Source organism: Athene noctua, chromosome 1 (assembly GCF_965140245.1).
Source record: "Athene noctua chromosome 1, bAthNoc1.hap1.1, whole genome shotgun sequence".
NCBI lineage: Eukaryota > Metazoa > Chordata > Aves > Strigiformes > Strigidae > Athene > Athene noctua.
In genome coordinates, this window is record NC_134037.1 from 115,923,733 (window position 1) to 116,362,431 (window position 438,699).

At 41.7% G+C, this 438,699-nt stretch overlaps 5 protein-coding genes and 2 long non-coding RNA genes across 23 annotated transcripts; 3 read left to right on the forward strand and 4 right to left on the reverse strand.

Annotated features, from left to right (window-relative positions):
* Positions 1-3,973: 3,973 nt before the first annotated feature.
* KIZ (kizuna centrosomal protein) lies at positions 3,974-54,630 on the reverse strand. Of its 5 annotated transcripts, XM_074933235.1 has the most exons (15): positions 54,507-54,615; positions 50,323-50,394; positions 49,187-49,249; positions 47,580-47,734; positions 42,199-42,287; positions 37,417-37,795; positions 34,772-35,033; positions 30,335-30,466; positions 29,032-29,196; positions 27,567-27,717; positions 24,028-24,187; positions 22,947-23,012; positions 13,677-13,776; positions 6,028-6,071; positions 3,974-4,212 (listed from the first exon to the last, which is right to left on the reverse strand). In XM_074933235.1, the coding sequence occupies exons 3-15, from the start codon at positions 49,213-49,215 to the stop codon at positions 4,109-4,111; spliced, it is 1,836 nt and encodes a 611-aa protein (XP_074789336.1). In that variant the 5' UTR covers positions 49,216-49,249; positions 50,323-50,394; positions 54,507-54,615; the 3' UTR covers positions 3,974-4,108. The 5 variants fall into 5 exon arrangements, 3 of the variants coding, with proteins under 3 accessions (XP_074789336.1, XP_074787680.1, XP_074788519.1); XM_074931579.1 differs by lacking the exon at positions 50,323-50,394 and having other exon boundaries at positions 54,507-54,630; XM_074932418.1 differs by lacking the exons at positions 22,947-23,012; positions 50,323-50,394 and having other exon boundaries at positions 54,507-54,630.
* A 1,723-nt stretch (positions 54,631-56,353) lies between these two features.
* LOC141955856 (uncharacterized) lies at positions 56,354-65,789 on the reverse strand. Of its 7 annotated transcripts, XR_012632793.1 has the most exons (6): positions 64,259-65,207; positions 63,168-63,995; positions 60,503-60,701; positions 59,935-60,108; positions 59,625-59,816; positions 56,354-58,031 (listed from the first exon to the last, which is right to left on the reverse strand). It is a non-coding gene; the product is annotated as an uncharacterized LOC141955856 (long non-coding RNA). The 7 variants fall into 7 exon arrangements; XR_012632801.1 differs by lacking the exons at positions 56,354-58,031; positions 64,259-65,207 and adding an exon at positions 65,670-65,789 and having other exon boundaries at positions 59,116-59,816; XR_012632795.1 differs by lacking the exon at positions 56,354-58,031 and having other exon boundaries at positions 59,116-59,816; positions 60,503-60,698.
* Positions 62,880-79,596, forward strand: LOC141955986 (uncharacterized). The gene is made up of 3 exons (XR_012632812.1): positions 62,880-63,130; positions 77,426-77,661; positions 79,331-79,596. It is a non-coding gene; the product is annotated as an uncharacterized LOC141955986 (long non-coding RNA).
* An 84,847-nt stretch (positions 79,597-164,443) lies between these two features.
* Positions 164,444-299,630, forward strand: RALGAPA2 (Ral GTPase activating protein catalytic subunit alpha 2). 7 transcript variants are annotated; one of them, XM_074896102.1, is made up of 41 exons: positions 164,444-164,833; positions 173,546-173,656; positions 174,317-174,366; positions 184,990-185,047; positions 187,968-188,011; positions 188,927-189,101; positions 189,654-189,769; positions 192,054-192,192; positions 193,313-193,512; positions 195,106-195,336; positions 197,419-197,592; positions 198,509-198,646; positions 199,229-199,377; positions 199,741-199,852; positions 200,617-200,854; positions 201,385-201,549; positions 204,314-204,454; positions 207,533-207,670; positions 208,198-208,295; positions 210,302-210,392; positions 210,555-210,731; positions 212,923-213,116; positions 213,608-213,706; positions 213,959-214,114; positions 225,419-225,547; positions 226,956-227,084; positions 228,343-228,401; positions 228,696-228,804; positions 229,362-229,472; positions 229,823-229,891; positions 230,063-230,200; positions 230,702-230,885; positions 232,813-233,584; positions 233,901-233,972; positions 234,940-235,063; positions 236,132-236,287; positions 243,749-243,907; positions 249,187-249,314; positions 283,075-283,196; positions 293,694-293,733; positions 296,963-297,092. In XM_074896102.1, exons 1-40 carry the CDS (start codon positions 164,728-164,730, stop codon positions 293,696-293,698), a joined length of 5,766 nt encoding a protein of 1,921 aa, XP_074752203.1. In that variant the 5' UTR covers positions 164,444-164,727; the 3' UTR covers positions 293,699-293,733; positions 296,963-297,092. The 7 variants fall into 7 exon arrangements, 6 of the variants coding, with proteins under 6 accessions (XP_074752203.1, XP_074752018.1, XP_074752109.1 ...); XR_012632847.1 differs by lacking the exons at positions 283,075-283,196; positions 293,694-293,733; positions 296,963-297,092 and adding exons at positions 253,519-253,615; positions 254,082-255,985; XM_074895917.1 differs by lacking the exon at positions 293,694-293,733 and having other exon boundaries at positions 296,963-299,630.
* Positions 299,631-303,178: 3,548 nt separating this feature from the next.
* On the reverse strand, positions 303,179-421,981 carry CFAP61 (cilia and flagella associated protein 61). Its single transcript, XM_074896560.1, has 27 exons — positions 421,886-421,981; positions 419,295-419,445; positions 417,995-418,145; positions 415,636-415,712; positions 414,683-414,750; positions 413,479-413,605; positions 406,771-406,903; positions 404,630-404,783; positions 399,036-399,127; positions 397,745-397,926; positions 394,675-394,714; positions 392,654-392,793; positions 388,937-389,063; positions 388,043-388,120; positions 386,776-386,982; positions 384,091-384,225; positions 367,087-367,214; positions 352,233-352,331; positions 348,020-348,188; positions 345,861-346,035; positions 338,529-338,821; positions 333,816-334,143; positions 333,222-333,313; positions 329,936-330,141; positions 313,703-313,793; positions 310,904-311,075; positions 303,179-303,406 (listed from the first exon to the last, which is right to left on the reverse strand). The coding sequence occupies exons 2-27, from the start codon at positions 419,435-419,437 to the stop codon at positions 303,273-303,275; spliced, it is 3,741 nt and encodes a 1,246-aa protein (XP_074752661.1). The 5' UTR covers positions 419,438-419,445; positions 421,886-421,981; the 3' UTR covers positions 303,179-303,272.
* Positions 306,950-309,150, reverse strand: INSM1 (INSM transcriptional repressor 1). Its single transcript, XM_074896695.1, is given in 2 exon segments — positions 306,950-309,084; positions 309,087-309,150. Coding segments are annotated over 2 exon segments (1,452 nt in total). The 3' UTR covers positions 306,950-307,696.
* A 91-nt stretch (positions 421,982-422,072) lies between the features above and the next one.
* CRNKL1 (crooked neck pre-mRNA splicing factor 1) lies at positions 422,073-434,087 on the forward strand. Its single transcript, XM_074896827.1, has 14 exons — positions 422,073-422,146; positions 422,637-422,789; positions 424,362-424,453; positions 424,564-424,722; positions 425,095-425,261; positions 425,780-425,958; positions 426,597-426,767; positions 427,365-427,556; positions 428,301-428,360; positions 429,487-429,567; positions 431,728-431,967; positions 432,373-432,474; positions 433,051-433,299; positions 433,849-434,087. Exons 1-14 carry the CDS (start codon positions 422,099-422,101, stop codon positions 434,014-434,016), a joined length of 2,061 nt encoding a protein of 686 aa, XP_074752928.1. The 5' UTR covers positions 422,073-422,098; the 3' UTR covers positions 434,017-434,087.
* Positions 434,088-438,699: the final 4,612 nt, after the last annotated feature.

A 438,699-nucleotide genomic window follows, 5' to 3' on the forward strand; every position in this document is an offset into this window, starting at 1 on the left:
AGATTTCGTGCTCTGCTGTGTCCTGTCACTGTACACCAACTTCATTAGGAGGGCAGTGATGGGGGTGACGACATGAAAAAGCAGTCTGGGAATCATTAACAAAAATAACAAAAATCTCAGCAGTGCTTACTGAGTCAACGCCACTGATTTGGGGAGGGAAGAGGAACATTGCTACCTTGCTAATTTGCTGTAGAACAGATTAACCCGATACTGTATTTCTCATTATTTTTAGCCTCATTTAGCTGTTAAGCCATTTTCTGTTGTCACTCCTCTTAATAAAATCTGTGACCTGAATACATTTCCCCAGCAACTTTGTGTTGGCACCACATCTGTGGTATCAGCTAAAGATTGTCCTTTATCTGTTCCTTACGAAATGAAGTTTCCTATTGCAGTGCTTCTCCTCCTGGAATTTAGTATAGAGTAAGACAGCTTGGTATTAACATTTTGTTTGTATTGATGGGCAATCAGGTGTTGTTCTGATAATGCTAAAGAAAACAGAAGACAGCGGCACTAGCAAATGCAAATGAAATATGATCATCTTATAGTTACTTGTGTAAACAAGTGCTGAAAAAATACTGCAACAAACATTTCCTTGAAAAGTCAAACTAAAACACAAAACAAAACAAAACCTAAACCCTTACAAATATCCTAAAGCAAAACTTGTGCTGCAGAAACTTACGACCTGGCAACCTCAGTGAAGGAGCATGCCTGGTACTCGCTAGATGAAAGCACAACTTTGTAAGAGAAAGATAGGCAAGGCAGAGGCAGCTGCACGGCAGGGCTGCTGTTGTGCCCGGTGTACACCTGTGAACTGAAAAACAGAGTGTCTTTTTTCTTGTGCAGGAAGCAGTAGCACAAGTCTGCTGCTGGAGAACAATAATCTCGCTGACAAACAGCAGTAACAGTTTCTGCCTAACATCTGGTTTGGAGTGGGGATGAGCTCCCTCCTCAGTGTGACCTTCTCTCCTGGGAAGTGACGGCCAGCTCCACCGGCTTCCGGGTCAGTGACCGAAGACAGCAGTGGTTCTCTGCTCCCCAAGCTCTTCTCAGTACAGTCACCATCTCCACATGTCTCGGAGGCTTCTCTCTGCAGAGTCTGAGTCAGGGCTGCGTGACCACACAGTCTCCATTTTGGTTCACCAGGTAACAGCACTCATCCATCTTTTTTTTTTGTCAGCCCCTATGCGCTAACTTGTTTTTCTCAGCAGACATACAGGGGCATGAGCTGAAGTTTCACCTCACAACTGTGCATGTGACACGCAAAAAAAAAAAAAAAAGTAGCACCAAGTCGTGGCACATAACACAGCAGGAATACAGGAAGACTTTTCATTACAGTATTTTCCATAGATGAGTGGCATGCTGATTTAAATCTGTTAAGGCTGTATTGATTACAGTCCCCCTGTCCATCAGCATCATCTGTCATCATCTTCGGGCTGCCAGTATGACAGCTGTGAAGGAGCAGAATAAAGTTGACTGGCAGAATGTTTTGCATCTAATGAGTCTGTGCACAATAAGAGTATAATAAATAATGCTCTGGAGGAACTCAGCTATCACTTAAACACCAAAAGAGAGATATTGCCTTAGCAGAAGCTCCCAAAGCCATCTGTCATCTGTCATGAGTTGCACGTCTGTGGCTGAGCTGGACTGAGGGAATGGAAAGCACCACAGACTGGTGATGGGTGCCTTGTATCATGCAAGGAGATATAAAGTGGGATGACATCAAGAACCTGGAATCGCTCAGGAAGAGCTTAAAACTACAAAGGCACTGTGGATTTGATGCAGTGTTACTTAGCAGTGCAGGCTGCTAGAGACTTTTGTCAGATGAACCTTGGTCTGACATTCACTGAAAAATCACATCGCGGTAGACTGTCTGTGATGTGACATACTGGTGAGCTTACATTTAGCAGATGGCTGGGACCATCGGCAATGAATTACCGCAGCTTAGGGCTGATCAGAAAAAAGCAGCAAGGAGCGATGACCCACCACCGGCCCCTGGGTGGCAGGCTCAGACATCGGTTCTGCTACAGGTCTCCTGGGTGACACTGAACCTGCAGTATATACATAAACCTCCAGTATGTTGCTACTAGAAGGCTCCCGAGAGACCCCTAAACCTACCTGATGGTCCACCAAGAACAGCAATAGTGTGACAGGGCACTAGCCCTTCTGGTCATGTTGCCATTGCATGGCAGAATTTGTTTTCAAAGTGTCACAATTTGCAGGACAATCCTGCGATCCCCACCCCACTGCCCAAGACTTTGCTGTCGGACTATTGACTGAGGTTGGCCATAGCAGTGGAGACCTGGGAGCTGTGCCAACCCTCTCCAGCAGTCTGGTGCATGGGAATCGCTGCTTTAGGAAGCAAGAGACCTCCCGGGGGCTGCTTTCTCCTCTCTTCCTCCCCTCTGTGCACCTCCATCCCTCGACCAACCTGCACATCACACAGCTTCTCGGTGGGGCAGTGGTCCCCCACAGGACAGGGGGAGCGGGTGTGGTAAAAATTGGAAAGGGCAGACGGACCTTTGCCATTTTCTTGGCCGAGTCTGCATCAGCTAGCCGGTCTCTAAAGGGAGAGACCACAGGAGCCTGAATCAAAATAGCCTGTGGTTGAATGGGCACAAAAACCCCTTGTCACTGGGGGAGGGCATTAAAGCCTTCAGTAAAGTCCAGCTTTAGTCGAGTCCAGCTGTCTCACGTGACATCAGCCCTGGGCATACACTCACCCAGCTCTGGCCTTCGTGCAGCTGATTTTCCAGTTGCTGGAACACTTCATGCTGCACCATTATCAACATCAGACTGAAACCCACGAGATTAAACCAGCCAGCAGACATCTGTACTAAGGGTTTCTTCTCATTTTTAAGCTTTTTGCAAGCCTTTATTTCATGTTCTCAAGCTTGTCTCAGACCACACACTTTTTCTATTAAATTGAATATTGTTACCATTTTAAAATTGTTTTTGATGGGCTGGGCCCAAAAACTGGTGCCTGTATTCAAAGATCCAGTACTGCTTTGCAGCAGAGTTTAATTGAGGTGCTGGTTTTTTGCTTTTGAACTTATTGTAATTATGAACAGATTTTTTTTTTTTAATATGTCCCCTGGTTTCTCCCTTGGAAAGAAAAATCTCATGTTTAATGAACATAATTTTAGATAAAAGGAATTAAAAGAAAATTAAAAATGCATGAAGCTCCTAGAGTCATCCAATTACTGTGATGTCCATACAGCAATACCAGCATGGATTTTACAAAGCAAGTAGAAGCAGAAAATCACTGGGGCTCACCACATGTAAATTCTGCTCTTCCAAAATGTGCTGAATTAGAAATGTACATTTTATGCATTTCTTTTTCTTGATTTGTTGCAGAAGATGATAAAGATCAAACATGCCAGCCTGCCCTGAGTAGCATATGTATGCATACCCAGAATGCTTGCTTTCTTTTTTCAAAACCACATCTAGCTCTACAGTCAAAATATTAAAATACATATGAGCAGCAGAAGAGGACAGTCTTTGCATTCACAGTGCAACAAAAGCAGGGGCCTGCCTGGTCAGAGGAAGCAGCACTGCGGAGCAGCTTCCAGCCGAGCTGAGGCAAGGCTGATTCGGCCTTCAATACTGCTGCTGCATCCAGGTCTGGGGATTGTGCTGCCCCTCTCCTGCAGGCGCTGGGCAGGAGACACTCGCTGTGAGCAGGGGACTGCAGACACACAGCTCCCAGCCCCAGCAACAAAGGAACAGGACGCTGTGGGGAGGGACCCAGACCCAGAGGGAGGCAGAGGGGGTTTTATAGACAGCCCTCGCCCCCTGAAGTGATAATGCTCAGAGGGTAATGCAAGCATCTCGGAGCAAGTGGGCATCTCAGGACATATCTTCACTTATTCCCCAAAACCAAATATATCACAAAAAGGCTCAGTCCACAGGGCAGGATTGCCATCAGATCAGGAAAACACTTAGCAGTTAAGAGAAAGCACACAAACAAGGAAGCTGTGTATAGTACTGAGTAGTATTTATTTTGTATTTAAATTTTCTCGACTATGAAGTGATGAGCTGCACTTTCGACAACAGCACCTTCAATATGTACAAGATACTGTTTATTTCTTCCCAAAAGCAAGCAGGGGAATCAATCATAGAAGTCATCAAATTCATCTGCTTCTGTGCTGTGAGTTTGTGGGCGCAAAGCAGCCTCAATCTCAGAGCTGCTGTCGTCAGACTCACCCCAGAAAGCTGAGGGTGAGAAGAAAAAAAAATTATATATTAAAAAAATTATACACACAATTATAAAATCTTTTCCATGTTTATGTCATTTACATCAGAGGCATGATCATTTTATGGCTCTCTGGAGGCAGCTGGACACCATGGCTTACGGAGAACACCGCAGTTTTGAAAAGCTCAAGCCCTAGGTGTGCGTTTCCGATCTAGTGTGCTGTCAACGCATCGTGTCTCCAACGCCAGAGCTGCTGTGGCCAAACAGTAGGCTCATTCAGAGGCCCCACTTCATTGTTCCTCAAGGTAGCTTGAGAGAACATTTCCACTCCAAGCAATTTACTTGGCCAGCTGCTGCCTGAATTACAGCTTTGTCTATTATGTTCCACTTTCTCCCTCTACTTGACCCTGCAGTGAAGTCACAATCGGACCATGACATCACAGAGTTGGCATAAAAATGGCAATGACGTCACAAATGAAAAATCACCACTTTGTGACAGGATCAAACACAGGCAAGACTGACTTCAAAGAACAGCATGGCTTTAACAAACAGCTCTGGGAATTAGCAAACAGAACAACATTTGAAGCTGGAGAGCTGAGAGATTCCTCAGTATGTAAATCCATTAGACCCGTGGAAAAAACAAGTGAAAAGCACGGCACATGGATGGGGAAGCATAAGCGAAGCCCCCAGTCGCTTACAGCGCCGTGCTCTCTGCCTGTCCCCAGCCATTCTCAGAGAGCTGCTGTTTGCCCAAAGCCAGCGCTATAGCCATGATGCCCCAAACAAGGCACAGAACTCAGAAACGGGGATTCAGGCAGCAGGAGAAAAGGTGGCTGCCGTACCTCAGACAGAAATTTCAGCTTGTGTTTTGACTGAGGCACCGTTAATGCATTCCTTGCTTTTGATGGCACAAGCTATATAAACATCTTATCTACAAATGCAGCAGCTGCATCTTTCATCCTATATCCCCGGCCCCCTGGACTGCAGGTCTGTGCTTGGCCAGGAACATCAGAGCAGCACTGTCTGCACCCTGCGCTTGCTCCTGTGCTGGGAAGCAGCTGAACATGCTGAAAGGCTCCAAAAAATGAAACTCCCCAGCTGATGCGCCCTTCAAACAGCACCAAAGCAGCTGTCACTTACGGCATCCTTAAATCGGCTCGGGTACCACATGTCTAAAACATGTCCTATGACATTCGGGACAGCACAGTGCCTAAAACCAAGCTCCAGGCAGGAGTTCCCTGCTCACAGCACTGACTTCACTTACGAGAGGCTCCATTAGAGGTGACTTCAGACACCAGTGGTCCTTATTGTGATTAAAAGAATGAAATGCAAAAAAGAATGAAAGCATGCAGGGCCCAAACACCAATTTAAAAGCAAGCCAGCTTGCTCATGGTGAAAAAGTCATCCCAGATTTTTTATTCTAGGTGTACAGGCACCTTTGTGCACCCACCTAGTGTAACTGTGCAAATGCACATGCTGCTGCCCATACACTTCTGCAACCTGTGTTTCAAAGGGAAGATCAAGAAAACACCACATTTTTCCTTCTCTAGCTTTCCTCCTACCTGCTATTTGCTACTCTTTGATTTAAACCCTGAAGCAAAGATCACAACTCCTTCCACAAGACATGCACTATGAAACATGTCCTCTCCAGTCCAGAATTTGTCATTGTCAACTATTTGCTGGTTCCTGTGTTGAGACTGGGAAATTCCACACTTTCCTACCTCCTTATGCCCATATTTTATATGGTTCCATAATGTTGTCCTTAGAGGTTTTCTACAATATAAGTTACACTTAGAAAAATATAAATTTTAAATAGTGTAATGCCGGTTTCTTACCTTTGGATTTTATAGCAGTTACCATTCCCTTCCTGGTTTCAGTCCTGCAAAAGAGATTTCAAATAATCAGCCCAATGCCACAAAATTAAAAGACTAAATCAGCTTGGTTTTTTTTAAAGAACTGTGAGGTGGTTTAAAAAAAAAATAATTACGTCAGTAACTTCTGTAACTACCTTTTTTTTTTAAAAAAACCCAAAACAACAAACTATTTTGTCAAAGGTTTCTTCACCTTTATGTCTTTCAAAAGGTGGAGGAACTAACATGCAGCATGGACACTGGCCCAGATGTTCAGGCAGCATGAACTGGAATCATTCCTTGGTAACAGCACCGATTTACACCAGTAGTTAAGGGTACAAAGGATCAGAGCTCTGTCTATCTTTTGCAGCCTTTCAGATAATGCAAAGAAAGTAATAAAAAAAATCCAAACAAAAATAAAAGCACCCCCCACTGATGCTCACTGAACTTCCTTACTCCCCTTCCTGCCAGCGCACGCCGCCAGCCCAGCTACTGGGTTCCCATAGCATCATCCAGGGCCCTATGTAAATGTGTGATCTCCCAGCTGCCTTTTATCTTACCTTGATGTATACGCAGTTGCGACTCAGTTCTGTTAAATGGCTGCTCTTGTGTCTAGAGCATCACAGGCCCTTTTGAATCTCTCAAACAAGCTGGAATCATTTTGATCTTTTGTGTGTAGCGTGTGTATTGTGTTGGTGCTGTGAAATAATCACACAGGGGCAATGATGTAGGAGAATTAACTGTTATATTAACAGTCCCACAATAAGCTCAAAAAATAGAGCTTCAGCTGATTTTAACACGGAAGATCAAATAGGAGATATTTGTGACATTACTGTGCAAACTAGGAAAATATAATCAAATGTCAAGCTGCAATTTGGAGCTGTTGTCACAGACAAAACAGGACTCAATCAGCTGTCAAAAATTTCATATAAGTTGCTGCGTTTCATTTAAAGACATGGCAGCTAATACATAATTGCCTAAAACAGGGAGTTAAAAATATTCTAACTACAATTGTGGAGACATTTGTGAAGGAGATACCAAAAAACCCCAACAAGCAGAGATAAGACAAGCATTGCTTGTCTTATACCACTGTATTCAGTAAGAATTTGGGATTACAGCTGGTAAGCTAAACTTAAAGCAGGGGTAAGTTTTATTACATTACAGCTACCTATGTTACAGAAACTTTTCCTTTTAAATGAGATAAAGCTCATACTGCTTAAATCTTATTCCTTTCCTACAGGCTGTTAAAGCCATTAGCACTCCCTCTTTGCAGATACACAAAAAAATCCCAGAAATAGAACATTCAACATACCCAAAGTTCAACCAAGACCCCAAAGTGGTAATTAAAAGTATTAACAGTGACATAACTAGTTAACTTGTTTAAATAAAAAACTTGAAAGTGTTACCCTTCAAATGTTTAGCTGATATTTTCTTAGCATGTCATCCCAATGCCTTTCTGTTTTATTCACTCAAACCCTACACTCCATTACACTTCAACTTCTTGTTCAAATACATTTACTCAACAGTATTTCGAGCAAGGATTTTAAGTCAGAGCCTCAGGGTAGAGTCCTGCAATACCCTGAACGCCCTTCACTCTTGCTCACTTTGGTGAGACTTCATGACCCTCAGCATTTTTCAGGAGATGCTCCACATATCCCATGCTTAGCCCATAAAAATGTGCTCAAGAGGCTACATCTCTGGCAGCTGAATCATTTTTCCCTTGGGTGTAGAGTGAGGAATCACTTGTTGCTGAGCTACAAATTGAGAGGTGACTTCTGTGGCAGACTACACGAGAACCATTTTATCTTCAAGTAGTTCAGTAAAACAAGATCAGGCAGCTGGCAGCTACCACTTCTGCTGCCTGCTGCTTCGTCTCCACTGTCGAGAGGGAGATGTACAGGGTTTCCTTATTCAGCCATGCTAGGAGGTCTCTAGAAGTGACTTTTTGTTCTTCTTTTCACGGTTCAAGCCCAGACCAAACATGAGAGGGTTGGTTGTTGGGGCCCAGAGCCTCTGCTGCACTGAGGGCCACCACATGCGATGTGGAGCACAGCACCACTGTGGAGGATTGCCCGCGTCTCAGGCAGCTTGGTCCTCCTGCGCAACTCGAAGCGCTGCGAGGTGCTGCAGGTCCTGGTGTAGGCCAGTGGTCTCACAGAGAAGCTGCGGTGGACAAGGACCACCATGGCTATAGGAAGATCTGGAAACCTTCTCTCCTCTACCCCAGCCTCCCATCAAGAAAAAAGTCAATGCTGACAGGGGAGAGGGCAAGACAGATGTTTTTATTCTACCAAAACAACCCACTTGCTAGGTTCTTCCTGCCGGGACCAATCCACTGCACCTAGGAGTGGAAATTCAGTCCCAGAACAGCCCAGAGCTGTAGCACTGCACCCTGGGACCTGGGCCTGAGCATGACACAGCAGTCCACATAGAGAGGGGGACAGGTGTGTCACCAAAGGCTTGGCACAAAAGCTGTTGACACACAGCAAAATGTCTGTAGGGAGAGGGAAAATGGAGCTAGGACATCAGAAAGGCCAGACCAGAAACAGCTGCTCCACCAAACTGAGCCTGGAAAATGCTGTGAGATAGCTTTGTAACAGGGAATAAAATTCTTAAATTATGTCTGAAGTGTTAGTCAAGGCTGATAAGATGCAAGACTATCTCTACATTGCAAAGCATTCGTATTCTGAAATCGGCAAATTCAATCATGAAAGTTATCATCTGGTATACTGAGCACACAATAACTACACAGACCTCCGCGGAGAAATTTTAGGAGTATAAATGAAGTAAGGCCATTTTCACTGCCTCGACTAATCCCACGTCATGACCCTCTGATATCCATTTACACATTTGCTTCTTCCCTAAAGTAATTCCAAACTCAACCCAGGCTCTAACAAAGAAAAAACCTAAACCAGTTTAACTTCAAAGGGCCTTTTAATCTCTCCTTTACTCTGATGAAACAGGCTTTTTATATTGAAGATGCTGCAACAACAAGAAATGAAAAAGCTTCAAGAAAATATTTTTCCCCCCATAAAGAAAATTTAAGAGAAAAATACCAGATCAACAGGAGCCAAGTTAATAGAGATGACTCACTGAAAAACAGCAGAAAATGTTTACTTTAGCCTGAGTATCTTTTTTGTTAAAGCACCTGTTGAACCTCTGTGTTTTAGTGTCAAGTGAAAAAAAGACACCCAAACACCAAGGGGAAATAAAAAAGACACCCAGTTGCCAAAAAAAGACACACAGAAAACTAGCTAAACATCAAGGGAAAAAAAACCCAAACCAAAAACGACAAACGAAAACAAATCAGCCAAAAGCTCCCAAGCACTAAAAGAAAAAAACACCACCCAAATGCCAAGTTTTATCAGAAAAACAAACAGAACACCGAGTGTAGCTGCCTGAGGATCACCACTGCTCCAGCTAATCCCGTCAGACTGGAAGCCTGTGTGCCTCCATCCTGCACACGCATTGCTAAGGCAGCATGCCACGGAAAACAAATCAAGCTTTTCTTTTTCCCAGGGTGGTGCTTATTAACCCTCAATGAGAGAAGTGATGAAGCTTCTCCCCAGCGATATGTGAGGATGCAGAGTTGCAGATCCATCTTTAAAAAGCATTTTTTGAGAACAGCTAAAAGCCTCTTGGCCGTAAGCAAGCCAGGCTGTGTAGTGGCAGTGCCTCTGATATGACCATCGCAGCTATGTACCCTCTGTGATCCAGTGCCTGCAGAAGCCTGATGGCTCCATTTTCTGCTGTTTACTAGAAATTTGGCATCACAGAAGTATTCCCCACCCTGAAAAGTCAGTATAAACTAAAAATAAAATCCATTCATCCCACCAGAACCGTATAATAGTATTGAATTTAAGTAATTACACTGCAAATAGGATGACCTTTATTTCAGGATACAAAGATCTGTATCGAGCTACATTTAAGGCCATTCTCTGTTTAGATATACCACGCTGAAGGAAAAAAACCAAACAAACCACTCTTGCCTCGAGAAAGCACCAGCACAAAGACTGCATCACAGCGCTGTGATGAAGCTATGTCGGAAGAGCATAGGGCACCGCCACAAAAATAAACTCTATTTCCTCTGTACTACAAAGGCAACGTATTTAGATAGATGTTGTCTCCCCACAAACGATTCCCTGCCAATATTCGTAGAGCATCACCACTACAACATCGCTATTTCTGCAACAGCTGGATGCTAAGATGTAGGAAACAAAGCTCCCAGAAATATCTGTAACGTCAGAAAAATGTGCTTGAATTTGCAGCCAGCTTCTTACAAAAGTGATTTGACAACTGCAAGTACACAGAAGAGTAAAACAATTGGATATGGGCAGGTTTCGGGGTGCATCTCGGGAGCCTTGAAGCACGCTCTTCCACCTTCCCTGGATTTTCCCGGTAAATGCATGTCCTGACCACTCAGTCCGGACCTTAGGAGTTTTTCCCTCACAGCCCGGGCCAAACCATGCAGTTACCCCCCGCCCCCCCAAATCAGCTAAGCCATGTCAGGACTGGTTTTCAAGGTGGGAATGGGGGGGGGGTGGGGGGGTGATGCAGAGATGTGCAGAGCCCGAGTGCCCTCCGATGGCCAGCCTGCCTCGGCACGGCAATCAGCAACAGCGGGCCTGGTGTTAAACATCGCCCTCGAGATTAATTAAAAGGATGAATTATAATCTGCCAACTTTTATTTGCATGTCATTACATCTGTGTTTGGTAAAGGCAGCTTTCGACTAAAAAACAGCCTTCAGAGACCAAACCGGATGACTTCCAGAAGACAGATTAATCAAAGTTTAAAATACTTTACACCATGTTTATGTCCTGACAAATTAAAATTGTTCTTTGGTTCTTAGTCTATAATCAATCTTTAATCTTCAGATTATTTTGAAATGAGACAGCGCAAACAAGTCAAAGAAAAAAATAAGCTGCTTGCATCAAAAATTTGTAATTACCCAGAAAGCTAGTGACCTCCACTGGCTGCATCCATCGCTACAGGACCACAAAATGCCACACACATCGCCTGCTGCCCGCTCTCGCCGAGAGATTCAGTCCTGACTTCTGGTACCTTTCCCCCCAAGTAACTGTATAATTTAACATGCTCTTTCCTGCTGCAAAATGCTAACTCTTCAAATGAAAGTTGCATCTCTGTACATGTAAATACTCCCTCGGTAAAGTAAATTAAGCCAGAAAAAAAAGTAGTTTTACAGCTAGAGCAGGACAGTATTTGCAGGAGAAGAGGAAGCTCTGGCATGCACCTCCGAACAAAAGGGAACAAGTGGTCTTTACTCAGAGAGCAGCTTCCTATTAAGACTCACTCCTTCGTACATTATGCCTTTCATCCCCACTCAACCACAAAATGATTTTGCTGTAGGAAATACAATGGCAGAAAAAGATTTACATTGAAAGAATCTTTAATAATAAACTGTTGCAGATCTGCCTACTTCCCCGTGATTTATAATACAATAAACATCGGATTCTATTAAGTCTCATGCACTGAAGACATGCACTGAAAAACCGAATATGAAAGCCCTCAATTCTTCCCGTCTCCAGTACCATAATAGTGAAATGAGCATGTATAAATGTGCTAAGAGTATCTCTTTGCATCTTTTATAGCTTGTGTGTATTAATCTGTAAAGCTTATTAAGAAAGTCATTGCTATGCAAAGCAGCACCCAATCTCTTTCTCTTGCTTTTCAACAGAGTGCAGTGCTTAGCCAATAGGACCAGTCCCCTGCCCCTCATTCGGCATTCATAACATGCAACATTTGCACAATGTATCTCTCAAAGGCTGCTGAATAGAAAGCCTTAATACTCATGTAAACAACTGCAAACCAATTACTTAATGAATCAGGCCCACACATAATGAGGTGCCAGACAAAGAGCTATAAATGCATTTTTGCGCCCGAGCCTCTGCTTTAAAGTAAAATCCCTCAGCTGTAGTTTGGGCTTAACTGGCACATCATAATTATTGTCTGGAGGACATCAGAGGAAGCCATTTTTTTTATTTAGGTCCAGCAGGGTCTTTCGCGAGGTCACTCATCAGCTCAGTGACAAAACGGAGCAAAGAAGAATTTATAAAAAGTACCACAGCAGTGCTACACAGTTATGTTTATTCTCAAGTAGTGGGTTTCGAGACCACTTGTAAAAGCAATAAAGCCTGAGAAGTGACTGCAGTAAGTGGAGCGCTTAAATGTGAGCGGCGAAGAAATTCACTGCGTCCTGGCCGCAAACAAGCAGCCGGCCACCCTTTCCATTTCTGTCTTACTACTTTTGCGGCTCTCTGTCTCCACAGAGTGGATGCCAAATGTCCAAAAGCAAGGTTGTTAAACTTCTAGTCATTCAATGAATGACTACATTTAACATTTAAAATTTATTTTACATTTAACATTTAAAAATTAATATTTAAAAATTCATCGATTGGAGCACCCCTGCGTTTCACAGCATTAGGTAGTATGGTTTGGAACGCAACGTTTCAGAAAATCTAAAAATAAACAAAAAGAAAAAAAAGAAAAAATAAAAGAGTTTGAGCATAAGACTGTAAGAATTAATCCTAAAGAAAAGCATGAATGCCATTCATCAATATTGTATTATGGCTTATCTTTATTTACTGTACTTGAAGAATTAACACAAAATGCAGAACACTTGCAAGATTGGAATTGTCTCAAAACTGACCTCATCAATATCAGCATTAAAAAAAAAGCAACAGGAAGACAGCAATGCCGTATAAGCAGAAAGAATGACAAATTTATCAAAATGCTTTAAAGTCTCTTCCTGAGTGCTACTGATGGCAGTTTTCAGACCTGGAGCCGTGTAGCAGCAGCACCCACTTGCTGGGCTGTTCTAATAAGAACAAATAAAGATCTAAAGTCCAACCAATATTTCATGAGATAGCTGTGTTATATCCTATTTTCTGCTCCTTCTTGACCACTAATTTGATTGCTGCTGTTTGATTACCGTTACATACCAATGAAGAATACAAGGAACATCCAACAGAACTGCTCAGGGACCCGAAGGGAACTGCTGCAGTTAAAGAGAGTTGGTTTGGGGTTTTTTGTTGTTTTGGCTTTTTTTTTTTTAACTTTTTTTTTAAGAAAAAACAAACAAGAACAAACTGTGCCCTTTAGGTACATGTAAGGCCATTAAACATACTCAGTTTGAAAGCAAGAAAGGCATATTATAAATATCCCAGTATCAAACATAAAAAAAGCCCCAAACCCCAAGCCCATGAAAAGTGTTATCCAGTTACAGCTAGTTTACATCTTGAGTACACGGAGAAGAAACCCACCACTTTATTTCTTGAAGACTTTATGTTTTACGTCTGGCCCTCTCCTGACAACTCCTATTGTCTGGCCCCTGAGTAGCCCTACTGAGAGCAGCTGTACACGCTAATTTGTGGTTCACTGAGATGTCAATTGAGTCTTAAAATGAAAAAACAACAGCTGCAAAACAATACTTGGCTTTGGCACAAATATTTTCTAAGGTGTACCAAAGTTTAAGATGTTTTATTAGATAAACATAAATACAAACCTTAACCCTAGACCAAGTGAAAAAATAAAATAATTGGAGCTTCAGTCATTTTCTGTGGGCATTTCTCATTCTAAAGAAGCATTTCAGATATTACAGGATTAACAACTTTACCTTGAGAAGGGAGGACTTCTTTCATTCGATAAAGAATTAGTTTCTGAATGCATTTCTTGGCTTGCTTTTGCTTTGGAGCTATTATCACCACCATCCCAACCTGTTAAGTAAAAACATGAAATATAAATTTTCAAATAATGATGGCTGGACCTTACAACAGCATGCAGTCCCCAGCAGCAACACACTCTTATTTTCAAATAGATGCACGTAAAGGCCACACTCTTGGTTTGATGACAAAGTCTAAAGAGGAGCACACAATCTGCCTCAAGATTGTTTGCTCATGACTAAGTGGAAATTAGTTAAAAACACACAAAACAAGACTCCCTTGCTATCAGTGAAGTAATCTGATGATGATTTCTTGTGAACGGTGAAATTTTTGCACATCTTACCTCATTACAAAAAAAGAGCAAACAGATTCTCTTTAAGAGCTGTATCACATCATGGCAACTTTAAGCAAAAGTTAAAGGATTTTTGGGGTCTTTACTTTTTTTTATCCCCCTGTTCTCATTTACTCATTACTTTAGTAAATGAGAAGGTTCTTTTTTACTCTTCTTCCCCTTCAGTGTAGATTATTTTAGATAGTTAGCTCTCTTAATATTATTTGATACATTCATTCTCCTGAAATAGAGCTGCGTTTGGGAGACACAAATCTTGGGATTTTTATGATTTAAACAGCCAAACACCCAATGATTTCTAAATATTTTATCAATACTTTCCCTCCCCCCCCCCCCCCCGTATCTCATTTCCATTCTGTAGATTGATTTTAAAGAAAAAAGAAAAAAAGATGAGGTAAATGAATTCATTCACTGCAACTGTACAATTGCTAATCTTTATACTCATTTCCAAAGAACATGATGCTCAAGTACAAATCCCACTTTAAAAGGGCATTTTGCATATATATATATATAGTACTAAGATTATAAACAAGCCCTGCTTGTTACCAACTTCATTCCAACCCTGGACAATTTAGTATTTCTCTACATCTTGGACACTCTAACTGGTTGTGCACATTACCAGTCTGCTCCAGCAGATCACACCACTCTGCGCTTGGATTTCAGTGGCACAAATCCTGCTTGATCCTGGGCACCTCCAACACAGAGGTGTGAGATGCCTGAGCAGCACAGGAGATGGCAGGGCTCGGCCACAGGTACCACGCTGACAGCAGCGTGCTGCTTGCCAAACAAAGTCTGAGCACTTTCCAGAGGAAAAAAGAAATTAAGATTGGGAGTGGAGGGAAAGAAAAAAAAAAAGACGACACCCTCCCCTCCTTTCCCATGATGTACATGTGTAAAGGAGCAGAGACCTGCAGAGATCATGGAGAGCATCCTGGGTGAAAGACTGACAGCAGCACAGAGCTGCAGGCTGAGCAACGTGGGTATGCGCTGAGAAACCACTGACCACAACAGAACAAACATTCATGCTTGTTTGTACATTACTTTAGGAATGCAAAACAAAAAGCTAATTTAATCAAGTCAGAACTCCCAGAAACTGCTTTTCACTCCAGCAGTAAAGCACTTAGAGGTGTATTTTTTAGGGCTCCTCATGCATGGATTCAAACTACAGCACCCACTGCAGCTAAGATGATGTGCTCACTTCTTGCTTGGGGACAGACCCATCTTTGCTTCAGAAAGGCACCCCTCTGCCTGAAGACAGCCTTGCACAAAACCAGCTGCGCCTGGCTAACAGAACATCACAGGCCACAGACTCCCCAAACTCTCCAAATCCAGTTATGTGTGCCCTCAGACATGGCTCCAATGTGCCCATGGCTTGCTCCTTGCATGAAGGAGAACGTGAAGCTGCCTCCACACAAATCATTGGCTTGGCTCTAGCCACCCTTTCCATTTCAAACCTGCACTTGCAGAGGGACACATCCACCTCCTTACAATGGACTGAATGTTCTTCCTCCTTCCCAGCCACAACATGTAGAGTTTCCAGAGCACACAGTAGCTTCAGAGTGTGTCAGCGTGGTAGTAAAGCAGCTGCATCTGATGCTTGCCTCTTAAAGCCTTATCTTTGCTTCAGGCTAAGCCTGGAAACCCCACCCTGCCAACTCAGGGAAGTGGTGCTATCTGGGAACAAGTAACTTTCTCTGTTGCAGTTGAATGCTCTTCCTGTCACTCAGGGCAGTGACAGAGAGCCCATCTTTGATACAGGCATACCCACCATGCCTTCACAGTCAGCCCTTTGAAGTCCAGGTCTTTGCCAGCTCTACCAAAACTCGAACTGGGCCACTGTTGTGCCGCTCTCCTTATGGCTTTTGCATGCACACCAGCTTTGAAAGGCCATTCCCTCAAGCTTCTTGTGCCTGCTCTGACTCCCATTCCTTCACAACGTCAAACAGTAACTCTAACTACTTGTTCTCCACCTTTAAGACCCTTAAGTCCAGCTTTGCCCCACCTGTCAATTATAATACAATGCTGGGCTATCAATCCCCACTTCTGCCTTAGTTACACCAGACTGCCTTGCCAATTAGTCCAGCCATTCCCTTTGAGCATCTTTGTGCTGACTTACATCCTATGTACCCTACAGAAATCAGTTCCTTCTAGGAACTCCTGAGCCCGCCTGCTCACCTCCCTGGAAAGCCTGTTGTGGCAAGTCATCTGGGCTGCAGCACCCACGACGCGTCTGATAACACATAAACACTATGTGCTGAGCATTCAGCTGGCTCTTACCCCCTCTTACCCCGCTCATCCGCTTAATCCCCACACCTTCAACAACATGTCTGTGTTATAAGTTGCCAGAAAGGAAGAGTTTTGCTTGCAGACACACAGCACTGACAACAAAACCAGCCTAGCCTGGGCACATTGCAATACTTGCTTCACCACTCTGAGAAAGCACAAGCGATTGGTGCAACATACAGGCCAGAGAAGATACAAGAGATACACTGCTAGAAGAGAAAACTCTTGAACACTTTGCTCCTGATAGAACTGCATTGTGACATAAAACCCTTACACAGATCAGTATATTTCCTTCACAAAACCGATCATCCATCGTGTTTAAGGTTAAATGCAACTTAGTTCAAAAAACTTTAGCTCTGGGGCATGCATGTGTTTGTTGTTTTGCCCAAAGCATCTAACTTGCCATCCTGTGACAGTCCAGCGCACACTCCCTGTCGAAGGCTGAAAACAGTGAGAGGCATGCTGTGCTCAAACACAAATACACACTCTTCCCTGAGCACACAGCAGAACATGATACCCCTGGCAAGAAAGATGCACCAAGTGGAGAATAGGCAAAAGAGAAAAAAAGAAAAAAGATCGGTTTAGATCATATTAGCAGCATGCAGACTGAAACCGCTGGATAGAAGAATTGCCAAGCGCCACAAAAATTGTTCAGCAGGGAGCAGCAGCACTGGGAAGCAAAAGTGAGAGAAGAGCTGCAACACTGCTGCTGGAGAGCAACAGCTCCTTCCTGATGGCATCTCATAACCCCTCTTGGGCTGTACACAGGCTTGCTTAAAAAAGCACCTCTCCCTTCCTATCTGAATTCAGCCCATTCTTGCTACACCAGGTAAAAGACAGATACTGTGGGCTTGATGCTCTCTTCCTGTATGGTTTTTGGAAGGAGCAGCCTCACCATATCACCAGCTCTCCTGTTTCAGAGACAGCCCAGAAGCAGCACAGGTGCGCAGGAGTGAAGCTGTCCAGAGGGGGTACTTTGAGCATTTACTGAGCCTGAACAGTCAGCCTGTGCTGCACAGACACAGCTGAACAAGCCTGATAAAACTCAGTCTTTAAATTCAAACTGGGATGTTAATAATAGGAAATTCTTAATCTAATCATTCGAGCAATACTGCAGCAGAACGGGAGCTGGTGTGTCCCAGACAACACAGCTCTCCTCGCGCCTTCTTCCCTATGCATTGTTCCTTCCACTCAGAACTAGCAAAGGATCTGCAATACCACGATTAATTAAAAACATTCCACACTTCTCAACTTTGAATTAATTGTGCAGTCAGCATGGGTCAAAGCAGCTTTCATGTCAGCTTTTACAATTTTTGTTCTGAACAAAATGGGTGTAGTCGTCTTCATTAGCCAACAATTCCAGGAAAAAAAACCCACCATTGTTGCTTAATGAACCACTATTATTTTGTTCTGCTGAACAGTTAAAAGTGATCTTTAACCCAGAACATACTGTACCAGCACAGAACTGAAAGAAGATATTTTCTCCACACATTCCACCTATGGCTTAGGGTTGCAGTACCTATCAAATTATAGCCAAACATCTCAGTGGCTAAAGAAATGGTGTGATGTAATTTTCTGCAAATGAAGAGTTAAGAAATCTCTTGGCCTCATACTTGCAACATTTATATCTTGCTAATTGTATTACCTTTCTCACAGAGGAAGAAGCTCATGCTTTTTAAACATCAAAACCATCATTAAAGCCCTTCACCGCAGCTAGAGTTCCAGCACAGAAAAGACATCTGCAGACCCCAAATCGTCTTTCTACAAATGATCTCTAAGTGCTTGACTCTGCCTATCTGGAAATGGAAAAGGTAATTCACAAGGTTGCTGGGTTTTTAAAATGCAGACTGGAAAAACAGAAATACCACTGGGTTCATGCGTAGCCTCTACAGTTTGTGAGCAAAACTGAAATCTTTGACCTAAGCGACAAAGCACATAAGCAAGCTGCAGAAGCAGTATAGCAGGCGCTGCTCTACTGGGACAAGAACAAGAGCACTTTGTATGCCACTTAAAAGCCATAAAGAGCTATCATCCGTTATTGCCAATAACAATCAATAATCCTGTATGCAAATGGAGGTAGTTGGAGGGCAAGAGACCCCAGTGCTTTTGCACACTCAACCCAGACATGTATCTGCATCTTCCTCCCCTACACAAGTGACAGCCTGCACCAAAAGGAACTTTGCTTTTTCAGCATGCTTTTATCACCCATAAAATAATTAGCAGCCTACATATTTCAGCTGTCACTAGCCTTCGAAGTCAGTAATGCCTTGGAAGGAATATCATCAGGATCATCTGAGCCAGCAAACTGTGTAGTTTTACAGTTACCTTCACAATAGTTACTGCACCCACATTCAGAAGTCCTAGTAAGTCTGAGATGCCATACTGCTAGGTCCTGTACCAAAACAGAAAACTAACAATAATTCCTGCCCAGAGGAACTTTAACTCTGAACAAGCTCCTCCACCACATTAACACTAATTACTGCACTTGCTGATAATCTAAAGAACTATGCAGGATGGGCTCTCACAGCTGCCATGACACTGGGAGCACACAAACAGCTGCTGTGCATGCCTCTGTTTTGGGACCAGAGGTACGAGTGCCAGCTCTTACATGCACTGATTTCCCTTGCAATAAAGTAAAAAATTTGTGTACAGAGAGAAGATAAAAGGTACCTGCAAATCTGATAGAAGGATGTGCACTTTGGAGAGCAAACAGATGGAAAGTCTCCAGATTAAAACCTAAGCAGAGCACTGCAGTAACCAGTATCCAGAAGTAGGTCAAATACCAACAAATACATCCTCCATTCCTTTAAATGAAAAATAAAAAAGGATAAATACTCTTATTATAGTAACATACTAACATATATTGCTATCCTCTCAAGAGCAGATACTTGGATGACCAGTGGACTTCGAAAATACCAGCACAGCAAGCCATCCTGTGAGAATACTCTAGAAGCTGCTGCGTCTGTTTAAAGAGTGAAGAAATTTCACCCAGAATTCATAATTATAAAAGAATGCTGAGGTCTTTCAGGAACTTAAAAGTCGAGCAGCATAAAATATCACCTACTGGAGAACATAATCCAAACTAATTTAGGCAAAAAGTACACTCTTACACTGTCCTAAGGTGGTTCTGCCACACCACAACAGCAGCAGTGATTAATCATGTACAGATGAACTTTTTTCATAACAGCAGTTGCGAATGAGTTGATATCAAATGAAGCAAGAAGTTGGGTAGACTTATTAATGCCTTTATTAGTGCACTCCAAGTGGAACCTCGGGAACCTTTTAGCTTCAAGCTCAAAGAAGGACCTCACTGGGAAGGACACGTGGGCGTGGGAAAAGTGTTGGCAGGATTATTGTCTCATTAAAGGTGACCTAAAAAGGAAAGCAGAATTGGATTTGTGCTCTTTCATGTTCCCTTATGATATATAAAAAAGGGCTAATTTTTTTTTTTCTTCTGAAGAGGGTTTTTCCTCTTTATTTCTACATTAGAGATTTTTATACCTGGAGAGTAGCTGAAAGGTGACATTCAAGATGTTGTGAAAGTGAAGCCTGATGGGTGGAGAAGTAACGCCATTTTTATTAAAATGCTTTGTACCTTTAACGTCTATTTAAATCAAAGACATAAATGAACGGTAGAGAGGGAATCTAGTTTTGTTAAAGATTTAACAAACCCGCCCCTTCAGTAAAATCAGTCCTTTCCTACTCATAAATGAGACTCTTAAACAGCCATCCAGCAAAACAAGAAATAATGGGTTTTATCCTTTCTTTTTAATCTCACATTATTTGCCTACCTCAGGAACAGCAAAAAAGCTGAACAAATTCTTTTACATGTCTTCCCATGATAAAAAAGAGAAAGAAAATGAGCCCACATATCCTCCTCTATCATATAACTTAGTATAAAATGAGATTGCTATTAATAGTTAATGCCTCTCTGGATGAGACCAGACACAAAATATAATCCTTTTTAAGTCAATTATCACAGCATGGCCTTCCACAAGCTCAGGACAAGGCTCTAAGAAAACAAAACAAAACCAAACCATCTTTATGCTATGAGCTACATTGCCCCTGCGCCCCCAATACAGAAGGGGTTGGAGAAGCTCAGGTGGCCTGTCGCAGATGGGAACAGCTTGGCAGATGTTTCAGGCCAAGCCTCTGTTTAGAAAAGCTCCAGGTGAAGTCTGGCCTTGCACAAGCAGTTCCAGGCGCCAACACCAGCTGGCTATAAGGACATCCAACACCACTCCAACTATGATTCTAAAGCCTTTTTCCCCAAAGCCACACAGCTATCTCATTCTCCCCTACAGGCAGGAAAGAAAAAATGCAAATATTTCTGGAATATTTACAGAATATTAAAACAAACATTTTGGTTCTTTTTTCTGTAACAGAAGAAAAGTAAGCTAAAACTACAGAAGCATTTGTGAAGTGCCATCAGAGAAGACTGCTTGGAAGCGCATCCACCCAGCTCTCACAATGGACCCCATCAAAACCCAAAAGCCCCAAGGCTTCCAGTGTTTCAAACCAACACTCAAAGCCCTTAAAGAATGCAGCAAGTACTGAAAAAAACCAACCAAAATTTGTATCCCTTAATCTTAGATAAAGTTGTACAGTGAAATGATCACATACAGGAAGAACTTTAAATATCAGTTCATCTAAAAACACAAAGCCAAACCCTCAAACAAGTCATTTGAGCCCAAAAGACAACACGGAGAGATGCTGCCTCTATTTTAGGCACAGAACAATTTAGAGCTCCAGGGCCACAGTCTACAGCAAATAATGATGAACAAAAAGGAAAAAGCGACAGGCTGGAAGGGCGAGGAGCCAGAAGAGAACAAGAAGCCCAGAGAAGATCATGGGCTGAAGATGAATCGCATCTGAAAGGAACAACTTTGCTTTCAAGTGAGATATGAAAAGCCTCACTCCTAGAGACAATGCTACCACTGGCTACTGGAAACACACTGCAGCAAAACAGCAAATAAAGCAGACTCGGAAAGAATGGATTTTAATCTTAAGTTACTGGTTTCAGCATTTAGGTTAGGGAGAGTTTCTCAGCATTTTTGCAAATAGGAAGTATTAAGTGTTTGCATGGCCAGTCAGTAAGAAAGCTCAGGAAAGGAGGATGTCCATTGTGGCTTGGCTTTTGACTGACTGACATCCAACACAGCAACCAGCCGCACAAACCGCCAGGGTCTCCAGCAGGAAAAACCGCAATAGAGAATTCCCTGACAAATTCGTATGCAAAAATCACGTTAAAAAAGTACTGGCAATTCAAACCAAAAGCATCAGCAGTTACAGAGATCCAAACTCAAGAGCCGGTATTCTCTTTAAAAAAATAGTATCAGTGATGGCATTAGTCAGAGGGAAGAACTATTCCTGACATTGTTCTTGCTGGCACTCTTTGCTGTTTCAGGAACTTAAACCCCCATCCTCAAATTGGAATGCTCTTACATGGCATACAAAATCAAACCAATCCCAAGATTTGCAAAGTTTTAGAAACAAGAAGTGTGTTTTGTTTCATGCAAAATATTTAAGTGGCTTTTAAATCCTCTGAAAATCAATGCAATTCATGTTTTTAAATATGTTGCCATGTGTGACTGAAGGACATTTTAAGAAGCACAAAAATGGAAAGCATTCTACTCTCTAGAAAAAAATATCTTAAGTTTTATTGGGCTAACACAGGAATATTATTGCTGCAGTATAATTCAGGAATACAAGAAGCACATTTTTATATTTCAGCTGCAAATTAGGCTCAAACAGCAGCAGAGGAAAACCTCTATAGAGAAATGAATTGCTCTCCAAAAGACAGGCTATTTTGAAGCTGTAAAAGATCAGAAAAGCAACAGCGAGTGTTGCATAAGCAGATGCCCTTGCACCTTTCTGTTGGAGTACACACCTGCATAAATAAATATTTAGCCAAACATCAAAATTTATAAGGAAACAGCCCACCACTTTTCAAAATCAGGCAAAAGCAAATTGAGACTCATTGCGAAGAGCCCTGCCCTGAATTCTAATGCGTTACTGATACCCCAGGACCGCCAAGCAGCGAAGAGTCTTGGGATCCTAAGCAAGCCTCATACATCTGCTGCAGGAAGATCTGAACGTGTCTTGATAAAACCTTATTGCTAAAAATTTTGTGTTATCAGGCAGCTTTTGTAACGGAGGCAAAGGCTCAGCTTCCCGGCTAGCGGGGTTTTTTCCCTGCGCTTATTCTAATGATACACATTCAATTACTCGAGAAAAGAAAAGAATCAAATCAGAAACATCTGTAGTTTGCCATATAATTACTGGATCTTCCCCATGGAGACTGACCTTTGTAACACTGATACCGGGACCTGAAAGGCTAAATGACAGGATATTCACATGGTTTAAATGTGTAACATGATTACAAGGAATTAAATAGGCGCTGTTATTTTCCATCTTGGTTTATGTTAACATAAGCGTGGACTTTATGATCTTACGTTTAATCTTTGCGCTCAGTATGTAGTAGCTGAATTTACTCACTATTAGCGGACCCAAACCACTAAAATGCCATGTTTTGATTATATAATAAAGTTGAATACTGGATTTGAGGTTAATATGCAGCCATTACTTTTACCTGTAATAGGAATCTTTTCGACCACGCTTTCTTCCTTGCTCTCATCTTCACACCAGCTTGTGACTTCTGGATGTGAACACACCATAATGAAACATATTTCAAAGTCACAGTGATCAGACTGGTTTGTTTGCTTTTAAGCCCTACTCCCTTTAATTTCTCACTTTTGTTATCTCTTGTTTATTGATCTAAACTATCCATTACTGTTCTTAAAAGAGGCGCCTACTGTGAACTTTCCTTGCATGCAAGGATACCCTGCCTCTCTGTAGCTTCCAGAGAAAAGGACATGCTAACCAAATGTCTTAAATTATTTAAGACCCAATGGGATTTGGGAAACAAACAACCCACAGTAACTCTGCAATCTCGTCCTGCAGCCCGACAGCGACAGCGTATATCATACCGACCACGGAAAAATAGTTTAAATCAAAGTCTCCGTCTCCTCCATGGATAAAAGTCGTTGAATTTAGGAGGCCTAAAGCAGTTTGTTTACATTTGCTGTGTAAAGAGCGTTGCAACCTAATTGCCTGTCTCTTCCGGGCTTTGATGTAAGGGATGCTCCGAGAGCAGATCGAGCAAGTTGCCGTGGCCAGTTATTACACCGGACTAATATATTACTTTCTTATCTAAAGAAATTAACTAGGTTTTCACAAACGCATTCACCTTCTAAGCTCTAAAACAGCACCACATATCTTTCTCAACATGAGCCGTTTTATTTTTGAAAATTTATTCTGCAAACTGGCTTTATAGTAAAAGGCAACAAATATATCCCCCAATTTCTAAATGGTAGACATTTTAAAAATACATGCATGCCTGTAGATACATTTTTAATAACTGCCACAAGGCTTGCTTTTCTACTGCTGCTGCTGCAAAAAAAGAAGTGACAACAGGCATCACTCATTTTAAGTAACAACAAGAACGACAAACAATACAGATATTTAAGAAAATCCCCTGAAGTCCATTACAAATATACATTAATTCATCAGTCACTGTAATATAGTCCCCAGCAGACCTGAATAGAAAATACATATATACAGAAAAGGACAATAACTTTGAGCGTGCAGCTGGACCTTTTAACACTTGTTACCTTGTTCTCCTGAGCCGGCAAGCCAGGGAGCGTGTTTTGCCTGCTTTATTTCCCCGCCGTCATTTGGGATCGATGGTAAGCTATAAGATGATTCATTACTCTGAATAGATGACCTATCCCCACACTCTTCTGGAAGGACCTCTCTCAACACCGGTAGAGCCTGCAGCATTAAAAAAATAAAAATAGCCACAGCCCTATTATCCTTCGTCTCGAGCATTTTCCAACATACATTTAGGCTAATCTATACTTCACGGTGTAATCTGTTTCCAGGGTGTTTTTGTTAGATGTTAAATTACCTCCGAGTTAAATCACACTAGCTCAGGAATTGCATTCTGCCTTGAAGTAACACAAACTCTGCATTATTCTTTTAATCACTAGGTTTTCTGGAAATTCAGTATTGCCGGTCTCACACATTCAGGATAAGCACAACAGAAGGATGTATCAAATGCGCTGCAAAAGCAACTGACTGAAAAGAAATCTTTTCATTTCAGGCACACAGCAATAAGGGAAGTTAACCCACAGTGTGAGCAATAGCTGCAGCTTAAAACACTACTGAGACTGATGAACCTGAAGGCAGAGCTCTACCCTGATGCACAGCTTGCCCAAGCTAGCCTCAGCTAAGCGCAGTTCCAGTTTTAATCAGTGTTATTCCTGCACGTTCATAAAGTTTGATCTCTCCTGCCTGTGCATGCAGCAGCACTATTCAGACCTCCATAGTTAAATGTATTCTTAAAACAAAAAATTAAGTTGGAAGCCAGTACCTTTACAGGAACTGAACAGATCATAAATACGACTGAGTTAAAAGCAAGCTTAAAATAAAGGAAGTGCTTCTTAGGTTACCATCCACCTGTGTTAAAAGTACTGTGTGTGGAGTTGTAAAGCTCTTTCTGAGAGCAGGAGAAATCATCCTTCCTGGCATTTGTTATTTCACAAAGAGCAGCAAACGCTTTTTGGGCATCCTTCCCATCTCTTCTTTACTTGTAGGGTGCTACTCTTGGGTTTAATTTGTAACATAAATTATGGATTTAAGATTTAAAATCTATTAGATTTTCTGCTTTTATTGCTTTATTAAACAATTAAATAATTAGCCTTCAGCAATGAGAGCCAATGTGTCAGAGAGAACTCTGTTTTTTTAATATGCACTGACCTGAGAGTATGGAACAACTTCAAGCCAAAACATTTTGGACTCATGAGAAAATTTTCTTCCCTGCATCTACCCTCTTGTTAATCCATATTTATTCAGGAGCCCAGAATGGCAACTTTTCACTCTTAGGCAAATAGCTTGCTGAATTTTTGCTACTAAACTTACATATGAGAAGTCTTCATGCAAAACCAATGCAAGCAAGCTGCTAACTTCATTCAAAAAAATGGGGATTTTGTCTCATTTTCTTAATGTAAAGAATGCCTTAAATTACAGGCAGGATTAGCAAATCTTAACCATTGAAAGAAATTAATTCCCATGTAGCAGTTTATTTCAGAGAGGATTTCTTACACCAGAATTCATTTGTTTACCTATCTGCAGTATCATTTAACATCCAAACAGGCATGAACCACCACCAACACGTACAAGCAATCAGTGTAAACCATAATTAATCCAGACGGAAGGAAGGGTCCCACCAGGTGAACTAAAGCTTGGCATTCAGCGTCACAAGGAGCAAGGCAGTTCTGGGGTGGCTGATGTCTCCAAATGGACATGAAGTCATCTAACATGCTGCATGAGCCATGTGGGTCTTATTTTTACAGGTATGTAACTTGGCTGAAAAGGCCACAGCTTCCACAGCCAAGAGGCCATCCCACTGCCCAGAAAAGGTGTTCCTACCACAGCAGCTCTCTACAGCTGTCCCATATCCACAGGAACAATACCCAATTTTCTTAACAGGGATAATGGGAGAGATCCATAAGACAAGAGAAAAACTGATAGTAAGACATAAGAGAATTGACATAAATTACTGGTAACAGACGAGGAGAAGACAGGCAGGTAGACAGACAGATTCTATGGGCAAGATGCTGAAGGCACTGGAGAAGGTGGACCTGCTGCTGGTCATCACCAAACCTCCATGAAGCATAAGTGCTGATGGTCATGGAGCTGGCAAACTTATCAGGTCTATTTGTACAGTCAGGAACTCACAGCTCCCTCCTGCACCTCCACACTGCTGCCTGGCTGTACAGTACCATCAGCCAGTGGGGCTCCTGACAGATCTTTAAGCCCCTGGAGACAGAAGACAACAACATGGGCCAAAAATTCAAACTCTAGAGTCATAAATATTTAAGATCCTTAGGTGCAGATTGCTTGCGAGTTCACTACTACATTACATACATCGTAATGTAAAGCAACTGTTCCTGTACATGCATGTTGTATAATCTGCCTGGAAATAAAGTGTTTCCAAATAGGGGATGCATCCTGGCATCACATTTAAGATGGGATCCATTTAACAGTTAAATGAGGGTGTGGGCCACAGTAACATGTAGCTTGCATTATTGAACTTCGACTCCGCAAAAGTTTTTACATGCAATTATAAGTTTATGTTCAGTATTTGATTATCTGTCACAAGCACAATAACACATTCCTTGCTTATCTCTTCTAATTGCCTGAATGTTTTAAGGACAGAACATAAATTACTTACCCACATGAAGTAAAGGAAGTTACCCTGGCTATTACTGAAAGCATACAACTGACTAAAATATTACATCTTAACTGTTTCAAAATCTATTAAAACTAGAATATAGCAAGGCAGTTCACATTTTTTAAATTTCTCATTAAAAATTAAAGGAAAAATATTTTTTGGAGCAGAGCATGCAGTCAACTCCTTATGGGCAGGCTGCCTGGCAAACCTCCTAGTTCCCACCACCAGGATGGTGTAGAAGCAGCTGGGACATCATCCCAGTGCCAGAGTCCTGGCTCTTCTGGCATGGCTGCAGCCCCAGTGCTGGAGGCTGGAACCCTGCCCTCCCCACATAGATGGCTGCTCTGGGCTTGCAGCAAATGAGGTCAGGGCACTTGCAGGCCTACCAAATACCAACTAACTTTTTTTTTTTTTGAAAGAGCTAGTTTATAACCTTTTTGCATTAACATTTAAAAAATTAGCATGCTACTATTTCTAAAACGTTCTGCATAATCAGTGTACCAGTCATAACTTTGTTTAAAAAAATAATAAAATCCATCATTCATGATAAAAAGCTACTAAGCCACAGAGAATGATATAAGCCTTGTGATAAATTCGCACCACAGCAAATGTATGAGCTTGTTTAAATAAATAACTGGTTTGAAGGGTGGAAAACAGACACCCTGCTGGAGACCTTAGAGAGACTGTTTTCTTTGTGGGACGGAGTGCTATATGTGTTTGCCCCAAGACAACTGAAGAACTCGTTTTCTCTCTTTACCTCCTCCTAACCATCTCTGAGGCTGATTAATGAACACAGACTGCTTGTCATTCCCACACAGCAGACTGCACGAGCAGCAAAGGGCCTGTCTCGCCTTAACAGTGCAAATTAGTCTCTAGGTGTCATTGATCTCGATATTATCACACACAAGTGCCAACCTGGCTGTCCTGCACCTTCTTGCTGGAAACCAGCAGTCTTTCAAACATCTCTGCCACTTCTTCCGTGAGCTGAACCTGCTGCTTTTTCAAGAACAAGGCATGGCTGCTCAAGCAAGTCTGCAGCATATCCACATCCCACTGCTGGTCTGGCCTGAGAAACAAACCCAAGCATGTTAGGGGGACAGCCCACATACATGAAACTCACACAAGAGTCACACTACTCATTATCTGGACAAGCAGGTCAACATGCAGCAGGAAAAGTCATCACACATTTTACCCTTCGTTCCCACTTTTTCTTCTAAAAACGTTCAAAGTGGACAATGTAAGTCACTCATGATTTCTGCAAAGGTGGGGAGGATAGGCAGGGGCAATCATCATCATGTCAGCCCCCTGGGTCTGTCCTGAGACTCATGTTCAGGAGACATTAAACCTCATTTGCTGCCCCTGGTCTCAGCCTTGGGCAGACCTCACTTACTCCAACAGGTACCCACTCCCCCAGGCTTGTTTTGTTTTGTTTTTGTTTTTTCCCCAGAGTTATTTTTATTATTTTTGAGCAAAAGTGCCTTTTAACACAGAAAATATAAATACTGCAATCTTGTTTGCCAAAGATGTTTGTTTTTTCAGTTGCTCCAATGAAGTTTCATGAACAGAGGACTGAATTTCAATTAACTCCACAAGTGTTTGTCCCCAAGAAACCATTCAGGAAATACAACAACGTATTAGTGCTCGCAGGCATATCAGTCTCAAAAGGAGAACCAGGTATAGGTAAATAGACCATTCTTCAGCGCTCACAAGTGCCCCGATCCTGCTAACACTTGAGCATTGCTAAGCCTGTAACAGTGAAGGAGGTCTAGACAGAAGCTATGTACGAAAGAATAGAAATTGTTTTCATTGCTGTATTATTAAAGAGACCTAAAAAAACCGCAAAATAAAACAATTCTCACTTGTCCTTGTGGCATACACACAGGAAAGAAAAACCCATTTTGAATAACTGTGGTTTATTGTTTTTAAAGGCTATATGCATCTTCTGCTTCACAGAAAAATAATTTGCTTCTCAAAATTACATTCTCCATCCTTATGAGCCTGAGACTTGCATTGAAGATCACAGAAATTACTGGCTAGGAGGTCTCTGAAGTTAATATGCTTCCCTTCCTGCCAGAGCAGCCTAGGGTGGGAGACTACAGACTGGGCAAGACAGGGGCACCTGGCCGAGTGCTGCCTGGCAGAATAAGATTCACAGTCAGTGAATTAAAAGGAAAAGAAATAAATTCGCTTAATGTTCTCATTTCGAGTCGCACTGCTGCTGCCAAGATGCATAAAGATCAGCACTCAGATATATTTATTTTCCGGTGTGATCAGAGGTCTGGCCCCAGGTCTGCTTTCTCTGCACCAGAGATGCAGAACAGGCTTGGGGAGCAAAGAAAATGTTAATCACATCCACACACAAGTTTTGTGTCTGCAATACCTGGTTTGCTTTTCATCCACCGCTCTACCTTTAGCATCAAGTGTTTTCTCAGGTAGGAAGCATCCATTCAGCGGGCTCTGCAATAAAGCCTGAAGCTGATGAAGGACAAATGCTTCGCATGCTTCAAGGTCATCTTCTTTCAGACTGTCAGCCCGATTACAAAAGCTACAAAATAAAGCAGGTATTACATGCAACATTTATTTAAAGCCCAGACAGCCAGCATCAGTTCAGAGGTAGAATCTGTAACACTTCTCCTGGCTAAAGGGATAACTGGTGGGACAGCCCAGAGGGACAAACGTCTGTGATGCTCTCTGTGAAAGATGCAGAACAGTACAGGGAGGTCAAACCCAGCGCTTAGAGAACGCCTGGTTTCATCTCACACCTATGCTTTTTCACAAGGAGAGAGGCATCTGCGCACATTCACCCAGGTGAAACTGCTTCTTGGCCAGGCAGCCCCTGCCATGATGTGGCCAAAACAGTTACACCACAGGAACCCACCTCCAGTGGTAGGCTGGAGGGGCCATGTTGGTTTGGCAACCCCTCTTCATAATTCCCTAGAAATCCTCCAACCATCAAGTGCTTATGAGAATCCTAGTTTATGGAGGCTAACATACAATTTAAAATAAAATTATAAAGCCATTCCCAGTGCTTGTAATTAAGAGCCTGTGTTGCAGAGGGACAGTGAGAGGTCTCTGTCTCCAGTTCTGTTAACACATGGGTTTTGGCGATTCTCTTTGTTCTTTTACCTTGAAGAAGAAATTATTTTTCTGGTTACTGTTGTCTACTTCAGTAAATCATATTAGCATTACTAGCTAAGGGAATGCTCTCATTCTTGCAAATAAGTATTTACTTCACCTAAGGGATCTGTGGAGCAAGGCTGCAGAGTGCCATGTTTAGGAAAGAGTATTTGTTGGAGTAATTTGCGTATGCGCTTCCAAGTGCCATATTTCAGCTCTCTGATGACATTAAAATAGTGGAAGGGCAGGGAGGCCTCTTAGCAACTGACAATGTTTGTTTGCTGGAGCCTGCTTGCTCTCTGCACCAGCCATTTGTCACAGCAAGAGCGAGGACCCCTGGCTCAAATCTCAAGAGGCTCCTGCAAAGCTGCTCAGAAACAGCCTCTCACCATTGCTCACCTGAATTCAATTAGAAGCATGTAAGCAATCAACAACAAAATCATGACAACCGTTACATTGGATGCATGGCAGCAAGCAAACCAGAATACAGGGGATGCAGTTAAGGTGCAGGCAGCACTGCCTGCCTCCCTGGTTCCTGCCCGTTCCGCGAGGGCTGTGGCATTAACCTGAGCAACTCTTCCGTCCCCATCGTCCCCGCGTTCTGGCACTGGTACAGCACCCGGCGCCGGGGGCTCATCCTCACCACGTCTTCTATCAACCGCAACGCAGGTGAGAGTCCTGCCAGCATCCCACCGTGCCTGTGGACGGACAGCAAGCGGGGCATGAAGTGACCCGAGTTGCAACAGGTATTTTCAATGCATTTCCATCACACCACTTGGAAAAATAAACACTCTCATTTTAGCTTTTCAAAGCAAACAGCAGCAAAACCCATGTTGCCTGAGCTCTGTAGGAAGGAAAAAAAAAAAACACAACACATGAGCAAACAAACCATCCAAAAAATCAGCCAGGGCCTGAGATGCTGCATTGAAATTACCCCTTCCCTGTGTAGTTTAATTCCTTTACCTCCACAATCAAAATAAATCTGGTGACCACCTACAGGTATGGGGACATAACTGGGACCTCAGAGGGGTTTTGATGAAGCTGCACCTCTATAATGATGCAAATTAGGACTTAAACATTGAAACAATACAGCAGGCTAATCCTTGAACAGAGGTGTAAATGGCTATTCAGGTCCAGGCCGGCTGCCTGCTTTGTTGGGGACTTTCCAGGCCAGGTCTCTACCAGCAATGCCCCAGCTGGGCCTGCACCCGCAGACCCCCATAGGCAAAATAAAGATTTTTTTTTTTTTTCCCCTGCATAGAAGCTGACATATTTATACAGTTAACTTTGGTTTACACTACCTCAAGTGAAAAGCTCTGTGCACGAAAACTTGCATCGTTTTTACAGTCATGTTAAGCTGTACCAAAAGTTGTCTTTCATTGAACTGTTGGGCAACATTGAACAATTAAGTGGGAGCTGCCGTGCATTTAGTCCAGTTTCCTAGACATTTAATAACCAAAACAATACCAGGGAGATCACATATGCAGTTAAACAGTGCTTTTTCTTCTCCCCCAGTCTTACAAACCCTGTATTTTAGCGGCCGGCTCGTTTCCCATTGTTTTTCTCCTGCTGGGTGGTCCTTCCAGGGTGCCACTCGAGAGGGATACAATAATAAAAAGGGAAGGGGAAGGAAGGGACACCAACATAAAGAAAAACAAAATGTATGACAATCTGCAGCAGGCTACGGATCAGAGGTCAGCAAACAAGAGGTCCTTCTCTTTTACAGGTTGCTTCCTGGAAACAGTCTGATTAAGCTGACAGCTTGAATTATGTGTTACATTTTGTAATGCATAATCCATCTGTGCTAAGTCCTCTTCAATGCAGCTGAAGCAGCACAGGCATAAGCTCTGCCTTTTTCTACTCCCTCAGCACAGGCCTTAAAATAGTCATCAACTTTCTCTGCGCTAATTCTCAGAGACCCTCTCCCCCTGCCCTGCCACTCCCCGGGTTTAAGCCCTGAAAGAAAGGGCTGGGTGCTGTAAGGAATGGTAAGAGGATACGGAGCCTTTCACCTCTGGTTCAGCAGCTCAGACAGGGAACAAGCTGCCAAGGAACAGAGCTATCTGGTGGCTTCAACTGGCAGGAGGGGAGATGGGGTGCCTTGATGGTGCTGCTTGAACAAGCCAGGCAAGTTCCCCCCACCCCTGCTCGCCAGTAGGCTCCTGAGCTGCAAGACCTGAAGGGAAAATACACAGCCCAAGCTCTCATGTGGATATGAGCAGGTAGGATTAGTCTGAAAATGCATGTATACAGCCTCTGATCAACACACTCACACAGCAGTGCTTGGTAACATGGAAGTTATTTCCCCAAAATCGTAGGTTTTTAATAACTATGGTAGCAAAATTGCAGCACCCTACTGTGAACCGCAACCAAGGCAAAAAACCTTATGCTAAATAATGTTTCATAGCAACATCACCTTTATTTTGTTAACAACTTGATGTTATCATGAAAAGCATTCTTCTAGCTGGAGAAGGCAGTTTGAAACTAGGCTGAACTCCCCCAGAGGCAAATTATGACCTGCAAACACTTATTGGGAAGGAAAATATCCCAAACTTTTTTAAAAAAGAGAATTGTATCTCTACAGTAAGGTGGAAAAGGCCTTTTCTCAAGGAATGTAAACTTGTGACTTCCTGACATGCAACGATTTTGTTTTGCCTCCCAAGTAAGCTGTGGTCTCCACAGGCGAGAGTTCCTTTCAACTCCATCACTTATACTAATTTTAAATAATACATCAAAAAGTGTACAAATGACCCAAAGATGACAGGTGAGCAAATGGTACTTTGTTTGGATGGCACAGCAGCAACACTGCTGCACTGGGAAAGTCCAAGCTACAGGTATTTCAATTTAAGGTGACAAATATACATAGTTTGGCATAATTTCTGCATATTTCTTCAGCCAGTGTAGGAATTTCATAGGAGAAAACACACATGGACTAAAGGGACATTGCAAGATCTGTGATAGTCATTTCGTGAATCTGTGGCAATATATATCAGACAAAAAAAAAAGTTGCATTCTCATAGTTTGTGTGATTTATGTAACAAATTTGTGCACTAATAACTTGGAAACTTTTCCCCAATATTTTCAGCTCATGAATTCTTTTGCAAGACTTGAGCATGCACACTGAATTTTACATCCATTAAAAGATGGACTTGGAAAGCCCACCTGGTTATAAGCACAACAGCAAAAGTTTGCTTATCCCTCCACGAGATCCTCCATGCCTTCAATTTTTGAAATTTTATTTGCGCTTAATTTTCAGGTAAAACAAATTAAAATTTGTATCTTTTCTACAGAAACAGCTAACAGTGGTGATCCCACTTCCATGGCCTTGAGAAACAGGTATTCAACTTGGCATAATGCGAGAGGAAACCTCCACGTTCTGGTTTTAGTCGTGCTCTGGAGATAATGCAAGCAGTGAAACCTTTCATATAATTTAGCTGGGCTTCAAGAGCATTGCACAATATTTTCATCAGTTTATGAACAGCGAGACATCACTAGCGTTGACAGGGAGAGAACAAAAGGTTAAATTACCATCACTCAGCTATGACTTCTCTAGCAAAGGAAGGCACTCTATGTGGCTTCCCTACAAAGTGTTATGATTAACAGGTGTTATACAAAAGAAAAACTGGGTAAAAGCTATTTAGATGTAAATTAGATGATGTTTCCATAGCAAGCAACAGTCTGATGCAAATGTGAAATGATAAAGTTACAGAAGTGTATATTGATGGCCACTACTTTCTGCTCAACTGTCATCTATTAAAATAAAAACTAATATTGAAATCAGTACCTAAGACAACATGACCATGAATGTAAAAAGAATAGATGCATTAAACAGATTAAAAAGCTGCAGACAACCAAAAAGGAAAAAACCCACTGGCAAAAGAGTGCTCCTTATTCTCCAGGGGTTTCTTTCTGGTTTCTTCCATATGTGGCCTCTTTCCAACATACAGCCACCACCTAACCACCCTGTATCTACTTAACCACTCCAGCTAGGAGCCTTTTGCCCCACAAGGTAGGGAGATCCAAGGGGAACAGCACCCATGCTTGCAGAAAAGGTCTGCTTCGGTATTTCTGTTGTGACTGGGCACAGAAAAAGGATGGCGAGGAGGGAAAAGGGTGTTGAGGATAGAGAGGGCAAGGAGACAGAAACATGCCGCTAAGAGAGAGTGGACAGGAGAAAGGCAACGGTTGTAAGATGACGAAATTGTGGGGTCAGGCTAGGATGGCCGGGGTGAAGAGTGATGTGAACATGAAGCCGTGCAGGGGGAGCTGGCAGCAAGCAGACTTTCAGAAGAACTAAGACAGGAGATAAAGGCAGGAGGGATGTTCCTGCAGCAGTGGGGCACAACAAGGTGGAGGCCCAGGCAGGGACAGTGGTTGGCACAGGGTTAATTGAGCACATCGAGGGAGCAAAGCCAGCCCTCCCTGCAACCTGGGCAAACCCTGTGGACCATCTTGTAGTGGGTGTTGCCAGGCTGGGATGGGGATGTGCCTCCCTGTCTTAGAGGGCATTGCAAGGCCAAAAATCCAGCTGTGATTGATATTACAGCTTGATACTCCAGCATTACAGTTGTGAGCAATAAAACCCCACTTCTTTCATATGGTTGCAAAGGACAAGCTGCACACCTCTGTTACACTTTCCCATTTCTCTATTTCCAAATGAAACACTCAAAAAATCTATCCAACTGGAAATTTTAATCCACAGAAGATATGCTGCTTAGTAAATTATACGTACTATTAAATAAACATATTGAAATAAGATTTGCTTACATTTAAAGAATGCCTATTGCATTTTAACACCACACACACTTACCTTCTCCAAGTCTGACCTGAATAAGTTACATGAAGCTATTTAACCACTAGCACAGAGGTAGTGAGATACTAAATAAGAAGTCTGCCCGCCTGTATGTGAGTTTTAGTGCCACATATCAGCCCAACAGGGAAAAGTCTCCAGGGCGTACACTAACAAATGAATACCAGCAGAGAGAAAATATGTAAGGACATACCTGTCTGGTGCTGAGCTGACCGAGGGCTCCTCCTGCACTGCAGGAAGGTTTGGTAGTTGCAGCGGGGAGCTGTCTCCAGTGTGGGCATCCCTGCCCTGCTGCCAGCCAGGACCTGGTGAGGCCATTCCCCGTGGCATGCTGGGAGTGCTCGGCATCACCTCCCCGGCGCTTGCAGAGGCACTTGCAGGGACCGGGAGCTCAGTGCTGCTCTCCCAGCTTGCCTCCTTACAACTCCACCAGTTACTCAGGCGAGGCTTTAGTCCTATAAAAATAATAAAAAGTTATTCCCAGGACCAAGGAGTACATTGTAGCACTGAGAATTAAACTAAGGTTACCTATGCCATTTGTTCACCTCTCACTTAATATGTGTGAACGAGCATCCCTCTGCTTTCCCTTCACTTTGGGTTTCCCTGCCTATGGCCCCATGTCCTTCTGCACTCCCCTCGCAAGGGGGAGTCTGGGGAGGCTCAGACCTGCATGCTCATGCCTTTTGGGTTTGCAGTTCCTGCCAAGGTGGGAGACAAACCTGACACTCCTCAGAAAGTATTACCCGCATGAAGACCAGCTACTTCACTAAATCATCTCTGGAGGAACGATAAAGCGAAAAGACAGAAAAAGCTTTTCTCAGGGGAGAAAGCACACCTAAAGAGGCTACTATCATACATAATTTTTAAACCTTGCAGAAGAAATACATGCCTGGAGGCTTTTATACTCTGCACATTAATTGTCTTCTCTAAAAGAGGAGGGTATGGGCCTGAATCATGCTTCTAAGACAACAGATACATGCTACTTATCTTTTCATAGAATGCCAGAAGTTAATGGACCAGCTAGTGCTGTAACAAATTAGTATTGCTACAGAAATTCCCAGTTTTCCATAAAATTCACCATGGGTTTAAATTAACTAGTGTTCACACACCTGCTAACGCTACAGCACCCAGCATTTCTGCTTGTCTCAGCCATGGAGTTTCACTGGAACTGAATCACTTAAGGTTTGTGCCAAGCAGTAGCTGGTGCCAGAATGGGCTCTCAGCCTTGTTTTCAAACTTGTAAAGCAAGTATGTGCAACTGACATGAGCAGCAGGAGAGGGTGGTGAGCACCACTCTGCACCAAGCCAGCAGCAGAGTCCAGCACATGCTCTTTCCTGGTATGACACTGTCAAGCATCTCCATCAGCTCCCATCATTTGCAGTGTGAAAGGTTAAGCTTAGGAGAGCTGAAACAAGCAATTCCCCTCCACACATTCAAACCTGGACCACATTAGCCTGTTCACTTTGCAACATGCATTTGGCAGCAGACAGACACAAAAAGCCCCCCAGGCAGTCTGAAGTGATTACCATGCTGTTTGACAAAAAGCGTATTTTGATTTTGAACCCAACTTTACAGTTTCTCTGAAGGCAGAGATACTGCATTCCAGAAATTAAATGGGCATTCTTCTTTCCCAGACACGATGCTGGGCACCTCAGCCTTCCCGGTGGGGAGGAACTGGCTTTCTGCTGAGCTGCAAGCAGAGCCCAGGGGTAGCGTAAGTCAGGATAGACTGGTCTCCTTCCAGCACCAGTAAGGACAGGCTTTCATTAAAACAGAGAAGTGGCAAATGCATCAGATGAAAGAAAATGAGACAAATAAATTCCTTAGAGAAAAAGGAATGAAAAAGAAACCTCAAAAGCATATGCCAGAAAACCCCCAAGGAGCACAGAAGAACATCTGATGGGGATGCCAGCTTTCCTCTATGAAGAAACCCGTAATTGCTACAGGAGAGCAGGAGTCCCCCACATCATTAGGGTTTCCACCAGTTTCCATTACAAATAGCTCCATTTTAGCAATTGTTATGGGCTTTGGAAAACTAGTTTAAGTTGAAAATTGGTATGTTAACTGGCAAGGCAGGGGAGAGTATTTCTGCAAGGTCTTAAAAAAAGACTAAACTGTTACTTAGAGACAAATCTTTGTCACTGTGAGTTCAAAAACAAGCCCATTAGCTTACTTCAAAGCAATGGACCAAGCCAGTAAAACAGGAGAGAATATATTTTGCCAAGATGGGGATTAAAAAAAGAAAAAAGAAACAAGAAGTTGGAACACAGCCTTTGAGGGCAGCACATCTCATCCCAGAGCAGCTGGGACAGTCTGCATTACCTTTCTCAGGGAAGACCAGAACAAGGCAGATAACGACCACCAAGTAGGAGTTAATGCAGCCACATATGGGGATGTACAGATCATCAGTCTACACTGCCAAATCCCATTTTTGGAAATGGATGAACTACTGTGCACAAGCATCTGAGGGAGAAGGAAATCAACCTGAAACAGAAGTGACATACTCTTCCAGTGAAGTAGGTTTACATTAAAGCTCTTAAAAACGAGTCTTGGACTACTTCAAGACAACTGTGGGCAAAGCAGTGAAGAAATCTTCGCTTTCTGACAGTGAACCTAAGCAAGATCAGATCCCAGCAAGCCCTTGCCTGACCAGATGCATGGCCTGGAGGAAACAGTCAAAAGAAAAAAGAAAAAAAGGGGGATTGGGGTGGGGAAAGAGTACCAGCATGCTTCAACCATAGCACAGCAGGCATAGGAGAAACCAGCAGCTGTGGGAATCACTCTGGTTGGGATAAGTGTGCCCCAGTAGTCAGCATACAGGCACACATCTGCCATACCTGGGATGCTTCCCAACAGCTGTTCCTCCTTGGGGGTGGCTGGTTTGGAATCAGATGCTGAGGAGGTGAGCTGCTCAGAGTCTTCCTCCCTGACAGCCAGGTTCCCATGTCTTGCTGCTCCCTCCACTGATGCATCTGTCTCTAAATCAGCGCTTCTGCTCTCTGGACCAAGGCCTTCAAGTGACGGAGAGCACAAAGGCAGGGCAGGCACCGAGCAGCTCTCTGTGGGCTGGGGGTGTTTCTGATGTGTGCCCAAACCTTCAGCAGCCGAGACAGCTGATGTGTGGTGGCCCATAAAGACTGTGGCTGGCTGATACAGTCCTCTTGGCACAGCTGTCCTGGTGCTGGTTCCTGCCTGTCGTCTTCCAACCTGCAGCATCTGAAAAACACAAGTGGGAGATGGCTTAAGGAAACAGGCAGCATGTAGCAAATGGAGCTTCTAGAGGATGGCATGTTGATTTCTGGAGGGAAAAGTGTCACCACATTCAAGTATTTTCTATAGTATTATTATTACACAAACACTTGGCATGCTTTTTTGCATCTTTGTGTAAAAACAAGGGCCCAGACCTCAACTGAGGTTTTGGCTCCATGAGCCAAAAACAGTGGCAAAGGCACACTACACCCCTAAAGGGACTGAAATACACAAAGGACTCAAACTAATCTAAACAGTAACTGGTTTTTACAAACAGGCAAACCTTTAAGATTAGATTCCTGCAAAGGTTTTTAAGACCCTAGATCAAAGCATGACATTTAGAGCTACCAACCAAGTCACTGAAAACACCCTGAAGTTACTGACTCCGGAGGAATCACTGTGCTCTACCTGTACATCTGCTGGTAGTCTGTGCTTTAATTACCACAGCACCCCAAAGCCAAGACATGATCGTTAGGACCCCGTTGCAGTGTCCATGGCAGCACTGGCCTTTCTGGAGCCACCGGCAGCAGCTGCTCTGAGCAACCTCCTCCTGATGCTCTTCTCACAGTCTTCTCTAGAAGGCAATAGGATAAGGAAGGGTCCCCCAGAGTCTGAAACATACATCTGCCACTGCTTAGTGTCTGCATATCCAGCTTTGTTCATAGCATGTCAACAAAGCAAATAAGAATGAGGCAAAAAGCACTGTATTCATTGTCTTCCTTCTGCTCTTTTCTACCTGTTAAACCACACCAAAGAGGAAGAATGACTACTCAGCTAACACCACATAGATGGAATTTCATTTTCTACAAGGCAACTTTGGGCGCCAACCAGAAACATTTTAAATAGCACTTTGCTCCAAGAATTCTTGAACTTGCATAAAAAATAGTTCCAACAGTATAACCACTCTGCTTCTAAATCCCAGCGTTTTAACACTTGCCTTTTTTTTCTTTGTAAACCTACTCAATCAGAACAATTTAGGAGGAGTGGCTACTGGCACCACTACTACTAAAAGGTCACGGCCAGTTTATGCAAAGCCAAAATTAGCTATCATAATACCATTGTTCATACTAAGCAGGGCTTACTTTTCAGCTCCAAATCACAGCAGGACAATTTACAGTCACCTCCACACCTCTCTCCTCTTTCCTTGCCTGACCTCTTCCTACCACACAAAGTCAGCTGCCAAGCCCAGCTTAAAGGAAACAAAGGCATCTTGTCTAGTCTGTGACCAAGTTTCATTAAAAAAGCTCAAATTCCACGTAACAAGAAGCAGAACAAAAAGCCATGAAGTTATTCTAAGAAGGAGTAAAGGTTTGCTACTCAGATTAAGTTCACAGCTTATTCCATCACCACTGCTCTCGGGTTCCTGCTAATTATTTTTTGGGTCTTGGATTTGCTGCTTTAAAAATGCATCTAGCAAGTACTTTATGGATTTAGCAGCTCCTGGATGTAGTGTTCCAAAACAAATGGAATTCAAACAGGTACAAGTGCTTGGCAGAGTCACAGCAGACATACATCTCTAACAAGCTCCTCTTCGATTGCAGAAAAAACCCTATCTCTTCATCATCTTTGCCTTTTCAAGGAAGAAGAATGACAGATAACGTTGGTCTAGGTACTGTTTTTACCACCAAAACAGTAAAAGCATGTAGATGACTTACCTAAGACAGTCAACAGAATTACTGAACTTCATGCCACTCCAGCTGCGAATTAAATGAAGTCTCTGCACAAAGCACACTTACAATCCTCTTTTTGATTGTAGAGCACAGGCTCCCCACTTCTTCCTCCAGTAACAAATACAATTTTTTTTTATTATCATTAAAGTGTTTTGAAGAGAACAACGATAAGAAAAAAAAAAAATCGCTTCCCTTAGGAGTTAGAAAAGGGTCCAGTCTGCCCCTGACAGTAGACACCCATGTGAAGGCTAGGGAGGTGAAGTTGAGCCAGAGGCTTGTCTCTCCCTGATGCCAGGCACTACTCTTACCTGGTGACATCCCATTTCTCAGGGAAGGATCAGGGAGGTGGCCTATGCCCTACGTCCAACAGACAGGGCAGTGCCAAGATTCACAAGTCCAAAATCTTGAAAAGCCTTCAAGACAGTGCTTCGAAGTTGAAGAAGCCAGACTTCATTGCGCAAAGGTTTCAGAAGCCCCGGTTCTACAGTTCTGACAGCCAAGAAGGCCCTCTTCAGTACAGGGCCTCTCCTCCAACTTGCAACATTAGATGGTCATTACACCAGGCTTCAGCAGACTGGTGCTTAAGCCCTTTCCATGGAGAGTCACAGTTTTCTAGACAAACAGATACGGGTATACGATTTCCAAGCTTAAAGACTCCCATAAAAATTGAGAGTCCAAAAGGGGGCATATCCCATGGCTCAGAAAAGTACCAGACATTCACACTGGTGTTTTAGGGACACTGGGATACTGACTACCTCTCAGAGATTGTCCTTCTTGGTCTCCAAGATGCATCAATCACAGAACCACTGATGAGGTTATCAGTGACATCCTGACTATCCTGAAGGAAACCATTATGTACCAGTGCTGGTAAATAAAACCAGTTTCAAGCTGTGGTGACTTGCATCCTGGATATAGTACCTGCTAACTGCATGCGCTCACTGTGACTGACTTGATGCCACATCACCAACAACAAACTCTCATAGTTTGGACATAAGAATAAGCAGATTTTAAGGGAAGTGAAGGTGCTTGGAAGTGGGTTCAATCAGTCTGAAAAAAATACGGAGTTACAGAGTAAGATCTGAGACACAGCACATAGATGAGGCAAAAGGATGTACAATTTAGTCGAAGTTACTTTGGTATTTAAGGATGGAGACAAGGAGAAAGAAGGGGACAGGGGATGAAAGAGTCCACAGTGAAGCTATTAACTGTAATTCAACCTAAAGTGAAACATTCAGGTACACACCAAGTTCTTGTGCTGTCCTAAACCTGCTAACAGCTTTTAAAAAAATCTATGTCACACTATGAGCCTTTGATGTTCTAGTATTTATGTAAAATTTTCCATAGGCTAGAAATCAGATCCCCTATGCCAACTGAAGAATCTAGCATTCAAAAATAAACTCACTTTTTCACATAAGTCTGAATTTAAAAAAATATAATTCACAAACTGCTGGAGGCCTGCTTATATAGGTCAAGGTTGCTCAGGTTCATTGCTTTGTATATTACTGTTTAAAGAATGCTCTAAATTCAAGGTCTTTAACTTTTTACTCTATGGGGAAAACTTCCTATAAACTCAGATTAATGACTGCTAATGCACTGAAGAAAGAAAACTGAAAACCTTCGTCCTACTATAAAAACAAAATAGTGTGGCCTCTGTTTCTTTTCTGATAAGAGTCTTAAATACCAAACATTTAACTGCATAATAACATTTACTGGCAGCCAGGCAGCCTGCTTAGCAGATATATAAAGCAGGTAAAAGGAGAAAAAGTTAATTTCTTGGCTGAATGATTCCATCGGTAGCTATAGGGCAAACTAGAAAGTCTTTTAGTAAAGTAGCAGTTGATTCTTCTATCAATCTGCAGCACACATACTCTTCCAAGGAATGCATTAAATATGAAAATCATATCCCGTTATCATCTGTTTCCAGCTTTCAGCCCAGTAAGCTTTTCTTAATGAATGCTGTAGCCTAAGGGACAAGCATGCTGTTGGCTTTTCTGAATAATGGAGTGATGCTACCATTTTTGCTTATTACAATATCAACTAGCTGAGGGGGTTTCACACATAGTCACAAGTGACTACTCTTGCCAGCATGCTCCAAGTTATTACAAGATGTTTTTAGACATTTCATCTAAAAGAGCTTTACTGCTTTTAGTGAAGAAAACAGCTATGGTCTTGAACTGTATCATTTATATGGAGATAGGAGGAGGGATTAGAAGCCTGCATTACTGCAGATATATAGCAGAATATATTTAAGTATTCCTTGTCAGTCTTTTTGTCTGTTACTTAGATATGCAATCTCTTTTTGCTTCTTCTGAGAAAAGGTCAAAACGCACAAAATTATAAATATGCTATATGAATCAACTGCTGCATTTTTAAAAATATCATTCATTAAGAATATTTCCTCAGTCAAGACCTTTTTCACACTATTTGGCATAGGAATTACAGAAACCAACACAAAGATGAATATAAACAGTTAGAGTTCTCCCCCCTTTTTAATTCTAGTTCTTTGGTTGAAATAATTGCACTTTTTACCCAGGTTATTCTACTTCACTCAGGCACTAAACAATATTTCACACTACGAATACCACAACAAAAATCCCCATGCAAAGACTGTTTAGCAATGCCCGACTCTTCATGCAGCAGCTCAGAGGAAAAGCACATCAGTGTAATAAAACACATTTCTCCCCACTTCTTTCGCAGTACCTGCTCGTTGTGTTCTTCCTTGTCATCTTCTGCTGACAAGTTAGCCTCTTGAAGTGATAACACACTTTTAATTTCTCTTCCATACCATGCCTAAATGTGAACAAATCCATTACGTAAAATTGAAGGCCAAAAAACCCCACCACAAATCAATAAATACTACTTTGCATATTGTGCGCTTTTAAATGCAACGTCCTCAGAGCATTTTTTACTTGGATTATATTTTAAAAGCCAAAGATCCCATTTCCTCCTAATTTTTTTTCTCCCCTGAACAAATTACATGGTCTGTACACAATCTTCTGCAGGTTTTTAATACACATCTTTTCATTAATGTAACTTAGAATCCTACAAAACAGTAATAACTTGCTGACTTAAATTTAATTCACCCCAACTAGTATTTGTAATGCCGAATTATTTCTGCTGTATTCAGACAATGACTCTGCTGCTTTGGGATGAAATGAGCTTTAGAATTTGTTTGTGGTTTACATACATCATCTTACAACTCATTGAGCTATTATAGGGAAAAATATATGGCAGATGTTATAAAAAGCAACCCAGCATGAAAGGCAACTTGCTGTAGTGTTACTAACAAACAACTGCATAAACCGTCTTCACCTCCACTACATTGTTTAATTGACCAAATGTAATGCATTCATAGTAGGACTACTGCTTAAAAGCCAAGCACATGCAGCACCTATAATTAATCCTGTTTGTTAGTAATTGTAAACCCCAATAACAAGTTACATCGGCCTTGAATGAAAGCACTTCAATACCTATTCTGCATCAGGTAATATGCATGAAAATAAATCTTTAAAACAATTAACTTAACCAGCTCTGCACTTCACTCCAATGGTGCATTCAGCAAGTCTGCTATTTCCCAGGTAATGGAAGCTGTTCATAAAATTGTAAAATGAATTAAGAAAAAAAACTAACCACATGAGAATTAAAGATGCTCTAAAACTCAAATGTAACTACTAGATTTTCCTGAAAGCTTAAGTGAATTTACTTATACTCCCCAAAATTACTGAACAAATTGCAGACACACAAACGTAAGAAAAAAAAAGTGAAGCTTTCATAAACAAAAGAAGTTTTGTCAGCTGCAGCCACATAATAAACTGCACACATAATTATGATAAAGCACTCCTAAAGGGCACTCTCACTATGAAAATAAAAGAGAAAATAGTAATAATTTCTTTCCGTGTACTTCCATGATAGATTAAACGATTACATGCTCCATAATTCTTACGCAATCCACAACGAGGGGGCTTTTCATAACTGTTGTACAGAGAATATGTAATCTGTGCTTTGTTCAACAGCTCAGAAAAATAGTCTAACCTGGCAAAAATAAAATGGATGGCACAGAAACATCAAAATGGAAGCAGTGAACAAAAACCCTGCATGCAGATCAACCCATGGCACAACTGTGACTCACACCATTATATTGTAACAACCTACCACTAGTCAAACTGGTGTGCCTTAGGGTTGCTCTAAGAAAAAAACAAAACAAAACCAAACCCAAAACCTTAAAAACAACAGTAGAAATGTAGAATCACAAAATACCCACGGTCCTCCTTTGCTTTAAGGGGGGGGGGGGGGGGGGGGGGGGGGAAATCACACACACGTCCCCAGGGACAGTCTAAACTGTATGTTACTAAGCTGAAGAAAGGAAAAGATGTTCTGAGAATGTCACCAGACCCAACAGGCTTAAAAGAATTACCAGGCAGTAGCTGGGCTATACTTGTGCAGGAAATTTATTAACATGGGTATGCAACCACAGGATGTTAGCCAGCCTGTTGGTTTATTAGACTGGAAATCAACTGCTACCGTAAGAGATAGCTATGTCTCTTCTGGAAAGCTTCCTTACTTCTGAAAGCAGAGAGATGTGCTAATAGCCCCCCAAACCACCTGCTCTGTACACCAAAGTCAGGGACAGCACCTCCCAAATAAGAAACAGACCTGCAAACCTACTGTTGTTTGAAGGGAGTGTTAATCAACACAAACAGGTCTCATCACCCCATCTCAAACACCATACATAAAAATCGTCCACACAAGCAGAGAACAGCAGAGATGGGGGTTATTTACTTTAATATGAACAATGAAAGGCAAGGTTAAATGCATTGCAAGTTGCAGCTAACATGGGCAGAGTTGTCTGGAGCCAGCTAATTGTTGTTTTTAAAGCAAGGAGATTGTCAATGAAATCAAAGACAACTAATTTAAAAACAATAAAGCGGTGATAGTGAAGTGTTTGTTTCTTTCAGCCATGCTACAGAATTCTTGTCACATTATACTGACTTGACAAAAAGCTTATGAGGATGCAAAAAGGACTAGACGCTGCACTAACATTTAACATCTACAGTTAAAAGGACTGAAAATTTTTAGAAAGGACAAAGGCTCACACTTCAGGTCATACATTAATCTACTGAAAGAAAGGAACTTTTCTACCATAAGAACTGCATACAAAGGGTTTCTTGCTCTTTACTGTGATGCAGCTAGCTGCTTCTCCATCCCTACTTCAGGCTAAGCTCTAATAACACTTTCTAGTGCCGCGTTTCCAGAGCAGATTAAAAGTTTGAAAAAAATATTTTCAGGTAAGGTTTGTTCATTTTTCTAACTTCTACATCATTTTATACTTTCTCCCCTTCCGCTTCCCCTGTTTTTATAGTGCAGTCTGATTCTTTCCTCCTGTTAGCCTTTTTCAGAAGTGCTCATGTACTTCTTTGCACATACTTGCTGTACCTGAGCATCTCAGCCACCCCACACTTTTCTTTCAGTCCTGTACCACTGTCATCCAAGGATGCTGCTGCATGTTCACATTTTCTGGAAACTGTACCCAGGCTTTTTAGACACCTCCTTTTAAGAGGATCACAGTCTGTTTTACTGTCTCAGATCAAGCTGTGTGTGCCCCTGAACTGCAGAGAGGGAGGAAAATAGCACACTCTGAGAAGACCATTCCTGTTTTAATTCAAACTGCAGTACAGAGAAATAAAAAACAATCACAACTGAGTTCTAAACAGCCACACAAAAGTAATTGTTGTGTCACTACCACATCCCAGTGGCTTAAAATGCCTCAACTAATTTGTTTCCTTCCCTCCTTTCCTCCAGCAGTTAAAAAAAGGGGGAGTGGCAGAGGGATAGAAACAACCCCTGTCAAGTATTTCTGAAGAATGTTACTGCTCTTAGAAAGCAGGTGTAAATACACCTCCCTCCCAATTTTAGCTTCCCGAAAATCTGACTCCATATATTAGCGGAATGAGCACGTCACAATTTTATTTTTTTTAAATCTGAGGTCATTACCAAACTCGTATCACTTTGCAACATCCCACATTGTTCTTCTGTGAATAGCAAGACAACATTAATAATACCACTCAAAAATCCTCAAAGCTTGGCTTTCTCTTATAGTAACCTATTAAACTGAAAGTATTTAAGTCATGAGTTATGATAAAAAAATCCTGCCTATTATATAACCTTAAATAGGGATCCTGATAAGCATGTTTCAAGCATTAAGACAAGACATGCAGGAATCTCTTTACTAGTATAGAAGAGTTTCATCTTTCTGCACTAATTATAAAAAAAGCAATACAAATGTAGCTCTTCAAGCTAAAAATAGCATTACTGGTACATAGCCATAAGGAAAAAGCCCAATAATGCTAAACAGGCAAAGCAAAAAGTCTGTTCACATTTGCAAACAAGGCTCTGAAAGACTGGAAAAATTAAGAGAATCATCAAATTTTATTCAGTGCATAAAAAGTCATAGCTGAATGGCCTAGTGGTCATTGATCTCTTTACCTCAACACAAATGAAATTACTATAAATGTTTTTTTTACTTCCACAACTTCTTTTTCTCCCATACTATTTTAAGATACTAACACAGACTGACTACATGCTGGAGGTACAGAAATCCCTATCTCATTATCAGTTCTGGTCATCATGGGGCTGGAGAGAGATTCCAGTTGGGGCTTGCCACAAGAAAGTACTACTCTCCAAAAAAGAAAACACTGCAGAGTCAAGCTCACTCTGGAGAACTGTTTCCCGGATGAGAACTACAGACCAAAACAACTGAAACAGGCAGAACAAATAGCAGAGGGTGGCCAATGTAGCTGTTGAATGGTCATTTCCATTTGTCCTCATGAGAGCTTTTATTCTTTCTTTTAAAATGTAACAACCATGTATGTTTTCTACCTGTTGCAGTAATTATTAAGAAATTAGTCATTTAAAACCAGAACAGGCATGTATTAGTTCAACAGCCTCTTTCATAACGGTAATTCATCTCAGCATGAGTTCTCAAACTGATGACATTCAGTGAAGCCAGTAATAAGAGCCCTTTTGCAAATACAGAACTTGGAGCTGACAGCAGTCAAGGCTATGAGTAGAGAAAGGAGAAGCAGCACATTTGCCATTGTCTTTGCTAACAAAGATGCTACAAAGAAGATAGTAAGAAGTATATTCTAGCATGTATTGGCTCTTTTGAAAGTGGTCATTTGGTATCAACACACTCCTACTATGTCAGTTACGACATACAATTCAAGTATCCAAGGTGATGAAACACTCCCTGGACTTCACTTTACCAGCCCAGAAGGAAAGTTCAAAGTTTCTACCTCTGAAGGCACCATGAATCAAGTCTCTGAGAACATGCAAAAATGTTAGCAAAAGCAAAGACCTGAGTGATGCAACAGAATACTTGAGGAAGCTTTTTCTTGTACCAGTGTTCAAGTATTGCTAGTTGACTGTTTAATAATAGAACTAAGTGTGACTTCATTTGAGCTCACCTTTAGTCCAGCTAGTTCAAACACTAATTTGTTGTAACAGGAGTTATTTACTCTTACACTTTCTCTGCTGATGAAGACAAAGCCAAAAGCAGGGGCAAGGCTAACTATGGTTACTTACGGTGTCGACACCAGCAAAATTAAAAATACATCCTTCAACGACTTCCATTAAATAATTTGTATTTTTAAGTAATAAAAGCCTTACTAAAACACAGTTTTATAACAGTCTTTATGAAACTACTACAACTCGTCTTTTTGTCTTAACCTAGATAACACTGGTTTATCTTATCACTAAGACTCCAAACACATGATCCATTTACTTCTTTTTTTATCTCAGTTCTTCCTTGCTTCAAAGAGACTCAGAAGACTGTAGAGCAAATATAGAGTTCTGTGAAGTGTTCCTGACTACCTCTGCAGAAATAGTAGGGTCTATTACATCATATATTAGAATAATTTGGGTTCATTTCAAATTACCAAACATAATTTTAAGCACTCTAAAACATATGACAAGGTTTCACTAACACCTGAAATCTTGATGTGAATAATAGTTGTACAAAACCAATTTAGTAACCCAGTAATAATAGTAAACACTAATGCATTAAATCTTATAGAAAGTTACTTCCATCTTCTGAATCATCTCTAAACTTGAAGTTTTCATATAAGCTTCAAATTGCTTGAATTCCTTTAAAAAGGTCTGGTTTCGCAGCACAGCTCCTTTTTGTCGTTCATCTATTTCTTTCAAGTATTTTTTCAGCTTCACGTATTTTAGTTTCATTCTATGGAGGGGGAAAAAAAACCCTGTACTTAGAGTATGAAAATAAAACAATCAATTTTCTTCAGACACATATATATTAACACTTAAGTAGGAGTTGCCCCACCCGTCCCACAAAAAGTAGTAGGCATTCTTCTGCACAACTGTCCAAAGCTACATTATACAACCAACAAGATGTCTGCTATATAACTTCAGATCTGAACTGTGGCTTTGGTGTTGAAAAGGATAAGTATATTAAAACACTCTTATAAATTTGTTTTAAATGGATTATGTTTTAGTCACATCACATTAAATTAAGATGAAAAATATATTCAGTACGTGCTTTGAAAGTCATACAAATCGTAATATTAAGGCTGTGGTTTCACAACTGTTTTAAGCCAAACTAAATCCATGCTGCCACCAAAAGGGGCAGCTCACTCCAAGCCTTTCTTTTTTATGCCAATACTATCTGCTGTGTGGCCACATGGAAAATTAGCCCAAGAGTAATCCAGCCGAAAACCCATCTAAACCAGCTCTCACCCACCCAAAAACCAGATTTGCTTTCAGCCAGACCCATTTCCTTATCTGATTACAGGACAGCCACACAAGCATTAGTGCCAAAGAGAAAATGTGAACCAAAGGCAGTCAGGATCAACTTTTGGTCTCAATCTGCCTACAGGTCTCTTTAAATCAGTAATGAAATTGCAGCCTAAATCTCCCAAGCTGCCAATATTTTCAGAGACACTTGGTTCAAAACCTGTTAGATTAAAATAAATCAAATAAAACCATAAAATAAAGTATACATGACATTTCCCCACCTGACCTGGCATTTTTTTTTTAATTTACATCTTAATTTTCTAATATAAAGGCCTTTTTTCAGAAGAGGAGTTCCTAAGGGATTGGCCATTATTGCACCTAGCCCTCAGTACCTTGAGCCAAGACAGAAAAGTCACCTCTATGAGCTTTACAAAACACATTTGAGCAAAGGAATGGAACACTGGATGAGCCACTTCACAGCCTGCTTTTGTTGTTGGGGTTTCGGTTTTTTGGTTTGTTTTTTTTTTTTTTTTTTCAGACTGTATATGCAATTTATGTTAAATAAATATGCAAAAACAATTCAAGGAACAGGACCAGAACCTAGAATATCCTCCAGGACTTCCTAAAGCTTTCAGACTTTAAGACCCTAGGACTTTCTAGCATGAACTATACTACAGTGATTTTGTAAAAGTTAGTAATAACTAACACGGAAGTTGGTTTTACTCAAGATATAACATTTCAGTATTAATGGAATAAGTTGGTTATTGCTGAAGTTATTTCATCAATAACAGAGACATGCATCTTACATCATACTTCACATATGAATATAAACTTATTGTTACAAAAAAGCATCAAGATAACATTCTAAAAGCATTCCATGATACCTAAGTCTTTGTAACTACAATAGAATAACCTATAAGAAGCTTTTAAATAGGCTTACAGGTATGCATCAGAGTTTTTGTATTCCATCAGTTTTCTTTGTAATTCCAGCCTTTTGGCTTCACTGGAAGAAAACAAACAACATACATTAAGATAAAACTGTTTTGCAATTTAAATTCTCCAAATTGGAAGAAATAAAGCATTTTACAGAGCATAAACTTTTCAGAGCTGAAAGCACATTTTTGCTAGATTGCTAGTTTTACAGATTGATCTGCCAGCCAAGTTTATCACCAAAAAAACCCCCAAACCTCAAAGCTTCTATTTCTCTTCGTTCCACTGGAACAAGAGCTAGGTTGTTTTAACGAGAAAAGATGTCTCAACATGTGTATATCCACACAAGACCCACCAAAAAAGCCAGAGACTTCTGCCCAGTTTAAGTTGCTGTTTTGAGTCTCCCCTCCTGCAGCCCCAGGAAAGACTAAACCCTGAGATAGGCAGTTCATGAGCTCATCTCTCCCTTTCTTCCCCACTCCAAGTCACAGAGCAGACCACTTTCAATGCAGGAAGTACTCAGCTGAACTTGTCTAGACAGCTCCCCAGAACTTCTCATAGGCATGTATCAACACATTAAAATAGACTGCCAAAAAGCCTGCAACTCTTCTCTGGCTTACAGACCCAATGTGCTATCCAAGCATTTTATTTAACAAGTGGAACTTAAGAATCAAGTAGCTATTTCACACTTACACGTTAAACCCAAGTACAAGATAGAAGTAACCAACAAAAATATTTATGGTTGTGAAAATGCTATGAGGCCATCTGTATCTACCAAAAGCAATGGAAGGGTATAGGCCCATGGGACTATCAGACTGCTTAAGAACATACCCCATACCTCACCTAAAATTTATTTCAAATAAAATCTATTTTCAGGAAGAAAAAAAAAGAGTAAAGCTGATATTACTTAATAATTAAAAATTGCATGTGAAGATAAGCAACCATCCCATGAACAAAACAAAAATTGGTAAGACAATGGCTTCCAATAGATTCACATTATAAACCCTGCAACAATCAAAGCAAGTACCCCAAGTTGCTTATTAAAAAATAATCTTAGGTTCTTACTAGCCAGGAAGGCTGTACATGTGGAAGTGGTATGTGCAGATACATGAGACTGCATGCACCCGTATGTCCAGACATGCTTACCTATGGATCTGGGCATTCCCCTACAAAAGTGTCTGTGTCATAGCCACATGCATTTGTCTCCTTCCAGTCACCCTGCACAGAGGAAAGCAAGGAAAAAAAAAAAAAATCCTTTTTGCTTCTTACTCTGAGAGATCAAGGCATCCGTTTTACTCATCTGATCCTGCCACTGTCTGAAACAAGATTAGGTTTTCATGTCATGTATGCAATTTAAAAGCCACGCTTCATCTGGGATCTCATCCTTTCAATTTCCTTTTACATGATGGACAGCTAAGCAAAAGCAGATTTCAAGATCTTGTTTTTACACTTCTAGAAGTAATTTTCATGACTCAATGAAGAACACTGATATCCTGATGGATGTAAAAGCTGATGGATGCGAACAGCCATTGGCTCCAATCCTATTTCTCATTCTCCAATACCACAGGTAGCACATCACGTTCCTTAGCTCCTGAGAGAACGTTTCCTTTCTACCACCGTGTTTTTTCAGTATCCCATTCATTAGTCTGTGCTACAGCTATTAAGACAGCACATGAATATGTAACTAAGGTCTTCTCAAGGCAAGACAAAGCAGTATAAAAACACCAGGTAAGAGCCTCTCAGCATTTGAGTATCATCATTATGGATACCTAAAATGGTTACTGCACAGCTTGTGGTGGTTTGCAACACAGCTCTGTCCAAGCACTGAATCAGAGGCACTCACGACTTCACTCATAGGTTTGGTTGCCCAGGTCTGGCAAGGTTCCAGCACATTTTCTTTGTGTCAGTGACAGAAGCGAAGCTTGTATCAGTGCAGGGATCATTCTGGCTACTCCAGTGCACCACCACCTCCTTTTTTACATGAAAAAACAAAGCTGTTCACACAGTTTTGCATTAGGTTAAAATGGTGCAAACAGTTATCAACTTCTGTCTTAAACAGACAAAATTAGCACTTCTTAAGAACTTCTTAAGGATCCAGGTGGCTCATTTTCAAACAACCCTGAACCTTCAGTCTATAAATACTGTTAGTTTGGGATTTGAGAACAGAATTAAATTCCCTGGTCAGCCACAAGCTCTCTCTAATCTCTGGCATTTCACCAGGCATCGATCTGTAGTAATATTTGATCCTTCACCTCCCATTTACACCAGCAGGACTAAGATGCCTCAATATTTTTTGAGATACCAGGCCTTAGACTCTTTGTGCTTCAGTTCCGCATCCATAATGTAGGAATAGCAGTACTCCTGTCATGATACCCTGTTGAGATAAGTACATAGAAAATTGCACGACACTTGGGCACAACGCAATCTTCCCATAAAAGTAAGAAAGGTTATTTTTACAGTTCTTTTTCTACACCAATCTGACATTAAATCAACTGTTGAGTACTGAGCTGCATCCACCTTACTACCCTGGAGCCTGGCCAGAGCCTGCTCAAGCCTTAGCCAACTGCACTGCTCCCCTGGGCAGGTTAGAGGGGGCCTGTTCAGCACCATCTTCTACATACAACCAATACCAGCAGATATTTCCAAAACTAGTAATCCTACCTGGTTTACACTCTCTGTTCAGGACATCTCAGTATTTGTACATGTTCACTGCAAATCGCCCTTAGCATGAAGCATATGGCCTCACTGTGAAAAGTGAAGCTAATTGCAATGTTAGTCACAGTGTTAAGTACAGCACTTAACTATATAATTTATTTACTTCAACACCCACAGGGCTCAAACACTGCCTTTCTCACCAATCACCACTGAAGAGTAAGTGCTGAGTAATCACAACATGGTCAGGTCTGTATAAAACACTGAAGGCAAACAAACACTCTGCCTCATTTCACTTATCTTGGATACCTTAAATCTAATTCTCTGTAATTTTGCACACAACAGATACCGCTGACTTGTGTGGAGACCTATGCATGCAGTAATTTCTATATTTAAATTGGACAAGTACCAGCATCAGGAAATAAAATGTGGCCAATAAAGGCTAACATGTAATTTAAGGTGGAGTTACGCAGTTTTTTGCACAAGTCTCAAGGCAGTCCTTGTTGACTGTTTATCAGAAGCTTAATATCTGGTGGCTAATTTCTCAAGCACTTCACAATTCAAGTATCTAAAGAAAAAACAGATGCATGAGAAGAGTTGGAAAATAATTATTCATGAGAACTCCCTTCTAGTTCACCAAGGGTCAGATGGGGGACATAACCAAGCAGCAGCTTCCTCCACCATATTCAAGCTCTTGCACATACAGCCTCTTTGCAGTGGCTCATTGTTTGCTTAAGTACAACTGCGAGCTGAAAACACGACTGCAGTCAGGAATGAAACAGCTGTCTGGTACTTCAGGTCTTGGAACAGGCAACCTGAAATCAGATCAGTGCAGGAGTCCAAAAGAGGACTTAAAAAGCCAAAATGCTCCAGTGATTTAACAAAAGGTTTTATATTTTACACTTTTAAAAGTATTTTGGGTAAAAGGTATCACTTTGAGAAATTCTGAAGAGGCATCTGCCTCTGCAGTACCATTCCCAGAGGCAACGGCAGCATACAACTTGCTGTCTAGCATAAAAATTACTCGTTTGTCAACATCATCAAGTACATCTTTTATTTTAAAGTACATTCAACAGAAGCATGCCAGGCAGAATAGGTTTATTATCACAAGACCTGTTAAGCTGGAAGCAAAGGAAGCACAGCTTATGCTATCTGTCTGCCTGTAACTCCTCTTCCCCAAAAACCTGCTGAATCTTTTACAACTTAATTAGACAGAGGAGCTGGTGTCTGAAGTGCACCACATTCCCAGAGGAGTTGAAGAGGGGTAGCCCATTTGTGCACTGTAAACTCAGCCCTAGCTCAGACACCAGAGAAGCTAGAAGAGGTGACCAAACTTCACGCAGACTGGGCTCTTGAGAAGCACAAGCCATCTCTACTTCTAATATGAGGAATATTTGCACACAAAGACACAGTTTAAAGCAGCATGCAGTCTAAGACACTCAGATTTTAATCTGCCCTCTCCATTTTCTAACGCTGCAATTTAGATAAAGTGTCTTCCCTATCTAGTGCCCACATCTTTAACAATTTCTATACAATAAAAGTATACTCTGTATATTCTTATCCAGTCTTTTAAACAGCAAATTGTTCCTGTTTTGTTCATCGGTGGTCTTCCAGACCAGAACAGGATATTAGCAAAGATATTCACGGCATTTTTGTCAAAGCAGTATCTAAACGCAAGTGTAGATTCCCACAGCCGTGGTGTTATTATTTCTGCCAATACTGTATGTTTGAGATACCAGCATGAGACGCAGAAATCAAAGTCTTCTGTATTAGACAGAAAACAGGTACTGCTTAAAAAGCAGCTTCATAACAGTATACCACAAATGATCTCGAGAGACTTCCTCTGGCCAGAAAAAAAAGTGCTAATTGACACCAATTACTGTGGTTATTGCAGTGAGTAACAGGCTATGAGCATCACTAATTGCACACAGCTTCAGAGGAACTGGCCAGTGACTGAGATCCCTCAGGCCAAAGCCCCTTCAGAAAGCTTGCATCACCGCATACACTTGCTTTTTTCCTTAAGTCAGGTCCCCCTGAAGCACCCACAAGTTGAAACACCTAAAATAACCTTTTTGTCCTAACAATGCCATACGCATAGTGAATGCACACATCGGAATCAGATGTCACCGGTAACTGAGACTCAAATATTCCCCCACGCCCCAACACATAGCCGAAAGCAGATGATAAAGCGGAAGGCGGTGACAGAAGCGCCCTCTCCAAGACACTGGACTATTCGCCTCTGCCCCGCAGAAAGCCCCCAGGTGTAAACATCCCAAAAGCACCTCATGAACCCCATTCCATTTTCCCAGGAGCGCAGCACTGCCCCACTACCGGAAAGGCGGGAATTCGCTTTCCCCGCCGCGGCTGCCGGCACCCGCATCCCGCCTCGGGGCGGAGACCCAGAGGCCGCCTTCCGGAGCGGACGGCGGCCTGACCCCTCGGCAGAGGGGTACCTCGGGGCGCACCGGGCCGCCAGCCGCCACGGCAGAGGCGCCAGGACGGGGGAGATGCTGACAGGAAAGCCCGTGTGTGCCGCCCGCCCCTCAACTCCCCTCAGCGCCCCTCCTGCGGGGAGAGGGGTGGGGGGCGAGGCCCACCGGCGGCCCGCAGGGGCCTGTCCCGACGCGGCCGCTCCCGTGGAGCGGGGCCCAGCGGAGGGGGGCGTACGGTCTCCTCACCTGTCGCGAAGGCGGCGCAGGAGGCCGCCGAGCCACTGGCAGCGGCCCGGGGGGGAGCCGGGAGCCACCGGACGGGGCCCGCTCATGCCGCCCTGTTTACTTCGGTGGCCAAAGCGACGGCTCCCGCCGTGCACCGCGCCAGCCCCGCCCCGGAAGCCCCGCCCCTGCGTTGCCATGGGGACGGGGCGGGGCGGGGCGGGCTCGGGGGTGTTCAGGCGTCCCGCGGTCCCGCCCCGCGGGGCGGCCTCGTGCTGCGTGCGGGCACGTACAGATGCCGGGCATCTCAGGCCGAGCTTTGAAGCATTTATTCCTAAATTAGTACTTCATCTGTTAATACAATATGATGAAATCTGTTAATTTAGGTATTACTACAGCAGTTAAAATGGCTGTGGTGCCCAGTCAAGTCTCCAGACGAGTGTCGAGAACTGTGCCCCAGTTGTTGGGTAACCTGGCGTGAGGCAGTATCACCGAATCATCAAGGTTGGAAAAGCCCTTAAAGATCATCCAGTCCAACCATTAACCTCACACTGACAGTTCCCAACTCCACCATATCCCTCAGCGCTATGTCGACCCGACTCCTAAACCCCTCCAGGGATGGGGACTCCACCACTGCCCCAGGCAGCCCATTCCAACAACCCCTTCTGGAAAGAAATGCTTCCCGACATCTAGTCTAAACCTTCCCTGGTGCAACTTGAGGCCATTCTCTCTTGTCCTATTGCTTGTTACCTTGTTAAAGAGAGTCAAATGAAGTAAATGCTGTGTCTCTGGAAAAGAGGGGAAATAGGGACTTTGCAAGGGGCTAGGACATTAATTACAAAAATAATTGGGAGCTGCTGAACAGTTACAGTAGAAGCCCCGCCCCCTCCCGTTGGTTTTACTGAGTTCATTGTACACTATGTATTTCAGGAAAAAAAAAATCAGAAAATGCAAATGGCCTCTTTCCATTTGTATAGAAATCAAGCACCTCGATAAAATTTCCAATTCCTCCTCCTCTGAACCATCACTTTGTCTAGCTGGCAGAGCTCGTTGATGTCCTCTCACCAAAATCCATTGGCTGGTGGGAAAAGCCACACCACCTTGAATGAGCACTGGATCAGCCCTGACAAACCCCGCATTTACATCTCCAGCTGGAAAATGAAGTAGAAAAGAAAACTACATTTTTTCCCATTTTCAGATAAAAATTTAGATCCCTTTGAAAGGAAGTTGCCAAATTAGTGCTTAGATTCGAGGGCCCCAATGAAAGAAAGTTCAAATACCGCGAGAGTATTTGAATTTAAGGAGAAGAAATGCTACATCAATAGACAAAATTGCGGATAGCTATGAAATGCTTAAGCATAATTAGAACAGCAATCAGTACACAATTAGTACAAGATCATCATCATAATTACCCTTCATTAGAACTTCTGTCTGACAACTGCCACATGAAAGCATCAGCTGCAGTTGTGAGCTAGTAGCAGCATGCAGAGGACACAGCTCAAGCCACATGCCAGCGCCAGGGGGGTTCAAGAGGCTCAAGAGCATCCGGACAAGCATCATGAGGGTCAAGGTTCCTCTGCCAGGGTTCAGTGTCATGTGATAGTATTCCTAGTGTTTTTTGACATCTTCAGCCTCCAACTCGAATAAACCAAATTTAAAATTTAAAGCAAAAGACTTTGCTGAATTGTTGTAGCAGTACTTAAGAGCCCTCAAATTAGCTTCTGTCACTTGAATAACCATAGCTGTTGTCTGGCTTAGCCTTTGCATCTGCTTTAAATAAATGGCTCAATAAGATATGGATGTCTTTAGTTCATGTAAGAGCTTACCTACTCAAGAAAACACATAGGCAAAGGATTTGCAGATTTGGGAGCCTTTTATTGAACTCACATAAAACGCGCTCACAATAAAAGATGTACTGTTCTTTCTCACTCATCTCTTTATTGGAAGCAAACACATGAAGACCTCAATCACAGTGCAAGTTCACATCTTCACAAGAACCAACAGGTGAAATCTAGGTCCGAGCTTGCCTAAATTTCCAAAATTGGGCATTTTTTCCCCAGACCCTGACTTTGCAACCCAGGTCTGCCATAGCTTGTTCTTTCCTTTAAAAATATGCGGGGAAAAAAATGGAGCTTTGGCATCTCAGCTGCAGACATGATCCCGCTGCCCTTCTTGAGAGTTACTTGTAGTACTAAGACTTCTCCAGAGCCTTTGTATCAACATGATGTTCCTGCTCAGTCATGGGGGCAGATAAAATGGAAATAAAAAGGTTTTCATGGTTGCTTCATAGTTAAATTGCTTTTTTTTCCCTCAGAAGGTCCCTCATAACAGCTCTCATTGCTAATATCTACATCAAAATAAATAGTCTCCCCTTTGACTCTGAGGTGAGACGCTGAAAACTTGTTATTTCAGAATGTCAGCCATGAAACGCGCTCTGTCAGGCTGAGACATACTTTGAATGCATCGCTGATTGTCAGTGCAGAAAACTGTGAGAGACTATATGGCGTTTGAACAAGAAAACACTTTCATATACTACAAATTTGTTATTTTTCAAAACAGGCAAAGAATCTGTCTTTCTTAAGCCTGTACCAGTGACATACCAGGTTTGGTTCTGGAAGACTAAACTGCTTTTGAAAATATTTGTGCTTGCTAAAATAATATCAAAACTTTGAAACGCTTCTAGTGCTATCTAAAATTGTGTGCAGACATTGTATGTACATACTGGAAAACGTTATTCCCAAACTAAGATTTCCAGGTTTCATTTGAAAGGGGTTGATCTCTACCTGGGGTAATTGGGGGGCAGGGGGAGACGTGGGGGTGTAATGTTAACAAGGAAGGTGCTAACCTGGCCTCACCAGTCCCAGCACTGTGGGCAGCACAAAGGAGAAGAAAAAAAGTAGAAGGAAAGCCAAAGTAGAAGAAAGAAAAACAGACAGGGTTAAACACCCTGATGTTTTATTTAAAATAAGGAAATATGGTGCCTTAGCCTGGTCAACCCAGTATGTTACCCACTTTGTTCCTCTCACCCTTCTACTCCTTGTCTTGGTGCAGGGCGTGCGCTCCCCGCTGTGGTACGGATCTCCCGTGCTGACACTGAAGGACTCATAATTGACTCAAGAATAATCTTATTGCTCACATCCCTGTTAACTAACATCAGTACCCCATCCCTGAAAGCCTACAAAGAGAAGTGTTTTGTTTGTGTTCTCCCTTCAGTACTCAACACTTCATTTAGATTGTTTTAATTTAATTTTAGTGTAATCTGATAAGAGCTGTAACATTGTCAAAGAAATCTGTCTCCTTCTGTCTTATTAAATACACTTTGAATGATACAATTTTTTTTTTCCCCAATAGCTTGCAAACGAAAGTATCTCTTGATTCAAATGCAGGGATTGATGTGCACTAATCTTAACAGATTTACACACTCTTTTTAATTTAGGGAGGAAACCATGTATGCTTTCAGCATGCTGTTTTCCTCTGGAGGTGTAACAGTATCCCGGAAGGTGCAGGATTTGCCTCATTGTGATGAGCCTCTGGCCGCAGGGTGCTCACCTGCAGGAGAAAAAAGAGACAGGAGAAAGAGAAGAAAGTGAAAAAGAATATATCTTTGTAGGGGAAAAAAAAGGGGGTGAGGGACTGACAACACATGCCTCCAGAGACAGCCTGTGTTACTCTCTCCCAGCGAAAGGCTGAGGGGCCTGTGTGTCACTCCATGTCCCCATGTTTAAGGGCAGCATGGGGCTGGGCCCAACAGCCCATCAGCGATGGTTTGCAGGGCCGCTTCCCTCCTGACAGAGCCTGGGCGATTCTGCTGTGCTGCACAAGGGGCTGCTCCAGCCTGAGGACCAGTCCACTTGGTCCCAGAAAGATGGGAAAATCTTTATATAAAGCAGAAATTGTTAGTGTCCTTGTGTAGAGTGTCCTGGGACAAAGGAACCGCCCCACACACTGCTGCCATAACAGTAACAATGAGCTTTTACAGATTAAGGGCCCTCCCTGATTTTAGCTGAGTTTCACAATGTGAGAAATACAAATATTGCTTGACAACATCTGGATTAGAATAAACCAAATCACAACTTCAAAAGCATTAAAGAGAAATCATTGATTAAAACCAAAAGGGGCGATTAGCTGCAAGCTCTGATGTATACAGGAGGCACATGGATGAGATCTACAAGAGTCTGAACATTTCACTGCCACCATTTTGCTGTTTCTGCCAAAACACAGCAGGCTAGGGTTTGTCTGTGGTTTCTCTGGAAAGGGATTTGCAGAAGCACAGGCTGTGATGTACTGAAAAGGTTTTTCCTCTCTGTGCTTATTTGACTTCTGAGAGTGACTGTACACTTAGTTTGCCCACGAGTCACGACAGAACGGAATACGTTTTCTTTTTTTTTTTTCTTTTCAATTAGATTCATAATACATGCCCTGGTAGCTATGCAAAAGACATACCAAAAATTTACATAATGCCCATATAAGTCTTTTTGTTAATGAATCAAGTCCCAAATGAAGAGCACTAATAATACATTAGTTATCAAAGAGCAAATAACACCAGTGAGCATATCTCAGCAGAGCAGTTGTGTGGATCCATTTCTGACTGTCAGTGTCAATGCACAGAAACAGTAATTAACATGTTGAATTTAATGTTTAAATTTTAATAAATTTAAATGTAATAAAATGCTTTTATTAAATGTTACAGTTCCTTGAAACCTATTATTACTTGTTTCTGATGCATAAGTAGAATATACATTGTCTTACTGAAGAAGGTGTTTTTTGCTGTAGACAGGACAGGTGAAATGAGTTCCTCCAGCAAGAACTTGTTAACACAGAAGCCAAAGATAATGGTTGATTAAATAAAAAAACTTAAGAACAAAACTACAACATTTAAAACTATATAATGTTTATTAAGAACGTAAGGGCCTTATCCAAAGCCTATTGGCAGAATTGAAAAATCTCTAGTAATGTCATTGTCAATGAATTTTGAATTAATCCTGGAGAATTTAGATACAAGTACATGCCATTGTTTACGGCTTCATGTTGTTAAGGAGTCACAGAAATGCTGCAGCACAGGGAGGGGAACAGTTTAGAGACCATTTGCCAGGAAGTATCCCTCCTCTCCTGCTATCTCAAAGTGTTTTCCGAGTCTCTTACACGGCATATGAGGCTGCAAGACCAGAAGGGATCAGGTATGACCTCACTCAGACTTTTCCAAGGCCAAGGATCTGGAGAGGTTGTCTGGGAGCTTTCAGGTCTTTCTGTTTTCCCAATAATTCAAGGTCACTTCTGTTTCTGAGATGTAGACACAAGGAATTAACCAGTCTCCATTTAAGTGTCTGCTGTTGTCTGAAAAGGAAAGAGGAGATTGACAGTGCTGAGTTTCCCCATCCCTGGAGAAATGAGAACTGAATTTAGGTTTTCTGAAATGTGAGACAAGAGGCTGAATTTGAACGAGACCACTCACGACAGACCATCAAAAGGCAGTCTTCCTGTCTTCTCTGAAGTTATCTATGCCTTACACTCTGGAGTGCCCCACACAACCACTGCTGTCATTTCTGTTGCTCAATCTGAAACAGTTCTGATGTATTTCTGTGCAGGAAATACTATTTTGCATCATTACGGAATGTCTCTTTCAGGCCTGCAGTAACCAAAAAGAAAGCAGAAGATGGCTCACAAACACATAGCCAAAATCAATCCCACAGCTGCCTGCACGTCCCACAGAAGGGAGCATTACTCCACCGTGCAGGCTGCAGCTCAACCCAACACACTGTGGCCCAGTGCGAGGCAGAGCCTGCCGCACGTCGCAAGCCACCACCCAGAATTCAACTTTGTCACAAATTGCGGGATGGAGAACATACATCACGGGGCTCAAATCTGCCTCTGCCAAACTCTCCAGACAAAGGAACGACGTTGTGTGCCCGAGTGCCTGCTCTGCACCTGCAGCATGCAGCTGCATGCTTGGGATGCTGCAGTGAGCCTACAAAGCAGAGATTTTGCACCCCAACATTTTCCTAGCCACAAAAGCATCCTACCTTGCCATTAATATGTGGTCCTTTGCACCAAGTCAGGATCGTGCCATGTTTTTGCCAGGATCCTCTTTCCGGACAGCGGCTTCATGGCCACATTATTCCCAGCTCCCCATCCACCATCCACTCCCCACCTCCAATGAGTGAGGCAGGCAGCATGGTCAGTCAACTCCCCATTTCTTGATCTTGGCACTTGCTGCTGCTGCTGTTTGAAGGACAGAGATTTATCTGGCTCTTTCATTAGTATTTCAACAAATGAGTGGATTAATCTCTGAATGAAATAGTGAAAAAGTTTTTCTTCTACAAGTAATGAAAAATTAAATGGAAAATATAAAATAACTGGGAAGTTCTTTTAACTGAATTAGATAATGTTTCCTTTTTAGCACCACATTTTATACCAATCTGTTTTGAAGAATTGCTTTCCATGTTGACAGGGACAAGGCATTTAGACAAGGTAAAAAGCCTAGAAGATCCAAAACCCCAGACTCAAAGAGAGTGTCTGGCCTATTGTCTGTTTTGATTAATGAAGCCTTTTGCATAGTGAGATAATATGATGTTTACTGAGCAGGGAATGCTGTTGTGCAGCAGAAATATCAGAAGTATGAATAATATTCAATACGATAACGACATCAATAAGCTAATCTATGTATTACTGTATTCTGCTTAAAAATGCCTCAAATGATATTTGTTTATTTCGTAATTGTCAGCCACTTTGATGCACTTGTCATCAGGTTCAACAAGTGCTCCAAGATACAAGGGTTTGAAACAAAGGGAAGCACTTGGGCGAGCCTTGCAGTTTAGTGCTGTTTGGGGCAAGGGAAATCAGATCTGAGAGCCATGCCTCACCGATGGCACGGGTAGAGCGATGCTGCTCTTTAGACACTGACAGAGACTCTCTTGAGAATCCCTCACTACCCTACACTGAAATATTTAAACCCTGTTAAAGATGTTTGTATTTCAACACGAATGCTTGCAAGTCAAAACAAAAAGCGAGCAAATCAACAAAACGGCAGTAGCAGCATACATGGAAAATAAATGTGTTCCTCAGAGCTAGAATTATGTGTAAACCTGAACTGATTTCTAGTCAGTGTTTGGTTGCTGTCTCTTATTTTATTTTTACTTCTGCCTGAGGTTTGGAGCTGAATGTCTGGACCCCATGAAGCACTGGAGAAGCTAGTTTGCTTTTCAGCGGAGCCAGGCCAAATTTCACGTGGGGTAATAACTATACGCTGCTTCTCTGAATTCTCTGTTTCTTTGAAATCCAGTTTCAAGTGAACACGGTATTTTTCACTTCCTGTCCCAAACCACCACGGTGTTTTTCTGTGATTTATGAAGACTGTTCCCCTCTGTCCTTTGCAGAAGATTGTTCTGGTGATGAATGAAAGGATCCATACGTATAAGCCATTCATTCATTTGAAAAGCAGGAGAACAAGCTTAAGACTATTAAATTAATTAAACTGTGTCTGCTCAGCGTTGCTGGGACATGCCCTCTGAACTCCATTTAGTATGTGCAACAGTAAATAATCGTGCCAAACATAAATAGGAACATGAAGCAGAAGCTGGCAAAAAGGCTTGAGGAGAAATGGAAAAAAATTCCAACAGTGCATTTAGACAGTGCTCAAAAATTTGTTTCGGATCTACTTTTGAAGAAATTCTCCTGTCAGTGGGGGAAGCAGGTGGGATCTGTGGACAGAAAAGGTCTGGGCTGATTTACAGATTTAAGGTCCAAAACGTTTTGACTGTTTGCTGACACACGTACCGTACACGGCCTCTTCGAGCGCAGGATGGTGCCCAGAGGGTGCCCTGTTTCCCTCAGGAGAGGGCCAGACCCTGGGGGGGACTTGAGCATCTGACCGTGGCTCCAGCCAGTGGCCTCCGGCTGCCCCCCTCAGTGTCCCCCACTCCCAGCAGTGCCAGCCCGCAGTAACCTCGGCTCTCACACACCGAAAGGCGAGTTCTTGCCCCCCCGGAGCAACACAGACAATTGCAACCACCCAGTCAACTTTTAAAGGATTGCTCAATTAAAAAGCTCCGCTCGCAATATCTCTCTCTCTTCCTACTTTTTTTTTTTTTTTTTTTTTTTTTAAAAAAAAGCAGAAATGCATTTATTTGCTGCGCTCCGAGGTGCCCGGGGACGCGCTGCCAGCCTGCCCGGAGCTGGCGTGGACACCCGACCCTTCCCTTCATCGCAATTATGCAGCAATTAGCCGAATGCCAGGGCGAAATCTGGGCTCGCCGCTCTGCTCCGGGAGCCGGGGCCACACCGGGCACCCCGGCCGCTAGCCTGGGTTTAAAAAAGAAAAGAGAAAAAAAAAAAAAAAAGCAAAAAAAAAAAGCAACCCAACGCCCCCCCCCCCCCCCCCCCTCCCTCCAGCTCCACGCAAGCAACCGAAGGACAGTCCCCTCCACCCGAAACGCGACGTGGGGGAAAGCACCGATGTGAATTTTCGGAAGGTGCTGCAAAACTCCCGTTCGCCCCTTGGCTCCCGGGGTACAGCCCATCGCTGCTGCTGCAGAGCGGGTGACGGGGCAAACGGCGAGCCGGGCTCCCCGGGATGCCTCCGGAGCGGGCCCGGCGCTGCCCCGGGAGCCCCGGCCCGGGCAGCGCGGCCGCCGCGGCGGGAGCGGAGCAAGGTAGGTTCCGCTCGCTTTGCCTCTTCTTCCTGCTTACCGCCTTCGTTTCTCTTTTTTCTTCCCCCGTCGTTTCCCTCGAGTGATTTAATTCTGGTGATTTTATAATTTCGCGGCGCGGGCACGTAACGGGCAGCGAAAGGGAAGCTCAGTCCCATTCAAAAAATCGAGGTATTTCACAAAATCCGGCCGCTGTGGCGTTCTGGGGGAGCGCTGCCAAACGCTGCAGCTATTCGGGCTAATCCCCGCTGCTCTTCCAGCGTCTCCGGGTGACTGGGACCGACAATAACCATCAGTAGCTGAAGGCAGCGGCTTTGCGCAACCCCAGGGCTGGTCGTGTGCTGCGGGACTCGAACCTCGGGTGGGTGTGAGAGCAGCGGGGGGTCAGAGCGCCCCGAAAGCTGCTCCGGGGTGGGGGGACGGGACGGGACACGACGCCCGACAGACCGGGCTTTCGGGGGGAAACGATGCGTTTGGTAACCTGCTGCCCCGCTCCGGGAAGGGACCGGATTTCCTTCCCCAGCCCCATCCAGGGGCTCCGGCAGCGGCTATGGCGGGGCGAGGGATCGCGGCCCCTCGGCCCTGCCAGCCCCCCCCCGGACCTCCGCTTAACCCCCTTCCTGGAAGCGAACCAGCGGCCGGGCCCTTTCGCGAGACTCGCAGCCGGACGAAGGGCAGCGTTTCAATCCGGGAGGTTTCTCCGGCAGAGCCGCCCCGTCGCCCGGCGGCTCCCCCCGCCGCGGGCAGGGTCCTGCCGCGCTCCTTACCTCGGCTCCGGCGCGGCGGCTCCTCCGCAGCCAGCGGAGACGGTGCCAGCCCCAGCCCCGGGCTGCTTCCTCGCAGCCGGCGCGGCCAGCAAACCACGGCTCTGCCGAGGAAAGGGGGAAAAAAAAAAAAAAAATTAAAATTAGGATTTCCATCCCAAAGCGCTCCTGCAAAGACCGCGGGGTGCTAGTGTCGGGGATGATTCCCCACTTCCCTCCCCGCCGGGGCCGTGCGGGCAGCGGCCGGGATCCCACCGGAGCGAGGCGGAAGAGCCCGTCCGCCCTCCCCGTATCGATTTCAGACCGGCGCTGATAGCATTTAGGCCAGGATTGGGGTATAATGGAAATATCATCAGGAGACAATTACCTTTTCAGAGCATTCACTTCTCCTCCCAGACACTGTTATTTGAGAAATAGGATCATTTGATTTCATATTGCACTAAATAACACCCAGCCGTCTCAAATTGCCAGCTTCTTAAAAGCCACCCATTGGAATAAATTGCAGAGCGACTCTTTTGGCTCTGGCTTCTTCCCCCCCTCCCCTTTCTTCTCCTTTGCAGAAAAATATTACGGGAATAAATCGGGAAGAGGGCAGCCCAGGCCCAGCGCTGGCGGTTAAGCGGCACTCAGCAAAACGCCGGTTCGCTTCATAGGCGCTTAAACCGCTAAACCCGACCTGCGCGGGTTTTACTCGTGTTTTTTCCCCACACTCCCCACCATTTTTTTTTTTTTTTCTTTTAAAGCAAGATTTTCCGCTGTTCCCGCCGTGGATGCCAAGGTGTGATGTGCCTTTAAGGCTATCAGTGCGCGCCTGCTAATCTGGTCATCACAGGCTTCATTATATCGGTATTAATGTCATCCGCGGATTACTAATTAGATTTGAGGGGTAAATGAAATTACCCGACTGGGCTGCGTGAACTGAGCGGAGTCTCCCGGCGCTTACCGGGATTTACGAGGAAAAAAAAAAATTTAAAAAAAAAATCCTTTTATTTCTCCTCCTTTTTATCCGCCCCCCCACCCCCTTCTTGCCCCTCCCCGGCCAGGCCGCCCCGAGCCCCCCATCGCCGCGGCCTGGCGGCGGGGCTGGGACTCGCGTCCTAGTCGTGCTCTCCTCCGACAGACACTAATCAAGTAATTTCCCAATCCCAGCCCCATCAAATTGCTCTTTAGCTGTTGAACTGTGGAGTTTTGCTCCTCTTTTCTCATGCTAATCAAGCCCATTCAGCATCTCTCTGTGAGGCTATTTGTAGTGGAATAAATCTCCTTGTTTGCCTGCTGCATGATTAATTGATATTGTTGTATGGCTTTTGTTTGGGCTGCGGGAGAGCTGAAAGGCAGTGCATATTGGATGTGACGAAAGGAGCTTGAAACATCATTTTGCTGCTGAGGTCTTTCAGAGGTCGAGGGATAGACCGATCACATTATTCATCCTATTTATTTATCCTTATTAGAAAATATGATGAAAGAATAAGGCCTGGAGTCTTTTTTAAACATTGACTAAACAGTGCATACACAACCCCAATTAAAAAAAGTGCCTAAGATGAGGCCTTTTCTCCATATTAGAAAAATAGCTCCTTTTAACGAGGACCAATTAAATCGTACTTCATTTTACCTGGGATCCCACAATAGACCTGACAACAAATTGCCTTTCTTCTTCACTGTTAATTACTGGTGGAATCAGCCACACTCCCACAGTGTGGAACCCTCCCCAGATAACCCACCCACCCAAACCCCTGGCAGCAGATGAGCAAGGGCCCCCTTCCCACCCATGACCCTACCAAAATCCACCCCAGATCCACGTAGGCCTCCAGTCGTCTCCCGCTCCAGCCGAGCTGGGCCCCTCCGTCCCCTCCTGTGGAAGCGTGTGGAGCTATTTCAGCCTGCCCCTGGACTCCATTCCCAGGCCTCCCCCCCGCTATTTCAAAAACTGCGTCCGGACTCCCAGGGGACATCACTGCAACCAGGAGATTCAATTAAATAATCCCCGTCCTTTGCTTCTCTCACAAATGGCTTTTTTCCTCCCCCAAATATTTCCTTTTCCAAGTTTCTTTTCAGAAAGGAAAAAAAAAATAAAAAAGAAACAAAAAAACAAACTGAAGAACAACAGGAAAAAAAGAAGAGGGGGGGGAAGAAAAGAAAGAAACTGTTCTCCTTTCTTTTCCCTGTATGCAGGGTAATTGATAGGCTCTATCAGAGGTCAGGATTTGCATAAGAATTAAGAGCAGTAAATTAATTTAATATTCCATGCACATCTCCAATTATTCCTGCAGACCTTTGTCTCCACGGCTGGCAGAGAGAAGGTTCAGCTGCTCTTCAACCAAACAACATCTGTGCAGTTAATAATTTGATAAACAGCTCATACAAATAGTTTCTGAATTATCTGCCAACCCAATGACTATTCAGTTTTGAAACACTTGGCAAGGTCTGCGATGTGCGGTCGGGGCTTTGTAGCCTTGTTCCAGTGATTTAGCTGCCCGGGCAGACATTTTCCCTCCTTATCTCTTAAATATAATCAGCTACTTGCAACAAAAAAAAATCAGTAACAATATGTAAAATAAGTAATTACCAGTAATTAATAAAAGCCCCCCCCACCCCCCCATTGCAGATGAGGTGTGGGGGTGCCGGTGTGTGGGAGGGGGCCGCACATGCTGAGCAAACAGCTGGCTGTGTGATGGGGGGCCAGGGGTCCCCCTGACCCACTCTGTGGCTCCAGGTCTTCGTCTCCAGTCGATCTGTGGAAGGGTTTGTGGTTAGCGTGGGTGCCTGCTCAAATGAGAGATGAATAACTCTTGCTGGGTCTTGGCATGGGCCCCTTCACTGACTGCAGGATTTACACCCCTTTGGCTGCTTCCTTTCCTATGCAACCAACTGGAAAGGGGACAGGTTTTTCTGGAAGTCCTGGCTGTCCTTCTGCCGGGGCGTCAGAGGAGGAATGGCTGAAGGTAGCTCTGCTAAATCCAAATTTCAGTCTAAAGAGGGCATCCTGATTTACACCCATTGATTTCCAGGGGAAATCCAATCCTACCAAATTGAAGTGGTTCCTTCACCCATCCCAGCATGGATGTGGAGGTCCAACTCTGTGTTGACCAACTACCCCATCTTTTGACACAACCCGTGGTGATGAATCAATCTGCTGTGGTAGCTCTAGACTTGCCAGATTTATTTTTAAATGTACACATTTAATGCACCACCACCACCAATAATTATAGGGGTAATACTCAAATGCTCTGCTTTCCACGGCATAATCGGGACGATAACCTTGTGCAGACATGGACAGCCCTCACTAATTTCCTCTTCTGCATGGCTTGTACTTTTAATGTTGCTTCTGGTACCTACTAATAAACGTGAGTGAATACATGTAGAAAGAGAAGGATTTACATAGATATTGGGAACCCACTTGTAGTGAGCTCGGATCCAGTGAAACTGCGTGGCTAATGAAGATGAATGGAAGGGCTAATTTGTTCCAGGGTATTGCAATCTGTTGCCTTCATTTGCAGCAGAGGCAAAGCGGGCTGGGGAGCGGGTGCCAGCTGCCCAGCAGGATCCTTCCCGCCCCACTGCTGGTTGTTTAAACAAATTGACTTCCCAGTGCAGCGGCCACGCTGTATTTCAGGTTGCTATTCCGGTGCCTGCATTCATGAGGCTAAATTGAATGTACAGAACAATTCCTTTTTCTGGTTAATCACAGAATGATTTAGGTTGGAAAAGACCTTTAAGATCATCAAGTCCAACTGTTAACCTAACACTGCCAAGTCTGCCACTAAATGGTGTCCTTAAGTGCCATGTCTACATGTCTTTTAAACACCTCCAGGGATGGTGATTCAACCACTTCCCTGGGCAGCCTGTTCCAATGCTTGATAACCCTTTTGGTGAAGACATTTTTCATAATATCCAATCTAAACGTTCTCTGGCATAACTTGAGGCTGTTTTCTCTTGTCCTGTCGCTTGTTACTTGGGAGAAGAGACTGACCCCCATTTTGCTACAGCCTCCTTCCAGGTAGTTATAGAGAGCAGTAAGGTCTCCTCTGAGCCTCCTTCTCTCCAGACTAAACACTCCCAGTTCCCTCAGCCATTCTTCATAGGACTTGTGCTCCAGACCCTTCACCAGCTTTGTTGCTCTTCTTTGGACACGCTCCAGCCCCTCAATGTCTTTCTTGTACTGAGGGGCCCAAAACTGAACCCAGCATTTGAGGTGTGGCCTCACTAGTGCTGAATACAGGGGGACAGTCACTTCCCTAGTCCTGCTGGCCATGCCATTTCTGACACAAGCCAGGATGCCATTGGCCTTCTTGGCCACCTGGGCACACTGCTGGCTCATGTTCAGGCAGCTTTGACCAACATCTGCAGGTCTTTTTCCACTGGGCAGCTGTCCAGCCACTCTTCCCAAAGCCTGTAGCGTTGCATGGGGCTGTTGTGACCCAAATGCAGGACCTGGCACTCAGCTTTTTTGAACCTCATACAATTGGCCTCGACCCATCAATCCACCCTGTTCAGATCCCTCTGTAGAACCTTCCTACCCTCAAGAAGATCAACACTCCTACCCAACTTGGTGTTGTCTGCAAACTTACGGAGGGTGCGTGCACCAGATCCCCTCATCCAGATCATTGATAAAGATATTAAACAGAACTGGGCCCCGGTACTGAGCCCTGGGGAACACCACCTGTGACCAGTCACCAACTGAATTTAGCTCCATTCACCACCACGCTTTGGTCCCGGCCATCCAGCCAGTTTTTTACCCAGCAAAGAGTATGCCTGTCCAAGCCATGAGGAGACAGTTTCTCCAGGAGAATGCTGTGGGAAACGGTGTCAAAGGCCTTACTAAAGTCTAGGTAGACAACATCCACAGCCCTTCTTCATCTGCTAAGTGGGTTGTCTTGTCATAGAAGGAGATCAGGTTTGTCAAGCAGGATCTGCCTTTCATAAACCCATGCTGACTGAGCCTGATGGCCTAGGTGTCCTGTACGTGCTGTGTGATGGCACTAAAGATGATCTGCTCTATAGCTTTCCCCCACATTGTGGTCAGACTGACAGGCCTGTAGTACCCTGGATCCTCCTTCTAGCCCTTCTTGTAGATGGGTGTCCCATTTGCTAACCTCCAGTCAACTGGGACCTCCCCAGTTATCCAGGACTGCTGATAAATGATGTGAAGTGGCTTGATGAGCATTTCCACCACTCCCTCAGTACCCTTAGATGGATTCCATCCAGCCGCATACACTTGTGCATGTTTAAGTGGTGTAGCAGGTTGCTAACCATTTCCCCTTGGATTATAGGGGGCTTCATTCTGCTTCCCATCCCTGTCTTCCAGCTCAGGGGGCTGGGTACCCCGAGAACAACTGGTCTTACAATTAAAGACTGAGGCAAAGAAGGTATTAAATGCCACAGCCTTTTCCTCATATCGTGTCACTAGGTTTCTCCCCAGATTCAATAAAGGATGGAGATTCTCCTTAGCCCTCCTTTGGGCTAATGTATTTATAGAAACATTTTTATGGCAGTAGCCAGATTAAATTCTAGTTGGGCTTTGGCCCTTCTAATTTTCTCCCTGCATAACCTCACAACATCCTTGTAGTCCTCCTGAGTGGCCTGCCCCGTATTCCAAAGGTATAAGCTTTTCTTTTTTTCCTGAGTTTCAACTAAAGCTCTCTGTTCAGCCAGGCCAGTCTTCTCCCCGACCAGCTCATCTGTCAGCACATGGGGACAGCCTGCTCCTGTGCCTTTAAGTTTTCCTTCTTGAAGAATGTCCAGCCTTCCTGGAGTCCTATGCCCTTCAAGACTGCCTCCCAAGGGACTTTGTCAACCCGGCCTCTAAATAGGCCAAAGTCTGCCCTCCGTAAGTCCATGGTAGCAGTTCTGCTGATCCCCCTCCTTACTTCTCTGAGAATCGAAAACTCTTATCATTTCATGATTGCTATGCCCAAGATAGCTTCCAACCATCACATCACCCCCAAGTCCTTCTCTGTTCACAAACAGCAGCTCCAATGGGACGCCTTCCTTTGTTGGCTCCCTCACCAGCTGTGTCAGGAAGGTCTCTTCCACACACTCCACAAACCTCCTAGATTGTTTCTTCTCTGCTGTATTTTATTTCCAGCAGATATCTGGTAAGTTGAAGTCCCCCACAAGAACAAGAGCTAGCAATTGTAAGACTTCTCCCAGCTGCTTGTAGAGTATTTTTTCTGCCTCTTCATCCTGGCTGGGTTGTCTATAACAGACTCCAACCACGATATCTGTTTTGTTGGCCTTCCCCCCCGATTCCTACCCATAAATACTCAACCCTATCATCAACATTATTAAGCAACAGACAGTCAAAATGCTCTCTAACACACAAGGCTACCCCACCACCTCTCTTTCCTTGCCTATCCCTTCTGAAGAGTTTATAGCAGCACTCCAGTGGTACGAGTCATACCACCATGTTTCTGTGATGGCAACTATGTCATAGTTTTTCTGCTGCACAGTGGCTTCCAGCTCCTCCTGTTTGTAGCCCATGCTGTGTGAATTGGTGTAGATGCACTTCAGTTGGGTTATTTGGGGGGGCAAAGGCCTTAATTCCTATGTGACCATTCTCAGGTGCTTCCATGGTTTCTGACACATCAGTAACCTTTGTGGTTTTTGATGCTGCATGGATCTCCATCCCCTACCTCCACTGAGATGGCAGACTGAAGGACCTCAGCAGCACACTCAAGCATTGTCATGCCACCCCCAGGCTTATCTCTGGTGAGCCTGGTTTTATCCCTTTCCTCTTCAAATCTAGTTTGAAGTTCTTTCAATGAGCCCTGCTAACAGATCCTTTTCCCCACTTGAGATGGTATACCCCATCTGTCGCCAGCAGGCCTAGTGTTGTGTAAACTGACCCATGTTCAAAAAACCCCAAATTTTGCTGATGACAGGACAGCAAATGTGCTTGAAGCAATTGAAAACTACACTGAAGTTTTGAGGAGACTTGATAAGAAGTGCCAGGCTGAGCATCCCTGCACTGTAATGAGAGTACCTAGCATTGATCTTTCAATGTTGCCAACATTTCTCAGCACAGAGGTCTAAATACCCAGGTGTGCAATGGGGCTGCAGTGAGCATGGCGCTCCCAGATGGTGCTGTGAGAGCATTGTGGCAATTAGAGCCGAGTAATTACCACCCAAAGCCCATGCATGCTCATCCAAAGATATATTTGCTCAGGGAAGAGTTGCACTTTGTACACCTTGTGAGTTTGCTTTTCGGCTGTGCACGGATGATGGGATTCATCTCCTGGGGTGGATCACAGGGAGCATGTTTCTAGCTTGTTCTCAAGGATTTTCACATTGGGTGAGATGCTCCGGGACACAGCCTGGGAATGCAGTTTCCAAACCTCTCCTCAGAGCTATGTATAATTATATTTGCTAGACAAGTAACTGACCTTGTCCTTTGTCCCTGCCCTGGGCTGTGTGTCCAATTACTCTGCTGGAGTGCAGTGAGAAGGAAAATTAAATTTGCACACTGGGTGCTGTTAATAAATCCAGAGGCCACCTAATTTTTCCGCTAATGAGCCTCCTGGCAAGGCCACCAAAAGGTAGCGCTGTGGCATCTCCTGACATTGCTCAGATTCTTCCCTCCACTCCCCGAGCCCCGAGGGAAGCCCTCTCTGACTATTCAAGCTGCAGTACCTGTGCCCCAAAACACCACCACAGTAGGAGGGAGAGGCCAAATCCAGCCTAAGCATAGCAGGAGGCACCACTGAGTTTCGAAACGGCAAAAAAACTACTGAATGTGGGACTTGGAGGGCTGCAAACTCACCAGTTCAGACCCAGCTGAATTGTGCACCAGTGGGCAAGTGCAACAGGGGAAATAGCCTACCTGGGCATGGGGCAATGCCATGATTCCCGCAGCACCCACAGGCACACTCAGTTTAGGTGTGACCTTAAATTACACAGATGAGAAGTTGCAAAGAGTTCCCCTGGTGATGCCACTGCTTCTCACTTCCTTCAGGCATTAAGCATCACTCCAAAATTAATAAAAAATTGATTTTAAAAAGATTATGAAGTTCTTCAGGCTAAAGGAAAGGTTAATGCTCCTCTCAATAGTCATGCAACTTTCACGTTTGCTGTCATAAAGAGTTGATTTTTCTTTCACTTTAAAAGAAAAAATTTACACAATGAATAGGAATCCAGAAACAGCGACATAAACAGAAATGAAAGGATCAAGTGCCAAATTTGGATGGATGTCTGGGGCTTGATAAACCACTGCAGGCTTATCCCAACATAAATAATGCCACTCAATGTGATACTCACTGCCTGTGCTGGACAGGCCAAATAGTGAGTTACCTGGTACCACAGCTGGGGAAGGGAGATCCCAGCGCTGCTGTGGAGACCCCACGTTGAGATTCAGTGGTCGCGGGCTCAATTCCTGCTGTTGACAACCCACGCTGGGGCACAGTGTTACCTGGCTGCAGCACTGGATTCAGCAGCATGGCATCAGCATAAACCCCAAAACGCACCATGGTGAATCAGTCCCTTGAATATTCACCGCCCGCAGCTTCAGGGCTGCTCAGACCCAGGGATCTTCTAGTAAATGGGCGCTTTATTTCTCCTTCCCAACATGCAAAAATTCAAATTCAGATCAATGCACTGTGCTGTCTCCGGAGCCTGAGGCTCTTCTGACCTAAGACTGTGTTTTGCCCCAGCTCTAATTAAAAAACCACATGCAAACCCAGATTTTATTTTGGAAGCTAAATGGGCTGCTTTAAGAAATTCAAATCCTTGTTCTATAGCCCCCAAACCTGAACACTCTGTGTTGTAAGGAGGGAACTGGAGCCCTAGCAGCTGTTACCCCAGCAAGGGGCGTCCCCCAGCTCCTCATACTTGTGATGGTACAGGGAGGTGTTTAAGGCAGCTTGGGCCTGGGACAGTGGTTTTTAAAATCAGGAAGATGCAATGCTGGTTCTTGAGAGCAAGGATGCTGGAGATCCTTCACCTTTGTCACTGTTGGTTCACCCTTGAAGCTCCTAAGCCCCTTTGGTCCCTCAATTTAACCACAGCAAGAGGATTTCAACACTGACACTTGCCAAGCAGTGTTAGGCAACTTAATGTTTGCAGAGCTTTGAGCAGACAGCACTATATGTGCATACATTTTGTGTTATTCCAGCCAGGCCACAAAACCCATGGAAATCCTGGCACTGCCACATCAGCCAGATTTGTGGCTGCATGGATGCACCACCTCTGCAAGGAGTTTCCTTCAGCATCTCGGGGTGATGCACCCTGGGCAGCTGGAACCAGAGGATGGCTCAGTCTCCGGGAGCACAACTGCCCCCCAGCAACCCCTCTGAGAGGCACCAGCATGCAGCCATTCCCCACACATCTTCCTTACCAACTTTGCTCTGCTGGTCAAATATACTTCATCATAACTCTCATAGCATAGCTAAATCAAATAGCAAATACTTTTAAACAAAACCAGCTGTGAGGTGTAGATAGAAAATAAACAAGCTACCGAACAGCTTCAGCTGCTGTGGCCCTGTAAAGGCAGGATAAGATGCTGCAGGGACACACCATGGGATAAGATACCATGGGGACAGCCTCTCACTCACACAACCATTCTGCACCAGCTCAAAAAACCAAAATCAATGCAATGTCACTGTGGGGTCTGGTTCAGGAGAGCATCCCCAGATAGGCAAACACTCAGTGGCTCTTTTGCGTAGTTTTGAGTTCCCTCTCAAGCATTTCCCCCCAAGACAAATTTAAGCATCTCATTTGTGTTTAAGGTATTGGACCTTATCCCAGGTGTCAGACCTCTGCCCACTCCTGGTCCAACAAGTCCCTCCCGCACCCATGCTCCCTCCTGTTTCACACACACGAGCCCCTTCATGTTTACTTCTGGTTACATGTGGAAATCAAATGTCAGGAAAAATCATCTCCACCAGTTGGAGAAGGGCAGTCATCTCCAGCCTTTACCCCACGAGAGACTGGGCTGGAGGTGCGGGAAGGCACAGGCACTCCCTCTTCAGTGCCAAACCGAATGCAAAGCAACTGCATGGGGAGCAAGTCCTCCGAGCAGTACTGCTGGCATCGTGTGCCATTTGCACACCCATCCCTATTGCCACCAAAGGCTGTTGGCAACCAGCAGCAGAGTCAGTAAAAAGAAAATTGAGTTTGTGCTGATGGGTGCGTGTAAGCCACCTTCTCAGTGCCACTTTTTGGAGCAACCTCTCTATACAGACTTGATAATCGAGTTGCTGTGCCAGTCTTTTTTTATTGAGCCATAGAAGTGTCTGTAATGAGGGATTAAAATAGTAGTCGTGCCCCCTGATTTATTTTTTAAATTCTTGTGTCTACGCACGTGTAAACGACACCAAGTCACACGGCTGTAGACTGAGGATAAATAATACATCGCAATATATTAACTGAATGAGAATGCAAACCGCAGAAAAATATGTAGAAGAGGAAAATGCATTTGCTGGGTGGTAAGTTATTGGACCTTTAGAGGCAGGGAAGGGAGAGGCTGGGGAGGGGGGCGGTTTGCTCCTGCCTTCCCTCCTGCAGATAAATCACCAGCCTCGCAGTGCTTGCGCCTGAATAAAATATGACAGGTCTCTCTTGCAGGGCCAGCACGCGGCTCTGTAACGAGTCACACCGCTCGCCATGCATACTGACTGCAAATCGGGTGGGTTATCAGACGCCGCCATAAAAAATAAACCTCTTCCCCCAACTGATTATGAACCTCATGCATAGCAAATGACAGAGCAATAACGCTCGCATTGCCTGCAGCAGAGGTAAAAAAAATAAAATATTTACAGACTGACAGGCTAATGGACACTTTCCCAAAGAGCGGTTAGAAAGAAGTAGTAAATGGGCCCGTGCTGATGCAGGGCAGCGGGCCCGGTCAGGGATCAAGACACACAGCACCATATCGGATAACATATAATTGACAGGTCACATCCAAATGAGTGTAGTCATGCATCATCCGGAAGGCTTTTGCTGGTTATAAAGACACTTGTAAACAATTCAGCCGCTGAACATGGCAATAATATGTTGATCCGGCATGTAATGAGGTGTTCCTGGAATCAATAAACTAGTCATGAAGAGCAGGGAGCAAGGTCAGCGCCTGCCTTTTTGATGACCTTTCCTGGCTGGTAAGGACATCATATACTCTGAAGAGGACTTTTCTCATATTGCAGAAGGCGCCGAGTGTCAGAACTTCCATTCGCAGCAAGCAAATGAACAGCCGGGCTCTGCATGCTAATGAAGTCCAGGCTATTTTCCACCTTTTCATCTGCACATTATGCTCTTGACTTTGGAGAAGGTGGGAATTAGGTTGGACCCTCGTGTCAGACTGCCTGATGGCTCGGCTCCGGAAAACTGGTAATTGAAGCTGATGACTGATGCGGAGGAGGCCTGAATTTGGAAATAAACAGTTTCAAGCACTGCATGTCATTTCTAGAGAGACTGCTGAGTGAATGGAAATGAGCTCTGTTTCTCCAGTCTAATGCAGTTTCTCAGCAGGAAAAACACTGTCTTTGAGACAACAATGCCAGTCATTAAGATTTAAATGTTCTGGCGATAATGTAAGGAATAGCACCTGCCTTCACAAACAGCACTTATGGAAATGCTGCCCCATGCCAGGGTCTGTGTTAATCTCCAGCCCCCCAGCACTGGTCCTGGAGGAGCTGGGATGCTCTGAACCCTGCAGCAGGGAGGGCACGCATGGCGCTCGGCTCTCACTAGATGGGTCAAAACACTGGAAAAAATATCAGTGACACTGAAAGTGTGGTTTTGAAGAATACGGAACTAAAACCAGTGCTTACCACGCTGCATTTTCACCGTTTAATTGCTCTTCCCAAGCACACTTAGCAGAAAGCTTGCTGGCCTCATCCTCCACTGCTGCTCACTGGGGTGGCCTTAATTCACGTCAGCCCAGCTGCTGGCCCTGGAAAGATAAAAAATGGAGTTTCTAGACAAGGTACTTAAAGGCCAACATTTTCAGACACGAATATGAATGCTCTGCCATCCTAGCTATTGGGAAATAACATTAAAAATGTTGTAAGTCCTTTCAAAATCCTACCTGGTGGCATGAAACTGAGCAGAGCAACTTATTTGCTGAGGCAGAGGCAGCCTGGCAGCCTCGCAAAGGTTTTCAGGGCTTTGAAGTGTTGCTGTTGGGACATGACCATTAGTTAACAGTAAGGCATGTTAGTGATGACAGGCAGGGATCTGAATAAGAAACTAGCTGGTTTTCTGCTGCCAGCGAAAAAATGAGTCTTATGCTGAAAACTGGGAGACTGCCTACAGCCCATTCTGGCTGACAGGGGAAGTGGCAGAGGATGCTTCAGCACACATCACTCCTGTTTGATACCGCTTCAAAGCCTTTCTTTCCATCTATCCAGAATGGTTCATGTGTGACATGGAAAATAAGGGCTATTTGTGCTTTGAATAAATTTTTTAAAATATATATTGGTTTGGGGGTTTTTTTCAAAGCCCAGTGCTGCCCCAGCTTTGAATATTTTTTTAAAAATATATATTGGGGTTTCTTTTCAAACCTGAGTGCTGCCCCATCAGTGAGCGCAGAGCCCCTTTTGCGGGTTCCCTCCCAAATGTGGGCAGGACAGGGATCCACACGCTCCAACAGTGGTGTGCTGAGAGATATATGCTGGTGGTACAAGATGGGGTTCACTGCAGACGGGGTGTCCCCATAAGCCCTTTGGCACCCCATCCAGAGGTCACTGCACTCAACATCCCCCCTGCATCCCCACTGGGGCAGCTGCTTCCCGTTCCCCAAAACTGCTGCCCGCTGACAAAAGCTGCCGTCTTTCCCCTCGGAGGTGGCTGCATCTCAGGAGTGGGTCTGTTTGTATAATAGTTTGCAACCCTTCAACATGAAAGGATATAGAAGGATGCAAGTTATTATTATGAAAATGAACCAAGCAACAGACAAAAATATTCAGAAGATGTAATCTGCCATCCCTACAATGCACTCGCAGAGAAGAGCACTTGGCAGGCAGGAGAGTAGTCGTCAGATACATTGCCTTTTGTTAAATTGCTTTTGCTGTGACAATGCCTTTTAAAACCACTTGCAATCTTAATTTAAAATACCTCAAACCTAAAGGTATAGGGGCCCAATGCTGGTCTCCAGTTTGTGATTTGTCCAAAGCAATTCCACTGGCTTTATACCACTGTTCCTCATTTTAATCACACAACAAACAGGGGAGGCTGAATTCCACTTGTAAGAAACCGTGGACCTGATCCAAACATCACTAAACGTCAATTGAGTGAAGATTTATTTCTTTAAAGCAGTGAAGTCTGCCTGCCACCTCACTTCTGTCCAAACCTTTGTCATGTTCAACTAATAAGAAAGGTCGTCTCCCTATGTAGTCAGCTTTAGTATGCAAGATGGGGGTAAATGCAAAATTCAGTCTTTTTGTTTTTTCATAGTTTTAGAAAATGGTTAAAAGTATGGAATTGCTAAATGCATTAGTGCAAGAAACTACTGCATTTCTATGTACCAAAGATGAAGTAGTGGGGAAAAAAGAACCCAAAATAAACCAAACAGCGCTTTCACGGTCTTTCTCTATTTTTGCCACAGCAGGCTGCACGTCGTTCCCAACTATTCACCACCACACTGAGCCCAAGATTCTGAAAGACCGAAGGTTTGGATGCAGGAGCTGGTTCTGCACCCCTTAACTCAGTGCTTAATTAAACGTCACACAGATGCCCGCTGAGGCCCAGGAGGTGCTGGTTTTATCCTCCAACCGCCTGAAGGGAGCCAAGAGACTGGAAGTGAGAGGTGGCATTGCTGGTGTCGTTCACAGTGAAGGGCAGGTGTGTATCAAGGCATGGTACAGCAGGGTGACGCCATTTTCGGGCTCACCCCATCCATCAGCACTCCTCCCGGCCTCCCAACTTCATTAATAACCTCCCTCCCTATGCTAATTCCATCAGAAAATTATGCAGACTGTTTATATTTCTTTACAACCAGAACAGGCTGCTGACACAAATCAGCCATTAGTGATTCACATTGAGGAGTCTCCGCTAATTGTGCAGAATGTAATTAGTGATTATGTAATATCTAAGCTCTTGCAACTGTCATTAATGTCCACTATTCACCAGAGATAGTTCTTACTGAATTAGAGAATGATTACCGCATGGTAAATCTACTTAATCCTAAATATGCTAATTAACACTGTATGCACTTTAGACAGTGGTTAAAAGCACTAGTAACCTCAAAAAAGGTTGCAATACACCAGAATCTAAATTGCTTGCAATGGATTTTCCTTCAAAAGGTAAATTTGTTTAATTAAATGGCATAGTAAACTGTTAGGCACAGCTATTGATTAGTGCAACCCAAGCAAGGGGTTTTTGTAACAGATCTAGTGAGGTGCTGGCGCAGGGCAGTGATGCTCCTGCAGCATCCCAGTCCTCCTGCAAAATCCCGTCCTTCCTGCAGCATCCCGGTGCAGGCCCAAGCTTGGCAGAGCCCCTCGGCCAGGGGGGCTCCATGTGTGCCTGTACACATGCAGATACTGCCAAACAGGCATGAGGTCGCCTGCGGAGCCTTATGTAAAGCAGCTTTCCGAAAGCTCTCCCTCCAGGATTAAATACCGTATTCCTTAGGTCATAAACCATAATATTACTACAGGCAGATACAGTAGCTTTCTTCAATAAATTCTTACTTAAATCTTAATTTTAAGATTTATTTGTGTAAAACAGACTTTAGACATTAAATGCTACCTACTAAATGAATGGAATAAATAGAGCAATTGTACAGTTTTTGAAATGTCTCTTTCGAATGCCTGGGGTGTTTAATGTATTCTGCTTTTCCATAAAAAAAAAAAAAAAAAAAAAAAAAAAAAAAAAAAGATATGGCTGTCATGAACCCTGAGCATAATAGCATTTTGTGATTTATGAAGATTCTTCCTGCTTATATATTTTATATAAATAATACTCCTGCGTGTATCTCTGCACTCATTCATAATCAAAAGCTGCACAGGCTGTAAAAAGAGTTTGCGTAGTAACATATTTAAAATCAGCTTACAAAAATTGGATAACTAATATATCAGACACAAAATAAGTCATTGTAGCAAGCATACCAAAAGGAAAATTAACAGCACAATGCAATCCACGACATGCTTTTATCAGCAGACTGACACAACAAAAGAGCACAAAACAAAAATTCCCACAAAAGAAAGTTCCTCAATAAAAAATAAAAAGTGAAAACTACGATAAGAAATTAAGCACACTCTTAATTTACCTGGGCGCATTAAATGTTTGCAGCTGATAACGAGATTGCGAGTGCTCTTTGAAAGCTGTGCAGTGCGGTGTGTGCCAAACCCACAACCGCTCTGCCCATACCGGGGGGAAACCCGGTGGGAGATGGGGGCTGGTCCCCACGGCCCAGAGCGGGCACTGTGGGAGGGCCACACCCTTCCCTGCCACGCCGCGGCATTTTAAGGGGTGCAGATTTCACTCTAACAGCTACTTTCTTCCGCAGAGGTCGGCAGCATCCCCTGCTCACGAGAGCTGGAGGATGCCCCTGATGTTGAGGCCTGGATGAGGAGCTGACAACCCTTCCTCCACGGTGTGGGTGATGCACAACACCCCCAGAACCCCTGCCATGGCCGTGCAACCCCTCTGGCACAGCCCAGCCCACCGATGGCATCGTCCGTGCCACCCTGCTGTGTGGGTTACCGGGAGTAACCTGTAATTTGCCAGGGATGAGGGGATGTCCCTACGGCCACGGGCCCCAGCCATGCTTGCCCCAGGGCAGGGTGGGTGGGTGGGTGGGGGTCAAAGGGGCTCTGCTCCTGCTGCTGCAACACTTCCACCACCCCAGAACGGGCCCCCCCGTCCCCTCTGCTTGCCAAAGGGGACCTGCTCTATCAAGCAACTCCAAAACCATTGCCCTTGGAGTTGAGGCTTATGGTCCTGCTCACCCAGAGAAAAAAATATTGTTCTAGATTCAAGTTCAGAACCCAGAGCTCTAGACTAGTACGACAGCTTTAAGGCTGCTGCCTGGACCTCCAGTCATGCTTTTGGATTTGTTCACATCTATTTAATTAAAATACTTTAAAGCCCAGGCTGACTTTGAATTTCTGTCATTGCTGCTCTTGGATACCAGTCCACCTTGGCTCAAAACCAGCTGGAGGACACGTCTGGGCCCTGCACTGCTGGCTGGGCCCTGGGATGCCCAGTGGTGGTGTCCTGAAGCAAAGCTATAATTTAAACATCCCAGTTTGGTGGGTCATGAATGTATTGAACATTTATATTCATTTTTTAATGAAAGTTTCAGGAAGGTTTAGACGAAGCAGACTCAGTACGCATAGGTGACAGCCTTATAATCCAGCGATTTAACAGTCGCTATGCATTTACTTTATAAAGGAGCTGTTACAGCCTATGGCATTGAAAAGAAGATGTCTCAGGCACCTAAATAAAGATTTACACAGAAAGCCTGACCCCGATACTGACTTAGAGGATTATTTTCAATCATCATTGTCAATAACATGGGCCTTGAATTCCACAAACCCTTCCTGCCCTGGAAAAGGTTTGCAGAATCAGCTTCACGTGTTTTAAATGCCCCTATACATACGGCAGCCTATAATTATGAGACAAAAACTATATGTACAGAAGTGGGGAAGGAGGAGTGTGGGTTAAGTCTGTGATTTCACACGTGACATCCCTGAGCCATGCATGGATCTTATATGGCTTTGAAAACCTGGGTTGCCTCTGCACTGCCCTGTCCTACTCCTCCTTCCCAGAGCCACCTTCATTAGAAGGGCTCACACAAGCATCCCTTAAATTCCCCCCACACTCTGAGGAGTGAGGTTTGTTGGGATGTTGTTGGCTTTCCCAAAATCCCCAGCTGCTGGAGCAGGGCTTCCTAAGAAAGTCAGCTTTTCTTTCTTTTTTGAAAAGAAAATTGCTAGCATCACAAGGATGCTAAAGTCCTCAACAGCAAACCAGGCAGCAAATAAAAAACCAGCCTAAGTGTTTCAAAGTTACTATTATTTTTGAAAAGATCATAAGCTCTGGCTCCCAAATCCTACATGCCACCAGGAGAGGAAGCACTTCCCTGTCATTAGCGGCACCAGCAGGTAAACGAATCAGAGTCCCCAAAGCCTCTCGGAAACAGCTCATTCACCTCACACGTGCTCCCAAGCATCGCTTTCCCCCTCCCTGTGCCGCTGCAGTATCATCTCATTAACGCAGCCCTTCCCAACTGGTAATAGCAACCCTGGCCTTAAATACCTCCGTGTAGCTACATTAATTCCTCAAACAGCGCTCTTACCTTTTAGAATGGTAAGCCACTGAAGACAGTCAATAGATGATGAGATAACGGTTGTTATTTCAGTCCTCCGTACAGCTGACGGGCTTTCTCCGCCACAGGGCAGCTCACTCCAAGATGATAAAGCAAGCCTGCTATCACAGCATTGCCCTCTCCTCACAGGCACTCCGGGGCTCCGTCTGCTGCCCCCTGCCCTGTGCTGAGCCCTGCCGCTGGCTCCCGAGGAGGCATGGCCAGCTGCAGGGGCCTGTGGGGGACAGATCCATCCCAGGCATGACCAGCATCACCATCACCAAGGCAGCTGCAAGGGTACCAGAGGGGACATCAGGACTCCACACTGCCACCTGCAAGAACAGCCTCAGTGTCTGGAGAGGGGGCTTGGCTGACTGCAGGTAAAGTGCTCTTCCCCCCCCTTCTTCTGGCTTATTTTGCAGAACTTATGTCTACTTTTGCAATCATGTCTCTAGCTTCAGTGGCCAACCTTCTGCTGAAGGCCAGCTGAGAAGTGCTCTGCAGTGGGGCTGAGTGCAAGAGGGACCCCACCAGCACCCATGGGCAGCAGCTTAAGCAGAGCCTCTAACCAGGGCCTAGCCCAGTGCTCCTGCTGCCTCCAACGCATGAGGGACACATGCTCTGCCTGCAGAGCTCACTCACAAATGCATGCACTGGGTTAAGGAGGAGGGCTTGCCATCCCTCATGTTTGAGCTGCCATGCTCACCCTGGCAAACCTTCCCGCCCTTTGCTGATGCAGCTTCCCAGCACCAGCAGCACCTTCCAGTGGTCACACCCCTCCCCGAAGTCTGCTGGAGCTCCCCAGCAAAAGCCCTGCTGGCTTGTTCCCCTACCCAGCACATAACACAGCAGCATGCTCCTGCAACTCAGCAGTCCCCAAGAGCCCTGGATGAGGTCACAACAGCCACGTTACCCCCAGGAAAGGGGCTCAGACCAGTTCAGCCCTGCTGCCTGGGCTGGCTTAAATAGCTTTGCCTTTTTCACCTGCTGAAGTTCACCTGAGCTAGAGACCCCCAGCCATGTGCCCACCTCCTCCTTCCCACTGGAAGGCATGGTGAGGCCAGGAACGCACAGAGTGTGCCTCTTCCCAGCCTGGGGGTTGGCCTGCCGCCCTGGTGAGGGGCTTCACACTGGGCACAGGCTGAGCTGGTGAATGCTGCAACAGGGCCTGAGCTCAGCTCTGCCAAGCCAGCGCTTCCCACGGTGCTGGGCTGCAGCACAGTGCAGCAGACACAGGTGCGCGTTGGGCCATGCGTCCTGTCCCCGCTGCCTGCTCTGGGGTACTGCATCAACTGCATTTGCTCCTCCACCAGTTCGTGGTCCCCTTGCTGACCACCAGAAAGGCTCATCTCTCTATTGCTCTGACTTTAGGTCTTTTGGCCAGAAGCCTTTCAGCACAAAATGGCAAGTTTGTGTCTGTATCACCCTTCCCTTGAAAGGCCTAATAGTGTATTTCAGCCAAAGCTTGTACCGTGTTGGTATTTTTAATTAGCAACCTCTAATTATTGCCAAAGCAACTTACAAGGGAAATGAGCAGCAGTATAGTTTAAAAAAAAGAGGCAACAGCCCAGCAGCCTGGGGTCTGACGCCGGGCGGTGCAGGCGGGGGATGCTCTGAGGAAGGATGCCTCGGCCGGGGCTGGGTGAGGGGAAAGATGCCAGCGGTGAGCGCCCACGGCAGCGGTGGGAGCGTGCGGCAGCGGCTCTCCCCCTGTCTCAGCGTGCCCCCAGCTGGCAGATCCACGGAGGGATTTGGGGAGCAGCCCACGTCGCTGGATGGTGGCACCGCGCGGGGCTGGGGAAGGTGCCACCACCAGCACCATCATCTCCCCATTGCAGCATCCTGACTGGATTCACTAAACCCAGCACTTGTGGAGGCTCAGCTCTGTGGGCACGCTGCACCTCCCCACTGCCAGGGAGGGGTTTTGCCCCTCTTTTCAGGGGGCTGGGGGCTGCAGAGCCCACCTCAGCCCTGGCCCCTGCTGCTTGGGAGCCAGTGATGCCAGTCTTCAGGAGCCACATACGTACAGAGCCCTGTGCAATTTTCCGCCCTGAAAGTGATTCGTTGGCCAACGCTTATTTTTCAGCAAAATAAAATATTTCAGTGAAAAAAAATGGAAATAATTTCTTCCTGTAAAGTCAGAGCTGATGACTTCTGCCAGAAAGCTCCTGCAGCCCCGTGGTGCCTGACTGCCCCTTCTCCCCCATGGGGACCAGCATGGGTTCTGAAGTGAGCAGCCCTCACCGCTCCGAAGGAGGCAAGGATGGGCAAGGGACAACACACGTTATCCCAGCCCTCTGGCCAAGCTGCCCACCATTCCCACCAGCCTCTGGAGCTGAAGCAGATGTCTGGGGCTAAAGGCAGGCAGTTTGCAAGCAAAGAGGGGATCGAATTGAGCATGTCACACCTTGGCAGTTGTCTGTACCACTGGCTGTGGTGATGAATACAGAAGTCAACTGGGGAAAGAAATGGAGCCCTTTCCTGCCAAAAACCTGTCCAGTGGCCAGGTGTGCGTGTACCTGGTGCCGGGGGCTGTGGGGACCATACAGCAAGCACAGACCCTCCCTCCCTCCCCTGTATTCCCCTGCTGCAATAGTGGCAGTGCTGCATGGGGAACCCACTGTTCCCATGATGCAGGAGTGGGAAGGACGCTGTGGATGGACTTACAGACAGAGCTAATTGGCCTTCTGGGCTGGGGAATGGGCAGTGTGAAGGGTGATGCATGAGCCATGTTGCTCACTGTAAACCACAGCCATGAAAGTATGTGCAGACACGCACAGAGCTACATGTGTGTGCACACACGTGGATATACACACAGGTGCACACACATGTGCCTATGTGTAAACACAGGCTCTCCACTGAGGGGACAGCTTGTGAGTCCTGCATTTTGTAATGACAGTCACCAGTGACGGAAATGAAAGAATTAGCCACACAATAAACCCCTAATTGCCTGGCAACAGCATTTAGGCCCCATTAGGTAGATTTGTAACTGCTTCCAGAGAAATAAACTCCTGTGTCATTAGATAACAAGGAAAGAAATAGGTTATTTCCTTTTTGAAAGGTATGAAAGCTTCCAATTGCCTGATGTATTCGCTTAGTAGATTATTTTCTGTCATCTCAGTTAATTGAATTTTATCCATTGCTCTTAGAATTCCTCCCTTTCGTGTAAGGTTAAAAAGTTCAGAGGAGTCATATTTTTGAACCTCATCCATTTATCGCATAAGCGAACTCCAGCTGCACAAAGTGTGCTGGGGAAAACAGTAACAAAAAACTATGCAATAATTGCTTTTTAGCATCTGGGTGAATTGGCACCCAAATAATTGTAAAACTTTTCTAAAGAGCATCCAGTTGGGATGAATAACTGGAATATATTTGCTGAGCCAGGCAATGCACTGTCCATGGACCAGCCAGCTGTGTGATGGCCTTCACCTCTTCCTCCTCTAGAGAACCGAGTCTAAGGCCCAGAATTAAACTAATTCTTCCAGTTCCTAAGGAGGAGACCCCTCCCAGGGGCAACCAGTCCCTCAAGATGCAGCCCCGTCTCTTCTCACCACTGAGTTGAAATAACTGCACGCTGGCCGGGGCCATGCTGGGAGGAGTGACAGCTTGGCAGCGCTTATCTCCCTGCATTGGCTGAGCGGCAGGTCACCGTCAGTGATTTTCTCCTCGCCCTCATTGTTGGCCTCCGTAGGACCAATTTCAGACCCATCAAAACGCATTATGGCAAACCTTCCCTGAACAAAACCTGACATCCAGCCCTTCCAGGATATCTCCTTGACATCCCTTGGCCCAAGAAGCCCTTCCCAGCACACACCATCGCACATCATCCCTGCTCAGCTCTTCATGACAGCATTTCTCAGCTCCCTCAGTTCTTTTTTCTTCAGCAGCAACATTAGTGATGCTCAGGCTTGCTTTTAAACCCTGTCCTATCCTTTTCCCTCAAGATAACCAAGGTAAGAGACTACTAGAAAAATTACCTGGGCTGGAGATCAGTGTTCCCATCTGAGGTCTGCCTGTGGGAACTAACGCTGCTCTGGACTGGCAGCTGGTCCTCCTGCCTGCTGCCCATCCCTCCTCTGCTGGGCCTGGAGAAGCAGGCAGCTGTAAGGCATGCCCCGGAGGATGGGGAGAGCTGTTCCCTGCACAACTGGGGTTATTTTCTCCCCTGCAGAACAGAGGAAAGGCCAGACCTTGTACCTCCACTGGTGTAATAGTTCTGGGGAAAAGAAAATGTGCGCACAAACTATATGTGCTACCCCATAACACATCAGCAATATCATGTTACGTGCCCACCTATGGGATACAGACATGAGATACTGAAGGAGTGTGGGTGTGCACTTGCACCACTGTCACATGGATGCGAAGGTATGGATGCATGTGGTGGATGTCCATGTCTAACACCCAGACGTGGTGAGGTGGGTTTGTTCTAGTACCGGTTGCTGGGTCACCCTGTGCCACCTTCCTGTCCCTCGCCCCTAGCATGGGCAGCAATGCTCAGCTTTTGCTTTCACATAGCTCCGTCGTTTCCTTCTTTCCAAAGCACACCTAGGCAGATGGTTTTAATTTATGAGTAAATCCATAACATATGTTATTCCCCTCATCGTCACTCAGGTTGCTGCTCTTAAACTTCTCTGCTTTTCCCTGCCCAGTTGCTCCCAGGTACTCCTGCAAGGCACCGGTACCTTTACAGCCCCCAGCTGGCACTTCCTTGTGGGGAGCTGATAAGCAAAGTTAAAGTTTAATGTGGGTGATGGGGGAGAGGCAGCTTCATTTTGATCCTATGCAATATTGGCTTTGCAGAATAGCACTGCCCTTAATGAAATGGGATGGCTTGGCTGCCGAAAGATTACCTAAATAATCGGTTGGTGACTCCAGAGCCGCTTGATTTTAAACACTGCTGAAAAGCCAGCTCCATTTTCTGCTTTGGTGCATACCAATTCCCTGCGCTGGCATATGAGAATAAATCAGCTCCGTCGGTAAGGCATTGTTATCCAGCTCCCAACTATTAAGACATAGTTTCTATCAGAGCAGTTTTCTTCTCAGCCAGTCGAGTGGAATGATCCCTGAAAGCAGCGGTTTGTGGCAGAAATGCGCTTGGCTTCCTCCCCCCACAAAGTCTCGGCATCATCATAAATTTGTGATTGCCCACATGCACACCAGCAGCCAACGGGGCAGCTTAAGAGAGTTCGCATTTGGATAACAAGGACGTGGTAAAGTGTCTGGAAAGAGAGCGGGGCTTTGAAGTATTGGGGAGGGAAAAAGCAGCAGAAAACCAAAGGAGGGAAGAAAAAAAAAAAAGTATATACAGATAACTAATCTGGAGCAGCCAAGCCAAGGAAACAAATCTTCCCAAAGGCTTTCTCTGGTCCTGCATGCATGTACGGGAGGTGGCAGCATGGAGGGGCACCTTCCCTCGCCTGCCTTGACTGCTGGCATCCCACCCTTGTTCTCATCCCCTACTCCTGTGCCTGGTGCCCCTGTGCCCAGGCATGGGGAATCCTCCCAGTTACTACATTACAAATCTCAGGATGTTCAGGGGTTGGAGTCCTGATTTGCCACTGCTTAGGGCTAATAGGGTGGCAGGCATCGCTCCCGGCCGCCAGGACTGGGTCTTTCAGGCTTGGGAGACCTGTTTTGGAGAGCTGGATGCTGATCTGGTCTCTTCAGTTGGTTTATCAAACTGCTGATCAGGACTGAAGAGATCCCATAGCACCTCATGTGAAGGGACATGACCTTAGACGTGCATGGGGGGGACCCATTCCTGCCATTCAGGGAGAACAGGAGAGGGGAGCAGGTCTGAACTCCTACTGGGTTGGTGCTGGTGGTCCCTAGAAATCATCCCGGGGTGGGGCTGAAAAGGCAACACAGAAACCAGAGAGGGGGAAAAAGTGGAGGGAAAGAGCCGGGCTGCACTTTTCCATGACATCCTTTTATTTGTTTTTAATTACACCCCAGAGCACTGCGTATTAAGCATCCTTAATTAATGAAGGAAGTGAAGGGCTGCAGGTGCTGGGGGAGCGAGGGAGGGTGAGTGGCGACGCCCAGAGCCTGCTCTCTATCGCCGTGGGGCGGGAGGCCAGCATGGAGCCCATGCTGGGGAAGACTCAGTCCCTCTGCCAGCAGAGCCATTCGTGGGGATAACCTTGTAATCTACAGAAATCTGGGAATTATTATGGATATTACATAAATCAACCCCCCTGTGTCAATAAGGAAAAAAACATTTTTAAAAGAAAAGAAGCTCAAAATTAACCCTGAGAGCACAGTTTTAACCCAGATCACCTTGGAAAAAGCAGCAGAGACAATGGTATGCATTCATTCCCTGTGCTTTATCATTTAAATAACCTGGCCTTCATTAGCTTCTGATGGATTGCTTTAAAATTGCTAAAACGGAGGTTTGTTTGGTTTTGATGTGTAGCTGCACTGATTTGGATTTTTTTCCTTATTTTAATAAAAGGCATTCAACAGAGCTCCAAAGTGAACCAGGGTAAAACATCCTGAAGCTCCTAGGTTGTCGAACAGTGGGTGTGTGGAGGGGCAGACCTGCCCTGGACAGGCAGAAGCGGACCCTGCCCACATGCTGCCAAGGTCGGAAGGAGTTTGGGGAGGTGATATGAGGTTCACGGCAGCAAACCCCCCACATCAGCAGCTGCGTTTTAACTGTGCAGCAGGTACCAAAGCATGTGGGGCTCCTTAAGTTAGACCAGAACAGGAAAGCAAAAGAACTGCTGTGCAACAGCACATCCACGGTCACTGATGTTGTCCCTGATGGTGCTGCCAGCTCTGCTGACATCTCCGATTGGATGGAATTGAAGGATGTATCTAAGCAGGATCACCAGCTCGTTGCTCATTAGGAATAACATGCTAAACCCAGGGCAGCACAGCAAAGTTAAGCTTATGGTGCCTCGGCAGCACGTGCCGTGGAGGTGTAAAAATAGGTCTCATCTTCAGTCAGCCTTCAAACCTGGTCCAAGGCTGGCCAAAACCTAGCGATCATGAGATACAAATGACTCAGGAAAAACTCATGGATAGCACCAGTGTGGGACTGTAAACACAGATGGGAGAAGTAGGACCTGGGGCTTTTCTACTTGCAGCAGTGGGCTGTTCCAAAAACCCCTGGGCTTTCCCAAAGCCCATGGCCAACAGCGCCTTCCCGCAGTTAAAAAGTGCATCAGAATATTAAAATTCCTTCAATTCCTTGTCCCAGCCCTGCAGATCTTTTCACTACTGGGTACCGAAGGCAGCAAAAGGCTCTTGCTGTGGTGATTTTGAGTGCTAAGGTAGGAAGCTGCAGTCTGGCTTCCCGCAGGAGCCTGTGGGTTCCTGGTGTAGGTAGAAAATGAAGGAAGCCTCAGCTGGTGTCAGCTCTCTGCAACGCCTGGGAAAAACTAAACCTATCACCAAGGCTGCCTTTAAACTTTTTATTAAGGAGTGAGACACACTTTGGTGTAGATCTGTGTATGCACATTAACAGGCACAGAGCTGATAAACTCCCAGGGCTGGCTTGTCTCTGTTTATAAATCTGAACCAGTATTTGTATATAAGCAATCTGAAATTTCTACACTGATTTTTTTTTCTTAAAGGAGAAATCCCAAATTAATTTAAAATCTGTTTCTTTTACAAGAAACTCAATTTTAAAATCCTACTATATCTTCTTAGTGCATGGTAAACAAACATCTGGCCAGTTTTGCTCTCATTTAGGTACACAGCAAACTTGCCAGCCTCTTCAAGCTGGCCAGCATTAGGCCCCCAGGGAAGTTTCTCTGGGCTGGTTCCTGCTACTCCCACAGTAACAGTCCTTGCTTTTTCTCTGCATCCATCATTATTCACAACTCAGTGTCTGAAAACCTCATCAGATACTGTTCTTCCCTCTTGTTTCTCCTCTCCGCAAGCAATCTATGTTTCATGATGGTGAGTGCTAGAAACAGGATAAAGCAGCGATCGCATAGGGAAGAAAGTGGGTGCAGGGGCAGTGGGAGAGGCCTGACCCAGGATGGCTCTGGGGCGCAGGGTGAAGGTGCTGTCCTGCTGCACCAGACCCAGCAAACAACATCCCGGTGCGGTGCCACCCTGCAGGTTGGGAGCTGAGGGATAACTCCTGACCCTGGGCAGCTATGCTTCCGAATGCCAAAATGCTCTTTTTTTTCATACCTGCTGACAGAAAATCAGGGTAGTTAAAGCCAGGGACGTTCCTGTGCACGACTCTGCAACAGACACACCTCCATCAGTGAGAGCAGCGGGCTCAGCCTTTGTTGCAGGCCTTCCCTGAGCCTTGGGCAGCTCTTCCCTATGAAACCAGGCTCCTTTGGACGTGTCCCTCTGCGTGCTGCAGACCCAGCTGTGTTTTTCTGAGGAGGTGGTGATACTATCTAAATAAAATAAAACAAAACAAAATAAAACAAATCAAAACAAAACAAAATAAAATAAAATAAAATAAAATATCCCTCTTTAGATCAAAAGTGGGTCCCCCTGCAAGCAGCAAGGCACAGGCATGCGTTTGCCAGGCCGCGTGTTTGCAAACTGGCTGGGTGTTTGCAAACTGGCCGTGTGTTTGCCTGAGTGGAGCCCGCAGGGAGCAGAGCCCGGCAGGCAACTGAGGAGCGGAGTTGAACACCAGCAGCGGTCACGCATGGGGCTGGAGAAGTCATGCACACAGCCATCAAAGGGGGGGCATGCAACCTGCCTGAATCGCCTAACGCTGCTCAAATAGCATTGCTGCCAGTGATGGACAGATCCTTATTTGTAAGTATTTAATGTTTCTTAGGAAGCACTTCTAAAAGAAATTGGTATGTAATGACAGCACTCACTGGAAAACAGGCCGATTATAAAATGCACTAACTTATCTGGTATTCATTTGAAAAGTAAATGGATGCAAGTAAAGGTGAGAGTTCACTACCAATTCAAATATTTTGCTCTAACAGGCTCTAGCACTCCTACTTTAATTCAAGCAGAAGCACAAGTATGAATAATCAAACTGGATGATGCTCATCAAAACCTTTGTGCCTTGCACCATTTCAAATGGTCATTGAAGCTTAATGGCAAAAAATTTACATTATTCCTTTAATTTGTATTCTGTTCCTTCCTTCTGAGTGATGTGATTGTGATTTTCTGTTGCCGGCTGTATTATTTTGATGCAAATGTTATGTGCTGCTACAGTCCAATTTCCTGCTTTGCCCTCCCCTTTTCTTCCCCGAGTAAAGAAACGACAGCTAAAATAGTTAAAAATTGGGGAGGGATTTTGAAATAGTTCCTTAACTACTGCTCCTAATTAAAGCAAACAATGCAGGGTCTTGAAGCACCCTGAAAAGCTGAAAATTAATTATTAGCTGAAGGGGGAGGGAAGTAGCTCTGCTCCCCGGACCTTCAAAAAAAAAAAAAAAAGAGAGAAAAAAGTGAGGGATCCCGATTCTGCCTACAAAAGAATTAGAAAAGAAAATTTGTAATTCAGTTAAAAACTCCTTTTGCTGGAACATAATCACCCAGGGATGAATGCTTTATTGAGAGGCATGGGGTTGCAAACCAAAGCCTTGCAAACAGGAGGCCCCCAGGGTGCTCACGGCACGTAATATATGCACCGACTAATTTATTGCGCTGTGACTAATTTCCATTCCTTGTGCTTAGAGTTGCCTCGCTAATTACAGGGATGTTTTCTTAACTTGGGTAATTGCGCTGCCCGCGCACCGCCCCCCACGCGCACCCCACGCGGGCTTTGATGTGCCCCCACGGGGTGGCTGCGGCGGGGCGCCGCCCTAATTAGATTGGCTGCCTTAATTAAGGGAGATGGGGGGGGGGGTGTGGGGGTGCTGGTGCTGAGCCCCCCGCTACACAGGCACGTGTGGGGCTTGTGCACCCTGGGGCTGCCCAGATGTGCGGGGCAAAACCAGCCTTGAGCTAAGCTCCCTCAGGATTGCAAGGATGTAACCTGAACCCAGAGGACCCCTGTACCCCAAAAAATGACATCCCACCACTCATCCCATCCAAGCATCCATTCCATCCAAACATCCAGCCCATCCAAGCATCCACCCCATCCAACTTCAGGCCCACCAGGCTGATGGCACGGGGCAGGGCTCCTACCTGGAGGATCCCTAAAAACTACGTACTGGGGGAAGAGCCCTGAGCATTTGAGCTACAGTGTCGCTCGCTGTGTGTTAAGCCTATCTCCAAATCTGCTGCTGCGGGCTGCCTTAATTTTATATGTGGAAGTCACTCATGCATTTAAAATTATTAGACAGATAATCACTTCCTTGAAATAATTTCAGCACTCATCTATAATAAAAAAGATTTCTTTCAAAGGACCCTTAGTTAAATGGGCTCAATGCTACTTTCTGTATCATGCAGGTCAATTTGATTCTGCTCTATACTCTCTATACAGCTAAACAATTGCTTTTCATAAACTGAAGAGCAGAGTGAAAGCAGCCTGTAATATCCATCCAGAGATGGCCTTGAACACTTTTGTTAATAAAAGCTTGACATCTGAAATTCTACTTCTTTATTCCTCCCTTACCAAAGAGTTGGTCAAGATTTCAGAAAATTAATGTCATATTAATAAATACTAATAATCTGTCAGCAAACGTCAGCAGGAAGATGACAAAAGAAAGCTCCTGGCCCGCCGGCTGCAGCATCGCCTTGCCCGGCCACGGGGAACACTGCACCTTGATGTCAGAGGACGAGCTGAGGAAGCCTGTCGTGGAGTTGCGGTGATGGAGAGCGTGCCAGAAGCACTGCTTCCAGCTGGGACTTGCGTGTCTCTGAAGGATTGGGCTGCACCTGTGTCACCCACATCCCATGGGACCTTGCCAGAGAGATGCCAGGGAGAGACTGCAGCCCCAGTGATGTGGGGAGCCCCCAAATTTTACCCAACTGGTGGAATTCCAGCCATGGGCCCCACCCGACCCTGCGCTTCTCCAAGATGACTTTAAATCTTCATTTAGTCTGGAGATGCATTTCTCTGTGAATTTGGGACCTCTGACAGCTTGAAGAAATGTAGTTATTTTCTTTTTATGTTAAAGTAAACAAGCAGAATATTTCAGCTCATATTTAAAGGCTAGGATGAGGCCTGGTTTCAGAGACCACTGACATCAGACAGTTGAGAAAGGAAGAAATTCAGTTTCTCTACCACAAAATTAATTGAAATCAACACACAGGTAGGAATCACACGCATGACGCCCGGCATCTTGTGGGACTCTCTCCATCACTGACCAGCCTGCCTCTGGCATGCGTCCCACCACCACCTCACTTTCCCAGTTATTAATCCAACACATGAGCAGACTGGAGGGACTGACCATGTCTTCCAACAGGTTTTGGCACTTCATTTTTTAAGTTAGACAGACTTTAAGCTCCTTGCAGCCTGTTGAGCAAACACAGAGATTTGCAACTGCATTTTGCATACAGCGGGCTGGGCAGAAAGGTTTTTACCTACCTGGGCACATTGTTTCGTCTTTGCAATTCATGACAAATCTCAGTCCAAGGAGGGGCAAGTTGCTCTGAGCTTGAATTTTTAAAGAAGACAACACCCCAGGTGACAGCCCATTCATGGCTTGCCTAGCTGTTCCTGCAATGCCCTGAGCCAGCACCCCTGCACCAGGCCCTGCTGCAGTGCTGCTCATCTGCCCTTTGGGCTGGTAACTAAAGACAGGTCAAAATCAGCACAGCTCCTACCCAGCAATGAAGCAGAAAACGTCTTCAAGGGCTTGGAGGGTTTTTTGAAGGCAAATTGAGCAGCCAGCCCTTGCCCTGCCCTCCCGTATGGTCATGTTAACAGCAGTTACCAATATGGTGCATTGAACTCACATGGGAGCAACTGCCGGTGCCAAATCAGCTGTCCGGTGAGGACGAGGGTGTCCCTTGCCTGCTGCCACATCACACATTACCCAACAAGCCGCCAAGGACCAAGCTGTGTGTGTGGCACGGCACTGTCAGGGCTGGGGATGTGTCTGCACCTGTCATCGCACCCGTCCTGGAGTAGCAGCATTGAGACTAGTACTGGAAAAGTGTGCAGAGCCCCAGGGATAACACGGTGGCTACAGGGCATGCGTGTCTGGGGGCACCTGGGGCTGCTGCGAGGTGCCTTCAGTTGCCTGCATGCAGCGTGTGGAGCGCACGCACCCTAGTACGCTGCTGCTGGGGAGCACAGAGGTGTTACTAGAGGCTCACGCATATAAAGCATCTTCTTAGGCTCATGCTTTGCTGTGAAAAAGAAAGTAAAAAGAGTCTCCCCCCACGAAGCTGCCTTCAGCGTCTCCTTTCTAATAACTTGGCATATTCACTTAATACAGCCTAGCTCCTTCCAAGTCGTTAGCAGCGGCAGGAGACACAGCCTGAACATTGACCTGGTTTTCTTGCCAAGACAGAGCAAAGAGAAACCTTCACATAATCATTTCCAAACATTAAAATGGCTCCATTGTCATTATAGCTGAGAGATTGAATTCGCCTCATCAAAGCGGCGTATGACAGGTGACTCAATAGGATGGTGCCAAGCGCGGAGGCAAGGAGATTAGCAGGGCACTGATATCATTATTTCCGCCTATCACAGATTCGGCAGGGAGGCAATTGTAATTTCTGGGCTTATTAGTCTGCATTCGCAGGAAAAAACCTAGTGATAAACCTCAGTGTGACAGCCAGGCATTTGTGCAGCAAGTGCTGTCATAGTGACACTTAGAAAATGCCAATGTGGATACGTTCTCATAATCCCCCCTAATAGAGGTTAAAGCATGGCACAAAGGCACTCTTATCAATGATCGGGACACTAATAACATTTGCATTTTTAAGTTAAATATAGTAAGTAAAGAGTACGTCTCCTCTTTGTGGCTTTGGCAATTAACTCGGCACTGGAAGAATAAAAGCAAAGCAGAAATTTCAGCCGGCCCCTGTCTCCTCCACGGCAGGTGAGGATCCTCTGCGGGTCGGCATTCCTGGGGTGGCTGCCGGCAGGCGATGCACCCTGCAGCTCCCTGCCTTGGCTGTCTGCGCTCAGGAGCGGGCGATGAGGCCGGGGATGGGACCTGGCAGGGACAGGGGACAGGCAGCTCGTGGGGTTCTGCACTGAGCAGAGATGCTCACCCAGTGTGGGGGCTCCTGGGAGCTGCGGGAGCACTCGTCCCGGGTGCTGCCCTTTCCGTCGGGGAGGGGAGATTATTCGGGGACTTTTACAGACTTTTACAAGTGGTTTGGCTTCAGAGGGACAAAACTTTTTTTTTTTTTGGGGGGGGTCTGCTCTGTGTCGCATGCCAAACTCGGGTTTTCTTTGATAATTCCCCCCCTGGAGATGACCCCAGCAAGTATGCGCGCACACACACACGCTCTCTGCAGGAATTTCTTAAAGAAAAAAAAATTACAGGTGGTAAACTGTTACTTTTCCACATTTAAATAAGAGACCAATTAAGAAGACTATGTAATTCAATTCTTGAGTGAGTGCCACTGAATTCAATTTGTTTCAGGTCAATGAATATAATGTGAAGTTATTAACAAAAAGGTCAGGGACTGCATATAAAATATACACACATGACACAGGCAGGAGTAATTAGTACACATTTCACATGTTCTGTTGCTCAGACATATGGTGTAGAAAATCTTAACAGGATTAGATGTTAATAAATGTTCTCCTCTCCCTCCCCCCCACTCCCTATTTAAATGGGGTTTAGAGCTATTCCCCCCGGCATTCCTGGGATCCACTGGAGGTTAAGGACCCATGGTCAGCGCTGGTATCAGGATCCTTGGTCAACGGAATTCACCTGGCTGGTTGAACCTGGGGCTCTTTGGGATCTGCCCTGGACACCAACTCCTAGCAGCCAGTTAACAGTGTCTCCCACACATGGAGAGGTGAGTAGGGAGCACCCACAGCATCCGCAGGCTGCTGGCCGCAGCTCCACCAATTCCTGCGCAGCCAGCAGAGACAATATTTTAACATCTGCTCTGCAGCAAAGGGGAAGAGCAGTGCCTTGGCTTTACAACAGCTCCTACAGCATGCCTATTATTTGGATTTCTAGAAATGTAAGTTTTTTGCCTTTACAACCCTTCCTCTCCCTCCCCACGGCACGGCAGGGGATGAAGCTGGGAGGAAGGGGTGTGGGACTGTGATGGAGCTGGACTCCTGTGCACAGGCAAATCATGCAGGGCTGGATGTGAGGAGCGACTTGATACACGTGCGAGCATGTGCTACGGCAGCACTCGGGGACTACGTGCCCTGCACCACACTTGTTCCCCAGCTCCGCCACCCGACAGAGTTACGCCATTTGTGGCCTCTCGCCTCTTACCCTCCATAAGAACTCTACGTGTGAGATGTTCAAAGGCACGGCACAAGTGGGACAGCCAGCATGGTCTGGGCGAGAGTGCGGGCAATGCCGTGGCAGCAATGGAGGAATGGTCCCCTCCACTGGCACAGGCACAGCCCCTCACAGTCTTTCCCAGAGTGGAAAGAGCTCTGCTGGCTCCTTCCACACCCTCAGGGACCCCACAGATGCTCCTGCTCCAAGGATCCCTACATTTCCCCATGGAAATCTGCTACGAGTGCATATTTAATGTGAAATTATTATAGAAATAATAATTTAAAATTCAAATTATTATATAAACATTATGTTTAAGCAGTGGTTAAATTCACAAAAGCCTGCAACACATTAAAAAAAACCCAGAGGGATACAAAGTCCTAAATGCATTTGTGACTCTAAGCCTAACTATCAAATGCTTAGATCCCCTCGCAAGTAAGGGCACACTTTAATAGGAGAAGAAAACAAGGATTTGGGCAAAACTGCCTTGGAAGCTATAGGAACAAATCCCAAGATATGAAAACTCTACTTAGCTTCTGTATCACATAAGGGCTTTTTAAAAAAATTTACAAGGACAGAAAACGCTGGAAAAATTCTGATTTGTGGCAGTTCTGGCACGGTCTCCACAGCAAGAGACTACATGCTGGTAGAGTCAACTTCTCTGATTTGCATGAAAAAAGCGTCCTGCTTCCAACCTGCAGCACCTCCTCTCAGTTAGGCTTGAATTAATGTTTTTGCTTGAAAATCTTCAAACAGAAGACAATTTAAAGCCAAGTGCTTGAAAGAATAACCGTGTCATTCTTTTTTCATGCAAACTACATAAACCCACAGAAACCCAGAGATTTTCCAAACAGCCAAAGCTGAGTGAAACTTTGCAAGCAGGCTGGATGTAAAGGGATGCAGGCGGTGGGGTGCACAAGCGGTACTGGAAAAGATAGTACTGTTTGCCTTGGGAAACATCCCGTGAGATCACACATAGCTGGGTGGCAATTTTAGCATTCAATTCTTAAAAGTAAACCAGGCCAGCTCTGGTTTCAGACTAATTCAGTGAGATGCTGTCCTAAGCCATGGCATGGAGATGAATTTGGTTTTTATCACTCCTGACCAAAATAAACGTCTTCCTTTTGGTGTTGTGCACAGACCTGGAGAACTGACATAATTTGGCTGAAGGAATTTCCTCTGCTGAGGAAGACATTTATATGGATCATAGATAATAAAATGCTTTGTTAATGATTTCTCAGATGAATGATGTTGCTGTATTACATGCCAAGTGCATTCCCTTTCCTCTCCCAGCCACTGATGCAGGAGGTAAAGCCACAGCCCCCAGGGCAGTCATCCTGCAAGAAAGCCGCTGCATGGTGAGTCCCTCCGGGACAGGGAGATGCTCTTGGAGCTGGTGGCTCTTCACCGCCTTCTCCCTGCCAAAGGACCACACACGCGTCCCTACAAAAGCCTTTCTAAAAGCCTGCTGAGCTGCATATACGTGTGTACATATTAATAGCAAAAGAACCCCAACCCCAGAGGCCTTCTGAACCACAATGCACACCCCTACGACATGCACTAAGAGAAGCCCTCCCTAGCCAACGGCGTGCTCCCCATGTCAATCAAATAGCCCCATGTTATACCATATATACGATAAGACACATAAGTGCCCTCATTTTTCTCCACTAGATAGATTCCTCCATTTAAGCCAACATTCATCCTAAGTCAGTAAAATATCTGTTTTTCTACTTACAGAGACTAAAGTTCCTATTTTTTTCGTTGTATCCATGTCTAATTCCAGTATCAGGTTTGAGAAGCAGGACGTACTTTGGACTAGGGAAACATGTGAATCACTCCAATGTTTCTGAAATTAGCAGTGAGAGAAATGTTGTAAAGGACAGGTTAACTGATGCCTGGCAGCTTCCCCAGCACTTGCTGTGGGGAGCTAAATCTGATTTATAGAGATGCTCTGGTGTCCATTCAAATCTGCTTGAGATTCTTTACTGGGAAAAGATAATCACGTTAATGAGCCAGATGTGTTTGCTTGCTCTGATGTTTTTCTTCACATCTTCTGTTCAGAATGAAATATGCGACCAATTTCCCACGTTATACTTTATCTCCAGTGTTGCCTGATCTGTTAAAAGAATTAAGTAATTTATATATATTGACTAATAATTATCATTTATTGCTGAACTTGTTAACATAATCCTCAGCTGGAGATATTTGTTTATTTTGCCCATGTATTGCTGTATTGTTTTTGTATGACTGATTGCAGAAAGCAACAGGAATATGCACGAGCAAGAAATGGAGAGCTTCACTAATGGATATGAAACGTGACCATATGGGTACAACCCCAAATATACATGGGTTTAATATCTGTCTGTAAAGAGTGAACTTTAAATTGAGATTTTTTCATACAGGTTCGAGAGTGAATTAAATCTGAGATGAATGTGCTGATGAACATTGCTGCAGCTAGGTATTCCAGACAGGATCCTGTCTCCGGGGCAATCAGCAGAATTCTTTGGGTTTGCTCAGATGAGATCCAAGTTAATGCTTGTGGTGTATTTTGTCCTTAACAAAAAAAGGGAAAGGTGCATTACTAGTTCTGGAATGGCTGAATTTCACTTCTTTCCGCTGCCTCAGCATGTCACACACCGCTACCCACCCTGCAACAGCCCCTTGCTTTTTGCACTGCCCTCCCAGGTCCCTTTTTCCATACCCTCCTCCCCAGAGGGCTGGAGCTGCACACTGTACCCAGAACAGCAGGTGCCCAGCTTCGCCCCACGACTCTCACCACAGCAAGCGTACAGAGTGCAGTTAGGACAGGACAAGGTTTTAACGATTAATTTCTCCCCGCTTCCAAAAGTTGCAGTGTCACATATTCATCCATAAGAAAAGAAGTGGGCAGAGGAAGGGCCAGCTCAGCAGTTTAGTGAATATACCAGGTGGAGAGGGAAAAAAAAAAGGCAAACAAATAAAAAAAATATCTATTTTCTTTTTAATTAAGAAGTGATTACCCCCAAGTGGCCCATTTTATCTCCCCATAATTTTCTGATTTTTTTTTTTTTTTAAAAAGAAGCAATTTATTTTTGATTTTACTGTTTGGCTTGCACATTGGAAGAAAACAAATGAAAAAGGGAAATATTTATGTGAAGCTTTTGTATTCCACTTTCCCCCCCTTTTCTTTGGTGTTTTGGTTTTCTTTTCTCACTGAAGAACATGGCCAGCTCTCCATTCACATATGACATGACCCCTCAAACCTCTCCATGACTTGAGCAAACCCAGAATGATGCCCCTGACCATTTTCGATACCCCTTATGTCTCAAGCTGAATTTTTAGTTAATGCCAACTGGGATTTGCTCAGCATTTCTGCAAACCGCCCTTAAAACCCCCCAGAGAACCCACCAGAGGACAGAAGCGGGAGCAGACCCCCCACACTCTGGCTGCAGCTCCTAAGCCCCTTGGGCAGCCCCGCAGCACGTGTGTTGCGATCGGGGGGGTCTGGGGCTGGGAGCATTCTGCTTCCAGCAGCCGTGGGGTCAGCGCCTCCCAGCTCGGCAGGCTCTTACCACTCCTGTTCCCCAGCATTTTCATTAACTGAAGATTGCGAATGGGTCAGCAGATCTATACACTTTTTGTATTCCCTCTGCTTGGTTTATTTATTTCTTTTTTTTGCAGGATGCTGAATAACTAACCTTTTCTTCAATAGATAGATTTAAAAAAAATAGGATCCATCACACAGCAGCAGGATAGCCTTGCTCTGTTTTGACCTTTCTGAAATTAATTTCCCAATCTTAGCTTTCAAAATCAGAGATTGAAAAGACCTATTAGATCAGCCAATCCATCTTATCACTAGTACGGCAGCAAGCAGAGACCCCAGCTAAGTGCTCCTCTACACAGGGAAAATATTCTGGAATAACATCGGGCATAAATTTAAAGTGAAATACTTGTTCCAGAATATTCTGCACATGCACATCTACTCTGGAATAACTGCAGCTTTTCCTGAGTTTGCTCAGTCGACACCTGGAGCTATTCGCCATAACAGAGAGGGGGAAATAAAACCCCATTTTAGGATAAGAATACTTACCTCTGGAGCTTTTTTTTGGGGTAGCTACAGGGAATAATTCACCCTGATCCTTCCTCCCCACACAGGGCTGCTGTTTACAGGGCAGCACCCACCTGCGGAGAAGAGGGGAGGGAAGGGTGCTAACCCAACTGCCCAGGGCAGAGCTGTTCCCAGCTCCTGAAGGTAAAATCAATGACTGCCTTAAAGGATTTGGGACAGAAGGATGAAATTCTAGTCTGCAGCTACATAAGGAGCCTGTGATGTTAAAACACACCTCTCCCAAATTGCAATTTAGCAACTTTGCCAGGTGGCACAGAGGATCCTTCTCAGAGGATCGATACTTTTCCATATAGCAAATAGCTCAGCACTTTGGGGTAAAGCCCCAAAGCTCAAGGGTCTGTACCACACTTCCCTGGTGCCAGGAGCCCGAGGGCACAGCCAGGTCCAGCTGCCCTGACCAGCGCTCCCAGCCTGTGGTGGGGGTCGCCAGGGAGGCCCCTCGGGGCAGGGGAAGGCTCCTGGTGCCCCACAACCCTCTCCTCCTATTCCCCTTGGTTTTACTAAATATGTCGTTATACCATTTTTGTGGCATTCCTCATTCTGCAGTTAGTACTGCTCTGTCCTAGCTCAGGGCTCTGGGGGTTATGTCTTAATGCCAGCACTGCCGACCTGTGGCGAATACCCCCGAGGGGACCCAAAAATGCAGTTCTGACCTGGTGAGGGCAGGGGTGAGGGCCCTCATGTGAAAGCACCTGCTAGAACAGGCTTTCAGAGAAAGCGGTAATAGATTTCACAGAGGAAAATTATAAAATAAGACACCTGAAGGAGATTTCTGGCTGGTTGACTGCCAGAACAATGAGGTTTTATAATGCTTTTAACCGTATCTAATACAACAATCTAATCCTTTTTTAAAAATCCTACAAAACTCTCCTCCAGCGATACTGTGTGAGCATCACAAGCAAATCACCACAGTGCAGAACAGTGTTTTCCTTTAAATCCTCAGACATCGTTGCTTTTCATGTGGCAGGTCAGTTGTTATTTCACATGTAGTGGTGCCCAGCAGTGGGATCTGGCTGGGAAGGACAAAATCACAAGATCTCATTGCAGTTGGGATGGGGTGACTTGAAAAGTCATCAAGGAGAAGCACTTGTTAGCAGGTCAGTGCTTTCTGGAGGGTCGGCACGAAGGCTGGTGCCAAGGGTGGCTTCACCCAGACCAGAGGGAAATCCTTTGGTGCAGACAGGAGAGGAGATCCCTCCCATGGTACCACACCAAGCCCAGGTACGGCATTTCCTCATCAAAGGGATGCCACAGACATACATGTAGGGAGGGGAGTCACCAGTGATGCCAATTTTTGCTGCTGGTAATAAATGATATCAATGCCAAGACGGACTTTGGTGTGGGAGAGAGGGGAATGCATTCAAACGTTTTTGAAAATGAGTTTCTTGCTATCAAATTCAATGGGAATGAGCCTCTGCCTAAACCTGCAGTGAGTGCATTGACAAAGAAACTGTACATTTATATATATTTATCAGTTTAAAGCCCTTTTACATATTCTATCAAGCATTGCAGTTTGGTTGACAACTGCAAGTCTTTTTCCATTAAAATGCCTCTATTATGCCTCTGCAGTTACTGCCCTTCTTAAACATCATTACATTGTGAGGAGCTGCCACTATATCCATACAATGCGGAGAATCAAGAGCACACAGATAAACTGGAGCTGCAAACTTTGCACACTCAACAAGTCCTCTCTGCAGACAATTAGGGCCAAAAGATAAATATTGACACATTAGACTGTTTTCCTCAATTTGTTTTTTTGTTGATTGTCTGGGCGATCTGATGGGGCAAAATTGCACTTTTCCAATATCTCAGATTCTTGGCTAATAGAAACAAATAAAGTGAAAGCTTCTGTCCACAATGGGTTAGGAGCATCTATTGTTGGCAGGCACTAATCGGATTAAATTGGCTCCTGGCTCTATTGCTAGGAGGCTAACTCATTCCTAAATTTTTCCCATCTCAAGGGGATGTGTCATTGTTGCCTTTTTTTTTTTTTTTTTTTTTTTTTTTACTATTTAAATCTGACAGATAGAAAGAAATAAGGAATGGTTTGAGATGACGGCAGTGCCCGCTGCCCTGTGAACAAAGAGCGGGGTTGGCAGAGGCACAGACGTGGTGCAGTGGGGTGCGGTGCAGTGGTCTGTGCTGGCCGCGGGGGCTCCAGCAAGCCCCTTCTCTTGGCTGGAGCCCGTCTGGCACCTCCGTTGCCCTCTGTAAACTGTGTTTAAACCCAAACGCTAATGCACCTGGGCAAGGAAAAACCTCCTGCTTTCCACACTGGACTGCGCTCAGGTTGTTTCCCATTAGCATTTTAATACGTACCCCTGGCATCAGCCCCTTAAAAGAAGCAAACACGTTTATGCAAGCAGCCGAAAAAGACAGCCTTAAATAATGTCGCCTTTGGAGGGAGGCCTGCGAGCCGCGAGGTACATTTTTGCCCACAGTCTGATAATTTTCAAAGCTATTGGCAACCTGGGAATTTTCCTGCCTTATCACCAGGGCTCAGCTAACTTCACTAACACTAATCAGAGCTGGAATCATTCATTCAAGGATTGCATGATCATGTTTTTCTTTAGCGGTGACAGCTGCCTGAGCTGTATTAGCAATGCAGATGAGTCAGCCTAATAGGTTAATGCAGAACACGCGAAAATTAGGTTTAATCCCCAGTGAAATAATCTAACATTTTCACATTTCTTGATGTTGGGATAGAGACATTGGTGGCGACTCAATTAGGTGTAATGTAGATCAAAGCAAATTTACCTTCTGGCTGAACCTTCCCCATAGTTTAGATAGAAGAATATAAGGGTTCTTTACTAACTGGCCAATGGCTGTGGGGAAAATTATATTAAAAGCATGTGTACTGCAAGAATTGCGTTTCAGATTTGGACCAAGTAATGGCTGGGCTTTGCAAACACCCAGGCATGTCGTTTTGCCAGAAACCAGGGTTTTGTGCACAGCACCTTCCAACTTGCAGTGCTCTTCAATGCAACGCTTGCAAATGAAGACATTTGGGTTTTGTTTTGGTTTGGTTTTTTTACTCTATTCATTTTTAATGTCCCATACTGAAATATCCCCACTGAGGTTTGAAAGAGCTTGTATTATAAAAGAAGCATAAAGGGAAAAAAAAAAAACACCACCCACCACTATGTGTCTATCTAATGTTTTCATTCTTGGGGAATAACATATCAAACAGCCATCGTTTTCAGTCATAAAGGGAAGGAAACAAAAAATTACATGCCCTCAGTTGCCAAATTATTTTTTTGCCTTGACATCTTAATTCTTAATCCTTGTGTGTGGTCAAATCAGTCTACTATAGACAACCAATCAAGCAATTATTCCTAAATTATATTTGCCCAACTCACATTGATTGGTTATTCTTTTCTTATTGGGTAAGCTCATTAATTCTGAGCAGCTTGCTTATTATGCTTTCCACATCATTTTCTTTCTGAGCCTATCTACTCACACCAGCCTGCTGATGTTTCAAGATGCCATACAGAAAAAAAAGGCCGAGTGATCTATTGCATTGTCTCTTCCAGCAATTACAATTCACATTGCTGATTAACTTTGATGTGAAAACTAATGAGATAAGGCAAGTTATCAAGGCGGACCCGATCGTCATCTCATTTATAGAGCATTTGCCATCAGTGAATGACAAAAACTAATGAAGATGTATCTGACAGCAGGCTGAGCCGAGGCAGAATTTCGTTTCTCATCAGCAAGTGCTCTGCTTCGAACTCATCAGTCTATCTGAAACATGTGGAAATTAGCTTAATAATGAAAACACTTCATCCAAATAGACAAATGTTTACATTAAAATAGCTACATGATAAATAGATGTTAAAGATTTTATGCCTTCTTGAGTCTAAACAATGGAGCACAAAATATGTTCTCATATTCACTAAATCATTCCTATAAACCTCCATACGTGCTGCCGTACCTGCAAGTTCTCCGCTTTATGGCTTAAAAATATTTCTGGGCTGCAGTTTGTCCTTTTGAAAACGTACGGTTTGGGCTGTAATTAATTAACGCCTGTGCAATGGTAGCTGGCAGGAAAAAGGCAGAAGGACCCAGCAATGACTGCGTAGGGCAATTGTCCCTGCTTGGTAAGGACTAGGATGAGATTTGGGTGCCCAGAGCTCCCAAACGCAGATTTTTAACAGCACCGTAAGAGAAGCAAAAGACAGTGATGTATGTTGTGCCTCAAGAACAAATTTACACAATGTATAAAAGGGATCAATTTTTTTCCCAGACAAAAATATAAAGTACAGATATAATTCATGTAAATACATCAACATTTCTTGCCTGAGCCATAGCTGCCAAAAAGTGTCCTGTAGTATCAGTCTCGTTTAGAAATGTTCCTGACAAAAGAGGAGGCGGGAAGAGCTACTCCCATTTTTAATATTGTGGCTTCGGTATCTTTATTTATGAGAGACTATTTCATATTTGTTGTGCATTATTTCACATGTTTATGCTATGTCCAAACATATGCCCAATATGTTTTTGTATCTGTAATAAAATATTCATTAGTCATCTGGGATCAAAAATACTATTTTTAATTTAAAAACCCCCAGACATGCATCTGTAAGGCAGAATGGTGAAACTCTCACTTTAAACATTATTTTAAAAATTGTGTATAATTCAATTAAAATAAACAGTTGGCAAAAGATTCTTTTCCATTATCATGATTTTATCCCCCTCTGAACAACAACAAAAAATATAGACAGCTTATATCACTTCCTCTTCCAGGAAAAAAACCCAAACACCTTATTGCCAATGTAAGAAGAATTTCAAAACTGATTTAAAAAATGATTATCCAAGTGGATTGAAAAAAATTAGACTTTCCAGAAAAGCTGCAGGAGCTCCTATTAATTACATACTCTGACAGCTCTGTACACACACGTGAAAAAAACTCAGACCGTGGCCAAGTTATGACCGTAACACCCGTGCAATAGGAATCACGACAGTGCTGGGTCTTTCCGAGCCACCGACGGGTGCAGCCCCCTCGAGCCCCCCCAGCCGCGCGTCCCCCCCAGAGTGCCTCTGTCAGACAATTCCCATCTTACCATTCCGATCATAACGTGCTCACCAACTTTCATTCCTCGTATTTTGAGGACATCTGAGGTCCAAACCCGAGATACCCTGAGCAGATTGGCATTGTGTGTCGCAGATTAGCCCGCACAAAGAGCCCGCATCCCGGGAAAGTTAAAAGAAAAGCCTGTTATAAAGCACTAGCAACAAATTACTACTTCAACGCTGGATTAAATTTAAAAGCTCTTCACAGAGCTGCAGATAAATCCTATATATTAGAAGAAACCATAAAAGTACTTGTTCAAGAGCTAAAGGCACAAGTGGAAAGTTGACCCCAAAGATTTTTTTTAATAGCCTGCTAAGTTTATAAAATTTCTCAAGATGTAGAGAGAGGGTTATGTTACTTCTGTAATACTCAACAGCACAAAGCTAGCACGTGCTGGGCTGGCCGATTAATGAAGTCAGACAAATCTGCAGTAATCAATGCAATTCATTAACTAAAATGACAGCAAGGTTTGCTTTTTGGTTTTGTGGGGTTTTTTTGTTCTTGTGGGTGGGGTTTTTTTGTTGTTGGTTTTGTTTTGTTGTGTTTTTTTTTTTTTTCTTTTACCCAGCAATGAAGCAGGATGTTTTCTCTTTCACCACTTTCGCATATAGTGGGAAAAACACTGATCCCATCCTTATTTTCCTTTTCACATTGAGCCATAAGTACAGGTACACATTCCTCCCAACCTGGTGTTCAGCATTTACATGAAAATCCCCAGCAGCTACCCTGAAGGGTGAGGATGTTCTTTAAGTGGTCAGGACGCAGTGTTTTCCTTTTGGTTCATTAAAAAAAAAAAACAACAAACTACGTGTGATATGTTCACATTTTATCTTACCTTTCTGCGCACCCGTTATTTTGTATTTCTAAAATACAGGGCTTGGACACTGCAATCACTTCACTTGATCAGTGGATATGTATACATACATACATCTGTACAGAGGGATGTACAGAGAAAGGAATGCTGCTCCTCCCTCCCCCTCCCCGTCCTTTATCCTAGTAGCCTATTTTAATAAATAATTATAGTCAGCTAAAGGATTTGTTCATTCCAAAAGGTCTCCCCTTCACATTTCTCAGAGGTTCAGCTCAAGGAGACACCATGATAATAAGGCTGACTCGGGATCCCTACTTCACAATGTCATTATGATCTAGCATTTAAAATGAAAAAAATATGTATATTATACCTAAAAGCGTTACAAGGTTACAGTCTCATCTCCGAGAATATATAATGCTGCTGGGAAAGCAGTGCTGTTGCACTGAAGAGAAGGTAAAGGGGGGAAAAAAAACCAAGAGAAAAATCCTTTCTGAAATACAAGCTTAGAAAAAAGATGTTCGGAGCAAGCATGGAGTTAATTTGCATTTCCAATGACGAGGACTAATCCTCCTCTACCACGTTTATATTTTCTTACTACTTTTCCGAATTATCTTCTTTTTTTTGCTCATCGCTTTTTCTCCTCTCTCTACACCCTACCTTTCCCCATTTTCAAGTACCCAGCAGGTTATTGCCTGGCTTGGGGCCGGATGACCAAAGGGCTAACGACTGCCCGTCTGCGCCGGTCCGTACAGCCCTTAAAAATGGGGGTGCATGCCCCTGTGCCGCTGCCCCCCAACCCACTCGGGAGCCGGCAGCAGCCCCTCTCCGAGCCTGTGTGCGGTGCCGTGGCAGCAGGGTGGTTCGCTTCCCTCGGCTCTGTTAAGAAACTATCCTGGAGTTGAGTAAGAGCAGAGGATTTTTTTTTTTTTTTTTTTTTTTCCTGGTCCTTGGGGCATAGTCCAGGCGGCAGGGCCCATCCCGGTGGGGCTGTGGGGTGCACATGGGGTGCCCACCCCCCCCGGCGAGGGGTATCCAGGGCTCAGGGACCTCCCCGGGATGGGGGAGGCTGCACCCACCCCGCAGCCCCTCACCAGCCCCTTAAAAGCCGCCGCTGCCCCGGGAGCTGCCCCGGTAACTGTAGGTGGCACCACTGACTGAGACTGAAAAAATAAAATAAAACAAAACAAACCCATCACAAGAGAGACAGCCACCCAACACGGCTATTATTGAAAAATTTAGCTTTATCGTCATATTGAGACCTTTCTAAAAACTAACACAGTTTAATCTTTAAAGCCCTATTCAAAATGGCACTTAGCTAAGAGTTAGACATGAAACTGGAGCTATATCTTAATGTTAATATACATCCTCTATCTTTGACAAGTAAATTACATTACTAAATGCCTGTTTGAGACCAGCTACTAAACTGCTATTTCAATATTATCCTAAAATTTGTTAATAGCAGCTCTTTCAAATAAATTATTAAGTGATAATGAAAAAAAAGTCCCGCTTTGAATTTATATATATTTCAGCAGAGAATAATGTTTTATTTAAAATAGTTACAGTGCGCCTTTTGATTTAGAGTTTAAAGTAAATAATATTTGTACATCTAAAACATACTCAAGACAAATGAAAAGCCTCTAGATGCTTTTGTATGAGATGCTGAAGAGCTCTACAAACTTAAAAGCACAACCTCAATTAAGCCCATCTTCATCTGGAAAAAAAATTAGCAACTGAAAGCTGAATATATTAGATAATGCACACTTGCAGAAGAGCATTCTCTTAGCAAAAAATTCTTGATAACCAACCTAAAGCTGGCCTCAGAGTTGCTCAATGCTAATTTTGTTTGAAACTGTTTAACTAACTATGAATAGATATCCATATTCAACAAAGACATAATTAATGGCAACCTTTTTTTCTGCTTAGAAGACATCATAACAAGCAGAAAAGTACAAAAAGATTTTTATAGTAACTAATTTAAGGACAAAGGGTTGACCTCTAGCATTTCATTAAATAAACTGAGCGAATAAAAGAAGAGTGACAGTATTCATCCTTGTTCAATTCAAGCAGCCAATTTCAAAATGCAAATCATAATCTGCAGATGTTGGAGCCTGATATATTTTTTTAAAATATCATTTGTTCAATTTAAGAACATCAGACATTTGAATTTTAAATAAAAATCAAACCCAATTCCCAGCTTCGGTCTTAGACATAGTGTGACTGTGTGCGCAGCGCGATGGAGGTCTGCGGGTGAGCCGGGGCTCCCCTCCCTCCCCAGCCGTTTGAAACTCGCTGGGTGAACCATTCATTTTATATATTACTTCCAAAACCTTTTAATGGAGAAGTTCTATTAAGCTGCACATTATTTCTGATTAGCACGGCTGGTAAGTGCTGCTGCATTTGCAACCTGGGTACAGAGGATGAGAAAAGCCACAAGCCGAGCCCACTGAGCTCCTTCATCCTTCCCACCGGTGGAGACCCGGCACCCAAGCCCAGATAGTGCCCATCGGCCCATGATGCAGAGAGGGAGGGATGCAGCCCCCGAACTGCGACGTGACGGGGTTGCTCTACCCGTGGAGAAGAGCAGCCTTGTTCTGATCCCCAATGGCAGCAGGAGCCCGGAGCCCCCGCCTGGGGGGAGATGCGGTACTGCACCCTGACCAGGGCACAGGTCAGGGAGAAAAACAACAGGAGGTGAATTTACTCTGCATTTGGCAACACAATCCCAAATCTTAGCAGCCTGGGTTTTCTCCCAGGTGCCAGGGGCAGAGGCATGGGGGGATGGAAGGAGATTTTGGTTGGACTGTGGGTGATCTGCAGTCTTTTACCTTGGGAGGAATTAAGTCTCAATCCAGCTCAACACTTGGCACATGCCTGACTTCCACATGGATTTAGGAGAAGTCAAACACATGCTGAAGCATGCCACTCAGATGGGAGAGCCAAGGGGAGGCATCTCCAGTTCGGTACATATTATGTACTTTGCTGGCTATGGATCCACAGCTTAAGGTCTCTCGCATCTATTGAGGGGTTTGTTCGTCATTTCCATGCTTTAATAAGACTATTTTAGCATTTCTTACCTTAACAAACTGAAAAGATGCTAAGAGATGTTTTTAACATGTCTAAAGAGACCAGAAGACGCCTTGTCGCATCTTGACACAATGGTAATACAAGCTCCTTCCTCTCCCATTTCTACATCAAATCCAACAGCTGTTTACAAGTTTGTGGAGGACAAGTCCCAGGGACAAGCCTGCAAAAAGACAGAATTTCTCTTAGGAAATTGCTTGGGGGGTTTTCAACTGGTTTTGGGGGAGGCAAGAGATTTTGTTTATTTTGAGCATTTAAATACATAGGCCCATGAGATGAGTTTCTGGCTGCACAGAACGTGGCTGTAGGCTACAGTGGACCAACACCAAAGTCTCTGCAGGGAGTAATTTCCTTCCTTCTTTAATAAAGCAAAAATATCCCAGATACCCGTCACATGGACCTTAGTTACTGCTAAGTTACAACAAAGAACAACATCTGTAAAAGCATGTATATTAATTAAATTGCTGTTTATTAGAACCCATTGGTGATTCATTGTACATGGAGAGGAACTGAAATAAATGGCCAGGAGCACCCCTCGGGAGAAGAGAGCAGAATTGCGCCGTGGCTGGGAGTCGGTGCTGTTTCATCCCAAGTCAAGCAGAGTCATTTCTGATAGGCAAAGTGCCGTTTTTTTATAAGACCCTTCCAAAATCGCCATTCAGAAGTGGCTCACTTGCCCTGGCCCTGCCGGCACTGGGCACAGGGAGAGAGGAAGGGCTGGGGTCTTGCCAAGTGCCTGCAACCCTCCTACACAAACAGACCCTGCAGCTGTCGTGGGGCAAAATAAATGACTTCCGGAGGTTACACAGAATAAATGAATTCATTCATGCAAAAGTGAAGGGGACATTGTTTTCCTCCTCCAAAAAAAAAAAAATCCCCAACAACCTATATATTAAGGTATCAATGAACAACAAATTCATTCTGTTATGACACAGGAAATCTAAAACAGAACAGGCTGCAAAACAAACTCGATTTATCTTCGCCACACATGCAAAAGAAAAAATTTCTCTTGTTAGCTGTTCTGATTAGAGCGTTCTTTGACTGGCAGTTTTGGCTCACATGCCTCTTGACTAGCACTTAGAATTCAAGCCACACATGGAGAATTTTTTGCCAGTGCTTTAGCAGTTGATGCTAACTTCTTAGATTAAGATTGTTTCCTTAGGTTTATCCTCTTCAGTGGCAATGTGTGTACAATACACCTTTAGCGATATATTTAAAATCAGGCTGCAGATGCACGTAATCTTTGTCTTCCTGCATTACAACTAGGAGACATCGAGGTTTGTTTTTTTTTTTAAAGGGGAGTGGAATTATTTGCTCAAAGAGAAACTGAGCCCTTCGCTTTCACTTCGGCAACCTTCGTTTTTATCTTAAGACAAAAAAAGGCAAAACTGAAACTGCAAACACAGACACTAACCAGACCCTATTTCTCAAAATAAAGCCAAGGGTGAGCAAAAGACCAAGGCACCTCCACCAGAGCCTCGCCCTTTCCTCCAGTGTGCCAAGGGTACTGGAATCCTCCGGCAGCCCTCAGCTCCATCCCTTCTTCACCTCCCACCAGCTGCTCTGAATCCACCCTGGGGATCCCCATCAGCTCCATAACAGCTCTGGGCACATGTTTAGCCAGAGTGGACATCCTGGGAAGGACAGAGGTGCAGTGGGCACGCTTCTGGCCAAGCACCTTCTGTTTCCACATGCCGGGAACAAATGCGCCCATCCTGTAGCAGCAACACGTAGGGCACAGGAGGGGACAAGCCACAGGAACCAGTTGAGACCTTCAGCCCGGCGCTTGCTGTCGAACAGCCCCATTGGCTTATGCTCTTGGTACTAGCAGGGTTACAGTCCAGCACGGCAGCTCTCCATCCCACCCCTCTACCCTCCTGCTCTTCCCACATTCCCCCTCGGCACCGCAACGCACCTGTTTTTCTGAACCCACTCTGATTTTCTGTTCAAGACTATAAATCCAAAGTATGGCTGAAAACCAAAGCCCATATTGCTCTTATTTCTAAAACAGTTATGCTTAGCTATTTTCCCCAAGTAACATTAAAAAAAAATCTCTTAAAAATTAGTGTAACAGGTTGACCCTGCTATAGAAATGGAATTTGTACACAGCTGGAAGAAACACTCAGCTTGCAGGGGAATAATCCAAAAGGTTTTAATTAGGGAAAACAACAATAAATGCAAGAATACGAGCTCGGATGAGAACACTTTACAGTAAAAATAACTTGGAAAGATAAGTTTGTGCTTGGAGGGGAGATCTCCCTCCAGAAGGGCAGAGGAACATTTTTTGCCCTGCCCAGCAACCCCGCAAGAAGGCACAAAGCACTCCCCGGCGCGCCAGCGTGCCCTCCCGCGCCAGCCAACCCTCGGAAATCAAAGGGGCTCTTTGGGAGAACAAGGCCAGGCGATGCCCGGCGCATTAATGCAGAGCACATCTCCGCACCCATGTGCAGCCGAGCTGGGAGCCCACCCCTTCCGTCAGCCGGTGACTTCCTAAGTGTCCCGCACAGCTGCGCGTCTGTCTGCAGCGCGCTGAGGCGCCTCGTCCTGCCCGGATTTCTTGGGACTGCTGGCTCCAAAGGGGGTCCCCACGACAAAGGCAGGATGCGACCCCAGCGCTGCGCCAGGATGCGGCCGGGCTCGGGGGGGTGGGGGGGTGGGGCTGGGGCCAGGCAGCGCGGTCCTCCCTGGCCGCTTCTTTAAACCCATGTCACGCTCCCACGACAACTGCTCCTCTGTGCTTGTTTGAACTGTCCCTCCCAATTAGCAGTAATAAGTGACTCTGTAAAGATGAGCAAACACAGCGCATTCATTAGCCCTGGCGCCCCCTCCCTCCCTCCCGCCAGCAGCCCCTGGAGATCCCCAGGGCACCGCTCTGCCGGCGCCCGGAGGATGCTGAGCGCATCGCGCCTGGCCTCAACGAGCGCTGGCAAAAGGCAAATTAATGACAGGTCGTTCGAAGAGTTTGCCTGAAGTTATTTTATTCTGCCCATCTACCCAAGAATTGATTACTCTCCGCCTGAAAATATGTCCAAATCAATACACGAAAGCTAAGAGCAAAAAAGACATGCTCTAGCCCCATTTATTTAACCCACTTTTTTGAGGAATGGCACATAATTTACCAGGTAGGAATTGCTAAGCCTTTCCAGAGCAAAGACTAATGACAAGCTGTGGGAAACCTGCACCTCCATCCATCTCCCAGCCAAGCCACTGGTCCCTGCACCCACTGGTGATGACCTTGGCAGCGGCAAAGTTCCCCATAGTGCCAGCACGTGCCCTCTGGTCATCTTGCTGTCTTTGCTGGGCAAAACAGATCACTCAGGGTGTCACCCAAGGAAACAATTTCGAACCTCCCCTTTAGATGAATATTCTTAATTAAAAAAAAAAAACAAAAAACAAACAACAAAAAAAACCAAACACAAAAAACCCCACTAAAAAGGCTGACTGGCTGCCCAGGTGGCATACCCCAGTTTACCCATATTTGTACATGTTGGACCGTTTTCTACAGATAATGTGGCCTGCAGACAAATACTTGCTCCAGACTACTAAAGCACAAAACAAATATCCAAAAGCCACCTAGAAACAGACTCACATGCTGGTTTAGGGCAGCAAAATCTCAGGAAAAGAACAACCCTGCAACTATTACAGGCACAGGTAGGGCAAGTGCCCCACTCCTACTTGAAATAACTCCCATCAGGCATCCAAAAACTGAGGTACCTTTTCAGAAAAGCACAGCAGCATTAAAATGGTATGAAATGACTGCCCAGGAGAGACACTGGGCTCTGTGACAGGGCCAGCTGTGAAGGCAGGCACTTTCTTACAACTAGAAGAAGGATGAATTTGGGGAGGGGACAGGCAGCATGCAGGCAGGGTTGCTGGCTTTCCCTGAAGACCTGGCTCTTGTATGGTAAGCTAAAACAATTTTAAAGTAAACACTAGTTAGAGGGTGAGCTAAAAACGAGGCTGAATGTATACGACAGGAATGCTGAAATTACTTGAGCAACATTTGTGGCTGGACTCATCATTAGCAGGAAAATACATGCATTCCCCAGAGTGCCTGAATCCAGCTTCCAGAAATAAATAGCATGAAGGACACTTGGCAGGACAACGATGTGCCACCTTGTCATGGGGCTGGAACCCTAGGTCTGGGACAATTTCAGCACCATGTGCTGTTTTCCACAGAGAATGCTCAAAACTCACTTTGCAGATGACACACAACCCACTACCTGAATGGTGGAGCAGCATCTGCAATGCACCCATTTGCAAATCCTCTGCATGCTCCACAGGGTCCTGGATTTTCCAGGGCATTAAACTCTATCCCCCCCTTCAAAAAGCTTCATGGCAGCTGTCATCTTCCTTGAGGTGGGTGGACAGATGGGCTTCTCGCAGGAGACCATCAGTGTCACTCTCGAGCCGTCGGTGGGTGCAGGACGAGACCCCAGGACCCCTCTGTGCCTGGGAGCAGCGACCAGGAAGCACTGCCAGCCTGTGCCTGCAGATTTGTCATTACTTGCTTGAAACAGATGTGCAAGAGCAGGATCTGTTGGTCTGTCACTAACGTGCAGAGGTACAGCAGCACACCTATGTGTACACACACCTTTATGGACTCACACGTTGGCTTCCCATGCACTGTCATGGGAAGGTCCAAGGAAAGGACTATTCAGATTGCTTTAAAACAAGTGAGCTCAAGCCTTCCTACTCGCTACAATCCCTTAAAGCGAGTATCTTCACATAAAACAAAGAAATAAAGCAGTAGAGCATCGCAACATCAAACCCCAGGATTTGCTGGCTTCTCCTGCCAGCTCGTAACTTGGGCAAATCCGTTCCCGCCAGTGCTCTGCTGCTCAGGCTGGGGGCTGCTTCCAGCCATGCCCGTGCCACCGGGCTGTCCCTCCTCAGCTGGCACCCCTTTCACACGGGACAGCCATCACAGCAAAAAGAGCCACAGCAGGGTCCTGCTGGCATAGAGGGCTGGGGGTACAAAAGCCATGCAGTGTCCATACAGCTGCAATCCTGCAGGCACCATCTCCCCTCAGCCTCTGCACAGCCACGGCAGGAAAGAAAGTGCCTATTTTGTCAGAAATCCCCCGAACAAGTACCCCCTGGCTGCTCTGCACAGCCCTGCAATGGCATTGTGGCCCCCAGCCCATGGCAGTCCTGGGCTGGAAAAGAATTACTGTTGGCCCCATTTTGCAAATGAGAGACTCTGACCTGGGGAGATGCCAGGACAGGAGAGGGAGCCCAAGGAAAGAGCAAAACAGGGCTTGAAGCAAGACTTGTTGAACCCCAGCCCAGCTCCTCTGAGTCAGAGGAGGAAAAAAAAATAAAATAGCCATTTTCTTTTCCAAGAGATGCTGTCCGTGCTCTGCATTTCTGGCACCACAGTGAGCCCAAGGACATCTTGGCCAGGGATCACGTACGAGGGCTCGGCGGAACCAGGAGAAGGGCTCCTCGCAGGGTGGCTGCAGCACAGCTGATGCGCTGCCTTCAGCTGCAGTTGGCTTTACTTAGAGGGGATTTTTCTAGATTAAAAATGCTGGTTCTCTCCCATTCAGAATGGGAACATTCATTAAAAGGGGTCATTCATGATAAATTTGCAAGTGCAGTGTGAAAAAAAGAAATTCACCCAGAATACAATATCGCTTTTATCTTTTGGCATGGCCTGTTGAGCCTCCAGGAGCTCCTCCACAGGCAACGTACCTCCTGCAGCAACCTCAGCAAGGACTCAGCTCAGCCCAGCCTCCACTGAGCCTGGCTCAATTGCATTTGCACAGCATCACAGGCATGGGGCAGGGAGGCCAGAGTCGTAAAGTGAAAAATGGTGGGGCCAGGGTACCGATTTCTTTACTCATCTCCCTTACATATTAACAGGCACAAATCCCCATATGTGGCAGCAATGTAAACTAGTTTTATTACTCAATAAAATATTTGAAACAAAATAAATGGTTTTGTCAAACACTATATCTCCTCAAATAATAATGCACCAGCTTAAAAAGAAAAACAACCGACATTCATATTCTATTGCAAAGTTTTATTTCCCCTCCCAGAGGAGAGGGAAACAGGCATTTCAATTTTGAATTCAAATACTGTATAAGAATACAGTAACTATAGTTCTCAGAGGGTTTGTGCAAATGCCAGCAAAACAAACCCCAAATCAAATTTATTAGCTGTTGGAGATCTCTAACAATTTTACACAGTGACTGATAAAGCCGTCTGGGAATTCCTTTCAACATTAAGTGATTTAAAGCCCCTACAGAAACTTCATTGTCTGTTACAATATATAAAGAGTTTCTCAGTACCAAGTAACGCTAGAATAGCAGCGATTGGGTTGCTTATTATTGCCAGTGTCTGTTTTCTTTAATCTGGAAATCTGACCAGGAATCCTAATATCCAGAGTCCTGCAGAGGACTATAAAGGGAAGAAGTGAAAATTAATTAAGGACCACAGTCTGTGTTTTAAAGGAACTATCTGTATTTTGATTGCAAGGTTGAGATGCTCACTTCTGCTGTAAGTGTCCTTGCAGAAAATGATACATATCTTATTCCCCCATTTGGATCTGCCATTAAACACCCACAATCTGTTCAGCACAGGGCACATGTGCACCAAGGAGGACTCCCAGCCCTGCAGACCCTGCAGTTTTTGGACAAAGCCAACTCAGCAAAATAAATGGGTGCCAGAATTAGGCTGGTTTTGTGCTGCTGCAGTACCAAACTACTTTCTTGGGGAAAGCAACTGTGAACACACTCCAGCTCTCGTTCTGGGATGAGAAATGCCCTCCCTGAGGATGCACCAGGAGAGAAGGGTGAAAGCGCACATGATACCTCTGGCATCCTATGCTCAGGTGGGGAGCAGCCATGTCCATGCCACCCCACCCAGGCCAGCTCCTTCATAACCATTTTTAAAAGGAAAAGCAGAAACACATGACTAATTGCCAGATTTTTAACATGCACATTCATATAACTGTGTCACTTGCATTTTAGTTGTAAAATATCAGGGGGGTGTCATGTTATTTAATCAATCATCACAGCTTAAAGTCCTAAGAAAATATTCTTGATTGTCTCTGCTCATATCTAAACATTTCACAAACCCGACAGACAGTTCTTCATTTCAATTAGGGGAATGCTGATCGTTAGCTAACTAATAAGGACCAATTTTCTGTCACAACTATTTCCTAATTAAATTCAAAACAGAGATTTCTAACCCAGATGGTCAGTGATGCTACAGATTTGTTTAAATTTGGTATCACAGTAACAAACTACTAATTAGGGTTTGTAAATACACCAATTCCCTTATGACTTAGTTGTTAGTAATGCATACAACCAGTTTATTAAAGCACTAATTGTGTCTGGCTTTACTTGGGCCTAACACATAATCCACTTATCACATACTGGTACCAACTCATTTTGAAGGGATTATGAATGAAATCATAAATGAGGTCTCGCATCCAGTTCCCCGGTATTGTTAATAAAGGTTTGGTGTCATATTTAGATGATTTTCTGCCTCTGATGAAGAGCGGCTCTGCAGTGATGCTGGTCCTCCATTCTCCAAAGGGTATTTAATGAAAAAAGTTCTAGATACCACTCCAGTGCCTGAAACAGTGGTTTCTGCCCCAGCTCTGCTAGTCAGCAAATCATCACATCAGCCAAGCTCCTCAAAAGAAGCCCCAGTGTTTCCCAGAGAAAGCATTAAATCAACATCTAATCCCTTTTTATTTCCTGTTAAAGTTTAGCAACTCCATGGGTCTAGGTCTTCCACAGAGGGGGCTCAGGAGACCCCCAGCCCTTTGCCTGAAGACCAAAAACCTTCACAAGCACAAGCTTCGATCACCCTCTGGGAGAAGGATGGCACAGATCTCCCAGTGCCACCAAACCCCATGTGACATGAGAACTGGGCTTCCTCTCACCCTTGCAGAGGGGCAGCGCCCCCCCCCCCCCCCCGCCAAAGGGCACCTCGATTTTGATTTAATGGAAACATTCATTATTAAGAACATGAACTGGCAACACACCACTGCTGGACTGCATGGGCTGAAGGCCCCTCGGCTGCCTTGGCTTTATCGAGTGTGTGTAAAGTAGGAAATAAATGATAGATAACTGTGAATTGCAAGGTTATGTAAACATGGAGGGGGTTTTAGAAGAATCCTATTAAACCATAAAAGAAAAGCATGGATGGTTTATCACATCACTAAGACCCAAGAATGCATTAATAAATAGAATAATAGATAATGAACCATGGAGTACAAGGCTAAACTATCAGCTATTGTGAGGATCCTGTGACAGTATAAACAATGAAGAGGAAAAAAAAGCTTTGTTGGTCTGTCACCAGAACCTTGTAGTGTATCTTTTATAGCCTATTTTTAATGAATTCACAGCACCTATCAGTTATTCTCTGCCCAAATCCCTCATTTTCCTCCCTCTTGAATGTAAATTCCCATGCTCTGCTCTTCCTTCACCATGACTTCCCATGCTAAACTTTGGGTTTCTGTGGGTTTCAATAGCCTTTCAGCCACAGCAAAAACAGATTTCTGCTTTCATATTTCCAAAGGGTTACTAGGACGTTAACAAAAGTGGGTTTTAATGCAAAGTAGGAGTACCTCTCAGGCTTGTTACCATCCCTTGCTGCTTCTGTAACAGGAGTATGAATAATCAGACAGGTCTAATTCAGCCCTAACTGATGATGCCCACAGACACGCCTGCAAGAAAATGCATCAAAGCTGCTGCTACTCCTACTGTTTTCCAGCCTTCTGCAAATAACACTGAAAACTGTTGGAGGGGACTTAAAATTAATTCAAGAGATAGTACCCTCTTTGTAGACACTACTGAGACTCACTAACACTTTATTTCCATTGCACTGAGGTGTTTTTATCATGAAATAGGTACCCAGGATACATTTACTGTAGATTACTTTTATTTTTACTACAGCATCGTTAGGTACAGAGGACTATGGATACAGGGGTGACCACAACAAGCTAAACTGCAGTAAAAACCCTTGGTCATGCCTCCACTAGCATCTGAAATACTTATATGATTTCCATATAAAAAATGAAAATACTTTTTCCTGCTCTGCTGGCAGTTTTGTGGTACTTGGTGCTGTACTGACATCTTATATACAATCTCAACAAACAAGGTTGTCAGAGGGAGAAGAGGGGCCATATTAAAGATGGAGGAACTGGGCACAGCAAGACAAATGCCCCAAAATTCAAAATTATTTAGGTGGCAGACCCCACTTGAAGCAGAAGGCCACCCAAGGAGCCTACATTGGACCGAGACTTTCACACTGGTAACTCCATTAACTTATTACTCTTAACATTTCAAAAAGATACTGCAAGTACCCATGAAAAGCCAGACAGCTGTTGGTTTGCTCCTTACACCAAAAAAGGTGAATTGGAGACTTGAACAAAAACCAAGCAGTAATTTGGATTTTCTTGGCTATTCTTAGCCAAGTTCATAGCAACATTTGATGACTGTCCCAAGCGCATCCCTATGTGCTCACAGAGTCGCTGTCGCCAGAGATGGGATGGGTGACCTGTGCCCAGGGACAGGACGGGTGACTGCCTCATCTCTCCTTTGCAAGACACAGGCAGGGAGGTGACTGCCCTCACTCCCAGGCTGGAGCTCCTGGAGGAGCCCTTCTCCTGCCCACAGAGGAGGCAGAGAGCAGACAACTGCTCTGCTGGGAACACACTTCACACTGGTGAGGAGTACAGCCATGTGCTCAACAGGCTCTGGAAATAAGTGGAAGTCAAATAAGTTTGCCACTCTTTGTCCCTGCTTTCAATATGTAGCTTTGATCAAAATCCTTGGATACTCAAGTGGTTGTTGACTTAATGTAGTAATGAGACATAGCCTTAAGTGAGGCTATTTCTGTGCCCATTCATCCTCTCTAAGAACAAGAGATGCAGGAGGAAAAACCTCTCCTGGTCTAAGTTGGAGACAGCGCAGTGCAGCCTGGAGCAGAGGCCTGGCTCCAACTACCACAAGATGCAGCAGGAGGATCTGTGTGACCGCAACTACACGAGACACACTTAACTCATCTTTTTTTATGCAATACAGCCTTACTAGAATAGTGCTGGGTAACATCAAGATATCAACTAAAAATGCCTCCTCAGAAAGCTGCACCAGGCTGTTCACTCCCCAGAGCACCTCCAGAAATGGCCTAGGAGGAACCCGTTTAGAAACCAAGCCAATTCCTTCCAGATCTCAAACACACAACAGGACACTGCCCCTCAAGGAAGCCATGTACTACAGGATTTGGGCAGTGAGGGTGCCTGGGCTGAAGCCAGGGCTGTAGGTTTCTGACAGCATGTATGGTCTGGAAGAAGTCATGCACCACCAGCCTTTCACCAGTGAGAGCCAGTGCATCCAGTTTCAGAGTGGAGCTGAGGGTTGAGTTAAGCCCCCATACATGTATTGATGAGTAGTGCTGCACACCGGTGAAGTACCATTGTACAGGGACAAGCTTCAGTTTGGGCTGTGGTGCTCTGGACAATGCACAGAAACTGCCTTTTCAGCGTTCACCTACAGGTGTTCACTGGCACAGAGAGGACAACCCCACGGCTTTGTCCCCTGCCTGCTCTGGACCATGGGAGCAGGCCCCATCAGTGGCACAGCCCTTCACACACTGCCTCAGAAGTCCACAGCAAGGTTTTTAGATCCAGAGTTTTGAAATTCAAACTCATTTTCTCCTTGGTACCCAGCTGGAAAAAGGAAGCAGAACGCAGAGAGCACAGGTGAGGTTTCTCCAGGGAGGCATTTAATGAGCTGGCTTTATCAAAAGAAAAGCTATTACACTGCCTTTGGAGCATTGTGACTTGCAGCACAGAGCAGGACTGATGCTTCAATCACACTGTCTTCCAGTAGAGATCCCTTTTCTACCTTCTTAATACAGCAAACAAGCTCTAGCTTTGCTCTGGCAGTGGGAAGCCAAGCAAAGTTTATTCTGGGAGAGAGAGCACACTCCAGTCTATGCAAGGGCAATGCCACTGCAAGGGACATGCCTGCTGCTCTGGGAGGTGGCCCATGAAGTGGCTTTGCACCCCACATCTGTCTTTTTCTCGCATCCCTTGCAAGGCAACCAACCCTAAGTGCAAGCCAAACTCCAGCTGGGAGGGTGTGGACACCAGACACCATGGACACCATTGCTTCCTCCTCAAGACCACCAGTGAAAAGGGTGGCATCATCCCAGGGAGATGGTAGGCTTTCTATCTGTTTACATCTCAGACCTATAAACCACAGAGAAGTAGAAAAGCAAGGTAGGAGGGAGGGAAGAGTCTGGGAGCCTTGATAAAAACATCAAGCCCTGAGAAAAGTAAAAATTCTCAAACTGACAGAGAGCAGCTCAGCCAATTAGGTTTTTAATTCCCCTCGTTATGCACAGTCGGTCAATAAATTCTGCACCAAGCAGCTGCTCTAATTCTTAAGCCCATTAAGCCCTACATCTGATAGGCGGGAGGGAGGGGCTGCCGGGGGGCACATACGGCACTCCTTGAGATATGAAACATTTCCTCTTGTGCATCTGGGTCACCCCCACCCAGCCCCACTCCTAGCGGGTATTTTATGAAGCTAGAGAATAAGAATTTATATAAATATACATGCCAGAGACACACACAACACATATGGAGAGAATAAATAGGTAACTGAATCAGATGCGCTGAGGGATTTTTTTGTTAGTGCTATAATAAAGCAGGAGAGCGGAGCCAGAGGCCTCAGGGGTGTCTGTTGAGCCATAGCAGCACTTGCACCCCGTGAGGTGCCAGGAGGGAGCAGGGTGGCTCCCGCACCATCAGTGCCCTCAGCCCTGACCTGATTGCAGCATGAGTGACAGAGATTAGTGTCCGTGCCAGCCTCCTGCCATCAGTGCCAAGAGAGGCTTTTTAGTGTACAATCTACCTGGTCTGCTTGGGTCATCTGTTCCATGGCTAAGCTGAACCTGGAAGAACCCATTTCCATCCTTTCCACAGCAAAGGTCAGCAGAGGTAACCTATCACCTGCAGCCATGTCAGAAGAGATATCTGGACAAGTGTTACTCCACATGTCCCATGCAGTCCCCACTCTGCGCACTGCAGCCTCCCATGGGCAGGGGCTATCTCGGGTGTGCTGTTACACTGCCCCATCACAAGCAGGTATATTGCCTCAGAGCTGAAAGGCAGAGGGAGAGACCATCCGAAGACCCTCTTTGTCAGCCTTGCTGATGCCTCCTCAACCCCCCAACAAACCTGCACAAGAGTCAAGCACCATCTGGCCTACCAGAGAGCTATCTGTGAAGAGCTAGTAGAGCTTTCAGAGCAATAGAAAAAATCCCACAAAACCTATCTCACAAGCACCAACAAAGCAGAGGAAAAGTCTTTTCTTGGAAACTTGGAAAGTCAGTAAGAGGAAGGACTGGGATGAGGCAACAGGATTTTGGCGTCTAAAGTGGAGGGAAAGGATCCCAAAGAACAAGACAGGCAGCCAAGAGTGAAGAAAAGAAGGATCAGAGATGAAGGGAGGAAGAAAATCATGAAGCAGTAAGGCAAGCCCAAAGAGGGTTGGATCTGACGCAGTAAGGGACCAGAAGCTCCGACAGCAATTCCCAGAGTGAAGGGGCAGATGGCTTTAGCGGTGGTATCCGACTGACTGCAGAGATGAAAGGCAGGAGAGAAAAAGGGAATATACTGGGAGTGGAAAAGCATTCAGCCGCCGAGACAATTTTGCTTGTTAATTGGCAACCAGCTAACACATTAATTACAAAGTTACTGTATGGTCAAGAAAAATTGGCAGCAGAACAATTTGTATTCCTTCTGAAACACACTCCTTGCTGAACAGACCTTGCTTTTGAAATGGCTGCTTCTGCTGCCATTAACATTCGGTGCTTCAAGCGCCCAAAGTCTTGGGAGTTACCACAAAATGCAAATATGACAGCAGCCGCATCCAAGCAGACCTGACAAGCAGCTTGAGCTGTGGGCTTCCCTTCTTCCATGCTCTGGATTAAGCTGTGGCCATCAAAAGCCTTCAACAAAAACACATCTTATGAACACAGGGTTGTCATGCCAATCGCATCATGTCTTGCATGCTCTTGGCTACAGAAACCTGACCACAGCGGCTCAGGCAGCCTGGCTCCTGGCAGGGCTTCGGCTAACAATAACGGATTTTGTTATACAGCAAGACAGACACTTGCTAACTACTTACAACCCAGATCCTGGAACACATTTCACACCCAGCACCCATTTATAGGAACAGGGACCTAAATATTTTCCGAGTTCAGACTTGGTTTCTGGGATTAAAGGAAATGGTCCCACTTTTAGCTGTTGAGCCTTTACTAATCTCACAGATTAGTTTGTAAAATTAATTGTAGGACGCGTGCATCTAGCCAAAATGCATTCTTTATTCATCTCTAAGATAAAAATACAAAAATAAGTTACCCCCTGTAAACTGCATACCCACTACACAGCAGGAAAACAACAGTCCTTCTGCATTGGTCTTCTTTCCCTATCAGCAAGAAAAGGCACTAGAATTGTAAGCAGCAACAAGCCCTTAAGCTTTAGTTGAGGAAAAGAGCATAAATGAAAGTTTGCTTGACTTCTGTGAAAATACAGGCTGCAAAGAGGTTGTTACTATAATCCTATCCAGCCTAAAAATGCAATTTCCTCACTTCGAAGGCTGGTTGGAGCTGCTATTCATATTTCAGCCACCAGCCAAAGCACAATCTCTCGCCAAAGGCGGTTTCTAGACTGGAAGTCAAACACGGGTTTTATTGTTAGGAATCAAATGGAGCCATCAGCATGGGCGGAAGGTTGTGGCGATCAAAGCCTTCCTGTGTCACTGCACTATCTCGCGCCCACCACACGGCTCTTGAAAGGCACAAACACAACGTTGGTTAGAATCAAAATGCCAGGTCAGGGGCATGGAAGTCTGACCAGCTGCAGTGAAGCCCACAGACTTTCTCCATGTCACATCACTGATCAAGTGCAGCCCTCTGTCAACCTGCTAACAGCCAAAGGGAAAGCATGGCAAAACTCCAGTCTGTTGGACAACTACTGTCAGCAGTGCCCTCCATTTATCTCGAATGAAAGATTATTTCAAATTTCCCTGAACTTCACAGCAGTTGGAATCTGCTGGTGTACTTTGTTTTTAGTTAAAAGTCTAGTTCTTGCAGGTGTCATCCTAAAACCTTCTCAAGTTTTAATAAGGCTGAACAAACTTTATTGGAGGGGGGGGGGGGGAGACAACACGGACAACGACACTGGTTAAGAACAAGATTCAGAAATGGACTTCAACTTCTGCTTCACTTTCCACCCCAAGGAAGGTGATTACAACAGGCACCCCAGAAAGCTGCTAGGCAGGGTGGGAGCAGTGGCAGAACCCCATCCCAGTAAACCAGTTTAATGTAGAGGCAGCAAAACACCCTCTTGAGGAATTAGTGTTTTAACAGGGCTCCTGGCCTCTCTGCACATGTAAGGCTCTTATCAGGAGATACAGAAAAGATAATTACTTGAAAAAAACATATTTACATGTTGGAGCTTTGATTTATCTTTCCCTCCTACACAATTAGCATAGTCACCATATGATGGAAAGGATCCTAACAACTTTTAAGCACTGACAACAACCTCCTTTAGAGGTAACTCCTTTCCCTGAGCTTTAGAAAGGGATGCTACAAGGGTTACCCTCTGCTGCAGGGAAAGCAAAAAGGGGTGGTGCTGCAGGCTGGGGGACTCCAAGGGTCTCCAGTAGCCCCAGTATTGGCACAGCTGTCGGGGAGGTGATTTTTAATGTCTGTGAGCAATACCAGCATGCTTTGCAGGCAGCAATTTTGGAGTGACAGCAAAATAATCTCAGATTCATTCCAGATGCAACACAGATATTACTGGAGGATGTTTGTACTTAAAGTTTTATTTGTTCTTCAGGAAGGAGGGATTGCTGTAGGAGCAGACAGAATTCACCTGACAGGAAAAGTGGAGTTTTAATTCTTCACCACTGAACATCAGCATGTGCTAAAAGGGACAATGTAAATTAGCACCAAGCCTGTTGCCTTGGGAAATCAAGATTTCTTGATGATCGTTACCAGTGCAGAGGCACTAAGTCTACATCAGCAGCCAGCCACAGGAAAGCCACTCTCCAACCCACTCCACGCAGTTAATGAGATTCGCCGTAATTAGCTCTAAAAGATGTGAAACTAATAAATGGAACTAGCCACTGAATCAGTAAATTATTTTTATGCTTTCTTCCTTTTAGTTCTCATATTGCTGGAGTAAGCATTGATTTTATGCTTGAAATGAAATGGCATACGCCTGCCTTGGGAAAGCATGGGACTGTGACCAAGCAGCCCAACAGCCCATGCAGGGCAGAGGTGTTGAGGTGGGTTATGGTAGCACCCAGAAAGCCTCAGAAAAGAGCTTGTGGGTTCAAAGCTCCTTGTATTTTGCACTTGGCTGGTAAATTCGCTGCCCAAATGTGTTAAAGAACGAGTCCATCTCACAATTTACAGATGTAGTAATTACGGGGCAGAGTAGCCAACACATGGAACAAGGCAGCCCCTATAGCTCCTCACTCAAAGTAGGGACACAACCAGCCTCTTGGATCTGATGTCTAGCTGGAGACAAGGATGCTGCAGAAATCCCTTCGTGTGCGTGGGTGACTGCGGGGGGCTCCCACAGCTGAGGGGGGAGCAGCTGCCCAGGCAGCACTGAGCTCTGGGGCTTCTGATGGGGATCACACCATGCACAGTGGGGGAATCATCCAGCCTCCACTCCAACAGGTACCATGCCGACAGATTTATTGCAACTCCTGTAAACAGCATAAGCTTGCTAATAATGGTACAGATCAGCAGTCACTGCTCCAAGTAAATTAATTAGAAATGACATTACTGTAATCAGATTAATTGCCATCCCTCCACCTCATAGATCGAGACAGATTTTGTTACCAACCTTGCCAGGTTTGCTCACTCATTTTTCAAACTCCACTAGAAACACTCTCCAGCAAGTTTGTACAGAAAGGAGGATCTGCAGTGCTGGGTACATACTCAGGACTAGTAGAAAATGGTTCTCAAACCTTATCAAGTTTGTCAAGGTCAGTTTATTCAATGTAATTAATCTGTCATTTTAAGAGCTGCCCTTTCTCACCAGAGATTCTTCCCAGAGGTCTCAGCCCCTTCAGAGCAGGGCCACACACAACTGAGCTGGTGCTTAGCACAGTGCAGGGACAGAACATGAGCAAGCCCCAGGAAGCAAAGCCTTCCTGAAGTAAAGCTAACACTGTCCGGGGGACAGATTCTGTTTCAGTGCTTTCCCTTTCCTGGCTGCACACTCCACCTCCCCTCCCTGCTGCACCAAGAGGAAGTGAAACCCTTCATGATCAGGGGCAGGGAGCATTTTTCTTTAAGAAACGGCACTACAAGAGTTAACTACAAAAAGTTAACAAGTGCAAAATTAACAAGTCTCCTCCCTTGCCTTAGGTATTTCCTCCACAAATCAGCTGACAATATGATGCCTTCTGCAGAGACATCCCCATATTCCTAGCCACAAGAACAGAAGACTCTGGGATCAGCCTTTCCCCTGCCAAACCATTGCATCATCTGAAAATTAGTGATTATACAGGTTGGCTTCTCTCACTTACCTTCTGGGGTTTGAACTTGAAGCTCTCAATTTCTTCTCAACTGAGAATCAGGAATTAAGTGAAAGTTTGAATTCAAGACAAAGATCACTTAACACCACAGATCTGAAAAATATTCTTCAAAAGACCTATGGTTGTGGTTACAAGAGTCAATACTCCAAATCTTGGAACTGTAGTAATTGTTATACTCACTATTTCACTTGTAGTAGCACAGATTTTAGCATAGAAATATATCTATTGCTTCAAATTATTGAAGTTCATAATTTATCAGGACATCAGGTTCCTTGTGGTCATTAGCATTAATTATTCTGCAATGCCCCACCCCTGAGAAGTGAATAAAGATGCTGTGATACACCAAGCAATTCACTGATACTGTGTCTGTCTGTCAATTAGCCATCTGCAGCAGAGACTGTTTTAATTAAATGGAACCGAAAAATTCTTTTGAAGTTCTAAGAAAATAGCCAAACAATTGTTGAGGACAGTTCAAATGCATCTGTGCACTCACTGTATAATATTCATGCAGTATTAGACTGTTGTTGATTATGATAAACAAAGCTAGAGATCAAAAGGAACAATAGTCTGTAATCAAGGATATCTGCATAACAGTTTTCCTGAAGGATGTTTGTGCAGGTGAGGAAGCAGTAAAGCATTGTTTCATCAAATGGTAATTTCCTTGTATCTCAAAGAATGAATACCATTTGCTAGTCAGGGCATAATTCAATTAGAGGGGAGAATCCTATGAGAAGGAATGAAATCTATCTGTTTGACTGGGATGCTGCAAATCACACCAAGAAAGAAAATGGCATTTGGTCCTGACATTATGATTTATTTCCTACTCAGTATCTTATAATTCCTACAAGATAAACCAAGACTAGAAATTATCATGTGTACATGGGGGTTGCGTCTGATCCTCTTTATTTCCTCTTCTCAAATGCAGGAACTGCATGTTTCAACCTTATCTTTTAAGAGGCCAGTAAAATAAATGGTAATATTTTCAGAGGTAAAGCATCTCCTGCTGCGCACCCAAGGCAAGATCAGCTGGTTTAAGACCACCTCACAGACTCAGAAGAGATTACAGGGCTGCTCAAAGCTCTGCTGAGATCCTGCCCCAGCACTGCCCATCCCACTGCTCAGGGCATCTGGGGAGCTCTGCCAGCTTCACCCGGGACTCCTCATGCCTGCCTGTTCCAGCAGTTCCTCTGGAAACAGCAACCCTGGGCCTGACCCCATGCTCCTGAGCTCTGGGCTGAGCAGCACCTTCCTCTGAGGAAGACCTTCCTCCCTCCATGTTGGCAGTTCACCAGCAGCACTGCTGCAGAGCATCTACCAGTACAGCTTTGACCTTGATCACAGCTTGCACCCATTAAAGACCTCTGAGGCAATGGGAGACAAACTCCCTTGCTCTTCTCCCTCTTTGCTCTTCAGCTGTCTTAAACATTGAGCCAGGTCCAGCATCGGAGCAGAGAGCCCCACTGCCAGGCCCTGATCCCAGGCTGGGCTCTCTTTGCCCCCACCCCACTCCCCCAAATCCACACATTCCCCTTCCCCAAGAGGGTAGAGATAGACCAAAGGAGCACTTCGCTCTATGAAGATGTTTCTCCTACTATAGGCAACAAGTTCACATAGGGAATCCCAGGTGATTTTTATCTCTGAGCTTGCTATCAGCACCAGACATCCTCAGCAGCAAAGACTTAAGGCTGCCATAGCCTTGAGCTCTGAAGATTTTCCTGGTGTTTGAAGCGTTCTCCAAAGGCAAAATGCCCATGAGGCCAGCCTAGGCTCCTTCATTCCAGCTGGTGGGGGAGTTGTGTTACCTCTCTGCGCAAAGCTGCATTGAACCCCCAAATTCCTTAATAACTTGTACAGTTAAGGATGTCTAGGAATAGTCATGTGTGAGACACCAAACCAGTGTCCAAAATTCAAGCAGTGATTGGGAACAGCCCTGTTTCTGCTCTTGCGGTGGATGAGCGGTGAGTCTGCAATTTGGGGTTACAGCAGAGACCCCATTTCTGCAACAATTCATAAATCCACTGAGTATGCCGTAGTCTCACCAACCCTCCTGCTCCTAAACCCGTATGGGTAGAAGCCAAACAAAAAGAGTGAATGTAGCCAACCTGACCTCCATTAAAAAAAAAAAAAAAGTTCCAGTGAGTATTTGCCAACTCAGAGCAAGGCACGTTTGCTGCAGCCAGGGCAGGACCATGTCCATTTGAGGACTTTACTCAGCAGCAGAACGGGAGCTTGCTGAGCTCTTCGAAGCTGAAGAGTAAAGATTAGCAGTAAAACTCCAATACAAGCTGCCACTGACTCGAGGCCACCATCAGGCTATCGAGGTTCAAAAAGGACACATCCTCCTCCTTGTGCTTTCCAGAACATCACTTGTCTCAGGCCTCAGATAAGAAATTAAAGCCCTCAATTAATGGCTTTGCACACATTATGGATTTGAAAAGCAGTGTGCCGTGTGAGGCTGGCTAGCTGGGGACATGCCCTCAGCCTTGCAGGAACCAGCACATCAGGAGGAGAAGGAAAGGAGGCACATGGGGTGCCAGCCACCCTGTCCCAGTGTGCAGCACTGCACGGCACCCAGCAGGTCCCGAAACCTGTCACTGCGCTCTGATGTGCTGGGGGCTGAGCAGAGACAGCACCTCTAGAAACACCTGCAGCAAACACTCATTCCAGCTAAAAGAGAGAAAAGGAAAAGCGTACCTCCTCCCAGGCTTCCCTGCCCCTCCTCCAGCACAGCCTGCCAGCCCCAGCGGGGCTCCCCTGGGTGCCCAGCACAGGAAAATCCCCAGCAGCTAGGAAATCACAAGATAAGGTTGTCAGTCATCCTCACCGGATAAAACCCGGGCTCAGGAGCACCATTGCCTCAGTGAAGCACCATTGTCTGCCAGCCCAGGGACGATGCCCGTGCCGGCGGCCACGCTCAGCCCGCGTCGCCTGCCTGCATTTTTCTCTCCTCCCTCGGCACCAGCCTTTAAGGGAACCTCGGCTCATCTCCCTGGCCACCAGCAGGAATGCCCAGAAGGGGGGATGTGTTTTGATGCCTGTGCCCTCCTCAGTAAGGATGTCAGGCACCCCTAGTCTGCTAACAATTTGCGAATTCATTAGTCTGGCTAATGTAGCTCATTTCTTTTGCTGTTTACTTCACAGCCGCCTTTTTCACGGCAGTGGGGAGAAGCCATGCACTGTATTCCCAGCAACACTTGGTTACCTTTGGAGAGATTTTTAGTTAATTTACCCTCTTCCTCCTCACAATTTGCTTTAAGGATCTTAAAATCTCCCCCATCAGGGAACATCTTTTCCTGTCCAGGCCCTTGCTCACACTCCAAATTCCCAAGCACAGGTGAACAGATATTTATTCTGGCCTGTCAGCAGGCAAGAAGAGCTAATTAAAATATCAGTAGCACTGCTGCATGGCATTGCAATTCTCTGTAACTGAATCAGAAAGACACTTGGTCAAAAATAAGTTGTATTTGAATTTATTATATTTTTATTTTATGTAGTTCCCTTTCCTCCCCATAACATCTCTAATTATCATAAAAATGTCACTGCTCCACATAAGCCTCTTTTCTCATTGCCTCAAACTTTCCTGAGGAGTCGTGTGCCCATACAAACTGCCTGATTTGCAAAGCCCTCTCGTTGAAGCCTGTTTTCTCCTAAGTATATTAAGAAATTTATTAAACAGTGCTTCCAAGCTCTGCTTTGCGTGAACAGACAGGCAGAGGAAAAGCCACCCCAATACAAATCAGGGGAAAAGATAATTTTGAAAATCATCTTGTGCTTCACATTTCAACCTAGCACCGTTGTTTGCTGGTGTTGTTTCCCTCAGTTGCTGTGTAAAGGAGCACTTCCAGGAGGTCAGTGGCAATGAACTACAAACTTGCATTTTGCACGGTACACCGGGAGATGCGGGCGTACCAAGTTACTTGAAGTTTTATTGCTGAACCGAAAGTTAATCTAAATTCGAGAACAAAAGCATTCCTATTTGTCCTTGCATGTCAAGGATTACGACTATTGAAAGTGTTTTCTATTATCGGCTTGTCACTTTCTCAGCTTCTTAATCTCCTTCTCTCCATTGCTCACCGCCTCCCTCTCACCAGCTCTCCTGCTGCCCCCCAGGGATGCTCGGCCCAGCGGTAGGGCACTCCCAGAACACTCCCCCCAGGATGCACCGGGCAGTTGGTGGTCCATTCAGCTCCCTAACGAGATCATTACCATGGGCTAAACACCAGCCTGACCTCGCTGCCCCACGGGAAATGAGGCAGGACCAGCACAAAGCATTCACACACCGCCCAGCACCACCGGGACCACCGGGCGGGTCACCGGGACCCCCTGAGTGAGGCAGGCCTAGGGCACCCATGGAGCTAGAAGAAAATGCATTGTTCCCCTTCGGGAGCATCCGACACCGTCTCATCCCACCTGGGAGAAAGAAACCCCATCCTCCAAAATGCCATCCTGCTCCTACAGTGCCTCACCTCCCTGCTCCACACCCAAAGGTGGGACCTTTTCCTTCTTAATCACTGAGTTCAAATCCTGTCAGGGAAGCAACACCAAGCAAAAATAATTCAAATACCTAAAACCTTTTACTAACAGGTTTTTGACAAACATGGATACCTAGCAACACAAGCAAATGCAAGTGCTGCTGATCAAACACACATTATTTCAACCATCTTGTTCTGATCTCCAAACACCTTTCTGTAATTAACGTTTCTATTTTCACAGAATTTGTAACATTCATCTGCTAACAGAATAAGGCAAAACCTGTGAACAGCCAGTTTTACAACACCAAGTGTTTTGGGAACTTGGGCACCGATGTCACACACACTAACAGCTAGTGACAACAACTGCTGTCACATTAGTCAGCGCTGCAGCAAACGAGCGTTATTTGCCCATCAGCCCCTGAACACCATCACCATGACCCGGGAAAGGGACAGGAGACATTTAACACATGCCTTGGATGAAGTCACCATTGAGCATCGTTATCTCAGGGTGAGAGAAAAACAGTTCATTTTTTAAACCTTCAGCAGAGGAATTCAGTGTTATCTCCCAGCTGACATAAGGAAATCTTAAAGCAGCTATTATCTGAGAGCAAACTGATTTTGCAGTTTGCAAAATTAATAGTATTTAGCCCGCTAGTTTCCGTAGTAACCAGCCCAGCCATCCATCCCTGCCTGCGACAAGGTCTCTTAAGCATTTCACACAGTACTTATCCATTTTCTTGCTCTCACCTCACTCTCACCTTTACTTTCAGCACAGAATGCAACACAATCCACTGCCACTAAAGACTAGGCTGAGAGTCAGATTAAAATTATCCCTGTTTGCCCTGACCTCTTTTCTCTGCAGGTGAGAGTGTCCCCATTCAGCAGCTAAATGAAGCAGAAATGATGGAGTGTTTGTTTTCCCTGACTTTTCCTCAGCTTGCCAGTAAATTTACAGCCACGAATATGAAGTGTTAATTTAATGTTCCCACTGAGCATCTCATTGTCAACAAAGGCTTCAAACCATAAGAGAGGAAAAGGTTAGCTCATGCAGAAAATGACCCTTATGGTTTGATTGTCTTCTGGTCCAGACTAGCAGCAAGCAAAAAGCTAAGGGCTTTGACTTCCAGCTTAATGCAGCTGATGGCAATAAATGGAACCTCTCTACCTCTGCACAAAGAAAGAATCACCTGTAATGCTCACTTATTTGTCTGTGCAGGCAATCTCCGTAAAACCAAAAGGGAAGAGGGCCTCTCTTCTCGCTCCCACAACTAATTTGACAGAACCGAAAAGTTAAACCCTTCATTATCCCAAACTTAAACAGAAGGGGCTTGCTCACTGGAGATTACAACAGAACATTAATGGTGGCATGAACCATGAAATTGCTTTCTTCACCTGGTGCTTCAAAACTTTAAGGCCTCAGCTCAGGCGACATGCAAAAAAGTTCTTCCAGCAAGAAGTCATGGAAGGAAGAAAAAATTAAAGTTTAAATATTCAGAAGCCTTTTTGGAATTTTTGTTGCAGAATTATACGTGCAGAAGGCTTTATTCTCAGCACATTTAGTTCCTTTATCTGGTAAAAGGAGCTTAATACTTGCTGTAAGTAATGTTAACAGAACTAATTTACAGACCAACCAGAGGATAAGACAGAGAGCCACAGTATGCTTTTTACTAAACTAACCCTGTTAGGTATCTTTAGAGAGAAATGAAAACCTAATGGTGTTGTAGAATAGCATATAGAAATTAAGAAGAGACTTGAATATCAGTTTGTTTTGGGTTTTGTTGGTTTTATTTTTTTTCTGACAGCTAAAACTAAGCTTGGAAGCAAAATGGAGATAATACATGCTTACACATACAGAGTTGGACTATTCAGTGAGAAGCTGAGTTAATTCAGCAACTTTTTTGTACCCTTGCAAAACCTACTAATTACACTGACAATTTCATAGGCTGCTTGCATTCATTCTGAGTATGACCACATTGGTGTTTTTCAAAACAATTAATAAGAATTATTGAATATAGCAAAGACATTTGTCACATTAAATTAACTGGTCATTTACTTCTTACGGACCCATGCATTCAGCATTACCAGGAGGAACGCTCCCTGACACCTTCTGCCAAGGCAGAGACGAGGTGCTCTGCATATGCATGCTGCAGCATCTCCCAGTTACACCACGGGACCCCGGGTGTTTGATCCGCCAGGCACTTTAATGTGTTTTAACGCATCCAAAGCATTGCAGTTGACTGAACCAGAAAAGCCTGAAAGCAAATCAGAGCCTACAGTAACGAAACTGTCTGCTTTTTGTTTTCCCTCCAATCACACTGCACTCCCATTTGTTCAATAAATAAACCCCTTCCTATTAACATTAGGTGTGGGCCTGAACCAGAACATCACCATGTTACAGGATCTACATGCAAAACCAAGACCCAAATGTGATGGGACAACTGGACCAACCAAATGTGATCCAGGCAAACTCTCCAGGCCCAAACTGACAGGCTTGAAAATCCAGATGACGCACTGCCACAGTCTGCTCTCTAAGTTCCTTTTAAAAAAGCCAGCTTTTCAACATTTGTGTTTCTAAAACTATGCAAAAATCTTTGTTAGTAGCCAAAACGTAAAAAATAAACATCCCAATCTCACCCACTATTAACTTAAAATACACAAAAAGTTTTTCTATGAGCACAGAACACAGGTACATTTTCAAAGTCCTATATTGGGAGATTATTTATTTTGTGTTAAATGTTTTGAATTGCTATCATTTTGACTTCCATGTCTTACTTATTTTCAAATCTGCAAGTAGACGAAAATTTCACAAAATGTGAGACCAGTTTTTCCAGCCCTACCAAGGCAGACAGGTATTTCAGAGGCCAGAGCCAAAGCACTGGGGTTTCAGAAAGGCCCTAAATCACCAAAATGACTTACACTAACTCATTCAACTGATTGATCAGCTATTGGGAAGCAGCCCTTCATGTCCCGTATGAACATCATTGAAATCACTGCCCCGGGAAAGCCAAGATGCTTAGAAACATGTGAAGCTGATGGGTCTCAGAGGGACGAAAACATTCACAAACAGTGAAAATTGAATTCAAAAAGTCTTTTATTTGTATTTCCTTCAGTAACAAACAGACACAGAATTAGGCATATTGATTGTGTCCCCTTTTTTTTTTTTTTTTAAAATGCCTGCAAGAAACATAGGCGTGTTTGAAGAGAGACAGTTGCTTTCAGTTAAAAATGTATTATTCAGCGTGTGCCGAGATGTGTTTAGAAACACCATGTTCACTAACATTATACAGAAACCCACCCTGCCTTTGGTAACCATTTGCCGGTCACATTGTCAGTTAACAGTAGTCATTTTGAAAGCAGCAATTCATTCTTTACAATCCTTTCTTAACACAATTTTCAGCCTGCAATTTAGATGATAGGAAAATTACAACCCTGCTGCACTATATTATGTGATATAAATGTTATTGCAATTAAACCAACGAGGAAAAATCCCAGAAAACAAAGATGTTTAGTTCATGCTTTCTCTTTTTTTTTTCCCCAAAACTCAAGCAGTTGTCAAAGGGTAGAAAAAAGGAAGAAGTGTTTCCATAAGTAGATGGCGCCTGCAAACAGCAGGAGCTCAGAAGCAACACAAACCCATAGCTGACGTGTTGGTTTTTCTCCCAACTCCTCAATGAGTTATTTGCCTAGGGCATACATGAGTGAGAACAGACATTATTTGAATAATGAGATATAGCCAAAAGTGGTCCAGATACTCAGGCATCCTTCTGGTGCTGGAACAAGACATGCTAGGATACCCCAGTGGGGATTTCCCACCAACTGCAGTGGAGATTTTCACTTCTGGTGTTCTCAGCATCCACCCAAGGTTTCGTTTTTCCAGACACAGCTCCAAATGCTTCTGAACTTTGTGCACAGGAGAGTTATGTGTCTGGAATACATAAGCCCAAGTAGCAAGGCAGTATATCCATGTCCAGAGCAGGAAAATGGTACATATACACCAGAAGTAGAGGCATTTAGCAGCTAAACCAGACTTTCCGTTTTGGCTCACTTGTTTCTTCCCACCCTCCAGTCATAGATAAATAGGATGCATGTTCTTGATACAGGCCCTCCACAGTAAAGTCAATCAACTATTTCTAACCATTCCTGGACAACAAGCTGCCTGTCATGTCACTGGGTGAAATCTTGCAAGGAAAAGGTACCTGCAAATTATTTTGCTACTTCTAAAGTCGTGATACGTACATGGACAATATTTTTATAACAGCTAGGTTAAAAGCCTAAAATAATGCTAAACTATATGCCATAGCAGCTCAGGCAAGTGAGCTGGATTGCTCTGAGAGCACACAAGAATGGACAGGTTTTGGATTTGAAATAGTTGTCCAAAGAAGCCACAAGTTTGTGCCGAAATACGGATGTCTAGTTAGCCTCAAAAGGCTGAAACATCCCAACTGCCATCAGAAGCCAGCGGTATTTGGAATCAAGAAAAATCAATATATTCTTCCAGGCTCCAGCAATTTGGACAAGGCACCAGAGATGCAAGGACATTATGCTCCAAGCTTCACAAAACCCCAGCTAAAATGAATAAAGATCTCACTGAAACATTCTTATTGATAAGACTGTTAAGGAAAAAAATGAACACATGCCACGCAGATTTCTTCCCCCAGACCATTATCATTATGCAACACAATTAGAAATAAGACCTACATAGTCCCATGGGAAGCTACAGCTCCACAGCTTCACATGTAACATATGGGCAGTGCTGCTCGTTTGGATGAACTCAGGAAAACAGGCTGTAACACAAGGTTTGCTTTGCAAACACCTTACCACATTTTATTTTATGATCTCAGCTGGGTGTCAACCAACTGTTTAGTTACAGAAGTGACAGCCATACTAAACTACTTCTATTTCACTGTTTCTGGAGACAAAAAGATAAGAAAAAGAAGACAGTCCTACCACTCATCATTTACTCCAAGGTGCTGTAACCAGGTGGAAATGTCTTTTATATGTTGAACTATGTCTATGAAAACACATTAAGTGGGCACTGGAGGAACCACACACAACATCAACTAGTTCATGCCATCACTAAGACTGGATACTTCAGTCATTTGAAGATTTAAGTGGAGATTGGCAGAGACCTCACCTGCATCCTTCTCTACCATTTCAGTGTGTTTTGGACATGCTTTGCAGCAAAGCTCCTTAGAAAGGCAAAGCCACAAAGACAACTTGATGTCTTTATAGTTTTGTCTTATTAAATAAGAGCGAGGACAGACAGTTGCTTGTGCCCTCATGAGACCAGAGCAGCTGCTCAGAGGTTCTCAGTGGACCAAAAGTCACCAGCAGCAGCACCCCAGGAGGGCTGGTTTTGTCTGTTGAGGAGAACATCTAATGGGGGTTTACTCTGGAAACACAGCAACATCAGATGAGCTTTCTAGGAAACAGAATATGACCTATGCAGGTCAGTCTATACTGTCTGTATCCACACCAACATGCAGAGGCCAGCTAGCAAGATGCCAAGGTAGGATTTTCCTTCCTTTGTAGTCTCAAGCCCATGCCAACACTTTGGCAGAAGCTGGTTCTCAGCCCACCGAAACCCTCCTGTCCTGCATGCCAACATGCTCATAGACCACTTCACACTTGTGCTTAAATTATCATATGCCTCAGAGTATTTTGCAGAACAGATGTCTGTCATAACCCCCATCCCAGACAAAATCAGAGGCCCAGAGGTATGTGGCAGATCCTGGGACAGAGCTGCTGTTGCTCAGGTGGCTTCCAAAGGGCACCAAGATCTTCCCCACTAGACTGCAAATGCAAAGCCTGGCCAGCACCTGAGCAGAAATGCTATCTCCTCAGCAGTCAACAAGCTTTAATTTAAGAAATATCCTGAGCAAACCTGCCATGCAAGAGACCTGAGAAGGCAGTTATTTCTTCATTTTTGTTCGTTTTTTTGGGGGGGAGCTCCTAGGCCTGTGCACTGGAGGATTTCAGAGAGATTGGATACAACAAATGGCTTCTTTGAACTTCCCTGAGCTTCCCAGAAAGTCACAGACATCTGTGGAAACCACTGGTCACAGATCATTTTGGGTGACAGGCGGGAGACCCTGTGGAAGGTCCCCACAACTCCAGTCATTCAGGAGATGGGGAAAGCCTCCTGTAGAAGCTGGAAAGGAAGACTGGGCGTTCACCATACATGCCATTCAACAGCAGGTCACACCACTCACACCCTCATGGTTGGATGCTCCCCAGCCCTTCAGAAGCCCATTTTCTTCTGCCACATGCCCAGGCAAAGGCAATCTGGTGGGTTTCAGAGTCACCACCATCACTGTCTGGGCATGCCACGCTGCAGCCACACATCCCTAATGGCTCTCCCGGATGTGCTGCCACGTTTGACTGATTAGTTGTGGGTGATCTGAAATGTCAAACTATTAGCCATGACAACTACTGCCAATGTTACTATCAGCTGAAAATATCTTTTTAATAATGTAACTGTTTGTAAGTGGAAAAGGTGATGCTTAAAATACAAAGCAGTAATAAGTATGAATTACTGAAACAAACCAGAAATAGCCTTTTGTTTTTAGTCAGCCTTTCCAAGGCATGTCCTGCCTGGTCCTTGAAGGGATCATGTCCTTGCAAGGCAATTTGCAATATCATAATTAAGACAGCAGAACCATTAAAGACAGTAAAAAGCCTCCTACTAGAGTGTCCTCCCATCATACCTCTAACAGGTACCTGCACACCCATCCTACTACAGGTCTGTAACCTCTACTCATACAAACACTCCCATCCACATCCAGGGGTGGGAATACCAGGAAGGAAAATAACTCTTCTCATGTAGGGAAAGGGGGAAAAGGCTCTTCACAGCATCTGCAGCCAACACAGAACTGAAAGAAATACCCATCCTGATTCAGGACAGGACAAAAGCAATCATCTCTTCCTTGGATGCATTTTATCCAAGCAGTTTCTTCTGAAACACAGCTATTTGCTAAGCTGGGTATGCTTTCTCTCACTTAGTAATTCTGGGACAGACAATTTGAAAATATTCCCAGCCAAAAAGAAACCCAAATGATGCTGCATTTAGCTACTGTTATGCTTGACATTTCTTACAATTTCTTGGAAAAACATTAACTTATTGAAACATTTTTATACTTCATGCCAGTGCCACAGCAGGGAATAATCGGCACGTTTCAAGCTCAGAGCAAGATTCAGATACAGGAAAAAATTAAACAAGGATAAGAGTAAGAAACTGGTAATGGCCAAAAATATTTCACTGCAGGTTCAACAACAAAGTCAGGAGGAGATAAGTCTGTGTGTATACTAACATTATATGAAAAAGTGATTATTCAGCCATTCATGGGAACAGAGCTATTGATTCAAGTAACAAAGGACAGTATATAAACTGCAGTGTTTTTGCTCTTTTTAGCCTGGGAAAATTGATTTGCTTAAACTTTCCCTTGAACCTGCAATGGGATTTAATCTGAACCTAAAGGAGCCTTTTAAGAACTCCCATAAATTAAAAATATATCTCTTCATTTTGCACATTTTTGGTTCCTGCTGTTACAGCAGAAACCCAAGAAACACTGGAGGAAGAGGTGGGAGGAAGCAATAACTGCATTTTGTTATAGTGTTACCAGTACATGCTTGTTTACATACATTAAAAATAACATGTAAATACTGAATGTAAGTGAAGCAAAACATGACAGCTTAATACAACTGCAAGTCTTAAAGACTGAAATTTAGCGGGAAAAGAGAAAGATAAAAGCTGTAAGAGTACAGCAGATAAGAGGCTCATCACAAATGCTCTGTGAGCAAACAGGAGACACAAAACTGCCAGCAAGCCATCTTTCCATCTTCCAGGCACATTTTGCTCTGCAGACAAGGCAGGGAGGTGAAGATGCCCACAACAGCCAACACCAAATCCTTTTTACGTTCTTGTCTTGCTACAAATAGGTTGCAGATGGAAGCAGCATCCATGGTGGAGGTGTTGCACCAAGCAGCAGTCCTCCTGGAAGAACAATAGGCAACAGCAAAAACTGGATATAGGCTTGAGAATACCCTGTGTCTCTGACCACACCCATCTTGGGGCCTGTCCCCAGGGATCTCCACCTGCCCTGGCAGCATGGCCCCCTGGGCCCAACCTGGGTGTCAGGAAGGGACTTGCACCCAGTCAGCAGGAAGGTGAAAGGCAGGTGTCAAAGGGGAACATCTAGGGTGGCAAGTATCATCTGCCTTAGCAGCCATCAGCACCAAGTCTCAGTCAGAACACTTAAGAATAAGTCTTGGTAAGCGTGTAGGTTAAATATTGGAAGGGCATGTGGAGGGGGGGCTTTGGTTAGAGCACCAGTACATCATCACTCCAGTGACTGCCAATCTGACCAGGGTACCATTCCAGCCCAAGGCTTTCAGGGGACCAACCACCTTTGGAACCATCAACAGTTACAGGTGAAATGGTTGCCCAGTCTAACTACAACCAATCTCTGGTTTTGCAAGTTATAGCATGAGTGAAGTCTTTGTCAGCATGTCCTCTTGGGAGCTGAGTGTGCAATAGCTTGTCCTGAGCCTGGTCCTGCAGGATGCTGGTGTTCTGATTCACCAACGGCATCCTTAGCTCCAGGCATACACCACCACCCAGTGACAATGGCATCTGCGCCTTGCTAATCAGAGACCAAGCACTCAGCACCCACTCTAATTGAGCCCACTGGGGCAAGAGAAGCTAAACACAGTGATGACAGCACCAAAACACTCCTCTCCCTAGCTCTCCTTCGCTTGGCTTTCCTCTCCAGATCCAGGATGGGGTGCCCATGGCTCCCCTGCTCGCCCGTCTCTGTGGTGCTGGGTCCCATGAAGGTGCTGAGCACCCCAGGAATCCCACTCAGCACCCACAGCTGACAGCCCCATGTTCACACGTGGTCTGCTGGGGCTGTTTACAGCTCCCGCACACCACCTCCTTTGTGGACCCGCTGAAAAACCCCAGTGTGCAGTGCACCACCGTACATTTACATCGTTGTTTTTCCCCTCAATAAGGCAGTAAATGACCTTTTATTCAAACAACAATTCCTAAAACAAAAACCACCACCATCAGAAGATCTGTGAGCTGAGCAGGATGATTTGTTATTTAAGAAGCAGCCAGCTCTGTGTGCTATGCAAACAAAACCCACGCTTTGTGTTCTCACAAGCCTCCTGCTGACTTTGCAAGTAATTTTGTTAGCGAGAACACAGTGCGCTGACATCAGTGCATCAATGAGACCGGAGACGTTTGTTCATAACTTTGTAACAAGCATTGATCAATCGATTTTTGCTAATGTGAGGAGGGAAAAGCCCACAAACAAAACACAAGACCAGGTGATACTGTTTTAACGGCACAAAGGGCAGTTAAGCACCTAACCTTCCAGTGAAATTAGGTTCCTTATGGCCAGTCCTCTGTACTTTTAAAAGTTTCCCCTGATGTTCAATGTAAACAAAATCTACTATCAAGCCTCTGAAGGAGAAAAAAAAAATATCACCTGCAACCAAGAGAATAGTTACTGGGCCTGCAAGCAGCATTTCTGAATGCAGCAGAACAAAAAAGACAGGTAAAGGCTCCTTCTGATGTGAAGGAAACCCTATCTCACAAGAACTGTCTTTTGTAGCATGCAGGTTTTTTTAGAGCAAAAATGTCAAAATAGAGAAAAACCTTAATCTGCTATCAAAAATAATGATGTGTTCTGTAAATAGCAGAACATATGTGTATTTGCTGAGGTACATGTCCTTAACATTGATGCCCATTCCCTCAGCTGTTAGCACTTCAGCAACATTGTCAGCCCCCATCTGAGACCTTGCAGGGCATAATATGGACTACTCACAAGAGGCAGACCATGCCCCAAGGGGATTGAAGTCTAAGTACACAAGGAAAAAAGGAAGAAGGCAAACAGAAAGGATTTGGTGGAGGTGAATTGTGCAATAGCAAAAGCAAGGAAAAGCACTCAAGACCATGGTTCAAAGCCCAACATCCCATTTGGAGGCTCAGGTTGCTTCAGTCCCATCCATGTGCACCAACCCATCAGGATGAACTGCACAAGTGAAGCTGTGCTACTGTTCAGATGCTTGCCAGAGATGCACATTTATAAATGTCATTAACTGCCAGAACCAGCCACCAAGGGATGACTTCACACCACCCCTGACAGCCTCTTTTGGAAGCACAGTCCAGAAAAGTGTCAGAGGGTCAGGTGACAGCAAAACTCTCCTGTACTGTAGGCCAGGCTGGGCCAGCAGTTCCTTCTCACCCTCACAGTTTATTTTCTATAAAATAATATACACACACTTTTCAGATGAGAAATACCAATGCCAGCGTTGGAATTTCTACTCACAAGCTGTCAAGATGATGGCTACTAACAGTGTACTCACTGCTGCATTGGGACTCCCAAGCATGATTTTCCCCAGAGAACTTCGCTTGGAAACCCCCTCATCTCACTGCCTTGTAAAAATAGACAGGAAAGTTGCAAATCAAGTTACGGACACAGAGTCTTCCAGCTAGTTCTTTCTAACACTTTGCAAAATAGAGAAATCTGGTGCTTGGGTCCTTCCTTGCTAGCCGACTGTGCTACAGAGAAGTGTTACATATTAGTCCAGCACATACACACAAAATGCAGTCTGTGGAAGCTAACAAATGCAAACTTCAGTGGAAGGAATAATTATACCGCTAATTTAACCGAGGGTATAGAAATAGCTCAAGCAAATACGTGGAAAAGTGTATTTTTATTCAGCAAGAATTGACCTACATTCCTCTTTGGGGGTGTGGAACCAATCTGCTATTTCTAAATCTATTTACTTAACATACAGCTAGATGGCAGAACAGCACAGAGGAAATACCTGAGCTACATCACCTAGCTGAAGCAGGACAGATTCAGACACAGCAAGATTCACCATGGCACAGCTGATTCAGCTTCCCTTACTTGTGATGCAAACATACCCTTAGGTGTGTGAAAAGTTGCTCACCTGTACAGCCTGCTATATCTGCAGACTCCTTGCTACTAACATTATGGTTCTATTCAAAGGGAGCTACAGGCCACATTTTCATCACAGGTCTAAGCAAAATTTTATCTAGACATGTTTCACCTGAGCTCCAGCCCTCAGCTTGTGCCAGCAATATTAGATTCAATTTCCATGTTCAGAACTGCTATTGAGCCCGGGTGGCTCTCTGGGAGCCTGCTTGTCCTTTGCCTAACAAGTTCATCAACACTTTGGAGACAGATTCCTCATACCACATGCCTGCACAGCACCTTGCATTGCAGTGCAGATGTCCTGACATCTTTAGATGCGAGGATGCTGTAAACAAACAAAACCATCTTTAAGGCAAATTCACATATGAGGTATGTTGACCCCTTCAGCAAGACAGCAGCTGAAAAGCACAACAGCTCAACACATCATGACCCAGAATCACCCCCTGTACAGGAGAGGCTAGGACTGTCAGAAATAGCTCCAAGGAAGATGGCATTTTGATTTAAAAGCTATACAACAACAGCCAAACAGAGAAGAGATATGAAGCACATCTTCCAAAGTTTACTCTTGCAGCCTGCCTAATAGTTCATAACAATATTTACTTGGCAATTACTTGTGACCTTATTTTTCCTTTGGAAAGAGTGTGTATCTGCACTGAAACAGATGATCACCTGCTCATTAGCTGGCTCCCTAAGCAGGGAAATGCCACAGACCCATGTCAGCACTACCTAGCTGCTCCCCATGCACAGCAAACTGCTCAGAGAAGGTGCTCTGCCTGGGCTGCGTCCCCTCCTGCAGCTGGGTGACATTTAGCTGGTGTCTGTAAGCACCAAAGCTAGTAAACATCTTGTCGTCGATCTCCCATACTGCATCGCTGAGGGCTTGCAAGATTCAAGCTCTCATCAGTCATCCCCTCTGCAGTCACTAACCATCTTCTTCAGCTGCCCATTTCCACAAAAATAGTAGAGCTCCTTCACTTTGTAACCAGCTCTCCTGCCAACTTTGCTTTGAACTGGATGGGAGGTGGACAAGGTGGTGGCACTGACTGCAGACAGAACAGGATTTTAAAGTCCTTCTTGATAAGAGTTTTGAGCATTTATACAAACAAATACTTACAATTTTTATTTATAAGAATCAGAATAGCTGAAATAATATCTGGGGGGAACTGACAAGAGAAAACATGAATGTTTCATAGATAAGATAAGTACTTGCATCCTGTCTTGACTACAGCATCAGGTCCTTAGCTCCAGTGAACCAGCATATCCACAGGACTGACACTAGGGCTATTCTGGTTTGCACAGGCTGAGGATCCAGTCAATGAAGCACTAAGCAATATCATTCATCATAAAATGAGGGTCTTTGGGAGCCCTATATATGCATTTACTCCAGAGCTCCTTGCTTCAGACAGAGGCAGCACAGTTCATGCAGTCGTCTGGCCCCCACCCAGCCTGGCTGCTTTACCAGGAGTACAATATGTATTCTCCCCTTATGCTATTTACTCACAGCTACAGATGTTGACATAACAAAGAGCTAAAGACAGACAGAAGGGGAATAGTGTTGCAGTGCAGACACTAAGGGCTCTATTCTTCAGAAAAGAGCCTCTGACTTCCCCACCCAGCCCTGCAATTCATTTGAAAATCATCTGGGCTGGTGAAGCTTGCTTTCCTCTCTTGCAGGACACAGATGAATGTAAGCGAACATCATCTTTGCTGTTTGTTTCTGTGCTGAACAGAGCCCTTATAAATCCACAGAAAAAACCAATTGTTTCAAATCAAGTGGCTAAAGTTCGTGGATGTATTGGGCAGTGTACAACTTTGCCTCCTGTTGACCTGCCCCTACCAAGGGGCTGTTCTGGAAAGAGCATCACTTTTTACTAATATTATCTTTAGAGAGCCAGATTTAAAGGGCTGACTTTTTCCACAAGAAGAAAATCTTAAGTGCTTGCTGGAGTACAACACCTTGCATTTCCAAAGCTTAGCCGCTGCATATAGAAAAAGCTCAAACAGCAAAAGAATACAAACATTTTGAAAAACATGACCAGAAAAATTAGGAAAGATAAGAGCATGGGCTAGCCTGGGGCTCAGCAGGATGGGTTTGGGTGGCCTGTTCTGCTCTCAGGCAGCACAGCAACAGCATGCTCTGGCCCCAGTCTCTGCACCTTCCCTTGCGCTGCCAGGAGACTGCTGCAGCAGGGTGCGTGTTGGGGTTTAGGACTTGAGAACACAGAGCTGGCTTTGTAAGCATTTCCCAGTGGATCTAGAGAGAGCTTTTTGGAATTGGCTGGTGGTATTTGTGTTGCAAGTCCCCAACATGATGGTCAGAGGTGTGGAAACACCTGCAGAAGGCAGCCAGTGCTGGTTGTGAAAGGTATGTCAGCAAGGCTTTGCAACATTGGTCAAAGCTTTGTAAAATAGTGCTCAGTGCTGCTCTGAGGTGTTTGGTCCTGCTCTCCACATGGCCAAAAATTATTACAATGTCTTTAAAGCTCTGCTTGTCTCATGCTGCTATGTAGGCAGTGACCCTGACATTAAGTCCATTTAGGAAAGCCCCAGACCCACACCAGGCCCACCAGGTTCATGGAACATACACACTCATGCACGGTCTCTCTGTTCACGCAGTCAGTTGACTGTTTGGAAGCCTTGCACTGCAAACCAGCTCTCCCCCAAGCACCGTACAAGCTCGAAAAGGGATTCTGTTTTTTAAACAGTTGCTTTTTTAAGCTTCTCATGCAAACTAAAGTTCAGATCCCTCACAACTGGTGGGAAAAGATATTATTGCCTGGAACCATGCCCAGAAAAACTCAAAGCTGAGCTTCCTTCTGACTCTGCTCAGTTGCTGGGTCCTATCACTCAGATGTGATGCCATCTGGTGTTTACAGGCAGTAAAACCCACCACTTTCCCAACAGCGTCAGGGCTTCTGGGCAGTTTAGGAGATATTCAGGGGGGAAATAAGCAGCCCCCAGATTAGCAAACACACAGTCATTCACAGCATTTGTTCTGCTAGAATATTAACACTCCGCTTGCACTGCACGGACTCACAACCCATCAACATGTCTTAATACTTCAGGTTAGGCTTCAAGGAGAATGTGGGCAACCGTTAAATTTAATTTTGCTAATGTCTCCATTGGATGGGGATTTTCAGTTTTGGACTGCAGGTATCCTGCTGCTGAAGAGCTGTCCTGGCACAGCATGCAGCACCAGAGCAGCCTCCCATCCCAGAGCCACACACTGCTGGTCCTGAAGGGGCTGTAAAGAGTCTTTTCAAAGAGCAAATAAATGAGTTGACTTCATAAAAAAAAAAAAAAAAAAAAAAAAAAAGGCAGAGAATGTATCCTCCTTCCGTCAGAGAAATAAGACTGAATATGAAATAGGTCTGCTTTAAAAGAACTGAAAACAGTGGTTTTGTCGATAGTGTTTCCTTAAAAAAATTAAATCTCCTATTAGGAGGGTGATCACCAACCTTTCATCTCAGTTCTCTGCAGTTCACATCTATGTACCAGAAAGCCAAAGCCAGGTAAGTTTTGCTCTGATGGGACTCCCCACTTAATGAGGAGTCGTGTTTCCTAAGACCAGCCAGATCCCTGTGTGTCCCCACCATTCTTTAGTGCTCAGCTAGCCCTGAAGGCATGCACCCCAAAGCTTCCAGCCTGGGTGCTGCTTTGGGAGCAGGACAGCGAATTTGCCTTCCCATGCCAAACACTCCAGATGCCCCTCGGACATGCCTCTGCCCTTGAACCCTCCCTATTTTTAGCTCATCTTGGCACATCAGAGATTGCAACCCCAGCAGGCACCAGGCAGAGCTCCAGAACAGAAGACATGGCTAACACAGGGGATGGCCAGTGGCCAGCAGTCTGTGCAAGGGAGTGCAAGGACAACTGCCTGCAGGTGAGCTGCTCCAACTCACCACATCACCCCACCAAGCTCCCACAACATCACACATCTCTCCCCTGCTTCCCAGTGGCACAGAAGTCACAACTGGGCACACACCGGTCCTGAAGTGCCAGCATAGCCCCCAAAATTGTTTTTGAGCTATGTTCCCTTGAATTTAGCCAGTTTTTCCCTCTCCAGAGCAATACAACAGGTAACAAACTCAGCATTCTGTATGAAGAAACATAATTAAAGATTGTTTCCCAGCACCCCTGAGGATAATCCAGATCTGAAAATTGACTTACACTGGATAAACCTACTTTGTCTCAATCATCAGTACACTACTGCTTAAACAGAGTGTAGCTATAGGTCCTGCTGCACCCAAGAAATGCAGTCCTTCCTCTGCCATGCGTTCCAGTATGGAAACATTCCCAACCAGGAGCAACAGAAGGTGGAGGGAAGGCGTCAGTAGGTCAAAACTTGCAATGCTGTTCCCATGTCCCACACCCAGACAGAGCACCAGCCATCCTAGAGGTACATGAACAGGCTGTGCTGGAAAAGATCTCCAAGTAGGAAACCACCAGCACAAGAAAACACGCTTTTCAAATATTCAGTGGGGAACATTTGAACCTAAAGCAAACATACATATTTACTGATGATACTGCTTTGTTTCATGCTGGTGGGCAAGTGTTCACCTTACAATTTTTTTTTTTTGTTGTTGTTGTTGTTTGGGTTTTGTTTGTTTGTTTGTTTGTTGTTTTCCCGGGAAAACAAATTTACATTCTTAGACTTGTAAAATCTTTCTGAAATGGAAAGATGCTCGAAATCCTGCACCAATTCCTGTAACAGGACAAGTGTCAATACAGCTGAATCTCAAGGCTGAGTAATTTGATCTTCGCGGAGTGCTGCAGCTTTCAGGCAGATTTGAGAGCATTTTTATTTCCTAGTGCACATTGCCACCTTGTGGTTATCCTCCCAGTTTCTAGAAGAGGTACCAAAATTCAGAGATGCAGCCAGACCACATATGAACTTATTTGGAAATATTTTCATTTGCTTGATCACAACCTGCAGCTAAAGACATAACAGGCTATGAAATAACACTGCATTTAGTTACAGAGTTCAGAGGTAGCTTTATCAGTCTTGAGCTCTATAGCAACATTTCTCCTGGTTCCAGTTCATATCATCTAACATGTGGTTGTAAAAGAAATCAGGGAACTAAAGAATTTTGCATGTGCGATTATTTATAAAAGCAGCAACTGCATTTTTTACATTTCTCCTGTTTCTCTGCTAATTAGTGTTCAAGATAAACAGGTATGTTAGCTGCATAATTATTTGTTTGCAGATGAGGTTGACACTGGTTTACAGAGTACAGGCAACCATGTAATTCCTCTGTAGCTACATGGTAATTATTGCACTATTATAGAGTAATTAAACATTCAAATAAACATTAAAACAAGGATTCTGTGTGGGAGCTGCCAACAACCATAGGACAGAAAACCAAATAGTAATTCAAATTATAGTGTACTATAGTGGTACGAGCTAGAGCAGGCAGTTAAGAGTCTATCATATTTTACACTACAATTTTGGTAGCTTTTCTGGCTGCAGAAGTGTCTAGCCTAATGATCAAGGAGCGATCTAATTTTACAAGTTCTCTGTGCAGGTTAATCATTGTGCCATCCAGTTATGCCTCTCCTTTTTCCTAAGGACAGAAGCAAACACATCTTTTATACTAAAACCAGTAAAAACGCTGCGGAGAAGCGTTCTCCAGACCTTTCACAGTAGATGTCTTAGCCATCCACAAAGCAAAGTCAGAGCTGCTGCTGCCGCCCACGTGGGGGGCAGGGATGCGGCAGCCCCATGCCACAGCCAACATCCCCCACCAGCACCAGACCCAGGACAGGATCCTCACGCTCTGTCCCAGCAGTGCTCTGGTTATCAGAGCACATAGCTGCGTTTAGCTGGGTATATTAAGACCCAATCTTTTCTGTCTTCATCTTTTATTTTATCTATTTCCTGCTTAAATCTAGTAAAATTCCCACATTCCCTCTAATGCTGGAATTCATCAGAATGCTTGTTTCGACATTTTAACTTTGCACACAGAAATTAGAGCCACAACCTACCCCTTCAGCAACATACATCTGTTGATGCTACACAAGCAACATAGTCTGGCTTTGCCCAAGTTTGTTTCTTTAAGGGACAAACCTAAATACTAGCATACTCATTAATTAACTGTCCTAAGTGAAGCCCAAACACAAAGTACTTTGTTACATGTCAAACTATTAAAAACAACATTTAAGTCCATGCTGCAGTGAGACTTCAGGACAGTGTGTATCACGTATAAAGGTAGTACCTGACCAAACTCAAAACTTGGATTTATTTTTTTTTTTATTTCAGAGACCTTTCCTATGCATTTTTTTACTTTTTTGATGCTGCAATGAAGACTCTCATAAAAACCCAGCTCTGTTCAGGAGCATCCTGCATATTGCAGCTCCTGCCAAGTGCAACAAGTGAGTCCCGATACACAGCCCAGCATGTCCCTGCGGCACCACACAGCCTTTCTGAGTCCTCCCCTTGCAGCAGAGCAGGCATAAGCACACATTTCCATTACAGGCACATTTCAAGTCACCTGGTCTCTCCAACCAAACATCAGGCTATGGAAAATGAACTCATGGGCAGATTTCATTCAACTCCATCGCCAATGATGGATGCAACTTAAACACCCCCAGCTCATCCCTAAAGGTTTTTTGGCACCCGATTCTCAAGAAATCACTGCTGTCAGTGAGATGAACTATAGTACATCCTATAGTGCAAGGTATCTACTTGGTTGAAACATTCTTGGTTTATCATAAGAAGTGAACTTGGCAAGCAGATGGGAAATTCTGTACTGTATTTAGGCAGAGATCCTTAATTGAGCAGAGAGGTGTGTTTACGAACAATCTATCCCTTTTGTGAAAGCTTCTTTAAGATTGTGTGTGTATAAAAGAGCAAACTCCAATGAGGTGGCGAACAAGGGGATCACAGGCAGAAAGACAGAGGTTGTAGTGAAGTCTGCAGGGGTAACACAGGAACTGCATGTGACAACGTAACTGTATCTTCAGGAGATCACTATACACATTGGTGTAGATAAGCTTTGACAAGTAAGCAAGTTATACTTTTACTCCAGGTTTGCATCCAAGCCAGTGAGCCAGCCTGGCTCAGAAGGACCTACTCCATTAACATCCTTTCATAAGGATGGCTATACCACGCAATACAGCTACAAGGGAAGTATGAGGCATCTCTGCCCTGTCATGCTTATTGAAAGGAATACCTGCCCCAAAATAGAAGCTCACTTAATTTAGTCAGTAACTTTAACTGCAGAAGCATTTCTGTTATGCCCTGACTTCTTATGATGACATGACTTTTAACGCTAGTCCAAGATGCACAAAAAAATGATTTGGGGCAAGTTTGAATTATTTGTGGCAAAAGAATTTTCCATGACTATTTAACACTCATACAGGACTTTTTCAGCCATGGTTTATACATCTGATGAAGACAAATATCATTAAGCCAAAGGTCATACCATAAATCATTTAAGACTAGGACCAAAATACCACCATTTCCATTTCTTTCTCAGTCTCTCCAGTGGGCACTTTGCACAGGCTTGATCCCGTGCCTGTTATGGTCAGAGGGAAGCTCTGCCTCCATCCTGAGGGAAGCTGGAAACTCAGTGTAAAGGCACAGATTAATGAAAGTAATTTCACTTGCCCTGCCTGCAAGCCCAGCAACTAGCTGTTCTTTTTAACAGTTCCCCCTTCTGATCACATGTTGCTATTACAAAAGCACATGCACCCATTCTCTTGCAAAGAGAAATCAACCTGCATATTTATAGGGGGGGAATAACCTTCCCAGTGACCAATAGAAATAAACAGATTTATTTTGACCATGGACAGATTACCTCTAAGATGCATACCAAGGTTTTGCTGACCCTTGTTTCCCTTACTCTGTTTACAAAGAAATCCTTGTGACACTGGGAAGATGCATAGTTTTAAAAGTATAATTTTATTACCTTTAATACATATATTTGTTAAGGCAGCAACAATAATCATAACTACTGTTATCCTTTTCTTGTCCTGTCCCCTCACTTAGCAACCATTTTGAGTGTTTCCAGCATTATTCTTGGCTTGCCAAGGAAACTATTTCTGTTCCTTGAATTTAATTCCCTAACAGAGTTTAATTTATATTTTGTTGCTTCATGGTTGTCATGAAAACGCTCCTTTCCCTGCTAATTACAAGGTATGCTGAAATCTCCTCCTCCCAGTCACCAGCTGTTGAGGGGGCTGGAGCACTACCTCCATCCCTGTGACTACGCTCACATTTTGTTGAAGACTCCTTGTTTGTATATATGCAAAAAATAGCATCTTTCCATATTTTGCTCATTGACATCTTGGAAAAGACTTCTCATGAGAAGGGAATTTTTCTACCTCTACATGGAATACTGATGAAGTCAAAATTCCCTGTAGAGGGTACAGGTTCACCATTCCATTGCACCCAGGACACTAGTCATTTCACCAGATGTGAGTGGAAACAACACCTTTTGGATAAACATGTGTCATCTATCATCTAACATATTTGCTGAACCTCGCCAACTCTGTCAAGGTGGCATGCTCTTTGAATTAAACAGAATTTCTGACTCAGGGCTCCAGGTTTCCTTATTCAGCATCACTAGCATAAAGCACGCCTGCAGATGTGTCCCAGCATACAGAATCAGGAAATAACTTTCCCACACTGCTAAACTCTTCTAGGATATTGCTCAAGTAGAGCTGGAAACAAGACCATCAGGCCAAAGGACTCCGGGGGGTGCGTGCATGTGTATGTGTGTCAGGCTATCTCATTGTCCCTCTAAGGGCATCCTGCAAAAGAACATGCCAGTTCGCTTGGATATCCATAAGAAAGGAGTAAGCTCCCTCAAGACAGATATTTATTTTACATCTTTCACACTTTCTGGAGCCAGGAACCCTGAGTTAGTACTGCAGAGATCTCTCACCAAGCCTCACCACACTGCAGATAAAGGTGAGGTTCACCTGTATTGTGGTCTCCAGAGCTCACAGTGCTTTGCTTCCAGATAAAGACAAGGCTATGCCAGAGGCATCATCACTGATGCCAAGCAGGTGTCAAAGGAATTTATACCTTCAGCTGCCAAAAGAGAAGGAAAACACCTCTCTAACATGAGCCCAGACTCATCAGCACAAGTCACACAAAGCACTCGCAGCCAGCGCTGCAGATGGGAACAACTTGCACAAGGGGGTACAAATGCTTATGTTCAGGAGCTACTTTTAAACACCAAAGAAACTCCTCCAAGGGACTCCCAAAGAGCTCTTGAGGGCCTTCTCCAGCCAATCTAGACTTCTCTGCTACTCTGTGATACTTTAGGACCCTTCAAAGCACCAAAACCTGCCCATCCATGCTCAGTGAGGGAATTACAGGGGGGTTATTGCAGCATCCAGCAGGTATGGGGGTAATTTTTCCTCCCATCCAGCACATGCCAGGAGGAATATGCAGCTTACAGTAAGCTTAAGGTGTAAGCAGGGTACCTCCACTCCACTGGAGCCGGGCCACAGAGCAAGGGGCTGTTTGCAAATACACACACTCTGAGTGCACAATAGATGAGGAATAGAAGAGAGCACCCACCCCAGGGCCAAGATAGGGGGCCAAGTTCAGCCCAAGGACTAAGAGAGGAGCTACTTGCAGCATAAGTCCAAGATCCAGCCAGAAAAAGGAGCAGAGAAGCCAGGGACCCAGCAGCAATACTGAGCACAGAGAGACCACAGCTCAGCTCAAGCAAGAGGAAGGGCAAGGCCGGACCCTGAGCTTTAATGGAACTCCCAAAGCAATGGGCCAGGGCTGCGTGGGTGTGGCCCCAGGTGATGCTCCGCAGGGCAACTTCAAGTTTATGAGTGCCTGCACTGCTCCCACACTTCCTTTCACTCTGGGCTTTACAAATCTCTGCTTTCTTTCCGTGTAACACAAAACGATGATGAAGTTGATAGAGGGAAAGGTGGAAATACAGCCTTTTCCCCTAAAATATAGCTTTCCCCATGTTAGGTGTAGCTGGGAAGTATATGCTAATAATTTGTCAGACACTGAACTGAAATTGTGGATAAGAATCATGCTTTTTGTCTAGAAAATTGAAAATGAAATAGTGTCTAAAACTGTAGCTATTACACAGCACATTATCTTGAAGGGCTTTGGTATAATTTAGATAAAACACCATATCTCTTATTTCAGAAATGTCAACATCATTCTAAATGTACATGTGCTTTTCCATCGGTTTTCTATGAAGACTTACAACTCTACAAGCCTCTTTCTCTTGTTCTCTCCATCTTCTTTTTAAATTGGCAAATGAGTATTCAATCTTTCAAAATTTCAGGTACATTTTTATATGTGGGAAAAGTGCATGTTCGGAGATGCCCCTGAATGGCTCCATTATGTATGCTATCAGCTGTGATACACTACCAGAAATAAAATCTATACATCTGGATGAAACAGAAAAAAATCAATCCCAAGCTTCAGAACAAGGCGCTTCCCCCCTGTGCTTCTGATATTTATGTTGTTTTTCATCCCTATTGCTCTGTACATAGTGCATTTGTCAAGGTGGGGTGTGAATTAGTGCCCCAAGCACTAGGCACAAATGAGAAACCCCCCAAAAAACTTCAGCACAGGCAGGCAATGTGACTGAACAAACCAGAAGGTTGCAGCTGTGCTGTGGCAATGTAATGTGGGAAAGGGCTGGAGCAAAGGAACACCCCTGAAGAGGTGCCTCCTGTCTTTTCACTTTGCACCAGGCTCCTGTACTGCATCCCTAAGGACCCTCCGTGCCACGGCCAGGGCTACACAGCAACCTGAGGGTCTGAGGCCAGGGCTCCAGTGAGGAGCAGGACATGTAGGAGTTTGGCAACAGAGCCCTCAGACTCTTAGCAGCCAATATATCCAAAACCTGAGCGTGTTGAGAGCTGGAGACAACCATTGCCCCCCAGTAGTTGCAGCAGCACAGCACAGGTCCATGCACATCCGCACACACAGGTCCAGGCAGGACAGACCGGTGCAGGAGCAGATGGCTTCTTGTCCTGTGTCAGTCAACCTAAATCCCGCTTCTTGAAGGGGCTGTGTTTTCCAGCCCGCTTCCAGATATCTCTGCCCCCCAGCCAGCCCCCTCTTTCGCTTTCTGCACCTTTCTTCAAGTGCAGCCTCCCTGGGTGGACACAGTTCTTCCGGAGCAAAAGACCTTGCTGACGGCAAGGGGAGCAGAATCCCACCACATCTCACACACTATTTGTTCCCCTAGCTGTGCTTGATTTTGGGAGAGGCTTTCATCCAAGAGCCTGGGATATCCCCGTTACTCTTCTTTCTGTCCGCATAACTGTTTCTTCAAACCCTGGGAAAGCAGAAAATACACAAACTGAAATACAGGAAATTCCAGTTAAGCATACAAACCCCCTTTTTTCAGTGGTTAAACACTGGTCCAGGTTGTCTGGAGAGGCTGTGCAGATTCCATCCTTGGACATACTCAAAACGCAGCCCTGCACGGTGCTGGGCAACCTGCTCTGGGTGAACCTGCTTGAGCAGGGGTTGGACTAGATGATGTCCAGAGGTGCCTGCCAACATTAACCACTGTGTGGGTTTCTGTTTCATTAGTTCATAGGAAAATATGTAAAATTAGAATCAATTTTATCCATGTTTTGCCATCTCCAACCTCTGATCAGGTTTCAGGAGTGTTTCAGACCCCCTGCTAATTGCCCTCTGATGATTTCATACTGTTATTCTGGGAGAAAAAGCAATCCCTGCAATGAGAAGGGGAAAATAAAGTGTTGGCACAAAATGCCATGGGGATGAGCCTCCTGGCAAATGCTGGCAAGCCGAGAAAGAGGGAGAAATGATCACGTAAGCAGGGCTTTGTTGCAGCTGCATCAGTCTGCCTGCATATCTGCTTCCCAGTGTGAAACGCCCAGGCATGCCCACAGCCGGGTGCCAGCCACTGTCATAGCTGGTGAACTCACAGCATGGCTGGGTTTGGCTCTGTTTGCTTTGTACCTGAATAGGCTTTTGGACAAAAAGAATGTGATTTTTTCCCCAGCACATTTACATTTTTACTTACTTATATGCAGCCTCCCCCTTCCCTGACCTGGGAGCTGGAGTGCATCACACGCAGCCCACCGCTGGCAGAAACCACCAAGTACTATGGTGGAAGGTTGTGGTAGCCATTTATTCTAATTAATATGCCCATTAGAGTGTATAAAGGTGCAGATTTACACGACTTGGCTGTTTGCTGTCATGAGCAAAGATGCAGTAACACATCAACACTTACCCTGAAGTACCTGTGATTGTCTACCGCTCTTAACAGTGTATTATATGAATAAATAAAGAGGTTTCTAATTAAGATTAAGACTGATCAAAAATGCATAATGAATTACCATTCTTCTTTTCTACAAAGCCAAATATTTTGTGAGATGAATGTCATCCTGGTTTAAACCTTCAGCTTAGCGTTCAGGAATTCCCCATATTGACGGCTGCCATTTCCCACTTCCAAAATGCCGTCGATAGCTCTGGGCACTGAGAGGCCATTGCCAGCCTGCAAACAGACACGGCCATGGCCCTGCAGAGCGAGGATGGTGAGGCCCTGGTGGGAAGGGCAAACCTGTCAGCGTGGTGGGCAAGAACAGACCCTGGCCAGCCCCAACTTGTAATGGCGCCTTGCTGCATGTCTGACATCCCTCTTTCATCCTCCCTGCTCCCCAGCACTCACTTTTCTCGATTTCAACTTGGCTTACCGTCCCTGTTTGCCAGAGAATGATCGCCCTGAGCGAGCGAATGGGCACACGGCAGGGTGGGACATTTCCATGGAAAGGAGTGAGAGGCTGTGGGCAGGGACCCCAGTGCGTACGGAGAGAGCAGCCACTGATGCTGCTGCCTTTTGCACCCACTTTGGCGTACACACGGTGAGCATTGATATGCCACTCGTGTCCCCAAAGTGACCGAAAATCAGCCTGCGCCGCTAGCACCGGTGACGACTGCTGGCCTCCTGCGCAGGGGCCATGCGCTGGCCGCCATCCCCGCACACACACCAGTGCCTTTGCTCACCGCTTCTGCATACACAAATGGAATCAAACAAGGGGAATGTTTATAGGGATGCAAGTCTGCAGCTGCAATTTACAAGTTCATTAACAGTGTCCCTGCAAAGATCATTTTTTTTTAATTGGAGCCCTAATTAGCAATGAATTCTCATTATTTTTCATTGAAATCCCAAAGCAGCTTTGGCACATTCTCTTTGTTCTTTTGAAAACGGGGAAGTGGAGAAGCCTAGGGGAGATAAAGAAGCAGCTGATGATATACTAGGGGGGTTGTTTTCCCCTCGAGCCATTCCTTCAGTTTAATACATTTGGCAGCAATTTTTCTTATTATTTATGATTTGAAGAAATAAGTATTTCCATAAACAAACATTAACTTCATCACAGTTGATTGCTCCTCTCTATCCTTCCCAGAAAGACATTGTCACTAGGATATGGCACACCCTGTAATGAGGCTGGGTTCTTTCACTCACGCAAAATCCCCGTTGACTTCAAGAGGAGTTTTACAAGCATGGGAGCACAAATCCAGAAAGCGGCGATGAGAAAAGGCCTGCCTGAGAAACAGCAAAACAGTCCCCACAATTACAGCACGGTGGCTCTGAACAGGGAAATGTTAATCAGATGGAAAGGTTTGCCAAAACCTTCATTAGCACCAATAAGGTCAGGTCCCAGAGTGAGCATCTGGTGCCTGGAACCAACCTTGGCATCTCAGGGATGTTTAATGTGAGCTGCAAGGACCAGCTGCCAGCAAAAGCTGAGGCACAGGCTATTCCTAAAGTGATGGGTGAGATGCTTGGCATCTCTGGGGGCACCCGGCTCTCCCCAGACATGAAACCCCTTTTGCAGAGCATTAGCTTTCCAGCCCAGAGCAGCCCATACCCAGGGCCATGCCAGCTGCTAGGGAGACCAAGAGGCTGAATTGATGGAGAGGGGCTTCCCTGCAACCTGCAGGTACAGGGTCCCAAAAAGCCTCCCAGCATTGGCCTGAATCATTAAAATAAGTGTTTGGATGCAGCAGCGTGCAAGGTGGAAGAAAGAAATCTTTACATCATCTTGGAATTAATGTTTTGGTATCAGCTGGGTAAAACAAGGTTTTCCCTTCCTATTGAAAACCGGCAATTTATCTACACCAAGTGAAGTCAGCATCCCTTGCTGGTTAGAGGCGTTGTTTTTCCTCAGATGAGTAAATACACGAGCTTGAGAGGTTATTTCACTGGGTAGCAGCAGCACCCACGTCCTCAGGCAGAGAAGCAGTGCACAGGCCGGGCTGACATTCCCTGAGGATTCACTATGTCTTTTTCCAGGTCTATCGCAAATGACTACATTTACATTCCTACTGCTGTATCAACCTCTCTGACATACAAACACAGCTCTTGGAGGCTGCGCTGTGCCTTGCTCCTGAGTAATGCCCCCACCTTTACTAGATGGCGTACCTGACTCTCACTCTGCTAATTCTTCAAGAGATGTAAAAGTGAAAAGGAGACCTTCAGGCAAGTATAAATGTAATTTTTCCTTGGTTTTGGCCCCTTTTCATGGCCTGAGTGCCTTGGAAGGGCCACAGTAGAGACAAGAATCAGCTCCAGTAAATGTAATCACTCAGTTTTATTGCAGCTCATCTGACCCTAACCCTGCTATAATAGGCAAATAATGAAAGAAGAAGAGATTCGTTTTCCTGGCGGAAGAAGGAACAGCGCCTTGTGGCATCTCTCCCTCCCTCTGACCTGCACAGAAACTTGCTCTCGTCTGGAGGTGCACCCTGCTCCCAGCCACCCAGACACTGCTGCCTGTCAGGAGACCATGGAAAAGAAGCACATCAAGAAATGGGTGACTTATGCACACTCTGGTGACAAATGGACTTGGCACTGGAAAAGAGGAGCCTGGCTGTTTGACTGTACTGGAATCTGCTCTGAAACCAGAAATGCTTCAGGGTCTTGGTAAATTTTGAGATTTTTTTTTCAAAGAGGTGGATAATCATCACATTGTTTCCACAGTCCTTCTACAAATTATTTTGATAATAAAGGACCTCCTGTGACATTAAGTACATTTTAATTACAACATTGTCTGTAATGCATATATCTAATTGCAAATAATTATTTTATCGTATTTTGTCTCTATGCCTGTTATATGCATCAGATACTATCTTCTGACTCAGTGGTACAGGTTAATTAAAATTTCTCTTTTAATACCGTTTCAAAGCTAACCACATAATTTCATCCGAACACCAGCTGTGATGGTAAAAATTATTTTTTATTATTTTTTGCCATGCTTGTCCATGGAGGAAAACCTGAGCCATTTCTGAAAGCTATAATTACTGTACTGCTTTCTGCAGTATTTTTTTTTTCTTTATTTGCAAAAGAAGGAAAGAAGGAAGAATCTTTGTAACATCAGTGGCCAGCGGTTGCTTTGTGTGTTTCTGGTTTAATTTGAAGTGGTTTTTGTTCTCTTCCTTATGTACAAGAGAATTTGAGATCCTACTTTCAGAGGGAGAATTTAACATACTACATAGCCATTAGATAAAGTCTGGTCTGTCAGTATAAAACTGCACTCAGGGTTAAGACAATCTGCGTGGTCATTCTCGATGTTAACAAAGCTCAGCTTAAGGGTGATCCCAGTCACCTGTTTCTTTCCTCATTTATTGTTCCTTAGAGTGATAAAGAGCAAACACAAGGTAAGAGAGAAATTGAAAGATGAACATTCCATTGAGTGAAAAAAGGAGAGCTTAGGTGAAATATATGGCAATATAAAAACCCAAACAAGAAAGCTGAGCAGAGGACAAGAGGAAAAAGAAGACCCTTATTTCATATGAGAGAACAATTCATCTGTAACTTGTACTAAAAAATGACCTTTACTTCTTACCCTCTGTGCATTATTTCTTAGGACCAGAAGTATTTCTGTAAGTCTGACTGTCAGCATCTCATTTCTGTTTAAGACAATAGCGCTGACATATTCTGCCTGTCTTTAGAGTCAGCTTCAGGGAAGACAGAGGGGCAAAGGCCAGCAGGGAGAGGGTTAACACGTGTCCCCAAAAGCCAGGATACAGCTAGACAGCAGAAGGAGGGGAGCAGGGGCTCCCGGGACCTCCACTGATGCCGGCCAGGCAGAGGTGAATGCTGCCAGGAGGAAATTACTGGAGCTCTATGGAGACCACGAGTGACCTTTCCTCTTGGAGAGGGGTGAAGTAAACAACACTTATCTCGGATTTAGTGCAGTTGAGACAAGCAGCACTTTATCTCTGCACTGCCACACACAGAGCAGGGAAGCAGAGTAGTGATTTTCCTGCTTTTATAGTGTAAGCCATCTCTGCTTTCTTAGCCTGGTCTCAAGTTGAACTGTAACACCTCCTCATGGAAAGATCTTGGCCAGGGCAGTAGGTTATGGGCTTTCACAACTTGCCATAAATGTCTGCAAGCAGTTCAACCTTTTGCAAGTGTAGTCTGATCTCTCTTTAGTGGGTAGATATTTTTACTCATGAAATTTCCTCATTCGCTGTGCTGTTTCCTTTTGGAAGGCATCAAGGGACATGCAATCCCTGTTCCTTCTATTTTGGACTTGTTTTTCCATCCGTAGACATAAATTCTTCTCTTTCTCCCTATCCATAGTTTGAAATTCTGGCAGAAGGAAATCTGACATCTTTTTTGACAGTGGTTTTTTCCTGTCTATCATTTTAACTGTATGAATGCTATTTTACTGTCTCATATGCTGCAACGGTTAGAAATTTTACATCAGATTTTTCCTAAATATCCCAGCACCTAGAAGCTCCATTCCCTTTTACTGCCAGATTTCCAGATTTAGGAATTTCTGAAAACCTAGTTCCCAACCACTGCCCTGCTTAGGGACACTCCTGCTCCCAGCTTTATGCGTACTTTATTTCAGCATAGTTTATTTCAGCGCTATCACCTGCTGCTTGCCATCCTGCAGCCCTTCCTGGGGAAGTTGTGCTCCAACCAGGGCCAGGGCCAGACCCTGCCATGTCTTTCAAGGGCCACTGACCTTCATCCCACCATGCCAGCCTCATGTCTTGCCTGCCACGTGCAGAGGCTCACATCTGATGCTGTAGCTATGGCCAGACGGATAAATTTCACAGCTTTGCACTCAGACAGCTGGCATTTGATTCCTCCACTGTATTTATATCTTTTGCAAATGACCAGATATAGCAGAAAACTCATGCTGATCCCATGACCCAAGATCTTCATGTCCTGTTATAGCCTATTCCCAAAGGAACTGGACAAAACACTGCTGCTTAGTTTCTAGCCATATGCTAACCTAGACCTGTGTGTTGCAGTGCAGACTGCTTTTGGCTTAAACCAGAACTAAATCCCAAGGAGGAGGATGTACTTCTGTGTACCAAAGAGTCCCATCTGCTTTTCCCAAAGTAAATATTCAACTCGTATGAACTAAGTATTAAATAAGTAACTCATGCTAAATAATTAACTGTTTTCTCAGGAGCGTGCGGGCCATAGTGTGTTTATCTGAGAAGCCAGCACCCTTCTCCAGGAGACATCCTCTGCAGACATCGTGTAACTCTGAACTGCTCTTCTCCACCCATCAGATAAGCTGGACATGGGCCACACCTCTCCTGACTTTTTTTGCATTCCCAGCCCCTGGGACACTTTGGCCTCTGTGTCATTCATTAATTCACCCGCAACAGGCAAAGGGACAATAAGATACCCTTAGGTTGCCAAATGAGAGTCACTGGGGAAGATCCTCAGCTTTGCTTTCATAAACTCAGCAAGCCAAGCCTTTGCGTAAGTTGATCCATGGAAAGCAGTTTGCAGGATCCAGACTTAGGAAAAGTCAGGTGTGTGTTAGAAATTAAGCACTAGCCATAGGGTTTTGAGTCTAAAGGAGCACCTCATAGGTGCAGGGATCCATGCCTGCATACTCTGTAGGAACACTGTTAGGAAAATAAACCCATCAAACTCAGAGGCAGCTGGAAAAATCTTCTACACATGCTTAGTCATATCAAGACTGAGAGAGCAGTCTCATTTCCATATGCAGCATGCTGGCACGGTACCAAAGCTCTGCCAAGCAACCACACACTGTACCTAAGTCAGGAAGCACCAAGTGAGTTGATTCAAATGCAGGAATAAGAAGCTAGTGTGCCTTAATGGGTGTGTCAGACCAAGGATATGCCACAGGACACAAACAATAACTTTCTAAATACAATTTGAAGCATTTGGTTTGAAGGACAAATAATCAGTACCGGCATCCCATGCTAAGGAAATTATTATCTCACCTGTATGTTATTTAGGAGGCAAGTCTCTTTTATTTACTTTTCTCCTACCCTTTTTTCCGGGCTCATTATCAAGTGTTATATTGACACAAGTAAGCAGAGAACTTCAGTAATTTAATCTCTGTCGTTAAAATTTCAGACTCAACAGGAAAAGTAACCTTGCCTGTTCATCAAGTCCAGTGAAATTCAGGCGGCCGTATTTACAGCTGCAGCAACAGGTTTCACCTTTCCACAAACTCTGCAGCAAGAGTCAGAGTTTCTTACCACCACCTGCCCTTGCTTATGGCAGGTAAGGAAACAAGACAGAGGTTCCACCCTACTGTGACTAAGGAGTTTAATGCATTAAGAGCACAGAAATGCAGGCCAACTCCTGCTTCTCCTGGCCCACGAAAGTCAAAAGATTAAAGCAAATGAGGCATATCCTGGATTTTTATTACTTTGACTTCGGTTCTGTTCGATTCATTCTGTTACACACTATGGTAAGTCACTGCTATCTGACCATCAAAATGTGATTTGTGTCATCTTTCTGATGTGAAATTTAGAAAGCAAGCATGTCTTCAAGATGCTGATAAGCAAACCCCTGAGATCCATAGCTAGCCTTCACTCTTCAGGACTGCTACACTCTCACACAATGCATTAGAAAGAAATTTAGAAATTGAATGAGGACAACGTGGGATGTGTGCTTTTCAGGTCTTGGGTCAGTCATCCATGGCAAGGTGAGTGTATAAGGCACAAGGACCGGCAGGTTGTGGCCTCCATGAGCCAGCACCAGGCCAGTGCCTGCTGCCGAGGAATGGTGGTCTCTAAAAGGATGGTAAGAGGTACTGCCCTGCTCTCTTGCAAGGTCACTCTCCATCCGCAGCAAATGAACAGCCCCAGGGCAGGAGAGCCACAGGCGCGTGGCTCTATTTGGGCTTGAGATCTTGCTGAGCTCTTCCTCTGCCCTTTGGATGGTGTTCAGGCCTTGGGCACAGGTGACACTGGGACGTGGTGCAAGCAAGCAGACACACAGGGTGTGGGAAAATGTCCCTCCTTGAAAGGCACAGCAGTGGACCTGAGCTTTTGTGTCTTGGAGAATTTCAGGAAGCCTTTTCCTTTCCAGGGCAAAGCTCTCCAGGGACAGTACTGCTTAGTGTCCTCTGCTTTGCACAGTCTGTGCCCCAGTGACTCGCTCCAGCACAAAATGTGCCAGGGATGTGTTCTGCCACTGCTCCGTGGACTCCTGTTAGCCGACAGCCTGCGCCCGGGCAGCTGGCAGCCCGGAAGCAAGTGCAGAAAACATGATCAAATCCCAATACTGTGCCCTGCGTTCATGCTCCCCTGCCCCATGCATCCCTCACAGTGTCCCAGAGGTGGCAAAGGCAGGCACTGAGAACCAGCGGCAGGGACTGGCTGCAAGAAGCCGCAGGGGCAATGCCTGCTGCAGGGCTGTCACTGCTGATGTGACCCCATTACTTCCCGGAATACCACGCTGCTTCCAAGAGGGGAGGAACAAATGTGTGGGCTGTGCAATTCAAAGACAGCATGCCCATCTGTAGAGTAAATGCCTATTAATAATTTAGGCTATTTTATTTTAGACTGGAAATGTGCTGCCCCCTCACCTGTATTGCTTATATGCAATGGGTGCCTCAAATAGCAACTTCTCTGACAGCTCTCTACAGCAACAAGACCGCACACAGCCAAGAGGGGCGCTGACTAGCATGGAGGCTCTCCTCCTCAGGGCACACACAGCAGACTGCAGTGGCATCATTTTCAAGGTCATAATTTTCTCTTTTTGTCTGTGGGGTCTTGGCTGTGCTACCACTTCCCAGAAATCTCCCCTGTACTGATGTGATGCTGGTCTTCCTCCACTGGAGCCAGCAAGAGTGGGGGCTGCCCACCCTATTATCCAAACACAGACAAAAAGGCAGATTCCTGCACAAGGGACTGATTTCTCTAAATGTATATTGAAGCCGTTCAGACTACTGCCGTGCTTATGGTTGTACGTTCAGCTCATTTAGGACATCACATTGTGCTGTCACCTTTAAAAATTCAATTCTGTGATAAGTGATTACTGTTTGTCCCCTTAAGTGACTGCTTTATATAGATTTTACTTCAGATCGTGAAAGCTGAATGACCAAATCTCTTTCAGGAAATTATTCTAACTTAAGCATCAACTTTCGGAAATGCATCATCTGACTTTCTGGGAAACTGCAACTGTTATATTGTTAGAAAACACAGGTCATAGGATTTTACAAGCAGTTCCCCTCACAAGCAGGCTGAAATCACTGTTGCAAGTTTACTTGGATTTCTGGTCTGCATTATGGTACATCAACTCATAAAGGATTCCTTTGAAAAGTTGTATTTTATGATGCTTTAACTAACAGGTGAAAGGTCAGGTGCATATAATTCTGAGTTCCTAAAGGTATATAGTCATTTGCATGTATTTGCTTACCTAAAACTCAGAGGAGAAACTGTTAAATGGGCTTTCACCTTGCTGCTATATTGCTGCTTGTCCTTAATAAAAGACAAAGGAATTTTACACCATGAAGATTAGCCAACATAGGGTGATGCATTTACATGCAGAACAAAACATTGTCCTATGTTATATGATACATGATATGCAGAATAAAATGTGAGTTAGAACACCCAGAGTTCATGGTTCAGTTTTGTACCATGATGATTCAGCTAATGCAAAGACATACCAAAAATAAACACGAAAACTGTCAGAAATCTTTATGATGACTTCCAGTTTTAAAAGCTTTTATTAGACTGTGTATTTCCAAGTAGTATGTGCTCTAAAAACTAGAAGAAGAAACTTCTGAGAAGCAAAGTCTCTCATCACACCCTATACAGGTCTTAATTTCTGGTAGCTTTGAACTTTTCCTCGTCGCAGCCAGGTGGCCAAAACCCCCTGTCTCAGGAACCCACTGAATTATGTCAATATTTGTGCCTTTACCCGGCTGCTTATTTCTTAACTTCAGAAGAGCCACTAGTGATACAGAGATCAGTTTTAGTCCTCATTTAAGCAGAAAGCACATTAACACTTCAACTGTAATGGCAGCAGGGTTGAATTTGGTCCACATGCCCTGCACCAGGCTTTTCAACGCTGTTGGAAACAAGAAGATGGTCTTCAAACCTCCCCTGGTTGCTTGCAGCTGGGTATCACAACATGTTTGTTCACCAGTGTCAACCCTCCAGTCTCCAGATATGAAGGTCCTGTCCCACAGTGAATTAACTCCCTACCATCTACATACAGCATCAGAGGCACTTCTTCATTTCTGCAGCTCACTGATGCACAAGAGCTGAGTTCAAATAACCTTAATTCTGTGATTAAAGCACACAGTAAAAAAACACCAAACCATCCTAATTATGCTAATGTTAAACGATGCTGACTCACCAAGCTCTTCACATGACCACATTTTCCAGGACCTAATAGGGAGAGCAAGGACTGCCCTCTTAGAGCACTGCGATTCAAGTCATGAAATCTATATTCTGTGGGGCTTTTCATGAGAAGAATTTCTGGCAGACTTTAAAACACTGAGTGCCTAAAGCTATGCAGTTAGGTGCTAAGCACCAAAATTCTTTCCTAGTTGTTACAAAAGTTATTAGACATTAGAGCTGCCATATAATCACAACTACTTTATCTGCAATAACCATATTTTTTTAACAAAGCAGAAAAAGAGAAAAACATGAAACAATCAGAAATTGCCAGAAGAGACAAACTGGAAGTTGTTTTTCTAAGTCAATTAAACTAAAAGGGAAGGGGAAAAAAAAAAAAAAGAAAAAAGAAAAGAGCATGCCAAGATTTTAGCCATGTGCTTCCTCAGCCAACTGCATATATTGATTTGTGGCAATGAAAGGGAAAAGCTGGAGTGACCCAATTCGCTCTTCTCAGGAAGCTGCAGATACTCAATTTGGAACACGTGCCCAAAGATTTTAGACAATTGTTGAAGATTAATAACTTTTCTAGAATGAGACATTGTGTAACAGTGTTATGGGAAGAATATGCAATATGAATCACTGTAAGCCTTAAATGGGCTCCGAAACAATAGACAATTAAGTAAGAATAAATTCTCTGTGTCTGATTCCAAGGTCATGTATTCAAATCTTTTTGTATAAGAAAAAAGATTAATTATAAAAAAAAAAAAAAAAGGTGCTGCATTTCAGCACTATTTGTCTTCCTATGACTCCAGGAAGTGAATTAAAGAGCATTAAAGAGCTCCAGGAAGTGAATTAAAGTTAAAGAGCAGCTGGAATACCACAAGGTTTGGTGACCCTACAGGGTGGTACTATGAGACACGGCCAGTCTTTGCTCTTCACCTTCCAGAATCTATCTGTGCTTCAAAGGGGGAAAAGCTATGCCATGATTGTGCAACCAGCAGTGCGCCTGAGCACCAACTACATCCCCCTTCCACCACAAACTTCTGCCGATTGCCTATGTATTTATTTATCTTGCCAGGTTAATTTTCATCCAGACCAGTTCCCTGATCATGCTTTCCATGTGGCCATCCCAGGGGTGGTGTCCCTGCAGCGGAAAAGCTGGGACCCTCCTTTAGCCAGCGGGATGTTTAGGGCTTGTTGACATGTTGCTTTGGTGACTCCTGGCCTTCATGAAGAAACGATCCCTGAGAGGCCTGAGAGGAAGCAAGATGTGACAGTGATATATTTTCCAGTCCTAACAACAGTAATTCTTGTGACATTTTATTCTTCTACAATGATTCATGTCTGAAAAATAATTTCTATAAGACATGCACATTAATTTTTGAATAATTTTGTTAAAAACTAAGAAGCGTACCTGCAATTTATTTATTTGAAACACGTTTGTTTTATTTTTTAGGACCTCATCCTGCCTTGAAACTTATTTAAATTCACTTTTCTACCCAGGATTTTCACTGAGAGGATCTGAGGGCCTTTAACTGAAATCCTGCCAGCTACTAAGTCTGGGGCAAATCCTGCTTTTGTTGTGTAACTATGAATCTGCTTAGTCTTTTACCTTCCTTGTGTTACAGGAGCCAAACCAGCACTTATTAGTTACATATTTACAGTGCAAGCAGTTATTCAAAACCTGAAGGTTTCTCCTGTAACTAAACTGGAGCATAGCTAGGCGCCAATTCCCAATGGCGTGTCCACCGCAAATACATCAGCCTCTGGCATTCACCCAGCTCTCCCAGCCCTGCTGCTCCTCCCTAGAAATCCTGCCCCTGGCTACTGCTGTCTCAAGTCCCAGGCAAAGCTGGACCTTCCACGCAGCTCAGCCTTGGCACTGCCACCTTTGGTGGTCTCACTGACCATAGTCGTTGCTGCAGGAGGGTTGTGGCCTCCGTGCCTGGAGAAACGACCCGGCTGCTAAACTGGAAGCCTGAAGTGGGTGCTGGCAAGCCCAGGGGTGCCGGCAGGCCCCGGGGAGGCAGCAGGCCCGTGGAGCGCTGACAGGCCATGGCCCACCCGTGGACAGCGGCAACCCCGGGGGGGGCGGGGCCCTCCAGGTGCCCGTAGGGCCGAGGCTGTGCCAGCCCCTCCAGAGAGCCGACAGAGCCGATGTACGGCCTCTCCCGAGGCGGGCAGGCCCGGCGGCGCGACGCCAGGGCGACGCCAGGGTGACATCAAAGGCGACGGCGCCCCGCCGGCCGCGACGCCTCCAGCTCCCGGCGTGCCCCGCGCGGAGCCCCGCGGCCCGCCGGGAGCTGTAGTCTTCCCGCGCGGGGGCGGGGAGCGTCCCGGCGCGGCTGCGCAGTGCGGCGGGCTGGGCCGGGCTGGGCTGGGCCGAGCCGGGCTGGGCCGAGCCGGGCAGCCGGCGGCGGGGCTGGCCGGTTCTGTGCGGGCACGCCCACCCGTGCGGCGGCGGCGAGCTAGGTCGCCCCGGCGGGGACGCTCCCATCCGCTGCCCTCCCTGCCTCTCTCCCCGCAGCCCGGGACGGCGCGGCGCGGCCGTAGCGGGCGGGGCTGTGGACGCCCGTCCCCCGCACCTGCCCGGCCACCGGGCCCTGAGCCCCTCCCGCGGGCAACGTCCCCTCCGCCGCCGGGTGCCCCCCGCCCGCCCGCTTCGAGCCGGGATGTTCTCCAGGAAGGGCCACGCCGATGTCAGGAAATCCACCCAGAAGGCGCTGGACCCTAAGCGGGACGTACTCACCCGCCTCAAGCACCTCCGGGCGCTGCTGGGTGAGTGGCGGCTGGCCGGCGAGACGCCGACCCGTTTCTCGCCGCGCCGTGAGGGGCGAGGGGAGGGGAGGGGAGGGCGGGGAGGGGAGCCCAGCCCCCCGCCCTTGGTTCCCCTCGGGGCTTCTTCTCGCTTTGGCAGCTGCCCCCGTCCAGCCGCAGCCCGCCGTGGCGGCGGCCGGGCAGACCCCGCGCAGGGCGGCGGCCGGGGAGCGCGGGAGGGAGCCGCTTTTCTTCTGGGGGAGAAGCCGCTGGTCGCCGGGGCAGACGCCGGGGCCGCGAGCGGTGCGCTGGACGCGCTGGGCTGTTCGCCCTTCGGTGTGCTTCGAGCTATTTTGTAATGCTGTTTGGGGTTGCTGGGTGAGAGCTGTCCTCAAGACAGAAGTAAAAATGAGAGAAAAACTTATCGTAGGCAACCCTTTTCTGCCTTAGGTTTCGTTAGCTTTTTCCAGGCTCCCTTTGCAATTTTGGGGAGCTCTGTAAGCTCTCCCGGTTATAGCTGTTGAAAGGTAGCAATGTGAGTCCTTTCGGAGTTCAGGAGCTGTTAGAGAAAGTTAAGTGATGCGTTTTGCTGCTCCTGGCTTTAGAAAGTTGTGTTGCCCAGCATCAAAATATTTGTGAAGCAGCACTGTCCAGAACAGTATGTAAACGTATTTCCTATGTAGGGTTCTTCAGAGGATGCATTCATACCAGCTCTGCTCTTGTCAACAAGACTATTTAAATTTTTTTTTTTTACAATTTAAGGGGTGGATCATGTAATGGCATTCTGCGATGTCCTTCTGTGGCAAGGCTGATCTTTCTCAATGTCATCTTACAGTTGAAGCCTTAACCCTGATCTTTTTATTCTGAACATGGAAACCAGTTGATGTGTTTCAGCTGTGAGCTGTGGTTTGCAAGGATTTGGGTGGCCCTGTTGTCTCTGCTAGTCAGCAAACTGCAGCAGGAAAAGGCTCTTTTAAGAGCTTTTGTGCGCTGTCCCATTTCAGGAGAATCAGTGACAGTGTTAGTATTTGTTTATCTCATTTTATATTGTTCTCCAGAAAAACAAGGAGGAGAGAAGGATCTGATTTGTGCTTGTTGTGTACTCTAATTTAGTCTACTGTTTCTGTTAAGATTGACAGATACGTAGGAGCCTCAAAGACATTGTGTTACAAGCTGTGAGAAGTAAGTGGCTGAAGGAGAGGGCCTGAGCTTAGTGGCTCATCAAAAGAGAACAGATGTTAGCTGATGTATCCTGTTGAGGAGTGGCTCTCTGGTCAGTCAGTGTTCATGTCACTCCCCTAAGGCCCCCTATGCGCTTGCTCTTGGTGGTGTGAAGGATGCGTGGAGCCAAGTTACTGCCCAGGAAGTGGCTTGAGTCTTGCAGAGTAAAGGTGCTCCCCTTCATTTCTCTGCCTGGTATGTGCACCAGGCTGCAAGACTTGCACTGAGGAACCTCACTGTGGTTTGGAGCATGGGCTCGTTGGTGATGCTCGAGATTGAGTTTGAGATTAACAGCTTTTTCCTGTGACGTTCCACTGGTAGGAGAAAATATACAAAGTAAGTTTTGAATGTACTTTACCAAAGCAAGGAGCTTTTGTGCTGAGGATACAGAGTATGATCCTGAGCTAGAAGAGTAGCGATTAGTCTCCCTCAGGATGGTCCCTTTGAGAAAGTTGTACTCAGTGAGAGTGTGGAAAGAAATGAGTAGAAGAGTCTGATAATTTCACTTGGAATGGGCATTTTGGTGACTTTTTGGGGATGTGTTTCTTACATGTGTGAGGAATCATCACTTTGATTTAAAGGTGTTTTTCCCCTGTGGTCTACTGCATTTAACTAGCTGATCTGAAAATGAGATTTCTGTGGGTAATTTGATTAGTGGACAAAGTGCTAGACAAATCCATAGGTGCTCTTGCGTCATGCTCTAGAAGTGGCCAGGTCTTGATCATCTTTCGAGCAACAGAATTTCGACATGCCCAGTCTGTAGATATTTAAGCTTCATGATTTGGACTCACAAGTCAAGCAGTTCTGATGACTGTGGCTGGTGGTGTGAGACAAAAGGGTCACGTGTCAGAGGCCCTCATCACCTGCCAGTCTTCATGGGTTTTGTGAACATTGTTGAACCTTTGCTTTGGAGTTAACTATGAATGAAGGGTATGTGACTACTCTGGGTATAAATTCCTCCTGTTCTTCAAGTGTATGTAAAAATCGTCATAGTTAGCCACCTGGTGGTCATCTTTGTGTTAATCTCTCTCCGGTGACCAAAGATATATATTTCTTGGACTGGAGGCACAGAAAATATTTTGTTTGCTTGGGGTTTTTTTGATTGTTTTTTGTTTGTGTTTTAAATCATACCATGTATCTAAGTGCCTAAGGGCAGGAATTTTTAATGACAGGAGAAGATAACTGCATTATGATATGCCCTTTAACTGTAAGCATCTTATTGCTCATGTGCTGTACAAACAATATTAAAATAATGTCCAATTTAATTGTAAAAAGAGTTGGGAATTTTTTTGTCTACGAGATGAGGTTTAAAATGTTTTGTGAAACCATTCTGAGAAAGATTGATCTAAGAAACTGTAGTGTGAACTTGCAGACCTTAAATTTCTTCTTTTTCCACCAGCCTCACTAAAATGAATGAACTTGAAGAAATAAGAAGTATAGCAACTTTCTCTTAATGTTCCACTTTCAGCCTCTCAGACACATCTGAAACTAAGACACGACTAGTTTAAGATGAAATACCAACTGCTCTTGGTTATACCCATTTTATTGGAGTGTTGTTTTTGTGTGCCTGTGTGGTACAGAGGAGGTTGTCAGGCTCCTGTAACAGACCTGATGGGTGGAACAAATGGCAAAATATGCCTATTAGCATGACAGAATTAATTTATGCCCCAAAGCAGATGGTACAGAAGGTAGTGTTGTCTGGTGGTTTTCTGTAAAGATGCTTATTACCCAGTTGGCAAGGGGGAAAAAAATACATCCGTCACTTCTCAGGAAATATCTTTTCTTCCAAGTGTCTGTTACATTTGGAGATAGTGACCTGATTTTTTTGATTAAACTTACTATTGAACATTGGGTTTAAGTGAAAATTGTTATCACTGCCAGTGGGCTGGGTAGCATATTAGTGGCTTATTGGCTGAAGTGCTGTGGTATGGCAACTGGCTGTCTTCTAGTGGATATGTTTTATGGCAGGGACTATGTCAAAGCAGGCTTTGCTTCTGTTTCTGAGATGTCTGCTTTTGAGAATGTCAATGTAAACATTTTAGATAATATGGGAGTGGCTTTTTGAAGATAGTATCTCCACAGATATCATTGCAAGTGTGTGTTTTCTGGTATTATTCAGCACAGAACGTGAAGCAAAACATGGTAAGAAGTTCTCCTGTATTTAAGAAAAGCAAAGCTTCTGGTATAAAGGCTCAAAAATAGTTGGATATTTCTTCTTCCCCCCTTCCACCCCTCCAAATGTGGCACTCCTTGTGCTGGCCAGGGATAGGAATGTGTGTGTCTTAGCGTTCCTACCACCCCAGTCGTTTCACTCCCTGTCCTCAAAATACACCCAGGCCATAGCGACACATATTCTCAAAATAACTGCTCACGTTTTTATGTTTCCTTAGATGATGCCATCTTTCCTTCCTTTGTTAGTTTTAAATCACAGGAATTAAACTGTAAACAAAATGACAGTTACTCTTCTGAGATCCTACTGATGTAGGAGGATAAAAATCAGAGAAAATATGATAATAGGGGAGGAATGAGGGCAAGGAATGTGTATTTCTGTAAATAAGGGGTTGTGTGAGCACCGGGATCAATAACATCCAGTTCTTGATTTCTTCAGGTCTCTTAGCTACCCTCTGTGTAAGTTTGTCCAATATCCAAACTGAAAGAAAAGATCCCCTTTAAATTTGGGTTGCTTATAACATCTTTCAGGTCTCTAATGCCCTTTAGGATCCGAGTTCCTTTTTCTGTGGGGTAGTCTACCTGTATGATGATGCAAAACATTAACCAGAATAACAACATTATTTTAAAGTGGATGTTTGCTTGTTAGGTAAACGACCAGAGAAATTTTTTTTTTTTTTTTTTTTTTCCAATTGCTATAGAGATGTACTAAATTTGGGAACTTTTGTATGGTCAGTAGGAACTTTTTTTCCAAATACAGTGTGTGGAAGTGTCAATAGTGTAGTCTTTTTTTAGGATAGAGTGAAAAATAATGGTCTTATAAATGATAGTGGCAACATACAAGTTTGTCTCTTTCAAACTGCCTGTAAATTAAACCCTCTATACTGTTTTCCAGATAGTTTCTGCAGGATTTTTTATAGCATAAAAACTTATTTTTACTCTTTAAGACTTTGTTTCTGTGGCTGTTCTTGGGTAAATTTTTTTTTTTTTTTTTTTAAATTGAAACATATCTTTCAGTGTTTCCTCCTCAGGTACAATTGAAATGTTTAGTTTAAAATCTTTGCATGGATTAGTGTATTTCCCTTGAATTCTTCTTCTGGTTTTAAGAATTGCTCTGTCATGATGCAGTAACTTTTATGAATAATGGTGCAATAGGAACAACAGCTACTGCTGTGTAGTCTAGATGATGTCACTTTTTGCTCATGCATAAAATTGGATAAGTATTTTATGGTTTTATTTATGAAGGTGATGAGCCATTTCTTCATGGCGTGTTATTCTTATTAATTTCAGAGTGTGATTTACCTGAGAACTTTGAGGCTGAAAGTTATAAAGTTGGTCTGCAGGTAGTGGCTGTGAACAGTGTGTGGTGATTTAAGTTGGCCACCACCATTCATATTACACTTAGAAAGAAAGAAAAATGGGAGCTTACCTGTAGCTGCTCTTGAATATGCTGTGAGCTGCCTGGAAGATGGTGACAATAATTAAGTTGAACCAAGGGTCTGGATTTTCAGTTTTTCTATACTGAATAATCTTAAGGCTGATAACCTTGTTTTGGAAGTAGCACTGGTTTGGTGCAGTTGCCAAACGCAAATTATTTTACAGATTTATGGATTGTGTGGATCCTGAACCTTGACATTTGCTGAGGTGGGTTGTTAGACCATATATGTGCTCACATTTGGTTTTGAGCATACTGATGGACTAAATTGTGCATCAGAAGGCTGGGTGCAGGCTGGTGTTTGAATTAATAATGTGCACTTCAGAGCTTGTGCTGTGGCACTTCACTCCTGGATGCGTGTGTAAAAGCTGGGCTGTTTCCAGAGTTACAGTACTTTACATGTATTTCAACTGTGTTATTGAAGAAACCGCTATTTAAATCCTGAACTGGAAAATGTCAATGTTTTGTGCTTTGGTGTATATGTTACGAGTACTACTGCTGACAAAAGTGGGGTGCTGCTCATGTCCATTGCTTTTATCCTTTTCTCTGTTGAGCAGTGGACAAATACATGGTAGACCTGATATTGCTATACACAGACTTCAGTTTAGATTAAATATGAAATTTGTTAGGTTACCAAGTGCAATCCTTAATATTTTTCTTTTAAAAAATATAAATTAAGAAAACTTATATTTTTCATTTAATTCCTCAATTAAAAAAGAGACAATAAAGGAGAGTAGTGGGCTTTTAAATTATGGCACTGACTTGGGTGCACAGTTCTGTACAGCTAGATTAGTACAAGCCTAATAGAAATTTTCATTTAGAGGCATTCAAAAATGAGTGCTTCCAAAATGAGTGCTTCCAGACTTCTTGCTGAATTTAGAACAGCCGTTGTTCCATAGATTTCATGTGAAATTTCAAGTGTTAAAATTATTTTAGAAATTGTTCTAATTGGAGGGTTATTTAGTAATGGTATGTTTCCATGCTGATATTCCTTTGAAAAAATGAAAGAAAATTATCTTCTAGGCTTTTATTTATCATTTAAAGCACTAATCTGAAAAAATGGGGCTTTTTTGTTGTTTTTTTGTGGTGTTTTTTTTTTTTTTTTAAGCTATGTAAAAAATTGTATGTAGTTTCTGGGGTGAGGCTAATAATAAAAGTTTATCATTAACCAGGGTATGACTGCAAAGTTGTCTCTTCATCTTTATTTTTTTAAGTACTAAGGGTAAAGGACTTTGTATAAATAACATAAGGTCAAGTGACTTTGGAAGTTTATGTTACGGGAGGATTTCTAGCTACTTAAATAACTGCAGTAATATTTGGTAGTTAACAGAAAAATAAAAGGAAAGCTGGTGTGTAAAGCACACAATTATTGTTTCCTCTAGATATTTTTTTTTTTTATACCAGGAAGAGTAATGAGAGCTTGGCAATAAATTCACATTCTTATTAAATGGTACCTGAATAGTTTGTTTCCCTATATTTTAAACTTAATTAGTAAGGCAAGTAAGGGTGACTTGCAGTTATCTAACGAGCCAACTCTTTCATATTTTATATAGAAGAAATGTCATGTGTACCCTTGTGAATGTCTCCCTGTTTCCTGTATGTTGCTGTAAAAGCTGTGAAGTGTTAATCAGAAGCATTAGACAATGGCTCACCTATCCTTGTTTGGGGAACAGAGATAGATTATACATGTTTTTGGAAAGCCGCTATGTATGTGGTGGCTGATAATGATTGCCAACTTGCCTTAGATTTTAGTGCTCAGAGCTTTGAATTCTCTAGGTGGCTGTTTTCAACAATAGTAATCTGAGAGCTATTTATGAGTAAATGTAAAAATATAAAAATATAACCTAATACCTGCAATTCAATCCCAACCTTGCTGTTTATTCAGTCAATATGATTTGCCAAAAGTCATTATTTTATCTTAAATGATAAATAGTGCATGAAACTTTCACTGATGTTTTCCATTTGAAAAACAGAAGAATGAGCCTTATCCTGCTACAAGCTAAACATATATATACATAGTAGTGATCCAAGTTACTGTTTTAGACTTCCTGCCGACTTCTAGTAAACCCTCCTGAGAAGCAGCCTTTCTTCTCGTGGTCTGTTTGTCTGTGACAATCGTTGTTTGGTGAAGTGGATGGGAAAAGCCCGGTTGTAGGGAGAGCAGTGAAGGAGCGTGCGAGACTGGGATGTGCTTGCCGTGGTGTAGCCTGCCTGGAGGTGCTTTTCCTACAACTCGGCATGATGTTAGAGGGGAGAGAGACTCTGGAAAGGGCATTGTCGCTGGCTTGGCTGTTCGTCCTGCCAGACAGAGGCATCGCCTGCCTCTCCGCTGCCCAGAGGAGCAGGATGAAGCCATCATGGTCAGCACTGCTCATCACCATGAACACACGCGTAGTGGAGTAGAGAAGTGGTGTTTTCTTAATGTATGCAAAAAATAAGGAATTTGGTAGTGAAATGCCCAAGAAAGCTGTATCTCTGAACAATGGAGTTATTGGGGGTGTGGCTTATTCTTACATTTTGGATTTTTTTTTTTTTAAAGTGAAATGAGTGGTATCAGAATGACAATTCATATGCACAATTGCCAGAAAATCTTAATTTCTGAGTGAATATCTACTCTTAGGATAGTAAATGGGAGTATTGCTGTTGGCCTCTTTTAAGGTTAGAAATTGTTTTCCTATATATCTTGCAAAGGAATATAAGGAACAAAATAGTTCAATAGGAAAAGGATGTAGCCGTAAGAATGCATGCTTACATCAGAATAATGGATGAGTCACCACTGAAATGCCACATTTATAGAAAAGGAGAATTTACTTTTTTTGATTAGGCAGTTCCTTTCTCTTCCTTTCACAATTTAAAGGGAAGGTTTCCTTTTTGTTTAGATTTTAATGACCTCATTCCTTCATATGAAATCCTTGTAAATGAAAGCCTTGTTTTCTCCTAGAGTTGTATGTAACAGAACGCATTCATAGAGACGAATAATTGCACTTAGCTTGCAAATTCAAGACCAGTAGTTTGTAGGAAACAAATATCATGTAAAAGGGTTTCCATGCGCTAATTGTTTCCGTAGTACAAGCAACCAAACAAAGCCTCACTACTGAAAAGGTATTAATTTTTATTTTTTTTAAAAAAAGCATTGTCCAGGTCTAAAGTCATTCTTTCTTCTGTAGTTGTATGATATTATTGGGTCTTCTTGTTGCAATCAGCTTTGTTGTTTTGATTAAAGAACAGGTTTCTCCAGACCTGAAACTTCAAGAAGAAGATGTATTGCTAATAATTTTTTGCCCTCTATCCTATTAATAGTATGTGGAATCGTCTATTTTTTCTTGACCAAATCAGTTAAAATAAAGAGCAAACAGATGAAGTTAAAGTATGTTTTGCAAGTATCAGGTTTAAGAAAACATTAAATATTTTTCCTTAAATAAACATTTCAAATTTTAGAACTAAGTTAAGGCTTAGGGAAGTGATGCATGCGCTGGTTTCCATTCCTTTTTTTTAAATGAGTTGGAAATATGTTTTCTGAATTGATCTGCTTGTCAGATAAATATAAGAACTGGATTTGCAATTTGCATACAGAATTCATTGCTGGTGTCTGTTTTTTCCTACAGTACCTGCTTTTTTTGATGATACAGAACCCTTTTAGATAGCTAAGACACATCCCATCTTTTTTTTTTTTTTGAGAACAAGTGAACCTAAGCCACGCTGCTAATTTTCATAAATTAAATGGAAATGGAAATTTCCCTATTTTACTTGCAAGCATGGAATCACAATTTAGTATAGAATATTTATTGAAGTCACTAGAAATGTTTCATATGGCATTTATTTCATTCTCTAACACTAAATTTGTATGAAGACAACAATTTTCAGCTTTCTGATGTTGTGTAGTAACTCCTGTTTGTTCCTCTTTTCAGATATTGTGGATGGAAGTGACCTGAAGCAATTTTTTGAGAACAATTATTCTCAAATTTATTTCATATTCTATGAAAACTTCATAACACTGGAGAATAGCTTGAAACAAAAAGGTAAGTTTTAGAGTTTTGCCAGCAATTGTTGAGTCAGTTTTCCCTAACTCTTCTCAAAAGCATTCTATTAGAGCTTATCTAATGATTATAGAGTTCACAATTGTCTATATTTGCATTAATAGTTTCATGTATTATTAATTAGTAATAATATTTTAGTTTTATGGTATCGAAAGAGATGAACATGGAAAATTGCTCTCCGAAATGTCATAAATAACTGAAGAGAATTCTAAATACATTTTTATGACCAAGTGTAATTTCAGCACAAAAATCAGGGCTTGTGCATCTATATAAGTATCCTCTCATCTTGTTTGGAAGTATTGAAGGCCTTCATCCTACAGTTACACATGTGTCTGTCCAGCTGAAACATCATCATAGATCCACAGAACAAATCTCAGTTTGAAGATACATCAGTAGGAATAGCCATTTTCTTGGAGATGAGCACAATGACAGTGCTTTGCCGGTCTGGGACTCTAGATGTCCCTCATTCATAATGAAGAGAGAGAGGCAATTTCTTGCTCTTCGATATGAGATAAAGGTGAAGAAAAATAAACCAAGTGCAACATCTTTGACTAACATCTTTGTTGAATAGCAACAGCGTAATTTTGCCTTCTGCTTCATACTGTATATTTATGGCAAACAATGTCATTTTCTGTCTTGCAGGGAATAAATCACAAAGGGAGGAGCTGGACTCCATTCTTTTTCTTTTTGAAGTAAGTTTTCCGTGCCATGAAACTAATTTTTATTTTAAATCTCTTTGTCATTATATGCTTATTTATATCTTTACAATGAGAGGTGAAACTAGGTGTCAGTCAAAACGACAGTAGGTGTCCATGACTGTACAAGGTGAAAGGCAGAAAAGAGTGTGCATTAAGTTTTCAGATACACTAACAATAAAAAGTTATTATGCAATGGGGGTGTTGGCTGAGTGAGTATCCAGAGGTAAGAGATTTTCTCAAAAGACTTGGAAATCATACAGTAATATATCTGTCCTAAGGAACTAAGGATCAACACTTTGAAAGTGTCCTGGGTTTTTTCTCAGTAGAATTTGGGAGCAAGTGATCAATAGTTGCACAGCCTCTGTTAGGCTAAAGCTTTCAAAATAGTCTTTTTTCTTTCCTTTTTTTTTTTTTTTTTCCTGAATTAAATAGGTTCTTGCTTCTGTATTTTATGGAGGGCTAGTTCAAAACAACAGTACTTTTTCCCTACGTTTTGTCAGTATGAAGTTCAGTGTTGTGTTTATTTTGAATGTGTCACAGCAGGAGTTTGGGCTCTACTCCTTTCAGATGCAGGCATCTATTATGACTGCAGTATTTGGTCTTGCAGCACAAAGAAAATAAAAGGATAAGAGTTGTCAACTATGGCATATCAGTTTGATCTGAGTGTGTGAAATGTTAATTTGTTTAACATTTTTTAACTTCCAGGAGCCTGTTTTTCCCCGGCACTGGCAATTATAGCATTTGCAGTGTCTAGGGAGGAAATGTTAGCTAGTGAACTTCTGCATAATTAAATTAGAATGTCTTTAATTTAAAGAATAATAGACTATGAGAGCTGATTTTCCAAGGGACTTCTTTAATTAGAGTTATTACCTAAATATATTTGGATGTGAGAAAATAACACTGGGACAGATGAAAGCCTAATATATAAAATATTTTTTATAATGCGCAACAAAAGTCTTAGCATAAGTTCTACCTGTTAAATGTTCTCAACTTTCACCTCTCCTTCTAAAAATGGAGAAAAAATACCCAAACCAAAAACCTCAGAAGTATATGGCTTCATTTGCATTAATGTGTAGTTTGTAGTCAGAATAATATTTATACTGATTATACGAACGACACTGTTTAGCCTAACACAACTGTAATATGAAAAATGGTCTGGTAAATGATGACATGAAATTCTGGATTTTTGTCATCTCATCTTCTCACTTTGATGTAGCAAGTTCTGTCTCTGTTTTCCTCTTCTCCCTCTCTTTGCTCCTTTAACTACAAGGCTGCATTTTCAGACTGAAATCTGAAAATCAATTTATATTTTCTCCTACTTAGCATATTAGTAAAAGAGTCTGCTTTAGGATTTTGCATGAGGCAGTGTCAAAGAACATGAGCTCACATATCTGCTAGGACCATATTTGGGGCAGAGAAATTCTTCCTCCTTCTCCCTCCCCACCCCCAGTGGAGAAGCTATCACCACATTTACTGACCAAGGCTGTGCAATTTAATGGCAGCTCATTAATACACTTACTCTGTGGTCTTGAATAAGTAATTACATTTCTGTGGCTATGTCATTGAATGGAAAATAACTAAGGCTTACTCATCTGGTTAAAGTGAATAAATATGCATTCCTGTGTCTTGAAAACGGGTGGCTAATAACCACCTGTTTAATACTGCTTAAAAGCATCAGGAGAACATACCGTATGAAGAGGAAAAAAATGCGTAGTTATATATCAACAAAGTGTTGCTTTGGGTCCCGATGGAGGAGAATTACATTATAGCCTAGCCATTGCCACTTTTGAGGAGGAAGAAATTGTTTAAGATATTTTTGTGCAATTTGAGCGATCCCCTTCGTGATGTTTATCTACTGGAAGTTGGTTTGCAATCCGTTTATAACTCTTAACACTGGATAACTTAATGCATTGTAGGAAAACAGCTTTTTAGGTGGCCTTTTAACACACAGACCAAGAATACATCAGTCTGAACGCAGGACAAGATAAAATGTAAATGCCAAGTAATTAAACATTCATGTTGTAAGCCATAGGAAACAAAACTAATTGATTGTTAAGCTTGCTGTATTTTATCTGATGTCAGTGTGAGCCAGAGGGCTCCTAGAGTTTTCTTCTAATTAGCTAAATAGATAATTATTTAGGATTAACAAATCCTGAATCCAGGCGCTGGGGGTTAACAGTATAAAAATCAATAAAAATATTTATGAAAGGAATTGACTTCTGCCTTTTCTGGTACAGTTTCAGTATTTTGATGCTGTTCTTGAGTGACACCTAGTGTGTATATTAAGCAAAATAACAAATGCCTTTTCCACAAATCCTCTGAAAATGAAGTTGACTCAGCTGTAGTTTATTGAAGTCTTAATTTTACACATCAGCAGTGGATCTTGGCCACTCAAAAATAACATCAAACAACGTATTAGTCAAAAAAGAAATATTAATCTAAAGGGAGTAATATGAAGGCTTAACAGTTGATTTTGTGTAGTGCTTTTTTACAATTAATATTGCTGAGTTCTTAGATGTAATTTCATATTCTCTAAGGTGCCTTGTGTTTTTCCAAATAGATATTCATGAAATGATACAGCAGCTGTAATTACCTGTATTATTTTTCCTTGTTTCAGCTAAAAGGGAAAAACGATGTGAAAAACAAATTTACTTTTTCTTTGGTAAGGTGTAGTTATCTGCAGATTTGTAGTCAGTTTTCAGAACATGTTAATATTGTTTCTTTTATCACTGTTCCCTCTGATTTGAGGGCATTGTTTATTATATCTGTCAGCAGAGCACTGTGTCACAGAACTCAGGAAAGGTGCGCTACATTTATGTAAGTTTTCTAGATCTTATAAAAGTATTATACCATCATTTGATTGTGAAAGCTTGGATTTTTTTTTTAAATAATAAAGTATATTTTCCTTGCAGCATCAGATACTGATTCCTCTGATGCTGCTTTTTTTTTTTGCGTCTGTAATGAAGTAAGAGCAGACTGATGTTTTTGACATAATACATAGATCAATTTCTTTCCATCCTCTATAATTATGCTTTTTTAGTTAAGAACAGCCACATCTCTTATGCTGATGCAGTCATAAAATTTATTACACTGATGTAACACGTGCACTGTATTTAATATTTTATTAGAATTTTTCAGATATTCTTTCCAATGTAGTAAAACTTCCCAAAGTCACTTACAGTAGCTGCTATTGTTGCTAAAAGTTTTTCAGATACAGTCAGTGTAGTTGAGATCTCACTGCACTGTTGCAGGTAGCTGAGAAAATGGGTTGGGTACTCCCAACTCCCACGGATGATACATATGCTGAAAGCTTCTCAGTATGGATTTTTTATACTTGCTTATTTTTTACCAGTGCACATTAATATAAGTACCCTTGTGTCTCACAGGTCCTTATTTGTAAAAGCATATGGTGTTTTTCATACAGCTTGTACAAAAAAGTTTGCTTATACTGTTTGATTTCTGTAAGTCAATGTTCTCTGTGGAACTCCTCTATTTTCTTGCAACTTGGTGAAAGTGTGAGCAGTGTGAGTCCCTGAGTCAGAACACAGAGTAGGCACAATTTTCCTTCTTTTCTTAAAGAAAAAATCTACAGAATTATAACTCTGGAAAGGTACCTCATGTAACTCATATTGGCCTTGTTGTGATTATACTTCTAGACTTTTATCTGTCAAGCCTAGCCCTCCCCTGTATGCCTCTTGCCCTGGGAAGAGGCTCTCTGTGGTTATAGACAGGAACAGAGTGGTCTGTTTTTTGCCTTCCTTACAAATTCAGCAGCAAAATTTTAATGTATCATTCCTGGATCTGATCTTGAGTTATGTATGCAGCAGGTGAATTTAAATATTAAGTGGATGTAAATAGAATATAAATGTGCTAATAGTCTCTGCAGTATTTATATTACACACCCCCAAACTCCACAGCCTGTTTTGGCTTTTGTATAACATTAAGTGTTTTTCCACAGATGATAATCAATAAACTGTTAGAACTTAACCATACTTTGAGCTCTTTATTTTGTAGCAGTAGCTACTGATTTTAATACAGTATTGTTGTCCTCAGCAGCACATCTAAATATAAACTACAAATGGTCACATACTTCGAAGATTAAGATGTGGTATAAATCCACTGAAACATGGATTGGTCTGCTATCAGAATGTGAACGTAATGATTACAGAAGCAGCTGTATAGCCTAAATTTATTAGTGCAGATGTGCAAAAGTTACTTGTTCTGCAAATGCTAATGATAATTCAGTATAGGTTTATAATTGGCTATAGTCTGTTAGCAACCCTTTTGAAAAGTAGATTACAGACCATACACAGTAAATACACTGCATCTGTCAGAGGAACACCTGCTGTGGTGGTGGGTGACCAGATAGCTCTATGCTCTGATGCAGTTTAGGAATATATGCTTATTTTTTAGTACTGCCTAGTAATGCACATAAATGTAATTTTTAAAATTTATAACTTCAGTTCGTTCTGGACTAAGGTTGCTGTGGGTATTTTAAATATCAAATTCTTCCACCACATTGTAGGTCTACTTTATATAGACTACTGTGTAAATTAGCAATATTGGATAAGCAGCTTAAAACAAATCTCAAAGCCAGTGGTGATTTTTTAGCTAATCATCTTCAGTTGTATAAAACCCTGCATCAGGGAAACTTTCAGCAGTTTTGGATTCATAACTCTTTTAGAAGACTAGTGCTGTGTAGCTGTTTTTATGAATGTGTGAAAGGATGTTCTTTTTATCTATAGCATTTTCTTAGGGTGCCTTGCTTATCTTAGGATGTAGCTCCTAATTACTTGCTATGTTTTGAATAAAACTGAGTAACATTGTGCAGAAATTGTGTATTGAAACTCGCCAATGTGAAAAGTACTTGTAAAATTCTTTGCAAGGTATAATCAAGTCAAGTTATTGCTGAGCTATTCTTCTTGTCACAGGTCCTGGTTTCTCATTTCTTGGGGTTATCCCTTTTATTTAACTTTTCCCCTTTCTTTAACTTTCTTTCTACTTTTTGCATTTTCCTCATGTCTGTTAAGCTCAAATTAAGCTCACTGGCTTAATTTTCCCATCTTCAGGTTATCTTACACTTGAAATTGAATTACCATTAAGAGCCACAGTTTTAAATTTAGGTTGTAGGTTCTGTTACAGTTTTTCGGTTGGTTACCTGTGCCTACTGTGATTACCACTTCTACTGTTTAACCTCACATCTGTCACACGGACTTGGTTGGCTGATTCTCGAGCTCAATAAAGTAGAAAGAGCTTATTTGTTTATAACAACAAAATTGTTTATAGCCCTTCTTTCCTACACATAGGAAATAGTTTTTGGAACCATCTACAGTTTGTTCTGCCATAGTTGTAATCAGCTGATCTAAAATAACAGTGATTGTTAAAGCATTCTTTTGTAAGTTCTTACTATGTGTGCATACGTTCAACTTCAGAGATCTTACTATTTAATGTTATGCCTAGGGCAAGAATAAGTATCTGGTGTGCTTTGGGCAGACATTTTTCCCTCAATGAGTGACTGTAAATAATTTATTGGTGCAATAAAAGGAGTTTTCCTTTATTTAGATTGAATTGCTGCAGGCATGCTAACTTCATTGGGCTCCTGGCTTCACCTAAATTGGTGAATAATAGCTAGAAAATTTCTAAATTACTGCAGATCTTAGCAGTTGAACACTCTGAAACTCTTATGGAGATACCACTGAACAGTATTTGAACATAGAGACACAGAAGAGGTATTCTACATTTGACTTGGTTTAAAGTAGATCCACCTGCCATCAACTAATAGAAACTCCTTAACATGTACAGGTTGTACTGAAAAAGCAATTTTTTTTATCACAATCCATTCTCCTGGAATGAACAATATTCTCAACTTGTCATTGACACTGCCTCTGAGAGCATGTTCAATCAGCAAGAACACGTTTGTTTTTGTTGTGTTTAATAAGAGACTCTGCATGGCATGTTACAGAACAGCTTCTTGTAGCTCTGGAAGGCAGAACAGCATTGCTTATTGTCTCACTTTTGTGTAAGTTAAGCTGGAAAACATTCAGGCTGTAGGTATCTTCAGTGTAAGATATGATAACAGCCTTAGCTTTCTCTCCATTCTGCAACAGGGTAGCACGGTACACAATAATAGGCACAAAGCTACCAATCATGATATGATTCAACAAAGTTGGCAAAAATAAAAGACTACTTTTAAAAGAAATTGCAGTATTGCTTAAGTCAGAGTGAATCTGTTGAAATACAAACCTGGGTATTTTTCATTTTACTTTGATAAAAGAGAGAGATATATCTTTCAAAAAGCAGCATCCTGTGTAAACTAAGATTTAAACTTAACATTATTCCTAGTCATGCAGGAAGTCCAGAAGAAAAAGAACTATGGATAATCAGTTAAAAGAACTGACAGATACCCTGATGTGTTGATCAGTAGTAATACCTAATTTCTATTTCAAGTGTGCTATAATGGATTACCATATAGATGCAGCAAAGCACTAAGCATTAAATAGATCTGTGTGTTTTCTGAAAAAGCAATATTATTTTGCACTGTGGGGTTTCTTAAAATATTTCTTATTAGTGTACTGTGAAACTAGAAACAAGATGTCAATAGCCAGTTTGGATTCACAGCGGTATTGTTAGAAGTCTAGGCTGGAGTGGAAGAAACTATCATTTGTTTTATAGGAATAGCAATATGTGTTTTTTAGAACACCGGGGGTTGGGAGGGTGTAGAAAATATTCTTGGAAATGCTAAGTTGAAAGGACAACAACTGAAGCTTGTTCATGACTTATGCAATCTTATGTCACACAGTAACACCATCTTAGTCTGGGGACATTAATGCACACGTGAAAATTACTAGTTAAAAGGCATTCTAACTGTAACTTTGAATTAACTTGTAACATTCGGAAGTTTTTATTTACTAGTGTAGACTTTTAACCATGATAACTTTTTTTTTATTGTAGGAGCAAATGTGGGCTCTGAATTTAGATTATTTATACTCATTCTAATCTGCTGCAAAGCTTTCATATCTTCACTAGGTAGCTGTGATGCTAGCAATCTCATTTGCTTTTAAAAAAATTACTTCTGTTTACTGTGTGGTGGTACTATGAAGGTGATTAATCACATCTTTGCATTTTTTCAAAGCGCGTTCATTTTTTTTTTCCTGTTTTTGAGATGCTGAAAAGAATTGCATGAGAAATTACTTAAGTATCTCAATTTTTGCTACATGAAAAGATTTTGGGATATGGAAACTTTCTTCGGATAGGAACTTCTGTCCTCTTCTTATTTCAGCCCTTGAATTTTTTTGATTCAGTCACCTGACAAGGTTGTTTGATTCTGTGTTTTTTTTAAAGAATAAAACCTGTAAGCATGTTCTTTCTTCCCCCAGCTTTATGCAATTTAAAGTTTAAGCTTGCTTTTCCTGGTAGTGGCTGTATTCTACAGCAGCATTTGTTTTCCAGATTTTCTCTGGGCATAACCTAAAATTCACTAACACTTGGATGTAAGAGTTGTTAACAAGTTCTTTTTCAAAATGGGTCTTTATTATGCAGCTCTGCCACCTTATTAGCTTATGCATCTTACACCTTACCATAGTTTACTTTCTGGGTGTGAACTTTGTGTTCGTGTTTAGGTGAAACTGTGTAAAATGTACTGCATGACATCATGCCTCCGGCCTTTCTCAGATCACGGTTAACGTGCTTTGCATCTTGCAGAGAGGGCACAGTAAACCCAAGTTCTTTCAATGTGCTATTGTGTTTTGAAAAAACTAACAAGTGGTGGTTATTTATTTTGATCCTGAATCAATTGGGGTGTGTAAACTGTAAAATTACTCTAAGAACATTGCTGAAGCTCTTGGGAAATATGTATTGTTTCTTTTGGCAACTAAGGAAAATTTATTTGTATGTCCTCAGATTACTTTCACAAACTTTCATTCATAATACGTGAGTGTGCCATGCCTGGTGTTTAAGTATACATCAGACTTTTAGTGAAGTAGACATGTATTTTCTAATTATAATTTTTGTTTTACAGTAAAGAATTTTACTGTATCATCTGAAATATACTAAGAGAGGCATTTTCACTAGTAGTATTAGGGGATTTTGACAAATTTCTGATAAAACATTCTGATACAGAAGTGGTGCCTGATTTTTTTGAAGTTTAATACAATTGATTCTCCAAAGTTACTGTTTTGAAACAAATGAGACAGAATTTACATTTACAAGCTGAAGGTATCTCGTTAGTATGGCCTGTAAAAGGAAATTGGTTTTGCTCTAATGATCTACTGTCCTACTTAGAATGACTTAAACAATGGAAACGAAATACATGTGGTTTTGTCTGGTTTTCCATAATAAACATGACGATGTTTGAAGGTTCCTCCATGCGGTATATTCTGATACTTGAATTCGGACCAATTTTTGTTGCCAGTTTGTCTTAGGGTTTTGTTTAATGGAGCCTTTCCTCGTGCGCTTGGGGTATGCAGTATGGAATCAGTCTAACATGTGCCTGGATCCAGTGATCCAGACTTGAAATATTCATGATTTACATTAGAAGCTCCTTTCTGCCCTGTGCCAAATTAGGTCAAGATGAATGTCAGAAATAGTCTTGAAAAGTGGTGGGCTGCTATAATTTAATATTTATATGGATAATGATAATTCTTTGTCTGTGGATCCTGCAATCTGATTGGCAGAAACGTGGTCCTTAACTAACAGGTAAAGCCCAAATGTGAATCATGGCCTCATTTTTAGCCAGTCAGATCCTTCATCCCAAATGCGTTCCTCCTGCCCATGGACGGGGAGCTAGACCTCTGGCCACCAGCCACCCACTCCTTTGGTCCCTAATGCCGTGGTGTCCTGGGGAAGGACTGTGGAAGGAATACTGAAAAAAAATACAAAGAGAACATAGAAGGGATGTGCCTGATTTATGTTTTTAGTCTAGGTAAACTTTTAGAGATACTCTTTGGGGAGCATGTGCTATGGTAAAGATGTGAAGGAAGACCAGTCTGTGTGACCTGAGGTCTAGTTCCCTAAGTCTATGAACTTGTCATGACTTCCATCTTCTGCCATGGAGAAAGGAATGTTCCATTTTCAAAAATACTCTATTTTGAGTTTTGTATATAATTTCTGAAGCACTTTTTTGTCAAAAATTAAAAAAAGTCTGTCTTACTCCATCTCTTGAGCATACTGTTTTTAACAGCAATAATGATTCATGTGTTGGCCATCTCTGAAGGATTGCCTAAAATGCCAATTCTTGCTTTCTTGGCTGTGATGATTTATTTCCTCTTGTGAGCTTTTATGTGCAAAAGACCAACAAATGGGTCACCGTTGCTTAAATGACTTGTCATTCATTTTGCATCCTGCATGTAGTATTTCTGAAAACTTAATGGTGCTTTGTTGTGCAGAAGTTCGTTCCAGTGATTTTGTTTGATAATTAACAAGGAACTCTGACTGTTAGTCATGTATAACATTGTTTAATTTTATTTCCAGAAGTAAGTGTTGAAAGCTAGTTTCCCATTTAAATATGTCTTAATTTCATATTTCAATGGCTGAAAAGTTGTAAGATCCAGACACATATTTCTGTGAAAAATGAAACCATGAAACCACTTTTTTTGGGAGGCCGAGTGGCAGTAAGTTACCTGTCCTGTACTACTAATACACCTACTTGCCGAGCCCTAGTCTATACTGCCAGTAGTTGAAAAAACAAGAAAAAAGGGCAGGAAAAAAGCTGTTTTGGAGCCTGTTAACTTAAAGTCCTCTTAAAAGTTTTACCCAAGTAAGACCTTGAATAGTTTTGATTTATTCAGATAGCATTACCATCCACTAAACTGACAAAGTACAGCATTTGGTAGTCCCAACTGTTCTTTGCAACTAAGATTATAAGACTGCATTCAGGAAAGCACTTAAGCATATGCTTATATTGCTTTGCTTTGTTGGCGCCCTGTAGCGTAACAAAACCAAGGGGGAACGGGTTTGACCACAACCTCTTCCTTTGATCTGCCTCTGTTAGGATCAGTCCAAAAGTACAGAGGCAGGCCACTACATATTATTCCACATAAGTGCTTTATTAACTGCATGTGCTGTGGATTAAATTGGTTTAGCTTTGTTTAATTTGTCTCAGTTTCACTTACCAGCTGAAAACACAGGTAAATCATCTCAAAAAAATAACTGCACCACTGTTCGTCTCTGCCTCAGCTGGGAGATCAGACTCCATTAGTTGCTTGAAAAGACAGATCTAAGCCGCAGAAGCTCAAAATCTGGACTGTATCAATATAACATTAGTCAGTACCAGACACTTCAGAAAAATGTAACCCAAAGTGAGCTGCTTAGAAATCTGTAACTTCTTCATTCGAAATCAGTTTATATTCTGGAATACTAGGGTTTTGCAAGACAGTGGGAAAGGAAAGGTGGTTCATGACAGTGTCATGGTATTTATTCAGGACCATTCCAAGTGTCTTTCTCAGTAACAAGAGTAACGTAACGGGCAGGAGTCCTTACTATGATAGGTATTTGCTTTCTGTTGTGTTCTATATGTATATATTACCATTTCATTTATGTCTTGTGTATTAGTTTCTTTGTATCCTCTGAATGAGCGAGTTTATTATGGAAAATTTGACTATTTAGTTTTGTTTCCTGCAGAAAATATTGCAGCTACTACCTGAGAGGATTTTTTGTCGATGGCATTTTCGCAGTATAGGTAAGAAGGAATGGTTTAAAAACATTCTAGTACAAATAAAATCATTATTTTCTGTAGTCACTTCTCTGGTTCTGCAAGTCCTGTTAACCACAGAATCCCTTAATATTGCCCATACACCAGTAGTACTTACATATGAGCCCTGCAGCTGAAAATTCTTGAAACATATGGAAAATCTTCTTACCTGCTTTAACAGCTCTGTGTGTTCCTTGTTTTGTATGGGTTTGGTTGCCTGCTTCATTTTTACTTTGCACAAATGCTCTTTAAATTTTTGTATTCTTGAGTTTACTTGAGTTCTCTTCCTCTTTTTCATGCGCATCAAGATGATGGGGGTTATAAACCAACACACCTTTTTCTAATGAGGCCTCCCTTTGTATTCACAGACTAACACCAAAACCTAAGATTGAGTAGGGTTGTGGAATCTGTGACTCTCTTGCAAGTTTGTGTTATGATAGTCTTTTACAAGTGATCATATATGGGGTGCCCGTACAAATTCATAGTACTAAATATTGCTCTTTGTCTCAACCTCAACCCTTGCCACTTTCTGGAAATTTATTCTGTAAAATTCATGCTGTGAATAGATGGCTGTTTGGTAGTTAGGCACAGGGTGTGCTAAACAGAATGTAAACCATTGGACTGCTGCAGTGAATGGGAGCTTAATTTTTTCTCTCATTTCTGTATTTTCTGTGCAGTTCGTTAATATTTGTGAAATAGTTGTCACACTGTTTGTGGGAATTAAATGAGGAATTTCGGGTTTAGACCTTAATAACTTTTAAGGAGTTATTTAAATTTTTTTTTTCTTTATTTAAATGGGTGGTTCACAATTTTCTGCAAGTTTAGCCCCAGCTGTCTTTCACTGATTTTTCACATAATGGAGAATTTGCTAAGCGTCACGTTAGAATATGACATGGGCCATGACAGACACAAGATGCCTATGGATGGCTTTCACTTGGTCAAACAGAGAGACAGTTTGTTCTTTCCCCATGCCTCTATGGTATTTACTGTACATATTCTGGCTTCTGGAGCAAGGGAAGGAAGTCTGGCAGAAAGAAGTCTTGGAGTTGGTAAAGTTCTGCTTTTTTTTCCTTAGTCTTTTGTACATTCTGCATGCTTTGTGGGGGCAGGTGTTCTGCAGAAAAAGGCTTCATAAGCACAGAACTGAAGATTGTTTTGTGACATATGCATAAAAAAGAACAAAATAAAGTTGCCAACTTAGTTAAGGCACACACTTGGAGTGCTTGGCTTAAAGCACTTAATGTTCTTCTGCTACAGTTATTTTTCTCTTAAGCATAAAAATAACAGATATCTAACAGGCTTAGTTTAGTCACTCACGAACTTTGGAAATCTAAGTAAGAAAAGCAGGATTAATTTTCCTGAACAACTTTTTAGAAAGTTTTTTTTTCCTGAACAAGTTTTTTAGAAGCTTTCATGTAGTTCGTATAGGACTTTCAACTAGATTTTAAAATTAGATTTGAACATTAATGCTATGAAGGAAGAAATGTTTTATTGTCTTTAGTTAGAAGATAGTTAACTTTTTAATTCTTTAAATATTCCCTGTGGCCTACAGTGCATATATAGTGAATGTTTTGATGCTATGATCATGTACAAGAGACGGAAAGCAAAATTTATTCCTCTTCTTATTTGATCAGATTGAACAAATCTGAAGTCAAATGAGTGCAGAAGTATTGCAAGGTGAAATACATTTATTTTGATAGTCAAAACACCTTGAAATCCAGTTAAGTAGTTTAACTTGATAATTCCTCCAAATTAAGTGCCTTTGATTCATCATTACTTTGAAAATTCTGCTTCTGAGTGCTACCAAAGTGGTCACAACATTTTGTTTTGATGTTTGTTAAAGTAAATTTTATGATGTTTTGGAGGGAATATATTTTTTCTAAGTAGTGCTTTTTTGTTGTTGTTTGGTTTGATTTCCAGCACTATTTCACCTACTGCCATGGTTTTCATCAGAACAATGAATTTGCTGTTGCAGAAGAAATAATGAGTGGAAGTTAAAGGTCAAGGAAAGGGCTATTGTCACATTTCCAGTTAGCACTGACAGAAATAAAAGGAGATGTCTGCTTGACCACTTTACTACCGTTTCATCTGAATTAGTCCAGAACAAATTGGTTTTAGTCAGTTGTTTTATAGCTAATATATTCTTTATATTTATGCTTTTCTTGAATAGTCATATTTGGATAATTTCTTAGCTGTGTCCAATAAATAAGCTACAGAATTTGGCAGTGTGATTATTTACAGCTGTACCTTGTGATTTGCTTTTTGCTTAATGTTCACATGCATTAATATGTATTTGCTATGTATGTTAATTTCCATTTAACATGGTGAAATGGTGAGATCTTGAGGGAAGGATCACATTTAAGGAATGTACATAATTCACAAACCCAGGAGAAATAACATTTGAAGTTAAGGGCAGTTAGCATGGTATTTCTAAAACCAGAATTGAAATATTTTGCAATTTTAGTAGTTGTGTTTTATAGACATAAATGTAGTATAGACTGCTAGCATCTTTTTCTAATCACTGTCAATATTGGTGTGTTTGAATGCATTAATCCTATAAGTTGGACTTCTTGGTTTCTCCAAATCTAGTAAGTAAAAATTTCCTCTAGCTATCTTATTTTTAATGAAAATAATTTGAGAAACTGTCATCTGACTAAAACCAAAGTCCCTCACTGTAAAGATACGTTTTATTTTATCTTATAACACTGATAATGGTGATGATGATTGTAATTAGATTCACTTTGGGTTTTTTCACCCCATAATATTCTTTTTCTTGAACGCCATCACAGTAGTCACATAGTAAATGGCATTAAACTAACTTCTGTATAGTATTTTAAAAAAAACATTCTGGTAGAAAGTGACCAACTTAGTATCTGATACGTGCCTGTTCAATTTTTTTCTAATTCAGGGTCGATTCTGAAGAAACTTTTGCACACTGGAAATTCCCTCAAGGTATTTCTCTTTGATGTATTCATATTTCTTTGCACCTTAATTCTTGTGAAGCATGTTACTTTACAGTTTTTCAATATTGGTGTTTTTCAGAATGTTAGCCTTTGTAATTTTACTTATTCACCTTTAATCATAAATTTTATTATTGTAATCCTAGATTATTTTACTATTTATCTTCAGTCATTTTGCTGTTCTAGTGGCTGTTGCGGTTACCTGGAGAAGGTATCAATATATTTTGTTTAATACTTCATTTTTTTTCAGATCCCTCTAGCATTAAGTACACCATATTAAATGTATTGGTTTCTTGTTTGCCAAAGGGTTTTATATCCATTTTTCTAAATACATTGCTAAAATTAAAATTGTATCTTGTTAATGAAAAAAAGTAGTAAATAAACTTAGTAGGCTTACTGAATATGCTACGTTGGGTGGTTTTATTGCAACTCAGTTTTCATGAGGATCTTCTGATCCCTTTGATGTTGAGAACAGTAGCTTGCTTTGGCCTCTGTGGGGCCAAGATTTCAGACTGCTTAGGGCACGAAGTACTGGTGGCTCCCCGGCTCTGCATTACACTTGCTGTTGTACTTTCAGAGCCCCTTTTAAGTTTGAGCCTTGAGACTAGCCAAGGTGCATTTGGCACTGGGATCTGAGGGAGTGGAAATAAAAAGTTTTGGCCTCTGATTGAAGCTGGAGTGGTAATGCTGTCTCCTTGGAGTGCTACCGCCTTGGGTACAGCTTGCTTCCACCTTTTTCTGCTCATGATTAAATTAATAATGTGATTATTCTTGGTATGATGGAAAGACTCACTAGCACAGAGCTGGGATGAAAGTACTTGTCCTGCATTTTCTTAACTATTTAACTGTGGTGCTGTACTTACAAATTTGTTTTAATATCTTTTTCTACAAAATCATCCCCTTGTAGATAAGATGTGAAGGAATCCGACTGTTTCTTCTCTGGCTCCAAGCGCTTCAGACTAACTGTGCAGAAGAGCAGATATTAATATTTGCATGCCTTGTGCCTGGCTTTCCACCCTTTATGTCCTCACGAGGTCCCTGTACACTAGATAACCTCATTAGTCCTCCTAATTCGCCAGACGGTGAGTAAATGAACAGAATTTCTGAGACAGGTGTATTCCCTCCCCCTTCCACTGAGGTCGTTGTGGAGCTGTAGAGTTTCTTGTGGGAAGATATCATATGGATGATACTATTTGTCTTTATAATTCAGAGACATACTGAATTTGTCAAGCTATAGTATTTATTGCAGCTGTATAACCTTCTGATCTTGTCATTCTGAGTTCAGAACAGTTGGGTTCTGTTGTTTTTTGGTTAATTTTGTTTTTCTAATTGAGATGCAGCTATCTTAACATGTTACTGCAAAATCAGTAGGTGTTTAGATTTAAAGCTTATTGGTGATCTGCAGTGACTGCTCTTGTTAACCCATCCAAACTGTAGTAAATCAGAGGTTGGTACCACCCTTGGTTGTATGCGGTAGGACTTGCGGAAATATGGGAAGCCCAAGGAGTAGCTGGACTTTGTACAACTTAGTAGTGCATTAATGGTTATTTTCACATTAATCTCTTCCTAGAAAATATCTTTTGTTTAACTGTTTTCCCTTTTTTTACATTTAAAACGTTCTCTTTTTGCTTTAGCTAAGATTTTTCCAGAAGAAATAACACCACTTTTGCCAACTGTCTCTGGAGAGAAAATTGCTGAAGACCAAACCTGCTATTTTCTTCAGCTACTGTTAAAATATATGGTAATTCAGGTGCGGAGGATATATGTTTTTTACTATTCATATTTGGAGGAATGTACTTGTGGCAGAAAATTAAGTCTACACAGTATCTAGAGAGCTGAGTTTGCCCCTCCCCAGGAAAAAACGGTCTTCTGCACTTCCTTATTCTTGTTTTTAAAAGCAAAATCATCCTAAAGGTATTTCCTTGTGCCATTTTTGGTGAAAATAAGTTTTTCACGCTTGTGATAAGAATTAATGAAAGTTATCCAAACTTGCAGGATAACTGACTATTTTATGTGCTTATGGTCACATTTAGAAAATTGATACGGGGCAAAAATGCAGTTTGTTCTCTTTGGATGCATACATAGCTGAGAAGACTATGGAGAAAGAGATAAAAAGGAGAGATGGCTTCTGAGATTTTTTTTTTTTAAAGGATGCAAGTAACATGTACATCAAAAATTTTAATTAGAAATAGATCAGATTATTCTGTACAGGAAAGAAATTAAGATAATGTATATATTTAAAAAGTACAAATTAAGTAACATTTTAAATAATGTTCATTGTCTATACAGTTTCCACTTTAAAGAGCTCGGTATTAAAAAAAAGATAAAAGATAATGAAATGCTTTGAGATACTTTTTTTTATATATATATATATATATATATATATATATATCAAAAGGCAAGACCAAAAATTATATTTAGAAGGGGTTTTATCATCTTGAATGAATGCTTTATTTTGAAAAGTGGCTGTATGGAATTATCAGCTTCCTACACAGCACTCTTTGTTTCACTTATCAGAGTCTCACAAGACTTCAGTTAGAAAAAAGTATTTTCTCTGTTCTTTTTATACTCTTATTACATGTTTGGGATCTAAAAAACCTGACTACACTATAAATCCAATGGCATCGTGGTTCATCAACATTCATTATTTTTGTTGCTCAGTAGAGAGGAGCACAGTTGAGCAGTAGCCTTCTTGCTACAGGCAAGAGATGAGATGAAAATAATCTGATGCAAGTGCAGAATGATTGCTCGGAGCCAGAATGTAGAGCAAATCTACGTCTTCAAGAAAATTTGAGTGGATAGAATTCAGTATGAGTCAGTTTATTTACATAACAAATAAAATTAAACAAAACCTCAGTAGTCTTGTTTTCAAGCTCTACATGAGTATTTTGCAAAACCAGGACATTGCAAGTTCCACAGTTTTTAGATTTGGAAAAAAATCTAGTAAAAGTTAAAGTAAGAAAATGTGTTTAAAATAAATAAACCTCATGTGACTGATTTAAAGAAGTCAGTTTTTCTTTAACTTAATAAATTATCATCTCAGATATAGATTCAGTGAACTTATCTGCTATATAGAGTTGGACAGGCTTTTCAAAGAGCTTTACCACAACAACGATATTTAAGAACCCTTTAGCCTTTTGATGTTGCTTTAAAGAAAAAAAAATAAAAAAGAGGTAGGCCTGAATTTAAAGCATATGTCAAAACATTAACCCTTTTGTGGTGCTCACTTGAGTTTCACAAAAAGAGAAGTTACATAAGAGATGAAAACCCAGGTGGGTTTAAGTCATCTGTGGAAAAAGTGCTTCATTGTAGAGATGTCTACTTCTGTCTTTCTTATTTGAAATTGTATTGGATTTTCTTATACAAATAAAGGAAACACACCCATATAAGGTATGTGCAACTTATTCCAAACTGAAGGTTTTTCAGTGTGAAAAGAGCAGCTCTTTGTCAGAATTTGGCACAGTCTTCCAAGGAATTTTAGTTCAAAACTGTTCATAAAGAACAACTTGAAAGTATGTGTATGACTCTTCGGTGTTGATCTGTGCAAGAACAGAAGAGTACCTTTAAAAACAAACTTAGATGTCAGCCTCTTCCTTGTTAGTGGAAATTACTTGTGCCTTGAGTCAAATTTTGCAAAGGAGTATTGCATGTCTGTGTGCAGCTGTATTAAATGTGGGCTTTGAGTATGTTTCTGATGACAAACAAATTTGTGATAAAAGTGTACCCAGAGAAACTTTGTCTAAGTTTACAGGTAAGAAGCAGATTCATTAAAAAACATTAATAGGACATTTCCTGTGCTTTACTGCATTAGAACAGCATAAATATGCTGGCTTCCCGTGCGTTCTTTGATATGCTAAAGCTCTCATGGTAATATCTTATATTCTTACTGCATTTTGTAAAGTTTTTCGGGACAGTGCTAATTTTTTATATCTCTTTAAAGTGTAATTGATTATCTTTTGTATTCAGTGTGGAATGATTGTCAGTATAACGCATTAACTTAAAGCTTTTTGTTTCTCTTTAACTCCACGATAAAGGCTGCAAGCTTAGAGTGGAAGAATAAAGAGAACCAAGACACTGGTTTTAAGTTTCTCTTTACCTTGTTTAGAAAATACTATCTTCCTCACTTGTTTCCATCTTTTACAAAGTTAACCAACCTCTACAAACCTGTTCTTGGTGAGTAGTAGTGAATTTTATCTTTTAAGCAGAAAAAAGAAATAATGGTGTCTGTTCTCAGTAGCATCTCTGTTCACCTGCTAGCATATTGCTACAGTTCTGTTGAAAGAAGTTTTGCTCCCTTGTCTCGTGTTTTGTTTTTTTTCCTAGCTCAACTTTTGCTTTTCTGAGATAGTCAAGGAAGCTGCTGCTCCTCATCCCTGCTTAAGGGATATCTTGATTCTCCTTTCCTAAGGACATTTCTGCTGGCATAGAATTTAGATCGAGTGAGTGAGGACTCTGTAACTGATATGTAATGAAGACAGAACGTGCTCTCTGAGGGGTTTTTTAAAGAACTGGCAAGCTGCCCAAGTGTGAGGGAGTAGCTACCTTAGTTACTCTTACTTTATATCTTGTTTTCTTGAAGAGAAAGTGAACGTGAAGGACCAAATGAAAGGAAATGGAGATGTGCATCTATAGTTGTAGGATTAAAAGCATGTTATTTCAGAAATGCTCACATTTTTTCCTAATTTCCTACCAAATTATGTATTGGAGTCTATAGGAACAATGATGTCAATGCTCACCTGATATACTGCCTCTTCTTCATTATCCTTCCCCTCCCTCCTCTGACTTTTAACTCTGTCCTTTGCAGTTTAATATTTAGTGTCTAAAATCACCTCAGTGGCACTTCAGCTGTGTTCTTCACAGCTACAGCCCAGGCCTTCCATATTTTTTGGCTGTGATTTTTCCCAAAATCTAAGTATTTAAATTAATTATGACCCAACCTATCTCCATTTGGCAATCTTTCACTTCTTTCTTTTATTTCAGCTTGTGCAGTGCTCTTTGTACCTGAGTTAACTTCCCTTTCCAATGTGCTAAGTATCTGTTTCCTGCTTTGCACTATTGAGTGTTCCAGAGCCATATTCTGTTTCTCACTGTACTGTGTTAATAAAACTCTGTGAAACATGCAGAATTAACTTGCGTTGTAGTAGGAGTAGTTCTTTGTTACAGATTTTGCTCTTCTTTTCACAGCCCTTCTCTTTTGCTTTCCTTTGTTTTGTGTGATTTAACCAGAGTCTGGAAGCAATTACAGTTTTTTAATATTAGATTTTCTTTATATCTTCTCTTTTTATCTCACCAGATATTCCTGATACAAGACCAAGACCAGTATACATTACTGCAACACGAAACAATGAAAGTGTCTATAGCACAAAAATCCCATATATGGCAGCTCGAGTTGTTTTTATTAAGTGGCTTGTTACCTTCTTTCTTGAAAAGAAATATTTAACTGCTGTTCAGAATACAAAAAATGGAGGAGAGATGCTCCCTAAAATTATTCAGGTGTGCTTTAAAGTTTACCTCTCTTTACTTATGTATATGCTAACCTTGCAAATGATCACAATGCACTGACAATCAAAGCAAGAAAGAAATGCTACCCCTAAGTGAATAAATTATGTATTTGATTTTTTTTTTTTCTTTAATGAAGGAGGGAATCTCCAAGGGAAACTCTTTAGTAATTTAATAGAATATTTTTTTTTTCTCATAGCTGTTTGCCATACGAGCTTCACAAGCTTCATCAGTATTATGTTTAGACTTTGGGAATTTAATCTGTAAACTGTCAAATTTATTTGTACCATGGACCATTTCCAGCAACATCAAAAGCTGCTTTGTTTTCCTTTTGATTATAGCCACTGTTTACAATGAGATATTAGAAAAATATTTCTGATTTCAAATTTGTTGTTTGAGACTTGTTTAGGATTAGAGACTTAACAATTAATTTCACAGAAATAGATACTTTTCCTTTTAAGAGACTCTTCAGTTTTCTGTTAAAAATTTAGGATCAATGTCAACCTATATTGTTCTCTTGAATCATAGGTCAGTGTCAGATCTGGATTCAGTGGAAAAGCGTACATTAACTATTATGGTAGAACCGAATATTTTCATGTCAATTGTTTTTGGAGTTCTTCATTATAGAAGCTCGAAGCCCTAAAGCATCTAAGTGTGGCTTACCCACTGAAAGTGCTTTTTTAATTAATCTTTTGTTTCCCACTGGAAATTCAACCTTTTGTATAAACTGCTGTGTCATTCCAACAGACATAGCCTGGAACCAGAATTTTTTTTCATTTGACTGAATTTTTTAGACATCTGACACCAAATAAAGATTTAGGTTGCATAAAGGTATTGTTGCCCTCAAAAAAGCAACCGGTCAAAAGTTATTACTTTGCTGAAGCCGTGTGCCAGCTTTTGACTCGTGTTGACTTCTTAGTGGTTTTGTGCCTCGCTGTGTGACTGAATCTTACCAAAAAGTTCATTGAGAAGAGCAGTAGAGAAGTTACTGTTGTTCTGTTACTGCTCACATGGTTGAGTGGAGGGCAGCCTTATTCATGCAAGCATAAAGCAGAGCTGCATTTGGGGGATTCTTTGAGGTAGTGTAACTTGGGGTTCATTTTCTGGTAACTCAAAAGCAGTTTTTTTAGTCTTCTGACTGGATCATTTTAGCTGGATATGGTTCGAGATGTTCCAGAATTCTTGCAGTGCCAGAAGAAAACCTGACAAAATTGTTGTCAGGAATAATAATGTGCAAGAATTTGAGCCATGTATAGTGGTACAATCCATCTTTTCCCCAAATCAGAGGGACTTGGAGATTCCTGTCCACCATGTCGGTGCCTTTCTCTACTCCCACCACTGGACCCCTCCCTGTTCTTTGTCTTATGGAGTGGACAAGTCCTCTGTTCTCGTCTTGAGGGACCCATATGAAGTGTACATCATGCAGTGTATAAGATGCCTTCTTGGATCAAGTAGTAGTCTGAAAATTACACTTCCTTCCCAGTGTGTTGTATGAAAAAAGAGCACTAATATCTTGAGTTCTGTGTAAGGATTTTTGGTGTGCGCTTTTTCAGTTATTTAATTAGATGTACGTTTTCTTCTGTGTAGACTGTTGGTGGTGTAAATCAGGATAAAAATGCAGAGCTGGAAACCAGTATGTCTTATGCAAATGAACAGGAGAGAAGCCATTCTAACAGCAGCACCTTGTCTGACAGAAGGCCCAGCAATTCCAGCCTCTGCAGCATCGAAGAGCAGCACCGGGCCGTCTATGAGATGGTGCAGAGAATCCTCTTATCCACTCGAGGATATGTTAACTTTGTTAATGAGGTGTTTCGACAAGTAAGTGTGTATGTTTAGTTGCTATTGTATATATTTTTTAAAGGAAACATCATGACTATGAGAGAGAATGCTGTTGAAGGCTGTTGGTCAGGTAATTGATCAAACTTGATGCTAATCACACCAGCACCCTTTTAGTTTGCAGTCCTTCCCAGGTCTAGTTTCAACAGTAAAATTATGAAGTTTTTATAGGAACTGAAGCTTGTTGCTGGTGCCAGATGTCAGCATGTCTTATTTGAACAGGCCACTTCATTTGTTCTTGCTATTGTGATGTAATTGCAAATTTATTATTTGAATTAGTAAGGTTCATGTTCCTGTCATCCATGTCAGTATTTAATGCTTATTTGAACACTGATTGCTTCTACTAGTATTTTTCATTAATTTGTTATCTTTTCAACTGTTTGGGATAAAAATACATGTGGACCTACTGTAGAAATTAGTTGAAGCAGCAGTTCCAGGTTACATAAACATGCAGAAGATACTCTCCAGCATCTGAGTGAGCACACATGCTTTACTATGAAGTATCTTGCGTGGCACTGCTTAGGAATTCTTTGTACCATTGCTTTTCTGTGGGATGGATGGCATTTTGACAGGAAGGAGTACTTTTGTGTATGTTAAGAACTGCTGTAGCGTGCTGCCCTCTCTTGGTGTTTGTTCAGAGTATGTAAGGTTAGACCAGCTTCAGCGAACGCAAGCTAGCATGGTGCAGTGTTTCTATCTTTTAAAATATGATCAGTGTTCAGTAATTGAAACAGATAATAGGATTTGGATCCTTTTTGTGTTTATCTCTCCCTTACAGGACATCACAAGTCACTGTGAATTCCTTTACTCTTTTTTTTTTTTCTTTTCTATCTACCCTGTTTAGCCTTTCTGAAAGCATTCTATGTAGTGCCCGTTCATCCTGTGGATGAGCTGTTGTTTCTCTAATATTCTAGCATTTGACTTCTGGCTTTTTCAGGTTATGCATCCTTAATAAGTTGACAGTGTCTGTGAAGACATTTTTAGAAATTTCACATACATCCTGTCTGGCATATTTAAACTTGCTTTTGCTAACCCTTCAAATTCTGTTGAAATCAGCTGTTCGGTGTTGCACTTAATGTTGATTAGAGACAAGAAAGTATAGTATGTGATGCAAAGATTTCCTCTGACCTGAGCAAGATACCTTTCTAATGGTTTTTCAGCTAAACTAGGTGTAGGAAATACTGTAGTTTTTGACCCTGTTAATCATGGAGAGTGGGTAACCTCTTCATAGGTGAAAGAACCTGTTTTTTAGTATGAAGAATGTATTTTCACCTCTTCTAGTGTTTTTATAATGCATATTCTTATCAACTTTTATTTTTGCGAAATATACTTTTTTGTACTAGATGACATTTTCAGACATTTGTTTCTGTGACTGTTCACTGCAGTGCAAAGGTCTTCTGCCACTATGTTTTTTTCAGGTCTTCTCCTAAAACCTCAAGAAATGTGGGGAAGCAGCCAGTCTAGCCTTTGTAAGCTTTTGGAGAGAACATCTTTACAGAATGATTCCCAAATACAGATATTGAGTAGCATGTTGAAAATAAATTAATAGTGTTGATTTCCAAAACTGCAGTGAGAAAGGATGGAATGCTAGCTAGGCACTGTTATCCTCATCTAAACTTACTGTTTTGTCCCTATCTACACTCACTGAAATGGCATTTCTCATTGTATACTGCCAATGTAATTTGAAGTCATCTTCTCCAGAAAATGCAGCATAGTACCTAAGTTTAGCCTGCCAGACCTCTATGGCTAGTAATGGCTTGTGAGATGAATCCACGTTCAGTTAGAGAGCTTGCAGGGAGCCAAACCAACCTCTTTGGTTTTGTCCAAACAAATAAAACATGGAAGTAATTCGGAGTTAATAGTTATGGATTTGTGAATTATATAGATATATGCACAGGTGGTTGATTAATCACAACTCCTTCTTGTCCAGACATAAAAGTAAAAATTATGTATCTTTTCTTTTTTGAGCTGTGTTATTTGTGGGTGGTGGTGTGTGGATGTCTTTATATATGCATGCACATTTATGTCCTCAATATAGTAAAATTAGTTAACTTTTCAATTCAGGCTTTTTTATTGCCACCTTCTGATATATCTGCAACACGAAAAGTGGTTAAGGTATATCGAAAGTGGATATTGCAAGAGAAACCTGTGTTCATGGAGGAGCCAGACAAAAAGGAAGACAGTCAGCATGCTGTGGTCGATTTAGAAGATTCTTCAGTGCAAACGGATGGTAAACATGTATGGTATCACTGTTACTTTATTCTGTTCACCTACAATATGTGAAAACTATTAAGTTTTAAACTCACTTTGTAAATGAGTAACAATTTTAAAAATGTGTGGAAAAACAAGATTAAAATATGCTTTTATTTAAGACCCAGAAATTTAAATAATATTGTGTTCAGTAGCCCTTACTGAGTGCAGGGAAAGATTGCAGGTATTCTGAAAAATGTAATTTGTTGATTATTCCCTGTCTATACAAGTATGATATCAAGAACTTAATGGAATAAATACTAATATGCTCTACAGTATTAAAATATACACTGTCTGTTGGCCTAGTGCATGTAGATCTATTTCCTTTTGGTGGTACTTACTTAAGAATTTGAAAGTATCTACTAATTTGTATATGATGGATGAAATATTTGGATTCAGACACCTTAATCTTGTAAATTAAAGTATAGATACAAATCCTGAGCATCATCTTTTTAGTATCTTTTATTGAACCATCAGTCAAAGTTGACTTTGAAACTATTGACACTGTGAAGCTATTTAAGGGAAGTTTTGTTGTACTGAAGAGGAGGATCAAGTTGTAAAAACATAGTGAGAATTGCAAGGTTTTGTCAGATTATTTTTGTAGGGGGTTTATAGCTTCGCCTTAAATTCAATTTGGCTTAAATTCAATTATTACTGCAATCAGTGACTACAAAATGTGACATAAAATATTTTAAATAGCATAGCTCTTAAAACTTTTATGAACCTTTATATTCCATATACTGTCTGTTCAGAGATTAACAAATAATAGGCATTAATTCCTTACTGAAATGAATGTAGGACATGATCGATCCTCCTTTTTTGCTTTTTATGTTTCAAATGATTTTGAATAAATATGGATATATTCCTTTCTGGTTTGTTACTAACTGAATCATGTTTTTGAAAGCTTTCCTCTGACCATTCAGGACATAAGCGCTCATCCAGCTGGGGAAGAACTTACTCCTTTACCAGTGCTGTTAACAGAGGATGTATATTAGAAGATGAGGACAAAAATGTTAAAGCTGGTGCTCAAGCTGCATTACAGGTATGGTATATAGAAAGGGTACAAGGCTGTAACTGATGTAATCATGTAATTTACACTACAAGTTCTAATTTAGTCTCTGAGATTAAGGAAGAGAACTCCCAGCAGTTGATGTTTTTTTAAAGATATGATTTGGACTTCATTTATAACTTTATTGAAATCAGTATTAAACCATGTCACCATATCTTAGAGCCAGGTGTCTATATTTTAAGACAAAAGAATAATTCTACTGTGAGTACTAAGAATTGATCAGAATTGTACGTTTGCTCTTGTTGAACCTCATTTGTTGGAAATACTGGTGGTTGCTCAAGCATGTAAAGCCAGGAGATGAGTAGCTGGAGGAATGGTACTCTTGCCTGACTGAATAGAAGAGATACCTATAAAGTCCATCCTGTGCAGTGCATGCCTTTGTTGGGTCTGAAATGCCACCTGACTTTTGCTAGAATGATGTAGAAAAACAAAATAAAACATGAAACTTGCTCTAAGGAAAGGTGAGAGGTTTGACTGGAGAAGTATTTTATTTTAAGTCTTGACTTCTTTTATTTCTGACATTGTGTAAACTGACTGTAAATGCCTGTCTTGAAGGTATTCTTGACAAACTCTGCAAATGTTTTCTTATTGGAACCATGCATTGAAGTCCCTGTGCTTCTGAAGGAGCAAGTTGATGCTTGCAAAGCGGTTCTGAGTATCTTTAGGCGCATGATAATGGAACTATCGATGAATAAAAAGACATGGTAAGCTTAATATATTCTGCATCATTTCAGAGAAAATTATCAACATTTAAGCTTTATGGGAGAATTATTGGGTAGAGAGAAGACTGGCTTTCTCAGGGGTGGACCTTACACATGTGACTGACCTCTGAATTGATTTGTGAGACTGTACGTTCTGTTGAGTCTACATCATGACACTGTTTGACTTTAAGGCTCTGCCTGGTATTCCCATTCCTGACTTTACCCTCTCAAAAGTTAGTTTTTACAATCCACAACCAATATGTAAGGCTTAATGGAGAATTAAGAGGGGGTTTTGGTACATGAAAATTAACAAGTACAATTAATAGAACACGTGAACAAAAAAGTACAATTTTGTTTTGGAACCAGGGAACAGATGCTACAGATACTCCTTAGAATTACAGAAGCTGTGATGCAGAAGCCGAAAGAAAACCAAATAAAGGATACGTTCGCTCAAAGCATGTCAGGATTACTTTTCCGAGTGAGTGGGGTTTGGTTTTTTTATGTTGATTTTTCTTGATGATTATCTGTAGTTTTAGTTAAGTACTATTGCACCATACTATGAAACTTACTTGTAAAACATGAAATAATTCTCATTTATGGTAATACAAGTGATTATTTTGTAAACTGTTCCTAACAGAGGGAGACAGATTCAAGTTGCAACAAGCAGTTGATTTGATCTGTTCTTCAGGGATCTGCTACAAACCATGGTAGAACAGGCAGGCCCAGAGTCTCTTTGTGGAATCTCTTCAATGAGTATCTCTAAGGTGTAAGCTTGATGTAACTGTGTTCTTAGAAGTTCAGCTGGCAAGTCAAAACTGAGTCCCTCTGAATGTGATGAAAACACATATTGTACTTTGGATGCTCAGCTGCAGGATCAAGGCCTGAGTGTTGCTGCAAAGTTCAGTCACTACAATCATTCTGTAGCTATAGGAGACAGTTCTTCATTAAATTATTGTTATGCCCTGTGTATAATTTCAGTTTACCAGAGAACATATAGACCACCTGAAATATGTTTGGGAATTTTTAGATTTCCAGTCCATAACTTTCACAATTATTTACCCACCAATTTTTGGGTATGATTTTTTTTTTTTAAATGAAAAATATCTATGCCTAATATCTGTGCATCATGAATAATAAATACTAACATGCAGGTCAGTGTTGACTTCATCAACATGTGGGTTGGTGTTGGCGTGCTGAATTCATCTTGACAGAAATGCATGAACTGTCACTTGTTTCTTTCAGACCCTCATTGTAGCTTGGATCAGAGCAAACCTTAGCGTTTACATTTCTCGGGAGCTGTGGGATGAGCTGCTCAGCGTTCTGTCTGCCCTGACAGACTGGGAGGAGCTCATAAATGAGTGGGCCAATATCATGGACTCTCTAACAGCGGTGCTAGCAAGAACTGTGTATGGGGTGGAAATGACAAACTTACCCTTGGATAAGCTCAGTGAACAAAAAGAAAAAAAGCAGAGAGGAAAAGGTTAGTCTCTGTGCTTCAGTGCTTTTTGTATCAAACAAGTTAAATATTTAAGTTTAATCTTAACAGTTAAATACTACTTAATCTAGTGTAAGAACCTGTTTAATCAAATGTGAAGTGCTTTGGATTTATGTATTCTCATTCTTCATTGTGGGAGGAAAGGTAATTGGGGTCAACAGAAGATAGCTATTTAGCAGTTTTTATTACATGCTCAAAATCAGTCTTTTCTGTGTAGTGGAAATGAAACATGGTTTCCTGTGCTGTAGTCTGGCATAGTCATCAGTGTAAAAATTCTTTTCCATGTATTTTTATTAAACTTGATTAATTACAGTATTTTAGCTACTTTTATGTGTCACCTTGCAATTGATGCACATAGTTGAAGTAGTAATTGTTTTTTTAACAGTAAAAATTAATGTGTTGTTTAAAAGATTAAGATTTTTCATGTCTAAGTGCTTGTAAGTCCATTCATACTGTAAGAAAAATATGTGCCAAAGCATACAATGATAGAAAATCCTAGTTTTGTTATCTCTAAGGTGGCATTTTGGAGCCTCAGAAGACAGCTGTAGTGGGAAGATCTTTTTCATTAAGCTGGAAAAGTCATCCTGAAGTTGTGGAGCCAATGAGGTTTAGAAGTGCTACAACCTCTGGAGCCCCAGGAGTTGAGAAAGCAAGAAATATTGTTCGGCAAAGAGCCACAGGTTAGACCATAACTAAATGCTTATGGGTAACGCTAGTAAGTTCTAAATCTGCCTTTCAGTTGTGACTGCTTCCAAAAGTCATGCAACTTAATAATTAAATGCCTAACCAGAGATGATGTGTACCTGTGTCTGGATGTCTTGACCACTGCCAGTAGGAATAAAGAATCCAAGTATTTTGGAAAATTCTAAATATATGCTTTTAAATACGTTACATTTAATTGCAAGCTAGTCATGTGCAAGCTGTGGTTTTTTTGTAAAGAAGTACATTCCTGTGGTCATCAATTGATAACAAAGCGTTTAACATCAGTCAGATAATTTATATTGCTTCTGTATTTTCATGCAGCTAGTTCTCTACTGTGAGCACATGGTAAACCAATATTTAATAAACAATTTCATCCTTTCTTACTTGATTTCTTTTTATTAGCATGATGAGGTATGTGTAGCATCTCCTTCTCCTTTTTTCTCTCATGTTTGCTTCTGGAAAGAGGAAAACAGGAGAAGGGAGAATGGGGGTGAGGAATGATGGGGAAATATCTGAAACTTCAGGTATTGAACAAAACCTGATTTTTTTCAAGCATTTCAGCAGCTCAGATTTGATCTCTTATTTCATGGTAGCATATTTCTGTGTTCCAATTCAATGGACTGTGGCTTAAAACTCTCCATAGAAAATCTCCTGCTTTTAAATATGAGATATTTGCTGCACAGCTTCCTTCCTCATTCATAGCAGATTAGTTGTGTTTCTTACCAGGAGAATCTGAAGGTGATTTAGTATGCTTTTGTGGCTACAGGCTTCATAACTAAGCCATAGTCTTCAGGTATGATCACAAAACATTTTGGTAATGTAGTCAATTCATTCTTTGTGTCTGTTTTATTTTTAAATTCAGTGAGTTTCCTATTTGTGCTCCAGTGGAGAACTCTCTTTCTTCTGCTCCTTCTTTCTTCCCTAGACTTCTCACCAGAATGGTAGAGAGAACCTGGAAATATTGATCAACAAGGACTTAATTGGGTGCGTTGAAATTAAAGGAACTTCCTACCTTTAGTAAAAAAATCTTATTTGGTAGGGAGAAAGTAGGTTGTCCGGTAGGAGGATGAACTTCATGTGTAAAAAGCTTTTAGTTTCGTTTTGTGTCTCATGGTCATATAAAAAAAGAATTATTCTGGCTTCCATGGGATTTATGGTGATCACTGGCTCCAAATCAACAGGTGCAAAAAAGTTTTATATTTGCACATGCAGTTCTAACAAATAATCATTCCAAATATATAAAATGTATACTCCTTTTTTAATGTAAGACTATTTAGAAACACAAAACTCAGCTACTAAGCCTCCAGAGGTTCCATCTTTCAGAATGAAATGTAGCAGTCCCTGAGGTGAATACAGAAGCCAGGGCTGTTCATGGGAGGATTTTCTTAGCAGAGTGGACACTTTAAGAAAAGTGTCTCCTACTGGAAGCTTTTTAAAAATCCCTAATATTTTTCCTCCTGTGTAAAAACAAAAATACCCCTAAGTCAACATACAAATACCAGAGCACCTCCTGCTTCCACTTGAGCCTTTCTTTTGTTCTGCTGCTTGTATCTGGAGTTGTATGAGTAAGAGTAGAGTATTTCTGCAGCAGCAGAAAATCTTTTGCCTGCTACCCTGCTTGAGTATTTTTCCTTCCTCCCTTCTGTCTTTTAAAGTGTCAGTGTTGACCTTGCTGTGTACAAGAAGAGAAGCTGTACAGTGAATAAATTTTTTTTCCCAATAAGTTTGTGTTAGAGACTTGTAATTCAGCATAACTTTTCATAATATGATTGATGATAAAATGCTGTTTTTCTCTAAAGGAGACTTTAGGCTTATGACAATTGGATTTTAATCCATAAAATAGAAGGTTTTAATGACATTAGACAGTCTGTAGAGTGTTAGCCACCTTGGAAAGTGTGTTTATGGTGACCTTTCTTTTTCTAAGGAACAGTGAACCTATTGAAGTGTTGCTATTTTGGAGAGAAATACACTAAGATATGCATTCAGACTGCACTTATTTTCTACTTTCCGTTGTGGTGACTTAAGAACTCCAAAAACTCTCACATAACTTGTGTCCCTTTCATCATCCTGTTCAGAAGTGTGGAAAGCAGAGCTCAGTACCCCAAAACCAGAGTCTACAGGGTAATTCAGGGTGTAAGGATCTACATCAGGTCTAACCTCCTGCTCAAAGCAGGGTCAGCTGTCCATCAGACCAGGGTACTCAGGGCTTTATCCAGTCAGGAACTGGGTTCTCTACTTTTAAAAGCAAAACCAGAGGCAGCTGTATCTTTAGATCGATTTTTGAGAAGCACAGTATCCCACTTTTCAGGTGAAAATAGATCGTGTTCAGTAGAGATGAATGAATGTAAGAGGTAGCTGGTTTTGGTTGGGAGCGTTACTAGTAGAAGGTAATTTGAGTAACTTTTCCATTTTTTATTTTTGAGCTCTATGTACTGCTACAGATACTTCAATGAAAAGAGAAAAGGGTAAGTTGAATTAGCCCAGACATAGGAATCAGACACTGACAAAAGGGAATATTCCATGTTGTGAAACTGCTGTGATTCAGGAATCACTGATTGTTGCACTTCCAATGTGTGAGATACAGTTGCACATTATTAACTTATAGGAAATACTTCTAGGCTTAATGTTGTAAAACTTTCTATTTTTTTAATAGCTTTGTGTTTCATTATATCATGACATTCAGAACCCCAAATATTTCATTATTTTTTCTGACATAATTATTGCTTTATTTTTTCCTGGAAGCTAAGCGAAGCCAGTCTATCAGCAACTGTGTTCATCTTTATGAGGCTTTGCCAGCTACTAAAAGTGTACCTCTTCTGCTTCACACTGTGAGCTCTCTCTTACCTGGTATCTCTTACACTTCTTGCTCTCACAGACTGTCAGGTACTGTACTTTAAAGTCATCTTTTATATAAATGTTCCTTATATTTTTAAACTACGGTCTGTCTACTCCCTTTCTGTCCAGTTGATTAGGCTGTAGTAGTGCGCAATGAAATGTTTTGCACTGGTTCTATTTCCTGTGCCTCGGATCTGCTCAAAACATGGTGTTAAGTAATACTGGTAGCCATTAGGAGATGAGCAAGTTTAATGGGAGCATATCTTGTCCTTTTTCGTAGTTACAAAGTGGCTACTTCTAATGCTTTTTGTTATTTTTTTACTGGGTTCATTGTCAAAATAAGTAACTTTTTCAGGAAAAAGGAGACCAATATATTTTCAAGGAACTACTGTGTATAATCCCTAGTAACTAAAGTTATTTCTTAATAAATAAATACTTTTATTCATGTTTACACTTTTAATTACTTGCTTGGAAACCTTTAATAAATCCGTTGTTAAAGTTTTAGTATAGTGCAGACCAAATATACTAAGGATTAGGAATGCAAAAACTAAAGGCAGCAATCCAGATTTGGGCATTTTAGTGGTTATTTGGACTGAAGTGAGGATATTTTTGATCAAAAGTGTAGTAAACTTCTTTCCTGCTTTTGATACAGTCTTGTCCTGTGGAACTTGCTCTTGTGATAAATGAAGCTCAAACCAAACCCTAAGCATACAACTTTTGAACTGAATTCTGTAGTGGTACCCAGACATAGATGTGAAAAACAGATACAATGGCCTGAGAATAGTACAAAGCTACTTTGTTGTAAGGCATTCATCCTATCACCTAGCCAAGATGTGTTGATGGAAGCAGTGAGATTTCTCTATCATGTTAGGAGACTCTTTTTTAAATTTCTGTCTCCAGCAAGTAGGTCTCTGAAAATGTGTCTTGGTCACCTCCCACATTTTGCTTCCTGGGAGGGATTTCTGGCTCTTGAGCCCTGTGGTGGTTTGACCTTGGCTAAATGCCAGGTACCCACCAAGTCGCCCTATCACTTCCCCCCTTCCCCCTCTTTTTCTCAACAGGGCAAAGAGGGGAAAGAAAATAAGATAGGAAAAAACCTCAACCCTTGTGGGTAAAACAAAAGCAGTTTTAATATAAGCAAAGCGAAGCAAAGGTCAGTGTGCAGAAGCAAAAAGAAGAAAAGAGATTTATTCTCTACTTGCCATGAAGTAGAGAATGTTGGGCCTTCTCCGGAAACAGGGTTCCAATACACGTAGTGGTTGCTTCGGAGGACCAAGGGTGCCCCCACCCCCTCCCTCCTTTCTCCCAGCTTTATACTGAGCAGATGCCATATGGCCTGGAATATCCCTTTGGTCAGTCCGGGTCAGATGTCCTGGCTGTGTCCCCTCCCAAGATCTTGCCCACCCCGTCCCACTGCGGGGGAAAATGTTGGAAAGAGCCTTGGTGCTGTGTAAGCACTGCTCAGCAGTAGCCGCAACACCAGGGTGCTGTCAACACCCTGCCAGCTCCCAACATAAAACACAGCACCATGGGGGCTGCTACAGGGGAAAACCAATTCCGGCTTAGCCAGACCCAGTACAAGCCCTAATAGGAGTTGTTAGCTGCTGTAGCAAGAACAGGGAAGTTTTGTATGTGGTGTATTATAGCTTTCTAGAGATTCCTGTTCTGAGAAATATCTTAGTGTTTTTTAATCTCAAATTATCTTCAGTTGTAACACTGAAATTGTTCTAGTTAGTGAATGTAATTTATTATTTTATTATATTGCTTTCTGTAAGACATTTACAGTCAAGACTGATACTTTGAGGTCAGTAAATACCAGAATAATTAGGTTTTGTACATGTGTATTTGAAAATTTTCTGAAATACGTGCAATGTTTACTAAGTACTGAGGTATTATTTAAGCTTACTTGGTAGTGTAGATTGAATGAACTTGTCCTTCAGTCTGCTGCTGCAATCTGTGTATATCGGTCTGTAATCTTGCATCCCGAGTGAGGGGTGGTACTTGTTCATTTCTGAATTAAGTGTAGCCTCAATGTCAGTGCCTGCAGGAAGCAGAGCAGAGCAAACGAGAGAGGAGGAAGAGAACAGAAAGCTGGTGGAAAGGTCACTTTTATTTAATGTATGTATTATGTAACAATATGCTGAAAGAAGCCTAGAAGACTTAATTCAGCCCATGTTCTTCACTGAAAAAAAGAAATTCAAAGGTTCTCGTAAGAGTTAATATAGCACCATTTTCCATAATTTTTTTTAAGAGGAAAATAACCTTGGCTATGTGGGTGAACACCTTGAGCAGTCTGCTGGTTGTTCTGTTGGGTCAGCTTTGATGGGCTATGCGGGCCACCTCACATCACGTTAATCAGCGTCAAAGCCATAACTAAAAATGCCGCCACTGAATGAGAACATACTTGATCCCTGGTGTTACTGTCTTTTTTCCTCCTGCCTAATGCTAAGAGAAATGCATGTCTAAAACCATTGTGTTGCTAGCTAATCTCAACAGCTCCTGTTGCTCCTTCCCTAGTATGTCAATTTACTTTCTCACTTGAATTTTTATGCCCGCCTCTCTTCTCTTTTTATTTCTCATTTGCAGTTACACCAAAAAAGCTGCATGGATTCTGTTTGTTCTCACAGACTAAGCCTGAATTATATGTAACTCAGATCTTTTTTTACTCTGTTTGAATTGTTGCCTTATTTATTCTCCCCCTCCCCTCTTTATGGAGAAGTCAGTAAGCACAGCCGTCATTTCTGCACTCTGCATTTATAGTCTCTCTGTTTCTGGTACAGCAGGGTCAACTTTGGGTCTCTAGCACTGAAAAACATAGCTTTGTCCAAGTGACATCCTCCCACCCTTCATTGGGTACTCCAAACCCCCAAAGTTACTTCTGTCCTTTTTCTAGACTTTTTACCATTTACACAGCTCATACATCTCTCTCTAAACTATACTTTTTTTTTTTCCTAACAATATTTTATAAAACTTCTGTAACTAGGGGTTACATTCTAGCTTTGTAACTTGGGGATTTAAAATATTTGAATGGGGCACTTTTTCATATAGCCTTCTTAGGTAAGGAGTTCACATGTGTACATAATTCTGAGGTCATGAAAATACTTTGTGTTTTAATTAAATCAATAGAAGTTGAAGAATCTCAACAGCTGGAAAATTCATCAGGAACAGAAGCTACGGGCCTCTTTGCAGACCAAGAGCAGCAACTAACTCGAAGCAGCAGCACTTCAGATATTACAGATCAGTTTCCATCTGATTTTTTTCCAGGTAATTTTGATAAAATACAGCTTTACTGTACTTCTGAAGAAAAATGTTGAGACTTGTTCAGCCTCATAAATGCTGATTTTATTTATTTTGGTTTCCAGCTCTGTTCTAAAATGTTTTTATCTTGTTTTCTTAGTAAATATATTGTTGGTATCTTGTTGAAAGAACTATTTTTAAGAAGTTACAGACCACAAATATAGGACATGGCCTTTTATAAAGCAGGACAGTTAAAAAGAAGTTTGAGTTACATAAAAAATGCATAAATTCGAAGGTTTCATTTTTATCTGCCTTGCGTTTAAATTTTCTGTATTCCAGCTAACAGTTCTACTTCTGTTACTATAATGTAAGTATCTTATGCTTATGAAGGATTTTTCAAAGCAACTAGTACTCCATTTTAATGTTGTATTACTTCACTTGCTTATAAATACAAGAAACATACATGTAAAGGTAGCTGAAATTTTCCTATGATTTGCTATGTACTTTGGTCCCACAAACGTATATATTTCTTGTTTACTTTCTAAAATTTCTAGGTAAAAAGGCTGGAAGTTCTCATAATTTAAGTTCTTCAGACTCCAAATCAGTTCATGAAAATAAGGGATATACAAAGAAGGAACGTGAAGCTGAACAAGTAAGGCAAAATAGAAAGTGATTATTGATAAGATTCTAACAATTCATTTCTAATCAGATGCCTTTTAGCATTTAGAAACTCTACCAACTGAAAGCATGGAAAATTATTCTTCACCTTTCTCGTGTGGAATCTGGTACTGAGCTGTAGCTGTTGATTATGCTGTGTGGTATGATCATTCTGTGTCTTCTGATCTTGTCTGTTGCTTATGCAGTTTTATGTAGTTGGCAATATTCTGGTCTTATACAAGATTTTTATGCCTTTTAAATATTAAATCTAAACAAGAAGTTCATAACTTTTAAAATATAAATCATTCATGGCTATTATAGAGTTACAGTACACTGGAATAAATGTTTGATGGTTTAAAGTACTGGGGAAAATGCTTTCCTTCAGCACAATCTGTATTACTAGCTATATATTGCAGATGTTTGTATAAATTAATATTAGGATAGGCAAGCTTCATAAATTTTTAATGCAACTTTTGAATACAAACAGTAGAGATAATAAATGACTGAGGCTGATCATCTTCATGAAAGTATAATGCAATACAGAATGGAAGACTTCAAGCTGAATCTCATCTTTGGATCTTGACTCTCCCATACATCTAGACTTAAAGTACCATTAACACTCATCTCTCCTTTCTAGAGCTATTTTCTGCAGAGTACCTTCATTAATTGCTTCAGGAATAACAAAGTGTCTCAAAAAGGAAGGAAAACCTAGTATGCTTTGCATGGGGAGGGGAGAGGGAGAGAAGTAAGCTCAGTAGTTGGTGGAATTAAAAATTAACCTGGTTCCCCATTCTGGTTTAGGTGTCATGTGTTATAAAATATTCACAGGCATATGCTGCCAGACTGCTACCAGTGTTGCACTTTCACCCTTTTTGCAAGTGGAAGCTGGGGTTTGACCATAGCATGAATATATATATTCAATGTACTGTGTGAACCAGTTTGACTTCATATCATAATCCACTGAAATACTGTCATCACTGATCAGAAGATTTGCCAGGGAAGATAGACCACTCTGCAGTCTATCAGGCAGTGCAAGCAAACAATTATTTCTTGGGGACTGTCAATTCTTTCCAGTTAAAAACAAAGCAACAACAAAGAAGTTAGTGTTAGGTAATATAATAATAATTTCTACAAGCCACTTGTATTTTTGGTTGCAATAGTTTCGCTTTCTCAGATATATGTAGAAGGAATGGATGGATTAATATCTGGCCAGTAGATCAGAAATTGTTTCCTGAAATTTATTTTTAAATAGTTATACTAATAATTACAAATGTCAGAATGAAATTTTAGAAATGTTAACTGAATTGAGGAATTTTAGAGTAGAGATTCCTTCAGCACTTAAATCTAGTATTCACCTAGGTGTAAGGTGTCAGGGCTTTTTGTTGCATATTTGCAATAGAAAACATGATACCCTATTTTTCTGACAAGTTTCACTTTTATAGATGACATGGAGTTGCAAGGAACTTGAATTTGAAGGGGATCTGCCAGATGTAAAGAACAGTTATGATTAGGGGCAGAACAGTATCATCTAGAAGCAGAAAGTTTTCTGAAGAGTTTTTGGCAACTAGATTATAAATACATTTGGTGGAGGAGGAGATGGTAAATAAAAGATCAGGTGTCTTTGCATGGGTTGTTTTGCAATAGAATAAGGCCCCAGTGTAAGAGATGGCTACTAATTTCTTCCTGAAAGATTTTTTTGATACCTTTGAAAGTATTGAATGGTTTCAGATTTGTGGAAAAACATAAGTAAAAAGTCCTGCTTGTTGGTATGAAAAGTGGGTTTAAGGGAGGATAAAGACAGAAATTGAAAGCATGATAGTTAACCTTAAGACATTTAAAGATATTTGGGTAGACTAAATATTCGTGAAAATATCTTGACTGAGCTGTAATTAATTTCTAATACCTGTGTTCTAATTCTGTATGTGTATCTCAAATTTGCTAAAATATGATGCAGTTCTCAAAACTGTAATAAGCTGAGATTATTTTTTTTTTTCTCTGAAGGTACTAGTACGAAGAAGCAGTAGTACAGCTGAATTAGATTTGAAAGCAGACTTGCAGCAATCACATGGAAATTACAGAGAGAGAGAAAAAAGTGAGTTCCAAGAAATTAAGTATTTTTCTTTAAGTGCAGCAATTGAAATCAGTGTCATAATTTTGTCTTGTTACACATATATTAGATGATTTTCTCATGCTTTGCTAATGCAGTCTTTAAAAACAGGGTTTGTCATCTTTATTAATCCCCTTCTTGCTTGAGGTGAAAGCGTTAGCAGTGACACATCCATTGGCTATAATAACGAAGTAGAGATAGCACTTATCCCCTGGCAAACTTCTGAAGAAGACCATGAAGTTAATGCATCAGCAGATGTTTGTGTGGATCCTGATGCACCTCGCTGGCTTCAGCTTAGTCCTTCAGATACTGCAAATTTAACAGGTATTGTAGTCCAGAAAATGTATTTACTATTTTAGTTTATATCAAGAAAGAGTTTATACGGTTCGGTTTGCTTATAAAAGTATGTTTCATTTGGCATATATCACCAAGTTTCATTCATAATTCATTCATCATTTCATTCAGAAATGATATTTGAATACCAGCATTTAAAGAATTTGGATAATCAAATTGAAGCTGACATAAGTTCTGATAAATTGTGATTCAGAGAATGATCACACAGTTGAAAACAATTGGGTTTCTTACTGTGTCGAATCACTACTAATCAGCTGAGATGTGATAGCTGGTTACTTGTGTTCTCTTAGCCTGCCCAGTATTCGAGTAAAATAAAATAATTTACATTTTAAGTTAATAGGTTTTATTTCATAGCAGAGTGGTCTAAAGAAATTCCTTACTATATATGTTGACTGATAGGAAATAACTGGTTAATCCACAGTAACTTCTTCCATCTTAATCCTATTGCGCTCCTTATTTATACTTAAAAGTACACAATGTCTGTACTCCAGTTGGATGTGGTAAGTGACATTCTCAGAATTTAATTTGGAAGTATTTTACCTTTTCGTTTTATTTATAGTGTCTTTAACATATACAACATTTATGATTATTTATTAAAATATTTTAATTCTTTGCACTTTGTAAAGGTACCTCCCTGTGTAATAATGACAGAGAGATTATTTCAGTAACTTAATGCAGTAAACTATCTTATATGCTGATTTTGCTAGTTTCAAAGATATTTTTTTCATATTCACTTTTTCTTTGAACTATCTCTAATTAAATTAACCAGCACACCTAGTTCAACAGTTCAGACTGCCATTGTACAAAATGTAGCATGTAGTAAAGTACATGGTAAGGATTATTATGTTTGATAAATCCATTGCTTTCTTTATGTCTGTGATGTAAAACAGTGCTCCTTTGTGTGTACAAAGAATTAGATAAAATAAATTGAAAGGTAGCATATGCTAAAAAGAAAAATGGGGTAACAAATCCATAACTGCCCAACAGAGCCAGCGTGCCCTTACTGCATTTCTGGTTCTCATGCAAGTCTCAAAACTTTGTTTTGCTGTAGAAACCTCTATGGTGTAAGGCAAAAAAATACTGTGATGTCACCACTGAACAGCATAGCTACAATTTCCCTGATGATAGATTTGTTGAAGGTCACTCTAATGTGCTTAATAAATAACATCTGTTTTAACACTTTGGGAATTCATAATGTTACAGCAAACACAGCAAAAAGGAAAAAAAAAAAATCCCCAAAGCTTTTTAAAAAGTAAATTCAAGCAAATATAAAACATCTAAAATGGCTTTTATTTTGCTAACCTTGTTTGGCCCTGGGAGGGCACAAGTTATTTCCTTCTGCCTGGATAGAGGTTTCCTGCAACTCTCCTCAAAATGTTGGCTGTTGAGCACTTACTTCAAGGTGCCATGCCAGACTATAGGTCTGATTCTGCCTGCAGACAGGTAGCTACACAGCTTTCCCTGGTCTGATAGAAGATAATGTAACAGCTCTTGTTAAAATTTACACTTCAATATGAAATTTTTCTTTTACTGTTTAAGCATATTACTTCCACTGTTCTGACAGGCTTCACAAAGCCCTGCTTTCCTTCTTAGTTTGCATATTGCTATCTCAAGAGTTGCTTCTGTATAAATGATAATGCCTGAGCATATTCTTCATCACTAGTAGTGCATGCTTATTAGTTCCTTTGGTTGCATTTCCAGGTCATTTTGTATTGATATTAAAAAAGATAGAACTTTTAGCAATAGAATATTACCTGTAAAAGCCAGTTATTGATTGAATAAATTTCTCAGCGTACATGAATGTTCCATTTAACTGCATTATCCTCCCTGGAAAAATAAAACAAATCCAAAACGAAAAAACCCAACAAAAAACTCCAAAAAAAACTAAATCACAAAACCTCGAGTGGAGGCAGTCTGTCTGATATAAAACTGATCTATAGCTGTGCCATTTTTATATGGAAGGCACTCTAGCCTACATTTTCTGCCATTTTTCCTGCGTCATGTGCTAGCCTGAGCAGTGAAAAAGAGAGATGATCTGGTGGGAGAGAATACTTTTGAGATGGAAGATGGTTAGAGGCAGTAATATTCCTATTTTATTGACCAAATTTATACTTACACTGCATTTCTGATTCATGGAAATTGAACTTTTAAAAATTTACAGACAGTAGTGAATTCCTTGCTGATGACTGCAGTATAATTGCTGGTGGAAGCCTGATTGGTTGGCATCCTGATTCTGCTGCTGTGTTGTGGAGGAGGATCTTGGGAATTCTTGGAGATGTGAACAATATACAATCACCAAAAATCCATGCAAAAGTTTTTGGGTATCTTTATGAGTTGTGGTATAAACTTGCAAAGGTATTGTATATGATGCTTATATCTAATTAATGATTCTTCTTTTTTTATAAAAATTATTTTAAAGTTTGATTTAGTATTAGCGTCTGGGACATAATAATGAGATTTTGAGAATTCTGTCATAAAGCTAGCTAACCTTGTTTGATTTCCATTAGGTTTCTCCAATAGAGAACATTCCTGATCAATGAAAAGAGAAATTAGATGTTAATTTAAATGGGGTGAGGAAACAGTAGCAATAAAAATAGAGATATAGAATAGTGCAAACGTTGTTATTTGGTGTAAAAGCCCATGGTATGACCTAAAATGGTAATACTTGCTTAGGCTGTGGGAAAGCACTATAGAACAAGCTTTTCTGGTAGTTTTGGCTTAAGTAGGAACTGTATATGGCACAGAGTATAGTGCCTTAAAGTAAATAAAATTGAAAAGTAGTAACATGAAATAAAGAGATTAATAAGCTATCTGTTTTAATACCTATTTTCTTTTAAAAACATTAGATACGGGACAACCTTGCTATAAGTGTGGACAATCAGTCTACTCCCTCTCCTCCTGTCTTAATTCCGCCTCTCAGAATATTTGCATCATGGTTGTTCAAAGTAAGTTATTTCCAAAATTTTCACACGTTAGTATTCTGTGATGAATTTGTGTATGTTTAGTTGCACTATTTTTAGTTTTTAGTCATGGCTGGCTAAGGTGATGAATATTCTCCAAAGGCTTTTTGGACTTGAATCTATTTTAATAAATACACAGAACAGATTTGCTTCATGGAAAACCTGCTGAAGATACAATTTTGCATTAGCTGGCTACTAGGAAAAGAAGTAATAATACAAGATTTTTGCTCTTTTCAGGCAACCACCCTGCCAAAAGAATATAAGGAAGGCAAACTTCAGGCATACAGGCTGATCTGTGCTATGATGACTAGGCGTCAAGACGTTCTGCCGAATTCTGATTTCCTGGTTCATTTTTATTTTGTGATGCACCTTGGCTTAACAAGTGAAGATCAGGTACAACCTTTACTTGCCAAAAAAATTAATACTTTGTGCTGATGGAGGTGTCTGTATTTTCATATTTGAAGATCTGAAGCAGAAGGGAAGCAATACTTTGCAACAATTGTTGCATGAAATTATCCTGTGCAGCCTAGTCTGCACCTCTGTTTAGATTACATAGTCCTAACTTTTTCATTGCTCTTCCAGTTGTGAACTTTTAAACAACTACCTATTTGTGACTTATTGTCAAAACTGTGTCACAGACATTTGCTGATGTTTCTTTCTTGGTTTCCTTCTCTTTCTGAGGAATAATCTCAGTGATGAGTTTCTGTCCATCTGAATTACACGTTTAGTAGCTGTGTCAAGCTGGTCACGTTAAAAATGTTCACTCAGTTGATAGTAAGTCTTGAGCTACGTTATGTGTTTGACCAGTATGTTTAAACTTTGGTTCTGCTAAAGCAGGAGCCTTGTGTTCCAACAGCCCTACAACGTTCGTGCACAAATTGTGATGCTGTGAAGTCAGTGCTTTCAGAGCAGCTGCTGGAGTTGGTCTGTTGTCTATATTATTTACAACTTCAGGGAGATAGAGGTTACTTCCAGCTCATGTTACTGATGTTTTTACTTTCTATCATGAGATAAAATGCTACACATGATCTTGGGCAAAGGAGGGGCTGTGAAGAGCTTTATGTTAATTTATAAGCGGTGTCTGCTCTCAGCCTGCCCCTTCGAGTGCCCTGTGCCGTTGGTTATAAGGACATCCTCAAAAATTGGAATTAATACTGTCCTCTCCAGGGTTGTTTTCCCCTTCAAGATTAGTCCTTCAGGGGATGTTTAAAACTGTTGTACCTGCTCTTTTTAGCTGATGCAAAGGGGACTGAAGGGAGAACTGAGATAGAAGGTTATCTTACTACTGTAACCACGAGGTGCTTCCAAAACATTCTGTTTCTGTGAATAAATGTCTTTTGCTACTGTTTGCATGTATCAGTCAGCCTCAGTCCTGGTGTCCTGAGGTGGCCTAATTAATGGAGTAATCAGTGGGAGATGAGGAAAAGACTTAATCTGTTGAGATGTAAGAATATTATTGGGCCACAGAAATAGCTAAATACTCATAAAATCTGTAGGAAATACTCTTTGGACAAAATAGAGAATATCTAAAAACATTTCCATGTTTTTATAGCTGTAGGAGTGAGGGTTTTTTTCCTTAATAGTCTAATGAAAGCAATGGCTAGAACTGTGCTGTGGATGCCAGCAGAGGGCACACAGTCCCCTTCACAAATCCTGTAGCGGTCACTTCTGCTGCTTCTGAGAGTTATTTCTGGGGCCTTTAGTAAGCCAGCAAGAAGAGATTTGCACAGGTTTGGTTATTTCTGGGGTGAAAGAGAGAAATAATTAATTGTTACTAGATGCTTACCCTCTGAATATCAGCTCCCCTCCTGAAAAGTTAGAGCATTTGGAAAATCTTCCTTTTAAATAGCTAGTGGGGGAAGAAAAAAGCCTAGAAAGGAAAGGTTTTTCTTCTGGAAAAAAACTGAGTGTCCTGGCTGCTCCTGAAACTTTATAAAGCACAAATGGAGAAAAATAAGTGTAGTGAGAACTCCCATTTTTGTCACTCTCAGTGTTACCTGAGAGTAATGAAGAGCTCATTACACTTTTATTTCACTAATGCCAGTTTAACACTGCTTGGTGTACAGAGTAACTTCATTCCCCTACAAAAAAAGACTCTGTGGTAACACCCACTATGATCAGCCCCCCTGAATTTTAAAAACCACACAGCATTGAATCCTCTCACATAAACCACACAACTCAAGAAACTTTAAAGCCTGATGTAGATCGGATTTTTTAAAAAACTCCTCCATTTTACATACTAAAATCAAAGACCCTTGAATCAGTATAGCAGCCACTGCTAACACTGAGCCATAGCAATGGAAAATATCAGTAATTTTGACTTAAGTTGTTTTCATCTACACATTTCCATGAAATGGCCAGATTGTCAGAGGTGTTCAGCTGTTGGCTTTTTTCTAAGCTAAAGGATGCCAGAAGATTATTTTTTTTTGTTTTTTAAAATCTCACCCCTTCCTTGTGAATCAATTCCTACAGAGAAACTGAGAGATTTTTAAATCGTGGAGTTGGTTGTTGTTGAGCTGGTTTTTCCCCTGTTTATTGCATTTTGCTGTTAATAACAGTTCCATGGATTTTCAGCTTCTTCATGCTGTGTACACTGGATTTCAGCCCTTGTGTAGAGTTACAGTCCAGAAGTTAAAGAAGATGAAAGACTGCATAGCGAAGGCAGACCCCACGTTGCACATCGTTCCAGGGTTTCCCAGATATTTTGCACACTGCTGCTGCTCTTTTGTTCTTCCTTGCCTCACTGGTTTTGCTTTTTTGGCCTCTTGGTGGCACACTCGACCACAAATTTTCTGTTTTGCCCTTCCAGTTTTGTTTTCCTTCGCTATGAAACTGGTTGAGGCGTTAACTCATGATGCTTTGGAGCCTGGATTCTCATGCAACATGTTGATATGAAGCACGATCCTTATACCTATTTCTGTCTGTCCTGTATAATTAGCTTCAAAGTGCTTGATGGGTGTTGAGACTAGTCAGACAACTTGCATGCTGAAGGTAACTACACATGCAGGAACGCGTTGTATGAGGCAGAAGTACCTCCTCTGATACATGCAAACAGTAGCAAAGCATAAAGCGAAGCACTTTGCTGTCATAGGCTCTCACAGCTTTCTGTAAGAAACAGGATGATGTAACGTGACAGGATACCGGTACTGGTTTTGTGATTTTTGTACATCTCAGTGATTTTTGGTGTATGCTGTTACCTGATAAACTACTTACAAAAGAGGGTGCAATCGAGCACAAGGACCACCAGAACGTTCATCCTGGTTCTTTGTAGCACTGCAGAATCTCCACCCGCCAAAGCATTGTTTCTAGGATTCAAGTTATTGCTTACCAAAATAAACTTTGGTGCGGATTTTTTTTTTGTAGCAGAGATTGTTTCTGTTTGCTAAGCACAAGCATAAATTTCTCTCTTTTAAGGAATATTAACAGAAGAAAGGTGGAGGGAGGTGAGTCTTAGGGGGAATTTTCCTTCTGTATGTATGACTAGTGCAACTTTAAATTAATTTATGGAGGAAAGCAACAGAAAGGTAGACTAACTCCAGGAAATCACATTGGCTACTTCAGAAGAGCTTTTTAGGTGAAACTTAAAAAAAATTAGTCAGAAACCTCTTTAATCCGAATGCGATTATCAATATTTTAGTTAGCATCAGAAATGTTTCTTTTTGAAATATATTTCTCTTTTCACTTCTCCTTTAAGGATATGAGTATACAAATTTTCTGCTGTATTTTGTAGATTTTGGTGTTGATAGAAAAACAAAATAATGCATTTCTGAGTATGGTTATAAATTAATACAATATCATTCTCAGCAAATACAACCTAACTTTGCAGACTTGTCTCCTGGGGTATATAAAAGAGCAATGTAAGGGTATATTTTATGGAAAGCTCCCATGATACTCTGAGTTCAAGATGTAGCAATTAGCTTAGCTGATGAGAAAGGAGATAGCGAGGTAATGAGCTGCATCTAATTTGTCCATGTGGAAGTGTCTAACAACAAACATCTCTGAAGAAGTGAACAATTCTCTGCAACAATTGCATCACTTTTTCAGGTGGGAGAAGTCATTGAAGAAACAGCAGTACAGAGTAAGTCGCAGTCTGGCGTTATAATTACTTCCAGCTTGCAAAGGGGCCTGAGGTCAGGGGGCAAGTGACCGTCTGCAGGATGATGATTCTCCTCTGTTACTGCTCAAGTCATTCAGCATTATTCTGATGCTGTAGTGAGCCCGGATTTTTTCCTACAGATTTTTATGCATGAAGTTCACTAAGACTCACCACCTCTCCTTCTTTCCTTCCAATATAAAGGAAAGTGAATTTGGACATTCACTACCCCATCTTGGGTTAGTGGAGATACTCCACCTACAGTTGCTCTGATTCCTTGTCCAGATTATGGACAATCATGAAATGTTCTTGGGGTGTGATTTTTTTTTTTTTTTTTTTGAGGAGATGCCATGGGATAGCCTGTTGCAGTTAGGGTAGGCATAGCTGCCTTATACAGCTAGGTGAGACTGGTTGAAAAAAACACATTCTGGTGATTGCAACTATACATGTCTTTTGATTTGGACAATAAATACAGCTTTTTAAATTAAACTAAAGTCTAATACTGCAGTGCACAAATTTTACATACACCTGAACCAGGAAAGGAAATGTATTTTATTATTGCTGCTGGTTCCTTACTGTAGTAGTAATTTTTGCTTCATGAATGTGAAAAGGTACATAAACATCTCCTTGCTTCATAGCTGCTTTGTTTTTGCTGAAGAACAAAAGTACCAAAACATGATTGCAAAATACTATTTACACTATTCAGCCCCCTTCTCAGAAAAGCAACTATTGAGATAAATCTGATTCCTTGATTCTGGTACTTTTGATACTTAAATCTAGATTACTAGTGTGTTTCTCCTAAAACTTCTGTGGATTTTTGTGACACTGTCTTATTTCTGTCTACATTTGCACTTAGTTTGAGAAGAGAATGCAGTGCAGGTTAGATGCTTATCTTGTAGTTATGCTGTAAAAGAAGAGGCAAGTTTTAAATATTTTTAAGTTCAACCCCCCCCCAGCTGTTCAGTGTCAATTTTTTTAGAAAGTCTCACCCTACTACCAGAGCTTTAGCATCAGTTAATGTGCTCGGTGTAACCTACTGACAACATGTGCCACTGTGGTTTTGCCCAGTAGTCAGAGGTTATCTGAAAAGACAGCTAACAGGTTAATGTTAATGGCCTGTTTCTGGCCTTGGTGACTGTGGAGGCGAGGTGGAGTGGCTCCTGACTTTTGAAGTGAGTTTTAACAAACAAGTTTAGTAAATGTACAATTATACTGGCTTGCCAGAGTCTTTTTGGATTAGAGTGCTTATAGATATATATAAAAGAAGATATTAAGGAACATAATAAAAGTGTAGACTTCAGAAATTCTCTGTGGAGAGAACAACTAATAGACAAGGAAAGAGACTGTGCTGATGGCTTTTTTTAGTTTAGTGATGTTAAAGGCAGGACAAACTTTAAATATGGAAGGGCAAAAAAAGCCCAAATCCAAATGAGTTGACAGATGTCCTTGGTGATTAAATTTCAGCACATGCAGACTGGACTGCCTGCCGAACGCAGCCCAGCTGTAGACAGAGAAGTTAACAGCTATGTTTTTAGCTCAATTCCTTTTCGTAGTAGAAGGATGACTTAGGTGAAGTACTTTATCAGTGAAGATGGTAATATACTAATGTAAGTTATGCTTATCTATAAGCCTCTTAATTTAAAATATACTGTTGCTAATTATAGAAAGGATGCTACTCCAGTTATGTAGTAAGCTTATGTAGAAACACTGACTATAGCTCTTCGCATGAGAGATGGCTAATTTATAATAAGAAGCATTTTTTAGCAGAGTTGCTGCCGGAGAAGCTATAGTAACTACCTATTTATATTAATGTTGAGATGAAGTTTAAAAAAACCCAAAACTAATTGTGAGCTTTAACTTTCTATTAAATTCTTATTCAACAGTGAGGAGCAGCGTACAACTTGTAGACTGCTCAGCCATTAGTGCAGTTCACTGGAACATGTATTAGCTGGGTAGAGCATTGTCTTCTAAAGGTACAATAAATGAGCAGCTTTGCTTTTGTATACTGTGGAATAAGTACTTCTTGCCTGGGTTTCTGCCTGGTAATGTTGCACATGAGGACCCTTAGTTGTACAGCATTTCAGAAACCATAACACATTTTAGATTCCTTTCCAGACTGTTGCTTAAAAGAAAACAATAACAATATAGTCTATTAAGGCTTAGATTCCCATATTTTAGTTTCTCGTGACTTTCTTCCAATGGCTGTTGTGATTTTTCTCCAGCTTTTAATCTCCCCATATCTCACTTTCTGTAGAAAATTTTCCTCTGTGCCCCCATTATGTGCTTCAAGTGCTTTGAAAAAGCATTAATAAACAGCACGTTTCCAGTAGAGACAGAAATACAAATGCCAAGATCTCACAGGAAATCCTGCATACCCCTCTGTTCACCCATAGTAGGATAAGTTGGAAGTGTGAGAGAAAAATAGCTGCTAGGATTGACTGGAAGAAAGGGAGAACCAGGTAATGCTGATTGTAGGAGCTGTGTGTTCTGGAACAGTTTTGGCAGGGCTTTTGGGTTGTGGGTGGGTTTTTTTAATACTTTTGCTCTTTAAATTGCTTCTATCCCACCCAAATTTCTGTTTCGTAGTCGGTGTTTTGTCTGTCCTTTCTGTATGCCCAGCAGTATCTTGCTGGAGTGCCTGCTGCTCGTAAGCTCCTTTGTGAGGATTTTCTGAACTCTGTCCAGAATAGGAATAGAGTTTTTGAAATAGAGGCAACATCTCTTTTCCTTCTGTTTTGTTCACACCTTTTCTTTCTTCCACCTCTCCAGTCATTGTTGTAGCTTTGGGATCTCCTGAAGTAACATGCCCCTGCAGTGCAACAGTGTTTCATCATCCATTATCCTTAGCTCTCAGCTTGACTTCCCCCTTTCCAACTCTGTTTATTTCAGCTGTGCTGCATCGTCAGGATCCTTCCTTTTCCCTGTGTCCAGTTGTGCCTCTCTGCTTCGGATTTACTTCAACGTCTTGCTTAGCTGTTATCTTTATCTTTTAAGCAAGGTTACATGATAACTTCTGAGAGTGACTATTTTAAGCAAATCAAGGCTTAGTGTATTGCCTATTTTTTGGGATGTTCTAGTAAAAATGTGCAAAACAATCCCTTATTCTCTGTGTGTGTTCCTCCATCTTGGAAACTGTTACAGCACACAGGTGAAAGTGAAAATTGTTGAGTGCTGCTAATTGCCACCTAAGGTGGAGGACCTGCCTTCCTGTGGTGCACTGCAGGGAGCTCCTTTTCCTGTCTTCTGAGGTGTGCCCATCTTCACTTCCCTAAAATCACATTCCCTCTAAGTGGGTAACCTCGTGCTCTACAGGTGCTTCAACATTGCCAGACTAATTTCTTACAAGCAGAGGCTTCAAAGCAGTCCTGCCATAGGCATTTGGGACAAGTCTGTATGGTGACACAGTCATCTCGACGTTTCGTGGACTAGTAAATATGTTCTTGATACTTGTACCTCTATACCTGTAGCAAATGGGTGTTCAGTTATTTCCCTTTTGTTGTGCATGAGCTTAAAATATTTCTTCCCATCTGAAGTGTGTTCTTAATCCCAATGGTCTCCTATGTTGTGAAAATATCAAACATACTCTAAAAGGGGAGAAACTTTAAAAATGCTGTTTGCTTCATACGTTTGTCTGATCTCTGTTTGTAGGGCATCTGAGCACCACTCTGTCAGGACAAGGGTTTTTTTGTTATTAGTACAACTGTAAGAGAGCTTTCTAATGTAGTTTAGAGGGGAATGAGCGATTACCAGCAGGTGATTTATGCAGTAATCTGTCATCTTTAGCACTTTTGAATAACCTTATCCATGTTTTACAAATGCAGTGTTGTTCTGGTTTTTAATCTCTCTCCTTTACTGTGTTCCAGTCACAAGATACTTCAGCAAATGTAACTTTTTTGGGAGGTTAGATTTAAATGACAGGTTGAAATAGATTTTTCTGACAAGATAATCCTGTGTCAAAATACTTCATAAATTTTTATTGGAACTTAATTTTGACAAGTTAACTCTTACCTAAAATGTAATGATAGCTAGGAGAACTTGGAATAAGTAAATGAAACTGTTTGTTCCTTTAAAATAAAAAATGAAGGATTTACCAGTTAAGTCTTGTGTAAATTAATAATCTTTCCCATGCTGCAAATTTCGGTCCCTAATGAGGTATCTCTCAGTGAAGAACAGAGTGAACTTTAAGTGAAAAATCCATGTTGTTCCTGTTGAGGGACAATTGGAAACGTGATGAAGGCAGATGGCATGCTATTTGGTTACACCTGTAATCGGCAAAAGCTTGAACAAAAATTAGGTGAAGAATATTTTTGTAATTGACCTTTCAGTGAACTTGCAAAAATTTTTTTCACTTAGTGGATGTTTATGACCTTATTATTTGGATTACTAGATTAACCGATACTGAAATATTATGCCATTTATAGGGTTAATGCATTTGAGAAGGAAATGCATGTGATTGCCCCCTTTTCTCCCCTCCTCCCCATTTTTAACACTACAGAGCATCATTTTGAATTGAAATAGTCCATAATAGTCCTTTTTTTACTTTTCTTTAACAACATGAATGCTAAATTATAGCTGTGCAATTATGTAAACAATGGAAATGCTTCCAGAATGAATACTTCCTTTTAAATTTTCATTTTGTGTAATTGCTGAAAGGTTTGGAACCATAAAACCAAAATTATTTTACACGTTTATCATTCTAAAGGTCAATTATGAAAGAAGTAAAGAAACAACACTGTACGGAATGAGTAAACCAATTTCTATTGCCATCACCATATGTTTTTCTTATTGCTTGTGTTTTTCCAGTTACTGTGTACATAGCATTCAATTAAAGTGATTCATTTACTAGGCTGTAAGCTGCTGAACTGAGTTTACATTTATAGAACAGTGCTTTGAAGGGAAGGAAACAACTTGCCTCTGTTTGAATTACCTGATTTTTGCAATATCACTGATAGGACATATGTTCTCACTTGGTCGCTTTCTCATAAGCCTGAATCTTCTGATAACCTTGCAACGCTACTGAATTGCTGCGTGAAACCATGCTTTTATTGTTATCTGGGTTGTGCGTGAAAGTGTGCTAATTGGGAAACGAGAGAAAAACTGACAAATTTTACCTGTAAGTGCCTTCCTGGGATGTGGTTTCTTTCCTGTCCTTTCTGTTTGGAGTAAGCTCCAGTAGAACGTTATCATCAGGACATCTTCTGCCTCATATTAACTTAAATGAAGTCATTCAAACTATCACAAATTTATATAGAAATGCCTGAGATAAAAGATAGCAGTGGGAACTAATGGAAAGCTAGGCAGAACATGTTTTTGTTTGGGCTCTTATGCACTTGTGCATTGCTAACTTCTAACAGTTGTGTGTATGTTGTGTCACTGCAGCACACAACCTGTGCTGTGAATTTATCAGTTTGAAGCTACGTAACACAAAAGATAATTTGAGGATTGTTTCATTAGCTTTTCAAAATAAATTTTTCAATAATTTTTTCTTTCTGTGAAAAATAATTATTTTTTTTTCTTTTTAGCAGTGGTACATCCCATAAACAGCAAGTAGATCTATGCAGCCACATTCCTATAGCTTTTTAGAATGTGTGTGTTGTCACATTTGTTAAAGTTATTTATGCAGTGCTGTAAAATGACAGGTATTATTAATATGTTAGAGTAACGGTTTTGCAATTACTTTTTTATCCTCATTTTCTAAGTGTTCTATAGAATGGCCATAGTTAAGAGCTGATGAAGCTGGATGATCGTTACAGTGGTATTTAACAGATGGGATTGATGGAGTGAGGACAGGAGTTAACGCAGTTGTTTGTAGCAGGTCTTTGTACTTCCGATGTTCTGTTACCTTTCAGGCCAGGTTAGTGCAGGCTTTTTTATTGTGGCATATGTCAACAGAAGTGTACTCCCATCTGCTGCTCTATAGTTTGATGCCCAATTATTCGGAGACCAAACACATCACAGTACCTGGCTCTGTTCGTAATTACAGGTGCGTTGTGTTGTGAGGAGCCCGGTGCATTAATCAGCCCCTTAATTATAAAAAGGTGGGTCTTTTGTTATGCTCGGAGGGTGAGTTTACCACCCACTTTATGAGCTGCTGCATCCATCTGCTCCGTCTTTTTGAATGTTTGCCTTGACTTATATTGACTTTAAAATGTATCAAAGGAAGTGATTAAAACTAGTTTAAACATTAACTCGAGTGGCATTTTAGCTTATTCAGGAAAGTGAAAGCATTATCTGCTACTATGTTAAAAACTAATATTATTTATTTAAAATATATAACACAGTTATTTCATAAGAAGTTACAAGTTACTGCTGTAAATACTTAGCAGAACACTAAATAGGTTCTGTCCAGGTGTTTTGCAGTGCTTTGAAGAAATACTAGTTGGTGTTAAAGCATATCTTCATACAGATAAAAATGAGTTTGACTATAGTTTCTGATGTAGAAACTGAGCATACGGATGCATTCTGGGACTAAATTTAAGTTCAAGCCTTCTTTAACACATCATAAAACTAGTAAAGATGGACATTGAAAATGGTTTTCCTTTGCAACTTTTCTTTGAAATTTTATTGAGATGAAAAATAATTTTCTGCTCAATATAGAAATAGCTTTATCTAATCCTTCAGCAAATATAATGTTGCAGGTAAGGATTATATAGATTTTGTACCTAATTTTAAACGTGCTGAAACCTTGTGGGAAGGAAATCTTAACTGAAATACATGAACTTTGCTCTGATTTGCAGAGACAGTGAAGAATTGAAACATGTGGAAGGATTAAAGTTGACATGCTCATCTTAAATGTGTTCTGTGTCACAGGGTAATGATAAGAGTAAAGCTGTAGTTGGTGGTCTGTTCTTGCACATACAGTGCTACCTCTTAAAGACAAATAAACCCCTCTTACTTCAAAAGTTCAGCAAAACTCTTTCTTTCCCCAAGGCTTATCTATATTGGCTGTCTTAATTATTTAGAAGAAGAGTGACTTAAAACCTAGTTAGCATAGATGTATCTGTGTTGCTGTGCTGCGTATGATCACTTCTTGTATTTGGCATTGCTGTATTTCTCGACTAGTTCAGAACAGCTCAAAAATCCCGTAAGTGCTAGAGCAGCCTAACAGTAGTAAGCTGCCCTGCTGTCGGCTACTGCCTTGAGCTCCTTCAGGGCAAAGGTGGCAGTCATATATGTCATCTCATGGGTTTTATGGCTACAGAATTTTGAGTAATGTGATTTTAGGAAATACTTCATTTGGTGTGTTGTAATGCTTCATCTTCAGTTGATTAACAGTTTGATTTTTGAATTCAAACAGGAAAACAGTTATGCTTAGATATGAAGGGACATGGATGTTTGTTTGTTTGGGGTTTTTTAAACAGGAATTTAAGAGTACAAATATTACCGAAACACAAAGTGCACTTTTCCTACTAAATGCATCTGCAGCGGAAAGTAGTGATTGTTAGGTGATGGTCATAGAGCTTGTGTGGCTCTGTGAATTATCACCTTGATAAGTGTGGAAGTGATGAATCGTGAAGTTAAATGTTCTCAAACTGTCCCCTTCGGTTTTGGGCTTTTTGGACCTTTTTACTTATTTATTCTTGAACACATAACTTCTCTTTCAGGATATCTTAAATACTGTAATAAAGCACTGCCCACCTTGGTTTTTCTTCCTGGGCTTACCTGGCTTTACGATGCTGATAGGAGACTTCATTACTGCAGCGGCCAGGGTTCTGAGCACAGACATGCTGGAGGTGAGTATGGCAATGCCCAGCGCCCTGTCCCCTGAGAGCGCACGCTTGCTAACGAGGTTCGGATGTCTCTGCTCTAACTCATTAGCGCAATGCGAAGTGGGGCTCTTGGGGCAGATACCATGGCAGCTGATGTGTGAAACTGTGGGATAAGGTGACATACTAGTATTGCAAAGGTGTTTCATCAAAAGGTCAAAGTGTGAGAAATCGTATACTTCCTAATATTGCAGCACACCCATGTGCTAAAAGCAGGACTTGGATTTCAGAATCTCATTAGCTTTTTTCAGTGAGTAAATATTGGAAATATGGAACTCTTTTGGTAATACAGAATTTCTTACTAAATATCAACATAACAGAAATGTGACTCTAAATTATTAAATTAGTGAAGGATAAGTAAAATAGCAGATCAATGACAGGATGCCAAAATAAGGGTAAAGGTCCGGCAATCTTGGGAAAAACAGGAAAGCTTTGTTGTACATGAAGCATCAGTTCAGGGGAGACCTTTCTGTCTGTTTTGCTTTTTTGACACTCGTGTGGCTGAGCAGGTGGCACTGTACAGGGACACAGCCCTCGTGTATTTCAGCAGAACTGAAATGGTGAGCCTAGCCACACTCTTTCCATTGTCCCTCAAAGAGATTACAGCCATTAATTTTCTGACATCTCTTTAAAAAAAAAACCTGATCAGCCTGGTCATTGATCCAGAGCTTAAAGTGCTAATAAGAAACTAATACTCAGCTTTCCATGGAAAACAAACAAACAAACAAAACAAACCATCACCATCTTCCATTTTTCTTACTAGCATAAAACTTGGCGTGCATTACGTTTTCAACATTGCACAATATTATATAGCAGTAATTAATGCATTTATAGCTCATGCAATGTTGCTTTTGATGGTTTTATTGAAGCAGGAATGTCTGTGCATTTTTGTCATGTATACAGTCAGTTTGAGTGCATTGTGCTGTCCTTTGTGTCACATGATCAGCTAATAGTAGTGCTGGATTAGTGCTTAAAACTCTCGTCTATTCTTTAGGTGGTTCTGTATTTTTTTTTACTGACACTGAGTTACTGATAGTTGGATTGTGTAATGATGGAGGAGGTATTAAAAATGTAGAATATGCTTAGGAGCAGGGCCAGGTCCCTGCTGGAGGAGAAGCTTGGCCTCAGAAAAAGATCAGAGCAACACAGCAGCAAAAAGCATGGGCAGACAAGTTAGTCACTGCTTTAATGCAGCTTCTACTGTAACTGTAAAGGAAAAGCTATTGGAACATGTTCTTTGGGACACTTCAAATGTTGCACTGTGAATACAGCACACTTAGTATTTATGGTGATACACACTAGCCTCATAGCTTATTTTCATAACTTTATGAAGTTTGGGCTTTTTATGAATATTTGTTTACTTTTCCTTCACTAGGCTCCCCGTTCAGAAGCTCACACCATCCTTGGTTCTCTTGTTTGCTTTCCAAATATCTACCAAGAAATCCCACTGTTGCGGCCCATTTCAGAAGCCGGTGAGATCATCGCGGGAACTGCAGATGTGAAGGTAAAGTCACATTTCATTAGTAAATCCTTAGGTACCTTAAGATTTTTACTATTCAGTCACTTCATTCTAACTGTATGTTTTTGTTTAAAAAATAAAGACCTTCTACTCAAAACGCCACAGCTGCACACATTGTATGTACTTACTTGATAAGCAGTGCTTTGATTAACATATACCATAAAATTAACAAACCTTAGATACTGCAAATTACATTTTATTTTCAAGGAGACTGAACAGGCTATGACCAAATGCGGTGTTTTCCAGCCAGATCTCTGTCAGGTCAATTCATTAAATGATGTTGGTGGTATTATTTAAAGTGTCTGTTTGTTGTGTCTGTGTCTATTAGCTTCTCCTGTAAGACATGTGGGGTGTGCATAAGGTGAGGGTTTTTTTGCCTTATTGGTGTTATAGTAATATGTTAAGAAAATTCCACTGTTAGAATCATTATCTTATGTGAATGTTTTTTCTCTGAGAATTAATTTCAGTGAGATGCCTTGAGACATGAATTTTTTTGTGGGATGGAAAGCTTTGTAATTTAATAACCTTCACAACAGTAATCTTGTAGGGGAAAAATCAGGCATGCCCTTCCTCAAAGACCTGACAAAGGTGACCTGGAACATGACTTTCAGGTGAAACCTACCCAAATGGTTGCTCTCACACAAGCCTCCGTCGCTTTTTGATAAACCTGAGGCACCAGGATGATCCACTGCATAAAATTAGGTATAGCTGGGGAGAAATCTCCAAATTCCTCATGCGGCCTGAGAAGGTAGAACTAGAGAGAATGCAGACCACTTAGCACACTTAGCTCCCATTCTTGCTTTCTTCATCAGGTCCTGGAAAGTCATTGGAAGTCTGTTAAAACAGTCTTGATTTTGAAAGTGTCTTTTCTGTACTGAAAAATGCACTGTGTTTTTCATAACATGGCTTGCTTAGAACCTAAACACTATAGTTTGTATTATCAAGTGATCACCACTCATTGTTAGTAAATACCCATCAACTCTGAAAACTAATTGATTTCCATCTTGCTGCGTGTACATGATTTTTTAGGTCAATTAGATTTATCCTCAAGGGCCTGTATATTTGAGTTGTAATCAGTAAGTGTTTTTCCCTTGACAAACCAAAATTGGCACGGGGTAAAAATGCTTTAAGAATAGACTGAGAATTAAAATTATTTCACTTGTAACTATGTCAAAATTAAACAACTTTAAATAAAGTAGATGTACAAAAAGGATGCTTATTCTAATTTATTTTATTATTTTAGTGTTACCTCATAAATATTTTATTGAAGAATGCTACAGAGGAACCAAGTGAAGCTGCAAGGTAAAATATTGAGTAAAAGAAATGGCAAAATGGGGAAGTCTTTCTCACTAGTTATTTTTGGTGCTTGTACAGCTGAGTTGCTACTACTGCCTTGTGGTTTGATCCTTTTTAGATGACTTCTTCACTTTAGCCCTATTAAGATGAGGTCCACTCTGCTCCATTAAGGTGTTGACCTGTTGTATGAGAGGGAAAATAGAGGTTACATCTTTGTGCATGTCTGTCTTTTTCTTTTCCCCATGCCCCCTAAATATTCTTCTAAAACTTCTGATAAAAGCACTTTTTCTTTTATAAAAGATGCATAGCCATTTGTGGCCTTGGAGTTTGGATATGTGAAGAACTAATGCAGTGTACGAACCATCCCCAGGTGAAGGAAGCGATCAATGTCATAGGTGTGACACTGAAGGTATTACTATGACAGTCTCTGTAATAAATAAGCATTGTGTAAAAAAGGTATTTTCATTTTAAAAATAATTCCTGATTATACAGAGCACAGTTCGCTGGTTTGTCTTTTCATTGCTTAAAGTACTGACAGGATGCTCCTAACACAGAACTGCTCAGGACTTTTTGCACAGTTTAGTGATACAACATTAGCCATCTTCAAAAAGGTGTCTCCCAGTTCTGAACCTTTGCATATAATTAGTAGCTCACTATCTTCAGTGAGCATAGTTCAGAATATATGCATAGTTGTCCAGTGGGGCCAAGCTGGTATACAAATGTGCACAATATTTGCAAAAACAGTATGTGATTATGTACCTAAAGACCCCTTCCACAATAGACCAAGTTAAGATCGTGTAGATAATGTCAAGCCTGCTGTTTCCTAAAGCTGACAATGTGATTTTGCAACATCAGTATTTTAAAATGTTTGTATAGATCCAAAATAATTGAAAATGTATAAAAACTGAATGCATTGTATTGTATCTGGATATTTTATTTGGCTTTTATTCACCTTTTCTTTTCCAGTTTTCTAATAAACTGGTAGCTCAGGTAGCCTGTGATGTTCTTCAGCTGCTGGTTTCTTACTGGCAAAAGCTTCAGAAGTACGAATCCTCTCTGTCCAGAAAAATTACTGAAGTACGTCAGTTTCTTTTCTATGTTTGTATGGAAATCATATGCAAAATTGTCTTAATTCCTTACTTGAGCTACTATAACTGTGACTTCATCTTAACTTTTTCTTTCCTCTGCAATTATTGTTAAGAGGTGTACTTGCTGTAGTTTTAGGACCAGTGTACTTCTCTCATTTGTAGTGATTTATTTCCAAAATTCAGTAAAACTTTTTGTTTCATTTGGACATTGATTTACAAGGGCAGTTAGATGCTCCTGAGAGAATGTAACCTTTTTCTTACCCTGTTCAAATGAAGTTCATGCTCTTTGTAGCAAAAGAAATAAAACATCTTTCTGAAATTTTGTTTATTTTAATCTAGATCCTTGTGGCCACTATTGCATTTCTTTTGCCAAGTGCTGAATACTCCTCTGTGGAGGCAGATAAAAAGGTACGTCACTGAAAAAAGCGGTCTTCATTCTCTCTTGGTGCTGTTCGAGATGGTTATTAAATGAAGATGCTTTGAACCAGAGTCATATTTTAAACTTTCAAACTCACAGCTTTAACTTTGGATGAATTTAATAGAATATACTTAAATACTGTGGTGCATGTTTTTGTTTAGTTTATAGTTTCACTGCTACTTTGCTTGTTGGATTGGTGTATGGCATTACCCATGAAAATGCTACTGGAGCCAGTGCCTGCTGGTGGTCTTGAAGATCAACATGCATCCAAAGCTCCTTTACTGGACTATATTTACAGAGTGAGTACGAGGAATGAACATGATTTATTTTGCCTCGATGTTTAAAGATCCTTTTCACAGATCCTGTTAGGCACAGAAGCATTTTTATCAAGCTGTAGAAAATCATGAATTCTCACAGTGTAGGCAGAAGTTGTATGGATGAGAAGTCAAGAATGCAAAATGTTAGGATAATAAGATGAAAGATGTAGAACAGAGGATGCTGAAGAGAGAAAGGTAAAATGCTTAAAAAACAAGTCAAGGAAAAGAATCTTTGCAGAAATTATTTGCAGAATTGTTTGAAATGAGCTGTTAAAATACAAAATAAGTCCTGAAGTGAGTTGTTAAGGTACAGAATAAGTGCAGACAAAGTTCAAAACCACTGTGTTTAGATGTTTTTTGTAGCACGTCCTGGCTTTCACAATGTAGAAATTATGGTGGGTCACTTCTTACTGAATGTGTTCAAAGTGAGGACTGCAATGTACACATTATTATTACTTCAGTGTCATGCTTGTCTACTTGCAGGTTCTGCACTGTTGTGTGAATGGCTCCAGCACATATACTCAACAAAGCCATTACGTGCTGAGTCTGGCAGATCTCTCCTCCAGTGATTACGACCCATTTTTGCCACTGGGGAATGTCAAGAGCTCTGAGCCAGCCCAGTGCCACTCCTCCATGGATCTGGGCAACCTGCTCACTGTTGCTGAGGGTAAGAGAGTTCATAGAGCGTGGTGACAACCAGCATGTCAGCATTCAGCAACTAGGAAATAAAGCTTTCCAGGTTACATCTCTTCCTTGAAAATGTGCTTCTCTTTACTGCACATAGCAACTATTCCTTGAAAACTGAGCAGCACCCTTTTTTTGATGAATTTCAGTTGCCTCTGTAATAGGATGTTCAAGTTTGTTGCTGACATGGCTTTTTATGAAGATCACAGGAGAGAGAAAATGACACTAAGGTCCTGTATGGTGAGAAATTTGTACAGAGATAGGTTAGACTGAGAAGCTGATTTTGCCTCTGGTAATACTTACAATTTAGTTTGTAGAATTTAATTCAACAAATAGGCCCCCAAATCAAACTATTTTCAGAAGAGTGCAGCTGCTCTTGAACTTTTCAGTAGAAATGACTCCATTGTCATAATTAATTCGCCTATTCTGAGTGATTTGAGAAGCACATGTACAATTTGGACCAAATTCTACATAAATATGCCATTCCTGCTGATTTCACAATCTACATGTGTCTAAAGTGGAAAGAGATTATTTAGATCTAGGTACATTGTGTTACTAACTTTTTAAAGTCAACTTAAAGGTATGCATCAAAACATAGGAAACAATTTAAGTGATTTATCATAGAGATCATCTTTATTTCAAAAACTTTAAAAAAATAACCTTTAAAATAATGACTGCTCAACTGAATTATGTCAATTGTAAGTAATTTGATGTCTTAATATGCATTAATGTATTTCTACAGAACAATCAAAAGTACAGATGCAATATGAAGTTGTGCAAGAGAATGTTGGATTGACAGTGATGCTTTAAAATAGTATTTTCAGGTTTTGATACTACGCTATTTTTCAGTCCTACAGCTTATTTGCTTGGGTTTTGTTTATGTACATTTAGATTTCACAGAAAGGTTGAAAACCTATTCTACACAGATTTCTTACTGAGCAAGACATGTTGTGAATAGCAGAAAGATAAAGTTACGTGTCAGGTACATTTGTCATTGTAGGTAGAAACAGTTGTTTCCCGTTTTGTATATGTTAGTGCCCTACAAGTTCTTTGATTTGCTTGTTCTTGAAAAAGATTAAATTGGAGATATACTAGTAGGGGATTCAGGAAAAGAACAAAGAGCCTTTTTCATGAGAGGGTCAAGAATTTTGGCTTTTGGGGACTAGCAAAAGGCTGAACAGGGATATACCTTTGTTTAAAAGTGCATTAAAAGGTATAAATACCAAGGAAAGAGGAAAACACTATAAACTAAACAAAAACAGGTTTAAACTGAATATGAACAAAACTTGGAAATTAGAAGGTTTCTGGCTATAAAAGAGGTAATATTCTGGAGTAACATTCCAGTAAGAGAAGTGGGGGCACAACATAAGTCAGAGCACAGTCAGTTTATGAAATAACTGATATATTTGTCCGCACTGAGGGAAACATCTTGGGATCCAGAAGGTCCCCTGTCTGCCTCACACAACAAACTTTTACCATCATGCTGCTAAAGATCAAGAAGCATTGGTTTTTCAGTTGCAACTGTGGTTTACCTTTTTCTTCTTGGGCCTTGTCCCTCTTTTGCTACAATTGCTGTGGGGATGACTGTGGGAGTACAGGCGGTAAGGAGAAACACCTTAACCTGCCAGATATAACCATAGTGACAGCAAGCAGTATGGGATTAGTGTGCAGGACTTTTTGCATATTGTATGGAGACCTGGAAATCACAGTAGGCTAAATGTCAAAGGGCATGTGGTAAAACAAAATAAAAACAGTAGAATTTTTTGGAAAGTGATTGTAAATAGTTTCTAGAACAGAAAGGATTAGGAGGGCAACTAAAGCAAGCTTCTGAAATATAAATTTGTAGATGCTCTTTTTTAATTACCTCTTGCTGCTCTTACTGATCTGTTACCTTTTACTGGTTGTTTTAGAAAAAAGGAGGAGGAATTTAGAATTGATACCTTTAACAGCGCGGATGGTTATGACTCACTTGGTGAATCACCTGAGCCACTACCCCCTCAGTGGAGGCCCTGCCATTCTCCACAGTCTCCTCAGTGAGAACCACGACAACTCCTATGTGGAGTCCTCCGAACTGTCCTCGGAAGTATTCCGGAGTCCCAACCTGCAGCTCTTTGTGTTTAATGACAGTACTCTCATATCTTACCTCCAAATCCCTGCAGAGAAGACGACAGACACTGAGGCAACAGCAACCCCCTCAGATGTAAGGGTAATTGTCAGGGATATCTCAGGGAAGTACTCTTGGGACGGTAGAATATTGTATGGACCTTTGGAGGGCTGTCTTCCACGGCAGAGCGCAACAAATGCGTTTGTGATCTCAGGCAACACTGAGCACCATGTCATTTCCCAGAAGGACATTTCTCAGGTGGAAGAAGGAGAAGATGCTCTCGACCAATTGCTGGAAAAGATTGGTAACACCAGTCCTGAATGCCTTTTACATCCTCAGCGAAAGCTGAATGAGCCATCACCCCCACCCTTTGGTATGAGCTGCGATCAAGAAAATGCGATCACTGAAGCCCTGATGAGGCAGAGTGCTCATGAAAAAGAGCATATATTTAAATGCAGCTCAGACTTCAATATGAAGGTGGCCCGTCAAGAAGAACCACGTCCTGCTGAACCTCAAGCATCTTTTTATTTCTGTCGACTGTTGCTAAATGACTTGGGAATGAACTCCTGGGATAGAAGGTAAGAAGACAGGATTCAGAACATGTACAGTACTCTTCCTCTTCTCACTTCTACCCCCAAATGTGTATACACTTAAGAAAGCAAGAATTATATAGCTGAGTGGTAGTCAGAGCATACTTTTGAATTTTTAGATATACCCGCTTCAGTGATTATTTTAAATAGACATCTGCAGATTGTTTATAATAATAATAATAATAAAATCATTTGAATTATGCTGATTTGATTCCCTTCTCGTGGGTGTTTGAATGAGAAAATACTGCATCTGTACTTTGTTTCATTTTCCTTCAAATATTTTTTTTTTTTTAAATATTTATAGAAAAAGCTTTCATCTTCTTAAGAAAAATTCAAAATTACTGCGAGAACTGAAAAATCTGGATTCCCGCCAATGGTAGGTAATGTTTACTAAACACACCATTGATAAGTTTAGCGTTTCCAAAGAAAGAATAAGTACATCACTAAAACCAAAAATTAATTAAAAATGCATGTACTAGCAATACAAAGATATGTATGGAAAAGGGATCACTTGTTTCTAACATGTTCTGGAGCCTGAATGAACAAGCTATTTTCACTGGCACTATATACATAGAATTCAAGATCAGTAGCAAATTATAAGACACAGCAGCCTCTTTCCTGTTTTCTTTAGCTGAGAGGGAAGAAATTCCAAAATTTTTTGTGACTTTGGCTCAGCTCACACAAAGGACTATTTTCTTCAGGACGATCTCTGTGTCAAGAGCAGTATTTTAAGGGATAGTCTCCATACAACTTCTCTACAGCCAGGTAGTGGCAGAATAGAGTTCTGAGTACTAAGTTTTATTTGCATTACTGGACATGTAGCGATTTTCCCACATCCCAACAATTTTTGTACCACATCCACTCAGCTTGTTTTCAAAGAAGCCAACTGTCACTGTCATTCTTGTAAAACTCAACCCAGGATCTGAAAGTCAATGATGTTTTATTCTTTCTCATATATCATCACCCTATAATTAAAATTCTGTAGGTCAAATTATGCTCCCATTAACACCTGTGCAATCTTACTGTCTTTGGCAAGGTTGCACAGATATAAGTGATTAGCCCTGTAATTGAACTTCATCATCAATTCTTTTGCTGATGCAAGGAAGGAATAGATGTCTCTGCTCTCTGAACTGTGGTGTCTCTGCAGTGTGGTCATGGCAAAAAAAAAAATTGGTGAAAATGTATTTCTGCTACTAAAATTGAGTGATGTATTTGTGTCTATAGAAGTGGACATGTAGAGTTGAACATGGTCACCTGTTCATAGCTTTTGACTGCAGGTGATCTAAAAAAAAATTTTAAGCTAAAACTTCTTTAACTTTTGTTTCTTTTATATTTAATTACAGCCGTGAAACTCATAAGATTGCAGTGTTTTACATTGCGGAAGGACAGGAGGACAAATGTTCAATACTGTCCAATGCAAGGGGAAGCCAGGCATACGAAGATTTTGTTGCTGGACTGGGCTGGGAGGTAATAGTCACAAATTTAGGCAAGCTAACATACTTGATCTGAAGACCTATGAAAATCAGTGTAAGCTGGCTAAAATAGGTAAATGAAAAACAAGCTGCTTATATCACTGCATCTTTTTTAATTCTCAAAAAAAAAAAAAAAGATAAATTTTAATGCACACTAATATTTAGTGGTACTTAAAAGATCGCCTTTTTAGGACAATTCCATAAATCAACATGATACTTCTGGATGAAGTATCCTTACTGTTTCTGATGGACAGGTGGTGCTGCAGTGGACATTTTTGCTTTCTCCATCATTAAGAGCCATAGCATAATTTTACTTTAATTCTAGCTCTTTTTAGCTCTTCACATAGTCAGACCACTTACCCAACCACATGACTGCTTCACAAAGGACAAAAATGTTTGGTTTTAGTTTGCATTGTTGAAATGGTGTGTCAGTAGCATAAATGGCACGAACATTCGTGTTTTTTGGAAATATATAATAGCTGTATTTCATGTTTAAGGATTTAAGTGCACAAGTTGTACAGGGAGAGGCAGCATCCTCTGACTGTTGCAGCTGGGAAAACAACCAAGGTTTTGGACACAGGCTTGTCTTCAGAGAGGCATCTGAATAATCTTCTAGAATAATTTCTTCTAAGGTTTTTCTTTTTGTACAAATCTTCAATTTTGTAGTTTTTATGATTGTTTATATTTTCTCTGCACTTTATGATTGTTTCTTGCGGGTGTATGCTTTGAGTGGGCTGGCTAAGCCATGCATAGCCCTTAGAGCAGCTGCACGTGACAGAATAATTCTGTTTCCTTGCTGTTTGCTGGAAAGAGGGTAAAATAGCCACATAGATGACCACTCAGTACCTAGTTAAGAGATGTTTATTTTTAGTAAACGTCGAGTACAGGAGTGGGAAACAGACAGATCTAACACAAAGATCACAAACCTGTAGGGGAAGGCTTCTCTTTCTCTGGGATGGCTACAGAGTCCTGGAGTGGTAAATTCATCAAGTCTTGATATATAAATTAATACTGATTATTCATCAGTCTTTTCAAATTTCTTCTAATTATGACTTTCAATCAGGTTGATCTTTCAACACACGGTGGTTTTATGGGCGGCCTGCAGCGCAATGGCAGCACAGGGCAAACGGCACCTTATTATGCCACCTCTACTGTGGAAATAATTTTTCATGTGTCTACAAGGATGCCATCAGATTCAGATGATTCACTGACCAAAAAGGTAAATAATTTGCTGTGTATTTCAAAATGTTGTCTGTAGTCTTCAAGTTCTTAAATTAAAGTTTAAACTGAAAACAGATTGTGCTAACTAGTCCTAGCAGGCCATCTTTGCTGTGCCACATGGTGCTCTGCAGCTAGATTATCTGAATTAAATGACATCCAAATTCTGGATTCTGAAACACATTTCCATGGTAGCCTCGAATACCACTATTAGTAATAATATTAGCAGTAATTTCATTTGTATGTTGTCTGCCTGCCAAAACTGTTGTAGTTTGGTAGAACAAAACAACCAAATGCAGAATAATAAAACCTTACAGATGAATTGTCCAGCATGTAGCAGAAAAAAAAAAGAAATGAAAGAGAAGTGACAAGCATAGTACCAAAAGGAGCCAGCTGATATTTAAAGCCATTATCCAGTTATTCACAATTCTGACAAGCAGACTCTGCTTCAAAGATGGCCAGAACCCAGACCAAAATTTTGTTGGTATCAGTACTTAATCATCTGCCTTTCCTAAAAAGGAGTGATTTGAGATTATGGTGCTTGTCAGCTGCTGCTTAAAGTCAAAGAAGATTATAGGTGCATACCAAATCTTTGCCTTTTTAATTAGAATTGGCAACTTGTCCTACATAGGTTGTTAATATGTGTTAATAATGCTACTACAACCATCCGGTCTACCATGTGGTACTATTGTGTTCTGAAATTTATCTATAAATATGTCACTGGGTGATTGTATTTATTGTCCCATTAGTTTCAAAATAACATGTGCTTTGCCTTGAAATAAAAAGGTGGAATTTCTGAGTACCAGTCCTGAAAACTTGACCAGCATTTAATAGTAAAGCTAGATCCTTTTTTTATTGTGATATCTGTCATTAAAAAAAAGTCAACAAAATTACGTGTTTCTCTTCATGTATGCAACTCATTATCTTCATATTGGATTTATGGATTTACATGGCTGTGGAAAAAAATGTTATCTGAGTACTTTAGGATAAAGGAATATGGCTGTGGTACATATTAAGAGGCTGTCTAGTCTCTATCCCTTTACCAAGTAGGACTATCTGTATTTCTCTTGTTCCTCGCCAGTATTTATCTACCTGCTGGTTAAAAACCCCAGTGATGAATGCTTTACAGTTTCCCTAGGCAATGTATTCCTATGGTCCACTTCTTGTACCATGAAAAAATTTCTTGTAGCATCTACTTTGTTTCAATTTAAGCCCACTTATTCTTACCCCACTCCACATGGATATGGAGAACAGCTCATTTTGCAGCAGACTTATTCATGTCTGAGAACTGCTACCATGTCTTTCCGAGTCTTATTTTTCCTACACAAATTGTGGTTGTGTAGTCTTAGCTCCTGAGTTTTATGGAAGTCTAGCAAAAGCGGTGAAATATCATCTAGCTGTTGAGTAAAGAAAGTCTGATAGAGCTACCACAAGGGGAAAAATAGGTTTTAATTGCAAATAGTCTATTGTAGTAATTCCCTTAATTCCCACCCGCATTAGGGATTAACACAGACATTAAGAGTCTGCTTATTCTATTTAATTGTCTTCCCTATGTTTGCTTTAAGAGAATTTCTTCTTTGTGAGGAAGAAAAAGCAAAAGCATTTAGTAGTTGCCAGCCTCCAAGTCTTGAAGTGCTAGAAAACAAGGCCAGCTCCAGTACATATTATCTGCAGAAAATACTGCAAAGTGATTGCTTTAAGACTTTAAAAAAACCCCTTAAATCTGCTATAGGAATGGAACCCTGCAGGGATCAAACTGTGTATTCCTGTAAAGAAAGACAAAGCTCTGAGCAACCTAATGGACCTCAGGAGCTGGCTCTGCTTTAAGCAGTGGGTTGGACCAGATGACTTCCAGAGGTCTTTTTTAACATATAATCTTCCATGGTTCTGTGCTTCTGTACAGAACAGTTTCATTTAATTTGTCACAGCTCTTTTGTAAGCAAGCATGTATTTCTGTGCAAATTACCATAGACTTCTTCACAAATTTTACAAAACTGTAGCTAAGAGTGGAGGCACTGTAAAATTTCTGGAAGATTGATAGTTCTTTAATTCTTTGAAAATGCTTATGGATGAACTAGCCTGCATCTGAAACCAGTGTTTTGAGCGTAAGTTCATATCCACACCATTTCTAAAGACAGTATTAAACATGGTGCAAGAACTCTTATAACTTTGAAAGTGTCAATTTCTTGCAATTTCACTGTGCACCTTAGCTGTGGAGCCAGTATACAGAAAGGCAAGTACATTGGTTCTTTGGCAGCAAAGTTCCTCAGGCTGCAGAAGTCCTGTGTTGATTTTGGCAGCCTTTGCACATGCAGACCATAACTGGCCTGCATGCTGGAAAAGAAACACGTGCCTGCCTGCAACACATTCTTAAACAAGAGGAAAATGTATTTATTTTCCCCCACCTGCCAATACTGTGCTTGTGAATTCTGCAGCACCTGGTTAACATTTGTGATCAAATTCACTGTGTTGCTTCCAAGATCGTGGCAACTCTTAGGATCACCACAAGTATTTTAATACTTCCACTTGCTCACTGAACAGTTAGTACATGCTGGGTTTAAGTCCTCACTTCAGTTTGTTGGGGCGGTATGTCCAGGTTAAAAAAGTTTATTTTATATTTATTACTTCTTTATATTAATGCTTATTTTTCATAGCAGTGCAGGAGAGGAATGCACATTGCGATGTTGTCATTCAGTAACTGCTCCATTTTAATGTTTGCTACACTAGAATCATATATGGTGTTTGAGGATGATACTACTGGAAGAGAAATTGTTATCAATCAGAATACAGTGGGGCCCACAACTTTTTTCCTTGCCTTCCCACTGCTTCCATCAGATAGGGTTGCATTGATACTACTTGGGATGTATGGTCTCCCTTATCTCTGAAATCTTTGTAATTTCTGTGATTTCTTCTCTCCTTATTTTGCCTACAGACAGGCAAAAAGAATTCAATACCAATCAGTGTGTTTGGCTTGCAAGCTCCCGAGTTGAACAGAAGGTCTTACCACCTGCTGGCCAAGGAAGTAGTACAGCAGGCCATAAATTCTGTGGGCTGGGGAATTAAGCAGATGCAGTAATTTTACTTAAATATGTTATTATGGTTCTTTATTTTTACTGAACACAAGAGGACAAATTCATTTCTGGTATAAATTCACAAGAATAAGTGCACTTTCACTGAGGACGAACTTGGCCTCTTATTTTTCTGCAGTACAGTTGTAATTTGCAGTTTGTATTCCTCTATTTGACATATATGCTGACATACTATATTGCTTATTTGGGAGAAAAAAAAAAAAAAAGAAAAAAACCCTTTCCAAATAAGTCTTAGCCCTGAAAGAAATCATCTTGTAGTGGAATAATCAAAATTCAGCTGGTATCTTTTGCTGCTGTAAGGTTCAGCATCATTGGTTCTAAACTTTTTTTTATCTGGCTGTCTTGTGTCAAGAATGAAAATCAATCATAGTAACAGCATCCTACCGTCCCCTGTCTTGTTCCACCTAAATTGTACCTAACGGTTTCAAAATGAGCTCCAAATTTTTAAGTGATTTATTCTATCTTCTCTATTGTCATAGCAGAACTTTTTCAATTCAGAAATCTGGTTGCAACCCCATACTGAACTCTTGCTCCTTCGCTGCAGAAATTTGTTAGCTAGAGCTAGATTAGATTTTTAGCGGCTAATCTAACTGCTGTAGGGGTTTGCAAAGTGGGGACAGAGCTGTGCTATTGGATTTGTCCAATTCATTTGACTCCAGGACTATAATTGCACTTATGTCTTACAAGGCTTTTATAGCCTAGGGCTGGCGAGCAGCAGAAAAACAAATTGGCAGTGATACAGTAAGAGTGAAAGGGAATGAAAGGCACACATTATCAGTCTCCAGGCAGCACTGTTCTGGCAGGAAGTTTCTTGGTTAATTTACAAATAAAACTTAGATTTTAGGATGGGTACACTGTCAGCCAGACAATGGGGATGTCAGGCCTGACTGTTACTTAGCAAAAGTAGCAGCCGTGCCTCCCCAAAAGCAGAAATTCTTCAGTCAAACAGACGACTCCTCTCTGGAGCCAGCTGGCTGTGTAATGCAATTAGCAGGGAAAGGAGGTCAGGCCATGAGGTGTGTACTGTGACCAGTGTCAGGGCAGCGTGTTGCCTGGCAGGCAGTGTGCAGCCCCACTGAAGCGGGCAGCCTGGAAAACTATTTGCTCAAGCGAAGGGCAGCGGTGGTGCTGGGCCAGCCTCCCAGCGCGGAGGCTCCTGCTTCTGGAGCTGCCGGCTGCACTCCAACGCCCAGATTAGGGCTGAGGAAACGCAGACCAGATATGATTAACAACAGTGTGACGCACGTCAGAAGCCATACATTGACCCAGCTTCCAGGCGTGGAATGCTGTGTAGCTGCAACATCAAGCTGGGGCTGTGGCTGAGAATGTATATATTTTGTTCATGTTGGTGAAACTGCTTTCATGTGCAGGCTAAAAATTCATGTGCTCTCAGCTCGCTTGGGGAAGAGAAGCAATTGCAATTTCAAGAGCTGCCCTCCCTGAACAGTTGTAGAGAGATCATTCAAGTCAGCAATAAACCCCCCAAAATCTGGCTACTTGTGGTTGAGCTGTTCTGTTGTTTGTTTTTGCTTTTTAATATTTATCTTATTTCCTGGCTGCTTTGGGATTTTCATTAATGTAGTTTTATCTTTTTTTTTTTTTTTTTTTTCCCCACCCCTAAATTGCATGGAGAGCTTAGCATGGGTCTCTGGCTCCAAATGCATGGTCCGTGTTTCTTTGAACCTTCAAGTAAAACTTGCTTATGCTTACACCCTTCAAGGTACTGAGTCTACCCCACAGCTTATATTTTGAATGAACGATACAGGAAAATAGCAGCTGGTTTGTTGTTAGTGATAAGATTGTTATCATGTTTTTTATCAGTGAAATGGATCTTCCGGGAACAAATATCTTTATTAATACCAATTTTATATTTGTAACATCGTATCTTAAAAATTTGATGATTAAGGATGTATGACTTGAAAATTATGTCAGGTAGTAACTCAAGCTTTAGAGTTTGTTACTAGCACAGGATGAAGATTTTAGCAAAGGTAGTAATTTATTATCACACAATATTTGTGAGGTTTTGAGCTCATAGGCATCACCACCTCTCTCAAGCACAGCAAGCCACAGTTGATCTAATTTCTCCCTCTTTACTGAATGTTGTTCTGTTGGATGTTGGATAATTAAACGTGTTTTGGGATTCTTCAGTATGAAAAGTATTTGAATACAATCCAAATAGTTCGTTGTGATTTTGAAAGGGTCTCTTAAGCAGTACTTGGACATATTTTTATTGCTGTTTTTATAGTGGTATGTGCTATTTATGACTCCAAAAGCAATAGGAGGCAAGGCAGGACAGAGCCTTTTCTTCACGGTTTGTTTTTGTAGAAAGAAGATTAGTGTTCAGTTTGTGAATTGCCCTGTGCGACTGCACAATTGCATCACCTTACAGAATTCTGTTTCCATATTTATTTGTTGGGCTTTTTAAAGCAGAGGTTGCTAAATACCGCCATTGTGGGCTTTCTCTGTGTTGCAAAGCTAGTGCCAGAACTCGCTCTAGTATCAGAATGCGTTGAGTTCAGCCTGATAAATTGCTTACAAATACATTGCCGTTGGGCTGTTCTGAATACAGCTGGTGTGAGCTGGGTCCTTCCTTCGCTCAGCTTTCATAGAAAATTACAGCTCAGCTTGGGCTGTGTGCAGAATAGCCCTGCCAAACACTTAGACCCTCAGTATGTATAACCTGTTGTGCACCAAATCTTGTAGACAGACTGATTTTTGGGTTTTTAAGGCTAAACTTTGCATCTTCCTGTTATCACTTTTAAGGTGACCTAGCTGCATCTGTTCACAGAAAGTGAAATCAGGATTTTGTCATACATGTAAATTGCTGCTCAGTTTTATATTAATCAGTCTGTATTGTGATATTGTCACTGTAAGTATTTTCTTGGGTGTTGCTTTATTTTTACTGAGCAGTTAAAATACAAGAGAATGCACAGAAATCAGGATGACCATGAGAACAGTAATTTGTACTGATTTTTGTACATATAAGAAAGAAGCTGTAGTAATAGTATTGTTAATGTTTCCATGTTTTTATAAAACACAGATGGTTTGTATTCAAACGGAACTAAAATGTCTTTTATTCATAGGTGTAAATAAAATACAACTCTGTCTTCTATTTCATTTAAAATAAACTGGGAATCTATCTCACTCTATGAGCTTAGCTTTATTTTACTCTACTAGAGTATAAACTGTAAGCAAAGTCCCTAGTTTTAACTTTTTGGTTCTCATAATGTGTTATGTTTTTGCCATGTTTCGCTTATAACTAGGGTACAGTTTGCCACCCAATATGTAGGAGTGTGAAAGTCTACTTTTTAAAGGTGCTGCCTGCTTCTGAAGAGATAAGATTCAGTGGTACAATATAGCCTGATACAAGGCATGTTGAGATTACTCGGTGGTTATTTACCAATGAAAATAGCTACCTTTTTTTTTTGTTTTGGTTTGTTGTGGGTTTTTTTTGTTGTTTGTTTTTTTTTTTTTTTTCCCTGCACAGAGACAGTGAAGAAGGCAGAGCTACATTTTGGCTTCTTTGTTAGGTCTATTGTGCGCATTGTTCCAAGGGCTAGCACCAAATTACGGGGGGGGGGTGTTTTAAGCTTTAAGTGGGACTTAAATTCTCTTTATGCTTTAGGCTGGCATTCTGCATGTGGATTAAATTTTAACTTTAAAGCTTACAGTTGAAACTATTGTGTGTAGCTTGTACATGATTGCCAAATACTTTTTGCCATCTGTTAGATCACCTCCAGTTCCTCCGATAACAAAGCAAACACACAAGCTTTCAGATGCATTTTGTATATGTCACATGTAAATTTTATCCATATTTTATGCTGTTCTGCTCCACATAAAAAGATAACTCCTACAGTATTTCCCATTCTTCTCTAATTCACATTGCCTGGCTATTTTGCTTACAATTTCAAACAAAAGTCCTCTTCAGACAGGGTCAGCAAGGAGATATTTGTAATACAATAAATTCAGGAATAGTGGTTGATGAGGGAAAGTTTCTTGGCATCCTGAGTCAAGGCATTTCATATTTCTGTGACATCTTCCTTTTTTATCTGGGTATGATAGTCTGTTGGCTAATGTTTTCTTCTAGTAATTCAGATTTCCATCTTAAATTATTGTAGGTAATGTACATTTACATATCGTGCTAATGGCTAGTTTGATAATTACTTAATTAAGCCATCAGACAACAATGTGTTCTGAATGAAGCAAATTATTTAGCTGATCTTTTCATGAGCAACTGGAGAAAAACAATGTTTTAACTTTTTCTGTAATGAAATATTTCTACTATTGAGCATTGTAATTCAATTTGTAAGCCATGACCCCTCATAAACTGTTGTTATCACTCTGATTAATAAAGAGCCAATTTGCTGTTGCAGCTTCGTCACTTGGGAAATGATGAGGTTCACATCGTCTGGTCTGAACACACCAGGAACTACCGCAGAGGCATTATACCAACAGATTTTGGAGATGTTTTAATTGTTATTTACCCAATGAAGAATCACATGTTTTTCATAGAGATAATGAAGAAACCAGAGGTATGTTTTGACTGCTTTATTGGATCTATCATATGTGTTATGCAAGTGACCAACAGTTTTGTTGCTTAAATAAAGCTCAGTGTTTTAGAGCTCGTTTTTTTTTTTTTCCAGCAAATACAAAATACAGATTGTCCATCTCCGCTTAAAAGTATGGTGAACAATGAGCTCTTATGTTAAAATCAGAGTTATTAATCACAATTGAAATGGCTACTAGTTAATTTTATATTCATGTTTAGTGCTTAAAGAAATATTTCAGAATTCCTAACCTGTAGGAGTTACTGTACAAAGAACAATGTTTAAAATCATTGTGAATTTCCAATGTGAGGCAATAAAGGCAAAATAATAAAGACAGAAGTTCCTCATTTGCTATTAATTCACCCCATACAGCTTGGTTACTGTTGTACGTATGGTACAGTGCATAACCTCACATGTTTTTGAGACCATCATCATAATCTGAATCAATGGGATGATGTAGGCATTGGATATCCTTACATCAAACAAAGTATTTGAGGCTTAGTATTTTCTGTTTAGATCATTATGCAATCACATTTTAGACATTTTTTTGAAATAACGATTGGGGTTTTTTTGCAAAATGTCAGGTGTGTATGTATGTGCATCAGTGCATATGTTTAAAAAAAGCTGCTTTAACAAATGCTTCTCTGGTACGTGATGGATGCAAAAATATATAAAAAATATACTTTATGAAAGTAATCAATGTGATAAACACCATTTCCCTTATATGAGGGACAATATTTGTCAAAAAAAAAAAAAAGCCATGGAGAAATGCATACATCAGATGACATCTTTACCAGCAGTATACAATATTAAGTTGTGAATGATGGAGCTATTATATATTAACAACCAGCGGTTTGCCAGTAGACATTTCAAACTTGACAGTTTTTTGTACACTGAAATAGTGGGTGGTTTTCTACAGCTGATTTTGAGCTCTGCAATTTACTACTTGGGAATTTTAGCTTTTAATATTCCACCAGGAAAATCAGGATTTAGTGTTATGAACATGCTTGAAAATTCTATGAACCAGTTGAGAAAAGCTATGTCATCTTACATATTAGTCAAAAATACCCAACGGGCAGAAAGAATAATAGCTAACTGGAAATTTAGTGTTATCCCTACGTTTAAAGTACAAACCATTACAATGTAATAAAATTAATCCAGACATTTCCAGGGCAAGTGTGGCTGACCTTTTGTTCACCAGCTACTGACCTCAGGGTGAATGAAAGAGGCTTGCAGAGAGAAATGTCTGTTGTTTGGCTTCAGTCCCTGGTATTTAAATTGCATTCCCTAATCAAATGAAAAGGCTGTCCTCTCTATCAGGTTACAGAATCCATGGCAACATTTGGCCTTTTATATACATAATGTTAGCCTTTTTGTTTGCATCTAAGTAGAGACACCTGGAGCAATGTTAACATTAACCGATTTAGCATTAATAGCTTCATTATATAAGAATTTCTGATCAGATAGCTGTTACTTTTGTTATATTGCTTCAGCTTGTATTGTTTTCATTTTTTATCTCCCTGCTTGGCAACCGGGCAATGATTTGCAAATTTTTTTTGTCTTGATTAATTAAGCAATATAATTATCAGGAACCGTGATGCAGTCTTTGCTCGACAAAGCTTCTGAGAGAAGACAATAGTAAGTCTGTTAGTGTGAATGCATTCCACGCGTCACAGATGCATGAGGATATTCTGAACAATGAGACGAAAAGCTGCCTGCAAAAGAGGACAAAGAATGCCAGGCAGACTCTACACACTGCACATACCGCCAGGGACATACTGCGGGTTCCCTGGGACACAGATGCCTCGTTAGATTGCAGCTAGTCATCAGAGATTAATTCTCAGCCATTTGGTACAATAATTTACCCATTCCCCACTCTTTTAACTAGTGCTGCTTGCTATAGAGGGGAAGTCTTTGTGCTCAAAAGGTTTATTTAACCTTGCCTAGTTTTACTGTGTGCAACAGAAATAATTTTTTTTTTCTTGGAAATTGTAATGAAGCAGGTGTTTGCAATGGGCTGAATATTAATTTTTGTTTCATGGATAAATTGCATTGACATTTGGGGGTACTCAAGGAAGGGGATATTTGCTTTTACTCTTTTTTTTTTTTAATTGATTCCTGTCAAAGCATCAGACATTTTTTTTTGTAGCCATTCAAAACACTGTTTTCCTCAAATGGGTTTTAATATCAATTTACAGAAAAGTACTGAGCAGGGAGCATGTCCCTGTGCATTCAGTTGGTCTCCCCCCCTCAAACTCCTTGTTAAGGCAGAGCCCCCTACACAGATGGAAGCTGACGATATGCGAGTTCCATTGACTTTAATGACCCTCGGCATGGCCAGTAGATCTGCTCGGGAATTAATAATTCTGTGCTTTGTGTCCACGCGGGCGTATGGTCCGGCTGCATGCTCCTCGTACTGCCCCAGGCTCTGCGGACCCCTGCACCCTGCGGGGAGCAACGAGGCCTGCTGGCTCCACTACTGCTGTGAGGCAGGACAGTGACGCCTTTGCAGCTCTCCAGAGGGTTAGTCCCACACATCGAAAAGCGATGAACCAGACTGGGGAAATACTGCACTTGGTTCTGGTTGCATATGCATAGCTCTTGTTTTTCTCTGGTAACGTAAAATCAGTTGCTGTCATACAAAGCCACTTCCATCCTTTGCATTATCTTCTTTTTCCATCTGCCACTGTATGCCAACTTTGTATTGCGAAAAATGTATACTTTTTGACAAAATATGTGCCCAGGACACAGTTCTTGAAATAATCTGTTTATTTGAAACATGCTTGAAAAAAGCATCTTTCCCCAATTTCATGAAAGTCACTCCAAAGAGCCCCCACTTCATTCTTATCTCTGAGGACACAGTTCAAGGATGCTAAGGAGAACTCTCAGTTTCTGGGGTTCAGCTTGAATTAGCTTACTTTTCTGTTGACAAGGAGTTTTAGAATAAAATATGATTTATTGGAGTTTGACTATTAAACTTTCAGATAAAACAATTATTAAACTTTTTGTTTTAAAATGTCAGATTGGAGATTGTTTTTGATAAATTTGCTGGAGAGTTCCCACTGAAAAGATTTTATTTTTTAAAATGTGAGCATGTGTATATATGTGTATGTATTTATATACACGCATTTATAAGGTCTATAAAATATACACACCTTGTCTATATTGTAAGTATATAAATTCTATAATACTGTGTTAAAAAAACCTGCCACATTCCATAGACTCTTGGTGGTTTTGAAACAGTGAAACAAAGTCCTGTAAGCAAAAATTGTTTGTCAAGAAGCCTTACAGTTAGTTTCCCTGTACAATAGCGTATGTTAAGTGCCAATCTGACTTTAAATATCTGGTGTTTGTGTGTTGGTATAATTTTCATACTAGTGTGTACTTAATCTCCTTATACTTACATATAAAAATAGTTTTACATTTTTTTAATCCTTTTGTCAGTACTTGTAAACAGAGTATGTGTTTAAAATTTTGCTTAGAAATGTTATAGCTTAAAGAGGAAGAACTTGGTGCTCTACAACATTATCATTTCGGTGGCACAGATTTTCTTCACCTTTCTTTCCAACTGCCTAGATAGTAATGCTGTCATTTAAAAAAAAAAAAAAAAAAAAGGCAAAACCACTATGGAAACATTTTGCACTAATCTGTTTTTTGAGGGGAGTGTGGGGAGGTGGTAACTATTTTAAGTAAAGGAATGACAAAATAACTGTTTGAAAAGACAGCTGTCATTTGCAGATGTTATATTAAAACCAAATTTCTTCTGTAATTCATTGCCACTTCTAATTAGAGGAATTCCCTAGATGCAGGGGATTTATATTATTCCCTTTGTCCATTTATTGAATGACTGTCACAGTCACCCACAAGCAGTTGCAGAAGAATAATAGAGTGTATTTATTTAGGTGATAAGCCTCTGTACAGATGGAAAAAATCCATAACTTAAATATTGATAATTACTGCTAGCTTCTGTTTAGGGTTTTGGTTGGTGGTTTTGTGGCATTTTTCTTTTTTATTTTGAGTTTCTGAAAAGGAAATTAGTTTGAGTGCTTCAAAATATTAAAATTTATTATACATGTAAACATTAAAATTTTCTGGCTTTGACATGGCAAAGTCTGTTACATGTATGGAATTTGGGACATTTTCCACTTTTATAAGTGTCTCTTTTACCTAGTATAGCCTTTTTCTGAAGAGCCATAGGTCACCAAATGGCATTATATGGTGGTTTCCTCTGGGAGTAACCCTGAACAGACAGTGTTGTAACACCTTGACATGCTACACTGGGATAGACCTGTTTGCTCCGGTCCCAGCCATGTTTACAGGGAACTGCCTCTGAGAGGTGGTAGTTTTCCACCATCTCCTCTGCTTTCCACAGGCCTCATTATCTTGGAACAGCTCTTCACACCACAGACACACACACACCCCTTCAGTGAAGTCCATGGAAGGAGTTACAGAGTATTATTTGAAACAAATAGTTCTTTGCAAAAACTCCTGCCAGTGTTGGATTCAGCCAGTGAATCAGGATCTCCCACTGGGATGCAAGACAGAAAACAGCTCTTATTATCTACTCAAAAGGGAATATAGATTTCAAATTGATAGACTAACTTCATATGCATAACAAGCTCCTGTTTACCCAATTGAATATTCTGTGAAATGTGCATATACATGTAAAGTATACTGATGGCAATTATGGAAGATTAAAAAACTTAAAATAAGAAATTGGGGGATTAATATCACATTGGAAGTTTTTGTGTGGAAAACAATGTGGTCGTACTGGTTTATGGCAAAATAATGTAATGGTCTTCTGTAGTGGGTCTGATGGTTATTATTCCAAATGTCAACAATATAATGCAATATAGAGAATGTTGTGCTAGCAAAGGTACTGCCCGATTGACTGTGCTGACCTAGCTGGTGATGGCCCTGCAGCTACAGCCTGTGGGGGTGGTTTGTTTCTGTGTTCTTTTGCTGTACTTTGAGGAGTCTCTTCATGCCTGTGATCTAGAGAGGAGACCTCGAGCAAGCTAATGCTTGTAACTGAATAACTTCACTGTCTAGAGCAGGGCAGTGTGACACGTGCCTCCTCTTGCCTCCCTGGCACCTTTCTGAAGCAGCAGATGCCTTGCTGTGAGAATCCCCCCCCCCCCCCCCCCGAGCTGGGCATGTTGTTTCAGTTTGTGATTTTGGAAGTTGCTCTCATGATCTACACTAACCTTTCAGCTTCTGTTGACTCGGCTTTACATGTGTTGTTTTTATTTTGGGGTCCATAGGTGCCATTTTTCGGTCCTCTCTTCGATGGAGCAATCGTGACTGCAAAGCTGCTGCCAAGCCTCATATGTGCCACGTGCATCAATGCCAGCAGAGCCGTCAAGTCGCTCATCCCACTCTACCAGAGCTTGTATCCTTTCCTCCTGCTGGGGCAAAGCTCCCCTTGGTAGGGTTCTTACTTCTCAGTGGTTTTCTGCAGAGAGGTAAGCTTTAATCAAAATCCCTTCCTATTTGATTTTACTGGAAAAGGTCAAAGCTTTCTTCATGTCAAGCTCAATGTTTTCAGTCATTCACACCCAGTTGCCATCCAGTGTTTTAAAAATAAGATTATAACATAACAAGAGTGTTCTCACCAATAACTTCAGTCTTGTTAGCATTGGACTTGGACCTGATGCTTTGAGCTGTAAATAATAATACTCCGTGGTTTTTTTTTTTACGCTAATAGAAGTTATCTGCAGTGTGTATTAAGCTAACAGACGGCTCAGTTGTATTCTTATCTTATTCAAAGAAGTAGTCCAATTGACTTTACTTGGACTCATTACATTAATAAGACAGATGGGATTTGGCCTCAGACATGGGTGTTTCGGTTCCCAAATTACAGGTTCATTCCAGCCATGTCTGTATTTGGGCATTTTCAGAACATATTTTCTAACGGTTGCTGGAATGCAGAAAGATGGTATGCTTCTCTGTGACAGGAATTGTAGCACAGGCTTTTATTCTTGTGTGATATACAGACTAACAGCATTATTACTTGTTTTTGCTTATTCTAGGATTTTCTCATAATGCCATAATTATGCTAGAAACATTTTATAGTTTGTTTTGTTAATCATATCACTTATCTCGGGACCAACATTCACTGCACTTAATTTTCTTTGGGTAGGGGTAGCTTTTGATTTAGGTATTTTTCTAACCATATGACTTTGAGAAAGAGTTTGTAAATGCAATGTTTTGATCTTTGAAAGAACATTGATTAATTAGTTTGAGACGTGCATTTTTAAAATGCAAAATATCCTCAGAATGCTGGGGGCTTTTTTTAAAAAAGGCTAAATTTTATCCCATATACTTTGCTAAAGTCATCAGAAATTAAAAGTAGCATTGTCGTTAAATAAATTTGTATTTTATTAACTTCATTGTGTACTCATTTTAAAACAAAGACAGTTGGTGGTTGTTGCGTAAGCAGTTGAATGCAATACATCAGCTGCAAAACTGTGGCAGTACCTAACAGATGATTCAAAACTTGCCAAGTTTTCCACTTTTGTCTCATGAGAGAAATCTAGCTAATTACTAAAATTCTTCTATGCAGAATTTAGCTTAATCCATCTGCTTCTGTAGTCAATGTGTAATAATAAAATAACAGTGTAGTAAAATTAACATAAGTAACAGCAGTTACAGGAATGAAGAGACCTTGTTGCCTCTTACCACCATCCCAGCGCTTTTCTCCCTGTTGGAGTCTCCTGTCTTAATCCTGCTCATCTTCTGGCTTTTAGCATTTTCTGAGCGAACAGCCCTCACCAGCCTACTGTGCTCCTGCTTTCCAATGGGGTCTCTCTCTCTGGGTCCCTCCTTGTCCCCAGGGAAACATGAGCAGCACAAATATGATAGCACATGCCACTTCTCAGCATATGTTTGAGGTCTAGCTGAAACAGCATCTGTCTCCGGATTCTTTTCTTCCTTTTTTGTGCCTGCTTTTGCACCAACGATATCTGTAGTGAATCAGCTGCCACTTGTCTGTTTGATAAATGAAAGTGGATTGAGAAACTTCTGAAACTGGACAAAGACAATGTGGTGGGGAAGATCCCATCAGGATGAAACTGGAATTGGAGAGATAGTTATCCATAACTTTTACTATAGATAACGAAACTCTTCTATATACTAAAATTCCTTATGAGCCAGAAATTGGAATGTAAATGTGTAGATGTGTAAAGACGGTGCTTGTACCTGTACAGTGCAGTAAGACTGCTTTGTAGCTCCCGAAGGGTGCACGTGCCACGAGTGACTCTGCTCTGGTGTCTGCTTTACTAACTGCTACGAGGAGAACAGGAGGAAAGCAGACCCAGCAGTTCAAACAGTAAGTGAAAGACTGTAGTAACTTTGTCAGACTAGAGATGAAAGTAACTCGAAGGTGACATAACTCAAAATTTCAGTAGAAGGGAGAAATAAAGGCAGTAATCCTGGAAAAGTAACGGGTGATGTTTGGCAGCACATTAGATGTAACCTTGCAGTTCAGGTGAGTGCAGAAAAGCTTGTGTAAGGCAGAGCTGGGAGTGGTCTGCCGCTTCTGCTTGTCACAGGGGTCGTGTTAAAAGTCAGCATCCATAATAAGGGTTAGTAGCTAAACATTTTCTCAATTCAAGTGTGGTTAGAAATTGATTGAACGCTTCATCTGGTGTAAATGGCTCAATGGGGATGAGGCACTGAGTCTGTGGTGCTCATGTTGGGGCCATGGCAGGGTGTGAAATGCCTTGCCGGGTGCAGGGGAGCGAGGCCGGTCATGGTGCCCACGGGAAGCGCTGCCGGCGCGGGGTCGCGTGCCGGGGAGCTGGGGCAGCGTCTTGCCAGCAGTGACAGCTGAAGTCACTTGTTGGGAAGTCTGTAAACTCCAGTTACAGCTGCACTTGTCAGGGGCTTTAAGGGAAGTGTAATCAGCCACAGAGATTAATTTGCATCTCAATTAGGAAAGAGTCAGGAGGAAGCATAGGGTCTGTTGCTGGAAGGTTGTGGAAGAAATCTCATCAGGCACAAAAGGCTCCCAAGTCTCGGTGCTCCAGTGAGTGGAGGACAATATCCGAGTCCGGTTTCCATGGGGACCAGGACCGCTGAGCCGCGGGAGAATCTCGCTGTGCACACTGTAATCGCTTGGTCACGATGACATAAATTCCACTGTTGTACCCAAAAACATTTTTCTGTTGGAAATCTCTTTGAAAATGAGGAAGGTAACTATGGCAGACCACATCAGATGTTTTTTTTTAAATCTGTCTTTTTGTGTTTATGTAACTGTTTCTGTTTTAAGGAATTTATTAGGGCAAGAAAAATATTCATTAAAAATAATTAACTATATTTAAACTTTAGTTTAAAGCCATTCTGGCTACGAGTTCTTTATATACATGCATGCAATGACGTTACACAGGAGCAAAACCAGGGTAGTTAACGCATAGCTCAGTTGTCTTTTGAATGGTTAAAGCTCAGTTGTCTCTGTAGCTGCTGCAATGTTTACATGGTCATGGGTGATTATACATTAGTATATGTTCAAAATAACCATTTTTTCAGGAGGGCATTCATTCTTGGTGCAATGAAGCATTGAGACTGAGCGGCTGCAGCCCATACTAATTGGTGCTCTCACCATCCTTAAGTAACTGTTGAGTGTGAGGTAATGTGTTTTAGCAGCCTCATCAGCCTGCTTTTTCAGGCAATTTTTTTTTCCTTTTCGGAAATCATAAACAGTAACATGGCTTAAATGATATAAAACCAAGGAAGACTAATATTAAAATTTACTGAAATTGTTGTATAAAAATGGATATATGCAAGTTTTTGAGAGCATTAAAGCCACCTTTTTTATGTGCTGGGATTAGGGAAACAACTAATTTAATAGATTAGTTATTATGTATCAAAACGGAAGTTCCTCTTAATTAAGTCCAGTTAAAGCAGAGGTTGCTAACAGTGTTTAAAGAGTAACATGAGTCTGTAAGCAGGATGCCTTAAGAGATGAGAGCAGGGATGAAAAACATCACATTTGTAATTTGGTGCTTTGGTAATTGTTATTGGGTTGAGCAGGACCCCTGAAGCAAGGGTCTGTTCTAGTTCCAGTGGTATTGAATATTTTTCAAAATGGTAGGTGTGATGATATAAAACTGCATCTTTGTGCTCTCTTCCAGCTTACATAAAATTAGTTGTACGCTGGAAAGGATTTTTGAACACTTGTACATTCTGGAGTTCCAGTCACCTTAAGCTACAGTAGTGCACATCTTTGGGAGCTGGTCTTATCTGTAAAGAGAAATACTGGGGGGGGGGGGAAGGGAGGGGGAAACAGGGAAACAGGGTTTATATTTAAGTCTTTCTTATGGGTCTGATTTACAGCTGCTGTTTAAATTGACAGTTTTTAAGCTCAGATGCTAGTAAACCTCCAGATATGAAAATATAACTAAGTCTGAAGCTGTCAGGCGCTTTCGTTGGCCCATGATTTAATGTTGGTCTCCAAAAAGACTTTGGGATTTGGGGATAGTGATGTCAGAGCAAAAAGGTCCCCTTAGAATGCATAGGTAAATGCTGTTTTGATTACCCAGAGACCAGATTGTCTTTCAGAATGGAGTAATTTCCTTGATCCTATTATTGTTTAGAGATTTGTAAGCTGGTCTCAGGTTTTACTTACGAAATTTCCTAACCAGCAGGATGCTTGTTCTTTCCCATCTCACATGTTTCATAATAACAATAGAGGTAAACATTCTGGATTATTATAACTTTTACCATCATATTTAAAAAAAAAAAAAAAAACAAAAAAAAAACCAAAAAAAGTGTAGTGCAAAATTATCTTTGCATTTGTTCTTTAAATCGCATTGACTGAAAGATTGTACCACACCTAGTTTGTTTTAGAAAAATGTATAAGGATAAGGTGGAGCAATGCTTTCTGAGCCTTTTCACCTGCTTCTTAACTGGAAAGAAAAGCCTCTCAGAGTTTGAAAAATGGCCACAGTGATGAAGAGGGAACTTTGGTGAATTGCTGTCATGATCTGTGAAGTGGTCCCATCTACCTAAACTTAAACGTCTGTGTCTCGGTTTCTCCACTCTTTCACTGAAAAAAGCTTCTTTTTAATTGAAAAATTATTTTGATGTTATTTGTAGTGTCTTACCACTTCTTTTTTTTTTTTTTTTCCACCATGACAAATAACTACTGTACTTCCAGTCCTACCTGATCTTACTAACTGAATTTGAAGAAAAGTAGGAGAGATTCTGACATGTGTGAAATGTTACCCCAGCTTCGACCAGCTTTTTGTGAGCAACCTACTGGAGGGTGTAAAATGTCCCTATGTGCAAGCACCACTTGGCTTCTTTCCTGCATTCTTCGCTGATTTCTCATACTCTTTGAATTATTTTCTTAGCAATTTAAGACACGTATCTTCCTGTAAGTAGGGAGTTAGTTCATGTTGGGGTTTAGTGAGAATTAACATGTTTGTTATAAAATTATCTTTTTAAGCAATCTCACTTTTAGGATAAATTGGTTTGGTTTTATGGAAAGAAAAGGGGTTTGTTCTTATTCTGCCTGTTGATTCCTGCATATTTTTCATACTCTTCTATAGCATCTTGATTAATGTACAGTGCTATGTTACCCTACAAGAGAAGAAGAAATAACTGATGAGGCAGGCATACAGACTTGTGTCTGTCAGCCACTATTTTTGCTATTGAAACTGTCCATTTCGGGTAGCTGTGCAAGTGCTCTTGGAGATGTAATCCTAACAAATCTCTAATATAAGCTGTGTTGCTTCTGCCTTTTTCATTAATATAAATAGAATTATCTAAGGGCTGACCTAAATAGTCTGGGAAGAAGAAAAAAATTACCCCAGTGACAGTATTGTTTACAAAGTTATTTGCATTATTTGTTGCTCATTTAAAGAGAAAACTTGAAGGTAAGAGTTTTAAATTCTTAAGTTTATTGTGGATGTTTATAATACTTTGTTGCAATGTAATGCATCTGTGCATTAGACACCCAAGGTGTCTGTGCATTAGAACAACAACAACACAAAAAAGGCACGATGAGGATGCATACGCTTTACATAGTATCTGAGCACTGGATGTCACCATTTCCCTGCTTACGATTTGCGATCCTGTTTGTGGCCCTGAATAAAACAGAGCCCTTTGGAGAAGTAATTTGATACATGAATAACTCTTAAAGATTTATCCACTGTAATGAATATGGTATGCCTACTTGACTATACCAAATAAGTAGTTCATTAGGATAAAATCAAAAGAGAGTCTAAATACATAACGAAAAAAGGTATCTGTAACTTTAATTCATTATATTGCTTGCGTCAAGATATTAACACATCTACTATATATTAGTATGTCATGTCTGGAATCCAGAAGATTAAGCAAAGAACATCAACTTTGAGTTCTGAATTAATTCCTTTTGTTGGTTTAATCCAATTTCTGATTGACTTAATGTAGAGCCACTGATCTTCTTACCTGCTTTATCAGAGACTAAAAAAGAGATATTTGCTATAATGGACTTCATTGTGTGAATAACTGTCGTATATTTTGTAGGTGCATATAATGTCAGATGCCTGAAAACACATCTTGCATAACTTTCACAATGTCCTTTGAGCTTGCATTTAGAACTCTGCTTGTGTTATAAAGGGGCATTTGATCATACCGTGAAAATAGAACAGAAAGCCTGTTACTCTTTTAAGAGGAGGGTTCACAATTTGTTCCCTTTATTTCATCCTAAGTTGTTATGCCCTGAAGCTGTATAGATGCTGTTAGAAATTACTATAAAATTCTAGAGCATGTGTCACAGGAGCTGTGACAATTTATATGACATGGCATCTGACAGTTTTCTGCCGAAGTGATCGGTTCTGGCTTGCAGGAGTGTCTGTCTGTAGTCAGTCCTCTGCCGCTTTGTTTGTGGAGAGCAGCAGGTTTGACTTGCTGTCCTTCACTTTTCTGGCGGTTGCTGTAACCAGCCCTCGCGTGAGGGTTTGAGTTTCAGACAGAAGTATTTGGTCCCGTCGCAGCAGTCTCTGAGGGATGCTGGTGAACGTGGCAGTGACTGTACGAGGTGGTGTAAAGCAGCACTGACCTTCATTCTGCAGCGCAGCTCCCCGTTGGAGTGGATCGATGGCCGGACTGTCTGCCTCTGCGGCTGCCTTCCCTCCTCGCAGCGAGAACCTTCTCCAGGCAGCGATCGATGCCTCTAATCTGCTCCAGCCTGTAATAAGTCATGCGAGGCAAAGCTTTTAGGTGGCATTACATGGGATTGTGGAGGCGGCTCTTCAGCTCTTATTCATAGTGCTTTTCATAGACTTGCAGAGAAATCTACTGCATCCCACTTGTGAATATATAAAGAGTATATAATGCTTCTGTGGATTTAAACTTCACATGCTGCTGAATGATGTATGGACACAGTGGTTTTAATTTCTGTATTTTTCTGCATGCATCTGTACATACCTGTCCCTGTCCACAGTCTCTTGTTAGACACACATCTGGTATATAGGTTACTGTGAGCTGCTGGCGAGTGTCACCGTTTCACACAAGGCAAAGGATGCTTCGGTGAAGTTTGCATGTTAACAATACAACTTAGTTTTCTGCTGTAACATGGGGCATCATTATTTTTCTCTATGGCTGAAGCTGTAAAGATCACTGAGGGTTATTGAGAAAGTCCCAAGCTAATTCTGTAGCAGAGTTTTAAATGGCACTAACTGCTGCCTCTCCTGATGATGATCTCTGTGCAGCAACTGTAAACTTCAGTAAGAGTAAATAAACCCCAACAGTTTTAAAGGCTTTTATTTGCTGGGTGATTTAATCGGTAGTTTAGAACCTGTGGTTAAGTGATGTCATGAATGTAATGTTTTTTTTAAATGAAAAGTGAATTCACTGTGTGATATATGTCAGAAATAGGAAGAAAACCAAACACAAACTCAGTTTTGGATTTGCTAAACGATGTACCTGTGCACTGATGGAAAACAAGATTTTGAAAATACGCAGCCATACCTCTTTAGCCCCTATTAAAGACTTGGAGAGTCATGATCTTGCTGGAAATAGTATAGTACGTAAAATATGAGCAGTGGATCAGGATTGGGAGTTGGAAATTTGAATCCTAACTCCCCTCTGCTATGAAAAAGCTGCTGCTTTGGATGAAATACTTGGTTTCTTTATATCTTCATCAGTAATATTTTATTTGTTCATGAATACTGTTGCAGGAAAGGGGTTTTTTTTTAATTTAAGTGCCACTTTAAACTTTTGTCCGAGTGCTGAATCAACCTGAGTGGTGCAAAAGGGTTTGTGTACTACTGTTGCTCTTAAGACTGCTGGGAGTAATGTTTATCCAGTTTAAATCTGTAAAAGTGCAGTGTAGTTCCTTGTGTATTCACAAGCAAAATACAGTAGATTTCTCTGCCAGTCTGTGAAGAGCACCATGAGCAAGTGCTGAAGAGGGAAATGTATAGATTCTGAGGCTTGTACTGACTGGCCAATGGCTAGAAGGTATTCACGGGGTGCCTAACTGGGTGCTTATAGCAGCCTGACACTGGCCACTCATCTCTCTTTTAACTGCAGTCTGCCAGCTTTGGTGGCATTGCCCATGAAATACCTACAGTTTGGACCAGCTGATAGCAATCAGAGTGTTTCTGTTGTTCTCTGTAAAAATCAAACAAGTTTATTAAAAGTGTGGTTTTGTTAATGTAATCGTGCCCTACCCAAAGGGCTTCCGGGAGGTCTGTGATGGAAGTCTGCCCTTCAATTTAACTTGCAATAACAAACATCGAGTCAGTGTGGTATATAGGTTTTTGATTTATTACTAACTAGTAAATGTACCTTTCATAGTAAGGTGTGAACTCAAGCTCCCACTCCCTTCAAGAAAGATATACAGAGGTCCAAACACCTATCACTGGGTGTTTTGTGGTTTACGTTTTCTGTTGTATTAGACAAAGAACCTCTAACTTGTGTTTAATAAGAGGCTCTCTTTAAAGTTTGACAGAAGCAAAATTGTTATATTCAGGTTACTACTAAGTATTACATTCAATTTTAGTTTTTTTTTTGGTGGGGTGGTTTTTTCACTTATACACCAGAGAAATTAAAGGGGTGTGTGTTCTTTGTATTTTCAACGTAAGTTTTGATGATTTCGATGTTCTGCCCGTGTTAACTTTGAAGGGATTTATGTAGCTAAAACCTCCATTGTATCTTTTGGAAACTTGCTTCTGAATGTTCACTTGCACTTTGGATTTCCTAGGGTTATTTTTGTTTGGCTTTTGTCACAAATGGGTGGGGGGAAGAAAAAAAATAAAATAGCGTTTTATCTGAATGGGCTTTAATTCAGGCTGTGCCATCCTCACGCAGACAAAACGTGCGTTGGCTTCAGCGTGCATTTCGCCTGACTAAGGGTTGTCTCCTTGGACCGCTTGCCTCGTTGCTGGCAGGAATAAAGATGACATTTGTATTTGAGCAGAGCAAGGCCCCCGGCCCCGAGCCCTCGCTGTGGCGCTGGGGAGACCAGTGGGCGCAGGGGAGCGGCGGCAGTGTGGTTTCGAGGAGCGCGCTAAAATCTCCGCGATCTGGGCCGCGTGGGGCCCAACAGCACTGGGGTCGATCTCCTCTGCGACGGGCTTTGTGCGCGCTCGCCGACTCATTAGCATGCTGGCTCGCTGCCGCCGCTGCGGCGCACTGGCCCTGCTAGCTCTGCTAGCCCTGCTAGCTCTGCTAGCTTACCAGCTGTTCCTGCTGCTCTCGACAATGTCCAGCGTGTTCGGATCACCGGGTTCCTGCGCTCGCCGCCGCGCGCAGACAGCCTTTCCGCTGGGGATGCCCACGTGGCCGCCCGTCAGCCGCGGCACCGCATAAAGTAGCAGGCCCTCGCATGGCATATGGTGTCTGGATTCATACAAGATGCAAAACTATTCTGCCGCTAATGCACAATGACTCATAGCATTGCTAATTTTTCTAACAAAAGCCCACTTCCACACCCACACTTTTAACCCCTCAGGCTAAAAAGCCTCTTCTTTAGTTTCAAAGCCTTGGAAATGTAAGGAGGTGGCTTCTGGATCAATATATGAAACCCTATATTTATTTAAAGCATATGCAAGTTCTAACACTTACTTTAAATTTCAGTAAAACACTGTTTTCAAATAACTGTTCAAACATACGGTATTTTTTTTTTGTTTCAAAGTATATTCATTGTCAGATGTTGGGAATTTTTAATTTTTTGCTAGTTAACGTATCACAAAAGTAGTCAGAAGTCAGCATAGATAATAAAAAGTTATTTGAGAGAGAATCAAAGCAATGTGGCTAGTAGATCTACAAGGATGGTATATTACAGCATGACTTACCAAGCCGCTTATTGTAAGAAGCTTGTAGCATCTAGTTATCTTTCCTATATACTCGCTCTTTGGGGAGAAAAATAACACACTTTCCAACTAGAGGGAGCTGCTGGTATCACTGATGCTGATTCTTAACCTTCCAGTCTTAATTCCTTTGTGCAGAACGTACAGCAATCATTTCTACGTTTTAATAAAATTAGGTTAAATTACCGCGAGTAATTTAGATTAAAGGGATGTGTCTTAATTTTTACAGTGTAATCATCAAATTAAACCGCAAAATTCAGAGAAAACTAAAGCACATCCTGGTTGCATGGCACACGGGTACTCTGCATGAATGTGGAATTATATAGGTCATGAAAGGACTCGTTAGACGAGAGAGTGAAAAGCTGAGGCTTGCTTACTGTTGTTACGAGACAAAAAGCATAAGGGAAGTATGAGCAGTAGGGAATGGAGCGGGCGGCGCGGCAGGAAGCTCCCCACTCCCTCCATTGCAACAAAGGAACAAAGAGACCTGCGGTGAAAGATGAAGGTGGCCGAGCTTGGTGGTTTGGGCTCCCCGTGAGCAACTTGTTACAGGGAACCCCTGCAGACTGTGCTTCAGTAAGGTTAATGCTCCTGTGGGGAATGTTTTTACAGAGAAGTCCTGGCTTCAGAAGGTCTTTACTGGGGGACAGTTTGAGAGCTTTTGTAGGACTGGTGACTCCACAGTGGCCTGCAGTGGGGTTCCCAACGGGTCTGGCACGATGCACCATGTCTTCACCATGGCCGAAGCCCGGGTGTCGACCTTGGAAACTGCAGTTTTGATCCAGCAAGGTGGTTCCTGAGTCCCTGGAACCATGTGTTCGCCTCTTCATGAGTGGTGAGATGGCGCAAAGATGCAGAAGGACCAGCTAGATGTGCACATGAGCATTTTCATGAGCGTGTCCCCAACAATCTGGGCACTTGCGTTAATACAAATGTGTCATCAACAATATAGGTTTACATCATTCTTCACACTTTTCCTCTTTTTCTCTGTTAAAGAAAACCTGACTTTGGTACATGTTTTTCATACTCATACATGCTGCAATCACTTCATTCAAAAGTTAAGAAATCATTTTCTAAACAGGAAAAATGTTTTTAGATTTAGCTTTGAATTTTCTTAATTGCTTTGCTTTCGTCATAGTAAAGATGAGCTGCTGAGTTCAGTGTGCACCATGCTTTGAGGATAAACTGACCAGTTTTGTGCATCTGATACTAGGAGGATGAGGTGCATGATTTTTGTGCCCAGTATATAAAAGCTACTTTAATGTGTAGCACCATAATCTTCTATCACTCTACATGTGCTTGGAAAACTTCTAAAGCCATCCTGTTACTGAGGACTTTTTTTATTAGGTTGGGGACATAAATATGGATACAGCAAGAGAGAGGAATAGGAGAAAGCTACTTTTTCATAGTGGGTTTATTGGATAGCGTATTTGTATTTTTTCTTTCCTCAGTATCATACTTTTGTGTGTATTTCACAGTAAGATTAACTGTCAGGGTTCTAGTGTATAAACAGGAGCAGATGGCTTTTAATGATTTCTTAAATCTAATGCTGAGTAACAACCTAGTACATGTACAGCGCTCTGTTTAGAAAAAAAAATCTCAGTTCATGTGCTGTTTTTCACTACTTTCTCTGAATTGGTCTGGGCTGAGGTTTTTTTGAGAACCCGTAACTAACTTCTGAACAGCTAGATTTATTGTACCTATTTAGGATTATCCATCTCGTTTATTTTCACCCGTGTAACAACGTGGATGATCTTATAAAACCTTGCTAGCCTATAGTTTGTTAGCATCCTTAAATAAAATAGGCCTTCTCCTGCCTACCTTTCAGCTGTGCCAAGGAGTGTTGTTCAAGTAGCAGTTATTTCACTTGGAAATCTTAAGTGCTATCATTGTAAGAAGCAAACTTGGGGTTAGCTCAGTTTTTCATTACTGCAAAGTCTTGATACCAAAAATGCAGCATCTTAGAAGTTAAGTCATTAAAATTTAGAAAATAACCTCAAGCTAGCATGCAGTTTTCTTGTTCTCTTCTTCCTGAAAGATCTTACCTTAGCTTGTGCTGTACCTGTGACTCTAATTCACTTCATGGTACTGAAAATTGACTTCTGGAATTTCTAAGGGCTGTGTCTGCCAGACTAACACTGTTCAGGAGATTAAAGTGTGGTCATACAGAGACAGCGATAAAAGTATAGAGCTGTTATTTTAGTAAACGAGCACTGAAGCCGGTGTTCGGAGACTTCACATACCATAAGTGAACTTCCTTTACTATGAATTTCTGTCTCCATCTTTCCACCTTTTTCTCCCCACCGCCAGCATCTATTGCGGCTGGGAAATTCAAGGCTCCATAAATGCTGTTTCCCAAAGACGGCTCCAGTGGTAAGAAATGGAAGTGCCTGGGGTTATTTTTCTGCCCTTAATTTTAAAATAAAACTCTTGTGTTATTTAAAGGCTTGGAGTTGTAGGAATAGCAGTTACACCCACACACAATCAGTCTGACTAACCTCAACCACAGTTTCCCACATAGCTGCATTTTCTAATTGCACTGGTTTTAAACAGCTTCTGTACCCGATGTTTGACACATCCATTTCATGAGGAAGATAAAAAGAAACATTGGTGTCTTTATTTTCAACAACATATTTAATGTGTGACAAAGGGTTCCTGTTCTCTTCGTTTCGGTAACTGGTTATTTTTCAGATCACTGCCTTGTTTGCTTTGCTGTTGCTAACCCTTTAGATTAGTGCCCTGCACTCTCCTATGGCTAATCAATACTCCAGGATGTCAGAGGGGGACGGTGCAACCCTTATAGTTAAATCACTGAGTGTTTTTACGGGGTTGGCAGTAGAGAGGAATTGTTCCAATCCAGAAGAACTGGTTTAATTCAGAAACATTGTCTTTATAGGCTTTTGCAGACCCTGTTGGTTTTTGTACTCCCGTGTTTTATGACTTGTTGCCATGATAATTCAGCTCATCTTACAGGTTTCTCTAATTGTGATTGATGTGTAATCATTCATTTTATTGAACCTCATTAAGGTCTGTGAACCTCTGTACCAACTTACAGTAATTAGAGCCCAGATAGCCATTCCATCTGTTCACAAGCACTGTTTAATTAATGAACTTTTAACGTGTTCTTTGCCTTGTAAAAGCCCTTAGTATTCTCAAGTTGTTGAACAGGATTTGCATGCCAGCATTTCCTTTTTTTTTTTTTTTTTTTTTTTTTTCTAAATACCACAGCAACATGCATTTTGGAATCCCCAAAAGTCAATACACGAAGTAGTGGGACCTCAGAAAGCAAAGCAGAGGGATTTTACTTTTAGTTTCAATTCTTCCTATCAGTTACAGTATCTGTAAAACTGGTGGTTACAGTGGATCACATGGACTTCAATATTCTTGCTAATGCCCAAACCAACAATTTTTAATCTTCCCTTGTATCACTGAAGAAGATAGAGAGACCAGTAAACAAGTTGTTTCATTTTACCACTTATTGGAAGAACATGAGAAATACAGTGCATGCAGACACACATTTTCCTCCCCTTGTATTTAATCTTTTTGTTACATTTAGAGCATCAGGACTGAGACAGCTTTGTTAGTTTTTTGTAGCATTCAGTATAATGAGATTTTAGGGTGGAGCAGAATCTGCCAGTGCTGCTGGAGTTATCATAGAGGCTATTGCAATAATGGTCCAGACTTGTGAGAAAACAGCAGGACAGAAGTTTCTATATATGTTAAATGTTTCTGGTGCTTTACCTCTGTACATTTTGAAGTACCATGCTGAGTCAATGATTTATGCAGAATTAATAAATAGCTTCATTTTTAAAAAATGAACATAAAATTAGAAGAGGCAATATTTCAAGAGTGTCAGGATTTTCAAGACAGACTTATGTATACTAAGACTGTATAGTCAAATAGTTGTGCTGAATGTGAATGTCAAATTACTGTCATGACTGACTTTGGAGCTAGAAAGATTAGTAAAGGAGAAAAAGGACACTTTTTCCTAGGGTGTTTTTGCATTCATGATCTGTTGCTGGGTTTTATATATGGCACAGTATTGTAGTACTGTAGTTGTGCTTTACCTAATTTGGATTGATCTGTGTTTACCTTAAATATTCAGGACAAGAATTAAGTCATACTACTCAACTGCCTCAAAATCCTTTTCAGCATCCAAAGGCAGACCATCTGTCTGGTCCAGTCATTCTTCCCTCCCCCAGTATGCATTTTAGCCAGTTCTTTGAGTAAGGCTGTATCCTGGAAAAGCAAAATATGAAGTAAAATAAAAGTCTTGGGTATGGGGCTGAACCCACCATGTTTAGGAAAGTTTACCATATTGCTTGCCTTGTAAATTTCAGATGTTATTTGCAAAATGAATGTAAAGAGCCCTCGGTTTTTGTTGTACCTTCCTTCAGTGTGCTGTTCTGTGGCATCGGGGGTGTCTAAGGTGAAGCACTGGCAAATTTTTCTGTTGTGACGGTTCTCAGCCATGTTAATCTTTTGTCATGGGTTTTCCTCATGCCATTGTCCTCTTTTGGACCAATTCTAACATAAATGTTGAGTGTTTTTATTGCCCTGAAAGAGGTACTTCCAAAATGGTGGTTTTGTTTGGTTTTTTTTTTTCCAATTTTTTCATACGCTAACCCATCCTCTCACCGCTGACCCCACACTTTTAACAGTCCATTTAGGCGAATCTAACTGTGGTCCACTGCTCCTTTTTGTAACTGAAGTAGTTTAGCTTTCAGGTGGCTGACACATCTGCAAGAAAAATGTGATTTTCTCAAGGTTTTTTTGGGAAGTGCGTGTGTTTTGTTTGGGAATGTACCAGTCTGTGCAAAGTATCAGGTGTGAGGCTCAGCTTTGGTGCCTCCACTTTCTCCACTAGTGATGATCTGCAAGTCAAAGACAGCGATCTTATTTAAGTTCTTCTGAGATGTCACTCCACTGGCTGTGATTGAGTTACATAACCAAATGAATTGGGCTTTTTTTAGGAACAAATCCGTTCAGCATGTGCATTTATTAAGACTTGTTTATAAAATCAAGCTATTCCTTTACAAGCTGATAGTTACGAGGATGCAGTTCTGTTTACATGAAGAAAATTCTGGGATGTTGTTTCAGTGCAGTTCCTTTTCTGCTCTCCGCAAGCATTTGGATGCAACGGTTTAACACGTTGTCAGCAGAAAAAAAAAAGTACAGACAGTCTTGGTGAAATTTTAGCAGCAAACAGAGCATCCTGATGAAGAAATGAGAGGAGAAACATCTTGCCTTTCACTCATTTTCCCTTTCCTTCTTGTTCCTCTGCAGCCAGGTGCAGGTCCATTTAGATGAGTGACCATGAGTAACTATCTTGCAGCAATCCTCCAAAGCTGCTATACCGTCTTCTAGGTGTGTATCTGCTGCAGAAATGCACTTAAAGAGTTCTGATTAGCTGTACTCTCCTTTTAGCTGCTTCTTTAAAGGAACAGAATAAAAGTAAATTTTGCCTAAGTGGAAAAGGGGTAGTCAAAGTCATCCTGTCTGTGGTGTTATGCTGCAAGAAGTAATGATTTGATGGAGAGGGTACAGAGAGGAACTGTATTGCAGAGGTGTTCTTGCATAGTTTGCTAGTGTTGTTGGCATGTGCTCTTACTTTCTAGAAGTGCTTCTCTTTACACTTTGCTGAGCAGAGAGCTGTCTAGATCAAACAGAGAAGCTACTAAGTGTTTGCTTCTCTGGGCTGACTGACACAAGTCTTCCGCAATTCGAGAAGACCTACATGCAGAAATCTCTGTGTTTACTACAGCAGGATGAGCATGATTAGTGTAATATATGTTGTATATATATTTTAGCAATGTTTTCTTTTAAATCTGTAATCACAGGTCACATTCCACCCTTAGTTAGCTAAATAGAAGTGTTAATTAAGTGAATTACACTTATGGCTGTTCTATAATGGGTAACTGATTTTAAATAATAGACATTTACATGAAGATCTTAATACTGCCCATATATGGTTTACTACTAATTTCTTAAATTGCTTTTTTTTATTTTAGGGTTGAAGTATTTATAACAGTTTTTCTGTATGTTGCCTGTAAAAGGTGTTTTATGTTATTTGGCTTTATTAAGGGAGATAAGAAGGATAATTCTATCAGTTGTTAAATATTATTGCATGTTAATCCATATTTTAAAAGTTCAAAGACTGCACTAGCACATCTTTTCTCTGTTCTTTTTGCTGTTAGTAAAGATGTCCTTGTATGAAGCATTCACATTTGTGTGAAAAATAGAATTGAGTTCAATCCATGCATAGATTGTCAGAAAGATTAAAGTGTGCATCATGCAATTTTTCTTCTTTCAGAAAGGGGCCTTTGATGTGCTAATGTTCACTTTCTCTCTTTTCATTCAGAAGTGCTGGTCATTGTTTTGAGCTGCAGAACAGTATCTGCTTCATATAGGCAGATTCTAATACCCTGGTAGCCCAATGTTGTTCAAGGTAGCATAATATAAATATGCAATAATATTAATGGCATTATACACTAGGATCAGATAACAGTGTGCCTACACAGATGAATGCCACAGCTAAGTCAAGGCATTTATTGAAAATACATGTTACAAAAAAAGCCAAATATTTCATTTTAAATAATCCACTTAACGTGTGTCAATGTTACTGCTGTTACACCAAGTCATATAATTTGGTTTTAAAATAGAAATAAAGCTTGGTGGTGCAATAAGCACTGTAGTCTGTTAAAATCACTCTTGAAGACAAGGCTATAATGTATTTCCAAAATTAATTAGCAAGTGAAATTATTTGGATGGCCTCATCTTGTGTTGCAGTGGATATTTTCCAGCAAATGGATGAAATTTTGCAGGCTGCTCACAGGACCAACTCGCAGCTCACGTAGCAGGGGACTGATGTAGGTCATGACACAGTCGTAGTAACAAATTTGCATAAAGAAGGTCTGTTTATAGCTACTCTTACTTCTGCCAAAGACACCGATTCTCTTTTTGTTATTGACTGTGAAGAAATAGTTTACTGAATTCCTTGTGAAGATAAATGTGGAAGGTGTTAGTGTGTAACTGCACAGAAATTATTTCAGTGTTGATTATGTTCTGTAGAAGACAGAATAGTTGCCAATTGAGTGATTAAAAAAGCTTCCTTTTTAAAAGGGGTGAAATTTGGTGGTCCAGTTTTGAGAGTTAAATAACTGTAAACTAGCCTCCGGTGATGGATATTATAGGGAAGTGTCGTCTAGTATGCTTGAACAGCTTTCTGTTCAGAATACAGAAAATTTGCCTATTATGTTTCTGAAGCAGTAGAAAACTAGAGCTTTCAAACAGCTATAATTATAAAAACAGTAAGTTGCAAATTAAACAAAGCTTTCTCATATCATTTCTTAATTTAATTAAAAATTAACAATAGATGCTAGTTCAGAAAGATTATAGATGGACAGGTCTTTCATTGATAAACCTAAGACTTAACACAAACTTAAGACTTACGAAATTTTTTCTTGAAGAAAACTTGAATAAAGGAAAATCTTACAGAAGCCTGCACTTGAAATATTTTTCTAGTGAGGTACAATGGCAGCAGCACGCAGCATTACTGCTGTGTAGCTTCTTCCCTAGGTCGCTGTCCCTATATAGTCTCATCCCCTGTTTGCTTCCACCAACTTGGATGATTTATTGAAAATTCATCTTCTGATCTCCCCCTTTCTCTTTGAGATCCCCATGATTTCCTCTTATATCTGAAATGATTCAGCAGTTAAAGACTTCAGAGAACATCAGAAATTTAGCTTAAAGGGCACTGTCTTCGAGAAATAGCATTAACACCAAGGAGATGATGCATTTCAGTGGAAAGCAAGAACAAGAAGAAAACTTCCTGTGTCCTGAAAGTGGTTGAACAGCCTGACTCCCGGGCATCCCACAGAGGCTCATGCACCAGGTATTTAGCTCCTTGGCACACACATCTTGTTAGGATCCTTCTTCCAATCTGTAAAGCTGGAGATGGTGCTTCAAGGCACATGCCAGGGAAGGGTCAGCCCATTCGGTGATTGTGGCCATCTTCAATGCAGTGCACAAAAGCACGTTTATGTGCTGTCTGGAGATTAAGATGTGTCAGGAAGCAGATGGAAAGGGCTGTGCAGAGCAGAACAGCTCTGCTCTTTCACTGGGGGCTCTTATGCAGGTTTTTTTGCTAGCCTTGAAGAAAGGCACCAGAGCTGCACAGTTGTCAAACGTTGTCCCCCACCTCTGCTGCCTGGTGTTGGCTCACAAGGAGCATGAGCAGAAGTTACTTCTGACTCTCATGTCGGATTTCCACTCTGCATCATAGCTTTCTCTATGGCAGCACTAGCTCACTCATTTGCTTTCTCAAATCGGATTAATTTTCCATTTTAACAAAGTGCTGCCATTCTGTGAATCAGCCATAATCTCATCGCGGTGAAAGTGTGTACTCCATAACACGGACACCTGGGTGATGGGCTGGAGTGTAAAGGCTTTGCCAATGCCCTGTTGCTTGTGCAGTAGAATTGCTCATGAATGCTTTCCTTGCTGTATTTGTATAACCCCAGTCTTCTGGGACCTGGGGGGTCTTCACCACGGGGAAGGTCATTCCACCTTTTTCCCTGGTGATGCGCAGCTTCCGTGACCCAACTCTAGCCTGTCTCTAGTGCTGCAGTATCCTTTAATAGCCTTTAATATGAAAACACAGACTAAACTCCCTGATCTCGAAAGGCCTCCAGTGGCACTTCATACTTCATCTGTTCCTTCTGACATTCTTGCTGGTTTTTCAAAGCCCTACACTTTGTTTCTGTAATTTAATTTCTTCCTATATGCAGAAACAGTTTTCAGCTGTCTTGGGGCGGTTTTCAGCACTTCTGTTCTTGTTCCTCTGTGCCTTATGTTACCTGTGTACAATAATCTGTTTTCTGATTGTGTCTTGTTCTGACTTTTCTTTTAAAGCTAGTTCAAAAGTGACTAGTCCTGGGCATTAAAACAGCGACTGTCAACTACGGCTACGTGGCCAGCCAGACAGCCCCTCGGCATCCTTCCTAGTGCTCTCTCTTCATTTTTGTGATAATTTCTCTTGTGCTTGAATTTAGAACTTGGTTGTTTAAATAGTGTATCATACAACTCAGTCATTAACTCACCTCTTGCCCCTTAATTAAATTGACGATAAGACTCTATGGCCAACCTGAGTTACTTAAAACCTATGGGGAAATTTTTTTTAGAAACAGTAGAGCATTTAGAAGTTAACAGCAGTGAAAATATTGCATTAACTTGCCTTTTTGTGCAGGAATCTCTTACATTTTCAGTTTTGCTTTCTCCCCTCCCCACTCACCCCCCACCCCCACTTCATAAGTAAAAAAAGCAGATTTCATAAACATGCACCAGAATTTTAATTTACTCCTTTGGGGAAACGGGGAGGCATCACAGCATGCACACTGGCTGAGCTATGCAATGAAAGGGGAATCCATTCCCCCTACTGAGAGGTCACTTCCAGGGAGAAAAATGTTATTTTAAATGCTGACTTAATCATCTGGTTTTGGGGATCAAATTTTCCTGAAATGGCTGTGTGCCCGTGACAATGCTGCGTGAGCAGACAGTGGTGCGTATGTACTGCTGTACCTGTTGCAGGCTGTGTGCTTGAAAGAGTATTTTAATTTAATGGATTTTAAGCAACATTATTCAAAGATCAACAAAAGGCATACTGTGTTATATGAATAAAAGATTTCCTCTGGATACGTGTTAACCCTACAATGCCTAGCTAATGTAATTGAAGTGCAACCACCTGGCAGGGAGATTTCACAGTCAGCTGCCAAGGAGGGCCCGGGACCGGAGGACCAGGTGTTGTGCTGCGCCTGCCTGATTGTTGCAGAGGAATAGACAGCATGATTGCGCTGGGCGGCTGCGGCGAGGAGCAGGGATGGCTGCCAGCCAGGGACCCTGCACCGGGGCTCCCCGCAGAGCTCAGGTAGAGCGGGAGTGACGGGGGCTCGTACGGAGCGACGAGGGGGCAACGCGGCAGTAGTGATCTGAAATGAAGCCCCCACAAAGCTCTTGCGGCCTCATGGTTCACAGGACCTGGGAAGAGGCGTTTTCGATGCATTCTGTCTGTTACGCAGAGACCCATGCCCGGGAGATCCCTTGCTCAGTCCCCAGGTCTCACTGCTTTGGAATATCTGCAACAGTTATGAATATGTCAGATTATAATTTCAAACCTCCCCATCTGTTTTTTTCTTCTTTCAATTTAAAGCTGTGACATCCCCTCTTGGTGGTCTTTTTCTAATTTGTTCTTCTTCCTGTCCTCGAATGTAGAGCAATTTTCCAGCCTGTATCACTGCAGCAACAAGTACATTTAGTGTTGAGCATCTTGCAAATGGTGTCAGTTGTAATGGATGTGATAATAAGCCCTACGGTTACCTATCCCTGATTTTAATGAATGTAAATTATCAAGTATAATAGACCTGAAACTGAGCCATTTAGACAAGATCTGTAATAAACTAGAAGGGGCAAAATTATTTTGTGTAATTATATTTTGTTCTGGTTGTAGCTGCCTGATCCTTACACTCTTATCAAACTGACAGTGATGGTTTATTAACCTTTAGTAGGTAAAAAAATATTATTATAAATTCATCTGAGAATACTTTCCCGTAACCAAAGAGTGTGAATTTGAAGTAGAGATTGCTAGTCCAAGGCACAAATGTGACCTTTGTATCATATGTGTGAGACTGGAGGTGAAATCCCATACCGGTAAATTCTGGGAATGCCGTATGTCTGTGTGCTAGTATTCAACAACTCAATGTGGCCAGTCCCGTGCGCAGACAAAGCCCTTTGGCCGTGGAACAGTATGTGCTCCTAGAAATCAGTGTCACCTTGTTTGGGAGAGTGGGGGGCACATGATTAAAGGTATTTCCATTTTTTTTTCTAGACTTATGTGTTAAGATCCTTATGGGATACCCTCTTTCAAAAATCAGTAATAAATATTTGTAAACATCTGTAACTGCTTCACAGTTTGTAAAATCTTGTCTTTTCAGAGAAATTAAGCTTTCCAAGAATTTACATTTGGAAAACATTTGAAGAGCTGGAAACATCACTATTGAATATCGAGAAATCAAATGTATTTGTGCAAGTGATACACTGAGTATTATATTCTTAAAAACAATGGAGTAGTTTTTTCATTACCTCTCATCAGGCTTACAGCACTCCTTCATTTAAGGCATAGATTGTCCCATCAACAAGATGTGTGCATGATGGAGGTCAGCTTGCTACTCTTATTGTAGGGCAAAAAAATTATTCAAAACTAACTTAATTACAATTTTTCTTTCAATTTATTTAAAATCAAGAGTGGCACTTCCTTGAGTTCATGCAGATAACAACAGTCTCCTGACTTGTCCTTGGTGCATATGCACCATTTAAATAACATTTGTAGCATCTTGCTCAGAAACTTCAAATGTGGACTTTTACAAACAAATTTGTAGATGAATATAATCTCACCTGATTTATGAGTCTGCAACTGCCAGCCCATCCTCCCCGCCCCTGAAAGTTTTATTTAGGCAAATACACAATTAAGTGTGGACTCTTCCCTGTTGTAACACAGATTGGGGTGGTTTTTTTGGTTCTTTTTCTTTTAGGTAACTATTATCATCTCATCTCCCTGTTCTGTAGAGCTGTATGTTTAGTTATCCAGTAAATTAGTAAGCAACTTAGAGTGTTGTGGCAAGAGTGTGTTATATGTTAATCACGCCCAGGTGTGCGTTGGTTTCATTGCAAGGAATGTTGCAGTTTCACAAAACTGCAGTCAGTAGCGCAGGTGTTTCACAGGTAAGGCGGTTTCAATGCTGCTTGAGAGAAAAGGCCAACCAATTAACGGGGAAAGGGCCTGTGCTTTCAAAAGGTGCTTTGGATCAAGGTTGCTTGAAGACATCCTCTAGTTTTGCATGGTCTGGTGGGGGTGAGCATGGTGGGGTGGCACAGTGCTGTCCTCAAGCACCCCCCACCCGCAGGGACCCCCTCTGCCACCTGGCTGCCCATAAGGCTTGGTGTGCTCAACCTCAAGTGATGCACTGGTGCATAGCTAGGTGAACCAGATTCCTCTCTTCAGTTTTATCAGCTATTTTGCAAGTGTTTTCCTGCCTTTGCACTGCTTGTTGTCTTTAAGTAATTATCCCTTTTTGCAGCTTCCAAAGCATCCAGATTTCTGAAGTGATCGTGCAGGGAAGTGTTTTGATAATTCCTGCTTGCTTTCTCTTATCATTTAAATGTAATGTTTTGACAAAAGTTGACTTCTGATTTGCTGTAGCAAAATTACCTTGCAACTTAGTTACCTGTCTTGTAAGGCGGATGAACAGTTCTGAAGAATTTTGAATTATGAATCTGTCATTATCTCCCTCTTCCCCTGTCTCTAGTTGTTTAATTTTCAAAGCTGAGAATGACTTAGGTTATGGCTGGTGTATTCAGTTTCTGATTGGTTTTGAGTATGACATTATCCTCTCAGATTCTTAACTGTATATTCACTTTGATATGGCTGTGATGGAGCTTGAAAATACGGACTCTGAGGAAATGCAGTGACCTGTACCCTTTCTTAAGGTGCACTGTATAACAGAGTGGGCTGAGGAGCAGAGCTGATGTGGTATTTGAATTTTTTAAGAGGCAGTGTACCAGTTTGGTGACATTTCTGACTTTAGGTGAATATGCTTGCGTTTGGAGAATGTGATGGCAGTTAAGTGTAGTAATGTTAAAATATACTGATAAGTTTAAATATACTTGAGTGTTTAAATAGAGGCACATGTGCCTCTAAGTCTGTATGTATATATTTATGTGTATAAGAGCACATTTTTGATAACTTTTATAAGCCTCTTTCTTATGCTGTCATGGGCTATAATTTTTTTATTATAAAATTTTAAGATATAAGTCACGACCAACAGCAGTTTGTCGTCAACTGATATCCTTGATAAAATAAACTCACAGACTTTGCAGGCAAGTCTGTCCCTTTCATGAAAGTCTGAGCAAGAAGATAGGAAGATCTGGTCTAGCTGGTGAAATATCTCCCCTGCTAGCACGTCATCTGCGTTTATGGCAAGAGGATTGCAGCCCGGGCTGTGGTCAGCACCGGCTGTGATCGCTGCAGAGCATCCCTGTGAGGAGGTCCCCCAGCTGTCCAGGCTCCACCACCTCAGGACTTGGAGGTTTGCAGGATCCCTCTGAGCTCCACTGGGAATTTTATCACAGGGAGGCAATGTGAATCCTGTCCAAGTGCTGTGCTGTGCTCCTAATATGGGTTCTTCCCTAATAAGCAGGCAGCTGCATTCTGATCAGCTTGATTTTTTAGTGCCCTGAGGGTAAAGGTACACATATAGAACGTTACAGCAATCTAATCATGAGGTACAGAGGCATAACTCACTGAAACAAGGTCCATAAGAAAAAGAAAAGATTCTCCTTCCCTCCTGTGTAGACTCAGAAAGTAATTGCTGTGGCTGCATAAACCTGCAGGAACATCCCGGCATTCGATGAGAAGGTGCAAGGCTTTCACTTACTTAACCATGCAGCTGCCTTTATTTTCTGGTTACGGCTCCCAGTAAGCATTCCACTATCTGCTGCGTGTGTTTTAGGACCAAATCGTATTATCTGACTTGTCCAGAGGAAGTTGCAGCCATATAGGAGAGCCATGTGATAAACAGCTCTTGTAATTCCTGCCTGCCTGCCTCACTTATCTCCATCAAGACTATTAATATTTCCAACATGTAAGCAGTTTCCAACAGCTGTCAAGTGCAAACAATAAGCTACCAGAAAAACTGTTTCTGCTTCTCCCCTGAACTTGATTCCTCAGTTAATAAATATATATGGCCCAAAGCTAAAGGTGCAGAAGTCGAAGGCTAACCAAAGGTTTGGATATTTTGCAGTCTGCTACTGAAAATGGATGCTTTATCTTGGGGGAGAGAGAATTTCTAGCTTTGAAAAAATAAAATGAGTTCTACTTAAGATTTTAAAACTACAGAATTCCTCTTCATAAAAACAATCCTAATTATAGTCACTTTTATATTTCTAACATATCAGTTAGCAGAAGTGTTTTTAAAATGTATTGTTTACATTTTTTAAAAATAATTAAACGAGATAGAAAATCTGTTAAGGAAAACAATATTGAGACCCAAGTTATTGTCTAGTTCCTTAACCATAAAATCATCCTGTGTAACTTCTAAATACATTTTTCAGTGTCTGTACCTACGTCCTCTGTAAAATGAAGATAATAATACTCCCCATCTGTATGGTTTTCTGTTGTAAGTGTGAAATGTTTGGACATAGCTATCCTGCTTTGGAAACTAAAGAAAATTAATAGCATAGATGCAAGGTACTCCATACAAAGTAGGTGAAGTGCCAGAACATTCCTCAGCATATTTAATTTATTTGTGTGGATATAGCATCTTTGTTTCTTACTTAGCATGCTCTGGTCCTTTAGTTTCCATTAGGTCATCCAACCTACCAGTGAGGGTCTCGCACTTGAAATACGGTGAATAATACCCATGTGGCTTGACCATCTGTAAGTGGTGAATTAATCACAAACACTGGTGGACAATGTCTTTATGTTGCACATTCAGATAAGCTATATTGTGCGATAGCACACACCAGGTCTGACTTTAATTAAATATTCGGTCCACAGATGCTGCAAAAATTAGTGAGTTAACAATTTTCTCCTTAACCTGACTTGTATGGTGCAATCTGCAGGCTCCAAGAGAGCCCCCACATTATATGTATAAACCTCACTAGCAATGGTTTGTGGCTTTGGGGTTTGTAGCTCCAAGCTGCCGTCTCCTAAACAGCTCTTCTCTTCAGGGTTCAGTTACTCGGTCACGTTTTTCTCTGAAGAACAAGAATTACAAAAGCCGACCGCCCAATGCAAACAGGCCTGGGTTTTTTTTTTCTCCACGAAGTTTTGGGGAGGCTTTTAATGCAGTACAGCATGTTTCTTCATAAGCTGTTGTTTCTGCAACCACTTGAGTGGTACCTCTGAAGTGATTGCGCGTTGGTGAAGGACATCGATTCGCAGTCTTGCATCTGGCTTTGTATTAGTTGGGTTTTATTGCTGTTATTACGGGGTTGAGGTTTTCAAAAGTTCTCAAGATTTGCCTGATAAAAGCTGTCAGGAGTTTTACCATCCCTCTGAAAGGGTGGTGTGGGTGACTTTTAATGGTTCTGAAAATCCTAATGCTGCTGTTCACAAACAAAAATTATTAGAATACTGTTTTAGCAGAAAAATACTCAAGCTTTCAAAAGAAGCCTCTGGTTCCCTGTAACACATATGCTGTAACAAAGAGGATAATAAAAGTAAAAGGGAATAGTATTGCTGGTATGTGGCTAACAATAGTAGACCAGGGATAATATATTATCCCTGTGTGTTCAAGCAGCCAATTTGAAGGAACTGGAAGGCATAAGTAAATGACAAATAATTGAACCTTTGTACCTTTGCCCTTTTTCTAAGATGTCCAAAAGTAACAGCTCATTAGTGGAATTACTGAAATAGGTGCATTTTGTTAGTGTTTGAATAAAATTAAGACAGCGACAAAGCACGGGGGAAGCATTGCTCGGTAACATGTGACCTTTCCTCCAGTTATTTATCCCTTGATGATCACCCCGTTTGTGGAACAAGCCAGATAATTGCAGAACATGAGCATCGGCAGCTGTACATGCACTGATAAAATGGGACAGCTACGGTGTTATAATGATCTCTCTGAAAATATGACCTAGGGATTTGTCTTCTGCAGTCACAGGGCAGCTTTCCTTTCAGACCTGTACGGCGAAGGCTCTGCGTGACAGCAGCTCCCTTTCATAAGCCCCCATTCAGCGCATAGGCAAGATGTGGCAAGGCTCTGCTCTTAATGAGGTTCTTGTGATGGTCCATCTCTTCCTGCAGCCTGTGCTGCCCCAGGGAGACCAGCAGATCTTCTTGACCCTCCTCTCTGTTGGCCTCTCCCACCCATCTTTAATTTTGCAGTCTCCAGGTTCATTTCCTGGGTGAACAAGTACTTTGCTGGAGGAGACAGCCAGAAGATAACTCGCCCTACCACTCTCAGGAGAGAGGACATCTATATGTCTGTGCTCTGGGGCACTGGGAAGGTGACTTTCAATTAGACCTCAGCAGCTTCTGTCCCTTTAGGGTAGCTCTCAGGTTTGGATAGGGAGCTATATGGATACTTCTAGGGAAAATACATACTGGGGGAATCATGCCCCGCTAATTTGCTGGCCAAAAACTTTTACAACTGAGGTCATGATAGTTCTTGCAACACAGAACTCTTTCAGAAACAGCTTCTTGGTGGTTAAATCTTTGTGTGCCTTGCAAAATGTTTTCAGATAGGTTTTCTGCTACACCAACTGATAATAGGCAATTATGTCATCATTTTAATCAATTGAAATATCTTAATCAAAGCCTTATCAGCATGATGAAGCATGAAGTACAGCTGCTAAATGGACCTTGGATATGCAGAGGGCTGACTGTACAATGCAAAATGTACAACGCCATTTTTCTAGGCACATATGTTTGGTAGTTTTGTCACTGGTTTGTGCACCACTGTAGTGTTTCGTTTCTGCTGTGTTAGGAACGATCTCAATGACAACACAGCTAATAAAGGACATGAAGTGCATTTCTAACTTCTTTTTTTCAGCAGAGCAGATATCTGTACAAACAGAAATACCTGATAGGAGATAGTCACAAGTACTCAATGTTACAATAAAAAAAGCTTCAGATAGGGATAAACATGAGTGCCGTTAAAGTACAGAATTGTATTATATCAGGAAAGTAACCTATTGTTCCCTCACTCCTACTATGAAATGATCGGTCTGTAATGGTACAGTGTATCTGTTCCCAGGGGCTTCCCACAAGGAGGAGGAGTAGTAAATTAAGATGAAAGCTTGTTTTCAGCTTTATTCATAATAAATGCAAAATTCTTCCCTGAAGCACTTGGCATGACTAATGTGCCACATATTCTTGATATCCCAGAGCGGCAGGCAAGTGCTTCTGCCAGGCTGGTGGTTTGCAGCACACCTTGGGCAACGTGCTACCTAACAAGCAATGGGAGCCAAGAGCGCTGGAGCACCAGAGCAGGGCTCCGCACAGAAGAGCATGAGCCGGAGCTTTTTGCCTCAGGGCGCCTTCAGTATGATTTTGCTGTTAAGTTACTTGATTTCCGTAGAGATGGTTTGAAACCATGTGAAACGTGGTTTTGTTGTTTTGTTTTCCTCTTTAAAGCAATTAATGATGACTGTCTGTGGGGAAACAAATGCACTGCATGTTGGAAAATGCTGCAGCAGTCTGCCATGTTACTTGAAGCAATTACAGGTTATTTTTTATGCTGTTATGGCAGTATCTGAAGCCCCATCTCCATCAGTTGGGACTGAGGTTCTTTTGTAATCCTCTGCAAAGACCCAGGCCCTGCTTGGGGGGAGGAAGGTGGCAGAGCTCCAGGCACGGTGCCAAGGCACTGGGCAAACACTCCACAAACAAAAAAGCCATTTGAAAACCTCACCATACCTGTCAGTTTCAGTGAGAGTCCTGTCTCTTGTACACCAGAGTGTTCAGGGCTCTGGCCATCCCCTGTGACTGGCCATCCCCCTTCGAGTCCCCCCACCATAGTAGTAGAAGAGGGCTCCCTGTCTGTGCAGTTCTGCGCTGAAGGGTGCAGAAGGAAATTATGCTGCAGGGAGGATGAGCTCTTGGTTTTGGCAGCAGAGGAGCATCTGCCCATTCTGGATAGCGAGGAGGAACAGCAGCCCTGGCACTAGCTGGCCCCGCTCCGCCAAGGGAGAGCATGGAGCCCTGCTCCCCTGGCTGCACTGCAGACAGATGGCCTTCTCGGGGGCTGGCCATGGGGCAGGGGAGCCAATCTCACTCCCCTCTCACACAAAACCGTTGGTTTGAGTTGGACAGTTATACCGTGTCAGCCTCATCTAATACATGTCTTGCATGTTACATTGAACAATTTAAGGCATGCATCACTGAAAAGTTTTAATCTCAGATGCTTTGCTTTAAAAAAAGCACATAAATCTGCAGTTGTTGACAGGTATATTTTAATTGCACCTGTTCAGTGAAGGATAATATGTTACTAAAATTCCCCCAAAAGTTTTCAGTTAAATTTATGCAGTAGTGACGGTCACTAGACCATAAATGATGGCAAGCCCAATCAAGCATATTGGGTTTCACACTGAAATTGCCTATCACAACAGTTTTAAAAGCACGGTAACTCTGTCCTGTTCAGAGCTTAAGGAAGACAGTGTGTAAAAGTCATCTACCAATACATTTATGTTAACCTCAATTTTATGGTCTCTGCTTTATTCTACTTCGGTAAGTCCCAAACATTTATGTTCTTGTTTGTTTTCAAAACTGCTATCATGGTGTCAGGAGCAAACACTTTTTCTGGAACCATCTTTGGTTCTTATGATACAAATCAGAAGGATACTGAAATATGGTAATGGTCAGAAGTGACTTACTAGTAGTTCTTTGGTACTGAAATCTTGAAAGGGCAATCAATAAAATAAAAGTTTACCACAGACCTGTATTTCCTCTGCCTTAGAGTCTGTCAGGCCTGCCCAAGGAATCAGCTATTGGCAAAAGGAGGTTTTTTCCTTCTCTTATCCACACACTACCTGTGTGATCACCTATTTAAGCACCAGTGAGGCTGGAAAGCTCTAGCATGGATTTGGGAAACATGCTTTCTTGTCTTGAACAATAAGTTCAAAGATTTTATCCTTCAAGCCTCCCTAGTTGAGCGGAAGAAGGAATTGGCATGTAGACATGTAGACAGCCTTGATGTCCGATGGGCTGGAAAGAGCTGTCTACCTCTATACTTACAGCTTTTTCCTTGGCCACATGCCCTGAAAGCCCTCCTCAGGGTGGGATTCACATCACAGATGGGAATTGCAATAGGTTCATGCCAGTAGTCCGCATTAACTTCCTTGGCAGTCCCTCTGGAGCTGGAGGAACAGTCGTTTCAGTGTGTGCTCTCCATGGACCCGAGCGGTTGGGTTCCAGTCCTGGGACTAGAGCCCCTCGGCATTGGCACGTTACCAACAATGAGCTGTGGAGAGTAGCCAGTCAATTCTCTCTTTGCCTGTTCTAAACCCACAAATATCTTTTGTCTTTTATTTGCATGAAAAGAGTGCTGGGTCAACAAAATACACAGTTGTCTCTATATCTTGGTGAAAGTATATAAATGTTGCCAATTTTATTTTTTTTTTTCTGAAAATAGCGTGGGGAAGGGATTGATGGCAATTAGCCTCAGTGGTGATGGATAGCTGATATATTTGCTTGAGGTCAGAACAGAGTTATGGTTAAGAAGCAGAAGTTCTAAATTTTCAGGATCTGTTTGAATAATTGTCTTCTATATTCCCCCTGTTTCTAAACAAGTTTATGGTTTAACATTGTTTGTGCAGAGGGGGAAACATTGGACAGATCTGACCCCCAGATGGCTCAGTTGATGAGGACTTGTAAAGACTTTGAAAACCCTTCCATTTTATACCGTGTGTCTGAAACGGGCTCTGTGTTGTAGATGTTAAATGTGGAAGTGATGCTTATAGGTCGGAGCTGTGGCCTGGCTGGTATCTGTGCCTCTGGTGAATTTTCAAAAAAATTCTACCTTTTGGATTCTTCATGGAGAAGGAAGTCCTGCATATGTTTCACCACAGAACTTCAGAAATCACCCTACTGATTGCAGTAAGATGATACGGTTTATTGCAAATAGTTAATCTTAGCTTTTTGGGTTTTTTTTCAAAGAGCTTGGACTGTAGGGTTGAACTATTAAAATCATTTATAAACTGATATAACAGTTATAAAACTCACAATATTCAAGTACTGAGATTTGATTGCTGTATTCAAATTTGAGCCAAATTCCTGCTCTCCCACAGTTATATATATTCATGGTCAGTAATTCACACTTTGTCATGGCTCTCTACATCATTTAATATATGAAATAAATGAAGACATTTTGCTCTGGAGTTTTGCCTTGATAGAAACGAAATGTAAAATAATGCAGTCATCGAAGAGGTGGGTCAAATTGCCATACATATTAAAAGAGGCTGCTTTTGATCAGCTCTTTTTGAATGTCTAGTATAACTCCATTTATCTGAAGATCTCAGGGGACGCCGAAAACCTCCAGATAAATGGGGGCTTAGTTAATCAGGGAAGCCAGCTGTCCAGCTTCTTCACCAGGGTAGGGTTCAAGATCATAACCCATCCTTTCTGCAGCCAGGCCATCTTCAGAGAATGATTTGCATGCTTCACTTCAGCAATCTAGCCTTGAGGCTTCTGTAGAAAAGCCAGCCAGGCATTTCAAGCTTTCTCCTGGCCCTGCTCGTCCCAGAGCACAGCAGTGAGATGGGAATGGGAGTTTGCTGATATATGTGTTGCATTTTTTAAAAAGTAGTAGTCTGTATGGCATTCTGCACACATTGGCTTGGTCTAAATAATGCAACGAGGCTTAGCATTCGTGGGCATCTTTGTGTCAGGCTATTCTGAAAGCGCACAGGAGGGAGGTAATGCAAATTTCATGTTAGAAAGATTAAGCTTAATGTTCTAACGTGTAAGTAAAATCTCACCACTGGTTCTTAAGGATGAGGGCACAGCACACTTAAAAGGGCTGCAGTTTTGACAGATCAAGTATTGTGCTAGTGATTATCTGGATGAAAGCATTCTTACATGGTGATAAATATGAAGCTTCTTGAGGCTGCAATTGAAAATTACTGTTTCAGACTGCTTCTGTACAAAAGGTCTTGAAATGCTGTGTCTTCACCACCACCTCCCTATCTATCTCATATTATTATTCTTTGGGCATGTTATGTTCCCTCAGATCCCCAAAATACATTACTTGGGACTCCAGGGTATCTGACAGATGACTAATGTAGTGGTGCCTACAGAAGATTCTGACATAAACACAATTAAGTAGCAAAATGGTGGTTTTGTTTGCATACAAGAAATGCAACTTGAATAAGCTACAGAACAAAGATTTTGTGTGAGAGATCAAATGGTACTCGTGATATCATGCTGCTTTCATGCCCTATATTTACAGGCTGGAGGTATTTTTCAGAGGGTTCTTTACAGCTTGTTTATTATGTTCCTAATGCCTCTGTTAAAATTCCTAAACTTCGGTAAAACTTCAGTTGATTTTTTTTTTTTAACGAATCCAAACTGTTTTCCCTACTATGTGTATGTATTAAAATAGAGATGGCAGAGTTTAGTTTATTTCGCCTGCAGTGACTTAATGATTTTTAGATTAGGCTGTAAGTGAAAATTAGTAGAAGCACCTTGCTTGCTGCCCGTATGGCAGGAGCTGCTGTGCTGCCTGGTGGTCCTGGTAGTCGTGCTTCGGGAAGCCTGGGGAGACATAAGGAGTGTGCTGAGCTGAAGAGGCTTGGTTTATGCAGTGGTCTTCCTCACTGAGTCTGTGGTATCTGCACCTACTGCTTTCAGCTTTTTAATCTGCAAGAGTGACACTGAATTGGAGTCTTCCTCATACGCCTCTATAGCCGCTCATCGATCCACACAGCTCTCTGGACCTTGGCTTAAACTCTGCTCAGTACGTTATTTTTCAGATGCCTCTCCTATAGCTGCCCAGCTGTTTGGCTGAGTGGTTTTTTTCCAGGCTTTTGTGTGATTAGGGGCATCTTCCATCTCATAAATAAGGATTTTATGAGATGTAAAGCTAACCTAGTCCAAACCTCCTCGCTCTCTTTTTCCGTGCAATATTTAGCAAAATCGGTACAAACTTCTGGTGTGTTAGCAGTTGTTCTGCGCATTGTATGCTTATGTGTTAGATGTGCAAGGTCTTTCATTAAACAGCAGGATATTATTAGGCATAGCATGAAAAGCCTTTATAGTCTCCCTGCCTTGTTTAAAGCGGGCCCACAAGCAGACCGCAGCCTAAAAGGCTGCGCAGTGAATCGAGCGCTGATGGCCGGTCGGCAGGCTCAGGTGGTCGTCAGCCGCAAGTTTCGCCGAGCCCTTTCAGTAATTTGTCACGCCTGGGTCTGTTCCCGCTGCGCCAGCACGTGCCAGCTCCGTGTCGGAGGGGCTGTTGGCCAGACGGCCACGCAGCCCCCGCGTCCCGCTGTTAGCGAGGCCAGCGCTCGCCCGGCCGCGCGCTCCGTACAGCCCTGGCAACAGCCGAGCGCGCTGCAGAATAAGCATCTTCATAATGAGAAGTGAATGGCATCCGTCAGTCCCTTTAGAATAGGGCCCAGGCGTGTGCCTCCTCTCCTAGGAAGTTTGGCAGCCTATTCATTAACAAGAGTCATCAGGAGTTCAGCCCATAATAGGGAGGCAGCCCCAAACGCAGGCGGGCTAATGCTTGCGCTATCAGGAATGCGTTCTCCTGGGCTTAGGGGAAAGAGAGAGGAAAACTAAGCAAATAATGCTGTCAGCAGGTGCAAACTCTGAAATGCTATGTATTGATTTTCTTTCTTCAAGCTTCCACGGGAAGTTTATAAGAAGATTTATCACATATCAATCGTTCTCCGCTAGCCTTAAAAGCAAAATTCTTTTTTTCTTTCTTTTCTTTTACCAGCATGTCTATAGGAACTTGCATACAATTAAGATGCGCTTTGCTTATTCCCCTGGAGGTAGAACACTAGACCATCGTGTCCTATTTTTAAGCACCGCTTTACTCCGATATTTTTTTTTAAATACTGTTCCGGAGTGGGTTTGTAATGAAAGTCATAAATGGCACTTCAATATTAATTAGTAATGCTTTTCAATTTTAAATGCCCGCACCTGCATTGTGTTGTCACTGGTGTTATTCTCACTGCTCCTAATTTCTAAATTTAAATTGGCCTTTGCTCTCACACAACAGTCTTACAGAGTTAGAATGCATTTCCCCGTAACAGAAACACAATGAGAATCTGAAAACTTTTGTTTTAAACGAGGAAACGGAGAATGAGATGTCATACTGGCTCCTGCGAGCGTTAATTCATAAAGTCATATGTGAGGTTCTTCAGCCCATTGTAGATTTGTTTCAGACGTTATCCTGTTATTGGAAGTGTATGATTCACCTTCTGAGAAAACAGAAGCTGCACACAAAAGGAAAAGATTTGCTTTCTCCGCTGTGAAAAGCTGCCGCAAGCAGGGGTCCTATTAAGACAGCTGGAAAGTTGCTTCAGCTTGTTACGCTTGTAAGTTTTATTGGTGACTGGTTTTTGATTACACATTTGAATGCTGTGTGTTCCAGGTTGCCGAGTTTTAATTAAAAGGCAATAGTCTTGATTTTAGATTGCTTTGTTGTCTGCATTATGCAGACTATAATGCATGCAAGTTGGGGGGTGAATTTTTCCAGTGTGCATCATTTATTTAGGATACATAAGATTACACCTTCTAGCACCTGCCTTAAATATAAACTTCACACTTTCAGCAATTGTGTTTATTACAGTTAATTTCGTTTAAGAATACAGTGATCAAATAAATATGTGGGGCTTTTTCTCCTGTCCTGCAGCTTGTTTCTCCAATCTAATAACTTTTCTAGTCTGACAGGGTCTTAGTAATAGGAGTATTGTGTACCAGGAACTTTCTGTAATGCCACAACTTGTCGGTTAAAAGTTGGGTTTCAGTTTTAAAAAGCCTGCAGTCTGGGGGGGTTTGTTTCTGCCCTCGGTAACTTCAGCAATCTGTCAGATCTACTAAGCCACTGCTTTTCATTCATGAAGCTAAAAGATACTACCCTTAATTTCAAGCCATTAAATGTGTTCATTCCTTGTTGCTAGCGTTCAGAACTGTTAAGCAGCACTAGGCAATTTTTGTCCCCTCTTTTCCGTGCTCACACAGAACCTTGTTAGTGTCGCTGTGGATCTGAAGTGCTGGTGTTTTGGACGTTGTGTAACAGCATTTAATTCTGCGCACACATTTCCTTAACCTGGTCATTGCAGTTATGAGGAAAGAGCTCTGTATCTCGAAGCAATAATCCAGAACCATAAAGAAGTAATGACATTTGAGGATTTTGCTGCTCAGGTCTTTTCTCCCTCTCCCAGCTACTCCCTCGGCGGAACTGGTGAGTCTCTGCACGTTATTCTTCTCTTTAGCACTAAGAAGCACTTGAGCAGCAGATGTACACCTGTTTTTTGTAGATAAATGCTTGCAAATTTAAGACGACCGTTCTTCCCCTGAATCAACTAATGAATATCAAAAGGAATGATGACATTCATTTTAATTTGTTTTGCATCACAGCTATTCACTCTGCTCCTTTCTTCAGCTATCCTGTTAACCCCCGAATCCAGCAAGGTTAATGAACTTTCTCTCAGTAATGTGCTCTGGTTCATTCAGGAGTGTGGGTTTCTTGCTGAGCTGGGAATATGTTGTTCAAAAGCTATGCCTGAATCGGTGCTTACTTATCGAAAAATAGTTCCTCACAGTAGAAGCCGTTGCTACTAATGCTAAATGGGGATTATGCTGCTGAGATACCAGGGTCAGGGATTAATGCAAAAGAAATGTAAGAACTGCGTTCGGTTAGAAAATCATAGCAGCGTGCAGTATGCTAACATTTCCCTTAAATATAGATGAGCAAATTTCAGGCTCCCTTCCAACCCCTGGCCCGGAACTTGTTTGGGGTTCTTTTAATATATGGATGGATATACATACATGTGTCCATGTGTATATGTATATACACACACATTAATGTTGATCATTATTCATCAGCCCTACTGAAAGATGAAAATGAAATGCTGAACACAGTGATTTTATTCCTTGTGTGCCCTATCGAGATTTTAAGTTAGCGTGCAGTCAGTAAGATGTGAACTGCTACTTTGCTGTTTTAATTGAGTTTAAATAAATGTCTCCTGAAAGGAAGCTTTGACTGTGAAATGCAGATTTCTAGTACCCTTAGGATTTGTTTTTCCAGCTTCCAAAAAGTATATGGTCACAGTGTGTTGGACTCTTTAACAAAGATTCCTTAATCCATTTTTTACACTCATAGGGTGAAACTGGCACTTCCTAATTATTGCCCACAACTCTTTTGGATTGTTTAACAGATTATTTCAAACCTGTATAAATGTTGCAGGACATCTGTTCTATTTCTCTTTAGCCTGACTTGTTAGCAAATATCTTCCATCTAAACTGAAAAAATTGGAGGCAGAAATTAAATTTACTAAAATAAATCACTTACAAATAAAATCAGCCGTGCATCATTGTTTAACGTTACTGGCTCCAATCCTCGAGCTTTCAGAGCTTTGTTAGGAGATAAGAGGTATATGCATGTCCCTGCATTGGTCGCCAGTAGCAGCAGGCAGAAGGCTTTGGAGATAAGCAAGCTGGCAGAAGTAAAGGGGAACCGGTGCTATTTACATAATCGCGCCTCTGCTTCCTGGAGAGGCGTCAAGAAACACAGGGATGGCCTCTATTGATCTTTGTTGAACTGGAATACTAAACAACATTAGAAAAGCTTATAACTTAAAGCTTTGATTAATGTTTTCTACATTAAAAAGTAGAACAGCTGTGAATTAAATTCTTTTATACGCTCTGCCAAAAGTCTGAGACAAAAAAATTATCAGTTTCAATAGAAATGTAGATTTCATGCCCAGTGTTGTTAGCACTTTGAATCATTTATCTGTTGACTTATCGGCAAATAAAAATGTAGATACATTGATATATTTTAAATATTTTGCTCTATGCATAATTGTATTTCATTTTCATGTTCTTCTTACAGCGCACAGTGATCTTATTGTATACAAATACAGTTCAGCAAGCAAGGACAGATTCATTTGATAATACTGTAGTCATGCTTTCTAAAGCCTGTGATATATTTTGTATGCCAAAAATATTTAAGATGCTTCTTAATATCAACTTAAGTTTTTCAGAACACTGTTAAATCATTAGTGTCTGAATGTGGTTTTGTGATGACATAATTTTATTTTGTTTTAAGAGTAAAACCTGCCACAGTCAGATCCTGATTTTTGAACTTCCAAATGCCAAAATTTATTTCACACTCACAAAGAAACTGGAGGCCAGTTATGACTTCTGGTGTCAAAATCTTTGCTTCAGAGAGTCTCCTCACGCTGCCTACTGACTTACTTGCATATGTAGTTGTATATTACCCAGAGCTGTATCAGTTGTTGCAGTTTGTCATCAAAAACGCTATCCTGGCAGCCAGCAAGGAGGCTGAATGTAAACCTCGCAACTCGGCTGCTGTTGCCTGCTCGGGTGAGTCCCCATCCCAGGAGCAGGGAGCCTCATGCCGAGCTGGGTACGGACCTGCCTCAGCCTCGCCCGTTGCCGTGTTTATTGTGGGTTAGATTGGCAGGGTACTACAGATGTACCAGCAGCGCACAGAAATAAAGAACGAACCAGCTCGGGTGCAATTTGAGTAAGTTTGCAGCCATCTATTCATCCCTGTTAATGATTAGAAAGGGATGAAAAACTATGCTGGAGCCAGCAGTTCCCCTGTTGGCATGGGCACAGCCAGGGGCAAGCAGGATGGTCTGAGGCTGTAAACGGTGGCAGCTCTGCATTTCCCAGCGCACAGCCTGTCCCCCCCACCCTGTGCCGCAGGCAGTTAGACCTCCTCCAAGCTTACATTCACCTTTCCTGTGCCTGCAAGATCGGTTGTCTGATGCTTAAGAAATATGGATGGCATTTTTACTCGTGTAGAAGGGGTATCTCTATTCTGAAACAGGAAAAATTAATCACGGAGCAGTAAATGTATGGAGCTGACACAGGTCTGTGTTTCCCCTTCTCAGGTAACAAGCCAGCTGATACTACTAACCCTGCCTAGCTTAAACTTTTCAGGTAAATTTAAGATTAATTCCCCTCTGATCTTATTCTTAATACGACCTACTTGTACTCCTGCCATTGCTGTGTATACATGTGCACAATAGAAGGGGTCAATGAGTAAGTGCACATTTTATTAAAAAGAAGATTGGTTTTAGTAGTTAACACAGTATAAAAAGCAAATCGAGATCATTAAATAAATCAAATACATAGCTGTTAATGACACACATTATTGGTGTATTAACTATGATCTATTTATTTGAACTAAATGCTTTTATGTTTTTTGATACTGCCTCTAGGGATGCTTTCCTTAGATTCAGATGGGATGTGGGTTTCTTGAAGTGTGCCCTGGTTTAGTGTCCTGTGTCACGAATAGTCTTGCAGGTGCTACATTTTATGCACGAAAATCATCCAATTGACCTCCTTTGCTGTTTTCAGAAGTAGAGCCTTAAACTCCCTAGATGCATCATAGATAGCCCTGTATATCTTAAATGTTGAAAATGCAGCCTGGTAGGCAGAATGGACATCCCTGAACTCATTTAGGGGATGTGCAGATTAGGAACAAAAGATGAGAATACAGTCCTTTGTTGCTAAACTGGTACATTACATGCCGTATTTTAATTAGGCTGGGTATGAGAGTCAGCCCAGGAAATCCTTAGTAATCCAACACTATTGAATTATTCTTATCCTTTCCCTCTGCAGATTTCTCTCATTTTAGAGGATGGGGTTTTAAGCTGCGTCTTTTTCTGTTCTTGCCCCCTCAGCCAAAAAGAAAAACAGTTATTCAACAAAATACTTGTGTGTTCTTTAAAAAAAAAAAAAAAAAATCATAAAAATGAAACGGGCACAAATAGATACGGAAGTGCTCCAACTTTAATTACCTCTGCTGACTAAAAAGCGTTTGTTGGGGTTCTTTTTATTTAAGATCAGAAGCCAGAATCATGTTAACCCTTAGAAAATGGAAGTAGTCAGGTGTTCTAGAAAGGAAAAGAGAGAACTTTTCCACCAGAGAAAGATTTCTATGTGAGGGTTTTATAGTTACAAGGGTAGATTTCTACTTTCAAGAGAACCTACAAACCTGCTTTTCAGCAGCACAGACTTGCAGTTAGTGCTTCAAAGGGTTAATTGAAATGGGCACACTTGACTGCTGAGAGGACTGATCTAATCACTGCCATATCCAAGTGCATCTGTTCACCATGAGGTCATTCTTGTGCATGCTAATGATTTGGAAAATAAAGCATAATGCTTGACGTTATCAGAAAGGATATAGTGTAAATCTTTGCTTCTTTAGTTGCTAATAGCTATTGTGGAATGAAATGGCAGGCAAAAGCATCTCGGATTATTGCTTTCCATTTTAATTTTTTTAAAGCATCATTTTCGGTGGAGTGTCAGGAAAACTGCTGGAAAACTCTGACATGTGGTATCTGTTGATAAATGGATTCTTTAATGAATATTATAGCATTGCCCAGGAGCAACACTTGAGTTGAGGAACTATAGACGTTTTCAGCATTCCCTGGTTTTAAAGCCTTGGAAGCTGTGCCTGCTTATTTACATAAAACTGAGATTTTGCAGCCTTTTTGTTGAAAAGGTGACACATGCTTTTCTTTTGTCTCCAGACATTTACATGCATAAATTTCTTGTAGAAAATACTTGAATGTACAACAAACAAGATTTGGTTTATTTTAAAACACGTTTTGCTAGGTGCTGAGCTTTTTCTTTCCCACTTTAAAGCAAAAGGAGTATTTCAAATGGCCATGTAATTTTAAAACATATTTTTGACAGAGACAAAACAAAACCTGGAGTAACTGTTGTCTTAAACAGACATATTCTTTTTAATGCTAAATGAGCAATGATTCGGTTTGGTTTGGTTTTACTGGGGTTTTTTTACTTCTTTGTCTGTGCATTTTCCTTGAAAATCTGCAGGATGCTTTGTCAGTTCTGTGTACTAGGTGGAATAAAAGTCTTCTCCAGGTTCTGTATAATATTTTTGCATATTTTTAGGGAAGTCGGATGGAGCTGAATATTAAAAAAATACACATCTGAAAATAAGTAGCAGTGCCATGATATTACAGCATATGCAGCACATGCCAAGTGTTGGGTTTGATGAGTGTGACAGTGTTGCCTGAAACTGAAAAATTAGTTTCTAGTAACTGAGACTTAGAAAATTCCAGACTACCCTGGCAGCTTGGAGCCCACTGCTCAGCTGTTTCCACTGCAAGAAGAGGCGGTGCCGAAACCATCTGGCAATTGTTACCAGCCGGACCGGGATGCTGCTGCAGAGCTACACGCAGCGCTTTGACGTGGGCTTGAACCTCTGTGCCAAATCCTTCCATTTCCAGTACAGGCATTGCCCTTAAATGTGGAAGTTAAGCCTTTAGCACAAAGCTCATTACAAGGTCTGTGTGAACTTAGTTCTCAGTAGGTGAGAAGGAAAATGTGCAATCATAGGTGCCAGGTGTTGCAATCGTAGAGGTTGTCCAGGGAGTTAACAAAGAAGAAAAGCTTAGGGAGGTGGAGCAGAGGAGTGGGAAAAGTGAGCAGAGGAGTGGGAAAAGTAACCAGAGGAGGCAAGACTCATGGTGTTTGTTGGGGTTTTTTATCCCCTCCCTGTGAAGAGTATTCGGGAGGAGGTACAGGGACCTGGCCTGCTTCCCCTCTCTGTTTAATCCAGGTAGTTCTTGGGGCTGATTTTCAGCAAACTGAGCATCTTTCACTGCTGGGTTAGCAGCCCATCCCAGCCGGCTGCTCAGGCTGCCTTCAGAGGGATCCTGAAGCTGCACAGGCAGGTCCGGGAGGTGTTCCTTATCCCTAGGGTCTTGGTTATCAGTGATCTGTGTGCGGCTTTCCTGCCCCTCTGCCACAGAGCTACCTCCTGCCTGGGCTTCCTCACCACCACAGGAACGTGCCACTGGACGCTGCACTGGGGTGTCTTTCGGCACCGTGCTGACACACACACCTAACTCCTACCTTGTACTTGTCAGCAGAAACAGCGGTTTCATAACCATCTTCATCACTGCCAGCCTCAAAACCCTTGGCTCAGAGATACGGGGGTCGCCCATCACCCATGTTCCTTCCACGGGATCTGCCAGTTCACCTGAGGACTTGCTGAGGCTCCATCTGCATCCCAGCATGGCAAAGAGGCAGAGCCTAGTGGCGGATGGTCCTTTTCTACTTGGAGAAATTGTCTCTTCACCCATGGTAGCTGCTTGAAGGCAGAGAGTGAAAAGGTGCCAAATGAAATTTTCAACTGAATCAAGCATAGTTACCTGTTTTAGTGAAGGAGGAAAATGAGGATGTTGTGCAGAAACCCCAAATTTACCCTTTCTCCCCAGAGATGCTTTTCAGTGAGACGCCCAGAATAAATCCATTTCATATTTTGCATTACCTCCTTCCTTCCTTCCTTCGCACTTAGGGAAACCTACCTGAGTGTATTCCCGTAACAAGACGCAGCAATTCTGATCCACTTTATGGATCTTTTAATGGCAAAACTGAGAAATCACAATGATTTCTATGACAACACGTGGATGCTATAAACAAAACCATAATTTTGCTGAACGATGAAGCAATGACCGAGTGGAAGTGCATCCCTCCCTCCCCCAGGAGCACTTGTTAGAGACACAAAGACTAACACTAGAAACCAGAAACACCGTTTTTTCTTCTTTTGGACTCAGGCAGTGAGTGAAAATGTTTTCCAGGCTGTGGTGTCTTCCTTAGTTTATTAATCTACTCCTGCATTTAGCATAAACTGAAGAGTTTAAATGCCTTCCTGGTAGTTATAGCCAAAGGAATAAGAAGGAAGCTCCTGCATCCTAATACACCATGAGACTGTGCCTTGGTCAGACCCTTTAGCTTTTTAAAAAGTCAAAGATTATGCATGTTGACAGTATGATAGTTTGCATTTCTTCATGAAAGATCCTTTCTTGAATTAGTAAAATTCTTAGCATCCCTGTAAAGGTTAGAAATGGTCTATTATTAAATAGGGCAAAGTCATAATAAATACCATGAATCATTAGGTGGCATCAGCTCTGTACTCCTTATAGCTCCTCTGACTTGAACAGGTCTGGTTCAGAAGTGTATGAATCTGTGCAGAATGGTAAGGAGGTTGCATCTTTACTTTGCAGGTCCTTGTCAAAGCAGTTGCAGAGTGCTTTGGGTGCCAGGATGGTTTTTCCCTTCGCCCACCACCTGTGGGCGTACAGCCTGGACCTGTCCCCCGAGGCTGTGTAGGCGCTGGGGTTGCTTCTCCCTCGACCCCGCTCTAATCTCGGGATCTACAGGGTGTGACAGCAACATCAGGGGTCTGAGCCTGGGCCCTTTCTTTTTTCCATTTAATTGGTTGTCTCAGAGGGAGCTCTCCGAGCTACGATCTCCAGGAGGGGAGATGGTGAGGGAGGGCTTCCTCCCTTGCAATCAGCACTGGGATGGTAAAAAATACTAGCTTGACGGGTCTTTCTCTTCTGCCGGGTGACAGCTCCAGCTGCTCGAGCTGTCGGCTCGCGAGAAGGCTCTAGGCAATGTGGCCCCTTTGCATTTCTCCTCTGTGCTGACACATGTGGGCCCTGCGGCCACGGCGGCGGGAGAGCCCGTGCAGTGCCGTCCTGCTGCCGCGGGCTTTGGGCAGGGGTTGGCGGCTGCGCTGCGTGTTGTACAGCGTGTGCAGTGGAGGAGCGACCGCTAACACTTGCTGTGGTCCCTCTGGCTGGCAGACCAGTGCAGAACTGATTAGCGGCTGCTCCAAGTCAGGACTAATTAGAACTTTGATGTGTACGTTTAGGGTTTATTTCCAAATCTCTAAAACCATCAAGGCTGGGTATGTGATGGTGTCAAGCACTCACCACCTGTGCTGGGAGCTGGGAGTGCATTTTTTTAGGGTTGTTTCTGCCCTTGATTAACCTGTAGTTTCAGATTATTCTTCCTGCTTCTGTTACAGCTTTCCAAGGTACTACTTTTTTTTTTTTTCATAACCAAACAACAGTGGAGCAAACTCTCATTTACCAATGTTTTGGCTGTTGCAGCGCCTTGCTTAGGGTCTGATCTGGTCAGGGGAAGCCAGTACAAAAGCTGCCTCTGACTTCTGGGGGTCCTGCAAGCACAGCCTGACCTCCACTGTACCCCCCCACCTTCCAGCTAGTGGCCTTCATCCCCCTCTGGCCTGAGGCTCTGCTGCTGGCACTGGCTTGACACAGTCAGCTCCAACCTCCTTTCTTCTGCGTTTCCATGGGTTTGGGGGGAAAAGGGACTCTGTAAGCTCAGCTGATAGAAAGACTCTCCAAATCTGACAAGGGTTTCGTGCCGCTACCCAGCTGCTCTTCCAGGGGATCCCCTCAGTCACTGCCGAGGTCGAACCACATCGCCTTTGGGGTTCTGCTCAAGGACATCAGATAAATGAAGGAGCTCGTGCAGTTTTAAAACAGCTGCCACTTGTAACAAAATATGAAATATTTTAACAGCTCATACCAAACATGACAACTCACCAGAGGGCCACGTGGTGTAAATGCAGTTCTGATTACTTGATCTCCTGCATCCTTAATGCGGTTGGATGTTATATCTGCATTTCAGGCCACTGAACATGTGTGCTTTTGCATGAACACAGCCACTGCTTTATTTAATGATGACTTCTTCAAAATACACTCCTCTGAACATGTAGGCTCAGGGTGCTGCTTATATGGTATTTTTCAGGCTGTCATTGTGAGTGGAAAGCATGTCAAAATGCTAAATGGATTTACTGCTATGATTCTCTCTGGAATTTTATTACCTTCACATTACTGTGAAACATTTCCACAGTCCTGTCGTAGCTCATAGGTTAATTGAGGGGGGGTGGGGGGAAGATACGTCACAGCCTGTGTGAAAACTTCGTGGGTCTCCTCAGGTATAAAGCTTCAGAATCCTTAATGATCACACATGATACTGTAATCCATTTTTACGTACGTGGGTTATACATTAAGACCCACCTTTTTTGTCTTTTTCTCATACAGTAGAAACGTTTACCAAGTAAGCGCAGTAGCCTTGTGCTTAGCTTGTCAGATCAGTTTCTCCCAGGTTAGCGGGAGCAGTAAGGGAAAAGGAAAATGCTGTCAGGATGCTGCGGGCTGCTGCTTTTCCACTGTGTGCTGAGAGGGTGGGTGACTGCAGCCACACTCAAGGAGGAGTTTGTTAGGTTTCACTTGCCCCCCCCAAAAAAACTTTTGGGTCTAGAGCAGTGCCTGGCTTCAGAGACAGCACAGAATAATTCTGCACAGATCCTGTAAAAAAAAAATGAACCTAATTTCAGGAATCTGTAGTAGTCCCTAAACGTGTGCGTGGTTAAAGCCTTAAAGGATGTTCCTGCTTGCACGTGGGGATGGAGGTGAGGGAAGGGAAGACACAGGAGGAATAGCAGTAGCCTACCGCCTGGCTTCATCAAATAATTTATGTGGGAAATTTCCGCAGCAGTGAGGCGCTGTCTTCTTCATGAAATTTTCAGTAGCATTGTAATACACAAATTACACCCTTTTTGTTGTTGTAGTTCTTAAAAGCAAACTCAGCAGCTTTGTAGCACATCAGTAAGAATCCCGTATCTTGTAAAGCCCTGTGAGGTACCTGCTGTACTCATTAAATGCTGTTGCTGAACATACTGTCAATTCGAAAAGCTGATTTTCAACCACAGAAATACTGTGGCCTTCTGAGGCGTGGTCGGTTTGGGGGGAAGGAAGAATCCTCTAATGTTACTGCACTTGTGAGGGAGCTGACGGAGAAGATGTTTTCATTTTCAGTTTTCTGCATGCGTTGTCCCTGAGGGTTCAACTGGTTTTGTGGTGAGGAGTGGGACCCCCTGGTAGTTCAGCTGCATGACAACAGTGCTCTGTGGCTCTTGTCCTGGCAGAGGTCCTGCCTGTTTTCTCCATAGGAACTCCAAGAAGATGTTTCACCATTATCAGTACCAGTGTTTCTGTGCTTGTGTATATGCTGAAGGGTGGGGAGAGGGAGTTATTTTGCTTTCAGGAATGTTCATCTGCTTCAAAAGAGAAAGAGAAATTGCTAAAAGATCTTTTTTTCCTAGAGCAGATGCCCTGGTGGTGTATGACAAAACAGGTTTGTTTTGTTCCGTAGATTTAAAACAAAATAAACTACCCCTGGCTTTCCAAAAGATTCATTTAAAGAGTATTTTTATCTGCATTACTAACTGAATTTTTAAATTTCAAGTTTTTAAAAGCTTAAGCCTTCATCACCATAAAGCATTCATACCGGTAAGAGACCGTGGAGGCTCCTGATCCATCATTCACGTTCGTCTCATTTGCTTGCAGGCGTACGAGTGCCCAGGGTGTGGTTGTGCACGTGCACGTGGGAAGTTTATGTGTCCCAGCAATGTGGATGTTGTTCACTTTCTGGGTGTTTTACCCTGCCTACAGTGAAATAGTAGTTTAGGTCTCTGTGAAGCCTCCAGTTTTACCCCCTTTGAAATTATATGACCACTGAAAGTGTTGGAACCATAGCTGAAGTCTTATGGTACCATATCAGCAAGTTTGGCAAAAGCTGAAGGGAGATGATTATTCATTCCAATTTTTGCCAACATTTCCTCCCCCTGTTTTTTCAGTCCACAGCCTGAGAGGGACAAGGAAAACCTGGGGGTACCCATTTCTCTTCAGGTCCCTAAGGGTGTTGGGGTGAACTTTCTATGGGGACCTGCCCTTACAACTGGAGCCCACCGTGTGCTGATTTTGCTGTGACACCCCCGGCCTGACCTTCACACGAGCGCAACGGGTGTGCTGTTCCTGTATTTATATGATTTTGTGTTCTCTTCCTTTAGATTAGAATATGTAATGGTCTCGTTACGGTAATTGCCGCAGGTAAGAGCGATGCTTCCCAAAGGCCCCGCTGCTGCTGGTGTTGTGCTCCATCACTAACAGCTCTCCTCCTCCTCCTCCTCCTCCTCCTCCTGTGCTCAGCACGCGGCCGCGGCGGCTCTGGGGCTCTCTGGGTCTGTCTCTGCCTGTCCCTGTCGCCACAGCCTCATCTCCTGCGCTGCTGGCACACCGAGCTCCATGGGTGCCCACCCAGGCAGCTCCTGCTCCCCTGGGCTGCCGCCGGGTACGGCCACCACTGATACCTGCTGGGGGGAAGCCTTTGGGGCATGGTTGGGCCTGTTTGCCTGTGTGTTTGTGGCCGGGACACCACGGGATGGGATCAGGGCAGCAAAATTTCACATTTGCCAAGCTGTAAATTTTAAGCACTCCGCTGGTCCACCTGTGAGACAGAATTTTTTATTTTCTTTTATCTTTTGTTTACTACACCATTGCGGAGCTCCCCCTTGGTTTTTACAACTTAGAAATTTCACGTTGCCTGTGCACCCTCTGAAGCAAACACAGCAAGAGAGAAAAAAAACACCTCCTCCATATCACTGAAAAACTAAGCCGCTCACAAGCATCTTAACATCAATACAGAGACAATGCTGATTTTCCCAGGCACGTGCCAGCGGGCGCGCGCAGGCCGGCTTCCCTCCCTAGTGCAGCCGAGCGAGCGGAGCCTTGTCTCTGAGCAAAGTTGCAGGCTCCCCTTGCAAGACGGCCAAGTAATTAGAGTTCGTGCCAGACAGCTTGCAAGTGGAATTATAATATTTGTATGAAAGCCTTTATCTTTTGTGGTTATTACTTGCTCACTCTGCAGCTGCCGTCTCCCTATCAATCAAGGCGGTTTCGGGGGAACTTCAAGGTTGATTGCATAGCTAAGGACTTGCCAGAAGAAAGTTGTGACTGAAGGAATGTGCCGGCTCCCGAGGCGAGCGGATGCTGTGGGTGCTCCCGGAGCGAGGTGTCCCTTGCCCGCACCCCCGCCTGCTGCAGCCGCCCAGCTTTTCATATGCGCAGGCGATGCATTGTTCAGCGCTTGCATGAATATTGCTTGAGCTTGACCATTTGGTGAAAACTGTATTATTTTGACCATCTGCCATTCTGCTTAACTGCAGGAATGTAAAGTACGACACCTCCCTCACAGCCCTTCCCTCCCCCACACTTTTCTCCCTGCAAACAGCACCACAGGTTTTGTTTTTAATTCAAAACTGACAGCTCCACATTTTTCACAGAAAATGCCTTCACACGCTAAGTCACATTTTTCACCTTTTTTTTTAATGTGATATCTCCCCTTCAGTCAATTGTCTCGAAGGATAAATCTGGTAAGTAAAGGTTGTCTTTGAAATGCAAACACTGGTTTGCAAACCCTCTCAGGGATTTCAGAGGAGGTACTTCGGGTTAGCTGCAGCAGGACGTTGTTTCCTTCACTGCTTTGAGTCACTAAAATAACTAGAGTTAGCCAAAGCATGAGGACAAAGTTTTAACCCTTGTAGTGAGGAAACAGAATGCGATGCTGCCTGTGCCCAACAAACTCCGTGGAGTTTCCGAGCATTATTCCTGAGAAGTAACGGGATTGCTGCAGGCTGTTGGAAGTGCACAGAGTGGGGCTGCTGCAGTTCCTAGTGGTGGGGTGAGATAGGTCTTAGTGTTTGGCATGAGGTTTAAAATACCCCGAATCACTCGAGCTGCGTGTTGAAAGTGCAGTTGAGTCAACTTGGGTCTTTGTCCTCAGAAGGTAAATCGAGTCACAGGCACTTTACTGCCCGCAGAGCCCCACGCCTGAGGCCTTGCCTGCAGACATCCTGCCCACCATACTGAACCACAAAAATTCCCCAACACCTTTCACAAGGGCAAGGCGCGCCCTGGTCGTGAGCATCGTTGTCCCTGCTTACCATGGCCCACTGGGCAGCTCAACCAGCAGCAGCTTCAGGCAAGGCGCCGGCCGCATTTTGGGGCATTTGCTGCACGTTTGAGGGCCACCTGGACTAATAAAGTTGAAGGGAGTAAGCATCAGTCACATAACAGCAAATAAAGTTGCAGCCTGAAAATAGAGCTTATTGTTGAATCGGAACTAGGTTTGTGCTGCAAAATACAACCATCAGTTTGGAGTTCAGAGGTGGTCACATGGCTGCTGAGACCGGCCCTGGCCTTCGGCATGGGCTCGGCCTTCCTCCCTCCTCCCCACGAGCACCTGGTGCAAGGCTGTGCCTCTGACCCACCCCTAACCGAAACCTTTGTGTTAAGACTTGGAGAATTCTAACATGGTTTAAAAATACTGCACGCTGAGGGAGCTGATGAAATGACATGCACAGGGGTCAGAACCCCAGCAGCAAGAGAAGGGCTGGGTTGCAGCATGTGTTTGTATTCCTCCAAGCACCGTTCCAGCCACACAGGGGAGGGGCAGGGCTCGCACACGCACCTTTGCTCATTCAGTTACTTCTTCGTTTAATAGGTGGATCCTCCTCTGCTCTCCTTCAGACACCTATTTAGTCCTGGCCTCTAGCTGTCATCACCTGTGGGGAGTAACTGAGGTGTAACAATGTTGTTGAACAACAAAGCATAAACACCACTGCAGCCACCCAGGATCCCCAGCTCACAGATAAAGTTCTTGAGTGGTGGCTGTGAGTGCACCAATAATGATGGATCTTAGTGTTTTCTTTAAGTAGTGGAACTAATTAGAAAAAAAAGATTTATTTTTTTTTTTCAAACAGAGGCTAAGACACCTTCCAGGTAGATTTTCATGAAGGCATTCACTTTATGGAAACTTGTTTCCAACTCTCTGCAGTAGATTAGATGCAGAAGAGCCATTTAGTGACACCAAAGAATAACTTTATAGAACACACACTTGAAGGAAACATTTTTTTGAGTTTCGGCCTGTGGGTTTTGTCAGAGCTTTGAGTGAGCAGGGCTGCTGCCAGCCCGTGGGGGGATGCTTGCTGGCAGGGGGCTCTCACCTGGGTGCTGCCAGCCGCTCACAGCCTGGCCACCCCTCGCTTCTGCTGGAAGTTGGCAAAGAAAGTTCCTCATTTCCCCAGGAGAGCACAGTATGGTGGTTCCTCACCTGCCAGGGCCAAATGTCTGCTATAACTGTCCACCTGAGCAATACCCAAGATTAATTTGGAAGAGGAGGTGGAGAGGGGCTGTGTTTTGCCCAGCAGTTCTGATGCAAAGACAGGCAGGCTGTTTCTTTTCCTGACGTTATTTTTTCTCTGCCTGTTCTGTTTTCCAGGCTGCCTCACCACAAGTGCAAGCGCTGACCTTACTGTCGCCATAGGAATAGAGCTAGACCAGACCTCGCCCACGTTACCACGTGCCTCGAAGAGCAGAGTCTCGGGGAAGCTTCGCCGCTCCGCCAGCGCTCTCAGCAAGTCTTCCAACTGAGGTGCTGCAGGAGCAGAACTCTGGCCACAGGAACCCAAGAGACCCTAAAATAGATAAATTATTTACTGCCTCTCTAGAACTTGCAGTTTTGGGTGAACACGTGTTGAAGGGGATGGGCAAGGGGTTTGCTCAGTAGAACTTCAGCTGTTGTATTCAGACGTGCCCGATGATCAGACACCATCTGCATTATCATCATGCGTTTCACTCGGTCGTTTCATCGCAAAGAGGCCGAAGGCGGGGGGACCTCTCACTGCTGGCGTGGCACTGGGCTGACAGCAGCATGCGCTTCTCTCCCAGTACCTGGTGCCACAGCAAGAGGACATGAACCAGTACTGAAACCAGTTATTTAATGTAACATTAGAGCATTGCTTTTAGTCATTCTGGTCAACACTTAATTGTGTACTAGGGAATTTTGTCTAAATAGAGGTTTTCATAGGGCTAGCCACATAATGAATGTCCCCCTCCTCTGGAGCACAGGTCAGTGATGGAGTGGGTTTCCAGTATGTGTCAACCTCTGCTCCCCTTCTGCTGTCCGTGGCCATCCAGCACCAGTTTTGTGCATGTAGCTAAGCATTAGCAATCCTCAAATAGGTCACTGACCTGCAGTTCAGGAGGGTGCTGCCAGTTTCATGGAGTGGCAGCACCTGGACCAAAACTGATTGTGGTGTAGCTTGTTCTAGGCCATATGTCATTACATACGGCGTGAAATCCCGAGGCTGAAGCTGCTCCAGCTGCCGCTGGGTCATGCAGGTGCAGCAGAGCAGAGGACCCAGCGCCTCCCCTCGGTGCCCACCCAGTGTTGCCCATGGCAGAGCTGCAATTGCTGGGGCAGCCGCAGCCAGTGCAGGCGTGAGGTATTGGTTAGCAGATGCTGCACCCTCTGGGTTCAGTCACATACCTTCGGGTCTTTGCATTTATTTTGGACAGAAACCCTCTTTCTCAGCACTGGCTTTGGCTTTGGGATTGCTGTGTGGTTTGCAATAGTGCACATAATGGCTGCATATAGTCTGTTACTCACTAGAAAAATAAAAGTAACCAAGTTCCTTTCTGAAGAGCCAAGTGCTACACATGTGCCGTGGCACCTCCTCACCACCGTTTGAATGATCGAGCAGTACACCTCTTAGGTAACCACTCACCTTGCCACAACATCGGGGCAACACTCTGCAACCTGATGCATCTCTAGTTAGAATAAAATAAACGTGAAGGCTTCTGAGGACATGCAGTGTCCTCCAGGCACTTTCTGTAGTAAGCAAATCTTGTATTTTCGTTAGGAAATGTATTTCAGTCTACGTGTATCATAGCTTTCTAGGGATGATAACTTTTTATAGCTAAAAAAACCTGTATTATAAAAACGAAATGTGGGAGACACCCTGCAACCACTGGGCGTGAGCAAGGAAGGCCAGGCCGAAGGCAGAAATCCGTCGATGCTCCACCATCGTGACAGGACTTGCGACACACTCCGCGCTGCTGCCCGGTGACTGTGGCGGGACCTGCCAGCGGCTGGGGCCAGGGCTGGGCACCCCGCTTGGCCTCAGCCGCCCCAGCTCTCCTGCGCGCCAGCCTGAGGAGATGACTGTAAAGTGAATAATACTGTGTTAGCTTTCTTTTTTTGATGTTTTGAACATCGGTGTCTGCAAGTGTTGTGTCAGCCCCCTCCAGCCCTCCTAACCCTCACCAGGTCTGGGCACATTGTTGGTTTTTTGTTCTGGATTTGTTTGTTTTGCTACTTGGCATTCAAATGCACCCCGCTGAACTTAATGTGATGTGGTTTAAGTGAAGGGAATTTGGGTTCCGGTGAAGCAAAATGCACCACTGAGCCACTATTTTTTTTTTGCACTTCTCCTTAGGTGTTAACGTGAACGTCTGTCTGCATGTCGGCGTCCAGCCCTGTGGCCTCCCTCTAAATACGCGACAGTATTTTATAAATATTGCCAGTAACACTGAGGTAGCTCCACACTTTACTGTGGGCTCTGTGTCGCGGGTTCTTCGCCCCGAGGGTGCTGTCAGGCGCCCTGGCTGCCCAGGGCAGATGCTGGAGCTGGTGGCACCAAGCAGGAGCCTGGCCAGCATGCCAGGATGTGGGTCACCAGCCCTCCTGCCAGGAAGGAGCCTCGGGTGTGAGGGGGTTTGACTGCCGTTTTGATTTTCTGCCTCACGTCTTGGTTTTGCTTTCTACTGATTGTTGGTAAAAGGAAATTAGAAAATAAAATGTGTGTTTTAATTTATTTTATTTTCAGGACTTGATAGGTGAAGCTGTCTTGTTCTTAGCCAGTAAATGGTCTGAAATAATTTCAAAGGCGTTCTTCTGAAATAAGAGAAGACTTTTCTCGTTAGAGCAATATGCATCTCTAATTCAGGGAAGAATTAAAACACCGATGAAAATAGTATTTTACTGATGTCAAAAAGCTAAAAATATTAATTTGTAAAAATTCAGCTGTGGTTTTGTACTATGAACTGGATAACAAAGCTGTTCTGTTACCCCTTACAAACCTAATAAACCTTAGCTCACAACAAAATTCTTGGAAGACTAGTAAGAAAGTGCCTACCTGCGGGGTGGGCACTGCGTCCGTGGTACCCCAGGGCGAGGGTCAGGCTGTTACACATGGCGTGGGCCCGGCTCGGGTGCAGGGGGGGACGGGTCTGTTAAAGTGGGCGTCAGTGAAGCGGTCACACAGTGCCACCAGCGCAGGGTTCGCCTCCCCGCAGCACGCCCAGGATGGCACCCGCGTGCGTAACCAGCAAGGCCGGCCCCAGGCTCGCCTTCCGCCTGGCCTTAATGCCACACCATGATGGAAACAAGGGTACCCTACAAATTCACACTTCACGTTTTCCTTATTCTTCATTTGGGGGGGGGCCCAGAACCTCAGCAATGCTGTTTGCACCCCCCCAGCTCCCAGCCACCCCCGGGGGTGGGGTGGTACCTCCCTGGGACAGCCTCACCAGGACACGCTGCCACCGGCTGCGGGTTAGACGGGAAAGCCTCAATGGGTTTGTTGAGCTGAATTCTGCCAAGCTGCTCCTGGTCCAGCGCTCCTGAGTGGGAGCCCCAGAGCCCACACAACACCGGCATTTGCTGCGGCCACCGCTGAAGGGACTTGCAGCAGTTTGCTAATAATAATTACAGACCATTATAAAACCCCAGAAAATGTTATTTATGTACACTGCAAGAAATGCAGGAGGCTGGGGCTTCCCTTCCTAAGCCGCACATAACGCTGTAGTGCTGAGCCACTTGTGTGAGCATTACAACCAGGCTGTTTCTAATGGTGATTTTTTTCTACTCTGTGGAGACATTACTTAAGAAGATGAAAAGGGCTCTGTGCTCTTGGTCGTAATTATGTCAGGGGTGCTTAAACGTTAATGTCAGTGGGACTGCAAGGGGATTATTCGCCAGAGGGAAAAGATGCTTGGAAATGTCTGTTCCTTCACTGAAAAGAGCCAACAAAGTTCGCTCTTAATTTGCTTTCAGGTGCTTTAGTCAGAAAGGGAGAATTAATTGAGAAGGCTCCAGCTAAAGCCCTGAATCTGACTTTACACACTCACCAGGCATTGGGAACCCAGCTCCTGCCCAGCTTTCCTAAGAGCCCTGTCCCAGGCTCAGCACCGGCCCCTTGTGTGGTGCTTCATGAGCTGCCAGGAACCAGCTGTTTCCCCGGACCAGGGTTCAGGAATCGTGAGAGGTGGGGTGGCTGCACCTTCCCCTCCCCGTTCCCCACCCTGCAGCCCTGGCTGATGGCTCCATGGCCGGGGAGTGCCCGGCACTGGCCTGCAGCGGCTGCATCGCACTGCAGAAAGCCAGATAATTTCCTGGGCATTAATTGTACCGTCCAATTTAATTTGCATCATCATTTGAGGTGTGCATCCAGGGGACGAGTGTTCATGCAAACGTGTGTACCCCACACGCCCCCCGCCAGCAGATAGGTGCCGGGGTGACCGACCCCCAGGGCCCCCAGCCCGGCCCCAACCCCTCCACAGGCCGCTCCCCAAACCAGGTTTTTTGTGCCCAGTCCCCCCCCAGCTCCCGCACCCCAAACCAGAGGGGCACACGGAGCCTCCCTTGTCGCTGAGCGGGCGTGGGTGGGCGCAGGTAGGACATGGGGAGTGCGGACCCCTTGCAGCCAGGCACGGCGTGGGGGAGAGTCACCCCCAGCACCATCAGCCCCACCAGCCACCGGCACTGAGCAGAAAATGGCCACAGACAGGCCCACATTAAAAACTAAAATAAATTTATACATAAGAATGTTTAACGTTTTTATATGTATTATCTTATTGCTATATCTATTAGTATGTTCTAGATTATATAATTATACAATCATTATATATTATGTATATCATGTTATATTTATTATATGCTGTAGTGTATCTAATTATATATATAATATTTTATGTATATCTATACATATATATTAGATATAGTATAGGTATTAAATATACACGGATATAATCTGTATTTAGTATATTATAATAAGCATGATATACATAATCTATGATCTATAATCTATTATTATATAATGTATATCAAGTGATATACATTATATAATATACAGTATATGATACTATAGACGCACTATATATTGTATATTATCAATACATTAATATTTGCCAATAATATTAATATTCATTATATATTATTTTTTATCAAAATATGGATTGTAGGTTACATATATACATCATATGTGTATATATACACATATATAGTATATATTATATATATACTATAATAATATATAATATTATTATATTATAATATATAGTCATTATAACTATATATTATAATATAACCAGATACATGTGCACATTACTATATAAACTATAATATAGTATGTATAATGTATATGTAGTATATTTTATTTTAAAATTTATATAAGAAAATTATACAAATAATCTCAGCAATGTATGAATACTATATAATAGATTATATAATGAATCTACAAGACATACTATATATTGCATAATGCATATATATATACATCCTATTCAATGCACTGTGTTCAATACAGTATATAACAGTGTAGATTAGAGATTATGCATAACATGCATATAAAATATATATATGTTATGTATGCATACATATGTGGACCTGTGCATATACCTGTACAGGTATGTATACATGTACATACACAACAGTGCCTTATATAATGCAGACTCTGTAATATACAAATTATGGCTGCAAAGCTAATAAAAAAATTACCTAAGACAATATTATTTCAGTACATGAATATGGATAATGTATCGATGATGATACATAATGCCTATGTATTATGTACTATATATAATGTATTACAATATGCATTACATATTGTACACAGTATGGAATTTCTAATATACACATTATGTCATAATTTCTACTGTAATATCACAGTATATATATGTTCTATATTATATATCTTGTGTAATAATATGTATATAATGCTATTACATTGATATATGTGTAAAATATTACACTGTACTACATATTATAAAGTACACTTATCTAGATAATCTATATAAAATACACCGATGTAAAAGGAATATAATTTTTATATTTAGTTTATGTAGAATTATAATCTATTATGCATAATAAAATTCTAGATGTCGTGTGCAAGTGTGTGCGCAGAGGTAACTAAAACCAAACGTCCTGGGTCAGCATCCCATGCAGCTGTATAGTGTTCTCCACTGTTTTTATCTTTGAACTGTTATTGCAGTACATGTGATTTACATATGAAAAACTGTAAAATTAGCAAATAAAATGATAACCTGGTTCCTTATTCTGAGAAGTAACAGCCCCCTCTCTGAGCCGAAGCTGACCAGCATCTCTTCTCCCCCCAGCTGCTGCCACAGCCGGAACAGGTGCCCAAGCCCCGTCAGGAGCCTGGGCTGAGCCCTCTCCAGAGCACAGAGCAGCTCAGGCAGAGCCTTTGCTCTGCTTTAAAATACCTTCTATAAATCAACTTCCCCATCACATGAGATAAGGTTTAAAAAATTAAGTTTGTCTAAAACGACCGCAGTCCTCAGGCACGTGGAGCACAGGAGCCAAGGAAGGGAACCAGCTGAGCTTTATGATTCCTCCCCTTCAAAGCTGCAAGAGGGCTTTATTATCAGTTTAAAATAGAGATTCTTTTCCAAAAGTAACAGGTGATTTAACTGCAGCTGGCAGAGAACTGTTAAAAATAATGTCCGGGTTACCGTAACAGGAGGACGTATTCTGAAGAGTGCCGGCTTCCCTCTGCTGGTGCAGGGCCACCTCTCCGCAGCAGTGCCACCACCCCACCGCGGCCGCAGCGCCCGTCTCTGCCCCTTTTCAGTCTCTCTCTGCCTGTACTGATGACAATGGCAAAATCAGAACCTGGGGTCAGAATATTACCGGGATGTTTGTGCCTTTGCTTAAACACTACATATGTTTTCAGCCATGCACTGAGATTAAAGATGACTTTTTTTCGCCCTTTTTATCTGTAGGACAGCCCTGTGAAATGGAAGGCCACGCTTGGCATGTCCATCTCGCTGATTAACATATCCAATGTTTCCATGAGGCAGACCTTTGTTATGCATATTGTAAATGAAATTTAATTAAAACTATTTAAAGCCGTAATGAGGCTTTTTATTTGCATGGCAGGATTTGAGATGTTCGAACACCACATGCAAAATGCAGGCAGCCCAGGCACCCTGGGCCTTCACCAAGGGGAGGCGACTGGGTGCCCCCAAGGAACTTGCTCTACCATGCAGCTGCAGCAGCCCTGCCAGCACCCAGCACCCTCGCAGGCAGGCAATGGGACAGGAGGTGTGTCGGCACCGGCACCCCACAGCATCCCACAAGCACTTCACGGCACCCCTCAGCACCCCACTTCACCCTGCAGCACCCCACATCACCCCGCTGGGGTGGATGGGCAGAAACGCTTTGGGTTGTTTTCCCACCTGCCAGCTCATTAAAAAGCAACACAGGTTTTTAAACAGGTCGGTGTACGGAAAAGGTCTGAAATCCCAAGCAAAGCCCCATCCCCAGCCCACTTCTGTGATTGCCCCGGCTCCTGGGACATCTCCCAGGAGTCAGACCAGAAGAGGTTTGGCGAGGTCAGGCTGCTGCACGGCCGCACACAGAGCCAGTCCCCAGAAACTCCGGCTGTGCCCAGGGGCATCTCTCCGGGAGTCCTCCAAGTGAGACGGCCAATGGATGCACCTAGTAACCATGTTGCTGATATCAAAAAATTGCTAAAAAATGACACTCGAGAAGCAGCATCACTGAGACCTCGCTGAGACCATTCCTCTGCTAGCAGCAGCGCTGGCGGTGACAGAGCCAACCGGGAAAGCTCTTCCCAGCTTCTCACTAAGCTCTGCACCCGCGGTTCGGTGATGGTGTGCGAGCTGCATTTTTCAGGACCCTGAAGGTTCCTGTCATTAATCTCCCTGATTCCTTTCAGTTTGCAAACAACCCGTTTCAGACCATGTGCTCAGCTCTTTGTGTGCTCAGAGAGGAGAAAGGCTCCAGAGGTTTGCAAACCGGGCAAACATCTCGGGCCATGTGCACAGAGAGCTAGCGGCCTCTGTACCTGCACGCCAGTTGTGGTGCCCAAACCTGTTCCTGCTGGATGCACTGAGAGTCATCAGCAAATTGATTTGTTAGCTGACAGCAGGAGGCTTTGTTTGCACAGCGCTGGCCGGCCTGAGCTGCCGGATGGCAAGAGCATGGTACTGAAATGGCAACACCTGCATTCCCGGGGCCAAGGAGAGGAGGGATGCCGGCCGAGCGTCCCAGCAGCTCGCTCTGCCAAGGCTGCCGCAGCCCAGCGATGCCAAAAGCGATCCCCCTGTTTCACAGGGTGTTTGCGAACAGAGCCCAGTTTCCAAAGTACTCCAGATTCACCTCCCCAAAATACAAGCGTCTGCTAATCTCATTTTCCACTGCAATGTGTGTTCCTGACAGCACAAGATGCAAAAGTGTGGGTGATGATGACTACCCTGACAGTTCCCTACAAACCTGGGAAATTCTCCTGACCCCAACAGATGTTATCTGACTCCTACCGCGACAGGCATGAATTTACTTGACTACTGGGAAATCGATACCGACATGAAGCAGTTGTTTCATGGCCGGTTGGTGCCACAGGCTGAGAGCAAAGATTTCAGCCAGGGCACTGCTATGAGGGTGTGGATAGGCCTCATCAAAGGATGCACTGGGCATTGATCTGGGAACGGTGTCCAGTGGCCCAAGGACCACCACATGCATTGGCAAACTCCCCTCCAGGAGCTCCTGCTTTGTGCGAGTGCGGAGACTGGCTTGCCAGGCCCACAGACAGCTGCGACACACTGGCTTGTGACAGCCCGGGAGTTGGGGCTTTCCGAGGTCAGGGAAACCAGGAAAAGCAAAACCACACTTCTCACCAAGCATGTTTTGCTGCCGGTATCTCTCAGGCCATGTTCTCTTGCTCAGTGTATCAATTTACAGCTAAAATCACAGCTTTGCCTAGACCCGAAATCAGTCCTGGTAAATCCAAGTGGGTTTCCTATGAATCGAGGCAGCAGGAGCATACTGGCTCTGGTGCCTTTTAGCCTGACTGAACAAGAAGCAAAAAAAATCTGTCTCTAGAATGATTTTATTTTTCTAGCAGCTTTTCTATATCAAAAGAGGATTCAGGTATTTCCTGGGAAGCTTCCCTGTGTGAAGCTCCAGAAGATCACCTGCCTTTCCCACAGCAAAGCAGCCGTGTCTCAAAGGGCCTTTAGGTTGGTGAACACAGCAAAAAACCATGTTGGAAACCTCTTCCAGTGAGCAAAAGTCTCAAAGGCATTATCGTCCCCAAGACAGAGAGTGCCAAAACACCCACACCGAGACCTCTTAGCCCAGGCTCGGCCCTTAACATGCCATTACGGGACAAGGTATGTGCATTCGGGGTTGCCAAGCGGATCTGCATGCCATGAGGCTGGCTCCGGGGCTTCTCCTGAGGGCAGAGGGAGAGATGGCACAGCTGCACTGCGACACCTGAGAAGGGGTTTCATTGACCCTGCATACCTCCTCCTCACTTACACTTGATATTAAAACAATTTTCACTAAAAATATTAAGAAACTGCTTTTTGATCAAACCCGTGCAATTCCCACATGCAGACGCAAGCTGTGGGACACAGCCACTGCCCCCTTCATGGGGTGAACCAGGGCGCTTCGCCCCACTCACTGCCCCGTGAGTTTTTTCATGCATTGGCATCTTCCCCCTTTCCAGAGGGGAGTCCTAGCACACCTGGCTTGCCAAAAACCTGTCGCTACTGAAGGATACTGCAGAAATCCCACAACAGGGCAGAGTGGGACCAGACAGGATCAAGCTCTAACCTTGAAATGAAGAACGTAAAAGCTTCACCTTCCTCACACCAGCCTCCACAGTTCACAGTGAAAATAGGACGCGGCTTTTCTATGGAGCACCCTAACCCCAGCTCAGAGTGGCGAGCGCAAGGGAAAGCCACCCAATCAAGCAGCACATTCTCTCACGGGCGAGGATTTCCTCCAAGTTTTCCACTTTCCCTTCAAAGGCGCTCCCCCCCCTCCTTGTTTTCCCTGCAACACCCTGCAGGGAAGGCACAGAGCAGGGCTCCAGCTCCAGCCCACAGCCAGTGCCCGCGGCGTGGGACAGCCTTCCCCCAGGAGCAGACACACACCTTGCCCTGCTCTTCTCCCTACTTTAATTCCCTTCTAATTAATCTCATCCAAAGGTACAGAGCAGGCTGGTGCCCAGCGAGGCACCCTGCCAGCTGAAGCCCAGAGCCTGGCCCCAGCCCCCAGGTGTGTCGTCCCCCCTCCCCGAGCCCCCCAGGGCCAGTCCGGCAGGGAGAAGCAGGAGGCAGCAGGGGCACGCTTGAATTTGAAAATATTTTATTTGAATAGTAAATAATTATACAGTTGAAACAGTTCTATCGAAGCACTCTATAAATAGCTAACAGTTAAGAAAATAATGTGTGTAGAAAAAGAGATTGCATCTAAAAGTAAGAGCTGTCAGTTGCACAGAATAAAATGGTTAAGATCGTGTGTTATTCTAGGTATAAAAGTTAAAACCTTTTTAGCAGATCCCTTTAGAAAAAAAAAGATCTTCTAAAACGCACAGTGAAATGGCAGGCAGGGGAGACAAAAAAAGCGCATTAGAGTATCTGCGATCAAATAATATCAATCTTCATAATTAATATAAATAAATAACGAATAAATAACATAATTACTCAAACCAACATATACAGATAGTCAACTCATGAGCTACCTTAGTAAGGGCAAAACGAACAAAACCAGAAAGTTGGCGTGTCACAGTTAAGGCAGTTTCTACAGCATTTCTGAAGACCATCAACAGCAGAGTCAAGGCATTTGTGGCTATACTAAAGGAAATTCTCATCTCTCCTCAAGTGGTTTGATCTGTTCACATTTATAAAAACCGAAACGAACGAACAGGGAGAAAAACAAAACCAAAAAAAAGACCCCGGAAAGGTAAATGTAAAGCCAGATTCCAGCAGTTCACAAGCCATATTAAAGCTAATCGTGTGGCGAGTCCAAAGCGCAGCCCGCGGGACGCGCTGGGCCGGGGAGCGGGAGCGGGGCCGGGCCCGGCGGGGAGCGGGGCCGGGCCCCGGGAAGGCACGGGCGGCTCTAGCAGGCGGGGCGCAGCGGCACCTGGAGCAGGATGACCTGCCGGTTCTCGGAGGGGTGGCACTTGTTGATGTGCCGGGTGAGGCCGGGCGAGCTGTAGAAGGTGGCCGGGCAGTACTTGCAGGGGAAGACCTGGGCGGCGTGGAGGAGGCGGAGGTGCCTCTCCTGGCTGCTCTTGCTGGGGAAGGTCTCCCCGCAGACGGGGCAGAGGCGGCACTCGGCGGGCGGCGGGGCGGGCGGCTCCTCGGCGGCGGGCTCCGGGGCGGCGGCGGCGGCGGGGGGCGCCGGGGCGGCTCCCGGGGCCGGGGCCGGGTGGCCCAGCAGGTGCTTGCGCAGGTAGGCCTGCCGGCGGAACCGCTTGGCGCAGCGGGGGCACTCGAAGAGCCCCTCCTCGGAGCCCGCCTCCGAGGCGCCGCCGGGGCTCGGCGTGTCCCGCTCGCTGCCGCTGCCGCCGGCCGCTTCCTTCGGCGGCTCCTCCGGCGGCGCCCGGCCCGTCTCGGGGCCGCCCTTGGCGGCGGGCGGGCGCGGCTTGTGCCAGCGGCGGTGGGAAGCGAGGTTGGCGGGGCAGGAGAAGACCTTGTCGCACTCGGGGCAGCGGTACTCCACCCGCACGATGCGGGAGCAGCGGTGCTGCGCCAGCGCGAAGGGGTCCCCGTACTCCTCCTTGCAGAGCTGGCAGATGAACTCGCCCAGCGGCCGGGCGCAGCCCCCCCGCGCCTTGGCCGGCGCCTCCACCGGGCCCTCCTTGATGCGCAGCCCCAGCACGGGCGACGTGGTCACCTCGTCCTCGAAGGTCAGCTTGCGGATCGCCTTCGCCTTCTTGCCCGACGGGGCCTTCTGCCGGCCGGGCTCGGCGGCGCCCGGCGGGCGCTTGGCGGGCGGCGGGCGGCCCGGGGCGGGCGGCGCGGCCGGGGCGGGCGGCGCGGGGGCTCCGCCGGGACCGGCGCCGGCCGGGTGGGCGGCGGGCGGCTCGGCGGGGTGGCCGGCGGCGGCCCAGAGCTTGAGCTCGGCCGGGGCGAAGAGGAGCGGGTCCATGGTGCCGGGCACGGCCGGGGTGGGGAAGGACTCGGCCGAGACGGGCGAGCCCAGGCTGAAGCCGCGCTCCAGGTACTTGTCCCTGCTGACGGGCCGCGTCGGGCTGTACAGCGCCTGCACGGCGGCATCGGGCGTCCCGAACGGCACCGGCACCAGCGGCGAGTCCCGCGGCGGGGGCGGCGGTGGGGCGGCGGGGCAGGCGGGCGGCGGGGCGCTGCCGCCGGCGGCGGGGAGCGGCGGGCCGGCGGCCTCGCGGCAGCAGCGCGCCCGGTAGGAGACGGGCGTGGGCCGCCGGCTGCGCTTCACCAGGAAGCCCCGGGGCATCTTCGCGCCGCCTCCGCGCCGGCGGCGGCCGCGGCACACGCTGCTCGCTCTGCCCGCGGCGCGGCCGCCGCCGCCTTTAAGCGGGCCGGGGCCATTGTTCGGGCCGGCGGCGGCGGGACGGGCCAATCAGCGGCGCCGCGGCGGGCGGCGGCGGCGGGCGGAGCGGGTGCACCTGAGCCCCCGCCCGCCCGCGCGCGCGGCCCCCGGCGGCGGCGGCACACGCCCGGCCCCGCCCCCCGGCACGCTCCGCGGCCCGCGCCGCCGCCCGGCCCCGGCCCGGCACGCGCGCCTTTGTGTGCCGCCCCGGGGCGGGCGCTGCCGCCCCCGCCGGTGCCGGGACCGGCGGACGAGGGCGGGCGGGCGGCGGGAGCTCCGCGCCTCGCGCGCGGAGACGTCCCCTCCGTTGTTTGAGGCCTGGGCCGCGGCAGCACCAGCCCCCGGTCCCCGAGGACAGTCCGGCACTGGGCGGGCGGGCGGCACGGGGGCTGCGGGGAGAAGGAAACTGGGCGCAGGAGGAGGAGGAAGTCGCTTTTGTGGCGGGAGCCGGCGGCGCGGAGGCTGCCCGCCGGGAGGGCCCGCCGTCGGGAGGGAGCCGGGGCGGCGGGTGGGTTTTGTCCGCCATCCGGTGCCACGCGAAGGGTCTGATCGAGCGGGGAGGAATAAAGACGGCGCCTGCCCGCCACCGCTGTGGGGGAGACGAACCCCGCGCAGTCGAGGGGCCGGGCGGGAACGGGAGCGCGGCCAGGAGGCCCCACCGGCGGTAACCTGTTACGCGGGGCGCTCTCCGCGCGGGCCGCCGCCGCGGGGACTAGGAGCTACAGCACCCCCGGGCCGCCCGGCTGCGCTTCCCGCCCTCCCGCGGGGATGCGGACGGCGGCACTGGCGCGGCTCCCGGGTTTTTGTCCGAAACGCTACGCGCCCGGTGCGAGGCGAAGAGGCTGGCCGGCGGCGGACACCGCCGCGATATAAAAGCGGCACCGGACGGACGTGCCGAGAGGACGAGCGGGGAGGGACTCGGCCCCCGCTCCCGGGGGTACGAGGGGGCAACGGCAGTGCCGGTCCCGCCGGCCGGTCGGTACCCGACAGGTGCAGCCGCTGCGGGGCGAGCACCGGGCCGCGGCCGCGCACCCCCATAACCCCTTTGTCCGCGTCCCGGCCAACGCGGGAATTTGCGCGGGGAGCTCCGCGCCGTGGCACGCGGCGGGGGGGGGGGTGGGGGGGGGTGGTGTCCGCGCGTCGCAGGTGGCGGCACGGCGCGCGGGGGCTGGGGGGAGCGGGTCGCCCCCCGCTGCGAGCAGCCGGCCGGCCCCGGGGGTGTGTGCGGGCAGCATCGCCCCCCCCACCCCGCTCCTCACCCCCCCGTTAACCCCCCCCGGTCCCGCGCGCCTTTGTGGGGGGCGGCGGGGCACGCGGGCGGCACGCGAGCGAGCGGCGCCCCCCCCCCCCCCCGTAGCGCGGCCCCGCTCGCCGCCTTTGTGTGGCTCATTAGCATAAAGCTGCGCGACCCTCGCGGCGGGCGGCACAAAGGGGCGCGCGGAGCCCGGGCCGGGGGGGTGGAGGGAGGGGGGGAGCACCGGGGACCACCGCTCGCCCGGGCACCCCGTCAGCGGAGCGGGCCGGGCCGGGCCGGGCCGCAGTGCGGGGCGGGGGGGAAGGGGGTAGGGGGGCCGCCCTGCCCGCGCAGCCCCCCCCCGCCGCCCGGTGGGACCGGCGTGCGGCGGGGCGGGGCGGCCCGATGGGTATTAGCATACAGCTGCGGGCCTGCCGGGCACGCGCCGCCGGCCCCCCCGCGCCCCCCCGACCGGGCTGCACACCGAGACATACCACCCCCCGCTCCCCCCCTCTCACCTGCCGCCGGCGGGGGCCCGGTGCCGGCGGTCCTGGCCGGGGCGTACAGGGGCAGGTGGGCGCGGTGGCGGCGCAGGTAGCGGAGGATGGGCTCCCGCAGCAGCGACGGGCAGGGGCTCTGCTCCTCCTCGTCCTCCGCGGGGGGCTCGGCGGCGGGCGGCAGCCCGGGCACCTGCAAGGTAGAGCCGTCAGCCGGTGGGGCCCCGGGAGGCGTCCCCGAGACGCAAAGGGTGACGACGGCCGGGACCGAAAACTTCGTGAAAACGTGTTGGGGCCGAGGCGCGCGTGGCAGCGGGAGGGTGCGGAGCACGGCTGGCACCAGGCACACCGGTTTCCCACTTCACCGGGTGCGTCCACCCGGGAGCGCGGTGGCCAGGGCCGCAGGCCTGGTGGCTAGCGCTGCTGGGTTTTAGTCCCTGTCAAAGGACCCGCCTTGCCCACGGCCGCCGAAGCAAGGCTGGCACGGAACTGAACCAACGTCTTCATGGGCGAGAAGCTGCGGTGGTGCCCGACCTTGTCCGCCACGGCCTTGCCCGACGGGCTCCTGGCCCTCACTGGGGGACATGCCCCCTGCCGCCTCATTTACTGGCAGCTTTTAGCTGACTTCTCAGAGCAAGCCCAGCTGCGATTTGAGAATCAGACCATTATTTCTTACTGAGGACAAGTGCCTTTTCTAGAAAATCTCGCGCTGCACATGTGTGCCCTCAGTTTGCTGTAATACTTCAACAGCTGATGTAGGTGCAAAAACCCAGCCCCGCCATCTGCATGTTTGCATAGCTGGAGCTCTGCATGTTGAAATAAACACATGTTTGTGATCCTGTGAAAGGGTAAACATTGCCCGTGCCACCGCTCGGCTTCCAGCGACAGGCAGGAGCATCCCAAGTAAGAGTCACGCGTGCACTGAGTGCAGTGTTGGGGTGACCCTTTCAATACACAGACTAAAAACACGGTCCTTGTGTGCCTGCTATAACTGGCTTGCCTATGCATATATTACTTACTACTAGTGAACACAATATTATACCTAAGTGCATGAGACTCATTCCCAGTTTCTGTGGAAACTAACCAGAAATGTCTGACTTCTGTGTATTTACATTCACGGTTCTTAAAACGTCTCTGTCAAAGGTGTATTTTTCCCTCATTTTTTACACTTCATTACTAGTTTATCTGCACGCTGAAGTGAGCTAGAATATGAGCAACAGGAAGCAAAGACAGTAAGGTCTCCTGCTCCGCACAGAAATACAGCCAGTCCTGAGGCATTTAAGATCTGTTCTATAAGGGCATGGTACCTACTGTGTATTTAGCAACGTGCCTTGAAGCGACACCCAAGGATGGCGTCACATATAAATGCGACATTTAGTAAATATAGTTAAAATCACCATGAAGAAAATCCAAATAAAAATACAAAAAGTAAAGACAAATTTGCATTCAGATGCAGATACTGTCATCTGTGTTCATGTAAGCAATTCTGACTCACAGAGGTGCTTTCAGTCCATTCAGTGAGGCTATTTTTGTGTGTCAGGACTACTGCAACAAGAAAAGGGTAAGGCAAGCCAGTCTTTAATTTGTAGGATGCCAATTTGCTTTCTCTGAAGTTGTTCTCACTTTCAGCATGTGAAATGTGGTTGAACGATGGCAAGAAAAGCACTTCTCATCAGGCTTCCCATTCTGCACAGAATTTCATTTTGTGTTCTTTCATAAATGTCTTCCACAAGAATCTAAAATAGACCTGCACAGAGGCACTTTCTGTATCGTGACAATAGGAGGAAAATTGCATCTGGCCCTTCTGGGAGGATGCAGGGGTCGAGCGTGTGTGTGGTTACAGCTGTGACATAGGACAGCACGCCAGTTTGGGCCACGGAAATGGGTGGGCTACAGTCTACACAACGTCCCTTCCTTTTGCCGACCTGCCTCCATTTACAGTCATTTGTTTGTTTTCTGCACAGTTAAAAGCTCCATGAGCAAATACTTAAAAAATACTGCCATCACACGGAACTCCACTGCATGAAACAAAAGCAAAAGCTGCCATGAGAGAGAGGGTAAATTGGTCCCAAGTAGAGGGTTGGAAGTATTGAGATCCAGACGGCAAATTACGTTTGAGATCTGCCAGAAATTCATCAGGGGGTGGAGGAGGCAGTTCTTGGGGCTGTTGGAAATCTGCAGTTAGCAATTCTTTTTGTGGAGCACAGTGGACTTTGGATTTTGAGCAGGCAAAGTTACAGGCTGCTGAGACATTATGCCTCCATCTACGGTACTAAGGCCAAAGCTGCAAACAGCATTAGCAAACATTTTCATTTCATCCTTATTCAGGAAATCCACTCATCACTGACGAAGCCAGTTGCTTTCGCTCTTTCAGCTACAAAAGCTATTCCCTGTAGGTGTTGAAAAAACTACCTCTCATAGGTTCAGCTGAAACAGGTTTAGGATGGCCTGTAGCATATTCATATTAATATTAATGTTAACATTAATAAAAACAGGGGATAACCGAACAAATAAGCCTCCAGATTCTGCTGGGTATTTCTACTAAACTGCACGTATAATGCAAAAATGCTGTGAAGGAAAACAAAGCAACTTAAAAGTTCTACCGGCATATTTCACAACATGCCCAAATAATGAAACTGAACAATACGCTGCACTTGGTGAACCCCCTCTGTGAGGTACAGGATCTGCTCAGGTTTCCCAGAGGAAATAGCTAAGCAGAAACATAAAGCTTTAGAAGAAAGATGGGAGCAGAAACCAAAGTGAACAACACTAACAAATTGCCTAAATAATAAAACGCACTCGGCCAGTCATTTTTCTTACCTGTTCCGACATCAGGATTTGGCGCAGCTCCTTCTTGAGATCAATAAACCGATCGTGATAGATGGCCATGGACCAAGGTTCCCTGAAGTAGCTGGTTAAAAAAGAAGAAATTCAGTTATCTTGTGAACCTCTCATTAACGACTAATAAAGTATTTACCTGTTTTTTTGCCTTTATAAATTACAGTTCTGGACCCATCATGATCGTTTGTTCATGAAATGCCTCCCGTAACAGCATGGTCAATCAATTCTTTTAATGGATGTTCCTGATGTACAGCCAGCTTCAGTAATTACATTTAAAGTGGCTTAATTCAGAGCTGTGGCAAGACCCAGTGAAGAATCCTGATTTTATCAGAATTTAAAAGCCTGAAGACCTGTAAAGAACGGTGTCTCCATTATCTGTCCTCATTTGAGAAAAGCAGATTGCAGGATTAACTGAACTGCTGCATAAACAAATTAAATTTGTGTAGACAATGACACAAATGTTGTTCATCATTAAGGTTTCTGGATTAATAAAGGCCAGAAAAACAGGCCACCACAGTGTTGCAATATGTTCTTTGCACTAGTACGCTGAAGCTAAATTGAGCCTATTCTAGGAGGAAGCTCTTGTAACTTTTTCTTTAAGTGACAGCATTCATGACAGCATTCTTTTGTGAAAAAGGAGTAAAAGGATGGAGAGGACATGACTCGATGTAGAACCTCAAGGCTGTAAATATAATTGGAGGCAGCTAGATTACAAAGCTGTGATTTATTTCTCTTTCCTCTATAATGAAAAATAATTTTTAGAGCTTCAGTGAGATGCTCTGTGTGTAACTCTTGTTAACTGGAGTCAGGAGGGGCACCGCATTCATCCCAATAATGACTGAACAGACGTCAGCAGGGTCACCCAGGAAGTTTTAAGATGGGTGCGTTTGCATGGCTGCGATCACTGCGTTCTCTTCTTTGTGGAGTGGCAGCAGCATGCTTGGCACCGCTGTCAACGCGTGTGCTATCGCTTGATTCAGTTGTGTGGTCTTTAAATGAACATCTGGATAAAACAAAAGGTGCTACACAAGTTTAACAATTCTGACAGATCTGTCTACAGAAAACTAATGTGTGCTTTCCTTTTCACAGAAGGGGTTTTTTTTTCATTACTGTCAAATGGCAGGATTTACCCCCCCTCCACTCCTTGAATGAAACTTCAGCTCTCACTAATGCCCTGCACAATTAAGAACACTTTGTGCACCTGGCAGAACTTTGCTGTTTTTTTCACGTGTTCATCCCATCATAAGCTCTCTCACCACTTCCCACTGTGCTGCTTCATCTGTGTTTCTCTTTGTATCATAGGCTGGCCAGAGCTGCCTCTCCTAGACTTGCACAGTGTCCAGCACAGTGGGGCTCTCTCGGGTAGATGTTTTCACAGTATAAATATTTATTGATGCTATTACAAATACTGTGTTCTTGCTATGGTAAGTGCTGCCCAGCCTAGGAGTGTCTGGTAGCATGTTACCACGACTGACACTACCTATTCATTCAGATATGAAATGTTAGAAAAGATGTGCTCAGCTTCAAGTACCTTTATTTAAGTAATTATATACCTATAATGTGTGCAGGGAGCCAGAGAAGAACCAGATATCCCCCAGATATTTCAAAACCCTTCAATTTCAGCAGAAAAACCCCACCCAACACAAACCTTTAACTCAATGTTGACATTAGATAGCAAAGCAGGGAAAAGGGGGGTGTTATGCAATAATACATTAAGATAATTAAAGACTCTCTAATTTTACTGATGTGCCCTGCTAAAAACCATGTTCCACTGGCCAAACATTCTGTTTTCAAGCTGGCATCATAATTTTAATTCTAACCCTGATAAGGTGATTTCACCTCTTGATTGAGGCACATCTTCCAACTGCCTTACCTTCGTTAAGTTGTTCACCTACCTCACTAAGATGTTACGTTAAATATTCTTTATGAAAAGTTTCAGGGGTGCCATACATTACCGCTGCTCTTACCAGCTCAGTCCATAACTGCTCCTGTCAATATTCACAGATTTGGAGCTCAAAACCTGCAATGTGTCACCCAGTTTACAATATTTGATGCAAATAAAATGTGCTTTTTTTGGGAATGGAGAATGTCATGTCTGTATTTTCTAGATAGGCTGCCAAGAGGAGCTACAAGTAAACAACACTTACTCCCAGATTTCCTTTACTTCCCTTCACCTGAAGAAATGTAACCACCAAAGGCAATTTAAAGATATGCTTCACAGAAACAATTCAACTGGCTCTGTGTTTTTATCTATTTATCTCCTCAGTTAGAATCACCTTTCTAAAGGGGCACATGGCATTTTTGAGAAAGCAGATCTACATATGGCTGCTAAAGGGAAGTTTAATAATGAAAAAACCCATTTGAAGCCAAACCAACAAGTTGACTTTCTGAGGCTCATTCTGAATTTTATTACCACTTCAGCAGCAGTCCCTCAGGGCAAGCTGTAGAAGGCTTAAAAGTATAATGCTCTTCAGTATACAAGATGAAGCTGGCATGCTACCAACAGAGGCTCAAAGGCTCCTCAACTATCATGAGAACGGCATCTGCCACATGTGTTTGCACCATTTAGTCTTTCATAACCTGCCAGAGTGATCAGGCTAAATATGTACAAGATGACAATGTTTGCCAGGAGCATAACGGGTTTTCAAACTTGGTCACTTCCTAATGGGGATCCCCTGCTGGCAGACTTTTATATCAACAGAAGCTATCATGGGAAGGCATTTGTAACGAGATGGGATGAAATGGTCTCCTTTTGAAGACAATAAGCAACATCCTTTTTGTTGCTAGGAAGCTGGTCTCGCCTTTCACTGACAAACAATATTTAAAGTCTGTTCTGCCCCATTTGTGATGTGTAGCCTACATTAGATGAAAGAGAAGGAGGAAAATATTTAGTGGTGTCCTGTACAAAAGACATGGAATCCTTCCCTTTTCAAGAGATACAATAAAATGGACAAAGTTGGCCACTGCTAGCAAGCAAAAATGGTGTATGCATGCTCATGGCTTTCTGAGAGCTTTCTGTATTTATCTTCCGTTTGATTTGCAACCACACACTGCTTTTGGAGAACAAGGCCTCTGCCTCTGTGAAAGCTAATTCTGACACTGCCGTACGTCTGTGGTGTATCCTGGCACACTAAAGCAGAGGCAGCCAGGACCCCCGACCCTGACCTCCAGCAGCATTTCTGCCGCCTCAGTCAGGACTAACAGCACCAGATGTATCACTGACAGCCAGAAAATCTTAAAAAATTTAATGAAAAACATTCAGAATAACATACTTGGTTCATATAAAAACAAAACAAAAGATACAAAGTTAAAAAAAATAATTAGAAGTATTTATAAATAATTTTAAATCCCATGACAAGAAAGTAATGGCAGAAAGGTGAAGGCCAGGTCTGTAGAGTGATCTTATCTACTCTGGTAGACGTAATCTCGTTTTTCATTTGCAAGCTTGGCGTAACTGTAATATACAGACCAGTTTTATCACACCATTGCAATGTTTTCCAAACTTCTGCAAGTTGGACTTCCCTTCATGAAAACAAAGCAAAGCAAAGCAAAGCTTCTATAATTTCCACTTACACTATTAAAGATGGGATTCTGAGGACCGTTGCTGATTTTGTCTTTATGCATTTCATATTGGGTGCTTTTCTTGGAAAATCTCAGCTGAGATCCTCTCCCCAAAAAAATTCATTGGTGGAAAGAGAAACTGAAAGCAGTACTATGAATGTATTCGGCATGACAAAAAACCCCAGAAACCAATTTTTAAAAAAGGTTTGATTTTCTCATTCCTCTTAACATGAAAGTAAATCTCATTATTACAGCCTGAAAAATAGCGGTTTTCTTTTTAATATGAAAATTGTAATATGTTTTTAATTACTTCCATTCTTTTCTTGCTGTTTCCATGAGCCTGATGACAGCAGAGATAACTGCTGCCACTGTGGACAGGCCTGTGGGCACACCTTATGCCCTGGGAATGCAGACCTGATGGCTCATTAAACTATGTGGAATAATCCCTCCCTGCAGGTGAGTTTATCAAATTACCAGAGCGAGTGTGCACGTCGAGAAAGCCATGCTGTAGCGCAGAATCCAGTTAAGGGAATTTAGACTGCGTCCCTAAGCAGCCGGCACTGGCTGTTCCCTCACCTGTGCTCCCGGGGACTTCTCTCTGCTGTGAGACCGGGACAAGGTGGGGGCTCTTTAATAGTTCAGAGGGCAGGTGGGCACCCATTCCTTTTCCTTGTGGCAATGCGTTTGAAAAAAATCCCCCTGCAGACTACTGGTGCATTATTGGCTACAAATTTTGAGTACACTGTGTCTGTAGATGTTCTTTCGCTACTCAAAGCTTTTATGGAAACAATAACAAAACCACATTCAGCTCCTTGAATCTCTGCTATCCCTACTCCTTCACTGACACACAAACTCGGAGGAAACAGCTAAGAGTTCAGGAACTCTGAGACAATCTATGAAGCGGTTTGAATCTGTTTGCAACTTCTGTTAAATGTCTCTAAATAACTGTTAATACAGATCTTTTGAAATCACATTCATTTCTTCACAAAGCAGTCTACAATTCCCTAGTAACCTCCCTTACGTCCCATAAACTCAGTGGGACTCTGCTCAGAGTTGTATCTTCCATTATGCAGCCCTGTAAACATATACAGAGCAGCACGTGGTTTTTTAGTACACATTATAAGGCAGAGTCATTGCTAAACTTAATCTCATGTTAATCTGTAAGTAGTATAGATTCTCCTTTCATCTCTGTAGCTTCCCACACGTAATAAAACATGGTGAATTTTCAAACTGGATGTCCATTTTCTGGGTTTAAATTTGGTTTTTTAAGAAGAAATGTCATGCTTGAAATGCAAAATCTCCAGGCCCTATCAGCTACATCTGGAAGATACTCTATCAGTTCTCAAATACTCAGACGTCAGAATATTCACTCATTCCTTAACACATTTGGATTCTTTAAACTTGAATGACTTTGACAGTTTAAGGAAGCTGAGTTTCTCATGGGTGCTTTTGACACATGATGGAAAAAACACTCCAAATGCTGGTGTGCTTTTTTGCTGGAGTGTACCTTGTTCCTTTTTGGGTTTGCTACTATCTATTCAGTAAGAAGAAAGCTGCTGCTGCTGCTATTATAAATACCACAAACTGAACCAGAAGGACAAACACAGATGAAATGGAAGCAGCTGGTCAGCTGACATGGGCTCAAGTATAAAACAATTATGCCAGGAGTGCCTATGAAGAGCAGGGAATCCCACTTCCCTGGAGCAGGGAGAGGAAGGTACTGCGGAGGGTCAGGATGCAATGCAGTTTTAATTTACCGGTCATTCTGACATGACTTCACAAACACAGTTTGCAGATTAGCAAGTCTTTTCTCCAACACAAGTGCACATAAGAAGAAATCTCCCATCTTGTCAGGAAAAGAGATGTGTTGTTTTGGGGATAATATATGGATGTTTTTAAGGCTCTTAACTACAAAGATACTGTGATTCCAGTAAAAGATAGAGAGTATTTCCAGATATACCTTGCATAGCTGGATCAGGAATCATAAAGTGTAAATTTAAAGACAATATAAATAAAACCATTGAGCATTGCCTGGTAAATATCATCTGACCAATAATTCTGAAGGACAGCTTGTTTATGTAGGTAAAAAGCAAGACTAATTTGTGTAACATCCCATAAAGCACCACCTGAAAGCACTGTTCTTAATCACAAAGAACATAAAATGTTCCCTGGTTTGCAATTTCTTAACATTCACTTACAACTGCTGAACAATCAAGCAAATGTTGAACCAACAGCACCGTTATAGCGAGAAAGCTATTTAACTCCTTGCTCTATAGTTTTACTCACTGAACACCTGTTTGTCCATGCATTTTAGTCACTCCTGTTAAATTTATTAATCTAGGACTCTCTGTTACTGCTCTGACCCAGTAATTAGTCAAATCAATGGTCTATGGACAGCAAATCTGTGATTTACTTCATTGGGTAGATTTACAAAATAATGATAGTGTTCACTAATTTATAGGCTGACGTTTCTTTTGTACTTTTTGATAAGTAAATCATAGAAAGGAAGCCTGTGCTTTTTTACCACTTTTAAAAGAACTATGACCAAACATGCAATGTCTTTTCTTTGGAAGACAACTGGTTTAAAACCTGTGGTTTACAGAACTGTTTGTTTTGTTTTTTTTTTTTTTCTGTGGATGCAGTAGCAAAACAGTGCAACACAACTGATCTTGCAGTTCTTGCTCGAGAAAAATGGCCATTGAATCCAGACCTTGTAGAGGACAATACTGATCCCACTGGCCCCAGTCCAAAACCTCCCTGGGGCAACTGCAGAGACCTGTTGACTTTTGGGGGGTGTGGGTCATGGTTTACACTATGTGTTGATTGTCAGCATCTTCAGTTTGCAAATGCCAGTTATCCATCACAACTGATAAATCATTTCTGTTTTCTGCATTTTTAATATCCTGGAAATGTTACATTAAAGTGCCGTTACCTGGAGGCACCATCAGAAAGCAGATCTTAGCAATACTTGCTTCACGTTGAGATACTGCAGTTCTTTCCTATTCTAAGTATCCTCAAGAGAGATTCTGTGTTATTAGATACTTTACTAGATAGTAGCAGTTACTGTGTAGCTGATTATCACTGAACTGCTCTTTAAACTTTCTATACTCTGTGCTCTTTAAAATTGATACAAAACCACTGCCGTCTGCTCTTATTATGAGGAAATTACAGTGGAACTTGAAATAAGGTTTATTGCATTTTTTCACACAGTACCATTTCACACATAATGTATTATGAAAAACAATTAAAAGGAAATTAAATCTGACGCACAACATTGGTGTGCATTGGTATGATTGCTTTTCTACAATTACTTGTTTATGAATTCAGAGTTGAATCATTCATAATGGTTTGCATAATTATTAATATGAATCAGCAAGGTTCGACTGCAAATTAATGTGGTAAGGCTCAGCTGACTAGCCTTTACTTACTAATTTGGACATGGGGATTCTTAGTAACGTCGCTTTTCATTAGCAAGTTAGCTGCTCCTTAAGAACTACATTAATAGAAATCTAAAGCCACCTAAAGGGGTCTGCCGTTTATATTGATTTGCTATGTAAGTACAGCTTTACCAGTGCACCTTGGGGTTAGCATTTAATTCTGGTAGGAAAAAAGCTGTTAGTGCTTTGATATCCCTTCATGTGTTCCTCTCTCCTTATCCTGTCTCTCCCTTCTTAAAAAGCACACAAATTTTCCTCTAATTAGTCTCTAAAGTGTGCTGAGTAGCATTAGTCCCTCTCAGCCATGCTCACTACCTGCCACATTTCCTTTCTGTTTTTTTTCATCCCTGCAGAAAAAAAAGTCTCACCGTCTGCATGATGAACAAAAGCCCAAGGTGGAATCCCTTAAATGTAATCATGGTGTGCTAATGGTACAGGATCCAGCAAATTCCAGACAGCACTGCATTCTAGTATTTCTCTTAATGAACAATCACTCTTCATTTTTGAAAGTCTGGTTTAAAAACAGCTTTTCTATGTAGCATGCATTTCATGCTTAAATAATCACTAATTATACAGGCTGTGATAAGTTTATATCTTTACCTCGTTCTTTTAAAGTTAATACTGAAAACATCAATGTTCTTCTTTTTCCTGATTTACTTGCTATATTGTGAGATTTATTAGAGTTGTGTCAATAATCAGTCTAGGGTGGCATTTCTGCTTAAACTCTCATTAAATGACACTACTTAATAAATCACTTTTAGTCTAATGTAATCAATACTATGATGTGTGAATTAAAAGTAGAAAAGATCTAAAAGGTTACTTTAAAATAAGTAAATGTTGTTCATACCACTCAAAATATTTTTGAGCATTTTGCTTGTACAGCTAATATGAAAAATGTAATGTGAGCATAAATGACAGCATTTGAAGAGAACAACTAAGGAAACAGCCAGTGATATTATTCACTTCTGTAGTTTCTGGGTGGAATTTTCCAAAGCATCTTAGTGAAAGGGAGTGTGACTCCCTTCAAGCCTTTCTGTTGTATGCCTGGCAGCCTTGTGTCCCACTGCTTATCAGTACCTGTTGCTGTTGAAGCTGTGCCACTTTGTCTAGAGTATCCCTTATTTTTATCAGGGTGCTTAGCCTCTTGGACAGCAACACCCACCACAGCCAGGCTGCATGCAGATCTTCCAACAGGCATCTGGGGTGGATCACCACAGATCTATGCATGTGTAAGTTGCTTGTTCCCTTCACATGTGAGCACTGAATCCTATCTCCTATTCTGGCACTGGAAAAAAATTCCTTTGTCACTACATTGCAGCAAAACCCCCTGTACTTTTTGGTCCCATGCATAGGTATTGCCAGAGCCATAAGCCACCCTCTGATTAATATTTGCCAATGGAGGCTTCTCTTTTCAGACCTGGTCCCTCATACCACCAGTGCCCACACTGACCTTTGCAGGCTGGTGGACATATCTCCCAACTCTGGAGAACCCCAAAGCTTGCAGTGGAGATGAGGCACTCAAAAGTTCACCCACATCTTGCTGCAAATAGCTTTGCTATCATGTGACGAACATACGCTCCTCATGGCGCTACTTGAGACCATTGTGCAGGATAGACAGATTGTCAGTGAGTTAGACAAGTCCTTAAAATGCTGGAAAAACACATTTTTTTTTAAAAAGAAAAGCAACAAAGCCTTTTTGAGCTCAGCTTGGATGAGTGTGCCTGTAAGATTTCTCCGCTAATCGTCCTTTAAAATACCCCCTGCCTTCTCAGACTCCATGGGACTGACCCTGTAACATTCCTGAGCTCTCCGTTGGAAAGCCTACATATATATATACAGCAAAATCTGAATGTCCAAGCCTGCACCCACCAAGGTGGCTCCATGATGCAAACTGAAACGTAGTAAGTACAGATGACTAAAAGCACATTTCTGGTAAGAACTAAATATAAACACAATATAAATAGAACACCTAGTACACCATGTTATGTGTTATTCAAAACACTTTGATTGCTACACCACATGTTAGTCTATCAGCATGATTGTTAAATGCCAGAAGTGCTTAACATATAGCATCTTATTAACTTCAGCATTACACAAACTTGGTGAATTGGTATGAGATTAAACTTGAGAAGGGGATAGCTGAGCAACACATTTCAGAGGGTGGCTTATAGAAACTGATTGGCATCACGATGTTGCCTCCGACAGGACACTTTGTCATTGTCAGCCCAATTTTGTGTCTTTCCTCCAGTGATGCTGCCTTTGCCGTACTTGCTGTCACCAACAGTGGTACTCCTTTGCCTCATCGTCAGTATTACTGCCCCATTAATGTGATGCAACTAGCATCTTCTGTAGGTCATGACTGAAAAGAAGTTCATTAATACAGTATTACAAAATCCCAAGTAGAAAACCACTCACACCTAATTTGATAAATAAGCTACTTAAGTATTTTAGAAACTAGTGGGTCAGACTTTTATGCATTATGTTAGTAGATTTGGTTTTCATTAATGCCAAATGAAGCCTACATGAAGCACTTCTATCTCATATTAAAGGCATGATGCCAGTGAGCATCCGTTTGGTTGCCAAGTATCAAGAGACCCCTCTAATTATCTGTTTTGTACTTAAGATACAGCAGAGGGAGATTCCATCGCTCTGTGGACACGTTCCATAACTTGGCAACTGCCTTACAGTTGCCTTCATCTCAGGAGAATACAAAAGGGTGTAACTGGCTGGTTGCATTCCTCCTTTGTGAAGCAGTATGAAGCACTGATGAGCAGTAACAAATCTATAAGCTTAAAAATAAAAGAAAAAATATTTCAGAGCTCTCTCCCCAGGTCCCTCTTTATCTGCTGCTACAGCAATGGAAAGAATTTGAAGGCTTTCAAGCGAGCACTGGAAACCTCTGAGGGAATGGAAGGAGTGTGACAGGGGACACTTCATATGAAGCCTAGTGGAATTTGCTTTCTTTTTCCTTCAAGAGAAGTCTTCCCTGTTGGAAAAAGCCTCACTCTTGGGTGCTCAAGTTCCAGTTGAGCTGGAGCATTTCTGAGAAGCAGCCTTATGGGAAATGAATAAAAATTGCAGAAACTCTTTCCTAAAGTGAATTCCAAATCTAGGGAGTAATGCTATTAAATTTCCAGGTGACATAAAAGGTTTGTGTACAAAATCCTCGGCTTTAGGATACTGTGTCTTTGATTCCTATGGTTTTGCCTGCCCTGACATCAGACAACTGTGTCATAAGACCTCTCTGCTCAGGAATGTAATGGCTGAAGACTCAGGGGTGAGTACACCTACCGTGGTGGCATGAGGCTGATGGAAGTGTGGCCATCACTGATGGTAATGGTGCCTTTTTCTTGCAGCACAATGACAAATGAAGATGAGACTTTTCTTCATCAGTAAATATTGCCTGTCCAAGGCCCTGACAATTTGCCCAGTAGGCCTTGGCATCCTATAAAACATTCAGAGGGATGAAGTGCATCCTACTGGGGTGCAGTCAGAAGAGACAGCTGTCTGACTGGATGTGGTCATCTTCTGGCTTAACAGCTTATTTCCTCAGCTGTTGTTTGCATAGGTAGAAACAAAAACATTGGCTCTTGAATTTGTGTTTAGCTAAGTAATGAACAGCCCACTCAGATGCTACTCTGAATTAAGCTGAAGTACCTAACACCTATGGGAATCTGGCTCAAATATGGCTGCAGAAGCTTAACTATACACAATTACTTTTGAAAAAGACTAGTATCTGTTGTTATCACATTACTACCTGTATCGCTGGGATCACAGCTAAGGCAGCTAGGCATTCTGAAGAGCATTGATTTTAACTGTGCAGTTGTAGAGTTGCACCAAGACCACCTTTAAAAATGTCCATAGTACCTGTCTGCTAAAGGAGAAGAAAGGAGAAGAAACTTTAAAACTCTTTAGTTCCATCAGATATAGTGTTGGCTGGTTTAACTATGACAGCTAAAAGCATTATTTCCCTGAAGAAAACTTTAATTCAAAAGCATTTGAGGCTTCCAGTGAGCTGTGAAAATACTAATACAGAGGAGGGATGTCTAACTCACTAAAAGCTTACACTCCCAAGCGGGCTAGTGCATTTTGTAGCCAACTGACTGTGGCAATAGAGTCAGATGATTTTATGTTGGCCTTTTTGATTACTGCTTTCTAGGCTGATAAATTCATGAACTTAAAAGTCTTGAAGGGCGGCAGTCTGAATACACATAATCAGTTTTAATGTGACTGGGGGCATCGGACTGCTGGTCCTGCAAATCTAGGGGCTGAGGGGCTTCCTTCCCTGGCACAGGACAAGGGTGGGAGAGCAGCCACTGGTGAACCCCTCTGACCTGCACCGGGGTGGGGCAGTGTATGCCCACCACCCTGCCTGGCTTCTTCCATAAAGTGCATTCACTGTAGGGGGAATGGAGGAGGTGAGAGGGGTGATTTCAATCTTTCATTGCATTTTGGGTCAAGTCCTACAGCTTTTAGTCATGTGGAGATCTCATACTGAGATCCATGGAACTTTTCGCTAACAAAAGGAAATGTTAATCTCATTATTACCATTAGCTGCAGTTTCACACGCACAACCGGAAGGGGTTACTTCTTCAAGTTAGCTGAATCTTGAGGGCCTGTTGTTAATGTTAATTTGAAAATGGCACTGGCACATTATGGTCAGGAAATCCGGTATCATGGGGTTAACTTTCAGCCCTTATACCAAACGCAAATCAGTGAGGAAATTCATTGCTAGGTGCAGTCTCTAATTATTTAAAAGATAATTTGCATGCTACACAGAAATAAATTAGCTCCCAGGTGACAGCTGTTCCACTGTGTCCATTCCTGGAACTAGATGCCATGCTGAGAAATCTAAATGCCGACCAAAAGATTAAAACATTGTACTTTCTTGCCATATAGGAAGGCCCTCCCCAAAACAGAGGCATAAAGAAGGAAGGAGGGGAACGAACCCTGGTTTCAAACCAGCAAGTTTAGAAGTTTAACTAACAAAACACAACGTTTTCATGGTCTACATTTTCTTTTCCCTAAGGGCACTTCACATCTTGCTAGAAGATACTGCAAGTGGATGTAAGTGTAATGTGTAGTAGTTTAAAAGGGTTTTTTTTCAAAGCCAAAGAGAGAAATTTAGTCCTAACATCAGGTTTGCATTCACACAGTCATGTGAGATCATTACAGACCACGCGAACACCACCCAAAACAGTTTTTCTTCTTTTTATCACACACAGAGAAATCAACGAATGCATTTTCATATTCCTTGCCAAAAGAAGACCAGACACCACTTTTTATCTACATAAAAGCCTCAGGACAATCTTCATCTCACACGAAATTGAAATCTTTCAACTTCATGGTTCTCTAATAGATAATCTCCTCATGGCTAGGTTTTAACATTCTATATTGTGTATATATATATATATATATATATATGTAGATTGTATATAACATTGTATTATGTGGATGCATACGTATTGTATATATGATATATTATGAGACTACTTTATATTGCCAGTCTTTTTCCACTGCTCTACCTCCTCCTGAAAGAAGCCATTTCCTGTGCCAGTTTGCTTTGTGCTAGGACCGTTATGTGGAGATTACAGGCAGTTTGCTTCCCCCTCTCACTGTCTTCTCTCACTAATACTTTCATTCCACCTTGGCTGACTGCAAAGGGCTTTCCGTTTACATCAGTGGGTTACTCTTGTCTCCCACCTGTTAAACTAGCTAGAGAATGTATTCTCATAGTATAGACATTTGGAACAGAAATACCAAGACAGATATGAATGGAAATGTGTGTGAGAGTGTGTGAAAGCACCAGAAGAAACAAGTGAGCAGAGATTAAAGAACAGCATATGTTAATTTCTATAGAGCAACATGTGATTTCATTCAAATGACCAAATACAAGAAGAAAAGGAACGAACCTATCTAAAGATAAGGTATAAAGAAGATGAAAAATGGGACTGGAGGCAATAAAATAACCAGGTAAGAAAAACCTGGCAACTGTAATTCAGGAATTTTACCACAGGCTAATGAGAGGTGAGATGAAATAATGAGACAAAAGATCCCAAACAACATCAACATCTAACGGCTGTAAAAGACAAGTCCAAAACTAGTTCATCATCACTAATTAAGAAAAGCTCGAGAGATGTGATGAGGACCTGATCAGTGGCATCCCTCTGTGTGGCACACTAGTGATCCTGGCCAGACACCCTGGACACACAGGTTGTGGGGCCTGTGAGTGTGTGGCTGTGAGAGAACCCCAACCTTGCACAGCTTCAGGTCCCAGCGAGCAATGACCAGATCAGATACAAGCAGTCTTGTGGGACCTGATGACTATCCCCAGTGAGTGTAGATGCTGCCATCAGATAAAGCTGCACTTCTTACTCTCATCATGTTGACTGGCCTGTCTCATCCTATTAACAGATCATCACTGGGATCTTTATCTCTCCAGAGATTTTTAAAATCTCTGTGGATGTTCAGAACTTGATCTTGTAATCCCCTGGTCAGCTTATGCACTGTATGGGGATCCTATCACAATCATGAGAGCAAGGGAGGCTAATACACTCTTCATTTCTCTCATGAAGAAATAAGCTGTCCTTTCAGAAAGTTAATGTCTCATCTCTTCAAAATCTGTGCGCATAGCTATCAAGAGTGCAGGTGAGTGCAGCTGCACTGAGGTCCTTGGGCTGCGCTACATCAACAGAAAGGGAACAAACGCTGGTTTTTTTCAAGATCAGGAAAATACTGCTACCTGTGTTGCAGGCAGAAATCCCAAAATACGATGATTTATTCTTCCAGATTTTGATACTGGTGTGAAACACCAGTACGTATAACAACTGACACTGTAACCCCATCTGGGCAAACAACAAAGGTGTAAGTGTCTGGCAACATTTGTGGTTCACAGAAAAGATTAGGTCACCACTGCATTTGCATTTGCACTGTGAAAAAGACTGATGATACCTTGCCATAACCTGAATATTGAGGTTGTTCCAGTGCTCAAATGTATTAGCCGATCAGCATCAGCTGTGACAAGGAAAGAAAATTACCTGCCATCTTAGCCCATATCTCATACAATTGTGTCATCCTCCTTCAGTTTCTACTTAACACCTATTGACAATATACTGTTTATGTGAACTTTACATTTGCTGTGCACCATTCCTCTCTTGTAAAACAAACCCATCATTTTCTATAAATCAAAATCAATCCCTGTAGCAGCAATAATTCACAAGTTTCACGCTCCTCTCAGCAGAGGCATACAAAGGTCTCCTGAAGTGCAATTTGTAAAAAAGTGTTTTTGTCCAAGAAACTTTTAAGCCTCACAGTTGAAGTCTGGGTTCATCCTGTCTTTCAGTACAAGATGAGAAGAAAAAAATGAGGAGCTGGACTCTACTATTTACAATGAGGAGAGAGTGCAGGAAGAGGACTGCAAAACACATCAGAAGAATTGAGAGAACTGCACATCCAGTCCCGGTGAAGCCCTGAGTCCTTTTCAGGGGAGTTCACCCTTTGAGACAGCAACTGATACCACTGTTCTCAAAATACAGCATACAAACCAATCTTTTGTCACTAACTGAAGGGCTTGGCTGGATCCCCCCTCCTCCTCAATTTCAGCAGACAGTCTCATTTCTCTGTCCTTAGCAGTGTACAATGCCTCATACATATTTCTCGGAAGCTTTTTGACACTGAACCAGCAGAAGTGCAAAAGCTGCAGAAAGAGGTACAGGAATTCAGAGGCTCTTAAGTCCCTGTCTCAAAGGTATCAGGTGCTTCTTTCCTACAGATTTTTTTGCATCACTATTTAATGCAAAGTTTCTTTTGGACCACAGCACATCCTTTACAGCAAACTTTTACAAACTGTTACCTAAATAACATTGCTTAATCTGAAAATTTTGCTACCATTCATGCCTTTCTGATATAAAATATAAAAATCAGACCTGGAGACTTTTAAGGCACCACTATCAGCTTTGATAAATATTTACCATTTGTTCCTGTGCTTAGCTTTTTGTCTCTAAACCAGCTTATGTAATGTAGTACTTCTCTATTTGTGGCAATTTAGGTTCCCAAGCCACCACTTGTGAGGGATTTTCTAAAATGAAAATCAAAATAAGATGTATTGGCAAGTTCTTCTTTACCTCCTGTTTCAATTACATGCTCAAAGCATTCTACCCCATGAATGAACTCAAGGCTGGGGTTTTTTTTGTTTTGGTTTGTTTTTTTTTTAAATCAAGCCTGACCTCAAAATCACTTGTTTTCACTGAGGTATAAAGAATAACACCAGTTTGAGTTTTCAGTCCAGGTAATATTTTTACGATACAAAATTCTGGAGAAGTAGCAGAAGATTAAAAGATATAGTAGATTTAATTTTTTCAGATACTCCTTCCTTCATAATAGCTTCCTTAAGTTTGCATTTCCAAAAGCAATGAAAAATTCTCTCAGAGGAGATGGCACATATTTCTTGGCTAGAAATAGGCAGGCTCTTTAGTCTCTCCTACCACTTGAGAGACCTGCCTTGGAACACCTTGTCCCCAGGACTGCCCTGCACTTGCTTGGGCAGGGGGGAGCACCTTGGAAAATCTGCAAGACCTGTTTCATTACTGCAGAGTGCTGTGGTGGGAGAAGTCCTGCAAGTTGGATGGGATACCTCCAGTAAATATGCTGAGTCCTGACACAGGCTCCAGCTATAAGATCCAAGTTAAAATAACTCCCTTACACAGAGAACACAGTCCAGAGGATAAACTTTATGGTTTGTTTTATCACCAGATAAACAGGCAAATTGTTGAGTGTGACTATCATCATGAGTCATTTAAAATATACCTAATAACCTTTGGCTTAGAAGTTTCAAAGTGACAAAAATACTGACTTTTAAAAGTGACTTCTGAATACGAATCTTCAGTAAAAAAAGGATTGTTCAGGTTCAGCTTCATGAGTTAAGCCTACTGAATATTCTAAGCAAAAGTTATAAAGATACTGATATACTCTTTCATCTGAAAGATGGTCAAGTGAATCACTGCTCCTTCTCTAAATAAATCTCAGACACACAGCTCTTTCCAGGAAGGTCTTCAGAGATTGCGTTACCACTGTTAATTTTGTCAAATAATGGAAAACGTTTTTAAAAATCTTTCTTTTGTTCTAAGGGAAAACAGCCAGACTATAAATGGTAATGAAATAAAACAAAAATTCTGCCAGAATGTAGATTTTATGCACAATGTTGAGTTTATCTTACCTGTAAAGATCTGTAATCTGCCCTTCATTCCAGCGATAATAAAGATCATTAAGAAGACGCTCATGCTGTCCATACAAGGAAATGTAGTTGGAGACAGGAAAGGGTTCCTTTGAAAAGCAGGTGATGCTATCTACCATACTATATTTGTTCATATGCATCCTGAAATAATTCCCATGTCTTGCCTCTCCGGTTATTATCTCCATCCCCTGAAACGGAAAATGTAAGAAAAGATGTGGAGATGGAATGAACACCTGACTTGGCATATGTACAGGATCAGCTTGGGTTTCCTAGCTGGTATGTACCATTTCTTAGAATCCACCACCCTTATGTTTTTTTCATCAAGAATACCCATTCCTGGTAACATGGCTTATACAACGAGGCACTTCGCTATGGTTTGGACACAAAAATTTTCCATGTGGTTTAGACCTTGATTAACTGCACACAAAACTGTGCAGCATACGACTGTGTGCACAGCACAGGCTTTGGCTACCCAATCCTGAGTGCCATTTCAGACACCTGAGGGTATCTGGGCCATCTGAACTGCACTGGCAGTTATGACACAGGATCCGTGGGAGACCTGTGACCTCCTGGAGCAGCAGCTGGAAGTCAGGAGGGATGCCCTGGGGCATCCCAAACAACACTAGATGCTTCTGTTTAGGCAACTGAATTGAACTCTATTCATCCTAATTTATTATACAGAGTCCATACTATTGCATACACAGGACATATCATAATTTACTATAGGACACCGTCCTGATGGGTGAAGAACACACTAGTATACTTTTCTCTCCAGATTTATAACTATACACATATAATTTTATATATGGATATACAAACAGTATATGTGCAGAGTCCAAATTTATGGCACATTGTAGAAGGCGTATGACTGGAGGCAGAGGGTTGATACTACCACGTTAATTGGTTACAAGCAAACTTCAATGTTGCAACTCAAAGATTTATCACATATCGATTAATCAATTTTGGCTTTGTGTAGAAGTTTTCCAGGAGTCAGAGGTGTGATGGGTTGGAACAGCCTTACAACAAAGAAAGAAATACCAAGAAAGACCCTCTTCAGTTCTGAAAAACTTATAAATTTTATAAATGTCACTATGTACTCCTGCAACTGCAGGAGGCTGGACTTGATCTCTTAGCACATATCCTTGAGTATATGTTCTAGACTTTTAAATAGTGAATTATTATTGCCTTTAAAATATATATATGCATACACATATATATGTATGATTTAGAATTGCTCTCGGTGACTCCCTCTTGCTAATTTGAACAGAGGCTGCCAAGGGTTGCTAACACCAACTCTACTATCAATAAAGGAATAATAATGTTGGATATTGATGCTCAAACTGTAGCATTTAGTTTCAGCTAGTTCAATCAATCACTTAAAAGACAAATAAGTAAAAGTTTGTTTCAAACCTCACATTGCAGTGGGATGATCAAATAGCCTGAAGCTATTTTTTAAAGCTGTATTCATGTTCCAGCTTTATATATTTCTAAAACCTGTTGCTAGGCTACAGTAACCTTTGTTACTTCCACATCTCTCGGCTAATACATTTCACTAGCTTCTCTTACTTCTTTCTTAGGAAATTCTTTTAGGATTTACATGAAGTTCCTGGAGTGGCTTTAAAGATGTTCCCTTTTCAGACAGCAGGTAATCAAAGCTGCAGCAAAAGAATTCTAATCATGTTCTAGCAATCTGGAGTGACAAAAACCAGTTTTTCTCTCCCTGATAGTCCTTTCTGCTTCCCAGTACATGCTGCTGTAGACAGCTCATCCTGGATCTACAAATCTGGAAAACAAGGAGAGCCATTTCTTCCACCAAAGCATGGACTCCTTTTTTTAAAAAAAAAAAATCATTTCTTTCTATGGATCATTTCTGTCTGAGTTTTAAAAGCAGCACTGAAGTAGTCTTTTAAAAGCCACTCTTTACGTCGACTACAAGAATGGGTTTGATGCAGAAATCCCTGAGGAAAAAGGTATCTATATGAAACAGAAGCTTGCCCAGCTGGATGGTCCTCTCTGGCTTTAAAATGCAGGAATCTAGTCCTTCTCTTGTTTCACAAGTCAGGTTCTCCACTAAGAGAAGCGCCTCCATGTTTGTATCATGGGACAGTCTCCTATATAGCCCAACTGCATGAAGTGCTTCCCTCCTTCCTGTTCAAAGATGACTCTCATGGTTGCAGCACTAGCTATTTCTAGCAAAGAAGTATGGAGCATCCCTTCCAGAATATATTCTTTTCCTACTAGTCTAGAAATCAACTGAATTTCACTGATAGACTGTGAAGTTTATCATCTGTATGCATTTATAGCACCTTACTGCAGGGAGGAAAGAGGTTAAGTGCTAAGGCTGAAAGCATATTTTAGTGAAAACTAGCTAATACAATCCTATGGCCTCTTTACAGGAATCGTGCATCTTTTCAGAAAGCCAAATATCAGAAAGTATGGAAACAAACATCTAAGATGTTCGGTTAGTTATGTAATTCCTGTTTGTTCACCAGCTGTACATGATTTATATGATGCACCCAGGTTTAGCTGACTGGATTTGTTCTTATGCAAATCTGATGGCAAATACCAGCACTACCTTCATAAACTGTGTATTAAATACATGCTAGGAATTTGGAAAGCAACATATTCCATATGACTAAGAAAATGACTTGTCTCTCTCTACAGAATCAAGCAAAAAGAAAGCCATTCTGAAAAAGAGAGTACTGAGGAAAAGCCAACATGATAACCTCCCAACCTGTGCTGAGGCAAATGGCTCAGGAACCAGGTACAGTGCTGAGCCGCCAACTCTGGAAAAAAGGGGTCAAGGAGTTGAGCTGTAATGCCCTACTAGGGAGCTATTTGAACCCAAAGTGCTACAAATAGTAATGAAGAGTTCAGGGCATTAGGACTTAAGAAGTATTTCCTGGCTTCAAGGACCAAAATCCCCTTCGGTTTCCACTGATTTCATGGTAAAGGAATTAAGAACTGCATTAAAGAAGTTAATCAGATAATCGTACCTATATGTATTTCACATTTACAATATGACAGTGGACTGACATTAAAATAAATATTTTTCAAGTAATCAGAGATACATTTTTATGTGGTTTGTTCCATTCCAGAGTTTACTGGTAAGTCCCAGCTCTGGAAGGTCTCTACTAAATACATACCTAAAGCCACACTTACTCAAGATATTTTTTTAAGTCGCATGGTACTAATGCACATACCTGTGCTATCCTAAATAAGAACATCTTTCCAAATGGAGAATGAAACAAAGAAAAGTGTAACTTACATGATCACACAGTGCAAGTTCTAAGTCCAAGTGGATAGGGATTTCTGGTTTGGAAATATACAAGTAATTATAACCTCCAGGAAGAACACCTCCTGCCATAAATGAAAGTATGAGATTTATTAAATCATAAACGAAGAAAATAAAGTATGTATTTGTTCTTCTCCCCTAATCTTTTGTTGTTGCTCTTTACTAAATGGCTCTAAAAAGAAAACAAAGAACTTGTTTTGTTTTGGTGGACTTCACATTATAAACTTTTTTTGGGCACTCTTATACATGCTGGCGCAGTAGCCACACATTGAAAAGTTCTGATTATAGTTTTATTGATCTTGAACTTGGAATAAAGACACAGATTTTCCCTGGAAACACTCCATATTTACTGCAGTATTAAATGAAAGCACAACTTGGTCTGTTATTGGCAAAAATATACAGCATAAGCTTTTACTGCAACTCACCTCTCCACTGACTATATAAGGAGCTTTGAGGACTTCACTGCCGTTAGAAGGCACCTTAGGTGAGATGAACCTACCTTAATTATATAACAGCAAAACCACCAAAGAGGGTATGAAAGTATGACAGAAATCCATTTTGACATACCTTTAATTTTACACCCTTTGTACATGGGGATGAGTCTGTCTGTGCCTTCTGGTGGGTTAGAAAAGGGCTTAGAGGTTGGATCAAAGATATTCAGCATAGATGCAGCAAGCTCAAAGCCAATCTCTTTTGAATTGAAGTTGCTGTGTGTCCATTCATCTACATAGTATCTCCTGGAGTATTTTGTTAAAGGACCTGCAGCCCTGATACTGACATCATTAGTGCAGAATTTGGTATCGATCACAAGTCTTCCATCAAAAACAAGGCAAGCATCATTAATTGCCTTAAAGGTTTCATAATCCACTGTCCTGTAGGCAAAGCTAAAAAATGCCTAAAAAAAGAGAGATGTAAATTATATATTAGTTCCTGGATAATTTTATAAATCAAAACGTATGCTTTGTTCTTAATGTTACTTATTTTAAAAAACAACATGAAAAAAACAAGTATGATTTTACATACACAAATAAATCCTTCTGATTCAGTATTTACAGCTACTAAAATTAAAACAAAAACAGTAGAGAGAATTACTCGACTCATCTACTTCTGGTTATTAGATAGGATTTATTTTAAAAACTCCAATATTAACAATGTCAAATAGCCTGAGTGATAGCCTGAGCAGATGTGCATATTTTTGTGTTAGTATGAGCATGTGAAAGAGACTTGAACTCTTTATGAAGTTGGTTTTCTTCTTTCAAATGTTCAAGCCAAACTGAAACCCTAAGTAACAGAAAAGTACAGTGTACTTTGCAGTTTAGCAGGATAACTGTATATTACAAATATTTTTCCAACTGTTGTGCTTAACTGTTTACCAACAAACTATGCTACTATAGTTACCAGCACAGGGATATTCAATGAGAGAGAAAGATAGGAAATTAAAATTGTTCAGAGGAAATGTCATCCTCATTCAAACTAGAGCAGCAGAATTTAAGTCAGTGAAAGCTGTGGAGGCCAAGAAGTTTGTGAGAGGTACAAAAGGACTGAGTAATTACATGAAAATGAAAGCATTCAGATTTCTTATACTTGATAGCGACATAAATTTTGGAAAGCATAACCAAACTTTGTCAGGAACGAAACACATCTCTATTCCAGATCTGGATAATACTTGCTTTAGGAGGCAGACTAATCGGTACCTCCTTTGTGCTTGGGACTACTGCGCCCGCAGCAGCTGAAGCTGGTCACTCTTGGAGACAGGGCACAGGTCTTGATGGACAGATCCGTCTAGATCGTCTAGGTCAGCCCAGAGGAGGCTGTGTCCATGAGTAAAGTACTTGGTGCAATTGGCAGTTGGCTACTGAATCTGGTGATGAGCCCAGCAGATACCTATTCACTATGTTTTGCTTTGTGGGACTGAAAAAAGAGTGACTTTCATTCTGTAAAAACACTGCCTGCGCTGTCTTACTCCTCCTTATCGAACTAACGCTGAGGTAGGGATTTATCTTGGGACCAGCATATACTGAAGCCACAAGCTCATCTTCTCCACAGAAATATTTCAAGGGTGCTGAAAGAAAATCACCCTAAATCCTTAAATTCCTCCTCTAAGTCTCAAAGAAAAAAGCTAGTGATAAATCCCTTCTCCTGTCTTCCTGTGGCACCTTCATAGTCCCTCTCCTGGGACATGAAACAGATCAGACGTCATGTCCCCAAAACAGAAACAGAGGCAGCACCACCGCCACAAGCCCTGCAAAGCAGGCGGTGCTGAAAGCAGCCACCGATTCGGCATCGGTGTGGAACAGATGTGCACACAGCACGTCATGAAAAATGTGCTGGATGCCTGAAGAGCCGCTTTGAAATCCAGCGCAGCGCGAGAGCGAGGACTGCAGGGTCCTGCCACAGCCCTTGCCTTTTGTCTGCACACCCCGCACAGACTCTGCGCATTGATTAGCAGAGAGAAGATTTTGACTTGGTTTAGAATCACGTGCATCTGACATTTCTCTTGATGTGTGTCTTATCCGGTTTTCTACATTGCCTAAAAGTAACTTTAAAGATGCAAAAGCTCATCTGAAATCTGGAGCCAAAATGTGCTCACTAAGGACAAAAGAGCCCATTCAGATGAAGCTGAGGAGAGAGGCACTGGGGAAGGTAGAACCCGCATCACCTGAAGGCGTCTCAGTTCTGAAACACAAGAAATGAGGAGCAGGTTAAGAGAGACTGGGTCACTCCAGCTTGTAACAGGGTGGTCACAGGCACAGAACAGTCCTTGCCCCAGGCTCTCACCTCCCTCAGAGCACTGCAGACAGCAAAAGTCTGTTTGGGAGAAGCTACAGCTATTATACAAGCAGCGTCTTTGTAGTTGTCTCTTACAAAGGATAAGCTGAAAGCTGGCAGAACAAAGGTTCCAAAAATAGTGTAAAACAAGAGTGCAGACTGGACATCAAGAGTTAAAAGTAGTAAGAAAGATAAGGTTGGGAGAGGTGTTAAACAAGATCATGGCCTATAAAGGGTACAGATGAAGACTGACCATCTCATTGCTACAATATAGTTTGTGAAGCTTCAGAGCCTTTAAAAAGAGCTCTCCCCTTCATCGGTGCCCTCAGCTTTTAAAATGATTAGATGACAAGTTGAATGTTGCTGCCCATCATCAAGAACTATTACTGTACAGGCTGAGGAAAGGGTGAAAAATTATCAAATGAGCATGTGCTATTTTGCTGCCTTCATCCTGAACAGCCCAAGACATAACTGTATCAGGGCAAACCAGCATCAGTAATATGTCCTTCCTTTAGTGTCAGCCTCAGGGAGGACATGACTATGACCTGGGTAAAGGTATTACCCAATTACACCACCAAAGAGCTTTCCTGTGGACTAAGGGCAAGTGTCAGAAGCTCACGACCAAATGGATGAGCCAGCCAGAAGAAAAGGTACGGGAGAGGGAAGCAAAGGGAACTGGAAATTTTAGCAACACTGGTACAACAGAGATGTGGTAGCAGAGGAGCCAGAGCCCCTGGGCCTGTTTGTATATAAAACAAGTAATGAACTATGTACAGTTATGGGAGTTCTAACTATCTAGTAGATCGAAAATCAGGGAAATTCTGCTCGTGAGGGCAAGGGGACCACACAGCCCTACATCCTGCCGGCTGACAGGCAGGACGGTGTCACCGGAGGAGAGGGGAGGGGACGGCTGCAACCTCCAGGCTGGGAGCCATCTGTCAGCCCGGGAGGGGAGGGAGGGACTCTGCCGCTTTAGGGAAAGAGGAGATTTTCTCCCGTTGTTTTTATCCTGCAGGACTCAACAAATTAAGCCCCCAAGATCTGCCAATCAACAGTTGATATTGGCTCAAATCCCAAAAGGCTGCTGCAGTGCCGATTCCTGCACAGCCTGCTCCCTTGTGAATGCAGCTGCCTTCCTGGCAGAGGCTACTCTCCAGAGCCCTGTCCTCTGCTGAGCCCATCCTCCAAGGCAGCTAAAAGCAGATACAGGAGCCTTGGAAGACAGCTGAACCTGTTTTGGAGAATATAAAGACCCTGACATCACAAGTAATTGCATGTCTCTTATCTTAGAGGCTGGGTAAGAGAGACCTCGAGAGGAAGAACTACGGCTGGAGGAAGTATGGGCACAGGGCAAGGGGCACAACAGGGCAAGAGAAACAAAGCACAAGGAAATGGGGATCTTGAAGGAACGGCATAGGCCACAGAGGCAAGGTGGTGTGGAAAAAAGCGGGGCTGATGAGGAGGTGATGAATGGATATTAAGTTGCAAGAAGAACCACCACATAGAGATCTCTGTGGAAGAAGGGTGAAAATAGAGGGATTTCAGGGAAAAGGAGAGACACTGAAGAACTGCATATGAGGAGAGAATGGGAGGAATGTCACTACTGACACTGGGACCAAAGTCAGGAGACTGCTGGAAGGTAAAAATGCTATGTGAGGTCTTCATCTCCATCAGCAATGGCTTAACTATCCATGTGTTCAAAAGAAGAGGGTTGGGAAAACCCAGTGACTTTGAGCTTTCCAGTGCAGTGGAGCTGGCAGGGGCCACTGACTCCTGGAGAGGTCTCCAGGGGAGGCACACAGCTCTTCCTTTCCAGAATTACAACAGACTTGCTGCACAAAGAAACATGCACACAGCAGGGTGTATTGAGAGGCTTCATATGGATGCACGTGTTGAAGCAACTATCAGAGGTGCTCACTCACCTGGATTAGCCCAATAAAGAAAACCAGAACTATTCTGCCCATTAGGAAAGGCTAAAACCTGGCCCAAATCATACAGTGGGGCCATACCTGTGACTGCATATAATTTACTTAGATAAGATATTGAAACTGCAGATGAACAAAAATAGTCGTTAATGTATAGGCAGAAAAATCTGTTTAAAATGTATTTTAATTAAGTTACAGAGTAAGGCTCTCTATCCTAACATTTTTGGCTTCTACTAAGACTTAATCAAATGCACATAACTGTAGACAGGAGTCACTGTACGCATTTAAATAATAAAAGGATTTCGAGAATTATTTTAAAAAATGAATTAAAAGTATTTGTCACTCATCAGTGAACAACTATTTGGGAGTCAGATGACTTAAATACATTTTAATCCAAATCAGTCAGGGCATTAACAATGGTTTTATTTGGATTTTTAAAAAAACAGTCCTTTAGACTAACAAGTGAATGTTCAGTCTTCTAGAGACAATGAGAAAATAGATAAACCAACGAGGGACTATCTAAATTTGATGGTCTTTGTCTTAAAAAAAACAGACTGAAGGAAATACAATGAAAGCATATACTTACTGAACACTGCAATTTAAATGGTTTTGTATTAGTAGTGAAAGCAGCACATGTGATAAGGTCTGGGTCGTCGCCTTCGTTCCACTGTGCCAGGATACTGTCATAATAAACAGACACGCCAGCCTTTGACAGTGCCTCCTGAACAGCACTTTCGATTTCGCTGTTGTTAAGGCAAGTAACATTTGAGCTGAGTGGAGGCTGTACGAGATGTATGCGAGAACCATTAATTCCAAGAGATAAGAGGGTTTCTACCGTGGTGTAAATGTCAATTGTATTCCCATAGACAATGATGTTCCCTAAGGGAAAAAAAAAGGGGGAAAAATTTTTAAGATGTACAATGAAAACCTTATTAGTATAACTCAGATGATAATAACACGAAATTGCTCTCTTTGACCCTCTTATTTCTCTGATGCTATGAAGCAAACAATGTTACCTAGCAACAGTAGCTAAGATAATTTAGTGAAGAATCTGTACAAAACATCCCACAAAGTAGGCAAGTACTTAACACAGAAGTATGACATTCATTCTGACCCCATAATTTGAAATTATTTGATTGAAAATCCTCTCGGGGAAAAAAAACCTCACGTTTTTATTTTGTTCCCCCCTCCCTCCTCAATGGTTTTTTATTCAAAGGACTTACTGGGGCAGGGGGGGGTAGGAGAAAATTAAATACATCATGCAGAAAAAAACCCACAAACTATGGAAAGACCAAGTTATAGAAAACAACCCATTGTGCAATATGGGAGGTCACCAGTGCTGCCTCTTCCTTCCGCAAAAGCCTAATCTCCAGACAATGGGGCTGCCCCTGCAGCCGTACCCCTGTGCCGGCTGCTTCCTATCCACCGCTCATCTCACCGAACTGCCCCACCGAGGGGCACAGCCGGCCAATGCACTAACAGGGAGCGGCTGCCAGCTCTGCACTGCTCTTTGAAGACAGCTGCCTCCCTCCAGTGCACATCGGAGAATGCCCAAAACCTAAATCCCTCAAGTATGTGCTTTGAACCAGCCAGCCTCCATCCCTGCATGCTGCCTAGAAATTATCAAGCTTGAGACAGACATCTCTGATCAGCTGGTATGAAAACACCTTTTGGATATCGCTGCTCCTTCTGCAGTGCATTGGCACTAGGGGAGAAACTGCTATTTAAACTAGCTCCAGCTTTCCACTTACTGAGTGAAGGAAGCTCCAATTCACAGCTCCCACCTTCAGGGAAATGCCCTTAAAAACAAAGCTTCAAGCAACATGATAGGATGGTGCAAATTCTCTTACTGAACCGGTGCCACTTCAAACTGCATAGTTGAAGCTGAGAGTGAATATGTGAGGATGGGAGGGAAGCAGGTTCTATGTGAGCATAATGTGACTCTCCAGCCTAATGGCTAAAGCCCTCCTAGCAAAGAGGGAGGCAGAGCTGGGATGCATCAGAGCATCTCTGTGTTTTATCTAAGTATGGGTTAACACAAAGCACATAAACGTTCCTCTGAGCAGGGACTGAAGCATGCTCCTTTCCTCCCTGTTCCCTCTGTCTCCCTGCTCAGACTAGGAACCATTTTTCTGCTCCATAATCCACAAAGCCTTCAAGTAATCCATGCAAAATGGCACAGCTCTTGTAGGACAGACTAGGACCTCCTTTCCCAGGGGCTAAGGACCTGTTGCTACAAGGGCCATAGTCAGGCTCCTGCTGGAGCAAAGGCAGGTCGAGCCCAGGCTTGCAGGCAGCTCAAGCTTCAAGGCCAAGGCAGATGGAGGAACACTCAGCCTGTGGATTTTGATAGACCTTCAGTACAACATCAGCTCCTACTGCTTAAGTCCGATGGGTGTTTCAGTGCACCAAGTATCTGATCTGTCAGCACAAGGATACATCAAATGCACATTCCCAGTGCATTTAATGTCCCATACCTGGGCAGCACTGCTGGTCAGCAGGTGTGTTTATTGCTTTCTGGGAAACCTCTGGCAGAAACAGGAAACAACTGAGCCATACCTACACAAGGTAACAAGTAAACATCCTTGCAAGAGAGGACATTAGCACACTCCAGCATGGAGCTGGGAGAAAAGAAATTGCAGAAAAGGTAACAGGTCAAGTGTCACTTTTCCAGGTAATGTGTGTAAAGAAGAAGAAAGCCAGTGCACAAATCTCAGGCTATAACAGGTTTGCCCAGTCTCAGACTGAAGTTGAGGGACAACACAGAAGATATTGGAGCTCATAGAAGAAGAGTGATGATATGACAGAAATTTCTCTATGAGCTCTATGAAAAAAACTTGTAGTCTGGTATTGAAGGAAAAGCATAGGGTGGAATGTATGAAAGAAAAATCAGTGTTGAAACATAATGAGGTTTTTCAGGAATGGCCTTTAATTGACATAAACAGCAACTGGCACTGGCTCCTCACAGATACAGAGCAGTAACTGCAATCAGAATTTGAACAGACAGTGGACTTTCCTACATAACTGGCATGATCTTAACTTTTGGCAGCTTTTTTCCTACACGGCACTGCAGTAAGCCGCAATGAGCAGGTAAGAGAGTGCCTCATGCAACTAACTTGCACGTTTATCTCAGCATTGGCATTTATGTCTCACTACAAGTGATAGCATCCCCTACAACCTAAATTTTATTATTTCATAGGCTAAACTAATTTCACTGGGACCATATTTTACTGCATGTGACACAGAGCAATACTAAACAGAGCATTCAAAGGCCTAGCTCCCAAGAATATTAATGATAAAAATTGTTAACAGATGTTCTATTATTTCCCTTTGACTACAGGATTATTTTATTTGTCCATATCAGTTTGCCTACTTGTAGCTGCCAAATAAACGTATCTCTTCATAACTGCCAGAGAAAAGAATTGTCCCGTGATTATACATGCTCAGAAATGATGGAAAGTTTTTACTGTTCACATCAATGACCAGAGGGACAGAACAATTGTACCTGCAAATGTATTCATCTGAAATCATAAGAAGAAAGAGATCTTACTACTTTCATAGATCTAATATAGAATATGTATAATGTGTGATAATGGGAATTCTGCCTAATGTGTAAATTGCTAAGATGACTTTCCAAGCCAGAAGAACCCTTTCCGTTGCTTGTGCCTGCCAGGATGCCAATCTGTAGGCACTACTGTCCTCATAGGAGGGCCAAAAAAGAAGGAAGACATAAGACTGACCTATTTTTTTTCACTGCTGCAGCAGGGTGTAATGCAAGAAATAAACAAGCAGCACTAGTGGTGAAATACAAACTTTGATATATTTACTTTTAGTAATCTAATGTGCTAATAGTGCAAGTAAGGCTGTGGTACGTGGATGCTGACAGCCTCACATTACATTTTCAGCTAGCAAGGGGAAAAACATAAGCAGCTGAAGAAGATGCAGTGGCTGGGAAAGGGAAATGAGGAGTGCTTACCAAAGGCATAGCCTAGCAAAGGTTTATTCTGACTCGAAGGCAAGCAAGTCTGGGCAACGGAGAGAGACTCATCATTTGGCAAAACCAGACTCTTTGGAGGGAAGTTCAGTTATTGCATTATATGTTGGTATTTTTGTATATACGAGATCATAGACAAGCTCTGGATTTCTCCAGGAAAATTAAAATTCTGTTTTATACAGTAATATTAAATACAACTCCATTAGATCAAGGAAAGCAATGCTCCTTTACTGACCTCTTATAAATTAACAATTTACGGTTTCTGCTTATTACAATATTAGTGGCTTTTTAGATTACAGTGTTAGTAGTCTAGGAACTACAGATATTCATTATGGACTGAAATTATGTTCACTGGACAGATAGCAGTTCCTCAGGATGCTTTTATTATTTAACTACATGAAAATGTATCTATCTGTGAGTAAACATAATAATCTTCCACAGAAAAAAGCAGTCATAAATAAAGACTGTTAGAGCAGTTTTATCATTTATTACTAGAATGTCAGTGTTCTGCGGCAGAACAGGCTCATTCATTTTCCACAAGTGGAAGCAGAAGATTTCAGTGACCCTAGCATGACCTGCATCTTTCTAGTTTGCGAAAGCTAAAGAAGAAAACCAGTATTAGCTAAAGCATCAGTGGCTCCAGTTGGTGATTCATGCACTGGAATTTTAATGCGATAGTATTCCTACAAACATGCTTTTAATAAGGCAGTAAACTATGTTTAGGTAAAGAGAAAAAATAATTGCTCCATTTTGGGCCATTAAAGCAGTTTTGTGCCTTACTTTACTCCCATCCTACTTTTTATTTTCATGGAAAGTGCAGAGCTAATAGGAGATGAATTTCAATTAGTCACAATTACACTTATAATAGGTTACATGCATTAGGCGGCTGGGTTTCATCAGAGAAGCCACAGCAGCAGCCCTCGGGGCTGGTGCTCGCCCTGCTCCCGGGCCCTCGGCAGCAGAAGCCCCTTCTGGGGCCGCTGGCACAAGCGGCCGGGGGGCAAAGGCCTGCGGCCCCGGCCTGGGGAACCCCACTGCAGCCGGCCGAGGAGCTAGCAGCGGCAGGTGCGGCTGCCTGCTTCTCCCGCGGGCTCCTCGAGCAACAACACCCACTGCTGAGCGCCGGCCAGCTTCTCCAGGGGTGAGGGGGAGCCCAGGGAGGAAGGCTACTGCACTGCTGCTTCCACCGTGGCGTGCACGCAACGCCTCCTGCCAGCACGGCCTACCAGGCTGATCCTGCTCTACTTACGGCCCACGGAAAAGCACCCAGAATGAAGTGGTATCCAGTGCTCACAGAGGGAGGAGAAGCAATTATAAAATCCTTACCTTAACTCTTAATTAAAAGCTGCTCTCAAAATCAGTGCCACCAAAATAAGGTTTCATCCAATTAGGCTAATAAAGACTCACATTGTGAAGCTCAGTGATTAACACTTCCCTTTAAAAAACCTCCAGAACTACAGGTGGTCTTGAGGGCACATTTGTCCTCCCTCATCCGGGGCTTTTCTCCCCCAGCCGAGTAGCTCCCTGCACTCGCCGCACTGGGAGCTGGTCCCTGCCCAAGCCCCTGGGCTGGCTATGTGGGACCCCCAGGGATTCATCCAGCGGCAAGCCAGGAGAACGGAGCTCGGCACAGCAGGCTCCAGACTGCTTCTGATAAACTTAGGAAATGGCTGCATAAGAGGAGCACAAATAGAAGAAAGCGATGTGGAGAAAAGACTGACTATAAGCTGAGAAGAATTGTTATTGTATCTGAAGTGAGAGGATGAAATGTCCATTTCCGTGCAGCTACAGTAACCAGTATATACAGTTTTACTAGCCACTTCATTTTCTTGAAACATAAGCAAATCCTATTTTTTTAATATTTTGAATTCTAACATTTTTAAAGCAGGTTAGCAGGAATTAAACAATACTTTACAGTTTTGATGAGATGAAATATATGAGGTATAATAGTAGGATTTTTGAAGGCAAAACTAAGATCTGGAGAATTTCAGAGATTAAAAGTAAACACAAGCACGAAACTTTGGTCATACTGGTAGAGCAGCAGCATGGCCTGCAGAGAGCTGACAGACATCCAAATCAATTGCTGAACTCCACAGGAGCCTTGCCTCTACACCTCCATGAGCCCGTCGCCTATTGGACTGTCTCCAGAATAGGCTAGGGGCTGAAAAGTGGACTCATTTTCAGAAAGAGCAGGGATCTTGGACACAGTTATGATCAAGTCTGAAAGAACAGCATTCGTAAGAAATATAACTGGGAAAAAAAGCAGGGTGAGGAAGAACAGAAACAGAGATAGATGGAGAAAGACTTCTCCAGCTGGGCACTCTTCATAGAGTAGTTTTATCATTTTTTACTAGAATGTCAGTGTTTTGCAGCAGAGCCTGGAGCGGGAAGAGCAACAGAAAGGAAAGGGAGCCAGAGGCAGGCTGGGGAGAAAGGGGCATCATGTCTCCCACAGATCATGTCTCTAAAAAGTCCCTCCAGACCAGCCTCATCGGCAGTTGTGGATTTATCTTATAACTGAAGACAGGATAGTACCTAATTAAGATATCTAACTTTACACCACAGAAGTCAGCAGCAATAACGAAATTATGATTAATTTATTATTAATAATAAAGGTGCATTCACTCTTGAGCAGATGAGGTGTTGCAAGTCTGCAGTTCACCTTAAGAGCAATCCTCCTGGGCACCTTGCATCCCCGCCAGTGGCCTGCTCTGGGGCAGCATTTCTGTGCAGGTGTACTGGGGCACATTCCAGGATTGGGTATGCAACAGATTTAAGTGAAAGACTAGTAGTAGCAAAACCAGGGAAAACTAACAACCTCATCTGTTTATGCAAATGCAGCTGTGCATATCAGCTGGACATCAAGTAAAATTGTGCAGGCAAGGGCTGGTATCAGCTGAAAAACAGGCAGAGGGGGACCACTGAAGAGGCTCTATTTACATGCCTGAGGCGAGGAAGCTGAGGAGAACGTGAGTGGAAACATTATCATGTTTATTGTATCCTGTCCTGATCACAGCAAGACCCAGTGTCTTGAGAACTTCCCTAAAGGTCTGCTAAGCAGGACACGAACCTGGTAGACCACACCAAGTAACTACCAATTTTCATTATGTTGTCTACAAACGAGCCAGGTAAACTACATCTTTAGGAAACTCCTGTTGTTGCACTCAGTTGACAGGAACTTTCCACAAAGACAGATTTCCTGCTCTGAACCCTGTCCTAACTCAGATCTGGCACACAGAACTGACATTACATGAATTCATTTACATGAACTCAAGAGACTGCTTGGTCTCTCTTTCTGTAGTTGAAAGTTTAACTTGGAAGGCTGGATGGTTCCAGAGATTTTCAGTAGCATAGGCATTCAGTGAATGAACTAATGAATACATGAAAAATGCACACATGAACAGGCTGAGGAAGTACAGGCCTAGTGGACATCTGCATAAATGTGTGATTTTAAGAGTCAAAAAAAAATACTTGGAACCCACAGTTCTAGGTGAAAATCTGTAACTGATATAACCAAATACGAAGATGACAGATATTGAAAAAACACACTTCCCTAACTTAGACCTGTTTTCTTTGTGTTATGCCTCAAATCTAGATATTATTCTATACAACAAAAACCCACATCCACTAATTAAATTATTATTTAATTGGCTAATTAACGACTCCAGCCAGATTTGCATTTGGGACTCATTTTGCTTTATATAATAATTATAGACAATTAATCTATCTCAAGCCTTTCTTTCCAGCTAAATATGCTGGGTATCAAAAAATGACAACAAATTGTAAATTAATCTGGAAAACAAAGCACAGCAGATGAAAGACTTTGTTAGAATTAATCAGGCACCAATTATACCATGGAATTAAGGAAACAATAAGCCTAGAAAATATTTCCGTAAATATGCATGTGTTAACAAAAAACCCTACCTTCTGAGTCGACAACGTTTTCCTTCAGCCAGTGCATGGCCTTTAAGCAGTCCTGATCATCGTTGAGAGTAAAATGATTGGAAGGGACTTTCCCTGTGTATCTTTGTGGCCACTTACTTAGGACTTCTCTATTAGTTGGGAGTTTACTGATATCTGCTCCAGTGGGAGACAGGACCTGGAAGAAATAAATAAATGAGTGAATGAATATATGGCATATATCTTGGAGAACTCTTAAGAAAGATTTTAAAAAACAATGACACCAGCCATTTGACTACCTAAGGGTTGCTATCCTTGCACATCCTAACTCTTCTTAACATTCAGCAGTAGCAAATACATCAGTGGTCACAGAGAAAAAAGACTCACATTAGTCTGAGTACACACACTCACAGGTATACACGCGTGTGTATGCATTCTGTGTTTTCTATGGGATATGGGTGACCAGCTTAAACAGCAGTGCCAGAACAAGTGAATAAAGATACAGACAAAATGCAAGTGAAAGGTACCTCACAGCAAACAGCAGAAACGCATAAATATACACTTGAAGGATCTCTGCAGTTATTTGAATAGCATATACCTTTAAATGACACTTTAAAATTCTTTGCAGCAAGACTGCCTCCACCTTTTGTCAGTAAAAATCAACTTTCTAAAATAAGAGATTTTGTCCCAGAGAAAGGGACCAAAACTTGCTTGATGGTTAAAATGACAGGATTCAGTAAAGAGTTAATTGTATAGTGCTACTTTGCAGTAACAAATTCAATCTGAATTATACAGAGCAAAAAGGTGAATCTCATATATGACTTTTATAGCACCAGTGATTAACATCCTGAACAATGTTCTCACTGCCAACTGGGTCAACTGAAATACTATTCAGTCATATAAAAAACAGGCATGACATCAAAAGATCTTACCCAACAAATTAATCCTCTTAATCATAATGAATAGTGTTTTACTAGGCATTAATTTGACTGCTTACCAAATAAAGGACAACTTATAGAAAGGATAGACTACAGAAACCAGATGATAAAAATAAATTCTTCCTATTTTTTGTAGAGCTTAAAAGTGAGAATAGATGACCTTAGGCTTTCTTCCTAAAGGCAGATAAAACCCAAGTTTTCTTTATCTTTCTTTTTCTTCTAGTGTAGTTACTTCCCATAACTTATTCTGCAAGTCAGAGTTACCTCCAAAATTCTTTAGAAAAGGAGCACTTAAAGGTATTGAGACCATACTTCAACTTTGTTTTATCCCTGCTGAACTGTGAATACGGATTGTTGTTTAAAGTGTGGCTCTACTCTGAAAAGTGATTACAGAAAAACGGGATCCTTCTTGCTCCACAAATCAGCTGCACATGCAGTCCAGATTTCACTAAGGGGCTGAACACACTCCACATTCATGTTTATGACTTATGGTCAAAAGCACTGTAAAAACCTGTAGACACATGCTCAGTTTGATCTCCTGATTTTAAAAGCAAAATCCCAGCTTGTGATTCCTATCCAAAACAAATCAGTAAAGCGGAATCACTGCAGGCCGTGGGGCTATATAAACGATGACCACTTGGTGTACATAGTTGGGAAGCCACGTGATGATACACAAGATAGAAGAAACCCTGCCTGGGATGTCCGAGTCAGAGCTGAGCCTGTACAGCTGGAGATGAGCTTGATTCCACATTTCACATGTAACTGAGGGTCTGCTTCAATCTCACTAGAAACTGAACTGTGTGCTACAATAACACACAGCACCACATAGGTGCCTAGGCATGGTCATCATATGAGATGAGTAATTAATTTGATAAGGAATTCTCTCTGTTGCCAAAACTAGGTCAAATGGTGTTAGACCAGCTGGAGTTAACCCTCCTGTGGCAGGGGCCACATGTCAGTTGGGCCTATTCTTCAGGAGGTTTAATGGTCATGGTGGCAAAAATACTGGCAGCTTTGCTTAATATCTGATACTGAGCAGTGACATTGCTGGTAAAAAATTTTGTAAAACCTCTCATCTTCTCCAAATTCTATAGTCGCACTGACACAGCACAACCTGCTACACTGAAGGGCTACAAACTTTCTGGTTACACACTTGCTAAGGACTACTCTACTGCTTTGTAGCAATCACACTATTCACTGTAAAAACAGAATATATTATGTGCTTCACTCTGCACACAACCTTACCTGGTATTTCTGTCCTGTACAGAGAACAAGGTAGTCATATGGTACTTTTTTCTCCTTGGAAACAACTACGTATTTGGCAGCACGATTTATGCCAGTCATTTTACCAACCACAACGTTAACCCAGGAACAAAGTGACATCTGTGCATAATCTTCATCATTAAAACAGTGGCTGTGAAGAAAGAATATCTGTAAGTGACATTTCGGCAGCTGACAGCAGGCATTAATTAGACATCTGGTGAGTTAGCCACAGTCCCCTAGCGGTTCAGGCCTGTCCTCTCACTGGGAGTTTACAGCAGTCTATAGGAAAAGATTAGTCATTATGAAATACTCTGTTACAAATTGACAACTTTCTGCTAAAACCAAACAATCCCTCCCAGCATTGGGCCGTACAACCACATAATTTAAAACAAAGTCAGAAATACATGCTTCGCTCTGCTTTTTCTTTGCAGGCTGATGAAAGGAGGAGACTTTCACACTTGCAAATAAAATATTTTAACAGTCTAATTCTTTCTCCTATACAAAACTCCTATATTAAGGTTTTTTCCACTTTTGCCTCATTTGGTATTCAGCTTCAACAGTAGTGGCTATGGTGAGACACAAACGCAACGAAGGCACCACTGGCATTTTAACATCCGTGTTCCAAAGTATTAGTCTGAAAAGTTTAAAAATAAATAAAAAGTTAGAAAAACGATTGTCAGAGCTAGAAGTAAAAGGCAGATATCTCATATTTACTCTTGGTGACCCCTTTCCAAATGAACTTTTCCAAAACACAACAATGAAAAAATTCTGAAAACACAGTAAACCGGCCCCCTACACCCAAACTTGCAACTGAATTCCTCTACAAGATGAACTGAATATTAACAGGAATAAAGGAGAAATTATCACATAGGCTATCCAAAAGAAAACAAAATTAGCAGGTAAATGAGACACACAAACAGTGTGGATGTGAAAAAAATGAATCTTCACTAATTTGTAACTGAACAATTTTTTATTAATGAAAATGACGAAGCCACTTTCTATAATTCCAAAGTGATTACCTTCAGTGCTAGATAACAAACAGTATAAAGGTTTGTCTGTTTTAAGAAGCAGAACCTTGTTCCATATAGTAGTTAAGGTTTCCAGTGCTTTTTGTCCCTGAATGTCTTACAGACTGTTGTCCCAACGAGGTACCTTGATAAAAATCTGATTTTCAGGGTGTGTATGGTGTGCACATTCTGATCACCATGTTCTAGCAGTGTTAATTCAATATCAGTACCAAAACACTAAGGAACCTAAAATCACATGTCAATTTTGAAAATCTCAGGCAAGGTTTACTTTTGCAGCTCTTAAATTTCAGCGGTGTTACAGCCCCTTTTCAGTGTAAAGTACCCTATATATCCCTATGTATGATGGAACTATCAAAGATCTGGAAGCTGCTATTTAAAAAGCCAATTTTGACACAAAATCCAAATGGAACAAAACCTCTCTTAATGCCTCAGTAATGAAAATTAAAATTATTTCCAAAGGTCCTTTATGACTCAGAGTATGCCTCCACCCTGTCCAGCTAAGCAAGTACCAGGATACTTACTTATTATTGCATTTGTACTACACTCTCTGCTTAATAGACTTCTGGAAAGAAAGATTCCTGAAAATAAAATACTTCAACACAGATGTACAATAAACACATCATTATAAAATGCATGCAGGACCAGAGAGATAACATTTTCAACGAGGTCCATTATGACTCCTGAACACCACTGAGTCTTGCAATAGGCCATTATGAAAACACACAGTATGTTGGGGGCCATTCTGCAAATCCATCTAGACTCAACTTCAATACCTTCCTGATACTGAAAACTTAAAGCAGGCACAATTCTGTTAAATTAGGGTCTTTCAGTAGAATTGAAGATTAATGCTAAACCCAAACCCATTTATAGCTTTGTACAGGGATGAACCTGCAATATCTAGAGAAAAAGAATGCAACAGGTTTTAAAGAAGCAAAAAAGACGGATGGCTGGTGTCTGGTTTATGAGATCAGAGTGACAAGGCAAGAAGACGGAACTTGCGTATCTTGTGGGAAAGGGAGCTGAGTCTCACCCCTGCTAGCACTTCACACCTATGAGACAAGATTGGAATGGCCAATAAACAAAACCTTGGTTTCACCCAGTCTGTGATCTAAAGTCACTGCAGAAAAAATATTCCATCTACCAAATAAAGCTCAAGGCTACTCAGAGGCTCAAGAACTTTTACTTTCTATTGATACAGAGTGATGAAAATTATTCCATTTTCTTCCACAGGACTAAGTGTAATGTGATTACATAGAAGGGGACACAGCTCACGTTCAAGCATTTGATGCCTTTATATTATACCAGTGACTAGCAGAGAACACCAGAGAGAGACTCAGCACTAACAGCTGTTATTTTGCCACAAATACCAGAATATACATTCTAAAACAGAGCTGATTGCTACACATTAATTGTTGTTACCGAGTTCCCAAAACTGTCATACAGGACACCACAGAAACAAATAAAGTTGCTTTCATGACCTGAAGAATTTTAGGACTGAATGACCAGCCTTTCTGAGGTGCTCTGCATGCTCTGCACTCACAAATACCAGAGGCAAACAAATAAGGGAAGAAAACCACTGACAATTCTAAACTGTATTCATGCAGAAATCTATAAATAAAATGGACATCAAGGACAGGTGAGGGTTTTCAAAAGCACCTTTATAATTGAGGTGCACAGCTCCCAGGAGACTGACACTCCAAAATCACAGGGATGCTTTCAAAAATCATACCCTGCAGAGTTCAATTTTCACTCTTAATCTGCTTTCAAATTTTAACAGCTAATTCTGGTGAGGCAGCTATGAACTGCAACTTTCCATTGAGAAGGAAGTGGTGTTATTACAACTCTTTTTTACAGTATACTTAGGAAAAAGAGTACATGCATTTATGTGAGCATATAATCCATTTACTAGAGTTGTACTTAAACACACCCCCTTCTACAATAAAAAATTAATTCAGGTAACTACTTATAAAAAATTCTTTGACAGGGCAAAATTCCAAATGAGATAAGGTGGTTTCAAACAGTGCACACCATTTTCATGTCTTTGTAGAGATTACATTTTTAAGGTTCAGCAAGTTGAGCTGTTTTGTCATTTAAAGAGCTGGCCCTTCAGTGCATTGAGCACTTACTGAATAAAAGATCTGGTAAAAAACAATGTGCATGTTCCAAAGAGTCACATGCCAAATCTAAACAAATTACACTAAGTTCATTCCCCAGCTATTCAAAATAACAGGTTCATTTTAATTCTATGCTTCTTAATGTTCAGAACAATCATGTTCTGGACTACAGTGAGGACTCCTAGTCACCATTCCAAAATAAAAAATAAACCCATCAAAACAAATACACTAAATTTAAATGAGAATTATATACTGTGAATTTTAATGAGGTACGATTTTATCCTACTAAATGGAAGATATTTTACTTATCAGCAAACAAGAAAAGTCGTGAACTGTTTGACCACTCACTTGACATGAGCATATCTATCTTCCACAATCTTCCCTTCAGCTGTTTTGCACCAGACCCACGGCTCTGCCAGCCCAGGGGAGGTACATGTAGGGAACAGCACTCTGTCTAGGACTGCAGATAGACCTACACAGCCTAGTGACTGACATATAAAAGTTCACAAGCAGTAGAATAGATGCAGCACAGTTCCTCCAAATTTATCAACAGCAATAATCCTAAACTTTCCCCGTATATTCAGCAAAATTTCCGCTATCATCAGTGGGGTATGCATTCTACCATGTGGCTGCTATAAGTAGATCACTGGTCATGTTCCTAATACTAATTCTTATACATTCCTTTGTTCAGCATTATTTGAAACAGAACCCATGGAAGTTAAAAACTAAATAATATTTAAAAAGCAAGCATACATCTTCTGTCATTTTTCTTTAACCTGGAGATCTAAACACTCTAAAAAGTCTTGGAAAGCAGAGTCAGTGTCCTGCTATAATACAATGGATTGCTGTCCTGAAGTTACTGCTTCTGCAGTAGTTCCCTAGTAATAATCACATTCAACTCATTTCACAGGTGAATGCATGTTTTATAGACAGATTGGATTATTCTGAGGCTGTCTATGTATCTATCTAAAATTTAGGACAAGTTCACAAAGAATTACAAAGTGTTATGTTTTCCTTTGAAGCTATGGAAGCGTTTAGATATTAAAATCAAACCTGTTAATTAAAAATCTTCTATGTTTGGAGCTCAGTAGGTCTTTTCCTGGAAGGCCATGAATTGAAATCAAGGTCAGATTGTTGAACTTCAGATGTGGACTGTGGAAAGAAAACAAAATGCCACAGTTCAACAAGCGTAAGTTTGCTGAGACTCTATTTGGTACAAGCATAATGCAAGTGCATTTGAACATATGGTTTATACCCAGTATTTATAGCTTAGCTTCCCAGTCCTTCACTGTGACTTTCAAGCTGCACCATCCAGCACAACATTTTCTCAATCCTGACAGATATTTAGACTCTATCATGCGACTAACAAGCTCTGTTCCTAAGGTGTTATGGCAGGATTTACCTTCCATGACTACAAAAGGTATTGTAAGACCACCAAGTGTTTGTTCAAAGACCTCTGCTGTTCATAGTTCACGTTCCATAAGCTGCAGGAAAGAAGAATTCCCAACAACTGGCAATTTGTCTGCTTCCTGCAACAGGTCTACTGAAGTTAGGAGGGCATATCAAAGGAAGAGCATAGATTTTAATTCCATATTCAGCAGGAAATAGAAAGTAATTCCTTTACACAGGCCAGGTACAAAGTGTTTTGTTATTTTGCTAAAATGCATGGGGTTTTGGATACAAAAAGACGACTATCTTCCACCATAGTTTCATTAACACCAGAGTGTGGGGGGGGAACAAGACTGACAGTATGTTGAACTAAATGTGATCTGACATTTAAAAACAAATAAATATTATGAGTGATTAAGCCTTCTAATCTTCAAGGCTTTCTGTAAGTTAAGTATGGATTGATGCAAATGGTACAAAGGAATCAATGTTTTTTATCAACCAATGTTAATTTGTTATTCATACATTTAAAAAAATATATTCAAACAAAGTTAAAGGTCATACTTAAACCAAGGAATTTCAAGGTTATGGCTGTCCCTCTCAAAATGCATATTAATAGTTTAATTCTGGATTATGGATTATCTATGGTAAATCTCCATGCGTACTCAGGCTGAGTGCAATGTAATAAATAACCTTAATGTAACAGAGTGCATATATTTATACAGATTATGGGCCTGATTCTCATTTAAATTAAGGTCACTCTGTAGAGGCGGGTGTAAATAGAATTTGCTCTTCATTTATGGCCACATTATGCTGCCTGAGTGATACAAAGTGGTCTTCATGTAAATGAGAGTTAGCCCAATACATTAAGCTGAATTTAAAGTGTGCAGAATGCCATCTGCACTCATGGAGCGCTCCTAGTGGGGTGCAAATGTGAACAATTACAACAACCTAAATAGTATAGCTCCTTGGCATTTAGGTTACACGTAAATATGAGGAAAATTACTACAACAGTACATAAACGTCCTAGACATTTTCCTATCCTGCCTGCCCTCATAGTATAATTTCTTTTCAGCTTGGAGCTGAAATTGTCTCTGTCCATGCTCTGCATGGCCTCTTGCCAATAGGTCTCCAAATCCAGGTGCTACAATAACATTAAGTTACATTAACAGTGTTTAGGATGAAAATGTTGCAAGTAAGCATCAGAAAAATGGCAGAAGGTCTTAGGCAACATTAATATGCCTCTTGTGCATGACTGCACTATGATGCACTTTATTGATCTGATCACATTCTACTTTCTTCTGCAGATGCTCTACCTCTATTTAGTCCACATGCAGTCATCCAGTATTTTCACAGTCATATGGTATTTGTTCAGTTCTTCCCCATTGAGTGTGAAGCTTCAATTCAGACCTTTCACTCAGTACGATTTACTAACTAATGGTTTACTTCTACCTCAGTGCTCCCATGGCATTCCCATATGCCCCAAACATTAATTCATGTTTCCTATTCATTAATCTTCTAGGCATCAAAATGTTGATTAGCATCTCCTTAGAACACTGTGATGAAATGAGACATATCTTTGATTCCTATTTTACATTGAGAAAAATCAAGGCACAAAGAAAATTGGATTAAAGCTATCAAAAAGGCATGCTGATGTTGGAGGCAGAACTGAAGAGACCCAGAATCTGGTAGCTGGCACTGCCCCGTGCTCAGAGTGTGGGCACACTGCCCTCCCGGGTCCAAGGAGCCACAGAGCTCGCTGCACAGCTTCATGTAAATAATGGTCACATTTTCAAACAGAGAGGGAAAATTCTTCTTCAGATAAGAATAAAAATTTGTTAAGTATTTAAGCACAGGCTGGCGTTTCCGAAAATTATCAGAATCTTTAAGTAAAATAACCTAGTATCTTGTATTACAAAAGCTTGATTTCAGAACTGCAGCTGGTCTGCCTAACTCTAGGATTTTAAATATATATATATACAGGCACTTAAATACAAGCCTGAAAACTACAGGCAAACCACTTGTGCTTTGCCACGGTTACTGTCAGGTGCTGGCACACAGTTACAGGGAGATAAGAGGTTTGAGCGTTTTGACCAGTGACTGTATGCACGTTACCACACTCTGTATCATTCTCCCCTTTCTTCTACACGGCATTATTTCTTCTAGGCTAACAAAAGGATGTTTTATTTATTATGCCTTTTGATTTCTTACTGCTGCCTAAAAGCTCTTAATAATTGAAAAACAACAAAGGCTCTGAGAAACAGATAGTGCATGTTAGGAGAGCAAATGTCTTACATGCTTCTAATATATATAACAATGCCTAAAATGAAGTAGGGTAAAAGCAGAGGTTCCCATTTGGTGAAAAAGTCTTCAAGTTAAGAGCCTGAACCAATGCAACATTAAACAAGTGCACCTGCATTTTAGAAGCAAATAATTCCAGCAGGGATTCATGTTGCTGTGGATACAAAGGGAAGAACAGCTCAAAGATACTGGTAAAGCAGGGAGGGATTAGAGTATCTAGGGAAATAAGTAAAAGGTATTGGGTTTCATTGCACAGTTCAAGAGGACAGCTACAAAAAAAGTCTAAACACTCTTGTCGTCAAAATAAAATAGGATTGCCAATTTACTGTGAGCATAATCAAAGAAACAAACTAAGTTTTAGTACATATTTATATACTTCTTCACATTTGTGAATCTGTTAAAATATTCCTTTTTGTTTTTCTAGATTTTTTTGCCTGATGTCTTGCTACCTTTTTTTTTTTTCTTATGTGCACGGTATAATGATGGAGGCTTAGATGGTAGAAAATGCCTGAACAAATGATTTAATTAATTGCTTTCATTAAACCCCTCATTATCACAAATAATAAGTCAACAAAAAATAAATGCGGTGAAGTAGTCCACAGGAACCTAAGCATTTCAATTTGAACCAAAGCATCATGCTTTTTTTCCCAGTCATTTATGAAAACTAAAACAAAAAAGGGTGACAGAAGATAATGCATTATCTGGCTACCAAAACTGATAACTATGTGCACTATTCTCCTGTACAAATAATCTTTAATATCTGGAATTATAACACATCCAAAAGTAAAGTCCTTATTATACTGTATCATCAACTTTGCTGCAGCAAAGCACTTGTATAAATGGCAGCTCTAGACCATTCTAATATTGGTAACAAAGAGTCTGTTTTCAGCACTAGATGCTGAAAACTTAGATGTGATAAATTCTTGCATTAATGAAACTCTGAAATCAGAGAAATCTCTGTCCTGCAACAACAAAAAAAGGAGCCTTAAGATTTTTGTGGGGAAGAAGTAGCCCAGAATTAGAGACAATGACCAAAGAGAGTCCCAGCAGGCAATAACCAGGTCTTCAAGGCACAGAAACTCAAAGTGTTCAGGTATAAGTTTCACTGTAAAAGGCAGATATAGACAGTAGTTCTCCTTTTCTCAAATAATATAACAATTTCTCCAAAGTAGGATTTTTTTTTTTTTTTTTAAGGAAGGATCGTCAACCCAAACATTTCAAGAACAAAGTAATTGGGATGCAACTTGTAGAATAGACTTCTCCAAAAGGTACAGACTTTTTAACAAGTTTTTTAGCTCTGCACAAAACTACAAATAGAAATGCTCAGCTTGACAAAGAGTGCTAATATTAATAACATCAAAACCCCCACTCATTCATATTTTCACTGAAGGATAAATATGTTACTTAGCACTACAGACTTGATTTGAGTAATTTTTACAAGTAATGTGTTTTCATATGGCCACTATACTAAATTGCTTTTGTTTGCCTGGACAAAGCCATTGCTTTTGCTGGCAGAGCTGTAAAAGCCTTTACCGTTCTCTGCACTTCCTCCCACTCTCTGGGCAGCTATATTTGACTCAGACAAGTAAGAACACAAAATCTAGTATGAAGATATGTGAAAACATAGCAAAACCATTTCCCTGTATGATGCTACATGATGTCATTCTAGCAGCATGAAGGCTCTGCAACTGATCCTACAGCACTTGGTTATTAAGCTTTTAGTAAGAGAGTCAGTAACAGAAGCAGCAGAAAGGGTTTATTGTTTGTATCAACAATTACCAAAAGCGTCTGTTCTCAAGAACCTTATGTAAGTGCATCAATTACAGACCTCAGAACAGGATTTCAGCTTAACTGCTGACCAACAGATGTCCATCTAGAAGTTATCCCTCTTTAATTACGAGTAAACAAAGATAAGCCAGTTCTCCATTGGATCAACCTTAGGAAAAAGTGTTAAGATTGTGAATGAATTTGCGCAATGAAAGAAGGGATAACAATAAAGTCTTTACTGGGACATTTTTCAATGTAAGGGTCAAGAAAGGGGTTTTCCACATATTAATTTGTTCTATAAACTGCACCCTTGATGACTCTTCCTTCCAAGACCAGAGATAGATGTATCACAAACACCACCAACTGAAATAAAAAGATAAGTGAATCTAATTGTCAGTAGCTCACATTCGATTTGACTGCCACTTTCAACACCAGGAGATAGATAAGTCGGTTGCTTATTTCAGTGAGAGAATTGAAATCTTTTTCTTCTCAGAACAGGACTATTTCCATTCCAAGACAGGTCACAACACTGGTGAAATTCACCATCCTTTTTAATTTCAGAAAACACTCTTCTAAATTGTTCAGAAGAGATTAAAAGGAAAATGTTTGGTTCCGATTTTGATTTTTAAAAAATTCAAGATGTAATTTCTTTAAAAACAAAAGAGCCTCTATTTCAAAATGACACCTCAGCAAAATCACGTCCCAATTACTTCCTCCTAATATCAAAACACCATTCTCCCTTCACAAACACATTCTGAGGGAACAGTGCATGTTATTAAAGTACTGTTTTACCAGAAACTTCTCACCAGGTATACTGGTGATTAATTTTATCAGGTGTTATATTCCAAAGAAGAGCAGCCTATAAGCCCAGGCCATGAAAGCAAGCCACCGTTGCCACCACTTTTGACATCTTAGCAAGAATCCATTAAAAAGCTAAGTAATATTTGCTTTGACCTTTGACCAACACCCTTCAAGGATGCTGCAAGTGTTTCTCTCTCCCCAGCTGGCAGCTCTTCCTCACTGGGTCTCTCTCCAAACTTTGAACTCAATGGTTTGATTCTACACAGGATTTGGAGGCACCTCCTTGGCGTTGAAGTCGAGTGCCCACTATCACAAGACCAAAAAAAAAGCCCCACAAACTTTCCATAAACTTTACAAGCACCATTTTGAAGATGACTGCATTTTTTGCCCCCACTATGCCTACTGGAAGATATTCTCTTTCCCACAGTGATAATTCTCTCTAACTTCCAGCCCATATTTATTGGGTGCCAATTTATATCTACTTGAACTGGATAAGGACATCAATCATGAACTTAAATAGTTGGGGTTTTTTTCATGTTTAAGATAGGCTTATTCTTGCAAAGTGTCTGTAGACCTTGGAATTGTCACTTTGCCTCCTTTTGTTCAAAAAATATCTTCTGCTTCCTTCTTTGCTCTCACTAAAACCTGTATCCCCTCTCTGACCCCACCTCACATGGTGTCCCTCCCCTGTAGTGGTCAACCCTTCTTCAACACCATGTTTCAAAATCTGTTCCTCTCCAATTAAATTCCGATTCCCCTGCTAGGGTAGATCAGTTAGTCCTCTCACTGCTTTTTTTTTTTTTTTTTTTTCCTTTCAGTAGGTAGTCCTAGATTCCCTTTCATCTTGCAGTTTTACTGCTTGTGTCTCTCTTGTCCTCTACGCTGACCCTTTTGCTAGACAATATAATTAAAAACATTAGCAACTCTGACTCTGCTGCATTTCAATTCTTTTATTAATTTCTCCTTTTTTAGGTAGTTTTACATCACCTCACTATCTTGATTTCTCCCCGAATGTTACTAAACATGTCTTTTTCCAGTTTCTTCTTTCAAACTCCCATCCATATCATAACTCATTTTTCTGAAAGAAATCAGACATCCTTCTGTCACTGTCACTGCTTTTATCCCTTCTAAAAACCTCTCATTTCCCAGTAACTGATTTTGCTTTCCTCACCTATGTCAACTCTGCTTTCCCTATTTGTTTTTGCACCATTCTTCTCCAGTGATTGTGGCTCTTCACTGTAATTCAGTTGAGCCTTTTTTCCTTTGTTAGAATCTTTTCCACACTTTGCTTCTCAACCCACATTACCCTTTGCAATTTTACCACAAACCTCTTCTCCCTCCCTTCACCACCTCTCATTAAGCTTCTGTCTCAGAAGTCTCTGACTCTGCATCTTGCCAGTACTTGCAAGGTGTACACCAACCTGTGAACCCGTGTATCAATTAACACATGTAACATAGTAACACAGAACTTAAAAGCAAACTTCTAAACCAACTTAAAACTAAGTCCTAAGTACTTGCTTATTTACTTGATAAGTACTTGCCTATTTACTCCTTTAGTGTAATATCACTTCAGCCTCAAAAGTGAGCTGCCTTAACATTCTGAACTGAGAAACACTACGAGCACAAACTGAATTTTTTGTAGCAAATTACAAGCCAAATAACGACGCATCTGACAATCCAGCTACAGATTTCTTGGGAGGTTCTTTCAAAAACTACAGTACACGCTCAAGAGCTGTGCTGTTTCCAGGATCTAGCTTATGAAAATCAGCATGGCAAAGTCCTTACAGTATGAATTATGAGACAGAGTGACAGAACAGGAAAACAGTCTAGAGAGCTCTTTCCTTGGCCCATACAAAATACACAGCTGAATCAGACACATCCATAAACTTACGTGGGAACATCCATAGCTACAAAGTTTACAAGATTAGCCCTATCATCCCAAATGTAAGTTGGCTTTGAATTTGACCAAATCAAAGTACTATCCAACCACTGCTTTAGTGAGAACATTTCCTTACTAAAATTTCAATTTCCATTCCATAAATGTTTCAGCATTTCATCCTGTTCAAAACAGGTCAATTATTCTTCTAGACAGAAAATGAGGGATATCTGATGATGGCCTTGGTAGTTACAGTCTCTAGCTCTTTAAATCTAATCACCTGGCAGATTCAAAATCACAGTTGAGAGACATCAACACCATTTTCCACAAATAAAGATACCATAAATTGGGCAGTAAAACTAGAGTGTGGTTGAAATTTTGCTGTTTTGTCTGTTCCTGTGTGAATGTTTCAGTGAATAACATACAGTGCAAATTCCAGCTTGTTAATAGGACATTTTTAATATTATTGGTCAATCACCCATGTTAAAACTAAGGTTTGGGGTTTTTTTTTTTTAAGGCTGTGTACTTACCAGACCCCAATTTTCCATATTATTGCAGAGGAGATTAATATTTTGACTCTGATATTGCTTGGTGCAGATTTGGCAATGCTGCCTTCACAGAAATGAAAAAGTAAGCACCCTAGAAAAGCCCATGAATGTCAAAAGAACGTCAAAATTAATTTGAAGGGCTTGAAATTTGTACCAACATTTCCATCCTAGTTTATGGCCAAGGACCATGCATTCTCCTCCTGTCAGCAAGAGCGCACAGAAAGGGAAGATACTCATAAAAGTTGCATGTTCTGAGGTACCACCCCAGTGCCATGTCCTCTTGACAGGAAGCTGGCAGCCCAGGAAGGACAGGCACATGGCTGGTGGAGGAGTCAGCTGGGCCAAAATTCCTGATCTCAAACATCTGCATGTAGCAGCTGCAGATCAGGGCCTCGCAGCACCTCCAGCCCTGGCAGCCTGATGAGCACAGCTGCCTCACTGATATTGCCTCCCTTAACGTAAAACAGCTTTGAGAGGTGCAGCACCACAACACCATGTAATGCCCATCTCTTCACCAGGGCAACATGATGCTTCTCCAACAGCTCTGTCCCAAATGGCACATGCCCCGCAGCTCATATGAAACTGAAATTATGCCTGATTAATGCAAAGATGCTACTGACCACTGCACTCCTAGGGAAACAAACCACACAACGTGAGGTGTTACAATTCACACCGCAGTGCATTGCGGTAACACGGGTAGTAGTGGAAGCAATCGAGCTACAGCACTGTGGAGCTCCATCTAACCTAACCACCCCACATTAGGAGTTTGGGGAATCTAAATAACACAGCATGCAGTAAAGATTTGCCATCTCATGACTATATCTGACATACTCCCGACTCTCATTTCAATGTAAACTGTATTCATACTTGTCTCCTTCCTGGGATCTGGAGGATAATCACAGTAATCCAGAAAATAAACCTTAACATTTCAGCTCATCAAGCATTCAGTAAAAACAAGCAAGTACCTTCAAATAGTGATCTTCATTTGTCACAACCCTCCCTCTGACCATTAGAGTATATACACAGATACATATGAACAGGAATCAAATCTACACTAATTCCTAGAGGGAAGGATCACAACCACCCAACTAATTTTTCTCCACTGTAGTAATCTGAACAGTCTCCTGCGCTTCAAAACCAACCCACAGACAGTTTATAGATTGCTTTGGAAAAGTCAGTAGTTATACCTCCACAACAGCTCTGGGATTCAAACAAAGAAAAGTAAGTATGAGCAGCCGAGAAAGTACATCTCCACCACTTTAGCAGAGAACTGGAAAACCTAAATGCAGTGTTTGCACTTGGAATGCTTCTTTATTTGCTTTGAATTGCATTGATCAGCTACCAGATGCTTTGGGTAGTCAGGTTACCAAGCTCCAGGCAGAGCTACTGAAACAGCCATGCTAATCCCATACTTAGTCATCAGAAGAGGTGTGATAAATACAAATTCTATAAATTCGATATATAATTCTGTAAAAATTCTTGAGACTCATTTCAATTGTGAAACAGGCCTTTTATGAGAAAACTACTATTTCCAAGATCAGTTTTAACATGCAACAAGAAGTTAGGGATATTCCTATATAAACAGTAACAGAAGAAAATCTAGAAATACTTACAAATTTAAACTGTGAAAGAATAGCTTGGGCTCATACAAATGTTTGCGTATATTTAAAGGGCAAGTACTTGAAGTTGAAATAATTGTATTTAAAACTAGAAACTGTCTCTAAAGCAAGAATATAACTATAAAATAACCACATAACAATGCTAATTGAGTATCATTTTTTGGCAGAGGCATGTCAAATGGCTGTTAGGAAGGCTGATCTTGACCCATATCCTCTCTCCTAGTTTATGTCTGGTATCAGTCACTGACAGTGCTCATTGTGATACTGACTGCGCAACAAGGCGAGATATGACCCATCTTATTTATCTCTGTCACAACTTGATCTCTATTCACCAGAAATGATGGAAGGCAACAATGTCTGAAGGATGCAGGCCCAGTGACACTGAACACATGGTCGACTACAACATTGTTCTGGATTTGCCTTGGTATGAAAAAAAGGCAGTCAAAAGGAAGCACATGTATATCAATTCATGTGGCAAAGACAGATAGTATAAAACAATGAAGATCACTAAACCATTCATTACATGTTAGCTCTGTGATCAGCAAGTAAGCACTAACTATTTAATTAGTCAACTAATTAGTGACAGGCAACATGGAAGGCTTCAGATGTTCTCAGACAAATGCAAAGATAAAAAGCCTAATTAAACAGCAAGCATTATGCTAACTATTGCCAAACAGGACAGATGTGCAGGATATTGTATAATACTGTGCTGCCAGATAACGGCAGTTGTAGCTGTTCTGTCAGAAACCATGTTTTAAAAATCTCTGCCATTTCTAAGCTAATCTTAGATACCTTTAACTCACAGAGGGAGAAACTGTCCTGAAGACAAAACCTCACAGATTTACTGCATTAGATTCTAATTCTACTTTATGAAAAAAGTTCAGAGTTTTGACAAAAACATACTTTAATCTATTTGGTTTTTAAATGTAGCAATTATTTTAATGCACCCACACGGAAAGGGAAATATATTTCACAACACTTTCATACAAAATATTGTGATCTTAGCCACTATTCATTTATTGCTATTTTGTGTAGCACATTATGTATATTTCCAACGTCCTCAGAGAATAAGTCATTGTTTACACCCGAGGTTGGATTAAGAAGGTTTTCAAAATCATGGATTAAAAAGGGTTTTCCCTATAATCAGAAGACAATAACGCTTTCCACAGCTATATGCAAAGAGGTGGATAAAAAGCTAATTGGTTCACTACACTGGAACCAATGACAAGATACTGCTGTGAGCAAGCTTTTTGCGTTCTTGCAGCCAAACTTCAATCACCTGCTGTCAGGGCATACTAGTTAGCATGCTGTTCCATGAATCATCCACCAGAATAAACTGAAAATGCTATTTTTAAAAAATTTTATGTTCTTCTGGCCTACTGCTGCTACAAAGACCATGATTCTTAAATTATCAAGGAAAACAAGAAGAAACAAACAAAAAAAACCCCAACCCTGCCCTCCTGGTAAACTAGTATTTATCAATGAGGTTATTTTCTAAAGCATCTCAGTACTTGGGAATAGGAAAACATTTAAATGCTGGGCTATAACTTACATTAATCAGGATATACATTTAGGGGAACACTGCTTTAACTGAGGACTATGCAACTCAGTATCCCCAATTCTAGCTGTTCACAGGTTTTTAAATAATTTAACTGCAGTTGATATTTCTCCTGCTGAACCTCACCTCCAAGAATTGGTAGTTATGGAACTCTGAACTGAACTCATTACTTCTTTTCTTGTATTCATAGGTACTGATAGTCTGTATTCATGAAAACAGATTTTACACTTGCAAATCATTTTCAGACACAATTTTCATTGAATATTTGCAGGTTGAATATTTAATACAGCTTTTTAATTTAGAAATTTAATATACACGTACTTGATTTCAGTGGGGATAACAAAAAGGGTAACTTTTAAAAAACTTCCTTTAGTCTTACATCAGACTCCTTTTTAGAGTCTTAATTCATGATAATTTGCCAATGTTAGTGGCTCACAGTACTGTAAGTGGGGGCGTGCGCATATTTACCAGAATGTCTGATAAAACTCTTTTCCTTGTGAATTTTTTTTTCCTCCAAGGCCAAGTCACTCAAGGGTAACTAAAATGAAATAAAACTTGCATTTTAGCTTAACCTCTTCTGGGAGTTTCTTTGACTTGATTCACTCCGATGCTGAAAGGGCTTTCTCCCCACATCCTACAACAAAGGGGAGGCAGGAGCGCCAGTCAGCACTAACGGTTTGGAGGGCAGAGAACAATAGAGGCTGAGACTCCGTGTTGCTGGGCTGAGCTGCTTTTTCACAAGGCGGGTATTTGTTCAGTTGCTCCTTCTCCTTTAGGACTGGACATCGCTCAGAGTTTGCACCGCTTTAATAAACCATCTGATGCTGCTGTACTTTATATAAGCCTTCTCTTAGTGCTAGAGAGTGACCTAAGTCCTGGCTTTGTGCAAGAGGAAGCATATAATTGCACTGCCCAGGAGGAGTCTCATGCAAGAATTGTGGGAATCACAATTCCTTCCCTGCTTGCCATGCTCCTGCAGGGAAGTTAATTACTGCAGCAATTTATGATGCAACTCACTGCCCCCCTTCCAAAGCGTCTCAGCTCTGCTACCCAGCTCGCTGCAGCTCCTCACATGTCTTGTCGGAGGCGCAGCCTCCAGGGCCGCTTTCGCACCTGTACCCACCAGCAGCCGGCTGCGCAGGAGAAGCGAGGCCAGGCTCAGGCTGTGTTACTGCCAGCACTGCTGCCGCCAGCACTCGCCTGTTCCTTGAATAAAAAATTCATATGCATCCTAAAGAAAAGTAGCACTGTAGCTGAAAACACATGCCTGCATGTGATCACACTCAGAGAAAAAAAAAAAATCAGCAGGAGATATTTATTTGAATGGTGAAACATGAATAATGAGATCACCTTCACTGACCTAGCGTTAGATTAAGCACCACGGATACAATTCTCCAGGGCTCAGAGTAGCGAGGCACTAGGAAGCTTTCCCTACTAGCAGGTCATTCCATACAGTCCTTTGCAGCATTTCCGCATTGCTTTCTGAAATAATGGGCACTGTTCTGGGTGTGCCAGTGCTCCGAGCTCTGCAACCATCTCCATTTCCAGAAACTCCAACAGCAAGGTAACGAGCCACAGCAAAGGACTGAAGCAGCATTCTATAAATTAACAGTTGACAGAACACACACACGCACCCCCTTTACAGCACAAAGCTCATTTTTGGTTCTGGTGGATAAGAAGGGGTGCCCATGGGTGCTCTGAGGCACCGCTTGAAGAGCAACAACACTGAACTTCCTCAGGAGTGCTCTGCCTTGGCGGACGTGCTGTGAAGTGTAGTGCCACTGCCCCAGCACAACAGGACTGAGAGCAGCCAGCCACAGCTCTCCAGTGAGGAGAGGTAGTTCTCATGATTATTTCTCTGTTCAGTGAAAAATATACTTCTTCAGTCTCAAAAAACTGAAAACACTTGTAAAATCTAGTTCTAATAATTGTTATGTAAGTGAATTACATTTGTGTTTCCATGGTGACTGATAATGTAAAATAATTAAGTATGAAGAATAATGAGGAGAAAACTACTTCCTCTTTTTAAGGATTAGGGGTTTACAAATTATTCAATCTAGCTATTTTTAGTGCATGTAACCTTTGCAAAAAATACTAGAAAATTATGAGTAAATTAAACTAAATAGTATTAAAATCACATTGATCAGGAGACTTTGCTGCTGATGGAAAATTTAAAAAATAGTATTTCTTAAATGTATACATATATTAATATAAATTCTGTGACATTTTTCACTAAGTGCTGACTGCTTGCTTTCTGCCTTCTCAGAGCAATACTCAATTTCTCTTAAGTGGGAGCACTCCATTTATGCAGCACTCTCTCCTGTGTACAAGAAGGACATGTTCTGCAAGAAGTCTTGGCTAGAATGTGGTTCAAACAAAACTTCTGGCTGAAAAGCCTTGGTTGAAATGTCTCAGTTGAGGATACCTGTAAATGACTGCCCCACAGATGTAATACTATCTGTATGTCCTGTTCACTACAGAAAGACTTTAGCTTCTGCCTGACAGACTTGGAGCACCAATACGCTTTGGTTTTCCCTCCCAGTGAGGGAAAATGAGTAGTAATAAACAGCACAGGATAAATAACAAGAAAGTGGCTAATAGCTCTGAAGCACATTTTAAACTGAATTTGGAGCGGAACTGAAAGCCTAAAAGGTGCTGAGAACAGAAGGATGAGAGGAAAATGAATTTACCCTAAGAGAGGATGCTCTACAGGAAGTCAGGAACTAAGAAAAAAGAGGAAGCAGGAGGATTTTTTCCTCACTGCTTCAGTAATATAACAACATCCATAAAGCTCTCCAACTTCTTCTCTGGCCATATTGATATTTTAATTTGTGATGTTGTTAATAGCTGTTGTAGAAATACAAACTCTTGACTTAACTAAAAAATAGGCAAACTTTTCAATTCTCCACCAACCATAAAAATGCCAGACTTCCTTAGCTTTTGTAATGAACATTTTGTTGTAACAACCACATGCGGAATTTGAATTTTATAGTCTTTCAAGAAATTTCTAATATATATGTTTAATCTATGGGGAAAACAATTGCATTCTCACATACAGAGTCTGAATTCCTAACTCCCTAAAACTGGTATGAAGCGGATACTGACACAGAATGTGCAAGCAGTGGGATATATCAGAGACAGGGCAGCCCTGTCCTAACTTTGGAAAGTGTAAAGCTGCAGAACTTGTCCACAAGTTTACTCTGGCGTACATAGTGGAAGGTATAAAAACTGTTGCATACATTTATTCCCCTTCTCAACGAGTTTATAGAGTTTATTTACTCTAGTTTGCATAACTCAAGATAAGCACAGCAATTTGATTCGCAGTTTTACTCCTGAAAAATTCTTTAGTGTATGCTGACGGCCTGTGCTCTTGGTGGGCCACCAGGCCACCAAGCAGGCCAAGACTGACGGAGAGTGGTGTCCTCTGCTAGACCTTTCCCGTACCTGCTCTAGGGTCTATGGCAAAAATGGCAGAAGAGCCAGAAATGACAATTTTTTGCTTCCTGAACAGTCCCAAACATCAAAAGCCTCAGAATCAAAGGTATCAAACAGGTGTTATCAGAATCAAAAGAATCACAGTGAGATTACAACTCAACAAGTTATGTCATACATTTCTGCACAGCTCTGAAAACACAGCATCACAAGGAGGTAAGAGAAGGGAGGGATTCAGACAGTGATTTGTAATCCCCCTGGGCACAACTAGCTTTAAAGATCAATACTGCTTCAATATCCTCCACCTATATTGCAATCAATAACCTCCACCTATAGTAGTTTTGTGTAAGAACAATGGTCAAAGAGATTTTAAGTGTGTGGAATTTTCATCTGCAGTGTGCCTTCACCTTGAGGATCTATGAGCAACTCTGTCAGCACTTTAGAGTTTCAGAGTCAGCCAGGATGCAAGCACCTATCTCTTCACATCCAAACACTCAGACCTTTAACATCTAATACTTAGATACAGACTCAAAACATGCTTCTAAATGGAAGAAGCAATCCCCTTCAAACAAAAGGTAACATATTCTTATCAGTAAAGGAAACCAAATTAAAAACTCACCAAAAAACGAGTGTTTCCAGAAAAGAGATTCCAACATCAGATGCACCAACCACCACAATTCTAGTGTTGATAGACGCTTTAGATTCCAGTACCAGCTTTCGATTTATGTGGTACAAAGAATATCTCATCTGTAAAAAATATGTAAAATGACATAGAAATGAATTAAAAGAACCAGCAAAAGTCTGCTAAGAATCATTAAGCCATTGGTAATGCATTACCTTGCATTCATAGAAAGCTTAATATGGCTCACTGACATGACTAATACTATGATTTTTCTGTGCACAGCACAATATAACACAGTAGATAAATGGTACTAAAATGTTGAAATATGTGCATGTTTAATAGGTTACAGAAAATTAGCAGAGCTTAATTGCCTGGCTTCTCCTGGAAAAGATGCTATGGAGTCCTTGTAAGAGAGGAGAAAACACCACCTCTTCTGTAATTTTCTACCATTTAGGTAACACTGGGGAACATATAGTTACACAATATTAAGGCCATTTTTCTACCTTCTAGAGCAGTTTTTACTCTTGCTGTTTTATTTAAGGAAATGGATTTACTTCTGTATCTTGAGTGGTTGCGTGTTTAATTGAAAACTCTCTTCCAAAATGATAGAATTAACTTTCTTTTTTCTTAAATACAGAACAGCTACACTGAAAGCTGGGCTGTCAAGTGAATAAACTAGTATCTCAATGCCACTGAGATCAACACTCCGAACAAAAATCTTACATAAAGTTTTTAATTACTAGTTTCTCAGTTTCCATTCTTCTTAATGCATACACTGCTTAAGAAAATAAACTCCATGGTTTGGGTTTTATTTAATTTGTGGCTCTAGGTCTCACTAATATGCAAGAAAGTGCCAAGACATAATATTGCATTTTATATTTTTTTTCTGCCCTGAACTACATTTACTTTTCAAATTCCTGGTGAGAGACAGGGAAATACTTTCCATGTTGCAGTACAACACAATTCACATTTTTCTTATTGTTTTGTGTTGTATACAGTCCCATTTCACAGAATGCATAATTGCAGGATCATAAACGCACTGAAAAGACAAATAGAAAATGGAGCTACTTTTATTATTTGTCAGACACTTCTATATATTTCTGCTGTGTCACTTAGGCAGGAAGCAATCTAAGACTTCTAACAAGTTTTCCTCTATTACGAATAGGAGACAGAGGGTTAATAAAATTAAGTCCTCTAAATTTCTCCTATGAAATTACAGTAGAAATATATTCTCTACATATTAGTTGACAGAGTAACTCAATATATGAAGAATAAGTATTTTATTTTAAAGCTATGGTAATGACATTGGCCTTCTTAAGAAGTACTTGGCACATTGAGATCCCCAAGAGATCTTTTATACCATGCCTTTGCAATGGTGGAGATCCACAGCTGAGATTTCAGCATAGCCTCACTACAGAAGGTGGAGAACTGGCTATGTAACACAGCAGAGTGCTGTCCTACACTTTTAAGGAAGGCTTATGGACCCATTACTTGCAAACTGTCATCACTGTATAACAAGTAATTTAAAAATGTGACAAAATTAAATGTCTTCTTTGGTCAGGCAACATTATTTTTTACTGCCAGATAAATGTTCTCTCAGTTGCAGTTCACCACAGTGCAATGATGACATCCAGTGGTGAGCCAGATTCATCTCAGGGACCGGACTTCACTAAGAAAATTCCAGAAGATATTTTTAAAAGTATACTAGCCCGAAGCAGCTACTTAATGGAAAAGTCAAAAGCGTGAAGCCTAGTACATGCCTGCCAATCTCACAGGCAACCCTTCACCAAGGGAAGACTTGACTCGCCAGGGCTAAGCCACAGGAGGACTGTAAGGCTCCCCAAACCAATGTTATAGAAGACATCTGGAAGTCTCTACAAACAAGCCTAACAGTGTACTCCAAAGCCAGTACTTTTTAACGTGTTTAAACACTTCTTACAGCAGGACTGACAATAAAAAAGAGCTTTGATCATAATGAAATATATCTGTATTCTTTTCACATTTCAGGAACCGAAAAAACCTTTTCTATTTCATTGAAAGTGTACATCACTGGAAGAGATTTTAAGAAATGAGAAGAACTGATGCCAGTTTTTAAAGGCATCCCACACTGCTTAAAATAAAACTTGGACTATGTTTTTTGTAACATACTAAACAGGTACACCCCAGCTACGATGCTTGACATTGTTCTGCAAGCGCTGACACTTGCAGACATCTCATGGTACCATAACAAATAGGTGCCGAGGTTACTGCGCTTAATGCCCTAATCTTGGTATTCAAATTCTTTGGGTTTGTAAACTCTGCAGACAAGAACCCTGCCAGGCTTTTTCTGCTGCACGTGGAGAGCTGCAACTTTCTAGAAAAGCAACACTTCTGGAAGAAAAATTAGTAGTGATGTTTTTGTTGAAATGTGGCCTTTAACAAAACTAATGAAATGGTAAAAAGAACACAAAGAGACGCTACTTGTAATGTACCTAATCAACCAAAATAACTAGACAGGAATGTCAGCACCTAACAGGATAAACCCAATAGACCTTACAGCAATGCCAAGTTCAAATATCTCCTTCTACTGCAGTGCTGTGTTGGTTTGGGTTTTTTTTAAATGTACTCCCAACAATGAAATACAAAGCAGTAATACAATTTCCTAGGGAAGAGTTGTATCTAATTTATGAAATGGTTTCTGTATCAATGATACAAAGGCAGCATATGAGTAGAATATAACTGGTTTTGTTCACCACACAATGGCCCCAACACCAGCAGCTGTCATGCTTCAGAAATCACCTTTCTAACAGCTAAGTACACTAAACGGCCCCAGGGAGTAAGGAATTAGGTGGATTGGTCCCATAATACCACCTTATTTTAACAAAATGTCAGGACAAATGACTACATATGTTCCCCAGAGGAGTAATCAGACATCATAATTGATAGGTCAATAGCAAACTCTAACTTGTTTATTCTGTATCCAATTTATTAAATAAAACAGCAATCATTAACTAATGTAAGGATGTAAGGCAAAAAGCAATAATCGCTATTGTTAGAAAAGGCATACATAGCTCAGAAAAAAATTATTTCCTTTGATTATCAAAAGATTATTTTCCCTCCTTTCCACTGTGGTACCTGACAGTCTCTGCCATTGCACTGCCTGTCATATTGCCTCCACCCAGGAGGGCAGAGGCCCCTCGATGCCTTCCATGCCGACTGCTGACAAAGGTGGCCCCTCTTGATTAAACCACCAGGGATATTTTTTCATGTGGACAGCCAGTGCCATCCACTTAGAGGCCTTCAAACTTTACCTCCATTAAAAATGCTCATGCATTTCTCAGCATGCTCCACTGAAAACACAAACCCTGCATGTAAATCATGTCTTTCACTTATGATCTCATAGCACAGCATGTGCCAGAGTAGGATTAATTTATAGCATTACAAATTCACACATTCTTCTACCCCAAGTAACCAGTGGAAAAAGATACATGAAATAATTATTTGGTTTTAGCAAATATGTTTGTATGCATTTTTCCTTTGCACTTTCAAACCACGTAAAGCATCATACATTCATTGTGCATGCCCGATCTCCCATGTGGATAGCCACTCAGTTTGCCTGTTGCCTGGAAATGTATTTGTTGTACATTTACTCAGCAATATACATTGGTGGCACAAACTCTGAGAGAGAATATTTTGTAGCTCTTTTTAGTTCTGTTTCTAAACATTGGATCCTGGGCAATTTGCAGGATTTCTAAAGATATTTATTGTAATTGTTCTACAACAGGTCTGATTTTATAGCAAATGTTACCTTCATTTAAACAAAAAAAAAAAAAAGGTAACCGAACACCCAAAAATTAAAAAATAAGTTGGGCAGAGGATTTCAACTTTGACAGAAAAGGAGCAGTGCTATGTTCTGAATTGGGTATTGGTACGTACATCCTAGTAACACATCAGCAGTGTGTCAGAGAGCTATTACACTCATTGCTGGAACTATTCATGCAAAGATTCCGTAATGCAACAGAATTTAGACTTGATTTTATTACACACTAAGGACTTGGGCTTTATCCAGCTAAACACACTTAAGTGCCTGCTAAATTTTAAGTATGTTAAAATGCCCCTGAATTCAGAAGAGCTGCTCAAGGTACTACAAGATAAACATGGGACTCTCTCATTTCTTATGTACTCAGCAACTTCATAGATCCCTCATTACTACAGGAAGTAACAGGGAACCTCCCCGAGGGACCCTCACAGCCCCATCTTGGGGGATTCTACACCTCCCTGTAATGCTTTTGTTTCAATTTAGCATTTGTTACTGAGAAATCTGAGTGATAGTTACTGCTGTACAGAATCTACATAATTTGAACTCTGTTACTGTAAAAACAATCAGGAGTAGTAAAAATTATTAACAAGACTGCTCCTAGATTAGTGCTGAGGTCAGCGATAATGGCAGACAAACAAGAAGGTGAACAAACAGAGCTATTTTAATTTCAAGCTCCATTTGAATCACAAGGGGAAAAAAGAAAAAAAAATAAATCAATATTTACCAAGGAGATATGAACAAAAATTATTAGAAAATGCATGCTTTTTCAGCCTGCATTTTTTTTTTCTAAATAGTAGCTACATTCCGAAAAGTTTCATTAGGAATGTCTGTAAACATGTTTTCAAAAGCTGTTTTCAAGCATTTACAGATTTACCCAAGCACCAGAAACAGAAGGGAAAAGAAATACATCTGTGATTAAGACTACGGCCTTAATAATTTTGTTTTGTCAAAGGAACCCTTCTTTAATAACTGTTGCTCTATAAAACCAGTTTGCATAGATAATACCTAGCCTTTATATAATATTTTTCATCCATAGACCACAAAGACCTTTATGAATTAAGACAGTATTATACCAGTCTTCATAAGGCTAAACACTGATCTTCAGTTTCTGGAAAAACAGTCTCTATATTCATGACCAATCCTATGCCAATCCCTATGACACCCTATGAAATCAGGGATTTCCTGTGAAACTCCAAAAAGCACCAAAGGAAAACAGAGCATGGACACATATGTTTCCTTGCAGAACCACTGTTACCATGGTAAGAAACTGCTCTTTTTTTGTTTTAGCATTAACATTTGGATTCCCAGCCCAAAGAGGGCTGAACAGTTCACACTTGCATAAAGATCTCATGATTGTTTGCTGCCCAGCTTAAAAGGACAAATAGCTAAAATCTAAATGGTGCCATTTTCAGAGAGTTCAGTTCTCCCCCGTCTTTCAGGAGAAGGAAGTGACACACAGAAACTTGATCAAAGCCACTCAAGCTGGCAAGGGGGGTAAAGCACATGGCTGTCTCTCAGAGTTAGTTTCCCCAGATTTTAAGATAAAGAAATTTGCTTTAAGGAGACCAATTCTCATTGTTAAAAAAGTCACTAAACCTCTGACGGCAGTCATTGCTTCACAGCTCATCTTTGTCTGTTGTTTATCCCACAAGGTATTCTCAGAGAGGGCAAAAGCAGGTAGCAAATGGAAACTTTTTTTTCTGGCCAAGATTCAAATAAATTTACAAAAATGTATCAACATCTAAGGACCTCGGCCGGAAATAAGTTCCAGCTGTTACCTAGCTGGATTCCCAACATAAATGTGGAAGGAAATACAATAGAGGTTGAGCTGGATGGTTTTCAATGCTATATGACAAATTTACATAAGCCATCACAGGCCTATTACACTTGACATCAAGAAGTTAGACTGATTTACTCTCAGAGACAATCTGGCTGTGCCCAATGGCACAACAGCAAAACTGGAGTTTGCAATAACTATACAGTGTCTATCAATGCAATGCCAAAAGGTTGTCCCACTGTCCTGGTCTTCAGAAGTCCTTGCAAAGGGCTGACCCTCATAAGCTCCAAGTCTATACATCAGAGAAACACGGTCAGTCACTAGGTACAGGAGTCCTATCAGAAGACTTCGACTGTGCACTGTTTGCACAGAAACCACCAACCGAGGAAAAAAAATTAGCAGTTTGCATTAGTCTCGGGAATAGCAACTGGAACAGATACTGAGCCAATCTGTAGAGGCAGATAAACCAATATGCACACTGCTCACCAGCAATGTTAGCTGATCCCAAAGACTCACTGCATATGTTACCAGTAATCACTCAGCCATCTGACTAGAAGAATGACCAATGTCTCCACCTTGCATACAAACCCAGCATCTGCAAAGGGTTCACTGTGCTGACAGCAGCCAAGCAGACAGTACTTCCATTTGAAAGCATTTCCCCACCTGCGGAAATGCGACTGAATGCACAGTTACCCATTCGAACGGTGGACTGAATCCCTCCAAGCTGGTGACCACGTGCATGGCCACAGAACCCTGCCTGGCAGCACTGCCTGGATCCCTGCCACCACCAAGGTGCCGCTGAGATCGACTGCTCAGGGGGCACCATCCTACACCAAACTGCTCCCGGGGAGCACGACATGGGCAGGCAGGCGATGCCAGGCTGCTGCAGACCCAGGCTGGCCAAGGAGGACAGGACTGGCACTGAGCCCTCGCCACCTGTGCTGCTTTGTGCCAGTCCACGTGGAGACAGGTCTGCTCGAGAGGCAGAAGTGCTTTAGGAAAGCTGCCACAGAAACCATTCTACTGGGGTACCTCTCCGGCACTCTTAGTGGTTCTGGCAGTTGCAGTGAGGACCAGCAGCATCCTAGGGTACATTTTTGCACTGTGGTCCATGATGTTGGTGATTATCCAGCAATAAGACTCTGCAGCACAGGGGCTGGGAAGTTCAAGGAAGCAAACGTCCACTTGCGCTTTCCCTGCAGGGCCTGTGTGCTTCCTGGTGGGGGTAAGAGCAGGTCTACCCTCACTACACAGCTCTGCTTCTCCACATAGCCACAGCAGAGTGCCAGCTCCTGTCCATGACATACTTTCTCCCAGAGAATGCCATTCATCCCTGACAGATTAACAGTCTTTTTGCCTCCTTGGCAAGGAAGAATAGCCATAGTTTCCATGTTTCTACAATTTAGTGTATTAGTTTCTCCAGGCAAAACTGCAGGAAAGCCAAACGTTCTTTAGATTTGCTTGCTGGTGACTGTACCAACAATTCAACAGGTGGCAAGTGCCCTGGAATCTGGGTACCCAGGAGCTCCTGCCTCACTACACTCTTGAAACAGCAACACTGGAAAAGGATTGCAACCCATACCTTTAAAGCAGACAGATGCTAAAGGGTGAAGAATTCATTTAACAGCCTATTAAGACTGCCATAAGAAGGTAAATAAATAACATGAAAAAAAATGCCAAGTAATTCTGAAGTTGAAACTACCAAAACTAATGGTATATACTAACCACATAATTTATACAATTCATTTTTGTAACTCTCACCTTTAAACAGGTTATTTGAATAAATTTCTAAGACATCTGAACATTATTTGAATAGCCAACCTAGCCTTCACTGTTAGTCATGCAGTCTTGATGTGTGAGCATATCCTTTACCATGCACTTCCAGAAGACAGACAGAGCACGTCTCAAGTCCGGGTCCAGCCAGTGGGTGCCTGCAGCTTGGTCCCTGTCACTAGTCTGTGCCAAAATCAGTGTCATGGCGTTCTGGTCTCCTGCACAGAGAAGGCTGGGGCTTGGAGGATCAAAAGGGCCTACAAATGCTTCCCAAGTGTCAGGGCTGACAAAGAATTCTTTAAATACTGCTTTTAGTGGCATAATTATTAAAACGCTATTAAGTCATTCCAACTAAGTAGACTCCAAGCCACATAATTTCAAAATCAAAGCTCATTCCTTGCTGACAATTTCACAAGAGAAGTTGGGATCTAACAGTCTGAACCCAAAGCCATTAAAAATTAATGGAAAACCACTAGTTTAATAATAGGCTCTGAATGTAAATGGATATAGAAAACACTTTCCTGCACTAGGGCCAGGGTCTGAGCAGCCAGACAAAGACCATTATTAACTTAAACAATGTCTCCTTAACTTCTTGGATTTATTTTACAAAGTTCTTGTGCCATCAGAGTACACATTAATTATATCACCTTCATGTAGAAAAAACAAAATATAATAAAATTAAGAATTACCTATAAACATCAAAATTATATGTAAATGGAAATAATGCTGGCATTTCCAGGCATTATTTTCTTCCACAATGAATGAAAGGATTTCCTTAAGCTTTCATTTTAAGCAAGTCCTGCTTCATCTATGTGGTCCAGCTCCAAAAGACACTTTGAAAAAACCTGGACATCCCTGATGAGACTAAACTGGAAGAATCTCTCAATGCTCGCTGGCTCAGGAAGCTTTCCCTCTGAAGATTTCTCTTGAGAGAAGATACCACCACAATTCACCACAACTACCCCAATATCCAAATCAAAACAGGATTCTGTATGCTCTGGAAAGGGAGAGAAAACATCTCTGACCACTGTACCTACTCTGCATACAGACTCATGGCAACTGAGGTTAGCATTTTCTAAATGCACTGAGTTAACTGAAAAATGTAAGAGATGTATAAAATCAAAAGCTTTAAAAAATGAAATGTAAAAAAAAAAAAATCACATTTCATATTAAACATAATGAACACAAGGTAACTAAAAGTACAAGGATAAAAGAGGAGATTGATTTGCAGCTTACTACAGAGTCATATTTTAGTGACAGCAGCTGTAGTACTCCATTTTGTAATAGTGAACATTACCTTTCTGTGGAAAAAATATCTGTGCCCTCCTTACAAGCTGGAATTATGCTACTTCCAAAGTCAAGCTACAAAACGCTTTGAAAAGGCTTTAAAACAAGTCTGACCTGTTTTTAAGCAGAAATTACTATTTCAGTTTGCTGCAAATGTCATTAACACCTGTATAGTACTGACATCATGCTTTCAAAATAAAGATAGGTCATCTTACTTTTAATTTCACACATGCACATAAGTGGTAAACATTCAGAGCATTCCTGTTAATGATGCCATCTGGTGCCTCCCATAATTGTGTGATATTCAGCCTTCCAAACAAGATGTAATGGCAGCAACACACAAAACCCACTGACATTTACAGTAAGGAAATTTATTATCAGCCATCAGTTCAGAATGACTGTGTTTGCATGACTACTAGTGCTATAAAATCATCACCTTTACCAACCAAGTGGAGGTACTATAAATAATGGATTCTAACCCATGCATATACTACAAAAGCATTAAAAATTCATTACTCAAGCACAATAGCATCTTAAGCAACAGTTACTTCTTTAAAAATTAATACTCCTTTCCTGGTTAAGTGAAAACTATACACACCAAGCCTTAAGACCAATGTGTTCATATACAAATTATAACACATAGGAATGCTTCTGTTTTAACTTTGATATAGGAATCCTGATGTTTAGAAAGCAGGGAATTCTCTTGTCCATCATACATAGGCTGTCTTTGCTATATTTATTCTCTTTATCTTAGCAGAGGCTTAATGATTAAAAAAAAAAAATCCATCAAAACCCCTTTGCATTTTAGCCACCTTCAGTACATTCCAGTGCCTCAACTGAATTCATACAGAACTGAAACTGAGCCAAAATGAAATCTCCTATTACTACACATTTTCTACAAAGTCAGAATACACTTTTGTAGAAGGCAGATAGCTATAAAGTAAAATAACACCAACAGCTTTTCTTAACCACTTTTAGTAATTCAGTGCACTTTCAACTTTTATTACGGAGTACAGTTGGACATAAGGCATCTACAGAAGCATGGCTGGTTCTGTGGTAATACATACAGATCACAATGGGGAACGGATACTGCCCAGTAACTGCAGCTCTGTAAGTGGCACTGAGAGGTGTTCTTACGCACATCTGCAGTTCAGGTGGGCATGCACTCCAAAGCAAAGGCTCTGTTGCTTTATAGTACTTGTATCTGTACCTGTCCACCTGCTTGACATTTCCCCTTGAATGCAGAAGGTGAAAAACCTTGCTCTCTCAGTTTCTCTTTACCTGTTCAGTTAGAAGCAAAAAGCTTTGCTTATTCAGAACAGATTGCTCTGTTGTACACAGTGTCTCCTCCCATGTTTTAAAATCTCCTTATTTTAACTCCTTGTTTTTAATTATCTTTTAAATGCAACTGAGCTAAAATTTTCTAGCTGCACTCTCTGGACTAACTGGGACTTATAGTCATGTGTTGCAAATGTCCCATCCTTTTCCTCAGCTTTCCTCCACCTTGACAGCAAGGTTTTAACTATCAGTATATCAATTCTGAGCCCCTTCTACCCCTCTTCTCTGATGGGTCAGGTTAATGGGTTATGCTCAGTCTGGGCTGTTGATCCAAAACATTCAAGATCCTGTTCAATTTTTTTCATTAAGAAGGACTGAGGAAGGTATAGTCAGATGTGTTCCAACTATACAGACACTACCATATAAGTGTGAAGACAGGGCAACTTAAAATTAGCTGGCCTAAACATAAGTAGAAGATACATAGAATAAAACGCCTCAAGAGTTTGTTGGGGGAGATACCGTTACCTAGAGAAGAGGTTGAAACAGAAACACTCATACATGTTTTATTTTCCTTTTTAAACAAGCTGTCCCAAAAACAAAAGTTTCTGTCAAGCTTGTGAAATTATTTTAGATTTTTTTTCAGTTTTACCTAATAGCTACATTTTTTTAGAAGCCATGAAAACATACTAGACATATTCATTCTGTTTTAAAGTCTGGCAACTTTATAATGAACATAAAAAGAGCTCATTTAATACAGAATAGTCCAGGATAGTACTTACACTTGCAACTCATTTGAGTATCTTCTGACATACAAAGAATATGCATGAACATACACTTTGACAGAACAAGTTATAAGATTACTCTAAAAACAATGATGTAGTGTTGAAAAACTAAGATTACTCTAAAAACAATGATGTAGTGTTGAAAAACATAAGCCTTAAGTATTTTCTTCCTTTTTTTTTTTTTTAAATTTTAAACTGCTTTCAGGCCATTTATTCATAGCATTTGCCATAAGCATCAGCATGGAATCAAGTAAACACACAAAAATACATGTATCCTGGCACTGAAAACAATTATGTTATCAGTGCTTTGTATTCCAATATCTTCCTGAATCTTAAATTAACATTTACCATTTCTTCTGTGGTTAAGCTTCCATTTTTCTCAGGCTACAAACAGGAGGACAAGTTTTCAGCCTTTTCTCATGTTCTGGCCCCAAATGGTTTATGTGGTAGGGCAGAACTACACAGCAACAATCTAAAAATATGGACAATAGGTCTGCTTTCCTTATCTTCTCGTTTTTGAAAAAAAAAAAACAACAAAAACAAAAAAACAACAGAACCCTTTTTGCAAAAAAAGACCTTTCTAGATGGTCAGAGAGTCAGTACACACCACTGATAATGTGACAGTGAAAGCTCCATGACTGCTTTGAGGGCAAAAGAGGACACTGAAAGTTTTGCTCAAAATGGTAAAGGAAAAATCCTCTTTTGAAGAAAAAAGGCTAGTGCTATTAATAAAACTAACTCAGTATGTAGGAGTTAAGCAGACTTTACCATTCTAGGGGCAATAGTTCAATTCACATAACCTGTAAAGCAGTGCAAGTATGAAGGAGCAGAAGCATACCATCTCCCACAGCTGATGCCACTGCTAAGAACAAAACGTGGCACATTTTCATGCACTGCATTACTGAATTCCATGTACATGAGGTCTTTTCTTCAGATTCAAAACAGCATTTATCCTGATAAGTTCCTCTGTGTGCTTTTCAGTGAGGTAAACCAACTTTCAACTAACTCGCTTGAGGAAAATTTATAATCTCCGATAGCACATTAAAGGACGTAACATGAAAGTTATTTTTGGTTGGAGGGTTGGGGGTTTTTTTAAATAAAGGCCTGATGAGAAAGCACACTGTTTAATCACACAGAAATGAAATCATGGCCACTGAATGAGTACAGTACTTAACTGCTGTACAGGCATTCTTCCCCGAATCATTTCCTGGACATCTATCAGCCATCCTGGCAATACTCAACTCTTGGACAAGTTTAAAGTCACTAGCTCAAAGAACACAAAGCTGGGCTGAGCCTCTGACTCCAGCTTTTTGCCTGACCCTCACTACTTCTTTGTCCTGATTTAAAACATTTCCTATAATGTATCTGTAGCATCACTTAAGTACAAAATTAACTGAGAAAGTGTTGGGTTGGGTTGTTTTTTTCCCAAATAAATTTATATAACACTGTATGGGCTTCCGCAATGCTTTAATAACTGTTCTGTCTTCTTTTTATGAGCTATAGCAGAAAAAACAATTCTGAACTGTGAAATACAACCTGACAGCTTGAATGAAGCCATGAAATAAATAAAAAAAAATACCCCAAACTCAATAGCATGAATAATAATGAAAGGGCAGAAACAAGAAAAACAATTCAACAGATGTGTGACATTTTTGTTCTTCATTGTGGATCAGTTATTCTTGTTAATTATATCACCTATTCTTCCCTTTTATTGATAATTACATGAAGCAGATGGATAACAGAATGTTCCCAGATGGTGAGAAACCAAACAAGTTTATAAATTGTTTATTTATGAAGAAATCATTAAAAATTATTTAATTATCTATAGTTTTCTACTCCACCAATAATTACATGCACCGTAAAGGCCAGCAGCACTTTACAAGATGTTTAGTATTGTGTTGTAACCAACTATTTAATGTAACATGACTGAAATGACTGACAGATGTGCAAAACGCAATAATAATCTAATCTGTTTTAACACTGTGGGAATTAAGATTTTGAATCTTTGGATCTCCTGCCAATTGGCGCTTCAATACTGGTTACTGATTCAGAATACAAAAATCAGAGATTTCCTTTTGATTTGGAACAGCTGTAGAAAGTGTTTGATCTAATGAGCAGACAGGAGCTTTTTCAGGTCTGTGTCCTGAAACCCTAGAGCATGGCAGATGTATGGCCTGATGCAATTTTGAGCTAATATGTGGAACCTCTGATATGCTTGCTGCAGAGGCACACGCTGAACAGGCATCCCAAAGTCTGGGCACCTCCAGGACTAGATGCAAATAAGATCGTTAGCATCTGTGTCGTTCCAGAGGGCTGCAGTGGGAGACAGGGGACTTTAATGCCTCCCCCTCTGTGCCTTCTCTGTCAATCCTGACCTGATTTATCCAGATCACTTCAGTAGAGCAATGGGAGATAGTTTTGTGGGAACAGACACAGAAAACCAGCAACAAAATGTATTTGCCATCTCAAAGAGTGGGTAAAAACTTACTCTGTCATTACTGTTACAGAAAGATACTACTATGTTCGTAAGAATTTGCAGCCCTTAAGGAAATGGAGAGCCACTGCTTGGGAAGGGACAGGTCTTCTAATGCTGAGATGAAGCAGCACAGAGTTGTGGTTTAAGAGAGTGGAAAAAAACTTGTGGTTGCCTTAAAACCCATGCAAAGCTTTAATAAAAAGGCTGGGCAACAGAGAGGAGGAACAGGCAGAGTTCCTAAACTCTCTATTTCTTCAGAGTCATAGTCGTTTTAACAATGAGCAAAGAGGCAACACAAACAAAAAGCCTGGCTGAAACTAGAAACAATACTGAACCAAAGAAAATATCACAAGGATAGGGAGAGAACAGAGTGGCTGGAAAACTGCAGTTAAATAGTCATTAGGTAATGGTAAGTTGTGTTTTTATGTGATAAATTTCTGGATTTTAGGAGTAAATCTCTTTATCTTACATCTAGCTCACCCATAAAGACTACAGGAATAAGGACCTATGCTTTCCTAGACACCACCAAATACAAGTCATGCTGGATTTACAGTAACACTGCCTGCTAGAAACAGGAGTGAGCAGCCCAGGAATCCACGGCGAGGTGGCACATGGCATTTCCCCATTTTTGTTTTTTCCAGACACTGCAGTAGAATAGAGAGATTTGACAGAGGGACAATGAGAACAAGTTACCACAGACTTAATTTCTGGTGCTCATCTGTCTGTAACAACTGATCCAGACCTGCAGGAAAACCACCTCTCCAGCACAGCCAAGATCCATCTGGACTGGCAACGCATGGGAATTAGCTGAGGGCAAAGCTTTTCTGATTTAGATTGCTGGTTTCACTTCTGGCTTTGGAAGAAGGAAACAGGAAAGAGTCCTTGTGGATCTTGGTCGAGTTATCTGTACTGGGTCAATATTTATGAGTGAATCTCTTCATGCTCACAAGCAGGTTGGAATGTATTAAAGAGATACGCAAACTGATTGAGCCCCAGGGCTCCCAGTGTGCCACTAATGGCCTACAGAGATATATATGCACAAATCAAGAGCTGTGCTTAGACACTGAATGGCTGTGCTGCTGAGCCCCAAGCTGTTACTGGTGAAAAATAAATTTTGCAGCAAGAAAAGGAGAGACATAGCTCAAAAAAGGTTGGAACAAGAGGAAGGCAGCTGAAAAAACAGTAGATGAGAAGCAGATGTTGATGGCTAGATATCAAGGGGCATCCTGTGGGTATCAATGCAAGAATTTCATTACAATTATCTTCACCATAAGCGACAGATACTCAAGCAATTAATTAGGACAGGCAGTCAAATGAAAATTTTACATTTGTGAAATGGACTTGCATTTACAATTTTTATATTGTAGTTTATGTGAAAAAATCCTGCCATCATTGCAGAGCTATCTAAAACAAGAATTACAATAATTCATCCTCCAGCTTTCAGAAACAAAGCGGGCATGGGTTAATGTCAGAAAGAAATGCTTTCTAATATGAGGAGGCAAAGCCCCCTCAGCTAAAACAAGCTTGGTGACCTAGAATAGAGAAGTGTGATAAAGGAATGAGCAGTGGTCTCAACTGCTTGGAATCCCTGCTTGCCCAAAGCTTTTAAGATCCTGCAAGATCCTGCCCCTATCTTGTTTAGAAACACCATAAAAAAGGTGATAGCAGATATTTTCTCCTTAGTGCTATCCAGGTGCTTGCCTCAGACAACTTCTCACCAATTTCTGCTTGAGCCTCTTTGTCTGTCTTTCACTCTTCTCCCCCTCTTCTCCACATTTTCCTTAGGACGTTGTTTTTACATTTCCATTTTACCTCACTTCCTAGCATCTTCTATGACAGAAACGTGTCTCACCTTGTCTCACAGTATTTTTTAAGGTGACAGTTTTCAGCCTTTCCATTTTGCAGAGTTGTCACATTTAAGTCCTTGGTGGGATATTTTGCTCTTTGCAACACAGATTATGTCTTTTTGTTTACAGAGCAGCTGAGCAGGCCTTTTGATTGCTACAATAAGGTAGAAGTATAATAATATAGTGCCTACTGAAATTTGATTATATTAATTTTATAAAATACACATCATTTTATTTGCAACTTAGCTGCAGGATTTTGCAGGGATGTGCAAGATTATTGATGGAGATTGATCTTCCTTTCTGAAACATTAGAGAGAGGGTAAATGCCTTATGCCTGGCTACTACCACAGCTAACAAATCATCCAAGATCCAAAAGCAGCACCAGCTTCCTATTTTTATGAGTACACTCAGTCTCCTATGGTAGGTCTCTCAAGTTATAGCTTTCCCAGAGTATGGTGGACAAAGGTCATTTCATTCACTCAACAGAAGAGTCACTTTAGCTTTATATGGTTTCAGATTCTTCGTATTTCAGAAAACTACAGGCAGCAGTAGCGGACTAGCTTTATCCTCAAGTTACCACCTAGGGATCAACCCCAGATGTCAGTTTTCATAGAACGCAGTCTGTCAAAAATATATAATTAATGCTGGTGCATACTGCATGGATACTTATACAATGGCTAGCCTTTTTTTTTTTTTTTTTCTCTCCAGCAAAACTTTGTTAGTGAAAATCTGGCATATTTTATTAAACAGAAATTCATTAAACTTTCAAGATTTCAAACAATTATCTCACTGCCTGCAACTCAGAATTTCTCAGGAAGAACCTGGGAACAGAGCAGATTTGCAAATCTCTCAAACATAGAAAATCACAGACTTGCTATCTCCAACAAAAATGCTAAGAAGAGCTCTTTTAGTAAGAGAGCAACAGTTAATTTTAAAGATAAAATAGGAAGTAGTTTAAAGAAAAGCATTAGATAGTTTATTCTGCAGAGAAGAGGAAGGCAGGGATGTGCATGTTGAGGGCTGTTCAACAAAGCCAAACTCAGACCAATGGCCTCTGCCATGTTCTGGATTTTGCTTTGCCAACTGCTGCCTAATTAACAGTTTTGGATGCCAAAAATTACTAACTGTGAAAAGGACAGCGCTAAAAATATTATATGGGAGGCCATCTCAGCCAACTAGAAGTTAGTAGATAGATGTAAAGCTCCCTAATGATGTTTCTTTAGGAAATTACAGCTACCTGCTGAGAGTGTTCATCAGTAATGGAGTTTTTGCTAATATTTCAGCTTTGCTAGTTACTTTTATGAGGAATCATCTTCACATCAAATTTTAGCTACTTTAAAATGTAAGACAGAATAAGGCGTAAGTTATTTAACAAAGAAATTTTAAGAGACTTTTAGTTTAGAACCTCCAGACTGAACAAGTGCTACGCAAATAAGATTGTTTTCACTACCCAAAAAGGGTAGTGAAAACAATCTTTTCCTTTGGTGTTAAATCATTCCTGATGTTTTGAAGGGTCCTTTGAGGGTATCTTATGCATGGAAGAAACCCAAGTTTGGGACTGAAAAATAAAATTTACTTAAGCAATTTCTACAGAAATAGTCAGAAGCATGACAATGTCTTTTTTCCACTTGCAGAGCATAATACCTAAATAAACTTACCAGGAAGATGGCTAAGCAGTAAGTCAGAGCATTTAAAACGTGTTGGGAGTTTGAAAGTAACATCATGAAAAAACACCGTTAAAAATGTAGGCATTTAATATGTAAACGTTATAGTTCAGTGATTGCTGTTATGCGTTTGAAATTCAAGCTTAGAAGCAGCGATGGTCATGCAGAAGCAAAGCTGGGATTGTAAGGGTATGGACACCATGTTCAATGTAATTAAGAAGCAACCTATCAACACTAAGATGGTAATGCCATCCCATCTGCCAAACCCTGCATTAGCTGGCACAATGCCTCTTGCCTGCTGCTGCTTCTGTTACCCACCTGATCCTTGGAGACCTGCTCTGATGGGGCATTTATGCCAAGCTCTTCCAGAGGATAGACAATCTGTCGTCTTGGTCGCACGGGAACCATGTAATGAAGGGCAGATGTCAGGGAATGGGCACAGGGATTCTGAAACTGAAAGACAGCAATCTATATTTTAGCAGAGAGAATGTCAGAACAGTGCTTCACAGATGTCTGTTGTATGGCTTTGCAAATACAAAATTCTTAGCTCTGTTGGCTAAATCTGAGAGAAAAATCAGCAAATAAACAAACATACTCAGAGCAGAGGAATGAATTGCAGATAATTCCTGACACTAATGAAGATAATTATGAGAGTAATTACATTACTATCTCTGTGGGAATGACAGATAAACAAGTGGTTTGGTTTATGGGATTTTTCAGCACAAGTATTTTCCCCAGGAGGATATTTTTCTCCATAGTGATCATGAATCAGCTTGATTTGACCTCATTAAGCTATGTTATCTGCTTACTGCTAACCTTTGCTTGTTTGGCAAAGAATGGTTATGAATTTATATAGAAATTCTATACCAACTAAAATGTCAATTTCATCCAAGTGATAAATGTTAATAAACTGGCATAAACTCGAAGTGAACAAAAACCCTAATGCTAATGTGAATAGCATGGATCATTAGAAATAGCTGTATTCCATTTATTACAGCATGACTAGATCTGTCATAATTTATGACATGAAAGGGGAAAAAGAAGAGAATTACAGGAAATAGGGAATGAACATTAATGCAAACTAAACAACACTGAAATACCATTCCATTCACAAATATTGAAAAAACTTGATGTTACTATGTTATTTACCACTTATTAGAAAGCAATGATAAGCTAAAGAAACTTAAAGGAACTCTGTAGCCTGGAAATACACCAAACTAAATCATTAGTAAGATTTAACTTTTCTCTTCCATCCACTGCCATTAAACTGCATCTCTGTAAGTGCCTCTTAAGAATCGGAGAACCTAATGCTACGCGAGGACATTGGTTCCTCAAGAGAGCACTTAATAAAACTCCATAAAAGTGCACAGGAAAAAACATCCTTCTGAAAATGTACCTATGTCTAACCTGTCAAAATTCCTACATTAAAAACGGTGGTGATTTCAAAAACACCTAAGTCAGTGAGGACAGAATTAATCTCAGTCAGAATCTAAAAGCTAGGTGCTCACTTTAGCTAGCATGCAGACACTCCCCAGAGTTAGAGAGATGAGCATCTCCAGAGGGCAATTCTTTCCCTTCTAAGATAGATAGTTATGATTGATGGGTTAACTGCCCTTTGAATGCACCATGTTTTCTCCATTAATGATGGCAGGAGCCTAGGTGATTAGGCTAGGCCAGACAGTAGCTCTAGATTGCTACACATCAATGAGTTGACATCTTTGAAAATTTTACCTTGTGTTCCCTTTTCTGACATGATACTGATAACAAGACACATACATGAGTATTTTTGAAAGAATCTTTTATTTTGTTTCCACAAATTATGTTCTTCTCAGAAATGGATATTCTCACACAGCATTAAGTTCTTACAGTTCTTCTGTGGCACCTCCAGAAACACAAGTCATATTTTCAATGCCAGTGAGGTGTCTAGGTCCCCTCTGACTTTTGATGAAACACAGTCCTAAATCACTTTTGAAGAGTTCCTATAAACCACCTGGACGTGTTTTTAGTATTATCCCCTTGCAGTTACCCATGCTACATTATGCTCAGCGACATTCCTTTTTTCTTCCCTGCCCTCTGCTTTGTGCAGAATCTAAACAAATACTGACACATCTCAAAATTAATTATGCAGCTGAGTGGAAGTATGTGGGACAGTACAACTTGACCAGGTTCTATTATTAAACTATGACAGGAAATATAAATTATTGTTAAATACAAAGATACAATATGTGCTTTACACCTTGTCATTTAAAACCTGGTTGGTAACTGATTTGCAAGTGACAAAGGTATACCAGGTGTATAAGCATGTTAAAAACAATTACATAAAAAATATTATGTTGGTTTTCTCATGAGTTTTGAGTTTCTTGTTTCTTCACCTAAATATCCAACACAAGGGCAAGAAACCAAGTCAAGCCCAAACTACAGCTTATAACTCAGACAGAGGGTCCTAACATAGGCAGGACTGGGAATACTGGATGCTTGCGACTTCATCCTAGAACCAATCTATTGGGAATGAAGAGGAAGGGGCAGAAACCTGACTATCAGTACTACCACACATTCATGGAAGGGACCGACACAACACACAAGACAGCAGTAATACATGAACCTATGTGGGTAAGAAGCAGATATACTTCTCCCAGAAGCAAGTGAGAAGGTAGCAAACAAATTATTCCTCTACTGTGCTGTTCCTAGGAAGAGCTTCTCTCCACTGACTAAGTAAGGAGCCAAAGCCAAGTACACTTCAAATTTCTGCTCCTTCACATGCTTCCTGAAGATACTGGGTAAGTCTGAACTCACACCCTACTGAGTGTGCTACAGACGAACCCTACCATGCAACAGCTATGTCCATGAGTGCAGATTATGTCATACAGGAAGAAAAGAAAGTAAAATTTGCTTCAGGTTGCTAAGAAAATTCCTGTTTACACTCATTCAGAAGCAAAGAGAAAGATTAAGCGAGCAAAGGAGACCATATTTAATATTAAAAAATACAAATAACTTTCTCCTTACCCTGCCTTCCACATACTGTGGATAAATAGGATAGTAAAGGGAAGATTTGTGGGCCAAGCGAAGAATCTCCTTTAGAAAGTGTTTTGTATAATGATGAAATATAGGATTTAAGACAAAATGGTAAAGATGTCCATGTTCCTCTTGCTGGTGGTGATTAAAATTAATAAAATCTTCAATGTTGTAATGTGATCGGATATACTCAATATCCTGGAAAATAAGAATTTGGAAATCTGCAGTTATGAAAGAGCTACATTTACATTTTAGCAAGTGCCAAGGAGTTGCTTTCTATCAATTAAGGAACTAAATTTGAACACTGAAATTAAGTACCTTTGAGAGTTATTGTCAATTAAAGCACACTGACTGAACATATTTTTCTTGAAAATCTTTTTATTTTATCAAAATCAATTTTTGCAGCTTGCCCACCTTTATTTACAGGGAATGCATATTTGCCTCTTTCACAGCAATGTCTGATACAGATTAACAGACATTCATGGAGGAAAAAAACCAAAACCCTCTGCTTTGCTGAGTTCAAGACAGAGGAGCCTAGACTGTCCCCTCACAAAGTTTAAACTGAAAAAGGGAAGTTCTTCAGAGGAGAGCTGGTAAGAAATGCTCTCCAATAAGTCTTCCCTGTTGAAGTCATAAACTGAGATTTTTGCACATTCTCTAATCTCAATTTTTGAAAATAGGAGTGACTATTTAAAAAAATGAGCATTACAGCTGCTGAACAATCTAAAATCTGCCTTTTCAGTCATATCAGAATGCCACAGAAGTAAGCCTTAAAGAATGTTTGCTTTTCAAGAATAATGTCCAACACAGTCTATTTTTTGGTACTCCATTAGAACATATTCTTTTTATTTGTTTTGAAGTTAAGTGTGTGGTTTATAATCACTCAGAATCTGCTGCTGGAGAAAAAAGGTAAGAAAGCAAATCTAGAATAACTACTACTCTTTGCAGTACGTGTAGCAAAACTGCTTACTGACTTCGGAAATTGGGGGTAAAATAGGTGATTGTAAACAGAGACAGAATGGCTTCATGCTAAAAATCCAAAGAGCTGTAGGAGGCATACTCTGAGAACACATCAGCAGCTTCTTGCAAATAACGGATGATTTTTGGTATAATTTACATAGTCAGGAAAGAGAGAAAGCGTATAGAAGCAGTATCTTTTACAGACATTTTCTGTCAGGTACATGCAAGCAGGAAATTCAGCCTTTAGAGTTGAGGGCTAAGCGTTACAGTTTTTATACAACAGAGAAATAGTATTTACCATTTCATCTCTAATGACAGAAATGCCAACTATTTGATCCAGAACTTCTGCTATGAAAGCGTGTACTGGGGTCCCATCCTGCAAGGCAAAAGCAGCAGAGGCACGTTTCCTATCTCATTGGTAAGCTTTCTTTTTAATCACAACTGGGCATTTCACCACATGATCACAGTTTAAATACTTTCCTCCTAGTATACATTCCACACACTACCCTAATTTAACCGCTTCCTTAACTTAAGGCATAATGTTTAAACAGTGTATATGGCTGGGCTCTTGACCATGCAGAACTTTACTGAACTAAAATTTCAGTTAGGATCTAGCTGCTATAGGAATGTTATAAGCTCAGCCACTAATGTAGTCCTGGGTTAAGTTCTGATCTTAGGAAAGAATATTAATTAAAGTAGATATTTTCCATCAACAGTTGTATAAAATGGATTCCCCTACTGCTGCATGACTGGTAATGATAGCACTCAAGCTTTTCCGTCACAGAACAAAAATTCAGATGTTCCTTACTCTCTGATAGACATATGTCTGGCCACATTATGGGAAGGTGATGGAGGCCCCCATCATGTGACAAAACACAAGTTCATCAAACAACCAGATGTGTGAGCAAGAAAAAGCAACAATGCAAATCAGGCTGTGGGTGGCCAAAAAATGCATCCAGCCTGCTTCCATCACTGCATTTGAGGAGTCTCCAAAAAAGAGGGTAGTTGCTATAGGCCACAGTTAGATTAACTATTAGAACACGCCAAATAGAGCCTACACTGACTTGGTACTGACTTGAGTACGTATATACTATCTATATAGCTTACTAGTTTACAGTGATGTAATAAACTCTGGATCTTTTAACCAGTATTTATCCATTCCCTTGTAAGTATATTTACAACAAATACTCACTGGGTCCCTGCGAGCCAGAGTAAATATCTTTAAGTCATTCAATATACTTTCATTCAAGCTAAGGGTTTTAATGAGCATTTTGACACCAAGTAGGTCATTGCTTGTTGCCCTTCTTACATTAAATGACCTATAAAAAAAAAAAACAGAAAAAAAAAAAGAGTAAAAGTTCACTCTGTGACAAATGAAAGACAATTCCCATGCTTAAGACAATATGCTTTCCACAAGCACTGAACACACACCTTTTAGAAGTTGAAATTAATTGCTATATGACTATTGTTTCAAATGCATATATTGTTGTGTGATCTTTTGTTATTGCACATCTACTTAAGACAACTCAAGAATGCTGCTTTAACTGTTACTAAACCTTCAGTATTTCTGCACATACAGCCCAATCCCACAAAGCAATAACTAGCTGTAACCACAGGTATCACCTAATCTTCATGTGAATAGGAGGTGACAGAAAAAGGAGAAAAAAAATATTTTAAAATTAAAGTAGAATCCATAACTGCATACTGACACATATGGGGAAGAAAGAAACAAGGAAAGAGAAAAAAAATAAAAAAGGAGAGAAAAAACCCCCAGAGCCAACTGTCATCTTTGGATATGGTACAAAAGAAAGGCAGCAACATCAATTTCTCCAACAAGAACAAGCTACTAACACTTGTGTTAGGCCTCAGTTCTTCAAACACTAATACATGAGGATAAATTTACATGAATAAAATGCCTCTGATAAAGAAAGCCAATTAGTAAATCACACAACAGCGACATGGTATAAAAATGTCTGTGCAATATATACAACCAGCAATGTTAGCTACAGAAATAAATATCCTGGCACTTATCTAGTTTATACACTCTGTTATAAAACATCTTCCCACCTACTAATTATGAAAAAAAATGTACTTTGCAGTGACAGTCTATAGAGCTGAGGAACTCTCCCACATTGTCTGCTAAAGTTTGACCTTTCCTGGTTTAACAAGGCTCATATAATAAAGACTTACAGAGTGCTGTTCAAGGAACTGAATTACAGCTTAATTTCACAGAATTAAGTTCTTCCACTCACAGTTAAACTTGCAGTTCAGATAGTATAAATTCCATTCCTGTTCTTCTTGGTTTCAATTTAGACTTGTATGTGTTATTCTTCAGTTTAAGTCACAATCACAATGAGATTAATTTTATGGAACATCGTTTTAATGAATAGCACTAGTACCTTAAAAAAACAAACCTAACAAATATCTGGTATATTATAGGAAATTTCACAGCTCAATCTCATTGATCATTTAGAACTAGATTATTTGAGTGCTCAAAAGTATACATTTGATTACTAAATTAAAAATTAATCCTGAACTTCTATAAGCATCAGATTAGTTTCCACATTTCTTAATACATTCCCACAGACAGTTAATTGCAAGTTCAAACAAGTGATGAGGATGACAGTCTGCAAGACCAGCAATACAATTCATTGCAATCCATGAAGTGCTATCTTCCTGCCACTCTACTGAGCCCAGTACAAGAGTTTCTCTCCCCACCCATGTCCAAAAGAAGGCAGCTGTGTTAATAATGAACTTCATTTTTAATGATAAAAACAGAACATGCAAAAAATTGAAACTGTTTTTTTAAAAAATAAACAAAACCACCAGATCCACTGTGAGTATGAAACAGTAGGGAGGACTATCCAAGGCCTGTGCTCATTTCTCTTCCAGCAGTGAATTAACTCATTCTGGATGCCCAATTCCTTTGACTGCTCAGAGACCAGGACACTATTATTATTATTATGCTTTTTAGTGAAAATTGAAGGAAAGTATCCATTAAGCATCTCAGCCCATGCCTTGTCACCTGTTATCTTTTTTCTCTTTCACTGTTAAGGAGCAGACCTATACTCCCATTTGCTGCACTCTTGCTTTTTGTGTACTTAACACTTTTTCTTATTCCTTTTACAACCTTTACTAATCAGTATCTCATTTTGTGCCTGTACCTCTTCTGATTTTGCCCTTTCATGTCTTCATATTCCCATCTTCTTATCCCTGTTTTTCTTTTAATCCATTTTCTGTGACTTCCTTTTCACTCACATGCCTTTCAAAAGCCCTTGGTGCAAGTACAATATATTGATCTTTTACTTTTTCTTATTTTGTCTTTATCTAAGAGAGTATCTGCTGTTGAGCACTGAGTTTTTGTTCTTCGGAAACTTACCAAAAGCTTCATCTGGTTTCTTCCATAGCTTTTCTGATCCTGGACCTCAATGAAAGACTGTTTTTTCTTACTTTCCTGCACAGCTGCGAGGGGGGAGCGTGTGTGGTGGTGTTGGAAAATGCTACTAATGACCCTATTCTGTTTTCATGGAAGGGCTGGTAAAATTTGGAATATGTACAATTTAATCAGAATTGTAAGGGGTTTTTTTTAAAACCTTGATAACAAGTTTAATTTTGACCAAAATCGCAAGAGGACGTATGACTACCAACCCTACTGGTGGATTACTGAACAGCTGTGGCTGAGATTAACAGGAATTACTCCAGTGGCTTTCTCTTCAGCCAGCTGGATTCTTACATAGTACACAGAAGCCCAATTTCATCCCACGGTAAAAAGCTTCTGCACAGGTCCAAGAGTAGTTGGCCAGTTCCTGCATGAGCTATTTGTACACCACCAAAGGTGATTAAGTATGCAATTAAAACAGAAGTATTTCTCTGAAACCACACATTATTTAGCTACATTAAGACACACACACACACACACAAAAAGAAAATCTCTAACTGTGCCACAATTTAAGCTTGGTGTTTGGGCCAGTATAGGCTTGTTATACAAACACAGCATTAGGAAAACTCACACCATGCAACAGAAGTCATAGCAAGAGAGGTTTTGTGTCCCAGTTCACCAGTATTTCAGACTACAGAAGCGTTCAAAGTATCACAGAAACTGAAGGTATGAAAGAAATGATTCAACACATAAATGAAGTTATAAAATAGATACTCAACAATGAGGTTACTGCTGTGTTCTGCACGTTCCAGAAACGTGGAAATTACCGCATTTCTCTTAAGAGAGTTATACCATGATTCCAAGAATTAAATCTACACCAGGCTTTCAAGTATCAGTGTTACACAACCTGACTCAAGTCCAAAGGGCCAAATGCTGCACCATATTTCTCTATTGGTCTTGGTCCACAACGAGGTAACTTGAAGAAGCTACTTGTCCATACCAATGTTCATCTTCATTAAATTAGTACTGTATATACAAATTTTAAACGAATCCTCACTGGTTTTACTTAAAGGAAACTATATATAAATGCTGGCAGTCAGAAGACTGCTTGCTTTTACATTTTTAATTCTCTCACTTTTTGCTTCATTAAAAATCATTGTCACTAACTACTTTATTTCATTGAAAATATAAGGTTATTTCTACATTGCCTAGTATAGTGCTGTGTGGAGATACATCTGAGTATGCTTAGGATTCACTCCAGAACAGGAAGCAAGACAGCTGCAGTAACACTGCTGAAGACTGAGTTACTGAGCTCTGCTCCTAATTGCTCCAGGCACAGTCCTGTGCTATTCAACTATACTGTTCTGGGGACTCAAGCTACCATTTTTGCAAGATGATGTGCCATACCATGCAGAATACCAGCTTGGTCTGAGATAGTAAAGCCATCTAGTTCTAGGTTGGATGATGCAAGTATATTCTATAAAAGTAGTTCAGAGTACATCATTTGGTGTCACGAGGCATGTCACTCACTTGAGCAATCCCGCACAATGGAACACATAAAGCTCACAGCCAAGTTTGGAAGTACAAAAAGGGACAGCCCGAACAAAACTCTGGATAAGATGGAACTCTGGTACACGATGTGGTACGAGGAGGACACAGAAGTCTTTGTTCTGAAAAAGATTTGCACAAAAGAAAGGCTCTTAGTGATCTTGTGTAAGCTTTACACAAAAGCTTCTGACTAGAGAGGATAAAAAGAAAACAAATTGAAAGCAGTGCTTACAATGTATGCACACTCCAAGTATTGCTAGTTGGCTCACAGAAACAGGTCTTCTAGCTCCCCGTAGTTAATATCCTGATAGTCCCTAATGGTCCTTTTTTTCATGCCTGCCCCGCCACCCCCCCCCCCCTCTTCAGTAGAATAGAATATTTCAGTTGGAAGGACCCTACAATGATCATCTAGTCCAGCTGCCTAACTGGAACATTTTCTCTACGCCCACACCTTTAGGGCTGACATTTTCCCTTAAAAGGTCCTTTTTTCTACCTCACTGTTCTTCTGCAGTGAAATTTCAGGACAATGTATGTCTGTCTGGGATCTTTTGCATGTTTGCAGCCAAGTAAGACCATCAACTAGAGCAGCACATCCTAAAATCCTCAACAAGCACCCAGTGTGTATGCTCAGATTGACTTTGCACCGCATGCATAGTAGACTTGATGAAAGCAAGTTTGTATATGCGCCGTGATGTCCAGCTTGTCTCAAATTTGGCATTGCTGGCATGCACGTGCTATGGGGTGCACACGCATACAAAGACACTGTGTTGGCAGCCAATGTAATTGTTTAGAGACCTGTGCTGTAAAGGCTGCAGAGGTGCAAAGGAATGCAGGAATCTCCACTGAATGCTTTCAAATGAAAGCAAGCATCCTCTGGAGATAAAACTACATGCCACAAATAACTTTATCCATTTGAACTGCTCGAGCACTCCTTTCCACGGGAGTCTCTCCCTTCCCTTTTTATCAAATACATGTTTTAAAATAATCTCACTGCACACAGGGATGGCTGAGAACTCTGACAATTCACAAAGATGCTTCATGCAGAATGATACATGCTGAGAGACTCCCAAGTAGCACAGATCTGAAGGATGTTTTATCAGTTTACTCTGGCTGATTTACTCTATGGCATTTTTTCCAGTAGAAAGATATTATTAGAATCTCACTCCTTTTCTTCTCTTTAAGCACACTGTGTGATTGATTTTTCTTACTACTCCTGGTGATTCCATCACAACATTTTGTTTCAAGGAGCAATAGGTGCATTGTTGGATGGACAAACTACTTAGAGATTTGAAATGTTTTCTGTGTTGGCTTTCTCTGGAAACTTTCTTTGGTGGTAAGCAGCATTTCTGAACATGCTGATATTTAGGGCCACGTCTGTATCTCTGATCACCAGGACCTGTCTCTAAGGGATGCTACCATGCAGTAATTCTACAACACACTGTAGTGTGCATTAAGAATGTCTCAGAAAGCGGACTTTGTTACATCAGATAAAGATGACCACACATGGCATCAGTGTTAAATAGTTACTGCACTATAAATTCACATCCTTATTTGCTGCACATTAGTTTTGCACTAAACATAAGTCTTCAGTACCTCTATTTAGGCTATAGGTAAATACTATGGATTTCCTTAATACTCCTGTTTTCTAGACTTTAACTCCATCTCCTATAATGTATGTTCCCTGATTTTATTTTTAATTTAGGTACAGTCTGGATCTATACATGATTTCTAAAGGAGTTAGAAACATTTTTTTTCTAAATCAGTATCTCAGAAAAGCCCCTACGGAACATAAACAAAGGACTTATGTACACAATATATAAAGACCAAAAGCAGCCAAGCAGAAGAGTCAAACTTCTCTGGGTAACCTAGCCCAGGGTAACTAGCCACAGCATACTCCAGTGACTTACTCAGGAACCATATCTAAATACCTTGACTGACAACTACACTGCTGTCCCATCATGCACACACATGCATACAAACTTTAAAACTTTAATTATACGTACTGGGAAAAGCTTGAAAACATAATGCAAAAAATCCAGCGATCTGCAACCAAGAGTAAACATTGTTAAATAAAGCGCTTATCACAGAGATCCTAACATTTTGATATTTACATCCCCATCAGTGCAAGTGCTGCACATCAGTTGTTGACTTTAGTACTTGAAGCACTAAAGCACTAAAACAAGAACAAACCTGAATGTCTGAAATAATATCAAAACATTACACTCTTTACTGAAAGGAAGAAAAAATTGACTCTCATGTTGTTGACTCCATTTTTCAGAAGTCTTTCATGGACTGTCAGAGCAGCATTAGTATTCAGCAAACATTAATTGAGGTTACAAACAGTTCTTGCTATGTTCCACAATATTTTCAACCAGTACCAAGAGTTCTGTCACTATCCACTTGGTAAACCCATCTGATACACTTTATCAGACTAACAGGAACATCAATACTTTGAAATTGTTTTTGAACACTTTACCTCTTTCCACTTCTCACCTACCGGTTTAGAGTAATTCCACTCTCTTTTCCGTGGTGACAGTGAAATGTGACATTTGAGTTTAAAAAGACATGAGAAAACTAACAAATTCTTCCTGCTTCTTCTATGTGTAATGATATCAAAGAGCTCTAAACCCATCAAATAGAGTTATGCTGGAGCTTTATAAAATATTTTTCCACTGTACAAAATATGTCTTTTGAAGAAATTCAATACACGTACCTAAAAATATTGATAAAACCCCTACTCCCTCCAGATCTGTAATTAAGTTCCCTTTAATTACTTCACCAGTAATATTACTGAAAAGAGAAATAATTTCTAATTAAAATACCTATGATTGAATGAAAACTTTTTAAAAAAGCAGCTGTAAATACAGATCTGGATTGGGGTATTATATATTCACCTATACAATACATAATTATGACTATTTAATAGAATACCTAGATGGGGGAAAGGAAAATGCCATTGCAATATAGTTTTATATTCTCTGGTACTCAGTACCTTCTTGGCAGCAAGGAACACAAGAACAGAGGTGAGATTTTTCAGGGGGCTTTAAAAAGGTATCAAACATCTGCAGATAAACTAGCAATTTAGTGCCTTTGCATTTTACTTTCAATGCACCAACAAGCCACATAACAGCTCTAGATTTAAGAGATGGAAGCATTTAGCAACTTTACTGGGTAAGACAAATTCCCCAGTAGTAGACTTGAGGGCTAAGATGCAATTATACCTACACATCAACCAAGCTACTATTTCTGGATCCATGCTGTGAAGGGTCAGCATTAACTCCTTCAGGGCAAGATTCTGTGATACAATCAGGATTACCTCATGCTATCCTTTCAAAACATTCACTTTTCTAATGTTTCTTTTACAAACAGATGGATCAAGCAAATGGAAATTAGGGAAGCATACAGGCAAAATATTTGAAAACACCAAGATCTACAGATTCCTCAGCTCTGCAAAGAGGATCTTATGCAAGTTAATCTTAGAAGAAGTCTTCAGAAAGCAATGCTATCTTTTCCACAGATACCCATCTTGGAATCCAAACTGTTTCAGAGAAGTCTCCCGTAAAAAAAGAATGGGACCAGAGTTGAACGACAAACATGGTGAAAATATCTTGAACAGAAACAACAATGGTGCATATGAAGGACAGAAAAAAGGTGACAGATCCTTATTCTAAGCAAGATACTATGAGCAGAGAACTCAGGTAGTCCACAGAGAGATTATTTCCCAACACAGGTGCAGATCACTGATTAGAACTGCTATTTCAGTACAATGAAGCCATTCCAGAGCAAGTCCCTCACTTCAATATTATTTTAAAATAAGTTATTTTATTCTGGAATACTTATCTTGCTTGAATTTTATTTTATTTTAGATTGTCCAGGAATTAACTATTCTGGAATGGACTCTCTGCAGTGTGATTGTTCTATTGTATGTATGTCGATCAGGGTTTCTCAGTACACCACAGACTTCTAGGACTGAATTTCTCTGTCTTCCTAACAAATTTGTGCTATATTACTCAGTAAATATGTACCAAGGAGTCTATGTGTTTGCTTTGCTTTGGTAATTTAGGATATTTGCATTTGTAGCAGATTCAGTGTCTAATCCCTTTGGGTAGGCTCCCTTCTTAATCAAGAAACAGCTTAATAAATAGAATTAGTTTTTCAATGAGTTCCAATTTTTCTTCTTAATGAAGTTTGTTCCTAAATTTCCTTTAAGACAGATAAGTTCAGAAGTTGTCAGTCACTACTACAAGTAGAAAGATGTTTTTTCAAATGCTACTACAGTTGTCAAACTCATCATCAATAAAGTTCTTGCTACTGATACCTTGTGTCTCTAGAACTTACACGTATTTAAAAGTGTGGAAGATCTCAGGTGTGCTCAGTCTCTGTCTACTTTTTGTAAGTATCTTTTATCTTTCTTTCTAGTATCTATAAATAACAACAGAGATCATTTGTAATCAGAAAGGGTCACTGCTCCTGGAGACACTTTCACTGATGTGGTTGAGTATAGGTTCACTCTTTAAGGGTGTAGAGAAATTTTGGAAAAAAACCATCTAAACCACATTTACAGATCTATTCTACTCCACCGGGACCTAAGAGTCCAAGGCCAGCAGCAGCAATCATTTTAATATAAAAAGCCTTTGTCTTCCCCCTACTGTAGGGGATTCTAAAAAACTGAATCAATTCTCTCAGTGATGGGAGACTGAGTGTTTAGAAATGAGAACATTTAACTTCAGAGTTAAAAACATCCCCATGAAATGAGATGACCAGTACTCTTAGCCAGCTTTGGAATTAATGTTTCTTCAGAGGAAGAGGTGGCTTTCTTCCACAATTCCAACTAGCGTTTTGCCAACAAAAAGAAATTCTTAACTTTTAGTCCCCCTAGTCCTAGAGATGGGAAGTTGCAGCTGGAGGTTGAAAGTTTCAATAAGTTATTAGCAAAGGAAAAAGAAATGGAAAAAAAGAGGTCAGAAGAAAACCAACTAACTGCAGCAGATGTTGTCATTTTCAGATTTGTCTCAAAAATGTAACATTGAAAATTATTATTAAGATTGGGAAAGCAATAACTATTCATCTTGCCTAGTTTCATGCTTCTCATCAATACAAAACAGACGGATACAGAAAGCATTTGAAGCTCCTCTGTACACTGGATAAAAAGCACCTCCTCCTTCAGTCTCACGGCAAAGTGTTGCTGAGCCTTTGAAATCTTTGACATCATCTAATGGCAGTTCAGTATGGGAAACAGTAACAGCTCCATCCTTCTGCAATAATAATAGACAAGTGATCACATACAACATTTAAGAAAATATTTTCATTTTTTTAATTAAAAGGTCACGCATTATTCCTATCTTATAGCATTCCAAGCAGACACACAGGGATGTACGTTTTACCTGTCACATTTTGACAAACGCTGAAGTTCATGGAGGATAAAAATGGCCTTTAAAAATATATACATTCTTGCTGAACAGCAATATATTCACAAACTAACAGTTACCATTAGAGTCCCTTTGTAAGGTAATAAAATATTTATCTTTCAGAAATGTTTCTGTATAAAAATTTCTGGTTTCAGATGCATATTGAAAATATATGAAAGTTAAAAACATGCTATGTTAAAGAAAATGGGATCACTGTAGATTAAAATATTGTGAAAATGGAAATGAACAATAACGTGAAGAAAACCAGAGCAGATTTGATACAGTATTGAGAGAGACTAAAAGAGAGATACAACCATTTAAAATTTCTTGGGATAAATTCTCTGCTCCTTCATGCTGCACCAAAACATTTCATGGTAATGGTCTTTAATCAAGTTGAGCTTCACTCAACACAAGAGGCACAGGTAAAACATGTACCCTTTAACTTCCACAAATTACAGGGGAATACTGAAGCTATATTGCTGCTTTTCAACATCAGTAGCAGATTTTTAGCCCAGTAACAGTCAAGTCAAAATCTCAAGACTCGCAGATCCTCAGAGTAAGACAGCTCTCTGTCTGTTACAGAAATGCTCTCTCCACAACTGCAGAGGGGCCTGCTCAAAACTGTGCTTCCACATGCCTTCAGTAAGCAGCAGATCTGCACAAACAGGCCTCCAACCTTTTTCTCCTCTCAGTGCCACTTTATTCCCATCCTTGTGCTGTCTGGTTGTTCATGTGAAACTGGATGGTAAAACTCGTTTGATTAATAACTATAACCACCCACATCCAGGTGCTAGCTAGAGCAGCTTCTGATCTATGCACAACAGAAGATATGTCTGCACCCATGCAGAGGACAGTGTAGAAGTCAAAATAATAAGCACTGCTTGTCCTAGTAGCCTCCACCTCTATTTCATTTTAGCTTTTAAAGTTATCAGCATTGCTGTGTACAGTGATATTACCTGGACAGCTGCATCCTGATCATGAGTATGTTCAACGATTTGAGATGAAACAGACTCTGTTTCTTGGTTTGTTTGGTTGCTTTTATCTTCATCTGAGTAATGACAAAGAATAAATGCATCAGGCTTAAAAATGCAAGCTTAACCATCAGAATCACAGCAATAACTAGAGTGGGCCAGACTACCTCTTTTGAAACATTTCTTTTATTTATTTATTTTTAACAACCACACTTAAAATAGACCCTCCTATAGCTCCTTGGCTAGAACTGCATTAGACTATTTAATTTCAAGGTATCTTAAACCCTGTGCCTGTTGCTAACTTCTTTTCTGATGATCACAAGGATGAGCAAGGGCTCTTGACTCTCAGATTAGTTCTCCTAAAAGAACTGAAATTCAGAATAAATCCGAGTCAAGCCAAAACCCTTACTTACTGGCACAGGCAGGGACAAGAAACAGGGATTTAAATTCATTTCTCAGTTGGTAAACCTAACTAGCTCTCTAAACCCTGTTTTAATTCTTATAAAAGGTGGTTACTCTTTCACCAATCTTTGTCAGTTTGTCTATTTCCTCCTCTTCTTCTAAATGGTCATAGAACCATGCAATGAACATCCACAGTAGCAGTGACCACAGGCTTCGGTAAGCTTTTAGACATCGGCAGCGTAAAAACTAATAAAAGAGCTCCATGAAAAGGAAAGGCACTTTACAATCAAGTAATAGAAACCAGGTTTAAATCTGCATGACATATCATCCCACCATCCTCAGTAACATTCTAGTCTAGTTCCTCCCAACCTGAGTAATAATATTTTCGTGGGTAAACAGATAACTAAGGTGATAAGATGAAATTACTTTGTAGCCATCTGATGAATCAATATTTAAACACTGACTGCCATGATATACATATATATGATGCTATATATATTTTTTTTATATATGTATACACACAGAGCATATATATATATATACACACACACAGCATCTCTGGTCAAGTGCTTAAGCCAATTAAAGCAAGCATCTATATGGCAGGGAGTTTATTTAAATATTGCTATACACATTTTTTTGCTATTCAATCCCCTGGCCAGGGCCAAATACAGAGTGGATATTTAAAATATTAAGAACTACAATAAAAATGTCCAAAGCCAACCTGGAACATATATAATGCATTTCGTTTCATTTAAATCACCTAACCATTATTTTAAGACAGATCTTAGTAGTTCTACACAGCAACACACACAGCTCTATAGAACCCTTGATACCTGACACAAGCATGAGAGAACAGACTATGAACTTCTGTAACATCGTGAGGCTTGCTAGACAGCAAGCAGTCATCATTCCAGCAGAGTTATGCACTTTGGGGCAAGCAGTTTTGAAATCTGTACAGTGATGGGTTATTTTCTTTAAAGTGAATGGAAGCTGAGAGCATTCAGAATGAGAGATCATCTGACAGTTATCATAAAGGTCATATTTAAAGTTGATATTATGAGCCAAAATTATTTTAATCATGAACTTGGAAAAGAAATGTAGAAGTACTAGCGAATACTACACATTACTCCAAATAACCACCAAAATTACTAAAGCAACATGTCAGCTGCTGTATTTTTTGCCTCTGAACAGATCTTCAATATTTCTGCCATTCCTTAAATTGTCACCTCCCTAATTTCACAGATGTGTTCACAGTTTGGGTTTATATTTAAAAATGATGCCAGAAAATAAATTTTAACTAATAAACTCTTGAGGTGTAGGTATTACTGCTGCAGAAAACACATCAAGCCAGGCTGCCCTTGCATTTGAAAGCTCCAGTAACACAAGGAAGACAAAATTCCTGAGCTCCAGGAAGAAGAAAAAAAACCCCCAAAAACTCAGAAAACCCAGCACAACAGAATTCTTCACTCCTCTCTGAACTTTACCTTGGGAAACCCATCTAAGCTGCATTCACTGACATAAGCATTTCTTCATATAGTAATGAGCTTTTTTTAAAAAAAAAAACAAAAAAAACCAACCAAAACCTCAGAGGTTTAAAATAATTTAGCCACAAGTATTTTAAAAAAATCTATTATCTGAAAATCTATTTCTCTGTTAGTAGACAAGAATGCAGATGAAATGTGCAGGGCAAGAAAGAATACAGGGGTTAGAAATCATGGCTTCTCCAGGGGTATCGCAGATGTGAGACTTCACAGAAATGATCAAATGTCATCTTGATTAACCCAGCTACATTTCTCATTATAAACAGCCTTGCAGGTGTCAGAAGTTAATTAATACAAGTCTCTTGTTGTCATGTAAATATTGATATGTTGTTTCTGACTTTATACTAAAATGACATCCCTTAATGGCTCCACCATCCACTACTGTCAAATAAAGATGCATCACTCTTTACATATATGCTGTACACAAGTGACTGGGAAGAACATAAACATTGCTGCACTAACTGAAGTAAGGAACATGAATAAAGAGAAAATTAAAATAATTCAGTGATTGCTGGGTTGTTAACAGAGGTAACAGTCAGCAGGATCAAGAAGCCAGTTCACCATGAAGCCTGATGAAAAGCTCTTGAATCATTCCCACTGCATCATAATGTTTTCTAGCTAATAATTCGTGACACCATATAGAGTAACAACCAAATTACTGTAATTACCATGAAACGTAAGTGGCATATCAATATTGTGTTAAAGACAGATTTCTGTATACTCTTTCATTATTATTCAGTATTATTTTGAAAGGAAAAATAATAACCTGTGGTCTCTACTTTACAACCTAAAGAGCTTGAAAAAATATCCTTATGGTTTGGTTTTGTTGGGTTTTTTTCATGTGGGAATATAAAATTACTCTAGAAAGGAATGCAGCTTGCATTTTAAATTCTCAGCCTTTGAATTCATTAAAAGAAAGTCCACATCCTCTATTGATGTAAGGTGTCTAGTGAACCTTCACATCAAGGGACAATCTGGCAGCAAATTTCCAATACAGTAGCCTGCAGAAACAGTGCAGTCTTTAAAACAACATTCATATAATCATGCAAATGTTATGCAATGTAATCAAATATAAACTATATGTGACTGACACTAATATAAGGTTGGCTCTTATACTGGAAAGGCTTAACAATGAATGGACTACCAGGATGCAACTCATATGGGCTCTACTTTTACCAAAAAAAAAAAAAAAACCCACAACAAAAAACCCCAACAAGATAAGTCTCTTTTCAAAATACATTTTTAATAAAATTAAAAACTCAGAGAGGAGGGAAACTGTGCTCATGAGTTCTCTGGGGTTTTTTTGCTGTAAACTTCTTTATTAATAAGTTGTTTGGGGTTTTTTTGTTTTAATAAAGGCAAGAAAAAAGCCAACAAACATTACTGCTTTTCCTGGAAGTTTTCCTGAATGAATACCAAAATGAATTTTGAGTCACATCTCATGCAATAATGAAATCCAAATCACTCAGAGAAAAAGGACTTTTCTTTCAATCTGCTCAAAAAACCTGGACTTTTTGTTTATAGTCTCAAGTCAAATGTGTAACAAGCTGTAACCTGTGACAAGCTAATGCCTTACTGAATTGTTATTAGAAATTACAGTAATAAGAGTATACATTTGATTTTTTTCTTTTTTCCTTTCTCTGAAATTCAACTACCATAGCCTCTAGTTTCATCTCTTTTTGGTCATACTGGGCAGGTATAAACAACTTACAAAGTTTCAGGACAATCAATACTTCTTAAATTGTTTATATTCTAAAATGTGCAAAGCTACAATAAATTTAATTATTATTCAGTGATAACAGAATTAATATTGCTGAGCAGTGTATAGCCATGAGCTAACTTTAATTTTACTATTAAATTTCTAGTGGCTCTTTCTCTCTAGGAATAAGATCAAAGTCAGGCTCTTCGCTTATGATACTCAAGTTCTTTCTCAGGTGTCTGAGACCATCAGGGGTTTGTGCTCAAGCCATCTGAAAAAGTCTACAAATATTTCTCTCTTTCCCCAGAGCTGACCTTGTCATTCCAAAGAGAGGAATCCTATTACTTTTTTAAAACTTACCTGAAAAAAACGCACAGGATTGCAAACTTGTAACTTGTATGTAACATAGTTTTTCAATGCAGAAGGAAGAGAAAATAAACATGTGAGACTGCTAACCATGTTGTTTAAGTTTCAGAAAGCATTCAGATGCTAAATTGTCAAATCATATAAGAACCTGAACAGAACTGCTGTTTATGCTAAGTTTTCACATTTAGAGCAAGTCTCATAGATTTACTAAATGTTAAGAAGTGTAACAGCTGTATTGTTAAAACCTGTAACCACATACTCATTTTAAAAGACCCAGCAGCACAGAATTTGGCACAAAATATGGGCCTACAGCTTTGCAGCCCCTGGACAAGGAAATCATACAGAGGTGTCTAAGGATTTTACCAGAACCAGGTAAAGTCAAAATGCGTAAGGTTGGAAAGGACAGCTGGAGGCTATCTTGTCCAAGCCCTCTGCTCAAGCAGGGTCACCTAGAACGGGCTGCCCACAACTGCGTTCCAACTAGTTTTCAGAAGAAACTATCATGAGTGAGCTTTCTTCCTCCCTCATTTATGTTTCTATATGTGTGTCACCTATTTTAAAACGATACTCCTGAAGCTCCAGGAGCATAGAATGATATACAGGAGGACATAGCTGGTGTCCTTCATCTCTTATTTGCAAGATGCTTCTTTGCAGGGGAGAGGAAGTCCACAGGAGCAGCTGTAAGATTTTTTTTTTTTTTTTCCCCTTTCTGTTCCGTGACTGCCAGCTCCGAGATACCAGCTGGTGACTGCTCTGTAGCTCCCTAGTTGCCTTTTTTGCCTGCTGCTTTGTGTTCAGACAAGCAGATACGTTACAACCTAATGGTGTTTTTTTTAAAATTCTGTTACTGATAATTAGTAGATAGCTAAATGTTGCCCTTGTGCACACAAAGCCCTTTGACAGTGAAAAATAAAGAAAGCCCTTTGACAGTGAAAAATAAAGATGACAAGTGTAAATCATTTACATGACACTTCTGTTCTACAAACAGGTGACATATTTGTGTTACTTTTTTTTAATCATTTGCAGTAAAGTGGCTTGTAGATATGTTGCTGTATCATGCCCAACATAAAATAGAAAAAAGAGACAGTCCCTGATCTCACAAAATCTTGCAACCTAGAAGAATGCAAACAATAAGCAAAGAGAGCAGAAGTTGGACCACAAGGAAGTAAAGACTACACAAGTCAATGGGACAACATAATAGCCACAGTTAACCAGCTGCTTAGCTACTGACTGACATTAGAACCAGATTTCAAAATTAAGTCTTCCATTAATACAAGTGTAGCTAACTGATAGAAAATATACCCGATTCTTTAGATTTCTGAAACCTAGGTTTATCCCATACCTGGCATAGACCAGCTCCCCACAAACAACGACTTCTGTGTCAGAGACCAGAGCTATCAAAATTTCTCTCCTGAATTAAAGAGCACCAGGCAACCATCTCCAAAACAAATACATTAATTTGTGTTTTCTTGCTAGTAAACCTATAACCTCTTGCAATCTGTTGCAAAACCTACTCAGAAACTAGAGATAAATGCATCTTGAATTTATCTAGCATTTCAGAATACAGATACCTTCTTGAATGCTTGGCTTCTGGGGCATTTTGAGAATATCTTCAGGATGTGGTTTACAGAGTCCATGGAAAGGCCCTAAGTCAAAACACTCGTGAAACAAGGAAACATTTACTTGAGAACATAAGCTCATGAATCCTACTGCAGTGTCACCATCCTGTAATATAAAAGCAGCATCACGCACATGTAAATGTTGAGCATGTGATTTCAGGTCAGGACAAAAAAAATTTGACAAATATTTCTGAAACAATAGCTGCAGTGTTCCATCTCTGGCTGTGCATAACAGAAAAGTAGAAGGGAACTACTCCAGCAAAAGGTAAAGATCCTTTTTTTTTTTTTTCTCTCTAACGTGTGTATTAGGACCTTTATATGAGATGGGTTTCGTTAGCTATGACTTGCAAGAGCATTAGGATTTTATATATGGACCAAATAATGACTTGTTGTTTCAATGAAACATTTGTTACAGTAAAAAAAAAATATACCTTTTAACGATATACCTCCAAAAAGGTATCATTTTTCTTTAAATTAAAAACTGGATTTAGCTAGCCATAATGGTTGACTTATTACCAGACACTGTTTTGTAAATAAAATTTGCTCAAACTGAAAAGTATATTTTATTTTCCTATAAGAATAATTAATTCAAGAAAGCACTTCTATAGTATATAGACAGTAACTAATACAGTATATGGTGTGTATTATTTGCAGCAATTATAAGTGCTAAATATTTTCAAGTTCTGAACAAGTCTAAGAACCACTCAAAAAATGCCACGCTAAGTATGGAAATGACAAGATGCAATGCTGAAATGGCCAGTTATTCTGTATGTTTGACTATTACTGAAATTTTCCAGAAAGTTGCAGTCTTCAGAAAGAAATACACTCTAAAAAATGAGAACTGGCATGCTGGAGCTTTTTCAGCTTTAAGCCAAGACAAGTCTAGAAGAAGGAAGCTCTTCAATTTTTAGTACTATATGCAACTTTCTGGTGAAACACACATAATCAACTTTTTTTTGTTAATACAAATAATGAAAGCCTCCTTTATAAACGTAATGAAACCTCAATGGCTAGATTTGTACAGCTGTTTTATCAGGCCATCAGCACTCCAATAAAAATAAAAAAAAGTTTAATTCCCCATCCCCCCCCCCCAACAACAAGTGATTGTTTGTTTGCCTTGTTTGCGTAACCGAACAAAAGCTGGGTCGCTGCAGTTGTCTGGCTGCTATGTAATTTTAGGCCCAAGGCTCAGCAGAGGCTGATTAACCAATCCATCTACCATATGTGCAAAAAGAGGTTGCCAGCTTCATTCTCTGCAGGGAAAATTGGCATTTATCTTGGTTCGCATGGAGGTGTCTTTCCAATCTGTGGCAGCAGCGGCAAGTATAAACTATGAGGGCCTGAAACACCTTTTGCTGGTATCATATTGAGCTATAAATGTACAACTGAAATGTATTATTTATAAAGATAGCCGTTTGTAATGTGCTATTACACTAATGGTTTATTGTTTCCCATTTGGCTTCCAACAGTAGTGATTACATGTTACAGTTTTATAAAATCATTTGCTATAGAAAGCAGACTTCTGGAATTAAGTAGGTTATATGGCCTATCAGCTTACAATACCATGCACAATTACTAACACATGAAAATCTTAATAGGAATTTTCAGCAGGGTAACTATTACCACCTCTTCCTTATTTAAATTAATTCCTGGGTTTGCCTTCAATTCAGAAAAAATCTGACTGCCTGAGCCAAGAGATAGAAAAAAATCTGTAGCATTTTTAACTGTGAAAGTATTACTGGCTACTAATTTTCACATGCAATATTAATTTTCACCAGGAATGAAAACTGGTCATCTATAATGCAAGTGTCCAAAATGGCAACATGGTTTCTTCAAGATTATCTGTTCCAATTGCTTGAAAAGAATCTACACAGTTACTGGGAATTACTGTTTCATTTACTTAACAGGAGGTATCACTCCTAAAGAAAGGAGACACAAAATACATGGTGTAGGGAACTGCCTGTGCGCAGATCATGAATTCTACCTTCAAAGTGTGCCTGTCCTTATTCACTGAGCTGCAGTGTGAGCTGTCCCTCACACATGACATCACTTATGTTATGATTAGACAAAACCAGAGCTTATGGCAGACTGACCTCACAAACAACAGCCTGATTTTCTTCATCTTGACATTCTATGAGATCAGCAAGAGAATATTCACTATAGGTTTCTTTCAGAGTCTCACTCTGATGTGTCCAGATTGACATGAGATCATCATAATCTTCCAACCTTAAAAAAAAAAAAAAAAAAGGGATTGCATAATGTCCTAAAGTTCTGTCATTAATACATCCTGATACGGACAAATATTACAAATACTTGATCCAAAGCTTCCACCCACAAATAATTTCACCTAGGACATGTCCCCAGTGCACACTGAACTGGGAGCTTCAGCACCAGAGGAGAGACAGAACCACTTCCAAAAGCCAGCACAACCTACCTGAAATCTGGATTGCCCAATGTTTATCTTTCCGTAGCAAAATACAAGGGCAACCCAGTTCAAAATTCTCTTGCCTAAGACATCTCAGGCCAGGTGAACATGAGCTTTAGGCCTCATTTAAAATAATTATATTCAGTGAGCCCAATCATCAGTTGGTTATAGTTGGCAGAGATCTCAAAAAGCAACATCAGGGCAATTTAGAAATTCAGCTCTTTTAAAAAAAATAAAATAGTGCCTTCCTGTATGGGAGAAACAGTGCTGAGTATTGGCTAGATTACTGTTATTACACACAGCAGTGTAGGAGTCACCTGTCAGAAATCAAGCCATTACGCCTTTGTAAGGTCAAGTTAATGCTCCACCATTGAAAAAGATACAAAGGCCAAAGTGCAATTATTCTATCCTCTGCCTCATGAAAGGCTTTCTGCATATGTGGGAACCTGCAACATCAAGGCTTTAACTGCCTCTACTCCAGCCTGTTCTCCATGCTGAAAGCGCAAAAGCTGCCTGAGCTGATTTCCAATCCATCCAAGTTTTAGTGTTAGACTCATATGGACCCTATACTGTACAGATTTTTATTTTAAAAGGCAACAGAAACTCTTGCCCATTAAACCACTTTTAAAAAATGTTAACAAGCAGGATCAATATAAGTCTTAACAAGAAGTTTCAGTGCTTTTACCAACGCATTGAAGGAATTCATTAGTTATATGCACTGCAACGACATCACAAGGTTCAATGGCAAACCAGTTCTAATGCAGAACTGCTTTCAATGAAAGTATAAACCCACTTTTTTATTTATCTAGCTGAAAAATTCAAGAATCACAGAATGATTTGAGTCAGGAGGGACCTTAAAGATCACCTAGTTCCAACTCCACTGCCACGGGCAGGGACACCTTCCATAGACCAGGTTGCTCAAAGCCCCGTCCAGCCTGGCCTTGAAAACTGCCAGGGAGGGGGCAGCCACAGCTTCTCTGGGCAACCTGTGCCAGGGCCTCACCACCTCACAGGAAAGAATTTCATCCTTATATCTAAATCTGCCCTCTTTTAGTTTAAACCCATTACCCCTTGATCTATCCCTACATCCCCTGAAACAGAGACCTTCCTGTAGCCCCCTTTAAGTACTGGAAGGCCACTATAAGGTCTCCCTGGAGCCTTCTCCAGGTTGGACAACCCCAGATCCCTCATCCCATCTTCAGAAGGGAGGTGCTTCAGCCCCCTGATGATCTTTGTGGCCTCCTCTGGACCCACTCGAGCAGGTCCATGTCCTTCTTATCCTGGGGGCCCCAGAGCTGGATGCAGCACTGCAAGTGGGGTCTTACGAGAGCAGAGTAGAGGGGGAGGATCTACTCCCTCAACCTGCTGGCCACAATTCTCTTGCTACAGTCCATTAATCGGCCCAACGACCCATCCTGCAACTAAAAGAGTGGTAAGAAAACTGGGGCTGTGATGGGCCACAGGAAGGAATGACTTTTACTACCAGACTGTGGAGTTAAGAAAACCCTTTCTCCTAAGGCCATAAGCAGACTGCTACCAAACATGCTTTTGGTTATCTCAGTTAGCACACAAATACACAAGGAGAAAGACAAGCCCCATAGGATAACAGAATTAAATTGAGTAAACAACACACGTCAAACACAGGAATACATTTATGCTTACTGACAGGAACAGAGAGTGCCACAGTTGGCTCCTTCGCAACAGCAGGTCGCATCCTTTAGTGACAGAGCACTCGGGAGCCCCACCAGCGATGGGAACTGCCTTGGCAGACGGCATGAGCCCATCACCTCCGCGTCCCGCACCCTCCTCTTCGGAACACACGTCGTGTCGGCTATAATGTGTACAACACTCGGAGCCTGACCTTTTCAAAACGCCTCTCGAGCCTGTCTTTCCTCACGTACGGCTGCGACCGGCAGCTGAAGCAGCGGGAGGCCGCAGCCCTCGGGCCCAGAGGCCGGGCGGGCCCGCCGGCAGCCCCGCGCCAGCCGCCGGCGGCGCGCTCCTGACCCCTGGCGGCCGCGGGCGGGCCGACGGCTCCCGGGCCTCGGGCCCCGCTCCCGGGCCGGGAAACGCCGGGACCCTGCAGAGGCCGGCGAGCTCCCGCCCTCCGGAGGCCGCACGGCCCGGCCCGGCGCCGGAGGGCTCACTGAAGGTTGGTAGTGCCGTGTCCCAGCGCCCCCGGGGCTGTGGCTGAGCTACACCACATCGCTACAGTTGTACCTATCCATTAGTCTCCCACTGAGATGCCTTTTCTGTGTCTCCCTAAAATACGATGTCAACAGAAAAACATTTTTAAATAGTTCTCTTTTCATTAAAAGTGTTACATAGTGTGGAAACACACTTCCGACAATAATTACCAAGGATGATTATTAACACTTCCCTCAATTTTAGGAAAATTTGTGTTTTCTTCAGGCTCCCACTGCTCAAGTTCATACGTGCTTGTATCTAAGCACTTGTACCTATAATTTGGAAACCTTAGTTCTGCATATGCATCAGTTCAGAAAAAAGAAATAAACTGATTCTCAGTTCCATTGTTTGCATGTTTCTGGATTTGAAAGAAGCCTTAAAGTTAACACAATTTGGCCAAAAAAAAGTATTTCTAATTTTATCAAACACAGTCTGAGTTTCTAAGTACTGCCTGACTAGCATAAGACTGAAGGACAATTTAGGTGGTATCTAGATGGTTTTTGCTGGTCCTACACACCAGAATGAATGCAACTTTCTGCACAAGATTACCTTTCTACTAGGGGCTGGTGACCCCTTTTATTTTGACATTGTTTCTAATGTTTTATTCTCAAGCCATCTGTGAAAGCTTTCTTCTCACTCTGGTTGCTCCCTTTGCCCAGCAGAGCCCAGAGGTGAGGCCTCAGACACCCCTCCAGACCTGACCTCTCTCTGCCAGGGTCAGCACTGTGGGCCGTTGGGGTGGGATGGCCAGTCGAGGAGACACTGTAGCCCAGGGTGAGCATCGCCCTGCTCACAGCCTTTTTAGCGGGGTGAATAAATGCTTAACTTGTGACCTTTAGGATGTCCCAAATCACAGTACTACTCCATCTGCCAGGAGTTTTAAATAATTTAATTATTCCTCTTGAAGGACAGTTGACATTCTTTCATACAGTTTTTAATTCAAGAAAACCAACCTGAGGAAACAGTAGAGATGAGTATCATCGCTGCCTACTCAGAGCTGAAAACAGCCACCAGGAGTGACACATTTCCAAGCCCCACACTTTTTCATTCTTTTCCACTGCTTTAAGTGAGTCTTCATTGTAAATTGATAGTAATTTACATTCTTTATATCTCAAACCAAAATAGAAGCCTTCCTCTTCTTCACAGGAAGTATCTCAAGCAAAAAGCTGCAGTATGGTTTTCTATTATGAGAACTTCACTACTTTAACACCATTAATTAGTATAACGAATCTGGTAGTGTGTTATAAAACCTCAAACCAACCAAACTAATTTAGGGGTAAAGGAATGAGACTGTACTCTAATTGAAACCTGTTGTTTCATTGGGGTAAATAATACACACTCACCACCTGCAAACCAAATGTTTTGCCAATTGCTCCAAGTCCCTTACAGCATTCACAACATGACACAAGGCCACACATCAAGATGCAGATGGCAGTTCTGCCAGCTCATGGTGTGTAGAGACTGACCTCACAATAATAAATGAGGGTCCGCATAAGCCCATTCATCTCCCTGCACACTAGAAACTGTAGGAACAGAACTATTTTTAATGTTTTTCTGGTTTTTTAGCATCTTCCACCAGTACCACAGTCTTTAAAAAAAACAAAACAAAAACCTCCACCCAATAGCTTTTCAATATAAAAATACTATAAAACTCCTATCCTGTGAGAACAAGCAGAATAAAGGCATCCCATAGAGCTGCAAATTTGTGAGCTCTTACATATACAGTAAAAAAACAGGAATGACAGAGTCTAGATGAGGTATCAGCAAGAAACAAACATAAAAGCTTAGTGGACCGTGTTCTGGCACATTACAGATTTATTTCACATTATTAAGGTCAGATGGAGAATAACTTCAAAATTAATGGTTAAGGAAGGTATCAGTTTACAGCTTCTTCCCCCTGCTCCCCCTCCATAAGCAAGGGAAAAGGGAACAGAGATTACCCTAATCTCCTATCATTGACCCAGAACATGTTGCTAGGCAGGTGGCTGGGGACAACTTTCACAGATAAGTCTCTAAAGGGCTCCACTGAACGTTACTATGGATGCCAGTGAAGTACAAAGGTGAATACAGAGGAAAAGAAAAGGCAAAGCACCTACTGCAAACAGAATCTAGCTTACTCAGAGAATCTATTGACAGACAATATTAAAGTATGAATTTATATCACCAAATGCTGTGTAATTTAAGAGGAAGAGGACAAAAACCCCAGTTTCCTGGTTAGTTTTCTAATAACAAAAAAACCCTGAAATAAATAATTTGGGTTTTGTAGCAAACTACAGAATTCCAAAGCAAGATGGTATCTCTTTTATGGAATATTGGTACATGACTTTTCCAGTCGTGTCAAAAACATTTCTATTGATAATACCCAATGGCCATCAAAAGAAATAACATGATTTAAATTAACTAAAAGACAAACATAATAGCTGGAATCAAGACATACAGAAAAAAAAAATTTAAATCCTCAGGAATTAATTCACCTACTGATAACTTTTCAGTATTAAAGTTCCTTCATTTACTGATAGACGGTAGGCGGCTTGAAAATTAAAAGCCTAAGAAATGTACATCAAGTTAGTATGCAAATAATCTTGTAAGATACTGAAATATCCAGACCTATAGCTGGATGGCGTGAAGTGGTCAAGGTCAAGCCTCAGACCTTTTTCTTAAAATGCTCAAAAGTCAAGTGACAGGATATTGCAAACCTTGACTAAAACTGTAGGATAAAGAGCACAATCTGCAGCTTCATTTCAGGCCTATTTGGTAAAATTAAATATGTGTAAAACACCTCTCAGAGAGAAGCTTCTGTCAGAATCCAGTCCGAGATGTCATTATGAATTAACCCATAAACAAACAGGTGTGTATTTACTAGGCAGAGAGATGCCTAATGTTAGGACTGGTCAATACAGACCCACACACACATCAGTATCATATGATACAGCATCCCAGGGATGGGCTTGTCCCTAAACTTCAGTTTCCACTACAAGGACTAGAAATGTTAATTTAAACATAATCTGCTACATAACTCCATAGTAACACTCACATTTAGAAAAAACAAAAGCAACTCCAGAATGAATCAGACTCAAAATTATTACTTCATTAAACATTACCCTACATGCACTCTTTCCACTGTGAAGAGGAACACAAGTGAACCAAAATGTAACATACTAGTTATATTTCAACCACACTACAGGGAAGCCTCTACACAGCAATGACAGCATATATGGTCCAGCAAACTACACAGAAGAACAGAAGGCCCCATTGGGTCAGAAACTCTGCATTTCTCATTTACTATACACAGTTCTGGCACAAGCACAGAAAGCCGTGATTTGGCATAGGCAGCAGAATTCAAATGGCAGGAAAAAACAAGAGTGGTAATAGTTAATATACAGGTAGATATCAATAGGCAAGGCTGCTAGACAAACTTGCATCTCTGCCTGGTGTATGCTGCAGGCAGCTGAACAGTTAGGAGAGAAAAAAAAAAATCAGAGTCTAACTTTTTTAATAACATTTATGACTTGAATCCCAAAACAAGAGCGAGGCAGTGTTAAAGACACATTGCATGAGCATATCAAACTCTTTGCTCCAAACGGTGTCCATTGAAACAGATGACATGATGGAAGGGAAAAAGTGATACCCTATTATTTTCTTAAGCTCTCTCATCAACACTGAGGAGGCCTGCTCCCCTGAAACACAGTGAGCGTAAATGTATGAAGTGCTTACACAGAAAAAACTATATAAAAGAGGATTATTCTCCATGTCTGAAGGACTATTGGACCTAGGGATTCTCTGCTCTTATTTAATTCTTTTAGATAATAGGCCACCCTACTCAGACTTGGTTCAACTGGTCAGAATATGACATAAAAAGAGAAAATTCAAAGTAAGTTGGAAGATGCTCCAAGAGATGTGGAAATTACATATACTAAAATACACAATGCTGCAATTCAGCTAGCAGATTCATAGAATCAACATCAATGACAAAATATGTATTCTTTCTAGATAGCAAACTAGCTTTACAAAAAATACAATTGATTTTATGATGAAGTAGAATAAAACCAGCATAATCATAAAACTATTAATTAGGTTATCAAGGAAAATCACAGCATTTTATATAAGATGCTGATGCTGTAAACCAGAAGAGAATATTCTTCAAACTAACCCAGACAGATCAGCTCATATAAGGGAGAAACTGCATTACCTTGCTTTGCGAACATACAGCTGTGGGCGATACCAATGTCTGGGGCACACAAACAATGTAAAGTTTCTGTCCGCTACTGAACCTGGAGCACTCATCATCTTTTCAAAGACATTTGCCATGTCTGGCTCTGTGAATGACAAAAATCTGTTAGGAACAACAGAGAAACTTCATTATGTAAGCTTTTAAACTATCAGCAAAACTGAGAAAAATTGAGTTTTGAACTGAAGCCACAGATGGCATACCACTCTAAGGCCTTTAAGTTAAGCAATGAAGCTGAAATGACAGTAGTATAAACACGTGAAAGAACTGTTACTGGATTAATGCGTTAGTTAATCCAGCATCCCATACCTGAATAAGCTTCAAAGCAATAAGAAACTGGTAGGACCCCTATAGAAATACTAGTCTTATAACCAACACTGTATGCACTGGAGAATGTCTTTGTCAAGACTCGTGATGCTGAAGGAAAGTTGACATTTATTGCTAGAGTAGGTTTTACAAAAGCCTTTACTGGGTACTATTTTCTGTAGTTGACACACCACTAGAGCTTCTTAGCATGACTTGGAACTAAGATGTCTAGAAATTGGCATATCAGAAAAGGTCCCAGTTCACTTCAAGGAAAGCTCCAAGCAAAGGATCAGTCATTAAGTAGACGCTTGGTTTATTAGCCTGAATTTAGGACTGAAATTCCAAGTCAGGTGCTGTTCTCTGATTAAGATGTGCATTCTCCATCTTTGTACCTCTGCCCTAGATGAAATAAACCTCGTTTTCTTTTATGTGTCCAGCACCCCTTCTGAGCCTCGCCAAAGTGTCCTCTCCTCATTTTGTACTCATTTGGCTAAGTAAGAGAAAGTACCCAATTTCAGTCTCTTGACTCTATTCAGCCAGAAGTCTTCACAGTTGTAGGAGTTTCTTTTTGAGATCTTTACTCCTATTTGAAGTCCTATCTGTTTCTGGCAAATTTAAAGACTGCAGGAAATCGGTAGACTACTGAATGGACCGCTGGAGTGAACACATAGCCCCATAAACCTCTTTTACAAGGTATGTCCATCAGATGATGCTTTAAGATTGTGTTTTCTGCATGTTCAGAAAATAACTGTTCTCAATATTTAACACAAAAAAGCCCACCACCACAGTGCATATTAATGATCATGAGATTTGAGATCGTTCTCATTATTTTAAGAATAAAATGTTATTAAATTCTTACCTAAATTCTCATCAGCTGGTATGAAGAGAAGTATAAACTGCAATTCTGGTACTGTGATAAAAGCTCTTCTGGACAAATAACATAACCATATTCAGTCTTTCATCATTACACCCATCAATCAGATACAACTGCCAGTCTTTTAATATATGAAATTTTTTCTCCCGTGTCTCTAATCTTCCTTCATGAGTTCATATGGCTCATAAATTAAAACATTTAGAACAATTTACTGTTCTACCTTATTTCCCTCTTAATTTCCTAATCCTTAGATTCCAAACATCCTCCTTTTTCTATCAGTTCCCCAGTGGTGAAAAAATAAAAAGATGCCAGATCTCTGCAGGCAGATCTCTGACCTGGCATCTGGGTGAGCTGGCTTGATGTGACAAAGTAACTGCAAATTCAACAGCACCAAGTGCAATTCATTGTTTATGTAAGTAGATTCTGAGCTATACCAAATAACCTGAGCAATGGTTATATTTGAGTACTGAGCTAACACAGTAATATATTGTGCTGGTTTTACTCTATAGTTTGCAGCCTTAATATATAATCTGTCAGTAACAAACTATCAATAGATAGGAAGAAGCATATTCCAGAAACATCTACAGCTTTCTCAGCTTCCTGCTCAGTCACGCACTTTGATTTTACAAATGGGAAGTTAGGAAATGAAAACTCAATCTGCCTTGTGACTGCAGTACTATTTCTGTGGAAAATTACAGCAAAGATACACCTAACACTGTTTGGGAAGTGTACTTGGAACTGTAACAGCTTGGTTTCAACACCAACAGTGCACATTTGATTAATACAAGGTTATGTTTTATTACCATCTGAAACCATTTAGAGAGGTATTTAATTTTGATCAAGTGATCGCCTTACGGCATTTTGATGTTCTATGGCCTCTCCAAATAATGGCAGAAGAGTGCACATGCTTCACTACACAAAATTACATACGAACTCACCTAACAATTTCTTGGGAACATCCAGCTGTATATTCTTCTTTTGCCACAAAAAGATGCATGAACAATGTGTTCAAAGGCTACAAAACAAGGAATGAAAATCTAAACACCATGCAGCTAATATTTATTAAGTCAAATGTGCATGTTAATACTTGGGTTATTTCCAGTATATATAATTGCACTCAAGATGAGTAGGGGAAGACTAAAAGACAGCTTTATCCTATATGCTGCCAGTTAACCTGGGAAACATTAGCAAAGGAAAAACCACGTGCTAGAATGGAAAGTGCTGTTAATTCAGTTGTTTTCTCTTGCATATTAATTTCAAGTGCTGAGTCAGGGAAGGTCTACCTGTAGATGAAATATTTCTACAAAAATATTTTAAATTGGAAAACTTGAGGTCTTCTGAATAGTTTAATATTCAATTAATTTCATAAAATGTCATGGCTAGAGTCAGAAATAAATTTCATCAACTTTAGAGCAAGAATGATTTTAATAGAGGTTGTAATACATGGACCAGCCAGTACAAAGACAACAGGCTATTGTAATGAATAAACATTTCTGTTTGCTTGTTTTTTAAATGCAAAAGAAAAAGGAAGAAGGAAAAAAAAAAAAGTTTTGTTCTTGAGGTCCAAGAGGAGACCTAGGAGGCAAGATCTGGCCTGTAACTGTTGCTGAATAGTGATGATAACCGGGCAATCCTGTAAAGCATCTTCACTAATTAAATTCTACACAAGTTAATTCCTAATTTAGACCTTTAAGATCTCATAATTTCTGTGAGACTTGTCAACTAGACTTTTAAGAAATTCTATTTTCAGAAGATCTCAATTTTGTAAAGTACATCTGCGTGGATTTAACCTGCAGTTAACTAAAAATATCTAGTTAGAAATCAGGTATGGTTGTTTTGTCAGTGCAGAAGCATATAACACATACTGAATCTTCTGTATGTATTTTAGAAAATAATCTCCATTCTAGAAAAAGAAGTGTTCTTCTGCCCCTGTCAATGTTCCAAAGTACCTTTCACTCCTGTTTACGAGTAGTAATTCCTAACATGCTCGAGCCTTTTTTTTTGTCTCTTCTCTTTGTATGCCCCTGCACTATGAAGTCAGCTGCAGTTTTGCTGCAATAGATATTGTCAAGCAGGCTGCCTGAGGAAGAGCTTGCAGAACTGACAGCACAGCATAACTCAAGAGGAGCAGCTGCAGCTGCACAGTGAATGAAGTGGTTGTGCCTGCAGTATGCCTGTACACAAAGTACTGTTCAAGTGACAAAGAAAACAGATTACAAGAAAATTACATGGGGTTTTTTTCTATACTCCCTTTGGCTGTAATAATTTTGGGTTTTTTTAACGACACACAGCATTTTCAAATACAATTGCTGTATTTGTCAGTTTTTCCACAAGCCATTGCTTAATGTCTCCCAGAACAACATTGGAGAGCTGATGAACAAACTGTCTAGAGATAATTTTAGTACTGCCAATACCTTATTATGGCATGTGCTGCCTGGCTTTTGAGTGTTTATGGTTAACATTTACCACCTTTTCTCAACAAGTGCACTAGCTAGTTCCTAGCTGGACTGAATGATGGGCAGCAATTGAATGCTAAACTTCTCAGTCCCTATTTCTAGTCCATAATTCCTAAGACTAATTAATAAACTTGACCAAGGAGCCTGTATGAAAACTGCCACTGCACAGAACAGAGTGCAGCAGTCTTTGCATCAGCACCAAACAAGCTTCCTCCTGAATGAAGACACTCATGTCAACATGGTCCTCTACCCAGTGTAAGTCACCATTCTTCAAGCAGGGCTACACTCTCTGTCCCTTATTCTTTCTTTGAAGCCATTACATTTGCATTCAGTTCTGTAAAATAGCAAAACTTTATTCCAAAAGGTGAGAAATGAGGATTCCAGTTCCCTTACTGTAAGAAGGGCCTTCAAGCATGGAGTCCACCTCCCAGGTAAATGTTCTGTTAGCTAACACCAGATCTGGACAGGTTTTTGAATGAAAAATATTGGTGACAGCTATGATTCACACTTCTCTCAGTGCTAGTACAGCACATCAGACATATCCTGCACGTGTCTGGAAAAAGAAAGAACTTTCATTCCCTAACTCCCTAACTGTCATCCTTACAGTTACTTTCAGTTGCAGGAGTGGCAAAAGCACAGGTACTCAAGCTTCTGCACACTTGAGGGTTTAGTAAGGAATCTGATGATCACCACTTTCAGCCTGAATGCCTCAAATCTGCCAAAAATAGATTTTAGATGCCTATGCATATTTTTCATACCTGAGCCTTAAATGAAAACTAAAAAATAAAATCATTTAAAAAAAAAAATAATAAAAAAAAAAAAAATCACACAATTTACTTACAGTACATTCCTTGTTAATGTAGTTTTCATGCAAGAATGATTCCCACTCAGACTGATCAGTGATATTCCAATTTGGATAGTCCAGAAAGACAGCATGGGCTAGAACCTCATTCTTCTCATTGCAGAGCGTCAAAGCAAGATTTGATTTTTCTCTGTGAAAACAAATTAATTTTGCAGAAATTGAAGAAACTACACTAAGAAAAGTGTGACTGTTAAGTCAGCCTGTTAGAATAGCAAAATTAATCATGTCCAAAAGTGTTTCCAGGATGAGGGCTCAATAAAACTTTGTTACTCACATCATAACTTGACATTATTGCTTGAACTCCAAATATTTATTTAGTGTATTCTGACATTATAACAACTCATATGATTTTTTTAAACCCTCAATTACTATGAATTTGATATGCCAGACTTAAATGCTCCATCTTCTTTGCATATATCTTCATACACCTATTTTTTCCCCAAATTGCTAGTGCCTGAGACATTTGCCCTTAAGTCAAGCAGAAAAAAAAAAAAAAAAAAAATCTAGGTGACCCATCAGCATTTCACAGAGCCTGTCTCTGTCTGCTGTTCATCACTGCACAGAAAGATGAAGTGCAGCAGCTTCATCACTACTATCTCCACTGATGAAGATATGGTAACAGAAGACCTCTACAACCACCCATTTCCACTAAGGACATTGCAATGCAAGCAGCTAGGATATAGATGTCAAAACACAGAGAATATTAGGTATCTTGGGGCATGAGAAGAGGCATATTGAAACATTTTATGGCAGATAAAGGCTGTCTCCCAAGGTAGAATAAGAAGAGGCAAAAACTAACCAATTCCTTTTGCTAAGGAGAAACTGGAAGAGAAGGAAAAGACTGACGTACACAGGAAAATAAAATAATGGTCATGGCCACAGTGATTAAAAACCTTAGTCCCTGCCCCTCTGCTTCTATCCCTCTCCAACAGGCAAAGGAATTCTGTTAGATGGTGCAGACAGCAGACAATGGAAAGTGATTATTTCATCAGGTACTATTGAAAAGTATTTCTTCTGAACTTTAATAAAAAAAGAAGCTAGTATAGAGTCAAATCTTGTCCACCATGCTGGCAGCTTTGATCCAAGTTTACAAAGAGTCACGCATGTGTGACACAGAAGAGACGGAAGCAGATTATCTTTCCCTTTTTATGAATAGCAGAAAAAGTCATTATGCCACACCATGTAAAGGCTCATAATGTCTTCTGCCACTTTAAATGTAACAACTTCTTGAAGTTTCCTGCAAGAAAGGTAATATAATGTCCCTAAAATAGTTACTTACAAAAGGTACATAATATCAATCCTTCCAAACACTGCTTCTGTAAAATGGCTGAAGAGGCCAATAATATCTGAAACATCATGCGATTCTGTTCTTCTGGCACTGACCACTTCTGTATTTCCTGTTGAAGAAGTTATAGTAGTCATCTTGCAGCCTGCAACAAGAAAGAAACAATTTCTGTTCTGGCAGACCCTGCTGCAATCTGTTGTTCAACACAGTTACTTGAAATAGATTTTTGTAAAAACTATGAAGTGCAATTCTGATTAATTTAAATGTCTAGTTCCTGTAAACCTTTACATAAATACATACTGCCTGCACATACATACAGCATGCAAACAGTGCACATATAGAAATACAGCAGGCAATCATCCCTATTGTATGCATTCAATACATGCTACACAAGAAGTGTTTTTAATAAGCTATAAATTGCTTTTACATTTATTCATTTACAGGTATTTTCATGCTATCAATCAGAACAGTGCCCATCACTAATAATTTCAAACTTAATAGCCTTAAGTCTACAGGGTTGGGAGGATCAGCTGCAAACAAATAGGATAAGAATGTTCTAGTAACATTAAACAGCAATTTCAGGTAAGTTAAGTGTATTTTGTCCAAAACAGTTCCTCCGGTTTCCTTTTAAATCAACAGTGATGCTTAATTTTCAGAAGGAATTGAAAGCTTTTCTGCCCAGAATAAAAAAGTTGCTGTGGTTCCACATTCACAGAATTTACCAGGTCCAAGTGATTTATTGACATGCCTAGCAATTTCAGAACACACAGAGGCAACAGGCACTCCGATCACCTGTGACTATCAGCTAACAGTTCATTTATCTTTCAGCTATGTTGCTACTCAGTATTGTAGCCTGTTATGACATAATCAAGAATTAGGCATGTAAAACATAAATTGACCAAACACAACAGCTTTCTGCAATTTCTTAAATATACCTGTGCATAATATAGCATTATTAACTCAAAAGAAGTCTAAATAACCAACATACCTAGACTAGCAGAACACTTTTACCAATCTACCAAACACAATAGCCATTTCTAACATTGGCTCCAAATCCAAATGTGATGCCCAATTTTTAGGCCCCTCAGATCCCAATTAAAATGGGATAACAAAGGAAACCCTGAATTTTATACCTTTCAAATACAGAGAAAGTCATATTTACAGCTACATCTTTCACATACAATTAAGACATTGTTATAGGTGACAGTCATGTCAACATACATATGCAAAAAGGTCTCAGAACCAACCCGAGGCAAAACATCCTCTGCAGGTTTCAATGTGTGCACTTAGTAAACAGAATTGTGGCTGTGTAGAAAGAACCAGCTAGGCTGGACTGTACTTATTACTGATACTTATAACAATAACATCTACAAGGAAAAAAATATACTAGCTTATGTAAACAATTTATCTGATATCATAAGTTTTAAGATAGATATTCTTCCCAGTGGAGTGGAAAGCAACTATACCCTGTCATACATACTATATGACAGGTGATTCTTAAAATGAGCAAAGAAAATGGCCACATAATTCACTTACACATTTCATTAAGTAACTGCAAACTGTGAGACTACTAAAATACTTGGTTACTTTTTATTGTCAGCTTCATATATCAAAATAAACAGGAATCTAAAGTATTGATAATGAACTTAAGTCTAGCATTAAGATTACTTCAACTGAGGAAGTTTGCCACATATTCAATTGTTTAACTTAATGCATTGAAAAAATATCACCCCCTTCTCCACTAGCTCCCCTTAAAGGCCCTAAACACTAACACAACCATGGCTAAGAAAAAGCAGCATTCACACGTGGAAAATGAGCCATTTTCATAAGAAAATGCACTGTTCCTACAGCAACTCCTGTATTTCTACTGTGAGAGCAGCATACCATCAATAAGAGTCTTGGCAAAACAACCAATAAAGAACTGTTCCTCTTCCAAGCTAGCCCTTGGAATAGTTTCCCCTCTGCCTCCTTAAAAAAGTCCTCTCTTTTGAAGCACAGGTGAGATTTCTATGGGGTATGTTTTTTCTGTTCCTGACTCAAAACACACCAAGCATGTACATACCACAGATGTGTGTCTCAGGAGACGGGTGGAACACCTGATCACTCAGGGTGATGGCAGGTGGCATCTGCTCATCCCATGCCGGACCAGGACAAGAGTTAACAGCTTGCCTCAACAGCAGGGATGAAGCATGTCGACAATTCCCACCCCCAAAAGGCCTAGAGGAACGGGACCAGACCCAAACCTTAAAGCTCAGGTAGCCCCAAGGAAGGCTGCTTAGGTCTAGGAACAGGGCGGAGCTCTCCCACCTGAGAGGGGGGGAAAGCAGCACGGGCAGTTATGGCAGGACAGAAGTTTAACACCCACGCTACTAACATCCCCAGGTCACGCCGCACCGCGAAAACCCCGCAACGCTCTTACGGCCATCACTCACCCCGCCCCGCTCCCCCGGACCCCGGGCACCTGGGCCCGCAGCACCCGCAGGCCGGCGAACCCCGCCCCCCGCGCCGAGCCACCAGGGGGCGCCATCTGGGGGCACGGGGAAGCGTTTGGGGGCGTTGGACCTCGGGCTGCGTCGGGCACTCACCTGCCTCCCTCCCACTGCGAAGGGGAGGCCCCTTCCCCGGCGATACCGGAGCAGCGCGGCCAGGGAAGCAGGGACGAAAGGACGAAACGAACGAACCCCGACTGCGCTCCCCGCCGGTGTCGGGACGCGCCGCCGTTACTCCGGCAACGACGCGCGCTGGCGCTGCGTGAGGTCAGAGGTGAGGGGGCGGGGTTAGCACGGAGAGGCGGCAAGATGGCGTCTACGGCGGCCGGGAAGCAGCGGATCCCTAAAGTGGCGAAGGTGCTCGGGAGGAGGCGGCGAGCCCACGGTCGGGGGTGGCGAGGGTGGTCGGGGTGGCGGGTACCCGCCCGCCCTCACTGAGCCTGGGCCTTCAGAGCGGCGCCGGGCGCCCCGCAGCGGCTTGGCCCCGCAGCTCCCCGCGGCCTCCGGAAAGCGAGTAAAGCGCTCCGGTAATCGGCATCGCGCAGCGGTGCTGAAACACAGCCGCCTGCTGTGGCCTGCTCCGGCTGCGGTCCCTGGCTCCTCCGCTTGTGTAGCCGCCCTTTTCCGCGGCCTCAGGAAGTTTTGCCCCTCCTCACGCCCCGGGCAGGAGCCGTGTAGGTTCGGACTAGTGCGGGCGGTAAGGTCCCTGTCCGTACTGGGGGGGTCTCCACATCCTTCTTCGGTAAATACTGAACGCATTAAGCCGCTGGAGTAAATTAGTCGTGGGGGGATTTTTCAGTTTTGCGTTAGAAGGAGAAAATGTAAGTCAAGCCCACTTACTTTACAGGTGAAAAATAAAGCACCTGCAGAAGTTCAGATCACAGCAGAACAGCTTTTAAGAGAAGCAAAAGAGAGAGAACTTGAACTTCTTCCACCACCTCCACAACAGAAGATCACAGATGTTGAAGAGCTAAATGATTATAAACTCCGGAAAAGGAAGGTAAAGGGAAAAAAAACCCTAATCGTGATGATGCTATAAAGCACTACAATATTACCGTGTTTTAACTTAAATAAGATGTAGTGTATATTACTTGTGGATTTTATAGATCAATAGCAAGTCTTAAAGAACCCTAACAATAGAAAACGCTACTTTTGTGCAACACTTGTAAGATAAATGTGTTTAACAAAATGTGGAAGTACACGACATCTCACATGTGACCGTGCTCAGTATATTCAGAACACTGCAAGGGTAATTATGTACATGGTTTAGATGCATTTCTTCATTACCCCTAGTATCTGGCCAGTCAGCGTGACAGAACATTAGCAAGCGTTACAGTAATGCTGCTGGTTTTTCTACTTCAATTGCTTAAAAAAACATGGTTGTTTGCAAGTGATATTTCTGTTCTGTAAAATTATGTTATTGCTTAGCACACATTAGGACACAACTTTCTACACTAGCCATGGTTACATTTGATGACTGTCTTGAAACTTATCCATTCAGCATGTGAGATTTTGGGTATAATTTTTTCTTCTTCATTTAAAAGAATTGCTTTGCTTGTGCAAACTTACTTACGATTTTGTTCTGCTTTTTCCTTTGATATTTGCTGTCCTGGATCAGCAAAGCAAGTATATCCCTAACAGTGAACTTTAAATGTTTTCAGCAATTTTTTTAGATACAGACGCCGTAAATTAGGGCTATCATTCCCTGAAGTATTTATGCATATGTTCAGAACTGGTGACTGTTGTAGCACAACGCAGCATCCCTGTGGTCAGCCCTGAGTGAGCCATTGTTTCCCTCCTTGCCATAGTGGCTAGGAACTCTCGTGAAGACTTTGGGCCCTACTGTGCTGGTTGCTGGTGTACCTCACTCGGGCATGTGCCAAGCAACTGGAGTCAGATGATCAACACCACAGCACTGCAAAAACAATGTTTGGTGTTAGTTTTTTTTATCTCTCATATGGATGGGAGTAACAAGACACCACGTTAACTGTGTTAAACCATGTATAGCCACGTTTTAAAGTACCAGTAGCATTAATCCTGACAATAGCCAAACACAAGGCTGAAGATGCCCTCACCATTGCAGTGAAATTTGTTTAGCACACTGATGCCAGCATATTAAATCCAGAGAATAAGGCATCTTGGTTGAGAGAAAAATTTAGAGCAATGATACACACAGGTCGAAGTGAATAAACTCATGCTGGTGCATCCAAGTATATTCAAGGTTGTCTACAGTGACTGGATTCTGTCTGCCCAGGTAATGTTGCTATTGAAACATTAAACAGGAGATTGAAAGAGTAAGATTTTAGTGCTGTCAGTTATTGTTCCATCAATATTTCAGGTATCAAATTGCAGGAACTTGAGTTTAGTCCTATTCCGTATGATGATCTATGCTTCTAGCTTCTCTGTTAATCAATTTTTAGAAAGCGTTCTATTGAGTAGGATTTGTTACTATATCTTCATAGGTGTAAGACATTTGGAATTCATTCTGATAATAATAATAATATTCCATAAGCCATTTATACAAGATTAGTTTGCACAGAGGGATTTCTTACAGAAATAATTTTCTCCTCAGACTTTTGAAGATAACATAAGAAAAAACAGGACTGTTATCAGTAACTGGATAAAGTATGCACAATGGGAGGAAAGCCTGAAAGAAATACAGAGGTAATTATGATACAGCTGCAGACATCTCTTATAAATCTTTTAAGACATATTTTGACAAACACCAAAGTCTTGGAGGCATGTTATATACGCAACTTCTCTTTGCTTTCCAGAGCCCGTTCCATTTACGAGCGTGCTTTAGATGTAGACTACAGAAATGTCACACTCTGGCTGAAATATGCAGAAATGGAAATGAAGAACCGCCAGGTTAATCATGCCCGAAACATTTGGGATCGAGCCATTACCACCCTCCCCAGGGTGAACCAGTTCTGGTATGTTTGCAGAGAATGGAGCATTGCTTCTACCCCCAAAGAGTACACATGATTTTTCTATTTTGGTATCATGCAAAAGTGCATTGTTTTCTGTTTCTCCAAACCTTCTGAAAGTCTGAAATATAGGAAAGTCTGAAATGAAGGAAAAGTACAAAACCTTTCCATAACTTAAGCAAGTGGCAAGAGTATTGGGAGAGAAGGATGTTTGTGTGCCTGCATGCTGCTGAACACAACTGTATCTGTAGGCATTTCTGTGGTGCAAGTGGGGAATAGATGTAGAAATCTCAGTAATGCTCTTACTAAGCACTCAAAAAATCCTTGTACTTTATGTATTTACTAAGTGATTGTAAAAATTCGATCTTCTTTTCTAAGGTATAAGTATACTTACATGGAAGAGATGTTGGGGAATGTTGCTGGATCACGTCAGGTGTTTGAACGTTGGATGGAGTGGCAACCAGAGGAGCAGGCTTGGCATTCCTATATTAACTTTGAGCTGAGATACAAGGAGGTGGACAGGGCACGTACCATTTATGAGAGATATATCCTTTTTAGTGCATTGTGACTCCTGCCCAGGTTTAGGCCTGCATTCTTAATTTCTTTCTTACCTAGTCTATCTCCAGCTATGTCCCTGTGCTGCTTTTTACTGTGGTGTGTTGGAACTAAGCCACCATACTGAGAACCAGCAGTAGGTATTAAAAGCATGTTTAGTGTATTCCTCCAAATTCAGTTAAATGAATGTACATCCTGCCACAGCAGTGTACATCTAACAGCACTCATGCTTCCAACATTTTGCAGTCATCGTTTCAGATTTCTCCTCCTTAAACTTGTCCCTGACTCTTGCCTGACTTTTATCCCTTTTTACATTTTCTTTAAGTTCTGAGTAAGGCACAAAGCCTTTGCATGCTTAGACCTGTTTTAGGTCTTCTTTCCAGTTGCATTTCTTGCATATGCCATCCTTGGGAGTTGTTTCATACAGTCCATGACCCCATAGTCACTGGGAAGAATGTAATTTGAAATGTCCTATTCAGCTGCCACTGTTTCTTTAACATAGCTCTACTTGTTATTGTTCATCCTGATGTTAAGAACTGGATCAAGTATGCCCGCTTTGAAGAGAAGCACAGCTATTTTGCTCACGCAAGAAAGGTATATGAGAGGGCAGTGGAGTTCTTTGGAGAAGAGCATATGGATGAGCACTTGTACGTGGCTTTTGCAAAATTTGAGGAGAACCAGAAAGAAGTAAGACCTTCCTGATAACGCATCAAACTAATACTAACTGCCCCCACAAGATATCTTCTTGAATATCAAAACTCAAGGTCGCTTAACATTCACTTCAACACTTGTGTTTTTCAGCACCTTACGGGCTACTGTTATTGTAGTCTTGAGTTAAGGAGACATTTTTTTGCTTAGCTTCTGTTTGCCTTTTAGTGGCGTCAGGGAGATATATTCTAAGAAAAGTGGGCACCAAATCTGTCAAGCGCAAGATTAGTGTCATCAGATCGAGTACATATCCTCAGATATGTAAGTTTTTGAGGTTATAGGCCTGGATGATAAAAACCCAAATTAGACATGTTTTTCATAGACAGTGCCCAGACTATTGAAGACTTGAAAACCTCCCTGTGAACCCAAAACCACAATGTCTTAAAAAAAATTTAAGTATTCCAAACCTGTAAATGAGTAAGAGATGGCGGGTTTTAGTATTTGCAGAATTATTCCACCCCCCAAGGTTTACTTTTCAGGGAGATATGTGTTAGTCCTGTCCTAGAGACATTCTGTGATTCTGCATTCTATTAAATATTGCCAAAAGCTCATTGATAAATTGTGGAGGACAGAAGCTACTTTGTAAATATTACTCAAGTGACATTTAATACTTTCAGTTTGAAAGAGTAAGGGTGATCTACAAGTACGCCTTGGATAGAATTCCAAAGCAGGAGGCCCAAAATCTCTTCAAGAATTACACCATCTTTGAGAAGAAGTTTGGAGACAGAAGGGGAATTGAAGACATCATTGTCAGCAAGAGGAGATTCCAGTATGAAGAAGAAGTGAAGGTATGTATTACAAATATCCACTAGGCTCATCGTACATCCAGCTGCTGCTTAATGCTCTTCTTTTTAAAGGCAGAATTCCATCTGGGGGGAGAGAATGATACTTGGATTCACTGCTTTTTTGTTTCTGCATTCTAATGTGGATTGTGGAGCCAGAGTTTTTGAACTCTGAGCTCACTACCCTTCACAGTCATCTTAGGGGATAAAGCAGTTTAGCTTGTAACTTCTTCATTTTCATTATGCAGTAATTGTTACAGGGCACTTTGCCTGTGTGTAAATACCTTTTTGTGCGGAAATGGGTGTGCCTTGCCTATGTACTATTCACTGAATACTGCATATTTCATTGTTTCCTCTTTTCACAGTTCAGTTTGTTTGCCTTCACTTAAAGAATATTTGTAGGTAAAATAAAAATAAAGTACATGTATTTTAACCCAAAAGCTTCCATTCAAACATACTGGAGACTGGCAGTTTTTATTAATACTGTGATGATCTATTTTAAAAGAGAAATTCTAAATAAAAACTGTAGGTAAAGGAACGGGGTCCATTATTTGTAGTCACTGAAGTTCCTTTCCCATTTCCCTGCTCCCATCTCTCTGGAAGGCCAATCCGCATAATTATGATGCATGGTTTGACTACCTGAGATTAGTTGAAAGTGATGCAGATGCCGAGACTGTCCGAGAAGTGTATGAACGGGCCATCGCCAATGTTCCTCCAATTCAAGAGAAAAGACACTGGAAAAGATACATCTATCTTTGGATTAACTATGCATTATATGAAGAGCTGGAGGCAAAGGCAAGTAGTAAGAATTCAGATATTTTTCCTTCCCAAGTATTTTCCTAGATAAAATAACTACAAACGTTTTAATAAGAGAACTGAGAACTAATGATACTACGTCTTGGTTTGTGTCATTAACTGCAGGATTTGCTATTTAACTACAGGGTTTTTTCCCACTTCGCTTTTCCCTCCTGTGCATAGGGGAAAACAAGTATGTTCAGTTTCACCCCGGTTCATCCAGAAACACACTGATAATAAAAGCAGAAGTAGGTCTTCCTAGCCCCATCTGTATTGCCTGTTCCAAGATGTTACCTGAACTTGTGAAATAGTTTTATATTTGTAAAGTTGTTCTGTGAAGCAGATTTTTGCTATAGTAGCCTTTTGAGGCTGTGCAAGTATTCTGTTATCAGTCATGTAACATTATAGCTGCTCTTTATTTCATAAATTGTAATGCAGTATATCTATTCAGTGTCTGTGAAAGGAACAAAGATTTTTTGTTGTTGAAAAATGGGGAGATTCCTGGTTTTATTGCCTAATTCTTAGTGTTGAATCATGTTTTGAAAAGATTACTCTTACTGATTCTCAAAGTTACTATCTTTGAATTGTGCACACCAAGTAGATAAGTACATTTATAACAAGTATACACAGTTCTAACCAACTTCACTTAAAAGTACTGTTCTACAGTTTTGCAATCATTGCACGATTCAAAATATGGTGTCATTTCAGCAGCAAAAAAGTATTTAATTTTGTCTGTTCTTATAGGATGCAGAGCGAACCAGACAGGTTTATCAGGCATGTATCGAGCTCATTCCCCACAAGAAGGTATGTCTCCTCCAGCAGTTTGTATTAAGACTTGAATTAAAATTCCCAAGATAAAATTTTCATTTTCTTTCCCCCACAAGGTTCAGGTATGTAAGCAGCTCCAGATGGCTACTAGCACATTCATGAAGACTGTTCAGGAGTTCACATATCTCTTCTAGTTTCTCATAATGTCCATCTTCCAAAATTGATAGGTTGGCTTTTTTTCAAGCTAAGGTGTTAGATGGCTGTAATTTGTATCATCAGTAGAAAATAGCAGGCCACACACTGTTGTTAGATTTCCTCATACAGATGCAACTCAAAAGTTTCTCCAGTATTCTCAAATTACTAAGCATGCTCTAAGAAGCTGAAATAACACATAGTCAGAGGATAGTGCAGTATTATTAAGCTGCAGGGAAGAACTCATCTATTCTTTACTTGTTTTCTTCCTTAGGGTGGTCCTTTTATAGCTGCTCTCAGCCTAGTTGCTTATATTGTCTGCAGAATAATTGTAGCTCTATTTTATATGGGGTTACTGCCTTTTATAGTGTTTCTAGTTGTCTGCACAGTCCCAGCTGAGGGAGGAGTATTTGATAAACCATCTTTCAGGTGTGTATTCCCCATTACAATCAGTCTTTAAGACTGTTTTTTTATTCTTGTATTTTTTTCTGCCAGTGAGCTTTGGCTAGAATATCCATGTGGATAAACCCTTAAAACAATCAGCACTGCCTTGGAATGCCAAGAAATCTTAGTTCATGTAATTCCTTTTTTAGTTTGTCATTAATCATGTAATCTGAGTATCAACCGCATAGATTAGGATTAATCTGTAATTATTAAGAGTTGATTAGCTGTTGATTGATTCAGTGGTATCTGGTATTTTAACAATTGATTGGTTAATGAACTATTTTCTTTGAGAAGACTTCTGTCTGGGTCATTTTTGCTTTCATCTCTGGTGGAGTATGTGGTCCTGTTCTAGAGAGGTTGGTTTGGGTTATGAATTCTCAACTTTTCACCAGGAAAACACTGAGATCAAATGTAATTAACTGCAGTAACATCTTGTATAGGCAGAGTGATTATTTTTTAAAAGAGCATACGCAGTATTATTTACTAAGCTCCCAGTCTAAACATCACATTGTTATTTTTCTTTTAGTTTACATTTGCCAAAATATGGCTGCTGTATGCACAATTTGAAATACGCCAGAAAAATCTTCCACTTGCCAGAAGAGCTTTGGTAAGATTTTGGTAATTCCACAATTGACTTTACTAACTAATAGTAACAAGGGAATGTCATTAAAAGATCTTAAATTGTCCTTTATAAATTGCTGGTTTAATCTACTAAATAAAGCATCTGGAAAGTCTTCAGGGACCAGTATTTACTGTCATGTATGATTTTTAAAAAGAAGAGTAGCTTGATATGATGAATTAGCCACGGACAGAAATAAATGTAGCTTTCTTGTTTCAGCTGGCGAAACACACATCTGAATGCCGAGGGTACTCAGTACAGATCAACTTAGCACACTTGGAAATTTTTAACTGCTGCTGCTTCGTTTAAATGATAACCAATAGCACTGTAAAAGCATTTTAAATAAATAGGAGGTTTTGACTCGAAGAAATGAAGAACAGAGTGTTTGAGACCCAGTGCTACCAGGTTGCTAATAGAAGCAATCATAGGGACTTTGGGCAGGCTGAAGAACTTCTGTGTGAATTCACTACGTGAACATCAGCGTATCAGAGAACAGTAGAGTACCTTTTGGAAGCAAAACCTTTTGAACTTAAAAATTTACTTTGCCTTCGGCTCAGATATTCTAAGTAAGCTCAGTGATAGCATTAGGAATTTCGAGAGAAAGCTAATGTTGGTAACAGTTGAAGTGGTTTGACTTTAAAGAGGAAACTGATGGGGTTTCCACCAAACCCATGACATGGCAGTGATAAGAGCATAAATATGAGCAGCCTTCTGTAGCTGATGCTGGACCAAGGCTGCCACCAGTGTGGTAGCAGAGCTTTGTTTCTTCAGCTGGACTCCTGCCTGTGACCAGAAAAAAAATGAAGCGGAGGGGTTAAGTCCCCTGTGAGATTCCTACTGTCTCCCTGAGAGAAGGAGAAGAATAGAAGTCAACCATCTATCCCGAAGCCTGTTGCTGTTCTAGCCTGGCTTAAGCTACCATTGCTCAACATGACCATAGCCACTAGTCAGCACCCTGCTTCTGGCTGCCCTTTTATTTTAGGGGTAGATGTTATGGTAGATTCTGGAGAGGGTCCTTTGGCCTATTTAGAAACAGAAAATTTTCACGGTTTCTTTTAGGCTTCTCTTCTGTTGGTCTTTTCCCCTGTTGCTTAATTTTTTTGACAGACTTTTTTTTACTAAGTCACCTTTTACTTATTTTGGAAACCAGATTTTGCTGCTGCAGCCATAATACTTTTTTGGACTGGACTCTGATTTGCCAAGCAGTTTGTTTCTTTCTTTATTTTGAAATAGAAAAGGCATTTGTAGAGCTGGAGGTTCATAATGGTGACCAAACTGATATTCCCATGTGGTAGTTTCCTCCGTTTTTAATAAGTACCAAGATAATCATTTTGTAGGAAAGTTGTGCAGGAGAATTGTAGTAAAGGAATTTGAACTCAAATTCCTTAATTTGCTGTTAGCTTCAGGGAACAGGGACTGTAGTGCTTAATAAATAATGCCTGTCTACAGAATTGACTTAAAAGTGAAGCTCACTACACATACGTGTCTCAGATATACCCGTTCTTAACTCTTGCTGTAAAAGATTCCCAAATTAAGAATCAGAAACTGCTTTCTTACATCTTTGGCACTGTGGCTTGGGACAGGCAGTTTTCTTCAGATGCTGAATCATATCAAAAAGGAATTACTTCTTTAAAACATTATCCTCCCTCTATCTATTACTGTAAGCGAGCAGACAGGGAGTATGGATGATTCTCTGTGAGATGGTCCAGGAGACAGTTTCTCTTGATAGAATTTGTTTTGTAAGATACTTGGGAACTGCGTACCTGAAAGACTGGTACAGACTGCTACTGTGCTTTCTTCAGCTTTTGATGCAAGACGAAGTGTTCATTTGATGAGCCAGGGTGAGTTTCAGTGAATACTTCATGGGGTATCCATGTTATGTAAAAGTGTAACAAGTTAGAAGGTTTTCTGCGTTCAGAGTTTTTGTTGATGTTTGTGGATGCATACTCATTTGGCAAACATCAGCTGGATTTCATACTGGCCTTGACCAGAGTCTTAAAAAACAAGCTCTGAGCAAAAATTAAATTTCGTTCAAATACTGGAGAGTAAACAGGTGTTTAGAAAGTTGAGGGGTTTTTTCCTTGCAAGATCTTTAAGTGTTTTTTGTCTGGTTTGGTTTTTTGTTTGTTTGGTTTTTTTGCTTAACAGGGGACATCCATAGGTAAATGTCCGAAAAACAAACTGTTTAAAGGTTATATTGAATTGGAGCTACAATTGCGAGAATTTGATCGTTGCCGAAAGCTGTATGAAAAATTCCTGGAGTTTGCACCAGAAAACTGCACATCATGGATTAAATTTGCTGAACTAGAGACCATTCTTGGCGACATTGATAGAGCCCGTGCAATATATGAGTTGGCTATTGGCCAGCCCCGGCTAGACATGCCAGAGGTAAGGGAGTAGATGAACTTTACAGTTGGCATAATTTTAAGGTATTCATTTCACAGTGTGGCTAATTAAAATGTAAATAATCTACCAGCTTGAACAAAACTGCTTACCGTTGTGGCTTAGCCCATGTCTCATTAATTTAACATCTGTTTCTTAGCAGGTTACGCAGGACTATAAAACGCATGATAAAACATGGATGGAGAAACATGCTTACAGGAGTAAGCTAAATGGTTTATGTGCACAAGATTTGATATTGCTTGGTCGTAATCCTAGCTTGTGTAGTTGATAAATACTCAGATCTCTGAAACTTTTTTCCTCAGAAATTTCACGTTTATCCATGCTCCTCTTGTATTTTCCCTCGGTTATCTCAGTGTGCTATGAACATAATGAGAGACTTCTCCTTTGCAGGTTCTTTGGAAGTCCTACATTGACTTTGAAATTGAGCAAGAAGAGTATGAGAAAACAAGAAATCTTTACCGCAGGTTACTTCAGCGGACACAGCATGTTAAGGTGTGTTTGGGTATGCAGAACTGGTCTTGAATCTGGTCCATTGTGGATGGAAACCCTTGACTGCTTTGGTTGTGTGGCTTTTTCAAATCAACAGTGAACCTAAGCTCAGTTCCACGTCTGTGCCATGAAAAGGGGAAAGAAATTTCTAAATTACATATAACAACAGGCATATCTTAATGAAAGAAGGCTTTGCGAAAGGTTTCCAAGCAGCCCTCTTCCTGCTGAGTAGGTTTGGAATTTTAGTTGCAAAAACATTACAAGGAAAAACTACTTGTGATTTTTCCAGTGTAGTTTGGTGATGTCTTTTGACTAAATCTCAGATGGATTTATCATGATTTGAAACAACCCCAAGAAACTTGTTAATGTGGCCTACATTAATATTCTGTCATGCCAAAACAAGGCAAATCTCACACCTATGAAACAAATGTGAATTTCCTAGGTATCCGCTTATGAAGAAGTACTTCAGACTTGCATTGACATTTGCTTCTTTGGCTGCTTTGTTTTTTTAAATTATCGCTTCGTTATCAGACTTCAGAATGGAGGTTTCAGCTTGGTTTTGGTTTGCTTTCACCACAGGTATGGATCAGCTTTGCCCAGTTTGAGCTATCTGCAGGGAGGGAGGAGAGTTTGTCAAGATGCCGGCAGATTTATGAAGAGGCTAATAAGGCAATGCGAAACTGTGAGGAGAAAGAGGAGAGAGTCATGCTTCTGGAATCCTGGAGAAATTTTGAAGAGGAGTTTGGAACTGATACCACTAAAGAGAGGATAGATAAACTTATGCCTGAAAAAATAAAGAAGAGGAGAAAACTGCAGGCTGAAGATGGGGTAAGAGGAAAAATTATGGAAGTAGTCAGTGAGTCCTTGGTGGCTTTATGCTGGGGTCTAGGTACACAAAACAAAGTTAGCTGTGATGAATGCTATAACTGCATACCAGTTCAACTGCATGTAAGTGGAAAAAAGCAAGCATTGGCCTGAGACATATGCTGCTGAGCTCCTTGCTCTTTGGTAGGCTAGCTGGACAATTTGATTCAGAATGAAATATTCTTACCAAATGCTTGAGCTACCTTTACTTTAAACTCCTACCATAGACAAATCAAACAGCTTTAGGTAGTACTATGCAGGTAGTTTCTGTTTCTTAACTTTGTTTGGAAAACTGTTGCCAGGCTGTTCGTCAAATCTGCTTGTTCATGCACAGCAGAAGTAGTGCTGTCTCACACCCATTCAGCTCATGGGTTTTGGCTCCTATGGATTGTTTGGTTTAAACCAAAACACTGATTTTAATTTTATCTCGCTGTTATGCTTATTAGAAGCACCTTCTAATAGTTAACACTAACGTGCAAATTAAACTTGCTTTGTGGTATTTTTTTTCCCTAGTCTGATGCTGGCTGGGAGGAATACTATGATTATATTTTCCCAGAAGATACTGCCAATCAGCCTAATCTCAAACTACTTGCTATGGCTAAACTCTGGAAGAAACAGCAACAGGAGAGCGAAGCTGCAGAGATGGATCCAGACAAAGACATTGATGAAAGCCACTCTTAATACATTGCCTTTCCCTGCCCCTTTTCTTGGGTACTGTACAGTATTTTCATTGGTGACAAATAAATGTATTTGAAGAGTTTTACTATTATTGACTTGAGACATTTTTTGTTTTAAGAAAATGCACCATATTGGTGTTGATTCCCTTATACAATCTGTTGGTTTCTAGCAATTAGAAGGAAAGGTCATGGGGCAAGTGCTATTACCAGGGGTCTGAAAACCGGAAGAACTGCACAGCAGCTTTGTTTTCAGCACAAGACCTGTTGTTCTAAGGCTCCTAAAAACTATCACAGCACTGTTTAAGGGCATTAACATGCCAAGACAGCAGATCTACTTTCTTTAATGAGAGAGGTCTCTTAACCATTCCTAATCAATTTTTTTTTTCCCACTAAGTGTGTGAAAATGTTATAGATCATGAAGATAATTGAAAACAATAAATCTTACTGAGTGCAACCTGTTCAACTCCTATCCAAGTAAACTTTTATCCCAGAAAACTGTTTAGGGGGGAGAATAATAGAAGTTAAATATATTGAAACTAGCCTCTAGAAGACAAATCTCTAGAAATTAGTACCGTACAGTCTGTATTTTAATATTTGACTGTCTTGGTAGCATATTTTGTAGTAGATAGTCTGTTGGGAAGTAAAATAGAAGCGCAGTGTAAGTCAGCTTCTCAATGTTATTTGTATTTCATGAGGAAAAAAACATCAAGCCTGAACTTCCTCATGGTGAAGTTCTTGGGGAGAAGGAGAAATCAGCAATAGCGTGGCCAGCAGGGACAGGGAAGGGATCTCACCCCTGTACTTGGCACGGGTGAGGCCGCACCTCGATTCCTGTGTTCAGTTTTGGGCCCCTCACTACAAAAAGGACATTGAATGACTCGAGCGTGTCCAGAGAAGGGCAACGGAGCTGGTGCAGGGTCTGGAGCACAGGTCTGATGGGGAGCGGCTGAGGGAACTGGGGGTGTTTAGTCTGGAGAAGAGGAGGCTGAGGGGAAACCTCATGGCCCTCTACAGCTCCCTGAAAGGAGGTTGCAGAGAGCTGGGGATGAGTCTCTTTAACCAAGTAATAAATGATAGGACAAGAGGGAACGGCCTCATGTTGTGCCAGGGAAGGTTTAGACCAGATATTAGGAAGCATTTCTTTCCAGAAGGGGTTGTTAGGCGTTGGAATGGGCTGCCCAGGGAAGTGGTGGAGTCCCCATCCCTGGAGGTGTTCAAGAGTCGGGTCAACATAGTGCTGAGGGATATGGTGGAGTTGGGAACCATCAGTGTGAGATGAACAGTTGGACTGGATGATCTTCAAGGTCTTTTCCAACCTTGATGATTCTGTGAGCCTTTCTGTCTGCCTGTGTGGGGAAGTTGGGCAGCCTGCCCTTGTGGTGGGGAGGACAGGGATCACTGCCCTAGGGCTTGGCTGGGGACCTCACCCACCATGAAGAATGGTGATTTTAAAAAAAGTGAAAGTATGCCACAATAATCACTAGAGCTACGAGTCAGGCTGTTGACTAGAAGACTGGGTGGTTACCATGACTCTGGCCACATCTGGCCTGTCCAGCTGTGAACTAGGGCTCTCCCTCACACTGACCAGGCCTTCCTGTAGCTGGAAATGCTTCCTTCCCTGCTCATCCCATAGTCAGAAACTAGACCCTCAGTCCTTCACAGCCTCCACAGCCATCCTCCCCGGGCTGACGTTTTTGGGCGTCTCCCTTTTGCCTGCTGTGGAGAAGGGTGACCAGGCAAAGGATGCAGCACAGCACTGCTAGGGGAGACCCAGAAAAGTTCAAGGGCGCTTTGTGGCCCTGGGGATGTGGTCAAAGGCCCAGGGGCCTGGGCGGTTTTCCCCTTGATCCTGCTAGTGAGGGAGAGGGCTTGTGAAGGAGCCGAGGGGGTTGAAGCTCATGCAGCTGGCACCAATGCGAGCGATTGGGCTTTTACTACCCAAGCCCTGGTGGGTGGGAGAGATGGGACCCACCTAACCAAGGAAAGCAACAAGGAGCTGGCTGAGGCTGGCTAATCCAGTGAGAAGGCTTTAAATTGGGAATGAGTGGGCAGTAAGTGATGGCTGAAGGTGAGGGAGGGAGCAGTGAGCTAGGGTGGCAGGACAGTGTGTGAGGTGCTGTGGGTAAGGGATCTCAAGGTCAGGGCAGGAGGATCCCCACACCAAGGGCACATCTGCAAGCAGAGAAGTGCCCTGAGGACAGTGTTATAGGGGAAATCTCTCGCTCTTCTCTTGAGAAAGCTGTGGGAGTGGGTGCCTGTCTCGATGTTGCAACCAGTACTCTTAGTGAAGTGCTTTGCTCAGCGTGGAAAGCCCTTCCTGCCCCATTTTGTCCCATATTTGTTCATCTCGTTAACTTGGTTGGCTGACCGACAAGAAAAAATTACTTTCTGGTGGGACTGTCTTTGATCACTTGCTAACCATTGTTCTTCTGAGTTAAAAAAAAAAAAAAAAAAAAAAAAAAAAAAGACTTTTAGATTTTGAAGCCAGCTATGTAAGTTTATATCTTCTATTTTAAATCTTGATTATTGTATGTATATATATATGGTTTTTTTCATAACAGCAGTGCAACTGGTGGCTGTAATATGACTGTATGCTTGCACCAATTATTCTTTCTTCTTAAATTCTCCTAAAAGCCTGCATGATAAAGCAGTGCTGTTTCATCACAACAACCGAGAGAAGCATATTAACAGCATAGAAATCTAGCTTTAAGTCTATTAAAGTTTATAGTGGCTCTTATGCCTTCTGGGCTTTAGTTTTGTCAGTGGTTTGGAGAGGGGTGTTTGTGGTGCCTTTTTTTGTTGATATTTTTTTATGATGGGCGGCCATAGTTGCTGTCCCGGTGCATCCCGGTGCACGGAGCGCTCTCCCCGCCGGGCAGCAGGCGGCGGTAGAACCGCGCCTGCCCGCGCCTCGGTCTGTGCTGGGAACTCGGTCACTTCGTGCGTCCCGGGGCTTCCGCGCATCCCGGAGCATCCTGCGAAGCGCATCTGCGGGCTGGTGGGAACAGCTGAAGAGGTGTCTCTTCCGCAGCGGCTTTTCCTTAAAAGTGTGAGTTACTGCGTGCCATCAGAAAAATGAAGGCGTCTACATTAAAAGGGTGACCAGAAGAGAGAGAGTCCATAGGGCAATGACAGACAAAAATCTAATACATCACTGCTGTAGTGAGAGCAGATTTATCTTGAGCTGTCTTTGCTGAAAGTTGAGGTGACGTTTGCTTTGATCTTAAAAACAAAAGTAGGAGTTGAATAAAGAACATCCAATAAAAGTAGAAGTGAGCTGATCCTTACACTAGTGTAACCAATAAAGCATTGGGTATTTCTAATAATTTGGACTTGTATGTATGTATTGGACTCCTCAATGTCTTAAAAAAATCCTGAAAGAACACCAACAGATTAAGTAGAAATTTTTTTCTGCTGGAGAAGACATCAGGGAAAAGTGGTAGAGAAGAAAGGTTGGGGGATGAGTGTTATGGGACTGTTTTTAGCACAGGAATTTTAACTTCTTTCTGGTGATTTCTACCTCTCTCCTCGATTTCCAAGGTTACATAAAGATGTGTTTCCATGAAGCACAGAACAGGGGTCTGCTGGCACCCACTGCACAGCACAAGTCCCGGTTTACCATCCCAGGTTACATCTCCTTAGTGCAGATGTTGCCAAAATAGCGAGACCCATCTGAGCCTTCTCCCTGCTACCCATCCCCCTGTTTGCTCTGGAATGGCAAACCCTTCAACATCTCCACCTTCTCACTCTGATTTTTTCTGGGCTATTCTACATTTAGCTGCTTTGAATTTGGATCTTTGAGATCTGGTTTTGCCTGTTTAAATGCTGAAACACCTGCAACGGGTGATCTGGACTGACATGCTGAACACTACAGCTCTAGCAGTAAAACTGTTCCACCCTTCAGAACACTAATGAGATGTATGGGTTTAATTGATTTCTCAGTCACAGACACATTGACACCTCATTTGTCTCCCTCCTTTCCCTGTTATAAGCTTATCTTGGAAAAGATAAACAGGAGCTTTTTATTCCATAACAAGCTAAGCAAAATTTATCTGCTAATGTAACTTTTGTAGGGCCAGATGCTGCCATGGTCAAAGCATGTACTTCTGTCTCTCTGACATTGTGCACAAACAGAGGGATGACTGTGTACATATCTAACTTCTTGCAAATTTTATTAGAAACTGCTTTAAGATGTTCTCTATGCATAAACTCTGTGTTTGTACTAACGGCTTGATTACAGCAGGTTTTGACATCTCTCGAGGTTTGATTACATCTAAGGTGGTGGAAGAATGTGAAATGCGTGGGCTGCTATGCCAAACCTGTGATATCACAAACATACAACTGCAGCAGGCTGCCCATGGTGCCGGCGTTTGCCTTTTTAGGCTCTTTCCAGCTAAGTCTCCTGAAGTTCCAGGGAGTGTTGCCGTGGGTTTCATCCCTGTGGGTCTGACGCGGCGCTGGTCCTGCTCGGATGTGCAGCTGTGATGGTGGCCCCACAGGTCCATGGCCACCACTGCGGAGCTCCAAGCAGTCCTTCTGGAGGTGATGGAAATGCCCTGGGACGTGCCTGGGCGCCTCACTGTAGCCATGCCCGAGTGGCTGGGACGTGCCAGGCCTCCTGCCACCCAGCCAGCATCCCTGATGTCCCTCCTGACATGTAAGAATGAGAGTTGAGAGGCCCAGAGCC

What these genes read in the sequence shown, in the direction of transcription:
- KIZ (XM_074931579.1), bottom strand. Translation starts at nt 54,592, where the DNA reads ATGAGCGGGCCCCGTCCGGTGGCTCCCGGCTCCCCCCCGGGCCGCTGC. An exon ending in AGAGATGATTCAGAAGATGG is followed by an intron (nt 42,288 to 47,579) that starts AAGTAACTTTCT and finishes TTCACATTTAGG; the next exon opens with CATGGTATGGAAGAGAAATT. An exon ending in GTGGATGAAAAGCAAACCAG is followed by an intron (nt 27,718 to 29,031) that starts GTATTGCAGACA and finishes TTTGTTTCTCAG; the next exon opens with GCCAGACCAGCAGTGGGATG.
- RALGAPA2 (XM_074895917.1), top strand. Translation starts at nt 164,728, where the DNA reads ATGTTCTCCAGGAAGGGCCACGCCGATGTCAGGAAATCCACCCAGAAG. An exon ending in CTGTGGAGGCAGATAAAAAG is followed by an intron (nt 229,892 to 230,062) that starts GTACGTCACTGA and finishes GTTTTTGTTTAG; the next exon opens with TTTATAGTTTCACTGCTACT. An exon ending in ATCCCACTCTACCAGAGCTT is followed by an intron (nt 249,315 to 283,074) that starts GTATCCTTTCCT and finishes TGGTCATTGCAG; the next exon opens with TTATGAGGAAAGAGCTCTGT.
- CFAP61 (XM_074896560.1), bottom strand. Translation starts at nt 419,437, where the DNA reads ATGACTACTATAACTTCTTCAACAGGAAATACAGAAGTGGTCAGTGCC. An exon ending in ACCAGCTGATGAGAATTTAG is followed by an intron (nt 413,606 to 414,682) that starts GTAAGAATTTAA and finishes TGTCATTCACAG; the next exon opens with AGCCAGACATGGCAAATGTC. An exon ending in CTGTATGTTCGCAAAGCAAG is followed by an intron (nt 406,904 to 413,478) that starts GTAATGCAGTTT and finishes TTTTTTTTTAAG; the next exon opens with GTTGGAAGATTATGATGATC.
- CRNKL1 (XM_074896827.1), top strand. Translation starts at nt 422,099, where the DNA reads ATGGCGTCTACGGCGGCCGGGAAGCAGCGGATCCCTAAAGTGGCGAAG. An exon ending in ATAAACTCCGGAAAAGGAAG is followed by an intron (nt 422,790 to 424,361) that starts GTAAAGGGAAAA and finishes TTTTCTCCTCAG; the next exon opens with ACTTTTGAAGATAACATAAG. An exon ending in CACTTGCCAGAAGAGCTTTG is followed by an intron (nt 429,568 to 431,727) that starts GTAAGATTTTGG and finishes TTTGCTTAACAG; the next exon opens with GGGACATCCATAGGTAAATG.